Below are 507,930 nucleotides of genomic sequence, written 5' to 3'. Positions count from 1 at the left end.
AAGCAACTGAATTTGCATGAACATAAAGATGTACAAAAATGAGGTTGTTGCTGGGGGTGGGGGGGACCTTGGTATATTTGTTGCTTTTTAATGCAACTTGGGGGCTGGGAGGGAAAGAGGATCCACCATCAGAAAAGCAGGCAAGAAGTTGGAGCTGCTTTGCTCTTCTCTTGCAGTGTTGCAATAAATGTGACTGAACAAAATATTTTTAAAGAAAAAAGAAAAGAAAACATGAAGATGCTTCCCACTAACTGGCACATACCTTATTTTGCATTGAGCGTCCTGGCACTTAAATTAGTTGAATTCTGCCCGCGCTCTACCCACCATTATCCTTCTTCACTCCCAGGCTGGGGGCAGCTAAGCCAACACACTACTCTGAGGGTGGCTGGCCAGCCTGCAGCCCGCTCGCAGCCCACTGGCCAATCTTCTGTTATGTGCACCAGGCTGGGGGTTGGGGCTGAGCTGAGCAAGCCTGCCTGCAGCAGCCTGCATCCACCTGCCTCCCTGAAGGCAACTGGTGAAGTACTGGGCCCACCCGGCCTGGACTGTGCCTCACTGAGCCTGGAGCAGACTGGGCCTCACTGGGCCTGCGCAGTGCGACTCAAGAGCTTTTCAAGCACATGATGTCACTGTGACCCTGATGTGTCACACTGCGCAGGTGCGGGGGAGTGAGGGGCTCGTCTACTCCAGACCCGACGACGCTCCACCTGGGCCCAGTGTTTTAGCTGTCATGGAGGCAGGTGGCTGCGGGCTGCCACATACAGGCCCGTTTGGCTCAGCCCCCACCCCCTGGCCCAGACAGGAGATTGGTTGGTGGGCAGGTGGGCCACAAGCAGGCTACAACTGTCAGAGTAGTATGGCTACCCCCAGCCTCTGCCAGCACCAGGACATTTGCAGGCCTCCTCCCCAGACATTTGTAGGCCCCCTGGTGCTGAGGGCTGTGCTTCCACCCACAAGTCCAGTCCAAAGAGTACCTCTGGTCAGGCTTGCAAGGTGAATTTAAAACCTAAATTGATCAGAATATTCATCTTCTCAGCTCTCTCTTCTGCATTGATCATCAGAAGGGGAGAGAGAGCTTAAATGCAGTTTAAACATTGGGTGTTAAAGTGCTCAAAGATTTATTGGATTGTGAGATTTTGTTCTTTCCTAGCATTGAACCTTCAGTAGCATTGAAGGAACCTGGCTCTGCCAGAACCTGATTCTATCAAGTTCACTGAAATTAGTGCAGCAAAGCACTCAGAGAACAGCCTGTTGTACCCAGAGACCGAAGAAAGACAATTGATGGATTTAAACTAGAGCCACATTATTTAACTTATAATTGCAACAAGGAAAAACAGTTAATTCCTAACTTGAGTGTGGACAACTCCTCCCATGAGATCAAGCTTCCTAGTGGCAGCTTTAATCCCCCCCCCAAAGGGCCAGAAGCCAGGTTTGGTGGTCGCCAACTGACATCCAACAGCTGGCTTACCACTTACCACACAATTGCAGTGTTGAGGGTGGACTGCCTGAGTCACTACCCCATGAGCTACAAAGAACTGAGTGTGTGAGGTGAGCAAGTCCCCAAAGGGGATCCATTCCCAGCCACCTTGATACACAAAACCCTGAGAGGCTGTTCCATGGAGTCCCCTGTCACCACAAGATGCCTCTGGCTGAACACCAATGTCAAGAGCACTACCTCCCCCAGCCAGGACTGAGGGAGAGAGCAGAAGAGGAAACTGTTAAAGGCAGCATCTCTCCCCACTCAAAATCCAAATTAGACGTTGGTTGGCTTGGCTAAGATACTTAGACCAGAGCCTGGCTCAAGGCTTGCCATGAAAAGTGTGTTAAGGGGAGGAAGGGAAGAGAAGGGGGAGAAGAGACTTCAAGAAGCAAGAGGTTAGTTTACCTTTCCTTGGTCCGGTGGTGCATTAGTTGTACTTGAGGGTCTCCTTGCAGGAAATGGGCAGAAAGGAGGGGAAGAAAAGGGCAAGGAGCGAGAGCTACCACTTGCTTTGAGAATCCGTAGTATAGTGATCCAAACAGATTCCAAAAGCATGTGTTTTGGCTAGAGGTACTTATATCTTGAAACATGCTCTGAGGCAGTTTCCAAGCCATTCCACACACCCTGAAGGTGGCGGATTCCATGAAAGACAAAGGGTGTATTTCTACTCAAGCTTAATCTTACTGAGTGGATTTTTCCCTACAATTGCAGAGGAAGCTCTGCAAATGCACTGGACATATGTAGATAAAGAATTGCTGGAGTGACCATCTAAGAACAGGATGCCCTGAGGTGCATAAGATTAGATACTTGCAATTTTGATGTGCTCATCTACCAAGTCCTTGCCAGCTAACTTGTTAATTCAAGGGCAGGTTTAGGAAATGGTCTGCTTATCGGTGTGACTCTCAAGGAGTACTTGACTGCTATCTTTTGTGGATACTTTCCTTGATTTATTCACCCTTTTGAATCAGGATCTGCTCACTTGTCTCAATGCCTTCTCTTTTGAAAGGTATGGGTGGGGTCATTCCATCCAGTCTTTTCTATTTTGACCTTGGGCTTATGTTGCCCCACACTTTGCTCATCTACCAAGAGAGACCAGCTGTGAGAGACCAGCTGCGAGTCCTGTCAACTATAGGAAAGTGAAATGTTCATGATCTCAAATGGAGACATCCAAAATGGAGACTGTGGTCCCGCAGTCCTATGCACATATAGGACTGTGCTTTCTGTGCTACCCCGAAACAGGGGTAGCCTCTAAGGATCCCACAAGTCCCAGTCTCTGAGGATCCCACAGTGCACTGTGCACTGAGTGCAGTGCACTGGGGGATCACCCCAGGGATCTGTGTCTCAGCATGAGCTTCAAGCATGATCCCAGGAGGTGGGTTAAGGGTGTGTTTGCACCCTAAACCTTGGCTAACAGTCGGGCTTCAGAGATGGGCTTTGGAGCCAGGCTTTGGAGCCAAAGCACCGCTGGGATCTGCACAGATCCCGGAGGTTCTCACGGGCAGCCAAGGTGGGCTTGGCTGCTCGTGAGAACAGCCTCATACTGTTTTTCAAGGTACACTTTACTCTACAATCCTTCTCCCGTTGTATCATGTCTCTCTTTGTAGGAAGGAGATTTGTCTGAGAGGTGAGGACTTGTCTTCCTAATAAGGACTGCTACATTTTTAGCATGTACCTGCTTAATACATAATAAGCAATATGTGACCCTACAAACATGTGCTATAAATAACATATGCCATAGGAACCTCTCCTTTAGCTACTTCCCCTTACATTGTGTACCATTCTCTGGAGATACGTGTCTTTGCACCCCTACCACAAGCTTGAAGGCTGAATGAAGATTTGAACATGTATGTTTCATATACAAACCTCACACTTGCTGCCAGTGTACAGGGGAAATAGTATGCATTGCTATGACAGGCAGTAACTGCTATGAGTTGCTTAGGTACAGCTGCATGATCAAACTTATGGTAAACAATGCACAAGGTCTACATTATAAGTCATCAGGCAAAGATGAATGTTTGAACCAGGACTTCAGTTGCAGCCTTTAAACCCAGACAGCAGCATAAGAAATCCCTGGTGCAGCTGGTCTGGGTCTTCTAGCCCCAACCCTCTCCCTCTAAATATGCCCATTTGGCACAACCGTCCTCCCTTTGGCTATACCCCGCCTCTGTTAAATAGATGCAATTAAATCCTACATAATAATTTATTTCTGCTAGTAATACTAGCATCAAACTCTTAAGCAAGTACTTAGTACCGAACTGATTTTCACCACTGAGTCATCTGATAAAAATGATGTGCCAGATGGAGCCAGGGTGTCACACCTGAACAGATGTGTCGAGAGTGCTGACACAGCTTGCTAAACTGCTTGAAAAAACATGCTAGTCACTTAGAACTTTTCAAGCAAAAAGCAAATAAATTTATGGTATGGTAGCAGGATTCACCCCTCCCCACCCCCACACTAACCAGGTATTAAAAACCTAGTTTTCATTGGTAAAACAGAGTTTATCTGAGGTTATGCTATGTGTGTGTGTGTGTGTGTGTGTGTGTGTGTGTGTGTGTGTATAATATGATGTATTAACAGTTCAAAAGCATTAAATAAATACTGGAATATAAGAGATGTACAGCTATGCTAAGTACAATTTAAGGGAGAGGGGTCAATTACTTAGACTCAGAGCCAAAGTGAAATCAATAAAGTATCACTGTGTGTTTGATATTGCTGTTGCTAACATGTAGATCTCACGTGTACCTATCTCCCATAAGGTACCTATATATTTTTCCCCCAGTATCCCATAGGGCAAATAGCAGCTTGAGAGGGTGCCATTTAGATTGGGAAAGCAGCAAAGATCTCCCAACAATACAGCCCTGATCTGATTCACCCACACACAGAGCAACTAAGAATTATTATTTCAGGCATGCTGAAGGAGTTCATTCTTCATTTTTAGATAGTTACCACTTCTAATCAGCAGACCCAGCACACTAAAGAATTTCAAGCTGCACCAAGGGATAACCTGCTCATGTCATCTCAAAAATTCTTCTCCATACCTTGTATTTTGGAAACTGGAATGTGCTATATTATATGCTCCAGAATTCATTCCAGCAGTGTGACTAAGGAAAATTCATGGACCCAACTGCCTCCTAGAACTTATGATTGTTTACATACCATGTGTTTGCAAGAAACATTTTAAGGTTATTCACATGACCAGGTCTACTCAGGCTAGCACAGCCATAGCCAGGTAGATTTAGTTGTGTAGAGAATGGGTTCTCAACCTTGGGTCCCCAGATGTTGTTGGACTTCAACTCCCATAATCCCCAACCAAAGGCCATTGGGACTGGGGGTTATGGGAGCTGAAGTCCAGTAATTTCTGGGGACCTAAGGTTAAGAATCCCTGGTATAGTGCCTTTGGATCAGGACTGATCCTGGTGCTCCTCCACCGGGTAGCCCAGGTTTCCTACTTGGGCTAAAAGTGAGGTAGTAGGGCAGGCATATGTGCCCTTCTACCTCATCTCCGGTCTTGTGGAAGCTCAGGCTGCCTGCAGCCCAAATTTCCATAAAGCCAGAAGGAACGCCTGGCACTGGGTCAATTCCCCAGTGCACCACACTCCTCATGCAGTGCATTGTAGGATTTTGAATGACTTACTCCTCCAGAAAACAGCTCTGCCACTCGCTGCCCCAGTGCTCATGTGAGCACACAAGTTAGAATCTACTAGGTGTTCTTTGAATCTGATGATGAGATGTCTTCCTGTTTCCCCTATGTAATTTTCACCACTTTCTCCACAAGTGATTTTATAGACAACCCCTTTCTGCTTGCAACTGCCTTCCCCATTTTCACAGACTGGGTAGGCTTTAGTTTCACACTTTTTGTCTTACTAGCTGTTGCTTCAAGGTTTTAGTGGTTGAGCACACTACATTAGCCTCGATCCCATATTTTCTTAAACTTTTCTGACATTGCCTAATCAAATTATTAGAAATAAATGGAATCTTTGAATGGGAGAGCAAATATGGCTTCCTGGAAGGAAACTCCCGACTAACCTCTCGGGAGTTTTCAATCCCACCTGGTCTAAATATCTTCATTATTAATATGAACATCGGAATGCATGCAGAGCTTGGCCTCCCCCCTTCGACAGGAGGGGAGTCTGGCAAGATTCCAGGCTTGAGAAAGTCTGGAGGACTCTGGTGACCCCCCCCGGGAGAGACCTTTCTGCTTCAAGCATCAGGCTGAACGGGAGAGGTTTCCACCAACCTCGTTAAGGAAGACCTTGCTACATATATTCTTATCTACATCTTTCCTAATTAAATCTCTGAGATGTCTACGGCCGTGAGTTTGACAGTTCTATGGCTTCTTATTGATAGCTCTTGCTTATTTCTGCTATTTTTTATTTTGCTGGAGATCTCAGCATTCCAACACTAACTATTTTCAGTTCTGCCTCTAAGAATTTAAAAAAGAAAAAGAAAAAAAAGTCTGCTCCTCCAGCAATTACTTGTTTCTTATTTTAATCTTGAACTCTAAACTATAAACTAGTTATAGCCTTCATCATCGGGGAATATCATGGTTTCTTTTTCCTTCCCGTTTTAAATTCTTGGTGAACTCCCCCCCCCCCACACCGTTCTGAACTTCCCGGCAGACAAGAACTTGCAATGGAGATGAAGATAGACTTGCAGAGAAGAATGGTCTCCCCACCACCACCTTTCTTGACTCTGATTTTCATTTTAATGTTTTGCAAAGCCACATGTCAATTCAGCTATGTTTGTCTTACAAAGCCCTACATGGAAAAAATTCTGTTTACCAGTTTGCTGGGATGATCCGATTCTAGAAGACTTGCTCTGTATTAATAGTTCCATTTACAATTCCTTTTGTTTGCATGAATGACAAGATGTTTTATGGCTGAACAATCACCTTTTTGCTATTAACTATCCAAGCTCTGACTGGAGAAGCGAAAGTATTGGAGAAAGCGTTTGCTCCCTTCGTGTCGAGACCTTGACTTTATCTTGAAGAATCACCATACTTGTCTCTTGGCTGAGCTTGAACGATGAAGACTTATTACCCCTTACAACTTACAACTTTTAATTCCTCATTACTTTCATTTTTACTGAATGTTGATCTTGCTAAAGACAGGGTGGGGAAATTGGTACAGGGAGTGACAGTTAAGATGTGTTTTGCTTTGAGATGAATTCAGAAGATTCTATTAGAATGACCCTGAAAGCCTTAATTTTATTTGAAAGTTTACTTGCTTCCACTGTTTACTCTTTGTATGTAAATTAATAGAACTTCTTAGCTTTGGGAGCTACAGCTATGGAGAGGCTGAATGATTTCAGCTGGAGGGATTTCTATGGGAAGAAACTTGATAACTGTTGTTTTTTTTCCCCTCAGGCACAAAAGTTGTAATTCTGGCATAGCTTTGTCTCTCCCCTATGTGAGAATGTCCTTGGACATTGTTTCTAAGATTTCATGTTAACCCTTTGCTACGTGAGCGAGAAGATTCTCAAAGTCTCAAATACTTTAATGCTAATTTCTCCTTTCTTTTCCCCTACCATGTCATCTTCCCTTTTTCTTTTTGGTCTCCAGAAATATGACTAATTCAGGGTTTATCTATTTATAGGTTTAAACTTCGAGTATAAATAATATTATACCTTGTAAATTGACTCATCAATGTATTCCCTGTGCTTAATGTTCTTTCTACCAAATATTATTTAGGGAGTTCTATAGGATTTAATATTGACACAACCTTAATATTCAAAGTCTTGACCTAAAGAATTAACACATATCATTAGAAAAGAAACTGGAAAATATGTGACTATTTTAGGGTAAACTTTAGGATTGTAACTTTGAGCATAACTCAATATATATCCTCATTACTTAGTCTTTTAAGGTATTCCCCATGGTAATTGCCTTTCTTATTTTAACCATTAATATTTAGGGAGTTCTAAATATGGTCTAATATGGGTAATAATCTAATCAGGAATTAAATTGCATAATGAATCCGATGATTCTAAAGACTTAAGCAAATGTCACATAAATCTGCTTTTTGTTTTTCCTTTTTTATGGAAGAAATGAGAATCAATTGGGAATGAATTAGGAATGGAGAACTCAGAGAAGAATTGAGAATATTCTTGTTGACTTAACTTTCAGAAACAAATTGACATAATAGCGTAAATATTATACATATGGAATAAGATTACTGGCTATACCTTACTATATGACATTATAGTTTTTGAAATGATATAAAGGACAAGTAGCTGAAGATTATATTGTTTCTCCTCTCAGCTTCAGTTTATTATTTCCTCTTTCTTTTCCTAGGGGTTTTTATTACCTATTATGTACACTTTATAAGAACATTTTAAGAAACTTGGCGGGATGCAAACAATTGGAAGTAAACTGTGAAAGATTAGATATATGTATAGAGGGGATATCTCATTGATATAGTTCGATAGTTTATGCTCCCAGCTGTGGGGTACAAAGATCAGTCGAGGCTGAATTTATTCCCCCTCCATTTATCTTTGCGGTCCGTTTGTTTGTTTTTCATTACATGAGGAGGGGGACTATTAAAGGTCTAGCTGATCTTTGCTAATTATTTTATTACGGTTCTTGAATTCAAATCTGTAACAAGATGGGATTTTCACATATTTGGACATGTGGCCTTGTATTTACAATACACATACTACTTTTGTTATGGCAGAATAACTTTTTCTTATGTTCTTCTCCAATGAATAATCTTGTTTGAAACTGTTTTGCGTACTAAATTATCCAGTAGGGGGAGTATTCTATGAGAGTTTTAAGTTTTACTTTCTCTGACAATTAGGGGAAAGGTTTAGCCTATAAACATCTTCTCAGTATTGCTGTTATTTATTTATTTTTTTGAACTTTCCATGGATTTTTTATGAGGTAGTTGAATTGTCTTTGGAGGAGAAAGCCAGCATGAAGGGATTGGTGTGACCCAGGTTGTGACTTGGGCACAGAGACATGCATGATCATTCTGTCTTGCCTGAGAGATCTTTTCTTATTATATTGAAATTATAATAATACAAATGGTATGTTGAGCTCTTACTAGTAGGATCGAACTTACCAATTTTATTTATTCTCATCTGTCATTCATAATATTGAAACTCTACTGGAAGAGAATTGCATAGAATTTTGCCAGTGAAGTTTTGCTGGTGAGGTTTTTGTTGTAAACCTATTATCTGGTCTGATAGAACAAGGACTTTAAAATTCTCTGAATTCATTTTTTGGTTTTGCTAGAAACATGGATATCCTTTAATCAACTTAGATTTTTTCAGTCCATCAGCTCAATATATAAGATATTACACTAAGTTTTTCATTCAAAGCAGCTGGGACAGAAAAGACTAGACGATCCAAGATCTTACAGAATCTTCCTTTTACTTAATGTAGAGTAATATATAATAAAACATACTTTATTAATTATATATATTACAAGATTTAGTGAACTTACTTAATGAAAGTTTTCAAACAAATATCTTTTTTATTATTATTTATATAGGTTTCAATTTAGACAGCGAGGGAACTTATATTCTCTTCTTTATAGAATACAGAATTTAATCACTAAAATTTAACTATAGTTTTTTAGCCTGGTGTGTGGAGTTCACGCCACAGAATACTGGGGATGTCTGTCTCTGTGCTTGAATTACTTGCATTATTTTTATTTTGTATGTTATAGCTGGATTGGTTCTCTCCTCCTTAGAGTGCCTGATAGAAGGATGATCAACCAGGTTGGGGCAGGTTATTTTTGTCTTTTTTCCCCCCTCTAGGGTTAGGGTTCAAGATTCTTTTACTGATAGCTTCTGATACCCAGATTTTCTATTAATACAATTGTATTTTTCTTATGTCTTGGTACTGATGGATTAGACCTCATATGTTGATTCATTTTGTTGGATTCTCAGAGATGTAACCTTTCTGTTTCTATATATAACACTAATAAAAGCATTTTTAAAAAGAAAAAGAAAAAGAAATAAATGGAATCTTTAACACAGGTAAGCCTATCTCATATTTGGAACTCCCTGTTCTTCTTAAGGGGAATTTTTATCCATTTATCATTGCTAGATTCCTAGCTTTTTCTATAGCCCATCCCTTATATTCCTGAGATGAAATTTCTCATATTTCTTATATTAGCATATTCCTGAGATGAAACCTGAGATGAAGACAATTGCAAGCAGAAAGGGTGTCATCTATAAAATCACTTGTGGAGAATGTGGTGAAAATTACATAGGGGAAACAGGAAGACATCTGGTAACCAGATTCAAAGAACACCTAGCAGATTCTAAATAAATAAACGGGAAAACCATGGTTGATACATATGAAAAATAAACATAATGGAATAACAATGCCTCTCAAAGTAAGCATTTTAGAATCTGAAAATTGTACACTTAAAAGAAAGATAAGGGAAGCATTATATTTGGATAAACTATGGACTGAGGTCAATGGCAAAGAAGAAATGAAGGAAATCTTAAAGTACATAGGCCAGGGTTTCTTAACCTTGGGCCCCCAGATGTTGTTGGACTACAACTCCCATAATCCCCAGACATGGCCTTTGTGACTGAAGCTGATAGGAGTTGTAATCCAACAACATCTGGGGGCCCAACGTTAAGAAACCCTGACATAGGCCATTAAAGGGTGCAAGTAACATTTTTGTTTCATACCCTCCCTTTCCCAGGATTTTTCTCTCTCAGTTTCAGCGATAAACAGGCATAGCTGTGAGTCATCAGTCTTCCCTTCCTCTCTCCTCCCCTTTCTTTGGCCAAAACCAAACTGGCCAGTGCGATTCAAGTTCAGTTTGAACTCGAACCGAACTGGGCCTGGTAGTTTTGTGCACATCCCTAGCCACCACCTTTCAATTAGAGCCAGTGTTCTGTTTTCATTTGTTTTTTGTGGGGCCCCTTGCCATTTTTGGTTCTACACTCCTCCACAATGCCCATGTCTGCTGCTGACATCTGACTGGGATCTCTCTACCTGTGTGCTTTCCGGACTGTGCTGGAGGAAGGCATGTAGAATCCTACACTTAACCTTAACATTTTGAAGCCAGTTATAATTAGTCATGTTGGAGTTACACCACTGAGGCTTTGAGGGGAGAAAGCAGAAAGGAGGAGGAGAAGCAGCAGCCCCTCCCACCCAGATCCACACACAGGGCACTTCCATAGGAGGTGGCAGGGACAGGTGGCATGAGGACTTTCCCTCCCTCCTCCCTGGTGAATGTGCACAGAAGCTGAAGCTGATGGCAGGAGTAAAAGGCTGCTGCTTTCCCTCAGAGGGCAAGGGATGTGCATGGAAACAGCGGGGGGAGGTTTGAAGGTGGGGGGCATACCTTTAAGGGCTGAGGAGGATGCCCTTACCCCTCCCTCAGTGTTCCCCCCCACTGGCCCTCCATTTTAAAAGTGTCCATCATGGAAACAGCATACCTCCTTTCCTCCCTGGTGTCCTCCTCGGCTGGAAGTACCCGGAAGTACCCAGCGCCCATGCACATGCCAGGCACGCGCGCTCACATTGGGTGCACGTTCGAGCAAGCGTGACATGCATGCGCACACGTGCCAGGTACTTACGGGTACTTCTGGCTGAGGAGGACACTGGAGCAGCAGGGAGGTACGCTGCCTACCCAACAGATACTTAACCAATGGACACTGAACAGATCCTTATGGAAGATGGTGTCCAAACCCAGATCATATGAATGCACACCAAGCCTATACGTTTTGAAGCAATTTCAAGAAGCTGCCTGGAATCCAGCCACCACTCTGCCATGCAGGGGCATGGGAAGCCCTGTAGTGGCCTGTGGTCCAGACCGCATGAGGGCACCCCTGGCATTGACGGCCTGCTTTCCCCTAATCATGTGGGGGTCTGGCGGTGGCCCCTCTGCACCAGCCCTCACTTTGCCACCGCCTCCACCACCACAGCTACCTCCTCCTCCTGCCTCTGCCACCACTACGTGTTGGTCACTTTGTTCTGGCTCTTGCCACAACAAGCATGTGGATTGGTTGTTTGTTTTCTCTGGTGCACAAGTGAGAGAGGAAACAGCCTGCCCACCCTCTTACCGCAGCAAGAGCCAACTGGGTATGGTGACAGGGATACATGCAGGGCACACACACACCCATCACCATTCCCAATTGACTCTTGCCACAGTGAGAGGGTAGATGAGCTGCTCCCTCCCTCCCTCCCTCCCTCCCTCCCTCCCTCCCTCCCTCTCTCTCTCTCTCTCTCTCTCTCTCACACACACACACACACACACACACACACACACACACACACACCAGAGAATACAAACAACCAATCTGCCTGCTCAGTGCACAGTGACCAATAGGTAGCAGTGGGATCCCACATTATAATGAAGAGCATTGGTGGGGAGGGGGCTCAAGAGTAGGCGGCTCATGTTCTTTTTGACCCACCTGCCCAATTGCAGCTCCAGCCCTGCTGCCATGTTTATAGTTTTTAGGTATACAGTTAATTTAAATAGCAGATTAGATGTGTATCTTTTTGGAAACTGTCTCTAAAAAGGGAACCCTTTCCCTTATGTGTTTGAAATTTGGCAGGTCTGATGTCTTCCAAAGGTAGTAGGAAAATTTCACACGAGCTGGATGGAAAACACAGAAATTTCAGGCTGCAGACTGCAGCTGGGTCTCCCTTTGAAAGCAATGGGAAACTAAATGAATAGTCTACAATGACAGCAGTAGCATTCCAGGATTTCAGGCCTGCTTTCCTAGCCCTGCTGGAGATGGCAAGGACTGAACCTGGGACGATTGAGATGATGGAGATGTCAAGGACTGAACCTCCATGCAAATATAAGTGAAAATAAATTTAATTTTAATGAATGAATAACTAAAGAAATTAATGCTTTAGTTTTGTAAATGAAATGAATAATTAAAATTTTGAAAATCTCACACATCCCAGATGAGTAATTTATGGAATTCACTGCCATACAATATCATGATGGCCACTAGGTTAGATGGCTAAAAAAAGAGATGAGACAAGATCATAGAGGAGGATAAAACTGGCTGTTAGTCAATCAACAGCTGTGAGTAGCAATGGCTATAGGGAGCTGCCATGTGCCAAGGCAGTATACCATTAAATACCAATTGCTGAGTAGCAATAATGGGAAAGCCGTGCCCTTCAAGCCACACTTGTGAGCTGTTCAGAACACTGGGAAATGGCAAAGGTCTGACTGTCCAGGGATGATTCTAATGGGTAGCAAGGGGTCGCAGCACTCCCCTTCCCCCAAATATTTCCCACTCCCCCTTTCTCTTTCTTATCCACCATACTGCAACTTTACAGCAAAATGTGAGACAATATAGGCATAGTATATTATGGTCCTATAGCTTGAATTAATTATTTTTAAAGGCCTCCATTGTGTAAAGAAGCCTCATTCACTCATTCGTCTACTCCAAGCTCCTGTTATGAACAGTCTATAACATATCAGAACTAGAGGTATCAGACTCAGAAGTATGGTGAAATATAGGCCTGTGTCTGACTCCATTTTATATCAAGAAATGAAATGATACCTGAACTCTGGCACCCAGGTCAACTGCTCTGGGAGCAGGAGACAATATAGCTTTGTGTTGCCAAATGGATATGCAAGGGAACACAAAAGCCAGGTCTGAATGCTGAATGCTGTAATCCATATGCTAATACCACTGGCTACCAAGTGTCTGTGAAAGGAGCCAGGGGGCTGATTCCCCCTCCCCCGCTCCTATTAGTGTTAAATCTTTGTCAGTGATTTGTATTGTTCTCCATGGAAGTTCAACATAGCCAAATGCATACAGAGATCCATCTGTAGATTTTAATCACACCTCACTGATGCTACATATGTATTGAATGTCTCACGCACATATATGTTACTTTAAATATAATTACACACTAGATAAGAGGTACACAAGAAGTAAGAATGGCTGTCTCACACCCAAATGGGATCAATTCCCTTACTAACTCTGAATTTTAACACCTTCTGGGGGCCAGACTGCCAAGATGTAATTTGCCGCATCTTCGATGCAGATTTGCTGTGGGCAATGTCCCCCTCCCTCCCTTCCTGAGCGCGCAGTTTACAGAAGATGAGAGTCAGAGATCTCTCTGGACTGGAAAATATCCTGAATAATTAAGACTTTGTTCAGAAGGTAGCAGCACGTTATCACCTTTTGGACATCCAGGAAAAGAGGAGATCTTGAATAGATTCTATTCAAGGATCAAAGAGAAAATCACTATAAGAATGAGGCTTTTGAGACGGAGAGTTAGCATTCTTGTACCTACAACAAGATCTGCTCACACGCTTTCCCAGAGTTTGCTGCCCAGCCGCGGGGCTAAGCAGGAACTCTGCCCATGCTCAGAGGCTGTGACTTCCACTGCGCAGTGAGAAGTCCAGGCTCCCCAGCCATGGAGCTCTTAGCTATGATCTGAAGCAACTGCACAACTCCTGTCTCCGCCAGCACCTCACTCCTTCAACTGAAGTGATTCTTCTCTCTCCAGCCTCGGATCCGGGGTAAATATGTTGCTTGGAATCCCCTCATCCCTTCCTCTTTCCCTGCTCCCTTCTCCTCCCCCCCCTTTTCCTCCACTAATCACCCCAAAACCATACAAGCCCGCAGCCTTCATCCCCCCCCCTTTCTTTTCTGCCTGTATCTGAAATGTATTAGGATCTAGGAAGATTTAAATGCACACACATATGTAGTTAGGCACATGGGTGAATATTGGTGCTGGTTAGGAAATACTGTTGCTGATATTAATAGAGTATTCTGCTTTCTGCTTTGCTAGATTATGTTGTTAGTTTTTATACTCAATAAAGCCCATTGAACCTCTTTGAGGACTGGTTCGACCTCCTTCCTTCTTTGCAATCCAGATCACACATGGTCACTAATATAAAAGAACAAGGTCATGTTGGTGACATTATGGTCCAGACCTATTTTATATACTGGCTAGTGAGCATGTTTAGTATATAGATCAGGCCTGGTCTGTAACATTCCAAAAGTCAGTGAACCCAGGTAGGTAGGAGACTCATTAATTATCATAAATTACATTAATGACATTACCTCTGGAAGTATTTGATGTATAGAAAAATATTTGCTTCCCTAATAATGTTCTTCACTACCCTTTTGCTCCCCCAGATTGGTGGTTCTGGAGTTCCTCCTGAGACTGTCACAGCTCCCAATCACATGAGTGCCTCTATCAGATGCTGAAGAGGCAGAACCAGAAGCAGCACCTGTCCTGGATCTTGACAGCAGACCCAAACCTGATAGAACCCTGGAGCTACAGCCTTTGAGGTAGCTCCCTCAGGGTGTGAATTCCCTGGAATAGTACCCTCAGAACTTGAGTCCACTACAAGCTGGTTTCTCCCACATCATAACCCCCACCTAATTATCTTTATGTCAGCATTGGCAAGAAGCTCATAAGGAGCAGATAAAGCAGAGAAGAGCCAGACTCCAGGACAGAAGGATTCCCTTTAAGGCTTCCACTGTCTAGGCAGGGAGGTGGAATCCAGACACAACGGTCCAGGCTAAGAGGTACTTAAGAGCTTAGTCTGCCTATGGCTTCTGGGCTGTCAAGTCAACTTGTTCTGTCAGATCTCTCTGAGGCCCTTTGACCTGGCCTGGTCTGGTCTTTGTCTCGCCTAACTTCACCTCACCTTATCTTTGCTTCATGGGCAACTAGGATCGGACAAAAAACAGTGGGCCACTGTGTGAAACAGGATACTGGACTAGATAGGCTTTGGGCCTGAACCAGCAGGGCTGTTCTTATGTTCCTATGTACTATGCTGACCTCAATAGATCTGTAACCCAGAGGCATTCTTCGGTCTGTGGCCTCCAAAGTCCAGGGGGGCTCCAAATGGCCAGAAGGGGCTCCTGCCACCACCCTGCGCCCACCCCACTGCTGACCCGCTGTGCCAAACCTCGGGGTGGTTTTTTTTTCATAATTTCAGCCACCATGTACACAGCCAAGAGGTAGCTGGGGGATGAGCCAAGCAGGCTCCCCCGCCCCCGCAGCTCTTGAGAACTGCAAGGCACTCCAGAGTGCCTGCACAGTTGAAGAAGATCATTCTATTTCAACTGTGCAGGTGCAATGGAGCACCTTGCAGTTCTCAAGAGCTGCTAGGCCAGATGGACAGGCCCAGCAGTTGTTCCGGCCACCACTGTGGGGAAGAGGCCTGCTCGGCTAACACACACCAGCCTCCACCCAGCAGCTGCATACATGGCAACTGGAATTATGAAATAAAATCAGAGGTTCAATGTGGCATGGCAATGGCGGGGTGGGTGCGGGGTGGTGTCAGGAGGCTCCCAAAAGCAGGTGGGGGGGACTCGTGGAAGGGGGGGCCTCATGGCCAAGGTGGTCCGGGTGCCAAAATTACCTAAGTAATTTTGCTGTAACCAGATGCTGTAACCAAATGCAGCAAGGATCTCCTTATATTCTTACGAGAAGAAAGTCTAATGGACAATTCTTGTCTAAGGAAATACATTTTACTGGTGATACATTACAATAGTAGAGTACAGGATTATGCTCAACCACAAATTTCATAAAAACCATTAAAATTTTCTAATTATGATTTAAGTTTACAACTTGTTTACAAACATGCAATATTAATTATTATTATTATTATTATTCTACAATTATATAAACATATAAAACAAAGTTAAAAGGAAACAAAAGCTACCATATTCTCAGTTATTTATTGGGAAATCTAGTGTCCTAACTGCTTGGAGCTCAGGCTCTTTGTTGAGGAAAGAATCAATCTATATAGTGACCTTCCTTATTCTACATAAAGTTTGTAACAAATATTTAAGTGGTCAGTATTGGGAAGTTTAATCTAGAATCCCACGTACACATAACAGGATTCCAAGACCTTCAGCTTTCTGTAATCTAAGACCAATTAAAGGAAGCAGATGATATTTATATTTGACTGATGTGTATTCTCAGACTCTTGATTAAATTTAATGTTTTTCACCACAATGTTCCTCATTTCAATGTTAACAATACATTTTCATTTAAGGCAAAATTTCAATCACTTGTTTTAATTGCATTTAATACAACTGGTAATCCATCTATTGGGAAATGCAACTCTCCCAGAATGAGCCATACTCCATTTAATCCTGTCAGAGAGTTACTCCCCTGATTGACCTCTCCAGTCAAAATTACTGAATGTGACTGGTAAATACTGGAACATTAACTTGCCAGATATTCTCACTAAGACAGTTACAAATTAAAAGAAGCCACACCAAATACACAGAAAGGTCCCAGAATATATGCTTTATCATGACTGCCAGCTGAAGAGCTGAATTCATATGCCTATTAAAAAAAGATGGATTTGCAATTATATAAAAAGCCTCCAACATTCAGACAGCTAAAGCTGAAAACCTCATTGTAAAGTATGATTCAGGCAATTATTTAGCATGCTGTTGCACAAGTTTGCAGATCATTTGGGATGGTACTGGCATATGCATATATTGTGTGTGTGTGTGTGTGTGTGTGTGTGTGTGTTGATATGTTAGAAATGCAATGCGCATATCAAAACTTCAGTTCTCTTCACATAGACCCTTTATTGAGCAATAATAAAAATTGGTATAAATCAATTAAAAACATTTCAGCATACACACCATCATCAGTTTACAATCAAGCACAGAAAAAGACCTCTTCTGTTCCCCAGCTGTTAAATTAAGGAAGTTAACTTCCTTAATTTAACAGCTGGGGAACAGAAGAGATCCTTTTCTGTGCTCGATTGTAAACTGATGATGGCATGTACATTGAAATGTTTCTAATTGTTTTGTACCAACTTTTATTATTGTACAATAAAGGGTCTTTGTGAAGAGATATCAATCTTCTATATATTTAATTCTCTTAGCCGGCATATGTGTCCTGGATTTGGCGGCGGAATTCTCACAACACGTTGTGAGAGTTCCGCCACCAGCCGAAGGGCAAGAGTTGTGGGCAAGAAAAAAATGGCAGGGGGCGGTATCAGCAAGCCACAGAACAGCCTGAGGAGGCAGGCTCAACTGGCAGCTGGGAGGCGGCAGGATGGCCTGGCCAAGTCAGGCCGTCCCGGGAAAGGACAAGGCGGTGGCGAGACAGCCTGGCTTGGCCGCCAGGAGTGGGAGTGGGAGGCGGCAGTGACAGGATGGCTGGAGGAGGCACCGGTGAGAGGGGTGAGTGGGAAACAGACGACAGCACGAAGCCCCAGGCTCCTGTTGGAGGCTGGGGTGGGAGGGAAACAGTTGGTGGGACTTCGCCGCCTGGGAGGAGGTTCCCTGTTCGCCACCCGCTGAGGTAAGATGCGCAGGGTGGGTGGGGGGAAAGGAGGAGAGGAACGGAAAGGGAGGGAGGACAAGAGAAAAGGGAGCAGGAGGGAGGTGGCAGGGGGAGGGAGGGCAAGAGAGTGTGGGGTGGGAGGGGAGCAGGAGGGGAGCAGGAGGGATGGGGAGAGGGCAGGAGGGAGGGGAAGAAGGGTGGGAGAGGAGGGCAGGGGCAAGAGAGAGGGGAGCAGGAGGGAGGGGCAGGGGGGAGAGAGGGCAAGAGAGTATGGCGCAGGAGGGGGAGGGGGTAAGAGAGAGTGGAGGGGAGGGAGGGCAAGAAAGTGTGGGGCAGGAGAGTGGGGCAGGAAGGAGGGGAGGGAGGGCAAGAGAGAGTGGGGCAGAGAGAGTGGGGCAGAAGGGAGGGGAAGGGAGAGCAAGAGAGAGTGGGGCAGGAGGTAACAGCCGGCTGCAAAAAGCGCACAGATGATCTGTGTGGGTAGGCTAGTATAAGATTATTATACTAAGCTGTAGACAAGATCACCAGTTTTCAAATGTTCCATTTCATAAATCTTCTGGCAGGCCTCTAGAGCAATGGAATACCCTGAGTATTGTATTCAATCACTTCAATGTTTGAAACTCCAGAAGTTCAGCTAGTGTTGCTAGGTTGGTACCTGAAGATAATGCACATTATGCCTTTAAAAGCATCAGTTATGTAAGAGACAATACAGTTGTGGTTTACAGTGCCCCCATTCCTCTCTATATCCCTTCATTAGCCTTCCTTCCCCATATACTATAGCAAGCAGCACTCTAATTATGCTCCATAACAGATATTTCAGCTTTCTGCTTTTCCCATTGAAACTAAAAATTGCTCAGAGTATCTGTCAGTGGCAGCCAGTATACAGCAGGGATGTGCACAAAACCGGAAAAGCTGGTTTAGCTCATATCTGAACTGGAATCGAGCTGACTTGGCCCAGTCCTGTTCCATGCACATCCAAACTGGACATGGTTAAGGTTTGAACTGAGCCAGTTTGAACGGTTCTGAGGCCTGATGGTAAAGGGGAATCTGGTAAGGTTTCCCCTTTATCAGTAAAGGGTAGGGGGGCAGGGGGCAGGGGAGCCGAGCTTCTGTAAAAGTAGAGTGGGCAGGATGGAAATAAAAATGTAGCCCCAGTGGGAGGCGGTGGGGAGTGGAGGCTCCCCCTCTGCTGCCAGCAGTTCTAAGGTACATTTTTACTTTCCTCCCTCCCACTCTACTCTTACAGAAACTTCCCTGCCCCGCCCCCCTTTACTGGTAAAGGGGAATCCTCACCAGATTCCCCTTCACCAGTAGAATTGCGAGCCACCTCTGAACTGGGTCCAGTTCTTTTCTATCTCAGACTGAACCGTGCCCAGTTCAGTTCAACTTGAACCCTTTGAGCCGAGCTGGCTCGAACTTGAACCTGGCTCAATCTGAGCCGGCTCACACACCCCTGGTTTACAGTAGAATGCAGGTACCAAGTGTGGACATCAAGAACTGATAGAAAGGCATTCTCCACAGTAATCCTATAACTGAATGACTCCCTTTCTCTGACAATATTATTGTAAAACTTGTTAAGGCTGATTTTTATTTACTGTCCACTGCTAAGCTGATATAGGATTTGAGGTCTCATTTTAGATCACAAAATTAATGAGATAGAAATTCTAAATAAATATTTAGATCTTGGAGATGTGGTATGTAGGTGAGAATTTTGAAACAAAAGAATCAATTTTAAAACTTGGCTGGTATAACCAGGATTTCTTTGGGTTCAACAGGGGCGTATCTAGGGTTGGGCAGGCAGGGCACGTGCCCCAGGCACCACTTGAAGGGGGGCGCCATTTTTTAAAATTAATTTTTTAAAAAATGGCCACCAAAAACAAAATGGCCACCGTGCATGCTCAAATGGCCTCTGTGAGGCCCTAGGCCATGCCAGGCCTCACAGAGACCATTTGAGCATGGTGGGCGGGCATTTTGTTTTCAGTGGCCATTTTTTAAATACAAAATTTATTTTTAGAAATGGCTACTGCACATGCTCAAATGGTCCCTACAAGGCTCTAGAGGCCAGTGGAGGGAGGGGGAACCTTTGCAGACCCCTCCCCCCACAGCCTTTAGGAAGCCCCCAAAGCGGCTACAGGTAAAATTTTTAATTTAATATAATATAAGTCTCTGTACACATGTTCAGTTTGGCACTATGTACAGAGAATCAGGGCTTGTGAATACTGAGCTGAAGCTTATGAGCTAGGATTGTATTCATTTGCTCTTACTTTGCTTATTGTGATCAGTGAGTTAAACCTGATGTCTTAATAATATGGCTATTACTGGTAAGTTTGTCTTTGAATCAGTGTGAAATCCTTAGTAATAAGGCCCACTGGGAGTTTCATGCTCTCTTTCTCTCATTTTAACTGTCTTTCTGAAATACTAGAATATATTCCAAGTAGTGACACAGTTTACTCTGCATATCCTTTAATTCTTTTCACAGTATCTGGGAAAAGTGAAATTTTCCATTTATTTTAAAACTTATGTAATAGTGATGCCACAATGCATAGTAGAGAATTAGACAAGCACTTCTGTTTAATTTTCCAAGTACACCTCCAAATAGTAATTGGGTATTTCATGAGCCCCAGCAGACTGAAATTTGTAGTTTCCCAGCATTTTTTGGTCTGGCTACGCCCACTGCTAAATAGTTTTTGAAACATTAAAAAATTAACAAGCTTGGCTTGTATTTTTCAGCTGATATTATGGTAAAGTTATCTGAAAGATGGGTGTCAGATGTTTGGTCAGGGGGCGCAATTTCAGTGCTTGCCCTAGGCGCTATTTTTACTAGATACGCCTCTGGGGTTCAAACACATAAGAACAGCACTGCTTGATCAGGCCCAAGGCTTATCTAGTCCAGCATCCTGTTTCACACAGTGGCCCACCAGATGCCTCTGAGAAGCCCACAGGCAAGAGGTGAGGGCATGCCCTCTCTCCTGCTGTTGCTCCCCTGAAACTGGTATTGGAGGCATCTTGCCTCTTAGGCTGGAGATGGCCTTTAGCCCTCAGACTAGTAACCATTTATAGACCTGTCCTCCATGAATTTATCTAAACCCTTCTTAAAACCATACAGGCTGGTGTCTGTCACCACATCTTGTGGCAGAGCATTCCATAGGTTAATTATGCATTGTGTGGAAAAGTACTTCTTTTTGTCAAGCCTAAATTTCTTGGCAATCAGTTTCATGGGATGACCCGTGGTTCTAGTGTTAATCAAGATGGAGAAATTTTTTCTCTATCAGCTTTCTCCGCACAATGCATGATTTTATAGACCTCTATCATGTCTCCAGTCAGTCATCTTTTTTATTAACTAAGAAGCCCCAGGTGTTGTAGCCTGGCCTTGTAAGGAAAGTGCCCCAGGCCTCTGATCATCTTGGTTGCCCTTTTCTGCATGTTCTCCAGTTCTAGAATGTCATTTCTGGGTATGGTGACCAGAACTGTACACAGTACTCCAAATGTGGCTGCATCATAGTTTTTTTTAAAATAAGGGCATTATAATATTAGTTTTATTTTCAATCCCCTTGTTAATGATTCCAAGCATGGAATTGGCCTCTTTCACAGCTGCCGCACATCGAGTCAACACTTTCAATGAGCTGTCCACCATGACCCCAAGATCACAATCCTGGTTCCATTCCAAAAAAGATCACTATTTAAAATATAAGGACCTGTATAAAAAAAATCAGACCATGGAACTAGCATATACACTGTGCCATCTATTACCATTGCATGCCAGATCCAAGAAGTATACACATTTGCTGAACCCTGGATGGTATGGATCAGGCTTTCCATGCTGTCATCATTGAGTAATCTGTGAAGGGCAGGAAACGTTCAGCTCACATCATGCTTCTCATAGCATGCTTAAAAATCTTAGACACTGTCATACAGTTAGCATTGCTGCTCCTCACCTCCGCGCCAGCGCAGTGGGGCAGGGGCCAGGGTTATGCCTCAAGCCTGTGAAGCAGGCACAGCAGCTGCCATCTCTCCCCCTCCACGTGCCAGGGACTGGCCAATGAAGAGATGGGGCCGTGCACAAGCAACCTGGCAGCCTCCATTTTGGTCAGTCGTTCAGCTGCTGGGCAAGGAGAAGGAGTGCTCCTCCCGGCTCTCTGCTTGCCACGTGCGAGCTGCAGTTGGTAGGGGAGCCGGTGGACCGACAAGGAGCTTCCCTTCATCCTTCCTGGCAGACCGAGGCAGGGGGAATCGGCGCCAGCCAGCAGGGAGGAGGAGGAGGCGATCAGCCACGTAGGCAGGCCGATCGTGACCATGCACTTCCTCCTGGTTGGCGGTAGTGGAGGTGAGACGCAATCGGCAACAGAAGGCCAATTGTGAGCAGAGCCAGACCAGTGAGAAAAGGCCAATCGCAAGCAGGGCCAGGCTGGGCAAAGCGGCGAAAAGAAGTAGAGGGGCTCATGATAGCCGGCAGCAAGGGAGCGACCACAGAGGGCCTCTGGGCCTGGGTGATATCCGAGCTGTTTCCTATTCCTTATCAACGTCTGAGAGCATTGAGGGGATAATTTGTGGGGAGCTAGCCACACTTAATTGCTTATTTGTTACCAACGCTTAAGGATTGCAGGGCATTGGGGGGATTTATTGATTGGAATTTATTGTGAACGTTAAGCTGTGTCTGCTACAATTGCTGCAGCGATATCCAATAGTGCAGGATAGGTTTTACTTGGGAGACGGGTTCAAGAAGGGTTTCAGGATCCCGTATCAGGGTCCTAGGGTGGTTTTGGGGGCAAGAAATTTGCATTCAGTAAATTGGCCAGTGGGATGGCCAATGGTTTGGAGCAATTTGTCAGGGCCAAAATTGAAAAGGAGGTACGGGAAGGGCAGGTACTCAGCCCTTTTTCCACGCCACCCTTACCCAGTCTAAGGGTTTCCCCCCTGGGGGTGATGCCTAAGAAGGCCAAAGGTGAATACCACCTGATACATCCCCTCTCCTTCCCTGCGGGCAAATCAATAAACGATGCTATACCCCATCATCTGTGCTCAGTGAAGTACACAACATTTGAGGCAGCGATGGAGATGGTCCGGGTGCAGGGAAAGGGGACATTGATAGGGAAGTGTGACATCAAGTTGGCCTTCAGGCTCTTGCCGGACAATTTTGATCTCCTGGGCTTTGCTTTTCTAGGTGATTACTACATGGACAGGGCCCTACCCATGGGATGCTCCATTTCCTGCTCCGCTTTGAATGTTTCAGTTCCTTTTTGGAATGGGTGGTTCGGGACAGGGTGGGACTGTCCTCGGTGGTGCATTTTCTAGATGACTACCTTTTTTCCGGCCCGGCCTCATCACCATCATGCTTCTCATGGCATGCATAAAAATCTTAGACACTGTCATACAGTTAGCATTCTCTGCTAACTGAACAAAGAGGCACCGTTTAATAGTGGTGATTCTCTTTATTTTAAAAGGGGAGAGCAGCAACTGGCCTTATCCATCCCCAGTGCAGCATCCTTCCAGTGGCTGTTGCTGTTATCTATCGTGTTTCTTTTTTAGATTGTTAGCCCTTTGGGGACAGAGAGCCTGTGTGTGTGTGTGTGTGTGTGTGTGTGTACTGCTTTGGAAGCTTTTGTTGGAAAGCAGTATATAAATAAAAATGCATCGTATACATGCAAGATGAATCCAGGGTTGCTTCACAGAAACAGAAGAGAGAGCAATCTAACATATGCAGGAGGACTCAATGTGAATCCAGATGGAACTTGTGTGGAATTATTTGGCTGCAATTCTATGCCCTTTTCTGGGAGGAAGCCTCAGTGAACACAATAGGACAGAATTGATTAACACACATAGTGCTTTCTGAGTCCTGCTGGAATTCTGCAGAAATACTTGCTCAGTTGAATTCAAAATCTGCTGCTGAATTTTGGAGGCTTCATCCAATTGCCAATTTTGGTGGCAATCAAATGATAAGTATTCTTGACATGATAAGTATTCTGGCTTCCTGACATTTATTAGTTTTCTTCAGATAAATTGTTTATCTGTAAATGTGCACAGATCATGTGCACATGATCTGTCAAGGGTCTTTGATCTTATTAACTGCATTTAATCTAATCCTCAGCTTCTTACAATTTTTTTGCTGCCATATATTACAGTAGCTCAGTTTAAGTTATTCAGCCAATGCTTATGTAATCTCACACATAGACAATAGTTTTGTCACTAGCTTCCCAGCTTCCAGGCAACTCTGGACATCTCCCTCTGTTTTAATTTGTTGTTGTGCACGTAATTCTCCTGTCCTCATGCTATTTGTTCCAGATGCCCTGCTGGCTTCAGAAATAGATTCAAGGCTGCAAAAAGCATGGAGGCTACTCATCATGAAAGCAGCTTCAGTTTGGAAGGAAACAGATTTTCCATTTTGCTCTGTTCAGATAAATCCCTCGAGAGATACCTGATAATACCAGATTCTCTACAGCTGACATTTTTTTTTCCAAGTACAGGAGATGAGAACCTTTATTCTCTTTGGAAAATGTTTATTTGGAACAAAAATACTTGACATTTTAATACTTTATACTAGAGAATGAAGGAAGGAAGGATCATTATTGTGGAAAAATGATAGATTTTGGAGTAATAAATGTTTCTGTTTATATCATCCTGGCTTCTCTAAAATTTGTCAGAGCTCAGGACCTCTGAGAAAGCTGACCCCTATGATGTGGGTGAGGAAGCTAGTTTACAGTTCTTGGGAAATCATACACAGAGAACCCCTATTCACATGTTATATTCAGCACACATTGAAACTTTGTGCAGTGTATGCATGTACAGATCCCTACATGTGTAGTTATTCACATGTATTAAATGCATATACAATCGTACACTTCCTGTCTGTACCCTGTATTTGATGGACCTGGATCCAGGTTCACTTTTTAAATGTATGGTACACAAAAACACATACAACAGGTGTGCAATAACACCATTTCCCATTGTTGAACTTCAGCTTCAGGCACAGCAGCATGTTCATAGTGGTCAAGCAGGCATCCGGGAGGCTGAAGGCCCAGTGGCACACCCTCTACACCTTACTGGATGTCAAAGAAGATGATCATGGATTACCAAAGATGATCATGGATTGCTGCATCCTGCACAACATTTGCAAATCCAGGAAAGATATCCTGCTGGAGAAGCCCATGGACCAACCCAGAGGACATGAGCAATGATGAAGGCCAAGACGGGGATGCTGTGCCACGGAGCCCTTCAGCCCCAATCCTGAGGCTCACTGGCAGCAGCAGGGAGGCGCGGGTGGTGAGAGCTGCCTTTGCAAGACATACATTGGAGCATCTTCCTCCAGCCCACCTTCCAAGGTGGGAAGGTGTGTGGTGTTGGAAGGGCATGCCACACTTTAAACTGGTGATGCAGTCATTGCCTGCACTTGTGGCTGCAGCAGGATCAGAGAATGGGAACACGTGTCCCCACCATGCTAATGAAAAGGCTGCCAGTGTCTTGCTGTCAAATAAAGTGAAAGCAGTCTTAATAAAATCATTGTGTTTCTTTCAAAATGCAAATGCAAAGTTTCCCCTTACACCAGGCCAGTTGCGGGGAGCTCGACATGCGGTTTGGATGGTTGGATGAAGCAGAAGAGGACATGGGATCCCCACCCCACCCCAAGGCTTTTTGTGTACAGCACAGATTGTGCTGGGGATACATGGTGCACAAAATGCTTGCTTTTATTCAAGCTGGAAGTGTGTCAATCCATGGGTCCTTGGGTTCAGAGACCGGAGGATGTGGGGGGAGGGGAAGTTGAGTTATTTGGCAACCATGGAGAGGGCAATGGCAAGTGGGCCTCCCCCAATCAAATGCCCCCCCCCAAACACTGCCCACATCAATTAAATGCTTGGTAATTTAAAGAATAAAGCACCCCCACCTGGTCAAGTGCCCCCCCCCACAACCATTTTGATGTTGTCTCCCCACCCGGTCAAGTAATTAGCACACAATTCAATGTTCTGCTGCAGTTTTATTGAGAGGACATAGCTGAGAGTATAGTGAGGAAGAGATTAAACAGTCATTGGCCGATGAAGCTGTCCATTAAAGCTGGAGTAAGCCGAGCATGATCGATGCCCCCCCTTGGGGATTGTGGCCAATGGCAGCTGCCCTGACGATATGCTGATGCCCTCCTCTAATTCTAGCAACATGGGTGGCATGTGGATGCCTGGGATATGGCTTAGTTAGCCAAGGGAGGGGCCACCCTGACTTGAAACTGGAGGCTGCCGAACCATTGTTGGGTAAACGTCTGAGATGCAATTCAGGGTTTCAAACTGAAACCATGGGTTTGTCTACTTCACTTTTCACATTATGTGTGAATGCAGCCATATTACTAAGAATCTGGTGTCAGAAGTAAGACAATCTGTCTTTGATTAATGGAAAGGACTGAGTGTGGGGAGAGACTTGCTTGCTAGATATAAAGGGTATTGTCTGGCAGGGCCGGCTGTCCTTATCTCCAAGGATGGAGTGGTGAGGCAGTCTGAGGAGGTAGGGATGGGCAGCAGCCGGGGAAAAGCAGAGGAAAGACCACCAATGGGCAGGGACACGGCTCCAGCAGTCCCCTGCAACCTGCGGCAGGCCCAAGTTTCAGCTATGGAGCTGATGGAGGATGGGCGGAGCCCTGAAAGGGCTGAAGGAGAGGCGCACAAGGATGACAACAGCACACCTCCTGAAGGGAGGGGGCCTGAGTGGGTGGAGGGAGTAGAGAGAGAAGCATTTGCAGCAGCTGTAAAGGATAAACAATTACAGGGAATAAAGAGTGGTGCTGGCCCCATAATTGGGGATGGGCAATGCACAGCCTGTGAGGAGACATATAAGGCTGGCTGTTGGAGAGTGTTGGGGGCCACTAGAGAGGGGCAAAAACAAGCAGCCTGGGAGGCGCAAGGTGACACTCAACCCCCTCCCGCTCCCTGTCCCTGATCTGAGGCCAGACCCAGTAAGCCTAGCCAGGCTGGGTAAAGGGGACAAAGGGATATGTAGCCAGACAGAGACATGTAGCCGGACAGGTATTTACATGTGCAGCCAAACCCAGACCAGGACAGCCCAGCTTGGGTTTGGTTGTGCTTGTGACTTGCTGGGAGCGAGGTTGCTCCCAGCACTGCCCCCATGCCAAGCCCCAGTACTTTGCTCAGTTTTTAAGTGCCTAGAGCCTTTGGAACCAGGTGGTATAGAAATTAAATGAATGAATAAATGAAAGAACCTGTGGTTTGCTTAACCTCAGCCAGCAATTGTCTGGGTGATCCAAGAGACTTAAATCAGGTCGTCATGAGGGTCTCAAACTTAAACTGAATAATTTTCTTATTACAGCCCCTTTTTATATCCACGTTTGCCTCTTTTTCTTCCTTTTCTGCTTTTGTTACGGCTGCGAGAAACAATGCACTTCTGCTGTCTTTTGCATCTGTATGGTCAAGGAGCATGTGTGGTGGTCTCCAAAATGGCCACTGCCACCAGGAAAGGGGATGGAATGACCTGAAATCAGGATAAAATGGCTCTTGCAGGACCTGGGGGAGACCAGCAGAGGGAGACGGAGATTAAGGAGACCCCCTGTCGCTGCACCAGCATCCCCCCGAGGTCACCAGACCCATGGCACCACAGTGGTGAGTTTGAAATTTATTTATTTCAAAAGTTTAGAATCCCCAAACTGGCTCGAATTCAAGCTGGGCCCAGGGTGGGGGGCAGTTCGGTGCCACAGATTCAAATATGCCCAGTTTGGTTTGAGTCCAGTTCAGACTTGAACCAAACTGGGCAAACTGGTTTTGTGCACTCCTCTAGATCCCCAGGTGCTTCAGATATCTCCGCCTTTCTTCCCAATGCTGATTTTGAACTCTGCAGCTTTTTGCTATTCAAACCACTTGTCTGCTTCAGGACCTGCAAAAATTAGTTCCATAAGCTCCCTCCACTGGGTCAAATTTTCAGCAATGTTCCCATTCTCAAAGTTAATAGGAGGTACTTGCCTGGTGATGTAAGCCATCTCTGCACTGTGATGTGTCCTTCTCAACTTGAGTTTTCCTTTTCTTCTGACACCATGTTTTGTTTGGGCCTTTCAGGAATAGATACATTTGATCTTGAGTAACAAACACAACAGTTTTATTCAGCTCTCTATTTTGGATTTGGGTAAATGTGAAAGAGATTGTAGGATGGACTCTGCTGTCCCCTGTGGTAGCCTGATATAATGCAGTGCAACTTCTACCTATACATTACAGAAGGTAGTAATATTTCCTCTACCCTTTTTCGTTAGCATAATGTGTTCAGATAATACAAAGACATATGTATAAAGTGAGAGAGAAAGGAAGTGGAAGTAATTCATGTTTCCTGTTCATCATATGCTTTTATAACATCTTATGTTCTGTTTCAGTCAGATGTGCAAATTCTTAGTAGATAGGTTTATTCTTCATGGTTTTAGGGAGTTGAAGTATCAACCCTCAGTTCTAAAGTCTGATTTATGTTTTGGGGAGCACTGAATCCAAATTTCACTTTACTTAAGCAATTCACAGTAAGATTCTACCCCAAACCAAGATATCTGCCAATATTACTGTGCCCAAGCACCTGCTCTTCAGTATCACAAGAAATATGCCACCTAGCCTAGCCAAACTGCCAACTTTTGACAGAATAAGAGAGAGAGATTCTGACAAGTGTCATTGTATTTTAGTTGGAAGCACAGAATGTTCTTGCACAGAAACACTATTCAGCTGAGTATGTATCTCACTAAACAATAAATATGGATGTTTTTATGATAACAGGTGCTTGCAGAATTATTGTCAATGTCAGATGATGTAACTTAAATTTTGAAATCATCACTATCATTGTCTGGTTCACAGCTTGGGCACCCATATAACTTCCATTGATGTTTCAGTTGTCATTTTCACCAGGCATTTATTTTTTCGGAAGAGGTGTATTATTATTATTATTATTATTATTATTATTATTATTATTATTTCTTGTTTACACAGTCAGACAGGTGTTATTGACTGGTTTGTTTTATCCAGACATCGAGTCCTTCCCAAGGACCTGGAATGGCTGAATTTTATTGTCAATTGTTATAGATATCGTCGCAGAATATAGGCTGTTTCCAGTAAAGCTGCTTTTTGTAATTGGCTGATGGTGATTTCTGTGGCCCCTATGGTGTTGAGGTGCTCTTCAAGGTCTTTTGGAATTGCACCCAGGGCGCCAATGACCACTGGGATTATTTTGGTCTTCTTCTGCCACAGCCTTTCAATTTCAATTTGTAGATCTTTGTATTTGGTGATTTTTTTCTATTTCTTTTTCTTCTATTCCGCTATCCCCTGGTATTGCTATGTCGATTATTTTGACTTGTTTTTCTTTCTTCTCGACTACAGTTATATCTGGTGTATTGTGTGGCAGATGTTTGTCTGTTTGTAGTTGGAAGTCCCATAATATTTTTACATCTTCATTTTCTTCAACTTTTTCAATTTTATGTTCCCACCAATGTTTGGCTACAGGTAGCTTGTATTGTTTGCAGATGTTCCAGTGTATCATCCCTGCTACCTTGTCATGCCTTTGTTTGTAGTCAGTCGGTGCGATTTTTTTACAACAGCTGATTAGGTGGTCCACTGTTTCATCTGCTTCTTTACAAAGGCGGCACTTGCTGTTTGTGGTGGATTTTTTGACTTTTGCTCTTATTGCATTTGTTCTTAGTGGCTGTTCTTGCGGAGCCAGTATTAAACCCTCTGTTTCTTTCTTCAAGTTGCCATTCTTAAGCCATTGCCAGGTCTTGGTGATGTCTGATTTTCCACTTATGTTGTGCAAATATTGACCATGCAGTGGTTTATTTTTCCATTTTTCTGCTCGGTTCTTGACTTGTTCTTTCTTGTAGGCCTGCTTTGTTTCATTGGTGTTGAATAGTTTTGCATTATTGACCATTTTAAGTGCATCTTCTTCACTGTCCTTGAGATATTCTTCAAGGCCTCTTTTCTCCTCCTCGACTGTTTGATGGACTTGCAGCATTCCTCTTCCACCTGAGCTGTGAGGGAGGTATAGCCTATCGACATCACTGCGGGGATGCAGAGCATGATTGATGGTCATGATTTTCCTGGTCTTACGATCTAGCGTCTCTAGCTCTGCCTGGTTTCAGTCTATCATTCCTGCAGTGTATCTGATAACAGGTATAGCCCAGGTGTTTATGGTTTGTATGGTGTTCCCGCCATTGAGTTTGGACTTGAGGATTTTTCTAAGTCTCCTGATGTATTCACTTCCAATTTTTCTTTTAACTTCAGTTTGTGCAATGTTGTCTAGTCCAAACTCCGTTGCTATATTTCTACTGAATATACGGACAGTGTTTAGCAGTGATTCAATTTCTGACCGGGACTTTCCATACAACTTCAGATCGTCCATGTACAGCAGATGGTTGATTTGACTTGATGTTTTAGATGTTTGGTATCCAAGGCCTGTTTTGTTTAGTATTTGTGAAAGTGGGGTCATGGCGATTACAAACAACAGAGGGGATAGTGAGTCCCCTTGGAAAATGCCTCTTCTAATGCTAACCTTTCCAAGTGTCTCGCCATTGATTGTTAACTGTGTACTCCACATGCTCATTGCTTTTTTTATAAATATCTGAATGTTTTTGCTGACACCAGTTGTTTCTAAACATTTTAGTATCCATGTGTGAGGCAATGAATCGAAGGCTTTCTTGTAGTCAATCCATGCAACACTTAGATTTGTTTTTCTTCTCTTGGAATTTTCTAAAATCATTTTGTCAATAAGCAGCTGGTCTTTTGTGCCTCTGGTGTTCGGGCAATTTCCTTTCTGTTCAACTGGGAGCTTTTTGTTATTTAATAAGTGTTGCATCACTTCCTCTGCTATTATTCCAGTTAATAATTTGAACATGGTTGGCAGGCAGGTTATTGGTCTATAATTACTTGGAACTGCACCTTTTATTTTTTATTTTTATGATGATGATGATGATTACATTTATATCCCGCTCTCCCTCCAAGGAGCCCAGAGCGGTGTACTACATTCTTGAGTTTCTCTTTCACAACAACCCTGTGAAGTAGGTTAGGCTGAGAGAGAAGTGACTGGCCCAGAGTCACCCAGCTAGTATCATGGCTGAATGGGGATTTGAACTCAGGTCTCCCCGGTCCTAGACCAGCACTCTAGCCACTACACCACGCTGGCTCCAAAATGCCGCATTACTACAATCTTCTTCACGGGAGCTTTTTCAGTTTATTCATTGCTGGGTGTCATTTTGGGGATAATTCTCTACTCTCGATACCTATGCCCTGATTGTCAGTCACAGTCCCATCATCCCTGGAGCAACTCCATAGTGTCTCTGTCTGCAGACAGTTTGGAAACTGTGGTCTATCGAACCATAGTGGCAGCCAGCCTTCATCCATCTTCTTCCCCCATTTTCCTCTGAATTTGTGGAACTCTAAAAATGGTTCTGACCAGTGAAGCCATCCACAGGTGGTGAGGTTGATATGGTAGAGGTGCTGCAGAACAATTAGAGGATTTGGAGGAGGAGGTTTGGGAAGTTCTGTTTCTTTTTTGCCTTTCATCTGATCTGTGTCTCCACATACTCTTCATATTCTGTTCCCCCATAGCACATGTGTTGCAGAAAGCGCATACCTTTTCCTTCTGCTGCCTTACAGCAATCAATTGCTGCATTTCTGCTTTTTCTGGATATGCAACCAAATTTTTTAGCAGTCTCACCTTGCTGACACTGTAGAGGTAGGATATAGTGTTACGTCCTGTGATGGCATGTGTGGTGTTTTTGGTTAATGCATCCATTGATCCAGGCCAGCTTTTGAATGGTGCTTTTATTCCAGTCCTGGAGTAGAGAGGTGCGGCTAACAAACAGTGGCCAGCTGCAAGAGCACTGAAAGCAGACTCTACTTGTCTGTCTCTCCTATTTATCTCTGTAAATAATATCTATTTCAATAAACAAATAATATTCCTGATTCAACTCCACTGCCTTGTCCTTGCATACAACAACTCTTTCCTCTGGATTCTACACCATGCACAATAGACAAGATCCTGTAACTGTTTCTTTCTAATACCTCAAAAATCGCTTTGACAATCACATATTTGCCAGGGTCAGCTTTCATTTTGCACTGCTCCATTGCGCCCTCTGAAACTGCATAAAGATAAAGAAGTACTAGGAGATCGCTATCTTTGCTTCAGATAACAACAGGAGAGGATGTTTTTACCGCATAGAGAATAGTGTGGGTATCTGCTTCTTTATGGCTGCACAGATCTTCACATTGTTAAGCACTCTGAGAACCCATGTGACTTTCCTTCTACATAAATTAATGGAAATGCCAGCTTCTTTCTTTCTCAGCCAGTAAGATGTGTTACTAGCCCTGCTTGCTACACCATTTTCTGGGTGCTTCAGTGTGCCTCTCAGACTCAGCCTTTCAGTCATTTTCTTCCCTTAGCCTAGTTGGAAGAGAAACACTGGCAGCATTCCAAGCAAAAGGTCATTCTGGTGGGATCCCCCCCCAAAAAAGGCGCCTGTCAGGTCATTTGCAAGGGACTGTAACAAGCCAGAGGAAATGCCCCTCTCTGATTGCATTAGGGCACAGGCAGAGAGAGAGAGAGAGAGAGATGCAAAACAGACCCAATTAAAGTTGAAAAGAGACAAATAGGAAGGAATGCAAGTCCTCTTCCACTTTTGATCAGCTCAAGATTGTGTGAGCCTTTTTGCTTCATTTCCTCCCTCCTGTTATCAAAGTTAAGCAAATGTATGCAAGAATGTGGGATGTGCCCATTTCCAAAAAATGATAAAGGAGCATTTTCAGACAGCAAGCTTTACCACAAGTTTATTGTGAGGCTTTACTGAGAGTCCAAATCTGCCCAAAAAAACTGATGCAAAAAAATTGGTGTTTTGTTTTGTTTGTACCCCAGACATATATCAGGCTATGTTTCAATAGAGGTGTGCACAAAACCAGAAAACCTGGTTTGGCTCAAATTGAACTGAACTTGAGCCAAACCGGGTCTGGGTCGATTTTGTGCACACTTGAACCAGGCCCAGTTTGGTTTGAACCAAGCCTGGCTTGAGTGGGCTCGAAGTGCTACTGCTAAAGGGGAATCAATCCAGTAAGGATTCCACTTTACCAGTAAAGGGGAAGAGGGGAGCAGCAGGAGGCTTTGCTAAAACGAGTTGGGGCAGGAGGGGAGAAAATTTTTACCTTAAAAGTGCCACTGCCAGGGGCTGTGGTGGCCACGGGGGTAGGCAGGGGTGGCAATGGCAGCTCCCACCATCCCTGCCAGAGCAGGCAGAGCCAGTTTGGACACAGTTTGGACCTCTGTGCTTGTGTGGAGGTCAATAAAATGTCCTCCTGTGCAGAGGACATTTCCATGACCATGCAAATCTGTGGAGGCCATTTTATTGACCTCTAAGCATGCGCAGAGGCCTGAACTGGACCCAAACCAGCCCTGCCCACTCCAGTGAGGGTGGGGGGAGCCACTGCTGCCACCCCTGCCCAGACCCATGGCCACCGCCACCGCCACCACTGCAGACAGCAGCAGCACTTTTAAGGTAAAAATTTACTCCCCTCTTGCCCCAACTAGTTTTTGCGAAGCCCTCTTCTCCCCCCTTTACCAGTAAATTCTGAGTTGGCTCAAACTTAAGCCTGGTTCGATTCGAGCTGGCTCACACACCTCTACATTCCAGTGCCTAATGAAAACCCTGAATCGTGTGTGGAGTGCTCCCCAATAGCTCACCTAGACTTCAGGGGAAATCTGGCTGATATGTGAATACACACCCTCCATTCCGGAGGAGAAACAAGCTAAAAGCCCCATCTGGAAATGCTCCAAATGATTGTCTCTGTGGTCACTTTTTTCTAAAACTTCCTTTGTCTTTTGGAGTATACAGGGAGCTACCTGACATAACCTAATCAATAACCAATACTCACACCTTATCAGGAGCCGGAACTGCTGAAGTCAGGAAATTCCTGAAGAAGACCTGTTCCCAGTCTCCTTTAGCTGTCAGTTAAAGCCTCAGCCTATGTTTTAACCTATAAAACTCCCCTCAAACATGAGATTCCACACTTTTGCTGGGATCTCACTTTTGCTCTTGCATTTGCCACCTGTAACTGCCATCATGCTTTGGCAAAGCCACACTCTGCCCAGGGTGCCCTTGCGTTTGTACCTCACCATCAGATGCTGTGCCCCACGCTGCCCAGGTGCACCTCATTCTGCTTCACTTTATGCTTGAGCTCCCTGTAGAGAAGGATTCCTCCAGCTAGATTCAAGTGGCTACAACAAACCCTTTTACAGTCGAATGATCTGAAGAAGCAAACACTGCCTGTAACCATGATGGTGGGCATTGTCCTAAACTGGGCTCTGGTCTAATAAAATTTCAACGTAACTTACAGTTATTTTTTCTGCACAAATTATAAACTCAATATGAGACACAAGTTTATTTGGTTAAAAGGACCACAATTTATTGAAAAATAATTGAACTGAAAGAGAACATAACTGGGATTGGCACTCCACCCCCACAGTGCTGTTCCTGAAAGGCCGGCCACTCACATGGGTGCCTTAGCCTAGTTGAAATGGGCGATAACACCTTAGCTCCAGGCAGCCCCATAGCCCTAAAGTGGAGGCTGCCCATCTTAGCTGACCTAAGGTCAGGTCTCTGTTGTTGGCGACCCCTGCCCTAAGCCACTTAGCCTTTAGGAAGGATGTCGTTCATCAGAGTAGAAAGGGTAAGTCCGCATCCCTGATCCGCCAAGCCTCATGGGATCTGACCACCCTTCATGATGCCAAATGCTTACCTAAGGTGCTCATCAAGGCTTAGTTGTTGCTCCCCACTGCACTGTGCTTGCCACGGTGGGTGTTAGCCTAGCTTAACACCCCACCCCTCTCACCAATCACGAAGTATTGGGGCCAATCCCAGCTGCAGGTCCTCTAGAAATATCCTCATACCCTCTGGGGAAAGATGCATACCATCGCCTCTGTAAAGGCTAGGCTGCAAAAATAATATATCAGTATGTGGCAAGCAGCCACTGCCCATGGAAGCCACAAACTGGGCCAAGGCTGAATTAACCTTCCTTCTAGCCTTATCGATCTTGCCCTGTTTACGTGCCCCTCTCCATACCCTACACTGGATGATATCTGACCATCCATTATCTAGATGATAATGAGATCCCCGAACCACATTTGTACCGCCTCAAGGTCAGGTCATGCTTTGTGAATAAGGGAGAGCCCTGACTGACTGACCAGATCATTTCCCTCTAAGTATACCACCAGGAAATCCTGAGGTAGAGTATCTCCCAGAAATTTGAGAAGTAAAGGCAGAAATTGGGAAAATAACATGCCCTGCTGGCCAAGCCATGTACCCGAAGCCCAATGCACGAGGCCAAGCTGCGTCCCTGGTTCAACACCATGTGCCCACTTGAATGCCCAAAACACAATCAAGTGCCCCATGATGAGGACTCTAGCTCACTTGGCTGGCGACTTCATTCCTGCAAAGAACGAAAGAACACTGGTGATTGCCACCAAACACCCTCAGTACACGTACCTTCTGTACACCTCAGACCGCCACCATCTGAGCTTCTGTATGAGGTAACCCAACCCAGGTAACCCAACCTGGATGCCGCTGATGCAGCGCCAATCCTAAAGGAATGAAGTGAAAGGCAAGACGTAGACACCCCAGCAGCCACTAACGCCTTCCTCATCACCACCCAGAATTGATATTGCGATAGGTGGCGCCCATTGGTGTGCATGAAAAGGCACCCACTAGCAGCCTCTCTCATGGCTATGAAAAGCTCCAGGGCCCAGACCAGGTATAGCATGGGATTGTCAGCCCTATGGAGGGTGACTAGATGCCCTTTGCCTGGGCAGTATGTTTCGCTCCAGAATGCCTTTCTTATTTATTTGTTTGTTTGTTTATTTAACACATTTTTATACCACCCAAAACTTATGTCTCTTGATAGTCTTGAGATTTCATTCTTCCCTGCACAAACTGAAGGCACCCTGTGCCAGATGCAGCAAAGCAGCCCCAAAACATAACTGAGCTTCCTACATGTTTCACAGTAGGTATGGTGTTCTTTTCTTTGAAAGCTTCATTTTTTCATCTATGGACATAGAGCTGATGTGACTTGCAAAAAAGCTCCAGTTTTGTCATTAAAAAGCCAGACTGGAATTTGCTAAAATGCATATTGACAAGTCACAATGCTTCTGGGAGAATGTCCTTTGGACAGATGAGACAAAACTGGAGCTTTTTGGCAAGTCACATCAGCTCTATGTCCATAGACAAAAAAATGAAGCTTTCTAAGAAAAGAACACCATACCTACTGTGAAACATGGAGGAGGCTTGGTGATGTTTTTGGGGTTGCTTTGGTGCGTCTGGCACGGGGTGCCTTGAGTCGGTGCCGGGAAAAAGGAAATCTCAAGACTATCAAGACATTCTGGAGTGAAACGTACTACCCAGTGTCAGAAAGCTCTGTCTCAGTTGCAGGCATGGATCCTCCAACAGGATAATAACTCAAAACACATAACTAAAAGCAGGCAAGAATGGCCAAGGACAAAACATTCGACAATTCTGAAGTGGCTTTCTATGAGCCATGATTTGAATCCTATTGAACATCTATGGAAAGAACTGAAACATGCAGTCTGGAGAAGGCACCCTTCAAACCTGATACAGCTGGAGCAGTTTGCTCGCGAAGAGTGGGCCAAACTACCTGTTGACAGGTGCAGAAATCTCATTGAGAGCTACAGGAATTGCTTGTTTGCAGTGCTTGCCTCTAAAGGTTGTGCAACAAAATATTAGGTTAAGGGTCCCATCATTTTTGTCCATGCCATTTTAATTTGTGTTATTATTTGAAATATTCTGTTGCATCAAAACTAAAATAAAGTCTGATTTTTGTTAAACAATGTTGGGTGCCAATTTCATGTGTCTGTTTCAAGTTATTTCAGAGACAATTGTAGGTTCTTCTTTTTTCGTGGAAGGGTACCAACACATTTGTCCACGTGTGTATGTAAAATTTGAAATTTAGTCCTTTTTTAGGTATTCAGAGGCCGCTCATAATGTGAGGCCCTAAGCTGTAGCTGACTTAGCATGTTCCTAAATCTGGCACTGGCAGGTTCATTTCCTTGTATTTCACATTGTAAGCCTGCACCTGAGTACTTATCTTTTCTAATATTCAATTTGCTTCAGTGGGTGAAATATCTTCCTCATTGACCATGACCTTCTCCAAAAGATGTCTTCTTGTCTCTACCTTTTAAGTTCACTCCAGGGCAGGTCAATTTAGAATACACAGCAGAGCCCATTTTTCTGCAAATGATTTGATTGTTAGTCAACTTTCTTTTCTAATAGGATTACAATCTTGGCTTCCATCAGTTGTTTCCAGTGGATTTACACATAATAGGCAGCAAGTATCAGCTGCCAAGGAAGCATCTCATTGGCATAGAATTCCCTCCTTATTACTTATGATCCCCTTGACTTTATTTCTATTCAAGCTGCCCACAGAATTACATGCAGTGACTTCTAACATTCAAGAATATATGTCTGGGGTGGGGGGGCAGACAGGAAAAGGGGGGGAATAGCTAGTATAATGCCCTAGGGGTGCCATGCTAGTCCTAGCCCCTTGAGGTCACTGAGCAAGCCCAAAGTATTAGGCATGTAGTAGCCCAGTTTGACCACTGAGTCTCAACTCACCCTAAAACTATTTGAGTTACATAACAGTTAATACTTGTTTGTATTCCTCATATGACTCATAACACCTCTTCAGTGACTTTCAGTTATCTTATTTATCAACTCTCTCCTATTCTGCCAAAACATGCAAGTTTGGCTGAGCTAAATAATGAGGCGAGTCTCACGATTAGTGAGACTTGCCGGAAGGGAGTTTGCAGGGACATAAGAACATAAGAACAGCCCTGCTGGATCAGGCCCAAGGCCCGTCTAGTCCAGCATCCTGTTTCTCACAGTGGCCCACCAGATGCTGCTGGAAGCCACAGGCAGGAGTTGAGGGCCACTCTGCCTGCAGATGATCAAGCCAGCAGCCCTGGGCAGCCAGATCAGCCACCCACATGACTGCTGGATCTGTCACAGAGCTAGTGGGGGCTGCAGGGATCAGGGGCTGTGCGGCCCCCAGAAGGTCCAGGATGCCCCACGCGAGGAATCCTGGAGAGAGCCCCCCCAGGGCCGGGAGGCTTGTTTCAGCCTTCTGGTGGGGGTCTCCTCATGTGTTGCCATGGCGCGCCGCCACACTGCAGCAATACATGATCACAAAAATGGGGTTAGCAGAGTGCTCACTCTGCTAACCCCGTATAAGGGGAGGGCTACAAAAGCGGGTCACCCGCTTTGGAGAAACTGGGCTCACCTGCAAGCCCAATGGTTCTCATGCTCAGCCAAAATCGGGCTAGGGTCTCTTAGCCAGATTTTGGCCGATTGTGAGAATAGCCTCAATATATTTCTCTTGATACTGAAAAGCAGTTGGAGAAAGCCATATTGGCAGCCATCTTGGATTTTGGGAAGAACCCTATTGTTAATAATTTAGGTGTGATGAAATGCAAATTCAGTGCACCAAAAAACATAAAATCCAATTTTCAAAGCTGTTGATACTACATTGGACTAAATATATGAAGAATCTACCTGTCCATACCACAGAGACTGCTTGTACTTCTGACTGCAAAGAAAGATGAGAAATTTTAACTTCAGATACTATAAAGATGCATGAAGAATAGGAAGCATGACTAGCTTGAACTGTCTGTTCCCCCTTAATATGCTAACTTGGCAAAAGAGGCACGTTTTAACGTGGTGATTCTCTTTATTTAGCAAGGGGAGTGTAACTGGCCCTATCCACCCCAGCACAGTACCTCCAGTGACTATTGCTGGTGACTATCTGATGTTTCTTTTTAGATTGTGAGCCCTTTGGGGACAGGGTTCCATCTTATTTGTTTGTTATTTCTGTGTGTAAACCACCCTGAGCCATATTTGGAAGGGTAGTATAGAAATTGAATTATTATTATTATTATTATTATTATTATTATTATTATTATTATGAAGAAGAAGAAGAAGAAGAAGAAGAAGAAGAAGAAGAAGAAGAAGAAGGCAGCAATGGCTTAAGAAAGGCAACTTGAAGAAAGTTTAATACTGGCTGCACAAGAACAGGCACTAAGAACAAATGCAATAAGAGCAAAAGTAGAAAAGTCAACAACAAACAACAAGTGCTGCCTTTGTAAAGAAGCAGATGAAACAGTGGACCATCTAATCAGCTGTTGTAAAAAGATCGCACAGACTGACTACAAAGAAAGGCATCACAAGGTAGCAGGGATGATACACTGGAACATCTGCAAAAAATACAAGCTACCTGTAGCCAAAAATTGGTAGTACCATAAAATTGAAAAAGTTGAAGAAAATGAAGATGTAAAAATATTATGGGACTTCCAACTACAAACAGACAAACATCTGCCACACAATAAACCAGATATAACTGTAGTCGAGAAGAAATAAAAACAAGTTAAAATAATCGACATAGCAATACCAGGGGATAGCAGAATAGAAGAAAAAGGAAAAGGAAAAAAAAATCACCAAATACAAAGATCTCCAAATTGAAATTGAAAGGCTGTGGCAGAAAAAGACCAAAATCATCCCAGTGGTAATTGGCGCCCTGGGTGCAATTCCAAAAGACCTTGAAGAGCACCTCAACACCATAGGGGCCACAGAAATCACCATCGGCCAGTTACAAAAAGCAACTTTACTGGGAACATTCTATATTCTGCGACGATATCTATAACAACAGCAACAACATTGACAATAAAATTCTGGCATCCCAGGTCCTTGGGAAGGACTCGATGTCTGGCTAAAACAAACCAGTCAATAATACCTTTCTGACTGTGTAAATAAATAAATAAATAAATAATATGTAAAAGCCAAAGCCACTTATACTATCAAGCAACATGGTCAAACTGGCCAAAAAGTATGCATGGAGATTTTCTAGAAAAAATGTTCTTTGGCTTGGTGTAACTTTGATTTTAAAAGTCAACCATGTTGACTTTTTAAATCAAGCACATACTTCAGCTACTGTGCACTACTCTGGTCCTAGAGAGAGAAGCGAAATAAGAACAGATCTGTTACGTGCATGAAAGTGGCTATTTTAAGTGTTGTGACTAATACAGACTTCTCACCAGCCTTGTACAACTTAGCCTTAAATGTCACAAGGGATAGCAGAATCATGCTGTTCCACATAAAATACTTCAAAGATGGTATTATTTTCATCTTGTGTTAGTATTCCCAAGAGGGAAGATAGAGTGTTTACACCTGAGTTTGTCAGGCTGCTCTCTTAAGTAACAAGAAAACAACAGGAGGTATACAGGGAGCTGTGAACATAAATGAAGGACCTACAGTATTGGTTCTGTAGCCTTTGGGATTCATTGACATTTGACCAAGCTTACAAAAACAGGTTATCTGAAAACCTTTGCTTCAACTACTTCAGAAAAATATACCACAACGACTGCACCACATTGGCAAAAAATGATTGTCAAAAATCAAAAATATCTGTCAAAAAAAAAATCATGAATGAAAAAAATATCCAGAATGACTTGAGTTCATTCTGTGTCAAACATAAATTAGAGTCTTAATGTTCATGTGTGGACTTAATTTCCCATTTTATTAGGAACAACTCTCGTGTATTGAGTTACAGATCATACTGGAGAACGGCCTCTTCGAGTTAAGCTTGTATAGTTTTCCAAGCAAGAGAATTTGGACAGAGACAGGGAGAAGAGAGTCAGGGCAATAGAATGGGAAGGGGAGCAGGACCACTGACTACCCACTTGGGTGACATTACAAAAGGCTGTTCAAGCCATTCTGCCTTTCCATGCATGATTGCAGGAAAGGAAAAAACACAAAGAGGATATTCCCACAATCAAAAGAAGCGGGCTAAGGGAATTTAGCCTGCTTTCCATTGATCGTGGGAACCACCGGGCTTGCAGGTGAGCCTGTTGCTCCCAAGGTAGCTAGCCCACCTAGAACACCTTCCCCTTAAATGGGGTCAACAGAGCAAGCACTCTATTAACCTCATTCCTTTGCTCGTGTGTCGCCGCGGCACACGTCGACACACGGGTAGATCCCTGACCGGGAGGCTGCAGCCAGCCTCCCAGGCTTGGGGGTCTCTCCAGGATGCCCCTCATACTCATGCGGGGCATCCTGGAACTTAACATAAGAACATAAGAACAGCCCTTCTGGATCAGGCCCAAAGCCCATCGAGTCCAGCATCCTGTTTTGCATAGTAGCCCACCAGATGCCACTGGAAGCCACAGGCAGGAGTTGAGGGCATGCCCTCTCTCCTGCTGTTACTCCCCCGCAACTGGTACTCAGAGGCATCCTGCCTTTTGTTGGGAATTCTCTCTGGTAAGAGATACCCTTCTATTACAGCAGAGTGCACGGAGGCACAACACAGCGGAGTCTGCCTAGGCATGCGTATATGCTGAGAGTATAGGGGCCTAGAGCCCTCCGACTAGTACCCGTTGATAGACCTCTGTCTCCTCCATGAAAGTATCCAAAACCTTCTTAAAATCATCCAGGTTGTTGGCTGTCACCACATCTTGTGGCAGAGAATTCCATTTCTGAGTGGAATTCTTCTAACTAACTTCTTCTAACTAACAGGAACTTCTGGGGGGGCACGTGGCCCCAATCCCTGCAGCCCCTGTTGACTCCGTGATGGAGCCGGCAGCTATGTGGGTTGCTGATGATCTGGCTGACCAGCTACAAGCGTTTGCTCGTCTGCTAAGCCCACTCTCCCCGCTGAACCCAGTCAGGCGCTTCGCACATGAAGCGCCTCAAATACACTCATACTGTTTAGCCTCAGGAGAGAGCTAACAAAAACCATTTATTTGTGCCCGTGAATCCTCAAATGTGTGCAATCTAAACTGCAAAATCAACAGAAACTTTCCATGGTCCATCAAAGATAGAGATGTTAAAGAAAATATAGGTTATGGTTATGATCATGGTAATAAACCAAGAGGTATAATGTGCACTATCCAACTAAAATGCTAGGATACCTACCAGCTGCTTTGTTGTTTTCTGATCAGTTCATATATGTGTTCCATTTCAGAGACATGTTTAAAATAATAAAATGTTGGTTCAAAGGTAGTATGAGAGAATTAAGAATGCACATGCAGTTTACAGCAGCACTTAGGAAAGCCAAGGTGGAGCATGGGTAAACCACTGGGAACCTTTTCTCCTTGGAATTCTGCTTAGACGTTTGCAGAGTCCTTAACTTCCCCAGTCACCCATGCCACTGCAAAGGATATTTCACCTTCCCTACTATCATGAGTCAATGGACACAACTGCCCATATAAATAGCCTGGGGAGACAAAATCCACTATCCTTATGGAAACCACGAGACGTAGCACCAAATTACACATTATATTAATTGTTGTTAGTTTTTTGTTTGGTAAATAGAAGCTTTGAGGGTACAGTCAGGATTGGGATTATAGTGTGGAGGGCTTTAATCCTTTACTCCAGCTGCAGTTCAGTGTTCTCTCTAATTTTTTTCATCTGCATGTGGAATGTGTTTTGTTCTGGGTGGCAGTATCAACGCAGTGTGCATGCACATGCATTCAGAATGGGACCTTCCCAATTAAACCTGAGCGGGATCTAAAATTAACTGAGTGGACAACAAAAAATGTGAACATGCACACATGAACACTCCTTAAATGGAACACTACTGCAGTCCCAGTCCATACCGGGAACCCCTGACTCTGTGAGCTTCCTTCCTGGGACAAACAGCAGCCACTGAGGAAGGACCAATAGGATCAGGACTACAGCAGGAGCAAAATGTTAGCCACTTTCCCCTTTGCTGCAGCCCCATACCAGCTCACCCTTCCCCATTTGATTTACCAAACCAAAAACAAGCCACTGGCTGTTCAGGCTGCCTCACAATGTGCGATGCCTTGCACAATGGGATGCCTCTGCCGAAGGCCTATTTAGAGCCTTCTCTTTGGCCTATACCGTGGCAGCAGAGCCCAACCCAACCAGTGCCCCTCTAGCTGCACTTGTAAACTTCTCCTGCTCATGCTGCCTGCTGCCTGCCTGGCTCCAAGCGGCCCAGCAGCACTAGAAGGAGCAGCTTCAAAGCACATCCTCATATGTGCTGCACTGCAAGCTTGGAGGAGGTGCGATCAGTGTCTAAACACCAATCCACCTCCTCCCATTGGACAAGCATGATCACATGCTCAACCCCCTCAAAATGGCTGTATGTGCCATTGTCTCTCCAGAGGCTGGGCACAATCCTGCCCCCTGCCTAACCTCACTGGCACGGGGGCAGGGAGTGGCATTGTACGGAGGCAGATATTCTCACGTTTGAGCTGGGTTATGGAGAAGATAAGAAAGAGCAGGAGAAACTTCTACTAGTTATAAAAGACTCCTGGTGGTTTTAATTTTTGTTTATTTTTACATCCTCTGGTCCACCTAATGGCACAGCAGGGAAATGACTTGATTAGCAAGCCAGAGGTTGCCGGTTCGAATCCCCGCTGGTATGTTTCCCAGACTATGGAAAACACTTATATCGGGCAGCAGCAATATAGGAAGATGCTGAAAGGCATCATCTCATGTTGCGTGGGAGATGGCAATGGTAAACCCCTCCTGTATTCTATCAAAGGCAACCACATGGTTCTTTGGTCGCCAGGAGTCAACACCAACTTGACAGCACACTTTGCCTTTAGTCTAGATGAGAGCACAAATAAGAGCTCTAGGGAGGAAATCTGTGCATTGGTTGATATCCTGCTGTCCAGAAAGCCAGGGCATTACCTGGCAACTGTATCTGTAGACAAATTGGAAGATTCCTGGACGAAAGATGGAATTGAAGGACACAGTATCAGTCTCCCAGGTACAATATAGCGCAGTCTGTGCTGGCTGGAAAAACAGTTCTCTACAACAGAAGCACAAGATGGAGGGAATCAAATTTGAATAAATAAATATGCATGGGCTGTTTTTTGTTTGGTTTGATTTGGTTTGCACATGGGTAAAAATTAAAAATGCTGATATATTGCACAAAAACGTTTGTGAGGGCAAAGGCTAAAAAGAGCTGGGAGACATAAAATAAAAGTTTAAGGTCTAGGCCATACATTACACCTAAAGAAAAGAAGAGGTGTTTAGGGGGCAGGGGGGGAGAAGAGGCGGAGTAGAAGAGATTTAACTTTGTTTGAAAGAAGAGGAAGGTCCTAGGTGAAGTCTGGACATGCTTGGAAGAACAAACCAAAGGAAGACAGCAAGAAGGAGTAAGGAAGGAGAGAAGGTGGGACAGGAGATAAATTAGCAAAACAGATTAGAATTGGAAATGTTAGCAGTGGAAGAAACAGGAAAAAAAGAAGTTGATTATAGAAGGGGATTATAGAGAGGATATGGATAAGAAGCAACTAATAGTAAACCATAAAGCACTGAGCAAAATAGGTGGCTAGAATGTTATTGGAAAAGGAGATTAAGAGGGTTTTAGCACTGAATCTTCCTGTATTTGTTCATAATTATGTTTAGAATGCACTTGTGCAAATCGGTTTCCATAACAACACACAAGTAGTTTTTATTTTATCTAGTCTTGGAAGTGTGATTTCTATACTATGTTTTTATACCACTTTTCAGTTATCTAATTTACAGCACTGTCTCGTTCACAACATTGAAAACAAGAAACAATCCATTATAGGCAATAAAACCAATGAAATCTAAAACAATTCCACAGCCAACAGATCAACAGCAGCAGGATCAATCTCAATATCCATCAGTAAACAAGGACCTTATTTCAATGGACTGGCAGACAGAAATGTTTTATTTTCTCCAAAGGAGACAAGTGCCAGGGCCAAACCAACCTCCTGGAAAAGGACATTCCACAGAAAATTGACCCAACACCTTAAATGACCCTGCTTCTAATGGATGCTAATATTGCATTTCCAAAGGAATATACAGCAAAAGTTGCATCCTGAGCAGGGTCTCACTGGCAGGGTCTCAGATTCATCTCAGGACACAAACCAACACTGATAAACTTTGTGTGGGTTCACACAATCTCTCTAATGTTGATTACCAATTTTAAACCTAGATTCAAATGATTGTGTGAGGCCAGTGATTCAGCTGCAAACTATGCTCATTTAGAATGGAACATTTTGAATTATAAAGATGGGATAATTAAGTTATAGAACAATATTGGTACTTTGTTTCGATTTTAACTTGCTTGTTGTTGCTGGTTTGTACTTATTAATCTACTGAGACAATGTAATAGTTGGCAGTAAACATATCTTGCAGTAAAAGTATAATATGCTTAACATATAATTTTAGCATACAGAGGAAAGAATAAAGTAAGACATGCTAAGATTCATTTTATTTAAATAACATTTCTTCACATCCATCATAATTGGAGGCAGGGGCATAAGTTCTATTGGGCAAGAAGAGACAAATGTCTCTAGGCCCACAGAGCCTGGATGGCCCCCCAGGCCCCTTAGCCAGTTCCCCTTGACTTGCCTGCTGGCCCCCTCTCCTGCTAGCCCTCCTGCTCTGGACATGGGAGTGAAGCAGCCTGCAAGCAGCTGCAGCCCCTTCAGTCTCTGCCTCTCAGCTGTTCAGCTGGTGGGCAGGGCTTCCACAGAGGCCTCCATGCAGGCCTCCCTGAAGCCTGAACTTGAGTACCAGCAGGCAGGCAGCAAAGAAGGAAGGAAGGAAGGAGGCAGGATGGCCAACGCTGGCTGCCCTTGCCCACCACAGCTCGGCCCAGCTTTTGACTCCTCAGGCTTAGTAATGGAGGTAGGATGTGATTTCCTTTTTGTGGTTATCTGCCCCCCACTGGGATATTTAGGGATTGCTTGCCATAGAGCTTTAATATAAGGTGGGGGGGGTGTAGGGCAGATTGAAATGACTCTGAATATTTAATTAAGAGATTGAGGAATTTGCTGGTTTTACTTTAAAAAAACCACCTTAAAAAAAAAAAGTAGTTCCATCCCGATATGGAAGAATCTGCCCTTTGCCTTCATTAAAAAACAACCTCATTTTAGTCCCAGCCTTTAGATCACCTGGAATGACTGGGCATAATGCTTTGGTTTTGAGCAGGGAGATGTGGGGGGCATATGTATATTTAAATTGAAGTAGATTGGACAAATTGTTGGTTCTTAATATTTTTTAAAAAATTAAGAAACCATCAAAAAAAGTCCTATAAGTGGTTTGTTTCGTGACAAAAAAATTACAAAGTCCTTTAGGTTTCAGTGAAATGTACTTCCAGCTAAATGTGGTTAGATTTGCTGCCTGAGGCTGCAATTATTCTACACACTTACCTGGAAGCAAACTGTACTGAATTTGTTAGGATTTATGAGAAAACATACATAGGTTCGCATTGCATGGTTGGAAGTCTCCTTTGTTAATCAGCAGTGAGGGGTCCATTTTAAAGTCTCATCTCCAGGCCCACTCCAACCTTGCTACGCGCAAGATCTCCTACCACAAAATAATAGAGTGGCAAATCACAAAATTAACGAAGCTGACAGAATTTTTTCATTTGTATGATGGGAGTCACAGTAAATCTAAGTTCTGTACTGAGTGGCAGCCCTCTGTTGATCGCTGTCTCAGTATAATATAAATATTAATGCTTACAATTTTTTCTCTTAATTGTAAGATTGCTTATAACTTTATGTGTTTATAATGATGGAAGATTGAGTTAGTATATTTTAATGCTCATGTCTTTGCAGTTTAATTTTAAAAACTGAACATTAAAAAAAACTCTTCACATCCAACATCAACTCTTAATTTAGCTTCTTCCTAAGCCAATTTACTTCTGTATAATGATTTACGTTTCCATATTTTCCCCCAGCTTCAAGGTTTTTCCCCTTTGGTACTAGGAATCATGTCCCCCAACTATATTCTATTTTACTTTCTCTTTTGCGAGTCCCACTGTGCCTCTTTAGAGCTCTCAGCCCAGCAGCCCACAATTATCCCAATCACTCTGGCTCTTTTGCAAAGCAAGTATTTCACACTATCCTGATTAATTTATTAAAGAGATCCCAGCAAGATTCATATCCTATTTTAATTCTTGATTGCTGAATGGCTTCATAGTTCAAAATCTAGAAATGTTACATTGTATTTTACTCAAATATCTGACTATTTTAGCCATTTTCATGTCTTCAAAAGACACGGCATATGCTCTGAGTGCTCAGTGTGAGACATAACTGATGAGTTTTGATTAAAAACATTAAAATTTGGGCCAAACATTTTGTGCCTTGACTCAGGTGCCCAAGTACCTTGGCCCACCCTTGTTATCTTCCGCAGTGTAATTCAAGATGATGAAGAAAGGAAGTGACTGGATGAACCTGTAGTTACTGCCACAATGCCCTTATACAAAACTATGGTGCGACCACACTTGGAGTACTGCGTACAGTTCTGGTCACCACATCTTAAAAAGGACATTGTTGAACTGGAGAAGGTACAGAAAAGGGCAACCAAGATGATCAGGGGACTAGAGCACCTTTCCTATGAGGCAAGACTACAACACCTGGGGCTTTTTAGTTTAGAAAAAAGATGACTGCGGGGAGACATGATAGAGGTCTATAAAATCATGCATGGTGTGGAGAAAGTGGAGAGAGAGAGATTCTTTTCCCTCTCACACAACACTAGAACCAGGGGTCACTCCATGAAATTGATTGCCAGAAGGTCTAGGACCAACAAACCGAAGTACTTTTTCACACAACATGTGATCCACTTGTGGAACTCTCTGCCACAGGATGTGGTGACAGCCAACAACCTGGATGGCTTTAAGAGGGGTTTGGATGACTTCATGGAGCAGAGGTCTATCAATAGCTACTAGTCGGAGGGCTGTAGGCCACCTCCTGCCTCAAGGGCAGGGTGCCTCTGAGTACCAGTTGCAGGGGAGTAATGGCAGGTGAGAGGGCATGCCCTCAACTCCTGACTGTAGGCTCCCAATTGGCATCTGGTGGGCCACTGTGCGAAACAGGATGCTGGACTAGATGGGCCTTGGGCCTGATCCAGCAGGGCTGTTCTTATGTTCTTATGTAATGCATCCAAATGAGCTCTGAAGATCTAGCTAAAACACTATGCTACGTAAGCTACAGACAGACAGTCTGAGTACAAACAGAGCTTTTCAAATACTTTTCTAGGATTCCTTCCATGTGGAATGTAAATGGATGCTGCTCCTTGAATTGGACTCCTGGAGCTTTTTAAAACAGGGATTTTAGTTTGCATCTCCTTCAGAATGGAGGGTGTGCATTTACATATCGGCCAGATCTACCCCAAAGTCCCCGCAAGCTTTTGGGGAGCACTTAAGTTCACACACTATTTGGGTTTTTCATTGAGCATTCGAGTGTACCCCAGTTTATATTCGGGGTTTTTAAAAAATCCACTTTTTGCATCAGTTGGGGGGGGAGGCAACTTCAAGCTCGCAATAAAGCCTGCTGTCTGAAAATACTCCTGTAGTGTTTCTCATAGGGAGAACAGCAGTCGTACTGCACGTGGAAAACTGGACATTTAGACTACTGATAGTTTGGTCATCATGATGTCTGTACTATGGAGTCCGAGGCCTAACGAAAGGTACCATCCAGTACATAGGAGAGGCAGCTCAGTGGGAGGCAACATTTGTGTGGAGCTATCTGTATCCAAGAATGCTGGGAAAAGAGAAAGCATAGTTCATTAGCCACAGCCCACAGACAAATGAGATGCCTGAGCATTGCCTCCCTCCCTTTGCACTTTTCTGTATTTTTTAAGAAATATTTTTCAAAATATGAACAACTGAAATCTACAGGCCACTTTCTTCAGTGTGGTCTCCTTGTCTGACAGTAGGCCACAATGTAAGTAGCATACAGGGGAGAGGGGGCTTCCCTCTCCCTGGTGGACCCTTGGAGATAATGAAGAACATAGGGAGGAGTGGAGCTGGGGGGCCATCAGGAGATGCAGGGCCCAGGTTCTTTGAACCCATCCACTCATTTGTATGCTGCTACAGTGCTGGCAATTCCCATCCCATTTCCCCAGCCAAGTATTTTTTGCAGCTCCCTGTTTTCCCAGTGACTCACTGTGACTGGCCCAGTGGCCCCAAGGAGGGACCTTCTGTGTGGTGTGTCTTTGCCCCAATGAAATTAAAATGCACAATTGCCCCATAGAAGTCTGTGATCCAGAGGTTACTGGTGTTCAAACAGAGTGGAAAGGATCCTGTGGTGGTTTCCCTCCTCTGCTTGAAAATGAAAAGAAAATGCACCATTTGTTCCATGGGATTCTGTGATTTCAGAGGAAGGCTGGTGTTTGAACTATGTGGGGAAAGGGGTGTGTGAGTTGTATTTATTCTCAAATTATCCTAAATGCAAATCATGCATTTAGTATACTAATTTGCATATATAAATTTTATGCAATTTTTTAATGCAGAGTGGAAACTTTTTAGAGACTTTTTTAGGTGAATAGCACCAACTGTTTCCACTTTTTGGTGACTGTTTTCACCACGTGGACCTGGCAACCCTAGTGATGAGCCAGGATGGTGTAGTCATTAGTGTTGGACTTAGGACCAGGGAGGCCCAAGTTCAAATCCCCGTTCAGCCATACAACTCAATGGGTGACTGGATCAGTCACTTATCTCTCATCCTAACCTATCTCACAGGGATGTTGCAGGGAAAAACTTAGTCATGCACACCGTTCTGGGCTCCTTGGAGGAAGAGCAGGATAGAAATGTAAATAAATAAATAAATTTAAAGTTGTTCATAAATTAGTTGGTTGTGTTTAATGAGCAACTAACCATAATATTAATAGCACAGCCCTGGGCTTATTTGGAAGTGAGCCTCATTAAGTTCAGTAGAACTTGTTCTCTGTCATTGGCTACCATGCTCTCTGATCATGGCCAAATCACAGTGATGTTGGACTTCTGTTTTATGTATTTGCTCCGTGCCTTCTATGTTTCTCTAGTGTAGCTCATATGCTGCCACATCGCTGATCTTCAGGAGGTGTTTGTGCAGCAGCAGTTTATTTTGTGAGTCCCTGCCTTCAGGGTCTGGCGGGAGTGGGAGTACATCATGGAAATGTCAGTGTGAGTTCATGGTAACATATATGAAACTACTGGGAGAGGTCATCTGGGGACTTGGACTGAGTTGTCAGCAATATGCAGATGACACTCAGCTCCATCTCTCCTTATTGCCTGATCCTAGGGAGGCAGTGGTTGTCCTGAGTCAGGGGCTGCAGATAGGGATGAGTTGGATGTGGGCTAATAAACTGAGACTGAAACTGGGCAAGATGGAGGTGCTTTGGTCTGTAGGAGAGCCGGTTGGGATAAAGAGCTCAGTGCTTTTGGAGCTCAGTGGAGGTGGTGGCCAGGGGTGCCTTTGCACAGCTTTGGCTAGTGCACCAGCTGTGTCCCTTTCTCGAGAAGGGAGATCTGGCCACAGTTACCCACACCTTAGTCACGTCACATCTGAATTACTGTAATGTGCTCTACGTGGGACTGCCCATGAAGAATATTTGGAAATGGCTGCTAGTTCAAAATGTGGCAGCTAGGATTTATTCTGGGTCCAATTCAAGGTTAGGAACACAGGAAGCTGCCATATACTGAGTCAGACCATTGGTCTATCTATCTCAGTATTGTCTTCACAGACTGGCAGCGACTTCTCCAAAGTTGCAGCCAGGAGTCCCCCAGCCCTACCTTGGAGATGCCAGAGAGGGAACTTGGGAACTTTTGCTCTTCCTGAGCAACTCCATCCCCTGAGGGGAATGTCTTACAGTGCTCACACTTCTAGTCTCCCATTCATATGCAAACAGGGTGGACCCTGCTTTTTGTTGCTGCTGCTCTTTATGTTATGGTCTCAGTGTGTATGTTTTTTAAACTTTTAATTACATTTGTATTTTTATATTCCAATTTAATCTTTTTTATTGTGTGACTGTTTTATATTGTTTAAATCTTTTATAAACTGCCTTGATATTATTTTAATGAAAGGTGCTTTAAAAATCTAACAGTAAATAAATTAAATAAAGCACATGTGTTGACATGAAACTCCAGCTATGCCAAAGAAGCCATTTTCTAGTGACTACAGCACTAAATATTGGTGGAGGAAACACTGGTGGTATGATGTTCCCCACAGAAAATATGTTGGCTATAAAAGTAAAATATACACATTCTTTAGATACCTATATGTCTTTATTTGTGAGTCTCTGTGTGTGTTGGTCCAGGTTTCCCAGACACATAGGAACATAGGAAGCTGTCATATACCGGGTCAGACCATTGGTCCATCTAGCCCAGTTTTGTCTATACAGACTGGGCGCGGTTTCTCCAAGGCTACAGGCAATAGTCTCTCTCAGCCAGCTAGGCAAAACATTCAGGGAAACCCACTCACATTTCTTAAAAGAGTGTGTGGTAACCAAAAGAGTGTGGCAGGGAGTAAGCAAGCTGTTAGAATGGCCTGATTTGGAAAAACAGACTTGGGAAGAACTAACCTTGGGTTTAAGCGATAGAACCTCCTTTCGAGGTCCCAGAAAGAAACCTTCAAGGAAACGGGACGGAACGGGTGCCCCATACTAGGGAATTGGAACGTTCCCCTTCTCGTAATCAGGTTAGTAAACTTGTATGTCATTTATGCAATGCTCGTGCATAGGAATAGGGAGGGAAGACGCGACCAAGAGGTTCACACAGATGAGACAGTAAATCTCTTCTGGAAAAGTTTGTATGGTTATGTGCAAAAAGACAAGAGTATCTCTTCTAAACAGCAATGGGACAAATTGTGGAAATGGACATCGGATGTAAACCCCCCCCCCCCATTACCTGATGTGCCTTGTAATCCCCCACCCCCAAGTTACAGTACTACCTGCATATACTTCATAACTTGTGTGTTTCCAAATCCTTGTGTGTAAATCTTTGTAGATATATCATGTACAAACAACCACTTTGTATATAATTGTGCTTTGGCAACGTACTGTATGCTTTGGTAGTTTGTTGGTTCAATTAAAAAATCTTGTCCTATAAAAAAAATCTTGTCCTATCTGGGGATGCTGCCAGGGAGGGAACTTGGAACCTTCTGCATGTAAGCAAGCAGGTGTTCCTCCCAGAGATGCTCCATCCCCTAAGGGAAATATCTCACCATATTCCACTTAGGGGAGCTTATCAGACCCTGCTTAGCAAAGGGGACAATTCATGATTGCTACCACCTAATGGTGCAGTAGGGAAGTAACTTGCTTAGGGAGCAAGAGGTTGCTGGTTCGAATCCCTGCTAGTATGCTTCCCAGACTATGGGAGACACCTATAACAGGCAGCAGTGATATAGGAAGATGCTGAAAGGCATCATGTCATACTGTGTGGGAGATGGCAATGGTAAACCCCTCCTGTATTCTACCAAAGAAAAACACATGGCTCTGTGGTCACAACACCAACTTGAGGGCATAACTTTATTTTACGCTCTCTCTCTCTCTCTCTCTCTCTCTCTCTCTCTCACACACACACACACACACACACACACACACACACACACACACACCACTTGCTATAGTTCTGAACAGGTCACACACACACACAGACACACACACACACACACACCCTCCCTGCCAGTTCAGGAAAGGTGAGAACTTCCAGGGAGGTAGCCATGCCTTCTGCTGCAAAATCAACTCTTGGTCCAAACTGGTTAGGCAGTTCACAAGTCAACCCACTTGCACATCAGACGTTTACGTGTTCACCATCTTGAACTGGGGTGGATGACATCATCACAAACTATGCCTTTGGAGTGTCCCTATGTGTCACTCACTACAACTGTACCAATTTTGGTCAAAATCGGTTCCCACCACTTGCACCTCAAATGTCCACATTTCCACTATCTTGGGCTACATGGCAGCACCACAAATTACACCGCTGAAGTGTCCCTAAGTGTCACTCACTACAACTGTACCAAATTTGTTTCATATTGTTCCAGCGATTGCGACGTAAATGGGGGTGGCGGGGTCAGAGGGGCGGACACTCACGCACACCGCTGGGTGCTCTCATAAACTTAAGCTAAAAAAATACGGAAATGATTCACAACAGCAGTATAATTGTTGATTGGGGCAGCTGTGGGTCATCTTGGTTTAATTAATAAATCAGATCAGGTCTTCACAGCAAATGCCGCAGAGGTTGCATGTTTTTAAGAAAGTGTTGGTGTGGGCGGGGAGCATGAGAAGGTGTGCTTGCTGGGGCGGGCGAGCGCTCAAACTAATTTGGACAAAAGCCTTTGGGCCAAGATTGCGCAACTGACGCGCATGTTTTCACCGACTGATGAGAAAGGGGAGACGAGCTCATCCTTAACCCGCAGAAGCAAAGTGCGTGGGGGGAAAGAAGCAGGAACAACAATGCACGACGCCCGAGGGGAGACGGCCGTTTAAGTTGGGGAAGAAGCGGTGCTCATTGGGCTGCAACTTCGAAATGCTACCAGCACCGAGCCTCCGCGCGTGCTGACTGACAGCAGCTGCGGTGACAACTGAGCTCGCTCCTCTTCTCAAGGCGGCCATGCGCGCCAAGCCCTTCTTTGGCCGCTAACAGAGAGCTCGGCTGCTCCCAAGCGAGGCGGGGGTGCGAGAAAGCGGAGCGGGGCCAGTCCCAGAAAGAACCAAGAACGGTCGGGAGAGTCGTGAGGCGACGAGCCGGGCTTTTTTGCACTTCTAGGAAAACTTCTCGCCGCCGCTTCCCCCGCGACTTCGCGGCGCGCAATCTAGTCCCAAGAGAGCGCCTCTCCTCCGACGGAGAGAGCTGGGCGCTGCCTGGGCGAGAGCAGCCTCTAGACCTGACAACCAGAGCTCAGTGTGGAGGGTGTGGGGCAGGGAGCAGTCTGCTTCCCTCCGAGCAGCGGCTGCTGCGGGGCTCCCTTCTCGCTCCGCCGGGACTCTGACTGGACAGGGGCAGCAACAAGTAGCCCTTGGAGCGCTGGCAACCTGCTCCCCGACTCCGTCTGCGCTGCACTCCTGCGCTCAGACCCGCCTTGAGCCTCGCCAAGTTTTCCGTGCTCGGCAGTTGCCATAAACGAGGCAAACTTTCTCCTCAGCAGGATCTGTCGGTGAGTAATTTTACATGGGAATCAAGGAAGCCATATGGGGGCGGGGTGTGTGTGTGTGAGAGAGAGAGAGAGAGAGAGAGAGAGAGATCTCCCTCAGAGGTCTCTTTCCCACCGCCACGCCAGGGGAGATGTCAGGCCGCAGGGATGGAGGGTTTCGCCGGAAAGCATCCGCGGTCGACGATAACCATGCTCAGTTCTGCAGAAGAGAGCAGCGCGGGGGCGGGCGTGGGGGGCAGTTGCTCAATGGAGCAATTGCTCAAGGGAGAGGAAGATGTAGCTAGTAGGCTGTGATGTTGTTGTTCACATTAGAAAGCTGTGGCCAGGGGCGTAGCAAGGTTGGAGTGGGCCCAGAGACAAGATTTTAAAATGCCCCCCACTCACTGAAGCTCAGCTGATGAAGTAAAGAAATCTTAAATGAGGCTGTTTTGTAAATTGTGGACAGTGCAAGTCATGTAATGGTACTAGAGAAAGACATGCTGTTCTGGTAGCTCCAGGTCTTAACACTCACATCAATTTCGGAGGATGAAGACAACTGAAAGAAGCCCCGGGTGGGTGCGCGGCTGGGGGAGTGAGTTGTGTGACTTGCCTCTGGGGGGCCTCTCAAGGCAGGGGGCCCCCAGACAACTGCCTCCCCTTGCCCTATTATAGTTACGCCCCTGGCTGTGGCCAAGGACTTTGAGGTCCCCGCAGGACCTCTGCACTGCCGAACTCGCCCACACAGACTCGAGGCAATTTAGAAATTCCTGGATTACTTGCACAGTGAGATTTGCCAGGTAAGAACTCCCTTTATTGGATGCTTAGAAGGGCTCCTGGCCCATTAACCCAGCAGGGCTTCCCTTGGGCTGCTGCTGCTGAGGGACACCAGAATTTTATCAGCATTATGTATCCTCATAATCTGCTACAAAAATGTCATTTTTTGAGCAAAACTCCTACAAGTGAATAAGATGCTTCGAGTTTATTCAGCCAGTTTGGACACAGCTACATGTGACAGGAGCAATATGTGATCAAGATCCCGAATCTGCATCTTAAAAAAAAAAATTAAATACAGGCATGGGGAGGATCAGATTGTGACTGCAGTGCTAGGGGAGAGGGATTCCTTTCCTCCCCCACCCCATATCTGCATGCCACATTCCCTGTTAAACCTCATTGGCTGCCATGCTGCTGCTTGTCCAGTGAGAAAACATATATGTATAATAGAATCAGAGAGTTGGGATGTCCTCTTGTAGGCCATCTCTTCCAGCCCCCTGCTTGATGCGAGAATCCAGAGCTGGAGCATCCCCAACAGACAGCTGTCCAGCCTTTGCTTGAAGACCTTCAACAAGCGGGCGGGGGGGGGGAGTTATTGGTTCCATGGTCAGACTGTTCTTACCGTTAAGAAGCTTTCCTAATGTTCCACCAAAATCTACCCTCCTGTCACTTAAGTCATTAGATCTAGTTCTGCCCTCTGGAATAGCAGAGAAAAACTCTATTCCTTAACCTTTCCTTATAGGGCTGCCTCATAGATGACTGTTTTCCAGACAATTTGACTATCTTTATTACTCTCTCCTGAACATATTCCAGTTCTTACATAATAAAACCATAAAACTGGGTGGTAGTAAAAGTTCAGTAATATATGCATAGGCTACAATTCTAATTGCTATTAGGAAGTAACCTCCAAGAGACACAGTGATGCTTGCTTCTGAGTAATCATATGTAGGATTGTGTTAGTTATATGCTTCACAGGTTATTTTCTATCAATATAGAGAATAATGTTTTCCCCAGCCCTGACTCAATGCAGCAAAGCAAATTAATGGCCAGGGCTATTACCAACTGCAATTTAGTAAATATTTACATACTGCTTGTCAATGACCAGTTCTCAAAGTGATTAACGTGGCAAAAAAGAACAAGAAAATGTTGCCCTGCCCAGGGCATTGCAGAACCTAAGGTGAGTCTTGCCCCACAATGCTGCTGGCCCCACAACGCTGCTACCCCACAACACTCCCTTTCAAAACGGACCCCTGCAAGTTGGGCAGTAGCATAGGACAAGGAAGAGAGAAGGTTGCCAGCAGCCTCCTATTCTCTTCTTGTGCCGCTTGCAAGAAGTACAAGGAGAGGTTTTCCTCACAAAGCTTGTAATGGTCAGATCAGTCCCAAAGAGTTGCTTTCATGTCAGCAGTGGGGGGAGGGCATCTTGTCACCCTGGTGGCACCCCAATAATCCACTGCTTGAGGCAATCGCTTCACCTCATCTCATGAAAGAGCAGCCTCTGTTGCTGCCTCAAAAGGGCTCACACACACACACACACACACACACACACACACTCTCTCTCTCTCTCTCTCACACCCCTTCAACAACCACGGGGAGGAACACCGTACTGCACTGTACAGGGACAGTGGCTCTCCCCTTGCTCCCCTCCTTTGTGAGGGAGCCACTAATATAAAAGGTGCCTTTTCAGCCAGATAACAATATGGCACTGATCGTATTGTTTGAGAGGTTGTGGTGAACTGCACTTTGTTATTCAAATGGCTTCTTCACCAGAGACACACTAGGCATATTGAGGGGGCATGCCCTCACCTCTTGCTTGTGGGCTCCCCAGAGACATCTGGTGGGCCACTGTGTGAAGCTGGATGCTGGACTAAAAGGGCCTTGGGCCTGATCCAGCAGAGCTGTTCTTATGTTCTAATATCAAGACAAATGTAAAGCATCAACCTGAATCAAGTCAGTGACTAAAGACATGCCCACATCTTGTATAAAACCAGTTCTGAGGGCAATTGTGGAAAATCTATCTCTCATTTCCAAGAGAAATATATCAGGGACTTTCCATGGATTGGTTGGATGGAAGTTAATGGTTTGTTCTGTACTAATCAATCACCCAGTCAGCATTAATTCATTCCCCCCCGCCCCCCCCCCCCAAAATTTATAGCGATAGAAGAGTTGAAATTCTAAAGTTAAGCTTGAGATTTCTGTCAGTTCAAGATCAACCTTTTTTGAAAATAACAGGAAGGAAAGAAAATTAGTTTGAATTTGGCAATGTGTGTAGTCCTTATAAATTTTAGCTTTGCAATGATGATACAACACAGAGGAAATCATGATAATTATTCTGTGAACAAGCGAAATTACTCTGTGCATTGCTAGATCACGCAAAAACTAATTGTGTTTGTTCAGAAAATAGTCAGCAACAAAATTGCATCCTTTGCTCTCCCCCCACCCCGAGGAACTGTCACACATGGGGAGAAAGCAGAGAGGGTGAGGATGGGTTCTTTTAAAGTGGAAAGTGGCAGGCAGGCAGGAGAATTACTTTCTTCCCACCTGCCCCATCATTTCTCCCCTGTATATTTCATCACTGCTACTCTCTGCCACTGTTTTGTCTCAAAGAACCGGTAGCTGGGTTTCCCAGACACACAATGGCTGCAGAGTGAATAGGAGACTGAAAACATGAGTCCTTTTAGCTATACTAGTGTAATATCCTATTAAATCTTACATTATGTCTCATAAACTGGTGACATTTCCATCTTTGCAACCATTTGCTTTGGATAGCACAACTAAAGAAATCACAGGTAGTAATATTTGAATCTAGAGGCTTTTTAAAATAGCACTGTAAACTTCATAATGGCTGTAGCTTTCCAGGTAACTTCCAAACAACTCTTCCAATTAACTATCATGCCTTCATTGGCATGATCCAGAAGTTTTTCACACAGAAGCCCTTTAACTCGCATCTCCTCCGGAATGGAGGTTGTGTGTTCACATATCAGCCAGATTTTCCCCGAAGGCCCTGGGAGTTATCGGGGAGCAGTTCATACACAATTTGGGTTTTTTGCTGTGTGTTAGAGTGTAGCCTGATTTATATGTGTGGTAAAAAAATCCACTATTTGTGTCGGGTTTGGGGGACAACTTCGAGTTCTCAGTAAAGCCTCTCAGTAAATTCTCAGTAAAGCCTACTGCATGTAAAAGTACCTACTAGTTACATATGTGGGCACTGCCTCCATCATCCCTTGGATACACTGGTCATTCCACACTAGAATAAATGGGTGTAGTTAGTGATATCACTGGGGTGAGAGTTACGTCTGCTCGCTGCCCTTGATAATTGAGAGCCATTATGCTTATTTTCATAGCTTCATCCATTTATCTGCATAATCTCATCCTGTTTCTTGGTTAACTCAGGGCTAGACTAGCTGAAATGTTAAACCAGCCATCAAACCAGCCATCATCTAATACATGTGTGTGTGTTTCTTTTTAAAATAGCATCCGTGTGTGGGTGCAATCCAGATCTGGGCCATAGCATGAGTAGAGCAGGGCGTTAACTGTTTGCAAATTCCATTTTACCAAAAAAATTGCTCCAAAGCAACTGTTTCTCCCTAAGGATTGCATTTGCTGCCACAAAACCTTCAGGGGCAGACAGCCACTTTGCGGAAAACCAATGTGGGAAAGAAGATGGGCCTTCTCCATTGCTGCTCCAAGGCTTTGGAACACACTTCCTGCTGCAATAATAGCCTCCCCATCTCTTACAACTTTTTAAAAGGCAGTCAAGATGCATTTGTTCACCCAGGCTTTTAATTAGATATTGGTTTAATTGTGTTTTGAATAGTTTTAACATTTTTAATTTTAATTGTTGTAAAGTTTTAATCTTTTAATCTGTTTTTTTAATTGTTTTGTTGTAAACCACCCAGAGACTTGCATTTTGGGCGGTATACAAAAGTGTTAAATTAATAAATAAATGTCTAAACCACCATTCCACCTGTGCCATAGCCCTAGTCCAGATGATTTATTTATTTATTTATTTATTTAATTTTATTTTATTTATTCGATTTCTTGTAGTGATCAGATACCCCTCCCCTAAAGAGTTGGCTGTAAATGAACCCTGTCCTGTGTCAGCAATCTGGCCACCCAGAAGGAAAGTCCAGGAAGATAGTCCACAATACAAACTGGGCTGCAGAAACTAAACCGGGCTTGGAATAGTTCTCTATATCAGGCTTGGGCTGAAAGCTGTCGACACGAGGGTTGACAAATGTTGTTTTCCAGTTGCTAACAGAAAGCTGTTGACGTGCTTTCTAGTCCAAGCTGATAACTCTCAGCTGGCAGGGATTCAAGGCTTATCGGCCTTCTGCAAGAGGCGTTTACTCCTCTTGATAGTTTCCAGCTGTGCTCTTTGCCTTGTGACACGCCTTTGCTGTGGAGTCAGTGGGGATTGCCTGCACAGCTCATCTTCTAGTCTGTCCGTCACTGTCTCTGCTGCCTCAGACTGCTGTGCCTGCTCTGAAACATCAGCCGGACCTTCCTCAGCCGTCTCTTGGGAACTGACAGCCAGGCTCTGCCCCAGAGGCACCCCTGCATTGGCTGAAAGGCTGTCAGTTTCCCCTTCCTCCTCGCTATCTGAGAGGGTGTGACATCCTGACTGGCAGGCTGGAGACCTCCAGTGATCAGCCAATCAGTACACCAGATAGGTGGGACCTAGAGAGCCATTGTGAGGAAGGAGAGTTTCTTTGTTAGAACAAGCTGGGCTGGAGGTGCAGCAGGACACATGGCTATGGAGGATGGCTACAGTAAGATGACTGCAGCTCTTGGAAGATAGAACTGCATGGGCTTGAATTCTCAGCCAGGGTTTGGGTTCAAGAAAAAGGAAGCCTGGGCTTTGGCTTCAGGAAGTTTAGTCTAGGGAAAGTTTGTTTAGTCAGATTTTGTGTTAGACTTTCAATTTCTTTCATGTGTGTTTTGTATATCCCTGATACTGGTCTCTTATTGTTTACCTGTGATGTAACTAAACTAAGAAACACTAGCCTTCACCCATCTAGCCAGGGCGTTGCAAAAGACTCTGTAAGCTTTTAAAAGTGCTTTTATATTTTCCTACATACCTGCTCCTTGCAACTGGGTAACCATGATTTTTAAAGCATGCCACCCCAACATCATTTGGGGTGCTTCTTGAAGTATTCTTGTAACCTACTGAGTACTTTTACCTGTAACTAAAAGCTGAGAAAGCTTCGGATGGAAGCCGTCTGTAGCATTTGAATAAAGTTGTTTTTATTTTTGTTCTTTTCTTTTACAAGTCTTTCTAAGTGGGGTTTTTGACTCAGGAGAAAGGAGGGAGAGGCTGAAAGGGGTTTTTGCTCTGGTGCAGACACATCCTCAGATGTTCAGCAACTACCAGTTTTCTCACCACATGTAGGCTTGCACATGGAAGATTTTTGTACTTTTCCAATAGCAAAATAAAGAGAGTTTCCCCTGGGAATTCCACCCCAAGCCCAGGGAGGTTCAAGCTCTGTAATAGAGAGGGGGGGAGGGGGGTGGCAGCCATTTTTGAACCTACCAGAAATACAGGAGAGTTTTAGGAGTAGCCTTTGTCAGAAAGCTCAGCAGGGATAATCCAGCATTTTTCCTTCCCCTCACAACAGCTTGCTCTGAGACAAAGGCTATAATCCGCTACAGCCCTTGACCCCCACCATGCTATTCTAAAAAGAAAAACAAGTGCATACAGGAGACAATGATGTATGTCATGTCTAATTTGTGCCATAGAGTGTGACTGAATGTTGGAAATTGGCTTTTAGATACTTCACATAGATACTTACTCAGTCTTTGCAACAGCATTAGGTGATAGACAATTTTCAGTTCAGAGGCAGGGAACTGAAGATCCAATATACAGTATTGACTTGATGTCAGCTAGGTCAGACCCAAGCTGACCTGGGATGTAAGCTGAGAGTGTGATTAGTTCCTTGTCAAACGCTCTTACAGTATACAGCACTCCAACCTGCTTTCAGGCATTTGTTCTAAAGTAAGTTTGGAAAACAGAATAAATATAAAGCAAGAGTGCTAAATGCTTCCATGTTTTAATGCAACCTAGATCTTAGTTCCTCGTGACATTATGCTTTGCAACGTAGAGTTGTACTTTCTCAACTCATTAGTTGCTCTCCTAGTTGCCATACAGTCTGCCTGTGACTAAACTGTACTGGATTGTTCCTGCTTGAGTGTTTACACTTAGAAATGAATAATTGTGCACTGAAAGAGCCAAATCTCTAATAAACTGATAGTTATGTTCTGCAGACAATCCAACTGACAGTTCTGTTGCATTTGTATAATGCTCATACAAAAAACCCTCTGACTTTCAGAACTTTGCGGAGGAATGGCAACAAGCTGTAATGGAATTCAAATCAACTTTTATTTCTGCATGAACTGTATCGGTACAGTAATTGCATGCAACCCCTTATTTAAATGCACTTTTGTTTGAGTTTAGAAAGGACAAGAAAATATAATATCAAAAATGTGCAGGATTGAACTATGAGTTGTCCTGCTAGGAAAAAGGTTCTGGTGTATTGTATCCAAGTTATCATTAGGATGCTTGCTTGATGTCTGATGTGAAGTGTAATTCTTGTACTAAATTGTTATCTGGAACAATCAGTTATGATTTTTGTTTAAGAGCCTACTTCTGTAAACTAGAAATCATTCACAGATTTCTGAGGACATTTTGAATATAGAAAATCCTGCTTGAAGACTTTGGCTGGCATCCTGAAATTAATAGGACAAGTTAGTCATTGTTTGAAGAGTCAGGATGTCAGCCATTAAGTCTAAGGCATGCAGCATTCCCCAAATACCACATATAATGTTTTCCTTGACAAGAGGTATTTGAAGCATAATTTTATAAATTTATAATTTTATGTTTTTCCTCAGATCCTTCAATCCAAGGTCATTCAGTTCTAGCGGGTTACTGTTAATGACAACTGAGAATTGCAACTTTAACTTAAGGAATAATGATTGCTAAAGCACCAAAAGGTTTATTTCCCCTGCACTAGTAATTAAACTCAGAGATAAAGCCTATTACCACTACATTTTCACTGTCTAAACAATAATGTCAACTTTATCAACATTAAAGGAAGATGAGATTTCCCCCTGTTAATAATGTAATTGAGTTTAATAATAAAATTAATGATTAATGCATCTGTCCATAGAATCTTCCAATGCTTAATGTAAAACAAGAAAGAGATCAGCTTCATTCTGCTCTTCCTCCCCGATCCAGTGATACCTTATGGATAGTTTAATGAAAGAAAAATGACCACTACTTTAGCTATTTGACATTTTGACTTTCCAAACACACAAAATGAGATCTGTGGCAATCTGTATAGTCCTAGGACCAGTCTGGATGATACTCCAAACTAGCCTCTTAAATATGTGCAGTAGGAGTGTGGACACACACATCTTCCTCCACTACTACCCAGCACATTATTGACAAATTGGGTAGAGAACCATGCCCATAGTCCTGCCCACCACATTTAAGAGGCCAGTTCAGAATATTATCTGAATACTAAACTTCTTGATCCATAAATGTAATTTTATCAAAGTGGGCAGTGCAGTGCTCCTCTCATGCTCATCCGGGTAGATTCCACTCACATGTTTTGCCTTGATGCTATGTTTACATACCACTCAAGCAACTCCGAAGAGGCTAAGTGGTGTTTGTGAAGTAAACATGATGTCAGCATGAATCAGAAATCTTTGCACATACCCAGATGGTGTAGAAACAGCTATCTTGTCCTATTCCTTCCAATACAGGAGCTGCAAGGCTTGGATTTTGCATCAACCGGCTAGGCAGGGGAATGTCCAGCAGGGCTAGAAGCAGATTACAGGACAAGGTTGCTTAGACAGGAGGGGAGCTAGAACTGGAATCTAGGGACAAGCTGCTATTAGAAAAGATGCTGTATTGGCAATATCTATACAGGGAATGAAAGGTTTTGCAACTGGAATGTCTGTTTCACCCCTTTCTGGAGCTTTAGTGATCCATAAGCTACTTGGGTTGGTGATTTCTCCTCCTGAGCAGGGCTTGTGGGGGACTGGATGTGTGGTAGCAAGCATGAAGTGTCCTCTTTGCTAAACAGAATCTGTCCTGGGTTGCATTTGGATGGGAGACTGCATGTGACTGCACTGTTAGATATTCCCCTAAGGAGATGGGGCCATAGCTCAGTGGAAGAGCATTTCCTTGCTTGTTTGCATACAGAAGGTCCCAGGGTCACTCCCTGGTGTCTCCAAGGACTTTTACACATAGCAGGCTTTGCCGCAAGTTTACTGGGAGGCTTTACTGTAAGCTCAAGGTTGCCCACCAAAACCGACATAAATAGTGGGGTTTTTTTTAACCTCTGATATGAATTGGGCTATAACACACAGTGAAAACCCCGGATTGTGTGTGAACTGCTGCTTGATAACTTGCAGGGATTTGGGGGTAAATCTGGCTGATATGTGAATGCACAAGCTCCATTATGGAGGAGATGTGAGTTAAAGGGCTTTAAAAGCCCTGTGTGAAAAACCTCTAGATCATGCCAATGAAGGCATGATAGTTATTTGGAAGAGTTATGTGGGAAACTTCCAGGTAAGAACATAACAGACCTGGTGGATCAGGCCCAAGGTCTATCTAGTCCAGCATCCTGTTTCACATAGTGAAACACAAGTTGCCTCTGAGAAGCCATAGGAACATAGGAACTGCCATATACTGAGTCAGACCATAGCTCCATCTAGCTCAGTATTGTCTTCACAGACTGGCAGTAGCTTCTCCAAGGTTGCAGGCAGGAATCTCTCTCAGCCCTATCTTGGAGAAGCCAGGGAAGGAACCTGAAACCTTCTGCTCTTCCCAGAGTGGCTCCATCCCCTGAGGGGAATATCTTTCAGTGCTCATACTTCTAGTCTCCCATTCATATGCAACCAGGGCAGACCCTGCTTAGCTAAGGGGACAAGTCATGCTTGCTACCACAAGGCCAGTTCTCCTCTCCAAAGTCCCCTCTCTCTTGCTGTTGCTCCCCTGCAACTGGTATTTAGAGGCATCTTGCCTCTGAGGCTGGAGGTGGCTGGCCTATAGCCATTAGACTAGTAGCCATTGATAGACCTGTCCTCTATGAATTTGTCTGTCCATTATAAGAGGGCTTGGGTAGGACTGGGAGAGTTCCTGTCTGGAACCTTGGAGAGCTCCTGCCGGTCAGTGTCAATAATGAGCTAGATGAACCAATTATCTAGCTCAGTATAAGGCGTCTACATATGTTTCTGTATTTCAGAGCTGGAGGGCTCATATTGCCAGTCATTCACTTTGAGAGTTGTTTTTTTAAAACAAAAACAAAAAACATGTAGGACCAAACTGTGTATATAACATAACAGAGTTTGGCCCCAAGAACACTGCTAAGATCAGTAACCAAACTCAAAAAGTACAACTGTTACAAGATAAGAAACTAAAATGCATGCCGTCATAAGCAATAACTATAATTTTTCTATAAATATGAAAAAATTCAAAAGCCTTTTTCACTTTGAGAGATTCCTTCAGTTATATTGAACTTTGCAGATCCATTTTGCCAAAGTTTTTGAAGGTGGGGTTTGGTTTTTGGGGTGGTTTTTTTGGTAAAGAAAAAGAAAAGAGAGAAAAAAGAACAGGAGGTAATGGCCACAGAGGGGAAATGCAAAGTTTATAATTCCCTCTTGTGCCAGCTTATAAAATAGGAAAGAATTGGGAAGTTTGGTCCTTAGGCTGATATGGTCCTTCCAGTTGCATCCGTTTCTTGAGATAAACGATGGTTATCTCAAAATGATGGTACAAATGCTGGTAGCTTCCAGACTTTACTACTGCAATGCACATTATGTGGAGCTGACTGTGTATGTAGTCCGGAAACTTCAGGTGGTACAGAATGTGGCAGCCAAGTTGGTCTCTGGGTCATCTTGGAGAGACCATATTACTCCTGTTTTGAAAGAGCTGACTGCCAATAAGATTCTGGCAAAATACAAGATTTCTTTGCCATGAGCACCACTGCCCATTGAGATCATCAGGAGAGTTTCGTCTGCAGTTGCCACCAGCCCATCTGGTGGCTACTCAAGGACGGGCCTTCTCCATTGCTGCCCCAAGGCTTTGGAATGAACTCCCTGCTGAAAAGAGCCTCCCCATCTCTGACAACTTTTAAGAAGGCAGTTAAGACACTTGTTCACCCAGGCTTTTAATTAAACTCACCGTTTTTAATAGTTTTAACATGGTGTTAAATTTTTAAATTTTAATGTTAAACATTTTAATTCTCTTTTAATTTGTATTTTATTGTGAACCGCCCAGAGACATAAATTTTGGGTGGTTTATAAGTGTGATTGATAGGTAGATAGGTAAGAGAAGGGGACTTAATGCTAATATTTGTAGTGGTGAAATGTAGAGTGACAAACCATGAACAACTAACAATTAGGACAAAAGTAGGTATGTTCGTGGTTGCCATCACTACCACTTGCATGTCATTGTTCTCTACCATGTTTATCTCTGCTCCAGCTCATCTAGGTGTGTTCACCTATCCAGTTGTGTACCCTTAAGTGTGGTGAGCTGGGCATCACAGTCCTACACATATATGTGAAGTTTTGTACAGATTATACTGTACACATTGTACAGTATAATGTTATGCATCCTTTCTTCAAAAAATAATTATTTCCTGTAATCAGCAACAGAAATAAATGTGGGGGGAGAAGCTGGATCTCAGCTTCTTACAATTTTTAAAAATTGTAAGTTCTCAGGCTGTTAGAAATGCAGTTATCTCTCAGACACCTGGGGCATTGCAGGGAGAAAGACCCCATTGGATTCCTCTGGAGCAAGTCCCACCAGCAGAACCCAGCTGCAACATCACAGGCTCTCTTTCTCTGTTCTCATTGGAAAGGAGGAAGGAACCTGATGGTTACTGGCCTGTGAGCCACTTCTGGCACCACCTCTTTATCTCCAGTAGCAACAGCCACAGCCTGTGGCTGAACTGTGAAAGGCAATGAGTAAAGGACACCGGCTGACATCCTAACTAATGAAGCATGTGTGTAAGGTTTTGTGAGGACATGCTGGAAGCCCTTGAGGAACTCACCCAGTCCTCCTGTGCATGCACTGTTGCATCACAGGGCTAACGTTTCTGAGCTTGCGGAGTGCTTCTGCAGAGCAAGCAGCACTCAGAAGTGTGAACCTTTCTAATAGCATACAGCCAGGAAGACTGGGGGAGTTGCACAAGTGCTCCAAACTTATCCCCTCCTACATGTGCTAGGGATGTGCACGAACCAGCAGATTGCCAGTTTGGTGGTGGCATGGTGGTTACCTTTAAGGAGCAGAGAGGGTGCTCTTACCGCCCCCCCCCCGGCCCGCATTTATCCCACCAGTTTTGTCAGCAGAATCACTGGCATGGCAGCATACCTCCTTGCTACCCCAGTCAGCATCAAACTGGACATGTCTGATGTGCATGCATACAAGGAGGTATGCTGCTGCCCTGCGCCAGTGATTTTTCAGACAGCACCAGTGGGGGAAACATGGTGGGGTGTGTGTAAGAGCAGCCTCCCTGCTCATTAAAGGTAAACTCCACCCCCACTGCCAGACCGGCTGGACCACCAGACTGGTTCGTGCACATTCCTAACACGTGTGCATCATTAGTCAGGATGCCAGCCACTGTCCTTACCATTGGTCTACAGATGCAGTTGGTTGATGTCCCCTGCTGACTTAGCAAAGAGGCACCTTTTAAAAGTGGTGATTCTCATTATTTGGCAGAGGGAGAGCAACTGGACCCATCTATCCCCAGCACAGCATCTTTCTAGTGGCTGTTGCTGGTGTCTATCTTATGTTTCTATTTTTTAGAATGTGAGCCCTTTGGGGACAGGGAGCCATTTAAAAAAAGAATATGTATGTAAATTGCTTTGGGAAATTTTGTTGAAAAGTGGTATATAAATATTTGTCATATTTGTTTGTTCTGGGTTTTTAAAAATTTGCATTTTACTTCAACCAACCTGTTACAAAACACTTCCATGTTTATACCTGAGTAATAGAACAGTTTTCTCTCCTAGGGGGAAGACTGATCAGCTTAAGAGCCATTAAGTATTGTGGCACTCTATTAATTACTTCTGGCTTAACTAATTAATTTGGCACAAGCTGCATTATCTTTGGAAGGTCATAGTAACATCTTATTGAGGCATGAATGCGTTAAAGCACTTTATTGCTTAACTTGGTGATCTGGGCAACACTGAGCCAGTTCAGATGATCCCTGGCCTCTATACGTGAGCAGGATGGGGTTGTGCTGAGAGTCTACCAATCCTGATGTCACCTAAAGGATGCCTCTGTGTGCTGCCAGGATGTCCTTTGTTCACTTGAGAGAGGTGATGATAATCTGATTGACACCCCAGTAAACAAACCTTTCAGATAACGGGTCATCAGCATAAATGGCTTGGCCTCTGTTAGTGGAAATTCTCTCTGAGGTGATTGGTGAACACCCCTAAATGTGTTTGGACTTTGTGTGGGGAATTATCGAGCTGGGTTGGAGCAGTCCCATGTCAAAATAATTTTTGTGCAAAAATTGGTTAGGGGGAAATGAACTGACAGGTTGAAGTTCAGAACAAAGAAAGGTTTTATTTGGGGTTCAGGGGTACAGTGGCATAAGAAAGTTGATTAAAGCAATATTACTTCCAAAAATATGTTACAAGATCAACCAGATGACTGCAAAGAGGCAATTTAGCTTAGTGGCTGAATTAAAATAACTTCCAGGCTGGCTAGAGAAAGGAGGCTTGAGAGAAACAGGTTTTTGGATTTAAGAAGAGAGCAGGGATAGGGAGAGCTCAGAGAGGGGTGCAGTGACTACCATACAACCTCATCCTTCCTTTAATGGTGTTGGACCCTCGTGGCTCAGGTGCAACCGTAGGACCTTTTCCCTCAGGACTGGAAGCAGGCGATTAAGAACCGAAAGCAACTTAGGGGTTAGGCAGCAAAGGTAAATCCCAAAGGTGTATGTTTTCATGCAGCCAGCTTCTAGTAGCAGCAAGGTGACCTGGATATATCAGGCCAGCAAGGAAGGCTGATCTGGAGGCCAGAAGTGTGAATAGCATGCAGAACAAGACACAGCTGGGTGTTTTAATGCAGGTGCCAAGTCTAGTGTCCAAACTGCAGGTGACTCCAAGATGTAAAAACAACATGAAGCACACTCCTTCAAGAAACCAGGGGCAGTTATAACACAAAATGTGTCCTGAGGCAACATTCCAGTTGCTCTTCTTTCCTGGGAAGATCAACTCTGGTGAATCTCAAAAGGATTAATTGTTTGTGTTTGCTGTGCTGAAGTACAACACAATTATTTCAAGAATGTAACCTGTATGTAAATGGACTGAATGGATGTGCAAGCACAGTATCTCTCAGGTCGGAAGGACCTAGTAAACCAATCAGTAATTTTAATGAGAGCACCTCTGAGTTCCTATTGCCTATTCAGCTCTTTTGTGATGGGAAGGGAGTTGCATTTGCAATGCCTCATCTGACTTTCCTGCTGAGGTGATTCTCGCTAGCTTGTTGGAGGCAACTGCAGAGGTGGGGAAGTAAAGGGCCAGTCTTATGACAGAAAATCCATGAGGATAACTTGAATGTTAACTCCAGAGTCTACTTAGACATTCCCTAATATAGGGAAAGGTGCGAGGCTAATCCCATTTCAATTCACTTTGTAGCTTGTGAACCTGGGAGGCTACTGTCCCACTGCCTTCTTCTGCATGATCCCTACCGCACATTGAGGTCATCTGAGGAGGTTCGTCTCCAGTTACCACCAACTTGTCTGGTGGCGACTCAAAGGTGGGTCTTCTCAATAGCTGCTCCGGGTCTGTGGAATGCTCTCCCTGCAGAAATCTGTAATTTGAATTCTCTGTTAGCCTTCAGGAGAGCCCTTAAAACGTATCTGTTTGGCCTGGCTTTCCAGGGTTTTAAAATCGGTTTTAATATTTTAACCCAGTTTAAGGGTATTTAATTACTGCGATTGTTTAATTGTTTTAAAATATTTTTTAAGTTGTTAATTGTTATATTGTTTCTAATTTTTGGTTTAGCTCTTTACTGTTTTAATGGTCTGTTTTAATTGTAAACCGCCCTGAGCCATTTTGGAAGGGTGGTATAAATATCAAATAAATAATAATAATAATAATAAATAATCAGTGACTGGTCCCCAATATGCCAACAAACAGGGAGCCCATGATCCTCTTGAGCATGCTAAAAGTGAGAACCACAACCCTGTGGTCTCAGATATAAGCAGAAAGGCTTCTGGGAGCCCACAGAATAGCAGTGCTAGCAACACCTCTTGGTTAAAAAAACTGCCAGGGTTCAAACATACCTCATTAGTGGTACAGTTGTACCATATCGTTGACTTGCAAGTCGCAAAACACTCACTGGACCGGGTCTTACAATCCGTGAGACCTGGTTTGGGGCGGTGAGCGGGAAGAGCAGGCTAAGCCCGCCCTGGGCGGCCGGATCGGCCGCCCACACAATTGCCGGCTCCGTGATGGAGCCGGCAGGGGCTCGGGAGCTCGGGGGCCGTGCAGCCCCTGCAAGCCCCAGTATGCCCGGCGTGAGCACGCTGATCCAAGCTGATCCAAGACTAGCCCATGAGGGAGATCATATGGGGATTTGATAGAGAGGCATCTTTGGTTCCATAATTAGTAGAAAGCCCATGCCAGCTATAATGGGGATGATGAAGAAGCTCTGATAAAGTATCCTCAGCTATGGATCGTGGGGTAGAAACTGGAGCCACCCTTCCCTTATACCTGATAAGATAAGTCAAGTGGCAGAGAAGGTTGGTGGATAAGCTGAGAAGTGAGAGACAGGATAATTCTGGGTTCCAGCTGCAGCATGAGATAGTGTGGTGCCTGAGAGGATGTACCACCCCACCCCATAAGCAGTGTAAGGTTGTCCTTCAAGAAACCATTTGTTCATATGTTAGAGGTATGGAAAGCTTTTATTGTATTGCTGCCATGAACATTTCATGAGTGCAAGTAAGGTCTTTATGATAGTATAAAGTGTTCAGATAAAGTAGTCACAACTTCTTTATTTTAAGTTCCTGATGAGCATCTCTGTCAACAGGGAGTTGATAATTAAGTGATTTGGAAGTTAAGCAGATTTTCTCCTTGTTTCAGAAGGAATGGAACATTTGAAAGGTCACCAAGGAAATATGAATGTTTTGGAAATGTGGTTGGAAAATATGTGGGGATACTGGCTGACATGTTGAGCAGCCTACTAGAGCTGTAATGGAGCTGCATACCCTGTACAGCAAGCAAGGGCAGCTCCAGAGGGTGGGGCGAGGGGGGGCAAGTGCTCCCTCAGACTAGTAATTTGTTTCTAGTTTCTGTTTCATAAATCTAATAGGTGGGACACAGCTCGCCCACACAGAAGTGCACTTTGGCCCTTCTGTGCTCCCTCCCCTCAATTTTTTTTTTCTGGTGTAGCCACTGACAGGAAGGCTGCTCTGAACTCAGCCAAAGTCTTGCCAAGCTTCAGAGTGCACATGCATGGGGACAACAGAGAAATTGTTGCTGATCCTCAGCCCCCATGCCTCCATTCATGCTCTTTGCCTTCAAGAAATATGACTCTGAGGACTCCACAGGACTACACAGCCCTTAAACATATCTATGACCAGACTACTTTTGAAATAGTTTTCACTGCATCTCTCCATCCCTACAAACTCTACAAAGGGATATTTAGAATTGGGAAAAGGGCAGAAAAGGGCAGCCACATGATCTGGGGGCTTGAGTATCTTCCTTACCATGAAAAGCTAAAATGTTTGGGCTATTATAACCCTAAACCTAACCCTATAAGTCAAACGAATGGAGTCGACTTTCTATTTCTTTTGACATAGTGAGGTCATTCACACAATCAGAAGCTGTGTTCTACCCAGGTATGGGAGCTGTGTGTGCTCCCAATTTTCATTTGGAAGCAAGATAGGAGGAAAGGTAGAAGTGACTGTGTGGAAGCAAGGCAGGAGAAAAAACTACCCATGTTTTCCTCCTACCTTGCCACCACACAATCACTTCTACCCAGGTTTTCATCTTACCTTGCTTCCACACAACCAAAAACTGGGAGCACACACAGCTCCCAAACCCGGTTAGAACACAGGTTTTGATTGTGTGAATGACCTCAGTGACTCTTACCTAGGGCCCTTTTCCATGTGCTATGTATGCTTTAATTTGTATGCGACTATCAGCACATGAGTTCCAAAGTGGTGTTGCCTATGCTTTGAGTGGCCATCACATTGAACCACCTCGGTGGATTTAAAAAAAAATCCTAATTGGGATCCCTAGGTGCCTCTCCCATGTGCTATAATTAAATGTGTTTATGAAGCTCAGCACCTGGATCAAAGAGGTGTTGCCTATACTGAGTGGCTGCCATCTTGAATCAACATAGCAGATTAGCAAAATAACTCCCAGCAAAGACTCTGGGCACCCTGTCTAATGTAGTAGTGTGAATTTGTATTGGACTATACTACTGTTGGGATTGTGGCATTTCCTCTTCACAAGCCTCACAACTCCTGGGCATACCTGCCTCAGAAGGATGGAGAGGGTGTTCTAAGCACCCTTTTCCTTCTCCATCTGCCAGGGAGAGGGAACGCCTTGTTTCTCCCCAGGAGCCCATACAGGTAGCCACCCTCCATCTCCTCATCACTGGCTTCAAGCCTATTATATATGTTTGCAGTCAGCTGCCACCCCTCTTATCCCATCCCCTGCCTTCCATTCCCACCCTCCTGCCAGTTAACCCTTAAAGGGGTGGTGCCTTACAGGACTCCATTTCCTCTCCCAGCATCATTCCTAATGGCCCAGGAGATAAGATGAGGCATTGGGCAATCAGACCGCTTTCTCACTGGATGGTACCCACTGTTCAAGCAACTTCTCCTGCTTGGGAGCAGGTGCCTTGCCACTACTCAAGGACACACCAGGCCTATTGCTGCCAGCACGAGCATGGCCCCCTAGGTGATGCTGTTGCAGGTGCTGCAGCTTCCCGGCTGTCATAAGACACTTGGAGTCCTTACCCCTGCTGTGTCCTACAGTAGATGCAGGCAGCATGGTGTGGGTCACCATGGTGGAGTTCAAAGTGGTCCCAGATCAGGCTGCTATTGGTACAGGACCATTTGGTACTGTGGTACTGGGGCTGATGGTTCTTTCTGGGGGCAGCTGCTACCACTACCTTTCATCTGGGGCTGAGAAGGTCCAGGAAGTGGAAGTAGTTCCCTCCGCTCCTCAGTCTCAGCCTGGGGGGTGGGGTCGCACTGCCAACGGGACTGGGGAGGATGGAGAGAGCGATCTGGCTGGGCTAGCAGCCACCAACACTTCCTCTGATGCCACAAGAGCTTCTTCCCTGACAGGGAAAGATTCCCCCCACCTCAATACCACCTCAGCTGCCACTGGCAGCTGTATGGCAGGACCAGGCAGGGTTGACTCAGGGAATAGGTCCCTCTCGCTGTCGCCCACCATGACCAGCAGCATCACCCCTCCCTCTGCCTGCCACTCTGCTTTTGGCTTTACACTGTCCCAGACACCTTGGGTTTTTTGTTTTTTAATTATAAATAAGCCCTAACTCTGATGGAGGTGGGGAGAAGAAGTGCCTTTAGGGGTTCAGGCCTGGGGGTGGTCTATTTAAGCTCACTGCCTCACGCAGTGCTATCTATAGCACACACAGAGAAGCTAGAAAAATTAAATTCCTCCAAATAAAGAAGCATGCTTTATTTAAAGGTGGAGTTTTATTTCTATTTATTTAGAGGGGACTGCGCAACAATGAGGCAAGTGGAAGGCAAGGCAAAGGGCAGTGGATTACTGTGGCATCTCTAACCCAAACCTACCCCTCCTGTCCTACAGTCCTACTAGGACCTAATCCTTCCCTTCCCCAAACTAGCTGGTCTTGTGGTAGCAAGCATGACTTGTCCCCTTCGCTAAGCTGGGTCTGCCCTGGTTGCATATGAATGGGAGACTTGATGTGTGAGTACTGCAAGATATTCCCCTCAAGGGATGAAGCAGCTCTGGGAAGAGCAGAAGGTTTCAAGTTCCCTCCCTGGCTTCCCCAAGATACGGCTGAGAGAGATTCCTGCCTGCAGCCTTGGAGAAGCCGCTGCCAGTCTGTGAAGACAATACTGAGCTAGATAGACCAATGGTCTGACTCAGTATATGGCAGTTTCCTATGTTCCTATGACACCAGCCTACAAAAATAAAAAAAAAGAATCTACCAGGCACTTAGATAGCAGCAGTAAAGGTGCAGCTTGGGGCTGCAAAAGTGGGGAGGGGAAGCACAACACCCCAGTTTTTAAAGCCACTGGAGGCTGGCTACAAGCAGGAATAAGAAATCCAAAAGTTGGGGGGGGTGTTTCCAAGCAGCACCCAGTTAAAGTCACTGGGGGCTGATGGTACATCTTTTTAAAAATTAGAAATAGAAAATAAAAGCAGTTGTTGGCACTGCAAATTAAAAGGATTAAAACAAACAAACACAAACCAGAGAGACAGATAAGCCAGCAGGCTCTCTCTCTCTCTCTCTCTCTCCAATCACTGGGACCGGCAGGCAGGCCAGCCCAGATCACTACCACCAGTATCTGTTCTCAGTGTTGCTACTGCTGTAGTCTCTGTCTGTGATCCTCTCTCTGGAGGCACAAATGGCTCTCTGCCTCCAAGCAGACCCTTTAATACATTTTGAAAATCCCTCCTTTGGCCTCCACACTCCCTGCTCCCTCCCTCCAGCAAACTGAGGCAAACCAAATGGAGGCCCATTACTACACTTGATTTGAATGATACAAGCCAGCCAAGAAGCAAGGAGATCTCAAGCCAATCAGAAGCCAGTGCCAGAAAACCAATCAGCAAGGGGGAAACAGCCCTTCAAAATGGCGCTCACCAGTAAGGGTGTGCAAGCCGGCTCAGAATCAAGCCAGCTGGGCTTGAAGGCTTGCCCTCAAAACAAGCCAGAGGGAGCCAGTCCAAAGGCGAGTCAAGCTAAGCCTAGCTCAAAACCCTGCCTCTTGAACTGGCTCGAGGGCTCAACAGGCATAATTGTAAAATGGAATCTAGCAAGGATTCTCTCTCGGTGGAGGGGGGGCTCTAATGTGTGAACAGAGGCCTGAAACAGCCAGGCACAGCATGGACAGCCTGTCATTTGGGAGGCTGGCGGGTGTGTGCCTGGAAGGAGCCCCCAACACCGCCTCTGCCGTCCCTATTGCATGTAGCTTCCCCCCCAAGATTAAACAGACTAAGACTACCCTTTTTCTCATGCACGCCCCTGCCCCCAGAGAATATCCTTGTTGTTCTTGTTGCTTTGCATTAAAATGTGACTACAGGTGACAAAACAGTAGGCCTGAAGTAATGTATGTTATCTGTTCTTACATCTAACAGTTTGTTTAAAAGCAGTTCTAAAGAAATGCACTGACCATGATGAAGATAATCTAAAAAGTGCAATACATTTTTCTCACTCCAAGTAAGGGACTCGGAACACCTACACCTCTTTTTGAACTCTGAGTGGTCTATGATTTGGAAACTATGCCTTTTTTTAATGCAGTCTATGATTGCATTAGCTTTTTTAGCTGCTGAATCACACAGAGACAATCGCATGGTCCAAAAGAGACAAGAAAAATGCACAGCAGGATCTGTATGGCCAGAGGCAGGAGTCATGCAGGGCTCAAGAACTGAGGAAGATCTTGTAATGTAATGTAACACCAATATAACACTGATTTTCAAAAAGGGATCTGGGGGCAGATCTAGGAAATTACAGGCCGCTTAGCTTAACTTCTGTTCTGGGCAAATTGATGGAAAGCATTTTCAAAGATAAAAGTGTGTACCAGTATGGCTTCTGCAAAGGCAAACCTTGCCTCACCAACTTTGAGTTCTTTGAGAGTGTCAACAGGTGTGTGAATAAAGGTGATCCAGTTGACATAGTATACCTGGATGCCCAAAAATCTTTTGACAAAGTTCCTCATCAAAGATTCTTGAGAAAACTTAGCAGTCATGGGATAAGGGGACAAGTACATGTGTGGGTTGCTAACTGGTTGAAGGACAGGAAACAGAGGGTAGGTATAAATGGAAAGTTATCTAAATGGAAGCAAGTAAGAAGTGGGATCCCCCAGGGATCTGTACTAGGACTGGTGCCTCTTAATTTATTCATAAATGATCTAGGAATTGGGGTAAACAGTGAGGTGGCCAAATTTGCAGATGACACCAAACTATTTAGGGTAGTGAAATCCAAAATGGATTGTGAGGACTCCAAAAGGAGCTCCAATCTGGGGGAGTGGGTGATAAAATGGCAAATGTGATGCAGTGTTGGCAAGTGTAAAGTGATGCATATTGGGACAAAAAACACCAACTTCACATATACACTGATGGGATCTGAGCTGTCAGTGACTGACCAGGACAGGGATCTTGGGGTCGTGGTGGCCAACTCATTGAAAGCATCAACTCAGTATGTTGCAGCTGTGAAAAGGACCATTTTCATACTTGGAATCATTAGGAAGGGAATTGAAAATAAAACTGCTAATATTATAATGCCCTTATACAAAACTCTGGTGTGGCCACACTTGGAGTACTGTGTACAGTTCTGGTCACCAGACCTTAAGAAGGACATTGGAGAACTGGAAAAGGTGCAGAAGAGGACAACCAAGATGATCAGAGGCCTAGAGTACCTTCCTTATGAGGCAAAGCTACAACACTTAGGGCTTTTTAGTTTAGAAGAAAGATGACCGTGGGGAGACATTCTAGAGGTCTATAAAATAATGCATGGTATGGAGAAAGTGGATAGAGATAATTTTTTTCTAACCCCCCCAGCCCCACCCCTACATAACACTAGAACCAGGGGTCATCTCATGAAATTGATTGCCTAGAAATTTGGGACCAGCAAAAGGAACTACTTTTTCACACAATGCATAATTAAGCTATGAAATTCTATACCACAAGACGTGGTGAAAGCTGACAACCTGGAAGGCTTTAAGAGGGGTTTGGATAAAATCATGGAAGAGAGTGCTATCAATGGCTACTAGTCTGGGGATATAAGCCAGCTCCACAGGAGCGTGTCTAGGGTAGGGCAGGCAGGGCACATGCCCCGGGTGCCACTTGAAGAGGGGCGCCATTTTCTAAAATTAAAGAATTAAAAAAAATTGCCACCAAAAACAAAATGGCCACTGTGCATGCTCAAATGGCCTCTGTGAGGCCCTAGGCCATGCCAGGCCTTGCAGAGGGCATTGGAGCATGCATGGTGGCCATTTTGTTTTCAGTGGCCTTTTTATAAAAAAGTATTTTAAAAAATGGCCACCACACATGCTCAAATGGTCCCTGTTAGGCCCTAGAGGCCAGTGGGGGTAGGGGGAATCTTTGCAGACCCCCCCATGGCCTTTAGTCACTGTACACATTTTCAGATTGGCACTATGCAGTGGTGTAGCAAGGTTGGAGTGGGCCCAGAGCCAAGATCTGAAAATGCCCCCCCACCACTGAAGCTCAGCTCATGAAGTAAAGAAATCTTAAATGAGACTGAATAGTGGTAACAAAAAGCATAGTAAAATTTATATACATACATATATATATCTCCTATGTGCCACAATAGAATATCATCCTAAATTATTTTTTTAAAGGTTTGTAAATTGTGGCCGATGCAAGTCATTTAATGTTACTAGAGAAAGACATGCTGCTCTGGTAGTTCCAGGTCCTAACACTCACATCAATTTTGGAGGATGAATACAACTGAAGGAAGCCCAGGCAGGTGAGTGGCTGGGGGAGTCAGTCGTGTGACTTGCCTCTGGGGGGCCCCCCCAAGGCAGTGGGCCCCCAGACAACTGTCTCCTCTTGCCCTATTATAGTTACGCCCCGGCATTATGTACAGAGAATCAGGGCTTGTGAATACTGAGCTGAAGCTTATGAGCTAGGATTGTATTCATTTGCTCTTACTTTGCTTCTTGTGATAAGTGAGTTAAATGTGATGTCTTAATAATATGACTATTAATGGTGAGTTTGTCTTTGAATCAGTGTGAAATCCTTAGTATTAAGGCCCATTGGGAGTTTCTTGCTCTCTTTCTCTCATTTTAACTGTCTTTCTGAAATACTAGAATATATTCCAAGCAGTGACACAGTTGACTCTGCATATCCTTTAATTATTTTCAGAGTATCTGGGAAAAGTCAAATTCTCCATTTATTTTTACAACTTATGTAATAGTGATGCTACAATGCATAGTAGAGAATTAGACAGGCACTTCTGTTTAGTTTTCCAAGTACCCCTCCACATAGTATTTGGATATTTCATGAGCCCCAGCATCCTGAAATTTGTAGTTTTCCAGCATTTTTTGGTTTGGCTACATCCACTGCTAAGTAGTTTTTGAAATATTAAAAGATTAACGAGCTTGACTTGTATTTTTCAGCTGATATTATGGTAAAGTTATCTGAAAGATGGGTGTGAGATGTTTGGACAGGGGGCGCAATTTCAGTGCTTGCCCTAGGCGCTATTTCCCCTAGTTACGCCTCTGCAGCTCCAGTCTCAGAGGCATACCAGTTGCAAGGGAGTAACAGCAGAGGAGAGGGCATGTCCTCAGCTTTTGCCTGTGGGCTTTCCAGCAGCATCTGGGGGGCCACCTGTGTGAAACTGGATGCTGGACTAGATAGGCCTTGAGCCTGATCCAGTGGGGCTGTTCTTATGAAGCAATACTAGGTTTGAGGAGGCAGAGGCAAGAGCATACTCATACCTGCCAACATGTCCTTATTTTCCCATTTGCCTGAATGGGTAAATAGGGACACGTTGAAAGGTATGCATACTAAGGCAAGGATCAAGATTCCAAGGCAGCAATATTGAGGGAAGGGCAACAAGGAAGTGTAATGTCTAAATCAGACTACAGTCATCAGTGTAAAGTCCGAACCAGATCCACAGCAGCAGTCAGGAAAAGAGAACAGGAATGTAAGCAGAATCCTCATGCTCTGACAAGCAATCTGACAGCACTTTATAGGGCTTGGTAAAGAAGAATTGGCTTGGGGGATTAGCTCAGGAGTGCTGCTGGACCTATACTTTGGGGTCCAAGTCCAAGGCCCCTACTCTCTTGAGGGGCACCATCAACACTTCTTTGGCCCACCAGCACCAGGAATTTCCTCCCTGCGGCAGTGTGGGTGCAGGTGCCATCTTGGAGATCACACCCATGCCAGTGTGGGGAGGAGATTTCTGGCACTGATTCAAACATAGGGTGCATGCATGGTCTTCCTTTCCATCTCGGCCCAAGGCCTGTTGGAAGCTTAGGTCTGCCTTTGAGATGGATAGCAAGCATGGCGGGTGAGGAAAGAACAGGAGCTTTAGCTGCAGTGGCAGCAGTGGCTGACAGGTGGCAGGGGATGGGGACGGGGAAGGACAGTTGCTATACTGATAACAGCGGGGGTGGGGGAGCAGGAGCTATAGCTGTCACCACAATGGGAGAGCAGGTGGGGGGGGGGCATAAAGCCATTTGTTCCAAGATGTAAAATTACCTAGCTGCACTGCAGGTCAGCTGACAGTAGGCAGGCTGGTACTGTATCTTAAAGCTACATATCTTAGTCTGCTACATGTTTCAAGGAATTAGAGCACTAGTGTTTTCCCATGCAGGAAAAAGCGCTGACTGTGAATGATAAAACTTATTTCCTCAGAGTCTTTAAACAATAATCTCAACAGTGAATCAGCAAAAACCTTTCTTGCCCATACAAGTACACCAACACTACAAAATAATTCTCTTTCTTGCAATGTTTATATGTATGTGTGTGTATATATATATATATATATATATATATATAGAGAGAGAGAGAGAGAGAGAGAGAGAGAGAGAGAGAGAGAGCGCAATCAGCAATACTTATCTAATTTGCATAGATGGTATTCATTTCTCAGCAACGTCAGCATTATCGAAGAATCTACTGTTTGTACTACTGTGCTTTATCTTGGCAGATAGATACGTCAGTCAGTCTATCTTTATTCATGGTTTTCAACAATTTCTCTCAGATTACAGGAAGATCATAATCAAAGCCACAGAAAAATCTTACATTAATTAGAAACATACCAAATTACATAAATCAATCAGTCTGTGTAAACGTGATGAAGGAAGAAATATTACAACTATATATTATGTATTAAATAATTGATTTTAAAAAGAATTACCCTCCCGTTCTGCCAGAAAGGTGTGCTGTATATAATCTGTATAAACACAACAAAATGTATACAAATATACCATATACCAATCAATACAAGAATTCTTGCTCTTTTCTCTCAAATGGCACTATCCTCTTGAAAACTTTAACAGGCTGCAAAACCTACTTTAAAATTATTTGTTCTCCCAAACTTGCTTTTTGATGTAATGTTAAATAATAGTTCATATTCATATTCAGAAGATTTAGATCAATATTCATTTTAGCTATATATTCATGATGAATATTATAATATTCATTTTTAATACAGTTTACATCCCTGAATTTTATTAATATCTGATTACCACTGATCATTTAGGTACAAGTGTGTTTGTGTGTACACACACAAACATTACTAACTAGGGGTCTGCACAGTGAACGGGTTCGACGTCAAACTGATTCAGTTTGATAGCTCGAGGTCAGACCAAACCATCCCCTGTTCGGTCTGGCCCCGGGCGAACCTGCCCCCCCCCCCGGTGACTGTTCGAGGAGGTTCGTGGTTTTTTTTAAAGTTTAAGTTCAGGGAAGGTCATTGAGGCAGGGGGGGTCTGTGAAGGTTCCCTCTCCGCCCGCTGGTCTCCGTTATCACCCTCTCCGGCTGTTATGGCCCAGACCTCCGAGTCAGAGGAGGAGCCGAAGGACTTGGTTGGGAGAGCAGGCTCAGAAGCACAGCAGGAGGACTTGGCTGTGAGAACAGACTCTGAAGCTGGGCTGGAACAGCAGCAGACAAAACAGCTGGCAGAGATGAGGGCTGAGGAGACTGATCAGGAGGAAGCTGGAATTTCACCTGTGTTAAGAAGACGTCTCAAGAGAAAGGCTCAGTGGGAGACACACAGGCGCAGGATCTCACAGGAGAGGAAATAGAAATGCTGAGTCAGGAAAGCCTGATTGGCTGCCAGTTATCTTGAGCCCTATATTAAGCAGACGCTGTTCCTGGGACAGTACTGTCAGCAATGTTGCCTTCCGCAGACAGTGTTCCTCGTACTTAGAATCATCCAACCTTTCTTGTTTCAGCCTGTCCTTTTTCTGTTCATTCCTTGCTCCTTCATTTCAGTTATTACTCAGTTATCGTAGAGGGGGGTACCTAGTTTAGTTTCAAGAGACTTTATTTTGTTTATACTACTTTATCTTTGTGAGTCATTCTTCGCTTTCATTCGTGCAGCTAAGCTGCTACTCTTATCTCCAGAATTTCTATTTGACTCACAGAAGTAGAACTGAAGGGATCATAAATCCTGTCAGGTCAGCCGTGCCAACAGATTTATGACACCAGCCAGTTTGGCTGGTTCTTCGGCCCATTCAGGCCTCCATAGTTTGGCGCGGTGGCCATTTTGGATGCTGCCATGCATGTGCAAATTGCCTCTGCGAGGCCCTTGGTCATGCTGGAGGGGGTGATAATGGAGGCAGGCAGGGGGAGAGAACCACCTGTGGACCACCCCCTGCTGTCTTGATGACCTTCCCCAAAGGGGAATTTTTTTTTTTAAAAATAACTTTAAAAAAATCATGAACCACCCCCCGCCTCCGGACCAGACTGGGGGGGGGGGGTGTTGAGGGGGTACCAGACCGAACTGGTCCAGTCAGGTTCGAGTCCAGTCTGGACTCAAACCGAACCGGGCCAGCTGGTTCCGCTTGCTAACTGTAACCGGCTGCTTCAAAGCAAACAAAACTTAAACTGGCATAGCATTCTCAGAACAAGGCAAAAGCAGTTAAGTAAGCTAGTTTTGTATACGATTCCCAGTCAATTTTAGCAATATTTGAGCTTTTATTTTCATAGAGTCCATTGGAAATCTTAATCCATTTAATCCTGTGTATCCCCTGCTAATTGACAAAGAGGCACATATTTGAAGTGAAAGGTATAAGGGCTAGAGTTAGCTTTAAAAACAACAACACAAAGGCTGGAAATCTGGGAGAATTAAGAGAAGGGATCTGAATCTCAATTTGATTTGAATCAGGTGCGATTTGATTTGTAACCGAATCTAGCCAATGGACCACAGAGGTGATTTGTTTTGTCTCCAAATCACCCAAATCAGCTAGATTTGGGGACAAATCGATTTGTACCCAAATCAGTTTGCACATCCCTAGTATTTTTTTAGGCATACAGTCTTACAGGGAGAAGCATGTACTTGTTTGTTTGCATGTAATTAGTTTTTCTCCAGCATTGTTTATCACACTGATCTGTAGTCATGCCTGACTGCAAACCCTCACTTCGCTGCTGATCTTTCTTTAATGTGTGAATCAATCATTACCACTGCTTAATCTGTCCAAGCCTGCTGGTGTAATATGCAGTCTTTCTTTCCCCCCTCGCTATATCTGCTGTCACCATCCGAATGAAAAGCTCTGAATGAAAACATCACAGTGAATCAATATTCTCACCTGAAAGTCTGCCACAGCACTTGTGCCTGGGTGTTAATTCACAAAGCAGCTTTCACACCTGCTGTTTTTCCTGATGATATTCCATTTCTACTAGCAGTAAAAAGCAACGTAGCCTGTGCTTTTATGGCACTTGTCTTTTTCATAGAAAATTATTCTTTTTAACAAGGAAAAGTGATGACCAGGGATCATGAAGTACTTGGCTATGGTTTAAATCCAAGACAAGCCATCAAAATGGTATTTCTTGGGCACCACATTCGAATGCTTATTATTAATAATATTCATATACCACTTTCATTTTTTTAAAAAAAAGTCTCACAGCAGTTTACACAGAAGAAGGAATAAGAGGGTTTCTTGTCCCAAAATGGTCCACAATCTGAAAAGAAACACAAAAAGAAGCTCAAGGTCCCTACCCAAACCCAGCAACGACTGCAAATATGCTATGTTGGGGTTGGATAGGGACAGCTGCTCCCTCTCCTCCAAATATAAGAGAGTTGCCACTTTTAAAAGTGTCTCTTTGTCTGGTTAGCATGTAGTATGTCAAAACTAACTAAGGGCATTTTATAAAGAAAACCCGTTGTAGCATTCACGTACATGGTAATCAAGGTGTGAACATTAGCCATCTGTCTTCATAGAACTTGATGAGGTGGAAGAATCTGTTCTCCCCACATCTAACCTAAAAGCTGTGATTGACTGAGAATTGAAGAGAATCTATCTCTATTCTTCTTTCTTCCTACTGCAAGCTCTGTTCTCGTTACCATACTGCTGGCTTATGTTCAGCACTTTTAGTCCACATCTATACCTAGATCCTTTTCACATGTACTGCTGCCATGTTTGTCTCCTCTTGTTTTCCCTCTAGTTGGCTGAAAGAATATAAAGTCACTGTAAAAAAATACTTGAATTAAAATGGAATATTCTTTTAAACACCTTTATACTACCTAAAAATATGTTTCCTTTCAGATTTCCCAAGCACAAGCCATTGCTGTTTCTATTTAGATAAAAACCTGTTGTTTCTAGTGTCTTGGCTTAAAGCTCCAGAGCTGTTTCTTCTTTGGGAAAACCCAAAATCTCAGGATGGAGCATGCAGAACAGCATTGCACTTCCATATATTACTTTTGTTTAAAGTGTTGCACAATACTCTGTCACTTTTTATTCTCTGGAGTGCTTTCTGATTCAAGTCCAGCAAATGATCAGGAGAAAAGGATTCCAACCATAAACTGGGTACTTCAATCTTTGTTTTTCATCACAAGCATACTGCTAGGCATTGCCTGCCTTATACTGTATTTGAAAGTCAAAATGAATTTGTCGAGCAAGGTACTCTTTGTCAAAGAAGGTACTTATCTTGAACACAGAGTTTTTAACTGAGGTGACTTTTCTAGTTTTACATTTGTTCATGTGGTTTTATCATATGTTTAAGCTTTTATTGATCCATATCACTTTTCATATGTGATTCATGGCCTAGATGCTGATGTGTCATGAAATCACAAGAGTATCTACTTACTTTCTGAGTATATCCTGAAGGCTCTGTTCATGGGGCAGAAACAGATCTCCTATTAAGATAAATGAACAAGTTATTCTACTCACATGACAAAACCTGAAGGGGTTGGGTTTGACAATTTCTTATAGATATTTCATTCATTCATTCATTCATTCAACTTAATATATTTCTATACCACCCAAAACCTGCATCACTGGGTGGTGTACAACAAAAACAATATGAATTTTTAAAAAATTAAAAAGAATTAAAACATTAAAATCTTTTAAAACCCAACTTCAAAAACTATAATAGAGATGTACATATGTAGAAAAATATAAATAAATAAATAAATAAATAAATAAGAATCTAATTAAAAGCCTGGGTTAACAAATGTGTCTTCAGTGCCTTTTTAAAAGTTGCCAGAGATGGGGAAGCTCTTATTTCAGCAAGGAGCTCATTCCAAAGCCCAGGGGTAGCAGTGGAGAAGCCCAGGGGTAGCAAAGGAGAAGCAACTGAGTAGCCACCAGACAGGCTGGTAGTAACTTTAGACAAACCATAGATATGAGGGTAATAATTGATCAACAAGCACAAAGATGGGTTCTGTGATACTGGCTGACATCCTAACTAACAAACCACGATGTGCAATGGGAGAGGCACCAGAGCTACTGAAGAATTCCAGACTAATGTAGCACCAGTCCATTTGTGTGAATTTCTGCAACCTCCTATTTATTCATTTCATTTATATACCACACATCCCAGAAAGGCTCCAGGCAGTTCACATACAAAAAATAAACCATTAAAATTAAACATAAAATCAAAGCAGTTAAAAGAGTAACATAAAACTCATTTTAAAAACCTTTAAAAAAAAAAAAAAAAAACCCTTTCCATTCCCCTGGAAGCCCTTTGTGTCACTCAAAAATATGTCCATGAGGGCTGCACAAAAAACCCTCATGGACATATTTTTGGTGGCACAATGCATTTCCTAGGGAAGGAGAATCAGCTGAAATTTGCCCCGAGTGCTGAGCCAGCAGTTGAAATGAGTGAACTTTTCAGAACCCTTGGTGCTTCTTCCATTGTACCAGTGCTTCGTTAGGATGTAAACCATTGTGACTAATGCAAAACACTAGCAAAGCTGATATATGAGGTATATATCATCGATAGCAACTTTTAATAAAAAGAATTCAAGTTAACAGGACTATGGCAGAGTGAGGACACACTATGATAGAAGGAATGAGAAACTAAGCCGGGTCTCACGATCAAGGAGACCCGCCTCCAGAGGGTTAGCGGGGAGAGTGGGCTTAACCTGCTCGCCCTGCACACGAGCAGTCAGTCTGCTCTGGGTGGCCGAAGCAGCCGAAGCCGTACAGGCCACCCACATGACTGCTGGCTCCATTATGGAGCCAGCTGGGGGGATCGGGGGCTGTGCATACTGGAGAGACCCCCGAGCCGGGAGGCTGCTTTTGAACCTCCCAGTTGAGGGTTTAATCAGTCAGGAGTCTACACACGATTAGAAAAACTGGGTTTGTGGAGCGCTTGCTCCACCAACCTGGTTTAAGGGCAGTTCTACTTAAGCGGGTGGCCCGCTTAAGAACCACTGGGCTCGCAGCTGAGCCCAGTGGTTCTCATGATGGGAGAAAACTGGGCTAGCCTCCGCTAGCCTGATTTTCTCCCATCATGTGAATAGCCTCTATATCATTTTGCAGAGGAACTAACATCTGAAAATAAAGACATTTAATTCATTTTGAGAAAACGAAGGGAACTATTATTTTTGGAAGCAACGTTTCTGCACAACTGTTTTGAAAGCATAATTAATGGTAATTTGTTTTTCTTCTCAATCCTTCAATGAATTGTTCATAGCCTCCTGGAGCTCTTATATAGTTAAAGATTAATTGGGCAGCATCTAGACTTGTCTTCTGTTTACAGAAGTGTTTTCCACTTGCACAAGGGGGAGAGATGATTTTTGAAAATCCCCTTAGTAAAAGAAATCTGCTCCTGGCGGTTCCCCAATCTTCAGAAGCAGAGTTTGGGGGTCACAGTGCAGCAGAGGGGAGGAGGAACTGTAAACAAATCCCCTCTCCCCTTGCATGCGCAGAATGTATTTCTGTGAATGGAAGGCTACTCCGGATGCTATCCATCCATTATATTTAAAGCAAAAAGCAAATGCTCATTTTGAAGTAATTGGCTTGTACTGAGAGTGAAATGAGGAAATGTAGGTTAGATGTGCATACTGACAATTATTAGATTGAAGAAAATGAGCTCACAGAATTAAAGTGTATTAATTCTGTTGGCTTTTTACATCAGATTAGCATCCACCATAAACATGGAAACAAATAATAAAATAGATAAGGTTGTGCAGGCTCAAATTATATACAAAGGGAGTTTACTGTGGTGGTGGAACAAGGTTTCTGCACTAATGCCCAAGACTGTGCTCAGACTTCCGATTTATGATCTTTCATATCTGTCTGGCCTAGTTTTGTCGACCACCTGCCAAGTTATCTACTGTTATTCCAAATATCTTCATTTCTTTAACTCCAAAAACTTCATTTTTATATTGTATATTATTTGTAATAGCTGTGAGCTCTTGTCTTGAATGTATGCAGGGCTCTATAATGTATATGGAGTTCCTTGGGAGCTAAGGTTTCTTCTTCTGTTCTGGAATCTAGCACATACCCATTCCCACTGTACCAGCATGAATAATCCCATGTATATACAATCTTATTGAGTTACATGGGGTGAATCAAGTCAGGTTGCAATAGTGTTGCTTTAATGTTGCATGGGGTGAATCAAGTCAGGTTGCTTTGCTGGATGAGGCCAAGGCATATCTAGTAAAGCATCCTGTGGGTGGCCACTCTATGCCACTCAGAAATATGTCCCTGAGCTTTGCACAACCACCAGGGATGTTTTGTGATTGTGTATGCGTGTGTGTTATACAGAATGCTTCTGAGGGAAGGAGAGGTAATCAAAATTCTCTCACACACACACACACACACACACACACACACACACACACACACCTGTGTGATTGCTGGTGCTGCGTTAGTTGAAAGCATTCACTGCACCAGCACTTTTCCCATAGCACACATGCTTTGTTAGTCTTCATGTCAGCCATTGGTGTTTCTTCCATTGTACCAGTGCTTCATTAGGATGTAGGCATATCTAGGGAAAATAGCGCCTAGGGCAAGCACTGAAATTGCGCCCCCTGTCCAAACATCTGACACCCATCTTTCAGATAACATTACCATATTATCAGCTAAAAAATACAAGTCAAGCTCGTTAATCTTTTAATATTTCAAAAAATATTTAGCAGTGAACATAGCCAGAACAAAATATGCTGGAAAACTACAAATTTCAGTATGCTGGGGCTCATGAAATATCCAAATACTATGTGGAGGGGTACTTGGAAAACTAAACAGAAGTGCCTGTCTAATTCTCTACTATGCATTGTAGCATCACTATTACATAAGTTGTAAAAATAAATGGAGAATTTGACTTTTCCCAGATACTCTGAAAATAATTAAAGGATATGCAGAGTCAACTGTGTCACTGCTTGGAATATATTCTAGTATTTCAGAAAGACAGTTAAAATGAGAGAAAGAGAGCAAGAAACTCCCAGTGGGCCTTAACAGTAAGGATTTCACACTGATTCAAAGACAAACTCACCATTAATAGCCATATTATTAAGACATCACATTTAACTCACTTATCACAAGAAGCAAAGTAAGAGCAAATGAATACAATCTTAGCTCATAAGCTTCAGCTCATTATTCACAAGCCCTGATTCTCTGTACATAGTGGCAAACTGAGTATGTGTACAGTGACTTATATTATATATAGATATATTTAAAAATGTTTACCTGTAGCCCCTTCGGGGGGCTTCCTAAAGGCTGTGGGGGGATCTGCAAAGGTTCCCCCTAAGCCCACTGGCCTCTAGGGCCTTGCAGGGACCATTTGAGCATGTGCGGTGTCCATTTAGTAAAATAACTGGGTTGTTTGTTTGTTTTAAATGGCAGCTGAAAACAAAATGGCTGCTGCGCATGCTCAAATGGCCTCTGCAAGGCCTAGCATGGCCTAGGGCCTCACAGAGGCCATTTGAGCATGTACAGTGGCCATTTTGTTTTTGGTGGCCAGTTAAAATTTTTTCTTAAAAATGGCGCCCCCTTCAAGTTGCACCCGAGGCATGTGCCCTGCCTGCCCTACCCTAGATACGCTCCTGTGCAAACCATTATGGTTAATGTTAGCAAAGCTGATATATGAGGTATAGATCATCGATAGCAACTTTTAATAAAAAGAATTCAAGTTAACAGGAAGATGGTAGAGTGAGGACACACTGATAGAAAGAATGAGAAACTGAGGAGGGTCTCACGATCAAGGAAACCCGACTCCAGAGGGTTAGTGGGCTAAGCGGGCTTAGCCCACTCTTCCCACACACGAGCAATCAGTCTGCTCTAGGTGGCTGAAGCCGAACCGGCCACCCACACAACTTAAGTGTTTTGGCAGCTTGGCATATTGGTGTCATTATTTTATGTTGTATGAGGCAGTTTAACAAATGTTTGCTCATGGAACAAAAACTAGTGGATTGTTAATGTGGAGCAAGATTCAGTCTGCCTCATCCCTTTCAGCCTTTAAAACCTTTTCTGCCAGGCGTTTGCCCTTTATTTTATTTTTTAAAAAATCTCAGATGCTGTTCCTGTTTGTACACCACCCTTAGTCATGTGGATTGGGTGGTATATTACATCTCTTAATTAAAAATTAAAAAATAAAATAAAAACCACTTCTTGATAAGCTGGATAACAGTCTTTTTTATGCACAGAAGGGCAAAGTGGCAAAGGCAGAATGTGGGCTGCCAATAATAGTGAACCAGTGAGGAAAGGTTTTCTACAAATCCTCTATAATTTTTGTTTGTTTGTTTGTTTGTTTGTTTCTTCTATCCAACCCAATAGTTTATTTTTCAGAAATTAACTTCTATCACTGGAGTATCAGGCTATAGAGAGGTCATAACTTAGTGGGAGAAGTTTTATATTCCTGTATTCCCAGGTGGCATCTGTAGTTGAAAGATCTCAGATAGTATATTAGAGTTGGGAAATGGCATTGGTGATGAGGATGTAATGTTTTCACTCTTTCAGACCAGCAAGTAGTTAAGCCTAGGCCCACTATGGAGGTAGAAGGACATAACCGGAGCTACCTGGGTTAACCTTCTTCTACATGGGTAGCTCTGGTTGTCTGCAGCAGCAGGAGCCCTCCCAACCCAGAAGCTCTGTCCCTGGATAGCCCAGATTGGCTACCCAGGTTTAAAGCGAGGTAGGAGGAGAACAAACCCTTTCCTAACTCACTGACTGGTCATGTGCACTGCCACCACTTCCAAAAATGCTCCATGGCAGCCGGTGGCCATGCTTGGCAGAAAGGGAAGGAGCGGCCAGGCAGGGCGGAGCTTCCTCAGTGCACTGCGTGAGCAGTGGGTTTGCCACCGTGCCGCTTGTGTGGGCACATGGGCAGTAGAGCCCTGATGAGCAGATGGTTGCCTGAGGGAAGGCAGGTAGGTTCCTACCTCCCCCCCCCAGCCCACCCCCTTGTGGTCCTGTGAATGATCTCAACACCTTGGAAAGCTGAACAGGACTGGGTTTGGTCAGTGGCTGGAGCAGAGATTACTGGGAATCTTATGTATATCAGTTTGAGTTCAATGGAAAGATATAAATACATCCTTGCATTTTCATTTACGTAATTGGTGTTCCTGAAACTGGCATTTAGATTCTGATGAAGAAATCAGACTCAAATATTTCATTTCAGATATCATTCCCAGCACATTCAAGGGCATAGTTTAGCTTGATGAGCCTCTTCATACTACAGTATACACCTATTATTCATTATTTTTTGTTTTTGTTTTTGCCTACATATATTAACCCCAGGGAGAACTGTAGTGGCATGCCACTTAGAGCAGGCATTGTTGAATTATCACCACTTTTTATGCCCCCCTTTGGGGGGGGGGGTTGTCTTTCTATAAGGATATTGAAATGAATGAATTGCCACCCCCCAGTCTCTGATGGATACAAATAAGTGGTTGCCCTAGCAACAATATGAAAGCTACAATGTGCATGCACACCCAGTATAGTATCTATTCAAGAGCTTGTTTGACTGAAATCCGTGTCATGCAACCATTTAAAATACATTGGAGCTAAGGGAAGCAGGATGGGTTTTGTGGCTAAGTATGTGCATAATTTTGATTGGAATGGTTTTTGCAGATATTGATTTCAGTTTATCATACTCCAGTTAGGTTTGTGAACAAATGTTCTTAAATGAGAGAGATGTATGAACCAGAATGGTTTTCCCCACAACATAAAAGTGCTTCTTTAAGGAGGACCACAAACTTGTTACCAAACTTGCTCACTCCCTTGTATACTACCTATATGGGCATCTGTTCTTTGGACCAAACTGGGGGAGTTTACTCAAAACCAAATTTGCAAGTGTGAATAACAAATGGATCACAGTCTGGACAGAGGGAAGACAGTGTTAAGAAAACCCAGAGAAGTAACAGATTCATAAGCAAGGCTTTTGAAAACAGAAATAAAATGTGTTTGTATTTGTATATTCTATGTTATATAGAATGTGGTATTACATAGAATGTGGTATTTGGCACCCTTGGTGCAATCAAAGTTGCACAAGGAGTGAAGGTATTTCCCAGAGAAAATAAGGAGGGGAAGGGAGGGAGAGTATGTGGCTCTAATATTTTATTTATTTATGATTTTTTAAAATTTGTATACCTCCCCAAACTTCTGTCGCCTCAACCAAACCATTCTGTCTCCCCTAATAGCTCGGCAGTTGGCAGGTGTTGAAAGCAGACAGAAAGAGGATGAGAAAGAGGGATAGAATGTGTGAAGGGCAACTTTTAGGATCTGTCCTTAATCTGCTGTTTTGTGAGTGAAGCCAAAAGAGGGTGAATCACACCAGGGGAAACTCAGGGGTCCTAGCCACAGAATTTCTGCCAATTGGCAGGCAAGGAGAAGCAGCAGAATGCCCGCTTGGCACCAAGTTTGAAAAACTGTGACACTCTGTGTCATAACCCTTGGGACTTTAAATCAAGCCAAAGAAACTTGAAATGAGCAATCTGACCAGTGAATATTTTGGGCTAGTAAATCTCAAGGAATGTCAATGGCCAAGTGACAGAGCATCCAGGTGAGTTAAGGAAGACATGCTTCTGTACCCGAAACATTTCGCACATCCCTATATGGCAGATGTGTGAATATTTGAGGTGCAAGTGCACTAACTTGTGGACTGTCTAACCAATTTGAACCAAATGAGGTACAGTTGTAGTGAGTGACACACAGGGACACCTCAGTGGTGTAGTTTGTAAAGATGTCATCAAACCTGATCCAAGATGGCAGGTGCATGAACATTTGAGGCACCAGTGGGCTAACTTGTGAACTGCCTAACCTATTTGTACCAAATTTGCAACAGCTTTATGGACACATAGGGATGCCCCCATAAAGCTGTAGCACTGTACTGTAGCACTATACTGTAGTTTGTGATGATGTCATCCACCCCAATACAAAATGGCAGACGTGAACTTTTGAGGCGCTAGTGCACTAACTTAAGGACTGTCTAACCGATTTGAACCAAATGAGGTATAGTTGTAGTGAGTGACACCTCAATGATGTAATTTATAATGATGTCATCCACCCTGATCTAAGATGGTGGATGCATGGACATTCGAGGCACAAGAGATCTAACTTGTGGACCTTGATTTGAACCACATTTAGTCCAGTTGTAGAGATAGTGAAAGTAAGCAGATTAGTTCTTACTAGAACAACTTGTTAAATGTGTGAATGACCTCCAGGTCTTCAGAGCTCCAAGGCTCCTCCCAGGAGAGCTGCAGAAGGGGCAACAAGCTGAGATTGCTCCAGATCTGTTGGTGCAAAGGGACTTTGCTCAGCTGGGCTATGCTTAGCTTCCTCTGAAAGGGTTTCCTGTGGGTCCTGACACCTTGCTGAACCATTAGTGCAAAATTCACAGGAGCAGTTCAGTATTACTTCTTATTCAGACTTATTAGTATGCACAGTGCTCCCATAATTGCCTTGTGAATATTATTTGGTTGGTCCTAATAATTATTATTTTGTTGACCCTGTACAGTCACTCTCATTTCATTTTGCTAATTATGGTAAGCCAGAGAGTGATGCCATTCTGGAAGGGCATTTCTCCTGTTTCAGACCACATGAGTTTATTCATCCTGAACACCTGTATTTCTGGTCAACTCACCAGTTCATGCTGAGTGATTATTGCTGAATGACTAATGATATTAACTTAAAGCGGGGGCGACCTTTGATTTATAGGATAGTTATGGGTGTGGCAGTTCCAAAAAACAAGAAAATCCAATAGCCCATGTTGTTCACACCATGAGATCTGAAGTCCAGTCTGAATTATTGTCAAGTTGTGACATCAAGTTGGTGTTGACTCCTGGCAACCACAGAGCCATGTGGTTTTCTTTGGTATAATACAGGAGGGGTTTACCATTGCCATCTCTCGCACAGTATGTGATGATGCCTTTCAGCATCTTCCAATACCTCTGCTGCCTGATATAGGTGTTTCCCATCATCTGGGAAACATACCAGCGGGATTTCAAACCAGTAGTCTCTTGCTCTCTAGGCAAGTTATTTCCCCGTTGTGCCATTAGGTGGCACTGGCTTACAAAACCATAACTATGGAAACATAATTTAGCTAGGTCCGCCATACTCTAATACACTACCTGCATAGGCCGATGGATTAGTGTTACAGCAGAAGTTGCGGATTAGTGTTACAGCAGTGTTTTTAAGAAGAATTTGGTGACATGTGCCTCTGAGCATATGGTGAGTGCTGTTACCTCAGCAGTCAATAACTACAATTCATTGCAGAGTCCACACTCCACAGACCAACACAGAAATGAATTCAGAGTCAATGAAAAGAAATAATATGCTGTAAAACAATAATATTTATAAACCAATTTGAACAAATTATCCACATTTATTAATACCCCCCCCCACACACATACATATAAACACTGAACTTCACAATGTTGTTCTTCCTGAGGGTGAAAGCAGACCAGTTACAAAGGAGGAGTCTCATAAAGGTTTGTATTCCACAAGATGGATAATAAAGGCTTGTCTGCGGTTTTGGGTTTCTGTCTCCATGTGCTGGCCCTACAGCTGATTGATAGCAGAAAGCTGCCACCCTCTTCTCCTTCCAGTCTCCTAGGCCATATTCAACATAATGAGGAACTGGAGGCTGAGCAGCTAGAAGACTCAAACCTGAATGTCCGAATGCAAGAAACTGTAGTTCAGACCCTAACTCGACCCAAGAGTTCACTCACCAAACTCCATTTTGAACCCTCAGTTTGTAGTGAGGTTCGCTGCTTGGGCCTCCGGTTTGCGGCTGCCTTCATTACATCCAAATTCAGTAATGGATGCAGCCTTCCCTTCCTCTCTCCATCCTGATTGGCTGCTGTGGCTGTCCATCAATCAAAGGAGGAAGCCCAGTTCTCCCTTCTCTCTGCAGTCTCACAGATTTCAGAGAGGAAGCCAATGTTGACATCCAAATTTGGACAGGTACACACGGTGGAGGAGAGTGGAACCGTAGGTCCATTGGACCCTCAGTTCTGTGTGATGTCCAAATTCGGCTCTAGTTTCAGTTACAGAATCATGATGGAGGCGGCCACTGTCCTCCTCCTGGAAGTTAAAGGACAGTAGTTAACTGTCAAAATAAACTTTCTAAATTTCAAAAATAAGAGAAGCACAATTTTATTCATGCATTAGCGTAATTATCCATATGGTATCCATCCCAATGGCAAACATATCCATCCCTTCTCTGGTTCAAGAGGGCAAGATATCTAAGGAAAAATGATCTTGTGCTATTTATTTATTTTTACATTTATATCCCGCTATTCCTCCAAGGAGCTCAGAGCTTATGCTTATCTTTATGAACTTGTAGTATATATATTAGCTTCTCTTAGACTGCTACCTGCAGGGTCATCATTCATTCCCAACCCAACAAACCACACATCACAGGAATGTGTCACTGGTAACCCTCCTGCATCTTCTGGCATCTGTGAGATCCACATGATCTGTGTGTGCAAACTGATATGCACACTCTAAGGAGTGTGCACGTGTGCACACTCACAAGTTTTTTTTAATGTCCTCTCAGATAAATTTAGATCATACTCAGGTTCAATCAAGAAGGCCCCACTCTGAATGCATGTGTGCACACACTGCCTTGGTACTGCTTCCCAGAACAAAACCCACACAGAGATGGGAAATTAATTAGAGGGAACACTAGTTGGACCACATACATAGTCTGGCTGGAGCAGCTTCCTGATGGAACATAACTGAGCTCCCAGAAGCCCCTACTAGGGTACAAAGATGTTGAGATTCAAGTGACCTCATCAAGATTAGGATCACCCCAGATTATTTACCCAGCACAGACTCTGTATTTAACATCTGCTTTATGCTATGGGGAAAAAGCTCCCATTGGTGCATTTTCCTTGGCAACTATTGCATGTGGGGTGGGGGGTATCCAAATCAGGACCATGATGAAGGAAGTTCCTTCCCCCCTTGCCCATGGATACTCAGGCCGATTGCTATTTAACATTTTTTAAAATGCACTTGCTTTCAAAGCACATGCTTAAAGTAACATGAGGTGCTGATCCTTAAAGTAAAATTTCCTTTTTCCTGATTGAGAAAACCATATAAATTATGTGAAATATACAAACCTTTTATATATTCAGCATAAGAGATGGGGTTAGGAAATCTATATGGTATTCTCAACATTAGCTGTGTATATAATATTTCAGCTAACCCATTCTTTACTTTTAACTATCTATAAATACTGTTTGATATTTCAAATGAATGCATTTTCCTCAATTCCAATGTATTATTGAAACATATTTCTTCTCTTTTATAGATTCACTAAGGGACCTGGAAAGAAACCCACCAGACTGCTTGGTTAACAAGACTGAAATGGTTTTCATTTCATGATTTTGTTTTTCTTTTTCAATTTAGGCAAAAAATGTGTTGGATTAACACAACAAATAATTCAACAGAGATTTACCCTGTTCCTTTAGGACTCTTCCTGGGCAGCATTGCATTGATCACAGTTGTCATGAATATTTTGGTCCTATATGCAGTGAAAACAGAAAAGAAACTGCACACAGTCAGCAATCTTTACATAGTTAGCCTTTCATGCGCAGACCTTATAGTTGGTGCAGCTGTAATGCCACTAAATATTGTGTACCTATTGAAGGGTGATTGGATACTGGATAGAAAAGCCTGCCTGTTTTGGTTGTCAATGGATTATGTAGCCAGTACAGCCTCAATATTCAGTCTCTTCATACTCTGCATAGATCGGTACCGTTCTGTCCAGCAGCCATTAAAGTATCTCAAGTACCGAACCAAAACTAAAGCCTCTATAATGATTTCTGGAGCTTGGCTTCTCTCTTTTATGTGGATAATCCCCATTCTTGGTTGGCGCAAATTTGACAACAGCGCCATTCCTAAAAGTGGTGAAAAGGTATGTGAAACAGATTTTTGCAATAACTTGGTGTTTAAAGTATTGACAGCCATGGTAAATTTTTATGTTCCTTCGTTACTGATGCTATGGTTCTATGCAAAAATATACAAGGCGGTCCGAAAGCATCATCAGCATCGAGAGCTCATAGATTGGTCATTTAGATCTGTGTCAGAAAAAAAGGGAAATAATGCAGACCTTCAAGAAATGCAAAAGGTTTGTTCCCAAAGAAAAAGTAGAGATGTACAATATGTCTGTAATGAAAATGAAAAAAGAATGGAGGTCAAACTTTCACCAAGCAGCTGTGTTAAAATCCCAAAGGTTTTTCATAGAAGAGGCGACCGTGAAGTAGTGAAGCTTAGCTGTTTTCCTCCAGCCATTGTGCAGAATGGCACAGAGGTAGGCAACAAGGAAAGGAAATATGGCTATTTCAATCAAGACATCCGGAATACAGAGAAGCCTTGTCCTAAAGACTATGAATTAAGCAAAACATCAGAAGGGAACAGCTTTGTCGAGAGACCTTCCTGTCGAAATGACTGTGATCCCTCTCTGGAGCAAAATTCAGATCCTCAGGGGTGTTTCCCTCAGGATCGTACAGACACCACAAGTCTCCGTTACTTGAAAAAGACATGGGGGAGGATGCGCACCCATTCCATATACCACAGTCAAGGGTTGCATATAAACAGAAACAGAAAAGCAGCCAAACAGTTAGGCTGTATAATGGCAGCCTTTATGCTGTGTTGGACTCCATATTTTGTTTTATTTCTAGTCATGGCCTTTTGTGAAAGCTGCTACAATCGCCCTTTTTACATGTTTACTATTTGGCTTGGCTATGTGAATTCTGCATTAAATCCATTTATATACCCATTCTGTAATGAGAACTTCAAGAAGACTTTTAAAAAGATACTTCACATTAAAACCTAATTTCTCTTGGATAATGTATTTGACAAAAAGAATCAGCAGCAGCATGTTACGCGGGGAAGGGGAAAGACTTTCAATTATTACAAGGAAGCACTGCAAACGAAACAGAAGATTTTAGAAGATCCTTGGGGAAAGAAGAAAGAGATAAGAATGCAGGAAACCATTTGTTATTCCTATACAAAACTATATCTAAATTGTGAATTATATTTAAAGAAGAATTGATGCTCACCTGGACTCCTAAAACCTTGGGTTTGAAATTCAGGGTTGCTGTTCTTTTGTAAATATTTGATGATTTTTTGTGATTGTTGAGACTGAATGAAATATGTTGGTACTCAATCTGGTTTCTGAAACTGAAATGTAACTTTCTACACTCAGTGCTTAGTTTGGTTACACCCCCTGTCCAGATGTGTGTTCACATGTGTCCTGTTACCTGGTTGCCTGCATGGCCCTGTGGAGCAGTGTTCCGTCTGACAGGGATTTCCAGATGTTGTTGACTACAACTCCCATAATCTGCATTGCTGCTGGGGATTCTGGGAGTTGTAGTCAACAACAGCTGAGAATCCATTAGAGGGAACACTGCCATGGAGTCCAGAAGAGGGCATGGCACAGAGGTGCTCTTACCCCTGGACTTCGAGGCCAAAGTCCAGGGCCTCCACGCCCCTGGGGGCCTCCAAATCCTCCTTAGTCTGTCCTGGTGGCACTGGCCTGCCACTGTGCCAGGCAACTGAGCGTGGCCTCTGCTATAGAGATGAGGACTGGGGAAAGAAATGTGCAGAGTGGGAATATGTTAAGTTAAGTTGCGTGTTGAAATATTTCTGCTAATGCATATTTGCATAAATATACCTGTTTTATATTTTTGTGAGTTCAGTTGCTGTTTGTGCCATCAAGAACCCACATGGTAAAAATACTGCTTCCCCATCAACCCTCCCCAACTCGGTCATGAGAATAACCTTTGTGTTTAGCACTTTAAATTGTCATATTTGAAGCAGCTAAAATGTGTTTATCTTTTTTAGCCTATTTTCCAGTAGGCTTATGAGATCACCCGGCATTCTGTGTGTGTCCGTCCATGTGTCCCCCACTATCAACTTCACAACACCTAGACCAATATGAACCAAATCGGGTACAGTTGTAGGGTCACATAGGTACACCTCAACAGTGTAGTCTGTGATGATGCCATCAATAACAATTCAAGATGGTGGACACGTAAACCTTTGAGGCACAAGTGGGCTAACTTGTGGACTGTCTAACTGATTTGAACCAAATTAGGTACCGTTGTAGTGAGTGACACACAGGGACACCTCAGTGGTGTAGTCTGTGATGATGTCATCCACCCTGATTCAAGAAGGCAGAAGCATACACTTTTGAGGCGCAAGCAAGTTAACTTGTGAACCGCATAACTGATTTGAATCAAATTTGCTACAGCTGTAGGGACACATAGGGACAGTTCAATGGTGAATATTATGATGATATCATCCACCCCAATTCAAGATGGTTGACATGCAAACTTTGGAGGCACAAGTGCACTAACTTGTGGACAGTCTAACCAATTTGAACCAAATTTGCTACAGCTGAATGGACACATAAGGATGCCCCAATGGTACAGTTTGTAATGATGTCACACATCCTGATCCAAGATGGTGAATACATACACTTTTGAGGTGCAAGTGCACTGACTTGAGGTCTGTCTATCCGATTTGAACCAAATTTGGAACAGCTGTAGTGAGTGACACACAGGGACACCTCAATGGTGCAGTTTGTAATGATGACATCCACCCTGATCCAGGATGGCAGACATATGAACATTTGAGGTGCAAGAGATCTAACTTGTGGACCTCGATTTGCTCCAAATTTAGTCCAGATGTAGACATAGTGAAAGGAAAGCTGTCTGATTAGTTATTACTATAACAACTTGTTTATTATATTAATATGTACTTACTGCAGATGATGTGATACACAGTAGAATGCAGGTGATTCTGAACCACCTGCACTGCTGGTGTGTAAAAGAAATGTACACAGTGTTGCACAAGAGCACTCTTGCACTAATACTTTAATTTATGCAATCACACTTGCATGACACAACTTACATTATTCCAGTGTAAGTAGCATCGTGGAAGTGCAATTGTGCTTAGCACAAGAGCACTCTTGCGCAACACAGTGGGGCGTTCACAGACCAGTTCTCAGTTGAAGCAGTTGAGTGGTTCGATCGCAAACTGCTTCAAACAGTTCGAGTTGGTTCAACTGGCCCAGCTGGTTGGTCAGACTGGTTTGTGGAGCGGTGGTTCGGTCCAAATTCAGTCTGTACACACCCCTAATGTTTTTTACAGAGTCACAGAAGCAAGGACAGTGAAGAACCACCCATGTTCCATTGTGCAATATGCTGGCCAACATATTTAAGTTCAAACAATTTTGTCCCATAAATTGATTCTAGTATCTAACAAATAAATTCCGTTTTCCAGTAAAGGTTGTGCAGTCAGCCTTCTTCCTTGAAATGTAGCTCACTATGTCAGTTTAGACAATTTTGATATTTCCCATATCTCCCTTTTTGATGCTGTTTCTGGAGTTTTCCCTGACTATAAGTGATTTCTGTTTGTCCTGAAGTTAATATCTCTAATACAAATTCTGTATAATGGTCTGGTCTGGTTCTCACAACTGACATCTGGGTCGGAGGAGCATCTAGCCAGTATCTAAGCCCTCCCCACAGGAGCAGCAGCAGTAGTTGACCGGGCCCTTCCTTGCTGCCGCCACCACCACGGCCGCTTGTTCCCCTCAGGCCGGTGACAGGCCTGGGCCCATCCCTTGCCTGCCTGCCTCCCTCTGACAATGACCTCAGTAGCCCCAAACAGCAGCAGTGGTTGACTGGGCCCTTCCTTGCTGCTAGTGCTGCCATGACCGCTCATTCCCCTCAGGCTGCTCACAGGTTCAGGCCCATCTCGTGCCCTTCCTTCTCTCTTCCCCCTCCCTTCTTTTTCTCTTTCTTTCTCCTCCACTCGCTCTTCTCCACTCTTTCTTCCCCCTCCTTTCATGTTTTTTCTCTCTCCCACCCTCCCTCCCTGAGTTAACAGATTTTGTTCATCTTGTTTCCTCATCTAATTCACACAATGGCATCCTCCTTCTCCTGAAGGGGCACCTCCCTCCCTCACAACCCATCTTTTTGCAGACCCCTGCCTGCTATCCTTTTATATATAGAGATTCCTCTCCTCTACAATCAAGAACATTTTCTGTCCAGTAACAGTTGCATTCCAACTGACCTTAACCATCACAGGCTCCTCCTCCTTATCTGCATATGGACTCTGCACTGCCCAATCACCATGGAGCTTCAGTGCTCACAGGCTCTTTCTCCCTATCTGCATATGGAATCCCCACTGCCCAATCAGGTGCTTCTGCTTGCAAACTCTGTCAGCCAATCGCCTCCTTTCTACCACGTCTCCACGCATGGCCCATCTTGGAGAATTAATAATATAGATAATCATCCTATCCTGTTCTTGCATTAAAATCTCCTGCTACCAGAATATAAGCAGAGGGATATAAGCCTTCTAATTCTAACGTATAATTTCCTAACTCATCCCAATAAATACTGTTTTGCTTTCTACTTTCACCTGGTGGTATATGTATATTTATTATCAACATTTGTATATGACACATCTCAAACAGGATTGCTATTGCTAGTGACCCTGCCCTGAGATATATAGTTTTAGCATTCAGAGAAGATGCTATCAAGCATGCCAATCCTGCCCTTGGCCTTCCTTTTCTACAACTTTTATAGCCTCCACAGAATGGTTCTAAAAACCTGGGTGTCCCGCTTTCTCTTTTGTCCATGTTTCCTGAAGCAGCAAAATATCATACTGCCTCATATAGTCCCTAAATTTGCCATCTAGAGTTTTATTTTCCCAACCAGCAATATTCCAGCTGAGTAGTTTCAAGGGTTGGTTATTCAGGGTTGTGATTTCATTACACTGAGTCATAGTTTGTCAATCTATCCTCCTGAGCATATTTTATTCTTTCCCTTCATCAATATATATAGCTCCATTACTCTTTGAAGGTACCCTTATTGTTACCTCTCCAATTGTCTTTCTAAGGTAGATATAACCACCTAATTCAGATGGATCTAAAATTCTTCTTTATAACCACTCCTTGCTCAACACTGAGTTGGCTGTAAGTGAAGTAAAATCAGATTCTCTTGGGGGAGAGGATTTTCTATGTGACTCACTACATCTTCCAATCCATTCATTACTCTTTTGTTTATTTTCCTGCTCAACTCTTGTGAGCTCTTCAACCTTCTCGCTATCTACACCAGTGGTTGTAGATATATTTAAGGCTGGGGATACCACCAGATTTAGACTATTCCCTACCATGGAGTATAACAAAGTTTCCCTCAAAAATATCTTTTTTTATTTCATCCTGTACCTGTACAGAGATGATGTAAAGAAAGTATTCAAAAGTACTTTTTCTTCAGGGAGAAAACCTTCAGTTATATTTGAACTGCTAACTGTGACCCTTACATTAAATTATTAGATTCCATACACTCCATAGCCTATATATATAGCCTATATATAACTGATGGTTATCACAAATCAGGGGAGATTGCCTCTCATTCAGCACAATGAGATTATTTACACTGTGATCTTTACATATAGAAATTGAATTAGCATAAGGACTTGGCTCTAGATTTCCCTTTACCAATGGTACAGGCAAGGCCATATTTTCAAATAGTCTAGAAACCAATAACCCTATACTCATTTTAATAGTAAATCCTCCTAGCAGTTTGCATATTTTTAAAATGACAATACAAGCATATTTATCATTAAAACACAAATAGTCTACATGTACAAGATCAGCAATAGTAAATATCCCAGGAATAATTGGTTCCAAAACAGATATCAGCTGCTGCTTATGCTCCAACTGTGAGATCACACCCCAGGGCTTTGAAAAATTAATAAAAACTAATTTATGATGTATCAAAACTAAATTCCCCAGTGGCCTCATGAGTAATTGTAGTAACAGAATGAGACACAATCTAGATAGGAATGGGACACAATCTGGATAGGAACGTGTGGGATGTGGTTTTCTTCCACCCTCAATACAGTGCTGGGTGTACTATGTGTGTTGGTCGCTGCTATCCTACCTACTAGGGATGAGTGAAACATTTTTGGGTACAAAACATTTGCCATGAATATGGCAGTTTTGGAGGTTTTGTAATAAAAATGAAATCAAGAATTTTAAAAATGGAGATTTTTGTTTCCTAATTGAAATGACCCTGTTTCGGAACCAAATGTTTTGTTCTTCAGAAAAATTTCGGACCTCGTTTCAGCGTTGCATGAAATTGTCAATTTGGTCTCCACTCCAGCAACCAGCCTGTGTGAGGCACTGAGTGTTTGTCAAAAGGATTAGCAGAACATAAGATATGTAAAAAGCGGGCACAGCTTCCCTGAGGCCAAACATTTCCTTGGGCATGAATGATTTAGTTAAGAATGTGTTGTATTGTAATGCAATTGTGTACTAAGAAATTCTGATTCACCTGAAGAGTAGCCATTACCAACTTTAACAATACCCTGAGCTTCCACTCTGGACTGCTTGCTTTGAGAATGTCGAAGAAGTGGCAAGGGTGGGGGGGAGTTCAAGGAGGGGGTTTGGTTCAATTCATTCAACAAGTTAGTTACTCAGTCACCATTCTGCCTTTCTGCCTCGAGACAGAGAGAGAGAGAGAGAGAGAGAGAACTAGTTTGCATTGCATGTCTCAACTCAAGTTTCCATGATGCCATGCCTGCCTTGTTGCCAGGCTGCCAGCCTGAGCCCAGCCTGCCAGCCTGGGAATAGATTTATCTGCTTTTTTTGTCTCTGAGAAGAATTGTTTTTCACCTCCTTGAGAGAATTACTTCCTGCCTGTGCCTCCTGCTGTGTCTGTCTGCCCACCAGTGCCACCAGCCCCAGCCCGTGTGGCCACCTGGCCAGTCACCCCCTTTCCCCCCAGATTTGCAAAGCTAGTCTGGATGTTTCTTGTCGATTGGTCCAGATGTTTCTCATCGTTTAAATAATTTTTAAAAATCTACTGGGTGTGCTTTATAGTAGCTCTTTGAATCAAAACTTAAAAAAAAACAAAACAACCACTATCCTTAGTGGCTATTCACACATGTGTGCAAATCTGGGCAAAGGAGCTTCCACTTCCACAAGCATTTCGGACAGAAACTGATTAAGAACTATTCTATTCTTTAACTCCCTGGCATAGCTGATTTAATAGTTCAGACATCTAACATCAAAGGTGTGCCAGACTATTTCCTGGCATAAGTGTTTTGTATCTAGGCAAAATGAAAGCAAAGAGTTCCTGCGACCTATGAAATGAGTTTATCTAAGGGATCAAAGAAGAGTCTGGGTGAAGAATACCCTTATACCTCTAGAATGCAGATTGCTCCTCAGCCATTGTAAGGGTATTGATCTCTGAGATAGGCCTTGTAAAAGTTAGGGCTGTCTTCCAGAACAAGGATTGCAGTGGGACATGGCTGGCTGAAAAAGCTCAGAGGATCTCTAGTAAGACTGAAGCACTACATTCAGACTTGATGTGGATGAATAGCTATAGAAGGACACAAGGATTTTCATAAAATGTTTAAAGTCCAGACTGTTCTATATAGGTCTAATAATAGCTACCTGGTGTTTGAGAGTATTATCTAAGACTCCTACTCAGACATTCACAATAACTGGGAACTATCTATCAGAATTAGAGCCACCTAATGGCGCAGCAGGGAAGCAACCTGCCTAGAGAGCAGGAGGCTGTTGGTTCGAATCCCTGCTGGTGCATTTCCCATATTCTGGGAAACTCCTATATCGGGCATCATCTCATACTGCACAGGAGTAGGCAATGGGAAACCACTCCTGTATTCTACCAAGAAAACCACATGGCTCTGTGGTCGCCAGGAGTCGACACTGACTTTACGACACCACCACATTTATCTACATATACAGTATACAGATACACCACCTTTATCAACGCCGACTTGGAGCACCCCCAGAATACTGTGGCAATCCTGGCTCCTCATGCCAACATGCTCCATTGTCCTGCCATTTTCTTTGCAGACAAACACTGTGGTCAACAGTGACAGGACAATGGAGCAAGTTGGCACAAAAGATGGGGCTTGCTGGCCCGCTTTAGGCAGTCTGGTAACAGTGTATATTGTACATAGTCCTTAAGAGGTGCAGCGGGAAAATGCTTGACTAACAAGCAGAAGGTTGCCGGTTCAAATCCCTGCTGGTATTATATTGAGCAACAGCGATATAGGAAGATGCTGAAAGGCATCATCTCATACTGCGTGGGAGAAGGCAATAGTAAACCCCTCCTGTATTCTACCAAAGAAAACCACAGGGCTCTGTGGGCACCAAGAGTTGAAATCAACTTGACACACTTTACTTACTTTACATGTCTTAGCCTTTGCTGTAGAAAACCCAAGACAGAGGTACTTCTGCTTGCACAGGTGAAACAGCATCTCTATAGAGCCTGCCGCATGAAATCATACAGGATTCTTTAAAGACAGCACCTAATGCAATCCAGGGAAGCTAACTGGTACATCTCTACCTTCCAGCAACTAACTGCAAGAATTCTGGCTCTGGGAGGAAAAGTGGACTTTGTGATAGAGGATGTTTCCAGGGAGGTTCAGTCACAAGATTCTGGAAGTCTCCCAAACCACAACTTTTTTTTTGTCTGGACATGCACTACTAAGATCCAGGGGTGTAGCCACTATTGTGCAAACAGGTTCAAAGAACCCAGGCCACCAATGGTAGGGGCTGCTGAAGCCCCCAGTGGGGAGTAGCTCAGGCTCTGGAAGAGCCCTGAACGAATCCCCCTGCTCACGCCCGTGCTACTGGGAGCCCTTAGCAAGCACTTGCCCATCCTTTTCAGGCAGTGTTTGCTGCCTGAAAGCATGTATTCCCCTTTCTCTCCCTCCAGAGAGGGAGAGAAAGGGAGACTAAATGGTTTCAGGCAGCAAACACTGCCTGAAATGACAGGGAAGGGCTCGCTCTGCCTTTTTGGAGCTTGAGGCCATGCCCCCTTTCATGCACAAAGGGGGTGTGGCCTCAAGCTCCCAAGAGCCCAAGTGAGCCATTCCTTGTCATTTGCTGCCTGAAAGCATCTATTCTCCCTTTCTCAGCAAAAGCTGCCTGAAAAGGATGGGCAAGCGCTCACTACTGGGCGGGGAAAGGATTTCTTTCGGAGCTCGCCCTGTGTGCATGACATCACACATACAGTACATCATCAGAGGGACCGCCGGGCAGGGCTAGATCCAGGCTGATGCTCAGCTGGCTCTGCGCCTGCTAAGATTACCTCTGCCTGCTCCCTTTGTATTCCTCTTGGGCTCTTGGAATCAGTGAAGGCATACAGAATTCAGCTCGGCCAGAAGGTCATCAGACCTTTTCACTGAATGGTAAAGACCATGTGAGAGAAACCTTGAGATCTAATTTGTTTCCACTAAGGCAAGTAGATCAAAACACTGACTTTTTGGCTGTCTGAATGACTTAAGTGAACATCTGGACTGCATCCCACTATCCCAGATCCAGATATTGTCTGTCAGTCAGATATCACCAGTCAACTTGGTGTTTGGAATATCTGGATGTGTTCTGCCCTGATTGAGAGTGGACTGGCTTCTGCCTAAGGCAGGAATGTACCACACAAATGCCCTGAACCAACCATGTCTTGGTGTCCAGGGGCTGGAGGTCAATTTTCAATGCAATTATTACATTAACTGATTTAAAATATCAATGAAAGCAATTATTTACTTGTGAATCTCTCCTCAATCCCCACTCAAGGGACCCACACTTTTAACCAAAGACATAGGCCCTGACCCTACTCAGTCAGTGAAGTCTCAAACAAATGCTAAGAGCTCTCCCCTCCCTATATCATTGTTGCTTTCAGGCTGTAACTCTAATCATGGTTACTTGGGAGTAAAGCTCACTGGGTCCACCATGGGACAGATTTCTGAATAAATATGCATAGGATGATACTGTAAGGCAGTTTCCAGCTCCAATTCTGCAGCAAGATATTCCTACCTGGGGGCCTACCTGGACCTTGGCCCAGGTCTGGCAACTAGGCCTTATGTTGTGCAGGCCTGGCCTAAGGGATCAACTTCATGCTCTCCTGTGGAGGAAGGACTTAATTTCCTTGCCTGCTTATGGAGTCCTTTGTGGCTGTGTGTGTAGCTATGTATGATTTTATTTATCTGATCATGGAACGGTAGCATGATGGTATGAACAGCTCAGAGCCCCAGCCAGTCGATGCTCATGGTGATTCATCTGCCTAGCACCTCTCACAGTGGAAACTCCAGTCTGGTGCTGAAGCTGGAGTTTTGAAGGTGCTGAACCTGATGTGTTTTACTGATACCAGCCCTGGAACGAGGATATCTCTCTTCCTGCAGAAGACACTGAAACCTCAGAAGAAAAATCTGGAGAGGCCTGCAAAAAGATGTTTTGATTGTAGCACCATCTCTGTGCATGAAACCATATTAGTCAGCAGCTTGACAAGAAACTGGAGATCCAAACAAAGGCTCTTTCTGGGAGGGTGTAAAAAGCTGAAGAGATTTTTCTATTCCAGAGAAAAATCCTGGGTGGGGAAATTGCTTGTTTTCAAAATTGTCCCCAGACAGAATCCTTTGAGAGGTTTTATTGGACCCCAAGAACCTCAAGCAAGTCAGAGTTATTCAGAAGCTCTCTAGGGGTGCTTAGCAGGGTCTTGGTAGTGTCTTAACCAGGAGATTGCCACATTAGGGATATGTGCTGTTTCTGGTGTACCACAGCAGTCGCAGGACTCCTCAAGAATAGACTATGACCAGTCCAACCATAAACCTATGGCCAGTCCAAACATGAGTACTTTGTACTGCCCATGGATACAGTTTTAATGAAAACATAGCAACCTCTAGAAATGTTATTGGAATATTAAGATGTTAAAGCAACTAGCTCCGCTTCGCCTGGAAGTGCCCTGTGCCATCTGAAAATATGTGCCTGAGGGTTGTGCAATATTTTAAAAAATTCTGGGCTAAAGATCCACTTACACTGCAATCCTATCCACTCTTGCTAAGAAGTAAGCCTAATTTAAATTTATAGAAGTTACTTCTGAAACTTTTAGTATTCTCCCATTTAGAGGCAAAAATGAGACCCTACAGGGAATTTGGCCAATGCTGAAGAACTTTTGTTAAAGCTAATAAGATTCTAAGAAATCTAGAAGATTTAGAGGGTTGAGCAACCCCATTTTGATAAATGCTGGACAGGAGATAGTAAAAGAGAGATGTACAGATTCATATGGCAGCTTCACATCACCACTGGAAAGTAAGTTGGTGGGAACTGCTGGTTCCTGGCAACATAGGAAGCTGCCATATACTGAATCAGACCATCAGTGAGGGGAATATCTTATAGTACTCACTCTTCTAGTCTCCCATTCATATGCAACCAGGGCAGATCCTGCTTAGCTAAGGGGATAAGTCATGCTTGCTACCACAAGACCAGCTCTTCTAGTGGGATGCGTGCTGGGAGCAAGCATGTGTTCCCAGCACAAGCAGCTACTCATGCTCATGTTTGTGTCTTCTGAACCTGCCCCAGAAATGGGTGGAAGCAGCTGCTCATGCCAGGAGCATGCACTCGCCAGGAACTGGCAGTTCCCGCCAACTTACTTCCCGACGGTCATGTCTTATGTTTCTTTTAGATTGTGAGCCCTTTGGGGACAGGGATCCATCTTATTTATTTATTATTTCTCTGTGTAAACCGCTCTGAGCCATTTTTGGAAGGGTGGTATAGAAATTGAATTAATATTATTATTATTAATAATAATAATAATAATAATAGATGATGATGATGATGATGATGAAAAATGCCTTGAGAAACTGTGTAAAAAGGAGATGTAGGATACTGATGAATAATTTGTTAGCAAGTACAAACATTGGGAATAATTTGAAGAGTTAGAAGACCGACAAATGGTGAACAGCATAGGATGATTGGCAACATAGTAATCATACATACATACAATTAACAGCTATAGCCAAGATATATGTGTGCAATGAGAGAGCTGTGAAAAACATTTGGGAAGAATGGAAAACAATCATATTATACTGGAATGAAAATAATCTCTGAGCAAACACACACGCACAGATATCAATGCTGTACAGAAAAATACTCATATTTTATAGTCCGTAAGCTTAGATGGTTTTTCTTCTGTGTCTATTAATGTGTTGATGTGAGATTGCTCATAAGGAACACTGTTTACTGAACATTTTCAAATTAAAATAATGTTTAAAGCAGTTGACAAATATTTTTGAACTATTTTTTCAAAACCATCTTTTAGTATTCATCTGGACACCCTGTTGCATGCAATGTGGTTAACACTGTTTTCCTGATATTGCCTTTGCCAAGCTTTCAAATCCTTAATGGAATATGAGGATCCCATTACTTTATGTAGTGGTCTTATGAGTAAGGCTTGGCTCTCCAGTTGCTTTATCAGGGAGAATTTCATTTTGTCAGTGATTGCAAAATCTGGTCAGTGTGAAGCATATTCTGTGGAATGCTTTCTTTAGCCCCTGTAATATTACAAGATATTAGTAATTTATTTATTATTTATTATTTGTTTATTATTTCTCAGTGTAAACCGCCCAGAGCCATTTTTGGAACGGCGGTATAGAAATTGAACAAACAAACAAATCAAATAAGCAAACAAGATTCCAGAAACCAAAAGTCTTTCCTCAGCTTGTTTTTGTTACCTTTCTAAACACATTGAAAATGTTGCACATTGCTTTCTCATAGGAAAAAAAAAGACTGCTTTTTAATATTTCTTCTCTCCAATCTCTGTCTGAGGATTTGAAAGATTTATGGAATTACTATTTGAATACTGAACTTCTTGACAGTAAGCCACATGATTAGATTTTTACCCCATCAATAGTAAACAAGCATAATTACAAATTTTCCTAACATAGATATAGAGCAGTAAAATCCCATTCTTTAGAGAGCAATTTCCTTTAATACTATCACCCATGGTTAGACATTTGTTTTAAACAGTTCTTATGATTAAATTACCTACTTACCTATCCTATCTATCTATCACATTTCTATACTGCCCCATCCAAAGGCTCTGGGCAGTGCACAACAACAAAAAACAAATACAAATAGCCATTTAAAACAATTGGCTTAAAGCAATATATAGCACATTTATTTATGTTTATCATATTTTTATACCGCCTGATATATACATCTCTAGGTGGTGTACAAAATTTAAAATATTTAAATATCATAGATTAAAATACATGACACAATAAAAACAATACAAAAGTTATTAAAACGAGTTTTTAAAATTATTAAAATTAATTCTAATTAAAAGCCTGCGAAAACAGGAGAGTCTTGAGGGTCTTCCTGAAAACAAACAGAGAAGGAGATGCTCTTATTTCAAGAGGAAGTACTCCAAAGCCCTGGGGCAGCCACAGAGAAAGCCCGGACCTGGGTCGCCACCAAACGAGCTGGTGGCAATCATAACTGGATCTCTCCAGAAGATCATAACACGTGGCAGGGTTTATGACAAAGGAGGCACTCTCTTAAATAGCCTGGATACAAGCTGTTAAGGGCTTTATACCCTGTTTCCCCGAAAGTAAGAACTAGAAGTAATTTCTGATGTACCGCTAATTGCCCTAGTGCATTTTTGGGGGCTAAAATTAATATATGACACTGTCTTATTTTCGGGGAAACACGGTAGGTAATAACCAGCACTTTGTATTTCACCCAGAAACATATTGGCAGCCAGTGCAGTTCTTTTAAAACCGGTGTTATGTGGTCCCTTCATTTCCCAGAGACCAATCTGGCTGCTGCATTCTGTACCAACTGTAGTTTCTGGACTACATACAAAGGCAGCCCCACGTAGAACACATTACAGTAGTCAAGCCTGGGGGTTACCAGGATATGTACCATTGTTTTAAGGTCATTTGCCTCTAGAAATGGATATTACTGATGTATCAGCCGAAGCTGATAAAAAGCGCTCCTGGCCACCACCTCAACCTGAGAAACCAGAGAGAGTTTTGGGTCCAGGAGCACTCCCAATCTAAGTACCTGATCTTTCATGGGGAGTGCAACCCCATCCAGAACAGGCAGATCTAAAACATCTCTCAGGTCCTGGTCCACCACAGTCAGTACTTCCGTCTTATTTGGATTCAACCTCAGTTTGTTATCCTTCATCCAGCCCATAACTGCCTCCAGGCAGGCATTTAGGGAAGATATGCCATTTCCAGGTCAGCAGGGAAAAGTAGATCTGGGTGTCATCAGCATATTGATAACACCCAGCACCAAACCTCCTGATGATCTCTCCCAGCAGTTTCATGTAGATGTTAAAAGGCATTGGAAACAGAATGGAGCCTTGTGGAACTTCACACTTTAGTTCTCATTTAGCAGAACAACAGTCTCCATGTTACACCATCTGGAATCTGCCAGAGAGGTAGGAGCGGAACCATTGTAAAACAACGCTACCCAATGCTACTTCCTTCAGTCAGTCCAGAAGGATACCATGGTTGATGGTATCAAAAGCCACAGAGAGATCCAAAAGGATCAGCAGAGTCACACTCCCTCTGTCAATAGTCAGTTGGAGATCATCCATCAGGCCAACCAAGGCAGCTTCAACCCCACAGTCCACACGAAAGCCAGTTTGAAATGGGTCTAGATAATCTGCATCATACAAAACTATATGGAGCTGAGAGGCCACCACCCACTCAACCACCTTGCCCAACCATGGAAGATTAGAAACAGGTCTGTAATTAGCTAACTCTGAGGGATCCAGTGTAGCTTTCTTCAAAAGTGGTCTAATAATAGCCTCTTTAAGACAAGGAGGCATCCTGCCTCCCTCAGAGAAGCATTTATAATATTTACCAGACCCTCTCTGATAAAATGATTATCAGATGAGCTAAGCCAAGTTGGGTAAGTGTTGTAGGATGCACAGTCTGAAGCAGTTTGTCCACTTCCTCATGAGTTGTGGTGTAGTGGTTAGAGTGCTGGACTAGGACCGGGGAGACCAGAGTTCAAATCCCCATTCAGCCATAAAACTAGCTGGGTGACCCTAGGCCAGTCACTTCTCTCTCAGCCTAACCTACTTCAAAGGGTTGTTGTGAAGAGAAACTTAAGTATGTAGTACACCGCTCTGGGCTCCTTGGAGGAAGAACGGGATATAAATGTAATGATAATGATAATAATAATATGATCCAATCTAATCACATAAGAGGAGTTGCTAGACACCTCCACAGCAGACTCTGCAGTAACTGTGGAATCCAGCTCGACCCGAATACGAGAGATTTTATCTGCAAAAAAAGTCATTAAAAATCTCACAGCGAGTGACCGATGGTTCCAAGTTTAAATTCAAGGGGGAGGGGGTACATACTAGCCCCCTCACAACTCTAGACAACTCAGCTGGATGTGAATTTGCGGAAGCAATGCAGGCTGAAAAGAACTGCTTTTTGGCCACTCACACTGCCAGAGCAGAGGTCTTCAAATGTGCTCTGTGTTGTACCCGATCAGACTTGCGCCAAGTCTTCCTCCAGTTGCACTCTAATCATCTACCTCGCTGCTTCAGCTCCCGAAAATCAGCTGAATACCATGGAGCTGTCTTTAAAGCAAGTCGGAGAGGACGCTTAAGAACTATTGTGTCTACTGCTCTAGTGAGTTCATCTTTGTACCAGAGCATCGACAGAATCATTAGCAGAGCCAACCATAAACCCTTCCAAGGCTTCTTGGAATCCTATTGGAACCATTAACCTCCTCGGGCGGACCAATCTAATATGTCCTTAACCCTTGCAGAGGTGGGGCGTGGCTGTAAGTTCTACCTTAACCAGATGGTGATCCATCTATGACAATGGGGAGATGACAGGATTCCCCACCCACACCACCCTGATCAGAGCAAAAGACTAAATTGAGTGTGTGACCAGCATCATGTGTTGGACCAGAGACCAATTGGGATAGCCCCACAGTCTCATGGTCGCTATGAACTCTTGAGCCACTCCCAACAACTTGGTCCCAAAATGAATATTAACGTCCCCCACCAACAACCACCTGGGTGACTCCAATGCCAACTCAGCAACCAGGTCTGTTAGCAAAATTAGGGACTCCAATGGGTAGCGGGGTGATCGGTACACCAGCAGAAGTCCCAGTCTATCTCTGGTCCCTAGGCTTAGGTATACACATTCAGTATACCCCAAATCTCCGAAAGGCGTCCTGGAAAGGGAGCTGGTATTCTTGCTGTCACAATCTCACTTGACAGAAGACACTGGCCAGAGATATATGATACAATAGTCAGTAGCTCAGGTTTTAGTTTTATTGCTAAATAGACAGGTTTAACAGTCTTACCAGGGATACAGGAGTGAGAAGCCCAGATTCGAAGGCCACAATCTCTCCAACAAAGGCTCAAGCCGATTTGACGTGTTGTTTCCAGTAGTTGTTCAAGGCACAGGCTGCCTGATTTATAGTCAGCATCCACATGCACTTAATCAACACTCCACCCCCGCCAGTTGCCATAGGTTCAATCCAGCTCCTGCTGCCTCCTCACGAGCAGATTACTCCTCTGTAATTCCCTCACCTGTTGCTGACGTTTTCCCTGTCTGCGCACTTGAGGAGACAGTGGCCGTTCAAACTCTGGCTAAGATCCTGACCCTTCTCTCCAAAGGTCACCTGGCCCTGCTGGCCCCTCCTGCACCAAACACTCTCCCTGGCCTGTCTCGATTATCTCTCCATTCACATCACTGGCCTGCTCCTACTTAGGTGCCTTCCCACCTTCTAGTAAGTTGCCTGCCCCCCACTCCTCTCCAGTGTCCTCGAGTGGGAGCATGACACTTATAGAACACAGCCACTCCACCTCCCTGCCCACATCCTCTCACCTGCTCCACCATGGAGTAACCCTCTGGGAGAAACTGGGATCAAACTGGACCATTAGCCTCTCCCGACCAGGTCTCCATAATACATACCAGGTCAGCTCCTTCATCCATAATCAAGTCATCGACTACCTCAGATTTATTTTGAACTGACCTGGCATTACAGAACAATAAAGTGAGGTTATGTGGGTAGTAGGGATGTGCGCGAACTGGTTCGCAGGTGGCCCAGTCCGGCGGTCCGATGCTGGGTGTGTGTGTGTTGCTTTAAGGGTGGGAGGTTGTACTTACCCCTCCCGCCGCTTTCCCCCCTCCGGCGCTCCAGTTTTTAAGGAAATCTTCAGGGCAGCAGCGTTCCTCCCTGCCACCCCGGCCCCTTTATAGCCTGCTAAAAGTGAAAGTAACTTCCATGGACTGAAAGTGAAAGTAACTTCCATGGACTGAAAGTGAAAGTAACTTCCATGGACTGCGCCTCCATGGTCCATGCACATCCCTAGTGGGTAGGTGGCAGAGCTCTCCAAATTCAAAGAGGTGGTAGGCCTGCTGGAAGGGGAACCAGCAATTAAATTTCTAAATTTCCTTCCCCTATAATGGCCCATTGGCCTACCAACACCATGTTTTTGCTGATTCCCCACCACCACTGGTATAGTTGCCCCATGGTCATCCCCCACCTCCCCATCTCTGTTTAATCCAAGACACCTGTGCAGGCCTCACTAAGTACTAGGCAATAACGAAGTGAGCAGGAGTCTTCCTTCCAGCCCTCTAAGACAATAAGTCAGCCCCAGCCCTCATTCCCACCCCCAAAGGCCACCACCTGGCTTTGGAAGCTGCCTGCAGGCAGCCTGTACCAGTGGCTGCTGCCCACCCTAATAAGGGCCAGGGGATCAGAAGCCCAAAGGGTGCGTCTCTCACCCCCACCAGTTAAGCAGTTTGGCCCAGATGCAAGAAATCAAAACAGAATTGGAATGAGCTCAGTCCCAGATAACAAACAGGCTGCAAAGAGGAGGAAAAGAGCACAGAAAAGCCTCGGCTAGACCCCTTTCCCACCCAGAAGGAGAATGCAGCGTCGAAGCCAGATAGAAACTCCTTACCCCACAGCACGTCTTCCAGTTACCCTTCTAAACTATGCAAATATGCAAACTACTTAACGATCAGTCTGATTTGTAAAACCACTGTAAAGTAGTGAGCAAAGCACTCACCAGCTGGGAGTGCACAGAATGCTTCTCTCCTCTCCAGCCAGATGCTGGCTGGGGAGGGACGGACTCTCCTGCTGGGCACTGGCTCCTCTCCTGCATCTGACGTTAGACGCAAGGAGAGTTGGTCCAGTGCCAAGAACAGGGCTGTCACGGCCCATGTCAGCGGTTGGTGGAATTGCTGAAAGGGAGCACCTTTCCAGGGAAAGGAAACCAACCATTGACGGGTTAAATGAAATTCTGCCCGGGCAGCCCCATACTTGGAACTAGCCCCGCCCCCTTCTGTCTGATATCAGATGCAGGGGGCGTGGCTTGAGCTGTGCGTGTGCTTTGCATGCATGAAAGAACATGGAGGGGGCAGGGGAGTCACTGGTCGGACTTTGTTCCCCAGCCCCCGCCATGCTCCCTACGCCCCTGGTCACCATTATTCTAATTCTTACTGCTGAGGCTATGCTTAACATAGCCCAGTAGATCATAGGACTGAGCTCATGTATGATAGTATTTGGTGGGGCCCACCTTCCTTTTTTCTAGAGGTGGGTGAGCTGGCTCTAGCCCACATCAAACTGCCTTGGAAATAAACCAAGCTGTTTTTTCCTTATTCCAAAGAAGAGGAATAGGTGTTTTGGGGGCTTTTTTGTTTTTTGTTTTTTGTAAAAAGGGAACTTAGCTCAACTTTATTCCAAGCAAATTCTGAATTTAACCCTCAAATCACCGCTCTCTGACCCACCTCCATCCTCCAAACCTTTCTCCTTTCAGCAAATCCACCCACTCTGCAGAATCAGAAATGGTGGCAGTAGCTGGGAGTTCTTCTCCAATTTACATTTTAAATGCAGCATCTGCTAAAAATCTAGATACCACTGTGTGCTGTTTCATGATCCTGGCAATATGACAAATGCACATGATTGGACCCTGAATTTGTTACTATGTCTCATCTATGTGTGTGTGTGTGTGTGTGTGTGTGTGTGTGTGTGTGTGTGTACACATATACATATACATTTATATTAGGAATGTGAATAAACACCATCTATTTTAATTCATGATTTATTTATTTTATTTAACATATTTATATACCACCCAAAATCTGCATCTCTGATGACATGTTTCATATCATCTGTTATTCATGTTAAAGAACTGTGATTGCCAAAATGTTAACCAGTAATTTAAGTTCTAGAAAACTGATCAGATATTTTTACTGCATACTAATTTTTTGGAATATGTAATGGTACTGTACCCCAGGGAGAAACAACAAACAGCAACAATATTGTCACTTAAACTCTGTAAAGTACAATCTGGCAGTAAAACTGTTTTTCTTATGCCAAAGTGACTACATAAAAATGGAAGCTGAATGTTTTTTACAAGTTCTTGCTCTGAAGATTATGAATTTCACTATTGCTGCCACTGCCAGAATACCTTCTTTTAAATTTAAACAACCCTAGAAGTCTTGTTAGCAAATGGGTTTCATCAGCGCTGCCCCTTCAAGTTTCCCTCCCACCCACCCACAGCGTTCCATCATGTTCAATACGGGAATAAATGCCAAGCGGATCTCCTTCTATCCAGAGTTCAGTCAGCAAACAGACACTCCTAACCCTCATTTCTGGACATCAAACAAGGAGGTTTTAATAAAGAAAAGAGATCAAAACACATTTCAGAAAGTGAGTCATAAGTGCTCTCAACATTACCTAAACGGATTCCAGATGGCAGGAATCAGGCACCAAAGTTAGAGGAAGAATATTTTTAAGTTTCCGTGTAAGGTTCTCAGATCCCAAATTCTGCTTAGTGGAATGTTTATCACATTGTTGTTGATTTTCCTGAGAAGTGCTTGACTTCAATCAGGCCAAATATTTTCAATGAGCCAGTTCTCACAATCACTTTAAAGACCCTTATCAGCAAATATGATGATTCCTGAGCTGTGCACATTTCCATGGAGCAGGTTGTGTGAACTCACACATTTTCTCCAATCCCAGAGCCACCCTGCAAGCATACAACATTTAACCAGGATTGACCAGCAGGTTTCAGATCTGAGATTAACTATTCTGGTTAAATGTCGGTCAGCTGCAGTACAAATCTTGGATTGGTAAACGAATCCTGAGTTTGCACAACACACTCTGTGGGAGCATGGGCAGCTCAGGAATTCTGGATTTGCCAGTAAGTGGACATTAAAATGATTGTGAGAACAAACCCAATAAGTAATTTATTTATTTTATTATTATTATTTTACATTTATATCCTGCTCTTCCTCCGAGGAGCTCAGAGCAGTGTACATGTTTATTTTTATTTTCACAACAACCCTGTGAGGTAGGTTAGGCTGAGAGATATGTGACTTGCCCAGAGTCACCCAGCGGGTTTTATGGGGATTTGAACTTGGGTCTTCCCAGTCCTAGTCCAACACTCCACCAAGCAGGTGGTGGAGGATGGCAGGACTCTGTGTATTTAATTGCAAGCTAATCTGCCAGTTTTCTGATTTTCAATGATTTTTTTTTTACTATTCTGTCAAAATCACACTAACATCAGAGAACCACGGCAAAATGTAACTTCACATTTGATCATCTTTTTTAAAAAAAATCATTAAAAACCACCAGATCTACCAACTAATGTGACATTGAATACACAGAATCATGCCGTCCACCACAATCTGTGTGCCAAATTTCAGAGCTCTATGCCCAGCCATTACTGTGAAATTTTGCTCTGTTCTCCAAAAAACTCTGTTTTTGAACAGTGTCCAGGGTGCTTTCCAGACTGCGAGGTTTAGTGTGGGAGCAAGTGGTGCAAGATCTCATGACTTTTTACCATTGTATACAAAGTGTAAATAAAAGAAATAAACAAATTATTGCATAGTTCACAGTGAAGCCAGGGCCATTCATATTCCCATGTGCTATGAAGTTTGGCCACAGGTTCTTACAGTTTTTCCAAGCAGGGACTGTTTGCATGGCATGCTCTTCCTCCTCCTGCCCCATTTTGGCTAATGAGGTTGCAGAGGGTTACCTTTTGGCAGGTAGCAAAGGATTATATGCCTGCTTTCCCTCTCCCCAAATTCAAATGAATTTACACAGGATTCTCATGGAGCTTCTAAGGGGAATAGGTCTTGTAAAGGTGTTGGCTCCCCCTGCTGTCAGCTTTGCACAACACCAAGGGAAAAATGTGTTTTTAAATGGCTGGTTAAAAATATTGAGAAGCAGAGATCAATGAAAATGAAATAAAATCAAACTGGAGTTAACATTAATAGATGAAAGCAGATAAAAAAGCAATAACAAATGAAATGAAATGAGCTACTGCTGGTAGTTTTGTGCAAGAACACGGAGAATTTTTTAAAAGGCTGATTACAAAGGCTGAGAGGCAGAGATTAAAGAAAATTTGAAAGAAAAATGAAAGTCCAAAACACAGCACAACAGACTCATGTGGCTAACGGGGATACCTCATTGTCTCAGTGGGGCCCCTCTACATGGCACCTGGGGGGGGGGAAATGGAGCAACCCAGCAAACTGTTCTTAACATGAGGAAAATCAGCTATTTTCTGTCACACATACACAACTGTAAACCTGAAATGTCAAAATAAGATCGGAATACAGGCTGTGGCCATGCAAATGGCACCTTGCTGTTTTTTGTATGCAAGCTGGTGTCAAAACCCTCCTCAAAGGAACAGCTATACATAGCAAAGCAAGTGTAAGTTAACTCCAGAAAGTCTCCAGGTGCCACCGCACTATTGCAGAATTAAGCCAACCAGAGGAAGATCCTTTTGAACTAGCATATGCAAAATATACAGAGTCCTGACATCCTCCATTTTCTGCTGGTATTGAGGAACGTTGTCTGAATTCATCTCTGAAGGTATTGTAAGATGCCTCAAACGAATGAAACTAACACTAGGTGGGGAGTGGTGGGGAAGAGGACAGATAAGGGCTCTGCTGCAGGATAGATTGGCTGGGTTATTACATGCAGCACAATTCTTTATGGGTTGGAAGAAGTGAACAAGGGGTCACATTCAGCAGTCAGAGACAAAAAGAAACAGAATATCCCCTCATCCTCCAGCAGCCTGGGAGAGCGAACAGTAGTCTCAGGGATATAAATCTACATGCAGCTATTCTGCCCACCCCCGAAGTCCTCATGTGGGGTGGGGAGGGTGTGCCCACCCCCACTTTTCCACCATGAATTTATGGCAGGCTGGTGAACAGATGTCTGAAGTGAACCAAGCCTGAGAGACAAGAAGTGCAGGTACCTTTGCATAAGGAAACTGCAAAAAGCAGTAATGGGTGGGGGGGTGCAGAAAAAGAAGAGTGTGCTGTGGAATGGAGAGAAAAGGAAGAGAGATTATTTGAGAGGGCTCTGCAAGACCCAGAGTAACATGGAGAAAGGAGTGAGTTACTATTGGGAAATGGGAGTGGGGTGGGGGACAAAATGATACTTATCTCCTGACTCCATCTATTGCATTGGGAATAAGCACTCCTTCCTCTGCAGTCTCCACATGTTCACCTGGAGATGGATCATGTGGAGCAGCTTGCACACACAAGTCAAATCAGCTGCACGATTTTGGCCTATGCATGTAAGCCATATGCAGAATTTGCAGATGATTAATCACCACCTGGATGCTCAGCAGGGATCACAGTGGGGCAGGTAGGTCAGCACACTCAACCCCCCCTCCAAATGATGGGCTGCATTGGGAGTAAGTATTGTGCAATTCTGCTCACTGCATTAAGAGCTAAATGAATCCCCACCGATGTCTGTGGGTGGCACAATCTTCTTTGGTTTGTTAAACTATACAAGTATGGCTGGAGTTGTGCACCCTTGTCCTAAGGGGAAGTAAAGTGTACATCAAACTAACGAGCACTGTACAGCCTACTTGCCTATGCCATTAAGTGCAGCCCGAAGTTGGTAGCATAGACATATGTGTATATGTCGTGTGTATCTGGGCATCGGCCAGGCTGAGGCTGAGTGGCCTCTTTAAACGGGTATGCTATGCCAACTACAGTGGCTATGCCAACTATGCCACTTGGTAGAGACCCCTCAGTTACTATTAATAGTTGGGGGATCTAGGAGGTAGACACACTCCCCCGGTCTGCACTGTCCTGTCCCTGATATGGCAGCGTTCAAATAAAAACCGGAGGTAATTTTTTGTGAACCGTCTTGGGAGTCAGGCGGTATATAAATTTTAAAAAATTAAATGCCTGCATGTAAACCGATTTGATTGTCTATCTCTATAGTGTTTACATAAACGATCATTTACTGTCATAGAGATGGGCGAAGCAAAACAACAATCCTTCGCCTAGGCTTACGGCAGCGATCTTTACTATTTTTCAAGTGGGGACCGCCGCCCGTTTTTGGGTGCACATACGCAGCCCGTTGTGCAATCCGAACCGGCGCTAGCCCCTGCCTGACGCGCCTCTCTCGGATTCTCCCGAGGCGGCAACGAGAGAACGCTTAGGATTCGCAGCAGGAGTGGGAGATCGGAAAAGAGAGGTGGACGGAGCGAGCGCCTCAGTCAGCATCCGCAGGAGGAGTAGGAATTGAGTGCGTGTGTGTGTAGCAACAAGCTCGTGGGCTTACGCGAGCCCGATTTTCTGCAGCCTTATGCGCATGTGTGAGCATGCGCTCCAGGCAGGACAAAGATGGCAGCGCCCTGTTGTTACTTCCGGTGTTTCTAGCTAGTGGGGGGAATGAATATTTTGGGGAAGTTGCAATTGGAGGCGGGAGATAGCAGTTAATCTCGTTCATGCTTTTGCAGAAGGGGAAAGACATCTAACTCCAAGCTTCGTACTGGCAAGGGGCTTCTTGTTGACACACTGGCAAGGCTCTCATCCTTGCAGACTGATTTCGAAGTAAGCGAATCATGGCAAGTGAGGCTAGTGAATTACAGAACCCAGCAGAGGGTGGACTCCCCAAACTGCAGTTTGTCCCCTTCAGTAGTGCCTTGGATGCCGGCTTTTGGCACGAACTAACGCAGAAGAAACTCAACGAGTACAAACTGGATGAGACTCCAAAAACGATTAAAGGATACTACTATAATGGTAAGAACGTGGCAAATATTTAGTTGTTGTCTTATAAAATCTTACTGTAAAGCACACACTTGTATTTGTGTATATCAAAGGCTGGTCCGTTCACATGACCCTGAGGATTGCTTGGAATGTGGCTGAGCAAATAAGCCTTGCGTTTTTTAAGTACAGGTTGATGACCTATGCCTCACTGTGTGACATGTGGCCTGATAATGCACGTTTGTTCAGAGGTAAGCCTTATTGAGTAGAATAGATTTTCACTCAAAGTGTATATAGGATTGCCACCAATTCTGTGCACAGTTACTTGAGTGTTAGCCCCACTGCACATGGGAACAGACTGCAAGTCTGATCCCCCCAACCCCAGTGCAGTGCTTTGTTAACTTCACTACAAAGGCATCAGTGATATCAGCTATGTTAAAAAATCTAATAATAATTCTTAGACATCTACTGCTTTGGTATGTGACAAGCTTTTGATTTGTTTGACTGTGCTTTGTTCACTTTCAGTGTCACTTCCAGGTTTTATGTGTTCAGAGATAAAAGTGTGGAAGCTAATATTGAAGTATCTGTTTAATTTTTAGAAATATATCATAGCTCAAATTAGGAAAGCCATACCCCTAAACCATTGCCTGGTTAGCTCAGTGGATATCTTCTCCCTCTCAAACTTTAAGAAAAGCCAAGAAGTCTGACTTGATTATATATTATATGATTTGATTATAGGCATAGATAGATTCTAGGAGAGAAAATTTTCTCTGCTGGAGGAAGTAATACTTTGCTGTTTACTGTTCACCCCAGGTGTTGAACAGCTGCTTTTTTCTCCATGCTGACACACATGTCAGGTGCCAAACTCCTGAGACAGTATTCCTCTCCAAAAGAAAAATCCTCACTCCCCCGCCTCCCGTGCATGAGCAGAACCACTATGCTGCTTGACTTCCTTGTCCCTTGTGCAGAGGGAGCAGAAATACTCCTTGTGTCACACTGAGTCAGAGATGGCCTACGTACTGTGGTATCTTTCATACAGTAGCTAGTCTTATGAAACAGGGAACCAGTTATGAAGCCATCATCTGAAAAAAGACTTCTGGACTGCTCAGTCATTAAATAGTAGTGTGAGGAGGTAATGTTAGAACTGTGCATTAGACCGAGTAACAGCGTTGCTTCCTTGACTAGAAAAAACCCCACACCATCTGGATATGCCCTTACTCATGTAGCTAACACTGTTCTCAAAATCCTTTTGTTTTTGTCCAGGAGACCCTGCTGGTATGCCAGCTCGTTTAACACTGGAATTTAGTGCTTTTGATCTGTAAGTAACTTCAGTGCTACCTTTTTAGTTTTCTTATTTTGGAACTTAAGGGAGTTGGAACCAGCCATGCATAGAGGTGTAAAATTTCTGGACATTTTGAAGTCATGGGAAAAAATGATTCTCGCCCGACCCTGGTTTTTTTTGGGGGGGGGGGGATAAATGTTGGTAGAAATTGAAATACGTGATATTTCTCTTTTTTAGCACCCTTTACAGGTCTAAAGTCACACGAGACTCTACACACGAGCAGTGTGTGGAGCTGAAAGAGGGTTTGTGAGGAAAGTGGGTTTGAACTCCTCTCCCCGCAGATGATCAGGAAGTCCTCCCTGGGCGGCCGGATTGGCTGCCCAGATGATTACCAGCTCCATCACAGAGCTGGTTGGGGAGGTGGGGTTCAGGGGCTTCCTGGCCCCCGGAAGCCCCATAAGGCACTGCACAAGTGCACAGTGCTTTTGAGGAGCCTCCCAACGCCTGGAGGCTTATTGTAGTCTCCCAGTTGGGAGGCTACTCGTGAGTTGGGGTCAGTGTTCCCTCTAAGAGGGATTCCCAGATGTTGTTGACTACAACTCACATAATCCTCAAGCGAAAAGCACTGCAGCTGAGGATTCTGGGAGTTGTAGTCAACAATTTCTGGGAATCCCTCTTAGAGGGAACACTGGTTGGGACGGCATGGAGCCACGCTGCATCGACACACGATAGTTTAATCCACTTTCCGGAGGGCTTGCCACCGCCAGGAGCCGCAAGGCTTGCGTTGAGTCTCATGCCCAGCCCAAACCAGGCTGGGCTCCCTTAGCCCAGTTTTGGCTGGTTGTGAGAATAGCCCTATTGTTTCTTTAGGAACATTTATTATGTATAACCTGATTTGCTCTTAACCTGATTATGTTTGGTAAATTATATTTAGAAGTATAGTTTATTCAATTAGTCCAAATGTAGTAATTTACTTTAAAATACTATTTAATTTGTTACAAATGGACTGAAATCTGCTGAACTCCTAGGATCCAGCATCTCTGTAAATCAGAATCTTCCATTTTCAGCATCAACTTTTTGCCTGCTTCTTATAAAGAGAGAGAATTAAAGAAAATAAAAATATTATCTTAAATATGTTGTTCGTTATTTCAATCCCCCCCGCCACACACAATCCATCTTTTAAATTTTTTTTATTTGGGGGGTGGGACCCCAAAAAGTCCTTCAGGGGGTGGAAATGGGGGGAAACTGGGTTTCCCCCAAATTTTTCTGTTTTCTCCCCCAAGGCCTTCACATTTCTAGCTGTGCATGCAGATATTGTGGCTAGGACTGTGTTGGAAAACTTCATGTGATGTTCTCTTTTGCTGTTAAAGAGCTTCTGGTACTGAGAGTCATTTGTGAACAGCCCCCACAGTGCTGCTATCATGCATATTTATGATCATGGCAGAGGCAGGACAATTGAAGGGCTTTCTTTGTGTATCACTGGTCCTAGGCACTCAGCTGAGTGGCAAATTGCAAGCCTCAGTAATAAGTAAATGCTTGCCTAAACAAAATAGCTTTTATTTCCCTGTGAAAGGCTGTCATGGAAAGAGCCTCCTGGATCTTGGGGGAGTGACACAGCTCCACAGCTTAGATGCCACTGTGCAGACAGACCCTGTCCTCGATTGCTGCCACCTGAAACTCTGATGGTGGTGAAAGCCAGAGTAGAGCCTCCTCAGATGGTTTGGATATTAAGATGTTAGGATTTTCATATCCTAGTGTTAGGATATTTAAAATATTGCCAGTGTTAGGATATTAAAAATTTCAAGTATAATCTTGGCAGAATCATCACTGTAACTGCTGCTTGTGAAATGTAACCCTATGCACTTTTATTTGGAGTAAGTCCCATGAGGTAAGTGCTGTTTATTCCCCGGTAAGTGTGCTTAGGATTGCACCTGAACTTTAGTGATAAACTTGGCAAGAAAAAGATGTTCCATGAGGCTGAGGTAACTGATTTGTAATTTGTTTCAGTGGCACACCAGCTGGTTGTAAAGTACTGGTATAAGGTGCAGTAGTGTCATAGGAATACCACTAAAAGCTATACACTTCAAATGATTGCATCCTCTGAGTGCCCACACCTTCACAAGCTCCTGCATTTAACTTTTAAAAAGAAAGGTGCCAGGGGTCAGGTCTCCATAGGAGCCCTGCAATCAACCTTTAGGAAGCAATTCAGAGATACTTTGTTTTACATAACTTCATTTTTAAAGAAAGGGCCTGGCCAAAGATAGGAAGAGTGATATGAAACTGGTGTGCATGGTTAAAAATGGAGGGCTGGAACTATAATATAAATACCAACAGTATCCCAAACAATGTTTTTTTCCACTTGTACTACTGACATATTGTAGATACTACAGAAAATTTAGCTAAGTGTTCACTCTACATGTTGTTGGGTAGTAACTGCTCCTCTTTCAAGACTTATGGAGTGAAAATGTGGGGTGGGGGGATCTGTAATGATTCTCTTTCCTTTGTTGGCATATTGTATTGTGTGTTATAAAACATGGGCAGCTTTGAGCAAGTACCTTCTAAACATTGCAGATGCTGTTTTGGGCTAAGAGGACACACATTTCTGTGAAAGAGGATAGATATGCCTATTCCCCTGCCCCGCCCACACACTAATAATATTTTGATATACCAAGTGATTGCTCTCTAAAACAAATCACATCTGGAGGTTTTTTTAATTTCTGGTAGGTCGTGGTCTTAGTGCCTGGCTTAGCTTTCTGACTGCCCCTCTCATATAACTATTTCTTTTTTGGCCATCTATCCAAAGATCCATTCCTGCTTTGAAAGTATTGCTCTGAAATAATACATTGTGCGGAGCATATACACAGGTTTGTATAACTGACTCAGTTGTCTAGTATCTCATAGTTATTTGCATAATTTCCCCCCCCCCAAAGTTTTGTAGAGTATGAGCAGCACTAATTTGTTGTTAGTGCTGTAATAGATTTTGGCATTCATTTCCATGAGCACTTGTCTTTTCCTCAGGAATGCCCCAACTCCAGCACATTGTTGTCCTGCTATTGGAACTCTGCATAACACCAACACCTTGGAATCATTCAAATCCTGTGATAAGAAGCTCCTTCTTGAGCAAGCATCAAATGAGGTAAGATGAAAATGCGCATTTATTTCCACAAGTGTAGAGTTTGGATTGGAAATAGCTTTTAAAATAATTTGAGATCATGATTGGGACCAGTTCTGGCTTGTGGTTGTATTTTTATTTTTGGGAAGCCATTTTGTTTCTCAGTCTTACTTCAAGAGATGAACATTTAGTGACTTTAGTGCAATATATTGCCACAATTTTATTTCTTCTGGGATTGTTTGGGATAGCCCATTTTGTTGCTATCTAAAGGGTGGTAATAGTAGATTAAAAATCTTAAAACAAATGGTTTGGATTTGTGTTTAGTTTGCTTGTTTCCTGAATTTCTTAGGTCTCCAAGGAATTCCTTAGATTTCAGAAAAGACCTTGAGCAGCATGCTGACTATATGAGAGCAGCATTGGTCTGAATGATACTCCTTGTATTTAAGCATCATTGATGCTTAAATCTAGGCAAACATATGTGTACACTATTCTATCAGGCTAGTTTAAATGGCAAGGCTTTTCTGGAGCAGTCTTGACACATGTAGGTTTGGGAGCTTGCTGAGAATTTTGGTAGAAATCTTGAGTTGAAGCCTTGGCATTTAGACCTGCTTAGATTTGCACTGTAAGCAAATCATGTATTGTTGGCCTTCTAACTTATAGGGGCTGCTGTAATACTGCTTTTTAAATCTCCTACACATCCAACACAAGAAGCAGGTTTTATTTGCATTCTGGTTTGATAGGAGAGATCAAGGCCTTTATAGGCCTTGTCATTTGAAATAATTGTTGTGTAACCTGAACACAACATATATTCCAAGCAAAGGGCCGGTCCAGATGCAAAAATAGCATCAGGTTTAGAACTGGGACCAATCTCTGGCATTGCGTATACCCTCCCCTGGCTACTTTTCTCTCTCCTAAGTGAATTCTTCTCTGTGTTCTGGTGTTAGGTTTGACTTTACCAGCCCATTTTAAAATGAAAACGAACACATTCCTAAACTCACTTTAGAAACCCCTATGACCTGCTCTCTAATTCTAGTTGTGCGTACAAACTTAACTAAAGAAACATGTTATCACTCAAAACTACTTTAAAAACAAGACAGAGTATGAGATATAGATAAGATACAAATCTGCCATATACCACTTCAGACCATTGGCTCACATACAGCAGAATCCAGACTGTTAGTTATGATTAAGCATCATTGGAAGGAATGAGACAAGTTGCTCATGTCTAACTTTAGTCCTGTTTATTTCAAGGGGACTTAACCTGGATCTTGCTCTTAGTGTCTTTTCTGATTTTCAGCAGTTTCTTCAAGAACTTGCTCAGACATCTTTCCTATCGCTGCTAACTGAGACTTCTCTAACGCCTTATCTAACTAACACTATCTAACTTATCTAACTAAGTGAGATAGTAGGGATTGAACAGCTTCTACACACGCAGCTGTTTTTCAACCTCATAGCTCTGTAGATGAATTGCATGGTGAGACTGATATGATGGAAATACTAGAATCTTTCTAGGATATTTATTTTACTCTTATTGAGACAAGCCTAAGAGTTGCTAGTACCTCACATTGTTGTTATACATATTTTTCTCGTTGTTAGATATGGAATGCAATAAAATCAGGGGATGCTGTTGAAAATCTGGTCTTATTGAACAGATTTCTCCTACTGACATTTGCAGTGAGTAAATGGTCTTTAAAAATTAAATAATCCTAAATACTAGTGGTTTACAACAGTTGTTTACAAAAAAGGACAGCATCCAGATTAAGTTATGATTGACTTAAGTTAGTTGTTACTAACTTGTCTCATTGATTTCAGTAGTGTTTGGTCACTAGCATGGTCTGGATGCTGTCCAATGAAGCTATTCTTACGATGGGAAAAACTGAGTTAAGGGAGCCCAGCCTGGTTTTCCCCCATCGTGAGAACCACCAGGCTTGCGGGCAAGTCCAGTGGTTCAGGAGCAGCTAGCCTGCCGAAGTAGCCCTTCCCTTAAACAAGGTTAGTGGAATGAGCGCTCTGCTAACCCTGTTTTCTTGACTGTGAGTCGCCGCAGTGCGGCTCTGCGCCATGGCGACTCACAAGGAAACCCCCAACCCGGAGGCTACAACAAGCTTCTGGGTGCCGGGCAGCTCTCGATCCCCGCAGCCCCAGCCACCTCTGTGACAGAGCTGGTTATTGTGTGGGTGGCTGATACAGCCGCCCAGGGCTCAACTGCTGCTTGTGTGGGGAGAGCGGGCTTGACCCAAGGTGACCCTTGACCTCTTCTTTACACTTTCCAAATTCTAAAAACTGCTTTGAAATTTGGCACACAAGCTTTGCACATGAAAACTAGTACCAGTCTGCATGGCCTGTACCCTTTAAATGTCAAATATTATTCCCCATCAAGAAAAAATATGAGAAGAACTCTGTAGTGAACATTTGCTCCTCTGGATCATAGCTCTAGGAGGGAGATATATATTAAGATTTTTTCCAGGAACCATCTCTTATATTGCATTGATGTTTAGACTGCTGTAAGTGTGGGTGGGAAGTTGTTGCTGGATCCCTCCTCTTGGGGCCTCAGACAGAGGAAGAGAGTCAGATTGTAACTGATTTGTCTTCCTCCTTTCCTCCTGGCTGCATCAAATGATCCTTGTGGGAATCCTCCATGGTCTGTCAAATTCCAGGCCTTATGTATAGTTTCCCATCTTGTACTTATTCTCTACTGTCCCACAACATTTTATAGATTTCCAAGCCTGAGACAATGTGGAAACATGTGATCTGTCTCCATAGTAACCAGATCATTGTCCTGTCATCTCTCTTGTTTTCAGACTAGGATTACTCTCCCTTATCCGTACCCCACTTTGGTACATTTCCTCCAGTATATTCCATTTCCCCTCACTTGCCCATATTTCTTTTACCACTGCTTTCTTTTTTGGGGAGCGGAGGAAATAACATTATGCAAAAACGAACTTAGATAATAATTTCATTATGTGATCTTTAATTGGCTCTGCTGCTCTTTTTTTTATTTTTTTAAATGTGGGACTTTTGGTGATCTGTTGGAGTAGAGCTGTTAGCAGAAGTCATTATGTTTGTGCACTGTGGTTTAAATGGAGCCAGCTGTCTGACATACAGTGAGATAAAAGCAAAAAGCAATCCTGGTGGGGTTTTCTGACTGACCAGAACCCCCATTCCATAATATAAAAAAACACTGTGTCTCACAGCCAAATCTTAATCAACTTTGTGCAGTTTTATGACTTTCTAAAGGTCCAAAAGCCACAACAAACATGTTGGTTCCTAGTTTTCATTAATATTTGGTTCTTGGAATCTTATTCCAAAATGATATTCTTAGCCTGTGATGGTATGATGCTTCCCCACTGTCCTCTGTGGTCCCTGGACAAACATGTGTTAATGCGGTGCAGCCTATGGCAGTATCCAGATATGTGGTGCTGCAAGGCGATGCTAGTAATATCACCATTAGCCTTCTCCAAATGGCTAATTTTAATTGTAATAATTGGTCCAAATAGTCCTTTCCAAGGTGTTACTTTTTGTAGAGATGTGTATATACTCATATTCTCAAATGTCTAATATATTATGATTTCCCCCTTAGGATCTGAAAAGATATCGTTTCTATTACTGGTTTTGTTACCCTGCACTTTGCCTTCCAGAAGGTATCACTTTGGTTCAGCAGCCCATGTGCCTCAGTGCAAAGTTCTCTCCAGCTCAGGTATTTAAAGAAATACTAAAACTTGGTTTGGTTTGGTTTTGTATACAACCCCAAACTTGAATCTCTGGGCGGTTTACAACCTAAAACCAATTTAAAACCACAATTCTAGTTAAAAAGCCTGGGTGAATAAATGTGTCTTTAAAGGTTTTTTAAAAGTTAATTTAGCCTTGTTATTAGATATAAAATAACATGATTTATTATTTTTATGGCACTATCCATGTAAATGTTGGTTTACAGAATTTCATAAGAAAAATGACAGGTTTTCTATTGAAAAGAGCACACAGTCTACATTTAGTTTATTCTTTATATTTACAAATGCCACTATTACCCCAGTCCAGCAAGTTCATTTGCATGTGGGAACATCAACGCATGCAGAAAAATCCCATGTACATGAATGTCCTCTTTTCTCCCCCACTTGGTTGGTGGCGCGCTCTGTGTGTGTGTGTGTGTGTGTGTGTGTGTGTGTGTGTGTGTGTGTGTAAAGTTGCTCTTGACTAAGGATGTGCATGGAATAGCATTTGCGTTCCTTTCCAATCTCGGAAGAGAACGCAAATACCTAGTCAAGCTGGTTGTTCTGAGGGAACAACCTCATTTCTGAGTGCCATTTTGGACTCCAAAATGGTGCTCTTCTGGCTTTTGCATACATACAGCAGCCACTTGCATAGTGGTGCTGACCTTGCAGATGGCTGATGCATGTGCACAGAGGCCAGAAGAGTGCCTTGGCAGTATATAAATGCTCAGAACATTTTTAGTGTTCCCACTTGGAACAGGGTCATTCCATTCTAAGCTCGGAACAGGCCTTCCATTTGAAGGGTGTTCTGTTCCAAGCTTGGAACGGCCCAGTTGGCGGTCAGAACATTCCAACCGTGAACCATTCCGCACATCTCTACACTTTACCCTTAATGAAAAGGGAAGTCTGAATTCATGGGAGCCCCACATACCACTGAATCAGAGTACTAGTTTAAACAACCTATACTGATATATCAATTTATATTTACCTTCATAAAGTGGGCTTAGCAGATAGCAATGTCATGTGAATCATTGTACTAAAATATGAGAAATAGCACTTTGGATTGGCTTGTATTTCCCTTTTTTGGGAGCGGGGGGTGGGATAATAAGCATACCAATCCAAATAAGTATGCAGTTGACCTTGATAAACCTGCTCTTCAAGTCTTTGTGTGACATGTTACTAAGAATAACAGGTCTGTAGGGCAGATTCTTAGTATGTGTTAATTAACATTAGCACTATAAACAGCCCCTGATTTCAGCTGACAACTCAAGGTCTTGGGTGAATGAGAGTGCAACAGCTCTTGGAGAAGAAAACATAGCTAGATAGGGAATGGGAAACTAACTTCTTGTTTACTGACTTTGTATACTGCCAAGGCATTCAAAATGGTTCCTAATTTAAAAATACAACAGCAACAATATTACAAAAGATAAAACAGATTTGTTTTAGGCTATTGGTGGTCCCTTGAGTAACTGATTGTCAAGCTTGGGATTTCTTCTTGTCTGAAGCCCCGACTGTCATGATGGAAAAGGCGTGTGTTGTATTTTATTTATTTATCACATATTTATCCTACTCTTTCTCTAAGGAGCTAGAAGGCAATGCTTGTTTTTCCCCACCACCCCCATGCATTTTCTTCTTGAGTAGCTTAGTTTGAGAGATCATGTGACTGACCTAAGATCGCCCAGCAAGCTTCTTGGCTGAGTCGTGATTTAAATCCAGATCTTCCCAGCTCAGATACAACATTCTAATTGTAGAATGTAGTATGGACTGAATATGCAATCAGGAATATCAAACATGGGTTATTTCTTCAATTTCCCTAGTATATGTTCAAATCTTTATATGACTCTTAACTGTATTGGTCATTATTTACTCCCACTTGATGCAGTTATTAGAGCCAAGAACTAATTCTGTTTTAACTAATACAAGGTTCTGGTTGAACAGAGTCCAGATGGAGTTGCTTTTGATGATATGAGGCGTGCATATAAGCCTTTCTCTTGATTGAACTAAAGGGCTACCATGTTCCCCTGAGTTCATAAATATGCATATAAGATCTTCTCATACATAGGATGAGATATCAATAGGATTTAATTCTGATTAGGATCAAGTATATTGCAAAAGTGGCTTGAAGTTCATTGCTGAGGGATGGGCTGGCTACTTCCATCAGAGTTAAAAGGGGTGTGTGTGTGGGAGGGAGGGAGGGGGAGAATGAATGAATCTATAGGACTTGTGCATACAGGCGGACCTAGTTATCTGCGGATTTGTGTATCCACGGTCAGGAAAAAGACACTCGGCCTTGGCATATGCAGGTGTCGGGGGACATGCCAACCTTGCGTATCTGTGGGCTGGAGGTGACTGGAAATGACTGCGGAGGTCATTTCTGGCTGCCATTTTCTTCAAGTGAGCCACAAAATGGCTCCCGTCTTTGTGGGGAAAAAAGGGGGGGCACAGCACGACTCAGGGAGCAGCAGAGCATGCTGAAGAAAGCATGGAAAGAAACAGGAGTTAGGGGAACCTAACCCCTGTGATCCCATAGCCCCAATGACTATATTTGTATTTTCCATATCCACGTCTGCAGCCCGGAATGAAGCCCCCGTGAATATCGGGGTTCTCCTGTATGTTATTTTGAGCAGGATTGAAAGCCCAGTTGTATGTATTTTATATACATTTTAAAATGTATATAAATATTCTGGTTGCAAGTAAATTAATTATTGTCATTCATTATAATATGAACTGACTTCTTGGCTGTCCATTTATGGAGAATCATATACAGGTTTACAGTAACTTTTAATGTACGTGGAATATAGTAAGTGTTGGAAATTGTCTTGTTTGTATTGGGACTTCAATATTCCCACTAAAACGCTTTTAAAATTACTAAATTTGCTGATAAACTCCATAATAAAAGTAGAAGCATGTACTGTATAACTATAATAATCTGTAAACAAAATTTCATTGTTAAATGAACTGGAGTAGATCTGCTATCTTTTTCTTTTAGATTCATGCACTTCAGAATGCATATGATGAACTTTGCCAGAAAGAAGGTCTTTCAGCCCTGCCTTATTTTTTAATCAAGTACCATAATGATTCTGTTCTTGTGTCCTTACTTAAAACCTGGGATCATTTCTTCCCAGATCAAAAGGAAAAGGTAAGTACGGTTTTGAGTGCAAGATTCTATAACTGAAACTGGGGAGGAAAGGAAATAAAAAGTTTTTCACCTAGCTAGATATTTGCAAAAGAAACATTTGTTAGACTCTTCTGAACTCTGCAGCTCTTTACTCAGAGGCTGAACAGCTTTTAGACAAGCAATTGGCCAGAATAGTAAAACCTGACTTTTCAGTGGAGTTTATTTATGCATCTTCTAGTGAGGAATGACTCCAGCCTGAATCACTCAATGGGTTCCAGGCTTCTCTTGCAAGTGGCTCTGCTTTCTTTAGTCCAGGGCAGGGCATCGGAAGTGGCTCATTCACTTTTCTGGAGTCTTCATTTTGAATTTGCCTTAATTTGATTCTTGCCTACAAATTGGGAAGCTCTAGGGAACCAACATGATGCTGTGAGGTAGCAATGGTCTGTTCTTAATTGTGTGTGTCTTTCCTATTTATGGAGCATATGAAGCTGCCTTTGGACCACTGGACCATCTAGCTGAGAATTGTCTATATTGACTGGCAACAGCTCCCCAGGGATTTTAGACCAGGATCCTGCCTAGTCCTACATGGAAATGCTAGGGATTGAACCTCTGGGACTCACTGAATGCAGAACATGTACTCTACCACTAGGATATGGCACCTTCCTCCAGTATAAATGATTCTGGCAGACATCCAGGCTAACTTTCAACTGAATAGCATTATTGAGTAATTTAGCCTGGGTGTCAGCATCCCTGGTGCACATACAGTAAATGTAAATAGCATACCTTCACTGTTGAGTACAGTTGATATTTTATTACAAGGTGAATTGCCTAAGAATTCTCAGATTTTTTTGTTCCTGACTATCTAGTGTAACTCAAATGCTTGTTCCTCTCTTTAAAAAGAAAAAGAAGAAAAAAAGAGGGTGGGTTTCTTTTGGAAAACCAAAATCAAACATTTTGTTAAATTGCATTCTCTTATGAAAACAGCTAGCTCTTATCTTATGGTGTGTTAATGGGAGCTTTTTCTTTGCAGGTGACACTTGGTGTTTACGACCCCTGTAATTTTGCCCAGTATCCAGGATGGCCACTGAGAAATATATTGGCCCTGGTAGCACACAAATGGTATTATTATATGATCCTTTGAAATTTTCTCAAATGCTGCAGTTCTAAGTATACTTATTAGGAAGGAAGTCCCACCTGAAGTCAGTGGAACTTACTTCTGATTATTTATGTATAGGATCATTTTGCTTCATTAATGCAAAATTGATCTTCTTAAATGGAATGGATACTTCTTTCAAAGCCACTGTTTTGTTTTGGTTGTCTGACTTCCCTGTCAGTGATTTAGACTGACTTGACATAGACATGGTATCTGTTATGAACAAAGAGAATGTACTGTTCCAGTCACTGGCCAGGATCCAAAGAATGGCACAAGTAGCTCTGATTGCTGAAGATTACTTTGGACATGTTTCTCAAACAGCAGTCCTCTGCGTCACGTGGCAGACTACTTTTCAACTTGAGGGGACTTTCACAAATGGATCAAGAGATAGCACAGAGGCCTGCTGTTGAAAGAAAAATAATGTCCATAATCCCCTGGGCATGCCTAAAGTAACTCGGGAATTGCTTCTATTGCTTTGATTTGTTTTACTGATCCTTATAACATTCAGTATCTTCATAACTGACACGTAGGTTTGGTATATGGTACTGTATTACTATCCAAATCTAATCTCATTAGGACATTTTTCTTGGCATCACTTACAAAGAATTGCCAGTTAATAATTCTGGTGTGTTAGCTCTGCTATTAATCACAGAGTTCTTCTCAATGACAGGGGCAGGCATCTCCATACAGTTGAAGTCCTCTGCTTCAGAGACAGGACTATGCAAGGAGCAAGAGACATTTCACACAGTACCATGTTTGAAATAAATCTTCCCCAAGTGACACAGAGTTCAGGTAATCCATTTTGAAAGGTGCGGTTCAATCGTTAGAGCCTGCTTTGAGGATTTAAGATGCGATTCAGTCTTTAGAGCCTGCTTTGAGGATTTTTTCTTACTAAAGTGTCTGTGATGCAAAAAATGCAGTTCTGTGCTTTGACTGTATATATTAAGAGCTGCTTATCTTCAGTGAAAATCTGAAAGAATCAATCTCATCCAAAAATGTACTTATTGAGAGTTTCCCTTGTATTTATCAGCAGACCATACACCTGCTGTTTCTGTCATATCTCTCTCTATAAAACACTAAGGTGGTCTGTGGCAAATGGTGCATGGCAAGCTCCGCCCACAAAGTACATATATATATATATATTTCCTCTTTTCTTCTCTCCTCTGCAATCTTCCCACCAGTAACAGCTGCATTCCAACTGACCCTAACCATCACAGGCTCCTCTTCCCTATCAGAATACCGTGTTAATGGTATCTTAGTCAGCTGCTCTGCTTCCTGGATTTGGAATGTGTGCACCCATAACTCTTCATTTCTTAAGTGACCCATGAGGTTTATTATCAAAGACATCAAGGATACATCATTAGAAACTATACTCTCTGGGTCCATATAGGAGCCTGGCTCCTCCTCTGTGCACAATATGTTTGACAGCAGTATATGAATATATGGACTGATTATACCATTTATTTAGTATTTATTTTTCCACTGCATTTGTGTGTTCCATTAACATGGTATTCTGATTGATGGTATTCTGATTGAGATTTCTTGATTTCATGTGTTATCCCTTTTGTATTGTGGAGATCCTCTTCCCTATCTGCATATAGAATTTGCATTGCCCAGTCACCACGGTGCTCCTGCTCTGTTACCTCTGATTGGTAAAGCACTCTGTGAGTGGAGCTTGCCATGCACCATTTGCCACAGACCACCTTAGTGTTTTGTATAGAGAGATAGTGAGCGGCGGGGAGGGGGCAAGGGAGCGAGCAGTGGGGAGGGAGCAAGCAGGGAGCAAGCGGCGGGAAGGGGGTGAGGGAATGAGTAGGGAGCAAGCAGTGAAGGGACGTTCCGAGCGTCATTGAAGTGATGTGGGCCTGTATTGGGAACTCCCTTAGTGACTGTAATAATTTAAGTGTTTCTTACTGATCTTATGCTGTCTATAGGGACTGATTCTGTGTGGATTTTTTTTTTAACACAGTGCTTTTTATGTACCTGTTTTCTGGTTAAACAGGTTCTCCAAAAGCTGTTGGCTGGGAGAAAAATCCAAAGGGAAGTATGGGTCCAAGAATGGTCAATCTAAGTGAGTGTATGGACCCTAAAAGGTAAGTCTTACACTCTTCGTAAACCGGATTTTACTGGGCAGTATGTAATACAACCAAAAAGCAGCACACTTCCTGTTTTTTGGAGGCCCCCGCCCACTTCTTCCCCCTACAGTTATTATGTTTAGGGCAGTCAGTTGTGTCTGAGAAATAAAACTTGGCAGGTTATAAGATAAAAATTGGAGTCTGAGTGAAGTATGTGTGGAAGCTGTTTCTCTGTGTTACTTATTCATTTGATTGTTCACCTCAAAAGGTGTCATGCAACTTTTAACACCATTTCTCCTTTTCTAGAGTATCTACTGACTGTAATCCTGGGTACATGCATATTAATGTTAATTTATCGGGCAGCTTCAGAATTAACAGTTCTCAGTCAAGCATTCAACATGTTTCTGCTGGAAGAGTAGAATTTATGTCCCAATATATTGTGTTATCTTAATTTTGTAGGTTAGCTGAATCATCAGTGGATCTTAATCTTAAATTGATGTGCTGGCGGTTAGTGCCTACCCTGGACCTGGAGAAAGTTGTGTCTGTGAAGTGTCTTCTCCTAGGAGCTGGTACGCTAGGTTGTAGTGTAGCCAGAACCTTGATGGCAAGTACTGAAGCTACTCCACACATTCTAATATTGTTTCATTATTTTTGTGTAGGAATCTCTGAAGCAAAACAGAGAAGTGAACATTTATTACAAATTCCCCCACAGAGGGGACCTTGTCACTTCCACTTCCTCTTGTCTGCCTCCTGTGTGCACCACAGAGAGTTACGGATGGTTCAAACCTGTGGATGAATAATCCTCCTATGGCTTACTGGATGAGGGTGGGGGCAACATTCCAACCTATCAGTCTCCTCCCCAGACAGTGTAAAACAGCCTGTCTTGGTCCATTGTGCTGATTGTATGCCCTGTTTTTCCCTGCTCTCATTTTGTTCATTTTTAGTTGGATAATGTTTATGTTGAACCCATGTGATAAGCAGGTGGTACTAGTTTTGCATTATTACTAGTTCATTTGTGTATGTGTGTGTTGTGTTTTTAAACTCAGGGTTGGGGAGTCAGGAAGATCACGTTTGTGGACAATGCAAAAATCTCCTATTCCAACCCTGTACGGCAGCCACTCTATGAGTTTGAAGACTGTCTTGGGGGTGGAAAGTCCAAAGCGCTTGCAGCAGCAGATAGGCTTCAGAAAATATTCCCTGGAGTGGTAAGTCCAGTATTGAGATGTGATAATAATCAAAACATGAATTGGTTTGAATTACAGGATTTCTTTTATGCTCTTCAAAGAGAACGAAACCACAAGGAAATCTTGATACTAGAGGCTAGGGCAGCTAGCTTTTTACAGGGAAAGAGAACTACAATTAAATTTACTTGGAACCATGAGAGTAAGATCTTTTCAGTAATAAGGTGCTGTGGTGAATTTATGTCAGAGTAGTATTTAGCTACATTGAACTCTTCATCAGGGAAACCTTAAATACAAGAGTAAAAGTCTTAAGTGGATAGAGTCACTTAGCACACAGTATTTCCCACACAGTTACAGAAAAGCAAAACCCTTTTAAACTGAGATAATCTCCACTACCATTCCATTCTAGCAAACATTGGGTATGTCTGCACCACCAGAGCTGCTCTGAAATTCATTTTGCATGCAATGTCAATACTGATAAGCTTACTTGGAGGTAGTCATGTTGTTGAGGAAAACAACTACATTGCTTGTGTTGTCCCTTACAATGTCTGGACAGACTTTAAAGCAAGTTACTGGCTTTCTTGGAAATTGAGTCTTTTTCCAGGATGCCCTTTAGGATAAAGTATAGACTTAGTTTTTAACAGATATTGCTCAGGGAAAAGGTTAGGAAAAGGTGTGGATTCTGTATACAAAGCACTGTATTTTGCCTGGAAATGTATCGGTAGCCAGTGTAGTTCCTTCAGCACAGGAGTAATATGGTCTCTCCGAGATGACCCAGAGACCAACTTGGTTGCCGCATTCTGAACCAACTGCAGTTTCCGGACTATGTACAAAGGCAGCCCCACATAGAGCGCATTGCAGTAATCCAGCTTAGAGGTTATCAGCATATGTACCACCGTTTTGAGTTCATTCATCTCAACTGGACTCAACAGGAGTATTAGCTGAAGCTGATAGACGGCACCTCCGGTCACCATCTCAACCTGGGACACCAGGGAGAGGTTTGGATCCAGAAGCACCCCCAGACTGTTCTTATTGACATTTAAGCGGGTTAACCCAACACACGATTATTTAAAGCCCCAACTCTATTTATTGTCTTAGCAACTTTTCATGAATGATCTCAAAGATTTGTGAACCTTCACTCGTGGCCTGTGCTGTTTGATCAAAGCTGTAGATTAGTGTGCCCTGCTCACTTGATCTATTGTGGATAAATGCATATTGGCCCAGCTCACTTGATCTGCCTACCTATTGTGGATAAATGCATATTGGCCCAGTTTAGATGTCATATCCCCTGTCCTCCACTGTTGGAGGTTATGGAAGTCTGGTGCTGCTGTCTGGTGCATTCACTCTTCCCTTTGTATGTTTTCCTTTCTTGTTTCTACTAACTAATAAGCTTTTGGAGTACAGTGTTGTTCCTGCTAGTGAGGTCCGCGATTGCTTTGCAATAGTTTTTTTTTTTAAAAAAAGGCATATAGATGGACAATTATGAATTAACCCTAATTCATACAGCTGTACACAGCCGTAATGCATACTTTGGCAATATTCAGTTATGACTAAGTTAGCAAGACCTCTGTCTTCACTTAATGTCAGCCTTATTAATTAATTAATAAGGCTGACATTAAATGAAGACAGGTCTTGCTAGATTAAACCAGATTCATACAGTTAACCCATTTTGTTGTTCAATTTTTTATAATAATCTATGCATGGCAGCTAAGATATATATTACACATGGTCTCAGAGGTAAATATATATTATTAATTCTCCAAGACGGGGCATGCGTGGGGATGTGGCAGAAAGGAGGCGATTGGCTGACTGAGGGGGAGGAGGTGATTGGCTGACAGAGTTCACAAGCAGAAGCACCTGATTGGGCAGTGGGGATTCCATATGCAGATGGGGAGAAGATGCCTGTGAGAGCAGAAGTACCATGGTGATTGGGCAGTGGAGATTCCATATGCAGATAGCAGGGAGGAGCCTGTGGCACTGTGGTGATTGGGCAGTGGGGATTCCGAGGAGGAGCCTGTGATGGTTAAGGTGAGTTGGAATGCAACTATTACTGGTTGGAAGATGTTCCTGATTGTAGAGGAGAGGAATATCTATCTTTCTGTCTATCTATGGATACCTGGCAGGGGTCTGCAAAAGACAGGTCGTGAGGGAGGAAAGAGCTCCTTCAGGAGAAGGAGGCTGCCATTGTGTGAATTAGATGAGGAAACAAGATGAACAAAATCTTAACTCAGGCAGGGAGGGAGAGAGAGAAAAAAACATGAAGAGAGGGGGAAGAAAGAGTGGGGAAGAGAGAGTGGAGGAAAGAGAAAGAGAGAAAAAGACAGGAGGGAGAAGACACACAGAAAGAAGGGCAAGGGACAGAACCGAGCCTGTCAGCAGCCCGAAGGGAATGAGCAGCCATGGCAGCACTAGCAGCAAGGAAGGGCCCAGTCAACCACTGCTGCTGTTTGGGGCTACCGAGGTCATTGTCAGAGGGAGGCAGGGGACGGGCCCAGGCCTGTCACCGGCCTGAGGGGAACAAGCGGCCGTGGTGGCGGCGGCAGAGAGGAACGGCCCCAGTCATTGTCAGAGGGAGGCAGGCGGGCAGGGGACGGGCCCAGGCCTGTCACCGGCCTGAGGGGAACAAGCAGCCGTGGTGGTGGCGGCAGAGAGGAACGGCCCGGTCAACCACTGCTGCTGCTCCTGGGGGGAGGAGCAGGGCTCAGGTGAGGGTTGGGAGGTCTCTGGGGATAGGGGGCTGCAGATTGGCCAATAGGAGGCAGCAGTGCTGCAGCCACGACCAAGAAGGGTGAAGGGGATGGAAGCAACAGGATGGAGGAGGAGCAGGACTGCAGCTCAGGTGAGGGAGGAGAGATCTCTGAGGTGAGGGGAGCAATCAAGTGCTAATGCGCAGATGCTCTAGAACGTGCAAGTGTTCCAGCATTGAAGCAGAGAGAAATAATGGTGGCGATGCAGAGGTGGAGGAAGAGGTGGGCGGATGGTGGGCAAAACCTCACCAGCCAGAAAGAGGGGGCGGCGGCGGCAGGGAGAAATAATGGCAGCGTTGAGGAGGTGGGTGGAAGGCAGGCAAAGCCCCACCAGCTGGGAGGAGGTGCTGGGAGGTGGCAGCAGGATGGCCTGGCCCTGGCCCACCCATTGCGGTGAGGTGGCAGCAGCAGCGGGCCCTGGTCTGGCTGCATGGAGGAAGCATTGGCGGGCCAGTCTAGCCTGGCTGGGCCCAACTAGAGGCGCAGATGCTCTGTGCCCGGGCCCACTAGTTGTTTGTTAAATCCTGGGACATTGCAATAATAGAAAAATTAACTTGTTACATTTGAATGAGGGAGGAATATTCAAATGCCTTTCTGGAAAGATAGATTTGGTTTTAATACAACAACAACAATAATTTATAATAGGTAAATAAGATGGCTCCCTGTCCCCAAAGGGCTCACAATCTAAGAGAAACAGAAGAGAGACACCAGCATCAGTCACTGGAAGTACTGTGCTGGGGCTGGATAGGGCCAGTTACTCTCCCTCTGCTAAATAAAGAGAATCTCCACATTAAAAGGTACCTCTTTGTCCAGTTAGCAGGGATTAGATATGGGTTTAATCGATCCTTTTGAAGATGTATATCCTCTTCAGAGGGCCCAGAATCAAAAGTAATCAGTTCAAAAAGCCCAATGTATTTTGCTTATTTTAATATGAAATGGAAAGATTATTTAATTTGTAATAGAAAGCCTTGTGTGCCATCTGCTGGTCAACATACTGATCTACACTATAAATAACATATTTGATATCTGGCTTTTATATGTATTTTGTAGTTCTCAAGTGTGAACCTGCTTTTTGCTTGTGTCTGTGGACACACAAATAATGAGGGCAGCAGGTATCCAGATTAATGCTCTGCCATTGCAAAACCTCTTCTTGGCTCTACCTGGTTGCTTGGAGTTACCTTCTTCCCCTACATCCATCCATGCTGCATCACACATTGATACCAAGAATCCCTCAGCCCTCAGGAATGGCTGTTTTCCACAACTCTAGAGGCTGCAACAACAAGGGGCAGGTGGGGGAAATGGCTTCCATTTGTGGTGTGAGCACCACTCTGGAGGATAGTCAAGTAAAAATGACACGTGCACTTCTTTTCAAATACCCTCATTTTTAACTGGCAAATATGATTGTGCTGTAACTCTTCTTGATTTTTAAGTATTCTTTAAATAGTTTGACACACTGTATCACTCGCAAGCAATTTTAACTAGCAATTTTAATTCTTTCACTAGCAAATGTTTTTGTTTTCAGAAGCTACTTGCTGATAGTTTTCAGAAACTTCAGTTCCATAGATAAGCACATTGTTTTTATTTTTAACTTGTATGAAAACTGTGTTTAGTTGTAATGGAAGGAACTGAGATGCTTGTAGCTGGACAAAGTCCCAGCAGCCAACAGAGAAAAAACATGCATCCCCCCCCCCCCCCCCCGCGATGTGGGCCACTCAGTTGAATCCAAGTTGAGCCCAAAGGACCAACTTTGTTTCATGTGTAAGATTCCAAGGAGCTCAAGGATAATAAAATACTATTAAATATCATTTCAGCATTATCTTTTTCTGTGTCTGTTTCACTCTAATGTCTTTTTCATTTTCTAAGGAGAGAAATTAGGGCATTACCCAACACCTTTTGCCTCTGAGAATATGTATTTTACTTAGTGCTTTACTACCATTGGCCTTGGAAAATTAGACACATCTCTATCCCCACATAAGATGAGGCAAATGAGTGCAGGAGAGAGTAGGCACAAAGAAGGTAGGAGGGGAGAATTGGCAGGCAATTCAAAATGGCACGGGAAGAGGGAGGGATTTGTGACATAGTTGCTGACATCATGTAAGGGGCCTGCTACTGAAAGTATTTCTGTACCACTTTTCGACAAAAGTTCCCAAAGTGGTTTACATAGATAAATAAAATGTCTCCCTGTCCCCAAAGGGCTCACAACCTAAAAAGAAACATAAGGTAGACACCAGCAACAGCCACTGGAGGGATGCTGTGCTGGGGCTGGATAGGACCAGGTACTCTCCCTCTGTTAAACATAAGAGAATCACCACTTTAAAAGGTGCCTCTTTGCTCAGTTAGCAGGAGTAACTGCTGACATACAGTGGTGATCATGATGCTAATGTACTTGCTATCTATCGTACAACGTGTGCAAGAGTTATGCTTGCTGATGCAAGAACTACTCTAGTTTATTTTATTTATTTAGAATATTTATATCCTGCTCCTCCAGTCCTTGAGGTGGCTCACAAAATTAGCAAAGCCCGTAAAGTATAATACAATATAACTGTTTGCATTTTGTCTGCTGCGGAATGGTGATTTCCTGACAGCCAAAGTGCTTCGTGGGTTAACCTCTTCTGCTTGTATTGGTGACAGCTGTCCAGCCTGTCAGTGAGAGCTACAGTGTCTGAGATGGCCCTTAGTGTTCTGTGCTGATGTCTGTCTGTCTTTGTAAGGGCAGTCAGCTGCATTAACTGTTCATAAAGCAGCTGTCCGGTACCAAGGAGCTCTGAAATATCCATCATTCTCCAAGTATGTGCTTCATTTTTATGTTGCGCTATATATTCTAGTTTCCTCACCCACTGTACTTGCACCTGTTCTATTTAATATTTTGTCTGCGTAACAGATTCATTGATCTGTCATTCTGTGACTGCTTTTTTTGTTTGCAGCCAGCACTGTAAATTAACAGTGACTCTTCCTAGATGCAGTTTAGTTTATTTAATGAATTCATGTTTTGTTTTGTTTTTTATTAAAACTCAAAGCTTTGGCAATGGCGGTCCAGAAAATAGATGCTTGGTGGCAGATCTCAGTGACTGGGCAGCTTAATGTGGGAAGATGTGACCTATAAATGTAGCTTGATCTCCAGTCATAAAGGGTTTCAAAGGTTAAAACCAGAACTTTGAATTGGACCTGGAAGCAAATTGGCAGCCAAAGGAATTGTATTGGGATAGGTGTAACATGCCTCTGTTGGTCTGTCCCCACTAAAAACGTCATAGTGGTGTTTTGAAATAACTGAAGCTTCCATACATTTCCAAAGGCAGGCCTATGTAAAGTGCATTTACAATAGTCTAGTCTGGATGTAATGAATGCATGGATGACTGGATCCGAATTCTCTAAGTAGGGAAGCAACTTTTCAGGGCTTGGGAAATGCACTCGTCTACTCATCAATGATGAGTATAAAATAAAGTCAGATGAGTGTAATTGCAGATTCTCCCCCGCCCCCACACACCTCGCAGCCTCAATCCTCATGTTATCACTGGGTGGGGGTGAGGAAAGCCCAGTCATCCATAGAGGGACCTCCCACACACACACACATTCTTCCAAGGAATCAAAGCCATGAGAGAAGAAAGCAGATGGAAAGGAGGGGATACCGCTATGACTGCCTAAGGGGAGAGCCCAATCATCAAACCAAGCACCTCCAAACTGCTTTTCTCCTTCATGTCTAGTTGCTGTGGAGGAAATCAGGTCAGAAGTGCTTGCCTCTGATTGGGCTCTCGCTGTAGAGAGGAGAGCTGGTCTTGTGGTAGCAATCATGACTTGTCCCCTTAGCTACACAGGGTCCACCCTGGTTGCATATGAATGGAAGACTGTAAGAGATTCCCCTCTAGGGATGGAGCCACTCTGGGAAGAGCAGAAGGTTCCAAGTTCCCTCCCTGGCATCTCCAAGATAGGGCTGAGAGAGATTCCTGCCTGCAACCTTGGAGAAGCCACTGCTAGTCTGTGTAGACAGTACTGAGCTAGATAGACCAATGGTCTGATTCAGTATATGGCAGCTTCCTATGTAGGCAGAACTCAGTCATGGAGAGAGCACCTCACTCTCTACTTTTCTCCTTTGAGGCTTGGACCCAAGTGTGGAAGAAAACAGTGGGGGAGAGAGGCTGCCTCCATGATTGAGCTCTGCCTATGGAGAGAGCCCTATCACCAGGGCAAGTGCATCTGACTGCCTTCCGTCCTCTGTGGCTAGATGCGATGAAGAAAGCAGTTTGCGGGGTAGGTACTTGCTTTGCTGAATGGGCTCTTTTTGCAGGCAAAGCCCTGGTGCAGAGGCAGCCCTTTCTTTCCCATTGCTTTCTTCCATGGCTGCATGCATCTCCACTTAAAAAACCCCCTCAAAAGCTCACCCCACCAACCAACAGCAGCATCACTGACTAGAGGGTTGTAACATCATTGCTTCAGAGTAGGGCGTGTGTCTTGTTTACAACAGACTTATTGAACGAGTAGTATTTAAATTACAGTACACTAGGGTTTTTTAACCTTGTGCCCCCAGACGTTTTTCGACTACAATACCCATCATCCTCAGCCACAAAGGCCATATCTTGGGATGATGGGAGTTGTAGTCCAGCAACATGTGGGGGCCCAAGGTTAAGAACCCCTGCAGTGCACTCTTATGCATGCCCACTCAGAAGTAAGTCCCATTGAATTAAATTATGCTTACTCCCAGGTAAACGTTTATGATTGTGTTTATTCAATGTGGCATGCTAGTGTAGCTCCTTCCACACAGCACACATGTACCAACAAAGCTTGAGGAACCATCTGACCAGTAAGATTTTTGTCTGGCTGATGAACTGAGTCAATATTTCTTGATCCTTGTAACTGCATTACCCGAAGGTAGTAAAAAGCACTCTCGGCCACCGCAGTCGAACATCTGTAGACATTGCTGGGTTCAGGTGTACCTCAATCTGTGCACTTCTTCTTTAAGAGGGAGTGCAGCCTGTTTAAAAAATGCATTGGAAAAATATTTATCCTTCTAAATATTATAAACTTCTCGAAGCCAGTAGGATAGGACTCAATTACTTCTAAAACAAATTTGACACATGAATTTAAAAAGCAAAACATTAAAACATAGTTCCTGCCTCTGTCTTGAAAAGTTATGCCTTAAGGTACATTCTGTATAAAAGTATTCTATTTAAGTGCTGCTTTTCTGTCTGTGTCACTTTTAGAATGCGGAAGGTTTTAATATGAGTATTCCAATGCCTGGTCACCCAGTGAATTTTTCTGAAGTCACCTTGGAGCAGGCTCGTAAGGATGTGGCGCAGCTGGAAAAATTAATTGATGCTCATGATGTCATCTTCTTATTAATGGACACCAGGGAAAGCCGATGGCTTCCTGCTGTTGTTGCAGCCAGCAAGAGAAAGGTACTGTACATGTGCTTCATTTGTATCCCAGAGGCTATGCTATAAGCAGCACATCCTTGCTTGATAGCTGTTCAAAAGCACTTGCTCAATATCTGAGGTTGCTAATTAAACATGAATATAGCTTTTCAATGGTGCACATTTTTCGGTGACCTAGTGGTTTTTAGCTGCCTTTTGCCTGAAATCTTCCACAACTGAAGATCTAAGACAAACAACTTAGTTGGCAGTATGAATGCCAGTGGTTCAGCTTCACTGATGTGCTAGAACTTTTAAAGAAATTATTTCACGTTAGATTTCTGGCTTGGATTTCACGAAGAGACCCTTTGTATGCATATTTGTTTAAATTTTGAAGGGAACATTTTTATACTATGGCTATACCTTCCTTTTTCAGCAGCTTTCCCCACTCAAACCCCCAAATACATTTTAAACTAAAATGGAAAATACATTTTATGTTTGTAGGAAAAGTTTACATGGTACATTTTCTCCTGTTGTCTTCAGTCTTTGGAAGGATCAGCGATGAAATTAATCTATGAGATGAAAGGAACTCACAGGTGTGTGGGTGTGCACTCTCACTTACTCACGCACTATCCTTTGATTAAGCCTGTTTAGGTTACTGAGAAGACAAGGATCAAGAGTCACTGCTGGCATCCAACTCAGTGTTGGGAGAATGGAGCAGGAGCTATACTCTCAAAGTTGCTGTGGAGCTCAGCCAAAGGCTAGTCTTGCAGCTGGCGCATATGGAGGGGGAGCGGGAAGTAACTTTTCTTCCCTTTTCCTTCTCCGGGATGTATTCATGGAAGCCAAAGAGCACTTTTGGAGGGAGGGTGAAAGCAGTGAAAAATGGTTCCCCCTTCCCCCTGCATATTCACTCTGCTGCTCAATAAACCTTTGGCTGAGCTCAGAGCAGCCCTTGCTGCGATGGTGCAGATTCTGCTTCACACTCCTAACACTGCACTGGATGTCATTCACTATTCTGTAGCCCAAATACCAGTTGGTTTATTTAGCAAATGTATATACCACACAAAACTTAGGTCATTTCTGTCCACCCCTGGCCCACGGATATGTGGAATTAACCCCTTTTTGGCCCGATTTTGTGTGTGTGTGTGTGTGTGTGTGTGTGTGTGTATGCTGAGGTTGGGTGTCCATTACCTGACCACGGATACATGAAACCATGGATGGCGAGTACGCAGATAGTGAGGTAAGCCTGTGTCTCTTTTAAAATGTGTATTGTTATTTTATCTTATTGGCATATAAATATTGTGCCATTGAGTCAGTATTGACTCTTGGTGACCACAGAGCCATGTGGTTTTCTTGATAGAATCCAGGAGGAGTTTACCATTGCCATCTCCCATGCAGTATGAGTTTATGCCTTTCAGCATCTTCCTGTATTGCTGCTGACCGATATAGGAGTTCCCCATATTCCAGGATACACACCAGCGGGGATTCAAACCAACCACCTCTTGTAATAGGTTTCTAAACTCTTTCTCTGCCTCATGTTTAACTTAAATTTTAAGTTGAGGCTTCAGAATCTTGGTATAGCAAGTTCAGGTGAAACTGAAGATTTCAAACTGGTTCAGATAGAATTGCAGACAAAGGTTATGTGAGCCTTTCAGGATGCTTACCCTTGAAAATGGTTTCCTTGCTGTGCACACTGCAGACACTCCCTTCACTCCCTGGCTTGCAAAAAGCCATAGCTTGCAAGTTCAGTTGACCTGACAAACCAGGATCAAACTGTGCAACGAAGTGCAAACCACAGTTTGCCAGTTTGGATGTTTCCACAAATTGGGGTGTGAGTTGCAGTGCACAAGGGCAGGGCTGTCCTTACGGTGGGGTGACTGGAGCAATTGCCCCGCCCTGGCACAGGCCCTGCTCTTGGCACACTGCAGTGCAGCCTACCCTCCTCTCTCCCCCAGTCCCAGCCACTTATCTTTTCCCTGCAGCCCAGCCGGAGCCGATCTTTTGTGTCTCTGTGCAACTTGAAAGGCTCTCAAGCAGACTTCTAGAGCTCTGTCTCTCCCCACCTCTCAGCTGTTCGGTGGGTGGGTGGGGCTTCCAGAGAGGCCTCCATGCAGGCCTTCCTGAAGCCTGAAGCTCAGGAAAGAAGCAAGCAAGCAGGCAGGCAGAGAGTGTCCAGCACCAGAGCTCTCTGCAGACCCTCTGCCCAGCCCAGACTTAGTAATTTATTTTATTTTATTATTTATTATTTATTTTTATTATTTATTATTTATTTTTACTATTTATTTTTTATTATATTATATTATATTTTATTTTATTTTAGTAATGGAGATATGATGTGATTTCCTTTTTGTGGTTACCTCCCCCCCCCCCGAATATTTAGGGATTGGCTTGCCATTATTGAGCAGAGATGTATTGAGCAGAGATGTAGGGCAGTGTGGGAGGATAATGTATATTTAAATTGAAGTGGATTGGACAAATGCTTGGTCTTTAATTTTTTTCTTGAATAATTAAAAAAAAAACCCATCCAAAAAGTCCTATAAGTGGCTTGCTTCATGGCAGAAAACTACAAAAATGTCTGGAACTGAAGCCTCCCCCTGCTCCCCAGACCATCATTCTACCCCCATATGGAATAATCTGCCCTTTGCCTTCATAAAAAAGGGTAAAACGCCCCCCTTCCTGCCCCAGCCTTTGGATCACCTGTCCTGGAATGACTAGTCATAGGGCTTTGGTATTGAGCAGATATGTAGGCAGGGTGGGAGGAATATGTATATTTAAATTGAAGTGGATTGGACAAATTGTTGGTTTAAAAAAACCCTATCTAAAACTAGCTGGGTGACTCTGGGCCAGTCACTTCTCTCTCAGCCTAAACTACTGCACAAGGTTGTTGTGAGGAGGAACTCAAGTATGTAGTAGGGATGTGCGTGGTCCGGAGCAGTCCGGACCGGCACCGAAGGGGGGGCTTTCTTTTAGGGCGGGGAGGGCTTGCTTACCCCTCCCGCCTCTTTGCCCCCTCCAGCGCCCGTATTCTACAGTGTAATTGTGGCGCTGGAAACCAGCCGCCCCCGCCCCCCCTCCCTCCCACCTCCCCCCACCCCGAGTGCTCACCACATTGTTTTCTAAAAAAGAGAGGAGCTCGCGAACAGAGCTCCTCTCTCGGCAAAGTCCCAGCCCAACTGGGGCCTTGGGTGCGCGCGTGTGTGATAGGACGCCGGATGGAACTTCCGCCGGAGGCCCGGTCTACCCTGGTCTACCTGGTCATCGTATTTAACTTTTGGCCCTAATCCGCTCGCGGGGGGGGGCAGGGGCGGCTGGTTTCCAGCGCCCCAATTACACTGTAGAATATGGGCGCTGGAGGGGGCAAAGAGGCTGGAGGGGTAAGCAAGCCCTCCCGACCTTAAAGGAAGACCCCCCCACCCGGACCGGCCAGGTCCGAACCGGTCCGGCAGTTCGGAAGCCTTTAGAATGGCCTCCAGACCGGTTCGGACACACCCCTAGTATGTAGTACACTGCTCTGGACTCCTTGGAGGAAGAGCGGGATATAAATGTTTTTTGTTTTTTTTTAAAGTGGCTTGTTTCATGGCAGAAAATTACAAAAAGTAGTGGAACAAACAATAGTTGGTTTACTTATGAACGCACTATGCTCAAGTTGATTTATAACCCAGAAGGTCTGAAAACTGTGAAGCATGTGTTGTGCTTTTTATTTTTATTTCTTTAGAATGCTTTATATGTCCAAGCTGGTTGGACATGTCCAAAAACCTCACTCACACTATTTACACTGTATGCCATCAATCAGTGTGATTTTGTAGTGATATGAAATGTTAAGGAGGCCCTGCACATGCTGATTTGCCCCCAGCCCCAGCCCCACACACCCCTAGGGACGGCACTGCACAAGGGAATGAGTGAGTGTGTAAACCCAGGATTCATTCAAGGCTAGTTCACATAGCTGCAAACCATGGTTTGGCATTGTGGCTGAAGAAGCCATTCCTCTGTCTCAGATAGGTCATCTTTATATATAAATACTGGTATATAATAGTTTGCTTCCTTGAACTGAATTTGTCTTGAACATCATTATCTCTTCTTTTGAATATTTTGTAAAGCTGGTAATCAATGCTGCACTGGGATTTGACACATTTGTTGTGATGAGGCATGGATTAAAGAAACCAAAACATCAAGAAGTGGGCGATTCTCCCTGTAATAATCCTTCTGGTTCAGCTGATCTTTTGGGCTCATCACTCTTTTCAAACATTCCTGGCTATAAACTCGGTTGCTACTTCTGCAATGATGTTGTAGCACCAGGAGATGTAAGTAGACTTTGTGTACATTACCATTCATTGGGTTGATTTTAGGGTTATTTGTATGTATGAAAAAACACTCTCTCCCTCCTGCTCTCTCCCCCCCCAGCTCTTTTTTTAAAAAAGGCATGCTGAAAGGAATATTTCTGACAGCCAAATGGGTGTCGGCATAGTGGCTCATTTGTTTACATCTATTTAAAAACACTTTGTAAAACTAGGGATAACAGTTTAAAGTAAGACCCTTGTGAAAGCTTAATTTCTTTGTAGTCCACCAGGGATAGGACATTAGATCAGCAGTGCACAGTCAGTCGGCCGGGATTAGCCATGGTGGCAGGAGCCCTTGCAGTAGAACTAATGGTATCCATTTTACAACACCCAGAAGGGTAAGTTACAATTTGTTGGAATGGGGTAATGGTTTGTAGAATTATAGGTACAAAATAGACTCAACTTTTGGCTTTGCAGCATACCTTTGATGAACAAGTTTAAAAAATGATTTATAATGAAGAAGGGTAAAAATGAATGTATTTTAATAGATAGGTATTGTCTTAAGAACAAAACAAGTGTCTAATTATAGCCAATCACAATGGTAATTTCACTTTTGGCAGAACAATCTTTTGATGGTGGAAAGGGTAATAGAAACCCTGTTTCTTACCTTGAACAAATGCAGAGTTGGGGGATGGTGATGGTGGAATTCCATTACTTGAAGAATGACACTGTCAACAGTATATTATCCTGCTTCCCAGTCTTGATATTTTTAGAGAATTAGATAGGGATACCTGTTTTCCCTTTTCATGTTTAATCTTGAAGCAACAATTGCACCATTGGTAAGATAAAACAATTGAAAATCGAATATTTTATGTGATAAATTTCTTTCAGCATATCAGAATAGAGACTAACTATTTTAGATACCTACCTTATACACTAGAGACTACATGGGAAAAAAATCTTGAGGAAGCTATTGGGAGTTAACCATATGTAGAATTATTTAATTAAGGGACAAACAAACTTTGATATGCAGCATACATCGGGTGGTTCTTTGGTGCTGTGGGTATCAAAAACAATGCCAACACTGTTGTTCAAAAACATTCTTGTGCTAATATGTAAAACTAAGCAATTGTGCTTGTGTGACACATCCATTATTTCCAGTGGTAGTGTTATGCAAGTGTGATTGTGCAATTTTATGTATTAGTAGAAGAGTTGTATTAGACACTTGCAGATGGTGCAGAACCATCTGCTGTCTATGGTGCATTATGTCGGCCATTAGATATACAGGAGGACCTCATTAATCACGGATCCTGAACCTGCAGTTTCACGTATCTGCGGTCGGGTAATGGACACCCAACCTCAGTATACGTGGAAAAAACCACAGCAAAAAAAGGGTTAAGCCTGCTTATCCGCAGGTCGGGGGTGGCTGGAGATGACCTTGGAGGTCATTTCTGGCTGCCGTTTTGACTTATGGAGCCACTTTATGGCACACTGCTTTGAGAGGGGGAAAAAGGTCAAAAGCTATTTCCGGCCTATTGTTTTGTTCTTGGTGGGGCATCTTTGGACTCCTTGCAGGTAGTGGAGCATGGTAGGGCATTTTATTTGGCCTGTTTCGTCCATTTTGGGAGCAACTTGGGGCGGTGCAGGAACCTAACTCCCCAATCTGCATTCACTTTAATGCTCGGTTATTCACTGATTCGCTATCCGTGCCCCCGCCCCCATGAAACGCAATGTCCCATGTATAACAGGATTCCCCTGTACATTATTTCCAAAATATATAAAACAGAGATTAATCTAGGTCTTTTAACTGTATATTTGATTATCTCAAATATAGATGAAATCTTTTTCCCCCTCTTCCCATGGAGTGGGTGGGAAGATCAATATAACTGTATGTCTTTCAGTTCCTTCTGCTACAAACAGATGTAGATAACTGCTCATTCTAAATTTGAAGGAGGCAAAAGAATAACCGTAAATCCACTTTTAAAAAAAGATTGAGATTAAAATTTCAAACTATTCAGAACACAGGATTATCTTTCTCTTTCTCTCTGTCTTCTTTTAAAAAGCGGTTATGCTGTTGCTAGCAGTAGTGATGACCGAATGAATGAGCCTCCCACCTCTCTTGGTCTTGTGCCTCACCAGGTTAGTAAACCAGGAATAAATACAGTTGTGTGTGTTGTTTTTCTCTTCTAATTTGTTAATTTTCTAGTTTAGTACCTTACAAATATTCCTAGGTGTTATGTGATATAACAAAATTCAGTACTACTACTACTATTTATACACCCCTTTTCAACAAGAAAAAGTTCTTAAAGCATTCTTTACATAGAAAAAAGAATAAAAATAAGATGGTTCCCTGTTCTTATAGGGCTTGCAGTCTAAAAAGAAACAAAAGGTAGAAGCTGCTGTAGGGATGTTGTGCTGGGACAGAATAGTAAGCAGAGTTATGAATACAACAGGAATTGCTGTTGAAAAAACTGTCTCAAGTATTTATTATCTTTATCCAGATGCAAAACTGACAGATGGGTCAATAAGAACTAGAGTAGTAAAAACCAACCAATAAGTTGGTTGCAGTTAGTTTAGTTGAAATATTTTCATTGAGGGCCACCCACCTTGTTAGCTGTTTCTCAGTGTTTGAATTCTGAATGGCATGAACTGAAATCCTATAGCAAGAGGCAGTGAATATAAATTGTAGTTAAACAGGTGTTGTGTAGTTAGTGAGGTTCATATGTAGGGCCAACCTTTGGTGAAATGGCAACCCAGGCATCCAGGTACCTCCTACAGTTCCAGCTTCCTGCTGTTTGCTGCTAGAGGCAAATGGCAACATGCAGCCCTATCCTTAAGAACAGCCCTGCTGGATCTGGCCCAAGGCCCATCTAGTCCAGCATCCTGTTTCACACAGTGGCTCACCAGATGCCACTGGAAGCCTTCAGGCAGGAGTTGAGGGCATGCTCTCTCTCCTGCTGTTCCTCCTCTGCAACTGGTACTCAGAGGTATCCTTCCTCTGAGGCTGGAGGTGGCCTATAGCCACCAGACTAGTAGCTGTTAATAGACCTCTCCTCCATGAAGTTATCCGAACCCCTCTTAAAGCCATCTAAACTAATAGCTAAGACCAAGGAATTGCAGCAGAGAATTCCGCAAGTTGATTTTGCGTTGTGTGAAAAAGTTCTTCTGTTTGTTGGACCTAAATTTCTTGGCAATCAGTTTCATGGGACCCCTAGTTCTAGTGTTATGTAAGAGGGAGAAAAATTTCTCTCTATCCACTTTCTCCACACCATGCATACTTTTATAGACCTCTATCATGTCTCCCTGCAGTCGTATTTTTTTCTAAACCGAAAAGCCCCAGGTGTTGTAGCCTTGCCTCATAAGGAAGGTGCTCTAGGAAGGTCCCTGTTGCTGGCTCTTTCCCACCCCTGTGCAGCAGCCAACACTAATGTTGCCTCGTCCAACCCCTAGTTCCTGTTCCCAAGTGCACCCTTTTCCTCTGCTACCCTCAGCTGTTTACACAGTATGCTCTGTGGGTGACAGTGCGGAGTACGTATGTGGCTGCTGAGGCTTTCTTTTTCTGGCTGGGACATGGTTGAGCAAACTGCGGTGGCTCCTCTCTTTCTCCTGCTGGCTCCTCTTTTCTCCAGGCATCATACTCGTCCATGCTTAAAGGGGAAGAGAGCCAGTGGGAGAAAAAGAGGGCATGGAGGAGAGCTGCTCCCAATTCTGGCTTAATAGCACAGCGGCCAGCAATGGGAAGCCCAGGCACCAGTCCCCAAGTGCCAAGCGTCATCTCATGGGCACACCATGCAAGCAGCCAGCAGTGACACGCCCTGCAAGGAAAAAGAAGATAGTGCCTGGGTGGGAAGTTGGAGCAGGGCTAGCAAGGAGGTGAGGCAGCATCAGCACTGGCTCCTCTCTGGGGGCTGGGTGGATCCAGCAGTGGGGGCAGAACAGCTTGTTTGTTTAACATAGTTATGTCCTGCACAAAACAAGTCTCTGGGCAGCTTACAATAAAATACAAATTACATGCATGGCAGCCATTTGCAAGGTGGTGCTGACCATGCAAATGGCTGCCATGCGTGCTCAGAGGCCAGAAGAGTGCCATTTTGGGATCCAAAATGGTTGTGACGGATGAGCCAGTGTATGCTTCATCTAAAGAAGAAGCCTACACTCCACTTAAGCCTGAAGAAGGTGCTTTGTAGTTGCCTAGGTGGAGATCGCCCCCTCGACGGCATCAAGAACATCTCATCTTATCAACAGGATCTTCATTGGGAAAATTGAGATCATTATCGAGGATTGTGGTGACTCCTTGCACCCTGGAGTTGGATCAGGAGGTTGCTGCTCTCCTGGAAAAGGACACGATCGAAAAAGTCTCTGACCCTGACAGCCCTGGGTTCTACTCCCGATATTTCCTTGTGCCAAAGCTGGACGGCTATCAGGTCTCCCTATACTAGACTTGCAGGCTCTGAACAGACATTTGGTCTACAAAAGGTTCTGAATGCTTTCGGTACCAACCATCATGACCATCCTGGACAGGAACATTTGGATGGTCTCACTGGACCTAAAGGATCCATACTATCATGTTTCAATATGCCCTCAACATCGGCGCTTCCTGCAGTTCCAGATAGGAGGGATCACCTATCAATTCAAGGCCTTGCCATTTGGTCTAACGACTGCACCAAGGTCTTTGCGAAATATCTGGCCCTGGTGGTGGCGTTTCTGCAGGAGCAAGGTTTACAGGTGCTGCCATAACTAGATGATTGGCTAATTGTGGCGAACACCAGATGGGCAGTTCTGGACGCCCTTGAGATTGTGATCGATACCCTGCAGGAGTAGGGCTTCCAGATAAACTTCAAAAAATCTCAACTGGAACCTACTCATCAAATTTAGTTCATTAGGCTGATATTTGACACGGCCTTGGAGAAGGTCTTCCTCCCGATGGGCAGCATTGTAACTCTCCAGAGACTAGCTGTGGCTTTCCTAGCTGGGGGCCCACAGACCATGCATTCCGTACAACGCGTGCTGGGCCACATGGCATCAAGTACATACGTTCTACCTCAAGCACGTCATTCAAAGATGGTTTTTGGACATGTTTGATCCTCTTCGGGATCCAGGCCATCTAGAATGCTCATCTCCTCCTTGGATACGAGCGGCGGTGCAGTGGTGGACCGAGTTTCAGCACCTAAGTGTTGGTACTCCTTTTCAAACACCTCCAGCCAGCAGGATTGTTACGACAGATGCGTCAGAGCTTGGCTGGGGAGCTCACCTGGTTTCATCTGAGTGGACATTGGTCCCCCTTGGAGCAGACTCGGCACATCAATTATTTGGAGCTGTTGGCCATTTTCAATGCTCTCAAAGGCTTCCTGCCCCTGCTGGGGGGTTGTTTGGTGCTGATACAGATAGACAATATGATGGCAAAAGCCTATATCAGTCGCCAGGGCAGCACGTCCTCGAGGAGCCGTCTGGCTCAGGACCTGTGGTATTGGTGCCTGGCACATGGGGTATCGCCTCAGGCAGTCCATATCCAAGGTGTGCTGAATGTTCAGGCAGACACTCTGAGCAGGATGACTGTGGTCTCCCGTGAGTGGAAGCTACATCAGGGTGTTCTGAGGGACATATTTGTGAATTGGGGGGTTCCAACTCTAGACCTGTTTGCTTCCCAGGACAATACACAATGTGCCCTGTACTGCTCCAGGAGAGGGTGAGGGTTCTCTGGGAGATGGCTTTGTCTGGTCTTGGACAGGCCCTCTTCTATATGTGTTTTCTCAGTTTCCTTTCATTCCGAAGGTCTTGCGCAATCTGAGGGTGGATTGGGCCAGGGCAATCCTGATAGCCCTGTGGTGGCCCAGGAGGCCTTGGTTTCTGACCCTGAAGCGCATGGTGCTGAACTGGAGACGTCTACCTGTCCTGCCGAACCTGTTGTCTCAGGAACAGGGAGGGGTGCTACACCCGGATGTTCAGTCCCTCCACTTGAGTGCATGGCGGGTCCTGCTGACTTCCCCTTGAGACTGAAAGAGGTGTTGGTGGCTGCTAGGAAGCAATCCATGAGGAAGTTGTATGAGTACAAATGGACTCATTTCATGACCTTTGCTTCCCTGAATGGGTTTGATGCACTTAATCCATCTGTACAAGACATTTGTATCTATCTGTTATCTCTTAAGGAGTCTGGGTTGAAACTTGCATCCTTTAAGGTATATTTGGCTGCCACTGTGGCACGTTCTCCCTCTGACTGGCCTTCTCGGTTTAAAAGTCTGGTGGTTAAAGGTTTCCTGAAGGGTCTGACACACTTTTTCCTGGACAATCTGGTCATGTCACCGGCCAGGGACCTATCAGTGGTATTGACTGGTCTTCTATGGCCGCCCTTTGATCCTTTGGCTTCTATTGACCCTCATCTCTTCACCTGGAAGGTTGCCTTTTTGGTGGCCATTACCTCCGCCAGGAGGGTGAGTGAGTTGAGGGTCCTGAGGGCCGACCCACCGTACCTATAGTTCCATAAAGACAAGGTCGTATTCAGGATGGATGTCAAATTCTTACCCAAGGTGGTATCCATGTTTCACCACTCGTCCCCACTCACTGTACCCGTGTTCTTTCCAAATCCTTCATCGGATGTGGAGAAACGACTACACCGTTTAGATGTTCGAAGGGCCTTGTCCTTCTACATTCAGAGATCTGTTGAGTGGAGGAAGTCTCCCTCCTTGTTTGTTCTATACAATGGGCCACGTAAAGAGCTCCAAGTCTCGGCCCAATCTGTGTCCAGATGGATAGTCTCCACTGATGAACTTTGTTATCAGTTGGCCCATAAGCAGTTGCCTGCTACTGTGAAGGCACACTCTGTTAGGTCTGTGGCGGCCTCTGTGGCCTTTGATCATGAGGTCCTGTTGGACACTATATGTCAGGCACCTACTTGGGCTTCACCCCATTCATTCATTCAGCATTATGCTATTGATGTTAGAGCGCTTAATGATGCTGTATTTGGCAGGAGTGTCCTGCAGTCTATTTTCAGTTGATTTTGCTTGTCCTGAAATTCTTTCTGGCTGTTTACATGTTGCCTCTGTTTCTTCCCTCCTTGGGTGCTTGCTTGTTATGCACCCATATGTGTAGAAGACAGAGACCATGTCAAAGAACTACAAGTTACTCACCTGTAATGTTGGTTCTTGTAGTGGTCATCTGTACTGCTACACATCCTCCTGTCTTCCCCACAGAGTTTGCTGAAGCTGGACTCTGTGACTGAGGGGATGAGGAGTGGCGCAGCCACATATAGCGGCTAGTGGCAGGGTTTCCACTCAAAGCAGGCTAAATCGAGTTTGTTAGATTCCGATGAAGTCTCTGTGTAGGCGCATAGCCCATATGTGTAGAAGTACAGATGACCACTAGAAGAACCAACATTACAGGTGAGTAATCTTTAGATTCTGTTCCGAGCTCAGAACACTTGAAAAGACCCATTTTGAGTTTGAACGTTCTGAGCTCAGAACATTTTGTACATCCCTGCCTGCTATAGCTTGTATCGGACTAAACAGAAGTTACGCGCACATGCACACATTGACATGGGTTTCCCAGAACTCTTCTTCCATTCTGAAAGTAGGCTAAAAATTTAGAGGATGACTTGTGGGGGGTTGTAGCCAGTGTTCTCGCTAATTTTTTTTCATCTGTGTGCGGAATGAATTTCGTTCTGAGTGGCAGTATCAAGGAAGTGTGCGCGCACATGCATTTAGAGTGGGGCCTTCCTGATTCAATGTGAGTAGGATCTAAAATTAACTGAGCGGAAATCAGAAAATGTGTGAGCACACATACATGCACGCGCCTTAGAGGGAACAGTGGTTGTAGCCATAGATGGTTTCTGCCTCTTGGTTGTCCTTGGAGTTGTTCTGTTGCTTGATAGCAGTACTACAAGTTTTAAAGGCTACCCCTTTACTCTTTTAAAAAGGGAATGGGTTGAGATTAGTCAAGGTGCTTTCCCCCTTTTATAAACTAAATTGTACAGAGTGGACAGAAATGTTCAGCTTCGTTTGCAAGAGTTCACTTGTGCAAGAATACTTAGCTGTGTTGCAAAATGTCATCTTATACGGTTGGTTTCTTTTCCCCTTGAGTATCAACAAATGATTTCCTGCTGGCTAAGGAAATGTAATAGTATCCCTGTTATATTTGTGTATAGCATGTCCATTTAGAATTAAGAGGAAGAGCTTTCTTCAGTCCAGAATTCTTTGTTTTTCTTGCTTCTCTGAATTAGGAAGAACCTACATTGTGTACCATAACCTAATTAACTTCATCTTTTCCCCTACCCTCCCTTTTTCTAGCTATATTTTTTCTGGTTTTTTTTTAAGGACTTCTTGCTGTACACCAGTCTTTTCACAATCTGAATACTCAGCAAGTTGCCAGTTCAAATTGGGAACACACACAAAATACAAATTCAAAATTAGTATTTTACACATTAAACTACTTTACACATGTGCACTAAAAATAGTGAATTTTTGCTTTCTTCTAGAGTATAATTTCCATAAGACAAGGCTAGAAAGTTAGATTTCCTGTATCTGTGGCAGCATGAACAGGTGCCATAGAGTGGCTGGTTTCTGTGCTCCAATGCCTCCTAGCCGAGTGCAAATGTCATGTGCTGATCTGTTAGCTGTGGTAAAAAGAATGAGGTGACTATAATGTGCTCCCTCTCCTTTCCTGAGCAAATATCCCCTCCCCACCCCTTGTTAGCACTAACACTGGTAGAGTGTTGAATACATCTGCACAAGCATGAACTATGATAGATGTTCAGACTGGAAATAGCAGGTGAACTACTACCAAAAATACTTGGTGTAACACAGTAGCTCACGACAAGTTTCCATATTGGATTAACTGTTTTGCACAGGTGTGATTAATAAAAACTATATTCATATGCTTTAGCGATATTACTGTTTTGGCAATGAGAATGAAAAGCACAACTGCTTCCCACTGCTGCATCCAGCTAGTGTGGGGAGCAGAGTTGTGCGCCCGGCCCTTGAGACTGGTGGTGGGGGCCACCATTTGGGCTCCCTTGGCATGTGACATGTGCCAACCAATGGGAGCAGGGGAGTGGTTGCATAAGCAGCTGGCTCCCTTCTGTTCGCTCTCAATTGCTCTGGGGGCAAACCTCAGTTGCTCTCTGGCAAGGTGACAGTTGCGGACGAACTGGCTACACCAAGGCAATGATTGTGGCAGTTGGGCTCAGAAGAGTCCCCACCTACTTAAAAGGTGATATACTGTTAAGTATATCACCAGGTTAACCACCCCTCCCCCACCTCTTTAATCTTGCGGAATACCTGGTTTAGTAGGGAATACCTTTCTGTCCATACAAAGTAACTTTTCCTAGGTTGTGTTTTTTCTCTCTCCAATAAAAAGTTCTTGTTTTACAATTTTCTTTAAACATAGCAATTTGGAAAGTAGTTTTGGGAGGAATAACAACTCATTATCTGGCTCTGACTGAGCAGTACTGTTTTGTCAATGGCAACCCCTCCTGGTTGTAGTAGTTGCTCGTTCTTCTATCCTGTGTACCTTTAACAGGATGGTGTGAGGGACAGCCATTCAACATGCACATCTTTCTCTCCGTATCTTTCTGCTAGCTTCATCTCATTTTAGTACTCAGAGGTATAGGGAAAATTCTCAGTACCTTTCCCACAACATCAAGCTAGTCTGCTGTCTCTCTTTTTTGTTCCATTTCTTCACTCAGCAGCATCTAGGTCATTTGATTGCTGCTTCAAATGTTTATGCCCAAATGTGGGGTGCTCCACTCAAAATATTTTGTGTGAGTGTATACTAAATAAATAAAACAAAATTAGTAGCAGAGTTAAAATTCTCTCCCCCCCTCCCCTCCTATCTATATCTATATCTATATCTATATCTATATCTATATCTATATCTATATCTATATATACATATATATATACACACACACACTAACGTTAACGATTTTGTGTTGTGTTTAACCTTGATAGTTGCAGTGTCACACATTCTTTAAGTTAAGCTGTCACCTATAATACAGATTCAGATAAGGAATTCTGTACCCTTAGTTTATAATAGCCCCCACCTTTTTTCACTTTATGAGAGAAACATATGCAGCATTTTCCAATGAGAGGTGTGTCCTACCTTCTGTTGGTGTGACCTGCTTTAAAGAATGGTTGCAATTTAATTTGAAGAAGCTGTAAACTGGGAACATTAGCTCTAATTTAAAGGCTACAATTCTGTCCACACGTGTGATTGATCTATGGGCAAGTTGAGTAAAACTTATCCTTAGTGTTCCCCAGCTGTATATGATTGGGAGTGTTGCTGTAAGTTGCTGCTGCTTATAAGTACTTTATACAGTTACATTTTCTAAGTCATACAGACATTAGAGACATAAACTTCAACTTGAATCGGTAACAAATCATTTTTTTCTGAAATGCTAGTGACAGGTTTTTGAAAACTGTCAAGATGTCCATCAGAAAATGCAATGTTGCAACAATCTGGTATCTTTTCAGTGTCGTCAGAATTCCCTTGGCTTTACTTGACTCTGTGTTACTGCCAGAGGAAACGTTTTCCAGATGTGTTATCAGGCAACTCCAGTCAGTCAGAACTGGCCTTATAATGCTTACTTTGCTTGCAACCCATCTGACAATGTGGAGTTTCTATAACTAAGAGTTTGGCAGTAAAAGCTGCTGCTACTGTCCCTAGTTCATGATTTCTTTTGGAAGAATTATTGTAGAATTTGAGTAGTGATATCGGAACACTGATGCGATATCTTAATTCGGCACATCCCTATCCTCCATTGCTGCCTGCCTCCTCACTAGGCTTCGGGCTGGAGCTGAGCCGAGCAGTCCCATCCCTCACCTCATCTTTATGCTTGTGAGCTCTCCACGTGCACTGAAGAAGAGGGAAGCGCAAACTTAAAGACGAGGTGAGGGATGGGACCGCTTGGCTCAGTTGGCTCTGCTCCAGCCCCAAATCCAGCAAGGAGGCAAGCAGCAACAGAGGATAGGGATGTGCCAAAACGTGATCTGTGCATCTGAATTGTGGGCACATCCCTTTAAAAATGAGGGCTTACACAGCCCCTTTAAAGAGGAGAGCAGATCCATACCTGTGTGGAGGCCATGTGTGTGTTGGCATTGTGCAGCGCCAGCTGGGAGACGCCTTGCCAGTGTGTGGGCATAGTTGGGGGGAGCACAATGGAGACCATCGGAGAATGAACATGTATGGACCTGCTCTCCTCCTCTTTAAAGGGGCGCGCCTGTGATTCGGATGCCTGAACCACATTTCGGCACATCCCTAGCAGAAGAGCCGCTTGTGGCAGCACCTGATTTTTTTTTCACTCATCAGATGAGTATACAAGTGGATTTCCTGAGCCCTGAGCATTACACAGCAGGAAGAGCCCTGCAGCAGAGGGAGAGACCACCTGCTTCCCAGACAGCCCCCAGGGTGAGAGACTGGTGTTGGCTATCTGTTGCTGCTGTTGAATGCCTGCCTGCAGAAGGGGGAGAGGGTGAGACCATCTGCCAACCCCCTGCCTGACCTCTGTGGGACCGTGGCCTCTGGCTGTGGCTGCTCTGCAGGATCGAGGCCCAGGAGTGACTCAGCAGTCCCTGCTTTCCATCTGACCAGGGTGGTTATCTCTGGGCCTATAAAGGGACATTGCATGTGGTGGTGGGCCCGCCAGGGGCAACACCAAAGGCGGTCACCCCTTTGGGGGACAGTGAGGGCAAGGGCCAGGTTTCCTGACCCAAGAATATCCATGTGGGTAGGTATTTAATGTGGCTTCTATTTTAATTAGTCCTGGATGATTTTGTTTAAATTCTGTTTATAAATGTGTCTGGGCTTATCCGGAGATGGGGAGACCGGGAGCGTATCTACTGATCATGGGGCGGCTATTCTGGTGATGGTGAGGAGCAGAAGAAGTAATGTTGGCAGGTCAGCGGGCCATCACAGGGGAAAGGGATTTGGAAACCAAATAATTGTTTCCCCTTCCAGCTGTCCTGCCAGCTCTTTGACCTTGGGGAGCAGTGCCAACCATCCTTGGAACCTCAGCTTGCTTCTTTGTAATGCCAGGTTGGTCCAGAACAAATCAGAAAACATCCATGATTTAATTCTGGATGAAGGCGCCAACCTGGTACATATTACAGAGACCTGGCTGGGGGCCCAGTGTGGTCCCAGCTTCTCCCTCCAAGGTACTCTGTTGAGGAGCGGGTGAGGGACCATGGGTGGGGAGTTGGAGTGGCTGTGGTCTATAAGAATAGCCTTTCCCTTACCAGAATCCCTGTTAAAGTGTCATACCATATCGAATGTGTGCACTTAAATTTGGGGGCCAGGGATAGACTGGGACTTTTGTTGGTGTACTGATCACCCCGCTGCTCAGCAGAGTCCCTAAGTGAGCTGACAGACATGGTCTTGCCTTGGTGTTGGAGTCCCCCAGGCTTGTGGTGCTGGGAGACTTTGATGTTCATTTTTGGACCAATTTGTCTGGGGCAGCTCAGGAGTTCATAGCGGCCATGACAACTATGGGCATATCTCAAGTGGTCTTGGGACCGATGCACATTGCTGGTGACACGCTTGTTGGTCTTTCACTTTGATCAGGGTGGTGTTTCGTGGGTGGGGAATCCTGTGATTTCCCCATTGTCATGGACGGACCACCATCTGGTTAAGGTTGGACTCACAGTCACTTCCCACCTCCTCAGGGTTGAAGGGCCTATTAGGATGGTTTGTCTGAGAAAGTTATTAGATCCCATAAGATTTCAAGAAGCCTTGGAGGGATTTAGTGTTGGCTCTGCTGGTGATCCTGTTGATGCCCTGGTGGAGAATTGGAATTCACCAGGGCAATATACATGATTGCTCCTAAGCATCTTCTCCGACCCTCTTCAAAACTGGCTTCAAAACTTGGTATCCTGAAGAACTACGGGGGCTGAAGTGGCAAGGTAGGAACATAGGAAACTGCCATATACTGAGTCAGAACATTGGTCTATTCTAGCTCAGTATTGTCTTCACAGACTGGCAGCGGCTTCTCCAAGGTTGCAGGCAGGAATCTCTCTTAGCCCTATCTTGGAGAAGCCAGGGAGGGAACCTGAAACCTTCTGCTCTTCCCAGAGCGGCTTCATCCCCTGAGGGGAATATCTTACAGTACTCACACATCAAGTCTCCCATTCATATGCAACCAGGGTGGAACCTGCTTAGCTAAGGGGACAAGTCATGCTTGCTACCACAAGACCAGCTCTCCTCTCCCAGGTAGACAACTGGAGCACAAGTGGAGAAAGATTCAGCTCAAATCTGACAGATTGCAACATAGAGCTCATTTGAAGATCTATGCTCAGGCAGTAGGTGCGGCAAAGAAGTAATTTTTTTCTGCCTGTATTGCATTTGCAAGTTCACGTCCGGCGGAGTTGTCCAGGGTTGTGAGAGGTCTAGTATGTGCCCCTCCTCCCTTGAATCAGAATCTGGAACCATCCATTACCCGCTGTGATGTGTTTAACGAATTCTTTGTGGGGAAAATCTCTCATAATTGGGCCGACTTAGACTCCATCTCCACAATTACTTCAGTGTCTGATGTGGAGGTGTCCAGCAACTCCTCTTGTGTGATTAGGTTGGATTAGTTCCAGTTTGTGACTCCTGAGGATGTGAACAAGCTAATTGGAACGATGCAGCCTACCACCTGTTCTCTTGACTCTTGCCCGACATGGCTACTACTATCAGTATTGGAAGGGGGGTTGTTGTAGAAGGCCCAGTAGAGATTATAAATGCATCTCTGAGGGAAGGCAGGATGCCTCTTTGTCTTAAGGAGACAATTATTAGACTGCCTCTGAAGAAGCCTACCCTGGATCCCACAGAGTTGAGCAACTACAGGCCTGTCTCCAACCTTCCGTGACTGGGCAAGAGGGTGTTGGCTTCCCAGCTCCAGACAGTCTTGGAGGAAACTGATTATCTTAACCATTTCAAACTGGCTTTCGGGAGGGCTATGGGATGGAGACTGCCTTGTTCGGCATGATGGATGATCTTCAGTTGGGAATTTACAGAGGGCGTGCGATTCTGTTGGTCCTTTTGGACCTCTTGGCGGCTTTCGATACTATCAACCATAGTATCCTTCTGGAGCATTTGAGGGGGTTGGGAGTAGGAGGCACTGCTTTGCAGTGGTTCCGCTCCTACCTCTCAGGCAGGTTCCAGTCTTCCAGATGGTGTCGTTTGGAGACTGCTCTTCTTCCAAATCTGATCTTTTGTATGGTGTGCTTCCGGGCTCTATATTGTCTCCAATGTTGTTTAACATCTACATGAAACCGCTGGGAGAGACCATCAGGAGATTTGGTGCTGGGTGCTATCAGTATGCTGATGACACCCAAATCTATTTCTCCATGTCAGCATCATCAGGAGAGGGCATAACCTCCCTAAATGCCTGCCTGGAGTTGGTGATGGGCTGGATGAGGAATAACAAACTAAGACTGAATCCAGATAAGATGGAGGCACTCATTGTGCGGGGTTGAAACTCGGGAGATGAGTTGAATGAATGAATGAATCAATTTATTACAACCATAGGCCATACAGAGAACATACAAAAATTAAAACAAGATTAAAAGCAAAATATACCAGCAGTAATATAATACATGATTATCATGACAAAACAAAAGCTCCTAAAAATTAGATCTTAAACAGGATCTTAATCTAATAGCGACATAGAAGAATTTCGCCACCACCTTGGTAATCTCATTATCTTGATCCTCAAGACAAAAATTCAAATAAAAGGGGTCAGCTCTTCCGGGGAATTGCTCTAATAGAGGGAATATGAGTTCTTTCCTGGTATCAGAGTACAGGGAGCAATATAGCAGCACATGCGAAACTGTTTCAGGGAGGCCTGCACCACAAGGGCATAGGCCAAAATCTGACGATCCCTTGTTAAATCTTTTTTCCAAAAGGGCTGAAGGCAACACATTCATACGGGCCCTAGTGAAAGCTATCCTAAGCTTTAAAAAGTGTAGGGAAGCGAAATATTTAGCACCTCTATTCCCCGAAGGGGGCATGATACCAAAAAATAGAGGAGAGCAGGTCCTATTTCCCCTAGAAACAAGATTCTGGAGCTCAGTGTCATGAAGGCATTGTATAAGTGTAACCTTCACCTTCTCATTTCCCATGAGTAAAACTTCAGAGGGAGATAGACCCATTTGCAATATTTTGTTGTTAACATATGACAGCCAAGGGCTAGGAAAGGAGTCTCTCCATAGAAACAAAAAATAGGAGGGCTCCTGAATATCCAAGCAAAGTTTAATCCATCTGGTGAAAGTAAGTTCCCATGCTTTAAAAAAAATAAAAAATAGTAAGGGATCCAGATTCCAAACCTAATGCTGAGTAAGGTACACATCCTGGGTACCCCAAAGATAGCCCTAAGAAATAATGACTGAATCGTTTCCAGGGAGATGAGTTTGATCTGCCTGTTCTGGATGGGGTCACACTTCCCCAGAAGGAACAGGTATGCAGTCTAGGGGTGCTTCTGGATCCAAGTCTCTCCCTGGTGTCCCAGGTCGAGGCAGTGGCCAGAAGTGCCTTCTATCAGCTTTGGCTGATACGCCAGTTGCGTCCATTTCTTGAGATAAACAGCCTCAGAACAGTAGTATATCTGCTGGTAACCTCCAGACTGGATTACTGCAATGCGCTCTATGTGGGGCTGCCTTTGTATGTAGTCCAGAAACTACAGTTGGTCCAGAATGCGGCAGTCATGTTGGTCTCTGGGTCATCTCAGAGAGACCATATTACTCCCATATTGAAGGAGTTACACTGGCTGCCAATATGTTTCCGGGCAAAATACAAGGTGTTGGTTATCCTATATAATAAAAGCCTAAGGTTTTATTCTTGCTAAAATATTTAACTTATCCCTGAAATCAGGCTCTGTACCAGAGGACTGGAGAGTGGCAAATGTAACACCGATTTTCAAAAAGGGATCCAGGGGAGATCCGGGAAATTACAGGCCAGTTAGCCTAACATCCGTTCCAGGCAAATTGATGGAAAGCATCCTCAAGGATAAAATTGTAAAGCACCTAGAAGAACAGGCCCTGCTCGGAGTGAGCCAGCATGGCTTCCGCAAAGGTAAATCTTGCCTCACCAACCTTTTGGACTTCTTTGAGAGTGTCAACAAGTGTGTGGATCAAGGTGATCCAGTTGACATAGTCTACCTGGACTTCCAAAAAGCTTTTGACAAAGTTCCTCATCAAAGGCTCCTGAGGAAACTTAGCTGTCATGGGATAAAGGGACAAGTACATGTGTGGATTGCTAACTGGTTGAAAGACAGAAAACAGAGGGTAGGTATAAATGGAGAGTTTTCACAATGGAGGGAAGTAAGAAGTGGGGTCCCCCAGGGATCTGTACTGGGATCGGTGCTTTTTAATGTATTCATAAATGATCTAGAAGCAGGGGTAACAAGCGACGTGGCCAGATTTGCAGATGATACCAAACTCTTCCGGGTAGTGAAATCTCAAATGGATTGTGAGCAGCTCCAAAAGGATCTCTCCAACCTGGGGGAGTGGGCGACAAAATGGCAAATGCAGTTCAGTGTTAGCAAGTGTAAAGTGATGCACATTGGGACGAAAAACCCCAACTTCAAGTATATGCTGATGGGATCCGAGCTGTCGGTGACGGACCAGGAGAGGGATCTTGGGGTTGTGGTTGACAGCTCGTTGAAAGTGTCGACTCAATGTGCGGCAGCTGTGAAAAAGGCCAATTCCATGCTAGGGATCATTAGGAAGGGGATTGAAAATAAAACAGCTAACATTATAATGCCCTTATACAAAACTATGGTGCGACCACACTTGGAGTACTGCGTACAGTTCTGGTCACCACATCTTAAAAAGGACATTGTTGAACTGGAGAAGGTACAGAAAAGGGCAACCAAGATGATCAGGGGACTAGAGCACCTTTCCTATGAGGCAAGACTACAACACCTGAGGCTTTTTAGTTTAGAAAAAAGACGACTGCGGGGAGACATGATAGAGGTCTATAAAATCATGCATGGTGTGGAGAAAGTGGAGAGAGAGAGATTCTTTTCCCTCTCACACAACACTAGAACCAGGGGTCACTCCATGAAATTGATTGCCAGAAGGTCTAGGACCAACAAACGGAAGTACTTTTTCACACAACGCGTGATCCACTTGTGGAACTCTCTGCCACAGGACATGGTGACAGCCAACAACCTGGATGGCTTTAAGAGGGGTTTGGATGACTTCATGGAGCAGAGGTCTATCAATGGCTACTAGTCGGAGGGCTGTAGGCCACCTCCTGCCTCAAGGGCAGGGTGCCTCTGAGTACCAGTTGCAGGGGAGTAATGGCAGGTGAGAGGGCATGCCCTCAACTCCTGACTGTAGGCTCCCAATGGCATCTGGTGGGCCACTGTGCGAAACAGGATGCTGGACTAGATGGGCCTTGGGCCTGATCCAGCAGGGCTGTTATGTTATATTATGTTCTTAAGGTACCTGCGTCCGTGTCTCTGGCGGGTGTTCTGCGCATGCATGGCGCGCGCGCTGCTCCACTGGTGAGGAGGCCACTCGGATCCCCGGCGGCAGGGCTTAAGAGCCTGCCGCCGCCGCTACAGCCCCCAAGAGCAGCCGCTCGGATTGGGCCGCGTCTGTGGCGCCGCCCGGAGCAGCCACTCCGGTGGTGTGGAGGCCGCTCGCCACCCTGGATCCCCGGCGGCAGGGCTTAAGAGCCCTCTGCCGCCACTACAGCCCCCGGGAGCGGCGCTCGATTATGCCGCGTCCGCGGCGCCGCTGAGGGAGGCCGCACCCACAGCCTCTAAGCAGGGGGCCGCTCTTGATTCTCGGCGGGGGGGCTTAAGAGTCCGCCGCCGCCGCTACAGCCCCCAGCGCAGCCGCTCCTATTAGGCCTGGCCATGTGCTCCTGACCGGCCTAGGAGCTGCTACGGACGTCCTCTCTCCAGCGAGTCAGAGAGAGGACTAAGCCGGCGCAGGCGCGCAGCTGGCTCCCCTGTTCACAACTCTTCTAGCCCCCGTTAATCTAACGGGCTTAACAGTCACTAGTAACCTATAAGGCCCTAAACGGCTTGGGCCCTGGGTATTTAAGAGAACGTCTTCTTTGTCCTGAACCCCAACGCCCACTGACATCATCAGGAGGTCGGTCTGCAGTTGCCATCAGCTCATCTGGTGGCTACTCAGGGACAGGCCTTCTCCACCTCTGCCCCGAGGCTTTGGAATGCGCTCCCTACTGAAATAAGAGTCTCCTTATCTCTGACAACTTTTAAAAAGTCTTTAAAGATGCATCTGTTCACCCAGGCTTTAAATTAATATTGTTTTAATGGTTTCAATGCTGTTTTAAAATATTATTTTAAATACTGTTAATTGTTTTAATGTTTTAAACTTTTTGGTTTTTGTTTTAACTAATGTTTTACTTTTTCTGTTTTTATTTTGTTTTAAACTGCCCAGAGACATAAGTTTTGGGCGGTATAAAAATGTTAAATAAAAATAATAATAAAAGGAGCAGTATGTGCCTTTTTCAATTTGAATTGAATTTCAGTTCAAGAATTATTGTATAGCAAGAACCTGAGCAGTGCATTTATAGCATTTTCTTCTGCTGTTCTCCTGCCAATTTTTGTCATGGCATCTCCTTTTTCTTTACTTGGTTGTTGCAGTCAAGTTGTTTGAACTTCAAGTGAAATCTAATCACAGCCACAGGTGACAGCTAAAATCTGGAGAAATGCAAAAGCCCCTTCCTGTAAGGAAGGGGGTCCCAACAGGGGGTACTAGTACCCCAAGGGGTACTTGAAGATCTTCCAGGGAGTACTCACAGCCCTCCTGTCTTCACTGCAGTCACACTATTTGTTCCCCTGAGGATTGCCAGCTTGAAAGAGATGCACCCTCAGCGAGGTGTCCACTGTAAAAGGGGACATTGAAGACCCTCCTCCCTTGTTCATGATTGACTGGGTAGATGCTGAAACTCAGCATACCCCTCTCCTCTACCTGATTGACAGACTTTCGGAAATAGCACTGAGTAAAAGTAAAGTGTGCCGTCGAGTCAATGTCTATTCCTGGTGACCACAGAGCCCTGTGGTTTTTCTCTGGTAGAATATAGGAGGGGTTTACCATTGCTATCTCCTATGCAGTATGAGATGATGCCTTTCAGCATCTTCCTATATCACTGCTGTCCGATATAGTTGTTTCCCATAGTCTGGGAAACATACCAGCAGGGATACGAACTGTACTCCCATTGAAATTAATAGGACATGTATGCTTGTCCCATTAGTTTCAGTGGGCATACTCATGAGTGATGTAGTCTAGATGTAAGCCAGTGACTGGAGTAGCTTGTCTCATAATTGTAACACTTAATCTTCTGTGTGTATACACATATCTACCAACCTAAATGCACACTCTCTCTCTTTATGGGGCACCTGAGCTGAAGGTTTGCAACAGAAGAGATAAACTTGTTAAGAGGATGGGAACCCCTGTAATAAGGCATGGATTAAGTTTGGCAGGCTGTGCATTTGATGGGAATAGTATGATTAAGAAATGGGATGCAGCAGAATTCTTTGTGTAGGAAAGCGTTCTCTAATAATAAGACTGTCACTATCTATAATATAGATATCAATGTATATAAACGCTTTTCAGTATTGAGTTTCAAGTTATTTATTATAAGTTAGCCTTGTATGTTTCTCTAATAGATATTTATATTTGGGTATAAGTATTAAATCTTCCAAGACTGACTGTATTTGTATTCTTTTCCCACATTATTTGAATTTATAATTATTAGATTTATATTAGCTTTTAAAAATTTGTTATGTTAGAGAATTATTTTAAACATAGTTTCAAATAAAACATGGTGTAGAGTTGCAACTTTTAGAATAAGTACTGGAGAATTTAGAAGTATTGTATGTTAAGAAAATACATGAATGCACGCAAATGCTTCACTCTTTGTATAATTGAGTGTAATGTGAAGTGAAGTATTTTTAAAATGAAGGAAAAATTAAACTGCAGGTGGTGCTGTATCTCTGTCTACAGTGAAATAATCCTGCTTTTTAGTAGTCCTGTATAACCAAAACACATAGCAGGCCAAGTCAGTTTTGGCAGAAAAACCTATTGAAGCCGGCAAACTTTCACCACCAAGAGCGTACATGTTGGTTGGATTTTCTTCAAAAGATGATGATTGCATAATTTTGGCAATACAATGTAATTACTAATGTGATGTTCCTTGCAGATTCGAGGTTTTTTATCAAGATTTGATAATGTCCTGCCTGTCAGCCTGGCTTTTGACAAATGTACTGCCTGTTCTCCCAAAGTAAGTTTGAACTGATTTTTTAAAAAAATTTTAAATAAAGTGCTTTGCAACATAGAATGATTTTTTAATTCTTTTCTATATACTGGTTTTTGCATACAAGTCTTATAGTATAAGCTTGGGTTCTTAGGGGGGAAAGCTTGTTTAAAATTGTTATTTAGAGATAGTAATACCCAGTACTGAATCTTGTGTTACAGAATAAACCCTTTTGAGGCCAATGTAATGTTAATTATCTGGCTTTCTTTGAATGTTGGGCTGCCAAGAGTCCCATTTGGCAGGCCAAAGAAGTACAAAATGATTGTGTACTGTATGAAATAACCTTGCTGTCACTGTATCAAAAACCTGTTGCCATTATCACAGATGGTTCAGTATTTTTAAGAATATTATGTCTATCCTTTGCCCAGTGATTCCAAGATGGGTGGCTGATCTCCAGTGGGGAATCGGGGGCACACTGGACCATTGTCATAACTTCACCACATCCTACTCAGCTGAGTTGAGTGTCTCTTCCCCATGTCTCAGCTGACATATCATAATCAACTGTGCCCTCCCTCTTGTCCTTTTTATTGAGTGATAGCAACAGTAGCTAATGGAAAAATTACCAGCATTGCCAAGAGTGCTTTCTTACTCCTTTGCAGCAGGGGGGAAATACTGCAGCATGTGTCTTCTCTGGGCTGCACTGGTAATTTATATCAAGCACTCCAAGTCACATGCAGAACTATTTCCAATAATAGCCTTGCCCCTGCCCCCAAGAGGAATGCTTGTGTGGGAAGGAGCTGTGTCATGGTGGTCTTCCACACAAACCTGAGGTTCTTGGAGTGGCACAGGAGAGGCCAAGTGTTAGAGCAACTCTATGCCATTAAGGTACAGATGAACCTCACTATTTATGGTTCCGTGCATCTGCGGTTCCTAGGTGGTTGGAAGTGACCTCCAAGGTCATTTCCGGTTACCATTTTGTTTAATGAAGCCATTTTGTGGCTCTTCTGTTGGGGGAAAAGGATCTTCCCCGTTATTTTTCACGGAAAATTAGCCAAATTGAGTTTTGGGGGTTCATTGCTAGACAGGTGGAGACCCATGGAGCATGGTACAGAACTTTCTTCCCATGATTTTTGCCATGTTTTGGATTCCTCCACCCCAATGCAGAAACCTGACCCCCTGATTCCCATTGCCTCAATGCCTCATTATCCACAGTTTCATTCCCCACAGAAATCTGTGGGAACTGAACCCCTGCAGATAACAAGGCACTCCTGTAATGTCAAAAGGGACCCTGAGTTTGTGTGAAAAAAATATAAATATATATATAGATTTTAAAAAGTTTACACTGCTGAATTCCTAACAAATAATTTTGGTTAATGGTTGATGAAAAAATCTCCTATTACGCTCCTTTAATCTTTAAAAAGTATTTTACAGATATAGATACTTATGTCTAGTGAATCTGTACAACGGGCAGTAAAAAAAATTGTGGTGCAGAGTTTGATCTTCTCAGTGTAATCAGGCTTCACTCAGCTCTTGACAGGTAGTAATTTGTGGTTCACTTTGGGGAATAGCCCTCATTTCCCCCCGAACCTTATTGGACAGCTGTAAGGCAGTCTCAGTCTAAATGGATTTATCCTTATTTCTAGACAAACTGTCTTCTCTGTGATTCTGATCCCTTTCTGCATTTCCTCAGCCTTGTCTTTGCACTCTGTCGCCCCTGCCCCTGCTAATTTCTTGTACTAAATCTTTTTTGTTCTTGATGAACAAAGACCATCTTTTTGATTGCCTGTTATGACTATACTATACACACGTGGACAAATTTGTTGGTACCCTTACAGCTCATTGAAAAAGTGTTTTATGCCTCCTGAAAAGCGATTAAATGAAAAGCAGTTGTCCCATGTTGACCTGCATGCCTTTGATATGACATCAAGTAAAGCAAGGCAAGTGTGAAAAGAGATAAAGTATTGCTTATTCTTCAAAGATATTCTAAAATGGCCTTGACACATTTGTTGGTACCCCTAGAAAAGATCATGAATAATTGGATTAGAGTGATTTTTCAAATTAGCTCTTTTCTTTCGTTAGTATCACACGTCTCCAATCGTACAACCAGTCATTCAGCCTATTGAAATGGAGAAAAGTAGTTACTCTGCTGTTTGGTATCATTGTGTATCCCACAATGAACATGGACCAGAGAAAGCAAAGAAGAGAGTTGTCTGAGTAGATCAGAAAGAAAATTATAGACAAGCATGTTAGAGGCAAAGGCTATAAGACCATCTCCAAGCAGTTTGATGTTCCTTTGACAACAGTTGCAAATATTATTACAACTTCCAAAGAGATACAAGCTGAACTCCAAGGTCAAGGTCCATCAGTGTCTGATCGCACCATCTGTCTTTTTGAGTGACAGTGGGCTCAATGGAAGAAGACCCAGGAGGACTGCACTGCTGAAAGAAAAACATTAAAAAGCCAGACTGGAATTTGCTAAAATGCATATTGACAAGTCACAATGCTTCTGGGAGAATGTCCTTTGGACAGATGAGACAAAACTGGAGCTTTTTGGCAAGTCACATCAGCTCTATGTCCATAGAAAAAATGAAGCTTTCAAAGAAAAGAACACCATACCTACTGTGAAACATGGAAGAGGTTTGGGGCTGCTTTGCTGCATCTGGCATGGGGTACCTTGAGTCTGTGCAGGGAACAATGAAATCTCAAAACTATCAAGACATTCTGGAGCGAAACATACTACCCAGTGTCAGAAAGCTCTGTCTCACTTGCAGGTCATGGATCGTCCAACAGGATAATGACTCAAAACACACAGCTAAAAGCACCCAAGAATGGCTAAGAACAAAACATTGGACTGTTCTGGAGTGGCTTTCTATGAGACCTGATTTGAATCCTATCAAACATCTATGGAACGAATTGAAACGTGGTCTGGAGAAGGCACCCTTCAAAGCTGACACAGCTGGAGCAGTTTGCTCAGGAAGAATGGGCCAAACTACCTGTTGAAAGAAGACTCATTGAGAGCTACAGGAATCGCTTGTTTGCAGTGATTGCGTCTAAAGGTTATGCAACAAAATATTAGGTTAAGGGTCCCATCATTTTTGTCCATGCCATTTCATTTGTGTTACTGTTTGAAATATTCTGTTGTATCAAAACTCTAAAGCAAAGTCTGATTTTTTTGTTAAATGCGGAATAAACAATGATGGGTGCCAATTACTTTTGTCAGTTTCAAGTTACTTCAGAGACAATTGTGGGTTATTTTTTCGTGGAGGGATACCAACACATCTGTCCACATGTGTATAGTGACTGCTGGACTGACATCCAGTTGGACTAGTGGATGTCTCTTTTTCCCTCAACTTTTTTCTCAAAGTCGGGAGACCTTTTCCTTTAGTCCTCAGGAGGTTGTTTCTCTGTTCTTCTTGCTGCCTCTTTATAATTTGGATTCTTTTGTTCCTCTATTCTACCACATTGACCTTCATCTCCAGAAGTTTGTTCCTTCTATGTGGGCCACTGTGTGAAATGGGATGCTGGACTAGATGGGCCTTGGGCCTGATCCTGTTCTCTTCCCTTTTGCAGCTTCACAGTCTGGCAAAATAACTGAAATTTTGCATAAGCAAAAACCTATTTCCAGTGGGATGCATTATGTACATAAAACTTGTGCACTTATCCAAAACACTTCTCAAGTCTTCATTTGACTTCTCATTATATGGGGGGGGGGGGAATTGATGTTTAGCATGAAGTACAGAGGTGTTTTTCCAATTTCATGATATCTATCCAATGACCTGATTTCCTTGTGAAATGTATTGGCAAATGCAGCATTTGGTGGCATAATAGTTAATATAGAACACACATTCACTTATATGAGATCTTCTCCATTCTTGCACAGATTTTTTAAATATGATTTCTTTGGCACTTTCCTAGGGTGGCTTAGTCCATGTTTAGGTAGTTACCTAGAATGAGATATTGCTATGAATGCTGACTGATCTGACTCAGAACTTGGCTTGCATAGAAGTGCAATTAATTTGTGTCAGATTTGTTGCAGGCATTTCTTTTCACTTTCTACACAAAACATGGGCTTTATATATCATTCATATATCTATATCTCAACACACACACACACACGCACACACACACCCTGCAAAGGGGTTTGAGGTAGGGAGTAGATGATTGGCCATATGATGGATTAAAAAATGAGTTTTTCCTTCTAAAAAATAGTCTAGTACCTATCCTTGCTAATGTAACAGATATATTTCACTGGAACTTCAAGAGCCTTATGAGAAACACCTATATTGGGCAGCAGTGATATAGGAAGATATTGAAAGGCATAATCTCATACTGTGTGGGTGATGGCAATGGTAACTGTATTCTACCAAAGACAACACAAGACTCTGTGACCGCCAGGAGTCGATACTGACTCGAAGGCACACTTTACCTTTTACTTACAAGGTGAAGCCTAGGGATGTGCATAAAACCGGTTCTCCCGGTTCGGTTCGGATCTGAACCGGGTCCGAACCGGACCAGGGTGGTTCGGTTTTGGTTTTGCCGAACCACCCCCCCTGTTCGGTTCGGATCCGAACCGGTTTGGATCCGAACCAAACAGGTTCGGATCTCAAAACATAGGTGGTTTGAAAGGGGACCTTGTGTTCTACCTGCCACCCAAATTTCAAGTCGATTGGACCTTCCTCTGATTTTTTACAATTTTTTTTAAAATTTTCAATTTTTGCCCATAACTCCCTATGTGGAGCACTTAGGGGCAAAAAGCTGGGGTGGGTGGTAGCCACCAATGGGTGTCCTCCACCCCAACAATCCCAAGGCAATTGGTTGCTCCTAGTATTATTGGTGAATTTTTGGGAAAAATTTTTTTCCCATTGACTAGAATGGGGGTTTTGGGCTGCCCCAGACCCGGCTCTGTGGGGCAGCATCACCACCAAAGTGGGTCCGGGGCCATGGCAAAAATGGCCTCAGTCCTTCCCAGCAATCCCCGGAGAGATAGGAGTGATGGTTTTTTTAATTAAGATTTTCTAAGGCATTAATTAATATCTAATTGGAAAGAATAGAATGTGTGTCACTGGGTGAAAGGTGATAAAAAGCCACATAGAGAGACAGTTATTCATTTAATGCCTTAGGAAATCCTAATAAAAAAACCATCACTCCTATCTCTCCGGGGATTGCCGGGAGGGACTGAGGCCATTTTTGCCATGGCCCCAGACCCACTTTGGGGGTGCTGCCACCCCACAGAGGCGGGTCCGGGGCTGCCCCCCAAAAACCCCCAATCTAGCCAATGGGATTTTTTCTCTTCTTTTCAAGAAATCCACCAACAATGCTAGGGGCACCCATCAATTGCCACCCCAGCCTTTTTGCCCCTCTCTCTGGGCGCCCTAACACTTAACACCTAGTACCTACCACCTACCCAAGCAAGATGACACTCAGAGAGACAACACACGAACTCTCTGATCTAACAAAAAGGCCGCTGCTGCTGCTGCCTGCCAGCAGTGGAGCAGCACACTAAGCACACACACAGAGAAGAAGCAGGAGGCGGAGTGTGGATTCTATGATAGCATATTAGAGTGGATTGATGGTGTCTCATTGAAAATCTCATTTGCTATCATAGAATCCACACTCAATACCTCAGAAACAAGAGAACCCTGTACCCATGGGGGTGCCCCTACCAGAGATCCCTGTACCCCATGGGTTAGAAACCCATGGGGGTGGTTGGCACCCTATGTGCACTACACCACCACTTGCTCTGGGCCACCCCAGCACCCCCATGTGCACTTATAGGGCTGCTGAAAGCTCCATTATAACTTATTATGAGGAAAAACCTTAAAGACGCGTAAACTTCAAAAATCACTTAAAAATCACCTCTTTGCCCAATTCCTTTCAAATAATTCTGATAGCTTCCTTGCCCACCCTAGGAACTACCACCCACCACACTGCACTCTATGACACCCCTTTCCCCCCGACGTGAAGCTATACATTTGCTGCAATCCTAATTATTCTCTATGAGGAATTCAAAAACACTTAACAATTCACCAATAATCAGAGGAGTGTCCAATTGCCTTGAGATTTTTTGGGTGGTAGGCACCCATGCCTGTCTACCACCCACCCTGCTTTTGTGCTCCTAGGTCCTCCACAACAGGGGATATGGACTGGTTCGGGTCCCATTATACTCAATGAGAAAAATAATTAAAAATATTTCAAATATTCATAAAAAATCATAGGGGTGTCTGATTGCTTCAGGGTTTGCATGGTTGTTGGCACCCATGAGTGCTCCACAATAAGAAATAATGGCCTGGTTCGGGTCCCATTATATCCTATGAGAGAAAAATAAAAATATTTTTCAAAAATTCATAAAAAATCGTACAAGTGTCCAATTGCTTTGGGGTTTGGGTGACAGGTACCCCTGGGTGCCAGCTACCATATGACCAATTTTCAGCTTTCTGAACCGATCCGAACCGGTCCGAACCGGTTCGAAACGAACCACCCCCAGTTTGGTTCGGATTCGAACCGAACTGGGGGTGGTTCGGTTCGATCCGAACCTCCGAACCGGAACCGGTTCGGACCCGAACCGGTTCGCACATCCCTAGTGAAGCCACCTAATGGCTCAGCAGGGAAATGACTTGCCTAGGGAGCAAGAGGTTGCTGGTTCGAATCCCAGCTGGTATGTTTCCTAGACTATGGGAAACAGCTATATTGAGCAGCAGCGATATAGGAAGATTCTGAAAGACATCATCTCATACTTTGTGGGAGGAGGCAATAATAAATCCCTCCTGTATCACCAGGAGTCGACACCGACTCGGCAGCACACTTTACCTTTACTTAAAAGGTGGGTAATAAAGTTGATTCAAGAAATACGCTGCAGACTAGCACTTGGTAGGGTTGCAGTGAAGGCCTTGGAAAGGATATTTAGATGCTGTGACGCATCTACACCTACAAAGATTAGAATCATTTGGACCATGGTTTTCCCTGTGACATTCTATGGATGTGAAAGCTGGACTTTGAAGAAGCAAGATAGAAAAAGCATTGATGCTTTTGAACTTTGTTGCTGGAGAAGACTTTTGAGGATGCCATGGACAGCCAGGAAAACAAACAAATGGATCATAGAACAAATCAATCCAGAATTTTCACTCAAGGCACAAATGACCAGGCTCCAACTATCATACTTCGGACACATTATGTGAAGACTCAGCTCCCTTGAGAAGTCTATAGAAAGATACTCTCTTCAATTTATTGAAGGAATAGTTGAGGAAATGTTGAGGAAAGTTGAAGGAAAGAGTAGAGGAGCACAACCAGCCGCAAGGTGGATGGACTGGATTACGACAGCAATGAATGCACCAATGAATGCACAACTTAAAGGCCAAGTTGAAGACAGATCATCATGGAGCGAATCTATCTATGTGGTCGCTAAGAGTCGACACCGACTTGATGGCACTTAATCAATAAAGTTGATCATGTTTTGAAAGATACTCTCTTCAATTTATCCTTGAAAAGTCACAATAATGTGGGTCTCCTTTCCTTATTTTCTTCCCTCCTTGCAGTTGCTTTTTGAATTTTAAGTGTGTTTTAAGAAAGGCTTGGAGCAAATGACCCTTGATATTTTATTGTTCAAATCCCTTGTGGCATATTATCCAAGAGTATGAGGTGTGAGCCAAGACACCCCTGGTTCACATCTCTATGAATTAATTTACTGCATATTCTTAGGCCAGCCTCTGTTGTCTCAGCCCCTCATCCCATCTGCTATGTATGAGTAATGATCCTAATCTAGTTTACTGGATTGTTTTATGGGTTACTGATATCACATTACTGGATGTGAAGTGCTTTGCAGACCCAAAACATGCTATAGAAATGCTAAGTATTATATTGATTTTCATTTCAATGCCTCTGCCCAAAAGGGGGAAGTAAAGGACTAGTGGAGTCTCTTCCCTGATACAAGTATTTTTTTTTTTTTAAAAACAACAACAACAAAATGGGGAGTAGGATGTGTTAGGAAATGATTTCCTCATTGTGGTCATTTTAAAAGAGCTCTGTTTTACATAAACAGGTTTGATGTTATGATGAAATCTGACTTGGGTTTCAACAGCTGTGCTGTTCCCATAGCGATCACTTTTCATATGATGAGAATATTAAATTACTCTTGTGCTGAAAAGGTTGTTTCAAGGGTACATGTATTTCCTTACAGTAGAAACATAACATTTGTTTACATACTTTTTAGTATAAAAATATGCTTTGTTATCTTGTAACATCTAGATTTCTGATGCTAACGACACATCCAATTCCATGCTTCTGTCCCCCTTAGTGCCTTAACTTGCCACAATTTCAACATCAGCATCTCCTATGTTCTGATCTAAGTTTCTTGGTCCTTGCAGCTACTCAAGCAACTTTAAAGAAGAAACATCTTTGATGCAACCACCAATTTTCTTTCATCTTACATTCATTTTAAAACTTAAATATGGAGCTAAAGAAGTACACAGGACCTGTAAAAATATCTCCAATTCCAGGAATTCTTCATTTTTCTAGTTTTGGAATGTGTCGCTCATCACTGCCTGAAAGACAACTAGACATTAAAGTTTCAAATCACCTTTAAGGCAGATGGATTCCAAACCAGTTATGTTATATAGATTTTCTGCTCTTTGAGGGAAGCTGCTGAAGAATGTTGGGATGGCTCCTGTAAGAAAACATGGCCGCTCTAGGCTGCAAGCATCTCTCACTGGGTTGAGCTTAAAACCTCCTATTTTTACACCATTTCTCCAGACTTTGCCTAGAAATATAGTTACTTGACAGGATCAACCTTCCTTTTTAAATCCAGAAGCTTTTAGCAGAGATAATTAAAGACCACTCCTGTTGCTTCTATGCTTAAGTACAGCTCTGTACTTCATTGGCTCATCGGCACAGCAACAACAAAGACAGCACAGACTGATCTGAAATCCCTTTCTCAAACTTATCTTTCTTTGTCTTGTATTTTGTTGTTGACTAGCAGGAGTGGAGCTGAATAGTCCCTTGGGTTTGATTCCCCCCCCCTCCCAGTTAACCCAGTGGTGATGCCTCAATGCTCCCTTATTACAAAGAGACTTATGCAAGGCATTTGTAGAAGGGAATGTATCATGAGCCCTTAATACAGTTTTTTTTAATCATCATTGTTGGCAAAGTCCAAAGGAACACAAATAATACACATTCATAAATAGTCAATCTTCATGCTCATGGACCACTACGTAGCACAGCTCTCCAACTATTTCTTCTTTTTGCCCTCCCGTAGCTCTAACATTCCATGATAGCCCTTCTTTAAAATCTCCCCTTGCCCCATGATAACACTGCATCCAACAGAAATTTTCCTCTGCTTCCGCTTCTGTAACCACAGCTCTCCCTTTCCATGTCCTTTCAGTCAGTCTCCCCTTTGGTCAGCTATACAGTTACTGTTAGGTTGCCTTTCTTCCACCTTCTAAAAACACTTTTCTTTTTTGCCTTTTTGCTCCTACTGTCCTACTGTTTAATCCCAGATCACTAATTTATACTTATCCTGTCATTCCATTGCTTCAGCCCTGCTTCTGGTTCCTTTCAGTATCTCTCACCTTCAGGGAAGGCTCCCCACTAGGGGCAATTGGGTCTTTACCCTCTCATCATCCAAGCATCCCCCACACTCACCCATCCCATACCTTTTGCTTTGCTGAAGCAGTGGACATTTTTGTGCCTTCCACCACGCTACAGGACATTGTTCTCTCTGGCCCTCTTCTCCTGTGCTCGGCATCTCTCCAGGTTTCCCCTTTTTAAAAAAAATAACTTTGCTTCCCCCCACAGTGTAAAGTTGCTAGTGCAGGGCATGTTTCTGTAATGCTCTGTACTGCTACAAAGCCTCACTCTCTGATTGATAAGATGTGTGCACAAAAGCCAATTGGATTATGCAGTTTAGTTTTATAGTAGCATATCTTTCACAAGTTACAGCCCAATCTTGTTTTAGAAAAGTAACTGCTCTGTCTCTAGTTACTCACAAGGACCAGTGCTGTGGGAGAGGGAAAGACTGCTACCTTATGCATACTTACATGGGAGTAATCCTGTTGAAAATAATAGGACTGACATTTGTGTAAACATGCAAGGATTGGGATAGCTCCAAGCTTCTTGCTGTGTGTGTGTGAGGTCATTCACACAATCAAAAACTGTGTTCTACCCAGGTTTGGGAGCTGTGTGTGCTCCCAATTTTCGGTTGTGTGGAAGCAAGGTAGAAGGAAAACCTGGGTAGAAGTGGTTGTGTGGAAGCAAGCATGGAGGAAAAGCTACCTAGGCTTTCCTCTTACCTTCCATGCATTCACTTCTACCCAGGCTTTCTTTCTACCTTGTTTCCGCACAACCGAGAATTGGGAGCTCCCAAACCTGGGTGTGTGTGTGCTAGAGAGAGAGAAAGCACAAGGAGATGCAGAGGGAATGGAGGGGAGGAATGTGTGCACGTGAGAGAGGAAAAACCAGACAGACAATGCAGTTTGTCTTCATGTCTGTCTGCTCTCTTCCCCCTCAACATTCCTGACAGATTTTGGTGCCCTCAAAACTTTTTTTAGAAATGATAGAAAAAGGATAGGAAACCTGCTGCAACTTATTGTCCCTGCTAGCTGGGCAAAGAGGCACCTTTTACCGTGGTGATTCTCTTTTATTTAGCAGGGGGAGAGTAACTGGCCCTCTCCACCCCCAGCACAGTACCTCCAGTGATGGTTGCTGGTGTCTATTTTATGTTTCTTTTAGAATGTGAGCCCTTTGGGGACAGGGTTCCATCTTATTTGTTTGCTATTTCTCTGTGTAAACCGCTCTGAGCCATTTTTGGAAGGGCGGTATAGAAATCGAATTAATAATCAGAAAAATCAGAATAGAAGAAAGACAAGAAAGAACAAGTAAAGAATCAAGCAGAAAAATGGGGAAATAAGCCACTGCATGGTCAATATTTGCACAATATAAGTGGAAAATCAAAGATCACCAAGACCTGGCAATGGCTTAAGAATGGCAACTTGAAGAAAGAAACAGAGGTTTTAATACTGGCTGCACAAGAACAGGCACTAAGAACAAATGCAATAAGAACAAAAGTCGAAAAATCAACCACAGACAGCAAGTGCCGCCTTTGTAAAGAAGCAGATGAAACAGTGGACCACCTAATCAGCTGTAGTAAAAAGATTGTACAGACTGACTACCAACAAAGGCATAACAAGGTAGCAGGGATGATACAATGGAACATCTGCAAAAAAATACAAGCTACCTGTAGCCAAAAATTAGTGGGACCATACAACTGAAAAAGTTGAAGAAAATGAAGATGCAAAAATATTATGGGACTTTTGACTACAAACAGACAAACATCTGCCACACAATGCACCAGTTATATCTGTAGTCGATAAGAAAGAAAAACAAGTTAAAATAATCGACATAGCAATACCAGGGGATAGCAGAATAGAAGAAAAAGAAATAGAAAAAAATCACAAAATACAAAGATCTACAAATTGAAATTGAAAGGCTGTGGCAGAAGAAGACCCAAATAATCCCAGTGGTAATTGGCGCCCTGGGTGCAGTTCCAAAACAACTTGAAGATCACCTCAACACCATAGGGGCCACAGAAATCACCATCGGCCAATTACAAAAAGCAACATTACTGAGAACAGCCTTTGTTCTGCGACGATATCTATAACAGCAGCAACAACACTGACAATAAAATTCTGGCATCCCAGGTCCTTGGGAAGGACTCGATGTCTGGATAAAACAAACCAGTCAATAACACCTGTCAGACTGTGTCGTCAACAACAACAACACTCCTCTTCACCCTGGAATTGGAGTGGAGAAGATGAGCAGTGGGGGAAGGGGAGCCAGCAGAGACTGTTGGTGGTGGGGGAGCTGCTGTTTGTTTGCTTTTATCCTTTCCTCTCTTGCCCTGATAAGATTTTCCCCTTTTCTAAGGAGGGTGGAATGGATCTTTCTCAGCCTTGTCCCCTTCTTTCCCTGTGGAGCTGTGGCAGCTGTGCCTCATCTTTGTATGTAAATGTGAAGGGTCTCAATGTGTGTTTATCTTTTCTGTATCTGTGTGCTGTTTCTGTAAAAGAGAAGTTAGTTGCAGTCCTAAGCACACTTACTTGAGAGTAAGACTCGGACTCCATTGTATAGGCTTGTGTTGTAATAGCGGTACACATGGATCTTCCTGGTTCCCCCTACCATTAACTGCCCTGCCCTCCCCCTCACTAGCCACAATGGGCAGCAGTCACCACTACTCAGCTCCCCCATTAGGCATTATTTCTGCTACGATAGTGGCAAATGGTTAGTGGTGCTTGGTAATAGGTGAGAGGTAGCTGGCTTCAAGACTTCAGCTGGGGGCTGGGAGGATTAGCACTTCAACAGCTCATGTACCTTCTGTAGGAAGCTGGAAGTATCTGGGAAAACTCTGAAAGACAGCATCAAGATGTGAGGGAGCTCATTCCAAGCAAGCCTGCCCTTTTTGTAACTGGGACCAATGGTTGAGAAGTAAGGAATGGGCCAAGGGCTTGCCAGGAGCAGGGCAGCCTAGGATTACATATTGACCCTTAACCATGGGAGGAAACGAGCCTCTCTCAAACAATGGTTAAGAGAAACAAGCCAAGATACATGATTATCTGCAGCCCTGTTCTTAGTTTACCTCGTAAATTGTAAATTTAACTGAGGTTCTGCATCAACCAACCCTCAGTTTCATCTTTTCAGGCCATTTCTGAGAGGGATTTTAAGCTTCCCTAATTTGAGGTACTTCTCATAGAGAGTATATGATCAAAATCTAAATGCAAAGTAACAGTGGACTCGGGCCATCTAATAACATGCTTCTGTATTCCTCTAAAATGGAGCAGGAACTTTCTTTATGGGCTTCTATACATCATTTTTACTTGCATGGTGGTGACTCCAGATCTGAGACTGTCAGGCAATAGACACGTTCCCTGGTCTTGTGGGAAATGGTAGTCAAGAGAGGGGAGGATGTGAGTGTTGGACTGGGAGCAGCTTTTAAGGGCTTGAGTAGCCATACCAGGGAGGATTCCCTCAGAGTTTGGAAGCTGAGGTGCAGAGGAGAAAAAGGAAAGTTGATTGCTCTTTAACCCCCTTCTCTCTGTGGAGGGGAGCACTGGGCCAAGAATTCTGGACTCCCTACTGACTCTTGCCACAACTCTCCCACACTTCCAATGAATCTTTCAATTTCATTCTTTAAGTAGGAATTTCAAACTTGAGAACACTTAGACCCTCTAAAAGCAATCTTTTAGTGGGAAATGGTAGGGTAAAAAAGAAAATGGGTCGGTTCCAATGACGTGGAGCCCTTAATTTTTCTACCCACCAGGAAATTGCATTGTTCAGTGTGATGCCGTGAGAAGCAGAACTGCTAAACAGAATATTTCTTTTTGGTAGAAGAGTAACACATTTCTGCCCTACATAGCTTTAAAAAAAAGATACTAGCAATTTATTTTAACTTCTGAGGGTTTTAAAAGCTTTCAGATACATGAATTAGTCATTTTATGTTGTTGGCAAGTGTACAGAGATGGAGATTGCAAAAGTTAAAACTTGGGATTGAGAGTTTGGCTCCTGTTGCTTTCCTTTCTATGTTTCCACATTTTTAATTTGAAAGCTGTTTGTCACTGAGGGCTTTCTTATGAGATCTTTGAAGGAAAAAATCCCAATTCTTTCCCCTCTGTTCTTTTAACATAACAAATCCTCTGATAAACCGTTTTCTGGCTTAATATTACATTTGCATCCTCATGTTAGAAACATATCTAATTCTCTTTAATTAAACAGGAAATTTTTCATTTTCAGGCTTTGGAAACTTTCAGACTTTTAGGGAAAAGTGACTAGTGCTATTGCCTTAAGTCTCTCTCTTTCAGCTAAAGACTGTTATAACTTGTGAATTTTGATATAAATATTGCAAGTGATTATACTGTCGTGCTATGACGACAAGAAAATAAGCATCTCCTGAGGGTATTAAATTTTTGGGATAGCAACTCACTCATCCTATATTAGACAAGAGAATTACCTATAGGAGATTAAATCTTTAGTCTGTGAATATCAAAGAACATCTAACAACCCAATGTGCATATCTTTGATGGTAGAGGGAATGACTTCCACTGTATAATTAAGGATGAGTCTTGCGCAAGGGCATTGGAGCCAGTCCATGCTGCTGTTTTGTCATGTGTGATAAGAAGCTGCTAGGATAACATGAGAGTTATCCTAAGTTTAGTCATGTCCCTATATTAGCCCACATGTTCCGCCACATGTCATGGGTAGTTCTGAGATGCCTACACTGCTGCAGACACTGAAGGAACCACTGGCAATCTTGCAAATGCTTAAGGTAGTGTGTCCACACTTCAGGAGTGCTACTTAGATTATTTCCAGTTTAAATATTCCACTGTGTATTATCTCTTTCTCTCTCTCTTTCTCTATGACAATATTCACATGTTGTGCCATATCACTTCAACCAAAAGTGCTGTAGAGTTGTTGTAACATTATGGAATTGGCTCATGAAGCTGGTGTGACACCACAAATCATGTGCCAGCCTTGCAGGAGATCATTGCAATTGATCTTCCATATGTAAGTGATTGGGCTCAGATCCTGTACATGCATACTCAGCAATATGTTTAAGTGAAACGTATGGGACTTAATTTCATATATGAAATTGCTTGGAATGGCTGTACACCTAATTAAAAGAAACAGAAGTATTCTTATTCATTTTTAAGATTTCATTTTTTAGGTGAAGATCATTTGAATGTGGACTTTGAAGGCCACCAGTAGTGCCTGATATTCAAATCAACATTTTAAAAGTCTGCTTTCCTTAATTCAATATGGCAATGGCTTTGATAGCTCTGTTAGATATTTATACAATATCTGTTCTTATAAAATGTTCTTCATTTAGAATAATTTTAAGAGCGTATAACTGGAGTAGCTCTTGGTTACTAAACAATCAATTAATTAGGTTGCACATGAGACAGGCTACCTTGGTGATTGCTCTGAGGCTATAGAACTTGCTATCAGACAAAATCTACATGGCTCCCTCACCCCCAGTATTTCAAAGGAGATTGGGAGTGCTGCTTTTATTCAAGCCCTTGGGTAATGAGTAGCCCTCTGATTTTTCCTTTAGTTAGTTGTAGCTGTGCCTGTTTGGAGTGTGTTTTGAATTAAATTATATTTTTAATCTGTTGTTTACTGCCCTGGGGTCCCAGGATGAAGGCTGGTATATAAATGCAAATAATAAATCATTAGTTTGTTTACTTTGTTTTGGCTGCTACATCATATGACTCTATCCCTAGTTCTTTGGAAACTGTGGTAAATATAGTTATGCAACCCCTGTTTTACCTGTTGAGAGGCAACTCTAGATATGTTGAAATCCCAGATTACTAGATTAGTAATTGGATATTTCTGTATCTATAAAATGGAGATATTCCCTGCTTCCATTTTAAATACCAAATACATTTTGAAATACATACATACATTCATTCCAGATTGGATATTTCTTTTAAAAGATTTTTTAAAAGTGCCAAGTACTTCTTAAAAACAAAAAGGTAATTTTAAAATAAACTCACAATATCTGAGCAAGGACAAAACTAAAAGGTGGAAATGCATGCTCCATGGATGATGATCAGCTCCCTCTATCTTTGGTGGTCTCCAGACTGGTGCTCTGCCAGTGCAGCGCTCTTTCCTGTTTCTGCCAATTTCATTTAATTCTCCCCCAGCCCCCGGAGCCTCTCATGCTGTGCATGGTGGACAGTTCTGTTTCCAGTGACCTAAGGGTGGCACACTAGGGAAGCCAGACATCTGTCTGAATTGTGCTTTTGCCTTCCTTTGGAGAAAGACAAAAAAAAAAATTCACCAGTAGTCAATGACAACTGAAATTCACAAGTGGTTGCTCTGATAAGGTTGTGGCAGTGTGTCAGCCCTAGGACAAGGCAACATATTGGTGCAGTGGGTCAGGACTAGGTCTGGCTTAATCCACTGCATTGATCCTCTTTTGCCAGATGGGCGTGGGGGGTGGCTGGTCTAATATTTAAGGACATGGACTCTAAATTGGACCAAAAAGCTTCTAGGCTCTGGTGCTAATCTGATATGCCAGGACTAAAGACCCTGGAGTTTGCTGTATCCCTCAGTTTGAATAGTTTTGGCTGTGGGAAGGGCTGTCAGAAGGGTTGAGGGCAGAGTTCTGCTCATTCAGTGGGGCTGAAAGCCCATTGTACACCCTGAAAATCTGCTGCTGAGGGATCCTCTGGAATAGCATGGGGTGGGGTAAAGGGCACTATAGTGGGAAGAGCAAACTGGTGGAATTTGGGGGCCAGTTTTGCTGGAGCTGAAGTGCCATTATGCTCTGTACAATGCACCTTTTGGATCTAACCCAATGTGTACCGAGAGTTGTAAGAATTCCTTAGATTGTTATGATCTTGGTTTCCTGCTTTGTCATTTCTCTACAGAATTTCTTTCAGATAATTTTGGAATTGTTTAAAAGTTTTATAAGAATGAAAATTAACTGCTTCCCAAACCCTCTAAAACAAACATATAAAATAAGAGAACTGGAATAATTGGATATACACCAAATGCATATGTATTATGTGATGACACTAATCCCCCAAGTACTGCCAAAGTTGAGAACTCTTTCTCTCAGATTGAGAGTTCTGTAGTGATTCTTTTTCAGAATTTGCAAAGTCAGGTTTTTAATCATATTGAGTGCTATACATATTCTTAGAAATAGTTTCATTTTGTAAACTTTATTAGAATTATGCAATCGGGAGCCAGTGTGGTGTAGTGCTTAGAGTGCTGGACTAGGACCAGGGAGACCTGAGTTCAAATCCCCATTCAGCCATGAAATTAACTGAGTGGCTCTGGGCCAGTCACTTCTCTCTCAGCCTAACCTACTTCACAGGGTTATTGTGAATCAGAAACTCAAGTATGTAGTACACTGCTCTGGGCTCCTTGGAGGAAGAGCAGGATATAAATGTGGTGATGATGATGATGAGGAGGAGGAGGAGGAGGGGGGGGGGAAGCAAAAAAAAAAAAAGCAAAAAATAACTGAGCACATGAACCAAACAACCACCAGGGTTCGACTTCCAGCTTTGAAAACAGTTGCCAAAAAACAACTTGCTCAGGTATTAAAAGATGTCAATACTGCAATTGCAGAAATAACAACCAATAATTTGCAAGAAACAAACCAACTAATGTACAGTGACAGTGCAGCAACAATAACAACACAAGAGCTCGGATATAAGATCAATGGACCTGTAAAAAAAGAAAGTAGTACATCACCTAAATGGAAGATTTGATTAGAAAATAAAATCTCCAGGCTTAGATCAGATGCTAGTAAATTGAAAGATATGAAAGACAAGAAGCTGAAGAATGAAAACACCAAACAGTATCTGATCCAAAAACACCACCTAGATTCAAGGAAAATTAGAGAAGTCCTGGAAATAATAAAGCAGCAAATAACAGCAGTGTCAAAGAAGATGAGCAGATATGAAGCCAGAACTACACAACACAGGCAGAATCTCCAATTCCAGTTGAATCAGAGACGTTTCTACCAAAGCATAGAAGGAGAAACTGCAAGACACATAGAAACACCAAATAAAGAAGAAACAGTGCAATTCTGGGGGAAATTATGGGACAATCCAATAGATTATAATAAAAAAGCAGGCTGGATGAAAGAGGTCAAAAAATGTAACCAACAAATGCAAGATCTAATAATAACACCAGAATTAATAAGTGAAAGAGCAAAGAAAATTAAAAATTGGACTGCTCCAGGCGACGATGAACTGCATGGCTTTTGGCTTAAACACCTAACAAGCCTTCATAAACAACTATCAAAACAGTTCAATCACATTATGAAAGGCGGTGATATTGAACAATGGCTAACAACTGGGAAATCTCATCATGAAAGACCCAGCAAAAGGTGCAGTTCCAAGTAATTATAGACCAATAACCTGCCTGCCAACCATGTTCAAATTATTAACTGGAATAATAGCAGATGAAGTGATGCAACACTTATTAACTAACAAACAGCTTCCAGTTGAACAGAAAGGAAATTGCCCGAACACCAGAGGCACAAAAGACCAGCTGCTGATTGACAAAATGATTTTAGAAAATTGCAAGAGAAGAAAAACCAATCTAAGTGTTGCATGGATTGACTACAAGAAAGCCTTTGATTCATTGCCTTACACATGTATACTAAAATGTTTAGAAACAACTGGTGTCAGCAAAAACATTCACATATTTATAAAAAAAGCAAAAAAACTCACTGTCCCCTCTGTTGTTTGTAATCGCCATGACCCCACTTTCACAAATATTCAACAAAACAGGCCTCAGATACCAAACATCTAAAACATCAAGTCAAATCAACCATCTGCTGTACATGGACGATCTGAAGTTATATGGAAAGTCCCAGTCAGAAATTGAATCACTGCTAAACACTGTCCGTATATTCAGTGGCGATATAGCAATGGAGTTTGGACTAGACAAGTGTGCTGCATTAATCATGAAAAGAGGAAAAATAAGAAAAACAGAAGGAATAGAACTGCCCAATGGAAGCACGATCAAGAACCTGGAAGAGAAAGAACCTTACAAATACTTGGGCATTCTCCAGGCTGATAACATTGCACACACTGAAGTTAAAAGAAAAATTGGATGTGAATACATCAGGAGTGTTAGAAAAATCCTCAAGTCCAAACTCAATGGCGGGAACACCATACAAGCCATAAACACCTGGGCTATACCTATTATCAGATACACTACAGGAATAATAGACTGGACCCAGGCAGAGCTAGAGACGCTATATCGTAAGACCAGGAAAATAATGACCATCAATCATGCTCTGCACCCCCGCAGTGATGTCGATAGGCTATTCCTCCCTCGCAGCTCAGGTGGAAGAGGAATGCTGCAAGTCCATCAAACAGTAGAGGAGGAGAAAAGAGGCCTTGAAGAATATATAATGGGCAGTGAAGAAGATGCACTTCAAATGGTCAAGAACAAGAAACTATTCAACACCAATGAAACAAAGCAGGCTTACAAGAAAGAACAAGTCAAGAACCGAGCAGAAAAATGGAGAAATAAGCCCCTGCATGGTCAATATTTACACAATATAAGTGGAAAATCAGACATCACCAAGACCTGGCAATGGCTTAAGAATGGCAACTTGAAGAAAGAAACAGAGGGTTTAATACTGGCTGCACAAGAACAGGCACTAAGAACAAATGCAATAAGAGCAAAAATCAACCACAAACAGCAAGTGCCGCCTTTGTAAAGAAGCAGATGAAACCGTGGACCACCTAATCAGCTGTAGTAAAAAGATTGTACAGACTGACTACAAACAAAGGCATGACAAGGTAGCAGGGATGATACACTGGAACATCTGCGAAAAATACAAGCTACCTGTAGCCAAACATTGGTGGGACCATAAAATTGAAAAAGTAGAAAATTTAGATGTAAACATATTATGGGACTTCCGACTACAAACAGACAAACATCTGCCACACAATACACCAGATATCACTGTAGTCGAGAAGAAAGAAAAACAAGTCAAAATAATAGACATAGCAATACCAGGGTATAGCAGAATAAAAGAAAAAGAAATAGGAAAAATCACCAAATACAAAGATCTACAAATTGAAATTGAAAGGCTGTGGCAGAAAAAGACCAAAAGAATCCCAGTGGTCATTGGCGCCCTGGGTGCAGTTCCAAAAGACCTTGAAGAGCACCTCAACACCATAGGGGCCACAGAAATCACCATCAGCCAATTACAAAAAACAGCTTTACTGGGAACAGCCTATATTCTGCGACGATATCTATAACAATTGACAATAAAATTCTGGCGTCCTTGGGAAGGACTCTATGTCTGGATAAAACAAACCAGTCAATAACACCTGTCTGACTGTGTAAACAAGAAATAATAATAATAATAGTTGAGCTTCGGACCTAGTTTTATTGATCTTGGGTTTAGAGCTCATCCTGTGCTAAATTAATGAAGCAAAACCCAGAATTTTCCTGTAATTCAGTGATACTCCCCCATCTTTTCCTCTGAATGCTTTTCAAGGACAGCCTCACATAAAGTACATTAGAATATCTAACTGTGGTGTGGGTAAAATAGTGTGTGCCGTTGAGTCGGTGTTGACTCCTGGTAGAGTATGCATTACTGTGGTAAAGTTTGCCACCTTGAGAAAGGGCACAGCTGCCCAAAGACTCTCCTGGCCACACTGGCTACCTAAAGGAACAATATCAGATATAGGAGAGTCTCAAGCTCTATAATTGATCGTTTAGTGTAGAGCAGGTTGTATCCCCGCATCCTGATTAGCTTTCCTACTAACCAACAGTATCTCAGTCTAATCAGGATTCAGTTTCAACTTAACCTACATTCTGTCCATCAGTGCCTCCAGTCTTCTGTTCAGCATACTCTCCAATTCCCTGGGATCAGAATCGGTATGACATAGAGGTGGGTGAAATCTGCATATTGATGAAACTGTAGTCCAAATCTTTAGGCATCCTCCTCCTGCACCCTCCCACCACAACAGCTTCATTTTGATGTCAAACAGCATAGGGGATAAAACGGAATCATGTGGGACTCCAGTGGCCATGGGGGACAAGCAGCAATCCCGCAGCAACAACTCTCAGTATGAACATGAGGAAAACTTCAAATGTAATCAGTGAGATCACTTATAATGGTGTACAACTTAAGTGTCAGCCCTCTGCCTTCAAAGAACTGGACTTTGGAAGTGACTTATATTTAGAGACCCAGCTTCTCAAAAGGACTGGTTCAAACCAAGTCTTCCCTGTGTTCCTATTCAGTTGGGAGAAGCATTTATGCTGATATTTCATCATTAAGAACTTGAACCTTGCACATAACAGGGAGCAGCTTTATCCATTCTTAAGCTTCCTTTGTGTGAATAATACATTGGGGAAAAGATTGATATTTGTGAAAGTACAACTTAGTTAAGAGATTTGAAACATGGAAAAAAGCATTGCACCTTTGTGTGTTTGTTCATTTAGTTGTCCTAATTGAAATATCTTGTGTACACACTTTGTATTTTTATTACAAATAATTTTAATTATATTTATTTTGTATAATAAAGCATTCATATTTTCTGGTACTTTTGTTTTGGTTGGCTTTCAATTTTGATTTCCTGTGTTTCCCTTTTGCATTCCATTTCACATCTCTAGGCTGAGCAAGTTGGAAAGAGTTGGACTAGTTGGTGCCTGCAGCAGATGAGCAGATTCTGCAATCAGTCTGGAGTCCAAGTTGGGGCAATTGCAAGTTTCTGCAAAGTGACAAACCTGGTCACAGCAGACATTTTGAGGGCTCCTCCCCTGTCTCCTGGAAGTTTAGAATGTAATAATGATTTTTTCCCCATTCAGAAAAGCTCTGCTAGCCTGTACAGAGTGGATGCAATGGCCCTAGAAAAGTATAATCGCTTTGCTTCTATCACTGTAGTCACAGAGATATAGACTCATCTAGCTTGTATGGTTGGATTTGTCCTGAGACTTCCTCCTTCTGTGCTATAGCTGTGAAAATAAAAGATGAAATATAAAAGTGGGCCCTGTTTTGGAAGATCTTGAATATGAAAGGCGGAGAGCTCTATTTATTACTTTAAGCTCGATAAGTGCTGCGTATTTTTAATCTACCCAATGTAGATGGCATGAGACTCTTTTTCCATAGGAATAATGATCAGAATATCCATGCCAGGAAATGGGGCCAGCATAGGGCTCTCTTGAGAGTGTTGTAAGCCAGAATGACACGCATGAGTGATATCTGAAACTTACAAAGAGTCTTGCAATCCAAAAGTGGAAACTGAAATAAAGTGACATGGGAGGGAGAGGAGCATCAATTGCTTGGCAAGATACCTTTCTGAACATGCCATACAGTAGGCAGATATTTCTGTTTGTCATCAATCACACTGCAAAAATAATCCATGTTATATTTCAATATTGACATTTATGAGCACTTGTGCAACCTTTGGGGAATAAACCAAACACTTTCATATCACTGTAGATTTCTCTATCCAAATCAAAACAGCAGTCTTTCATATAGCTGGATTAATAACAGGAAGCTTTTATAATTGCATCATCCATGGGTATTTTCTTCCATATATTGATTGTTTTTATTTAAAAAAGTAATTACAGGAAAGCAAGGAGACGGTTCTTTATCCACTAGTTGGGGGAATACAGCCAAAAATGATGCCATTGCTGGCTTGTGGTCGATAACTATCCAAGAACTTCAGAACAGAACCTTTCCTTCTCTTTCCCTCCCCCCCGCTTCTTATTTACACCTGGCCTACAGGTGTAGGCCAGTATATTTTTGTTGCTGCTGTCATAAAGTTATATAGTGACTACGCATACATAATTTCATTATTCATGTATTTTCATAATAATGATGAACCTGTGAGTGTGACTCATGAAATGTGGAACTCTACAAATGACTTCAGAGGGAGAAGGCATAGTTCGAGCTTGGCCTGGTTTTCAGGGGTGGGGGTCTGTGCTGGCTGGGTCACCACCATCGTGCTTAAGGCAGCTGTTTTTCTGTACTTGTCATTCTGTTCTGATCTAAGGACTCTTGGTGAATAGTATTCCATAATATTTTTCTATGGTTCTGTCACTTTTAAATGCCTCATAAAATAACTAAATTATATTAGTGAAAGGAACCTGCGTTTTAAGCCTCTATTGTTATATAGGTAGCCACCAAATCGGAAAATCTTGCTAACACACTTTTCTAATTGGATTTACAAGGCACAAGACCATGTAATAACATAGGTGCCAGCTATGCCCTTTAATCAAGGAAAGTAATATTATGTGGACCCAGTGATACCATCTGCCAAATACATGGCACCTATGGTAAACATTTGTAATTTAGTACTAGCTTGTTGTTCAGCAGTGCATATTTATGAGCCATTTTCAAGATGCTAAAGCTTTATCAATACACACAAGAGCATCACATTTTACAATTCAGTCCCCTATTGCATCAGTGATGGGATATAATTTAGATTCGATATAGGTTAGATTCTTGTGAGGACTCTTGTCCTAAGGCAGTATGACATGTGAACTCTGAACGTGGAGCTGTTGGATCTTGAGGCTAAACTTCCAAGAGGAGCTCCCTCTGTGATCCTGAGCTGTGTTTCATGTTGTGGTAAAAGTCAAAAACACTAAGAGGAAAGGAGCAGTTCAGCTGCATAACAAGATTTCTGCATTTCCAGGTAGATGTCTAAAACAAACATTCAGAGCTGTGAACATCAGCCCAGGTAACAGAGGGGCTATATAGAAAATGGGTAGTTTCAAACACATAGCCAGGCACAACCAAGGTGTTGTGGGGAGAGAGAAGCGTAGAGGTATATTTATGAAATAAAGCAGGGCAGTTTATATGTACAGTTTCAGCCAATGAAGGCGGAATACTGGGCCCAGTGGGCAAGAAAGAGCTGGAAAGGTTCCAGTCATATTTGAAATTACAGTTGTTTAAAACTCAGAAAAAAGATGTATGGCTAGATGCCAATGTTCCTTGGCTCTGGAAAGGAACATAACCCAAGGAATGGAAATTCATTTCTCTGGGGATAAATCCGGAAGCATAATGGGGCAAAAGTAATACCAGAGATCTCCTGAGCATAACCATTTAAGCTTTTAAGGGATTACTACTTCAGCATAAGGAAAAAATAACTAATTCCATGTCTGACATTATTGCAGCTTTTGCCATCCCTCACTTTTTGTAGTATTTGAATATTTGAATATATTTAGCACATTGACCAAAGAACAGGGAGAATAGCTTGGCTCTAAAGACCTGTGCATGCAGAAGTTACCTCCTTTTGTATACAAGGGGGAGCAGTCCATCAATTTACATACACACCCTCACTACAGTTTCATGTGCTAGATTATGTGGGACCTTCTGGAGCGCCGTGGAGGGCTTTGGAATAGGATGTAGGCCATGTTTTGTGGTATTGTGCTTTGGGCTTGCTGAATTGCATATAACCTATTTCAGAATAATACTAGTATCTTGAGAAGCTTTGTTGCCTATGAATCTTGTTTGTCTATAACTAGAATCTGGCCTAAACTTGTTATGCACTCTTTGTTGTGCTTCCAACAAAATATATTAACAACATATTTGAGGATGATACCCAGGAAAGCGGAATACAGTCATAGTACTGAACATAGTCCAAGTTTATAAGCTGATTTCTATATACAGCATGTTATACAGAGACAGCTGCAAGAAATTGCTACACATCTGGTTAGGTTGTTAAATAGTTTCTTGGAATACAGAAAGGTAATTTTAAAATCTACCCAAGTTTCCAAGAGTAGAATTAAATTTGTACAATATATATTAAATAAAGTTAGACATTTTTGAAATGTATGTCTAAAACATTCAAGATTTTCAATCTGTGTTTGTTAGAAGTCACACAAGACCAAAGGGAACTCCCGCGACCCAATGGGTGGGAGTCCATTACCTTTTCTCTATAGGTGCTTGCACCCCTGATTCCTTGAGTTCTGTTTTACCCTTGTAATTTGTCAAATTTTTAAAATGCATGCCGTAAAATTTCTCCAAGGACACAAGCTATGTGAGGAGGGAGCTGTTTTACATGTGCTTCCTGTGATACTGAACAGCATACTAAACTTCCAAGTTTACAGGATTATTTTCTATATGCTCTTACTTTGAAGTGTTCTATTTCAGTAATGCATTAGTATTAACAGCTTCTGTGGGCATTAACTCTTATGCTCTCAATGTCCATATTTACTTGGACTGAAGGCCACTCTGAATTTAAGATGATCCCTTTAAAAGGTAGAAGTTAAATAGAGGTTATACCTGCATTTACTTGAAAGGAACAGGATTCTAATTTAAGACAACCTCCTGATTTCTAATCCCTATTCAGCTATGATACTAGCTGGGTGACTCTGGGCCAGTCACTTCTCTCTCAGCCTAATCTATTTCACAGGGTTGTTGTGATGAGAAACCTAAGGATGTAGTACACCGCTCTGGGCTCCTTGGAGGAAGAGTGGGATATAAAATGTAATAAATAAATAAATAAATAATATCAAAAACCTTTGAAACAACCTAGTATTGGAGTCAGGTAAATACAGTAGTACTAGAAGCACTGTAAGATATTCCCCTCAGGGGATGGAGCCACTCTGGGAAGAGCAGAAGGCTTGGGCTCCCTCCCTGGCTTCTCCACGATAGGGCTGAGAGAGATTCCTGCCTGCAACCTTGGAGAAGCCGTTGCCAGTCTGGGTAGACAATACTGAGCTAGATAGACCAGTGGTCTGACTCAGTATATGTCAGCTTCCTATATTCCTAATAGTTTCTTCTTTATTTGAGGAGCCACTTCTGGGTTCTCTTTGAAGTCCCCATTCAAGATCCACCTTAATAAAGTCTTGTCTAAGTCACCCTAGCCTCAGTTTACTTCTCCATGGTCCCCCTGTATCTAATCCAGGTTTTCCATTATCAGTCCCTGCCTTCCCTCTATCTACCCTGTCTCTACAAGGCCAGAGTGATTTCTATGTTTGGAGTAGCACACATGACTTGACTACACATGATTTCACTACTGCAATGCACTCGATGTGGGGCTGCCTTTGTATGTAGTCCCGAAACTACAGTTGGTCCAGAATGCCGCTGCCAGGTTAGACTCTGGGTCATCTCGGAGAGACCATATCACTCCTATCCTACGGGGACTGAAGCGGTGAGGTTTATGACTAGAGTGCAAGTGGATAAATACTCGACTTCAATCTGACGAGTATTACATAGAGAGTATTTGAAGATCTATGCTCAGGCTACACGTTTGGCAAAGAAGCAATTCTTTCCTCCCGTATCATGTCCACAAGTTCACGTCTGGTGGAGTTGTTCAGGGTCATGAAGGGGCTAATGTGCGCCCCTTCCCCTTGGTTTAGTACTTGGAACCAACAAGTACTCACTGTGACCTTTTTAATGAGTGTTTTTCTGGACAAAATCATTCATATTCCGGCTGACTTAGATTCAAACTCCTCAGTTGTTACAGAGTCTGATGCTGAGGTGTCCAGCAGCTCCTCTTATGTGATGACCCTGGATCAGTTTCAGTTTCGTGACCCCTGAGGATGTGGACAAGTTTCTCGGAATGATGTGTCTTACCATCTGCCCTCCTGATCCTTGCCCGACATGGCTTATAATTTCTGGCACAGAGGCTGTTGTAGAGGGCCTGATAGAAATCATAAATGCTTCTCTGAGGGGAGGGCAGGATGCCTCCTTGTCTTAAGGAGACAATTATTAGACCTCTTCTGAAGAAGCCTGCCTTGGATCCCTCAGAGTTATAGGCCTGTTTCCAGCCTTCCATGGCTGGGCAAGGCGATTGAGAAGGTGGTGGCCTCCTAGCTCCAGGCGGTATAGGAGGAAATTGATCATCTAGACCCATTTGCAACTGGCTTTTGGGCAGACTGTGGGCTGGAGACTGCCTTGGTCGGCCTGCTGGATGATCTTCAACTGGGAATTGACAGAGGGAGTGTGACTCTGTTGGTCCCTTTGGATCTCTCAGTGGCTTTTGATACTATTAACCATAGTATACTTCTGGAACGTCTGTGGGAGTGGAAGGCATTGTTTTGCAGTGGTTCTGCTCCTACCTCATGGGTAGATTCCAGATGGTGTCCCTTGGAGACAGTTATAATTGAAAATCTGAACTTTTGTATGGTTTCCCTTGGGGCTCCATATTGTCTCTGATGTTATTTAACATCAACATGAAACTGATGGGAGAGATCATCAGGAGATTTGGTGCAGAGTGTTATCAGTATGCTGATGACATCCAAATCTATTTCTACATGTCAACATCATTGGGAGAAGGCAAAACCTCCCTAAATGTCTGCCTGGAGGCAATAAGGGGCTGGATGAGGGATAATAAACTGAGGCTGAATCTTAATAAGATGGAGGTACTTATTGTGCAGGGTTGGAACTTGGGAGCTGATTTTTTTCTGCCGGTTCTGGATGTGGTCATGCTCCCCCGGAAGGAACAGGTATACAGTCTGGGGGGTGCTTCTGGATCATAACCTCTCCCTGTGTCCCAGGTTGAGGCGGTGGCCAGAGGTGGTTTTTATTGGCTTCGGCTGATACGCCAGCTGCATCCTTTTCATGAGATGAACCACCTCAAAACTGTGGTACATATGCTGGTAACCTCTAGGCTGGATTACTGCAGTGCAACCTATGTGGGGTTGCCTTTGTACGTAGTCTGGAAACTGCAGTCGGTCCACATTGCGGTGGCCACGTTGGTCTCTGGCTCATCTAGGAGAGACCATATTACCCCTGTGCTGAGTGAACTACACTGGCTGCCGATAGGTTTCCGGGCAAAATACAAGGTGCTGGTTATTACCTATACAGCCCTAAACAGCTTAGGCCCTTGGTATTGAAGATAACATCTTCTTTGCCATTAGCCCCACCGCCTGTTAACCACTCCTCTGGAGTGGTTCGTTTGTGGTTGCTGCCAACTCGATTGGTGGCTACTCAGGAACAGGCCTTCTCCGTTGCTGCCCCTGGACTTTGGAATGCGTTCCCTGTTGAGATAAGAGCCTCCCCATCTCTGGCAACTTTTTAAAAGGCACTGAAGACACATTTATTCACTCAGGCTTTTAATTAGATTTATAGTTTTAAAATTTTAATACTGGGTTTTAAATGTGTTTAATGTTTTAAATGATTTCAATTGATAATTGATTTGATGTTTTAAATTATTTTAATAGTTAACTGCCCAGAGACGCAAGTTTTGGGTGGTATCGAAATATTTTAAATAAAATAAATAAATCTTAAAAGATCCATACTAGTTACACTGGTGACAAGTTTCCGGGAAAATACAAGGTCTTGGTTATAACCTGTAAAGTCCTAAACAGCTTGGGCCCTGGGTATTTAAGAGAACATCTTCTTCATCATGAACCGCACCGCCCATTGAGAATCATTATGAGAGGTTCGTCTGCAGTTGCCATCGGCTCATCTGGTGGCTACTCAGGGATGGGCCTTCTCTGGTGCTGCCCCAAAACTTTGGAACGCATTCTCTGCTGAAATAAGAACTTATCTATCTATTATAACTTTTTTAAAAGGCAGTCAAGATACTTTCGTTCACCCAGGCTTTTAATTAGATGCTGTTTTAATAGTTTGATGGCTTTAAATTGTTTTAAAGTAGTTTTAAGTTTTAAATTGTTGTAATGTTTTAACCTTTTACTTGTTTTTATTGTTTTGTTGTAAACCGCCCAGAGACTTGCGTTCTGGGTAGTAATATGTTAAATAATAAACAAACAAATAATTTTGTTGTCCCTTCTCCACTTTTCCTCATTTGTTGAAGTGAGTGGCCCACAGAATTGGGACTTCTTATGGTGGTAGTACTTAGTCTACTTTTCTGCTTCTCCAGATTGCTGAGCAGAACACAGTGCCATTCTGTTTTTTAAACTACACTTACACATCCTTTTCCTTCAAGAAGCTCAGTACACATGGTTCCCAGGCACTCTCTCACCCAGGCAGTTTTGAAGGCCAGATCTGCTTAGCTTCAATATAGAACTGATGATACCAAACACTTTTAAGTCCATACCGATTTCTCCCTACCTCTTCTTTAGAAAATTCCTATAAAGAGTTTTGGTGGTAGTGTCTGATTGGTGTAGGTATAGATATAGATATAGATCAAAGCCTGTCACTTAACTTTATATTTTGATGCCTCTTCATTATCAAATGCCTTACTTGGAAGCCTAATTTGTGCTAGCTGGGTGTGCTTCAAAATGAACATCATGTGTTAGGTTTGACTCTGGATCCTGGACTCTTTGGGTAATTAGCTATACAGTACTGTCAGCTAAAAACTATTAACATTCCTCAGGCAGTGTGCCTGAAGTTCATAGGAGGAGTGTAAGTTAAAGATCTGTTTTCCTGCAGATTTTTAAAATGAATGGAGCAACATTCCTCTCAGTTTCCTGGTTTTAGCAGCACAAGTAGTACAACCTAGCTGAGCAACTAAAGGTAAAAGTATGCCGTCGAGTTGGTGTCGACTCCTGGCGACCACAGAGCCCTGTAGTTTTCTTTTGGTAGAATACAGGAGGGGTTTCCCATTGTCATCTCCCATGCAGTATGAGATGATGCCTTTCAGCACCTTCCTATATCACTGCTGCCCAATATAGGTGTTTCCCATAGTCTGGGAAACACAGCAGTGGGGATTCGAACTGGCAACCTCTGGCTTGATAATCAAGTCATTTCCCCACTGTGCCATTAGGTGGCAGCTGAGCAACTAGCCATTCCAAAAGGAATGGGCAAGCAAAATAATGCAATTATTAAGAGCAATAAATACTGTTGTTTAGCTTTAAACGAATAAGCATGTAAATAGGACAGAATCGTAACTTACTGAAGGCTTTTTTAAACTGTACAGAGGGCCAAGGACATTGAATGTTCTTGTTTTGTTTTACTAAAGCATAATACCCAGTAATAAGTCACTCATTGGAGTTACTTCATTCAGAGATTAACCAAGATAAAGTTTGTACTATATACAGCTGCAGCCTGGGAAAATAAATTGCATTGGTTGCAAGAGGCACTGCAGGATTTCACAAATGAATGTAATTAAGTCGGCACTAGTAATTCATTTCTTCATATGTTTATTCCTAAAAAGTTGTATTGGAATATGTATTTCGCTAATATACTCATGACTCTCATTATTTTCTTTCAGCATAGGTAAAAAAGAATGAATTGCATAAGGTTAAATTACAAAGCTATAATTTACATATTTATTCCTCATATCTAACTTATTAACATCCACACTGTTTTGTTCTGTAGACACAGTTTGTGTGGACCTCATTCTAAAATAACCAAAAACAAATGACACAGAATCTTTTTGTTTTGTTGTTGCAGGTCCTTGACCAGTATGAAAGAGAGAGCTTTGATTTCCTAGCAAAGGTTTTTAATTCCTCACATTCCTTCTTAGAAGACCTCACAGGTCTGACTCTTTTGCATCAGGAGACCCAAGCAGCTGAGGTAAGGTGGTAGGTTTTGAAGACCTTTCTTGGCAAGACATGCACTTTCCTTCTCAATCTCTAAAGTGGGAAGGTTAGATGAACATTCTCTGCATTATGTTTAGTTGTAGATAATATTGTTTATCTTCCTGCAACTTAACAGTCCTGAGATAATACAATGGCTATAAAATTTAAAATGTATTGGATTATACTGAGTGGTGCTCCTATTTTGTATCTTTTTAAAAATTTTGTGCCATTTATGTGCATAGCACATTGTTATGCAGTTCCAGGGAGTAAGGCATTTGTAGTTGTCTTTTAATGGGACCACATCTGTGAGGGAAATTCTAGCTCCTTAATCTTTATAGGACAACTCAACAGCTTTATACTGGTATAATTTCTATTTCTGGTGCCAGGTATGAGATTAAATAGCCACTGGAGCTGTTCTTATACAATTAGGGCTTCCCTTTTATGGAGCTCTCTCCTTATTCAATCTGGAATTATTATGGGCAGGATCTAGACTAAGTTAATAATGAGTAAGTTGCCAGGGACGGATTAAGATCTTTGCCACCAGTAGGCAGCCAAAGATTTGCCGCCCCCAGAGCAGCGAGCAATACCGTCCTCCTAACTGAAGCCCACCTACCTCCCAAATGAAAGAGATTGCCCAATTTTGGGCCTTTTTGCACAGGTTTAAAAGAGTAGGAGCTCCCTGGACACACACCCTCCCTTCTCCAACCAATCCAGGAATAGAGCAGATTATCATGGGCTATTTCTGCCGCACAGTTTTCCCCAGAGACTGCTGACTTCCAATGAGAATCAATGTAAATAATTGCAAAGTGATGCACACTGGGGCAAAAAGTCTTAGCTACTTATGTAATAGCAGTAAATTTATTGCTGTCAATAGATTGGTTGATGTGGTAATTAGCTACTTATATATTCTGAGGTTTGTATTGGCTCTGACACAGGAAATGATCTTGGGATCATGGTGGGAAGCTTAACTTGTACGCCACGGCCATAAAAAAGAAAACCCAGTATTGGAATTATTAAGAAAGGGATGGAAAACAAAGTTGACAGTATAATAATGTTAACTGCTAACTGGGTTTAAGAGGCTAGTGGTGGCACATAGATTTTGCAGGAGGAAAGCAACTGTTCCTATTCATCCCAGCACAGTGTCCCTCCAGTGGCTGCCACCGGTATTGCTTCCTTTGGAGGTAGACAAACATTTTCTGATACTTTTTGCTATGTAAAGTCCTTTTTGAGTACTCTGGTTGGCTGGAAAATGGTACAAAAAGATTTAGAATAATATAGATCAATGGTGTGGTCACATTCAGAATAGTGTGTAATGGTTCTGGTTGTGTTAAAAAATGGTATAATTACATTGGAAAACTTGCAGAAAAGCATGTGTAAAACGATGGTGGGAAGGGTTGGAGCACAGTTCTCCTTATGAGGAAAGGCTACAGATGGTCATGGAAGAGGTTTATAAGATTAGTAATGGTCTAGAGAGGGTGGCTAGAAGAACCCCCCGCCCCCGCTTAGAACTGCAGTTCATCCAGTGAAAACTGACTGGCAGAATATACTGAACTGGCAGTATATTCATACACTATGTTCAACACGTGTACAATCCGAGTACAACGTACATGTGCACATATCTGTATACAAATTGTTGCATACAAATTCAGAAACATGTAGTGCATATACAATAGAGTGCATTCCCTGTACCCAACACATCTGAGAGGGCCTATATCCAGGTTCACCTGTTAAATCTATGCATGTATGGTCATTCACACAAATACATATGCATTTCTACAGATATCTGTACATGCATACCACATAATGTCTGAAAAGAGCTTCAGAGGAGACAAAAGGAAATGCTATTTCACACAATGCTTAATTAACATGGAATTCACTGTCACAGAATCAGTTGATGTCAAATATATCCCGAATGTTTTGGAGGAAAGGCAATTAACATACACACGTATGTCATTTTTCATAAGTTGCTGTATGAATGTTGCAGTTATCTAGTTATTGCCTTGCAATTTTATTCGGCATTGTGTGTCACATTGCTACTGACCAATGTAAACTTGACTGTTTTTGGAATGATTTTATAAAGCTGCTCTTCCTGTTGAATCTTGACATTTTTGTAACAGGAAATTGGTTTTGAGTTATGACCAAAGAACAGTTATTAGAGTGCAGTTTCCCTCCTCAAAATGTGGGTAACCACAGTTATGACTCAGGAACTGCTTGTCTGTTTAGACAAAGTTTGTTATATAAAAAGCACTACCTTCCCTGTGGAAAAAAGATATATCACTACTTCTAAAACAATTTATTTCCCTCAGTGAGTGAAAAATGCTGCTTAGCTGTGTCTGCGTTGTAAAGAATTCCAATTTATGAAAAGTAAAAGACTAGAATAGCATTCTTGATAAAGTTAGAATCAGTAAGATTCGGGCATGCTATTAACAGCAAGCAGCCCAGTAGCCTGCTTTATATGCCCTAACTCATTTTCAGTGTACCAATTCACATTGTATCCTCAACTTGGAAGTGGGGCAGAGCATTTACACACTTGATACTGAAATTCCTGCTCCTAACTCTGGTGCAGAGTTGTTCACTGCTACAATACTGCTTTGGAGTGCTTTGCTGAGGTTTTTCTGCTGCTGTGCTCCTCCTGAAGTTAATGATCTTCCTGTTTGGCTCCTGCATTTGGTAAATATATTTTATGGATTGATTGTTAAATTTATATACCGCCTTTCAAAACAATCCCAAGGTGGTTTACACAAAAATTAAAAACAAGACTATAAAATTTGACACAATTAAAATATTAAGCTAAAATACAAAACAAATCTGATTAAAAATATTTAAAATACAAGTGTAAAAACTGTACAAAATACAAAGAAGCAGCAGTAGAGACAATCATATAAAAGCCTGGGTCAAAAGCCAAGATTTAACACGCTTTCTAAAAACTGTGATGGAGACCGAGGAGTGAATAGCCACCGGGAGAGCATTCCAGAGTCTGGGGACAGCAACAGAGAAGGCCCTGTCCCGCGTGCACAACAACCGAGCCTCCTTCATTGTTGGCATCCAGAGCAGAGCCCCCTCAGATGACCTCGTCAAGCAGACAGCAACTGGATAACACCCTAGCTGCCACATTTTGCACTAGCTGCAGTTTCCGGATATTCTTCAAGGGCACCCCCACATAGAGCGTGTTACAGTAATCCAGCTGTGACATGACTAAGGCGTGGGTAACTGTGGCCAGATCTGCCTTCTCAAGAAAGGGACGCAGCTGGCACACTAGCCAAAGCCATGCAAAGGTACCCCTGGCCACCACCTCCACCTGAGCTTCCAAAAGCAGAGCCGGGTCCAGTAGTACCCCCAAGCTGCGTACTTGCTCCTTCAAGGGGAGTGCAACCTCATCCAGAACCGGTAAAATCTCCTCATCCCGATTGGCTCTCCTACTGACCAACATTACCTCCGTCTTGCTGGATTCAGTCTCAGTTTATTAGCCCACATCCAATGCTTCACAGCCTCCAGCCCCTGATTCAGGACATCCACTGGCTCCCTAGGATCAGGTGACAATGAGAGATAATGCTGAGTGTCATCTGCATATTGCTGACAACTCAGTCCAATTCCCTGGATGACCGTTCCCATCCTGTCCTCCCTTAATGAAGCATTAATAATCACCTCCAACCATCTACCTTTATCCTTCCTGGCAGCTTTTATTAGCCATAAAGGGCAAGGGTCAAGAGCACGCAATGTTGCCCGCACACTGCCCAGGATCTTGTCCACATCCTCAGGCTGCACCAACAGAAAAAAATCCAACACAATAGGACCAGATGGTACCAGAAGCACTTCTGTCAGAACTTCCAAAACGCTGGAGTCCAAATCAGTACAGATGCGAGCAACTTTATCTGCAAAGTGACACGCAAACTGATCACAATGGGCTGATAGATGATTCCTCCCTCATTACCTGGGGGATGTGTGCAGCAATGTCTTTGCTACACGAAACAGCTCCACAGGTCTGCACTGAGCAGATGCAATGGAGGCAGAGAAAAAGCATTTCTTTGCTGCCCCCATCGCCATGGAGTAGTCCCTAAAATGGGCTCTAGCCCATGTTCGGTCGGATTTGTCACGACTGTTCATCCAGTGTCGTTCCAGCTGTCACCAGAGTTGTTTCATCACCCTAAGCTCAGAGGAAAACCAAGGAGCCAAATGGGCTCTACCAAGCTGGTGAGGGCATTTAGGAGCAACTGTGTCAACAGCCTGGGCTGTCTCTCCATTCCAGAGATTCACCAGGGCCTCAACAGGGTCACCAGCTCTGGACACTGGAAACTCCCCGAGGGCCGTCTGGAAACCAAGCTTCCTGAGGCAGACCATTCTAATCGGTCTACCACCCCTGCAGAGGGCAGATGGAGCAGTCAAACTAAAGCCCACCAGATGATGATCTGTCCATGGCAAGGGAGTTATCCCAAACTCTCCCACCTCCAGATCATTTATTCCCCGGTTGGCAAAAACCAGATCCAGAGTATGTCCTGCCATGTGGGTAGGGCCTGATACCAGCTGAGACAGGCCCATGGTTGCCATGGAGGCCATGAAATCCTGAGCTGCACCTACTAGGGGGGCCTCAGCATGGACATTGAAATCCCCCAAGACAATAAGTTTGGGGGAACCCAAGGCCACCTCTGAGACCACCCTTGCCAGCTCAGGTAGGGAGACTGAAGTGCAGCGGGGGTGGTCGGTACACTGGCAGAATCCCCAGCCTATCTCGGAGGCCCACCCTCAAGGACAAACACTCGAAATTCTGAGATTGCCTGACTGGGCACCTCGAAATGGGAAAGATCTCTTGATAGATGACTGCAACGCCCCCTCCCTGACCCTCCGTGTGGGGCTGCTGCATGATCAGGAATCCTGGAGGACAGAGCTGAGAGAGATCATCCCCACCCAGCTTATCCAACCAGGTCTCTGTCACACATACCAGGTCAGCATGCTCAGCCACAATCAAATTGTGGATGAGAGATGTTTTAGCGTTAACCGACCTGGCATTCAACAGCAGCACTCTAATCCTTGAGAGAGTGTTCTCCGAGCTCCCTGGGGCCACAGGGTTGGGAAAAGAGCTGGATAAAGGAACAGGCCTCAATTGCCTGGACCGTTTTTCCCTGTAACGGCTTGCCCAACTCCCACCGCCATACCTATATGCCCGCTACCTGTGATATTGCTGCCCCCACAACATCCCCACTTTTCTGCTCTCCCAGACACATCTCCTCAGCCTGACCAACCACAGCTCCTCTGTTTAATAAAAACCAGGTCCAGGACTCATGCAGTCAAACACTCATGCTGGCTTCTTGATGGAAAAAACCAACGGAAGGTCTTCTGAGGCCCCAGGCAGCTCGCCCCACAGCTGAGAGCCACAAGGACAAGAACCCTTGGGCTCTTGCCCTTCAGCTCGGGCCAAGAGGTTCGCGCCCTTGGCCCAGCCTGCTCTTTGTAGCAGCAGCAGCAGCAGCCCCACAGATAACACACACCTGAAGCAAGGTGGGGCAGAGGCAAACACCGCCCAAGTTGTTCTCTCTTCCTTCCAAATAGGCAGTATTATACAGGCAAAGCAGTGCCTACATAGTTAAAGTGAAGTGCAAAAACTGCATTCTGCTGTTACAAGCACTGAACATTCTGTCACTCACAAAATCCAAACTATCTGTGTAATATACCTAAACTTGACAGAGTAATTAAGTGACAAACACCACCAGCTGCCTAAATTTAGTGCATATCCTGGCTGTCCATTGTATCCTCAAAAGTCTTCTCCAGCACCAAAGTTCAAAAGCATCAGTGTTTTTTCTATCTTGCTTCTTCAGAGTCCAGCTTTCGCATCCATAGAGTGTCACGGGGAAAACCATTGTTCGAACAACTCTAATCTTTGTAGGTGTAGACACGTCTCGGCATCTAAATATCCTAAATTCCAAGGCCTTCATTGCAACCCTACCAAGTCTTAGTCCCAGCCCATTACTAAACTGAAATATGGGTGCATGGAACCTAATTTATAAATTCAGCATAATGTACATGACTGTACAAAGTCTAGACTGAATATATATAATGTAGAAATTAAGATTACTACCTTAACTTGCAATTTCCATGCTTTTTAGAGTCTGAGTGACAATTGGAAGCACAGCTCACTTTAAACCAAGGCTGTGTTTATATTTTAATATATCTGATCCCAGATGCAGAAGTCAAACTTTCATGCCTACTCCTCAGTGTTCAGAAACATCTGTCTTTCTAATGCTGGAAACAGAGTGGTGGACTAGATAGTTTTGGTCTGATCTAGCAAGCCAGGTTTTTTGTGGGGGGTTTCTTTTGGATTCTTATCTCCTTTCTGTTCAGTAATATGTTCTGTTTATGTGGTTAGCAAGCTTATCATTTTGAAATAGCTATTTTAAAATGTAACATAAGTAGATGAAAGACAAGAAACTGAATTGCACAGAAAGGAAATGGCGGTCACTGATATATAACGTGTTATATACATATACCCAATCTTTTAGCGTAGTTGGTGTCCCTCTAATGTGCAGAGTTGCTGCACAAACAAGATTGACCCTATTCACTTCTGTTTTATGCTCTGCAGAGGCATTGCCCTTCACACAGAGCTGTTCCTTCATTAAAGCAAGCAGGCCGTCCCACACCCCTCACCTACATGGACTCTTTGTGGCAATTGCAGTGTCGGTATAGCCTCTGGGATCCTTGCAATGAATTTGAAATGACCATTTATTGACTAACCAAATAAAACATTTAATAAGTGTTTCTATTGGGGTTTGTAAGGAGACTATACACTTTGAAAGTGCCAGTGACTGTTGTCTCCTCACATTTGGGGTTAATGTTAATCATGTGGGAATATCACTTTTTAAGCAATAGACAGAGACTACCATTATAGCTTTATCAGAAATACAGCTTAATACAATAGTTGTGAGAGCTTCCCCCAACATAGCCTGCAAATTCTCATTTCCACTGAAAATGGCTCACTCTGAAAACTGCTTCTACTTACTCCATTCTCCAGAGCACAAGATTCTATCTGAACTGATCCAGTTGGTGAGTTGCACTCACTTAGAATAGGTCTAGGTTGCTCCAGAGAGCAAGTGGTTTTTAACAGTCTTTAGTTAATATGCTGAAATGGAATGAGACCACCTCATTTTATCTGTGGAAATGTCTTTGAGTGTGAATCATACTCTCTGTATTGCAAGGTAGATTGTAAATTATTTGCATCTGAAAAGTAGTATTATAGAAACCAGTATGCTCTTAAGTATGTAACCTTGGCATTATCCAGAATTTGTCTTTTCTTTCTACTTCTACATCCAAACCATTGCAAATTCTTCCTCCTCTTCTTCTCTGACGTATTGCCCTTCCTAAGGGCATAGATAAATATGAAGCTCGATTCATATTCTAATGGTCTCTAGATTATTTACCTTCTTGGCCTTCGCTCCAACTATCCCTTGTTTCTTCATTCAGTTCGTAATATTTGTTTCACAAACCCTTCAAAATTAATACATTAGTCTAAAGTTATGCATAAGTTAATTTTGCATAAGTTAATCTTATTATTATTTCTCTGTGTAAACCACCCTGAGCCATTTTTGGAAGGGCGGTATAGAAATCAAATAAATAAATAAAATAAATAATAGGCCACATGAAACCCAATCATGGAAAAGCAATTAGGAAGACTTTGATATTTTGCAACTCTATTTTGGTTGCTCTACTTTCAGTTACTTTTAAACAGGCTGGCAAAAATGGAGTGGTCTGAGCAAATGTGCAAAAATTCTGAGATGATTTGGGTTTAGTTGGTCCAATAATATTGTTTAGTATAATAATTCTACCTACTCTTGTATTGGAAGCAGAGTCATATTATGGTTTATCTACCATTGAGCTTGATGGAGAATCCTCATTTCCCTTTCGTACAGAACAAGCTGTTGTCAATACCTTCTATTTATTTTCTCCATAAGCTCTAAAATGAGCTGTTCTTTATATTCTTGGATGAATTAGCCCGTTCTTAGTGGTCTCATAACCTTTCTGTAGGTAACTTATAAATTTGATCTTATTCGCTTTCCAATCTTTTTCCAAATAAAAAATTGTCCCATATCATGTATAAAGTGCTTGGCATCCTAAACAATATTGTTTGATATCTCTGCCTGGTTAAATGAACAGTTGTGCTGATTTCTTTCCTGGGATTGTTCTCCCTAAGATATTCATATTGATTTGTTCAGTGACCAGTACTGATAAAAACAAGCTATATAACATGGTGCTTTTAGAAGATCACTTTTTCTGGAGTAATATAGAAGTGTCACCAAAAGAGAAACACAGTGCCGAAAAGGAAGAAAGTCCAAAATGAAGGAAGGCTCTGGGTAACTGTTCGTTCCAAACACTGACTATTCTAACTGTGCCAATTATAGCAGCTACCTTTGCCCATGAAAATAACATTCATTAGCTGGTTCATTAAAGACAGTCAGGGCCCAAGAGAGGGGAGACCCTTCCCACTCGTCAGATTTCAGGGTCCTCAGTGATACTGGTTGCAGGTTGAAATGGTCAGGGGTAAGTATCCTCTACTTACGTAGGATGCACACAGGTGACGTTCCAGAGGTAGCAACCAAAAGCCACAGCACTGCTCTGGAGGATCTCCACCCCTCTGGAGTGGCTCTTTACGACAGGGGATGGGGGACTACTGCAGGTGGAGGGAATTGGCATCTTTTCTTCCTGTGCTTGAGTAAAAGTGTCAGCCATTTTGTGCCTGGGGATCTTGGGATCCCACCCACAGTTTGCAGTGGAACATTTTACTTACTGTACAAGTAAACAATATTGTGGCATAGACAGCTCAAAACTATTACAAGTATCTTGGAAGGAATACACTTGTTACGAAGCTTTAACTTGGCAGAAAGTTCTGCAGCATTTATTGTAGACTTTCAGAACACAGTGAACCAATTAACATTTTCAAAGTCTTCCATGGCTTTCCACTCTCACATAGCAATCTTTGGACATGTGCAATCAAATCAGGGCTAAATGTTTAAGAGTGTTGTAGTTTGGAAAATAAAATAGCCCAGTAGAGCAAAAATTAAAGGGTCTCAGGAATCCAGAAGCTGGCTAGGCCATGTGAATCTATCAATTAAGTCTGTGGTTAATAGCAGTTGACAGGGAATCTTCCGATGTTAGTTGAAAAAATTACAGGAACATGGAGAAAAGTAGAGGAGAAAGAGGGAGTTGGCCTGTAATAGCTTATATGTATCCTGAAGGGGAAGCGTTTGGTGGGAGTGCATGCCAGGAGGTTAAAAACTAAAAGAAAACCAACCCTTCTCCCTCTCCCTGCATTATACCGAAGGAATGGCAGAAAATAGTACACAGTAATCTGGGCTATTCATCCCAGTTAGCCACTGAGCTTTCATGCAGCTTTAGCAGAGTGTGAATATTATGTCTGCTACTCAGCATAGCTCATATAAATTGAGGTACATGTATAACCCCCATGGTTATATGATGAGAATGGTTGCCAGTTGTGGCATACTCCCTCTAGCCCTGCATATAAAAGTGATACAGTAATAAATATTACTTTTAAGACCTGTAAAATTCCTTGCAATTTTGTTCTTTATTATGAAGTGTTTTTATAGGGATATAGTTTTAACTTCTGCCAGTGTCTTGGCTTGATGAAAGTGGGTTACAACTTTAGTTATGAAAAAGTGGTTAAGCTATATGCTGGGGCCTGTCCAAATTGCAAAGGAGAGTCATATACCAAATTCTCACTCAACAGAGAGCCACAAAATGCAGTGTCCCCTTCACCACTGCTTTTTCAACTTGGACAGGCCCCTGCATAATTCCTCCTGTCATACTTTCCTCTCCAACAGCAGACAGCGTTCTTTGACTGCCTGAGCCCAGTATCCAGTCTGTTGCCTCTTTCCTGGAAAGTCCCTATTAAGCTGGAGACAGACCATTGGTTTTTTTGGTGTTTTTTTTAAAAGTGAAAATAGTTTGAGGCACTGCTTCCTTCCTACTATGGTCTTCACGTTTTTTTCCTGTCCCACTGCCACTTCAGATTAAACAAGTTTTGCAAATTTTTGAATCTGTTTTGAGTCCTGTAAAACTTGTTCGCTAAAAACAAAAGTGATATATGTGGACACCATAAGCAGAGATCCCTCTTTCAACCCCCCTTTCTCTCTAGCCATAACCTCCTACCCCAGCAAGGCCTCTCCCCCTCCCCCGGACAGACTTCCCTGATCAAAAATGTTTAGAACATCCTGTTGCTCATAAATCATTTTATTTTTATATTTTTTACACTTGTATCTCACTCTTCCTCCGAGGAGCTCAGCGTGGTGTACCTGGTTATTTTTATCCTCACAACAACCCTATGAGGTAGGTTAGGCTTGAGAGATACATGACTGGCCCAGAGTCATCCAGTGAGTTTCATGGCCGAATGGGGATTCAAACTCAGGTCTTCCCAGTCCTAGTCCGACACTCTAACCACTATGCTATGCTGGCTACAAGTACTGTTGTGCCTGTGTACAGGCATATATACACTTAAGTATCTTTTCTTAGGCTTTATTTCTACATTTAGACCTCTTTACTCATTGTTGCCAGCTCCACTTTCAGTACTAAGAATAAATGTGGTGCCTTTAGACCATTTTCTTTCCTTGTATTATTCAACATCCGGTTCAGAAAACATAATGAACAGTTTTGTAGCAAAAGAGGTCCAAGATCTGCCTCTTGTTCTTTTCTCAGTGATTGGTGATCTGTATTTTTGCAAGTAGAAATTTGTAGGATTGTCTTAATTGTTTTATATAGATTTGAAAACTTTTAAGCTCATATGAAGTGTACTGTAATAATAAATGACATCCAAAAGTTATTTTAAACCCTCACAGGCATTATGAATGTTGTGGGTTCATTCCCAGGAAATTGGCCCTTTTGGAATAAACAAACAATGAATATAGAGAACCTAAAACTCCTTTGTACAGTCTCAAACTACCATGCAATGCTGTTAATTGTATTTCCTGTCTGTCTTCCTCCCTGGTCCCTTGTATCCTAGACATATAACCGCATGTCTGAGATATAAAACAGCTAACTAATCATGAGGGGGCAAATGGTCAAAACAGTAATCTTGCATAGGCTTTATCAGTAATATTTGAACTAATCTAAATTATAGTTTGTGACTGTAAAATGAAAAGCAAGGAATAGCAATATTTTTCCATTTTACATTTTTCAGTGGAGTTCATTCAGAAGTGTTGTATTAAGCTAGAGCTGGTAAACACTCTCCCACCCACCCCCATTATAAGGCTTCCATATTTAGGCTTCCATATAAATTAAAAAATGATAATCGAGTACTAGAACACTATTAAAAACGATTAGATATTAAATTTGGTCCATGATAGCTTCTAGCTTGTATACGTTGCCATTTTTGTGTTCAGGATGCCTGCTGCCTAGATTAGGTTGTGAAGCCTGGATTAGGCTGACTAGGCCTAGATTAAACTGTTCTGCTGCCTAGATTAGGCTATGAGCAATGTTCTCTCTAAATTTTTTTCATCTGTGTGTGGAATGAGTTTTGTTCTGGGTGGTAGTATCAAGGCAGCGTGTGTACACATGCATTCAGAATGGGGCCTTCCTGATTCAACCTGAGTGGGATCTAAAATGAACTGAGCGGACAGCAAAAAACTTGTGAGCGCAGGCACATGTGCACGTCTTAGGGGGAACACTGGCTGTGAGCTACTATACATGTCTAAGGATTCCCACATTCAAACAAATACATAGCATTGCGGAGCACATAATTAATTTGGATTACTTTGGCTTTTTTTTTTACATTTATATCCCACTTTTCCTCTGATGAGCTCAGAGCGGTATACATGCTTATTTTTATCCTCACAACAACCCTGTGAGGTGGGTTAGGCTGAGAAATACATGACTGGCCCAGAGTCACCCTGTGAGTTTCATGGTTGAATGGGGATTTGAACTCAGGTCTTCCCAATCCTAGTCCAACACTCTAACTACTAAGCTATGCTGGCTATGCTTGGCATGGCCAAGAACACTCTGCTTCTATACTTGTAGCATAAGTATGTATTAATTTGTACTTATATCTTCATTTCCTGGTCAGTCATGGTGCCTGAAGAATCTAGACGAGAGATGGGAAGTCATAATTGGGTCTGGAGAGGCAGATGAAAATGGTAGTGAAAGAGTAATTTGGCCTAGATGCTATAGAACTTGATGAGTTTATGGAGAAGTTGCATGAAAAAACTGGTCCATTTGTTTGTGCCCATGGTGGTGGACAGACTTTCATTTAAACCTGAGGAAATCATATTAACCTCATATACTTCATCATTTTCCTAGGTGTAATATTTTATCCTACATCAAGCATGGGACAACTTAAAAGTTATTTGAAATGCTTTGAGATCACTGGTTTTTAAGGCTATACTTGATAGGGGTTTTTATTTGCTTGAAGGCAAAACCAGTGAAGCTTTTGACTGGATTTAGTTTACAAAATGTCTTCCTAATTTGTTTAGAAAGGGCTGCAACTGTAGTTTGAACAAGACGATAGTTTAGTTGGCTATTTCTTAAATTCTGATATAGTTTTCTATATTAAAGTTTTTTAAAAATACTCTTTGGATTGGTTACAAAATAGATTGAATACCCTTTTCCCTACCAAGACTTTAAGTTTTTCTGTGCAACTTGTATTCTACTTTGTTCTTTTAAGGCATGTTCCATTTCACTGAAGGCTGTTTCTGTTGTTCTCATGTGAAGAGTAAGACATTACAACATGCAGATAAACCTTTTGCTGTAATTAAGAACATAAATTATAACATTGTACGTCCACATACAAATGAACACTTCCCTGGTATATAGGTCCCTCTAGGTCTTTGGACTTGGAAAGAGAAAAAGTTGGTCACAGTTGTGGAAATTACTTCCAGATGTAGATTTCAATAAACACTTAGTATTGTTGCTTTACCCAGAGGTGCTGTGAATTTCTTGAGGCAAGTCTGCATCTTGTAAACTGTTGAATATCTGAATGCTAATGGAGTTACTGCATGCTGTATGAATCCCATCTCCCCAGTGTTTAACATACTTCAAAATTTTTGGTATTTTTTTCTAATTATAAATTCTTAAAGTCAGCATTTTAAGAGTATTCTAATTGTTAGCATCTTTGTTTGCATACTTATGATCACAGTGGCTGACATCCTGATTGAATTTACTTGAGGAAGTCCCTTGAAATTAGAAGGACAAGTTAGGCATTAACTCCAAGAGAAACTGCAATGTAGATTAAATGGCCACACTGGCTGATAGCCTGACTACATTTGCTCGGATTTCCATTGAAATTAAAAAGACAAGTTAGCCATGCTCTCATTTAGTGTATAATTTTGGGAGTTAATATTAGATACTAAATGAGAGCAGTTCCATTTCAGACACAGGTGGTGAATTACTCCCTTAATGCTAGTCCACACAACTGCCAACTGAAAATTCTGTATAAATGAGAAAATATCAGGACTCTGCCAAAAGTGAATATGACCAGACTGCATATTACTTCGTATGCAAATTCATGGTAGGGGCATGATCCTGATGCCCTAAAACATGCACAACATTTTCCATCTGGCAGCATTCTGAACTGGCCTTAGATTAGTGCAGTTCAACTGAAGCAGTTTTGGACTTACTATTGGCCTGGGCAGCACTGTGCAAGTTGTAATTCCTCTTATATAACACTTACCTACAGCTAAGAGTAGAGTTATCCATTATGCATGACATGGATCTGCTGCCACCAGTGTTCCCTCTAATAGGGATTCCCAGATGTTGTTCACTACAACTCCCAGCATCCCCAGCTACAATGGCCTTTGGCTGGGGATTATGGGAGTTTTAGTCAACCACATCTGGGAATCACTGTTAGAGGGAATACTAGCTGCCACAGACAACATTCCTATGTCAAGTTGTCTCTGTAGTATGCAAAATCATTAACCCCATGTTATAGTGTCATGATATGCATTTTCCTTCCCCACCAGTGATAACCAATGACATCAGGCTGAAAGCATGCAACATTATAATATCACAACATGAAATAAACCACTACAGAGGAGAACTCAACATGGTGATGCCATTTCCAACATTCATTCCATTTCACATAGAATATGTAATTCTGCCCTATTAAACAATTTGAAACCAGCATCACTGATTAACCTATAACTTTTTTGGCCCTAATGCTAATTAAATACATAATAGATGTGTATAGTTTAAAATATACAAGTGGACCTTGACATTCGCAGGGTTTCGGTTCCGTGGCTCTACCGCAGATATGGTAACTGCGAATATCGGATAATTGATCCCTGTTTAATCATGGGGGTTAGGTTCGCATTCAGCCATTTCTGCCAGAAAACCAGCTGATTTTCGCAGGAAGATCCTTACCTGTCTCTGCTGCTCCTCCCAAGTCACGATGCACCCCTCAACTGGCTGAAAATCATGGGGGGGGGATTTTGTTTTTTGACGGGAGCCATTTTGGCCGGAAATCACTTCCCCTGTCATTTCCGGCCACCCAGACCCACAGATACATGAGGTTGAGGTGCCCCCCATGTATGCCGAAGTCGGGTGTCATTTTCCCGACCACAGATATGTGAAACAAATAACAAATCTACGAGTAAGGAAGTACGCCTGTAATCGCCCAGAGATGCGGATTTGGGGCAGTATGCAAGTGTGATAAATAAATAAATAATATATAAATAATCTCTATTACTGAGAGACCTAAACTGATTCTCTTATTGTGGTAACATTTAAATGTTTTCTCTGATGTTGCTGTTTATTTAGGTAAGTGCATGAACTTATGAGAATAAATCTTCACAACTAGGTAGAAACTGCTGCTTTATTTTGGGTGGCCCTGTTTAATGTCTAAACTGATAGGAATCTCAGATGGCTGAATGCCTATTAGAGGGAATGATCAATAATAATATTCAACGTAATGATGATGGCTGGAAAATGATTAGGCAAAGACCAGTAGTAATTTAAAAAAAAAAAAAACACCTTGATTGTCAGATGTTAGGGAACTCTTTCTTGGCTAGTAAAAAAACAAACAAAAAACCTGAAGATAATAAGTGAGGCCCAAACCACGTTACACAAAGAAAATGTGGCTATCTTTAATTAAAGAAATTCCATGATGCAAATTAGTTCTGTTTGTTTCCTTACCCCCTCCCACTAGTAGCCACAGAAAATTCTTAGCAGATGGCAGTAGCCTCGTGTTCCTTTTGATTTGTGCTCTGAGGCTGGATTGAAGTGAATGACAACCAAAAGTAGACTTCATAATATCCTCATTTCAGTTTCATCAGGAAAAAAAAATGTCCTGAGAACTTTTGATAAGTGGAGATATTTCAAAGAGGCGACGACATTTTATTCTTGTTCCTATAATTATTGGGTTGGAAGAAGTTAGCCTTTTCACTCTGTGCAGAGTCTTTGGAGACAGCGATGCAGTTTGTTTGTGGTCAGCACAGCTAAGTTGAGCAATCATTTTGGAAGGTTCTTGAACTGAAAGAAAATGAGACTGTAGAAACCACTGTTGGGAACTAAAAAGACAGAGAGAAAGCCAGCTCAGACCCATGGCAGACAGTGTTTAGTTTGGAAGCCAAATGGAGTACAGCCAGGCATCAGTGCGGAACACATAAGTCACAAGAGAAATAAAATGAGTATCATTCTGTGGGTCATGTATAAATGTGGCCTGTGTGTTAATAGAGTTGCATGAAGAAGAGAAACTAAGGAAGGAAGGAAGAATGATAACAGCCTTAGATGATATCCCTGTGGTGAGCTACCCCCTCCTGGCCTGCTTCATTTACAAATAGCCACTATATCACTTGTCCATTTTATAATATCGATGTCTACATGTGCCTCCCATCTCAGATGCCTATTGTCGTCTAGCTTTCACATGTGTATACTGTTTTAGTAAATGGAGCCATGATGTATGTTAATCTTTCTTGGTTACCAAATGATTTAAATAGGAGAGTAGAAATGCAGCTACTAAATCTAAGCAAAATAAAGACATTGCCACCTTTATGCCAGGAATAAACATCCAGAGGCAATTGTGTGAGTGTAACAATACTTTATTGGACTTGTGTCTCTTAAACACCTATTTGTGCGACCAGGTCAGGAACACACAAATAGATTCTGACGATTTCTTGAATGTTTGGAGAATGCTCTCCATTCTGCAGCCAGCTCTGACAGTTGGGGAAGCAGGCCGCTGTCTAGTATAATGAGGCCAGATTGACTAGCACCAAACCAGCAAGTGTGAATAACTATTAATCGGGTCTGAGCAATGAAGTTTCTCCACAGAGTACACCAAAGAGCCAAATGGAGTTGGGGGCCATACACTTTTCAAGAGAGAGGAATACATTATTTCAAAGAATGTAGCACAGTAACCAGGTGTGCAAGATTGAAGGCTGTCCTGATTAAAAGGCGGGGAAGCAGCAGATTATGCAGTTAAGTGGTTTGCAGTAGTGTGGAGGGAGGCGAGAAGGGAAAGGTAGCATAGGGAAGGAAGACAAATTGTGGTTTTTATACCTCTCCTAGTCTGCTGCAGTTGAGGCAGGGAAAAGAGGTGAATGTTGGTTGGGGAGACCTGAAGTGGTGAGTCTCATAAAGGCTTTCATTGCAGGTAAGAAGGAAGGCAACCAAGCTGCTAGGCTTGCACCTTAATCCAGTGCTCAAAAGTATCAGGTTATTCAACTTTCACCAGAATCTAAACTGGGCTTACGCACCATGTGTGCCGGAGCAAGGGTGAGTGCAAAGGGAGATGCTCCGCTGGGAGTTTTCATGGCAGTGCCGGTAGACTGTCGTCTAGCAGTCCCATATCCCCTGCTAGCTGACCCAAGCACCTGGGTTTCTAGGTTCTTGGGCCAGTTAGCAGAATCTTGGACCAAAAAAAAAAAAAAAAAAAAGCCAAGGGGCCTCCTGAATAGGACATTTCCAGGGGCTCCAAAGATGAGGCATAGGTATGATACTAATTTGTTACTGAATATCAGACTACTTCGGTGGTTGAGTCAGCACCATCTGATGAAAGTGCAAAGGTGGCAGGGCTCCAGACGTGCCAGTTCAGTGGATGGTTAGGTGTTGCTCTGATTGTATTTGGGTGTGATCAGTTGGTCAATTGAAACCTCTCAGTTGTCCCAGGACCCTTACTTTCCGGGCTGGCAATTTTGCCTCATCAAAAATGAAAAGAGCATTAGGAATGGCCCTTACCTTCCCATGCTCAAAGGGCTATACACCTGCCTGTGTGGCCCTCTTGCTTGCCTGAAATTGAGGCTGACTCTCAAAGCACAAGCTAAGTACATGTGGCAGTTTTCCTGAGCCAATTGACTTAAGTGGTAAGAAAGGTAGCGCCCCCCCCTTTTCCCCATTGTCTGAAATGCCCTGATGTCATCTTTCTGAAAATTCTACCTATTCTGATTTTATGAAAGAAACAAAATATATTCATTGGAAGAATTTCACATAGGGCTCAAGGACAGCAGATGGCTTAAGTTCTACAAGTCTGAAAAGCTTCTAAAAGAGATGGTGTTGGTGTTGTGTATGCACAGTGGTATTCCTAGCTTTAATGCCAACTGTGTTATATGTCCCCTGCTAACTGAGCAAAGAGGTTCCTTTTTAAAGTGGTGATTTTCTTTATATAGCCGAGGGAGAGCAACTGGACCTATCCATCCCTAGCACAGCATCCATCCAATTGTGAGAAGCAATCATTATTGTGTTTGAGAACATAGATAAGATGGTCCTAAGTGTTGCTCGAGAAGCCGGGGGTGGGGGGCTTAGACTGGCTTGCTAGGAACCCTACAATGCATCGTGTGAGAAGTTCCTGCTACCAGGCCACTCCGGGAGGAGAGGTGGTCTTGTGGTAGCAAGCATGACTTGTTCCCTTTGCTAAGCAGGGTCTGCTCTGATTGCATTTGAATGGGAGACTACATGTGTGATCACTGCAAGATATTCCCCTTAGGGGATGGGGCCGCTCTGGGAAGAGCACCTGTATGCTTCCATGCAGAAGGTTTCAGGTTCCCTCCCTGGCATTTCCAAGATAGGGCTGAGAGATTCCTGCCTGCAACCTTGGAGAAGCCACTGCCAGTCCGTGTAGACAATCCTGAGCTAGATGGTCTAACTTGGTATATGGCAGCTTCCGACTTTCTTCTCCCTGGTTCTATGGAAAGGATGGCTTCCAACAGCCTTAGTACCCACATGAACTGGACATGAGACGTGTGCGTGCGTGACCTTCCACCTCATTTTTTAGCTCAGGTGGCAAAGCAGGGCTACCTGGGGGATGGTGCACCAGGATTGAGAGCGATCCTCATGCTGCACATGACTAGCCCTAGCTGTGGTAGCCCTGTCCTACCCGATAGGGCTGGTTGTGTGAACAACTTCTTTCAGAATTTTGCTTGATAAATAATAACAGTGGCTGCCAGCTGATCTGTTACCTAGGTGGTGTTTCTTTGATGAGAATTACTACTCCCTCTAAACTGATGATCAAAATATTTTCAGTGACTGTTTATACAAAGACTTTATTTGATGTCCTTCTAGAGATAGGTTGCAGGCTTAGGCTTAGAACTTTAAGTGGTGGTATGTGGAATAGAAGCATGTAGATATGGTCTTAACTAAACATTTCATGAAAGAAAAAGGTTGTACATTATTAGCTTGCTTTACAGTGCAGTTGAAACCATGCTCCAGTATATTAATTATCTTTACAAAAAATATAGCTTCAAATGAAAATCAGATGTTTTATGTGGAGGCCAGTTTGTTTGTTTTTTAAAAAAATCTTTACTTTTGGTATTCAGTTTTTAAGCAAGCTTATTTCAGGGTTAATGGTTTGCATATTAATCTGTGTCGAAATGCTTTACATAAGCTATATATTGCTTCTTGACACGCATCTCTGCAACTGAATTATGTCCCAATGCATCAGGGAGTTTTATTTGGCCTTATAATTCTAATAGTGCACCTTCAGGGTATGTGAATGTATATATTAGATTAGAATGTATGCAATGATTTGTTTTAATTTATTTAGAACTGTGGTGCTTTTCTGAAGTACAGCAAGAAAATAAAGGTAAAGGACAATGGTAAATGGAATGTGGCTGAACTCCTTTTGTTTCTGGTCTTTTATTTCATAAGACAGTAGCAAAACCCTTGCTTCTCTATCGACCTGAAGTTAAGTTAGGAAATACAGTTGATGAGTACTCATTTAGGTTCTGTCTGCATGAGAGTTTAATACAATGCAGCTTCAGTTTTTTGATGCTGAATATGACAGGTTGTCCTCTAGAAGCAAAAATATAGCAAGGGAAAATCCAATAATTCTGGTTAGTTTGCTGGCTGTACTCATCTCTCTGTTGATAATGCAAAATCAGGGTGGTTGTTTTTTTCCTTCATGTTTTCCCCATGATAATAATAAAGCCTGCCTGCACTTTGATTTATTTTTGTGCTGTTTTTCTGCAACAAAATCCCAGCATAGCTTACACAATATGTTAAATATTGATTGTTTACAAAATTCATAGATACAATAAAAATGACAAAAATAGATAAAGTAGCAAGTCAGCAGCACAGATCAGACCCATCCAGGGAGTCATCTTGCAGATCAGTCCAGGCAAAAAGCATGCTGGAACAAGCAAGCTTTAAGCATCCATCTAAAGGGCAAGGGGTGTAGGGCAGCTCCAGCTTCTCAAACCCTAGGCATTGCTATGGAAAAGGCCCTGTTCCACATGCTTCTCAGCTGATTTTCAAAAGGCTTAGACAAGTGGAGCAAACACTGGGGCTATTCTCACGACCAGGAGAAATCGGGCTAAGCGAGCCTAGCCCGATTTCTCCTGGTCGTCTGCTACCACAGGAGCCATGCGGCTCCTGGCAGCAAACTACCCATCCCCCTAAATGAGGTTAGCGAAGCAAGCGCTCTGCTAACCCCATTCAGTTGATCATGTGCCACCACAGCAACACATCAAGAGACACCCCACAGGGAGGCTAAAACAAGCCTCCTGGTTTGGGGGGTCTCCCCAGGATGCCCCATGCACCCACGTGGGGCATCCTGGGACTTCCGGGCGGCCCCCAATCCCCACAGCCCCCACTGGCTCCGTGATGAAGCCGGTAGTTGTGTCAGCAGCCAATCCAGCCACCCAAGACTTGGAGGCTGCTTGTGTGTGGGGAGAGCGGGCTAAGCCCTCTCTCTCCACACAAACCCTCCTGACGCTTCACACGGGTCATGTGAAGCACCTTACTGTGAAAAGTGTTTGAAAATCGCCACATGTTTGGAACATAGCAGCCAGGTTTGGGGTGCTTGCCATGTCAGTCCTATTTCACCAGGGTTGGAATCAATTTACTGATTTTCAACTTGTTTCTAAGTACTGGTTTTGACCTTTAAATCCCTAAATGGACTGAGCCATCACCGGGGTGATCCCCGCAATGCACTGTGGGATTTCCAGGGGCCGGAATGTTGTGTCCTGAACCCCACACCTCCACGCTGTCTGGGGCAGCAGCGGACTGTCTCGGCACATGATCTGCACACCCTGACATGCCCAGACCTGGCAGCTGGATCATCTGAGGGGAAGATGAGCTTCTGATGTCTTTGCCACTGTCCGCCTTCAAGCCTTCTCACGCAGTCATGAGAAAGGGCTCCGGGTGTCTGTTAGCTTAGTGACAAAGCTGGGAGTTAAGAGAACCAAGTTAGATTCTGAGTGTTTAAAGTGAAGAGAAATGATTATATGAGCTAGGGAAGGAAACAGTTATAAAATGAAGTCTCGTGAATTTGCTTGAAGTGATTGTAAAATATACTGTAACAACAATCCTGTAAGCAAGAAAGCAAGCAACCCTACTTTCTAAGTAGTGAAGCAAGCAAACAGTAAGTGTAATTAATAATCCTCTTTTTAAAATTCAATGTACAAATATAACTGAGAGTTACTGTATTTGTACCTCCGTGCCTACAACACTACGTTACAACACCTGAAGTTCCATATGGTCTATATCAGTGATTCTCAAACTTGGGTCCTCAGGTGTTATTGGACTTCAACTCCCATAATCCCCAACCAAAGGCCACTGAGGCTGGGGATTATGGGAGTTGAAGTCCAATAACACCTGAGGACCCAAGTTTAAGAATCCCTGGTCTATATGAAGTGAGTTCCTGAATTATTGGACATTCAGAGAATATAACTGGTGGGGCAGAACAAGGCAACTTTGGAAAGATTAGAAATAAAGCATTTAAAGAAATAACAAGAACATATAAATCCCCTGCCTCGTCACAGTCACCTGCTCCCATATGGATCTTCCCATTCATTGAGATCATTAATCAAGGCCCTGGTCTGGGTAGCCCCAATTCAGAAGATAGCTGGACTGTTTCTAGGAATAGAGCCTTGACTGCAGGCTGCTTTCACCAAGCATATTCAATGGCTGACATCAAGACTAACTCTCTGCCAAATGTGCCAGGGTTTTCTGTTGCTGAAAAGCGGGGAGATTTTCAGTTCTCTCTCTTCCTTTGTAGCCACCTGTTTCCCAAAACTATCTATTGAAACAGAGGGTGCCCGAAATCTCAGGAATATAGTTCCAGGAGACACTGGCAGCCTTGGAGAGAAGAGGATATTGCTGAAAAACATGGTGCCTTCTGCAACTGAAAACCCCGGTGCATCAGCAGAGGCTTAATCTAGGTATCAGCCACTGACTTAAACATCTTTTTAAGTTTTAGGCGGAAACTGGGTGTTTTGTGAAGGGGTTTTTTTGTTTGGTAAAGCTTTTGGTGGGTTTTAATACTGATGCTCCTTTATCTCTTGGAATGCTGGTCCTAGACGTGTATTTATATGTGCATTTTTTATTTCTAGGGATATTTCTAGTTTTTATAAACTTATAAAAGAAAGTTGAACATCAGGTTTTTATTTTTAAAAGTGCCTATAATGTTTTTAAACGCAGATGGATAAAACCATTACTCACATTCAGTAAATACCTGGCTTAGCTACTTCTCATTTCATCCTCAATTCTGCAGACTGTTGAATTTGTGGGTGCAACCAGATTAATCTCTCCCCATTAATCTCTCAACTTCTAGTTATCATCCACTTTCAGGCTTCAAATTTCAGCTTCCCTTGCAGTATTTTAGGTATGAAGAATTTCCCCCTCCTTGGCAATAGTCCTATGAAATTCATTAGTAAATGCTAATTCTGTAAAGTGAAATTGACAACTGCTACACCCTCTTTAGTTTCCCACAGTCACCTTTTAAAGCAGTGGGGTTTCTAGCCAATCATCTTTTCTCTTTGTAATAATAATATCTAGCTTAACCCGTGCAGAACATCTGCATGCTAGTAATTGATTGCTCCCCTCACCCCCTGCCACAGCCCCCCTCACCTCAGAGATCTCTCTACCCTCACCTGAGCTGCACTCCTGCTCCTCTTCCTCCATCCGGTTGCTTCATCCCCCTCACCCCTCTTGGTCGTGGCTGCAGTGTTGCTGGTGCCTATTGGCCAAGCTTCAGCCCCCTATCCCCAGAAACCTCCCCACCCTCACCTGAGTGCCACAGGAGGAGCAGCAACAGTGATTGCAGAGGTCTTCGTTCCCCTCAGGCCGCTGACAGGCCCAGGCCCAGGCCCATCCCTTGCCTGCCTGCCTCCCTCTGCCAATGGCCTTGGTAGCCCCAAAGAGCAGCAGTGGTTGACTGGGCCCTGCCTTGCTTGCCGCTAATAGGTGCCACCATGGCCGCTTGTTCCCCTCAGGCTGCTAACAGGCTCAGGCCTGTCCCTCACCCTTCCTTCTTTCTCTCTTTTCCTCCCTTCTTTTTCTCTTTCTCGCTGTTCCTCCACTTGCTCTTCCGCTCTGTCTTTCTTCCCTTTCTTTCTCTCTCCCTCTCCCTCACTGCCTGAACTAACAAACCTTGTTTATCATGTTTCCTCATCTAATTCACTCAATGGCAGCCTCCTTCTCCTGAAGGGGCTCTTTCTGCCCTCACGACCCCTCTCTTCATGTAACCCTGCCCACTATCATATATATATATATATATATATATATATATATATAACAGTTGCATTTCAACTGTCCTTAACCATCACAGGCTCCTCCTCCCTATCTGCATATGGAATCCCCAATCACCACAGTGTCACAGGTTCTTCCTCCCGATCTGCATGTGGAATCTCCACTGCCCTTTTGATCGCGAACTCTCATGAGAGCTGCCATACACAGGATTAGCCATGGGTACCCCTTAGATAATTATATAGATAGATAGATTCTTAGTATTTGTGTAGCACATTTTGAGGTACAAAGCACTTCATGCCTATTATCTTGATGTAATATTTTAAAAATAATTCAGGGTAATAATCTTTATAATAAATGTAGGTTGGGAGCTAAGGCTAAGAGGGAGTGGCTTGTATATAGTCACTCAGTTTAGGGATGTGCAAATTGATTCGGGTACAAATCAATTTGTACCTGAATCTAGCTGATGCGGGTGATTTGGAGACAAAACAGATCACCCTGTGGTCCATTGGCTAGATTCGGATCCCAATAGAATCATGCTTGATTCGATTTGAATATATTTGAGACTCAGATCCCTCCTATTAATTTCCCCAGATTCCCAGCTTAAAAAAAAAAAAAAAAAAAGGCTAAGCTCTAGCCCTTGTAGAAGTAGAGTTATGGAGCAAAATGTGTGGTCACTATTTTTCAAGTGTTTGGATTCTTTGGTGTATTAAAAATTTCCCTCAATGAATCCCTATGAGGATTCATTACACACCTTCATTTCTTTTATTCATTTTGACTGTCTTTTAGACAGTAGAGCATAGGAACATAGGAAGCTACCATATACCAAGTCAGACTATTGGTCTGTCTAGCTCAGTATTGTCTTCACAGACTGGCAGCGGCTTCTCCAAGGTTGCAGTCAGGAATCTCTCTCAGCCCTATCCTGGAGTTGCTAGGGATGGAACTTGGAACCTTCTGATGCTCTTCACAGAGCGGCTCCATCCCCTGAGGGGAATATCTTACAGTGCTCACACTTCTAGTCTTCCATTCATTTGTAACCAGGGTGGACCCTGCTTAGCTAAGGGGACAAGTCATTCTTGTTACCACAAGACCATCTCTCCTCCCATGACAGTGCCAACTGTCAACTGCCATGTGCCAACTACACCCCCTCCCACCCGCAAGACAGTGGGGTACTACTCAGTTTATGTTCTAGGATTATTTTCAAGTGTTTAGGCTCTTTGGTGTCTAATAACCTTGTCTCATAATGACTCCCTATGAGGATTCATTACACACCAAAGAGTCTAAACACTCAAAAAATCCTAAAATATAAACTGCGTATCCAGCGGCTTGTGGGTTGGGGGGTAGTTGGAACATGGGATGCCACTAATTCCCCACCCCCACTTGTAAAGCAGTGGGGTCAAAATGAACAGAAGAAATGAAAGTGTGTAATGAAGACACCAAAGAATCGAAACACTTCAAAAATACCTAAAAATCCCCAAAACTGAATAACCCCAGTGTGTGGGGTGTGTGTGTGTGTAGTTGACACATGGCAGTTGACAGTTGGCACTGTCAATGACAGTCAAAATGAACAGAAGAAACGAAGGCGTATAATGAATCCTCATGGGGATTCATTATGAGGAAAAGTTATTAGACACCAAAGAATCTAAACATTTCAGTATTCCTAAAAATTAAAATGAGTACCCTACTGCCTTGCAGGTGGGGGGTGGGTGTAGTAGGCACATGGCAGTTGACCGTTGGCACTGTCCAGTGACAGCCAAAATGAACAGAAGCAATGAAGGTGTGCAATGAATCCTCATAGGGATTCATTATGAGGAAAAATTATTATATACCAAAGAATCTGAACACTTGAAAAATAATGACCGCACATTTTGCTCCATAGCACCACTAATGCAAGGGCTACAGCTTAGCCTTTTTTTTTTAAATGAAAGCTGGAGATCCGTGTTAGGGTTAGGATATGGCAATGTTGAATCCCCATTATTTCCTTTGGCGGAAATATTCAAAATCAGTAACAACTAAACAAATTTATTAAAAATCAAGCAAGTGTCTCACTGCCTTGAAATCTGGGTGGTAGATGGCACCCATAGGAACCTACCTACCATCCAAATTTTGTGCCGCTGGGACCTTGTTAAGTGGTCCAAATCGATCAAAATCGAATCAAAGCAAATACAAATAGAATCGGGTGATTTGTAGTGGTAGATTTGGACAAAACAAATCTGGGGTGATTTGTTTTGGGCACAAATCAAATTTTAAAAAATTGATTTTTGCACATCCCTAATTCATCTAGTGATAGTTGCAGCTCAATCTTAGAAGAAGTGCTGCAATCCTTTTATATTTGCTCTGTTTTTCATAAAGAGCATTCCAAATAAAGGAACAAGTTTCAACAAAAGTAAACAAATGCAAATCTGAATGACGGTTAAGAGACAAATTACTAGCATAAAATTGACCGCCAGTATTCCTTCAATCTTACCTGCCTTATGCAATTACCTTTGAAGGTGTATAAAATCCGATGTCATATATTTTCATAGAAATTGTAGTTGAGCTGTTCTGGTTGCATGGCTGGTGCTGAAATAGCAATGCAAATGAAAAACATCTGCCTGACGTTATGCCAGGACCTTTAAAGTTAATGAAAACAGCAAGGAAAGGAAGAAAGTGAGATACATAGGTTTATGCACACATTATACTTTGACTCTTGGTTGCCATGGCAAAAGGTAACTGCTGAAGTACTTGCCTATAAGTAGCATGTACTGTCATGGTGTGTGTGTGTGTGTGTGTGTGTGTGTGTGTATTGATTCTGGAAGTAATGCTTTACTGCTACTTTATGCTTCCTCCCTGCAAAGGTTGGCTGACCATCAGCATATCTTGGCAGGAAACCTGTACCGTGTTGTGTTACAATTTCCTTGGTGAGTAATGGTTAAAAAGATGCATTCCTTATTTCCCAGCATGCACTGCTCAACTTCCTCCTCTCCAGAATGATATGAGATTGAGGCATAATTTGAAAAAGCCAAAGAGGACAGACAGAAGGCCTCCACTTCCCCATTTAAACTTCTGAAATGGGAATTTTTTCAGACACAACGCTATATCTTCATTAGAAGCAATGTGTGTTTTGTAATATCTGAACGGTTTAAGTGCCTTTTGCTATGTGTTGGGAAACTAATGCCCATAATGGTTTTTCAGAATGTCCTTATAAAGAACACAAGATGCCTGCACTGCCTAGAAACATTACAGAATTAATCTCTGTTGCAAAGCAATATAGGAAAAGGGCCTCACCATTCTCACCACAAGGGGGCTTCGCTACAAAACAGTCTATGAAATGGAGTCCTTGGGAAAGTGAGAATATGCCTGCTTAATCTTCCAAATCATTATGAAAACTAAAATTGGTGACTAACTCTGGACCAGCCTTTTATGTTGCTTATGGATGCATACAAACTATAAGGTGAATTTAAATGCTGCAGCTGCCATCTGAGGACCTTCGTTCCTTCCACCAGAAGGCCTGTGACCTAAAATGTATATTTCACCCTAACTTGAGCATAAATGCTACAATAAGTTTTCCACAAACATTGGAACATATAATCTTATAAGGATTGCTGATGAGATGTTCTCATTTTCCCTGACACATAAGAGTGGCAACCCTCAGTTTGCAAATGTTCCTTGAGTGAGAGGTTTCATTATTTCCTGTCTTGTCTTTTCAAGTTGGCACAGAATTTTTAGTGATTCCGTTATTGGAGTATAGTTAGGTAGATGGTGCTTTCAGGGTGATTTAGAGCATTATTACCTGAAGAATCTCTTCCTTTTTATTCTAAGTTGCCTTGAGATTTTGGAAAAGGAAAAGGCATTTCTTTTGAATCCAGTCTTCTAAATGGCACATGATTGTACTTTCCCTGCCAAGACTTTCTTTCACATGTGGTCAGTGCCAATTTTCTTCTCACATGTGTAAAATGCATTTGAGCCATGGTAAATTTGTGTGTGTGTGTGTGTGTGTGTGTGTGTGTGTGTGAGAGAGAGAGAGAGAGAGAGAGAATGAATATATGGTAGATTTAAAAATGTGTTTCAAAAAAGTTTGTTTAATACTCTTTCTCCTTCAGTAAACATTTAAGATTTTTAAACGTTGGAGATTGCCAAGATACAAGAGTTTATGGTTATGAAGTATTTTCATTTTATTCTTAGAAAGGGAAAGCAGCTTGGGATAATTCATCACAGTATGTACGTATACACATCCTTTGAGAGAGCACATGCACTCCCCCCCCCCCAGCATCACACAGTCATTTCCAAAAACTAGATGTTTATCGGTTCTTTCTCATGGAAAAGAACAGAAAAGCTCTTATTCAGATCTTGTCTAGTGGAACTCCTCAAGTGCCCCTTCACAGTAAGCTGTCTTCTAAAATGAGTTTCATGGTAATGTTCTGTAACACATAATTTGCTTACTCTATATAATTTTCTTAAAATTAAAGAAAGGTATTTAAAATTAAATACTTGCATAATCAAAATCAAAGCAGAAGTTCTCTTTACATAAATGCAAAATGACCATTCAGACAAGCCCAGAATAATACTGGTGTGAATATTGTTATTTATTCTTTTTTGGGGTGGTGCTCAGCACAAAGCAGCCAAGCAAAATCCATGCAGAAGCAAGCTTGGTAATGTAGATAAGTTGCCATGTCTGAGTATGTTTTTTAATCACATGCTGCTTTCACTTGAAAAATCTTTAAAATGATTGAAAACTATGCGGAATATATTCAAAAGAGGGTTTTAACATACTAAGCATCCATAGATGGTGTCAGAGGTAAGTATTTTTGGCTCATGATACTACACACATATCAAAAATGAGCACTGAGGGGACCAATAGATTGTATAGCAAATTGTTCATACGTTCCCTCCCCCCCCTCCACCACCACCCTGCTTAAGTCTAGCCAAAATAACCCTTACTACATTCAGATAGAAATTCTATTGCAATCCTCTTCTCTGGGATTAAACCTAACCTACCTAGCTTTCCATTCAAGCTCCTGTCATTGTTTGTTGATGAATTTTTCAGCTGCACTGTCAGGTTGGAGGAAATTGAAATATATAGTTGAATGTTTTCCATATGCTGAATATGGAGTAATTGATACTACTTCAAACACTACTGTATAGTTAACTGAACTGAATCATGCCTACATCTATTCATGTTTCTGGGTTGTTGTTCAATCGTTTTAATTTTAATTGTATATTCATGTTCATTTTTCAATGTTAGATATAGTGTGATTTTTTAAAATAAATTCCAGCTCATCAGTTCACATTAATTGTAATTTTGTAGCACATTTATCAATCAGCCCCAAATTCTTATCAAATGAATGGAAGGTAGACATGGAATCAAAACTGTTAGACTTACACATGTTTACAGTATTGATTCGATAAATTGCCCTTATTGGCAGACTATATTTTATTAAGATATTTTAAAATTTAGAATGTGGTGGTTGTTTAACTTTTCTTTTGAGTGAGAATAAATATTACATTCTGTAGCAAGCGGAAGGTTATCAAATATGTATATATAGACAGAAAGATAAATACAACACATCATTTTAAATAGATCAGATTGTTTAGCATTAGTTTTAAAGAAGTTTTTATAATGGGTAGCATCCAGAGTAGTGTAAATGGTCTAGTTCAATCAACCTGCTCCATGCCTTGTTGTGCAGCCTCTTGGACAACAAGGCATGTGCAAGATGCCTTGTATACTGGGCAAGTATACAGTCATCCCTCACCAACTGCAAGGGTTCTCGCAAAACCTTGCGGTTGGCGAGACATAGTCAAAGGGAATGAGGGGGTATGCGGGTCCGTGGGTGCAAAGGCACCTCAGAAACAAGTTGAAAAGCACTAAAAAATCCCCTCTCACTCTTTTCCTGGCCCTAGCATGGCAGTGGAAGACCAACTTTTCCCGCCTGCTCGCTGACCTGCCGACTCTCCCACTTACTCACCACCCATGGACCAGAAATTTTGCACTTCGTTACCTTTTTCACTCCTCCAGTGACTTCCTCAGTGGCCAACGGCAGGCTCCACTGGACGCCGCTCTTCCTCCTTTCCGCTCGTTCCCTTTCTTTGCTCTTCTGCTCCTGCTTCTCTCCCTCTCTCTCCTCCGATTCTCTCTCTTTCCTCTGCTTCTTTCCATCTCTCCTTCTTCTCTCCCCCCCCTCTTTTGCACTTCTCCCCACCCAAATCACGCAATAACTTACACATACTCAAGTCGCGTTGCGCGAGACCAACCACAAAATCCCATTCACACATACTCAAAACCGCAGTTGGCAAGGGATGACTGTATATGCAAATGGCAACATATTTCACAACCTTAGTTAAGCAGGTAGTCAGATAATAGAATAGTGTGAGGATATTCACTCCACCACATGAACAATTCCACTAGAGAAATACCCCAACTACAAATTTGACTAGTTTGCTTAAAAAAATAATAGATTATAGAATCTTCAAGTGTTATAACATTTGAGGTACATTTTAGTTTTGGGCCTTTTCATTAGCTGATAATGCAGTAATTATGTTTTATGACTGAAGAACTAAAGACAGAATTTTGAAGCTAATCTATTTTCAGGTTCTGGACAAAGCGCACAGTACTGGTCTTTGGACATTTTATTTCAGTTTGTTTTCAGTTCTCTTAAATAGAAAGAAGGCTGAGAATCTAGAGATAGATTCTTTTGGTGTTTGGGGGTGGATTCTTGCAAACTTCCTTTGTGCAGAATTTCCTAATTAAATATGTTGGATGCCATTGATATTTGGTTCAGAAATTCACATTCCCCTTGGTTTTGAAATCATTTTCTTTTTCCTTGCTTAAAGAAAAACCTTTTAGTGTTACATTTATGAGTTTATATTTGCTTAAGTGAATGTTTGGCCTTCACTTAAATTAAATTAACCTTCCAGGCAGTGGTTTTGATTTAATTTTGCATTGCAAACAGAAATGGATTCTACTTGTTCATTATTCCTCTCTCTTTATTCCAGTGGCTTGCTGCTTATTCTGTTTACAGAATCAAATCTTGGGACAGCTGTACTACAGTTCAAATTCTAATTAGAATCAAGGTTAGCAAAGAGGCAACCCCTTGAAAGTCAAACTATTTAAATTATTCTGACTGAGGAAAGCTTGATCTGCTTGCAGTCAATCAGATAATTTTGTAGTTAAATTCTCAGGATTATTGTTGCGCTTTCCCCTAGAAATAAAGCAATAGCACAATTGTGTAATCTGCCTATTGATTTTATTCATATGAATAAGGGTGGTGGGAGGGCCTACTGGAGGTGAAATCAGTGATTCAGTATTAATCAGAGGTCATATTTTTGAATTGAAGAAAGTCTGCCAGCATCATTAGCTCTTTCACTGACATCTGCAGAAACTGGGACACGCAAAAGCTTAAAAAAAAAAACCCTTCCTTCATAGTGTGAACAGAGGCTTTGGTGGAGCCCTCACTACTCACCTCAGCCACTTATTCCTAAATACAGGCAAAAGGTTCTCCCCATATGCACCTTAACTCCAAATTCCTCCTCAACATTTTAATAACATGTAATCACTAAGTAACTTGTCTCCCTTCCAGAGATGCCAGTAGAATAAATGTCCAAGCTCACTTTTATGATAAGCAAGGAATTTCAGAACAGAACTCTCAGGCTCTAATCATTTCAATCTTTTGTAGAGTTACTAAAGATAAGGAAATCCCCCAAAACGCAAACACTTGGTTCACATGTAAAATTTCTGAGAACCGGGGCATACTAAGGGCTCTTGTGCACCTATTACCCCTATTGCCTCCCTCCGTGTGGTCAGTTTCCTCACTCCCTTCCTTGAATGGACAAACCATGATTTGTTGTTACATCAAAAGTAGGCAACTGTAGTTGACACATAGCAAGGTTGCCTCTATTCTAGGAACTGAATAGACTCTGTTTGGATGGAGACTGGTTTGCATGAAACATAGTTTTCTGGTTCAGATGCAACAACAAACGATAATTGCTCAGACATAGAAGGGAGGAATGTAAGTGTGTGAGGAGAAATGGGATATCATTCGCCCATGATATCCTTGTTCACAAGATGTAAAATGTGCACTAGATTATGCAACTGTAATTCCCAGCTAGTTCAACAACTATATGGAACTAGTGCTTATTAATGGCTTCATGTCAACTTGAAGAAGGGTATCAATGGAGTGCTACGGCAACTCTCTCCCTGGCCCTGTGCTGTTCAGCTTATTCATATATTACTTGGAGAAGGGAGTATAGAAGATGCTTACCAAATCTGCTGACAACATGAGGCTGGGGAAATAGCTAATGCCTTAGAAGACAGAATCAAGAGTCAAACCAATGTAGTCAGGCTCAAATATTGGACCCAAACAATAAGATGCTGATCAGTTGGAATCTATCTATCTATCTATTTAAAATATTTCTATACTGCCCCAAACTTGCATCTCTGGGTGGCTTACAATTAAGATAATTTAAACATCAAATCACTTAACAATTAAAATCATTTAAAACCCAGTATTAAAATTTATTTTAGAACCATAGATCTAATTAAAAGCCAGGGTAAAGAAATACATCTTCAGTGCCTTTTTAAAAGTTGCAAGAGATGGGGAGGCTCTTATACCAATAGGGAGCTCATTCCAAAGTCCAGGGGCAGCAACAGAGAAGGCCCGTTCCCGAGTAGCTGCCAGACGGCACCTGCAGACAAACCTCTCCAGACAATCTTAACAGGCAGTGGGGCTCATGGCCAAGAAGACATTCTCTTAAATACCCAGGGCCTAAGCTATTTAGGGCTTTATAGGTTAATAACTACCACCTTGTATTTTGCCTGGAAACATATCGGCAATTAGTGTTGAGACCTTGATTTAAATAAGAAAAATCAAATGTGCAAGTATAGGATGGAAAAGACCTGGCTTCACAGCAGTACGTGTGAAAAGGATCTAGATGTCTAAGTAGATGACAAGTTGAACATGAGCCAGCAATGTGATGCATCAGCTAACATTAGCTAAGTTAATCTTGAACTGCATTGGCTGTTTGAGTTGACAGAAGTATAGTGTCCAGATCATGAGAAATAATAGTTCTACTGTGTTCTGCACTGGTCAAATCTCACTTCAAATACTGTCCCTAATTCTTGGCACCACATTTTAAGTATGACATTGATAAACTCGAATGGGTTCAGATGAGAGCAACAAAGATGGTGAGAGATCTAGAAACCAAGACCTGTGAGGATTAAAGAAACTGTGTATGTTTAGCCTGCAGAAGAGACAACTATAGGAAAATATGATAGCCAAATACCTGAAGGACTGTCACATAGGAGGAGCAGACTTGTTCTTTGTTGCTCCTGAGGAGAAGGACTAGAACCAATGGATTGAATAAGGGAATATATTTCAGGATAGACATTAGGAGGAATGTCCTAACTGCAGAGCTGTTCAATAATTGAACAGTTTGCCTCACTCAGTGTTGAGCTTCCCTTTGCTAGAGATTTTCAAACAGAGTTGGATGGCCATCTGTTTGAATGGATGGTCAGGGAAGCTGCTGCAGATCCCTGCACGGAAGATCTCATCCAGCTCTAGTATTCTATTCTTCACTCATAGAATGAGTGGAGGGAATGTGTGAACCTGAGACATGTTTCCTGTCCCCCAAACCATGAGCACTACATCTTAACCAAACTTATTGTCACTGTATCTTGGGGGAATTCAGGCAAAGTGGAGCAGAGACAGAGATGAGAATGATCTTTTTCTGCCTTTCTTTCTGGACCTTTGTATAGTGACTTCTTGTGGACTGTACTCTGTGATTATTTTGCTAAAGTTTGGTATTTTAGCAGATTACTTCCTTTCCTGGATAACTCCTAAAATGATAAGAATTGCAACTTCCCTGGAACAGTTTCACTGTGGAAATAAGAGCCAATTGTTCTGAAGGTTTTTCAAAAATTACTTCAGTTCTTAGAACAAGAGATAACGTAATCAAATTTAGAAGCTATTATGTTGACTGAAAGAAACTTTCATATTTGCAACTAAAGATAGTTTGTTCCAATCACAAATGAAGTTCTGTTGCTCCTTTTTTGTGTTAACCAAATCTACTGCCCTTCAGATATTGTTTTTGTTACCTTTACTACTTTTTTGCTTTCAACCAGTTTTTAGTTGTTTGTTTGAGCAGCTGATGAGGTGCCCTTGTGATTGTAGTGAACTTTACTAATTCTGGCAAATTCCTAATTTTCCCAGTGTAACTATGATGAACCTTAGTGCACATGTAATAACTATATCTGTCTTTAATCTTCTAACACTTTCTGGTTATTAAGAAAATGGAACCTACAAGCTAACCTTAATTATTAGTGATGTTGCTGATTTAAGTATACTGTAAGATGGTGCACATGAAATTGTACTAATTTGTGTGTGTTTATCGAGTGTGTATGTGTTTACCACTTTTACGGACTATTTCATAATTTAAAAAAGATTGCAGTAGATTGTAAATATTGACTGTGTGCACAATAAGCCAACACATCACTAAAGAGAGAACTGTTTTACTGTCGTATTCTCTGAGCCATTAAACCACATTGGCTATGACTGTGACCTAAATTAGTTTTCCAGTATTTTGAACATGACTAAGTCATGGTTGACAGTGGGCTGTTGTTCAAAGCAGTTTTCATGCATGTAAGGGAAGTCTGTACCAGTCATGAGAACAGTAGCAGAAGAAGCTGAGAAATCTCCAGCTGTGTATGCTTCAATGTGTATTAATGCCCATTTGGAGAATGTCACGTGCTTAAGCCCACAATGCAGACTGACTATAGTTACTCTAACAATATAATGTGTGACTTCCTTTACTAGTGTAACGTATGGGCTGTCCATGGTTGATTTATGTAACATAAAGTCTTTGCTTATTTTCAGGCCATATAATCTAATTATGTGTAGCTTTTGTATTAAACATATTATTTGCTACTTTGAAGTGATGTTAGAAATTGACACAGAACCATATTTAAAATTTTCAGTAGTGAAATCCTGCTGTGTTCATATTTGTTAATTCTTCTTTCTGAAAACTCCCTTAAGAACACAATTTTTAAAATGTGACTGGGACCCAAAGAACTACTTTGGTATAACCATTTCACTCCTTTTCTTTGAATGTCAGTCACCCATACAATATCATAAATTGCTTTTTAAAAAATCATCTCAGTGTGTAGTATTAATAATTTAGCCCTAATTATTCCAAAGGGTATTAGAACAGCAATGAAATTTAATCTCAACCTGTTATTGTCTAAAATAAATTTGGATTTCACATGTTGGGTTTTACTGCTGTTTAGTTTTTGAGGGCAGGTTAACATCTTAAAGTTATAGGTAATGCCGAATTTGATCTGTGTTCCAAGAGGCCTACCATTGTATGTTCCTCAAATGTACTTTGTAAATATTGGTAACATGATTCAGTCATTTGGGGAGGAGGACAATTGCCTTGTTTATCTTTAAAGAAATTGCAGCTTCCAGTTAGGAAATGAGGATTTAATATCACTAACCTGAGAGTTTATCACAATTCTGTTTTAATAGCTCAGGCTCTCCTTTGGAGAAACATGGGTACTTTGGAAAGGGGTACAATTGAAGAGCAATCTTTAAGCCAATTGGCATTGAAAAGTGAACCTAGGCTCAAAATACATAAACATAGGGATCTGTATAACTTCATAGAGCTTTCAAATTCAGGCAGTATATAAATAAAATAAATAAATAAATAAATAAAATTAAATAATGTACAGGTATGTGCCTACAGTTATGGCATACTAGAGCAGTATGAGCTATTTATCTATTTCTCTTTAAAGATGATCCATATACACATAGAGGCTATCCATACAATGGATCTTGGGGTGGGAGGGCATGTACTTTCTCCTCAGATGAGCAGTCCTATTCTGTGTGGTACGTGGCTTGTGCACACATATGATCCAAGCTGCTCTGAGCAGCACAAATGCATGGATGCTGTGAAAATGAGTCCTGGCCTCCAGGAATCCCTTAATGCACTGTACAAGCAGTTCTAGGCGCCCGACTCTGTGTCTGCCTGGGCTGTTTGCTGCTCAAATGCACACATGACCCCAGCCCTGGAGTTAAGGCCACACTCAAAACCCATAAACCCTGGCTAAAGGCCGGTGTAAAAAAGTGGGGTTAGGTGAAAGGGCAGTGCCGGGATCGAGCTCGATCCTGGCATTGCACATGAGCAACCTAACTCAGACTGTGTTAGGCTGCTTATGAGAATTACGCTTTGGAGAAACTCCTATATCAACAATGCTGGAAGTTCAGTATTATGGAATTGAAGGATCTCGGTGGAAGGGGGGCATTTTTATAGTTCATTTAGAGACACTTCAGATTCATTTAAACCTTAAAAAATAGTAATTCAGGATGAGTTTGGTTGATCTCCATATGCCACTTTGATATAACAACAACAACAACAGCAACAACTTGAAGAAAGAAACAGAGGGTTTAATACTGGCTGCACAAGAACAGGCACTAAAAACAAATGCAATAAGAGCAAAAGTAGAAAAATCAACAACAAACAGCAAGTGCCGCCTTTGTAAAGAAGCAGATGAAACAGTGGGCCACTTAATCAGCTGTTGTAAAAAGATTGCACAGACTGACTACAAACAAACATCTGCCACACAATGCACCGGATATAACTGTAGTCAAGAAGAAAGAAAAACAAGTCAAAATAATCGACATAGCAATAGCAGGGGATAGCAGAATAGAAGAAAAAGAAATAGAAAAAATCACAAAATACAAAGATCTACAAATTGAAATTGAAAGGCTGTGGCAGAAGAAGACCAAAATAATCCCAGTGGTAATTGGCACCCTAGGTGCAATTCCAAAACAACTTGAAGAGCACCTCAACACCATAGGGGCCACAGAAATCACGATCAGCCAATTACAAAAAGCAACTTTACTGGGAACAGCCTATATTCTGCAACGCTATCTATAATAACAGCAACAACATTGATAATAAAATTCAGCCATCCCAGGTCCTTGGGAAGGACTCAATGTCTGGATAAAACAAACCAGTCAATAACACCTGTCTGACTATGTAAACAATAATAAACATAACAATAACAATAATAAATAATAAATAATAAGCTTTTATCATTGGTTTAACCCAGATGCCTTAGGAACTTTACATGTTCTTGAACTGCTGAAATTTTGTTTGTACAGATGTAATAAACAAGTCACTTTGTGCTTTTTAGAATTTGAAGTGTGGATTTTGCTATCCATTGGATTGCACTACCCATTACATTGGATAGTGAAAGGAATAAGCAGAGTAAATATTTACATATAAATGTATTGCCACTTGATTATTAGCAAGTCAACATGGATTTTCTTAAATACAGATATTTCTAGAGTGGCTCACAAAATTACAAGATGTTTTGTAAGTACTAATCTGCCTACTATCCTTTCACTATCCCTACAACTGAACTCATTTTGATCCAGATCGGTTAGGCAGTTCACAAGTTAGCCCACACACCTCAAACGTTTACACTTCTGCCATCTTGCATCGGGGTGGATGATATAGTCAGAAACTACGCAGCTGAGGTGTCCCTACAGCTGTAGCAAATTTGGTTTAAATCAGTTAGGTGGCTCACCAGTTAGCCCACTTGCACCTCAGATGTTTACACGTCCACCATTTTGAACTGGGGGTGGATGACATCATCACAAACTACGCCACTGAGGTGTCCCTACAACTGTATCTGATTCGGTTCATATTGGTCCAGACACTGCAAAGTTGATGAGTGGGACGGGACACACACATGGAATGCTTAATAGAAAGCAGGAGAAAAAGGAATAAAAAACAGTTGTTGTTGTTGTTGTTCAGTTTCTATACTGCCCTTCCAAAAATGGCTATCAAATATCAAAGTAACATCTGAATGCAACAATAGAAATGGAGCAAAACAACAACAGATGAAACGCAGCAAATCAACACAAAAACTATGTCTGTGATTTAATAGCCTGGGGAAGGAAATAAGATCTTTACTTGGTGCTGAAATGACCTCAGAGTAGCCTGCAGGCAAAAGGAGCTATCTCAGCAGTGGCCGCCAGCCTCACCTCACACAGCAGAAGCACACAAGGTAGGGTCCAGTTAAGCCCTTGGAGCATAAGCAGCTTGATGTGGAAGTAGGCGATCCTTCAGGTCTCAAGAAACATAGGGCTACTTTAAAAAACCTTTAAGGTAGGTTTGTGCTCAGAAGTGGACCAGGAGCCAGCAAAACGGTTTCTGCACTGGTAAAATGACTTCTTAACTAGTCCTGAATAGTAGCTTAATGTCCATACAGTATTTTGAAACAGATTCAGTTTTCAAAAGTCTTCAAAAGCAGGCCACATAAAATGGATTACGATGCTCTAACCTGGATATTACCAGAGGATGCATAAATGTAGTCAGGCTATCTAGGAGATGATGCATCTAGTGCATCAGCTTTAACTGTGAAACATGCATTTCGCTATTAGTGTAGCTTGGATTTAAAGTACTTCTATCTTATCAGGATTGAGCTTCTAGTTTTCTGTGCTGAAGTATTGCTTTTGAATTTGAAGCATGCATATTTTAATCAGCATCCTTAAATAACCCCCCCACCCCGCAATAAAGAATGTAGCTCATTTAATGCCATGTTGCCAAAGGCGCTCTTACCCCTGGACTTCGGGGCCAAAGTCTTTAGGCATTTCAACTCCCCCTGGGGGGACTCCAAATCATCTTTAGTCTGTCCTGGGTGGTGTGCTCTGTGCCCTCAAGAACCTACATTTTAGAAAATGATGCTGAACTTGTGGGGGCAGGGGCTCCAAAATTACCTAGATGTACCTCTACATGTTGTAGGGAGAAGATTCCAAGTTCAGTCCTTGTCATCTCCAGTTAAAGGAAGTGCCTAAAGACCTTCAGGAGCCTGAGAGCAGACAAAACAGGGCTAGATTGATCAAAAGCCTGGCTCAGAATTACATATTGTAGTTCTTTCTGTCTTGGGTTACCATTGCTTGTTGCACTAGTCGACAGTTGTATATTTTCTCATCCATCTTTAAGTGTCTTGAATCACGCAAGCCTTATCGTTCACTTTGAGTTCACAGCATAATATTTTAAGCATTGATTGCAGCTTGGAACTTGAACATGATTCACTTTAGCTTTCAGTTGGAAATCTCCAGCAAAGCAATACAACAAGCTCTAGAGATGATCAGCAACTGGAAAAGCCATTCAGGGGATAGATTACAAATGTTGTTTTTGAAAACTTCCACCACCACCTCCTAAGGCTGTGTGAGGACAAGATCTGGTGCTTAACAAATTCAGTTTAAATTCCTGGCTGGGTTGAAGCATTGCAGTATATGTATTAGTTTTGCTTTTTGAGAAAACCTTTTAATTCCTGATCATGTGATCTGTTGAACAATTTGCAATAGTTAACTTTATTACAGCTTAATGTATTACAGTTAAAACAATTGAAGTTGGATATTTTAAGCCATATTATTTGGGCTTTAAAATGAACTTTCCATTGCCAGTGACCTAATTTAATACGAATGTAATTACTGTTTCAGCTCCTAGTTCTTCTCTAAAGGCTGAGCTGTGTGATTGAGCATTGCCAAGAGATGGAGTATAGACGATCTTGGTGCCTCCAAATGTGTCACATATCCTGTTCCAGGAAACGCCGCCTCTTATTGTTTCCAAGCCCTTCAGCACATTAGGTAGTTTAATTGAAAAATTGTGACTTATGGCAGAGTAATGTCTTTTCATTGGAAGGATGTAATTAAGTTTGTAGATTTTTAAAAAAAATGTATTTAGAACCATTTATAATTTGAAATGGTCCTTATTAGCCTCAACTCACTGATGATGCCTAATTCTGTATTTAACTTATTACATTTCTAGATATGCAGGTGGCAATGGTGGCACAGAAAATGGTATTTTCTTAGTTACATTTTAAAAAATGCTTCATGAACGCCTAGGTAATGAAGATCTTACAGAAGTTGTCCATATAACTTGAACTTTTAAAAGCTTCAGCTAGTGCAGAATGTGCAGTCCAGTTGTTAGCTTAGGTAGGTAGGGACATATGCAGCCAGTTCTTCTGTGTTGATATTCACTGCATTGCCCATAGTGAAATATCTGCACCCAATTCAGGCTATAAAGTTCTTCAGCTTCTGGGAGCCCACTATTGTGGAGTGAGTCTCTCTCTCCCTATGAGCCTACCTGTCTGCTAGGATTATCATTAAGAGCTGTGCTCCATGGTCTCTCTGCCCAGGAGTTAAGGTTGTCTAGCATTTAGACAACTTCCATGGTGGCTTAGTGCCGCCAAAGAACATGACCATGAGGGCTATCTTCAATTTAAGACTAGCTGAACACATTTCTGAAGAAAAGGGGCTCCAGGATATAAATGCTAAGGTCAGTCTTGTCAGCAGTCAAGTTTTCTATTCCTCTGTCTCTCTCTCTTGCTAAGCTTGCCCCATTCTCTTTCTCAAGCCAAGCCAGCCTTATTCTTCCCCTCTTTCTTTCCCTCTTTCTTTCCCAGTCTCACTTCTCTCTTTCCTTCTTATAAAAGCCTGTGTGGTGAAGGATCAAAGTATAATCTTATCAAAAATTAAAAGAAAAACTTCTCTAATTTTTTCGTTAGAAGTGCTCTGTGTTAGGTGTGATGATTTGGCAGAGGTGGAAAGGAAGAACAATGCATTTTATTATGTATTTTGTACAGATTGTATTGTATTTATTTTATTAGCATTTTTAATTCAATTTATTTTATTGTAATTTAAATTAATCTTGGCCTGCCTGAACTTCAAAAGTTAAATTTTGATTAAATTCATTTTAATTAATTTTACTTTAATTTGATTGATTTAATTGATTGATTTTAAGTGTTACTTTAATAGTCAGCATCCTAAAAATTGACCTCGGCCCCCATGAGCCAAGTCATGGTCAGTTCTGGCCTTCCAGGTCATTTGAGTTGTGCACGCCTATCATATAGTACTAATAGATAAATTTGAAACCCCTTTACTAACTGTTGGTCCAGAAACAGCACATGAAGAATGTAGCGGTCCTTGAAACTCCACATGAAGAATTTAGCAGTCCTTGACTCCAAAAAGGTTGAGAAACACTGATCTACATAATCCCGCTTGGTCATCATATAGGTCTGTTTGTACAGTGGTTCCTAGATTCACCGATGTGCTTGTGGCTCTGACAGTATACCTGAGAAAGCGGGTGGCAGGGGGTGTCTTTGTTGCTCCTCCTTGTTATACATATTACCTTCTTCACAGAATGCGCAAAAACAGGTAAACAAAGCAAACATTTTGTTATAAAACACCACCTTCAGTGCTCTTTTTGGCATATCAGCTAGTAACACTTTAAACCTTAAATACAAAACAATAGCCAAATCTAAAGTAGAAACAAATGAGAAGGAAGAGAAAATGAGCAAGCCTTTTAACCCTTTCAGTGACCAAATATTTCATGGCTTCTTTCATCTCTTCCTTTACATTTACTATTTGGTTGAAACTCATTACATTCCAATCAACTGCCAGTATTGACACTTTTTTTGTTAATTCTCCTTGATGTTTTCCCCTCATGTTATGAATTAATAGAATTCTGTGTTGCATCGTGCAACTGCATGCAGTTCAAATGAAACATTTCTAAAGGAAAAGATGTTGTATGAGGTAGCATTTTATACTAGTGTGACTATTGCAGTACAGACTGGCAGAGTTTTCACTCTTGGGCAAAGCTAATAAGTGGTGTGGTGTAGTGATTAGAGTGTTGGACTAAGACCTGGGAGACCTGAGTTCAAATCCCTATTCAGCCATGAAACTCACTGGGTGACTCTGGGCCAGTCACTTTTCTCTCAGCCTAACCTACCTCACAGGGTTGTTGTGAGAAGAAACATAACCATGTACACCACTCTGGGCTCCATGGAGGAAGACCAGGATATACATGTAAAAAGAACAACACCCAAGTGTTGTCTGCAGAACGCTGTGATATCATTGCAGATGATGGAAATCAAAAATTTCCTGGCTAATTAAATCACACAAATCATGCATTCATAGAGATAGGAGGGAGCATGAGAGATATTATAATGAAAGCAGAACTTTAATCCCCCACAAACATGTTCAAACAAGACTTTTAAGAATATCAAACATAGCTGACCCACGCCCAGTAAAATATCTGTCATGGCCAATGAGTATACGAAAACTAGACTATGACAGTTTCTTACTTTTCATAAGCCTCTCTATCCTCTTACATGCTTACAAATAAAACTGCTTGGTAAAAAGAATATTATGAATTAAAATATTTTCATAATAGTATCCTAAGAATGTAAACTGTACACATTATGGTAAAATTTGACCTTGTAAAATTGTATTCAAATTAAGTGTATTATTGGGGAGACACTGGTAATGTAGCACGTGCATGTAACCTTTTTGTTACAATTCTAGGCTATAGCAATTAGCCTTTTTTGTTCTGAATAGCAAACATTTCTACATTGTACATAACAAAGGACAAAAAGCATTTTTGACAGGGAGGATACACAAAACCTTGGGATTGTTTTTAATGAAAGGCGGTATATAAAATTAACAATAAATTTAAAAACCCACTATCTTTAAAGATGGTTTTTTTTGCCTGTTGGTTTATATGGAGTTAAAGAAGCAAAGAGAATTCTTAAGGTTAGCGAAGGAATGCTATTTCACTCAGTCATGAAGGAAGCTTTTCTCCTGCCTGAAAAACAGATGCCTTATATAGGAGAGACTCTAGAGCCCTCTTCAAACTGCTTCTTTTTTTAAGGTACACTGTATGTCCTTTTTATTATTATTTAAGGCATATCAAGAGTGTACCTGCAAGCCCCGCCCCAGTGTTGGCATGCTCAGAAGCCACACCCCTGTACTTCGATCATTTCTCTTTATGCATCAGCACCAGGGCAGGGCTTCAGGTCATGTTCTTCTGTACTGTACAATGTGTGTCTCCTATTTTTTAATGTCTGAAGAGGGCTTAGAAGATGACACAGTTGAAATGGGCAGTCTGCAGTTTGCTTTGCTGTGCTCCTCTTCCCTTACTCCTACATTCTGGATCAGATAGCTGAAGGCCAAACTAGATATGGCAGCAGATCAGGTCTGCTGTATTCCCCACCCACCCACCGAGGTAAATGCAGCTGAGGGGAAAGGGATCAGATGAAACTGTGTTGCTGAAAAAGGGAACTTGATCCCTCCTCCCTGTACCATTTTCCTGATTGCCCTGTGAAGCTGCTATTTGTCCTATGGGAGGAAGGCATACAAGTACCATACCAGTGTCTCTTGTGATCGTTCTTGTACAGCACCATGGTGGTGTCCTAATGAAGAGACGAGATATATGTGTAGAAAAATGCATGATGAATTATTTGTCCAAAACTATATTTTGTGTCTATGGCATATTGATCCACTCTGCTCAGGCAGCTCATTGCATGATTGTAACACTTCAAAGTCTAAAAGGTTATGACTGAATACTCTTCCGTGTAAAACACAAACAATGCAAACTTCCTGCATCTTCGTAGCCTTCTTCATGTTTTCAACTAGTTTTCAAATAGATGGCTAGAAAATGTAGTATCTGCCCACATGTAGTCTTTAAGAGGTGCAATCCATGATCACTTCTTGTTTTTTTAATCACATGACATGCATTTTTGTCTAGAGTAGACCATGTCTGAGGCAGAATAGCTTCTTCCAACAAGCACACCATTTATGGTGCCAACATGCATATGGATTGGCAGATAATTATCTGTGCATGAGTGCTTTGCACACCTCATAGTGAAACATGTAAAATACTACTTGTATTTGCAGGGCATATGATGCTCAAAACACATTTGTGTTAAAGGCATTGTTGTATGGTGGAATGGATCAGTGCTGATAGATTAGACAGAGAGTGTGTGTAAAGCCATAGCCTTCAAATGAAATTGGGTGAGGCGAAATTGTTCTAGTGTAAGGCTTTATTAGTAAATGAAATGACAACTTGCATGCCAAAGGCAGTCTACAAAACATTTATGTGCTGATGGTAACTTGATAGACGTTTGAGAAACTCAGCTTTTAGCTTGAGGATATGTGATGCTGATATTTTGTGGGAGAGGGGAGCAGTTCCTCCATATGGTAGTAGAAGTAAAACTTGAAAAAGCTGGTATAAGATTGGTAAAAGATGAGAAATAATGCAGCATTCAGATTAAGTTAGTCATGACTGTCCCATTGAAATTCACTGACTGACATGACTAACATGTCTCATTGTTTTCATGACTAACTAGTCTGGATTCTGCCTATTATCCAATGAGGCTAGTAATAAACTGTAATTCATTGCCTGAATGTTTAACTACTCAGAATTACCAAGAGAAAAATTTTGATCCAATCATATGTGTTTTTTCACACTTGATACTAATTTCAGTTTGAGAATATTATGCAATAAATGCAACATGGTTTTTTTTTATTTTTATGACTGTGAACAAGATGTTTTGGTAAGAACAAATCTGCCTTCTTTCCTTTCACTATTATCTTAATTGAGAATTACCATCTTCACAAGTTAGCCCACTTCTGCCTCAAACATTCACACATCTGCTTATTGAATTTGGGTGGATGATATCACAAACTATACCACTGAAGTGTCCCTATGTGTCATTACAAGTGTACCAAATTTGGTTCAAATTGGGTAGGTGGTTCACAAGTTAGCCCACTTGCACATCAAACATCCAGGTGCCCACCATCTTGAACTGGGGTGGATGACATCACAAAATATACTGCTGAGGTGTCCCTATGTGGCACTACAGCTGTTCCAAATCTGGTCCAAATCAGTCCAGGCATTGCAAAGTTGATAGGGACACACACACACATGCTCATCATGCACAGAGCTGGATGATTTTATAAGCTTACTTACCTTAAGTGGGCTAAAAATGGCAGAACAATGACAACTAAAATATGCAAATACTGTATTTGTCTTTTACTGTCACTGCTGAACAACTTGCTCATCCTGATCTATTCGAACGTTCTTCACCTGAGGAGAGGAAACTCCTGTGAAAAACATTCTGATGGGTAGCTGCATGGACTATTGATTTAATTGTCTACATGTTCCAGGAAGGAGACTTCTTTTAATAACTGACCCTTGAAAATTACTTATTATTTATTTCCAGAGGAAAACAAAGAACCAAGTGTATTTTTAGCCAAAATATTGTAGTGCCTCCAAAATATTAGATATTCCCATCTGAAGGAAATATTATTTACTGAGTTCCTCTGCTGCGTAACTTCCTTTCACATACTATGCAGGAAGTGCCCTGGTTATGTTGGCACAGAACTGACTGAACAAAGGCCCTGAAAACAAAAACGTTACCTTCTGATAGTAAAATAACTCTGCTGAACTTGTTCTTTAATTACTGCCAAAGCAACAGTTACTAAATCCAGATGAAATCTAAAAAGGTGAAAAAACACTGTGCGATGAGATAAGACACTGCTTTGATTGGCTAGGAAGGTTTCTGTTCACACTTGTCTGGTACTTACCAAAGGACTTTCTTGCTTGATCACACTCCTTGCCTCTCTCTAGCCAAAAGCGTTTTTTCATGTTGATACTGGCAGCGCAACTGCTCTGATTTTTAAAACTGTATATGAAAGAGCTTCTTTTATCATTTCTAATATACAGCCTAAGGCCAAAACAGACACAGCTATATTAAAGGACTACACTCAGAACTAGATTGGAATTCCCACTGCACAGCCTTTGGGAATATGACTTCAATGAAGAACTCTGAAGCAACTCTTTATCATAATGACAACTGTTGATCTTCCTGTAATTGTTCAAGTGAGCTGCCATTGCCTGTCACCTAATTAGCCATCTGGCTATCCAACCTTCCAGTTCTTTTATCAGGAAGATATCTTATAGTGTTCTCATCATGTTCTTGGATAACTTCTAAAATCTGAAAATGTGCTTTTTAAGTGCTCCTACAAACTTATGAAGTCACCGTAGTTCATTTTGGACATATTATGGAGCCAGGGTTGAATCATGGTTTTGCGTTACATCCCCTGGCATCAGGTGCACACACTCCCTCCTCCCCTTGCATAGATCCTAGTTTATTTTGACGCGTCAGCTAAAATAAGTCAGGATTGCCAAGTTTGGACATAAACAAGATCTCTGCTTAGTAGAATCCTTCCTTTGTGCAAAACCAGGTTCAGTCCTGGCTCCACAGTGTATATGAGCTGGACTGGTGAAATCTGGAATAAAAAACCCTGCTTATTCAAGCCCTAAAACCTTACACCTGAATCATATACTCCTGCTTAAAGGAAGACAGCAGGCAGAGAAAACATACTTAGCAGCAGAATGCAGGTACTGTCTGGAGCAGAATGACTTTCATTACAAAACTGATTGATACTTTCACATTATTATTTTTAAGTTGATACCTATATTTAGCTGGGGAGCATACACGGGTTCTTGGATTTCTATGAAGGTATTATTGTGATGGTGTTCTTCAGCTAGTCTTTCATAGTAGGAAACTGCTTTCAGTTCATTAAGATTTGCTTGCTCACAACATCCATTCATTCCTATGGGCTGAATGCAAAATCCACGTGGAGATGGGTAGCTGCTGTGAGGCTTCAGTGCTTGGTAGAGTGTGCTCTGAGAGTACCTTTCAACAAGTTATGATGCCAAGGACCAAATTAAATGCCTGTTTAAATCTCTGGCTGAAAGTAAAATGTTGATTCTGTGAAATCCCAGGAGACCAATTTGTGCTCTGTCATGGCTGGCAAGTGCAGCCAAACAGTCGTCATCTGACTGTGGTTAAAATGGTCCCTTCTTTTTCTCTCACTTTTGGATTCTTGTATTGGAAATGTAGGAGTAAAAAATATTAATGGGCTCTTCTTTTATTTGGTTTTTAGGAACACATGTATGTGAAAATGGGTTTTCACCCCACTCACTTTGCGAAATGGTTACATAATAGTATTTTTAATTATCCCAACCCTATTGAAAAAGTTACTTTGCATAAGCTTTTGGACATATGTTTGTATCGGCATAATTATTCTTGGCTGCCGTTTTCAGTATCCGGCACCCCTACTTAGTGGTGCACATTTACTTGCAAGTACATGTTTTTAGCCATGGAGCCTTGGCCCTGCACATTTCAGTGGGATGCTGGGCTCTATGACCTGAGCAGCATGAATGCCTTTCAAAAGATGTATCTCCATTATTACAACATATTATGGGTAGGGTATAATGTATAATCATGAATCATAAATGTTTGTGTGTGTCATTGGGTTTCATAAGGAGGCTGACTCAAATAACTACACAAGATTATTGCACAGAAAATTAAGAGTTCAGTATTCACAGTGGAGTATCCATTCCCAAGGTGCATTCTATTTTGAAGGCGGGGTTCTCCACGTTAATTCTTTATTTAGTAGGTGAATAGGCAAAATGTGCTCAGGCACAGATTTTCAGCCCACCAACTGGGAACTACTTTTTCACAATGGATTTAGGTAGCCAGTACTCCTAAGGGCACTAGACTAAAAATTCTGTCTTAAATTTCCTCACTCACCCACCCCCTCCCCGCCACACACTCCCTTGCTTGCCCCCTCCCCACCGCATGCTCTCTCACTCGCCCCCTCCCTGCTCCTCTTCTCTATCTGTATATGAAATCCCCACTGCCCAATCACCATGGTGCTTCTGTTCTGTTACCTTTGATTGGTAAATCAGAGCTCGGGGGGGGGGGGGGCTTTCCTACCTAGTACACAAACCCATTTAATTAATTAGAACAACAACCATCCAGTGTGTGGAAGGTAATCGCAAGTAGTTTGAAACACCAGGGGAGGAGGACAATGCATACACCGGCAACCTGTTTTCCTTGATTGTGTCTCTTGTTCTTATGTATTCCTGTACTGATCTCTGAAGGTTTAGGCTGCAGACGCAATAAATTAACCAAGAGAGATACATGACAGAAGGTTCAAATACAAATTAGAGCAAATAGGACAACAATGCAAAGTATTTTGAAGGAAGTTGTATTCGTCACAAATTCCTCACTGTGTATGCTGCATTTTTATGAAATGCAATTTTAAATGGTCTTGTGAGTAATATTTTAAAAAGCAGAGCTGGGGGCGGGGGAGGAAATGCAAGTTTCCATTATACGTGCTTATCTAAGAATAAAAGCATTGTGAGTAAAGGTACCTGTATAGGTAGGTAGGGGTGTGTGTGTGTGTGTAGTTTGGCTGGAGGGTAGCTATTTAAAATCCCACCTATGCAAAGCAATTGATCTGTGTGTGGAAATACACTGTAAGGTATTTTGCAACATCCTTCCCATCTCAACAGACATGACTCAACACATTTTGTCTGCCATGAACAATTAAGGTGGTTGTGAAACCAACTTCATAATTTGACTAGGACCCTGTGCAAGCCACAGCATGTTCTGTATAAGAGTTTTCCCCATATGCTTGGAAAATCTGGGGGCATTGATTCTGCTTGATAAAATATGTACTTATAGGATACATTGAATAGGTATGGTCAACGATTAAAGTCAGTTAGTTTCATGACCTCTAAATTGGTTTTGATCCTAGTTCTTGGATTGTGAAGATGGGGGGGGGGGGAAATATTGTCAGAAGTTTATGACCAAGTGATTTGCTGTTTAATGTTTCTCAGAACAAGCAACCATCTGCTAAGGCCCCTGCAGTTTAGCCTCGAGTAAATTGCAGGTACAACTGGTATGTAGATAAGTTATGCTAGTTGGCGTTGTGTTAGTATGTGTTGGTAGTACCCCTGCCAACTGGGCAAAGAGTAATCTTTCATAGGAACATAAGAAGCTGTCCTATACTGAGTCAGACCATTGGTCTATTTAGCTCAGTATTGTCTTCACAGACTGACAGTGGTGCTTGCTTATATTTAGCAGGGGAAGAGCAACTCTCCCTATTCAACCCAGGGTAGCATCTCCCTAATGGCTGTCGGCTGGTGTCTCCTTATGGTTGTTTTGTTTTGTTTTTTAGTTTGTGTGAGCCCTTTTGAAACAGGGAAACATTTTCTTTTATGCTGTTCTATGTAAACTGCTTGATAACACAGACTGGGAGTGGCTTCTCCAAGGTTGCAGGCAGGAGTCTCTCTCAACCCTGTCTTGGAGATGCTGCCAGGGAGGGAACTTCTTGTTGCCCCCAGACTCTGGAATGCTCTCCCGGTTGTCATCCACTCCTCAGTCTCCATCACAGTTTTTAGAAAGCATTCAGAATCTCAGGCTTTTATATGGTTGTTTCTATTGCTGCTGCTTTGTATTTTTTATAGTCCTATTGTGCTTGTTTTTAAATCCTTTTTCATCAGAGCTATATTTTTATATTCTAGCTTAATATTTTAACTGTGTATTTCTTATAGTCTTGTTTTAACTTTTGTGTGAACTGGCATGAGATTGTTTTAATGAAAGGTGATATAGAAATTTAACAATAAATAATAGATAGATAGATAGATAGATAGATAGATAGATAGATAGATAGATAGATAGAATGTAAGTAGAAAATATCTATTTACCATAACCAATAACCAGAGGCGTAGGGCCTGTCCATGGCCGGAGGACAAACTCCTCTGGTTACTCCCCCACCCCCTAGGCTTTACCATTACATGCACACCTAGCCATGCCCCCCTGAGCCTGACATCAGATGCAAGGGTGTGTGGCCAATACCAAGAACCGGGCCCAGCAGAGCTTCCCTTTCCCCAGTCAGCGGTTCGTGGAATACCTGACTGGGTGGGTACTCCTTTCCCTGCCTTCTCAAGAAGAGAAAAAGTAGAACTTTCTAGAAATCTCTGTAGAAAACAAAACTTTGTTCAATGATGGAAGCGCAAATATATTTTCTCCTTACTTTCTTTGATATTGCTTCTGTGTTTGCTTTTTAAAAAGTACTTTTTAAAAAGTGGATCACATTTTGGAACTTTTGGAAAAACGTTTCTTTTGAAATGTGTTAAATTTTCGAGAGACAATAAGAATAACTTTTCAGAGCTCATTTTGTTTGTTTTGTAGATGTAAATGGTTAGCTGTTTTGGGGAAATGAATGCTGCACTCCTAGTTTTTGCAAAATATATTGTTCATAAGAGGAGACGGTTAAATCACTTTGCTAAGTGATTTGCATGAAGCTGAGAAGGGTTAAGAATCAGATGAGCATATATGGAGCTGAACAGCAGATAATATAGCTTTTTTTATGGACACTGTAGCAAGAACTGGCCAGTTTACCCAAAACCAGATCTATATTTAGGGAGCTGTGTTAAATGTTGCCAAAGTAAAGAGAGAGATGATCAGAGCTGTCCTTGTAGCCTGTTTGCTTTGGAATGAAGCATTTGCCAACCCAAGGCCTTGCATCATAGCTATACAATACAATCTTGTCTCCCTGCATTTAAATCCAATAAGTTGGAATTCTGCTTCTTGAAACTGCTCATAAGAGAGGTCATAAACTGAAACAAAGTCAGAGAAAAGGGTCTTTTTTTCTCCTAGGAAAAAGACTTGCATACATGCCCCAGCGCTAGTGGGCATCTTGGGACCATTTTACTACCTATTTTATAGCTGCCAGTTCTGACATCATCCACTGGCTGCCCATCTTCTCATAGTTTACTTGGGATAATCAGAATTATTGGTCCTCGTAGCCTTCAGGATGACTATGGGTTTATCCCTTCTGATGCTGATACAAGATGTATCTATCTTGCCAAACAACGTCAACTGTTTGATTTAAAAGGGTGTCACGGCACATGGTTCTACAAGGGCCATCAAGGCAGTTAGCTAACAACACATAAAGTAATCAATATAACATCCAATGAAATACCTCATTAAAACCAAAATACCCACCACACATTAAAACAAATCAGTGACTGGCCAAGAGGAGTCTCAGTACAATCTTATGTAGTACAAGCTACATAAACAGTCCAAATGCTCTAGAAGAAAATTGTATTACTTGATTACAGAATGTACCTGCCAAACGTCTCTTAGGCTATAGTTTCCATACCAATGTGCCACTGCAGATGAACCTCTGCTCTTGGGCCAGATTTAAACAGTGCTGACCCAACAGGGCTCGGTATGATTACCACAGTGTACAAGAAGATATGTGGGAGATATGTGTTCTCTGAGCGCTGACCTATGCCATTTAGGATCTGCCTATGCGATGCTGAAGAGACTTGTGTTGTGGAAAAGAAAAGGATCATCACCTACTTGTCCTTCGGTTTGGCTCTTGAAAAGACCTTTTGGGTTCTGAGAGGGGATAGGGAAGCAATATCCACTGAGCATGTGTGTCTGCTGTTGTCAGGGGGCTGATGGGTAGTGAAAATCCTCTATTGAATGGAAAGAAACTACACAGCTGAATGTGGTATGAGTGGTGGGGTGAGTTTAGTTGTTGGGGCCCTTCCATAAGAGGTAAGGCAATCTCTGTGTGAATGTAAAAGTTTCACTTGGAGGGGAAGATAGCTGGAGTGACTGTTGGGCCTTTTGTTTATGAAATGATTAGGGCAGGGGCGTAACTATAATAGGGCAAGGGGAGACAGTTGTCTGGGGGCCCACTGCCTTGGGGGGCCCCCCCAGAGGCAAGTCACATGACAGAATCCCCCAGCCGCGCACCTGCCCGGGCTTCCTTCATTTTCATTCATCCTCCAAAATTGATGTGAGTGCTAAGACCTGGAGTTACCAGAACAGCATGTCTTTCTCTAGTACCATTGCATGACTTGCATCATCCACAATTTACAAAACCTTTTAAAAAAGTATTTAGGATGATGTTCTATTGTGGCATACACACACACACACACACACACACACACACTTTTACTATGCTTTTTGTTACCACTATACAGCCTAATTTTCTTTACTTCATGGGCTGAGCTTCATTGAGGTGGAGGCCCATTTTAAAATCTTGTCTCTGGGCCCACTCCAACCTTGCTACGCCCCTGGATTAGGGGTTTACATTCATTCATTCATTCGATTTCTGTACCACCCTTCCAAAAATGGCTCAGGGTAGTTTACACAGAGAATTAATAAATTAATTAATACAGGTTTTTTTGTGATTTGGTCTGAATTACAAACAGAAGTAAATCCTTGAAGAGGTTTCTAAAAGGCGGCCGAGGGGACGGCAAGAGGGCAAGTTTAAAACTAGATGTAAGGAGCTTACAGGTCTGGTGGCAGCCATGGTAGTGGTACAGCCACTCCTTGAAGGCCCCCCTGGCCCAGACCCAGTTTATGTGGGGCATTCCCCTCAGCAGCCCGCCCACGCGGCAGTGACGCAGGTCAAGAACCTGGCCTCTGCGCATGCCAAATCAATTCCGGACTCCCGCAGCCGGGCAGGCAGGCTTCTGGGAGGAGCACCCCTCATGCACTGGGTCTGGGCAGGGGGGCCTTCCACTACCACAGCCACCGCCAGACCAGTAAGCCTCTTACAACTACTTTTAAAGGTGCCATCTCGCTGCCGTCCCACCACCCTTTAGAAGCCTTTTCAAGGATTCCCCTTTCCTTGTGAAGGAGAATCCTCATGGGATTCACCTTTACAAGCATAGCCCCTCAAACTGTCGAACAGTGGCAAACTGGTTCACCAAGGACTGGGCTTGGTTTGGTTCAGTCATGGACTGGCCGGCCTTCTTGAAGCCTGGTCTGTTTGCTTTGTTGTTTTTAGTTATGCAGTTTATATATTTATTTTTTCAGTAGTAAGCCACTTTGAACAAATTGGAAAGGTGGGTTTTAAATGATAAGCTGAAGTTAGAAAATGTGCTGGACATTGTTTTGCATGGTCTAGAGAAATCAGTATTTTATTGGTGTCAAGGCATTGCTCATACATGTTCAAGAAAACATCTAGGGAGATGCTGTAACTGGAACTCTCATAGCAGATTAGGCAAAGATTTCTTCTTTGGCCTCAGGAACTGTAGAAACCATTGGCAAGCTGGTGTGAGCTCCTGCTGCGCAATAACACAAAATCAAATTTTGTGTGGATTGGTTGCAATTTGTATTTCCCAGCATCAGCCTCACCCCACCCCCAATTTGTAGAGGATGCTTGGATGGATATGGGCAACCATTTTGGTGACTGTTAGGTTCTTCTGGAGTACTTTTCTTTATAGATTCCTTTAAGAGGGATCCTCTTTGTATGTGTATGTGTATATGTAGGATGCCACCCCTCTCTAATAGGATGGGGTGTGTGTCCGTTAATGGGTTTTTCCCCCCACGTTGAAAGGAGAGGGAAATCTTTTAAATTGCTTCTGTGTTCTGGAATATTCCAATTTCTCTAGATTTTTATTTGTCAAAAACAGAACCACATATTTGTTTTTTATTTTCATCTGTTATGAGAGATCTTGAGCTGCTGTATGCCTGAGATACATTCAGATCAGCCTATTTCCCATGGCTCTGTGGTCGCCAGGAGTCGACACCAACTTGACAACTCTACTTTATTTATTTTATTTCCCCCCAAAAGGTCAACAGCCTAACTGCAAATACTTTGTACTTGAAAGTATACCTGAGTTTAACTGAACCTACACCATATCCAAAGATGGAATCCATTTGAAACAACAAAGATAACTTAAACAAGTTTTTCTAGTAAGAACTAATTTGCTCACTTACTTTTCTTTTACTATTCCTACAACTGGACTAAATTTGGTTCAAATCAGTTAGGTGGTCCACAAGTTAGACCTCTTGTGCCTCAAATGTTCACACAGGGTCTAGGATTAACATCTAAAACAATGGCATCTAACAAAAACAATAACATTTAAAACAACCTAATGAAAACAGCTTAAGATTTTTGACAGTCACAGGTGACTGGGACATTGACTTTTCTATAGGATCTGAGACACAGCCGGCTCGTGGTAGTTTGTTCTCAGCCCTGTTAACTTCATGAGCTGGCCCTGCCCACCTTTGGTGAATCTCCACTGCCTTCTAGTCCAGCTAAATGGAGCAGGGAGATGCCTCACGACAAGCTGTAGCAGAGGCTCATTTGCTGAGCACTGACTTGTGCCAGGAATGGAGGAGGCAGATAAGGTGGCTTGCAGAATCCATAACACTCATGGCTGGGAAGAGTCAAAGGAGCAGAAATGGCAGGTGGACAGAGATAACAGAGCCCTCCTCAAATTCAAGTTTAGGAGGAGGTTGGGGTACCATGTAGCATAGTGCTTTGGAAGAGTGCACATCACTGCAGAGATGATCCCCTCCCCTTCTCCTAAGCTTTAAGCTGGGGATCATTCAGTAGGGTTTATTCTTGACATCTTCTTGCTATACTTTGAGGGCAGCTTTTGGGATGTGGGGAAACTATGAGGGTGGGGGAATCTGAGGTTTCTTCTTTGAAATTTTGGCACCATCCCTTCAGCAAGACATCAAATATGGGACTGTGCCCCACTGGGGCAGGATCCTGGGGAGCACACATTCTGGTTGGCTGCATAGGTCAGCCAAGCATTGTGGATGATGGCATGAAGACAGCAGTATTAAGACTGTGTAACATAGTACAGCTTCCTTAGGCATTAATGGATACATAAAGAGTTATGCAATGTGCAGAAAACTGCAAGCTGGCATTTTTGCAACATAATGAAAAGTTTAAGGGTGTTGTGTTTAGGCTTTGAAAGAGTAGCACCATGCATGGCTCCTAATATGTACTTGTATAAATAATATTGGCTTGATTGACTTCTATTTCTTTGCTTTTGTGAGTTTATTTGTGGCAACGCAGTCGTTACTCCTGTATGACTGTTAAACATAATCTCACACTCTCTCTGCTGAAAACCCATCTATAGTCTTAGATGGTTTCTCAGTGGATATATGTTATGTTTAGCAGTCATACAATAAAAAAGCATTGTTCCAAACACTGCGTTTATTATTTTTGTAACTGGTCAGGATAAACAAGAAAGAACTGTGGCATTCATGAAACAAGGAGCCAGGAATCTCTCTTGTGCTACATATCTGCAGGTTGTATTAAGATATTTTGTAAAGAAAATTTATTTTGCAGCTTTGCGGCCTTGTCCCATTTCAGGCATACACTAAAGATCTTTGCAGTTCTGTATTCAAATTGCAAAACGTATCTTCTCACACCATCATTCACACTGGGATTAGTGTGCCCTTTCTCTAGTCCCTGTTGATCCCATAAAATGAATGTAATTGCATTTGTATAATAGCTTAAAGAGATCAAAGTAGGTCCCATATGGGGAGAGAGTGATGAGAGCCAAAACAAGCTTTTGGCTTGTAAGCAGTTGGAAGTCTTTCAGGTACTTCCTCACATCTGCAGTATGCTCTGCAATGCCGTCAGCTCTGCAGTGAGTATATGTATTGGTTCTGTGGCTGCAGAAATCATTTTGTTACTATGCTTTGGTGAAAGAGAAGGCACACCCTTGCTCTAATGTGGAGCTCTTTTGAACTGTCTTGTGTTCGCTCAAATGTGATGACCAAAACTGGACACATGTTTTGTTTTTCCCTGAAATCCATAACAGACTTTGTTAGTAGTCTTACAATGATCCTTTCCAGAATTTATTTGGAAGTTGGTCTCTGATTTCAGTGAGACTTACTTCAAAGTAGTTATGGATGGTATTGCACACTTGTAGGGAGTTGTTTAAATCTTTCTTTCAGCATGTTATTTCTTTTCCCCCTTCAGTCTAACTAAAATTCATCTTTTCCTTGCTCTATCACTCAGACACTCAGATTCTTGTGTTATCTTGACTAGACTTTCTCTCCTGTTCAAAGTGATGTTATTCAACTATTTTTAATGTTTGTAGACATGACTCTGTGTCTCCCCCACTTGTATCTTTTTACTGAATTCCAGTCTCATATCTTCTAGTTACAGATACTCCTGGTTACTTTTAATGCTCTTAATAATTTTCTTCCCCCTTGTATCTCTTCCATAATCCCACAATTGGTTGCTTCCCAGATTTTTCACCTATTCCATTCTCTTGTTCTCAAACTTGAGATTTCTTCTTCTATTTCGCACAATTTCTGTACATGCCTCCACCAGGATGGCATTGCTATGCTCCCTCATGTTCCTTTTCAGAAACTTTTAAAGACCTGTTTTTTCCCTAGATTTCCTGGAAATATTCCATCTAGTTCGCTTTCTACCTCATTTTTAATTCACCAGACTGAACGAGCAAGCACTGTTTATTCTCTGTGCCTGAACATGTGAGGAGACAAATGAAAGGCTTCTGGCAATCCACATGGGGATGGGAGATGTAGCTCAGTGGCAGAGAGCATTTACTTTGCATGTAGAAGGCACTAGGTTCAATCCCTGGCTTGGAAAGTCTCCTGTCTGAAACCCTGCAAAGCCTCTGTCAGTCAGAGTTGGCAGTACTGACTCAGATGGACCAAGGACTTGGCTCAGTATAAGGCAGTTTTTTGTGCACCTGTGCAAACCCTTGTGCTACACACTTGCTGGCCCACTTCTGGACCTCAGTACATTTGACATTTTTCTCAGGAGGCACCATTGACTGCAGGGAGGGTTCCTCCATTCTATGTGGAAAATCTGAACATTCAGGAATCCACTTTGCATTTTTACAAGAGGGCACTGTTTTGCCCTTCTTGGACCCAAGGCATGGTTATAAAGCGGGCAGTTTCCCCCAAAAAATCACTATCACAGGCTTTTCTTTTTTTTTAGTACAGGTGAAACTCGGAAAATTAGAACATCGTGCAAAAGTCCATTAATTTCAGTAATGCAAATTAAAAGGTGAAACTGATATATGAGACAGACGCATTACATGCAAAGCGAGATAAGGCAAGCCTTAATTTGTTATAATTGTGATGATCATGGCCAGAGGCGTAACTAGGGAAAACGGCGCCCGGGGCAAGCACTGAAATTGTGCCCCCCACCGCCGCCCCCCCCCCAACACACATCTGACTGACACACGTTTCAGAAAATACACCACCAGTTACAAATAACTTCTTTGGACTACTGGAGAACAAAACCACAGGGATAGAAATCAACTCTGAACCCTGGTCAAAAGATATTTGGCAGGCTCAATGAATATTAAAGTAAAGCTGCACAAGAGGCAACAGACATTTGCCACTCTACTGCAGACTTCCCCTGTCATACATGCACACTGCTGTGTGTGGCTAACAACCTGCAACACCTCTCTCTGACAGGAAGGGTGGGTGCATGATTGCCAAACCCATTCTCCCACTGCCTGTCCTTGTCCTCCCCTTGGTTCTCAAAACAAGATCCTGCAGTTTATTGCAGAACTTGAGATCTGCTGCTAACAGACGAAAATTCATTCTAGAAACATTTAGTTCATGAGAAGTACAGTAACTGAAAATACCCCTCTCATCTTAACAGAGAAATAAAATTAGCTACAGAAATGCTGTATCTATATCTGTACATACTATTTTAAATATAAAACAGTGAAACTAATTTCTGCTTAAAATTGCCTGTGGGTGAACATGAAATTGAGCTGTGGGTGCTATGCAATTCAGCTATTAATGAATCCCACGCCTTTCAGCTATGAAAAGTAATTATTACTTTAAAAAAAAAACACTTTTACTAGAGTGGCAATACCTACGAAAGCAATACTCTTTTGTCATTTCAGGAGCACATCCACATACAACCAACCTGCCAGACAGCAACTCTTTTTGAACGAACACACACTCCCCTCGCTGCTGATATGACTGAAACACATGGGTTATGTTCCTCTGTCCCTTTAAGAGTTGCACAGAAAATTTTTAAATATTCCTGCAGCATTGTGAAAGGGAAGTCTAGAGCTAATCCTCCAGTGCCCCCCCTTCCCTCCCCCCTGATCCCGCACTGACTCGGCTCGGCTGCTTGGGAAAGGTCCCTCTCCACTCACAACCACTCCGCCTCCTTCAGAAGGGAGGAAACCAGCTTAGGCCGAAACCGAAGCTGCTGCCTGCCGGCGGCAAATGCACACAGACAGCACAACCACCCGTGAGGTTCTGGAGGGGCAGGAGGGGGCTGGTTAAAGGCAGACAGACTTCCAACACTGGGCGGGGTGGATATTCAGGCCATTATGCTTGCGCTGGCAGGCGAGATGACCCCAGCACCGGCCACCGCTTGCAAAGCAGAGGGATTTGGAGAGCAAAGCAAACGACTTTGTTTTTCAGCGGGGGGGGGGGGAGGAGGAACCGGAACCCCAATACGTCTCTCCTGAGGGCCACATCACATCACACACACCTTGTCCTTGTCCACTAACTGCTTTATGTTGCAGTTGCTTTAATATATTGCAACCAATGCCAATGCGTTAAGTTAACTTTCCTGCTTCCTCCGCTCCTTGTCCTCCTTGTTGTGCTCAGCCTCACAGCCCCAGGCAGCAGCAACAGAAATGCTCCGAGTCATTTAGAGAACAAATTAATATCAGTTAAAGACAAACATGAGGAGCCTGTTTCAAAGAGAATTAAGCAAGAATGAAGCAGGAACAAGATTAATAATCAATTCTAATTTTTTGCGAGGAAAGGGAAAGAGAGTTCCAGAGGCAAAAAAGGGTGGTGCACCCCTTAATATCAGTTTTGCACACACTCCCTTCCTTCCTCCACGATGCAGCCCACAATTCCCCCTCTCAATTCCCAAGAATAAATACTTCAATCCCAAACCTGACTCTAATGGAGCTTACTTACTCTCAAGGAAAGCGCACGTGCTTCAGATTGCAGCCCTACATATTTTGAGGAGGAACTAGATGGGGATATGACGGAGGGAACAGAAAAGCCCCGTGCTGAGTATACATTGAACAGCATCCCCCAAACAAAGCAGTTCTCTCTAACCTCACCTTTCCCCAAGCAGCATGTCATCACAGGCGCCGCCATTTTACCAGCGAGGAAAGCCCAGCACTGCAGTACGCTCGCAAACGGTCCCCAGCTGCTGCGCGGAGCCAAAGAAGAAAGGTTCCGCCCGCCACGCAGCAGAAGCGACCACCCGCATCCCTCTGCCCTGTTTTGCCGCGCCGGCTGGCCTCGCACCCTGCCCCTCCGCTTACCTTCGGGGGACTCGCCCTGCTCGGCTCCTCAAGGCGCTCCCGGCCCGGCTGCTCATGCCCTCGCGCCGCCGCCGCTTGCAGACTGAGGAGGCGGCGGCGGGCCGAAGGGGCAGCAGCTAGCAGGCAGGCACTTTTAGGCGCCTGCGCGGTGGCCAGAGCAATGGGGGGGGGTGCCAGGACCCGGGGAGGGGGAGGGGGACTGCTGCTGCGAAGAAAAAAATTGAACAAAATTATTTTTTCAGGGGGCACTTTTGGGCGCCCCCCACGTGGTCACACAGAGTGGCGCCGGGGGCACGTGCCCCCCCTATCGTTACGCCTCTGATCATGGCGTACAGCTCATGAAAACCCCAAATCCACAATCTCAGAAAATTAGAATATTACATGGAACCAAGAAGACAAGGATTGAAGAATAGAACAATATCGGACCACTGAAAAGTATAAGCATGCATATGTATTCAGTACTTGGTTTGGGCCCCTTTTGCAGCAATTACTGCCTCAGTGCGGCGTGGCATGGATGCTATCAGCCTGTGGCACTGATAAGGTATTATGGAAGACCAGGATGCTTCATTAGCAGCCTTCAGCTCTTCTGCATTGTTTGGTCTCATGTCTCTCATCCTTCTCTTGGCAATGCCCCATAGATTCTCTATGGGGTCAGGTCAGGCAAGTTTGCTGGCCAATCAAGCACAGTACACTGTATACTTTTCAGAGGTCCGATATTGTTCTATTCTTCAATCCTTGTCTTCTTGGTTCCATGTAATATTCTAATTTTCTGAGATTGTGGATTTGGGGTTTTCATGAGCTGTACGCCATGATCATCACAATTATAACAAATTAAGGCTTGACTTATCTCGCTTTGCATGTAATGCGTCTGTCTCATATATCAGTTTCACCTTTTAATTTGCGTTACTGAAATTAATGGACTTTTGCACAATATTCTAATTTTCCGAGTTTCACCTGTATATGCAAGCAGTGTTCTCTCTTAATTTTTTTCATCTGTGTGTGGAATGAGTTTTGTTCTGGGTGGGAGTATCAAGGCAGTGTGTGCACACATGCATTCAGAATGGGGCCTTCCTAACTGAACCTGAGCGGGATCTAAAATTAACTGAGCAAAAAAATTGTGAGTGCAGGCACGTGCTCATGCCTTAGTGGGAACACTGCATGCAGGATATTTCTACTCAAGATAAATGAAGAACAAAAATGTGCAAGATGAATCACATGTCTGGGTGCTAATACTTAATCTCTGCTATATCGCTCTGTGGACTTTTTGATGTGTATGCTATACTACCTATTTTGCCTGTGGGTCCTGTTCCGAGGAGTGGGGGAAGGGGGAGATGGAAGATCCACAGAGGGTAGCAGAGAAAAGCGGACAAGACACCCAAACGAGTTTGTGTCAAAGAAGCAAATTGGGGCAGTTTGGAGGACAAAGACAGAGGAAGCCAAACAAGATCCGGGAGCAGAGTGGATTAGGTTAGTCCAAAGGACTGTAGAAGGATGTGGAGGGCAGTACAAGAACCAAATGTGTTTGGGTAGAGAGAGAGAGCAGCTTGGGTCAGTCTGGAGAACCAAAGAAAAAGTGAGGCACAGATCTTGATGGAGCCGAGCAAGATCAAGGAATGGGAGGACCAGAGAAGAGAACTGGGTGAGGAATGAGGAAAGCCCAAATTAATTCATGGAGAGAAAGCAGATCAAACCCATCCAGGGAGGGTAGTGGAGCAAGTTGGGAAGGAAACCCAAACAGGCTCAGATAAAAAGACTACAAAACATCAGTGAGGCTGGGCTTCATTCTGCTGAGGGAAGGCCATGGCATGGCTTTCAGGCTACAGGATGCGCTTAAGGGCAGAGTTATGCAAATCAGAGGAAGTGCTGCACTTTGGGAGATGTAACTCAAGGAGTTGGTGGTCTCTATGCTGCCAAGGGACCACCTGGGGAAAACAGATGTCGATCTTGAAACTACAGAGATTTAAACAACTGGAATTCATGGCAAAGGAGTTCCATTGGCCTGAGTCATTTTAACCAGCAAAGGCACTGTCTCAATACCATTGACTGTGAAGTTGGTCAGAATTCATTCTACCCCAGCTTTTAGCTCACTGACCCAATCAACCATGGTCTGCACTCTCATGAGAGAGTGGTCCGTCTGTTGATGCATCTATCATCACAGGGTTGGACCCTAGGAAGAGAAGATCCAGCTGGTCTGGATCTTTTTTACCTTTGCTTTTCAACTTTACAGACTGAATTATCATGAGGCTGTGCTTGTTTGGTGATGACCATTTGGTCGAGGGTTGCTACAGGGGTAGGAGGTGACCGTCCTCCCTGTGGGAAAGGGTCAAGTCCCCTTTCCCACCTTAATTGGTGAAAAATAGGACTAAAAAACAAAACCCTTCTAACCTATCTAGCTGGGGCCTTGCCTTCTTACATTCATTAACACACATATAAACATACACTCAAGATGAGAAGCCTGAAAAATGGAAAGGGGCTGGAGGAAGGAAAGGGGTGCTCTCTGTAATTACCTGGTCAGCGTGAAGAGCAGGGAGTCGGGATTTCAATGGCATAAAAATAAGATGGGATGATGGAGCAGTGGGCCTAATGATCTTTAGAATGGATCCCAAAGATTGTGCACCTTGGCAGGTGCCAATTTATATGGTAAAAAGACCATTAACTTGGTTCTCAGATAAGTTATTCATTACCTGAGGTGCTTCTCATGTAAAACAATTGAAAAATGGAATCAAAGGGGAACTAGACAAAGGGATGGGTTTATCTTGGTAACAAAACTGGTTTCGGGAAATTGTTCTGTTAGCCTTTGGGCTTAGGGAATCAGGGAATGATTCACTTGCTTTAAAGCTTAAAGGAGGAATGTGAAAAACATGTAGGGAAAAAGAAGGGCTATGGAGATCCAGTCTGTTTGTCTCAGAAATGCCTTGGAGGAATGTGGTTTTGGGGTGTCAGGAGACTTTTGCAGATCCCACCAAGACAGGATACAGTAGCCATGCTTCCTTCTGTTTCCAGTTCTCTAGGCTGCTCTTTAGCATCAGTGCTGAACACTGATTCTTTCTCAGAGACTGTTGCTCGCAGACATGACCCACACTTATTGTATTGCTCTGGGAGTGCACCGACTGTCCAAAATTGCGACCCTGTAACAGCATGTAGGAACCTGCCCTGCCTTTGACACTGTGGGGGGAAACAATGTGGAGTAAACAGTGAACACACGGAGGCCTGATAGTGTGATCAGTAAGCACATCAGCTTGGAGGCAGCACATGGCTAGTATGCGTTCTCTGGCACCTACCATGCGTTCTCTACATATGACAGGCATAATGCCTGCACAGAGCTGCAGTATCTACTTTACTACTTACACAAGTACCAGAATTATTGTGACTTGTTACTGTGCCTGGCGACACTGCAGTACCCCATTACCTTTTTCCATTCCCCCCCCCCAAACGGTCATCCAGCACTTAGTATACTTTTAAGAACTTAATTAATTGCAGTGGCTTTTGTTTGGAGTTATGCACCACTATATCATCAACCACTTTGCCTTTCACAATTTTTTTTTTTTAAAAGCAGGGATGAAACTTTAGCACGTCATTCTTTCTGACCTTTTTCTTTCTTTTAACCCACAGAAACTATAAAGCTCAGCACTCTGCTTTCATCTGCTATGGGTGCTTTTTGCATGAGCAAGCTTCCGATTACAATCTAGCTAGCAAATGTGTCTGGAACATGCAAAGAATTTACACAGATACAATTAAATAAGCAGCAGGAAGAGAACAGTAAATGCAGCATTGAGTACACACATTTTTTAAAAATGTGTTGTTCATGAGTTGGGGCAAGCTGTCTGTACATGCTACTTTAAGGGAAGGTGAGATAATATAGGTTATGGAAACTTCTCAAAGGGAGAAGTCCTGAGTGGGACTCCAATCCCTAGAAGCCCACACGTTTTCCCAGCAGCACGCCGGCTTCCCAGGGATCAGTTGCCTGTCTCCATGCCTGTCCCCCACTCCCGAGGAAATCTGTGCCTCCCAGCCACCCCTATACCAGTGCTAAGTGGCGCCCCAACCCCCATGATGCTACCTGGGGCACTTGCTCTGCATTCTACTGCCTCCTGGTGGGGGTGGGCAAGGAATTCCGACATCAGAATTCTGATTTTACCAAAGCACATAGGCATAAAGCTAGAGATGACAAATAAGTAGAAACTGCTGCACTTGGAAAAAAGCATGGTGTTGGAGATAAGAGCATCAAAAAAGGCTGTAAGATTGTTATACTGAAAATTGTGCAAAGACCTTCCAAGTTTAGGAACAGGGTGAGAATCTGACTCCTGCTGAGCTGGCCAAACCTTCTTGCTACATAGTCTGTCCTTACATGACTCCAAAAGCTGGACTGTTACTCTAGTCAGCCAATACATAAAGTAATAATAGCAAATGCCCTTTCTCTTTTGGAAAGTAGCCAGTGTGGCTTTGTCCATTGCTGCAAATTTATTGCCATTTTCATCCATATAGCTATTATAACTGAACTCTCAGTTCCTCCAGTCTTCACATATTGAAGGAAACTTTGCTTCTTCTGAGATGAAGTTAACAGAATTGATTTACACACTAAAGAATTAATACACAAAACATCAGGAGGTTCTGATACCATCAGCCTTCTTGTAGTTAACACACTAACAAAGATAAGGAGATTCTTCTTCCTAGACATCTCTGGTGGGTAGAAACCCTTCCTATGACTATTAACCTTTTCTGTCACAACAGTTTTGTTAAATACACTTTACTACAATAGCTTGGGTGATGAGAGGCATCTGGTTGTTGCTGGATCAGACATGTTAGCCTGACCCAGCAAGGCAATGGTTGTGCTGCTGTGCAAAAGTTGACTGCTAGTTGGACAGGAATCCAGTAATCTGTAATTACATGAAGAGAAGCAAATGCTCATGGACATTCTAGATTTAATTACTTCTAAGGCTGAATAGCAGGAGTGTTTGTGTGTACACCTGTGTGTGCGTGTGTGTCTTGTCTGACTGTCTCTGTTTACACACACAACATTACATTTTCTGTGCCAATTTGCAGCAGTATTCTTACATTTGACCTCATTGTTCCTTGTCTGTCTTTCCACTTCCCTTTTAGCAATTGTTATCGGGCACATTTGTTGCAGGAAGGAGGTGAAAAGCCTTTCCACATAAAAACACTCAGTTCACCTAGAATTGTTTTGGAGCATGAGAGCAGGAAAGGGGGAAAATAACACTTTCCCCTCCTCCTTCCTATTGTATAAGAAAAGAATAGTTACAATTTCACAAAGATTGGAGTAGGAAAATTTCTCTAATGGTGCATGGGCCTAAAATAATTCTTGGGCCTCTCTTTAAATATTGACTTGAGATTCTCATGACAGAAGCATTCAATTAGTCTACTCATGTTCAATTTTCTAAGACTAGGTTCAATTCTACAGCTGCTACATTCATTCTCTCTCTCTCTCTTTCTCTCTCTCTCTCTCTCTCTCAGAGAGCACTGCTTTATACTAACTCATACTATTGCTCCATCTCTGAGATACTGTACTCATCTATCTGAATATTGTCTACAGCAGGATTTCTTAACTTTGGGCTCCCAAATGTTGTTGGAATATAACTCCCATCATCCCCAGCCATGGCCTTTGTCCAACAACATCTGGGGACCCAAGGTTAAGAAACCCTGGTCCAAAGTGACTGGCTGCAGATTCCAATAGGGGTCTTTCCCAGCCTTACCTGGAGATGCTGGTAATTGAATCTGGTACATCTCAGACTGCGCGGGAGGAGGCAGTGGTCAAGCCCTCCTGTATTCTACCAAAGACAACCACAGGGCTCTGCGGTCACCAGGAGTTGACACCTACTCAATGGCACACTTTACCTTTACTTTCTGTTTACAAAGCATATAAGCATAAACCTTGTAAAATTACTTATAGTTTCATTGAGATTGATTTCCCCATTTCCAACACAGAACAAAAATGAACTAAAGAAAAATAACCCCGAATTTACTGCTTTGATTGGATGTCATGTCACAGTTGGAGCTAGATGCTGTCTTACATGAAGTTGTAATAGAAATTGAACTCTTTTCTGTTCATCTTATTGATGAGGTTGGAACTATTGCTTCAGTTCAGGAAATACAACTCCCAAGTTAATTTTTAGTGTCTTTGAGGGGGGAAATGGCAGATGTTTTTCTTCTTTCTGTTGGGACAAAGAACATAGCTTGTTTTTCACTGCCGTGATCCTATTGATTTCTATCTCATTTTCAGGTTGCAAACTGTTCTCTGTGTGTTGTGTGTAGCTATGAAAACATCTCCATTCTTCTACAAGTATATTTAATCTCTTGGGTTCTAAAGAATGGCTGACATTCTGTGCCGTGAACCCTTAGCATTAGTGAGCCACCAGGTCTGCTGAGCACATCAAAGGCAGCCTCTGGACTGTTGTGGAACCATGCAAGCAGTGCAGCTCAAGTGCCTGCAGGCTGTTTTAAGGAGATTTTTACCAGCTCACCTCCCAAACAGCCCCAGGGTATGTGCAGAGCAGCCCTGGTGGTTTGCTAACACCGAGCTTCCACTACACAGAACGTTGGCCAATTTTATTTCACTCACTTATTCATGGTGGTTGTAGTCAAAGTCAGTCCCAAGAAATCACCCTGCCCACGCAAATGCCAGGGTGATCCATCTAAGATCTATGGACTGTGTCAGGTGTACCAAAATTTTCTTCTACCTCTAGGTTTCCAGTTTATTTTCTCCCTCTCTGTTTGCTCATTGGACTCCGCTAGCTTTTCAAGCTTAAATTTTGCATCATTACTTATACGTAGAGAAACTATTAAACTGCTAATGGTCTGATCAGATTGGCAAATTTGTTCCAATTGATTATGAAGTCCCTTCACAGCTGATATAAACTAGCCTTTGATCACTGTATAACCTTTGAACTTAAAAAGTTTATTTTTATGAAGGTTGTTTAATTCCTGCATCTTATATTTTAAAATGAAATTGATGTCAATGTATTTAATCAAGGTTTCAGAACAACTGCACAATATTTTTCAGGCAACTGTGCAATATTTCTTAGGCATTTTTCAGGCAGACATGCCAGCATTCCTGGTGCTTACTCTTGCAACATGGGTGCAATGTAACAGAAATGTAATATTATGGCTTATTACATGCAGCAGTTGGATTATCCCTTTGTATACACGTTTGTTGCTATTACAGCAAGTTTAAGAATGATTGAATATGTTCCAGATGTTCAATAATGTATAATATGTATATTGTGTAGAAGCTAGTCTGGTATGACCATGATTCCAGTATCTGCCTAAAACTGATGAAAGCTGGAAATAAAACATTAAGCATGAGAAATGCATTATCTTCCCTTGTGACAGTATTTCCAGCACTGTGGGTGTTCCATGAGTAGAAGGAAGTATATCATGAGACAGCCCAGTTTTCATATAGCTCGGTTCCATCCTAGACAACTTAATGATTTCAGCCACAAATGTTTCTGGAAGAGTATTTCTTATTGATTATGTATTTGTGTTTTTTCTTTTTAAAAAATTTCAAATTATGTCACATCCCATATAATTGTTAATGACTGCCCAAGCCAAGAAGACATGCGTGTCAGCTTTTCCACCCTATGATTTATTGAATAATTCAATTCACACCGCCCAAACAGCTTGAGAGTATCAATCCCTGTCTCACTGTGTCTATGCTGTAGATAAGAAAGATCTAATCTGTAGAGTTCTGTACATGGCACCTTCTTAATGATCAAGCTGCTTGCTTGAAATCACCTTCAGGTTCCCATTCTTGGCATATTCATATGTGCCTTTTACCTCTTCCATACCATGAAGAACAGCAGACATGTCTCAGATTCTGTCAGGTTTTAAAAGTGGATATAGTTAGCTTAAAATTGCTTACCATTTGGGATTTCAAATGAGGCCTCGGGCTCTATTTAAGGATAATTTGTTCATATTTATTTTCCACACCTTTGACCATAAATTGGCCACTTTTTGTTTGCATTGGCCACTTTACATCTTGGGCATGATTTCCCTCCCACCTTTGTCAACAAACTGTTCCTTCAGACTTTTTCATCACCATTTTGCAAGTGTCTTTAGAAAGCTCTTTTTTTAATGTGTAAATTTTAGCTTATATCATTTTCCTGACATAATATACCATACCTTGTATGGTATATTATGGAGATGGTATATGAAGAGTACAATATGTGACAAATTCCTGGTACTGCTGTGGTGGTGGTTTGCTTAAATGATTGGTAGTTTTGTGGCAGTAAATGAATTCTTCCCAATGGGATGTACAGCAGGTAAAGTTTACCCTATCTCTGTCTTTCTAAATGTTCCGGCTTCTTGAGCATCTGCTGCCACATTTCAGGAGGACCTAACTGTACTTTTGTCTTACATTAAACTGGTAATTGTAGATAGCATTTTTTAAAAAGTATTTTAAAAATGAGGTACTGAATGACATTTTTTTCTTTCCTTTTTCTTTTAAAATTACAGATATGGGACATGAGCGACGATGAAACACTTTAATGGCTAGTTAATGAAGTGGAAGCTGACCTACTTTAGGCTGTGTTGGTGTCTTTTTTTATCATTCATTTGACAAGTTAATAATGATTTGCTTACACTGACTGTTGCAAGTATAAACAAATATTATCCACATCTCTGATCAGGATAGGATCAGTGCTCAAAAAGCATTGTGATTGTGAGTGTAATGCCTCTTTTTATTTGTTTGTTTCTATATCTTACCTGTATGACAATCTGAATTCTTTTCATTTTTTTCAGCTTCTAAATACAGCTTATATTTAAAATGTCTCTTAAGTAAAAATTCTTTGTTTTTCTATTAGTTTGAATTTTTGGTTTAAGGACATTCTGAAATAATTATGACCTTTTGAAGCACTTTAAGGATTTAGGCTAGCTGTGTAACTATTACTAAAATGGACAATAACAAGTTAGATGCATTTTTGTTTTGAAAAATATAAATAAATTTAACATTTTTAGTTTATCAAAAATACATGTTAGCAGGCTAGTCCTCTTATCATTTTGGGATCCACTTTGTTCTTTTCATAGATGGTGATGCAATTTTTTTTAAGAGCCTTTAAAGAGAGGAGATGGAATTCTCCCTCAGTTGAAGTCAGTGATGAAATATGATTGACTTCATGTTGCCAAACTTTGACTCTTATTCCAAAATTGAACAGTTGCATACCGGTAATGTAACTCCATGTTCTCATGTGGTGGAAGTATGTTTGCAAATTGGTTCCAGTTGGAATGCAGCATCTTCCCAACTCAGCCATTGACTGGCAGTAGGAAGTGAGTAGGTCTGTGTTTGGAAGGGAATGACTTGGTCTTGGTATGCAATTTTTCCATTTCCCTATAATCAGCCATTCAAATCTGTCGTTCCTGGGTCACTTGAAAAAAAAAATATGAATAGGCCTGGATCCAAAGCGGTACAACTAAGGAGCTCTGGACTGGGCTTTCTCAAAACCGCCCCACCCCTTTTCTCTTTCAACCACAGACTGTTGCAAGGCAAGCCTCTTTTGAAATTTGGAAAATTTCAAAAGCAGTTTTGTGATGTAGTATGGGAAAGAATAAGCATCAACAACTCCCTGGGTGCAGACAAATCTTTTTGATTCTGGCCATGGTTTTGCAATAATGCCCAGATTCACTTTCTCAGTTTGCTGAATTTGTTCTTCAGTAATTTTATGGATTGCTAATCCTCCTTAAGTGATATAGCAGGGAAATGCTTGACTAATAAGCAGAAAGTTGCCGATTCAAATCCCCACTGGTACTATATTGGGCAGCAGCAATATAGGAAGATGCTGAAAGGCATCATCTCACACTGTGCGGGAGTAGGCAATGGTAAACCCCTCCTGTATTCTACCAAAGACAATCACAGGGCTCTGTGGACGCCAGGAGCTGAAATCTACTTGATGGCACACTTTACCTTTAATGGGAATAGCACACACTGCAAGGAAATATGTTATATTTACTCATTTTAATATTAGTATTATTTCTTCTCTTTCTCCTTCCAGTACATAAGCAATGAAATAGCTGAGGAAACTATTCAGGCCACATACTTTGTGTCCTGCATACTGCCAAAGTCAGTCAAGCAGTTACTTTCTCAACTCTGGCATATAAACTACAGTTACATAGAATAGCTGGATCATGACTGATCACTGTTAATGTTTTAAATAAATAAATAAGTGAATGGATGAATGAATGAATAAATGAATGAATAAATAAATAAATAATATTAGTTAGCCGCCCCATAACAAATTGTTCTCTAATTTAGTTTTAATACACATCACTGATTGAACTATGTCTTTATTTGGAAACATGCTTATTTAATCTTGCATTTACTACCATAGTCATCGTCATAGAAGAGAACTACTTGGTGTACTTGACTAATACAAACAAGTATTTCAGTATATTTATGTCCAAATTTCTTTAAATTAATGTAGATTTGTGGATGGGGCATCATTTAGAGAAGGCCAGCACTAGGAAACTTTCTGATAGCAACAGCAGAATGGGAAGTACGGTTCTAATTTGTATGCAAGAGCAATCTTTTAATTTAAATTAATCAAATATATTGCATAATAGCCTCCAGGCTCCCTTTCCTAAGGAAATTCAGTTCCTCTGATGACAGACTGGAACTAGCACTGGGAAGAATTAGTACTCTACAGTTCACACTGAGTCACCAGCATAGACGTCATTTGTAGATAGTGAAACAGGAAACCCTGTTTTGAAATCCTACAACCATGATTAGCTGAGAGTAAAAACGACAACAACAAAAAGAGCTTGGTGTCTTCCAGGAATAATCTTGAATGAGAGTCTGTCTTGATACTTGGATTATCAAGATTGAGTTTGTTGTGCCAAGGGTGTGTGTCTCCTCCTCCTCCTCCTCGGAGTTTCAGCTATATATGACATTTTAAGCGTAGGGTAATATGATGTTTCCTTGCTTAGTAATTTCAGTAACCTAGAGTTGTATAAGACTGAGGTTGCTTCCTGGACATATGCTTTCCAGATGTCTGTGCTGTGCAGAAATGCTCCAGTGTGACTTGGAAAAGAAGGTTGGAAAACGTTTTGTTGTTTTTTCCTCTCCACTGACAAACCAGAATGGCTGGCTTGCTTCTAAAATAATTTTCTTTTTGTAAAGTGTCTTAAGCACTTAATTGAAGAGGACATAATAAAGTTTTTATTCAAATGAATTAAACCTATATTAAGTGAACGAATTTCCACACACTTTTACTCACTGCCTTGTATACATGGACAGCTTTTGGCACCCTCACATCTGCTGTTGTAGCTCTAGAATGGAGGAAGTTGAAATTTGAGCCTTGGGGAAGGAATGGGTGTGGGCTGCATTTATTTTTTGCTGACATGACTTCCCATGTCTAAAGAGAGACAAAATTCCTCTTGAAAACCGACCATTGTCATAACCCTTTGGGTACTTGTCTAGTGTAATCAAAGGAGTAGAATAGCTGGCTTTATCTGAAACTGTTTTAATAGCCAGAGCATCACATTGAGTTTCTTTTAAGAAATGCAGTTTATAAATGCAACAATAGTAATATGCCTGAGAATAATATATATCATACAATTTAAAAGCAATGCAAGCTGTGCCCTTTGTTTGACAACTTCGCCATTTACATGATTTACATTGCAATCAGATATAACTCTTGTATATTTTCATTAGCTCCAAAGGGAAAAAAAGGCTGAGGATTCATTCTTTCTTTACTGGGCCAAGTACCACAGTCCAAGAGATACAGTGTCAGACCACTGGTCAATCTAGCCGCATTCTGTACTCTGATCAACAGTGGTTCCCTAAGACATCTTTCCCAGCCCGGATGAGGTTCAAGTGCAGATAATGGAGGTTGAGCCTGTGTCTTTCTGCTTCAAGGTTGTGTGCTCTGTCCTCTTCCTTTCAAATGCCTTGGGGCAAGCAAGTGCAGCTAAGACTGCCTGCCACAAGCCCTCCAGAATGGCAGGTCAGTATCTCAGCCGCTCCTGTTCCTCCTGATTGGCCATTCTCAGACAGACTGGGCTTTGGTCCAGTGCACAACTGGTTTCCTGCATCCCACCAATACATCATATCTGTGGCCAATACTACTTCAGGTTCATTCTTTTGAGAGTATGTGGATGGCTGGATTAGGGCCAATGACTCAGCTGCTGCATGCAGGGGTTTAGCCTGTCATATATGCTTTTGCACCTCTAGAATCTGATCTAGAAGCTTTCTGTACACAGAAAATTATTTTTACACATGGCTCACCTTAGCTGGAGAGATGGGAGGATGTCTTTTTGATGTTTCTCTCTGACCACATACTGTTCCCTTTCAACTTTTCTTTTTTCTTTGGGGGGGTGGGATAAGAACACCAGTAGTGATGTTTTATGCACTTCTGGACAAGAATATGAATACAGTTCCGTCACTAGGAATAGAACTTTCTCTCACTGTCCTATGGTCACGTTTTGATTCATTTGCCCTTTTCAGTGTTGAGAACTTTCTGCAAGAGATGGTTCCTTTTGTTGAGTACTGCGCCTTTGAGTATGAATTCAGGCTGTAACTGTTGAGCCAGTTCTGACACACTTAGTGCGTATCTTAATTAACTTTAATGTATGTGAGAAATACATAGATAAGTATTAGGTGTACACATGAACACCAGTAGGCAAACCTAAAGGCATTATTTCTGTAGGTTACTCAGAGGTGAAGAACAAAGGCTGACTGGTACACAATCATATTACTCACATGCTGAAGTTTGATACTAGTGAAGGTGCCCAGATGCCATGCCGGACAATGACTGACCTCCAGAACCTTGATCAGGAAGGAGTCATCTGACCAAGTCCATAGTGCTGCAGGTGTCATGCAATGAGAGAATTGTGTGGAAAGGCTGCCTTGCATAGCATACTGTGCCGTCATGTTTACTGTTTGAGTGTTCTATGTACTTCACATAGATTATCTCATGTTTACTTACAACCAATGATGTAAAATAGGTCCAAATTTTTATCTTCATCTTGCAGATGGTGGGCTGAGGCTGGGAGATAGCGGGTAGCACTAAGGCCACCTGGCAACTTAATTCAGGTGATGTTTCAAGTGGGACTTCCCAGTACTGTATACCCACTTAACTGCTACATGGACTCTTGGCATGAATTCGTGCCATTGGATGTAAGCTTATGCCATATAACTATCTCCTTTATCATGTTAATTAGGACTAAATTATGTATGGACAGATCTTTGAGTCCAGATGAAGCTTGATTTCTCATGTATAGAGATATACCAAAAATTATATTGTCAGCAACATTTGCACAAGAAAGAGCACTAGGTCAGCATATCTTAGTGAACTTGTGCTTCACACAGAGCACAAAGCAAGGCTATTGCTATTCCTTATATTTGTAGACACTTGCATTGAGATAGATATTACACACTCCATTTCCCTCCTCAGTTTTGTATATGTGAATATAAATTGGTTGGGCTGTATATGCAGCTGTTCTTCACTGGTTCTTGGGTTCTTCAAAATTGTCTTGTGGACCAAGGGTCCTCTGCAAACAAAACCAAAGTGAATTTCCTGGCAACCCTGCACTGACAACTGCTGTCACTCTCCTGATATTTACTTATTGTTGATTCAAAGTAGAGGCTCTACTAAATTGTCTAATGAGAACTTAAAATTTAAGATAAATATGTAGGGGAGTTTTCTCCCTTGTAACCTTTCTTCCAGAGTTATACAGGGGTGTTCCAAAGGGTACACCCCAAACGTCACACCAGGATTTTGCAATATTTTAGTATATACTTGCTGTTCCATTTCTCCCTTTTGGTCCCTCTATCTGAGGGCAGTGCAAAGCTGGAAGTTGCCATGAGCTCTTCCTTTTCCCACTTGAGCAGTACCAATACCTGTCCAAAATGAAGATGGGGTGGTAGGCTCCTCTCAGATTGGAAGACCTCTCGTATTCCAAGAAATTGGAAGGAAGGTATCGTATCTGGTAGTTCAAAGGAAGCTAGGGCACTAACACATCTAGGCGTGTTAGCAAACATAGTTGATCCAAACCACACATTTTCAGTGATAAATTTAAGTCAATCCTGAAAGCAGATGGAAGGGAGTTGAACTCTACCTTAAACTTATTGCTATCAGCCTTGATCTGCTATAATCCAAGGCATGGAAAATGGTTTGAAGGTTCGTGCTACAGTTCTTCAGCTAAGCTAAGCAAGTCTGGCTTGTGATCCATCTAGATGGGAAACAGCCTGAGAATCATATATAAGCGTGTCTGAGCTCTTTGAAAGAAGAACAGGGAATAATAAATGGCATTCCACTAAAATATATGCAAGAGTTAACTTGGGAACTTTAGACTGTCACAGCTTGTGTGAAACCTGGCTTGTGTAGCTTTCCATAGACAGAGTTACATGCTAGTCTTGAATAGCCACTGCCTGCAGCTTTGGATCAGCTTTATCACTTTATCCTGAACAAAAGCCAGCACTAATTCACTTTATTTGGTTATCTTCATTTCATGTCTCATTTACTTTAGGGCCATTCTGTAACAAGTTTTTTATTCTTTTATTTTTATTTATTTATTATTTATTTATTTATTTTTAATTATTATTTTTATTTTATTTCATTACTTTTATATCCCACCTCCAAGAAGTGCAGAGCGGTGTACACGGTTATTTTTATCCTCATAACAACCATGTGAGGTAGGTTAGGCTGAGAGATACATGACTGTAAAAGAAATTTCAATGTAGCCAAACAATAACTATACCACAAGTGTGTGTATGTTTACCTTTTTACATAAATTGCTTTGTACTGTAATATCAACAAGAATAGCCAATGTTCAGTTCAGAAATTACTGTTACAACAATTAAAACTATGATATAATGATTACATCTAACCCCAAAGAAAAAGATTAGAACCACTGCATGAATGTTGTTAAAAGTGAAGATGAAAAACATAGTCTTGGGGCATGTCTACATTATGAATTTGAACTACTTTAAAGTCACTATAACTGCTATGGCTCCCCACAAGAATCACGGAAGTTTTTGTGATGTTACTAGGAAATCTGTATTGGAGAACGGTAGTTCTATCAGGGGACTATCTTTCCCAAGATTCTATGGTTGTCATGACAGCTAAACCAACTTGAAACTGGTTTACGTTTGTTCTTATGGTCATTAGACTGGAATAAAGGTTTGGAATACTTGTCTGGTAGAGATGCCTCCTTTCACATGGCCCCCAAACAGAAATATCTCCTCCTTTGTATCCATTTCCTCCATCTGAAATGCATTGCATATGTGTGCTATCCTAACAAGCAAATATAAATATGTGCTTTCCTGGCATGGGCATACAGTGCCACAAGATGCTGGTTGATACAATCGAAGTACGGGAAGGGTTCTTACTGCTAGAATAACTCTAGCTTCCAAATCAAACCAGTATGTTCTAGCTGTGGGTGTGGAGCAGCAAATTAAGAACAGCTAGTAGAAACATGCCTAATAGAAGTCAAAAGTGGTTACAAAGCCAGCTCGCCCTGTATGGAAATTCAGCCTGGCTCATTGTTCAACAACTTGCACCTTATGCCCAAGTTACAACAGCTAGATTTCACGTGTGAATATTTCAGTAACTCTGGATGGATGGATGGATGGATGGATGGATAAATAAATAAATAGAGTGTGCATGGGGGCGGGGGGGGGGTGCTCTTCAGTGACAGGAATGTTGGAGAGGCCCTTTTTCTGCCAAGTCAGTGTCAACATAAAGCAAATAACTCAGCATTGGAGGGGAAATGAAATAGTGGTTAAGAGGGATAGTTTGCTGCTAATATTCAGAGAAGCAGAAACAGATGAAGAGAAGAAGTATTCAAGCCTAAAACACCTCATTCACAGAATTTCTATTGCTGGGCCAGCAAGTCAGACTCCATTTATAGAGAGTGAGGTCATTCACACAATCAAAAACTTTTCTACCTGGGTTTGGGAGCTGTCTGTGTGCTCCCAATTTTCAGTTGTGTGGAAGCAAAGTAGGAGGAAAACCTGGGTAGAAGTGGTGGTATGGAATTAAGGTAGGAGGAGAAGCTACCCAGGTTTTCCTCTCAATCACACAACCAGACATTGGGGGCACACACAGCTCTCAAACCCAGGTAGAACACAATCTTTGATTGTGTGAATGGCCTCAGTCTCTATAGTTAATAATGAAGAAGCAGCCCTTGTTTGCATGGAGTTGCCTTGCTTCATCACAGCCATGTCTGATGCTTGAAGAGCCCACTGCAATGTGAAAAGAGCAACACCAAAAGAGCTAATAAGTGGCATAGGATGATAAGACCATCAGCCATTGAACACAGAAAGCTGCCTTATGCTGAGTCAGACCAATGGTCCATCTAGCTTAGTATAGTCTACACAGACTGGCAGCGGTTTTTCCAAGGTTGTGGGCAGGAGTCTCTCTCAGCCTTCCCAAAGTAGCCCCATCCTCCAAGGGGAATATCTTACAGTGCTCAGATGTAGTCTCTCATTGAAATGTAAACCAGGGCAGACTCTACTTAGCTAAATTCATGCTTGCTACCACAGGACCAGCTCTTCCCTTGATTGACTTCAAGCAATGGTGAATGAATAAACAAGGAAGTGAAAGCATATGTGGCATTGCTGCAGAAGAATGGGGACTGCTTGTTACTTCATGAAAATGGCATGCGCCAGTCACAGCACATGGAGAGGGAGGAGCATTCGGGTGGATGGCGCTTAGGAGTCTGGGGTATTTAAGATGGGGATTGGTTTCATGCTAATTTTATATAAGGTAGCCCACCAGCTGCCTTATCAACCCATTGATTGATTGATTGATTGATTGGATTGGATTTCTATACCACCCTTCCAAAAATGGCTTAGGGTGATTTACACAGGTAAATAATAATAAATAAGATGGAACCCTGTCCCCAGAGGGGTCAAAATCTAAAAAGAAACATCAGATAGACCCCAGCAACAGTCACTGGAGGTACTGTGTTGGGGGTGGATAGGGCCAGTTACTCTCCCCCTGCTCAATAAAGAGAATCACCAAGTTAAAAGGTGCCTCTTTGCCAAGTTATGTTTTGGTTACCAAAAGAAAAATGAACAAATGAGCATGGGATAGAAAGACTGTACATGGTGGGCCTGCTACCACTGTAGTGGCATGGCCAAGCATTGCAATGGAATGTATGTTTTGCACAGTTGTGCAAGAGCAAAGAGTTCCATGACCATGTAGCTATTTTATATAGAGAACAGAGAACAACCATACCACTTTCTATATACCACTTTCCAACAAAGGTTTCCAAAGCAGCTTACATGGATAAATAAATACATTTTCGTGTAAACTGCCCTGAGCCATTTTTGGAAGGGTGGTATAGAAATCAAATCAATGATGATAATGATAATATAATAATAAAATGGCTCCCTGTCCCCAAAGGGCTCACAATCTAAAATGAAACATAAGATGGACACCAGCATCAGTCACTGGAGGGATGCTGTGCTGGGGGTGGATAGGGCCAGTTACTCTCCTCCTGCTAAATAAAGAGAATCATCACATTAAAAAAGGTGCCTCTTTGCCAAGTTAGCAGGGTTAAATATATAATGGCTGCACTGTTGTGTAACACCATTTGTGCAGTTTTTACACTTGCACCATAGGGCTCTTGCACAACTGTTGTGTTCTGCTGTGTGCATAACAGTGTAGGTATGTACATGGAACCAGGTGAGGGGTGGCTCAAAGGGGTCTCGCTCCAAACAGATTTGAACACTGGGTGGGGGGCGGGGTCTCGCCTTAAGGGCGGGGGAGGTGCACTTACTCCTCCCCGGTGCCGGAGTTAGGTAAAATCCCTTTGGCTGGAAGGGGCGGCAATCCCTCCCTGAGGGATTTTACCTAACTCCAGCACAGGAGAGGGAAAATGCAGGGGGAGGAGTAAGTGCATCTCCCCCGCCCTTAAGGCGAGACCTGCCCCCACCTTCGAACCTTGAACCCACCCAGTGTTTGAATCTGTTTGGAGGCCCTTAAAAGGGCCTCCGAATAGGTTCATGCACATTCCTATAACAGCGTGCAGTATGTCAGTCAGCATGACATTGAAATGTGATGTACAGGCAGGCCCTGCAGTGTTTATGGGGAAACCTGGGCCTTTCTTTACTTAGACCTCTTAATATCTGTGCAATCTTTCCCCCTCCCTCTTTGCATATTTATTTTAGAAAATTCTTCAGCTGCCCTTCAGCATAAGACTCTGTTTTTAAGTTGTCAGATGAAATGTCTGCAGCTCTGGGAAACTTAGCAGTTTTTGTCTCAGACTGGCATACAATGGTAAGAACACCTATTCTTCCTTGTTGTAGAACAGCACGTCTAAACTGATTGTTTTATTAAGGAACTGGCTTAGGAATGAAAAGTGCCCTTTGGTAGCAGTATAAGCATCTTGTATTGTAATGGGCTGCTGATAGCACCACTGGTGAAGCAGTGTGTCTTAAAAGCTTGGAACACAATGGTTCGTGCAGCTTAGGTTTGGCACGAGAACCTGCGAGCATGTTCGGACTTTGCTGTGCTCTGCTAACTGGGAATACAGTTGCAACAAAAAGGTCCACTTGTCATCATGCTCATGAGACACCACCACTGGCTTGCAGGGGTGGGAGAAGGATTGGCATGAGCACCATCATGCAATAAAGCACTGTGTACAAAGGCAGTTTGTTGCTGCTGAAGTTCCAGCACTGGTGCCAAGAACCGAGAGCAGTTGCTTAATGTAACTGGTGCATGGAGTGACAGCAGCTGGCTATTTTACAACCAAGACTATGATGGGAAGTATCTCAAAGAGCAAAATGTGGGGATGGGGAATGTCATTGAGTGAGATGGGAATTCACCATCATGCCAGCCTTCATACCCAAATTTTGACTGAGGTTTGAGAAATTAACTCAGATTGAGGACAAATGTGTATACAGATGCATTATTTAATATGGTAGCCAGGAAGACTGGCTGTGGGCAGAGACACTGCAATATTAGGGTACTCAGGAGGGAGCCATGGAGTTAAGACCAGTTCCTTGAAAGACACCAATTCCAGGCATATTTACCACACCAAGATCTGCTTACCTTCAGCAAGTTGACTGTATCATGTGCCCTTCAATCATGCTCTACAGTCTGATCATAGCTGCCGGTTGTAGTTTAGTCCTGGTTAACTGTGGAGCAGGGAGTATGATTGCCGGTAGAGCATGGGTTATCACATCACACTCCATGGAAGCATGCCCAGCTCAGCAATCACTGTTAATTCTTTAATTACAATCACACAGGTTACAATCGCACAGGTCATAAGAACAGGCCCTGTATGTGATGGATTTCTGATGGTTGTTTCAATCGTACAAGTCATCACCCGATGCTTTTTTCCAGTTTAATTTTGTTTACTACGTTCACTTATCTTTGTTATGCTACCTACCATTGTCATCCATAATCCATTTACCTTCTTGATAAGACTAGAAACGGTGGTTGACACCTAATGATGCACACGCATGAGGGATTGTGGGTACACACAAGGAGCCCTCACTGTTGCCTAAGAGCCATTAGGGGTTGGAGTGCTCCTCATGCTCTGGAAGCACTCAAGAAGACCAGAATCCCTTTGCTGAGGACAGCAATGTGTTTCAGTTCTAGCAGAGTCCTTCTAGGACATGGGCAGTACTCCAAACCCTAATGGCTTTTGCCCAACAGTACACATATAGGGGGACTGGAGGAGTTGCACAAGGGCTCCTGGCCATCCATGCAGCCCATCCTTACGTGCTGCTTCTTTAATCAGGATGTCAGCCAGTTGGAGCTATTGAAAAATACAAGAGTTGTAGCCGATTGCAATGTAAAGCATGGAAATGGCAAAGTTATCCAACAAAGTTGGATTGCTTTTAAATTTTATCATATATATCTTCTATATCTATAATTCTCCTGGGTATGCCTTGGAATGTGCGTCCCGGCGCCCAGCTGATTGGCTGGGCGGCGGAGGCGCCTGATAGGCTGAGGCACACCGAGGAGGCGGCGGCGGCGGGCCTGGCTGCGGAGGCGGCACCCGGCCCAGCAGCAAGCCCGGCGGCAGCACTCAGCCCAACAGCCTGGGCCCAGCCGCGGAGGCGGCCAGAGACTCGGGCAAAAGGTGGGGGAGGTAACCGCTGGCCCCAAAGAGCGCACAGATGCTCTGTGCGGGGTCGGCTAGTATATATATTTTTCTCAGATGATTATTATTGCATTTATAAACTTCTTTTCATAAAAGCAGCTCAGTGTGACACTTTGACTATTAAGATAGTTTCAGATAAAGTCAGATATTCTACTCATTATACAAGGCAAGTAGCCTAAGGGTTATGGCAAAAGGCGAGAATGAGTTCCACCACTTTCCATGGATCTGTACATTCTGTCATAGCCCTGTTCAGGTAGATTGTTCCTCCTATGTCCACAGGGGAGATTCAGCAGCTCCAAGACCATGTTTAATCACCCCTGCTAACTAAGCAAAGAGGTATCTTTCAAAGTGGTGATTCTCTTAAATTTAGCTGGGCGAGAGCAACTGGCCCTATCGAACCCCAGCACAGCATCGCTCCAGTGGCTGTTGCTGGTATCTGCCTTGTGTTTCCTTTTTAGCTTGTGAGCCCTTTGGGGACAGGGGACCATCTTCTTGATGTATTTATTTTTCTATGTAAACCTCTTTGAGAACTTTGGTTGACGAGCAGTATATAAATGCAGTAGTAGTAGTAATGCAAGGTGTCTGTAGAACTAGGGTAGAGAAATATTTAAAAGGCCGAATATAATTTTTTTAAATGTAGAAAGGATTACAGATGTAGTTGGTCTTAATGAAAGCGGCTTTTATAACCAAATCAATGTGACATCAAAAGTGGCAGGCTAACAATGGACAGTATGGCCAGTCATACATCACATGAGAGAGGCTGAAATGGTCTTGTGTCAATGGAATGAAGTGCGCTTTTGCTGGAACTGAGTAATAGCTTTGTCATAACTTAAAATTAGCCTATTGTAGGAGAAATGCGGGATTGCTACCTCTGTTCTGTGTGAAGATCAAAATGTCAATTTAGGATTCCTCCCACGCAACTTGCAGCTAACAGAGAAGTCTGTCAGCTGGATATAAAAACTGAGCCATAGCATTATAGCAGTCAGCAAATTTTGCAATACGTTTGTGATGTTACAAAGTGTCCTATTCTGGTTGTGTCACAAAAAGGTTGAAAGAAAACATCCTAAGAAAAGCAGATCCTACCAAACTCTCAACCGTTTAGCCTGGTCCGGGAAGTAGGTCATTCAAACAAAATTCAATTATCCTCTGTTTTCACCCTTATCTACATTCACTTGTCACCTGTGGTACTGTTTACTGTCATGCTTTGTGGCATTGAAGGGTGGAGCTAATGCTACAGCCCATCCTAAACCTTTAATGATCTTGCATCCAAGACTTGCATGATATATAAACAAACACAAACAAGTTTATATTGAGTAAAGGCCTAACATCCTTAGCTGGTAACAAGTCACACTGGTAGGGCACATTTTCTAGCAGGGTAAAATCAAAAGGAGAGTAAGAGAGATGAAAATACATGCCAGAAAACGATTCCTTGCACACCCCACTGCCACACATACACACTTTTAGCCAAAAAGGCTAGAAGATTCAAGGAAGAGGATTGTTTTCTGTTGTGCTAAGTCTGAATTGCAGAACTTCAAATGGGGTGCAGAAATTACATTTTGAAATAGTCCTCCCTATTTAAGAAAATCCCTGGTTAGAAATCTAAATGTCAGACAGGAGGATTCCAGCCTTATCTATGGGTGGGTTCTCACAGTTGCAGGAAGTGTGGTTAGATTCTGGTTACCCACATTGGCATGATAGTCTGAATCTGTGCCATATCAGGAATCTTGGTTTCCATCCTGGGACCAGAACCAACATCAGATCCAAAGTAGGTGGCTGCTCTTGGGACACTCCATGACGTGATCAGTTGATTGCATGAAACTACACCTTCCACTCATTCTGGATACTTGCATGTCACATGCCCTCACCTGCACATCCACCATAGACACCTGCATCTACAGCAGATACCACACATAGGTGCTTGAGCATTCCAGTTGTACTCCATGGCTCCAAAGCCCAAACACACACCACCCACTTAAATCGGTCCCATTATCCACACACCACCCCTTCAAGCTACAGCACACAAAAGAAAGATACTGGCAGGAAGAGCTGGCCACACATGCAACAGCAGCCAGGTCTACTGCCAGTGGAACCAGTGGCAGGAGATGCTGCTTGCCCACTTGGTGTTGTTGGTTTTTTTTGGTCGGGGGGGGGGTGATGTGTGTGATGGTGCAATGTGGGGAAATGGAGAAATAGGGATGGGGAGGATTGCACAAAAAGCTCCTGGACAAGGACCATCCTAAAGAGTTCTTTGGGTCTGAATGACAGCTCTTTGTTTCTGTTTCTCACCCCGGATGCCAAGGCTGAAGTCCCCTTCTGGAAATTATACTCCCTGGTAGAGCACTGGAGATGGCACAAATCAGATGGAGGACAATTGTGTTGCTGGGAGGGGAGAACATTTCTGAGCAGGCCTACACATCCCTGCCAACACAGCTTGAGAGCAATAGGTTCCTGAGAGACAGACCGTGCCCTTGCTTTCTGCCAACTACCTAACTCAAAGCGACTGGCTGTGTGGAGCATACCCTCCTTGCCCTGCCCTCCCTTCTCAAGGTATATAGCTGCCCCTCCTGGGTGCATGCAGTACCCTCACTGCAACATCGGGCACCATAGATGGTGCTGTCCCCGATACCAAGGGCCCATGGATTTGCCAAATCCAACCCCGGCACTCAGGTGGTGCTGTCTGATTGCACAGCCTGTTCCTCTGTCCAGTCCTGGACAGCCCCTTTCAGGGTACCTGTCTCTACCCTCCCTACCAGGGTGGCCCAAGTGATTGCCCAGTGGCAGGGGTTATTGTAGCCACTGTTCATTTTGGCATTTCAGTGATTTCACTACCTCCCTGGGTGGCCACAACAGCTCCAAGGCACTCTCAGGGATTGCTGAGTGCAGCTAAGCGTACTCAGAGCTGCTGCGGCAGTCCATTCTGGCATCAGGGCCAATGGGAGCGGGGCTGGCTCTGGCCTGCGGCCGTTCCCAGCTGAGGGCAGTGCACAGAGCAGCCAGAAAGCCAATCAAAGTGAAGCAGAACAGCTAAAGGGCCCAAGCAGCAATGGGGATTGTGTGCTCTACCATGATCATGTGCACAGGCCCTACGTGGCGCTGCACTTGCCAGGGTCAGCCTGTGTTCTTGTTGGGAAAAGTCATCTCATGTACCACGTATTTATGGATCCTTGACATTCAGTGTAGTGTGTTTTCTGAACTTTGAGACGATTAGAGAAAAGGAACTTAAGAACCTGACTAGCAAGGCAGGTTCTTTGTTACAGGGATTCTGTGGAAGCCAATATGCATCAGCACTACACATATAAAAATCCAATTGTGCGCAGGGACAGATGGGAGACAGCACATCTGGCCATGCCCAGCAACTGGGCTTCTTTGCTGGCATTCCAGAGGCAGCTGCTCTGTCTTTTGCATGAGCGCACATAAAAGAGCACTGAACAAATGCATGATAGGGCTGTGTTGTGCAATCATGTGAGAATGGCAACAAATGCTGTTGAAAACACAACAGCTGGACAGTCGGATGTTCTCTTAAGGAAAATCTACACAGTGTCACTTTTGAGAGCTCTGCCACTGACAAAAAGGATGTTTTCTGCTCCTTGAAGTATTGGGCCTCCACTTATAAGAACAGCCCTGCTGGATCAGGCCCAAGGCCCATCTAGTCCAGCATCCTGTTTCGCACAGTGGCCCACCAGATGCCACTGGAAGCCACAGGCAGGAGTTGAGGGCATGCCCTCTCTCCTGCTGTTACTCGCCTGCAGCTAGTACTCAATGGTACACTTAAATACCTCAGTAATCAGTTGGGGTTGTAATGGATAGATGCCTCTCTTGGAATGGGGCAAGACAAACTATCTCTCTTAGAAGACTGTTGTTCTTAGAAAAATGTATGAAATAAAACACTGTATGAAATAAAACACCATAAGCTCACATCTGAGAGATTTAAGAGCACTTTATTGTTCATTAAGGCTACTTTTAAGTACAAAAAAAAAGATGGCCTGCCAAACCTTTTTTAAAAATCTCCAGGTGAAACAAGGCCACAAAAGAATGATATATTACAGATTTACAAAGAATGGAGAGCATTGTTCAAGCTGAACTGTAGATACCATGGCTCTGTGATAAAACTTCAACTAACAGTGAGGTTAAGACCCTTCCTCCTCCTCCCACCCTAACCCCTTTGGCTTTCACTTTCACAAAGAATTATTTTCCCCATGGAGTATTTCCCCCCTAATGATTATAACATGGGACACACCACACTGAATTTATAATCCTAAACACACCTACTTTGAAGTTTGTTCCACTAAAATCAATACAATTTACTTCCAAGTATTGTATGGTTAGGACCAAGGTGCCAATCTTAACCTCCCCCACAAATCTGTTTACTTATCACAGATAAGTAAACTTGACTTTATAATATTGTGCTTAAAAGAAATGTCAAAGGAGTTACAGATCCCACAGAGTCCATCTACAGCCATTAGTACTTTCCTGTTAGACCGCTCAGTAGCCTGTAGCAATAACACACTAGTGGCTATTAATTGCTAATGCAGTGTTCTCATAGAATAACTGTGTTCCTGCACTTTTTACTGTATTACAGACACATCTACAACAAAAAAAGATCAACTTTTTTTCTCCAGACCAAAAAAAAAAAAAGAATGATTACAATAAAGGAAAGGGAAAAATTAAATAACTACATATCATTAACAAATTAATTGTTCCTCAAAAAATACCTACAAATTTCTCTGTACATTCTTTACGCACAGCGTAATGATGGTCTTAAAGTTACCTATATAAAAAAGTGTGTGTGTTTTTCTGCAATTTTCTTATAGGGAGTAGGGTGCTGGGTGCCAAAGCAGCTTGAGCACTGACTACCCAGTACGATGGTAGTGAGATGTGTGATGAGGGAGGAGCTTCTGTTATCTTTTTCCTGCTTTTAAAGTTAGGCAGCCACACTCAGCATGCAAAACAAACAAAACACAAAAAGGTAAATCTTCTGGTCTTTTCTACCTTGTGCCTTTTTTTCCTTTTCAGATTAAATAGCTTAACATTTTTATTCTAAAATGTCAAAGCCAATATGGACCCGATACTGTAACACAGTCCAGAATACATCACATGTAGTTCTGTCTTTTAACTACCCTCTCTCTCTCTCTCTTAATGGAGCCAGTCTTGTCAGGTAGCCCATCATAACCAGCCTGAGATGTAATTGTACTGGGGAATGGTGGAATGTGTAGGGTGGGGACAAGGAGTGGGCGATTTGCTGCGTTTAACAAAAAGCCAAGAAGCTCATGACTACTAACACAAGCCTGCTCTTTATGCCTGCCTCTATTAGCTAGTTAGTGGCTATTAATATAGCAATGAAATAAATGCAAGTAACACCGCTATAAACCTTTTTTTTTTTTTTTAAATGGAGGAATGTATGGTGCCTTGGCCTAGGTTTACAAACAGCCTCAGAAACTAAAGACTGCATTTCACAATCTGTTGTTCAGACAAAATATTTAAAAAGCATTTTCTGCAACTAATTGAAGTTAGCTTCTAAAATTTTAGACATCAGATTTTTATTAAGTAGATGATGCCGCAGATGTAAATTGCTTATTCGGTAACAAATGCAACTAGAGCATCCTGTATAGTATAAACTGCTTCATTTGAGGCCTCATCTGAGGCTGTCCATGGTTGCTGGCTGCTACTAAAGTGAATATCAAATACAAATATCAGAGTACAACTGTACCAGCAGTAAGTCTATCTATGACTGTTACTGAAGAAAAAAATAAAATAAAACTAGTTCTCAACAAAGGCTAATAAGTACTATGTTTCTTACTGTCTATACATTAATAGATACCAGCTATTTTTTCCATAAAACATGCATCTTTAAGCACTATTGAACCCTCTGGCCTCAGCTCTATTCTAACAAACTGCAGTGTTAAGAAAAATGTAAATGCCCATGATCAGTCAATTATGCAGTCCAGTTGCAAGCACTAAGCACCTGAATCTAAAGAAAGACCTATAACCTGTATGAGACTTCCCCTTCCTAAGCAATGCTGCTTTCTTGCTTTAAAGCGACATAGAAACATCATCTTTAGACTATTTTTTCCAAGCAGTTTGCTCTCCAAATATAAGCATCGTGCATGAAGTTGCTATGCAACTCTAGACCTCCTCCAATAGTGCAAATCATACATGACAGTTCTTTTCAAGTATATACATACAAAGTTACTTCACAAAGGGAGAAGAAAGCAATGGAAGCAAAACCCAGGCAAATTCTAGTCTCAAGAAGCTAATCAAAGCACACAGTATTTGGGTCAACCAACTGTACAGAATGGCTTTTTTTCTTTTTTGCCCATTAACTTGCTTCTGTGTTTTTTTTAGAAAAGGGGCAGCAGATTTGCATCAGAGGTTTCTTTGGTAACTGAGGCCGGGGCGGGGGGGAGTGCTACATCATAGAATTTGTTTTTAATCAAATAGTTCCTGCTATCTTTTATGGGGAAACTCGTATAAAAAGCAAGCAAGTACACAAAATGTGTGTTGAACACAAATCACCTCTCAGAGCCCTTCCTCCCAAACACTATTTTGTTTTGAGCCCTGTTCCAAGCTCAGTCAAACCATGCAAATTCACGTTGGATGAAGAAACTCTGGTCCTCTCTTCATGAGACTACAGAAGGTGAATGATTATGGTTGACCATATGGGAGGAAGGAGAAGATGACTGGCCCCTCCTGGAGGCAGATTCGGGACTGCTCGACACTCCATCCTTCGCAGCTTTAATCTGAAGCCATGTATCTCCAAGTGCTTTGGCAAAGTGGTCATCAACGGATCCTGTGATGGATACAGAGTTTGTCACTGGCTCTGGCTCCTTGTAATTCTTCCCAAGGCTTCTGCGGAAGTGCTCTTCTACCACTGGATCACAAGCATTGGTAGCTATGATGGAACAAAAACAGAGGCAACTGTAAGAAACGATGGCCACTTATGCTTATCCATATGACCTACAAATCATAGCTTTCCTCACAACTGTAAATCCCAAAGACTTCATTTTCTGGGGGTTCCCCCTATGAAGGCTGCAATAATCCTGCAGACACTGTATTAAAATATACTATTTCTAATTTAGCAGTTAACAATTGAATACTATAAACATCTTATTTAGAACACTCACTCTACTTTGAGGGGGAGAAGTCTACATAGCAAAAGTAATGAGAAGACGACTCCCCCTCCCAAAGGGGCTCACAATCTGAAAAGAAACCCTAACAACTGGAAGGGACACTATGCTGGATTGAATGGGGACAATGCATGTATCCTTTACAGAAGCGCAGAAAAGAATTTTCCAGAAGTAGCAGCAGATGGCACAGAAATAGGAGTCTAATTTGACATCTTAAGCCTAGAAGATTGGCCATTTCAAAAGGATGTTAATCCATCCTCAATCTCTGCCGGATCAGTTGGACTCGAGTCTCTGACAGTTTGCTATTATTTTTATTGCATAAAAATAATAATAATTAAACTTATTAAGGGTGTAATGAAGATTTAAGTTCTTCCCAAGAGGCAATAGCAAGAAAAAGCAAAATCTATGTTTGAAAGTAGATTCCATTTCTGTTCAAAGTTCTCAGCTACTTTCGAATTTTTCCACATACATTTGCCGAACTGTATTTTTGTAGAATTAGTATACATATACAATAAGATTATCACAGAAAGTAGGAAAGCTGGACACTTGAACATCATGTGGATTTTAAAGAATGGTTCCAAAATACACGTGTGCAGTATCACACACAAAAATCTGAGAACCTTTTAGAATGGATTCATAATACATAGCTCTTGCCTTAATAGGGTTGTTTTTTATTGTTCTTAAGGGGAGGGGAAAAAAGAGCAATGAAGGGCCAGTTCAGATGAACAGCAGCCTCTACATGTCATAATATCAGGGCTGCAATGCAAATGTGCCCACCCCAAAGTCACTCAAGGACATGCTTAAGCGATCTCAGCACGCCCTTTAAACAGAGTCTTGAAGCACACGTAAGGGTTGATTTGGATTGTCATCCTGCACACAATTAAAAGGACCCATCGGCACATTCTTGAGTGACATCAGGATGGGTGCACTTCCACTGAAGCCCCGACATGACCACATGTAGGGGCTGCTGAAGGCCACTGTTCATCTAAATCAGGCCAAAGGCATGTATGTTCGCTCTTCAGTACATATGTTGTATCTGGTTCTGCCTAATATAGATTCCATCACATGATCAAGGGGTTTAGAGCAGTGTTTTCTCTAATCTTTTTCATCTGTGTGTGGAATGAGTTTTGTTCTGGGTGGCAATATCAAGGCACTGTGTGCACACAGGTATTAAGAGTGGGACCTTCCTGATTCAACCTGAGCGGGATCTAAAATTAACTGAGTGGACATCAAAAAATTGTGAGTGTGCACACATTCACATGCCTTAGAGGGAACACTGGTGTAGAAGACTCCCCCCTACTCTATCTAGGACTTTATATTTGACACAATAATACATTCTTTTAATGATTTAACTGGCCCAACGTTGGAGTTGTGCTATGTACTACCACACTACATGTCCAGGATCCATATGCAAAAATTAAGAAATGCATCAGATTTAAGAAAATATGCCCAAAGCAAGACTGAAACAATGCTAGGTCTATGCTCTCCAATTACAAAGAGTAAGACACTTTTTTACTGGGAAATGCAGGATTTTTCTCCATCCAATGTTTGTTGAAAAATTCTGGCATGGATCAAGCTTTCCACTGCCAAAAACAGGGAGGAAGATCCCAATAAAAGTACTATTCCAGTACACAATTACACATTTAATTTGACCTTAGCATACCCCCTCCCCCAAAATCCCACTCTGCTATTTAATTCATTGCATATGCTAAGAGTTATTTGATGGCCATATAGAGCTTTCAAGCAGTAGAAAAGAAAATGTGGAAATGAAGCATTACTTACTGCTAGATGGTCTCCGGTAACTGGATGGCATGGCAGTGCCACATCCACTGTGCGCAATCGGACAATGAGAGAGATTGCAGTTACGATTGCTCGCAGAGGCACACGTGATTACGGATGGACGGTTCTGAGGGGCAGAAAAAAGTAAAGTGAATGGTAATTCATCTCATTCTAGAACACCAAACACACACACACAAATGTAGCTGCTAAAGAAGGTTGGCAACAAAACAAGAAAGCCAAACTCTCTGGGCAGATAAGCAGCTTTCTACTCAGTGCAAGAGGTGATATTAATGCCAAATATATCCACGATCCTCCAGTTCACATGCCTGATCCCTCTGCACCACAGTATGCCCCAAAGAGGGCTAGGGCTGCTCACACAGAGAAACACAACTCCTATTGTAGGAGATGGCCCAAGACAGACAAGCAGACTGAAGGACCCACTCACACAGTTCCTCCTCTTCTCCCCCACCCTTCCCTGAAAAGGTGTGAGACTTATGACAGCTGTTTACCCACTCCTGCTCTCTTCACCGCTGGGAGAGCTGAATGCCCAAAGCAGATTAACCTAGGCACAAGACAGAGCCACTGAGAAGCTGTACATTGAGAATTGTTCCTTGAGGCTATATTTTAAATATGCACTATAGAACTATAAGATTTAAACAAACAACAAAACAATAAAATCTGTTTTTAGAGACTTGTGTTTTGGGCGGCATACAAATGTATGTGTTTAATTAAAGAAAGAAAGAAAGAAAGAAAGAAAGAAAGAAAGAAAGAAAGAAAGAAAGAAAGAAAGGCGGACCACAAGATATAAGTGTGCTGCCATATACCAAGTCAAACCATGGGTCCGTCTAGCTCTGTATTGTCTACACAGACTGGCAGCAGCTTTTCCAAGAATGCAGGCCCTATCTTGGAGATGCCAGGGAGGAAACCAGAAACCTGCATGGAAACATGCAGGTGCTCTTCCCAGAGCGGCTCCATCCCCTAAGGGGAATATCTCACAGTGCTCACGCATGTAGTCTCCCATTCAAATGCACCCAGGGTGGACCCTGCTTAGCAAAGGGGACAATTCATGCTTGCTACCACAGGACCAGCATCCTGAGTGTGAGGTGGGCATGGCTGAGAGCATGACTGGCTCTAGGTCATGCAATGAGGATCTTTGCTGCGTGGGAGTTGGACCTGGGTCTCCACAGTCCTCGGCTGCACTCTCCCCGTCTCTCCTCCCCCTGTGCCATGACTACACTCCACAGACCCCTCATGTGTGAAAAAGTAGACCAGAGACCTCACAGTTTGCCCCCAACTGGCTGGTGCCAGAGTTGCTTCTGAGGGGCTACACCTGTATGCAAAATCTGCAAACTTTCTGCCTTTAAAAAAAAAAGGTCAGTGGAGGAGCACAGTAGTAGCAGCAAAAAGGCCCTGCTCCAAAATTCTGGCCTCTCCTGTGAACTCCTGAGCAAGGCAAACTCCATTTGCCGAGTGGCAGCCCTTCCCAGCTGCAAGGAGAAGGAAATCCTCCTGGTCTACTGTTCAGGGCTGCTGTGGCAGAAGGGTGGCTCCCCTCACCCTTTCCTCAAGTTTACAAATCACTGTGCAGCCCAACAAGACATTCTGCCATCCCACCCTACACAACACTTCATGCTCACTGCTGGAGGAATTTCTCATGCACTCGGCATTCTTCCTTTTTGCCCCCAAACCTGTCACTCCAACCACCTGGTTGAAAAAGGACAGCCGGGGGGTGGGGGTGGAGAGTAGGGATGTGCACGGTCCGGAGCAGTCCGGACCGGCACCGAAGGGGGGCCTTTCTTTAAGGGCGGGGAGGGCTTGCTTACCCCTCCCGCCTCTTTGCCCCCTCCAGCGCCCGTATTTAACAGACAAACGGGGCTCTGGAAACCAGCCGCCCCCGCCGCCGCCCCCCCCCCCGCCGCGAGCAGATTTACCCTTTAAAACTGCCAATACCCCTGCCGTCGCCCGCCAGCCCTCCCTCCCTCCCTCCCAGCTGCCCGCCCACCCACGGACTCACCCAATGCTGTAGAAAAAACGAGAGGAGCTACCGGACGGAGCTCCTCTCGTTACAAAGGCCTGCTGCATACTGAAGGCGCTTTGCGCGCGCGCGCATGCACGCACCGCAAAGCACGCCGATCGCCGGAGGCCCGGTCTACCCACCGGGAAAAGGCCGGGTAGACCGGGCCTCCGGCGATCGGTGTGCTTTGTGGTGCGCGCATGCGCGCGCGCGCAAAGCGCCTTCAGTATGCAGCAGGCCTTTGTAATGAGAGGAGCTCCGTCCGGTAGCTCCTCTCGTTTTTTCTACAGCATTGGGTGAGTCCTCGGGCGGGCGGGCAGCTGGGAGGGAGGGAGGGAGGGCTGGCGGGCGACGGCAGGGGTATTGGCAGTTTTAAAGGGTAAATATGCTCGCGGCGGGGGGGGGGCGGCTGGTTTCCAGTGCCCCGTTTGTCTGTTAAATACGGGCGCTGGAGGGGGCAAAGAGGCGGGAGGGGTAAGCAAGCCCTCCCGCCCTTAAAGCAATACCCCCCACCCGGACCCGGACCCGGACCAGCAAGAGCCGAACCGGTCCGGCAGTTCGGCCATTCTTTAGAATGGCCGCCGGACCGGTTCGGACTCACCCCTAGTGGAGAGAGTGAGCGGTGGGAGGGGTAGGCAGAGGGCCAAGGGCTCTTCACCGGCTCTGTCTGCTGCTTCACTTTAAGCATATAATGGCTCCAAGGTTGCAGAGGCCCTCCACATTTATTTAGTGCATTTTTATACCACTCCAACCCAAGCTCTCAGGGCGGTTCACAACAAACAAAACCAAAACATTGAAATCAATTAAATACTAAAAACAGTTTAAAACAAATCAATAAACAATCCAAAAGTTAAAAAGCTAAAAGGCCTGGGTAAAAAGATGAGTCCTTAGACACTTTTAAAAAGCCGCTAGAGATGGGGAGACTCTTATTCCCATGGGAAGCGCGTTCCAAAGTCTTGGGGCGACAACAGAGAAGGCCCGTCCCTGGGTGGCCACCAGACGACATGAAGGTAGCCACAGAAGACGAGCCTCCCCTGACGAACGCAGTGGACGATGGAGATCATGCAGAAGAAGACGCTCTCTTAAGTACTGTGGGCCTAAGCTGTTTAGGGCTTTATAGGTTATAACCAGCACTTTGTATTTTGCCCGGAAACTTATTGGCAGCCAGTGCAACTCCTGTAATATAGAAGTAATATGGTCTCTACGAGATGACCCAGAGACCAACCTGGCTGCCACATTTTGTACTAATTGCAGTTTCCGGACTACGTACAAAGGCAGCCCTACATAGAGCGCATTGCAGTAATCAAGTCTGGAGGTTACCAACAAGTGTACTACTGTTTTGAGATAATGAACCTCAAGAAACGGTTCTAGAGCTAGCGTATCAACTGAAGCTGATAGAAAGCGCTTCTGGCCACTGCCTCAACCTGGGGAACCAGGGAAAGGTGTGGATCCAGAAGCACTCCCAGACTGCATACCTGTTCCTTCTGAGGAAGTGTGACCCCATCTAGAACAGGGAGATCAATATCGCCACCCAAGTGATGACCCCGCACAATAAGTACCTCCGTCTTGTCTGGATTCAGTCTCAGTTTGTTATCCCTCATCCAGCCCATTACTGCTTTCTGTGCTGGAGTGCACAGTCATACAGGTTTCCTTTTGAAGGCAGGAGCAATATCAGCAAAATCCCTCCCCCATCCATCCACCACAGAGAGCTCTCCATAACTCTCCAGTCCTCCTTGCCATGATCCTAGCCATCAGCAGCAAGCTGGGCACTGACACTGAAGGAAAGGGGCAGCAGTGGAGACTGCAGAAGACCACCCCCTGCTACTGTCCGGCAACCAGGGACCCCTTTTTACAGCAGCAGAAAGTCCCACCCCCAACAGGTAAGTCATCAGTGTTTTCCCTGCTCACACTTAGAGTGGGTTTGATCTGAATATGGAAGCGCCCTATCCGTAAGTCCATGACTGAGAGCCTCTCGATCGCGGAAGCACCACCATCACAGTGTGCTTCCTTATTCAGACAAATCCTGCTCTAAGTGTGAGCAGAGGGGCCCTGATGACTTAAAGGTTGGGGGTGGGAACCAAGTACAGCGACACTTTTTCTGTAATGTTTGAATGGGGCTACAGACACACATGCTGACAATTCTCAGATCTGTCCCTGTCAAAATGTGGCATTTCGAAATGTCGAGAGTGAAACTGGCAGCAGCCAGATGCCAGGATCATTCCTTGCAGAATGGCTGCCAGCAGATGGTGGTGGGCAGAATAGTCACATGACCAGGGATGTGCCTGAATCATTTTGATGCCTAATTAGTGCGGTGCCAGAACTATTTGGGCGGCCACATCAGAAATTGGTTTTTTGCCCGGCGGGGGGGGGGGGGGCGGGGGGCAGTAGCTTTAATCATGAGGCATGCAGGTCCTCCACCACCCCACCGCTGCTCCTCCACCACCCCACCGCTGATGCGTGGTGGCCACGTGTGTGCTGCTGCCGCAGGCAACCTTTTGAGAAGGACAGTGCTGGAACCATGGCGGGGCAGAGGAGGAGAAGGTAAGGAGCTGCGCATCTCATTCTTAAAGCTACTGCTCTCCGCCGCTCCCCTCCCCCCCCCACCTCCTGTGGCTGCACAAAACAATTCGTGCACATTCCTACACATGACAAACTCCAACTACTTCTATTGCATAAATGCAGTACAAATTTACAATGGGGACTTTAAATAGCAGAAATACTTAATGCATTGTTTGATAAACAAAACCATGACGTTGAATATAAATATGAGTATCTGAAATTTTGAATATGTCCATCTGAGAAGAAAAAACAGCACATAGAATGGATTATCCAAAATGTTTCGGCCACGGGGGCCATTTCAGCTTTCGGAGGCAGCAGGGGTGTTCCTTTAAGGGCAGGGGGGAGTGCACTTACCCCTCCCGCCGCATTTCCCCCACCAGCGCTCCGTTGGATCAAAGCCCCTCGGGGCGGCATCATACCTCCCTGCCGCCCCATTGCCCTCATCGGCCAGAAGTAGCCGGAAGTACCAGGTGCATGTGCACACACATGTACAGCAGATGGCCGCACGCACACGACGGTTGCGCACACGTGCCCGGTACTTCCTGCCGATGAGGGCAACGGGGTAGCAGGGAGGTATGCTGCCGCCTCAAGAGGCTTTGATACAACAGTACACTGGCGGTGGAAATGCAACAGGAGGAGTAAGTACACGTTCCCCTGCCCTTAAGGGAACACCCCTGCCACCTCCGGAATGGTTCCGGGCACATCCCTAGAGCCTATTATAGATCACATTTCAATGGGAAAAGTTTAAAGTGGCATTTTTGGACCAATATGTCCAAAATTTGGACAGGTGACAGCAGTTGCCACATAGTTAATATACACCAAATATCAAGGAAATTGGACAAACTGTGTTGGTATTATGGCAGCTAGAACTTTCTTGGCATTATGGCAGCTAGAACTTGACAAATGTCAGTCAAACTAACATGGGAAAGACATGGTCCTTTGGCCTCACTTTAACTAAAGTGGCATTATTGTGCCACTATAACAGAAGAGGTCAAACACCTCACACAAAGGAACAGAAACAGCACCTAAGAACATTTATTCAACATCAATGGGAGTTAATCATTAATTAGTATCACCATTAATTACTTTTCAAAGTACTTCAAATATTATGTAATTTACTTGTTCTCACAACAAGACTTGAAGTACATCATCATTTTCCCCATTACAGATGGAAAACTGAGCCAGAAAGCGAAAGAGTACACTATCTAAAGCTGCACCATGAGCTATGGCTGAGGTGGAAGTTGAACCCACATCTAAGTTCAAGACTATCAGCTGGAATGCCTTGGCTCTCGAGAGCCGTTTTAGAAAATGAATCAGGATATGCACAGAGTACAGGTCTTTCATCCTGCTTCCTGTGCTTTAGCCACAAAACTCCTGCTGACATACAAAGTCCTTAAGAGATGTTAATACAAGTTCCGTCAAGGCACCCTGAGAATGGTTTAAAGTTTACTGCAAGATTCAACATAACTGAGTCAAACTGCAGCCCTCTAAAAACAAAATCAAACCACCTAATAGTGCAGTGGGGAAATGACTGACTAGCAAGCCAGAGGTTGCCAGTTCGAATCCCCACTGGTATGTTTCCCAGACTATGGGAGACACCTAAATTGGGCAGCAGCAATATAGGAAGATGCTGAAAGGCATCATCTCATACTGCGTGGGAGATGGCAATGGTAAACCCCTCCTGTATTCCACTCAAGACAACCACAGGGCTCTGTGGTCACCAGGAGTCGACACTGACTCAACAGCACACTTTACCTTTACAAACAAAAGCTTGCTGCTGTCTGTCCTGTTCCCATGGAGAACAATGCTCTTTGCATCTTCCTGAGCCAATAGCAAACTCAAGCATGTTTAAGATAAAGGATAATGAGGAACAATAAGGAATAATAGTTCAATTAATATAGTCCTTTGTATTCTTCAAGGCACATTGGGACACTCCATATGGGTCAATTCATACCTTAAGAGATCATCAAAGGAGCCACTTTCACCTGCCCAGTCACATTTGTAAACAGAAGGTCAGGATGAAATGGTTGCTTCCAATGTAGACACCACTTGATCCTGGTTAATACAGGCACTGAAAGCACCCGTGTCATTCTCCCAACCCACATGGTCCCTATATTCAGACACAACTGGACCAACCAGAATCAGCTCCCGCACTGCTTCAGTAACCTATAAACTTACCCTTGTGGGCATTCACCTTCCCTCTTGTACAGGTGCCCTATACAAGCCTCACTGAACTGAATGGAGTCTACACAGCAGCACTGATTGCCAACCAGTGCTTTAGACATCAGCACCCTCTAATACCGACAAGTCTCACAGAAGCATCCTGTTTAAGATGGACTGCAACTGTGCTCCAAAATACAAGGAAATTTTGAAATACCTGGCCATAATCACCAGTGCATTGCCTAGTAAAAACAGGTCATGAGGTACTCTTAAGAGCACCGAACTGGCTGCCAAGCTGGGAGAAACAATAGTAAGACTTATCAAAGAGCCCTAATGTCGTCAGTGGGAGTCTCTCCCTTCCTCATCTGTCAGCACTGTACCAATCATGGAGAGGCAGAGTGGAGGTGGTGCGTGAAAGAACAGCAGCAGTTGGGTTATACACACACACACGAAGAGAAAAACACAGTGTCAACTGATAATGCAAGCGCTTTTAAGGCAGCAGGAGTTCATGTCCCAGATATATGTACAATGTGTATGGGTTGCAGGAAAAGCATGAAATGACCACCCCAGTATCCAATACAAATACAGAGACCACAGCAACAAAAGCAATTCTGGATGATTACGTGGAAAAAGCTGCCCTAACCCATGAAGATTCAGACCTTCCAAGAGGTACGTAGAGGTTACTATTTGTAATAAAGTCACCGTAAGGAAAGAAGGAGCATCTTTCTCGATACATGTGCAAATATGTCCCTGCTGTAACCCCAACTCATTTAGATTGCAGTTTCCAATATGCCGTTAGGTTTACAAAACACTTTAGCTTGCTGCTTTCCCACCCAACATAACAAAAGCAGTGGGGCTAATAGCTTTGGACAGAGATTAACTGGAAGAAGTGAAAGCATATGTGGGAAGCGAGAAAGGCAATTATTTTATCTACAGGAAAAGCAACCTCCTTCATTAAAGAAGCCGCATAGGGTGCCGTCCAGGATGCCAGGAAAAAGAACGGCAGCGTTTGCACCACCTACCCTGCTTACTTCATGCTACAGGAAGATGTAGAAGGAAAGAGGTAACAGCCTTCAAGCAGGGTTTAGGAAACTGTGTCACTAGCTCCACAAACCTTAGCAAAGATGCCTGGGAAGGGTCTAGTGGCCCTGCCCCCCTGTGGAATCATGGGAGGCCAGAGAACCTCTAACCGATTCAGACACCCTGAAATGCAATCCAGGTCAGGTCCCCAAACCAGTTATGCAGAAGTCCCGTTTCCTCTGAAGAGCACAGCCACCCTTCTCAAGTCTGGTCCTTTGGTCTAATCGCTTTCCTCTGGGATTTTGCAGAGGACACAACCTTCTAAAAGGTCTCCCCACGCCCCCACCCCTGCAAAGAGATGCAGTTTTTTGGTAGAGATATTGCAGGAGGCTCCTGGGAAGTGTCTGCCCTGCTCCTATGGACAACCATGCTATTTGCATCTTCCTGAGCCAACAGCAAACTCAAGCATGCTTAAGGATAATGAGAAACAATAAGGAGTAATAATTCAATGAACGATTGAACTATTGTTCCTTATTGGGACTCCCCTGGATGTTCTTGGAAACCAACATCCTTGGGTCACTTTCTGTGGACCTGCCATGTGACCATCCCTATGCCCCTAGACTCCCAAGAAGAAACCTAGAGAGAAACCTTGGGACTGGGTCATTGCCTGCATGGCTGCCCACAGACCAACTTCTACATCTGACTCTCTGGGAACCCCACTGTTCCCCTCTATTAGATGGGGGCATGCATAGTGCCACAGACCTTGGTGCCACACAGGCACCCTGCTGCCTCTCCTTGGCCTTCCTTTAGCAAAAGATTTATGAGGGACTCCAAATCTTCTCCGGGGTGGGAAAATCACCCCTTTTGGAATCATGTACAAAACAGCAAATACATACAGGTAACCAATGGCTCTTTCTCCTCCATCCTTTATTTTCTCCATCTCTCTCCACCCAGCACCCTGCCCATATTCCAGCATCTTCCAACCATAAGACCAATTCCCCTTCCCTCCTTATTTAGTGCCTTGGAGCTGTCTTCACTCTCCATGTAACTGTGACAGTACCAAGGTTGCCAGATACCAGCATTTGCACTATGCCTCTGCTTTACCATTACACTTCTGTTTCAAAAGCCTCATCTTTGACTCTCTTGCTCCCTTTGGGGCAGCCTAACATTAGCATTTGCCTGTGTCCAAATGCAATCCGCTTATGCAAACTTGCAAATTTGGTTTTCATGCCTATTTCAGCAGTTCTAAAAAGCATACACAGGTGGATACTATATGTGTGCGTTAGCAAGAGTAGTAACGGACAGGCTACAAGGACTGGGACTGCTGAACAGCTTTTTGCAACCTAGGTGAAGAACAGCCTTTAAGTGAGATTTATCTTCTTTATCTTAAAAAGCAGCCAGACTTTTAACACTGCAAACAAGCCTGCCTTGTAGGTCTCCCTTATCATAGCCTCTCATTGTCTCCTAACAGAGACTTGTCAAGGCACACACACAAGACTAGACTCTAAAGACTTTTTATGGAAGCTAAACATCTAACTGCTTCTTAAAGGTCTTGTTAACAATCCCCAGGAAAGAACCTGCTGTCGATAAGCTCTCCTTCAGCCTTAAACTCAAAGTTTCTCCTGAAAACGTAGATGAGAGCCTCCAGGTTACGGAGCCTACCTACCTTCCACCAATCTTCTAGGTCAAGAAAGGCTTTAAGACTGGCCTAAGTGAACCTTGTGTTCACTGTCAGACAGGGGAAAACTGCAGAAACCACGGCTGCTTCCTCAAACAAGTCTGTCCTCAGCGGCTATGACTATATCTTGTTTTGTATCAACAGCAGATGAGTTGGTAAAACCATTTCTGAACGGCTCCACTTCAGCCTTCAGGAGTAGAGGTCAGCACGCATGAATATTGCACCCACTTCACACAGAAAATGAGGATGGCAAGGAGAAGATTAAGAGAGAGCCATCTCCCCACTATGTCATTTTCAATAATGAGGGAGTCTCTCCTTTTCATAAGAGAGAGCTTTCAGTGGTGCAATTCTCATGCCTGAAGTGGTACATTCCAGAAACCATTTTACCATCTCACCTGCTGTGTGTGCAGACCAGGCCTTTTCAAACCAGCAGATCACCTGCCAACACAAAACCGATGCTTTCAAAAGATGGCCACAGCTGCAGAGCACAACTGGTTGGTGTGGGAAGCAGCAGCAACACCTCCTGCTCCTTTTTTCCTTTGCAAAGATGCAGGCAACAAGGCAGGAAACTTCTTCTGCCCTGGGAGACAACACTGAAGATCGTGGGAGTGAGGAGTCTTCCACCCATAGTTTCAATCAGCTGGTGGAAGGGCTCATTTGAGGGACTGCATGAATGTTCTTCTACTCAATCTTGGGCGATGCTACCGACACACTAAATCAGATTCCCTTAAAGATTTCTCTAAACATTTTTAGCCCATGTCTCCCTGTGCTCGAAGCGACTTACAGTCCATTTTTTAAAATGTAATTTTTTATCTGTGTCAACGTGCTTAAAAATGACAAATGGGGAGCAATGAGAGATGTGAAGTCGAAACAGACAGATTTGCACAACCAAGTGCAAGGAAGGTGCAAAAAATACAAACAGAGTAGAATATAGCAACCACCTACTCAGAAGAGTATGTATCAAATCAAGAAGTCAAATACCTGCTGCCGTTCCACCGACATCATTGTGGGAGTGATGCTTACAGAGCGGGTAGCGTCCATGCTGTTTTTGGTCAGTGCTAGAGGTTGATCCATGGTTAAGCTTGGGATTGAGGCATACATGTGATTAGCATGGAGGCTCATTGTTGGTGCAGCGGCCCGTTCTATTGGACTCCGACTTCTTTCTCTGTGCTCTTTTCGGTAATCCCCATTGGCCGTCTTCATTCTAAGAGAAAAACAGGCCATTAGTTCAAGCTTACATATTTATTCAGGGAGCACATATTTGAGCGTGCCTTCTGTTCCTCTGTTGCCTGTAATCAAGCACAGGGGCACACACACAAATCCACCAGATGAACAGGCACTTCCGTACACAATTTTATTAAACACCAGAGATATTTGCTAGCCAAATTTATTTACCTGGAGAAACGTATAGAAAGAAAGAATCAGTTCTCCATATCTTGTTCATCCAACATCTCCATGATAGCACTCATCTTTAAAGATCTGGTTTATGCTCTTATGCTATCCACAGATACTGTCTCATATGACCGTATTTGATGTCTCATTACATCAGTCTTGTAATTAACACACAAAAAAAGTCTTCATGCAACATTTCATACCTGCCTATATTGGGGGTAGAGGAAGGGTGTTCTTGATCATCTTGTTGATGGTGAGAAGGTGAACTTTAAAACAACACCACTTTAAAAACAAAAACTGCAGGGGACCAGCAGCAACTTCGGAAGTGCTTCAAGTGCTGTACTGCTGGCTTCTCCTGTACCCTTCCCACTATGCCTATATAGGAATGTCCTATGGTACCAGTCATGCAGATCAGCAAACACACCCACAAAAGGGGTGCCAGAGCAATGAGTGACACAGAGAGAGAGAGCAAGAGCGTAAACACACAACTGTGCCAGAGTAACAGTGAACAGTGAACTGGACTAGTGCCTAGTAGTAAAGAGTTTCAAGTCCGGATGTAAGCCAGCTTCTTCCATATATTGTACAGATTTTTCCAGTACTATAAAGTCATGTGGGAGCTAATTTCAGCAGGTCTGCTTAATATCAACAAAAATGCAGCTTCCCCCCACCCCAATTACTACTAATTATATGTTGTCATTGCCTTTAAATTGAAAGCATGTTTTGTTTATAAAGCATTAGTGCAACTGGTACACAATCTTTGTAAACACAGATAATTCCTTCAAGCACTGGCTATAAAAAACGTTTGTAATTTGCTGACTATAACACAGAGAACTCCATGTCCAAGCAAAAATAATTGATTATCAAAATCACAGTACTGTATTTCAAAAAAAGAGAGAGAGGGATAAAAAATGCAACACTCCTATAATAAAATCAGGCTTCATTCCTCTTCCTCTCAAAAATATATAAGCTGAAGCCATCCAATAAGGTTTGTCAATAATTGTGCATCTTATTGCAGAGTGACTTGCATGGATGTGGCTGTCATGTGAAGGCATTCAAAGAATGAAAAGTACGAGGAAAATCTGGCTGTTTGCACATCAACCAGAAGACTCATGGCAACAAGCTACATGAGTAACTGCTAGAGCCCCCAAAGCTGGGTATTTTTAAAAAGCTGTTTCTTGGTGCCCTAGAATAGCAGCAGTGAAATCTTCAACCTTTAGGGAGGCTTTGCCACATCAACTTGCTTGCCAAGGACTGGACATTGCAAAAGACGATCAGCAGTGATGGGGAAACTTGTGTGCCACTGATAATCCTTTCATTAAGGATCCTGATAAACTAGGAACAGGTTTCCCTGTCACTCCCCCAAATCCTCTTCCTCCTGAATTTTGAATGAATAGTCATCATCACTTGTATAGTGCTTTTGAGTGTCCAAAGCACTTCACATGTATAATCTTGTTGTAATCCTTATAACCCTGTAAAGGGAGTATCGTTACCTCCAGTTTGCAGAGGCAGCTTGCCTCAGCCTCAGGTATTTATAGTGAAATTCAAATTAGGAGCTTCCCAATTCATAGCTCAGTCTCTTCTATCACTTGCTTAAAAAAAAATGCACTGAATCAGTTCCATGTTCAAGCAAGCAAGGGTTCTAGGTATGTTGCAGGTAACCCCAGCCAGATCATAGAGGGCAATACACCAATTGAATGGCTGCCATAGGTGCAAACAGAAACTTCTCCATGATCTGGAATGCTGAGAGAAGAGCTGACCAGTGAAGAGCTTCCATTCCTCAAGGCCAGGATTTTCAACCTTTCTTTGTACCCCTTCTGTCTCAAAGCTCAAGTTCAGGTACTCCACAGAGATTTTACAAAGTATACAGCACACATACACGCACAAGTGTTATGAGACACACTCCCTACCATCACTGGATCACAGATAAGATTACGTTACTCATGATAACTCCTACTGAAAAGACAAGTAAACTTTCCCCACTAGATTCAATAGACCTCAACATAAGTACATTAGACTGTATATAAGCCACTGACTGTAGGAGCTTGTCTCATAACTAACATTTTAAATTTGTATGTTTGTGAAAATATATATGTACAAAAGTCATGGAAAATAAAATTATATGCAAGCAGCCAAGAACTGTAAAGCACACAAGTGAATCTTTCCAGCAAACAAAAACACACCTATATCTTCCTTCCTCCTGTCACACTGACACCTCATGGCCAGGGCTCCACAGCTTTGGCCTGGTTGCGTCCCTCCCTTCTCCTCCTCCTCCTGATTGGCTAGCTAGGTACTTACAGACACATTTCCCTGGCTACTGAGCCTGTCAGTCAGGCTGAGGGAGGGGTGGGCTGAGCCTGAGCACCTAGCCAGCCAATCACGAAGACAGAGGGATACTGTCCGACACTCCTCCCCTCCCGCAAAAGATTTATTGACTTGAAACTGGGCCATTATGATACCTGGGGTTAACCCCATGTACTTTTTATGTCTCCATTTGGTATGACCATCATCTGGTTTTTAATCTATGTTTCCATATACTTTTTTTGTCTTCATTTTATACTTATATGACTATCACTTTATATTTGTTACTTTCCTTTTAGAATTCTTTTTAATGATACCTTCTATGATTTTTTAGTTACTTTCTCTTTTCATATATAATCAACCTTATATTTCATGCTGATCCATGACCGTAATAAAGATGGATTTGATATGATACCTGGGGAGGCTGGCGGCGGGAGGAGGAACCTCTGGAGGATAGACAGATGGACACACACACTCCATGGGTTTGGTTTTTTTTTTTTGTTTAAATTGGACAACTGGGACTCCCAAACCAACCGGGGGCGTTCAGCTTGATTTCAAGCTGAACCAGGGCAGGTTTGGCTCGAGGCCAACTCGATGTCAAGCCCTCAAACCAGGCCTGTGCGATGTCAAACCAGTTTGAATGCGAACTGGTTCACACATCCCTATGAGCCAGCAGCAGCTTCAGGTGGACCTCTCCAAAGGACATTCAGTGGCAGGGTTCATGTATCTAAGGTTGTTCCTTTAGATACCCCGGGCCTAAGCTGTTAAGGGCTGTATAAGTAATTGTCAGCATTTTGTATTTTGCACAGAAACATATATGCGACCGATGTTATGGTTTTAAAGCAGGAGTAATATGGTGTCTCCAAGTCACCCCAAAGACTGATTTCAAATTAGCTGGAGTTTCTGAATGACAATACAATGGCATCCCTGTGTTGAGCACATGACAATAGTCCAGCCTAGAGGTTACCAGCACATGCGCCACTGCTTTAAGGTCATTCTCTTCCAGGTGCAGCAGATGAATCAGCCAAAGCAGATGAAAAGCACATCTGGTTGGTACCTCAAGTCTGAGGTACCAGAGAGAGGCATGAGTCCAGGAGTGCTCCCAAGCAGTGTACCTGTTCCTTCTGGAAGAGCATAACCCCATCCAGATCAGAGATATCTAGCCCCTATTGTGAGTTACAACCATCCCCCACAATAAGCACCTCCACTGTGTTTGGATTCAGCTTCACTAAAGATATAAAGTCTTCTGCAGGCACGGTATGGCAACGGACACTTCTAGCTGCCAGGAAGCAGTCATGGAGAAAGGGGAACTGTGCTGCTAGTGGTTTCAGAAAGGTAAAGCGGCTGTTAGTTCAAATCCCCGCCAATGTTCTTCTCAGACTGTGCCTAGTAAATACATTTGTAGTCACCTGTATTGGGTAGCAGCGATATAGGGAGGTGCTGAAAGGCATCATCTCATACTGCGTGGGAGGAGGCACTGCTAAACCCCTCCTGTATTCTACCAAGAAAGTCACATGGACTGTGATTGCTAGGAGTCAATAACGACTCAACGGCACAATAATCAAAGGTATGTCCTACAGCCTCTCTTACACTAAAGCTTCACATGATTTTATAGGGAGCTATATTCATTGCTTGGAAAATGGAAGCATGTGTGTATACTCAAGAGCTCTGTGGCTTTGCTGATCCGTAAACAGGCACTGCTAGCTGACAATAGCAGCATTCTGGAGAAACAAACCAGAGAGGTTTTACCCTGAGATAATGCAACTGTAGGAGGAGATTTTTCAGCTAATGGCTGCCTGCTATATTTATATTTTAAAAGGGTACTTCTCCATTGCATCTTTGCCCTGGCATGCCTCTTCGGTAACCCAATATCTTAACACAAAGCGAAGGTCAAAAACTAATAATTAAGTAGGCAAAAATTTCCTCTATTACCATCTTAAGATCTGAAACTTACAACTATGACCTCACTCTGACTTTTTATTGTATATATGTATATCTATATAAAGTTGTGCCGTCGAGTTGGTGTCAACTCCTGGCGCTCACGGAGTCCTGTGGTTTTCTTTGGTAGAGTACAGGAGGGGTTTACCATTGCCTCCTCCTACGCAGTATGAGATGATGCCTTTCAGCACCTTCCTATATTGCTGCTGCCCAATATACCAGCGGGGATTTGAACCAGCAACGTCTTGCTCCCTAGGCAAGTTATTTCCCGCTGTGCCATAGGTGGCACATATTTTCTCTCTCTCTCTCACACACACACACACACGTTGAGAAAGAGTTCTGTGGAATACACACACACTGAATTGTGACCACTGGTCAGTCCTAATAAAGATAATGCCTACATATTGAGCTTTGCTTTGTTGCCTTCTAGTAAGTAAGCATTTGACTTGCCTCCTAACATACATGCCACTTTAGTAACCCTATGGGTAACATCCACACTTTCAGTTAGTCTTGGACCAGGACTCCTTGCTTCAGACTAAATGTCTGAAGAGAAGCTGTAGATGCTACCCACTGAATTGTGTTACAAGTTACCAACATGAGACCTGGTTTTAAACTCTCGAAAGCAATGATAGCTTTAGGTATGATTTTATACATGAACACATTGTAATGAAGCACTTGGTCTCCAACACTTGTACACAGTCTGTGTATATAAAACACTAGAAAACTCAGCACACATACTGATGCCGCTCAAATCTTTTATTTCTCTGTTTTAAAACCAGACATTGTTTTCCATGATTCTCCCTAGTGAATCATAACCCAGGCTTCAGTGCTTACCAAAGCATCATGTGCTTAGATGGATGACATACCAAAACCACACACATCCTGACTGTTAGAACCAAACTGCAGCAGATTTTCATCTTTCTCTGTTAATTGAGAGCAATGTTTTGAGCCCATGCATTTAAAAGGTTCAAGCAGTGCTTATGACACATTGTCCTTAAACGATTCTTGTGTTGTAGAGCTGTTAATGCTGCCTTTCTGGTTTTTTGGAACACAGCTATGGGTAATTCACACCCATCTTGGAGAAACAGACTCACTCTGCCAACTGTTTAAGGGGAAAGGAAGGAGAGAAAGAGAGAGCGAGCGGGGCCCAGAAAAGGGTCTGTTCCCTTACACTCATTTTTAGAGCACAGCTCTTTAGAGAGGATCTGACAAAAAGTTAACATCCATCCCAGTGTCTTTTTAGCAGAAATAAAACTTCTATTGAAGTAGTCCAGATTTTAGCGCAATTTTACAATTAACACCATACACACAGAGTCTGGTGCTAAAATAACCAACCAAACAAAACTCTAGTCCATTCTTCTAACTTAGGGACATGATCTAAGTACCTAGTTCAACATGGGACATGGAAATGGGGAGCGGGGGGGGGGGGGACTGGAAAGCTTGACTGCTTGGTCACCTGAAACCCAAAGATGACTAGGCAAGTAGTTATTTGCAAGCCTGTATTAATTGTTTTGATGCACTCAGAGTCTGTCCCAATGTACATATTTAACACACAATGGCTCAATTCAGTTAGCGTTAGTCACGACTAAATCTCACTGAAAGCAAGACTGAAGTAATGTAGTGGCACCATCTATTCTAACACCTCAGGACTTTTATCATCTCATTTTCACTGCATGTGTAGTTCCAGTAAGACTTAATTGTAAGATGCTTATAGAAATTGTTCTTTACATAATCTATAAACACACACATTTATTACCCTTAATTTAAAATTTTTAGATTGTGAGCCTTTTGGGGACAGGCATCCATCTTATTTATTTATTATTTCTCTGTGTAAACCGCCCTGAGCCATTTTTGGAAGGGCAGTCTAGAAATCAAATAAATAAATAAAATAAGTGAAAGACCCATAGTCCTTTTTCACTCATTTCCTTGCCCCATGATTTCCTTCCCAATTCCCAACTTCATTCTCTCCCCCATATTCAAGGGCTAATCATTTTAAAGGTCTGCAATGAAAGCCAATTTATTTTTCCTGTCATCTGTAAGATAAATTGTAAATGTCAATTACATGTTGCATTCATTTTCTGGAAACTAAATAAATTTAAGTAGACATTATTAATTGTTCTAAAAGTTTTAATGAGGAAATTGAAACTTTGTTCAATTTCCCCAGTGCAAAATGAAATAAACAATCCCTATAGAGTCAAGTCACAGCTAAGTGTATTTCTACTTCACAAAAAGTGCATGCAAAAATGTAGTTTCAGGAGTGCCGTGTGTGACCAAGTTAGTGGCAAAATAACTTTTAACAATGTACTGTGGCTGGCAAAAGTTCTACTTCTTTGCCCATTGAGTCATGTTTATAAAGAGACAAGCAGGTGGTTAGCTTTCATATGCAGCCTCAGGCTGAGTATGCTGCTCAATAAAGGCATCCAGAATTTTCAAGTGCCAGCCAGAACCTTATTCAGCAGTCAATTAAATGATACTTTTCCAGAATAAAGTGTTGAACATCCTAGCCTGCCAGACAAAATGGGTTTCCCTAGCTTGAATTTCATTCTGGTGCGAGCTTAATGGTCAAAGTTCTTAAAGAGTCATGAGTAAAGCTAACCTGAATCAATACAGAAAAGGAAGTTTCAGGAGACACACAGGGTTTTTTTTAAGCCAACTGGAAATCCTCCTTGCTGACTCTGTCCAGAAGCATCAACCGCTTGCATAGGCAGCCATTTTATTATCCTGCACCATTCTAATATAAGTAGTGAAAATACTGTATGAGGAAATGAGTAATCCAGTTACCAGTTAATGCTACCAAAGCAATTTAACTCTACGTAATACAAGACCTACATAAGGTCAGTGAGCTATTGCGTCTTAGTCAATGTTTATAGTGATAATCCTAGGCAGTACATGCACATGCATGCCCCCACATAACCAAAGAAATAATTTTGTAAATTCCATAAGAAAAATGTATTTAAAGGCTACTGAGAACTATCCATAGCCAGGCCTGCACAACGTAAGGCCTGGGGGCTCGATCCGGCCCGTGGGGACTTTTCTGCTGGCCCTGGGGTGGCCCAAGGTTTTGCTGAGGTGAGGTGCAAAGTGCTGCCTTGCCCCATGGCCCTGGTGGGGGTCAGGCCCCTTTCAAAATCAATTGCTGCAAACTTTGAAAGTGCACAAAGGGCTGGGAGGGAAAAGGTTGCTCTCAGCCTCTCCTCTCCTCATGCTGCGGATAACTAACAATTGCTTTCATAAATATTTTTATTGAGTAATAATTGTTTTCATGTATATTTAATAATTAATGCTTGTGTAATCATTAACACGCTGAACACTTTACCTTGGCCCAAGGTCATTGTTGGTTCTCAAATACCCGCCAGGGGTATTTGAGATATGCAACCCGATCCATACCTTTAGAAAAATCGAGATGGCAGTCAAGAGAAAAATGACCTTTCATGGAAAAGATGTGTTAACTTGGTCACACTAGGCTATTCTAACACAAGATAATTTTCATCTACATAATCATTACATGCTGTGCTTATCAAGTTTCTTAAATGGACATTTTAAGACCTGCATCGGTTACAAATAAGCATTCATTGTGGGACACAACTATTATTTTGCTAGTCAAACTATAATCCATTGAATTGTGCCAGAATGAATCTCATAAACAGTATGAATCAGAGCCATTATGCTGGGCAAAAGCTATTAAAGATTACCTTGATGAGCAGAGAGAGTAATTACACAAAGACTGGCAGAGGGAAACATTGCAATGTTCCAGGTCACAAAACTATCTATATAAGTAAGGAACACAAATACCTACATTGAAGTACTTTAGATCAGAATTCATGTCAACATGGAGCTAAACTGGGCAAACCTGAACAAATTGCCTTGTGCAAGATACTATGATGTACCAATGGCATTTGCTATGCTATCAAGTGCTCCTTGGGTGTCTGAGAACAGAAATTCCAGACAATGTAAAGCGAAGTGACTAAGCCAATATCCACCAAGTTGGAAATACATAGCAATAGTTTCGCTATAGGCAAAATCAGTGGGTAGGAACTGTTATTCTTCTACATAACAAGGATGACTAGACACAAAAGTTCTCATAAGAACTCATCTGAGGTTGTAGTTCAACCTAAAGCAATTATCAGAGCATCTGTTCCCACACCAGTAATGTACAGAGATTAGAGATTTCTTGTGATTAACCTCTTCCATTTTTAAAAAAGTTTGTATTAATTACATCATAAAAACGAACAGAAGCAAGCACAACCTCTGTAACAAAGAAAACTTCACATATGGATTTACATTGTAATTCAGTTTATCATCCCAATAAACAAAACCAAATCTATCACCTCATTGGGATGGTTCAGACATCACATGGAACCATGGTTAAATATTTGTTCCACAGTGACCCTGAGCCTTGGGAGCTCACATTCCTCTCACTCTTGCCTGCACCAGTCTTTGAACAAATTTCCTTACAATTGCAGCTACACACAAACCAAGATTGGTTGATCCCACCTCAACTGATCAATGCTGGTTTATTCTAACAAGTTTCCTCAATTAAATCTAGATCTGAAACCCACTGCAAACTTTAGGTTTATTTCAAGGAAGTTGGTTATAATAAATGAAAATCATTTGTCACTTCAATTTTTATTATTTTTTTAACAGTAATATCCATAACAATCATAATAGACATAGATGAACTTCCCGCACACCTCTCTTCGTGAACATAAACTATACAGTTTACCCTTGCTATAGTATTAGTACAAAACACAAATTTAAACCTTAAAATAAAAAATAAAAAACCATTAATCTACCCAACCTGGCACAATCCAAAGTGAAATTCTACTGAGCCTTACATAGGCAGGGACAAGAGAGAATACGTTCCAGGGTTGTTGCGCAGAATCAAGATTTAACCATGGTCCTACATGACATCTGGACCACCCCCAATGCCTTCTCCCTACAGAACACATTTGTTAGTTTATTTTAGATATATAAGCATTATCCCATATCCTGAAAAAATAGCTCTGATGATGAAGAGATGGAGAAAACTTGTTTTCTGCCAATATCCTGTAATTGGCATTTTTTTTGCAAAGTGTATTCAAAGATTCACTTTTTCTATGCATTCTCAGAGTATGTTTCTATCAAAGAAAAGTATTTAATTTGTTTATATACAAACAATTATCCCCAAAGAGGCCACCCAGCTCCAAATCCAGTAGTTGTCTCAAACACAAATGTATAACTGAATAACTACAGCAACTCCATGCTAAGTCTTCCTTCATTTTGCTAAATCCATTCCAAAGTCCATCCTGAAAGCCTAAGGTGAAACAGAAAAGGTTTGCAAGAGGGCCTAACTTTCAATTTATTGTTGAAGCATTTTCTTCCATAACAGAATCTAAACATACTGGACTAATGGATTTTTTTTTTTAAAAAAGACACCTTGAGAAAGGTATCTTAAGTCATTGGACTGGCTTAAAGTCATATTTTCAAAACCAATGGGTTATAATTGTACCACAGATGTACTAGAAAGTTGCAGTCAAGTTAAATTTTAGTGATACTATCTCCAAATAGAACATATAATTATCTGCCAGTGCATCTTGCTAGGCTTAAATCACAAATAATGTATAAATAGGCACTCTTCTGGTAGCCTGTTGCAAGAAAGAATTACCTCCATGAAATGAGAAAAGAAAGCTTTTGTAAACGAGAAAGCCAGACGTGCCACAAATAGGTATATGTGGTCTAGCAGACCAGTAATTTTTTAAAGTTACGTGCAACTCTTGCTTCAGTCCTTTAAACATTTGAGCCCTATTCACACATTATGTTCACTCATATAATCTGCACACTGTATGCAGGTACAGATCTGTACATAGGGACGATTATTCACATATATACTGGTACAGCAATACACTTCCTACATGTATGCATTTCAGGGGGCCTGCAGCCAGGTTCAGTTTGAAAATGACCACAGATACAGTCATTCACACAAAAGCATGCACACAGACATCTGAACATAGGTACACCAATATCTGGATATGGCTGTAGGGCATTTTGAATGGCTTAAATCACAAAACTCTGATGTTAGCTCTGGCAGTTTTCCTTCTGCCTAGACTTTGGGAAAGTTGTGTATGGATAACTGTAATATACCGTATTTTACTGAGTATAAGACGCACTTTTTTCCTTGAAAAACAACCGCCCAAATTCAGGTGCATCTTGTACTCCGGGGAGAAGTTGGACTTGTCGGGAAAGAGAGGGGGGGAGGAGGAGGAGGAGGAGGAGGAAGGGCAAGCAGGGAGGATTCGCTTCCCACCTCCCTTCCTCTCTCGCTCAGGCCTGCCAGGAGCGTCCTAGCCAGCCCGCCCGCCGCCCCCTTCCCCAGGCTCTCTCCGGTTGCCGCTCCGATGCTTCTGCAGTGAGGGAGGCTGCTGCCCGCCGACGGCTGCAATGAACAACAACCAGCGGCGGCCGCCGCCGCGGGTCACCAACGTGGGCTTGCTGCTGCTCACCCCGCAAGAGAACGAAAGCAAGAGGACAGAGCGGGGCACGGTGGAAGGGCTTGGAGGGGAGATGGAGGCGAGGGAAGATGGAGGCGAGAGGAGAAGGAAAGCTCAGAGAAGGAAAGCTCAGAAGGAAAGCTCAGAGAAGGAAAACCCAGAGGGAAAGCTCAGAGAAGGAAAACTCTCAAAAACTGGATTAAATTTAAGGTGCGTCGTATAGTCCGTAAAATACGGTAATTAAGATGTACCCAAATCTAGGGATGTGCACGAACTGGTATGGAGGCCATGTTAGAGGCCTCCGAACCAGTTCAGAATTCAGGCGGGAGGGTCTAGCGCCTCCGTCGCTGCTGTGTGATGAGTGCGGCGCACACATGCATGGCAGCAACTCCCCCTTTTTTTCGGGCAACGACGGGGCCAGGGGCGGCAGGGAGGAACGCTGCCGCTCCTAAAACTTTGTTCTGGAGTTGAGCGCTGGAAGGGGGAAAGCGGCAGGAGGGGTAAGTACTATCCCCCCACCCTTAAAGCTAGACACTCCCCAGTGCCGGACCGTGCCTCCGTAGTTCCGTACACATCCCTACCCAAATCCCACTCTCTGCAAGCGTGTGATATGTTATTCTTCTATTCACTGAAATAGAATACAATCTCTTAGGGTCCTCTGTTTGCACAACAACTATTTGATACCAAAGTCACTGGAAAATCTTAAAACAGCTTATATCCTACAGAGAAACAAGTCACTACAAATAAATGTTTTGGTATATAAAAAAGACTTCATACAATTCATATCATCATAGCAAAACATCCTTTGTATATTAGCAAACATACAAATCAGGGTTTTTTGCCTCCATACCTAGTGGTGATACACAATAAGTCAGCTTTATCAGTACATCTGTAACTTGAGAAATGAATAATAAGCAAGAGATAACTCCTTTTTTGCTAGAAGTAATGAAAGGTAATTTGAGAGTCATACCCTCTCTGAGCTGAATTCAAACCAAGTCTGAACAATAGAATTTGTGGAGTGGAATGTCTATGCATTTTCAGTGTTGTCTCCTAGTAAAATGAAGAGCTAGCCTCTATAAATTTAAAAGTTGTGCTGTCGAGTTGGTGTCGACTCCGGGTGACCACAGAGCCATGTAGTTTTCTTTGGTAGAATACAGGAAGGGTTTACCATTGCCTCCTCCCACGCAGTATGAGATGATGCCTTTCAGCATCTTCCTATATTGCTGCTGCCCGATTTAGGTGTCTCCCATAGTCTGGGAAACATACCAGCAGGGATTCGAACAGGCAACCTCTTGCTCCCTAGGCAAGTTAGGGAGCTGCACCATTAGTTGGCTCTATACTAGCACCATTTTCAGGAAAAGCTCTTCCTATTCTATGCAGATATACTCAAATAGCTGCTAACTGGGCAAAGCAGCACCTTTCTACTGGTGGTTCTCTTATATTTAGAAGCTGCCCCTATTGAACCCAGCACAATAGCCCTTCCCATGGCTATTTCTGGTACCTCTCTTGGTTTTTGTTTAAGATTGTGAGCCCCTTTGGGACAGGGAACCTTTTTGTCCCTTCATTTATCTTCTACATAAGCCAGTTTGTGAACATTTTGTTGAAATGATGAATATAAATATAAAAGTATTTTAAAGTAAATAAGTCAGAACTAAAATAAATAACTAAACAGAAGGAAATAAAAAGTAAATAAGGTTTAAATAAAAGTAAATAAGACAGAAAATGACATTGCCCTATGCGAGAAAACTATTTTGTCACCTCCCATCCCCCCCCCCTTTTTTTAATAAGATCAGAACACTGTCAAAGCCAGCACAGAAGCATCCGTTTAACTGAACCTAGATGCTTACTGGTAAGTAGCTCAAACTATGCCTGTGAAGTGGCTGCTGGGCCTTATAGCCAGCCTTACATAGCACACATATGCTGGAACTGTTCTTCCCATGCCTGAAGGCTGCCAGCAAAGGAGAGCATCCAGAGTACATTCAAAATATCTTGCCTTTGCCACAGAACAAACAAGTCCAGTCCACATACATCTGTAAGTTTAAAGCAGGGGTTACCAACTTTGGGTGCCCAGATGTTACTGGCCTGAACTACATCTGGAGACTGTTGTGGCTGGGGAGATGGGAGCTGTGGTTCATTAACATCTGGGCACCCAAGGTTGAGGATCTCTGGTTTAGGGTTTTGGTCTCTGGGTCAGATGACATGGTTTTTAGCAGGCTTGGAATCCACATTCTACATATAAACTATGGTTGTTCTAAATTAGGGAAATAATATAACTCACTGTTATGCACAAAAACTGAACCCTGGATAATAGAGGCTGATTATTCACAATCCAAAGCAATATGAGGGACCAAGACACTTTTGAGAGGTTCCTTCACTTGGGTTTCTGAGCACCAAGTAGTTTCATGTTCATTTCTAAGCCCAATAGTTAAACAGGGCAAGAATCTTGGTTATATGTGGGCACAAGTTTTCGTTATGGTACAACTTGCCTATTATTGGCCCAAAAGGAGTCAAGCATATTAAGTGTTCCTGATTTCCCTGCCCTGCACTCTTTACATCTTTGTCAAATATGTATAATCACAATACAAAGTATATCTACAGCTTTCACCCAATTAAGGTGATCAATGCTCACATAGAAAAACTTTCTATTACAAAGTGCATAAACTGACACATTATTTACGCAGTCGAAACCAGGAGTCACAACCCTTCCCACTCAATGCATCATGGGGTTGAGGCACTGCCTCAGAGAGCAGTGCCCCTGACAAATTAATTTTTTTAAAAAATCAAAGACCAAACACAATAGGAGAGGAAGTCTGAGGATACATTGAGAATCGGCATCTGGGGCAAAAAAACCAAACAAAGCCCCCTGTAGCTTATGAGCAGGAGGGAGCATTTGATCTCTGCCCAAGTAATAATTTGGGGACAGGGGCCTTTGCAGCTGCCCATTCCATCAACTCTAGTATTCAGGAAAACTGGGAGACAGCAAATGCATTCTCCCTGCTTGCATGACCCGGATGCCCTGTACAACTGGAAAGGAAATAGCTAACAAAGAAGCAAAAGTATTACCCATCAAAATTCATAATGTTGATATGTGTGATACTTGAGGTATTGCAAGATATACCGTGTTTCCCCGAAAGTAAGACCTACCCCGAAAGTAAGACCTAGCAGTAATTTCTGATGTGCCACTAATATAAGCCCTCCCCCGAAAATAAGACCTACCCGAAAATAAGACCTACCCGAAAATAAGACCTAGGCGGGAGTTGAAAATTGGGGCACTACCTCGGAGTAAGTTTTTCTGTGCTTGCCTGCCATGGCGGGGGAGGTGTGTGCAAAATAAGACCTACCCGAAAATAAGCCCTAGTGCATTTTTTGGGCCTAAAATTAATATAAGACACTGTCTTATTTTCGGGGAAACACGGTATTTATCCAGGCAGATGTTTGCCTGAGGTTATGTACCAACCATATTCCATTATTAAGCACCTCTGGAGACTTAATCCACTATCGCTTACGAGCTGTAGGACTTTGGCTGGCATCGACACTTCGTTTTTGAGGTTGAAAGGTGGCCATTCTATCCTCATCTCCATTCCATCCTTACCTACAGAACACTATTAAATAACACAGTGAGTAATTGTACTGACATGCCCCGATTCTAGCTGTACCTACGGCTTAGAAATGGAAAGAAGACCGCCCATTTCCCCAGCACTTCAGGATCCTGCAGTTTGCTGGCCTGCATTAGAAGAGTGCCTTCACCATTGCAATTCGGGAACTTCCCAAAACAGACATCCACCATCAACATTCATGGTTTAGGGGGCGCTGTAACAAATGATGCAGATAGGTTTGCTCTAACCTATAATTCTCATGATTTTGAGCAAGACTTAAGAAGCTACACAAAAGTCAAATGCTAAACAGAAGTCATACTTTGCCTACCTCCTGGGGTTATAATTAATCACATACAACTCCCTGTATCTATGGCAGGAAAGTCAGCTGCCTTCTGAATGATGGGAAGAAGGAAAAAGACATACATGGAATTCAGTTCTGTACATAATTTGGCATTCAGCCACAAAGGCAAAGCAACTGCAGGTTTTGAATATAAATATGAATATAGAACTACAACATTTCCCAGCAAATGCTAATTTTTGGTGTGTTCTTATAAACCAGTTTGTACAACAAATTAATTTAACAACAAAACCCTGGTCACTGCATAAAGTTCAAGTAAAGTGTGGGAACAAAGCAGAAAATCTGAAATGACAGCTCAGTTTCTTCTGCATCATAAATCTGTGTATCCACAGTTAATTCTACAATGTGGCAGCTAGAAAGAGCAGAAGAATTCAGTAAAATTCCCACTAAGGAAAGTGGTCAAAGAGCTGAAATCAGGAACTTCAATCACAAGAACTTTAAAAAAAAAAAAGATTTCTCTTGCAATTTTCTTTCAAGGATCAACACTAAATTAAAATGAGTTACACTTACTTTCTCCCCCCTCCCCCCTCAACTGATGCTTGGAAGAAATCATCTCCTGCAAGAGCCACTACAAACACTCACTATTTCTTATAACTCCTATGAAAAAAACAAAACAAAAACAAACATGTGTTCACTCTAATGTATGAAGTGTACTTCTGGGATGGGTGTATGTTGCATTGGAAAGCTGGATGCCCAGTTAGTGCACACACACACACACACACACACACACACACACACCCCTCTTCATAGAGATTAATTATATGTAGGAAACATAATGTGTGGACATTTAATGGACAACCACACAACTCACCCTAGCTGTAAAAATGCACAATTACATCTTGCAAGCTGTCACACCACCACCACCACCACGACAACAACCTTATTTTGCCACCTGAGCCTGGCTGCTCCTGATTGGGGGGGGGGGGACATCTGTGTAACATTACATTTGCAATAGGAGGTTTACTGTTTAGCGATAGTCACAGGCAATGTCTTCGTCTTCTGAGGGTGTAGCAAAGTATTAGCAACATGAATCTGATGCATATTTGGGAAGAAAATCACTACTGCCTTTCCAGAGCAGAGCTACTGATCCACTCGTACACTTCTCTGCTCAGCACTTACAGTTTAAATTAATTGCAGCTGAAAATATGGCGTTGCCATCTGGTTTGAAAAAGCAAGGATCAGGGAATAAAATGAAAGCTCTCCCCCCTCCCCGTTCTGTACTAACCTCACTTTAATCATTGCCAAAGAGCATGAAGACAGCCCTGCGTCCTCCCACAAGAAAGCCTTGGGCCTCACAAAACTTGGCAAGCACTCTCCTGCTCAGAAAGCTCAGCAGGCAGAAACCCTGTCAGAATAAGAGTCCTTCCTCCCCAAAAGGCTGTACAGTATTAGGAAAGAGCAAGGGTGTGTGGATTTCTTCTACACTTGTTGTACACTGGTTTTGCGGACGCCTTGGATCACTACCGAGCAAAGGTGCTCCATGTTTTTCTATGGTGTGCCCCCTAAGACACCAAAATGAGAGAGGAAAATGTACTTTGAGTATCCCCATGGAGACAAATTAGTTGATGCATAAGAGATCAAAAGAAAGGGAAAGAGAAGAAAACTATGGCGATCCAAAGCATGTTTAAAGATCCCCGAGGCAGTAGAAGGGGAGCAAAAATACATGGCTGTTTGCGTGCCACACATACCACTATTATGTTAATCAGTGTAACAGTTGGGAGATCACACTGTGGTTCACGTTACACAGAGTAGGGAGCAGCAAGCTGGCACTCTGCCTAGGATTGCCATGTGGCCTTTTTTTTTTTTTTTTTTTGTCCAGTCAGGTGTTGGTGAGGTTTTTTGTTTATTTCTTGAATGCTTGCTGCCATTGGTGATCTGTTAGTCTTAACAGGCTCAACAAATTGTGGGCTTTTGTAAAACTATTGGCCTGATGGCATTCCTTATGTAAGGTTGTCTGTCTGCTTCTAGCGTGACAACTCCTATGAACATTAAGATATCACAATGAAATCTGGTGTACCCATTCAGGCCACAATTGTATATTTCCAATTCAACACAGTGTCACAGACTAGCTGTGCATGCCCCAGATTTCGAAGAAGATATTCAAACCCTGAAGATATGCGGTTACTAGGAGAACATATCAGATGTTATGGTTTATCCATTTTATTGTGAACAAAACAAGGAAGAAAAATACAGGAAAACCTCGGTATTCACAAGGGTTTCATTCCCACCTAGTGCCACAGATATCAAAACCATGAATACCAAGAAACTGGGGCAATGGCATTGTGGGGGTTGGATTCCTAAGGAGGGAAATGGCCAAATAACATGTACTTTGTGGGTCCCCAGCAGTCCTGCAGTGCCCCCCCCAGAGTAAAAAAATTGGCCAAAAACCACACACACACACCTTTTTTTTTTTTTTTCAAAATGAGCCACAAAATGTCTCTTTCCCACAAAATGTCAAGGTAATTTCCAGCCACCCCCGACCCGTAGATACACGGGTTTAACCCTTCCCCTCCCCACCACTGGATTTTTAACCACATATTGTATACTGAGATCAGGTGTCTATTACCCGACTGTGGATATGCAAATCCGTGGATTTGCAGTCCGCAAATATCTAAGTTCTCCTGTATACCAAGTGCCTGTTACACTTATTCAGATATATGTTTATCTTACAAATACAGCTTCTACCATGTTCCTAACCCTATCTAACCAAAGGCTCTAATCCACTCTCCTCCCAAATCCCAAGACATAAATCACCAAACAGCCCCAAAATCCCAACAGTAATTTTTCCAAATCTTCCACCCTCCAAGCATTCTCCATCCTGACTTCAAGATCCCATGCACCAAACAATTCACCTCCCGCCCCACATCCAGAGTAGCCTCAGACCAAGGTTTAATTGCAACAGAGCCCATAAACCAATTTTCAAGGAGTAGAGAAAATGCAAACACAGTGCTGTGAGATATATCCTTGAAAGTAGATTTGAAATTTAGGGAACATTTTCTGAAAATATTTCTTGAAGCAAGAAACTCAGCACAATTACTATTTTGAAGAGGATAGCGGAGAGTGAGGTCTCTCAGACACTGTACCCTATTAGTGCTGGCAAATACTAGGCAATAACTAGTTTCTTCCTCTTGAGGAGATGACAGTCCCAACTATACCTCTCAACTCAATCAACAAAGAAAGATATGTCAAAGCCAGGTATGCGTTCAGGTCCACAACAGCAACTGCTCACTGAAATTCTGAGAATTATACAATAGCACAAATGCCAGTGGGCAATAGATTTGTGTAGCATAGCTGTTCAGTAAAGAGCAGGGAGTCAAACCATTACAAACGTGAGTTCCAGTTCAGACATTAATTTTCAGTAACCAATTCAGACACATTGAACTGGTTTAGATGTACTTCATGCAGAACATCAAACTTTTTGCTTGTAATGCAACTCGACAATAGATATTTAATTCAAGAAAAAATATTTGTAAATCTGTTTATTTTTTTCCATTTTAAAGGTTTTTACAAACAAGACACATTCAGCATTATTAAAAAACAAACAAATAGGAAAGTACCATGTTTTGAGTAAATAGTAAAATGGCAGCAAGGAGCAATTGCAGAGCCAAGTAAACACAAGAATCTTCTTCTTCAGTTCAAGCAGAATTGTCCACCGCGTTGGACAACAGCGTTGGAATGGGCAAACTAAAGCATAATCAGTCCTAGGGCTGCCTACTAGGATTCCCATCATTCCCAATGGGAATGCCATCACTACTGCATTTACACACTTGGAAGTAAATGAGTGGGCATGCTTTACAGTTCCTCGGAAGCAGTGAGCTCACCTGTCACTTGGATCAGTGGCTCACTGAACAGCATGGAGGCCGGGATATTTACTTTGTATAGCTGGTTGTGTTTACTGAGGTAACACACTCCTAACCTTCTCGTGTGGCGAACTCTAAATGGAAAAATGCGTAAACAGCCACTAAGCTCCACAGTTGAGCACTCTTTCCAATCCCTGAAAAATGTAGGATTTTAGGATCTGTGACTGCCCCCCACCCTTTGACAGTTGTGCCCAGGAATGATCTCAGATGAATGTGGCAACTCTACTGCCTACCAGTCTCTCTTACTTCTCTTCCCTTCCTTTTCAGCGGGCTCACTGGAAAATAGTTTCTCCAAATACACCTGGAGCAGAGAAGAGCCCTCACCTCTCCTCAGGACAACCTCCCCAAGTGTCCAACTATTGAACCAGGAGCTTTTTCACACAGGATTTTTAGCTCACATCTCCTCTGGAATGAGGTTCTGTGTTCACACATTGGCCAGATTTACCCCAAAGTCCCTACGAAATATTAGGGAGCACTTCACACACAATTCGGGTTTTTCATTGCACATTAGTTACAGCCCAATATATATCCAGGGTTAAGAAATCCACTTTTTGCGTCATTTTTTGCAGGCAATTTCAAACTCCCAGTAAACCCGTGGTAAAGCCTGCTGTCTGAAAATGCTCCAGTTATCACTTTTAGTGTTTAGGGGTTCAGTTCCAGTTCAGATTCAAAGCAACTAAGATGTTTGGTTCAGATAAAGCTCTGGTTCACTGAAAAGCCATTGGATTTGGGCTGGTTTGACTAATTCGTAGGGAGTAAGCTATCAAGATGCAAATCCCTAGCTCAAAGCTCGTCTTAACTATAAACTACTCTCCATCAGGGTCAATCCCTGCATCAGTTAATATGGGGATTATTCCAACTAATTATGTACATACTGAGTCAAAGTTAGCATTATGATTGTTACCTGTGATGAACTGGGGGAAGCTCTTACTTTTCCCTGGGATCCACCCTCAATAAAGGGATGCTCCGATCCCATTTTAAGAATGCACCACTCCTGCAAGATAGGCAGCCACTTATTGATTACCGGTCCAGAATTACTAAGCAGACTCAAACATGGCTTCAACAAATTCTAGAACTGTCCGGCTTGAGAACTCCCTGAAACAGCATAGTCAGAGTCTACAAAGCCCAATACTAAACCAACAGTAAAGTTTCAAGGGTGACCTCTATATAGAACTGCATTCAGTAATGTGATTAATATGCATTAGCATGTGAGGAAGAATTTTACAAGTACACCACTGGGACCTCTTAAATCAGACTGAAGCCACTCCAAAATATTTACGTTTTATTTTACTTTATTTTAAAGGAAGAGTAGCACATAATAAGGAAATTGTGGGGGGAAAGGGAGACACAGACATAATGAGATGCACAGAAGAAAACACAAAACAGGATCAGACTAACAGTGAGTTTACACCTTACTTCAGCAGTTGGGGGGAAAACATTCTGGGCATCTGACTGAAGGAATGTGACTCCTGACAGCATCTCCCTTTGTACACCAGCCTGGAGGACAAGAATTGGTGGCAATTTTTCTTAGGCCAGACACAGATATTTAGAAGAACTGAAGAGGGAAATGGATCTCTGCTTTTCCCAGTGATGGGCAGGTCCTAAGGTCAATGAGAAGGTTTGTCCCATCTCTGATGTGGCCTATGTCACGGGCCAATCTGAATTTAGGGACTTCCCTCCAAAGGTATATTCCTCCTCCAAAATGGATTTTGACTGCCCTGACTAAAGCTAGATCTAGACTGGACTGGTTCTCCTTTGTGAAAAAGGAATTAAAATTGTACCTGAATTGTGAATCCACATAATAGACAAGGGGATGGGTTTTATTCAGTGGCCTCCACAGGAGGGCAGAAATTCTAGCCCTAAGCTGTCATGTAGAGCTCTTGAGCTGACTCTGAAATCAGGGGTTTGCCAAACTTCCAAAGCACCTTTCCCCATCTCAGAAATTATACAGTGGGGAATAGAATTCGAATGTCTTGATGCTACTGCAATGCAGAACTTTACATCAGGACAAGCTACTGCTTTGGGCATTCTATTTTATAGGAAAGTGGTATAAATGTTTCTTAAATAATCAAATAAAATAGAGAACCCGACAGCAGTTGTTCTTGATGTACATGTTGGAACTGATATACACAATAAAGCCATTTAAGCATCACTTCCTAATACATGATATGAAGAAGGGCTTTTTGGTAGCAACCACAACTAGTACGGTATGCAATAAGGTAATATGTATCATGTGTTTTGAGACAGAGGAAGACACTACGGAAATACCAGAACGATTATTAACCTTTTTTAGTCAGTTTTTAACTATTTAGTCAGCTTTTAAGTAGTCAGTTCACTACTTAACTAGTCTGTATTCTTTTAAAGCCAAGAATGGAAGCCCATTCATAAATGAAAGTATTAATGTGTAATCAGGCGGCTTTCAGTCAAGGAAGGCTCAGTGTTGGTTGCATTTCTGAAAACAATTTTCTGTCAACACATGCAGTGCATATATCTTAAATATGGTTTCCAAATTGCCTGCCTGCATTGAAATAAAAATTGTTTTCTTCTTTCAGTAACCTGGACTCAAAGGTGATGCTACACAAACAGAAGGCACCTTTCCTTATGCAAAGGGGGGAGGATCAATCCAATTTCCAGCCATTTTCTTTCTGCTGAAACCCACAAATAACATATCCTCCTGTTCTAGAGGATATCTCCATTCTCAGGAGCAGATTTATGGGGTGGGGAGTGCAGAAAGTTGCACAAGGAAGGAGGAGGAAGGAAAGTGCCATTTGAACAGAAACTAGGAACCAAGTTGGGCGGGTGGGGGGGGCGTGTTTGTTTAAACACCTTTCTGTACTAATAATCTGGCCAGAGCAGAAAGGGCTACTGCAGTCACCTCCAACCATTGGCTTTCACCCTGCATACATGTTGCACCTTGCGGGTAAGGAATCCTTCAGAATCGCATTCCATTAGGCAGAAGGGGCTGCAGCTAGAAGAGAGAACTGAGAGCTACGCTCATTTTTTCATAGAAACCCTTTGGGCACACCGGCCTTTTTCTTTTTTAATATAAAAACTATTTTTCAAGTAAACAAAGAAAAAATAGGAAAACCTCATGTCAATATTATCAAGCAGCAGATAAACACAAAGGAGGTACTAATTCACAAAGGAGAAAATGTATCCTTAAATATACCAATCTAATAACTTAAGGAAAGAAACACTAACCCATTTGAGAACCAATCACAAAAGACATACTAAAAACTATGCAAAAAAGGTGGTTCTTTAATTTTAACTGATCAAAAACTGTTTTTCCACTGATACATTTTTTTTTTAAAATCCAGCTTTGTACTCTGCTAGTTGCATCTTTTTCATGTTTTAGCATAGACATCTGCAGGCTTAAAGCCTCTCCTCATATGTTTTCAGACAGAGTGATAAAGAGGTGGCAAAAAAGATTTTTAAAAGAGAGTAATCATTGTCAAGTACTGAACCCCAAGTATCTTAATTGGCTTAAAGATTCAAGGAATGATCCCAAACAACTTGTGCAACCTTTTAACAGAAAGAATTCAACTTCTGAGCGAGTGTGAACACTTGGCAGTTTTAGACAAAAATAATGCCAGCCTGGGGGTGGGGTGGGGTGGGGGTGGAAAACTGTGACAGATTACAGTATAAAAGAAAACGAAAGGATATTGTCAGGTCCATCATGGGGGGTGGGGGGCCTTACTCATCCAGAGGTAAACATAAGGTTTTATTCCAAATCCCAACTTTACAGTCATTGTCTATAGCAACCGTGTCCATAACATTCTAATACTCAAGAGTACAACTTTCTAGTAAATGGTACATCTGTCAAACTGCAGGAAACATCTGGGAAAATGGTTGAACAAAGAGTAGAAAGTTTTAGAACTCTGTTCACTGTAAGCTTATGGATCAAATCAAGAGTAGATGCTTTTTAAAGGGGTTGAATTTTCCCTTGGCTTTGGTCCTGATATGCCACAATAGGCTTCAATGATGCATATCTAGGCACAAACTGCAAACATCCTCATATAGTTTGGCTTGTTTCACACATCATGTTTTACCTGCATTGCTGGGGGGAAACCTGTGTTGCTGTTGACTACAACTCCCAGAATCCCCAGATTTGGTAGATCATCATAAGCTACTGCAAACGTTACCCTCAATCCAAGTAAGTCATTAAGAATATTAGTGAGCTAAGCCATGAGTTTAACTGCCTTCTTGAACAAGGACAGAGTTAACCATATGTTGGGTTACTTTCCAAACTGTACTTTTGTTTCCAACAAACCCAATCTAGCCCCCATTACCACAGTCCATCATGGAAACTTTGTTAAATAATCAGTCAAGCTGTTCTAAAAAGTGCAACTTCTGAAGGTTTGTATATCATTTCTATTCATAACTTTGATAAAAATTAAACCAAAATGTCTTGCCGTTCAATTGGCCACCAAAACACTCTGGAAATTGCCCATGAAGTGGACAAAAGCAGAGGGGAAGGGTGGTGGTGGTTTTAATATGAAACAGGTTTTTCTCAGTTCACTAAACAATTTGATGCCCACCATGCTAACAGAACATTGCTATTCAAATCATCTTTTGAAGCACACCTATCCCCCAGGTTTGCATCTGTCCTTTGGAGGAGTGGCGGGGGGTGGGAGAGAATGGCCGGAGACTACATACAAATCAGCTGCACCACATGATCAGAGAGAAGAAATGGGAAGGCAATCAAGGCTGAACTGCTCCAGAAACCTCTCCATGGTGAATTATCAGCATGGCTCTGAAAATTTTGTAATTTGACACATTTTAAATTATAATGTACTAAAGACACAGAAAGCTGGAAGAATCCCAACCATAAACATGTTTCTTTAGAAACAGTTCCTTAACATGAATTTAATGTCTTATTATATAGTTAATGCTGCATGAAGGGTGGCCATACTTACAAGCTAGAAAACACCAAGCTGGTGTTACTTTCCCCCTTTGGTTCTCTTAGAATTTGATTGTTTTGTTACTTGGCAGAGAAAATGACCTGAGGAGAAATTATCAAGCTTTCGGTCTCTGTGCAAGGACTCTTAAGGCAGAAATGATGCCTGCTGGGAAAAGGCTGATGTCAGCTCTTAAGAGCTCCCCACAAGGATAAGGAGGCCTTTGTTTTCAGCTGAACTGTGAAAATGAGAAAATACCTCTAGCCTTACAAACAAGAAACCCACACAACATAGGTCAGGCCTGAGACCTCTGTTTAAAGAGACAACACTTCATTAGTGTCACACTTAACACTGCAACATCCAGACACTTTCAACATTAAACAGAAGCTGCTCCAAAGTAAACCAGATGCTATTTTATAAGCATATGAAACTATCCCACAGTTTAGGTGCCATTTGGTACATGTCCTCCCCAATTCTTCACCAAAGACTCTATTTGCACTTCATACTGAAACCACAGTACATACATTCCTATACGAAAAGAAGTAGATTTCAAAACACCACAACTTATATTATCTAAAATAACATGTTAGTGGAAGGCATAACATCAGAACACAATTTCAGTTTTAGTGCCATTTAGCACTTTAGCATTGGACATTCAATCATTACTCGGTTTAATATCTTTTAGAGAAGCTACAAAAGTTTCCCAATTTGAACTTTTTGGATGAAAGGATACAGTGTACACACTGCAACTTCAGGCCCACATGTATGCTACTGGTTTGGGTTCCCACCAGTTTCGATCTTCTGACATAGACATGGCCCCAGGTCAGGGCCTGGGACTGTGTTTGATAACCTCCATCTCTCTTGCATAGCCTGGAGGGCAACCAGCAGTCACCCCTCCTCCCACCATTAAGCTTGTACTAAATGTGATATACAACTGCATTCATGTAGAAATGCAATACAAATATTCAATAAGGACAAATATTCGGGCATACTGACTGCCAGAACACTGCACTCCAATGTTCATACTGGACACGTCCCATTCTGAAATAACTGCATCTGGGACCTTTTGTCACAATGTTTATTCTCAGCTATGTTTAGTGATGAAGAAGTCTTAGAGTAGACAATACTATCTTGCAATTAAACATTACCTATTAAAGTTTAATCCAGCAACTTATGAGGTGTATACCACACCACTAAATGGTGTAATTGCAATTGAAAGTACGTAACACAGTAGGGACCTGTTACAATGCATACCTAACACATGAATTCAATATGAAGGTAGAGAGAGGCCAAGGATTATGACCAAGAATAACTCTTCAAAAGGGCTCTGTTTTGTACATAAGCAAAAATGTTGCTAGCTAAACTTATTATTTCAGCTGAAGAAGAATAACTCAGAGAATGCAAACTAGCACTTCCAACACTAACCAGTGCTGATGGCATGAAAAAGGATGGTTCAACATTCAGATTACTAGTTTTCTCTTAATCCTGCAGTGACCTTTATAACCACTCCTTTGTTGAACCAGGAATCTCTATGTTAAATTAGGTACTTAACACACAGGCAAACAGAAGAGGCTGGTTCAAACCCCATATGAAAAGTGAAGTTTAACAAAGATTTCCGAAATAAACCAAGGAAGGTGCTGCAGATGATCAGGTATCTTGACCCCTCTCTCGTAACTGTGGTTTGTAAGCACCCTGCCTCCTGTCCTCACCTCCAAAGGGCCTGTATACAATCTCAGGCTGCCTTGCTCTGCCCTGCTCCTTGCAAATCCTCACCTTGTCTCACCCATTTCCCAACCCTTGGTCCCTGGGTGGCCTTATCTGGAACAAGCTCCCTCAGCTATCTGTACCCTGCAGAAAGCAAAGGAGCTATTAAAGCACCACACCTCCCACCCCCAGCTGTAATATCCCACCAAGCACCATTTCTGACCCACTCCTACACTAGCAGAAAGCAAGGCTAATGCTATTGGGGAAACAGAGAGATGTTGGGAAAAAGCCAGAAGGGTGAATGAAGTACTGGAAGGACAGGATTCTGTATGAGTCAGTGAACTTGGTTTACTTGACAGGAGGAAATAGGCAAGAAAGTGCTGCCAAAAAGCGGGAAAAGGGCAATCTGACAGCAACTGCACACCTGAGCTAAGGGGAGGCAGACTGACAGGACACACAGAAAAGAATGAGCTGTGCAGGTGGCAGAGGAGACTGCAAAAAAATTGCCAGGAGAGAAGGAGGATGACAGAAAGACTATCCTGAAGCATTAGAACCACAGGACGACAAAAGGAGGCAAAGTATGGAGAGTGGCCCATCAACATGCAGAACCTTCATTCATCAATGCTGGTTCTGTCTGTTCCTTAGATTATGTTATTCATGGTGATGTAGAGATGACCAAAAGATCTTTCTGGAGATTCCCTTCTACAAATGCTTTGCATAGGTCCCCTCCAGGGATGGGGGTGGGGGCATGATACCACCTCCTTGAGCAAACCAGCAAAAAAAAAAAAAAAAAAAAAAAAATCCAGAGTTTATTTTATTAGTTTAAAAACAACAACACCAAAAACCTTGAATAAAACCAGAATGGAGAGAAAGATTATGTTGAGGAACAAATTGCAACACAGCCTGAAAGGTCCAGTCCGTTGCTGTGACATTGAGCTGCTGCTGTACTTCAGCTCTAGTGGGGAGGGGGAGGAGAGTAGCAGGAGGGCAGAGCAGTCTTCAGCTGTCTCTGCTACAAGGCTCTGGATTTAAAGGAAAGGCGAGTCTTGTCAGCAATTTCAATTCTAGGCAAAGATTGGAAAGACGACATAAGTAGTTGCTAGGCAGAATAGGAGAAGTTACAAGTTGGCACCTGTGAGAGATGCACTAGAGCAGCCATGTTTTGCAACTGAACATAGGAACATAGGAAGCTGCCATATACTGAGTCAGACCACAGGTCCATCTCGCTCAGTATTGGCTACACAGACTGGCAGCGGCTTCTCCAAGGTTGCAGGCAGGAATCTCTCTCAGCCCTATCTTGGAGAAGCCAGGGAGGGAACTTGAAACCTTCTGCTCTTCCCAGAGCAGCTTCATCCCCTGAGGGGAATATCTTGCAGTGCTCACACATCAAGTCTCCCTTTCTTATGTAACCAGGGTGGATCCTGCTTAGCTTAAGGAGACAAGTCATGCTTGCTACCACAAGACCAGCTCTCTTCCCAACTTGCCCAGCTGATTTGGGCAAGTGTCGGTACACTGCCATAGTAGTTTTTTATTTTGTTTTATTTGTTCTAGTGGGCCCAACAGAAATTAAATTCTCTATCTTATTTGTAATGTCATTAAAATTTGCACACTATTTCCACATTACTATAGTACAAGAATGTAGCACAAAGAGCATCTAAACAATAAATGTTATGTTTCTTATTTAAAGTAAGAGTGAGTACATACACAAAATCTCTGTGGGACACCTGAACTGAAGGCTTGCGATCGAAGGGGTACACTTATTTAAAAAGGTTGGGAACCCCTAGACCATTGTACATATTAGTTCTAGTTCATAAAACTGACTTAGATTTCTAGACCAAGTTTGAAAATTCTATCATATTGACTGAGTTTACATATAATGCAAAACCATTATTTGTTTTCGCTAAACCATAATTTTGCATTATGTCTGAATCCAATCCTTTCCACAAACCATGGCTTGTTGGGCCCAACAGGCCAGGATCTGAAACAATGATTCAAAGCTGTTATGCTAACTGTAATTTCCCATTAAGTCTGAATTCACAGATCACTGACAAACCACAGTTAGGACCATTGATCCACTCTAGAGGTTGCTGCACCATGGAAACAGGAGTTGCTCAGTCTATTGATGATGCACCATAGTGACTGAACTTCTGAAGGGACGTCCTGAGCAGATGGGAAGTAAAAGCAGACAAGTAGTTCTATATCATCACTTGTCAATTGTACATCTGGAAGCTCAAACTATGGTTTGATATCTTACTATTGGCAGCACATCCCAGGTCTCAGGATATGTCTCAACTCATTTTCCCAGATAAACAAATCTCAACATGACTCTTGCATTTCAAACATTAACAACTTGCATATAAAGCAGATAGCTTTATACTTCAAATAGCTGCAAGCCGTATTTTATTTTCATCATTTATGTGAAGTGAGAAGGCACATGTTGCCCCTGTAACCCCCAAATTATATACTAATTCAAGCACGATCTGATTTCTCCCATATAATGTTTTGTGACTGCTGTAACAGAAACATTCAGGACTTGATCATTTCCCACCCAAATCACAATTCTCTTTTCAAGTAATTAAAGCAAACATGGCATGTTAAAAACCAATCTGTTTGTGAGTTTTTATTGCTTTGGCACTAGCTCCCTTATTTGTAACAAATTCTAAGACTGCAGTCCTCTAACACTGCTGTGATTTATTTGAGAAGAAAATACCTCAGTGCACACATCTTATGACTGAACACAACAGTCCAAAGCTGAGTGGAATGTGTGGAATGTGGAGTGCTTCTTGAGCTGAGGCAGCAGGGAACAGTACACAGTTATCAGGCTGGCTCTGCCTGAAATACTCCAATCATTTCCTCTAGTCAGGAATGAAAGGAATTCTCTCAGCTTCTACTTCATGCCAACCATGCAGCATTCTCAAGAATGAGCACACAAAATGGATGGAAACAGTCTTCTTCCTTTCCAGCAACCCATATTTTACCTACACAGTTAAATACCCTGCTGGCATGTGAAAATCGAAGCATGTAACTAGTGTTTAGCAACAACCATAGCCTGACCAGCTGTCAGTGTGTAGTCTGTTGAGCAGCCTGTTTCAAAATTGCCTGCATTTAAAAAAAAAAATGTGAAGCATTCCCCCCACCCACTTTCAGGGCATAGTGGCTTAAAGCATATGAGATTACTGAGGGGAACAGTTAAAGCAAATATAAATGGGACTTTTAAACATACCTAAGCATTTCCTGTCAGCAAGAGCAAGCAGAAATAAGACTGTGGAGGGTGGGGGGAGAGTTTAAGAGTACATTATTTTTAACAAAGTTTCTCCTTGAGAAGAATGAGAAGAAGCAGAGTGCACCCCAGATTGAAAGATTTAAAACAGCCTTTCCAAGTTGGCAAATAAAAATTCAAAGTACAAGTGGTCATAACCCATAAAAAAGTACACCCACTTTTAGGTGTAACACTTATCCAAACACGTAACATTAAGTGGAAGTATACTTTGCAGAAGTATACTTCCACTTAATGTTACGTGTTTGGATAAGTGTTACACCCATACAGTTTTGCTGTTGAGTTCCTCCCTCTCCCTCTGCAATTTGTAACAGCCTGTGACACCGAGCATTTCTCTGCCTCAAAACACGGGTGGCTGCTAGTGGGGACAGGGTAATGCATAGCATGAAGCAGTCACGTTTGGTGGCAGCATTGTCTCTTTTGAAATGTGTAGTTCCATCCAACATTATATACCTGTGATCCATGGATTGTTCTTTCTCAAGGCTATATATATATATATATATATATATATATATATATATATATATATATAAATGGTACTTTTATAAGTAAAAAGCACATTCATTTGTTTACTATCAAAGACCATTAAAAGGAAACAAAAAAAACAACAACTTACAGATGGGGACTGAACATTCGACTCATTTTAGAGACATGTTCATTTTCACAGTCTAGATCATCATCTCCTTGGTCCATGCTGAATTTCCTCTTGATAGGGGGAGGCCCTGTCCTATGGTTGGTTATAGCAGAGGATATCGGGAGGGTCTGCATCCTGGGCTCCCCTCTTAGAGCAGCTTCACCTAAAGAAAAAACAAAAGGAACAATACAATTCTTTTTTAATGCAAACTGTATTAAAAGGATATCCGTTAAATTCTTCAGTGCATCTCTTTAAAGCAAACATTTGACACAGCAATAGCATCCCTACCTTTCCAGCTTGTTCAGGGTATTTCAAAATGTGTTTAGAAGCCAAAATTAATTTTCTTAAAATTAAAAAATAGCATTTTACAAAGCAGATACTTGTTAGGATTCAGCTTTCAAAAAAATAAATAGTGGAATAAAACAGCAGTTGAGGAAGGGTGGGGACCTACAGTTGATTCACCTTAGGTACTCTTAATAATCTTTAAAGTATTTTTATTGGCAAATTGTTTTTATAAGGAGGAACACTGAAGTTCAGAACTTCAGACTGCAACTTTTCCAGTTGTTTTTGTTCTCTCTCTCTCTCTCTCTCTCTGTGATCACCCCAATATTGCTCCGGAGTTTATAATATAATTGACACACTTGAAAAGCAGATTTTTTTAAAAAGTCTTTTAAAAAATTTTCCTAAGTTTTAAGCAACACCCACTACCCTGGTCAATATTTACCAAAGTATTTTAACAAACTAAGCAGAATCAGTGGTGGAACTCCATGCTTCCATGAAAGATTTGACAAGAGGTACTGTAAACAAATATGAACACTGGGAGGTAGAACATGACATAGGTACTACACAAATGCCCACACATATGAATGGGCCATAATGCCATAATGATAGATGACTGACACAAATACATATTAATTTAGAATGGAAATGTTCTACATGTTGTGAGAACGGTGGAGTTTCTCAATTAAGATCTTCATATACCAACTGGTCACAGGAGCTGAGGTTGCAGACCTATTCTGTACCTGAAGGGAAGCTGAGAGGTGTGTGTGTGTACACACAATCAGTCATCGTTCACTACACTAGGTCCCAGTCTAAAGCCCCGGGGTTCAAGCCCTAGAGTCCTTGACAGTCCCAAGCATATGTTCCAGTACTCCTATATTCTATTTAGCAGTCATGTTTTTAAAACTGTTGACATATCCTCCATGAAATAGTAAAATGAATCCTTTTTAAAGCTCTCACTTCTTCTAGTAGTTAATTCCACAATTTACTATGCACTGTGTGAAGTAGTACATTTTTCTCATTTCCCTGGACTTAACGGTCCAATTCTTGTAGTATTTGACTCTGAATTCTATTGTTATGAAAACAAAAGAGACAGAATACTCATTTCTCAGAAGATAATTGCCAGACTACTACATTAGTAGTTCATAATACCCAAGAAAGGAAATGTGTTTTCTACCATACATTATATTCTATGCAATGTATACCTGTTCACTAAAAAGAGCAACTCTGTTTAATAGAAGCAACAAACATGATCTTGCTGTGAAAGGAACCACCAGGGACTAATCTCTAGTGTGTTTACCAGTAAAAATAAACATGTTACCAATTTAGTAGGCAAGATGTAAACCAGCAAATATACTGTAGCCTATAAACACACCAAAAGTCATGACTTGTATTCAGGATCCTGGCACCAAAGCTAAACTGTAACTTTCCAGCTGAATACTGAAAGCAAAAAGCATGCTATAGCAAGCCAAGCACTGTAGTTAAACATCTAGATCTTTTGCTGAGTTAATGCACAGATTATGATTAACTTTACTACTTCTCTCCCACTTTCCCCCCTTTCTTGGTGGAGGAATATTTATAGGAGTTAAGTATTTTAATCCATAGAATTAATAGCTGCATTTCTTTTCAATATTTAATGTTTCCCATTTGACAGACTGCTGTTTCCATGTTAGTGTCTGAGAATAATACAAAAACTGGAAAAGATATATTTCTTTGGGCTAACTTGGGGATTAGTACATAGACTTGTTACAGGGAGCTCCTTCATTAGAAGAGTTATCAGAAACTCAAAAACTCACATAACCCTACACAAAAAGGTAGAGGGTTGGATAAAAAGGCGTAGTCTTTCAGGTTTTGTATTTCATATCCTACGTATGTCAGACAAGGCAGTATAAAATCCATCACATACACTATGTTGACAACACAACAGCAACACTTTAAAATCAGTATTAGTAGGTTTGATGATCCAATCACTTATTCCTGAGCAACAAAGGAGACTATTCCCTCCATTTTATAGTCTCTGAGAGACAAGTTGGCACCAGCTTCAAAAGATGAAATCTTGGTCACATGAAGCAGTTTGTTACATTTCTTTACTTTCATCCTGCTTCTATGCTCAAGGTCACCTTTGAAGTCTTCTGATGTTTGAAGAAAACAAAATCTAATAGGAATTTCTATTGTCCAACATAGACACTCTATAGTTTTCAACAACAGAAATAAAATAGTGTCTAGTGCCACAGAATGAAATCTTCTTTCTCACCACCCATGCCAATGTCAGTAAATTAAATGCTAAACAGCTACCGGTATTATAATTTTGAAATGTTTGTTACATTTCTTTACTTTCATCCTGCTTCTATGCTCAAGGTCACCTTTGAAGTCTTCTGATGTTTGAAGAAAACAAAATCTAATAGGAATTTCTATTGTCCAACATAGACACTCTATAGTTTTCAACAACAGAAATAAAATAGTGTCTAGTGCCACAGAATGAAATCTTCTTTCTCACCACCCATGCCAATGTCAGTAAATTAAATGCTAAACAGCTACCGGTATTATAATTTTGAGTATCTATAGACCACTTTTTGAGATAAAATCTTTCCAAAGCTTTGAACCAGACAATGATAGAAACAATAAAAAACATGGACTCCAATATATAAAATAGACTAATACAAGACACAAAACAACAAATAGTTAAAACTAGCAGTCAGTCAAAGAAGAATTTTTAAAACCAGCAGGATCTAGCAAAGCCAATGAAAAACTTGCAGAATAAAAACATCTTAAGAGTTCATTTACAAATATCAAGCATGAGAGCCTGACATAGATCTCAAGGAACTGAGTCCCATAACCACAGCACCACCACTGAAAAGGCCATGTCCCTGGTATCTTTTAGTGGTATATTTTTCAGTGGCAGGTCAGAGAGCAGGACCTGAGAAGCAGACCTTAGTGCAGTGATTCTCAAACTTGGGTCCTCAGGTGTTATTGGACTTCAACTCCCATAATCCCCAACCAAAGGCCACTGAGGCTGGGGATTATGGGAGTTGAAGTCCAATAACACCTGAGGACCCAAGTTTGAGAATCACTGCTTAGTGTTTAGTTGAGTTCATAGGGCACGCCTGCTCAACTTTGGCCCTCCTGCAGATGTTTGCCTACAACTCCCAAAATCCCTGTATATTATCCAGTGATTATGGGAGTTGTAGTCCAAAAACAGCTTGCGGGGGAGGAGGGAGATGAGGAAGCCTGTCATAGGGGCTAAGATTGTGCCTCATAATTTGGCCCCAGGCTGTATAGGACTTTGAAAATAACAACCAACAACTTAAGTCTGAGCCTGGAAAGGAACTGAAAACCATTGGGTCTCATGTAAGATAAAGTCTGGATATGACCAATGCATGGATAACAAAGGCTAGATCCAGCTTCTCCAGACAGAGCCACAGCTGGCAAATCAGCCAAATCTGGATAACACTGGATTCAAGAGCACCATCTCAAACAGCACTTTTACTTCTTCAAGGGGAGTTCAACTTTATCAGGAGTCAATTGACAATTTAAAAAAAACACTTGAAAACCCACTTCTTCAGCCAGGCTTTTTAAATTTTTAAGTTTTAATCAGTTTTTAATTTTTAGATTGCCTGCATTGTTTTAAGATTTTTGTGTATGTTTTAACTTGTTTTATGTTATTGTTAACCACCCGGAGAGTAAAGTTTGGGGCAGTGTACAAATTTGACAAATAAATAATAAATAAATTGCAAATCTAGATTGACAGAATTTCCAACCAGCAGCACCTGTATCCTGTCCAAACTCAGTTTATTCACCCTCATCCAGACCAAAAATGCTTCTAGACACTGGTTCAGGGTTTCCACAACTTCCTTGGGAGCAGAAACAAGAAACAAACTGGGGGTCTCATCCACATATGGATTACATCATAGCTCAAGTCTCTGGATGACCTCTCCCAACAGTTTCATGTAGATGTCGAACAACAAGGACGAAAAAATAAAGCCCTGTGTACTGGATAAAACAAATGCAATGAGACAGAGCTAATGTTCCGCCAGTAGGTCATTCTGGGTATGACCTACCAAGCACCAGAGCAACTGTAATACTGTGGTCCAAGTCCCACCTCAGCAACGTGTCCAGGAGGACACCATGCTCAATTAGAGGGCCAGGAAAATTCACAGGGTGGATTACCTTTTCATTTTCTCCCAGCACAAGTTATTCACCAGGACAACCAAAAGATGGTTTCTATCACATCGTCAGGCCTTAAGTCAGACTGAAATGGCTCTAATAATCAGTCTCATCCAGGACTACGGAGTTGAGATGTCAAAACAGAACAATCAGTTTTGCGACCAATTACTGTATATATCCTTAAATATGTGTCAAAATTGTATTTTAAAGAGCACAGCTTATCTCACAGTTGCTTTTAATATTTTTACTGAACATATCCTATATAATAAAAGCCCTGTGTGTGAACCCGTGTGCCCATGTCTTTTTCGGCAGTTCTGGGCATGCGCAGAGCGCATGCTCAGAACTGCTGAAAAAGATACGGCCGCCCAGACACAGGCGGCCATGTTGCCGAAGATTAAGGGCCAAATCGGCCCATGTAATTGCCCCCGCGGCTGCCGCCGCCCGCTCCTTACCCACACCAGACCTCCACAGCCCCGGCCCACGTCCTTCACTCGATCACAGTTCCTATTTAGAGAAGGAAAGAGGAGCTCGCATGCAGAGCTCCACTCTGTGCAAAGTAAGTGCCCGAAATGGCGCTATGGACGCAATAGGTGTCCTTTGCGCCCAAAGCGCCAGTTCGGGAAGAGGCTTTAAAGAGAGAGGAGCTTCTTCTCTAAATAGGAACTGTGATCGAGCGAAGGACGTGGGCTGGGGCTGTGGAGGTCTCGGCAGCTGGGAGGGCGGGCGGACGGGCGGGGGCCGCGGGGGCAAGGCCATGGGCCAATTTGGCCCTTAATCGTGGGGGGGGGGGTTGGTTCAAAAAGCAGCTGGGAGGGCGGGCGGATGGTCGGGCATGCAGGCTGGCGGTCGTGGGAGGGGGAAGGCGGCGGGGGGCCAGGAGCGCCGTTACTAGCGCCCGTTATTCAACGGGCCGAAATTCACTAGTAGTCAATAGACTGTATATACACCAGAACATACAGTGACTTTTGATCCACCTGGCAGCATTTCTTGTAATATCCAGATGTGAGTGTGCACAGGCAACTTGCACAGGCTGAAAATGTAGATAAAGCCCACCTCCCGCCTTTGGATATCACCAGTCAAGCATAGAAATGATTGCACTTGTGGCTAGTGGTGCTAGTTCACTAACATCTGAAGCTGCTCTCAAAAAGTAAATCAGAGAGCCTGAAGTTCACTTGAGTGACTATGTCAGGCTTCCGGGGTATATGTGAAATAGATTAATCTAACCCATGATGTGATATAAAAGTTCTGAATAGATGCTGACCAGTATTCCCTGTAATGGCCAAAGGTCACTGGAGCTGGGGATTATGGGATTAGGAGGAGAGTTAGTCTTGTGGTAGCAAACATGGCTTGTCCCCTTAGCTAAGCAAGGTCCACCCTGGCTGCATATGAATGGGAGACTTGATGTGTGAGCACTGTAAGGTATTCCTAGAGCTACTCTGGTTCCAAGTTCCCTCCCTAGCATCTCCAAGATAGGGCTGAGAGAGATTCCTGCCTGCAACCTTGGAGAAGCTGCTGCCGGTCTGTGTAGACAATGCTGATCTAGATGGACCTATGGTCTGACTCAGTATATAGCAGCTTCCTATGTTCCTATGAGTTGTCATCAACAACATCTGGGGATCCCTGTTAAAGGAAACACTGATGCTGACCTCCAGATTTAAAAGTGTAATTATCCTTTAAATCCTAGGTTGAGGGGGGAGAGCATATGTGCAGTGAAAGTAGAGGAGTCCAGACAAGCAAAATAAGAGGTGTTGAACAAGAGACACATTATTTATAGTTTCAACTAATCTATTTTACTTACAACCAGGATTGTTTAGAAATGGTTAAAGAATATGTTATATTCCAGCTTTTCCATATGTACTTATGGGTCACCTTTATGGGGCATCACTGAGGCCAAGTTCAGAATAATCACAGTATCCATAATCAAGTTAATTAGTCACATAAATAGGTATAACACAAACAAAAAAGACAGCCAATCCCTTTCAATACACTGCATTGTGAATATTTTATTCTCTGCAACATCTCAAAATGGGAAAGAAAAACCACAGCTCAGTCTACCAAAACAAAATGCTACCGCACACTGCATTTGTCTCCCTCTGTCTGACCACATTCTATGGTAATGAGACTGACATCATCTCACTGGCAAGGTAACACAATGATAAAACAAAATGTTACTTTAAAAAAAAATCCCCAGGGCCATACACCAGTCTTCCAAATGCATTACCTTATAGCCTTGTGTCTAGCCTACAACAGAATATCGCTCTTTCTCCACACACAAGAAGGGTGTCTCCAGCACAAGACACACACACCATACACACAGACAGCCAATGCATATTCATTGCACTGCTCAGAATGCTTCTCTTTGTTTCAGCAAGCAGCTGGGTTGGGGCACAGCATATCTTCAACTCTCAAATACCTTGGCTTATAGAGCTATTCATCAACTTTTTTTCAAGATCTGGAATGTTAGGCAACATGATGAAGTATAAACAAGATAACCAGAGATAACAATGTGACGTATTGTCTGCCTGCATTAAGAGTACAACATCAGCACAGCAATGCAGCTGCATGTTCACTGAAGATCCACTCCAATGAAGAAGGGAAGCACTTATGCCAGCAGGCCATAAGAGAGACCAGATTTGGGAATATTTTAATGAAGTTTCTGTACCTGTGGCTAAGAAAGGCATGCATGCAAAATGTAAACAGTGCAACAACAAAATGCAAGGCTTGGTTGCCCAAATGAAACAGCATTATGAGAAGTGTGCATCTACCTTCTGAGAATAAAAACGACATCTCTCAAAATATGTATTGAGGTTATATTAGACAAGAATGTACTTTTATAGAAACTGATGATTAAATTGAATCTTTCTGACTAATAGTTTAAATTGTGATTTAAATAATTAAAATTAAGCCCTTCTGTGAAGCAATTTAAATTGATTTGATTTAAATCAAGTCAGCCCTGCATAGTATACTGAAGATATTTCCCCCATGTGGAGACATGTGGAGACACATGATAATATTTTGCTATCTGTGAAGATTTATACTCACATGCACACACATCCCGTTACAATTAATCCAGTCAGCATTCACTGTTTTCTGCATATAGGTTACCCTTAAATTTAAGTGTGTGTGCAATCTTAGTGAACTGGGTTGTGAGTTGATTTGGTAGCTTACTGAGGTTCTGCACTGCCATTCATTCTCTGCTCTTTCATGAATAACCAACAAAGCTCATTTTTTTCCAGTGGTAACCCTGTGCATTTAATCTCCAGTCGCAAAAGCTGCTGTACTTATACAAAATATACATTAAAAAGGACACCCATCTATTATAGACATAGAATTAACTCAAAATTTACATTTTAATTCACAGAAAGTCTACCTGCCACTGGCTGCAATTTATAGTTATATGGCCCAAAGTGGAAGAGGCTTCCAAGAGAAATAGATGTCTGTTGCTCCCTCCTAAGCTTCAAAAGGCTTCTCTGATATTTGATTTTTGAAAGTTACTATTTAACTGATAGGCTTTTAAAAATTTTGTTTAAATTTGTAGTATTTTCTGTAAACATAATAATAAACATTTAGTATGTCAAAGCCAATAAATTAATTCAAAATTGCAACTGTACTTTGTTTTATTATCCTTTCAGATGTATGCAAACTGATAATGTTATTAACGCAGCAGAAAGTTGCGCTACTCAATATATTGCTTTGTGCAGCCTTCACCATTTCAGATGCCCAGCTGAGGATTTGATAGGGACTGCCACACTTGGTACAACTGAGCAGCTGTCAGAGACTCCTCAACTGGGACCTTAGAGAGTTGTCCAAGGAGGAGCCTGCAACCAGCCACTCCTTTGGGCCAGAGATCCCTCCATTGCCCCATCCCCCTCACAGTCCACAGGGAGCTTGCACAATCCAATACCAGGATAAGGTTCTGCCCATGAGTGTTCCGGTGACCCAGAACCCAGCTCCTGCTGGGGAATCACCAGCAAACCCAGAAAAATGCTGCTGCCGTTAAGCTTGGGCCCAGTAATAGCCACAGCAGCAAAGTACTCAATTGGCAGCTCATCAGATGACACTGGAAGGGTCTGCCTGTGAGGAGGAAGATCACTGGGGGGGGGGGAGAGAACAAAGCACAGATGTGGTAGATGAGGCTACACAATGCCAGGAGGCGACCAAAGACTTCTTAGTTTTAGATCTTCTAACTCAACCCTCAGTTGCTAGTACAACAGTGAATACTACCTAGAAGCCCTGCTGCCTTGCTACCCATTTTGGGCCAGTGGTGTTTGGGCAGCAGCCCACTTTAATAATTAAACACATATATCCCTATAAGCAGAGGTCCCTCTAATGTTTTTTCATCCCTGAGCGGAATGAGTTTTGTTCTGGGCGGCAGTATCAAGTCAGTGTGTGCACGCCTGCATTCAAAATAGGGCCTTCCTGATTCAACCTGAGCGGGATCTAAAATGAACTGAGCGGACATCAGAAAACTTGTAAGCGTGTGCATGCCTTAGAGGGAACAGTGCCTATAAGTATTTATTAGCACACGTAAATCCATATCATCACTTGTTCAGCCCTATAAGGACATCCAACAACATTTTAAAAACAAACAATAAAAAACACGAAAGGCAACTAAGAGACCTAAAACCACAGGTAGAAGGCCAGGTAAAAATCTCAACAAAGGTGCAATTCAAAGTTTGGTAGGAAAAGGTCTTACCAGCCCAGCCCACTGAAATGTACACAAGGGGAGGACTGTGGAAAGTTTTTGTGTTCACTTTAAAACTATGGTTTTGCATGACATACAAACCAGGTAACAATGACTTGTTAACTATCTAGAGTTAGAACAAGCCAGGATATTGAGCAGTTACAACTTCAGTTAGTTAAACTGAAATTCCACAAGTTCATAAACTACACAGATGTACAGTTTCTTTTTAAAGTGAAAAATTCTCTCATATGCAAGAGATGAAAAGAAAGGACACAAGACAGTGGTTCCTTAGGCTCATTCATGCACCTCTATCATCCTGCATCCAAACTGGGCTTAAGAAACATTGCTTTTTTTAAAAGGGTGGGGCAGGGAGAGAACCATACACACCCTTTGTTCACCTAGGAATGTAATACATTAGATATGGAGTTCAAATTACTACCATTTTCCAAAGCCATAGCATCACTGGATCCTTGTCATCTTTTCTGTGCGTTATCAAGGAAAGCTATTTGTTTGAAATACAAGACACAGGAAAGCTAAACTGATCAAAGGCCTTTCTGTCATTAGATGAAAATGATCAAAGCTCAATGACTCCCCTTCCACTTCAAAAGTAAATTTGACCAAGCGTAAGATTTCAACAGAAAAAGTGAGCTAGAACTTATGTTTATAGTAGCATTATAACAGGAGTGTAAATGTTGGTTATATTAACCTTGGTTTTACTCATGAACAACAGTGTGTGGATTTAGTTCTGTTGCAATGAGATAATTATAATGCTGACCTTTTTCCTACTCTGAAGAGGTAACCTGTCCGTGCAAACTGTTAGGCAGTATTTTCTTAGCTAATGCAAAGTCGTCTCCCTTCATTACTCCTAACAACTGATTTAGTGATGCCTTCCTTTGATTTTGTTATTTACCCTACACTGAAAGTTTACACTCCCAACCCCACCCCACCCCACCCTATTTATCAGATCTTTGTCTCTGGTGACAGAATTGGAACTGCTTTCCCAAAAAATTTCATTATAACAGCCTGCATACTTAAGTCCATGAATCCAGAGAAGGATCTCAGCAAGGTAGCTGTTAAGTAGAAGCTAATCCAACCCAGCCTACTTGGTCTGAAGGGATAATTAATAAATTGTTTTCGATAGGTTTAGATCCTCAACACCTGCTGGAGCTGGGTCTTAGGAGAACAAAGGCTCTGCTATGCCAACGCCTTCTCAACACTGAGCTACAGAATGAGACAGCTCTCCTTCCAAACCTAGATAGGCCCTTAAAATCATGGACAGGATTCTCTACTGCCCCATACTTATCCACTATCACCTTTTCTAAGTTCCGTTGGGCCTTCTCTAGAGCTCGCTTTAATGCCTTAAAATCTGTTTTACTTTATGGCAGATTCCATCAGTGGCCGATAAGAGGCACGATTATGCCCCTGTAATGCTAATGAGATTGAGAAGGTTGCTAATGTTTTACTTTATTACTGAGCCCCTGGTGGCGCAGTGGTAAAACTGCCGCCCTGTAACCAGAAGGTTACAAGTTCGATCCTGACCAGGGGCTCAAGGTTGACTCAGCCTTCCATCCTTCCGAGGTCGGTAAAATGAGTACCCAGAATGTTGGGGGCAATATGCTAAATCATTGTTAACCGCTTAGAGAGCTCTGGCTATAAAGCGGTATATAAATGTAAGTGCTATTGCTATTGCTATTGCTATTTATTGTGAATTCTATAAAGATGTTACGAAGCGTTTAATTGCGCTTTTGCTGTCTCGGCACTCTGGTTGTCTTGGTTGTTCTTGTATTTCTAATGATTTGTTAGTGAACTTCTTACTTGAAGATAAAGACTCTAGTATCTCATAGTCAGTGGCAAAGTTCTGTTACATTGCTAGTAGAATTAAGAGTTCCCTGGTGTGTGATGGGATCTGTGGGATTGTTTGAATGTATCTTGCGATTTGTGCTGTTTTATTTATTTATATGGTCTGCTGGTCAATTGACCGAATAAAGATGACTGACTAACTGAGGCTAATCCAAGCAATGGTATCACCTCATGCACTTTGTGGCCCTCACAACCAAATCATCATCTTTACTTTTCATTGGTTATTAGCAACTTGAGTTGTTAGGTAAACCTGTATTGTTGAAAGGGACTTTCCTCTTGTATCTGTCTCCTGTATTAAACATTTAACTAAAAATGAGAAGATCATCATCTTCTGAAAGAAGTTTTTCTTAAATCTCAGACATTCAACACATGCAACTTCAAATGCTCCACACTGTTTTGCTACCATGACAGAAAACAAAGAGGCAGGAGTGTAGGAGTGGTATCTTCTGAATAGGTCTGCAAATTGCTTAAAATATGAAAAGCATATTTGCTCAAATGTGTAGCAAAAACTTTAATTATCTACAGTTTAAATTATGGGCCAGGAAAGAAAATAGCTCAGAAAAGCCTAAACTATGGCCAGGCCCTTGCAACCAAAAACCATTGTGGACTGTTGCATTTTGAGAAGGGACCAGGAGTTCACTGTCATCTTTGCCATTGTGATAATCTCGCTGAACAAGAATGCACACAAACAGTCATTTCCAGGGACAACTGAATCACAAGAAATTTCCACAGAAGTAGAAATGCGAAAGCCTGGGTTTAATAATCAAATGCTTCATTTACTAAGGTAAAGGCAGAGTGTGCTTTCAAGTCGATTTCAACTCCTGGCGCCCACAGGAGTCATTACCATTGCCTCCTCCTGTGCAGTATGAGCTGATGCATTTCAGCATCTTCCTATATCACTGCTGCCCGATATATTTATTTATTTATTTGATTTATATACCTCCCTTCCAAAGTGGTTCAGGGCGGTTTACAATTAAAACAAACCACTAAAACAGTAAAGAGCTAAAACAAATTAAAAACAATATAACAACAATTAACAATTTAAAAACATTTTAAAACAATAATTAAACAATTACAGTGATTAAAAGCCCCAAAATTGGGTTAGAATATTAAAACCGATTTAAAAACCCTGGAAAGCCAGGCCAAACAAATACGTTTTAAGGGCTCTCCTGAAGGCTAATAGAGAATTCAAATTGTGGATTTCGGCAGGGAGCGCATTCCACAGCCCCAGAGCAGCTATAGAGAAGGCCTGCCTCTGAGTCGCCACCAGACGAGCTGGTGGTAACTGGAGACCAACCTCCTCAGACCAACCTTAATGTGCGGTGGGGATCACGCAGAAGAAGGCGCTCTCGGAGGTAACTTGGGCCTAAGCCGTTCAGGGCTTTAAAGGTAATAACCAGCACTTTGTATTTTGCCCAGAAACATATTGGCAGCCAGTGTAACTGTTTTAAAACAGGCATCATATGGTCTCTCCGGGTTGCCCCAGAGACCAATCTGGCTGCCGCATTCTGAACTAATTGAAGTTTCTGATCTACGTACAAAGGCAGCCCCACATAGAGCACATTGCAACAGTCAAGCCGGGAGGTTACCAGCTGGTGCACCACTGTTTTGAGGTCATCCTCCTCAAGGAATGGGCGCAGCTGTCGAATCAGCCGAAGCTGGTAGAAAGCACTCCTGGCCATGGCCTCCACCTGAGAGACCAGGGTGAGGCCTGGGTCCAGGAGTACTCCAAGCTGCGCACCTGCTCCTTCTGGAGTAGTGTAACCTCATCCAGCAAAGGAAGATCTAACTCAGCCCTCAGATTCTGAGCCCCCACAATGAACACCTCTGTCTTGCTTAGTACCAGTGGGGGATTTGAACTGGCAACCTTCTGCTTGTTAGTCAAGCATTTCCACGCTGTGCCTCTTAAGGTGGTTACTGACTGCTTAAACAGAAGCCATTTGAGAGGAATTGAACATTTTAAAAAGCAAGTTATCACTCAAGGGAAAGCAGCACTAGCTCATCTGTGCGGTCACACTGTAAGCACCCCCACAGATCGACTAGCAAGGCAATCTGAAATATGAAAGATAGTAAATCCCTTTTTAAAGGCACAGATTTGGTTTCCATACAGGATACGCTCCCCAAATGATAACAAAGACCTATTATTCTTGTATGACTTCAGCTAACACCTTACCTCTCACCCCCCAGGACTGTATTGGGAGGGCCAGGAGCTCCTGAAGTGAGGAAACCTTCAAAATAATTTAAAGTGAAGAGAAAATTTATGCTACCATTTTTAACAAGGAACTGTAATCCATGGAAATCCCCATTCACACATACAATCAAAGGCATGTCAATTGTGTGAAAATGGAACTGACATGTATTTTGATATGGCAGGCTATTAATATCAGTATTCATTACATGTTGCAGCAATTTTTGCAAAGTTATAACTCGTAAAATGAGGAGGATTTAGATGGTATAACAAACATCTGAACTGTTTGCGAGTACTGTAAATCCTGGCTACACGGAGTTGCCTCTGTGCAATTGCAGTTTCCAGCAACTACCATTCTTCTACAATAACTGCATGTGTGAAACTGGGCCATTTTTTCTCCCCTTCTCTTCCTCTGGACATATGGAGCTGGAAATGTCAATGTCATGGATCATGGATTCAGTTAGATTTCATTAACATCCATGCAGACCTAGAAAGAAAAAGTTAACTTGGACCAGCAAGAATAGCAGGGAGTCCTAGAAGGTGAGGAAAAGTAAAGTCAATAGAGAAAGCAGTTGGATGCGACACATGTATCGTAGGATTGTGTACTGGGAGACTCAATTCATGCTAAGCTGTTCTTTTTCCTTCCTACACTGTTCCTGTGAATTTGAGTGGTGGAGGTGGGGAGGGAGGCAGTCAGTGTTCATCTGAAGAGCAGTATAGTATAGACAGCCACTACACTGACAAATCCAGTCACAAACATAAATGGTGCAAGTCAGAGGGGCCAGTTCTAGGGGCCGGTTCCGCCCAACTCCCCCCCACACCCCGGCGCTCTCCCCTCTGCATTCAGACCTACTGCAGTCTTGCTGAACTACAGTCAGCGAGACTGCAGAGAGCCCGAGGAGCTGGCTGTGCAGAGTTCCTTCTTTCCTTCCTCCCTCATCTCCAGTTGGAGGCAAAGGCAAACTGCACTCCCAGATCAGATGTAATGAAGGTGCTGCTGAAATGCAGTTATCGGCGGTGTAACTCACTACAAACCGAAGGTAACAAATGGAGTTAGGGAAGGGAAACCGTGGGTCCATTTTTTAATTTTAACTACAGTTCACCAGGTTCAGATGTTTGGCTAGCGAAACCAGAGGTGAATGGAGTGGACCTCCAGTTTTGTGTTCGTCTGAACCAGCCCAGGTTCTGTAAGAGTAGAGGAAAAACAGTTTCAGATTTCTAGAGCATGGAACCACCTAAACACAAAATACTAAGAATAACATCAATTATTATACCAGCCTGGTAGTGCCTGTATAATTAATATGTTGTGCAAAAACTGCACTTAACTATTACAACCCTTAGAAATTCCATCCGGGAGTAATGCTCCCAAAACAGCAAAAACTGAAGACGAAGGCAGAGTATGGGCACATGGAACAGATTTTATGAAGTCAGCATAATATAGGAGAACACAAATGTCTTTACTGTTTATATGGCTCTGAGGCCTTGAAATTAGGAGCCCAAAGATAGGAAGCTGCCCTATACTGAGTCAGACCATTGGTCCATCTAGCTCAGTATTGTCTACACAGACTGGCAGCAGCTTCTCCAAGGTTGCAGGCAGGAGTCTTTCTCAGCCCTATCTTGGAAATGTCAGTGAAGGAACTTGCAACCTTCGGCATGCAAGCATGCAGATTGTCTTCCCAGAGCAGCCCCCTCCCCAAGGGAATTTCTTACAGTGTTCAGACATGTAGTCTCCCATTCAAATGCAACAAGGATGGACCTTGCTTAGCAAAGGGGACAATTCATACTTGCTACCACAAAGATCACCTTAAGTGGCACAGCGGGGAAATGCCTGACTAACAAGCATAAGGTTGCCAGTTCGAATCCCCGCTGGTACTATATCAGGCAGCAGCGATATAGGAAGATGCTGAAAGGCATCATCTTATACTGCGTGGGAGTTAGCAATGGTAAACCCCTCGTGTATTCTACCAAAGAAAATCAAAGCACTCTGTGGGCGCCAAGAGTTGAAATTGACTTGATGACACACTTTACCCTCACCACAAAGATCAGCTCTCCTCCTAAATGCAGGCTCCCTCCAAAACAAACTTACTTGCTTGCTTTGTGGGGGCAGAGGGGGCAGACAAGATGCTTAGCCTTGCTAGGGCAGGGCTCTCTTCTCTTTACTGGTGGTGGCAGGTTGCCAGTTACCTAGATTAAAATTCCAGACAACCAGACAAGTTGGTTAAACACAAGTCTGTGTTCAGGTTATAATCTTAACTCACAATTCCCACTTTTTTAAAGGACATGAGTGAACATTTTAAGCATGTTAACACTCATCCTAAACCAAAAAGTTTCTTTATTTTAATAAAAATATATGGCATACCAAAAAATCACATTAAGAAAACACTCCTTAGAATTCAAGATGACAGGCTGTTGCCCACAGTTCCCAATATGACTCATTTTGGAAAACCAATCACATCTGAAACTACTAAACAGTTCTGAAAGTCCCTAAAATTACCATGGCATTATTCAGGAAGAATTCAATGGCTGAGTAGCCAGTTGATCCTACCTATAGTGTTCCACAGGATATACCTGGGGGTCGGAGGGAGAAATTTGTTATGTATGCATCCCTACTGCTACTGTACATGCTTTGAATTTTTTTGACACCACTCTTTTTTTAAAACTGAAGTTCCCAGGATTCTAGTAATACCTTGTTCACCCAATTATAACACTTTTATTCTTTATCCTTTCCAGAATAAAGGTCATTCATTGGATAATCACTGGGGAAATCCATACATTTAGGAAGTAGGAAGCATTTGCTTGGATAACAGTCCACTGTAAAATATGAGGCAGGGGTGGCAGGAAGTGTTGATAGTACTGTTTACTATGAGGAAAAGGCAACTTCTTTTCAAACACTCACACCACCTGTCTCAAAACTCCTAGTACAAACAAAGAGTGGCACCTTCTGTAAGGTGTCAGATGCTGTTGCTTTCTCCAACTTCATACTTCTAACATGTTCTTAGATGAAGTCAAGAATGCTTCACTTAAGCTTTCCAGAGGTTTTTTTCTTTACCCTCCTGAAGTTTAATTAAATCAATGAATGACTACTATATCTCCACCAAATCTAACTTCCTCAGTGTTCCAACCATTATCCATTCTGTAATCAAGAATGAATGAGCTACAGGAAGGTGGTCCAGCCTAGTGACCAAACATTGCTTTCTTTGGAAAACTGAATGATTGTCGTTGCATAATTTAAAAAGTTACTGGCAGAAAGTTAGACCAGACAGGAATTCTAAAGGAAATTTGTCTCCTGCCAAGAAATGACAAAATGACAAGACAGGATTTTACGTCAATGAACACAAGACCAATTTGTCAGTCACAGCGGGGGGGGGGGGGAACGGGGACTGGCATAGGCACTCTCGCAGGGATCAACAGTTCCAAGCACTTACCAGAATCAACACAGGGAGCATCCCATCCCAGGCACTCTGGTGAACATGAAGCTAATGGGCACTGCACCTCCACACTGCTTGGAACTAGGGGAGGGTTCAACCCTGCATTTCTGCTGTTCTTTGCAAGTGGTCCAAGTGGTCCAAAGCTCAGCACATCAGACAAGATCCTGCCCACTCCCAAGGAGGAGAGAGAGGCAGGATCAGTCACTACCAAAGGCCAGCCAAAATGTGTGTACCACTTGACTCAAGTATGATGCTCCGGTGAGGGGCAAAAGAAATGGAACAAAGGTTCCCCAACAAGACTCCCTCTTTGTTTGTTCACCTTACCCCAGATCAGTCAGTTGTCTTGTCTCCTTGGTTTGCTCGAGTGGCTTCATATGATTAAATTATGATGATCAATTCCAAGGGTAGTTATGATCGACTAACCAGCAATTAGGACATAGGATTTAAAAATTGATTAAGTTGAGTTTGTTTCATTCTAGTTCTTTTGTTTGGGGAAGAGAAAAGATCTAGTCAAGTATCCAGTATGATCAAACATGAAATTTGGAGACAACTCAGTGCCACAAATCCAGTCATGCTGGAGCCAAGAACTGGAAAATCCTCAGGTGGCAGGCTGTCTAAGCTTTGAAAAATATTAAGCTGGCACCTAAGAATTAAAGATATTTTTTACACACTGGTAGCCGGTTGCATCCTAGGAATTATTTTTACCTGGTTGGAAGAAATGTATCTGTGACATCTCAGGTGTGCAGTTACTGGCAAGCTATTAATTTACACAATATGCACTTGAGCCGTAGATTCCTGATGTATTAATGCTGCATATGTAGGAACTAGAGGTCTGGTTTCAATTTTATTCTGGCAACAGGCAACTTTGAATTAACAAAATTGGTTTATATACCCACTGACACGTCTATACCATAGCTATCTTTAAGGCCACAATATAATCTTGGGTAGTGACTCTGCACTGGCACTGCTACAGAAGCCCATCCGGAGCCCTCACTTGCTGACACAGACAATTTGCCAGAATTCCTCACACGCTGTTGCAGTTCAGATCTGTTTGCAGGAATGAAGCTATGACCAAATTTGCAATGTCAGGTTATGTCATTATTATTATTATTATTATTATTTATATACCACTGTTAAATGGAAAAGTTTTCAAAGAACAAAAAGAATAATGTTTACTTTGCAAAGCAGTAGAAAAACTCTGCCAATTCCAAAAGGTGAAAGAGTGAAAGTTTCCAGTGATATGAGATGAAACAAAAAACATTACTTGAGTATCAGTGGATAAAGATGAAAGCTAATACTATTAAAAGCCAGGCCAGCTGCCTATTGTCTAGCCACAGTAATGAAGACAAAATCCAAAGAACTTCAGCAAAGAACTTCAGAACTCTGCCAATAAATAAGCATTCACAAAGGTGCTCTAAGGCTAGAGGCAGAGAGCTTCTGAACAAAATTTAAGACCAACGTTTTGCAATGCTTGCTTTGTACATTTGATTTTTCTATTTTGAGACTAGCCCACTCATGCTGAAATGATTTTATGGAAAATTACTAAGGGACAACAATTTAAAATTATTATATGCAACAGACAGGAGTTGTGGGCATACTTCCTACACCCAACGCTTGGGTACATGTACTGCAAAATTGCTTTTACTTTACAATCACTTTCCAGAATCCTAGAAGTTTTAAGTTTTCAGCAAAATGTTTTCAGATTTTAAGACCAGAGTTTTAGCATGTTTACGATGGATGCAAGTTATAACTTGCAATATATAATGCAAGTTATATGTTATGGACATCTTTGTTCACTTTTTCACATTGTAGCCTGCTGTCTAGACTCAAACAGGGAGAAATTCTCTAACTTTAGCCTGTGGTTTCAGTGTGTTCGGCATGAAAACTGTGTATGTCAGCATTCTTCTAGTTGGCTTCATGTGATTTAACTTAAGCCAACCACAGAATGACTGCGATAGCTTTCTAAGATGCCACAGCATGCAAGATGGGGGAGGTGTGAGTGACTGAACAGCAGCAATGCACACCAGATGTTAGCACAAAACATCTAAATTTATTAAGATCTAGTGTTCAAGGTGAAAAAAGCCTCCCTTCCATGCTATAAATATTTGCATATCATCCAAGAAGCCAATGTGCTTCAACTCAGTTAACAGAACAGAACAGCACCTTTTTCTTCTCACTGCTGCACTGTAATGCCCTGGGTACTATAGAGGAGTTCCCATTTTCCAAAGACACAGTACTTCAGCACAACTGAAAATCATCGGTTCCTCTTGCATGTTTTACACACCTGCTGACCTCAACTTCTAGGTCAGGAAAGGAAATTTAAAAGGGCCAGGAAGTCACAGCAACTGCAACCTGATCATCTTGTCATGCACACATTTTCTCCTTCGCATAGTGTGCTGATTTGTAGTCTGCAAAGTCCAGTTCTGAGATCCTTCTGCCAGCTGTCCATCTCTGTGCTAGGCAGCACAAGAATATATACTAGTCAACCCATCCTGAGGGCACTGGTCAGTAGGGCAGTAGAGGTCAAACCTCGATTTTACGGACTATATGGAAGGGCTGTCTGGATTAGGTGATAGTTTGTGAGATCGAGGCAAAATACAGTGCTGCACTGTGTACTGTACAGAGAGGTGGTGGCCAAACTCTCAAGCAGGGGAGGAGCAGGTCTGTGGCAACTGTCATGACTGCGACAGGAAGAGAGTGTTGCAAGAATCAATGGAGCAGTGGTAAGGAGACAAGATTAGGGATGTGCACGAATCACGACTCGCAGCATAGCCCAGGCATCTTTAAAAGGGAGGTAAGCAGGTCCATACCTGCTCATCCGCTGCTCACCACAACTTCATGTTTGGGCAGCACACCCACCTCCCCGCCAGTTGCCATAGCACGATGTTGGCATGTATGCGCAGAGGCCATGTATAAGAGCAGTCAGGGGGGAGTGCCGCCGGTGTGTTATGGAAGCGGAGGGACAAGGTACCCGAACAAGAAGCTGTGGCGGCACAGGAGATATGTACCTGCTCTCCTGCCTTTTAAAGGTGCCAGGACTGTGCTATGAATCGCTCTTTAAATCATGATTCATGCACATCCCATGACAAAATACCTGGTAGACTTTGTAAGCTACCCCTTATTCTGAAGGACTGGTCCTTGGACCAGGGAGTCTGGGCTCTTACTTCTCTTCTTAGCTTTCTCTTTGCCAGAGACAGTGGATGTTAGGAGAGTCTCACCTCAGGTCTGTGAGGGGCACTAAGCAGCTTCCTGCCCAGGTGGCGGGGGAGGCTGTTGCTTCTGCAGTCTGGCCCTGCTGCCCATGCATACCCCAAGTGCTGCTGAGCAATGGGTAAGCAGTGAACACCCTCTTCTGCTGCTCCAGAGATGGCTGCTGACGTCTCCTCAGAGTGGACAAGCACACACCCTGCAGGAACCACCTTCAGGACCCACTGCTGTAAACAGGGTGACGAGGCCTCACCAGCAGAGCTTGGCTAGCCTTCCCTGGGGAAACCAGAAAGCAAGGTACTCTTCAGGAAGCCTCTTTCAACTGAAATCAGATGCAGGGGGACTCAATTCTTGGAAGGGAGGAATCAAATAAGAACCTCCCCACCATCTCTGACAACTTTTTAGAAGTCTTTAGAGATGCATCTATTTACCCAGGCTTTTAAAGAAATATTGTTTTAACAGTTTTCACATCGTTTTAAAATGTTTTGCAATTTAAATTGTTGTAATGTTTTAACTTTTACAATATCATTTATTCTGTTTTAACTACTGTTTTAAGTTTTCTGTTGTCATTTATTTTAACTAATGTTTCAACTTTGTTTGTTTGCTTGTTGTATATCGCCCAGAGATGCGTATTTTGGCAGTATAAAAATATGTTAAATAAATAAATACATTTTAAAAATGGCATCTGGTACTTGCCAGATCAATGGTGTCTCACCTCTACTAGTAGATTATGAATCACATACAGCTAGCCCCAATGTCTTTATGATAAAACAAAGTAATATCAGCAAACCTTATCAGAAAAACTATGTACTTCATCCTACCTTAACTCTAAGGGTTGCTTCCAGTGCTCCAGCTTAAAAGGCAAAACAATTCTCTACCCTGCATCCATCCTACCAGGATTCATCCATCGATCCTGCCATTTTCGATGCAGTGAATAGAACTACTGACAGAGACCAGAATTCTAGCAAAATCCATTTTGCTGTAACATACAAGCATTTCATTCTTCCTATTTTAGTCTTTTTAGGAACACTTCATCATGAAGTAAAATAATTTTTACACTTTTTGATACATTTAAGGCACCATTTAACAACACTTTTAAAATATAAAACTATTAGCTTCATTCCAACTAAGACAATTTGAGAGACAAAAGTTTCAATAAATGAAAGTCTGGTCTACTTGTTCATCATTATTTATTTATCTATCTGTGGAGGAACGAGGCCTAGACCTCTTGGGTTTCTGTAAATAAGCCCCTGTATTGTATAGTGTATTAATATTCCAAACCTCTTCTTTTAAATAAGCGCTGATAATGAATTGTGTTGTATTATATTCCTAAAAACCTCTGTATTGTTGTAAATGGGATTTCTGTGTTTGCAATTCCCTATGCATGAAGAAGGTGCAGGGTCAAAAGTTCATTCTTGTTTCACTTTTGGCTTATCATTCTGACAGCTGATTTTTGGAGGTAAGAGATTTTTTAAAATTGAGGGAATGAAATTTTTGTCCTAATAGGATGGCTTAAAAAACTGTTGGGCCAGAGAAACTGTATATATTGGGAGTGTTTTGAGAGGGAGGTCAGTGAAGTCCTGAGAGACAGAGGCCTTGAAGATAGGGAAGCCAACTGCGTCCTGGGAGAGAGGACTAAGGAATCTACAAGTCGGAGTCCTGGAAGGAGAAGTCAAGAGAGTCTGCTGGAGCAAGTCAGAGCTGGAGTTTGCAGAAGGAAGAGAGACTGGGAGTCTGCTAGAGTGAGTCCAGGAAAGCAGAGAGTGAGCAGTCAGCAAGAAGAGAAGCCGAACTGAAATCACTAGAAGAGCCAGGCTGGATTGAGCCCCAGACCTATGCTGTAATTACAAGAGACTACCCAGCCAGCAAGGAGCTAAGAAGAAAGAACAACTCTGAGTAGGGACCAGTATACAGCCAGGGAATGAGTGTGTTTTTCCAGTTTTTATTTTCCCCTGACCTGCTCTGTTAATGACGGTTTTGAATTTGTATTTTTTTGTTGCCAAAGTAATGTTTTAATTGAACCAATTTTTTTAAAGTAAGCTTTCTTGTTATAAAAAAATTAGAAGCTTGTTGATTGTCTCCACCTGGCGCCTATAAGCTTTCCCACACTACTGAGGTTTGTTTGTTGTTAATTTTTGGAAAATGTGAAGGACTGTTGTAATGGACCCAGCCATACCAAAAGTCTACTTGGTGGCAGCGGTAAAGAAGTTAGGAGAAATAGAGGGCTGCTCCTCCACATGTGGTGGCAGAGGTGGGATCTGTCAACCGTGGTAGCACAGCAGGGCGGTTCCTCCACACTATCACATTTATATACCTCTCTAGGCAGTGTATTTATAGCTATCTGATGGAATACTATTGCCTTTTCTTAATTACCAGGTGAACCAGGATTCCAATTCCAACATAATCAAGCCAAGATACCAAAACAATTAAAAATAATCTTCCCCATTAGAGTAATTTATCTAAAGTAAGTCTTTACATTTCAGTGTTTTCCAGTGATCATGTTATCAGATATCCAAAAAACAAGGGAGGGGTTTTTTTGGTACTACCCTTTTTAATATTAACTTATTTGTGACTAAGCAACAACTTTATCTCAGCAAAAAAGCATCCTTCTAGACTGCAATGACCCAGAAGGGGGAATTCTGTGGTGCTCATCCTATCCAGCATGACCAACTGAAATACTGCAAAAAGGAGCTTAGAAACAACACTCTGCACAAATAAAACAAGGTTAACAGAATGTCTGGACATTACCCAGTAGGTCACTCATGTCATGGTCCTTTCCAGCACATCAAAAGCTTTTGAGATTCAGCAAGTGTCCACCAGGATCAGAGCCTTCTCAGTAGTGGCACTAATCTTGTGGAATGTCCTCCCACAGTTCCAGGTGGCCCTTATAATTTATTACTATTATTTAACATTTATATCCCACTCTTCCTCCAAGGAGCCCAGAGCAGTGTACTACATACTTGAGTTTCTCCTCACAACAACCCTGTGAAGTAGGTTAGGCTGAGAGAGAAGTGATTGGCCCAGAATCACCCAGCTAGTATCATGACTGAATGGGGATTTGAACCCGGGTCTCCCCTTCTTGGAAATTCTTGAGTCTCCCTTGGAACTTCTTGAGGTTCCAAGCAAAGAGACAAGCCCTATAGGACTGGCGGATGTTTTTGTGTTTTCAGAGATGGTTCATCTGGCTACCTTGAGTTTGGGTTTCTTTTGCTGTGCTGCTATTATATATTCTTGATATATTTTTCTGCCCTTGTGCTACTCCTGTTAAGTTGCTTTGGGTAAAGCCACCACTTGCAGAGAAGGTGGGATCTAAGCTTTTAAAAATGTCAGAATGATAAACCAAAAATAAGTAGACTTTAGTGTTCTTCCCAATGGATGCAGTTAACTATGTTCCAAGGTAGCACTGTAAACTAGTTAGGCCCCAGTTGCACACCAAAATGGATCTGAATGGGGCAGAGGCTGGAATTCATGTATGTCTGAATGCATGAAACTGCAGATTCACTGCAAAAGCGACCTGCAGTTTCCTTCGCCAAACTCCAATTTGAACCTTTGGTTTGTAGCAAGCTCTAATCTGAGGGCTGAAGATGTTACATCTGAATGCAGATGCCACCATAACCGTGGTTTCATGCTGTTTTTGGAACCAAAATCATAGAAAGAGTCATCCAGACCCACCCACAAATGCACCAGTTCCATGCCTACCACACTTCTCACTGGCCACCTCTCCAAGCACTTACTCCACTCCGCCCCACTCCCCGCTGTCTGTGTTCAAGCTGTTGCCCGGCAACAGCCATTGCCCGCCTTGTTCCATCCCAAGCTTCTAAAGCCTATCAAAGAGAGAAGTCACATTGGGGGATGCCCACTTTCCACTGTTTCTCTTGTCCCCCAGCCTCTGACAACCAGAAGAGAAAGGGGATGGGATGGCAAGACAGGCACTATATGTCTTGTTCACCAGAAATAAATAGATAAATAAGTATGTTCACAAACACATGCAATTGCGATGGGACGCAAAACAGTCAGCCCAATTAGATCACTGCAAAGATAACATATGGCAGGACAGAGATACCCGGGTTCAGCTTTAAAAGGCAGCCTCACCCAGGAATTCTCGAATGGCTCTGCTCTATTTTTTGTACACGAAAGGTGGGCCCAGCCCTTTCCCCTTGGGTAAAAGCATGCAGTCTCTGGCATTGCTCATGAAAGAACCACCCAGCAGGAGCAGAATTACCTCCAATCACATGAGAGATTCCTCCTGTGGTGATCACAGATCCTGCTCTGGAGCAGACCACTCTCTCATGAGAGTGAAAGGCCATGGAGACACACAGGCATGCCAGAGGGCAGATGCCTCTCTGCCTGGTTGTTCAACACAAGCAATCCACAGGGATGGGTAGCCTGGACAAACCTTTCCCTTTCTTGGTGACTGCTGTGAAGAAGCGGTCCAAGCAGGCCCCCTGCCAGTTTACTGGCACAGATCCATGTTTGTTTTTGCCCAGTAGGGCAACCCTACTTTCCCAGGATCACTGATCATCAGGGCTCCCCTCTCCCATGATTCCCCGTGGCAACCGGTCTGCATATGCTGCAATGCTGGTCCAAACCCAGGAAATTTGAATGAGCATAAAGATCTATCCCTGGTCTTGATGTTTCCCTAGTCTGCCTACTCAGTACCGCTCAGACACATGGAGCAGCCACTACTACTTGGGAATATGTAAGGGTTGCCTGGAGAGAAGGGGGTCACAGTATAGAAGTTCACAGTGTAACAGAACCACCACAGTGTAGAAGTTCACAGTGTAGAAGGGGTCACAGTGTAGAAGGGAGTCACAGTGTAGAAGCCTGGAGAGAAGGGGGTCATAGTGTAGAAGTTCTATTATTTAGCAGAGAGAATAGGGGCCCCACAAAAGTTTTGCGGCCTTAACTAATTTGGATGGCCTAACTCATGAGTAAGACCACATGGAGGTCTGAAACTCACAGAATCTCTGGTCTTTCCCAGTGGACTGACCATGAGAGGACTAATCACCAGCCAGCAAGCCAGCACAGGGGCAAGGATTTGCTTGGGTGTTCCTGGACTCCTTTCCTGGGGTCTGCTGTCACAAGAGCATCCTTGCTCACAGTGGACCAGACCCCAGAATCCTTTGCCCTCCCTCATATACATATTTCCCCTGTTGCCAGAAATTGTACTTGTGCAAGACTGCTTTGGTCCGGGTCTCTTACAAAGGTGCTGCTGCAACTGCTGTCAGAATAAGGACTTGCATCCATTTAAAGGGATTTAAATGCCCTTTTCCCTGCCAAGGGTGAGAGGTCAATTCCAAAAAGGCACAATCTTGCTTGGCACGCCCCCCTGAAGATTGTGGCCAATGGCTCACGCCCTGCATGCATTCCGGCGCCTTGCCCACAGTCTGGAGACATGAGCACTATGGAGCTTGCTGGGATGTGTACTTGGGGGAACAGGGAAAAGGAGTGGCTCCTCTACCCTGAAACCAGAGGTTGGACAAACATCTGCAATGCAATTCACAGTTACAACAATTAACCTTGGGTTCATCTACCCATGGTTTGCTGTTACGTGTGAATGGGGCCTAATACTCTTAAAGGGTTTAATGTTGGCTCAGCCAGTGATTCTGTTGATGCCCTAGTGGAGAACTGGAACAGAGAATTCACCAGGTCAGTACATAGGAACATAGGAAGCTGCAAGATCGTTCCTAAGTGTTCTCTCTGACCCACTTCAAAACTGGCCTGTTGGTATACAGAAGAACTACAAGAGCTGAAACAGCAAAGTAGATGACTGGAGGAATGCAGATGACTGTTATGGGATGGAGACTGCTTGGGTCGGCCTGACAGATCCATCAACAGGGAATTGATGGAGGAAGTGTGACTCTGTTGGTTCTTTTGGATCTCTCAGCGGCTTTCAATACTATCGACCATATTATCCTTCTGGAGTGTCTGAATGGGTTCGGAGTGGGAGGCATTGCTTTGTGGTGGTTCCGTTACTACCTCTTGGGCTGATTCCAGATAGTGTGACTTGGAGACTGTTGCTCTTCAAAACATGAACTTTTATATGGTGTCAGCCAGGGCTCCATACTGTCTTCAGTGCTTTTTAACATGTACATAAAACTGCTGGAAGAGATCATTAGGAGATTTGGTGCAGGGTGTTATCAGTATGCTGAAGACATCCAAATCTATTTCTCTATGTCAGCATCATTAAGAGAAGGCATAACCTCCCTAAATGCCTACCCTGAGGCAGTGACGAGCTAGATAAGAGATAAACTGACACTGAATCCAGGTAAGACAGAGCCACTTATTGTGCGGAGTCAGAACTTGGGAGATGATTTTGATCTGATGGTTCTGGATGGCGTCACACTTCCCCAGAAGGAACAACTACACAGTCTGGGAGTAATTCTGGATCCAAACCTCTCCCTGGTGTCTCAGGCTGATGCAGTCTAAGCTTTCTATAAGCTTAGACTGATGCCAGCTACATCCATTTCTTGAGATAAATGACCTCAGAACAGTAGTACATATGCTGGTAACCTCCAGACTTGACTATGCAATGCGATCTATGTGGGGGCTGCCGTTCTGTGTTCTATGGCAATTACTCCTATACTGAAAGAGCTACACTGACTACTATGTTTCCAGGCAAAATACAACGTGCTGGTTATTACCTATAAAGCCCTAAACTGCTCAGGCGCTGGGTATTTAAGAACATGCCTTCTTCACCATTATTATCTATATAATTAATTATCTTAGCCGGCATGCCTGTTGAGGATTTGGTGGCGGAATTCTCGCGACATGCTGCGAGAGTTCCGGCAAGAGGCCCAGCGAGTGAAGAGGGAGGAGGAGAGCAGGAAGAAAGTGGTGGCGGGCAGAGGGGGATAGAGAAAACCAGCGGTGGCACCGGACGGGTGGAGAGATAAGCAGTGGGGGCAGGCAGGGAGAGAAAAGCGGCGGTGGGCAGGCGGGCAGGAGAAAAGTGGCAGCGGCAGCAGGCAGACAGGAGGGAGAAAGAAACGGCGGAGGCGGGTGGGCAGCAGGCCCTCTTTGGCCATCTGCCACCAGCCGCCAGGTGAGGTTCTGTGTGGGGGGAGGAATGGGGGGGGAGGGCTAGAGAGCACGGGGCTGGAGGGAAGGGGAAAAGAGGAGGGACGGGGCTGGAGGGAGAGGGAAACAGCCCAGCCCCAAAGTGCTGCACAGATGCTCTGTGTGGGGTCAGCTAGTTATTACTATTACCACTACTACTGCATTTATATCCCGCTCTTCCTCCAAGGAGCCCAGAGTGGTGTACTACATACTTAAGTTTCTCTTCACAACAACCCTTTGAAGTAGGTTAGGCTGAGAGAGAAGTGACTGGCCCAGAGTCACCCAGCAAGTCTCATGGCTAAATGGGGATTTGAACTCGGGTCTCCCCGTTTCTAGTCCAGCACTCTAACCACAATGGCTCCCCATGAGCCCCATCAAACGTTGAGAGCATCAAGAGTTTTTCATCTGCAGTTGCCACCAGCTCGACCTGTAGCTACACAGGGACAGACATTCTCTGTTGCCACTCCGAGACTTTGGAATGTGCTCGCCTATGAAACAGGAGCCTATCCATCTCTGACATTTAAGACGTTTCGGGGCACATTTTTTTCACCCAAGCTTTTTAACTAGACTTGTGGCTTTAAATCATTTTAAGGTTTTTTTAATGTCTGTTTTAATTTGTTTTATAGTGTTGTAAACCACTGAGAGACGGAAGTTTGGGGCAGTGTACAAATATATATATATATATTTTTAAAGAGTAACTGCAGTTTCCTTTTCAATTACAAAACTACAACAAGCATATCTTTACATGACAAGGTAACAGATGCACTTTGTGTGCAAGCTAGTGATCATTCTATTGAATATCACCATCCATCAACAAATCACCAGAATGAAGCTCCATTCTGTGGCATAGCTGGTGTATACGTGACAGCAGCCATGGTCTGGATGCTCTAAATACAGCATCCAAGTATGCCCATGTAACACAGTCAATTATCTTCCAAGTGCATGGGGCTTTCATTGAAAAGGGAAAACAAACAAAGGGTCTCTGTATTCAGCAATAAATTTCTGCTAACGTACAGAGTGCATGCACAGGCAAAGATTGGCAGGCGGCGTTGACTTCAAATTAGCAGCACATCTCTTCACTCTGAATGTAGATACGTGTAATTTTTGGAAGCTTCCCTGCACGAATATAAGTTTGTCTTCCCTCATGCCATTAACTGCGAAGAATTATGAGCTCTGTCCTTCTGGATGACTGTTTGGGAAAACAAGTTTGCCAAATTGCTTGGCACATGATCTGCATGCAACATGGTCCCTCCTGACACCTACTCAGCTGAAAGCAAAAAGTAAAGGCTCAAGCTATATTAATCTTTTAAAGTGGAATTAGTAGGAAGATATTTTCTCTTTCAAAACAGACCTTTTTTATATTCACAGTTCACTTGGCACATAAAGCTCAATTGTTTAAGTTTTCAGTTGCTTTGTAAAAGACATTCTACGCAATACAGCACATTGTTTGGACTTTGCAGAAATGTAAATTTTGTCAAATGTCTCCCAAAGTTCCTGGATTTGCATATGAAGAAATGGTAACCTATCTGACTTACAAGTTAGCAAGTCACAGCCTTTTTAGTGAACTGATTATTAATGCAGAATTGAACTGCGCAGTTACTCCCAGACTCTGTATGCAGTATTGTACAGCTACAAACTAGGCTGCTTTGGAAGAGGCACACAAAAATCATTTGCCTTGACCTACCCTGCCAAACATTACTTGCAGCCAAGTTATGCTTCATTGTTACCGGAAGTATGTAAAGTAATTATGTAATATGCAACTAACTAATATAAGCTGTCATACAGAATGGCGGGGGGGGGGATGAGGAATAGTGGTACTGGTCTTCACATATGGGTCTAATTTCCTTGGTTATAAAATCCAGTCTTTTAGACTGTCCATATAAGATGTAGTAGAAATAAAGACTATTTTGAGCCTCGTAACATGCCTAAAGGGAGTTCTCTACAATTTACTGCATTTATTTCTTGCTCAAGTTAAAGTCTTGAAAATGCTACAGCAAAAACACACCAGAAAAGGGAAGGGAGAGGGAGCAGAATCTGCTTTGACCACAGAAGCTCCACATGCTCATGCTCCATGAATACAGCCTAATGACACAATCAGCGTGGTGTAGTGGTTAGAGTGCTGGACTAGGACCTGGGAGACCCGAGTTCAAATCCCCATTCAGCCATGAGACTTGCCAGGTGACTCTGGGCCAGTCACTTCTCTCTCAGCCTAACCTACTTCACAGGGTTGTTGTGAAATAGAAACCTAAGTATGTAGTACACCACTCTGGGCTCCTTGGAGGAAGAGCGGAATATAAAACATTAATAATAAATAATAATAATAAATAAGAAGAAGAAGTATTCTGCCTCACATATAGCTATGTAAAGCTGGTTAAGATGTCAAATTCATTGAGCTACTTTGCACAGAGTAGTCTCAGCTACTATAACAGGTAGCCCATGAGTGCCAAGTGCTCCCAGCCCTCTGGTGAGCAAGATATCCAGAACCACACAGATCTCCCCAGAGGTCTCATTTCTGTGGCCATTTTTGAGCAGGTAAGAAAGAGAATGAATGCTTTCTGAGCATTAGGAGAGGGCTCCCACCATTGTATTACTATCTCTTAAGCCCTCTCTTGCTTCTCTAAGTCCTCGGCCTGTGTGCCAAAAACAGAATGGGGGCGGGGCGGGGAGGGAGGAGATTGATGGCAACCACAAGTAATGGCTAACTGTTGAGCTAGCTCTAAATTTGTCAATCACTGTACTATAAGTTTTACATATAAATTCTCATTCTTCCACAGTCTTGCATGATCTAACTATAAAAGCCCATGGCTTCATTTGAGCCCTAGACCCAAATCAGTAACACTAGGAAGATACAAGGGCAGCATTACTGACTCACAGAGCTCATGCCAGTGTTTGAAAAAGCCAGAACTTTGACATGTTCACAAAGCCACCCGTTTTGGGGGCAGCCATCATCACACAAATTGCAGGAATGAACAATACTGTAGTCCTCATACAGAGGACTGTTCTCACAAACAGCATTCCTATTGAGCATTGCTGGGCAGGGCCACAAGCACAGCAGTCCCTCACATTCCCAAGACATCCACATGAGGCCAGTGTCTGTCTAACCAAACCATGGTGTTGAGACAAATGCTACAGCCTCCACAAAGAGGTCACTTAAAATTGCTTCCACATGGCAGGAGTCCTCATCAGCCTGTAACATTTGCAAACATCAAATATGTGCATCAGCCTAATCATAATTTGCATGCACAACACCACACATTTTTCATGGTTACCAACACAAGCCATGTAGTTTTCCTGACCTCCACATGACGGTTGTAATGTCTGCAACACCCTTAAGAATCTAAAAGCGACTTTCCAATGCAGCTGCCTTGTACTGAATCCAACAGTATTCAGAAGTGGGACAGGGGCCAAGTGGGGGTGCGAGGAATGGCCGAGTGGTGAGCGAGGAAAGGCGAAGTTGTAAAGGAGGAAGGCCAAGTGAAGTCTCCAGGGGAGCAAAGGCTGAGCGGGGGAGCTTTCTGTCGCCCCACCAAGTCTCTGAGGTGGGAAGGCCGAGTGCATCCAGCACTAGTGCACAGATGCTCTGTGTGGATTCAGCTTGTCTATATGAAATTGCTAAGAGAGGTTGTCCAGTCATCAGTATACTGTATACTATCAGTATACTGACACCCAAGTCAATCTCTCTTTTCCATCTGGTACAGTACTAGGGAGGCTACCAATGCTCTATGAACAAATACCCAACCACAGTAAAAGATGAGATGTGGGTTAAACTGGAATTTAATCCAGGCAACTTTAAGTTCCTGGTCAGTGGTCAGTAGGAAAGTTCATTCTGGTCTGGTTCTACAACTTGTTCTGGCTCTAGCTGCACTCTCCTTTTAAGGAGCTTAGGAATACTCCTGGACCCAGTCCTGACTTTGGAGACAGTCCCACATTACAACTTTAGCCAGGAGTGCATTTGCCCTAAAATGTTTCTCTCCCTATACTCACTTTCTAAAAAGAAAGACCTATTGTCTGCTGCAAAGCAGATTCCAAACTTCCAACTGTTTTCATTTGTGTTGCTTTATCCTTCACCAGTACACTGGACCTCAGGATAATGTCACAATGGGCAAAAAGATCAAGAATTCATGTCTGTCACACCACTGCACAAATCTGGATGAACCTCCTCATTTAAATCTAACTTCTCCTTCACACAAACTTGTTAACAGTCAAGGTTTCCTCTTCACCAACTCAAATCACAACTACCTACAGCCATCTTCTTACTAGCTTCCCCACACAGGCATCAAGCCTCCACTTATTCCTACCAACATTATTTTGCCACTGATGTTGTGCAAATTAGGTTGTCACCTTGATCAGAGACAGATGAATCATGTTTGCAATGAAGCAGATAATCTCAGCTTGCAACATGCTTGAAGATTATCTAAAAAGAATATCAATATCATACATAGGGAAGAAAACAGCACTTACTATTTTGGTAGCCCCGAATAGAAAATAATTTGCATTTTGAGCCAGTGCAATATGATGATTCATCATATTCCATTTTATATACTTAAATAGTTTAGAAGGTAACACAATGCAAATTCAAAGTGTGTGCAGAAAGGAAAAAAACTTGTTACCGTTATTAATTGCTCCTCTGAAAAACTGGAGAGTTAATTACAATGTTTCTTCTCTGTGGAGACCATCAGAATTATTATATTCATTTGTATAGTACTTTTATTGCGCAAACTATCAGGAAAGCATCCCAAACAAATAAAAGGCGGCAGCAATGTCAATTTATATATTTTCACAATCTCAATCTCAAAACAAAACATAAAATTCTGGATATATTAACTCACTGTGCAGATTACTAAAATTAAATATAGTAATACTTTAATGAAAGTTCCACTTAACTCTTTCTCTAACGCCAGCTAAGCTCACTGAGTTCTGGAGGACTCAAAGAAACTAAGCATTTACCCAGAAGATGAACCAATTTACTTCCCTCCCCAATTGCTTTTCCTAATAGTGAAATATCTCAAATTCCTCATGATGCTATCTCCTATCTATGCATGACAATGGGACATTAGCCTTGTAGTAGGAAGTAGCCTGGCTACTGTTTGCTCTTCTTTAAGAGAGAGAAAAATACTCATACAGTTGTGCACCCAGTGGGGAGGGAGGGATGAGCACATGAACAGAGTCACTGGAGGAAGCTGAGAGGAAGGTTGCCACATGCACAGCAGAACCACAGACATGGGTGAGCAATCCAGCACTTGAGATGTAAAGGATAGGAACCAATCATCCGGTCAATAATTTCAAAGAGAAAATCAAACAATGGCTTGGCCAGGAAGGAGGTAGGGTTGTATCACTGGTCATCGTTCATACCACAATTGCTATTCAGCAGGTGCATTACTACGTTCCATATGGCAATACATTAGCCCTTATAATGCTAGCTGAAGGGTGAGGGAGAAAGAAGCAAGCTATAATATGTTGTTGCTTTGAGTGCTGGTAAACTGTGATATCCCTGCAATGGAAGGATGCCCTGAAAAGAGGACATTGGAACCTACTTCAGATGAACAGCTATCAACTGCATATATACACTGCATAAGAAAAGGATTTCTATGAAAGTCCCTTAAGAGCTCAATTTAAAAACCATGCTCATATGAGCAAATTATTCAGATGGGTGTGCTTTACTTCTATAAACCTCACATGCTCTTTAGCTACAGTACATAAGTACATTGCCTGCAAGGAAGATTATCTTCACAGCAAAGTCATGTGAGGATATTCCAGAGTTCTCCATAGCACTCTCTTCTACAGAGAAAACAGTGATCCCCTTTTGGGCAGAAGCATCTTGGGAAGATATACAGAGCAGACCCATCTCTGGAAACATTCACATTAACAAAGAGTTTAGGGAAGAAGAATCTGTCCTCTCTTCACTCTTCAATTAGGTGTTCTCCCAATAAGGACAGTAAAGGCATTACAGAGCATCAAGGAGATTGTTGCAATGAAATATCCTTTCATGTGAACATAGTTAAAGTTAACACTGCTAGCTTACCAATTCTACAGCCATATAGGATGTACATCTGAAAAGTGTTTTTCTGCAGTGAATTGTTCCATTACAATTCTCAATCAACATTAACACATTCATTTCTAATGTATACTTCTGTGAGCAACTGAGAAAATATTCAGTTGAAGGAAAGGCCTATTGCGTCCATCCTCCCCACACTGTGAGAGTTAACACTTGCTTACCACACTCTTACAAATAATAAGAGGATTTAAAAGTGACTGTGGCCATAAATAATTGTTGACCACTTCTGCAAGGTGCATTTGTGCCATGGAGAATCCTTTAATGCCCAACACATATGTAGCAATGCTCTATCATTTTTATACCACATGGGTATAAACACCTTCTTACAAGATAACAGAAGAGAAACAGCAACAAGAATTAAAAGGTAAAACTGAAAGGATGGCGTATTGCAGACTCAAGACCACAAATGCCTCTTTAAAGGGCTATTAAAGGAATGCTGCTAGTGCGGCAAAACCTGGAGAAAAAGAGAGCTGGAAAACTTGTGGAAAAGTAAGCAACCCCTAGAAGCATCCAGGATAAGGTACTGAACCATTACATCAATCTCTACCCTCCTTTATTTCCTCTCCTCCCCAGCCCCACAAAGTTATAAACAAGCACTTCTAATGGTTGCACTTCGAAACCATGAGGTAGCAGTCACACCTCTAAAACTGAGTAAAGAATACAAGCCACACATCCCCCCTCACCCGCCCACCGTAACTTGAAAATATGGGCCTTGTGATTTCAACTGACATGTTTCCAACAAGAACGTTCTGATGAGGCCTCATTTCCCTGCCACTAATCTTAACCAGTTTATATTTATGTATCCTTTACAAAATTCTTCAGTGACCATCATTTGTTAAAATTTACTTACTTAACAAGCATCAGACATTTTCCAACTGAAAATTTGGGAAAGGGGGATTTGTGCAATGTTTGTGTGTGTGGCAACAGCAAAAACAGCCCTACTGCCAAGCAGAATTAGCTCACTGCTGCCTTTCTTTCCTTGCGTAGCCAAGCCATTACAGCTTCTTCGAACTGCACGTACATAAAAACTCAACTAGTTTAAAAGCAGCAAAGTTCTACCACTCCTCTTGCCAGGATCTAAAAAGAGGGGGAGAAAACCCTGCTACTGTAAAGCTGGAGTGTCAGGAACAAACAAACTTATGTCAGCAAAGCACAAACATGGGGGTGGGCGGGGAGAGAGAGAGAAAGAAAGAAAGAGAGGAGCCACCCAGAAGATGACCATAAAGTTGTGTTTTCTAGCAGCTGTATAGTTCTTTCAGCCTAGGGACAGACTGTTGAGGCGGTTCTTGAGGGAGGAGATGTGGGACTGAGGAGGGAGAGGGGAGGGGAGGGAGGGGAGGGGAAGCAGCCTTCAGTGTCAGAGCTTTCTCAGAGCTGTACAGGAAATGAGAAGTCAAACAAAGGGCCACTCTGTATTCTGTAGTACAGACACCCTTCAATCCCCGGAACTGAGTGGTAAAAACTCTCTTATTACGCGCTAAACACACTAAGTGAACTCAGACAAAATAAATAAATAAAAATCTACCACCTTATGATTCAATCACCACAATACGCCTGTACTCTATGAAGAAATGAAGCGTGTGTGGGTAATGGATATTTTCAAGGAGACAGAACTACACACACACACACACACACACGAACGCTTTCAGTAGCTGAAAAAGCAGTAAAAAATAGCCCCCCTCACACAATTATATTCGTTTTCATAGATGTTTCACATGTAATAAGATACAAACTCTTGTTTTAAAATGGTGCAGGCAGCGCCTGACTTCAGGAAGGAAACAACAACATTTCCAGATGAAAAGAACAGATTCCAAATCATTTACAAACTGCTCAAGGAAAGGCACAAACTACAAAGAAAGGCTCTCTTGCCAAAACTACAAAGAAAGGCTCTTCACAAAGCTTAGGAAGGAACAGACTACAGTACGAATCCAAGTTTACCTTCATATTGGCAGAGAATGCCAATATTGTTGTTCATCTTGTCCAAGTACTGGTAGTTCAACAGGTCCATCTTCATAAATAGCATTTAGTGGGCTAGCAAAGAAGACCAGCTTGCTTGCTTTTGCCCCACAAAACGCGGCAAATGCTGTTGAGTAGCTCCTGGCTCCTTTCCGTGTTCTGCAAGCTCAAGGCCCAGCCTCCGACTAATCAAAACAAAGTATATTAAAAGCGAGTTGGAAAAAAAGTGGGGGAGGGAAGAAAAAGTCCCCTTCAAGGGCTTTAGAACTGGAGACAGAGACTAAAGTGTATTGTGTCCCCAATTATAATCAAAATTGCTGACAGAAGGCTCCAAATTGGGGGTGGGGGGGAGATGGAACAGCAAAGATTTCCTAGGACAAAGACATGCTAATTCTCCTCACAGCCCGCTGCAAGTTAACTGCACTGACATGCAGGCTATGCTTGGTATGACTCCTATGTAAACTAGCTTCCTCTTTCTAGCAGACAGGGATGACTGAGCATGCTCAGTGAATCCCTGGAGCTCTTCAAATGTCAGGGATATTTTCTGCACAAGATCAGTCTCTAAATGTATTCAGTGTTTGAAAGCAAGACAGAGAAGGAGGAGGAGTTGGAGACTGCACAGAAGGGGCCATGTCAGATTCTGCCCTTACAGGAAGCACAGTTGCCACTGCACAATTCGGAAAAGGGGAGAAATAAGAAGGAACTCCGAGCAGAACATTAGCAAGCTAGATATATGGACAGAAAACTTTTTTTCTGAAAGAATTTTTCAGACGCTGAAACAGGAGTCACACTTTTGCTTCGTTTTCCCTTTTGATTTTTTACTACCACAAATTCATTAAATTAATCTTACTTCTAATCTGTTTGATAATCAAAACTTGCACATCTTTGTTAAATAATTTAGTGTGTCTTTTGTTCAAGAGCAAGCATTACCAGACACACCATCACCATATGAATTTAAAAGGCACACACAGAGACAGGCAATGGTTTTGGTTAATGGTTTAATCAGTAAATTAGTACATGTCATTTACATGACCTTGATGGTTGTTCAAGAAATTAAAAAGTGATATTTTAACATTTAGGGATTTTCCCCATTTAAGTCTTCTTTATCTTAAGAACAAACAAAGAAAAGGGGATTTCTATCTCCCCATTCTCATTTCAGGATTTGCACTGCTTGTTACAGCTCAAACTTTGATCCTAAACTGCCCTAGATACAGATACATGTGAATCATCCCAAGAACTGGAATATCTGCAATCAATTGTGTGCATCTTGGAAAAATGAACATCAATCTTTTCACATCTTGGAAAAATGAACATCAATCTTTCACCATAGTAGATCAAATCTGGATGCAAAATCTAATTTACTAAAATTGCAATAGCAAAAAGAACTCAGGCAGACATTGAATACTTTGACAATAATGTCCACTATATTTTAAGGCCTTTTCTACTCATCACAACTTACAAAAATATAATTATAGAAATGAAGACTGCAACTCTGAATACAGTTGCAAGAATCTACCTGTGGACTTATTTGAAAGCAAACATGAGTAAGATGAACAGGAAAGTTTGGTACCAAGCTCTTATACCAAATATATCTTATATCTCTGTACCAAATCCAATCCCTTGTAACCTTCCTTCCCTAATATATGCTCAAATGGAATGTCACCTCCATGACAGAAGTTCTAATTATTAAGACTATTCTGAAGTAAATGATTTCATTTTTTTATATTTAAAAAGCCTACTTGTCTAAATATGCCCCCAATAAGGGTTTTCATATCTCAGAAAGTATAAAAATTAGAAAATGTTGCAGTCACATGAATAGAGCCAAGAGGATCCAGGAGAAGGTAAAATATAGGATAACAGAATGCAGTCCTTACAACTCTCACAGGTCTCTTAGACGAAAACACACCTTTTATGCTTGAAGATCGCATTCATACTACCTGTATTATACCAAGGGCCCATGGCATTTTGAGTCTTTGATACCAAGACAGAGCAAGGCAACATATCTGATACACAGCAATAAAAATGACACAGCTTTATCTTATAAACAACTCAAACATCTTTTGCGTCAGTCTGGAAGCTACGCACCCTAGTAGCTATGTAACAAAAATTTTCTACTGTATATCAGTCATTATCAGACAGTGTCATTATCAGACAGTAAAAAATTAACTAACCAGTCTTCTGACTGTCCCGGAACACTGGTCAGTAAAGGTGAAATTAACCGACGCCTGACATCCCGAAAGAACCTACAATTCAACAAAACATGTTTTACAATTTCAGCTTCACCAGAGGCACAAGGACACAGATGCACTTTGGGCATCCAAAGGCACCTGGTGAAACCTTCCAATAAGCAGGGCTGAAGGAAAAGCATTAAATTGGGCTCTCAAGAAAGCCCAGTGGAACATGAGGGAAGTGATGGATGACAGATATAATGTAGGTTAAAAAAACCCACCCTTGTCTTTAAAGATCTGTAAAAAACAGGCGGACAAGCCATCTCAATTTGAAGTTCAATGTCCTCCAATTGCTGGCGAACCGCTCTTTTAGCACTCACTAAACCCATTTCCAACAGGGAATAAGGGAATAACCCAGCACTAAGGAGTTTATTTGTTATCCTCAGACACCAGGACAGCTGCAGTACGACTGAGAGAAACTTGGGTATAAGCCCTACTGGCCGAAAATGAAGTTTCAGTCTTTGATACATCAAGACTGCAGTACTGAGAAGTAGGGATGTGCAAATCGATTCAGGTACAAATTGATTTGTACCCAAATCTAGCTGATTCAGACGATTTGGAGACAGAAAAAAAATGCCCCTGTGGTCCATTGGCGCCAGATTTTATTCGAATTGATTCGAGATTCAGATTCCTCCTATTATTATTTTTTTTTTAAGCTAAGCTCTAGTCCTTTTAGAAGTGGAGTTATGGAGCAAAATGTGTGGACACTATTTTTCAAGTGTTTGGATTCTTTGGTGTATAATAACTTTTCCTCAATAAATCCCTATGAGGATTCATTACACACCTTCATTTCTTCTATTCATTTCGACTATCTTTGGACAGTGCCAACTGTCAACTGCCATGTGCCAACTACACCCCCCTCCCACCCGCAAGGCAGTGGGGTACTACTCAGTTTATGTTCTAGGCATTTTTTCAAGTGTTTAGACTCTTTGGTATCTAATCTTTCCTCATAATGAGTCCCTATGAGGATTCATTACATACCAAAGAGTCTAAACACACCAAAAATTCCTAAAATATAAATTGAGTACGCAGTGGCTTGTAGGTTGGGAGATAGTTGGCACATGGGATGCCACTAATTCCCCACTCCCACCCGCAAAGCAGCGGGGTCAAAATGAACAGAAGAAACAAAGGTGTGTAATGAAGACACCAAAGAATCTAAGCACTTCAAAGATCCCTAAAAACACACACACAGAAAAATAATTTCCTAAAAACATAAACACGCCAGTGTGTTTGGAGTGAGGGGTTGTAGTTGACACATGGCAGTTAATAGTTGGCACTGTCCAATGACAGTCAAAATGAACAGAAGAAAGGAAGGTGTGCAATGAATCCTACTAGGGATTCATTATGAGAAAAAGTTATTACACACCAAGGAATCCAAACACTTGAAAAATAGCGACCACACCTTTTGCTCCCTAACTCACTTCTACAAGAGCCAGAGCTTAGCTTTTTTAAAAAAGTGAAAGCTGGGGATCCATGTTAGGGTTAGGATAGGGCGACTTCAAATCCTCATTATTTTCTATGGCAGAAATATACAAACTCAGTAAAAACTACCAAAAAAAATCATTAAAAATCAACCAGGTGCCTCACTGCCTTGAAATTTGGGTGGTAGGTGGCACCCATGGGGATCTACCCACTACCCATATTTGGAGCCCCTAGGACCTCAATAAGTGGTATGAATTGATCCAAATCAAATCAAATCAAAATCAAGTGTGGGATGATTGGGGAGGATAGATTCAGACACTAAAAAAATCAGGGGTGATTTGATATTCGTTGACATCCCTACTGAGAAGCACACATGTACACAGTCCACACATACAGAGCTGTCTTGGGGAAATTTCTTCAGCAGGCCATTTCCTGCAAAGCATTATCAAATTCCTTGCTCCCTTTTCATAAAGCAAAATGTTGAGCTCTGTATCTATCTATTAAATTTGTAAAAAAACAACAACCCAAACTTCCATCTCTGGGTGTTGAACAACAACATAAAACAAATTAAGACCAAAATAAAAAGCATAACTTAAAACAATTTAAAACCACAGTCAGTTAAAAGCTTGGGTGAAAAAATGAGCCTTCAAGGACTTTTAAAACATTGTCAGAATTGGGGAGGCTCTTATTTCAGCAGAGAGTGCATTCCAGAGTCAAGCGGCGGCAACAGAGAAGACCCGTCCCTGCGTAGCCATAAGATGGGCTGGTGGCAACTGCACATGAACCTCTCTGAATGATCTCAATGGGTGATGGGGCTTACGGCAAAGAAGACATTCTCTTAAATACCCAGGGCCTAAGCTGCTTAGGACTTTATAAGTTACTAGCTGATCCCACACAGAGCATCTGTACAGTAATACACTCTCTTTCCCGCCAAGCCCTCCCCCCCAGCACCTACCCTAGTCTCCGTTCCCGATGACCGCCCGCTTCTCCCCCCCCTCCCTGTTTCTGACCCACTCTCCAGCTGCAGTTCACAGTTACTGCTGCCGCTTCCTCACTGCGGCTGCCCACTGCCACCCCGCTGTGGCTGGGCCTGCCACGGCCGCCTTGCCACAGCTGGGCCTGCCGCTGCCGGCTCGCCACAGCTGGGCCCACTGCCCCCTCCGCAGCCTCCTCGTTGCGGCCGGGCTAGGCCTGCCGCCACCTTGCCACAGCCAGGCCCGCCGCCCCCTCTGCAGCCTTCTCTCCGCAGCCAGGCTAAACCTGCCCCCTCCTCACAGAGGCCATGAGCCCGCTGCTGCCGCCTCACTGCAGCCGGGCCCGCCGCCCCATCCTCAGCCACTGCTGCCCCCACCTCCTCCTCACAGCGGCCACTGCCAGCGGCCAACCAGGGCCCAGGCAATTAGGTGCCTCCTCCGCCAGTACACATAGCCCTTGCCACATCCCCATGCATGGCTGTGGCTGCTGAACCCGCACAGCACTTCTGTGCAGCAGTACACTCCCCCCACCTTCTGCCCACCTCGCCCGCCCCCTTCTGCCCCAGTCTCCTCTGCTTTCTCACCAGCACCGCCATTGTTTATCTCCCACCCACCCACCATTATTTCTCACCCGCCCACTCCTCCCCCCCCACCCCCTTCTGTCCCAGTCTCCTCGGCCCCCCACCTTCTGGCCTATTCTCCTCTGCTTTCTCGCTGCCACCACCATTATTTGTCTTCCACCCACGCCGCTCTCAAAGCAGCCATACTTCCCGTCAGGGGGCTTGAGGACAGATGCCTGGTGTCTCACTGCCTTCAATGCCGTTCCTTCCCAAGGCAATGGATCTGGTTTCTTCCTTTCCATCACAGCTTTTAAAAAGAGTGTAAAATCTTGGCTTTTTGCCCAGGCATTTATTTGATTCTCTGCTGCTGCTCTTTGTACTTTGTATTGCTTTTATGCTTTTGTTTTAAATTTTTAATCAGATTTGTTTAATATTTTTCACTTAATATTTTAATTGTGTCTTTCTTACCATCTTGTTTTTATATTTTGCTGTAAACCGCCTTGGGATTGTTTTAATGAAAGGCGGTATATAAATTTAACAAAAATAAATAAATAAATAATTTCCCCTTCAGTTTCTGCTTCTTCCTCCTGTCCCCCAGGCCTGCCTCCCTGGCTGCTGTTCCCTCCCAGGGAAATGGTTGGAACTCTTGCAGGACCTTGCAAGAGTCCCAGCAGGCATCCAGACATATCCCCACGCAGTTCCCTACTCAGTCGGCCGTAAGAGAATTAAATATATAGATAACCAGCACACTGTATTTTGCCCGGAAACTTATCATCAGCCAGTGTAGCTCTTTCAATACACAAGTAATATGGTCTCTCTGAGATGACCCAGAGACCAACCTGGCTGTCACATTCTATACCAACCACAGTTTCTGAACAATGCAAAAAAATGCAGCCCCACATAGAGCACATTGCAGTAATCAATTCTAGAGATTACCAGCAGAGATGTGCACAAATCTTTTTGGCGCTGAATTCTCCCGGCCTTTGGAACTTTTTGGCCTGGGAGGAAGCAGTAGGTGCTTTTAAAATGGAAGGAGAAAGGTCTTACCTGCTTCTCCATCATGCCACTGCCCCCATAGTGTGGCGCTATCCATACCAAACATCCTTGCAGCTCCGTTCTTAGCAGCAACACCATGCAGGGGCTTCCTGCTTGAGAACAGGAAGTTCCCTGTACATGCAACACACACACACAGTGTCAAGCCCTTGCTCCTCCACCCAAAAGTGCAAAGACAAAAAAGGTCCATGAATGAATAGAGAATTTGGGGCAGATATAGTAGATCTGTGCAAGGTGGAGGAGTCTGGATATAAATGCATGGGATGGAGAGGGGAATAGAAAGCGAAACCAAAAGTGAACAGAACATACTCATGCAGTCCTGAAGAAAAGTTTTCCAACTGTATTCTCCATTGTAGAAGGGAAACAGCTATCATGGCAGCAGGCCATAAGAGACACCCAATTTGGGAATATTTTTAATGAAGTTCCTATAACTGTGGATTAGAAAGGCATGTGTGCAAAATGCAAACAGTGCAACGATGAAATGCAAGGCCTGGTTGCTCAAATCAAACAGCATTATAAGAAGTGCATACCTAACTTCTAAAAATTAAACCTACATCCATCTCTTATCTATCTCTTATCTATATATGTATTAAGGTTATATTAGACAACAAGAATGTACTTTTAAGAAAATGATTAAATAGAATCTTCTTGGCTAGTAATTTAAACTGTGATTTAAATCATAATAATTGTGTCCTTTAGAGAAGCAATTTCAATTGATTTGATTTGAATCAAATCAACCCCGAATCACAGACTTGGAAGATTAAAAAGGCATATGATGGCAGTTTTCAGATGGCTGCCAAAAAGATGTTGAACAACAGCCAGTTATCAGGGCCCTTGAGTGGAAAATAAGTAGTAATGTTAAAGTTGAAGCAAGGTAAATTTATTTTGGCTATCAAGGAATGCTTTCTAATTGTAAGCAACAATTCAGCAATAAAACAAGTTGCTCAGATAACTGAAATCTTCTACTCTTGAAGTTTTTGTTTTAAAGAATATATTGCATGAGAACCAAAACAAAGTCAAACTAAATAATCATACAAAATTCATCACAATGCTTTGATCCTGGATTTAAGAAGAAAAACTAGAATGCACCAACATTTACGGTCTTTCAAAGATGTGTGCATCAGTTTGGAGGGGAGTATGGGTACCTATATATATTTATTTCGGTCAAAGACCAGTAAAATAAAATAAAATAAAAACAGATAAAATAAAAACAGTAAAATAAAAAATAAAAACAGATAAAAACAGATTAAAAATGAAAATAGGAACGACAATAGAAAGTTCATTTTTCTGCTTTCTCCCCAGAAGGTACCCTGAAGAATCCCCTCCAAAGCTGCTTTTTAAGGTCCTTCAAAGGTTGTTTTAAAAAAAAAAATCCAATACAGGGATTTGGAAAGCAAGCTTTAAAAAAAATATGTAAAACCCTGCCTTCCTATAAAAAAAGTACACATGCTGGAAAAAATGATAGAAAAACAAAACAAAACAAGATAGCAGTAAATATTACAATTAAAAAAGCAGCCGGGGGGGGGGGGGGAGATTAAAAAGCAGCACGAAAAAGGTATGTCTTTGTTGCTTGTCAAAAATCTAACACTGATGGGACAAGGTGGACTGCCTTTGGAGAGCATTTCATAGTTTTAGTATCACCACAAAAAGGCCTTGGCCTGTGTGTCCACCTACCACACTTCATGTTGTCAGGGGTACATATAGCAGAACCTCAGTAGACAAAATCAGCATTTTCATATGAGTACATTTGAGGGCATTTGAGTAGACAAAATCAGCATTTTCATATGAGTACATATGAGGGCATTTTCATATGAGTACAGCCATTCTTCCCATGTATATTCTACTTATGGCAATGTCACGTGAGCGAATATCAAAATGTCCTGCTGAATCTTCCCTCTCTGATCTCTCTTTCTTACCAACCAAAGAGATATTCTGTTAAATGGCAGAAATTAGGTTGGCCCATTCTACTTCTATTTTATAGGTAGTTCTTGTCCATCTGAGAGTGTAGTCGTTCCCTATCATAAATCCTTACTAGGTAGGTCAAGTCTGGTTTTTTTTTATTCCATTGTTTAATAGACAGTGAGCTACAGGAAAAATTCAGGGAGTGCTTACTTCCACTAATAATATACTCACAAATTATTTAGAAGTTTTAATAATTTATATTATATTAAGCTGAGTCCATTTATATTTTCTGATTCAAGTTCACAGTGCCTATGAAATTAATATCCCTAGCTTCCTTCCTTCATCTTTCAGTTCTGATGTAACTGTACAGCTGCCTGTTTCGCTCAGCATCCTTCTGCAATTTTAACTCACCTTTCTGATTCCTTAACATGCTCATTCTATTCTGATGTGGACTTTGGTAGTGGCGCACATTTCTATTTGTCCTCCAGGTGATCCTGCAGTGTTGATGGCCAGTATGTCAGGGCTACAGCATTGTTATGCCAAGACGGGTGTAGCCCTGGCATTGTGGTCATCACAACTGAAGGATCTCACAGGACTGGCCAGGAGATCAAATGAATCATGTCACTTCCAATGCTCATATAAGAATGGTGTGGAGTTCATATAGCAATGATCTCAGCAACAAACCAGCAAATGAAAATGCAGCAGCACTAGCATCTCTGCCCACAGTGTTTCAGATGTACCGCCAATTACAACACTGAGCCCTAAAGACGCTTCCATTGTACCTTGTAAGGAAGGCACCAATCATTTTACAGCAACAGCAGGGACATCACGATGTCATCATAAAACTAATCCCACACACACAAGCCATAAATACCCTGCCAGGAAAAGCACACAATGCCTCTACTGTCAGAAGCCTCCAAGGCCCACTGGTTAGGATGACAAGTGACCTTTCGCCATTGCTTCAAGGACTCTCCTCAGACAAGGGTTCCAATCTCCCAACAGCTCATATGAAAACTAGAAGCAACCTACAAACTATCCTTTTCCGTGAGAAAGGTAACGAAGAGGTAGTATTGCTCCCAGTCACGACCACCAGCCCATTCCATAGCCCAGGAGGTAGGAAGTCTGCACAAAAGATCCTAGGCCACAAGCCCCCCGCCCCAAGAAAGTTCTTAGCAGTACCAAGAATGCCACATAATATTCACAACCTGTATAACTGTGTTTGTGTTTGTGTGAAACAAACAAGTACTTTGCAAAGGAGAGGGAAGCGAGCCAACTGGACAAGGAAGAATGCACATTACAATATGAAGCGGAGACAGTGCTGGGAGTTGCCTGCTAGCTTTGCAGGACACAGCAATGCAACAGGAAAGTGTAGGTCAGATTCCCACCCTTGGGAAATTTAACATGAGACACAAGGCAGTGCCGCCTTTCTCAAGTTCTGATGACCACCGCCAAGTTTAGACAGCCCTCAGCCCTCCCACTCCACTAAGCAATACTTTTATTATATTGTTTATTTAAAATGTTTATATCCTAGCTTTCCCTCTCTGGGAAGTTAACAATATAAATACAAACAGATTCAGATTACAAAAAAACCCCAAAAAAACAAAAAACGCACACCAGCAGACAATAAAAACTAAACTTTCCTTTATCATTGGACCCAACTGCCCTCTGAAAAAGCAATGTTTTCACTGTTTGTAGAAAGCAGAGCAATGAGGGATCCCAAAAGACCTTTTTGCAAAAGAGCATTCTAGACCCTGGGGGACAACACCCAAAATGCCCTTCCTCATGTGACCATCTCCTACACCAGGAATTCTCAACGTTGGGTCCCCAGTTGTGATTGGACTTCAGCTCACATAATTCCCAACCAAAGGCCACTGGAACAGGGGATTATGGGAGTTGAAGTCCAATAATAGTTTGAGACCCAACGTTGAGAACCCCTGTCCTACACCTCAGATGGCAGAGGCTGGAGTACAGGTGGGGGGAGGCAAGAAGGGGCAGTTGCCCACCCCCCACAGTGAGCCAGTTCCCACTGAGTTCAATGGGGCATACTCCCGAGGGGGATATTGGATTGCTAGCTTTCCCCCCCCAAAAAAAGGTTGAGATACACAGACAAAGCCACGCATCAGATGTTCATCTGAATAAGCAGGGCAGGCAGGCAGGAGGCATTCCTTAAGACACCCCAGCCTTAGCCCACCGAAGCCCCAAAAATACACCCCCCCCACACACACACAATTTGTAACAGGAATCTAGTGGAATGCTACCAAGATGTGTGAAAATAGTCAGATCTGACTAGGGAATAATGCAGCTGGTGTACCAGCCTAAGCTAGGGGGAGGTCTGGAAGCGCTCCTGGCTACAATCACCACCACATCTCGTGAACCTCTATTTACACAGCCGAAGCAGCAGATGCAATGGCAATGACATACTATCCCAATGGACTAGCCTGTAACATGATCTCTCCCCTCCTCCCCAGCTCCACACATCAGAGCCATATTACTCCATATCAAAGGCTCCCCAAGTAAAGCTATAGCTTAGTAGTACAGCACAGGCTTGGCAAACAAGAGGCCTGGGGGACAGCAATGCATGCATGCATGCACCTGAGGAAGAGCAGTGAACTAGCCAATGAGAATGAATGACTGGCACTTGGATCAAGTTTCATTCACATGGATTTCATGCCCCCTAAAATGGCTCTCATTTTGCCCAGCTGCCTTCATACCATCAGCCATTCATCCCCCATGGATACGGGAAGGCTTGCCGTTAACTTCCCACCAGACCTTGCTATCAGATCTAATGGGTTTATCACCTTCGCTGTGCAAAGTGTCCTTTCACCAAGTCTGTGCGTACACCTGTGTGATCCACAGATTATGTGGATCACACCATGATGTAGTCTAGGTTTGTGTAAAACTTTGGCTCCAAATACCCCAAACTGAATACTCTGCATAGCCTCCTTGGCACTGCACAAAGCAACTGTTTATCTATCGAACACACTTGTATACTGCCCAAAACCTATGTCTGGGTGGTTAACAATACTGTCGCCACTGTCCACTTCCATGCAATCCCTGTTCACCTCTGTGCACTGCTGGGCTTTTCCCAGAGCTTGAAGCGAGTCCTGCTAAGCCCCAGTGACATCTGGGAAGGTGGGAAGCAAAGTCCCCTCCAGAGATCCCTGGACACCTTTCCACATGTCACTGGGGCTAGGGCAAGGCTCTGTTTCTCTTAAGAGATAATGGAAACAGAACAAATCAGTAGTCAAAAGTATGAGCAATAATAATAATACTAATACACTTTGTTGGCCAGCCCATAACAAATTGTTCTTGGAACAAAGCAGTCACTGCACGTGCACACGCACGCACACACACACACAAACACACGTGTGTTATTGCAAAGAAGTTACTAGTTTCCTTAAAGAAGTATCTTTTACATTACTACAATGTGTTCATCTGTTTTTCCAAAGAAACTATTCCCAATGGTCTTGTAAAATAAATCAGTAGGAACGTAACCAGAATGCAAGGAGATCAGATTGAAATGCCATCAGCACTAAGCATGCACCATTATTAATATCTTGCATACATGAGAAAGGCCTATATAAGAATATGTCATTAGCTACATTTACAGATAATACTTACTTTAGATCCTATTCAATTTGGACATTTTGTTGTTTTGTACCACTTGTGGGGTTTGTGGCACCTTAAAGACTAACAATATTACAGTTTAGTTAGCTGCCTTTCCTTGGAAAAATGTTTTTCAAGGTGCCTATTTATTGTGGCACAAGTTTTCATGGACTAGAGTTCATCAGGTGCAAAAAAGTAAGCTTCAGTAGGCAGGTGGCGGGGGGGGGGCTGTGTACAAGTGCATACACATAGAACATAAGCACAGAATCACTTGAAAATAGTAGCTCACATGGTCCACAACAATACGGGGACGGAAGAAGGGCTGCAAGCACTCACTTGCAGAAATGTGTCTTTGAGGGCTGTGTTCAGGTACAGAAGCCTTTATCGCAGCTACTTTTCAGCCTCTCTGCAAGCTCAGAAACCTTTTCCCACTCTTGTACTGCTGTGGACACAGACTCGATGGCACACTTTACCTTTACTGCTGTGGAACATGTTGGCCAATATAATTAACTGTAACTGCTCTTCTGAATGGATCTTACCTTATATACAATTAGACTCTACACAGAAATGTCACAGGCACAACTCCTTTCATTTTATGTCCTGCTGTCTTCTATTACCCCCCTCCCAGTGCCCATGTGATAATATACATCTGACAACACTTTATGGATCTGGCAAAGTGAATTCTAGTCCATGACAAAGTTTATGCCACACTAGTCTTTCAGGTACTACTAAACTCTCTGTTTGGTTTTTTTGTTTTTAGTGACGTTTTTGTTTTTTGCCATAACAATGGCTTCACATCTGGAATTTCAAAACAGCAAAGTTTATTTTCCCAGATATATAATTTAATACAACACTGCTACCTGCAGGCAGTTGTGAAAACTGCACAAAAGTCTTCAGTTTCCTAGAACTGTTAGACACGAAAAGGTAAAATGTGCCTTTGAGTCTGTCTCCTGACGACCATAGAGCCCTGTGGTTGTCTTTGGTAGAATACAGGAGGGGTTTACCATTGCTATCTTCTGCGAAGTATGAGATGATGCCTTTCAGCATCTTCCTATATTGCTGCTGCCCGATATAGGTGTTTCCCATAGTCTGGGAAACATACCCAGAGGTGTTCTTACCCCTGGACTTCGGAGCCAAAGTCCAGGTCTTCCACACACCCTGGGGTCCCCCAAATCCTCTTTAGTCTGTCCTGCATGGTGTGGTTTGTGCCCTCAAGAACCTGTGTGTTAAAAAATGATGCTTAACTTGCAGCAGGGGAGCTTCCAAAGGAACATAGGAAACTGCCATATACTGAGTCAGACCATTGGTCTATCTAGCTCAGTATTGTCTTCACAGACTGGCAGCAGCTTCTCCAAGGTTGCAGGAAGGAATCTCTCTCAGCCCTATCTTAGAGAAGCCAGGGAGGGAACCTGAAACCTTCTGCTCTACTCAGAGTGGCTTCATCCCCTGAGGGGAATATCTTGCAGTGCTCACACATCAAGTCTCCCATTCATATGCAACCAGGGCAGACCCTGCTTAGCTATGGGGACAAGTCATGCTTGCTACCACAAGACCAGCTCTCCTCTCCTTTAGGTCCAGGCTCCAAAATTTTCTAGGTGCACCTCTGAACATACCAGTAGAGATTTCAACTGGCAACCTCTGGCTTGCTAGTCAAGTCATTTCCCCACTGCGCCATGAGGTAGCTAGCAAACATCAAAGTGAACTTAAGAGCAGCCTTAGATCAGCCCAGAGGCTTATCTATCCCAGCATCCCATTTCCCACAGTAACCAACCAAATGCCTCTGGGAAGCAGGGTGGATTTAAATCAAGGCAATTTAAATAATTAACCATGATTTAAATCACCAAGGGGGAAACCTGAGTTAAATCACTGGTTACATCAAGTTTCCCATTAATACCTGACATATTTTTTAAACAATGGTGCAAATCTGAACAATAAGAGATGCGGACTGTACTTTACTAGACTACTTATTTATGACTGTATACTTTTTTTAGACAACGTTTTGGAAACAGTACGTAACACCTAAGGGTTTTTTTTAATGCAATGTATATTTTTTAACTGTGTCAAGCTACCCTGCATCTCTTTGTTATACAGTATCCATCATAACTTCGATTTCACAGTAGCATTTCTGAATTATGTTCTGCAAGCAGCTGAACTGCTACTAGTTTGAGATTCTGTTGCTCTTGATCTACCCGTGGATATGGTCAGGATACTTGGTAACTGTCTGCATTCACACCAGTTCCTTGCTCTTCCTGGCTTGAGAAGGTAAAGCAGTCGGGTTTCACTTATACTTGCAGCCCAAAAATTCACGAGGTTTGGGGGGGGGGGCATCCAGAGCTGTGCGAGATCGGCATAAGCAGAAATGTGGGGTGGGAAACTTACCAAAATGGAAACATTTCCCATACTTCATGTTTCCAGGGGAAACATTTCCAATTCTAAAATTTCACTGGCTGACATCCAGACTTGCATCATACATGTGTAGTACTGTGTGTTCCAGACCACCACTGTGCTTCACTTGAGGGGCGGGCGGGAGGCAATTTCTGCAATTTCCCCTTCCTTCTGTGCATCACAAAAATGTGTCCCTGAAGGTTGCATGATCTTCAGGAACATACAGTGGTGATACAGTGGACTTCAGAAGGAAGGAAATATTGGCAAAAATAGTTCCTTCCCTGGCTCAAGCAATAGCACAAAGATAATCTGGAACTCACACTGCTGTATGTGTGCAATGCTAATCCAGATGGTCCAGCATGGTTTCATAAAATTTATTAGTAAGGGTGAATGGATGACAATGCACTCTTAAGCAAGAGTTCAGCAATTTCAAAGTTCAAAACATTAAATGTTTTTCAAGTGGATTATCTGTAAGTAGTGTGCGAGAGGATAGTATGTTTACTGATTCATTCAGAATCTCAATAAAAAGTCCTTTCCACATAATGTTTTGAATTTATTTCAGTATAACAATTAAAGTAACATGAAGTATCTTTATTGATCCCTCCCCCTGCCATCAAATATTTCACTTCAGTTACTTAGAAAACCTCTGAGAGATATGGTGTGGGAAATTAATATCATGGAGGTGGGGGAGGTTGCTGTACTTGTGTGCAATAAGTAAATGTCTTTATCCATGAACAAAAGATCTGTGCTGCGTTAAGGGCATTCTCATGTTCATTCAAGTTCCAAAATACCAGGAAATTGTGGCTGTTTAGGGCTATTCCCTTACCAGATGCCTTTTTTAGGCAATATGGATTTGATATGGTATGTTATGCTATAGTTAGTTCCAGCTTTATGACTGTCTTGGAGCTATATGACTGTCAGCGGCAGAGAAGTACATTCCAAATCATCTGTTCACTGGAATAGAGAGATGGAGTCTATGCAACTAAAGCAAGCATTCTGTTACAAGTACCCAACTGGCAACCAATACCATCCACACAGAATGACAGAGTTGGGGACTCTAGCATCAGGTCCCAGGTATCATCTTCCCTGTGCCACTCTCCTGCAGAATGCAATGTGTAGTGTAGTGCTTGGGCCCATAGGAGGGCCTTCTCTGTGGCCACCCCTCTTCTTTAGAACACTCTCCCCACCAACACCACATTCATTCAGCTCCCTCCCTAGCCGCTTTTAAGGCTTAAGACCTATCTGATTCACCAGGAGTTTGCCCTTTAATTTATTTATTTTTAAAAATTGTGATTAGTACTGTTGTCCACTGCCTAGAGTCTTTGGAGGAGGTGGTATATAAGAAAATATAAATAAATAAATAAAATCTAAATTGGTCAAACAACATGCCAAATCAGTTCATAATCTATTTAGGGCATCAAGAAAATGTGTATGAATCATTACCATCGTCATTATTATCATTATTATTAGAGAGAGAGGACAAGTTAATACAGGTGTGGGAGAAATCTGCATAGGAACATTTTCCAATCTATTCTTTTTCGTGGAAAACCCACATCTCTGGGCACAAAGGGACTGAACTGGGAGGGGAAATCAGCAGAAACTGAGGAAGCAACTTGCATGGCTCTCATTTGTGTTTTATGTGATTGGAATATTCTTGATCAAACTCATTGGGCCAGTTCAGATGAAAGTAACCACTACACGTAACCAGGGTTGCACCCATCCTGACGTTACTGAAGGACATCCCAACATCATGTCAGGATTTCCTTTAATCGTTTGAGGGGACATTCAGAATTACCCCATTACACACACTCCAAAACTCTGTTTAAATGGGTGCATTCTTGGCGTGACTCTGTCCTCCTCATGTGTAGCAGCCAGTGTTCATCTGCAGCAGCCCACTGTCTTACAAAATTAAGGGAATGTTATCAGACTTGCTCACTACACCATTGTGTGTGCTTCAGTGCACCCCCCAAGCAAGAGAAATATAGCCATCTTCTTTCTTAGCCTGTTTTGAAAGAGAAGCTCTAGGAACATAGGAAGCTACCTTATACAGAGTCAGCCCATGGATCCATTTAGCGCAGTATTGTCTACACAGACTGGCAGCAGTTTCCCCAAGGCAGGAGTCTCTCTCAGCCCTATCTTGGAGATGCCAGGAAGGGAATTTGGCACCTTCTGCATACACTTCCCAGAGTGGCCCTATCTCCTAAGGGAATATCTTATAGTGCTCACACATGTAGTCTCCCATTCAAATGCAAACCAGGGCAGACTTTGCTTAGCAAGGGGGACAATTCATGCTTGCTATCACAAGACCAGCTCTCAGGTGGTTCTGATAAGGCGTTTCCCCATGGAATCCCCAGTCCACTGCAAGGGTGTAATGAACTAAGGAGACACCCGTCTGATTGCATCTGAGCATATACAGAGAGATTCAGAGCAGAATCAGAAGGTACAAACAGGCAAAAAGCAATATACTGCTAGCTTCCTTTCCCTCACTTTGGGCCTGCACTGATTAGGTGAACTTTTCACTCTCCCTTTCCCCATCCATTAACAATTGAGTGAATAATGCCAGAGAGCAAGATGTGCCCCCTCCCATCTCTATTCAGAGTGCCACCTTGGACAATCACCTACAAAGCAATTTTTTGTTTACAGAGCAGACAGGAGAAACATCCTGGACATTACCTAATTGAAACTCGATATTAATATCATATATGGAGCAAGCGTTCCAAAATACTAGAAAATTTCAAATTATTGAGAAACTGTTCAATCATTCCCCAGTGACTTCAATCATGCTCTCAGGCTACTTTTCCATTCTAAGTACGTCTCCCCAAAGGGCATTATCCTCTTGCCCTCCTGTACTGACACCCATGCACGCTACTCTCGGGCACCTCATAGCTCGCCATGTGCTTGAGCTAACTGGAGAGAAGGATTCTAACAGCTAGATCAGGTAGATATGAAAAATGGCCCCATCCTTTCTCTTTCACCCCCAAACCTGTATCCCCCTTCCTAGCTCCATGACATGGTCAATGTGCTTCAGGAGCTACCTAAGTCATCTCCAGCAAGTCTGCCCAACCCATAATGACCATCATTTGTGAGTTTCTAGGCACTGATCTCTTGCTTAGCCACTCTCTTTTCATTTTCTGTGCCGCTATTACCACTCAATAAAGCAACTCCTTTGTTTTCAGGGAATGTGTCTACACTCTTTTTTCCTTTCCAACACGTCCATACAACAATCAACTTTCCCAGGTATTTTAAAGGTTAATAAAGCTGCGGGCTAGTCTGCAAGCATTTGAAGCTAATTTCCCCCATTTGAGCAAAACATAGTTACGAATGGTGGTAGTAAACCCATCGACAGGGATTATCCCAAATTAGTGAAATATAGTATATTAGAAAGTATACTGCAATGCACTAACCCTTCTGTTTTTACATTCAGAAGAATGTAAATATGAACTATGTAAGTCCACTTTGACCCTGGGAACGAGAGATCAATGTTCATTCAGTTTATCATTTTAGGTATCAGGGTTGTCTGGTATGTTAATCTTTCCTTTGGATGCTTTCATGAATTCTCATAATGGTAAACAGCACACATCCTATTAATTTTAAAATTGCAACAAGTGTCACATTGTTTATCTCTTTGGTTTTCTATGTACAAAAAACAAACAAACAAACAAACAAAAAAACAATCATCCACTCAAAAGTAATAATACCAGAACATAAAAGTTTAGGAATTGAGAATTGTAAGTCAAGCATTACGTCTTTTAGAAACAGACTGTATATGTCATTGTTATATAGAATATGTAATCATGGTAAAATTGATCCATTACTCATCCTGGCCCAGAATGAGATAGGAAATCTTCCTATCACAGAAACTAAACACTGCAACCCCAAATTAAAATTCTAGATGGAGAATTCTAAAAATATTAATGCAGCACACCGATACCATCGCAATGCCACCAGGAAAGTTATATTTTCCTCCACAATAGGAGGAGATATAATAGATTACAGATTACCTGGGGAACAATTTCCTAGCTCGCTGTCTTTTTAGCTCAATAGCACACTCTATCCATTTAATACAGTTCAGTAATTCACGTGCCCTTTCACGTAGAACCTGTATGACACGTTGAACTACTATGGGCTGAAAAGCCAAAAGTCACTGAGCAGAGTGCCTCTTTGCAGGGTTGCTAGTACATGCCTGTTTTGTAACCACAGACAGTTGTATAAGGATTCAAAGATGGGCAAGAGATCTTCTCCCTCACACTCCCAAGTCCCCTTCCTTTTACCTTCGGGGCAGAGCATCTTTTCCCTAATACACAAGACATAGCTTGCCTCCAATCAGAAATTACTTTGCCCTCTCTTTGCTCTTCTTGTCCCAGATTCTCCCCCACCCCCACTTGTCACTACTGTGTGCAGTATCCAGCTCTAAACAGCTGGGAGACAAAACTGGACTAGTTCTGAACTCCACAAAAAGTGTGGGTCTGAAAAATGTTGGCTCCAAGCTGTGCTAAGAGGCATAGAATTTTAGAACTGGAATGGCTCTGCAAAGTCTTTTAGTCCAAACCCCTGTTCCGTGCAAGATGCTCTTTTAAAATAACAGCTTGCTGAAATCAAAAGGAAAAACAGCCATTGGAAGAAGCTATGATATTTTGGAGCTGTATTCCTAATTTTGCAGCCTAAGGCACACTGGCTATATGGCACTAACAATTCCCCCATAAGGAAGCTGCATCAGAATTCATCTTTGAGTCTGCTAGAATGCAGAGAAAGTACTGCTCTGACAAGTAGTAAGTGTCATGAGCCTGTAATCTCTTCAGCAGTCAGCACGTGCATTATTGACTAAGTTTTCACCATTTTTCTCCAGCATGTGGAGAGAAAGAATTTTTTCTCCATCTCTCACAACACTAGAACCAGGGGTCATCCCATGAAACTGATTGCCAGAAAATTTAGGACCAGCAAACGGAAGGACTTTTTCACACAGCACATATTCTCTGCCATGAGATGTGGTGATGGCCAACAGTTTGAATGGCTTTAAAAGGGGCTTGGACAACTTCATGGAAGACAGGTTTATCAATGGCTACTAGTCTTGATGGTTATAGGCTGCCTCCTGGCTCAGAGGCAGGATGCCTCTGAATACCAGTTGCGGAGGAGCAACAGCAGGAGAGAGGGCATGCCTTCTTGGGATGCTGGACTATATAGGCCTTGGAGCTGATCCAGCAAGGCTGTTCTTATGTTCACTTATGTACATAGAGAGGGAGAGGGAGTTTACAGAATGGTAGCCTCACAAGAATTACCCTTGGGGTACCAGCAAGGGCAAGCCTACACAACATAAGGAATGGGGACTGGATTCAGACAAAAAGGACTGCTTTGCTGGCCCAGAGGTAGGAATATCCTGCAGCAACACAGCCAGAACAGTTCTACCGCTACTATGGATGACAAATAATTTATACTGCTCTTCAACAAATGTGCTCAAAGAGGCTTATTACAACTTCTACAGACATCTCTACCACTCTCCCTAGGAATGGGTTCAATTGAAGTATTTTTTAAAATCATAATTGGAATATTGTCTAGATCATGAACTCAGGATGAAGACATTCTCCATGTCTTCTTTGTTTCACCTTTGTAAATATTTCCAGCTATGAAATATATTTCTTTCAGTGAATAAAGCAGGGATGGACTGAATTAAGTCACATAAGAATGTAAGAACAGCCCTGCTGGACCAGGCACAAGGCCCATCTAGTCCAGCATCCTGTTTCACACACTGGCCCACCAGATGCCTCTGGGGAGCCCACAGACAAGAGATATCTGCATGCCCTCTCTCCTGCTGTTGCTCCCTGCAACTGGTATTGAAAGGAATCGTGACTCTGAGGCTGGAGATGGCCCACAGCCATTGATAGACCTGTTCTCCATGAATCTTTCTAAATCCCTTTTAAAGCCATCCAAGCTGATGGCCATCACCACATCTCATGGCAGGGAATTCCATAGATTAATTATGTCCTGCGTGAAAAAGTACTTCTGCTTGTCGGTCCTAAATTTCCTATCCTTCAGATTCATGGGGTGACCCCGGTTCTCGTGTTGTGAGAGAGAGAAATTTCTCTCTGTCTACCCTCTCCACTCCATACATAATTTTATACCACTTCGATAATGTCTCCCCTTAGTTGCCTCTTTTCCAAGAGCCCCAGATACTGTAGCCTAGCCTCCTAAGGAAGGTGCTCCAGGCCCCTGATCATTTTGGTTGCCCTCTTCTGGACCATCTCCAGTTCTATAATGTCCTTCTTAAGATATGGTGACCAAAGCTGTATGCACTACTATAGTGGCCACACTATAGATTTGTATAAGGGCATTATAATATTAACATTTTTATTTTCAATCCTAGGCATGTGCCCGAAACGTTTCAGAGGCCATTATGAAGGCCTCCGAAATGTTTCGCCACTGGGGGCGGTTTCGGCATTTCGGCGCCAGCGGGGATAGCGCTTTAAGGGCGGGGGAGGGTGTACTCACCCCTCCCGCTGCATTTCCCCCGCCAGCGCGCTGTTTTTTTAAAGCCCCTCAGGGCGGCAGCGTTCCTCCCTGCCGCCCTGTTTACCCCGTCGGCCGGAAGTGGCGAGTGCGCGTGCACCTGTTGCATGCGTGCGTGCCCTTCTGCCGTGTGTGTGTGCGCGCACGACGGGCACATGCACACTCTCGACTTCCGGCCAACAGGGCAAACGGGGTGGCAGGGAGGAACGCTGCCGCCCTGAGGGGCTTAAAAAAAAATCACACCGGCGGGGGAAATGCGGCGGGAGGGGTGAGTACACCCTCCCCCGCCCTTAAAGTGCTACCCCCGCCAGCGCCGAAGATTTCTGTGCACATCCCTATTCAATCCCCCCACCAATGATTCCTAGTGTGGAATTAGCTTTTTTCAGCTGCCTCGCACTAAGATGACACTTCCAATGAGCTGTCCACCACAACCTCAAGATCTCTATCCTGGTCAGTCACCGACAGCTCAGATCCCATCAGCGTAAATGTGAAGTTGGTGTTTTTTGCCCCAATGTGCATCACTTTACACTTGCTTACATTGAACCACATTTGCCATTTTGTCACCCAGTCCCCCAATTTGGAGAGATCTCTTTGGAGTTCCTCACAATCTGTTGTGGATTTCACTACCCTAAATAGTTTAATGTCATCTGCAAATTTGGCCACTTCACTGGTGACCCCAACTTCTAGATCATTTATGAACAAATTAAAGAGAATGGTCCCAGTACCGATCCATGGGGGACCCCACTTTCTACCTTCCTCCATTGTGAAAACTCTGTTTCCTGTCCTTCAACCAGTTACCAATCCACACATGAACCTGTCCCCTTATTCCGTGACTGCTAAGTTTACTCAAGAGCCTTTGGTGGAGAACTTTATCAAAAGGTTTTTGGAAGTCTAAGTATACTATGTCAACCAGATCACCTTTATTCACATGCCTGTTGACACTTTCAAAGAACTCCAAAAGGTTAGTGAGGCAAGACTTGCCCTTGTGGAAGCCATGCTGGTTCTCCTTCAACAAGGCCTGTTCTTCTATATGTTTAAAAATTTGTCCTTTCCATCAATTTACCCGGCACCAAAGTTAAGCTGACCGGCCTGTAATTTCCCGGCTTCCCCCGGATCCTTTCTTGAAAATTGGAGTCACACTAGCTACTTTCCAGTCCTCTGGTACAGAACCTGATTGTAGGGATAAGTTATATATTTTTGCTAGATCAACAATTTCACATTTCAGTTCCTTCAGAACTCTTGGGTGGATGCCATCTGGCACTGGCGATTTGCTAATTTTTAGCTTTTCAAGACAGTTTAGAATATCTTCCCTTGTTACCTCAAATTCACCCAGTTCCTCAGCTGCTAAACCTGAAAAACTCAATTCTGGAGAGGGTATATGGTCATTATCCTCCGCCATGAAGATAGATGCAAATAACTCATTAAGCTTCTCTGCAGTCTCCTTATCTTCCTTAATAATCCCTTTCACACTCTCATCATCTAAGGGTCCAAACGCCTCCCTGGCAGGTTTCCTATTTCTGATATATTTAAAGGTGTTTTTGTTATTCCCCTTGACACTTAGCTATATGCTCCTCAAACCGTCTCTTTGCATCCCTTATTGTGTCCTTGCATTTCTTTTGCCAGAGTTTCTGTTCCTTCCTGTTCTCGTCATTTGGGCAGGAATTCTATTTTCTGAAGCAAGTCTTCTTCCCTTTTATAGCTTCCCTGACTCTACTTGTTAGCCACGCTGGCATCTTCCTGAACTTGGTGGTACCTTTCCTCCTTCTTTGTATACATTCCAACTGTGCTTCTAGTACTGTGGTTTTAAATAAGTTACATGCTTTCTGGAGTGATTTGACCCTTCTGACTTTTCCTTTCAACTTCTTTCTTACCAGTCCTCTCATTTTTGAGAAGTTTCTTCTTCTGAAGTCCAACGCATCTGTATTGGACTTCCTTGGCAATTCTCCACTCATATATATGCTGAACCGGATCACACTATGGTTACTGCTACCCAATGGTTCTACAACTGACATCTTGCACCAGGTCCTGGGCACCACTCAGGATTGAATCCAAAGTCACTATCTCTCTGGTTGGTTCCACGACTAACTGTTCTAGACTAGCACATCTAGAAATTTGGACGTGCTGTCATTACCTGAATGTGAATTTACCCAGTCTATGTGTGGGTAGCCACCCATTATTACTGCCCTGTCTCTCTTTGACTCCTCTTTTATTTGTTTCTCCAACTCCAGGTCACTCTCAGTGCTTTGATCCGGAGGGCTATAGTATGTCCCTAGTAACACATTTCCTTTCAGTCCTCGTAATGTTACCCATAATGATTCTGTGGAGGACTCTGGTCCACCTAGGTTTTCTAGCTTATTGGAATCTATCCCTTCTTTGATATACAGTGCCACTCCTCCCTCAACTCTCCCCTACCTGTCCCTTCTATAGAGTTTATATCCAGGAATCATCGTATCCTACTGGTTCTCACCATTCCACCAGGTTTCTGTTACACCCACTATATCTATGTTCTCATTAGTAACCAAGTACTCCAGCTAAGCCATCTTGGCTTGGAGGCTTCTGGCATTGGTATACAGACACCTATACACCAGGTCCCTCACCAGCTGTTGGCGGGTGCTATCCCTCTTACCATCCTTTGGTCAATGACCGTAAATACAATAAACTAAATAAACTAAACTAACCATCATTTGACCTATTTGGCAAGCAGTCCTGTGTTTCCTTCTGCTCAACTCCTGGCTCTACACTGTCCCCTTCTGGTTTATCCGAAACATGTTCACCCTCACACCTTAAGGGATTTTGCTGGCCAAAGCAGATACCACCTGTTCCCACCAGCAATTCCCCAGGCATCAGTTTAAAAGCTGCTCTGCAACCTTCTTGATTTCTAATGCCAGAAGTCTGGTTACATTTTGGTTCAAGTGCAACCCGTCCCTTTTGTACAGGCTTCACTTCCCCCAAAATGCATCCCAGTGCCTAATGAATCTAAACTGGCACCACCGTCTCATCCATGCATTGTAACCCCCCAGCTCTGCCTGTCTCACTGTCCCTGTGCATGGAACAGGTAGCACTTCAGAGGACGCTACCCTGGGGGTCCTCGACTTCAGTATGCTACCTAGCAGCCTAAATTTGGCTTCCAGGACCTCCTGACTGCATTTCCCAAAACAAATGAAAGCACTACTTAAGTATCTGAGCTCTCCATAATTTTTTCCTTGCTTTTTTTTGCCATAATCAGAAGCAACGCAATATCACTGCTATCCACTTCAGCTGTAGTCTCTTTTCTGATGCAGCAAATAGATCACAATGCCTTTACACAAGCTGTAAATGCAGTATCTTCCATGCTAATGATTAGGATCTGGTGAGCTCACTCTGTTGACAAATAAAGGTCAGGTCGTTAAATCCTACCTCATAATTTCCTCTCTATTGTCCATATGTCAACTGAAGTAATTCAACAAGGGAAAGAGTAATTGCATAAGTTTTAAGTTTATGCACATCTGTCATGCCCAGGTAGCTCTTCATTAGCAGAACCACCTAATATTCCTCACCTTTTGCATAATTTTCTACATGAGTAATCCTGCTGACTTCAGCACGGTGTGCATGGGGGGTGGGGGGGGGGAGTTAGAAAGGCCATCTGTGGTAAACATGACTCCCACAACCAAAAGTTCACAGAAATCTTTTAGTCATGAATCAGAATCTACATTTTTCTGCATCAAAGACGGCCTTCGTGATGGTGAGAGATCAAGTGTTCTCACATTTCAGTTCTCACCCTTTTACAAGAAGTGCAGCCTGCTTGAAAGAAAAGACAACACCTAATTCGGGCAGCATATACATCTACTAAGTTACTAGACTATATTACAAACAAGTTTCTTTTTAAAAAAAAGTTTCAATACAAATGCACACTTTTGGGCCAAATCACAACATACATGTGCCTATGGTTTGTCAGCACAGTTTTCATGTCTTGTTCACAGATCTCTATTGTCAACAAGGGTGGTATGTTGTATTTGCATTGCAAGAGAGACGGAATGGATGTTTGTGTTGAACTAAAAACAGTACTTAACATACTGACTCAGAAAAGCTTTATTTACAAACTTTGAAACACAATGAGAGACCAGAAAAGCAGCAAGAAGCTAATTTTGTTGTTGTTGCACCACTTTCATTAATACGTATGAGATTCTGGAGGTGCACAGACTAGTGTCCCTTCTGCCAAGCCTGCTTCGGTGATCACACCCTGGTTCAGAGCAGTGGATCAGAATGCATTGGTTCTTGACTCCTCTTCACCAACTCCTAAGCAGTGATTTATTTATTTTATTTCTATAGTGCCCTTCCAAAAATGGCTCAGGGCGGTATACATTACAACAAAACAATTAAAATCAATTCACAGTTAAAAACAGAGACTACAAAACAATTAATAAAACAATTAAAAACAATATAAAACAGATACCATAAAATAATTAATTAAAACATTCAACACAGTTTTAAAACCCTGGAAAACCAGGTTACAGCAGATTAAAAACAATTACAACAATTAAAAAATCCTGGAAGACCAGGCAAAACAGATAGTTATTAAGGGCTCTCCTGAAGGACAATAATGAATTCAGATTACAGATTTCTGCAGGGAGTGCATTCCACAGCCCAGGAACAGCCACAAAGAAGGCCTGCCTCTGAGTTGCCACCAGATGCACTGGTGGTAACTGGAGAAGGACCTCCTCAGATGACTTTAATGTGCAGTGGGGATCATGCAGAAGAAGGCTCTCTCTAATTAACTGGACCTAAGCCTTTCAGGGCTTTAAAGGTAATAACCAGCACTTTGTATATTGCCTGGAAACATATCAGCAGCCAGTGTAACATATTGGCAGTCAGTGCAAAACAGGCAAAATATGGTCTCTCCAGGTTGCCCCAGAGACCAATCTGGCTGCCGCATTTTGAACTAACAGAAGCTTCCGAACTATGTACAGAGGCAGCCCCACATAGAGCGCATTGCAATAGTCAAGCCTAGAGGTTACCAGCTGGTGCACTACTGTTTTGAGGTCGTCCTCTTCAAGGAATGGACATAGCTGTCGAATCAGCCGAAGTGGACAGAAAGCACTCCTGGCCATAGCCTCCACCTGAGATACCAGGGTGAGGCCTGGGTCCAGGAGTACTCCTCCATACCTGCTCCTTCCGGAGGAGTGCAACCCCATCCAGCACAGGAAGATCTACATCACCCCTCAGATTCTGAACCCCACAATGAGCACTTCCTTCTTGCTTGGATTCAGCTTCAATTTGTTATCCCTCATGCAGCCCATTACTGCCTGTAGGCAGGAATTTAGGGAATCAACACCATTTCCTGATGATGCAGATGAAAAGAAGAAGTAGATTTGGCTGTCATCAGGATACTGATAACACCCAGCACCAAAACTCCTGATGACCTCACCCAGCGGTTTCATGTACATATTAAAAAGCATTGGTGGCAGAATGGAGCCTTGAGGACTCCATATAACAGCTCCCATTCTGAGGATCAACTATCACCAAGCTCCACCATCTGGAATCTACCCGAGAGATAGGAGCAGAACCACTGCAAAGCAGTGCCCCCATCCCCAACTCGCCAGGCAATCTAGAAGGATACCATGGCTGATGGTATCAAATACCGCCGAGAGATCCAAAAGAACCAGGAGAGTCACACTCCCTCTGTCGATTCCCTAGTAAAGGTCATCCATCAGGCCAACCAAGGCTGTCTCAACCTCATAGCCCACTCTAAAGCAGTTTAAAATGGGTCTAGATAATTATTCCAAAACTGCATGGAGCTGGTCGGCCACCACTGTCTCTGTCACTGACTATTGGGCAATCACCTTGCCCAATCAAGGGATATTGGAGATTGGCCTATAATTATCCATCGCTAAAGGGTCCAGGGAATGTTTCTTAAGAAGCAGGCTAACCATTGCCTCCTTCAAACATGGAGGCACCCTAAACTCCCTCTGCAATGTATTTATGGTGTTAACTAGGCCACCTCCAACAATCTCCCAGCTAGACAGAATCAGCCAAGTCGGGCAAGGATCAAGAGAACAAGTGGTAGGCCACACTGCCCCAAGCAGCTTGTCCACATCCTCATGATTCCCAGATATTGTTAACTACAACTCCCATAATCCCCAAGCAAAAGCCACTGCACCTGGGGATTCTGGGAGTTGTAGTCAACAACATCTGTGAATCCCCGTTAGAGGGAACATTGCTCCTAAGAGATCAGGGTTATTCAGCAGCTTCACTCACCCAGCCCCCAAGCTGTTCAGCCTTCAAGATGGTGGGCAGTGCTGCTCAAGGAGAAAGGAGCTCCAGTCATTGTCCTCGCAGCATGAAGCCATTAAGGACCAATTTATCACTCCTTTCTGAAAAGCCCAAGGGCACTCAGCAAATATCGTCCTTACTGCTATACCCTTCCCACACTGTGCCCATCAGCTGTGACATACCATGTATGATGGGGGAAAGAGTGGGGCAGAGGGGAGAACCTCCTGACTGAGGCCAACCTGTATGGAAGCAAAAATTCCATCTGGTTCCCCAAATGGACAATCAGTCTAATTATTTTCAGTACAATGGTGGGGGCGGGGGTTGCCAAGCAATGCACCAAATGAGGCAAGGAGCATGCTGGGGCTTCTGCCTGGCCACACCCCTCATCAGGGACTGGCCCTATCCCCATCCGAGCTTCATGCTTCTCTAAGCAGGTGTGGCAAAGCCACCACCACCCAGCACCAAGCAAGAGGCGAAGTGATGAATCTTCTCAACTGTCTTCCTCTTAAGAGTGCTTTGTGACAAACATATGAAGGTGCTAATCCTGGGCCTACTTTCAATCCTCATGGCAAAGCCTATCCTCCTTCCACTCAAATAAGTTAGACCAACAAGTTTGAAATCAAATCTGTCCTGGTCGTCTGAGAGGTTGCCAACTATCTTTACTTGTGGACTTCTTTTAATAAACTTATTCTTTAGTGTTTGAAGAACCTTGTCTTCAGTCCCTTACTCCCCTTTGGGGTCTCCTAACATTGAGATTGACTTTATCCATGGTCAACAGTCCAAAAACATATTGCTATATGCACCTTTATGCCTAGTCAAAGCTAATCCCCCCGCCCCCCGGCCAGCAATTAGCAACCACATGCCTGAGCAAACATGGTAACAATGGTACAGTAGAGGCAATCAAAATAATCAAGGGGATGGAGCATTTTCCTTACAAAGAAAGGCTACAACATCTGGGGCTCTTCAGTTTAGAAAAAGGATGGTGAGTGGAAGAGGATGATCGTTTGTTTTATCAGGAAAAGCAAGGCAGCTACTTGGATGCAGATTGATGGATCACTGCTGTTTCTGGATATGCAGCTGGCAGTGTTAGGAAGGAGTGCTTTACCAGCTCTGGTTGGCATGCCAGTTGCATCCTTTCCTGGATCAACTGGATCTAGTCTCAGTCACTCATGACTTAGTTACAGCACCATCTGACTGTATGTGTAGCTGCCTCTGATGACAGTTTAGAAAATTCATTTGATTCAGAATCTGGCTGCCACGTTGGGGCCTGTTGATGAGGACACAGAACCCCAACATTTTGTTACCTTCATTGGTTGCCAGTTTTGTTTCTGAGCTCAATACACAATGCTAGTTTTGCACTAGATGTATGGCAGGTGGGCCAAGCAACTAGAACCTTAAGGGCATAGCGAGACCCTTGGGAACCAGGGGACAAAATCTGGGTAGGGGGCCCCCTGATTGCACAAGCAAAGTGCCTGCCACTGTTGCCGGGGGGGGGCTGCCTTGCTCGGCTCACCCCCCCCCCCCCCGGAGGCCAACAGATAAGAAATAGTGGCAGGGTAGGGCAGGGGTGGTGGCAGGACAGCCTGCTTGGGGGCCCCTTGGGGACCCCCCAATCCTCTGGGCCCAGGGACATTTGTCCTTGCTTGTCCAGTGGATGCTACACCCGTGATTAAGCTGTACCTCTCTTCAGATGTTTGTACACTTGCTTTTGTCTAAATGACTGTAAAAGTGGACAGCACAGAAGCAACTATCTGTAATCAGAAAGCTGGGGTATCCCTGCTTTCCAGTCATGGTAGCAACCGCTCTCATGCTTGCGGTAACGTCCTCTTCAGACAAACATCATGAGCATGGAGAATACGGTGGTGTGAGGCTTCTTGGTGAATCAGCTTTTCTTAACGTTGTCTGACTATTCAGTGGCCTCACAGGGGAGCTCTGCCCAACTCTATCTCTGCTCATTTTTGGAAGGGCACTTGAGGCTCATATAGTTCAATGGATGTTTGTTCTAACCTACTGTCGTATGTAAAGTTCTGATCTGCTGATGTTGCTCTTCTGCTATCTGATGCTCTTTGTCTTTACTACAGCTGCTTGCTTTTGTATGTTTTAATGATAATATGTTTTATATGTTTCATTATCTCATATTTGGTTAGCCACTGATTTTTTTTTTATAAAAAGGTGGGATAAAACTATGTTGAAATAGGCTGGAAACAATGCGATATTCAGTATAACCTTTTATGAGCAGACAAGATGTATCTATGCTCCTAAGATGTTGCTTGAGGATTAACTTTAATGAGTCATTGTCATAGCAAGCATGGTATCTCCATGTGGTGTCTGTCGTGTGTTGCTGCTTATGTGTAACCTAAAACGATGGGCTACAGATAGCGAAACAGTCATAATCAGAGATCAAACTCCACTAATGGGTATTCTGTATAATCTCAGAAGGGTTACTATTCAGTGAAGCAATGATACATTCAGGTATCATTGTCGTCATCTGAATAATGTGATATTAATCAAGTTGAAGTCTTGATAATGTGATATTAATCAAGTCGAAGTAATATTTGCAGCTTTGAAGTATTAGAATTGTTGCCACAGAATATAACAAATATGTTACTTGTGAAATATGTTTAAATTGTTCTAAAATATTGTTTCTCTTGCTAGCTGAGAAAAGCAGGTTCATAAAATCTAAAATGGTCAGTAAATTTTGGAATTAAATAATTAGTCACTTCTTACAATATATTTGTTGTTAAGAGTTTAATCAGTAAGCCTCGAGTCACTTCTGATTTACATAAATCTCATATTTGCTGTTTGATTTGTTCCTTTCTATGCTGAATCATTGTTTTAAAATCAACAAATACAAATGGGAATAATTCCACACCTAAGTTTTTTTTAATGAATAAAACCCACTTCCAAAAAAATGGGGATTTGCTAGCTGATGACCTAATAGCAGTCTTTAGATGGTTAATGTTTGCTTAACGCTGATGTGAAATTTCTCCAGTGTGTTCACACATCAATACCTTGTTGATCTTAACATGGAAGAAAGGTGATATTTCCTTCTCTTATGCAAAGGCCAAACCCTGAAAGGGTTGAGGTTCTTACACTGCAGTTAAAGTATAGCAATCCTCAAACTTTTTATGAAGAGATTCCGGTCCCCTCCCCTCTCACCTCCCTTGCCACATACATGGGGAAGGTTATGACTGAAGATTTCATTTTTAATCCCTGGCCTGAAAATGAATCTGCTTCCTCTTGCAGTGTGTTGTACCCAGTTGCAGCAGTTTGGTGTGGACCTCCTGGACTTTGGACCAAAGTAGATGTGATGGTAGTTCATGAGAGATGGCAATTTGGAGCAGTGGATGTGGGAGGGAGGAAGGCAGGCCTAACCCTTTCTCTCTTGCAATTTCCCCACACCAGATCTTTCAGATAGGGTCTAAATAAGTAACTAGGATTTGGAAACTTCTGCACCCCAACACATACATTTATGCTACTGGTGCTCTACAAGGCATAGTAGCAACCCATGGCGTGGTTTCAGTTCTTGGCATTTCCATCATGTCAGGCTGGAAAAGACTGTTGTCTGAAACCTTGGGGAACTGTTGTCAGTTTGCATAGACTGGTGTTTTTAGCCTACTTTCCAGTAGGCTTATGAGACCACCCAACATTCCGTGCATGTGTCCGTCCATGTGTGCATCCATCTGTGTGTCATCCCCCTGCCCCCAATCAACTTCGCAATGCCTGGACCAGTATGAACCAAATCGGGTACAGTAGTAGGGACACCTCAATGAAGTAGTGTGTGATGATGTCATCCACCCCGAACCAAGATAGTGGATGCGTAAACTTTTCAGGTGCAAGTGGGCTAACTTGTGAACCGCCTAACTGATTTGAACCAAATTTGCTACAGCTGTAGGGACACATAGGGATGTCCAAATGGTGTGGTGTGTGATGATGTCATCCACTCCAATTCAAGATGGTGAACACATGAACTACTGAGGTGTAAGTGGGCTAATTTGTGGACTTCCTAACCAATTTGAACAAAACTTGGAACAGCTGTAGTGAGTGACACACAGGGACACCTCAGTGGTGCAGTTTGTAATGATGACATCCACCCCAGTCCAAGATGGCAAACACATGAATATTTGAGGCGCAAGAGATCTAACTTATGGACCTTGATTTGCACCAAATATAGTCCAGAGGTAGAGACAGTGAAAGGAAAGTTGGCTAATTAGATCCTGGGCAGTTCAGACGCAAGTCCGGGGATGCAGTGACCCACTTCAGTGAGACCTCACCCTCAATTAAGTGGAAGGAGGAGACCAAGTAAGCAAGAACTCTCATGCAGTTGAGAGTAGCTAAGGAAAATCAGTACCCCCAAAGAGACAGATTCAAGGGAATGAACCCAGAATCATCTGACCAGAATATTTAGCTGAACCTGGGGATCATGGGGGTGTCCACAGGATCAGGAAAAGCACATCCTTTATGTAGGCTGGCGCATGCACTCATGCACACTGCACACATTGAGGGAAAGAGGGAATCTTTTATAGCAATGGTTACCAAACTGGGACCCTCCAGATGTTGCTGAACTACAACTCTCATCAGCCCCAGCTACAATTTATTGTGGCTATGGATGATGGGAGCTATAGTTTAACAACATCTGGAAGCGCCCAGTTTGGGAACCACTGCTTTACAGGTATTATTTGTCCTAGGGGGAGAATTAGGCAGGTATCCATCCCAAAAATAACCTTCAATGGCTAGGAACAAAAAACTGAATTAGGACTGGTGGCGCCCTTGCACCCATTCAGTAGTCAGGCAGGCAATAGGCTTGTAGTTCTCGTTTCTTTTGCTAGTTAATTCTTGGACATGATCAAGCGATCACACTGAGATGTGTTTAGTTTCCTGGTAGGGAGGAGGTGTGCTGACCTTGTGATAAACAGGGGAGGAGGCTCAGGCTGGCTGCCCTAAACACCTTTCCCAGCTCCACAATAGCCTTTTTGCAATGTGGTGGCCAAACTGTACACAATATTCCAAGTGCAGCAGCACTGTAGATTTGTATAGGGGCATTACAATATTCACAGCTTTATTTTCAAACCCTTTCCTAAGGATCCTTAGCATGAAATTGTTACCATGCCTGCTCACACACATGTATGTTAACAAGCATATCTATGCATTTTGTCAAAACTGAATTTGTCAAATTCAGTCAAAACTGAATTTAACTTGTAAGCACAAGTTAACAGAATGTACCGCAGCCTAGAAAGAGGCAATGCCACGTTAGGCATTTGCTCCAGAAGAACAAAAGACTTTGAGGAAAGACTTTTGCAACAAAGAAGTACAGTTTTTGTAAAGCAGAGGTACACAAGGTACACAGTGGTATATGACAAGCTTTATACAGCTGTGGCTGTGCAGGGAGTGAATGCAGCTTCCAAACAAGATAAGGAAAAGGAGAGGGATAGCAAGTGAAGGCTCTAACAATCTGGCAGTTGACAGGTGTTGGAATGTGGGCAGAAGGGCAAGGGGAGGGATTGTGTAAAGAGATGGAGGACAAAAAGCAGCTTTAATATCAGCCCTGTAACTGTCAATTCATGTGTGATGCCAATAAGGGGTGCCTTCCAATGGGGAAGATTTGAAAAGTCCCAAGAGCAAAAGTTTTCCAAAATGAAGGATAAGGACAGGCAGTGAGGAGTCAGCTTCTGTGTGGCTCAAGGAATGTGCTATGAAGTCCAAAGGCTCTAGGCGATCAAGTAACAGGATTCACTCATGGCAGGCCCACACAGAGTGATCAGACTCTGGGTCAGTGTTCTAGTTTTTCTCATCTGTGTGCAGAACGAGTTTTGTTCTGGACGGCAGTATCAAGGCAGTGTATGCGCATGTGCATTCAGAGAGAGGCCTTCCTGATTCAGCCTGAATGGGATCTAAAATTAACTGAGCAGACATCAAAAATCATGTGAGCATGTGCACACATGCACACCTTAGAGGGAACACTGCTCTGGGTTCCAAAAGTATCCAGGAGAGGACAATCAAGCACATGTTGTCCTACCACAGGCCTACACAAGGAATGCTCAAGGATAGCAACTTCGGCTCCGCAGTTCTGGACCCCTGCAGTCTGGTATTCCAACTTAGGGACTCAATAGTCACATGATTCAGTGCAGGAAAAGGGCTTGAGCACACACAGGCTAGTGCTTAGCCAGATAGGTACTGGGGCAGTAGAGGCAGCCTAGGCCAAACTCCCACAGTCAAATGACTTCAGAAAGAATAAACCAGAGACCTTCACACCAGAAAGCTCACAACTAGAATTTGGGAGCAGAAGCTTTTCTAGATTCTCCCTTCTGCTAAACTCCAAAGGGAGGAAAACGTTTATACACCAAAAGGGACCAGGGGGGCGGGGGTGTCCAGGTACTTGAACTAGGAAAAAATTGTGGTAGTTGCTATCCAGAGGAAGTGTAGGGGGAAAAGGCACTACTGGGTTGAATCTACACACCTGATATAGAACTTGGCCTTGATTGCATTCCAGGGGGCATTTTCCCCATTTTTCAGCTGAGTCTTCACTCTTAAAAGACTTTTAGGCTGTGTCAGGAACTCTGGCTTCATTAAGAATGCATGGAATGGAATTATTATTGTTGTTGTTGTTGTTGTTGTTTCTTGTTTACACAGACAGGTGTTATTGACTGGTTTGTTTTATCCAGACATTGAGTCCTTCCCAAGGACCTGGGATGGCTGAATTTTATCATCAATATTGTTGGTTATTATAGATATCGTCGCAAAATATAGGCTGTTCCCAGTAAAGATGCTTTTTGTAATTGGCTGATGGTGATTTCTGTGGCCCCTATGGTGTTGAGGTGCTCTTCAAGGTGTTTTGGAGTTGTACCTAGGGTGCCAGTTACCACTGGGATTACTCTGGTCTTTTTCTGCCACAGCCTTTCAATTTCAATTTGTAGATCTTATTATTATTATTGGGGGGGGGTGGTTTTCACACTAGAAAGCTTCTGCACCAGTTCAAGATTTGTATGACTTAACTGTTTGATCCAAAGAGGCGAGATTTTCTCTCCTGACACCAAATGCTTTTGCTTCTATAAGAAGCCATGGTTTCCAAACAGGACAGAAGGTGGTGGTGGTGGTACACGCATGCATGCATGCATGTCACAGAGACGTGAAGCGCGCGCACGACATGCGCATGCGCAAAAGGCTCCGTGCAGCCTTTTGCACTCAAGTGGGAGAAGGGGCGGCAGGGAGGTATCCTGCCGCCCCAATTACTACATAGAATACGGGCGCTGGAGGGGGGAAAGCGGTGGGAGGGGTAAGTAAACCCTCCCCTGCCCTTAAAGGAAACCCCCCCCACCCGAACCGAACCAGCCAGGTCCGGACCAGTCCGGAGGCCTTTAGAATGGCCTCCGGACCGGTCCGGGCCCATCCCTATCCCGGACAACACGAAGGGACCACATAACACTAGTTTTGAGGGGACTGCACTGGCTGCCTTTATGTTTTTGAGTGAAATACAAAGTGCTGGTTATTCCCTATAAAGCCATTAACAGCTTGTGTCCTGGCTATTTAAGAGCGCCTCCTTGGTCATAAACCCCACCGCCTGTTAAGATCTTCTGGAGAGGTCTGGTTACGATTGCCACCAGCTCCTTTGGTGGCAACCCAGGACTGGGCTTTCTATGGGGCTGCCCCAGAGCTTTGGAATATGCTCCCTGCTGAAATAAGAGCATCTCCTTCTCTGTTTGTTTTCAGGAAGACCCTCAAGACTCTCCTGTTCTCACAGGCTTTTAATTAGTATTAATTTTAATAATTTTTAATAACTGTTTTGTACTTTTTAATTGTGTCATGTATTTTAATCTGTGTTGACTTTAATATTTTAAATTTTGTACACCACCTAGAGATGTACATATCAGGAGGTATACAAATATGATAATTAAATAAATTTAAATATTTTTGTGAAGCAATTAGCCGAACACTGAAACTTTGCTTACTCTTCTGTCGAGATCCCACTGAAGTTAATAAGACAATTCAGTCACCACTAACTTGTATCAATTTAAGTGGGATTTCCGTCCAATAATTTAGTCAGGCTGTCACTCCATATAAGTGTGCCCAAGGGCATTTTGACTTAAAGCAGATATCTATATGACAGCAAAGACTGCTTTTAAAATCCTCTCTGTTTCAAAAAGCAATATACCATGTATCATGGTAGAAGAAGAACAGAAAAACTGCTACATAAGCAGCCCTGCTGGCTAAGGCCCAAGGCATTCTCTTTCACACAATGTCCCACCAGATGCCTCTGGGAAGCTCATGTGCCCTCTCCTGCTTCTGCTCCCCTGCATCTTGCCTCTGAGCCTGGAGGCCAGCCTACAGCCATCAAGACTAGTAGCCACTGATAGATCCATCAATTTGTATTGGCTAACTGGATGTTTCAAAATATGCAGTTTCAAAAACATAAAAGCCAAAGACCTCTTGGGCACACAGAACCAACTGCATAGTTCTATGAATCCTACCCTTGTCAGAATAAAATAATTTTCCGTTTGGATGATAATTTAGCACATTTTTATCAGGTCTACACAACCTGGACACTATGTCAAATATGGTCCATCTGACACATACTGGACCTTGCAGATACTGTACTTAACAATACCCCAATTATTGCACTCCTAGATATGCATAAAACATGAAGTTCATTAAGCACTTACTGGATACTATGCCTTTTGGACTGTGTTTGGCTGGGTGAGTCACAAGTTGTGGGAGCCTGAATGCCATGTTCAGTTCTTGTAGAAGTCAACAACAAGAACTCAGTTATTTATATCACTGAGCTCACTTGCTAGAGCCATCAAGCATTATCAGGTTTGAAATGATTATTCTATAGGAGACAGATCTCTCCTACAGACATCCTTTTTATCCTGCATTTGGATAAAAGGTTAAGCAACACCACATGGGCTTCTTCTAAACAATTCTAGGTTCTAAATAATAGTATTAATATCACCAACACTATACTATAGTGTTGGTGATAACTGCCTAACTATAGGGCAGTTTTCTCTGTGTAACACATAGTTGACTCCACAGCAAACAATAAAACAAGCAAGCAAAGCAAACCATCAAAGTTGAAATCTGTTCTGTATGAAAGCTGAAAGAAGTATCATAACAGTGTCAGATGCAACGCTTTATTTAAAGCAGTGCATACCAAATGCCTGCCTGTTTGCATTTAGGTCAGTAGAGCAGCTCACATAGTAATACAATGACATGTTGCTTCTGAGTAGAAAAAGAAAGCCTATTGTCAAATAATCCTACCAGATTAACATATTTTAGTCCTATCTTCTATACGTATGTCTACATGTAAATATCACTTGATCACTATTATCCCCTCTTCCCAAATCATAGCTTCATTATACATGTTACAGACAAGAAATTGAGAAAAATAAGCATTCAAGCCTAAGATATAGTAATTTATACTTCTATATATTTGTCTAGCAAAAAAAAAATATATTGTTTTTCTTTAACTTCTTGTGTCTCACTTATATTAACAAGGCACAGTACTGACACTTGAAATATTTTTGAAATATTTTTTCATCATGGCCTACTTTTGTAAGAAAGCCTGTTGGTATTTGTCTTATTTTGCATCCTGCCCAGAATATTCCTTAGAAAGTGACAGTGTGGTGGTACAATGTAAAGTATCTTATATGTCCCAGGATCTTTTAAAAACTAACATAAATGTGTGGTAAGGTAGGAGAAAATAACGGATATTTTTTTCTCTTAACGTTGAACATCCCAACTTTTAACTATGCAAGCAAACTATTGAAGGAATGGCATTCTGAACTGACCTCAAAAGGCAAAACATCTGAGGCAGTCATGGAAAGTTCAGCAGAATGAACTAATGCAACTAAGCCCCTTATGTCACCACAGCAGATTGTTTACTCTGTTAGTAGTCCAAAGAACAACATCTCAGCGTCCCCATTCCTTTTGGACAAAAAACAAACAAACCCCTAAAACAAGTTAGCCTCTTTAAAGTATATGTTCCCTAAATAGATAAAATATAACTTCTCTAAGATTTTTAAATAAAGAGCCTAAAAACCCATAGAGGCAAATAGGATCAGATTTGTTTTTGAACTCCATGAAATACCAAATCCATAAATTTATTAAAATATAGTTGAATGACTCAAATCTACAGTCATGTCTCAAACTGGTAATATTTAGGAACATAGGAAACTGCCATATACTGAGTCAGATCATTGGTCTATCTAGCTCAGTATTGTCTTCACAGACTGGCAGCAGCTTCGCCAAGGTTGCAGGCAGGAATCTCTCTCAGCCCTATCTTGGGGATTTAAAGGATCCTCCTCAGTTAAGCAGCTAAGGAAAACAATTTATGGAGAGATTCTAGAAGTGGGTTTCTTAAAACCTGATTTAGAATGTAAATGCTACAAACACCGCACTTCACAGTACTTGTTGCAACCCGATCACCCTATTGCTCTCTTTAAAGAGGAAAAAGTCCCTTTCCATTTATGGGAAACAAGGTGGCGCTTATACCACCAAGTACTACCACTTAATGTGGCTAAGCCATGGCTCCCAGAGGACCAGCAAGAGTGCCCTAAAATCACCTGCAAACAGAATGCTAGTGAGCTAGGCAAAACATTCAAGGAAACCCACTCACATTTCTTAAAAGAGTGTGTGGTAGCCAAAAGAGTGTGGCAGGGAGTAAGCAAGCTGTTAGAGTGGCCTGATTTGGAAAAACAGACTTGGGAAGAACTAACCTCGGGTTTGAGCGACAGAACCTCCTTTCGAGGTCCCAGAAAGAAACCTTCAAGGAAACGGGACGGGACGGGATGGGTGCCCTCATACTAGGGAATTGGAACATTCCCCTTCTCGTAATCAGGTTAGTAAACTTGTATGTCATTTATGCAATGCTCCTGCATAGGAATAGGGAGGGAAGACACGACCAAGAGGTTCACGCAGATGAGACAGTAAATCTCTTCTGGAAAAGTTTGTATGGTTATGTGCAAAAAGAGTATCTCTTCTAAACAGCAATGGGACAAATTGTGGAAATGGACGTTGGACGTAACCCCCCCAATTAACTGATGTGCCTTGAAATCCCCCACCCCCGAGTTACAGTACTACCTGCATATACTTCATAACCTTGTGGGTTTCCAAATCCTTGTGTGTAAATCTTTGTAGATATATCATGTACAAACAACCACTTTGTACGTATATAATTGTGCTTTGGCAACGTACTGTATGCTTTGGTAGTTTGTTGGTTCAATAAAAAAATCTTGTCCTATCTTGGGGATTCCAGGGAGGGAACTTGGAACCTAGATGCTCTTCCCAGAGCGGCTTCATCCCGAGGGGAATATCTTGCAGTGCTCACACATCAAGTCTCCCATTCATATGCAATCAGGGCAGACCCTGCTTAGCTAAGGTGACAAGTCATGCTTGCTACCACAAGACCAGCTCTCCTCTCCAAAAGGAGTGTGTTAGAAGTGGGAAGAACATATAATTATCAAAAATTAAACATGTGAGGTATTGTATGCATTAAAAAAGAACCCAAAGCAAAAGTATTTATGTAAGATGTACTTCTGAAATCGCAGAACGAAACAAGATGCCACAATACTGTCAAACACATTTGCGGAACGTCTGAATGCAGGCACTACAGTGGGTATCCAGAGGAACATGTAGAGAGCTCCACACTACTGCAGGGCTTCTCAGGCAGCCCATTACTAAAATTGTCTTCTGCACTAGATAAGCTGCTTCCCAAGATACTGTAAAATTCTGGGAGCAGCATCGAGTGGCATCCTGGACTGGGAATTGGGGGGGGGGGGGGGAGGTGGTCCACATGCACATTTGGAAGTACTTATACCCACAGTATATCTGGATTTCAGTCCCTAACAGGAATGTCTTAATGTGATCTTTATATGAATAGTAAATTTCAGGTTACAGAGAAAGCTGATTTACAGAAAGGACCTTCCCCCATTCTTATCTCACCTTCTATGTATCCCAAGCACAAAACGATTAGTGCAGAATTTAATGAATTCAAAACCAGCAAAAAAAAAAAACATGCCACAGTACAGGGAAATTCCATTCCACTTGCAAGTTGAGCAGGATGCAGACTAATGTGCAAACAAATAGAGGGAATTATGATGGCTTATCTGATATTTAACATCATCATTGTTGTCAGAGACAACTGAGCTCAAATAAAGCATACATGCCCCCAAATAGTAGTGTATTACTTCCCGGACCAAGGCAGCTGGTCAAAAATCAAGGGCACATTAAAAACTTTTTAAAATGCTAGTTCTCCACTTTGAGCCCAGTTACATGTTCTGCAGCATGCCCACCTAAGGCCCAATCCTAGCCACGCATAAAAGCAACAGCAGCAGACATTGTAATAAACACTGCTGCATTTGCTCTGCTCAGTGCAGTATGCAAGTACATTTGTGCGTACTACAGAAGCAGAAGAGGGGGAGTGGAATTTAAGGTTTTAACTCGTGGTTGATTTTAAATTGTTAAATTGTTTTAAGTTTTTGTATATATTTTAACTTGTTTTATACTATTGTTAACTTTTCAGAGACGAAAGTTTGGGCCGGTGTACAAATGTAACTAACTAACTAACAAATAAATAAAAAAGTGCGGGCAATGTGTGCCCCCAGTTCGCAAGGGTTAAAAGCTAAGCAACACACACATACCTGGAAGTTAAATCCAGCTGATAAGTGTCTACTTGCTCATTAATCTATGGGCCTTTCCACCACTAATTCTCTGACTCCCAACCCACCCACCACTAAATCGTCCCCTCCCCGCCGCTCGCTCACTCCCTCACCCCCTACCTGCTCCTCCTTCCCTATCTGCAATGGAATCCCCACTGCCCAATCACCATGGTGTTTCTGGTCTGTTACTTCTGATTGGTAAAGCACTGTGTAGGCAGGGCTTGCCACCTACTATATTTACTACTACTACTACTACCACCTACTATATATACTACTACTACTATATATACTACTACTACTACTACCACCTACTACTACTACATATATATACACACACACACACACACACGCCTCCAGGCCAAGATGGGTGAGCTGGAGTGCTTGGCTACTAATGAAAACAGATAAAGTGGGCAGAATGAAAACGTGGTGCAAGTGTTTTCATTACCGGGGCGGTGGGGGGGAGGGCGGTGTTGAGGTTCTTGGAGTTTTTAAAAAAATGGCAAAAGGACTTTAAACAGCAGAAATACATGCAATAAAGTAATGTACCATGCTCTCCATGTCTCTAGCTGTCCAGCAATGCCCCGCTCCCAATTTCACTGATTTTCCATGAAAAATCACGGGGAGTATTTTTTATTTCTTATTTTTTAGCAAGAGCCACAAAATAGCTCCATCCTGCAAATGGTGGCCAGAAATTACCTTCGAGGTCATTTCTGGCCACGTAGGAACCATGAATAAGCAGTTTTCAACTATTTTTAGATCCGCAGATAACAAGGCTGGGTGTACATGGCCAGACCACAGATACGTGAAACCATGGGTGCTGGGACCACAGATAACAAGAGCCACCTGTACTGGGAATAAATACCATCCTGTTTTGACAACTCACAAGCCAATTACTAGCTTCTTAAAAGTATACTCCGTTGACCTTTTGCCTAGAATCTCTTACGATTTGACTAGCTAGTCTGCGCTACAGAATAAAATGGCAAAAACAACCAATCGGGCTTCTGGACTCATAAAGCAGAGCAGTGAACAAGTCCAAACTGACAAATCAATCTGTATTTTGTTCAGGACTATAACTGAGAATATATAATAATTATAAGCATCTCAAAATATTAACTACATTGATTAAATAGGGCAAGAATTAGGATTGCTCACAAACAGCTAGCTCTTTTGAAATGAACTTGTCGCATAATTCTGCTGACTCAAAGTAAGTGGCACCTTAATAAAGTCTGGAGCATATTTCTAGCCGCAGACGGTTCACTGTATACAGTCAGTAAGTTATCTCTAAGCTCATATTAGGAATGTCCAAGTTACCGTTATGAATTGCTTTTAACTGCTAGGCTCTCCTTTCATAAGTTCTTATGCAAGATGAATTGTTTTGTTACCCACTATGGACTTTATGGCAAGGCAGCCAAAGCAATGGAAATAAGTTTCTTCATTCATCTGCTTTCTTAATGGTCCTATTTGTATTATATCAGGGAACACGGCAATGTAAGTGGGATTTAAGTAAAAAATATGTGTCTATACTGTAGATGTCAAAGAAGCTGAATGAATTCTTTGCGTCTGTCTTCACTGCAGATGTTCCTGGGTCACTTTTTTTTTCCCCAGTGAGGGAGTCTAAAATAAGTTGTTCTACGGTTAGGCAGAACTAATCTGGCCTTACTTTCCTTTCAGGATCTCTACAACTGGACTAAATTTGGTTCAAATCGAGGTCCACAAGTTAGGTCTCTTGTGCCTCAAAAGTTTACACACTCACCATTTTGAATCAGGGTGGATGACATCATCATGAACTACACCACTGTGTCCCTGCATGTCACTCACTACAATTGTACCTCATTTAATTCAAATCTGTTACACAGTCCACAAGTTAGCCCTCTTGCACCTCAAATGTTCACATGTCTGCCATCTTGAATTGGGATGGATGACATCATCACAAGCCATGCCATAGAGGTTTCCCAATGTGCCCTTACAGCTGTAGCAAATTTGGTTCAAAACAGTTAGGTGGTTCACAAGTCAGCCCACTTGTGCCTCAAAAGTTTATGCGTCCACCATCTTGAATTGGGCTGGATGACATTATCACAAACTATTCTGTTCAGGTGTCGCTATGTATGTCTACAACTGTACCCAATTTGGTTCATATTGATCCAGGCACTGCGAAGTGGATGGGGGGGGCACACACATGGAATGCTGGGTGATCTCATAAACCTACTGGAAAGTAGACTAAAAAAATAGACTAAAAATCTCATCACTGATCGAGGTAGCATTACCTCGATCAGTGATGAGATGAAGTGGTAGCACTTATCAGATTTAAAATTTAACAAGTTACTGGGTCTGGATGGCATCCACTCAAGTGGAAAACTGGTTATTTTTAAGAACTTATCTCTAAACCAGAGGATCAAACAAGAGCCAACATAGCAGACATGGGATAAATCATCTTACTGAGCAGGGGGTTGGGCTAGGAATCCTCCAAGATCCCTCCCAACACTAAAATTCTATATGATGGTCTGGTTAAACTAGCGGTTCCCAACCTGTGGCACTCCAGATGTTGCTGAGCTACAACTCCCATCATCCCCAGCCACAGTATAAAAACAGGTTTATTAAGAAAACAATACAACACATTCTGCTGAAAGGATGTATATGCACATTGTTACATAGAATACTGTAATGAAGAACAAAACAGTAGAGTACCATGAACCTGCAGCAGCCAGTGAGATAGTATTCTAGATAGTAATAAGAGACTTCCACTGCCAAACATCAGCTGAGGAAGAAGGAAACACAAAGCCATGATTCAGACAGGGAGCAAATCAGCAATGTGCAGCTACTGACTGGCAAGGAGTGTCCAGTACTGGCTGTTTCCTAGCCAGTCCACATCTGCACAGCGCTAACTCCAGCTGTACTGTGGCTCTCATCAGTAAGCCTTTAGGTTGCCCCTCCAGCTTTCTCAGTGGTGCAGGACTCTTCCAAGTGTACCACCTCACCAGTCGGTCATATCCCTATTGTATTTGTAGTAGGAAATTATTTTCCTGCCCATTTGTATCATTTTGACTACGTACTTTGATCAGCATAGAAATCAGCATTACCTCGATCAGCATTACCTCTCAGACGCATTTGAACTTTGTAGTAACTTGTTTCCACTGTGCTTTGTTTGTGCTCCTGTTACAAGTCACACTCTTTTATGATGATTACATCAGATAATATGGCAGTTGGTTTAACAACCCCTAGTTTAAACCATGTTGATAAGGAAAACACTTCTGGTTATTCAAAGTATGCCTGCCTAGCAAATTTGCTTAATAAACAAATGAAAGTGATGAAATAAGAACAAATAAATGACTAGGATGGTTGTGTTTATTAATGCCACTACAGTGACCTGAGCAAATGTTAACTATTTAGATCTATTTTAGGGTAGGTAGAAGCTTCTAAGGAATAAAATAAGATACTGGTAGCTAAATCAAATCGCTGTTCTATTACAAGTAAAGAATCTCTCTTCTAAATGCAGCAGCAGCAACTATGCTAGGGTGTGGATAGACATCTCCTACTGAAGTTTATAGTTTGCCTGTCAATTGTATCCCATGTGTTTTACTTCATTTAACAGACAGCAATAAAATTATACCATTCTGATCCAACTGACATACACCATTACTGAAAATTAGTAGAACTCTGGTTTGCACAGATTTATAAATATCTCTCTGTTGGAGTAAGAAACATGAAATTAGTGGCCAAATAAACAAATTTGCTTACAACCATAACATTGTAACAAGATTTATTTCATTTCAGATATTTAGAAGAAGAAATCAGACATGTTGAAGGTGGTGTACAGGAACAGAAGCAGCCCGGGGTTAATTATTGAAGGTCAAATATAACTGCCTTATTTAAAGTTCCATCATAACAGGTTCTGGAATTTGCATATTGTGCAATGAAAAACCTGCAGTTACTGGGTATGCAAATAAAATTATTTCAATAACTGCAGGGTGTTGAAAGCAAGATTCAGTTTTCAATTTAAACATGTAGCACTATGAGCTTTCTACCCCAGAAGTTCAGAACAGGAAGATACAGTGGGTATAGGAAAGAATCATCCCCTTTGATAGACCTTAAATTCTGGTTCCCTTACATCCTGAAATGAAAACACAAAGAAAATTCCCTTCACCAGCTGTACTTATCCAATGCAACCTATAACATCCAACTGAAAAACATCACAATTACAGTCCAGAAAAAGTGTCAGAAACAAAAAACAAGAATTACTGAGATTGAAAAAGGATCACCCCCCCCAATGTCAATATTTTGTTGAACCACCTTTTGCTTTAATAACAGTCTTGAGTCTGTTGGGATACTTCTCTATCAACCTTGCACATCTAGACGGAGCAATATTTGCCCACTCCTCCATACAGAACTGTTCAAGTTCGGTCACATTGGATGGTAGGTGTTGGTGGACTGCTATCTTCAAATCTCTCCACAGATTTTCTATGGGATTTAGGTCTGGGCTCTGACTGGGCCACATGAAGACGTTCACTTTTTTCTCCTTCAGCCACTGTGTGGTCAATTTTGCTGTGTGCTTCGGATCGTTGTCATGTTGAAAGGTGAATCTTCTGCCCATACTCAACTGTCTGGCAGAGGGTAGCAGGTTTTCTTCCAGAATCTGACGGTATTTTGCCCCATCCATTTTTCCTTCTACCCTAACGAGAGCCCCAGCCCCTGAGGCAGAGAAACACCCCCACAACAGGATGCTGCCACCTCCATGCTTCACTGTAGGTATGGTGTGTTGTGGATGGTGAGCTGCGTTGGATTTACGCCAGGTATACTGTTTGGTGTTGAGGCCAAATAGTTCAATCTTGGTCTCATCTGACCGTAAGACCTTTTTCCATTTGGCATCAGAATCTTCAAGGTGCCTTCTGGCAAAGCTCAAATGAGCTTTAATGTGGCCTTTCTTGAGAAGTGGCTTTCTCCTTGTGACCCTCCCGAACAAGCCACATCTGTGGAGCGCTCGTGAAATTGTTGTCACATGTACAGAACAACCACTCTTTGCCATGAAGTCCTTTAACTCCTTCAGAGTGGCCACTGGCCTCTTGGTAACCTCTCTTACCAGTTTCCTCCTTGCTCTTCCATCCAGTTTGGAGGGCTGACCGGATCCAGGGAGGATAGCAGTCCACCAACACCTACCATCCAATGTGACCGAACTTGAACAGTTCTGTATGGAGGAGTGGGCAAATATTGCTCCGTCTAGATGTGCAAGGTTGATAGAGAAGTATCCCAACAGACTCAAGGCTGTTATTAAAGCAAAAGGTGGTTCAACAAAATATTGACATTGGGGGGGTGATCCTTTTTCAATCTCAGTAATTCTTGTTTTTTGTTTCTGACACTTTTTCTGGACTGTAATTGTGATGTTTTTCAGTTGGATGTTATAGGTTGCATTGGATAAGTACAGCTGGTGAAGGGAATTTTCTTTGTGTTTTCATTTCAGGATGTAAGGGAACCAGAATTTAAGGTCTATCAAAGGGGGTGATTCTTTCCTATACCCACTGTACATCATACAGATAGAATTTAAAGAAACCAGTTTTTAGCTTAAATGTTCACAAACTAAAACTGGTAAAGAGTGGGATCCAAGAGAAAAAAGAAAAACAAAGGACCACACACATATTCACACACACACACACACACAAGGAAATTTGATGGATATTCCTTGCCAGAATTATTTCCCAATATTCCTTGCAACACCTAAAGTACTCCGTTTTCTGCTTTTTAAAAAAAAAAAAATCTATAGGTTTGGGTTATATTTCCATAAAGAGAATGCCATAGCCAGGAATAATTTCCAGTTTTGATTTGGGACTGGATAGCCAGACCTACATTTCCTAAGATCATTTTGTTTCCATAGGATTTACACAGAGGCACCATTAGGCACCGACCTGGGGGCCCAGGTCCAAGTGCCCACTCTCATAGAGGGCTCCATGATGTTCCCCAAGGGAAAAAGAAAGTCCCTTTTATATTTCTGGACTGGCTTAGCCTAGAGTTCTGAAATTTGGCACAGATGTAGATTAGCAGGACACTGTGTATTGATCCTGAAGCAGGTTGGTCAATTCATTGATTTTTAATGATTTTTTTTAATTTAAAAAAAAACCTTCCAAAAAGTCCTATAAATAGCTTGTTTCATCGATAAAAATTACAACAACTTCTAAAACTGAATTCCACCCTTGGACCATCATTCTACCCCCATGAGTAGGATTCTGCCCTTTGCCTTCATTAAAAAAATGCAACATGACCGCCCCCTTTTGGCCAATCCTTTTATATTTCCAGAGAGGGTGGGATTAGAATTCTGAAATCGGGTACACATGTAGCCCAAGATGGCAGGATCCTATTTTTATTTCAAGGAAATCGGTTAATTCTGTAATGTTTAATGATTTTCCCCCCTACTGCAGTAAAGCTGCCAGAAAGAGTTATCCATAGAGTACTTCACACCTAGTGAACTGTTTCATCTGAATAAGCTTGCTTTAAAAAACACACACAACAAATTCACTATGCTCAAGGTGGTTTGTAATCCAAAAGCTATGCATGAGAACTATATAAATATTTGTCATAACTGAAGCAAGATGCATGTGTTGTGGTTTTAATTTTTTTCCTTTACAAATGCACTATATGGCCAAGTTGGTTTTGAGTTTAAACTGGGTAGCAAAGAACACATGTTGTGTCCCAGTTAGTTTGTGAATGGTCAAGAAGCTGTGTGAATCCATTGGGGTTTGAATCGTCTTTTTGATGGGGAACAGAGAAAGGGATGCACTCTGGCCCAGACCTGTGGGTTTGTGGTGAAATGTACATATACAGAGAGGATGCTTTGGGAGGGGGGGGAGCATAAGCTCCAATTTTCGTTCTGGGTCCAAAATTACCTAGCTTCACCTCTGGACTCACACACCAGTATTAATTAAACTTTGTCACGAGCCGTGTAAACCAAGACAGACTATTGCTCCATCTATCAATCATGTCTATACTGATTTGCTGCAGTATGGATTATTGTTTGTTTCTTATTTATTTATTTATTTATTTATTTTTGCATTTTTATACCGCCTTTCGTTAAAAGATAGCCCCAAGGCGGTTTACAAAAGTTAAAAACATACAATAAAAACACAATAAAAACATCATGCTAAAAGTATAAAAACATATAAAAACAGGCATAAAACAATACAACAAATAAAAACACCCAGAAGCAGCAGTAAAAACAATTATGTAAAAGCCTGGGTAAAAAGCCAAGTCTTTACAAGCTTTCTAAAAGCCGTGATGGAGTCCGAGGAACGAATGGCCACTGGGAGAGCATTCCAGAGTCTGGGGGCAGCAACAGAGAAGGCCCTGTCCCGAGTGCACGACACCCGGGCCTCTCTCATTGTCGGCACCTGGAGCAGGGTCCCCTCAGATGTCCTTGTCAAGCGGGCAGCAACCCTTGGGAGCAGGCGGTCCCTCAAATACCCCGGGCCCAAACCGTTTAGGGCTTTAAAGGTCAAAACCAGCACCTTGAATTGGACCCGGAAACGAACCGGTAGCCAGTGCAGCTCTTTCAAAATGGGGGTGATATGTTCCCAACGGGCAGCTCCGGATAAAACCCTCGCTGCCGCGTTTTGCACTAACTGCAGTTTCCGGATATTCTTCAAGGGCAGCCCCACGTAGAGCGTGTTACAGTAATCCAGCCGCGACGTGACTAAGGGTAACCGTGGCCAGATCTGCCCTCTCGAGAAAGGGATGCAGCTCGCGCACCAGCCGAAGCTGTTCAAAGGCACCCCTGGCCACCGCCTCCACCTGAGCTTCCAAAAGCAGAGCCGGGTCCAGTAGTACCCCCAAGCTGTGTACTTGCTCCTTCAAGGGGAGTGCAACCCCATCCAGAACCGGTAAAATCTCCTCATCCCTATTGGCTCTCCTACTGACCAACAGTACATCCGTCTTATCCGGATTCAATTTCAGTTTGTTAGCCCACATCCAACCCATCACGGCCTCCAGCCCCCGGTTCAGGACATCCACCACCTCCCTAGGATCAGATGACAAGGAGAGATAGAGCTGAGTGTCATCCGCATATTGCTGACAACTCAGTCCAAATCCCCGGATGACTTCTCCCAGCGGCTTCATGTAGATGTTAAACAGCATGGGGGACAAGACCGAACCCTGCAGGACCCCACAGGCCAACGGCCACGGGGCCGAGCAGTAGTCCCCCAGCACCACCTTCTGGACCCTTCCCTCAAAAAAGGACCGGAACCACTGCAACGCAGTGCCTCCGATTCCCATACTCGAGAGGCAGCCCAGAAGGATACCATGGCCGATGGTATCAAACGCCGCCGAGAGGTCCAGCAGAACCAACAGGGACGCACTCCCCCTGTCTAGTTCCCGGCGTAGGTCATCCACTAAAGCAACCAAGGCAGTCTCAGTCCCATACCCGGGGTGGAAGCCAGATTGAAAAGGGTCCAGATAATCCGTATCATCCAAGACCCTCTGCAGCTGGGACGCCACCACACGCTCCATCACCTTGCCCAAAAAGGGAAGGTTAGACACAGGTCTATAGTTGTCCAGGCTGGAGGGATCAAGGGAGGGCTTTTTAACAGAGGTCTTACCACCACCTCCTTAAGGCACGATGGCATCCTGCCCTCCCTTAATGAAGCATTAACGATCACCTCCAGCCATCTGCCTGTCCCCTCCCTGGCAGCTTTTATTAGCCATGAAGTGCAAGGGTCAAGAGCGCACGAAGTCGCCCACACACTGCCCAGGATCTTGTCCACATCCTCAGGCCGCACCAACCGAAAAGAATCCAACACAACGGGACCAGATGGTACCAAAGGCACGTCTGCCGGAACTGCCAAAACTCTGGAGTCCAGGTCAGCACGGATGCAAGCGACTTTATTTGCAAAGCGACAGGCAAACCGATCACAAAGAGCTGTAGATGACTCCTCCCCCATTGTCCGAGGAGATGTGTGGAGCAAGGTTTTCACCACACGAAACAGCTCTGTTTGTCTGCACTGAGCAGACGCAATGGAGGCGGAGAAAAAGCATTTCTTCGCCACCCCCACCACCACGGCGTAGTCCCTAAAATGGGCTCTAGCCCGTGTTCGGTCGGATTCCGGACGACTCTTCCTCCAGCGTGGTTCCAGCCGTCGTCCAAGTTGCTTCATCTCCCTAAGCTCCGAGGAAAACCAAGGAGCACAACGGGCTCCACCAAGCCGGAGAGGGCGTTTGGGGGCAACCGTGTCAACAGCCCAGGCCATCTCTCCATTCCAGAGATCCACCAAGGCCTCGACAGGGTCACCAGCTCTGGACACTGGAAACTCCCCGAGGGCCGTCTGAAATCCTAGCGGATCCATAAGCCTCCGGGGGCAGACCATCTTAATCGGCCCACCACCCCTGCAGAGGGCAGATGGAGCAGTCAAACTAAACCCCACCAGGTGATGATCTGTCCATGACAAGGGAGTGGTCTCAAATTCCCCCACCTCCAGATCATTTATTTCCCGGTCGGCAAAAACCAGATCCAGTGTGTGTCCCGCCACGTGGGTAGGGCCCGATACCAATTGAGACAGGCCCATGGTTGCCATGGAGGCCATGAAATCCTGAGCCGCACCCACTAGGGGGGCCTCAGCGTGAACATTGAAATCCCCCAAAACAATAAGCCTGGGGGAACCCAAGGCCACCTCCGAGACCACCCCCGCCAGCTCAGGTAGGGAGACTGAAGTGCAGCGGGGTGGTCGGTACACCAACAGAATCCCCAGACTATCTCAGAGGCCCACCCTAAAGGACAAACACTCGAAATTCTGAGATTGCCTGACCAGCCACCTGGAAACGGGGAGGGTTTCTCGAAAGATGACTGCAACGCCTCCTCCCCGACCCTCGAGGCGGGGCTGCTGCATGATCTGGAAACCTGGAGGACAAAGCTGAGAGAGACCAACCCCGCCCAGCGCATCCAACCAGGTCTCCGTCACACATACCAGGTCAGCACGCTCATCCACAATCAGATCGTGGATGAGAGATGTTTTTGCGTTAACTGACCTGGCATTCAGCAACAGCACCCTAATCCTCGAAGGAGTGTTGTTTCTTGATGTTGAATATAAGCTCTGAGGCCAACATAAAATTTGAGTGACAAATAAATGTGCATTATTCCTTTTCCTATACCATTCTTTGCATGTACATAGTAAATAATATAATCAGAGTATATGAACAAACTTGGAAAAGAATATTCTCTTGCGTTATTTAGCATAGGCGAGAATTGTTCAGAGAATTATTCTACCCATTCCATAAAATGCATTGGAGAACATTCTTTTACAAGTCTTGGATGCACACATGCGCTGACACATTGCTGGTACTGGCTCACATTGAAGATTCTATGCACAGAAGGGCAGGATTCAGACTGCACAAGCTCAAGGCTCACTCCCAAATGTAAATCTTTCACAAAAGGCAGTACAGGCAAACCTCATACGTGGATTCAATATCCATGGTTCGCGTATCTGCGGTTAGGAAAAAGACACTCAACCTCGGCATGTGGGGGGGGGGGACATGTCGACCTCGTGTATCCACATGCCAGAGGTGGACGGAAATGACCGCGGAGGTAATTTCCAGTCGCCATTTTATTTCTCATTGCCACAAAATGACTTCCATTTAAAATTTTAAAAAAACCACCCAAAATGGCAATTATGGACCAATTTTCGGGCATTCCAGGGGCACAGCATGATGCGGGGGGAGCAGAAAAGCATGGTAAAGAGATTCCCCCCACATCCCCCCTCCCGAATTATGCCAAAATTTGACATTTTCCCCTTATTTTCCTGGTGACCGGGAACTTAACCCCCAATTCCCCATTCACCCAATGCCTCGATATTTGCAGTTTCCATATCCATGGTAAAACCGCAGAATGGAACCCCTGTGAATATTTTGGTCCTCCTGTTTCCTTCTGAAACTTTGCAATTCTACAGGGGGCAGTAAATTTTTATATATATATATATATATATATATATATATATATATATATATATATATCTTAACCCTTGTAAGGGAGCATTATTGTTGTGATTGCTTGGTAGTGAACAGAAATTTAGGCCCTGTGATCTATTTTTATATGAAATTCAATTAATGTAAATTATTATTTCCATTAATTTTAAACTACTTTTAACTCAAGAGCCAGCGTGGTGTAGTGGTTAGAGTGCTGGACTAGGACTGGGGAGACCCGAGTTCAAATCCCCATTCAGCCATGATACTAGCTGGGTGACTCTGGGCCAGTCACTTCTCTCTCAGCCTAACCTACTTCACAGGGTTGTTGTGAAAGAGAAACTCAAGTATGTAGTACATCACTCTGGGCTCCTTGGAGGAAGAGTGGGATATAAATGTAAAAATAATAATAATAAACAACAACTCATTTTTTATTTCAATTGTTATGTATTTTTTATTTTAAAGTAAACTGCCCAGAGCCACCTTTGGAAGGGTGGTATATAAATCAAATAAATAAAACATTATTATAATCTTAATCAAACAAAATGACTGTTGTCCAGAAGATTCACTAAAACTACTGACTTGCCTAACCTCTCATTCAACTGTTAGCCTTTACCCAGAAACTGAGGAAAGCTGGTATGTTGAAAGTATGGCCTTATTTGGTTCTGAGACATTACACAGACTGTTGCATTTTCAAATTGTTAAATAGAGTGGAAAATGGAGCAATTGTATTTTGGTGGCTAGGGGTTTGGGGGGGGGGGCGGGGGTGTTATGCTGCTTGGCGCTCATTAGCATAATCACTAGGCAATGTGATTCCCATAAAGAGAGAACGATGGCTCAACATTTTTTACATCTGTCTTAAAAGATGCCCATAAGAGGTTCAATTGACTGCTAAGATACTGTACTTTCAAAATCCCAGTTCAGCAACCTGGTTGTTCACACTTACTGCAGTACATGAATAATGTCTTCCTTTCAGTCTTATTTATGTTATCATGTTGGAATAATTATTAAACAGAGCCATTTTGGAAGGGTGGTATATAAATCAAATAAATTAATTATAATAAATTAATTAATAATAATAATCAAAATGTGTTGCTGTGAAACAACTGCTAACTTGGCAAAGAGGCACCTTATAACGTGGTGATTCTCTTTATTTAGAAGAGGGAGAGTAAATGGCCCTATCCACCCCCAGCACAATACCTCCAGTGACTGTTGTTGGTGCCTATCTTATGTTTCTTTTTAGATTGTGAGCCCTTTGGGGACAGGGACCTATCTTATTTATTTATTATTTCTCTTTGTAAACCACCCTGAGCCATTTTTGAGAACTGCCTGAGAGCCAGCATAGTGTAGTGGTTAGTGCTGAACTAGGACCGGGGAGACCCGAGTTCAAATCCCCATTCAGCCATGATACTTGTTGGGTGACTCTGGGCCAGTCACTTCTCTCTCAGCCTACCCTACTTCACAGGGTTGTTGTGAGGAGAAACTTAAATATGTAGTACACCACTCTGGCTCCTTGGAAGAAGAGTGGGATATGAAATGTAAACAGAAAAAAGAAAAAAAGAAAGAAATTTTTGGAAGGGCGGAATACAATAATAATAATAAACAGTAGAGGAGGAGAAAAGAGGCCTAGAAGAAGATGTACTTAAAATGGTCAATAACGAGAAACTATTCAACACCAATGAAACAAAGCAGGCCTACAAGAAAGAACAAGTCAAGCAACGAGCAGAAAAATTGAGAAATAAGCCACGGCATGGCCAATATTTGCACAATATAACTGCAAAATCAAACATCACCAAGATCTGGCAATGGCTTAAGAATGGCAACTTGAAGAAAGAAACAGAGGGTTTAATACTGGCTGCACAAGAACAGGCACTAAGAACAAATGCAATAAGAGCCAATGTTGAAAAATCAACAACAAACAGCAAGTGCCGCCTTTGTAAAGAAGCAGATGAAACAGTGGACCACCTAATCAGCTGTTGTAAAAAGATCGCACAGACTGACTACAAACAAAGGCATGACAAGGTAGCAGGGATGATGCACTGGAACATCTGCAAAAATACAAGCTACGTGTAGCCAAAAATTGGTGGGACTATACAATTGAAAAAACTTGTAGAAAATGAAGATGCAAAAATATTATGGGACTTCCAGCTACAAACAGACAAACATCTGCCACACAATACACCAGGATATAACTGTAGACGAGAAAAAAGAAAAACAAGTCAAAATAATTGACATAGCAATACCAGGGGATAGAAGAAAAATAAATAGAAAAAACAAAATACAAAGATTTACAAATTGAAATTGAAAGGCTGTGGCAGAAGAAGACCAAAATAATCCCAGTGGTAATTGGCACCCTAGGTGCAATTCCAAAACCACTTGAAGAGCACCTCAACACCATAGGGGCCACAGAAATCACCATCGGCCAATTACAAAAAGCAACATTATTGGGAACAGCCTATATTCTGCGACGATATCTATAATAATAACAGCAACAACATTGATAATAAAATTCAGCCATCCCAGGTCCTTGGGAAGGACTCGATGTCTAGATAAAACAAATTAGTCAGTTACACCTGTCTGACTGTGTAAACAATAAAATAATAATAAGTTTTTAAAAAACAACCCACAAACACAGTGGCCAGTGGCTCTGATAATCCAAGTCAGTTTGTTGGAATATGAAAAAGCTCATGAGTGTGGATGCCCTCCCTACACTTCAAGCACCCAGCTAAACACAAAAATCTCTGGTGTATTAAGTCACATTTAGGCATAATGCCCAAATCAGGAAACTATGGTTTATACAAATCAAAATCAGAGTATCAAATCAGCTTCAAACCATGGTTTCATATCCTGGTTTGTTGAAACTGCTTAAACCACATTTTCCTGGTTCTAACATGATATAAAACCATAATTTAACAAACTAAGCAGCTCTGCATTGAGCCAGGTGTGCGAGGGCACATCTGGGCTCATTGGCTTGTTCATTTGAACCAAGCCACTGTATGATTTCTTTGGAATGAGCCATGCTAAATGTGAAAATAGGTATTAGTCTCTGTATGTAAAAAACCTCATTCCTATTCTTTATACAAGAAGTTCGAAGAATATTCCTAGAAGTTAATGTTATGAGGTTCATAACATTTTTGTTCTAACACATAGGCAACTGGGCATAGAACAGTATTACACAAAAAACCTTTGCATTTTGTATCACGTTTAGCTGGGAGAACACTTTTTAAAGCTGGTCTCTTTTGATAATGAAAAAGAGTATATGGCCCATAATACTTAGATCTGCAGTTTTTACATTGTTAGCTCAAGCCTTCCCTCCTCTGCCCTCTTCTAACTGCAGCAACGTATTGTTGCTCTCACAGGACATCCCTACGAACTGCCGGAAAAACAAATCAATTATTACTTTAGTTTGTGTGCTACCTCCCAGCAGGCTGCAGTGGTGGTTGCTCCGCATCTACAAGCCAGATGTTAGAGTTCTGAACTCATATTTTTCCTGATGGAAAGGAGAGGGTTTTTTCATTGTTCTTTTACACACGGATTCTGCATTTGTTTGACAGGGTGTAGAAAGTCTGGATGTGATTTTTCATGGAGGCAGGAAAAAGCGGCCTCTGGCCTTCTCTGTAGTTCTTAACCTGGAGACAATGGTTAGTACTACAATCAGTAGTACAACAGCTCAGAATGAGGAACCAAATGAACACTAGCAAGCTGTCAATCTTTACTCTGTACATCAAGCCTCATGAAGCCCACACCACCACCACATTCCCAGAACAAACTTTAATTTGTTTTAAAGTGGAAAGATGTATTTTCATTTAATGTGTGCGCGTGCACACACACACACACACACACACACACACACACAAGTTTGCATTTTTAAATGAATGGGAAGAATGCACACTAGGATTCATTCCAACATGCAGCTAACAAACAGAGCTGTGTTACATACAATCACATGCTGAAAATGTGTCTTACCAAAACAAGGAGGAAAAAATCATAGAGACAAAAGAAACACAAAGCTGTGGCAATAGCAAACTGTTCATGCATAGTTTCTGCAATTAATTACAGAAATTCTCTATGACAAATCAAAAAAGACAAGGCCAAACACAACAAAGCAGAGCCAACCATGACGTATTATGAAACAGATCTCAGAAAATCAGTCCACCCCTAATTATATTCATAAACGTATACAGTATAATGTAGATATAATGGGCAAACCACCACCACTATTAATTGTTAATTACTACTCAGTGCTCAGAAAACATTAAAAACAAATAGAAGCAGTTTCAACAGCAATATCTGTCATAGTTTAATTGGAATTCTTCCATTTTCCTGCACCTAATTTCTCTCTCACCAGCACTTAAGGAAATTCATGGTGCTATAAGATCGCAAGCAAAGTGAAGACATCCGAAGACATAACACATACACAAAACAAATAAACATCTCCCTACTACCAATCAATCCACTGCCCAACAATGGAAGGTGAGCCAATCACCTGCTTTCTTCAAGTCCCAATACTGCAACTCCAAATCTTTGCACTAGTGTAACATCATAGGACATCTTTTGACACAGCATTAACAAAGATGTGGATCTAATGGATGCCTAATCTTAACCAATAATGGACAGGCAGAGCAAGTCTTATTGTGCGACTGTAAGACTAGGCCAAAACTGTAGGTGTTGCTTCAAACCACATAATCCTGTATAATCTGTATTTGTTTCTTTCTCAGATTATTTTACAATCATAATTAATTCCATGGAAAGGAATCATTTGTGAATTCTAATTTTTAACATGTCCTTTAAAAATAATCAGGATTTCCAGAGTGTTCTCATCAAGCCCATTGGGGGAGAAAACACACACACTTGAAAGGCAACATATGTGAATATGCCGAGAATTCAAGTAGAGTATTTTTGTTTCATACACACCAAAATAACTCTTAAATGTATCCTCTCTCATGTAATTTATATATGAAGTGTAGAAGACTGATTGGGCAAAGTCCAAGTCAGCACAGAGCAATGTCTACTAGAGCAAGGCTCAGGATGGAAGTTCAACTTTAGACTTACGTTTTTCATCATCAGCATGCACTAGGGATGCTGCTCTTGACAGAACATCCAATGGAGTCTCCATTCCTAGCAGAATCCTGAATGGAAGACAAACATTTGTTACTTTCAGAAGAATTAACAGCAGGAAATAAATTTCTTTCATCAAATGGAAACATACAACAAGAGAGAATTCTTCAGTCAAGCCCTGGGGAAAAAACTCCTAATGGACTGTATCCTAAGAAAGAATATTCCTAAACCACATTTAAATGAATGGGACTAAGTTAGCCATGACTAAAGTCTCATTGATTTTAATAGTGCTTCTCCATGATTAACTATTTAGCCAATGAGTACGTTTTAATAAAATGAATACACAAATGTAATTTAAACGTCTGCCATAGTCTGTCCTTTATGAACCCCTTTGTCACAAAATCATGAACGTGTAAGACGTGCAGATAAAACGAGCAATTCCTTCCTTATGATCATCAGTGCCAGTGTCAGTCTGAAAATGCATTTATTATAGCAACTGTACTTGAATTACTAATCCTTTGCATTTAGTAGGGATGTGCACAAAATACTTCGTGCAGATCCCGGGGGCAGGGAGAGGTGCCTTTAAAAGGAGACAGGCAGGACCTATCTCTGCCCCTCCTGTGAGCCCGCGTGCTGCACCAACGCCACCCGCGTGCTGCACCAACGCCACCCGCGTGCTGCACCAACGCCACCCGCGTGCTGCACCAACGCCACCCGCGTGCTGCACCAACGCCACCCGCGTGCTGCACCAACGCCACCCGCGTGCTGCACCAACGCCACCCGCGTGCTGCACCAACGCCACCCGCGTGCTGCACCAACGCCACCCGCGTGCTGACATCACACAAGGTCTGCAGGGAACAGCATCCCATCACTGCGGTGGGACACTTTAAAGGACCCAGTAGCATGGGCTGCTGCTGCTTTCACGCTTTGGGAAGGATAGCACCACGGGATGGGGGAGGCTCACAGGAGGGACAGGTAGGACCTGCTTGCCTCTTTTTAAAGGCACCCCTCACCCCAAGCCAGAACATTTCGGCTGCAGGGAGCCAAATCGTTTCAGCATCTCTTCAAAGAGATGCCAAAATGATCTGGGCACATCCTTAGCATTTAGTAAAAAGGGAATGGCAGGCTTTCATCCAGTCTCATCGTGCTCACAAGCAACAGGGGAGCCTGTTCTTTAACATTCAAGGAAAGGTAATAAGCTATAGTTGGAGTCTGAACCCTAGGCTAGATCTGGTCTCCTGAAGATAGCCAACTAGCCAGCCAGTTGTCAAACTAGGACCAAAGAAACATGAAGAAAATTACAGCTTTGCAAACAGAGCTTTCTAGCAGCCTCTTTAAGGAGTGGTGGCTGAACTGGTGGCCCACTTCTTACTAGATTTTACAGGGGCTTTCTAGGAAAACTGTCAAGCCTACAGTAGCTAGATTGCAACACTGTTGTCTTTACACCCCTCCCTAAAACAGCTGGAGGGATGGAGAAAGCTTGGGTGTTCAGACTGTTTTAGTTACCCTGCCCACCTAATCATTAGGAGGGCAGATCAAGGGAAAACATTAAACAGAAGATCAAGGGAAATGCTATATTTGCTCTTTTGCAAACCAACTGAAACTCCAGGGGTACTGCATGTATAGCAAGCCAAATTGCTACTACCATTAAATCGACATCTCAGAACATCTAACTTACCACCCAGAAATGTAGCTGGAGAAACCCTATGTGCCTAAACATTTGGTGCTGGTGCCTAAAAATTTGAAATATGTTTCCAGTACTGCTAACACCTCAAGAATCCCTCTCAAAATGTTTTCACAAGATACAAATTGGGAGACACAGAACACTGTACAAACAAACCAGTTCAACAGACAAATAGACATTAATCCCTTTTCTAGTCATTTATATACACTTAGGCAACTCTGTCCGGATACAATAGGTAATATCACACTAACAGTCTTACGAGACCTTTTGTTGATGCTTGCAGCCTGTGCTAGGCTCCAGATTTACTACCTCACTTGTGACCCACAGCTGCTCTGATATGGACTATGGAGACTTGGACTACTGCTGCTTGCACATGGCTAAATATTAGATGTTCTACATTGTGTGGAATACAGAATACATGTGGAGGGAGCAATTGGGATTGTTGTGGCAAAAGGCTTCACTCCTGGCCTCCACATGTTGATCAGTTCTGTTTGCACAGAACCTAGATACAGCATATACAGGCCATATGCTCATAGGGTCTGTACACAAGAGCTGGTCATCAGATGTTCACACACAGAGACCGTGCGTACATCCAAACAACTGGCAGAGGTCAAGAACGGGGCCTGCCTCCATGATTCCAATCTCCCTCCACATTGATTCTACACTGTTTAGAAGATATGAAAAGGGCTACTAAATGTTGGGGAGAATAATTAATGTGCTAAGTAGGAATAAATTGGCTTTGCTCATGTACTACTCAGTGACCATATAGCCCTGGTTACTTGCAAAGACTGTTATATCCATTTCTTTTCTACAAACATAAATAGCTCCCTGTCACAGCTCCCTGACACATTACGTTACAAATAATCCATAACCTAAGTCTTTAGCAAGAACAAAATGAAAATGAACAAAAGTGAAAATGTATGAAAGATATTAAAGTACCTATGAAAAGCTTAACTAAAGCAAGCTTCATCTTGAAGAAGCTTCAAGAACAGTATATCTTGGCCTCACCTACTCTGATTGTAACCATATCCATATTCAAACTGGATACCAGCCAGTCTTTTAGAGAAGTTTAACTATAGAAGATTCAACCTCCAGGCAGCAAGATGGACAACAAGACTTTCAGGTTTTAGAACTTTCAAAGAAGCTTTCAGACAAAATGAAACATGAGACCAAAATGTGCCTTTTAGGAGATGTCTTCTCTCCACACTCCTCTGAAATAAAGAAGTACCTTGGGTTGATTTGGACCGTATATCCCAGCAAGCCCACCTACCATCCTTGTCCCCATAGTATTTCTATCACAGGCAAGGGAGAGGTTCAGACAACCCTAGCACATACACAGGAAGAGGAATGTCCAGGGTGGGGGGGGGGGATATGCACTCATGTATGTCCCTAATCACGCAGTAAGGGAGACAGCTCACACTTGTTTGAACCAGACCCACGTATCTGGTCTTCATGATGGGAACCACTTTTCACTTTGGCTTTATTCTTCAACTAGAACGCGACAATCCATTAGGAATGTTAGAGCAGGTTATACCACTGTACAGGGAGCTGGACTAAATGCTCTCCAAGCCCTTCCGCTCCTACAAACCTAGTTAAATATGACTGTAAACTAACTGCAGTTATTAACTGTTCTGAATAAATTCTGCACTGATTAAGTTTCAGAAGCCAGCTGGTTTGTTTAGTTTTCTTTCCTTAGGACACAGCATTCCATCATGTTGCCAATTCCCTCTGTTGGAGGAGTCTGTATTCAAATTATCTTGTGTGGGACAACATGAAAAAGTAGTTTTAGATGCTGTACAAGCAGAAACACATTATCCTCCCAGCCACTTCTATATATATAGTTCCAGAGAAGCAGAAAAATTTAAGCTATAAAACTAAGCACACTTTCCAGTTTTTAGAAAACACTACTCTGTAGAATATTACCAAGCTTACATTCCTTCATGGCAAACAGCAGCTTTATAAATAAATGCCCTGTGACTTCTTTAGCCACTGTCCCTCATTGACTCTGAACTCAGGTAATGTTTTGCTTTATGAAATTCCTCAAGCCATGCCAGAAGCTAAACATGTGATGTAACTTGATTTAAATCCAGGACAACTGTCAAGGAAAGGCATGTACATCAACACCACAGGTAGCATGCCATTTACTGGGAGAAGTAGCTAGTTCAATTCTCATAGAACCCAAGCCAAACCTGAAGACACCCATTTGTTTATGTATAGCATAGCTAGATAAAGACAGAACGTGTTCAGGTTCAGGCGAGAGACAAAGGCGTAGAGAAGCTGAAAATCAAACAGCTTATAAGACAAGCCACGTGGAAGAATCCAAAAAGGGATGACAATCTAATAACCGAGATGCCAAGGATGATCGTAGCAGTCTACAGCATTGCAGCTAGCATCAGGATGGATAACGGGAGAACAACTGAGCAGCCTCTGCAAGATTTAGCATGTCAGACCTTGCACCTCACAAGACGGCTGTGGACCCGAAAGTACTGCCAGACTTTAGGTCTAAGGGCAAATGGCAAGTCTAGGCACAGAAAGCGGGGGTAGGAAACAAGGAGGCAGATGGCAGGAAAGATACAGAAATACACACAACACCTCCTCTGCAATTTCGCCGAGGCTGTCTTCCCTCTCATTTCTCCGCCGTTTCCATTCTGGCAGGGGCAACTTCTTTCAATACAGCACCCACAACGCTGCTGGTCCTAACTTATCTGTTAAGTGAAAAGGAGCTCATGCTAAACAAACAAACTTCAACAGCAGCAACAATGGGGGCGAGGCATCTAACTGGAGAAAGGTCGGGGCTTGGCTTGAGGGAGAGAAGCACTCACGGCGCAGCGAGGCTCTCATCGCGCAAAAGGGGAAGGAGAGCTGCCTAGGTCATTGGGTCAGAAAGTCATTGGTAGAGTTTGTTTTCCGGAGCTAGGAAAGAAAAAGGTGCTGCATAATGGTTCATGAAGCTAAGTATTCTCCGTAACGAATACCTTAACATCAGGAAACAAAAGATCCCCCCCCCACCGAAAGGTGTGGTTATTGTAAGCGCACGCTCCTTTCTTTTGACTCTGGATCTTAATCAATAATAAGTCAATAATAACTGGGGGGGGACGGGACCAACAACTAGGCAACTATGCCGAAGGCCAAGGGACTTTCCCTCACTCCGAGGCACAGATGAATAGCATAGTTTGGTGCAGTTTGAGCGCGGACTCCAGCAAGACCAGGCGCCTCTTTAAACAAGTCTAGACGCAGCGCACAGCAGGAGCACCCGGCCGGCAGGTCTGAGGGCGGGACGGGCAGGCTCGGTCCACCAACATTGAGCCTCCTATAGGGGGCTGCCGAGCGACTCCTGTGCGTCCGGGGCGTGAGGTACAACAAGCCTGCCCGCGCCGCTCTACTAACTCGCTCCAGCCAAGTAGCAGCAATGCATTGCCGCCGCCGCCACAAAGCGTGGATCGAAGGACTGCGGGGTCTGCCTGCAGCAATGGCCCTTCGACCAGCAGAATTTCTCCCCTCACTCACCAGTTTGCACGAACTCCGCACTGCTGGGTCGCTCCCCCCTGCAGTGCCGGGCCAGGCCGGGAGGGGGGCCGAGGACAGCGTGCTCCCTGCAGGGGCTCCACCAAGTGCTGCTCGCGACTCCTGCAAGCCAGGCTCGCCTGCGCGGGCTCCAGCCAGGCAGCGCCCTGCTTGCTGATTGGCCGGGCGCGCGGCTGGTCCCCAAACAATGCAAGCCTTGCAGAGTCAGCAGTGGCGCTAGGAACCCCGCGCGGAGCGCTGCTGTGCACTGGCCGAGGGAAGAATTCCAAGAATGATGGAATTCTCTTCCTAGCAGGTGGGGAGAGCCAGGCTGCCCCATTGGCTGGGCAGCCCATGAGATCAGCATATATTAGGATAATAAAGCCCTGACATCACATCCTCAGCAGGTAGACACTGAAGCGGGGGAGGGGAGGGAACAGACAAGGAGGAAAGACATCTCAGTGGGAGGGAGAAGAAGACTCGCATTGACTGACCGACCTCAGCCCCCGCGTCCCGCCTCCAGGGAGGCGAGACCACGCTGGCTTGCAGCTAGCTGTGTTATCCCACTGTGTTCCAGCTCTCACACAAAGCAACTTCGCTGTGGGCAAACTCCAGTCATTCACACAGCAGTGGTTTTCAATGCGGCTCTGGAGAGGAGAGGATTACCAGGTTGGATTGGTGCAATTGCTGAAGGGCGTCTGTTTCCCTTCGCCCCTTTCTTTTTAAAAGTGAATTCTCCTTTCTCATTGAACCAAAAGCCCCTCCCAGCGTCTCACGTTTTTCACAGCCTACTGTCCTGCAAACAGAGCCGGGCACGGGGAGGAAATATACTATGGAGGAGGGCGGGGAAGTAAACTGACTGGCTTCAGCTGACTTAAAAGACATTATTCCTCAGTCAGATTCCTTCACGGTTGTGTAGGGTTTTAACCCAAACTGAATATGCATTTGAACTGAAGGCTTGCTTTAGAAAGCGACTTTTGTCTATTTGCCATTCTTGAATCTGATCTTATGATGGGTATTCATTTACTCAGAAGACACCGACTTGACGGCACGTTTTACCTTTAATTCCTACTAACTTTGGTGAGGGTGTGAAGACCTGTAAGACCTGTAATACCCTACAGGTATTCTCCGTAGGCACATGCAAGAAGCAATGTACGTTTTCATCAACAAAACCTTTAAATTATGATTTAAAAATTAAACTGATGTTCTTTATTAACTCCTGTAGCATGTTAATAGCGACTCCTGGGAGAAACAATATCTAAATATATCCTTTACTTTGAATAAAACACACTTACTGGGGAGTGAGCTTCACTTAACACAGTAGGACTTGCTTCTGAGTAAACATGCATGGCATTGTGCAGTATCTCCTCTGCCCTTACTGCCCCCTTCGGCCCTTGTCTCAGCTTCTGCCCATCACATGCAGCTTCTCATCAATATATGAAAAGGCCTAGGGCTTTTCCTAAGGAAGTGTGCTAAGATCACAACCTTTGAACAAAATACCATTCTCCAGCTGTGAAAAAGAACCTTGGAAAGGACTGACCTGCCCCTAATTTATATTTTTACCTGCTCCCCATTTCCTTGAGCAGTTCCAGGGACATCACTAGTGTGATTTTGGCTTCCTTTGGACATCACTGAAGGCTTATGATGTCTTTCTAATATTTTCTTTATTTCCAGTTATATACAAGTTGAGCATCAGGCAGAGGCAAACAGGACGTACACCTGCTAGGTAATAGGTCTGCTACCTCACACCCAGAGAGAGACCCTGCATGCCAAGGTGCTTGGGGACTGTGATTCCCATAGCTCAGTCTGTATATTATTTGATTTGCCTGTCCAGAAGCTGCAAGGTGCAATTTCTTTACACTTGCACACTGCTTAGCTCAGCCTCCTCCACTTAGCTGGAGGAGATAATGTGTTACCCTTACAAGCTCTGATGGCTTCCCATTTAGAAAATTCTAGAAACTTCTCTGTATCTCTCTCAGCCATTAAGGAACAGCTACTGACCAGTGAGAAACATTGACATTCTTTTGTCAAGTCCCAGACCCTGACCATGGGGGCAGGGCTTGCCAACATTCTCCTACTGGTTATTTATGGCACACAGTTATATAATGCCTCGAAAAAAGCTATTGTGAAATTAGTGAAATAAAATGCTCAGGAAGCCTCACATCACATCATGCAAATTCACATAGTGCATTTATCTTAGTATCAACTTCCATTCTGATCTTTCATTTTTCAAGGGAGATGCTGCACCACGGTGTATTTGGGATTTTCTCATTTGGAAATGGTACAGTTGTTTGTTTGAACCTGAATCATAACACTGTGCCTTCACCACATGTACAAAATTCCATTTTGATACCTCAGTGTTCAGTAGGGCCAGCACACTGCAAACAATAAGACTTTTGAATAGATGTGCTGAATCATAAGCCTCTCTTTGCTCAGCCAATAATGGTACAACATGCTTCCCCCCCCCCATCCTCTTTGTCCCATCTTCTTCTTGTGCCATGTGAACTGCATGTATTAGAACCCCAATGCAAGTTTAAAATATAATAATTAATAAAAGGAATTTTACAAGGGAAGCTTGAGAATGGAGAAGTGGCAGGGTAAAGGGTTCTGAACTCTTCCTGCCTTCCATTTTCCTTTCCATTTCCTACAGCGTGTGTTTTGAACTCTGTGGGGGAAAGTATTATGACTCTTGGGGATTGATTTGGTGCAGAGAAATGGCAGACATGGAAAGGGCTATGCACCTGCTTCTTTCTTCTCTATACACTCACTGTTTTGCATTTTAGAATGACATGGCATAGATATTTTACAGATAAGTGATCTGGTAGACATGAATGGTCATGTTCATACAGACAGATGCATCTTAGGATGCACATTGGTGGTCCATTGATCACCAATTTTATTGAATAAAATGCGATAAATATCCAACTTTAAGAAATCATTTACATGCATCAGTTGAATGGAGTGCTATTATTTCCATTTTTGCCTGCTTTCCTTAAGGAAAGTAAGCTTATGAAATCACTCAGCTGTGTGTGTGTGTGTGTGTGTGTGTGTGTGTGTGTGTGTGTGTGTCCTCCGTGTGTGTCCCACCCTATCAACTTCGCTATGCCTGAACCAATATGAATCAAATTTGGTACAGTTGTAGGAACCCATAGGGACACCTCGAAAGCATAGTTTGTGATGATGTTATCCACCCCAATTCTAGATAGCAGAGATTTGAATGTGTAAGGCTGAAGTGGGCTAACGTGAAGATGGTAATTATCAATTAATTGATGGTAATTATATCAAGAGGTTGCTGGTTTGAATCCCCGCTGGTATGTTTCCCAGACTATGGGAAACACCTATATCAGGCAGCAGCGATATAGGAAGATGCTAAAAGGCATCATTTCATAATGCGCAGGAGATGGCAATGGTAAACTCCTCCTATATTCTACCAAAGAAAACCACATGGCTCTGTGGTCGCCAGGAGTCGGCATTGACTCGATGGCACAACTTTACCTTTAATTATCAATTAAGACTTTCCTTCCACTATAAAGGAAAGTAGGCAGATTAGTTCTTACCAGAACAGCTTGTTCTACATCTAGGAGATGTGCTCCAATTCCAAGTTCACCTTGAAGACCTGTTCAAGAATAAGCCAAATAGATATCCCATAGTGAACTGTGGGAATATTACAAACAGGGCATGAGGAAATAACACCCAGGATTTCCTCATTATAAAGATGTGGGATTTTCAGAGACTGATTTAAGCCCTACTTGTGAAAGTAACCAAAGTCAAGTGTTTAATTGGAATGCCATCCTACACTATAAATTTAGAAATAAAATTGTACAACAGACGTGGCTGTGGATCAGAACAAATCTATTGGGCAATTATGTGTTGGGCTAGAGAATATATCAAGTTTAACAGGCTTCAGCCTGCCATCTGGTATCATTGCAAGTTTACTACTGATGACATTACAGGCTGTTTCCCTGACAACATTTTTAATGCCAGACAACTTGTGAAGTCATCTTATTCTTGAGCAGAAACACACAAGACTGGCCCTGGAGAAGCACATATAACCATCAATATCAGGAATAATTTATCGCACTCACCAAATATTTTCAAGGATATCACTAAATCTTAGTAAGTTTAGTGTCACTAAAGGTCATCATTAGTACACCTGGAATTTTTACATTTTTATGTTAGCATCATTGATTCTCTGCAGCTTGATTTTATCCACATCTTGCCTTAATAAAGCTATTGGTCACAGTTTACAACTGACATCAGCTTTATAAAATGTACTTCAAGGAAACTTTAATCTAAAACAAGTCACTTAAATCCATATGCAAATAATTTGAGAAGGCATTTCAGCATTGCTCAGCTGTAAAGCTCCCACTTCATACAGCCTGACATCTAGACATATTCAAATGACAACAAAAAGTCAAACTATATCAGAAACACCGCATAGTCATTACAGTGTTGTCCATATGGGAAGACTTAAGGATACTCTTCAAAAGTTAGGGGCGGTGGCGGTGGCGGGAGAGGGATTTTATTCATGCCAATTTCAACTTGTGCAAAACTGAACTAGTTCCAGATAGACAAGATGCTCCAAAAGTTGTTACTATAAATATATGTAAATATTAATTCAAAACGTTTGCTGTAATAAATTGGTATTAAATAGTATTCTTCCCCATCTTCTGGTGGGATTAGATTATTATCTTAGAAAGGGAATAAAACAGAAGCACCCATTGCCCTGTCTTTTTTTTTTAATGTACATTATTGAAAAGAAACTGATTTTCAAGGGAGTAGCAAAATACGTTTGAATTCTAGTAGTAATTTTGCTGTGTCAATAGCCCTTGTCAGATATTGAGGTCATTCTCACAATGCAAATCGGGCTGGCTTGGGGAAAGACAAGCACCTACCTACCTCTCCCCAGATGACCCAAGGCTGCCTTTGTCTCTGCAATGTGCACACACCCACACAACCGGTGCACGAGCAATCAGAGCAACAAGGGGGAGCAAGGTAACCAGGCTCCATCTTCCAGTATCCCACCAACTTCTAAGGAGTGTGGTACATTGGGGGTGCTCCGCTCTGCCTGGTCACTGCTTCTATGGAAGCTCTATGGACGCTATGGCTGCCGACAGCCCGAGCTTCCACATGACCCGGGCATGAGCCCTGCTACCTCACTTTTAGCCTGGGTTTGAAACCCGGGCTACCCAGGGGAGGAGCACTGAGATCGGGAGTGATCCCATTGGTTCTCATGACCAGCCCTAGCTGGCCTACAACTCTCCTACCTGGGAAGGGCTGGTCGTGATAACAATCCCATGTTGTATATGCATTCAGGTATCTGTTACACATGTGTATGTTTTTGTGTGAACATGCGTTCATTTTAAAATTGACTCTGGGTGTAGGCCCTCTGAAATGCAGGATACAGACAGGAAGTATACTGCTATATGTTCAACATAATCTGTGATTAACTTTAAGTACAGATCTGTACATGCATCCAATGTCTACAGATTGAGCATACTGAGGCTGTTCTCACATGTGCAGCCTAACCGGATTAGGCTGTGCGTGAGAACTGATGGGCTAGGGCCCAGTCCTAGCGGGGCAGCACCACCTAGCCGCACTATTTTATCTAGCTGTTAGCCAAAGTTAAGGAAGTGAGCACTCCCTTACCCCCAGCTACTTGTTCGTGTGTGCGCACAGCAGGGATGTAGCTAGGGGAGAGGGGGCCCGTCTTCATCCCTCTCTCTGGTGGCCCCCCAGAGTGAGGGAGATAATGAAGAAGATTGGTGTAGCTGGAGGGCCCTCAGAAGCTGGGGGCTCATGTTCCTTGAACCCTTTCGCTCAATTATAGCTACGCCCCTGGCGCACGGGCTGCTTCCAGTCCAGTCACACTCAGAGACATGTGTCTGGAGCACCTGTCTCTCATGAGAACTCTCCAATGCATCGCACATGTAGGAGCCACACATGTGGGATCCATGGAGGCTGGGACAATGAATCCCAGCCTCAGATAAATCTACCCTTCTTTGCGCTGCACGGAGCAGGGCTGATTGTGTAGGAGCATGCTACACACTCCCACCAACAAAACTCTGATCGTCTGGTGGAAGGCAAAGTTTGGAAAGCCTTCCCCACCACCTGCCCGAGCGACAGATTGTGTGAATGGGCCCAATGTATGAATGAGGCTAATGTCTTGAGTGCATGATTTGTTTTTAGTTACAGGCAGGTATCGGCTGTGATTTAGGATTTTAGAACTGCAAGCCATGGAGCCACTCAACTAGTTCCATACACTCTTGTCCTTTGTATGTGTGTTTCTGTCATAAATCTGCTAGCTCTGCTAACCCAACAGGATTTACAACCCCCTTCAGCACTCCTCGGTGAGTTAACAGAAAGCAGCAGCGGAACTGCACGAGTGAAAAATAAAAGCCTCACAATGAAAAAACAGTAAATCCCCTGAACTGAACTAGGTACCCCCCTCTAACAATAATTGAGTAATAAGTGAACAGAAAACACAGAGCAAGGAATGAAAATAGCGAAGGACAACAGAAGCAAGGAATTAACAGAACAAAGCAGGAAAGCATAAACAAGGCAAACTGGAACTCGGACAAAGTTTTCAAATTTAATAGCACACCGTTTGCGGACCAGCGAAAGTTACAAACTGCACCTGAGCAATTGAGAGACTGTCAAATATATATGGCCCAAGAGAACCAGCAACCAATCGGGCTTCCCTGAGTCAGCACTTCGGCTTCCTCTCTAGTGATCTCCTGCACCTGCATGACTTCCACTGAGCCTCCCTCTTGAGCAGTCTTCTCGAGACAGGTGAAATCCCAGGCTCCTCCCCATCAGAAATCATGTCTGGCAGCTCCCCATCAGCAAATCCTCAGCTCCAGAGTCTGGTCTCCCTGCCAACTCCTGTTGCTGTGCCTCTGAGCCCTCACTAGCAGGCGAATACTCCCGTTCCTGCTCTGACTCTTCTGAGTCAGAAGTCCGAGCCATGACAGTTTCTTGAATGGCATCATGAAACATGATTTTTGAAACAGCAAATGAAACAAGATTTCCACATGAAACAAGATTTTTGAAACATGGAAAGCTGACTACATAGTTTGTGATAATGTCATGGGGATCTGTTACTCAAAGAAACAAAAACCAAAAACTTCCACTAGATGAACATACGCTTTGTGCGAGCTTAAAGGATCCTTTTGGGCCCTGACCATTTTATTTTTTTATTACATTTTTAGACTGCCTCATCCAAAGGCTCTGGGCGGGGCACAAGAAGTTTAAAAAACACAAAAGCAAACACTATTTAAAACACAATACTTAAAACAATATAAAAACAATTTTAAAACAATCCAGAACAATTTAAAACCAATTAAAATACTTAAGAACAATTTAAAAAGCTTGGAAGGCCAGGCCAAACAAGTAAGCTTTTAGGGCTCTCTTAAAGGCCAACAGCGAGCCTAAACTGTGGATATCTGCCAGGATATACCATGAGCCAGGAGCAGCTACAGAGAAGGCCTGGTTCCGAGTCGCTCCCAGACATACCGGTGGTAACTTGAGATGGACTTCTCCAGATGACCTCAGTGTGCGATGGGGATCATATAGAGGAATGTGCTCTCTAAGGTAGCCTGGACCCAAGCCATTCAGGACTTTAAAGGTCATAACCAGCACTTTGTATTTTGCCCGGAAACATATTGGCAGCCAGTGCAACTGTTTTAAGACAGGCATAATATGGTCTTTCCTGGTTACCCCAGAGACCAATCTGGCTGCCGCATTTTGAACTAACTGAAGTTTCTGAACTACATAAAAAGGCAGCCCCATATAGAGTGCATTGCAATAGTCAAGCCTGGAGATTACCATCTGAAGCGCAACTATTTTGAGATTGTTCTCTTCAAGGAATGGACGCAGCTGTCAAATCAGCCGAAGTTGATGGAAAGTGCTCCTGGCCACCAGAGATACCATGGTGAGGCCTGGATCCAAGAGCACTCCCAAGCTGTGTACCTGTTCTTCTGGGGGAGTGTTACCCCATCCAGCACAGGAGGCTCTAACTCATCCCCCAAATTCTGATCCCCACAATGAGCACCTGCGTCTTGCTTGGATTCAGCTTCAATTTGTTATCCTTCATCCAGCTCATTACTGCCATAGGCAGGCATTTAGGGAGTAAATGCCATTTGCTGCTGCTGATGATGATGATAATGATTGGCGATGGATGATGATGATGATGATGATCATGATGATAAGGAGAAATAGATTTGGTTTTCATCAGTATACTGATAACATCCTGCACCAAATCTCCTGATGACCTCACCCAGCAGTTTCATGTAGATGTTAAAAAGCATTGGTGACAGAATGGACAGGTTTATAAACAGATTCATTATAAGCAAGTTTACTTTGGGGTGTTTTGAGAAGCCTGCCTGTCACTAACACAACTGTAGTCACCCAGACTACTTTTGATTCGTTATCCTGAGATCACGTACCTTCGAGAAAGAGGGAGATAAGAGCATCCATCACAGACTAGAATTTAAAAAGCTTTATTGAAACTATATATTGGCAAGAAGAGTAACACATTTCGCTGGATTTTTCTCAGTAAGATAAACAGAAAGAGGAAATGAGTGCACAGGCAGACATCAGTAAAAGAAAAGAAAAAATCACTATTGTTTGAGTTGCATATGCCAGTCCTATATATGTTTGCACCAAAGTAAGTTCTGATAAGTTTATTGGGACTTTCTCCCAATAAAGTATATGTAGGATTGCAGCAGACTATCTGGTTTGCTGAAGCAGGAGCTTTTATAAGCAAAAGACATGATTTCTGATGGGGAGGAGCCTGGGATTTCACATAAACATAACATAAACATATAGCATAAGCAAGGCAAACTGGAACTCAGACAAAATTATGGAATTCAATAGCACACTGTTTGCGGACCAGCGAAAATTACAAACTGCACCTGAGCAAATTGAGAGACTGTCAAATATATATGGCTCAAGAGAACTAGCAGCCAATCGGGCTTCCCTGAGTCAGCACTTGTCATAGATGGACCACCATCTGGTTAAGTTTGGACTTACAACCACTTCCCACCTCCGCAGGGGCAAGGGGCCCATTAGAATGGTCCACCCGACGAGGTTATTGGATCCAGTAGGATTCCAAGAAGCCTTGGAGGGATTCAGTGTTGGCTCTGCTGGTGATCCTGTTGATGCCCTGGCTGAGAACTGGAACAACTTGCTCACCAGGGCACTAGACACAATTGCTCCTAAGTGTCCCCTCCGACCCACTTTAAAATTGGCCCCTTGGTATACAGAAGAGCTACAGGGGCTGAAGCGGCAAGGTAGGCGACTAGAGTGCAAGTGGAGAAAGACTTGACTTGAATCTGACAGATTATGACATGGAGCACATTTAAAGATCTATGCTCAGGCAATACGTGCGGCAAAGAAGCGGTCTTTTCTGCCCGTATTGCCTCTGTGAGTTCACATCCAGCGGAGTTGTTCAGGGTTGTGAGGGGACTAGTATCTGGCCGCCCCTCCCTTGAACAAGAATTTGGAGTCATCAGTTACCTGCTGTGATGTGTTTAAAGAGTTTTTCACAGATAAAATCTCTTGGATTCGGGCCGACTTAGATGGAGATTCCACAATTAATTTGATGTCTGAACTGGAGGTGACCAACTACTCCTATTATGTGATTCGGCTGGATTGTTTCAGTTTGTGACTCCTGAGGATGTGGACAAGCTGCTTGGGGCGATGAGGCCTACCACTTGTTCTCTTGACCCTTGTCCAACATGGCTTGTTCAGTCTAGCAGGCAGGCTGTAGTTGAAAGCCTGGTGGAAATCCTAAATGTTTCTCCGAGGGAGGGCAGGATGCCTCCTTGTCTTAAGGAGGCAATTATTAGACTTCTTCTAAAGAAGCCTGCATTAGATCCCCCAGAGTTGAGTAATTATAGGCCTGTTTCCAATCTCCCATGGCTGGGCAAGGTAATTGAGAGGATGGTGGCCTCTCAGCTCCAGGCAATCTTGGAGGAAACTGATTATCTAGACCCATTTCAAAGTGGTTTTTGGGTGGGCTATGGGGTGGAGACTGCCTTGATCGGCCTGATGGATTATCTCCATTTGAGAATTGACAGAGAGAGTGTGACTCTGTTGGTCCTTTGGGATCTCTCGGCAGCTTTCAATACTATCGACCATAGTATCCTTCTGGAACGTCTGAGGTGTTGAGGGTGGGAGGCACTGTTTTACAGTGGTTCCGCTCCTACCTCTCAGACAGATTTAAGACGGTGTCAACTGGAGATTGTTGCTCTTCGAAATCTGAGCTTGTATGGTGTCCCTCAAGGCTCCATACTTTCTCCAGTGCTTTTGAACATCTACATGAAACCGCTGGGGGAGATCATCAGGGGATTTGGAGCTGGGTGTTACCAGTACGCTGATGACACCCAGATATACTTCTCTATGTCAACTTCTTCAGGAGCCTGCATATCCTCCCTAAATGCCTGCCTGGAAGCAGTAATGGGCTGGATGAGGAAGAATAAACTGAAGTTGAATCCAGATAAGACAAGAGGTACTTATTGTGCAGGGTCAGAACTCTAGAGATGATTTTGATCTCCCTGTTCTAGATGGGGTCACACTTCCCCAAAAGGAACAGGTTCGCAGTCTGGGAGTACTTCTGGATCCACACCTCTCCCTGGTTTCTCAGGTTGAGGTGATGGCCAGGGGTGCTTTCTGTCAGCTTCGGCTGATACACCAGCCATGCCCTCAGCTGATACACCTGTTTCTCAAGATCAATGACCTCAAAACAGTGGTACATTTGTTGGTAACCTCCAGACTTGACTTCTGTAATGCGCTCTACGTGGGGCTGCCTTTGTATGTAGTCTGAAAACTTCAGTTGGTTCAGAATGCAGCAGCCAGGTTGGTCTCTGGGTCATCTCTGAGAGACCACATTACTCTTCTGTTGATGGAGCTACACTGGCTGCCAGTAGGTTTCCAGGCAAAATACAAAGTGCTAGTTATAATTTACAAAGCCCTAAATGGCTTAGGCCCTGGGTATTTAAGAGTGCACCTTCTTCGCTCTGAGCCCCACCGCCTATTGAGGTCACTTGAGGAGGTCCGTCTCCAGTTGCCCCCAACTTGTTTGGTGGCTATACAGAGACGGGCCTTCTCAGTTGCTGCTCCAAGATTGTGGAATGCGCTTCCTACTAAGATACGAGCCTCCCCACCTCTGGCAATTTTTAAAAAATTTCTGAAAACACATCATTGACCAGAAAAGAGAACATAAAGAATACAAATAACAATATCAATATAACAAATATAAATAAAATAAAATAATAAGATTATAATAACAATGGTAAAATATCCAGCTAAGGAATATTCATAACCTCCAAATGTATCCTACCCACAATGTAACAAAATTTGGCAACCTTCCACAATCTGGCTATGTTCTGTTCAGCTAAAAGACAAGATAAACATAAATTATCATCCAAATCTGGGTATAAAGCAAGTTCAGGGCAAATAAGCTCAAATCTAGCATCATTATAAAACTGGCAGTGTAAAAGAACAATGACCTTGTTCTTTTACTTGGGCCGTACTTTTACTTGGGCCGTACTTTCCACTTCTCCAGAACCACATGGGCACACCCGATCTTCCTGGGGTATACCATGGAACCTCCCTTCCAGCACTGCTGTGTGCAAAGCATTATAATTTCTGTTTTAATTGTTCATTGATTTTAATTGTGTTTTAATGTAAACCACCCTGAGCCTTTTGGAAGGGCAGTATAAATTTTTTAATAAATGAATGAATGAATGAATGTTTGTTTATTTTATTTCTATACCGCCCTTCCAAAAATGGCTTCCATGTGTGGGGCCCAGGGCGATTGCTGTTCTTGTCCTCTCTAAAAAGTCCTGGATGAGAGCCAATAAATTGAAGCTGGATCCTAATTAGACAGAGGAGCTCTGTTCAGGGCAGTGGTGTACACCCTGTTGCGCACAGGAATGCACTTCCCCTAGAGGCTCAGGTTCACAGCCTGATGCTGCTCATTAATTGAGCTCAAGTAGCATCCATGGTACAAAATGCCTTTTGCCAGCTAAGACTGATGCACCAGTGGTAGCCTTGCCATACAGAGATAGCTCTTGGCCCCAGTTTTCCAGGCTACTGTAATGATAGAAGACTGCCTAGAAATTATAGTTAGTTCAAAATACAGGCGCTAAGTTGCTAATGATGACCAGTCATTGGGAATATAACCCACCAGTGCTTAAAGAGCTTCACTGGCTCTTGTTCTATTTCTAAGCACAAATCAAAGAGCTGGTACCTACCTTTAAAGCCATACACAGCTTGAGCCTTGGGCAAACTGAACAAGTGTCTGCTCATACATCAACCTGCCTGTGCACTTAAATAATCGATAGAAGGCTTTCTGCAGGTGCTCATGCCATCTGAAGAGAGGCAAACAGCAAACAAGAAGAGGACTCCCCATTTTGGCACCTGCCTATTCAATGTATTCTCCAGGGAGACTCACCTGGTACTGACTCTTCTGTCATTTGAGTACCTAGCAAAGTTCTCTTTATTCGTCCAGACCTCGCATCATGCTTCTGGCGGCTAGCAAATTTTATGATGGTTTTATGCCGCTGATAATTTCTGCTTTTAAGATTGCCATTTTAGATTTGCTTATGTTATTGTAAAATATTTGATAAGTTGCTCTGTAAACAGCCATTTTGAATTACTGGGTAGAAATGTATGAATAAATAATTCCAGGCTTGACTCACACATTGTCCCTCATACTGATTTCATTATGATGGTACTGTTTTTGAAAAATATGACCTTGTATGAGCTATTGCTCTCATAGCACTATGATGAGTATATCTTAAGTGTCTAGACAGACATATTTAAGAGTCTGGGTCAGACATTGCTTATCCACCTTCCCTTCCCCCACCCCCACCCCTCATGTGTGATGAACAAAATGTTTAAAAAATGTAGTTGAATCAGGGGCTTAGTGGTTCATGCATCTGCATTATGTGCAAAGGAAAACCAGGAGGCAGACAATCAGGAGTTGGAAACGGCTACCTAAAAGACATTGGCACTGACACACCTAAGTACACTTGTACACAAATGGATTCTGAATTTGTTGTTTCTTAAGAAATCAGCTTTGTTGATCTGTTGTTTCTTAAGAAATCATACTGAAGCAGTGAAAAAGAAATGCACCAGGAATGATTAAGGGAAATATCTAAACTAAAACAAGTATAATGGAAAATTAATGTAAGAATGTCTTTGAGGCATCAGACCAATTATTAATGTAGTCTAGCATTCCCTGACAACAGTGGCTAATCGGAAACCTCTGTGAAGCCAAGGACATGCTGGGGGAAGCCATTCTGTGTTGCTCATCCCCAGTATCTGTTGTTCAAAAGGCACACTGCTTCTGAATAGGCAGATCCATTCAGGTGTCATAACTCAGAACCTCGAGCAGACTTATCCTCAAGGATAGATCTATAATTCTCTTCCAAAACCATTTAAGCCAGTAGCCGTCTCCACAACTGGTGGTAACACCACACTGTGTGAAGATATTATTCCTTTTGTCTTCCATGCAATATAACTTGATGGTCCCAAGTTCTACCAATATTTGTGTGAGAAATATTTATCTACTTTCTCTAAGGTATTTAATTTGTTAAACTCTGTCATGTGCCCCTGGCCATTTTTGTTCTTAACTAAGAAGGCCCAACTTCTTTAACCTATTAGGAAAGTCTTGAACTTTGCGATTCTTTTACTTATTGCTATCATATCCTTGTTGAGATTAGGGAATTAGAACTGTATGCAATATTCTTTGGTTACAATTGGCACAAAATTAATTATGCTTGATGGTCAAACTGGATATAATGTACATAGCAGTCACAGACGGGGGAGAGGGTGTGTGAGGGGGGAATCAGGACTGTGGCAAGCTAGGAAGGGCTTTTTAAACATTTGCCCCTGTGCTGCAGTCCTGATGAAAATGCCCACCCACACACACACACACACAGTTACTTGTAGGAATGTAGCAATACCAAATATATAATGGTGTTATAATACTTGCTGTTTTATTTTTTATTTATTTAGCAAATTTTTATACTGCCCAAAATTTACATCTCTGGGAGGTTTACAATAACAATACAATTAAAACAAAATTATCCCCAAAATTATTCCTAAAATACAGTTTCTTGCATTTACTTTATATTTATTTAGTATTTCTACACCAGTTCTCTGCCACCAAATCAGCATTTAATGTAATGTACAACATAAGATAAAAAATCAACATAAAATGTACACTCATGTATAAAAGCCAATGCACCCACAAATAAAGATTTAAAAAATCCTTATATGCCAGCAAAAAATTGAGAAACCTTCATGTAATGCTAAAGGAGATGGTGTTTTGACTGCTGTTCAAATCACCAAGAGAAAGGAGACTGGAATTGTGTTCCAAAGTGTGGGTGTCCCCTTAGAGGAGGTTGGGACGATTGGCCTGCCCTTCAGATCTCATTTCTGAGGATGCTGGGCCATGAAGCAACACAGTTATAAAATTACTAGAGAAGAACATGAGGTGTTTTTAAAATTATCACAGCATACCAAGCTCATGTTTCAATTAACTTCTGCTATAATCTGCTATCCTAGGTGTCCACAGCCAATTTCATCCTGATGAGCCTGTGTGTGAAGTTAGGATTTCTTTCCCCACAATGTGTATCACTGTATTTATTTTATCTAATTTCCCATTTTGTTGCCCAGTAGTCAAATTTCATTGAGGTCCAAACATGGATGAGTTGGTTCACACATACATGTTGAGTAACCATCTTCAACTGCAGATTAGTCAATGACAGATAACTGGTAGGTACGTATGTCAGCTAGCTCAATTAAAAAGCATGTTCTGCACACACCATAGATGCAGTGCCCTTGCATGGAGGATTCTAGTAAGGACCTTGTTTCCCACCAGCCTACATGCATACATGGGAAAGCAGCATAGGCAACAAGATCTTTGGGGGAATGAGAGCACTGTGTGCTCCTCCCATATTCTTATGGGAATAGGAATATGGGAGAAACTGATGCAGCCTCCTGGTTAACATTGTGCTAAACAAAACTGAGCGAGTGCAAGCAGATCACATGGCTATACAAGGTCACAAGGATGCTCAACATTGTGCTCTTGCACATAAGTTCCCTGCAAAATATGAGGAGTGCCACAGGTTGCACACCTTGTTATTGAAGCGCAAACATGTTTGTACTAGCACAGCACTAGTCTGGCAAGCAAAGCCCAGAATTGCTGCAACTAGTTGTGCAAGGAAATGTCCTTGCACAAGCGCTACATTACAGTGTCAGCCACTGTATTTTAAGTGATGAATGATTTGCGTATTGAAATCACTACCTTACACTACAGTTTTCAAGTGATGAACTTGCAGGTGTTATATAGTGCAGGCATAAACAAATAGCCTGGTTTATGCCTGGCCTGTTTTCTACTGCTTCTGTATTGTCTTTGGTCACTTTTGTTGATTAATTTTTATTTTAAGTTGTGCTTTTCAACTGATTGTTTTATAGATTATACTGTTAATTGTTTAAGGGATTTAAACTGGTTGTTTTCTTACCACATTGAACATTTGTGTGGAAAGGTAGAATATATGAAACAATATTGTTTAAAATGCACTTCATTAAACTATATGTGAGCTAACTGAAACTCTTTTGTAATTATTATTCTGCAGTATCAACTGGCATTTCTTTGCTAGTGTATTTGACTAATCCATAATTAGAAGCTCTCTATATAGAAATGAATGAGGTATAAGAGGAACCCACAGCTGAGTTTCAGCTTCTGGTAACCTAAATATAGCATTGGCTACTCAAGGAGTCAAATGTCTAACGTCCTGGAGCACCATGCCATGCAATTATGCCCCACTTATTGCTTCAAGGGAGGGGGGGATTAGATGCAGGATTGAGTAGTTGGAGAAAAATAAATCTTTCCCAAAGTTGTCATTTCAAGTTTGCTTCCTTTCCAGTTCTGTATAAAGCAAAGAATATTAAACAGAATTCATCTTAACATAGTCTGTGTTCTGTAATGCTAGTATAAACCAACTTTAAATTTGATTAGAGACGACCACAGAGAAAAATAAGGAATGAAATTCTTCCTTGCAAAGCAGAATCACTGGGTGAATTGAAATAACCAGGTTATTCATGGATAATTTCAATTATCACCCAATAGCCCAATTAGTCATTTGAACTTTTAACATTTGGTGACTCATTCAAGATGGTCTTTTCATAGTAGTTGCCAGTATACAGAGGCTGCCTATCTGATTAGATTATCAGGTGTCTGTGTTGCCAACAAATGGCCTGGACCCAGCCAGAGTATTTCCTCTCTTCCTGTGACATTTTACACGTTAACTTTACTTACAGCAATCTCTCTCAAGGTCCTTGGCTGCAGAAGAAGTTGTCTGCTTGCATGTAAGTATTCCTAATTGGCTAGATCTGCCTTTGTTATATAGGGATGGATTGCGATCAATGGAAATATGTTCAAATCTCTAACACCTTGGCCTAAGGAGTATGCTGAAGATCCACTTCCTCTGTTTCATAACCGATTCATATTCTTTTTCATGAATTATTGAGGTCAATGAAGTTACATCAGTGATATTATTTACCCCATTTAGTAAAGATCTCATGAAGGCTGCTACTCCTTCCCTAAAGTTTAGACTGCAAGTTCCTTAGGACGGGGCCCTTCCTTTGTTGCTAATGTTACCCTCTTCATGTGTCATTCACCCAAGTATAGCGTCCATGAAAGTGTACCTGTATGCCCTGTTGCTGCACTCTTTTAATCCCATCTCTCATTCTTTATGTTTGCAACATTTGACTGAAGAGACAGATGCTGTACTTGTGGAGAGATTTTTTCCTATTATTAGAATGGTAGGAAGCTCCAGAATTCTAGTTACAGGAAGAATATCTCTGTGACTACATTATTTGTCTCATCAGATGAATGCTGTGATCATGGAAAGTGAGAGTGGTGGTGACAGGTACACTTTAATAGATGCTGTACCGATATACAGTGTCAATGAGCAGAACACTATCTGGACAGGATCATTACTAGAGAGCCAGTATGGTATAGTGGTTAGAGTGTTGGACTAGACCAGGGAGACCTAAGTTCAAATTCCCATTCAGCCATTAAACTCACTGGGTGACTCTGGGCTAGTCGCATATCTCTCAGCCTAACCTATCTCACAGGGTTGTTGTGAGCATCAGCATAACCATGTACACTGCTCTGGGCTCCTTGAAGGAAGAGTGGGATATAAATAAATAAATAAATAAATTATTTTGTAAAGTTCAATGTATACTGATGGTACCAAAAGATATAGGAAGAGGAAGAACACTACACAGAAGGTCTCTAGGAATTTGGGTACTGCAACTAGAAGAGTAACGCAGCACAAATTGTACAGTGCAGAAGCTCTTTTGCAGAAGATAGGTAGAGACGAATATACTGTACAAGAGTGTTGTGATTAAGTTTCCCAAAGCACATGACACAAGAGTAAATATCCACTATTTAGCATTAGCAGTTTCTGCAGTACACTTTTAATTCTTTTCCACATTTTATGGAGAACCTTTAATACAACAAACCACACAAATTCTCTTCAGGCCTTCTGTATAATCTCTCTCATGTTTGCACATTTATCTACAAAGAAATGGAAAGTCTCTGCTGCTGATTTTTAAAAGTAACGTTACTACTTAACAGGGTGCCTTCTATTAACAAAAATAAGATAGGAGGAGCTCACAATCTAAAAGACTTTACCTCATGGTTTATTCATGGCTCTATGCCAAATAACCTAAATATATTATGCAGAGCCTATAGCCTCCAGAGAAAAAGGTAGGCTACCTTTTAAAAACCACAAAGATGTCAATGATTCACCGAGCAAGAGTGTATTGAAAGAAAAGACTTTCAAGACTAGAAGGGAATCGTTTAAGCTCTGACCCTTAAGAGATTTACAGTAGAGACTAGAATATTTGCAAGGCATAAACAGATGTAATAATCTCCCCCCACCACATATACACTTTAACTGGGATTTTAATCCTCTCCCAAGAGTGTAAGTAATGGCCTATTTTGTTTCTGTACACAAACAAGTTAACCACAGACCTAGCCCAGGGATACACCACATACTTCAGCTACATCAGACAAACAAAACTAACTCAGGTTACAGTCGAGCTCTATAATGAAACAACACCTGTAAAGTGAAAGAGACTGTGCCATTGGCTTCCTGGGGTTTGGCTTTACACAGAACATCTGCTGCACATAAAAATGTTTAATTAGCTGTTGAACTGAGTGTAACATGTCCCCCTCCCCCATCAGAACATTACATTTACCCTTTCTCTGCTCGTAGGGTTCAAGATGAAGGCAACTAAGCTCTCTATCAAGATGTAGGGGTCAACCTCCAGTTTCTCTCAGATCTGATCAAGTTACTTCTAATGTTTTGAACCATATTTTTCATGAGCGTGATCCCTCCCAAAGTGGCGACTTAAGTAAACTCTTCAGATTAATCTTTATTGTAATTGGCCATCTCAAGTGTGCATGTTTGCCAAAGATCCTGCACTGCCTGCCTTATGAAAGTGGATCTGTGAAATACGAGCACACTTGGATATAAAAATACACAAATGTGATCTTATATTTGTCTGTTCACACTTCCAAAATAAAAAACCTATTTATAAACTATTGAGAGCCACTTTCAGCACAGCAACCTGGTTGCCTTCCTCATTACAATAGTCACAGTATTCATGCTTGGATGCTCCAGCAAATGTGTCTGACCTTTAGCTGGGCTTATCCTGCACGGTTGCTCTTCCCATGTTCATGACAACTGCAACCCTTGCCACAATAAACTAGTTCATACTCCAAGGTTCCAGAACACATTTCACTACTCTTCTGAAACATTCATAAAATTAGACAATGTCCTGGTTACAGTTTTGGGGAGGAAAGGGAGAAACTCTTTTAAGAGTTAGTTTTATGGACTAGTAGTTGCAACACTATAGGTTCAATATCTAGTGGCAGTAGGCCAGTGCTGCTGGGCACATGAATTGCTTTCCCCTAGTTTCTTGCACCAAATCCCCAAGCTATCTTTTGAACTTTGAGGGGAGCCCAAAGAACATTTGAGGGGGATTCGGGAGAGGCACCTCACAAAATGCCAAATCCATGAAAACATCAGGTTCATGTGTGGAGCGCATACCCTCTGGATTACATCTACAGATGTATGTGAATGTATTTATTTATTTTTACATTTATATCCCACTCTTTCTCCAAGGAGCCCAGAGCAGTACACATGGTTATTCTTATCCTCACAACAACCCTGTGAGGTAGGTTAGGCTGAGAGAGAAGTGACTTGCCTAGAGCCACCCACTGAGTTTTGTGGTTGAATGGGGATTTGAACTCTGGTCTCTCCCTGGTCCTAGTCCAACACTCTAACCACTACAAATACTGCCTTAACCATGCACTAGCTATTCCAGTTATACAAACTTGTCCATATTAGCAAACATTGACAGAAAAAAACTACTTAGGAGGCAATATTTCCTTTTTCATAACTACATTGCTCAAAACTCCATTATAATACAGAAAGAGAGAGATCGAGCTCCACAGAGAAGGTACATTCACCAGGAACCCAGTTCTTCAATAACAAAGAGATGTCTATCTAGATTTGAGGCTCTTTACTATTCAGTGATTTAAGGGTCCAACACACATCATTCCAAAAACAAATTATATACAATATACAAATGATAGCAATCAAATTTTAAACATTTCTTTCTGCATACTTGCTCTTTGCTCTCCTGATAGAACAAAATTGTGCCACACCATAAGAAGCCCTCTTTGGACTCAAATAATTGCAACAACAACTGATTAGCAGGTTTCAGATCTTCCCTTATTGAGCACGGTACCCAAGCAGAAGGGGCAGCCCAAGGTAGTGGCAGTTGTTTTGTTTGCTTTTTTGTGGAGGGTGTGATCATCTTGATTGATTTCAGTTTGGTTTCTGTCCCAAGGCTGGAACTGGAACTGCTTTGGATACTGCCAAAGGGGAAAAGACAGGGGGACTGCAATGCTGTTGGTTCTCCTAGACCTTTCAAGGACCTTTAACACTCTCAGTCTTGGTTTCACCTGGATCAGCTGTCTGGAATGTTGGCATGCTGATAAGGCCCAAATCCTACTGATATTATATGAATTATTATATGAACTGGATATTGTATGAATTGGATTTATATGAGTTATTGGTGCACATGCGTGTGCAGGGAAGAAAAATGCTGAATCATCCCTGCTGAGCTTTCTAGCTCAGGCTTCTCCTAAAACTTTCCTGTAATTTTTGGTAGGTTCTAAAGGCTGTTACCACCACCTGTTTATCGACAGAGTTTGACCCTGACCCCCCCTCCCGGGGGCTTGGGTGGAAATCCCAGGGAAAACTCTCTTTCTTTTGCTATTGGAAAAGTATATAAAAACCTTCCAAGTGCAAGTCTACACATGGAGAGGAAACTGATAGCTGTTGATTACCTGAGGCGTGTTGCACCAGAGAAACCCCCTTTCAGCTCCTCCTTCTTCTGAGTTACAAATCCACTCGGAGAGGCTTATAAAAGTAAAGAACAAAAAGAAAAACAGTTTTATTCAAATGCTACAGACTGCTTCTGTCTGAGGCTATCTCAGCTTTTAGTTACAGGTAAAAATATCCATTAGGTTTCAAGAATACTTCAAAAATCACCCCAAATGATGTTGAGGTGGCACATTTTAAAAATCGTGGTTACCCAGTTGCAAGGAACAGGTATGTAGGAAAATACAAAACACCTTTAAAAGCTTACAGAGTATTTTGCAACACCCTGGCTGGATGGCCAAAGGCTAGTGTTTCTTAGTTTAGTTATGTTACAGGTAAACAACAATAGACCAGTATCAGGTATATACAAAACACACACCAAAGAAACAGAAAGTCTAATGCAAAATCTAACTAAACAATTTTCCCCTAGACTAAACTTCCCAAAGCCAAAGTCCTAGCTTCCTTTGTCTTGAACTCACCAAATCCTGGATGAGAATTCAAGCTTCCTGCCCTCCTGGTTTCCCAGGATGTGCATAAACATTTTCCTGCATCTAGTTTTTATGTCCACATGTCCTACTCTCTTCATCCCCAGCCAGCTTCTTCTAACAAATAAACTCTCCTTCCTTCCAGTGGTTCTCTAGGTCCCACCCACCCGGTGTGCTGATTGGTTGAGCCATGGAGTTCACTAGCCTGTCAGTCAGGACAGGGTTCACTTCTAGTTAACTCTTTAGGGGAGGGATGGCTGATCACTACAGCCCCCGCCCCCCATCCCCAAAAGCTTAGAGAGACAATAAAAGACTGGGAAGTTGAATAAAATACTTTTTTTTGTCCCAGGTCTGTCACAAATGATATCAATTCATTTCTCTTTCTGTTTCTGAAGATTTAAAAACATACAAGTATCCCTCCCCCCAGATTGTACACAAATTGAATTCTGAATTCTGAATTGATTGAAATACCATAAACTATCAAACTAGTACTTCCTGATGTATACCTTGTGCTTCTTTTTAGACTATGAGCCATTTGGGGACAGGGAACTATTCTTCTTACCATATTTACCTTACTTGAAGATGACTCTTAATTTAAGATTATCCCCCTGCTTTCTAACATCAAAGAACTTGGACAAAAATGTAGTCTTGGCTATTCTCACACACACCCTAACCCAGGCTAGGGAAGCCCTGCCTGCACTAGGCTGTGTGTGAGAACTGCCAGGATCAGGCCTGCTTAAAAACTCAATTTTTGAGCGAGCCCTTAACCTGTGTTCCAGGATCATGTGTTCACTGGGGCTATGTAGTCCCAGCGGACACAGAGATGAGAGCCTAGAGCTCCTGTCTCCTGGGGGAATCCCCCAATGCACTGTGCTTGGTGCACGGAGCATTGTGGGATTCCCAGAGGCTAAGACACATTATCCTGGCCTCTGGAGCTCCATGCTGCAGCACGCAGCACGGATCATCTGGGAACATAGTCCACGCTCCCAGAAACAACCAGCACTTGTCTGCCCTACCTGCCTGATCATGTAAATGACCTCACAGTTTTACTCTTTCCTATGTAAACTACTTTGAGAACTTTTACTTGTGGAAAAGCAGTATATAAATAGTAGTAGTAGTAGTGGTGGTAGTAGTATTTTATGTTGTAAGAGCTCAGAAAGCAGATTATCTATGTGCTACAAATGTGGTCTGTCACCTTAAGTGGCACAGCGGGGAAATGCTTGACTAACAAGCAGAAGGTTGCCGGTTTGAATCCCTGCTGGTACCCCTATATTGAGCAGCAGCGATATAGGAAGATGCTGAAAGGCATCATCTCATACTGTGCAGGAGAAGCCAATGGTAAACCCCTCCTGTATTCTACCAAAGAAAACCACAGGGCTCTGTGGGCGCCAGGAGTCAAAATCAGCTTGATGGCATACTTCACCTTACAAATGTGGTCTCCATCTTTGGAAAGTGTTCTTGATTCCCTCTGCTTAATTTTTCCTCATCTTAAAGCCAAATGGAATTTTTTTTCGTAAGGAAGAGTAAAAGTGAACTCTTAATTGTTCAGATTTCCTACAAAACTTAGAGTAGCCCTAAAAGAAAATAGCATAGAAACTGGCTTTGTATGTAATTAGACAGTGATGCAAGACTGTTTATTGTTATCAGGCAAATTAAAAAAAGGCTCTTTCTAGTGCAGATCTATTACTTTACAAGGTTTTGGTCAGAGCCCTGGAAGTATAACCAAGTTCTGATCTCAGTGCCACCAAACCCTGGCTCATCTTAAGGAGTGGGGGAGGAGAGAAGAGATGCAGATGCTCATCTACAAAGCCTTATACAGTATTTTTGCAAGTACAGTGTGCATGCCAGTTTGGGCAAAAATAAAATTACTTGTTTTCTGCCTGTGGCCATAATTTTTCTATGCACTCCTTTGCGCTGTACTTATAAAATTACATAATGGCAAAAATAAATTCTTAAATGTTTTCCCCCTTTGGGTTTTAAGGTGTGTTTTTTTTTTAAAGTGATCTCAAAACAGCTGTTAAACACAAGTTTTCCAAATGTCTAAGGTCGGGTTATGTGTGTGTGTCTCCCTAAGAAGTGGCTTTTTATCTCATGTGTAGAGCAGTAGACAGGCTATTATTATTATTATCTGGGGGAGGTGGGTATGAAAACTATTAGCATATTTGCAAGAATGCTGTAAACCACAGTTTGGGATTTAAAATACTGAGTGAAATATCATTTTTTAAAAAGTTCATTGGTTTGTGAATCATACACACACAAACAAAGGCTGAAGATCACTGAGTGAATATGTAAACTGTGAATAGAGATGTGACAGGTGAATATAAGGGAGGGACAGAATTTTGTCAGACGTTACCCCAAACCTTTGAAGAGCCCTCCCTGAGAACATCTGCCAGGCTCCATTTCCTGACATTTTTTTTTGTTCTGTGATTTTCAGTTTCTTATCTTCACTTTATGCTGAAACTTATTTCCAGTATGTATTTATTATATTTATTATGGTATTTTTTGACGTGTTTTTGTTTTAATTGGGCCGGCTTGGACAATACTTCACCCAACCAGCCTCCTCCACATGATTAAAATACACATGTTCCTCCTCCCAATGTGCCAGTCCCTAATCGTATGAGTAGGTAATTAATCTGAACCATTCCACTACATACATTCCAAGTACTACTTTAAAGGAGTATTTGGAGCACATATAAAGGAGCATTTCAGATGAACTGCAGGTGAAGAATGGTGCTCTGGTGGGCAACATGTGCTCACATCTTAATCATGTTGGGTGAGCTGGTCAGGCCAAGTATCATCTGAACTGACCAGTATTCCTCTCTAATTTTTTTCATCTGTGTGTGGAATGAGTTTTGTTCTGGGTGGCAGTATCAAGGCAGTGTGTGCACACCTGCATTCAGAGTGGGACCTTCCCGATTAAACCTGAGCGAGATCTAAAATTAACTGAGCAGACAACAACTAAAAACATGTGAGCAGGCGCACACAAGCACACTTTAGAGAGAACATTGGAACTGACCCACTGTTTGTTGGTCTGTTTTGTGGAATATAAATGAAACTATTTTTAAAATAGTTTCCAGAAACAATAAATATTCTAGTCAGACACAATATACACCTATAAATATACTGAATATACTAATATACAGTATATTAGATATACCTAATATGCTACACATGTGAAAGTGTCCTCCTCATGACTCACACTTTATGGAGTGTTATGCAATCACATGTAATCAGTATGTTGTTTTTGAGTCAAGAATCTTTTTGACTCCATCTCTTTTTGACTCCATAACAATTATATGTGATTCTTTTCATGTGCCTACTATTGATGCAGTTTTTATAGATGTATATGATATTGCATGTCTATAAATTGCTTGTTTATAAATTTGGTTCCTTCTCCTTCTCTCTCTCTCTCTCTCAAAAGGTGAAGATTTTTGGATTAATAGCTTTTCAATAAACCATAGCTTTGTTTAAGACACTGAATTAAGCAGATACTTGTTCTTATTAAAATGTGCTGTTAATCTGAAGTTTAAAAAATGATTTTCTTGCATGATTTCATAGTGCTAATAGAGATGTTTTTGGTCTATTGGCTATTGCAAGAGTATTTTCCCCTGATCTAGTGCTTATACACACAGCACTAGTTTGAGGGTTAGTGTTAACCTACAGTGCATTTAGCCTGCAGCCGGTGAGTAGCATTTGCAGTGAAATCACAGGATTGCAACCTTGTTCAGTAGCATGAGCAGAAACTGTGAGGAGAGCTGGTCTTGTGGTAGCAAGCATGAATTGTCCTCTTTGCTAAGCAGGGTCTACCCTGGTTTGCATTTGAATGGGAGACTACATGTGAGCACTCTAAGAGATTCCCCTTAGGGGATGGGGCTGCTCTAAGAAGAGCACCTGCATACTTGCATGCAGAAGGTTCCAAGTTCCCTCCCTGGGATCTCCACGATAGGGATGAGGGAGACTCCTGCCTGCAACCTTGGAGAAGCCACTGCCAATCTCTGTAGACAATACTGAGCTAGATGGACCAACGGTCTGACTTGGTATAAGGCAGCTTCCCAGGAGCGTAGGGAAGCTGGTGGCGGATCATGTGCAACTGCCGCGGCCCCCTCGCCCCGCCCCCGTGTCTAATGTAAGATGCAGGGGGATGGCTAGCCAGTCCCTGCATCTGACGTTAGACGCAGGGGCGTGGTCTCTCTCCCAAACGGGGCCACATGGAAAGGAGATCAGCTCTCACTGTGCTGGGCAGCATGGGCCGGAGTGACTCTCCCTGCCTTAAGTGCAGGCCAATCTCCCTCCTAAACCAGGCCACACAGCCCCACTTGGGAGGGAGATCGATTGGCCCAGCTGCGTTGGCAGCGAGACCAGGAGCGGCTCTCCCTGCCTTTAAGGCAGTCACTCCAACCACGCTGCCAATGCAGTAGCCCCATTTGTGACCGCAACAATATCCCCCCGCGTCTGGGGTGTGTGTGTGTCTGGGGCTGCGCTCGCGGCTCCTGATTGGTGGTGGCCTGGGTTCTTTGAACATGTTTGCCCAAAGGTGGCTCCGCCCTGCAGCTTCCTATGTTCCTAACTTAGTTATTTAAAATTCTGCAGGAGCTCCACATTCTGAATTAGAAGCCAGGGCTACAATCCAGAATGGCACACATGAAGTATCTATGCACACACCCAGATTTGTTCCCCAATTGCTTCTTACATGGCTCCATGTCTGAAGTGTAATCAGAGGGTCTGGCACAAGAGCATTTTATAAGAAAATTGCTGTCAGTGCATGTGCAATATGATTAATCCTTGTTCCTTTGCCATTTTTAATGCTAATGATTTTAATGACTTCTACTTTAGTCCTTTGGACACACAAAACTCTTGGAAACTTGGAACTGAAAGCCTTCAATAATCATAAGACCTAATGCACATTATTGCAACAACAATCATGCACAAGCAAGTTTTTCTAGAATTAGATCAAGGAAACAAGATACAAGGGGGGGGGAATGTAAACCTCTATCCATTCTGTGCAACAACCCCCTAAGAAATGACACACAGAGATAAGCTTGTTTGGCAATTTTAAAAATGAAAGATTCCTTGGTTTTGTACGGGTTTTAAAAACTATTTTTATTAGTTTACCAATTTAAAGCTTAAATGGTGCCTTGCAGACCCTGTTTTCAGGCATTCATGCCAACTGGACCACAATAATCATCTATGTATATTAATAGCTGCCTATTGTGAGTCTATGGGATAAACTGGACTACAATGTAAGTAAATTTACTCCAAGCTGAGGTTGTGTGAGCCTTCCAATCAAACATACTGAGAAATATCTCACCATTTAGTTTTATCACAATATAATCTTTAAAATTCTCCATTGCTGCCCTGAGGCTTTGGAACACGCTTCCTGCTGAAATAAGAGCCTCCCCATCTTGTACAACTTTTTAAAAGGCAGTCAAAACGCATTTGTTCACCCAAGCTTTTAATTAGATATTGTTTTAATTGTGTTTTAATAGTTTTAACATTTTGAATTTTAATTATTGAAATGTTTTAATCTTTTTATTGGTTGTTTTAATTGTTTTGTTGTAAACCACCCAGAGAACTTGTGTTTTGGGTAGTATAAAATGTGTTAGATAGATAGATAGATAGATAGATAGATAGATAGATTAATGGATAATCCTTTTTGTTTTCCTTGCTCCATCTCACTACATTATATTACTACTCTTGCTCTGAGGCCCAAACACACATCTGATGCCTTTGCTCATCTCTCTATATGGGAAACATCTCCGAATAGAAACACTATTTGTATGTGAAAAATGTAGCCTTGTGCAAATGGAGAGGAGGGAATGATGACAGAGAGAAACCATCTCAATCTTTTCACACACCAAACATCAATACAGACTGTATTCTCACTGTGTCCTATTGAGACAATATACTTAGGATCAATGTCTCTGTCTGTATCACCCTGGACAATCTAGTGGAATTGTCGTGGCTATATGTCTTTCCTCACCACAGTAGCCCTATCAGTTTTGGAAAACATTGAAAATGAAGACACAGTGGAAAACCACCAAAGCTTGCACTAAAAGGCAGCCTACACCGGGAGGTAAGAAAACTGTTCCTTGCTTTTAACTGTAGGCTGAAATTAAAAGCACTCTGTGAACTGGCAACACAGCAGACCTCTTAAATTATATCTCCACACACATACATTTTTGGTCCCAGAAGCTCAACTATAACCTGACCTTGTTTTGAAATATGACCTGCTCACCAACATTTGGCTTTGAATTATGTTGCTGTCAACTATGCCTTAAAAACGAATGGCTGACCTTTTTCAGAGTTACTTGACATGTAACTCTACACAGCAAGAGTGCAAAAAGTAAAAGAATTCTGTTCAGTGTTTTTAGTGTTTCTTGAGCTGTATGATGACCTAGGCAAGAACAAAAGCCATTTTTGTAGAAGAGCTGTGAACACAAACAGCATGACCAAGCAGAATTCAAAATATAACTTAAAATATACAATGTGTAAAGAAGTTCACTTCAAAAGACTTAAAAATACAAAAACACACAACTCTGGAAAGGTAGAAAAGTAATCGCTCTGGCAGAGGACAAAAAGTAGTTCTAGATATTATTGAAGCAAAAAAAATGCAGGACATCTTTATCTTCTGTGCAAGACTCTGTGTGTGTGTGTATGTGTGTGTGTGTACACACACAAACACACCCCACAAACATGCTTCTGCACAGTCTTAATTTTCCAAGCCAAGATGATGCAACAGGTAGGATTTGCATAATCTTAAGGCACAGCAGAGATCAGTAGATTTGCCAAAAGTCCAAACTCACAGAAATCATGTCTTCCTTAGCTATCATTTTGACACAGATGTTTTGATCCCTTTGAAGGAAAGAAGAAAAGGCATCAGAAGAATAAAGAGCAATTTTAGTGGCCTGCAATCCATCCCTTTACACTCAAGACCTCCCTGTCCCCTCTCCCTAGCTATCAGTAAAATACTAAGCAATACGACCCACTGAGCTCAATTTTCATGTTTACCTTTTCCTGTGCTTTTGAATGTTATTGTCCTTTATCTTTTTTAAACAAGTTAAATTGTAATGGTCTTTCAGATATTTCTGAAGTTCAAAACAGCTTGAGAACTAGTATTTGTACTGCCCAAACTGGTGAAAGATTGACAACTTTATGGTAAATTCTTGAAGTATTTGACAATATTCAAACAATGAATCCATTTTTAACTAGTTCCCAATGCCCAAATCTGAAGAATGGCTTTCTGAAGAGTTTCCAATCCTACTCTTTCAAATTTTCCCTGTGCCTCCATATACCACAGGCATAGTCATGTTCGTGGCAGTAAGGACAAGGTTGACAGTCTTAAAGTTTTCAGTCAGCACCCTTCTTGTACAATGTAACTCAACACCATCTATTCACACAGGATTATTTAAGTACTTCCTTCTAGCCCTGCCATTTGTTGCTTTAAAAACTTCCTGGTATTTTCACTCTGTGGAAATGGACCCATGCCTCCAGCCTTTCAGGCTAGATCTGTGCTAGATATAGCACCCTTTGCTTTTTATGTTGCATTGCCTTATAGCTTGAAAAACAGCTGTCATCTTTCATGGTTGATATAAAATATCAGTACATTGTAATGTATGTTATAAACAAGCACCACAAGTTGTTTTGTTCATTCAGAATGAAGCAGAACAATATTGACTGATTTCTGGCTGTCCAACAAGAGATAGTCACAAGCAATTAGTATGGCAAACAAGATGGCCCACCTGCACCAATGGGAACAAAGCTTTGTTCGTTCGTTCGTTCGTTCGTTCGTTCAAAAACCAACTATGCCATACTCAGGTACAGAAGTGTCATGGTTAGCCTCATCCACAGCACTGAGTCACTCTTTAGCAATGCTTCTGACATACCTGGGTTCAGCATTTGGCCAGGAGGGCCATGCTGATCCTGGAGGACCTCCACAGTTTCAGACTCAGGGTAGCCCAGGAATCTAAACTGCCTACTCAGTCAGCTGCTGAACTTAGGGATGCCAGGTTGGTGTGGCCACAGAGCATGTCAGTACAAGCAGCTCTACCCTGGCTAGCACTGCCCTACTCAGGCAGAGCTGTTCATGAGAACTGCTGGGATCGGTCCCGATCCCAGTGCTCCTCACCAGGTGCCCCAGGTTTTTTTTCCTCAGCCAGGTACCCCAGGTTTTTTTACCTGGGCTAAAAGTGAGGAAGGAGCGGACACAGTGCATTGTGGGATTCCTAGTGGACGGGCATCCTTCCCACGGCCTCTCTCTCAACACGCAGCTTGCCACAGTGGTGATCATGAGCAAGCATGGTGCAGTGAGCTGGGCTTCAGACGCAATTGTGTGGGAGAAGGTAGGACTGATCCTGTTTTTCTCCCAGCCTTTCCCGGTTCCAGGAAAAATGGGTGTGAGAACGAACTGAATGCTTCCCCCCCCCTTTTGTTTGTGGGTAAAGGTAAAGTGTGCTGTCGAATCGGTGTCAACTCTTGGTGAGCACAGAGCCCTGTGGTTGTCTTGGGTAGAATGCAGGAGGAGTTTACCATTGCCACCTCCCTCACAGTATGAGATGATGCCTTTCAGCATCTTTCCTACATCACTGCTGCCCAATATAGGTGTTTCCCATAGTCTGGGAATCGGTTTCCCATAGTCTGGGAAACATACCAGCAGGATTCGATCCGGCAACCTCTGGCTTGCTAATCAAGTCATTTCCCCATTGCACACAGCATACATATCCAGTTTTTGAAAAAGTGAAGAGCGCTCAACAAACAGAATCAGGGTAGTTCTGCACCTTACACAGAAAGAGGGGAAAGGAATAATAGATTATTTGTATATCTTCTGTTCACACTTCCTGGGAAGAGCCAAATGTTGAATTTGCTAATCTCCCTCATTAACTTTTGCTCGTGCAAAAATCACCATCAAAGAGATACATGAGATCCCACTTTGGATATTACACAAGAGGCCTAAAAAAGATAAAGCACAAATCACCCTCACTTCTCCTCCCAACCCTTCTATGGAATGTTCACAGCTGTCCTAATTTTTATTACTAGGAGTCTCTAGTATCCCAAGCATCTCTAGTTGAATTAGCATTGAAGTGCACACACTATCAGTTTTGGTGAATCTCCTAGTGTTATAAAGCATATCATCATCATCATCAAACACATAGCATGCCTAAGAAGTATGGCTGGAAGCTGAATAGGGCCCTGACAATCAAGTGGGCCACCATGCATTTCCCCCTGCCTTTCAGCTACCTAACATTACGAGCAATTCCAGGTGACCAAGGGTGGGCAAATGAGGCAACTGAGCCCATCTCCTGCTGCACTGTGTAATTTTACAGTTTCTTCTAATGGTCTCTAGGTTTAGATTTTTGTGGATCCCTCCCACAACTCTCGATATCCAAAGATACTTTATGACTAAACTTATTATTTATTTATGTATTTGATTTGATTTATATACCGCCCTTCCAAAATGGCTCAGGGCGCTTAAACCATTAAAACTGGCGGTTAAAACCTCTGGGGGGCAGCAGGAGGCATATTCCTTACGGGATTTCAGCACTGAAAACAATTGTGAATTGGCCTGAAGGTACATTGCCAGATAAAAATACACTTTGTAGGATATATGTTTAACATGTTTATTCATTCATTTATTGTTAAATTTCTATTCCACCTTTTATTAAAACAATCTCAAGGCAGTTCACACAAAAGTTAAAACAAGACTACAAAAATTACACAGTTAAAATATCAGCTAGAATATAAAAATACAGATCTGATTAGAAGATTAAACAAACAAGGTCAAACTATATATTTAATTCTCCTAAATGTACCCGTCATTAATCCCATGTGTGGCAGCTCTCATGAGAGCAGCTGCCTCAGGATAGCAACGGGGACCGGAGAAAATGGCGGTGGCGGTGGGCTGGCCTGGTCTGCCCACCGGTTGGCCAGAGGAGGAGGTGGCAGGCAGGCCTGGCCCTGGCCCAGCTGCCGGTCAGCTGGAGGAGGTGGCAGTGGGCTGGCCTGGCCCGGTCGCCCGCTGGGGGGAGGATGCGATGCCCGCCAGGAGGAGGAGGTGCCGGCCTGGCCTGACCCAGCTGCTGATTGGCCGGAGGAGGCGGTGGTGGGCTGGCCTGGCCGAGCTGCTCACCAGAAGGAGGAGGAGGGAGGAGGTGGTGGGCCAGCCTGGGCCGGCTGCGGGGAGGAGGGGCAGGCCAGCTTTCTGGCCGACCTGCAAGCCAGAATGGGTGGGGTGTGTGACGTGGGGGGAGGGGGAATGGCCAGCCAGAAAGCCAAGCATGCTGACGTGGTGGTGGTTGGGGACAGTGGTGGTGGGTAGGCCAGCCGGAGGCACAGATGCTCTGTGCCCGGCCCAGCTGGTAGATATATAATTCTCTAAGGTGTACTAGTGGCTAATCCCATGCTGGCAGCTAGTTCGTGAGCAGAAGTACCTGAGCAGCGGGGATTCCACATGCAGATAGGGAGGAGGAGCCTGTGATGGTTAAGGTCAGTTGGAATGCAACTGTTACTGGTCAGAAGATGTGCTTGATTGAGGAGAGGAATATATATATATATATATATATATATATATATATATATATATATATATATGAATGATAGTGGGCAGGAGTCTGAGAAGAGAGTGGTCGTGATGGAGGAAAGAACCCCTTCAGGAGAAGGAGGCTGCCGTTGTGAATTAGATGAGGAAACAAGATGAACAAGATGTGTTAACTCAGGAAGAGAGAGAGGGAGAGAGAAAGAAAGGGAAGAAAGACAGAGGGGGAGAGTGAGTGGAGGAGTGGGGGGAGGAAGGGAAGAGAGAGAGAGGAAGGGTGAGGGACGGGCCCAAGCCTGTTAGCAGCCTGAGGGGAACAAGCAGCCATGGTGGTGGTGGCAGCGAGGGAGGGCTTGGTCAACTGCTGCTGCTCCCATGGGGAGGAGCAGGAGTGGGGCTTGGGTGAGGGTGGGGAGGTCTCTGGGGATAGGGGGCTGCAGCGTGGCTAATAGGCACCAGCAACGCTGCAACCACGACCAAAGAGGGGTGAGAGGGATGGAAGCAAGGGGATGGAGGAGGAGGAGCAGGAATGTGGCCCAGGTGAGGGTGGTGAGATCTCTGAGGAGAGGAGGGCTGTGGCAGGGGGTGAGGGGAGCAATCAAGTAGTAGTGTGAAGATGCTCTGCGCAGGTTAAGCTAGTGTAACCATAAAAGACACAAAGCAGAAGCAATAGGAACAATTAAATAAAAAGCCAATATTTCACATGCTTTCTAAAAATTGTGATGGAGGCTGAGGAGAGCATTCCAGAGTCTGGGGGCAACAACTGAGAAGGTCCTGTTCCGCGTGCCCAACATCCGAGTCTCCCTCATTATTGGCACCCGGAGTAGAGCCCCCCAGATGACCTTGTCAAGCAGGTAGCAACCCTTGGGAGCAGGCGGTCCCTCAGGTATCCAGGGCCCAAACCACTGATGTTGATGTTGTAGTCATTGAGCATATTGTTATGGCAATGCTGCTGTTGTATGTGAAGATATCATCATCATAATCTTTAAGCTTTTTCTATTATTTGATTAAATGCTTGATAATATTTAATGGCTGACATCTACACCACGGTACTAGAAGAACTTGCTGATTGTGACTATTAGCCTATGTAGGGGGCCAAAATGAATTGTCCTTTGGCTTATGTGGGAATTTGGGTGGTCGAAAACCTAAACCTGTTGCTGCTGGAAGGAAAGGGTTTCTGAAGTTCTGCCGCAGGAGCCCATCAACTTCACAACTTTGCACCCCCTTCCAGGTGCCTTATGTCTCCCCCTCCCACCAAGGGAGAGTCTGCTCCACTGATGTAACCTGTGACAGGGGAAAAAATGTAGCTGGCTAGATAAAAAGCAGCACTGAGGTGGGGTTGCTTTGGAAACGGATGCTGCTTTAATGACCAGTCCTGTCTGTCTGTGCGTTTGCCTGCTCGGCTGGTATATTTGTAAGTATATACTGGGAAAACTTTCTACGGGTTTGGGAAATTAGCACCATGAAATACCTATTTTTATAAGTTTAGTTTTATTTTACAAATATGAGTCTTTAAACCATAATCTCATCTCAAGATTGTGGTAAACTCTCTTTTGAGTATTTCTGTGGGCTTGCTTCACCCACCCACCCTTCCATTTTCTTGCTTGTCATACAAGGCAACAAAAATATCCAACTTCACAGAGCCACTGTTGCTGATCATCGCCTCACAAAAGAGGCAAGGCCGGCTCAATCTGGAAAAACAAAATCAAGCAGCTGCTGAGTGCCCATCATGCTAAATTGTGTGTAAGCAGGCCATCCTAAACTTTAAGAGGCTTTTTGTAGAAGAAGAGAGAAGCCAGAGGCTACACGTACTGTATAAATCAAAGGAGAAGGAACACTCTCAAGGGGAGATGCCTCCTGAAGGTTGTCCCCAGTAAACTACCAGTGCAGCTCCAGTGCCTGGAAGGGGATGACTCCACTCTCAAATATTATTCAATATTATCCAAATTTTGCAGATCTCGCCTTTTACAAATAAAAATCTGAATGTCTAGATTCACTTCCTACCATCTCCATGCATACCCAAATGTGCTATTTGTCAGAATTTAATAAAAATGTATGCTTTGGCAGAAAGGTAAGCCTGACTTGATCATTATTGCAAATATAACAGAGCATGGTTATTTTATGTAAGGTTGCCAAATGCAAGAATACATAGAGATTTTTTTGAAAAGTAACAAACCATACAACTGAAGCGGCTAAATATAAACCTTTCAAAGCTTTAAGTTCCCAAAGACCATAAGGCCAAGAGGGAAAATAAATCAATAGATGGTGCCACTTCTAATAGAAACCAGACCAGAAGCCTTGCCACAGATTTTAGAAAACATACAGGCTCCTTTCTTGAAAAGCTAAATAGGGCATCTGACAGTAAACAAAAATATAGGGCTCAAACTATTTTCAAACCACATTGGCAGAGAAAGCTGAAGGAAAATCCTGTTAGATGGCTGAAGGTCTTTGTTGTGCTCTCTGCCAAATAATGTTTGCAAGCAGAACGTGCCAGATCCATAATGACTACCATCCAGAATCTAACTGTCTACCAGATGGTCTGGGCTACAGATATTTCAAATTTAACAAGGGCAATTTTACCTGTGCTTCAAGATGCGATCAGTGTTCATGGAAAACAGGCATATTGAAACAAGTAACCCTTGACATGCTGCATGCTAGTTGAGCAACATGAAATGTCGACAATATTATATACCAGGTTCTAGATGTCCACCATATTCAGAATGACTGCCAGGGAAGGGGAGGGGAAAGATGAAAAGAAAATGCAAGCCGTTAATGCAACAAGGTCTAGCATTGTTAAGATTCTGCCTCAAGCCTGCCATTAAAATTTGAATAAAGTCTGCGTGGGAAAGAGAAAAAAGGGCGTAGGAGATGGGTGGATAACACAGCAATGATAAATAATACTCGTACAAGTCTGTGCTAGTTCAAAGATTCATTAGGAGAATTACAGTTGTAACAAGAGAAGGATGGATAAGTGGTTAAACCGGTATGTCTGTATACAGCTGAATACATGAAAAACACTTACACAGCAGCCAAACTTAATTGTGCTTATGTTCTTAAGACTACATCTGCTGTTCTGCTATCATCAATGCACTTAAAAGGGAGGCCACAATCTTATGTATTAGTAAAGTAGTATATGTTAGCAGCTCAGAGTCAGACAGACAGGGATCCCTACCAGTTAAACACTTTTAATGCAGATGGCTTTAAAGGCATTCGTGACTGGCCTCTAGTGGCAAACATCTCATGCATTTATGAAGTCTCAACTCAACTGGAATGAGACTCTCACAAAAGGCCCTGCAAATTTTCAGTATCCTGTAACAAAAGGCTTCATAATAGTCACATCCAGAGGGGGCGGGGGGGAAGAACAAACCTATTATTGAGTTTGCCTAAGCAAAGGAAGCCCAGTAGCTTCCCTCTCATTCTAATAAAATAAAATAATAAAAATAACAACAACAATATTTATATACTGCTTTTCCTCACAAAAAAGAGTTCACAAAGTGGTTTATGCAGTGAAAGAAAATTGTTCCCTGTCCCAAAAAGATTTCCAGTCTAAGATAGCAGCCTCTGGAGGGATAAACAGGTTGCTCTCCTCCTGCTAAATAAAGAGTTGCCACTTTAAAATGTGTCTCATTCTACAGCAAAGACAACATTGGTAACTTCATTAATTTCCTCAGGCAGTTTCAAAAGCAGTTTACAAACAGCACTGATGCATTTGGAAAAGTACAGAGGAAAGACAAAAAGTCTGATATCCAAATAAAATCCAAAAATACCACTGGGCACACACAAGCCCTTGGACAATGGGCATAAAATACTTCTCTCATTTCTGAGCCAGAATACTCAAGGCAGTACCTCACATAGGGCTGCTGCCAAAAAGGCAACCCATTGATAAGTTTCCTCATCCCTCTCTGTAACACGTAGTACAGATTACCTCATGTCCTGAAGCCATTATGCTGCTCATTTGTTCAACCTCACTTCACCTCTTTGTCTGCCACTGCCAGGGAAATGCTCAGCATTACAACCTCAAGAGTACAGGAGGTAAGTCATATTACAGTCACAGAGTTAGAGTCAGGAACTCAACACAGGACGACTATGTTGGTGGCAGCCTCTTCTTTCTTATAACATGAAGTTCTCTCCTCACATTACATTTAAGGACAGTTCTGGAAAAATATATGATAATCAGCACGTAGTTTTGGACAATTACTTTAAAAAGGGCCAGTTTCATGTATGGTGGCAGGAATACCCAGCATGTTTGTTTGTTTGTTTATTATTTAACATATTTTTATTCCGCCCAAAACTTACATCTCTGTGCGGTTTACACCAAAAAATTGACAACAGAAAAATTAAAACATTGGTTAAAATAAATGACAACAAAAAGTTAAAACATTACAACAATTTAAAACAATATTTTAAAACAATGTTAAAACTATTAAAATTGTATTTAATTAAAAGCCTGCGTGAACAGATGTGTCTTTAAAGATTTTTTAAAAATTGGATGGGGAGGTTCTTGTTTCAGCAGGGAGCGCATTCCAGATCTTCGAGGCAGCAGCGGAGAAGACCCGTCCCCGAGTAGCCACCAGTCCCAGATGAGCCGGTGGCAATATGTTGACACTAATGTGCATCCCCCCCATATATTGTCAATGTAAGTCTCACTGGTTTCAAGGCTGCAAATGCACCTGTTTCCATAAAGTGTAAATTAGTTCCCAATTTGCACTTTTAATTGCCTTCCTCCTAAGAAGAGATACCTTTTCATTCTAATAGGGCAAGAAAGCAGAACACATTTTACAATGGGCCTCTAAACTAATTTACATTAGGGTGATGACTTTCACTCATTGCTCTAATTGTTGGCTAAATGCCCATTTTAGTGAATCATGCCACATGAAGTCACCGTTTCAACAAATGACTACTGAAATACTCCTCAGTACTTAGGAAGTTGCCTTTTACTGAGTCAGACCATCGGCTCATCTAGATCAGTATCGTCTACACTGACTGGTAGCGAGAATGTATACTGAGAGGCTGTTCACACGACTGTGCAGATGCACAGTCAGGTGGGTGGAGGGGAAGGCGGGGTTCAACCTACCTTCCCCCAGACAACCCTTTGCAGCTGGGCAATGTGCAAGCCATGTACCCCCATGACCAGTTCTGCTAGGACAGTATGGATGACTCTCTGCATTTCTCCAGGCTGTGCTAGTAAACAGAGGCCGGGACTCATTGTCCCAGCCTCCATGAATCCCACAGTGCACTGCACACCGAGCTCAATGTACTGGGGAATTTCCCCAGGGGACAGGTGCTTTAGGTGCCCGTCTCTATGTCAGCAGCTCGCACCGATACATGATCCTGGAGCCAGGGTTGCACCCTTAACCTCAGGGTTTGGTGCCGCAGCACAGATCCTGGCGGTTCTCATGAGCAGCCAAGCCCAGCCTTGGTTGCTTAAGCCTGGGCTTGACAACTCATGAGGACAGCCGCTGACTTTCCAAGGTTTCAGGCACAGGTTTTTCTCAGCCCTATCTTGAAATGCCAGGGATTGAACCAGGAACCTTTAATAATAATATATAATAATTACAAAACACTTGCTCTACCACTGAGCTACAGCCCTATTCCTGACTTTAGCTCAAGACCACAGTGCACCTTTGTCAATGGAGGCAGCAAGGAAACTTTTGTAGGCGTGATTAGAAAGGATACTCTCAGTGGTGGATGAGAATGCTCCAGACACAGCCAAGTGCTCCATACACAGCAGCTATCAGACTATTTCCCACCACTTCTGAACCCAACCACAATGCTGGTTCTATGAATACTTAAAACAACAGGCCCTCTAGATAATATGCATGCAGCTTTCAGCTCTTTTGTACTTAAGAGCATTATTAACTTTTAGAATTCAATTAGCCTTGCGTGTGCATCTTTTTCACATAGCACCACATGCTCTTACCAGCTGTTAGGGTGGTTTAGTACTCTGAATTAGGCTGGACGATCTCACAATTCCTGAAATACCTCAAGAGAGAGAAAGGATAAACAAACAGATGTTATCCATGATATTCTTTTTAAAAAGGTTACAAGTCAAATATTTTTCCAGTAAAACAATAAACCCAGCAAGACAGCATAACTTGGCAGTTATCCCACCCAAAACTGTTTATTTTACTTTTCTCAAGTATATTCTTCTCAGTCATTTTAACATATGCAACACATATATTCACATTAAAATAAATTCTGATGGTTCATGGCTCATGCAATTATCAGTTGTCTCTTATCTGATGTGTACACCTGTATGATACATTAGTAAACACATGCCTGTTGCATTCACTTTAGTATGTGTGAAATAGTCCTGAGTGTTATTTATTAGTTATGTTTCAGAAAACTGGATGGTTCACCTTTGCCCATAGGTCTTGTGTCCTGAAAAGATGTCAACATGGTGACACAGGCATGCATGAGAGCAATTTTGCAGGTAGTCTGTACTGCAACACACATTCTATATGGCGATTGCTCCTTCATGAATGTTACCTTGCTGTCTTTTGAATATTCAACAATAAATCTCTTCAAGATCCAAGAAACAGACAACACTGAATGTGTTAAGCCCTTTTAGATGGCATCTCAAGGGCCAACATCCAGACTAAAGCTGCAATGGTGGGAAACTGTTTTCCATCACATGTGAGGTTAGGCCATTCTAGCCCCTCCCAATTGAGAAGAAAAACTCCACTTCCATCAATGTGGCCAATGACTCGAAAATGAGGGGGTTAAACATGTGCTTCACTCTCTCCAAATGAAATCAGTGGGTTTTAAAATGACTGAACTTTAGTTGGGCACATGATTTTAAGCAAGCACCACTTCTGCAGCACATTCGCACCATGTTTTATGATTTTATTTTACTCTTCCTCACAATACTTTGTTAAGAATGTCACCATCTTGCAAGTTTTACAGATGGCAGAAATTGTATTTCTTCAGTAGTACTCAATCTCCCAAAGCTGCGCAGCATGTTTATGGCTCAGGAATGATTCAAACACAGACCCAAAGAACTGGGCAACTAATTCTGTAAACTCAAAAGGGATCTGAGTTTGATTTTCCCAAATAGTATCTGTTCTACAAGGTTGGCTGCATTTGAAATCAAGGAGACTTTCAAAAGTAGCTTGTGATAAGGCATGAGGGAGGAAGAGTTCCTGGGTGTGGGGGTGGGAAAAGAAAAAAATAATCAGGCATGCCCAAGCAGAGTTTTGGATTTGGACCTTTACGTCTTCAAGCTTTTTTAAAATAAAGCAATCTACACTTGTCATTTTTGTTTTACAAAAATGTCAAGATTAGTAGCATAGGAGGCTTCCTTATCCCAAGTCAGACTACGTGGTCCCATCCTGCTCATTATTGTTTACACTGACTGCAAGCAGCTCTCCAAGGTTTCAGTCAGAAATCTTTCTTACCTGGAGATGCCAGGGGTCAAACCTGGGCCCCTTTGAAGAGCAGATGCTCTGCCACTGAACTACAGCTGCACCCACCTGCTATTCATTATGAAGTCAACACATACAAGATTGATTCTTAACTCTACTCCTGTAAAGGAGTATTCATGAATAATTTATTCATGAATTTATTTATATATTTATATTTATTATTTATATTTATTTATATTTATTATATTTATATTTATATAATATATATATATAATATATATAATATATTATTATATAATATTATATATTATATTATATATTATATATTATATATTTATATTTATATTTATATTTATATTTATTTATATTTATTATATTTATTTATTTATATTTATTATTTTATTAATATTTATTCATGAATAAGTCTATCTTGGTGTAAAGTAAAGTAAAGTAAAGTGTGCTGTCGAGTTGATGTCAACTCCTGGCAACCACAGAGCCCTTTGGTTATCCTACTCTTCCTCCAAGGAGCCCAGAGAGGTATACTACATAAGTTTCTCCTCACAACAACCTTGTGAAGTAGGTTAGGCTGAGAGAGAAGTGACTGTCCCAGAGTCACCCAGCAAGTATCATGGCTGAATGGGGATTTGAACTCGGGTCTCCCCGGTCCTAGTCCAGCATTCTAACCACTGTACCATGCTGGCACCACCTTTGACTCTTATCAATTTAAAGATCTACAGAGGAAACTTCTTTTTTTAGCAACACAGCAGCATTTTAATATCAGAGGCCACAACTAGTAATCTGCTACTAAACTGATTGCCAACCAATATGTAGAGATGCATATACCAGGTGGTATATAAAGATGATAAATAATAAAAATGGTATGCACTACAGGTGATGCATCTTTAGCAACTTTTAAAAAAGAATACAATTATTAACTGCTTGCCTCAAGCTTGCCCAACTGGTGATTGTACACCACTTGCAGTCAATCCTGCGATATGTTACTGTAGAATTTCCTGAAAATTTGGCTTCATGATGTTCATAATCTTTGACTTATCTTCTCCAGTTATCATTCACCTAGACCAATCCAAGATGGTTGTTAAACATGCTATCAACATAAAGGACATTGATTTCATTTATTTGATTTTAAATTTTCTATACCACTTTCCTCCCTAAAACAGCAGTCAAGGCAGTCAGAAAAATGATTAAAATATATACATTTTGATGTGGACTAGTTTTATTTCTTGTCATGGAAGCACATTGTTGTTTGATGTTAATCACTGTTCCTGAAACCACTGGTGCAAATATAATGGTAACTATAGTTGGCTCCAAATGAGAAATGATGTGGGGAGGAGCATCCTGGCCCATGGAAATTGGTTCCCAATCTCCTAACCAGTCAGAAAACCTGGTAGTGGACCAGTTTCATGAGTTTTAACAAACTGATTGCTTATATTATTGCGCTTAACCACAAATATGCCTACCTAGGACAAATATGTTACTCCCCTGCACATATAAAACACCCCCTGCCCCAAGACCATATAAACATGAAAATCTCAAGCAAAAGCCAGTTTCTAACTCAATTTTTATTTTGAAAAACATTTTAAAGAGAGACACTCTAAAATGTCATTCTATCTTTGAAGATGAATCATGATTATTCATCTACCGTAACAGAGGTATTCAGCTACATAACAGGAATCTTGGCACCCAATCAGTATTCAATCAATTAAAGATGGATTAGTAAAAAAAAAAAAAAAAATAGCTGAGGCATCTATCATTAATAATTAATTGTACATTAAAGTTCAGCTACATTAAATTTATTGTCCATAGTGAGGGATACACCAAGTCTGTATGGTATAATCACTATACTATAATGGACAGAAGGTTGAACTTCAACAGCAAGACCAGGTTCAAATCCCCACCATTGTACGGTAACCTTGGGCCGCTCACTGGGACTGTTCAGACATTACCTTGAACCATTGTTAAACCTTAGTTCTGCACCACAATTATGATCCTCATGTTCACTTCCCTTCCCCTGCCAGCAAATCAGAAGAATTCTATCTCAGAATATGGTTAGAAAAACAAACCGAGAATGGTTTTACACCTGAAGCAACCAATCTTGATTTAAAGTTTCATTTAATAGCACAGGGGCGGGGAGGGAGAAGCCTACACATCAGAAGTTCAAAGACGTTACAAGAAACCAAGATTTAACTGTGGTTCTGCACATCTTCCACTATCTCTTAAGATCTCCTACTTCACAGAGTTGTTGTTCAGGAAAAAAGCAGTGAGGAGAACCATGCACATCATCCTTTGGAGGAAAGGCTAAAAATTAGGTAAGCAAAATGTTACATCAGTGGCACTAGCTAAGCAGTAGCAAATATCAGCATATATGTTTGTGTCTTTCCCACACTTGTTTGTGATTTTTCAAGACTTAGTCATCTTATCAGATTGAACTAAGTACCATTTATCAAACAAGCACCTTCACCCACACATCTGTGCAATTAGAAAAAACTGAATCTGGGTCAATAAAGACTTATTTTGACTCTGAGATAGTTCCCAGGCTAACCTTCCTGATGACCCCACCCCCTTAGTACAGGAGCAGGCACACACAACTCTCCCTCCATTGCATACTTACTTTAAAAAAGTGTCCCTGTGTGAGAGATTTTTGACACCTCAAAATCCCTGCAACCAGGAATAAATGAGGGCTCCAAAAATCCTCACACTGACCAATGGATTCTTTTGATGGTCCTGGCTGTCAAGAATCCCAAGACTCAAGAAGACACGAGGAGAATGAAGAGACTATATTTAATCAAAACAGATTTATTTTCTTACCAATATTCAGATGAATCACAGCATACAGCATGCAGCAAAATTACTTCTCTCACACAAAGCAGTCACAAAACTAACAGCATTGAGACACTGACAGGACAGCCAGACCCTTGCGGTCACAATATACTATACCCCAAGGGAACCTCGACTTGTTCCTCTTTTTGCTAGATGCTAGGTGCTGTCAAATTGATTGATCGGATCAACTTCCTCCTTTCCTCCTCTTGTGTGCCTTGCCTGAGCCACCCTCCCTGAGGGAGAAAGCCTGGTACCTTCAATCCTCAAATTAGGGTTTTAAGTATCCTCGAACCTTTCCCACCCACGCATCAGTAGTGATTGGACAGAGACGGGGTCTTGACCATCCATGACACTTTGCCCAACCTGTAATTTTTGACATTTAACACCATTGGCCAGGGAAGGTCTGAAAGAGGAACCAGGTGTGCCATGCGACTAGGAGAGATATGAAAGAAGAACCAGGTGTAGGTCGAGTGACCCCCCCCCTCCAGATGGAACATTTGGGAGGGAGTATTCTCGATATGGGTTACCGAAAAATGAGGAAGTGCGCCCGAGCCGACAGGCTGATTCTCTCTAGATTTAGACAAAAGCTCTAAATGGGGCTGCTCTTGACAGCATGGAAAAATTTGCTGGAACAGGGGAACTTGGCATTTACTCATGGGTGCTAGGGTCAAGGTCTAAACTGTGTCAAGCAAACCTACCCATGTCAAGCACCTATCTGATACATTATGGCTAACCTATCTATGCACCTATTCAATATAAAATTGACCTGATTAGGTCTTACAACTGGCACTTCATATGAAGGGCTGTGAGCTCATAGGCCCAATCTGTACCTTCTTGCCCTCTTAGAAAAAGAAAGGTATGTTGAGGGTGGAAAGAAAATTGTACAAACAGGTTTTTACACATGTAAGGACACTAAGGTCACATGTTACATTCTCTGCATGGTGCAGGAGCATCACATGTGTACTTCTCCACTTCTGGAAGGGGATCACTGGTGAGTCTAAAGAGGGCTGGGCTACTTCAATTAGCACCAGGTTGCCTCTCCCCTATCTGAGTCAGAGGCCAGGACAAGAGTGGCCAAGCAGAAGCTCAATTAAGCTTTGCTTTTGATCAGAATGGCTCTTCTCTCTCTCTCTCTCTCTCTCTCTCTCTCTCTCTCTCTCTCTCTCTCTTCATTAATACAAGCAGTAGAGGCGGAAGCGTTAGAAAGAGCACAAGCAGGTGCAGTCAGAGGACTAGAAGTTAATAATTCAGACATTTTAGAGATGTTGTATTCGTCTCAAATGGGGCCAGAAGTCTCAGGAGAAGTCTCAGGAGGAGGCGCAGCCGTTCTCAGCTGTAGAGAGGCGTCAGTCGAAGAGACAGGAGGAGATAAGGAGACGCACGCACAGAATGGCTCGAGTAACAAGAAGAGCTGCTGAGTCAGGGACCCATGATTGAAAGCACATGGCTTCCGCCTATTTAAGACGGCTTCGCCTCAGCCGCATTGCTGGTAGCAACGTTGTGCTTTGGTGAGCTATCCAGCTGTGTTCCTGATTGTTTTGACTGTGCTTTGACTCCGGACTGTTTGGACTCTGTGGAATTCGACTTGGACTTGGTTTGACCAACTGGATATTGTAATGACTCAGACTGGCTTTGGTTTGGTCCCCTCACTCACCCCCTCATCTCCCTCATGCTTACAGCAGTAGTGTTCATCTGAAGAGGCAAAATGCTGCTTCCATGATGGTGAGTGTTTCCATGATCAAGAGGTGAGCCTCTTGATCACAGACGCGGGGTTCACCTCTTCAGATGAATGCTGCTGTAAGCTTGAGTGGCAGGCAGAGGGGGTGAGTGACAGGGCTGGGGTGGGAATTCCGGTCCCGTTTGAGATGCTGTACCTGGGTTTAAATAATGTCTGAATTAGGCTAATGTCATATAAACATAACACCTAAACATGCAAAAATTTTAAATGAGATCTGCATTTTTAAAAGGCCTAATTCTTAGAAAGAACAATAAAGGTGTGTAAGGAAACATAGGACTGTTATAGGTTGCCTTAGAATAGTTTTACATTTTTGAGACCAAGCAATTGGTCTCTCTCACAAACACCTCACAGTTTCCATTTTTCCTTACTAGTCCACAGGTAAAACATAACTTCTCCCTAAAGTAATTGGGGTGTGTGTGTACCTGAAGTGTCCTATTTCTTCTCCTTACTATAAAAAATTGTACTCAGATTATTTATTTTTTAAAAGGCCGTACCAAAAATGCTAGCTCATTCATAAGTATGTGAAAAGGGAATCATGACTTTGTTTTGCACTGAAACTGGAACTGAGTCCAGTAAACACAGCAGGAACTAGTTTTAGTGGGGGAAACAACATTTAAAATGCACCAGGCCGAATACTGACCACATTAAACTTTCCACAGTAGGGGAGCCTTTGCTAACTGGGGAAAAAAAAATGCTGAAGCTGCCTACAACAACAAAGTGAAATGCCTTTCCCCCCCATGATCTTGGGATATAATCAAGATTTCAACTGTGTGGTTTCTAAATCAGGTATACCAACATAAAGGCATAGCAGTTTCAACATTGGTGTTGTCCCATAAAATGTGCTGCAATATTTCCTGAAAGAAAGCACCTGGGCCATTACTCAGCCTTGTCTGACAGAAAGCTGCCTCAGGGAAGGTCAGAGGTAGTTTGTCAAAGGATTTCCCTGACCACATACAAACATAATATACTCACTCAGCTCTGAACATTGCCATGCCAGCAAGGCATCTTTGCAGTCAAGACCACTGAGTTAACCACCCTGAACCATAATATACTTCACTTTCTTATTTCCTCACCAACATCAAATTGCAACAATGAACAGAAACCCGAGAGTTCAATGGAATGGACCAGTTCATATGATACATCTACTGGTCCCTCCACATGACAAGGGGAAAGAGTGTGGGGTGCATACATGTCCCCCACTCACCCAAGTAGATCATCCTGCATAATTGCATATGAGGAACAGTTAGTCTAAACTATATCTCAACATATGAAATAAATACTTCCCTGAAGCAGTATTAAATTCACACATCAGGGAGCTAGTTGAAAAATCAGCCTCTCACCTGAGATTTATGTGGTGGCAGGACAGCACACTGGATGGAAGGAATGATATGTGTGCCCCGTCTGGCAGCAATCCTCCAGGATTTTAGACAGGGAATACCCCTAGCGCTACCCAGAAATGCCAGGGACTGAACTTGAGATGTTACACTTTAAAACGGTTAAAAAACCAAAACAAATTCCGTACATCAGTTGAATAGTAAACAACAGGCTCGGACTGGCCCACAAGGCAGCAGGGCATATTCCCGGTGCACTCCATCTGCGGGGTGCCTCTCTGCCCCGACTCCCACCCTTAATTACCCATTCTGGTCAAAACTCAGCACCCACCCCACATACATTTAACCACCCTCCCAGTGCCCCCAGTCCAGCCCTGGTAAACAGCAGTTAAGATGAGAGCCAAAAAATTCCAAAATAACAGTCAGAGAACTCCAAAGGTTTTTAAAAGAGTGCTACCTTAGCAAACTATCTAAAAAACAGGAGCTAGGGAGAAGAACAAATATCTTCAGTATTCCACAAGGTTTGTGCTGTTGTCAAAAAGAACAGGGACCCTGTCCTGGGTCACCATCTACCATACTTCAGACTGCAGAGGAACTCAAAAAGGATATCGAGGAAGTACAGGTAGGTTCATATGGACAAAGGTGATATCAATGTCATGTTTGGTGCAGTGCTGAATTGGCCGATTGTTTTTCCTGTTTGTGGAGAGGTTTTTCCTTTTGTTTTTTCTGGAGAGCTAAGTTGCAACGGTTGGTTAAATAAATATTATTGTGAGCCCTCAGCATGAAAGATGGCGAGCATGAAATGGGCTGCTTGTGAGCAAGTTATGGCCGAAGTTAACAGCACAGCCTTTACCAATCCTATTCCAGCACCTTCAGGCAACAAAAATAAATTGAAAGTCTTACTGACCCCCAGTAAGGGAATCTGACAATCTGCATTTATAGATCACCTTCCAAGAAACTTACAGACAACATAGGAAGGCAGCTGTGACTTCACTCTTCGAGATTCCGGTAAGGGCAGCTTACTATTCTCATTTTGGGTAAGAACATTCACCCAAAGTTCACAGAACAGTGCCATTATGAACTAATGAATATGTGAATATCTAGGGAGCTCCAATTTCCTCAGGTTCCAGCTTAAAACAAGGGAGGTCTCTATCTTGGCAAATAGAAGATTTGCTTGACAGAAAATTAAACTCATAAGATCAGTGCAATACATTAAAGTCTGTGTGTAACTAATGCAGTTACTGTCACCCTTATCAACTAGAGGTGTGCACAAATTGTTGTTTGCTGTTAGATTCAACCTCAAATCGAATCACAAAAATTCAAATTGATTTGTTGAACTGGCCAGCCATTGCCAGCTGGTTCAATGAATCAAATCAAAAATTCCCAGAAAATTCACAATTTGCCCATAGTCAGTCAGTCATGTTTATTTACAGTCATAGATCAAAGTTTAAAGCATACATAATAATACATAAATGATATAATAGTAATATATACAGAGTTCCAATATTATCTCATCCGAATCAGCAGTTTCCAGTTTGCATAATCTGGTAATTTGCCCATAGAAAACAATGGGACTTGAGTCACCCCATTGTTCCAAGGGGTAGGTCCTAGGGTTGGGAGTGGGTTCGGAAGTAGGGAATTCTGGGTACTAACTACCATTCAATGCACAAAAGAAACAGGCATGTGGGTGATTTTTTAAAGAACTTAAAAAACAACCCATAGGATCCGGGGGGGGGGCGGGCATTTAGGTTAAAAAAAAATTGCCTGCTTGCCCATTTCTTTTGTAGATTGGTTGGTAGGGAGCACCCATCATGCCGTACCACCCAGCCCACTTTGGTGTCCCTATGACCTACCCATGGTGGACAATGGGGTGGTTTGAGTCCCACATTGTTCCCTATAGGTGTAACAAGCCAAGTGCAGTGCATAGATTTTGCAACCCTGCCTTGAAAAAAAAAATGCAGAAAAGAAGCAGCACACACAGTCCCTCCCAACACAGAACACATTTTGCCAAATATACAGTTCAAAGATGCCAAAAAGAATCACTGATCCAGAATCCACTTTCAGCCACAGTGCCATCACGGGCACAAGTTGCTCTCACACACAATTATGACTCCATCCTTACTTGCAACAGCTGCCACAGCACAGCAGCACCTCAGCATCTAGAAAGGATAGCCATAAGGTGAACCTGAACAATTTCTTCAGCCTGTCATGGGCATGCTATCAGACTCCGAGGATGAGGAGGAGACAGGCAGTGTGACAGCGGAGGAGGGAGTGCAGCAACCTCAAAGGCAAGAAGTTGCAGAGGCAATCGGGACCGACTCACGGGACATTGAAAAAGAAACAGCATAGTAGACAGCTTCCGTGGAGGAGGCGCAGCCGTTCTCAGCTGTAGAGAGGCGTCAGTCGAAGAGACAGGAGGAGATAAGGAGACGCACGCACAGAATGGCTCGAGTAACAAGAAGAGCTGCTGAGTCAGGGACCCATGATTGAAAGCACATGGCTTCCGCCTATTTAAGACGGCTTCGCCTCAGCCGCATTGCTGGTAGCAACGTTGTGCTTTGGTGAGCTATCCAGCTGTGTTCCTGATTGTTTTGACTGTGCTTTGACTCCGGACTGTTTGGACTCTGTGGAATTCGACTTGGACTTGGTTTGACCAACTGGATATTGTAATGACTCAGACTGGCTTTGGTTTGGTAATTGCTTACTGCTTGGCTGTGACATTCTCCTTTTGATCCTTTGCCTACTCACACTTCATCTGCTGATATACAGCTCTAGATTAGCCTGACAGGTTTACGGCACAGCCACATTTTGACTAAGTACACCTTGCAATGCAGATTGCAGAGCAGACCAGAGCAGTAAATGAAGCACAAGTTAGTCAAGGCAAGACATGGAGCTCATCACACCAATCACTAAGAAATATTACACCCAGAGCTGAGCTGCCACTGTCCATTTTTTGCTACAACACCATTTCACAAACAGACCAAATAGCTCAAGGCAGGCAGGCAGGCACCCCAGTTCTGCCTTTGTCAATCTGAGATCCAGCAAAACCATATAGTTATAGCAGCAATCAATAGCAAAGCATTATATTCAGTACTGAGAAAAGAAAAGAAACCATAATATCAAACCTTCCTTGATTCTTTTCTCCTCTCCTAATGTAAGGGCTCTCTCTGCCTCCTAGTCCCTTTGAATAAGTCCCTTTCTTTTTGTTCCACCTTTGTCAATCTGAGATCCAGCAAAACATTTATAGCAGCAATAGGTTGCACAGCACATACTTATTGCTGAGAAAAGAAAACCACAAAATCAAACCTATCTTCCTCCTGTCCTGCTGTATCCTCTTCTTCATAAGGGCTCTTTCTTTGCCTCCCAGTGCATGGTCTATCTGGCGCAGTTCAGTCCAAATTCGGACCAAATTGTGGGTATGCGGACTGGTTCAGTTGAACTGATTGGCTGGACTGGTTGGTTTGACAAACCAGCTCAAATCAGTTTGAAGTGGTTTGCAATCAAACAGGTTAAACCAGCCTGGTTCGCAGCAGTCCAGTTAATGATCAAACTGGTTCTGCACATCCCTATCTCCCAGTCCCTTTTCATACATTTTGAAATTCCCTCCAAAAGTGTTCCCCCTCCCTCTTCCCTCTCCCCAGCCAATGGGGGCACAGTTGCCCATGCCAAAAATTGATTTGAATGACAACAAACCAACAAGAAGCAAGGAGATCTCAAGTCAATCAGAAGCCAGTGTCAGAAACCCAATCAGCAAGGGGGAAAGGCCCACCAAAATGGATGCACAAATCATGCAAATTGATTCCTGCCAAATTGGGGCTGATTCTGTTCATGGTTGAATCACCCCCAATTCAACGTGAATCAAATTGCACATCCCTATTATCAACAGTAATAATAGAGAAGAGTACATAAATCTATCTTGAAGTGGTTAGTAAAAGGTGTAGTTAATTTTCCTCCCTCTCTCCTTTAACCAACATTGGAGCATGCCCAGTAGGCTCCCAGAGAGTTCTGGAGCTTGCTCCAGCAGCAAGCAAGACAGAGAGGTGCTCCAAACCAAAAGCAGAGACTTGGCCTGCAGAGACTTTATTTTTGGGCCCTGCCTTTATTTGTTTTTAGGATCTGCAGTTAGGTTTGCATCTCGCTATCCTTCTGCTTCCAAAGAACTCACCAACATTACACTAGAAGACTGTGGCCAAGGGCAAGAGTTGCTTTGCTCAAGTAAGTGTGTGTGTGTGTGTGTGTGTGTGTGTACACTGCCATTTGCACCCTTGTCGGTGCTGAAGAGGATTGAAAATCTTCTTATTAAATTATATTAGACTTTTGTAATATTAGTTTCCTATGCAGTAATAGCAGCAAGAATACTGTTCTATGTGGGAAAGTCAATCTGATTGATTCTGTGTTTTGATTTATGTATAAAATAATGAATACCAACCATATTTATTTATTATTGTATTATTTTCATAGGTTTGTTTTAGAGGGGTTGGTGCAGCCATGGGTGGGAGTTCCACTGTAGGGTAAATGAACTCGTCCTTTTTAAGATACAAGAAGGGAAAAATTGATTCTACAATGGAGAATGCTCCTGGATATATGGCAGATGAGGAAGGGAAGTAATGCATATGGTAGGACTGTACTGTCCTCTTAGACTTGGGCTGAAACATTTTCATACCTAGCATTATGTAACTGATAGTAACAGTCTGATACCCGTTCATTTGCCCTGTTATACCTGGTGGAAATACTGATAGAATGCCACTGTTTGGGACTTTTGCTGACATGGGTTGTGACGTGTGCACCATTTATTTAGTGGTGCTTGGGCCATCATCTAGATCAGATAACAGGAGAAGCGAGAGACTGATGTTTTGAAAGGCTGTGGCCACAGACCACAGACTCTGAACTAGGAGGCTAGAGCAGTGATCTCAGGGGGTCTTTAAATGTATTCTTTTTTAACATCACCCTATCCCTCCACAGCAAGCTGCATTTTAAGGGAAGGTTCAGAAGCGTATAAAAGGGAATGGATTCAGCTGTTCAGTCAAGAATGCCACTGAAGTAGCACAAGCCCCTTGCCTAAGTAGCTCTTTGGATCCCAGTCTGCATTTTTGCCCCTGCTGCAGCAATGAGTTAGGAATATTATTATTATTATTATTATTATTATTATTATTATTATTATTTTGATTTCTATACCGCCCTTCCAAAAATGGCTCAGGGCGGTTTACACAGAGAAATAATAAATAAATAAGATGGTTCCCTGTCCCCAAAGGGCTCACATTCTTAAAAGAAACACAAGATAGGCACCAGCAACAGTCACTGGAGGTACTGTGCTGGGGGTGGGTAGGGCCAGTTACTCTCCCCCTGCTAAATAAAGAAAATAAAGAGAATCACCACGGTAAAAGGTGCCTCTTTGCCCAGTTAGCAGGGCAAATAAGGGGGCTTGTTTTATAAAACACTCCTCAATTTACTTGGACAAAATTAACCCATGTGCATTGCATTCACTGTATTCAGGGCGATTTCATTTGAGACAACTTGCCCATAATCTTGTTATGTTTATCCATGGAATACACAACTATGTGTACATTTTAATGTGGCATGTTGCTGCTCTCCTCACTAGGTCTGGCCTAGTATGTTGCAGGTATAAGCACTGGTAACTAGATTAGAGGCCATTTCTACTTTTAAAAAAAATCTCAAAACATGATTTTAGAGTGAAGGAAACAGCTGGAGCTCAATTTTGAAATGAAACAAATAGACTACTCTCAATTTTGCAAACATGTAGAAGTTTACATGGGTAAACGTCAGTCTTTGACAAAGGGATGATTGTATCCAGAACCTCACAACCTTAAGCCAGAGACGGTGATATATATTGCTGAGCACAACCCTGGGGTCCCAGAATGAATCTGTAGGGCATACAATATCATTATTCTTCCATTATCTCCCCCTGCATTTGAAGTGTGGTTTTCGTTAGCAACATAAAATCTGTACAGTTAAAGGAAAACTGGTCCTAAGAGAGACTATTTAAACACATGTTTTTAATTTGCTCTCCTACATGTTTTAAAATGCCTAATTTCACAAATAAGTCTTTTCCCCGCTAAAGAAGGGGGGGATGGGAGTCAATACAATCTTCAAGCACTGAAAATGTCAGCTGAGAAGACAATAGGGAAATATAGTGGAAGACAGCTGCCTTTGCCATCTGCCTCCAACAGCCAAACTGCAGAAGCATTTGACTAGCCAAGGGACCAAAACAGCCAATTCACCTCTGTTGAGGATGACTGTCTTCACTTGTTTAGAAAGTTCTGTCCATCACAACTGACCTGCATGGCAGAGTGAAACAATATGAAGAAAAAGACACAGTCCTGACAATCAGCCTCTTGGATGCAATGTATACTGTCATTTTGGTGGCAGAGAAGTCAAAATAAGACCACTCTTTCTCCTTTTTCAAGGTTTTAATGCCTTGAAACTAACCTCTGAAAACAGCCTTGTGGTTTCATCATTAACGCATCCTGGGGTGGGGAAAACAAGAGAGGGCCCAGCACCAATGTTTTCTAGATGGCTTTTCCATGTAAAGCATTACCTGGGGGGCGGGGCGGGGGGACAGGACATGCAATCTAATCCTACCCAAGTGTATATACTCCAGAATAAACTTCACTGAGTTCAATGGGAGATACTCCTAAATGAGTGTGCATAGGATTGCATAGGTTGTAAGCGTGTGATAGTTTCTCATTCAACACCATCTTCATGTTTATTCTTACATGCATTTGTCTCCCAGGGCATCTGATTTTTAACCTATATTTAGATCTGATAACATTGCACACACTGAAGTTAAAAGAAAAATTGGAAGTGAATACATCAGGAGAGTCAGAAAAATCCTCAAGTCCAAACACAATGGCGGGAACACCATACAAGCCATAAACACCTGGGCTATACCTGTGATCAGATACACTGCAGGAATAATAGACTGGACCCAGGCAGTGCTAGAGATGCTAGATCGTAAGACCAGGAAAATAATGACCATCAATCATGCTCTGCACCCCCGCAGTGATGTAGATAGGCTATACCTCCCTTGCAGCTCAGGTGGAAGAGGAATGCTGCAAGTCTATCAAACAGTAGAGGAGGAGAAAAGAGGCCTTGAAGAATATATCAAGGACAGTGAAGAAGATGCACTTCAAATAGTCAATAAAGAGAAACTATTCAACACCAATGAAACAAAGCAGGCCTACAAGAAAGAACAAGTCAAGAACCAAGCAGAAAAATGGAAAAATAAGCCACTGCGTGGTCAATAATTGCACAATATAACTGGAACATCAAACATCAGCAAGACCTGGCAATGGCTTAAGAATGGCAACTTGAAGAAAGAAACAGAGGGTTAATACTGGCTGCACAAGAACAGGCACTAAGAACAAATGCAATAAGAGCAAAAGTCGACAAATCTACCCCAAACAGCAAGTGCCACCTATGTAAAGAAGCAGATGAAACCGTGGACCACCTAATCAGCTGTTGTAAAAATCGCACAGACTGACTACAAACAAAGGCATGACAAGGTAGCGGGGATGATACACTGGAACATCTGAAAAAAATACAAGCTACCTGTAACCAAAAATTGGTGGGACCATAAAATTGAAAAAGTGGTAGAAAATGAAGATGCAAAAATATTATGGGACATCCGACTACAAACAGACAAACATCTGCCACACAATACACCAGATATAACTGTAGTCGAGAAGAAAGAAAAACAAGTCAATATAATCGACATAGCAATACCAGGGGATAGCAGAATAGAAGAAAAAGAAATAGGGGCCACAGAAATCACCATCAGTGAATTACAAAAAGCAACTTTACTGGGAACAGCCTATATTCTGCGACAATATCTATAACAACAGCAACAACACTGACAATAAAATTCAGCCATCCTAGGTCCTTGGTAAGGACTTGATGTCTGGATAAAACAAACCAGTCAATAACACCTGTCTGACTGTGTAAAATAATAATAATAAATAATTATCTAAAGCTTTACGGAAGATCACCATCTGAAATTGAGACATTAGTCAATACTAATAATTTTTTAAAAAAACGGTTAGAATTTATAGCTGTGATATTGCAATGGAGTTTGGACTGGACAAATGTGCTATATTGGCAATAAATGAAGGAAAAATGACAACTAGTGAAGGAATTGAGATGCCAAACAGAAACAACACAAAGAGTCTTTCACCTGAGGAAGGTTATAAGTATTTGGGCATTCTCCAAAGTGACAAGATCAAGCATGCTGAAGTGAAAACCAAAGTTAGTAAGGAATATATCAGGTGAGTAAGAAAGACACTGAAATCCGAACTTAATGGTAGTAACACTAAAGCAATCAACACATGGGTAATTCCTGTAATCAGATATACAGCAGGCATTGTTGACTGGACATAAGCAGAATTGGATGTGCTGGATCAGAAAACCAGGAAAATAATGACCATCAATCATGCCCTGCACCCAAAAAGTGATGTTGATAGGCTGTACCTGCCAAGGAATGAAGGTGGACGGGGAATGTTGCAAGTCAGACAGTCTGTTGAAGAAGAAAAATGAGCATTGGTGGAATACATCAATAAAAGCCAAGAAGAAATGCTGCAGGAAGTTAGTAAGACAGGACTGTTGAAAATAAAGGAATCAAAGGATGAATACAACAAATAGCAGATGAGGAATCGATGAGAAAAATGGCACAACATACCATTGCAAAGTCAGTTCTTTAATGACAGACATACCGGTACAATCAAAAGTCAACAATAGCACAACATGGCAGTGGTTAAAGAAGGGGACACTGAAGAAAGAAACAGAAGGTCTCATTTTTGCAGCCCAGGAACAATCACTACGAACAAATGTTATAACAGTAAGTCTTGGTTATGGAAGGAAGCGGATGAGACGGTTGAGCACTTTGTATGTTGTTGCAAGAGAATTGGGCAGACTGATTATAAGGAAAGACACAATAAAGTTCCTGTGATGATGCACTGGAACATTTGCAAGAATTACAAATCGCCAGCAAGCAAGAATTGGTGGAATCATCCGACTGAGAAGGTCACAGAAAATGAGGAGACAAAAATCCTTTGGGATTTTAGAATACAAACTGATAGGCATTTAGCATACAATACACCGGATCTGACAGTCATCAAGAAGAATCGGGTTCTGATAATTGATATTGCAATCCCAGGGATAGACGAGTCAATGATAAACAATTGGAGAAAATTACTAAATAACAAGGACCTTCAGATTGAAACTGAGCAGCTCTGGAAAAAGAAAACAATAGTGGTGCCAATAGTTGTGGATGCCCTTGGTGCAGTACCAAAAGAACTTGAACACCATCTCGACACCTTGGGCATCAATAAAACTACAACACATCAACTACAGAAGGCCACACTACTCAAGACAGCATGAATACTATGACAATATCTTTAATTTTTCTTTAATTATCGGGCCCTTTCCAAGGTTCTAGGATAACTAAAGTACTGATAATTAAAGTACCAAATCCAGTCATTAACATCTGGGAGACTGTGTGTAAACAGCATAAATAAATCATCATCATCATCATCATCATCATCATCATCATCATCATCATCAGAGGTGATCAAAGAAAATGTGTGTAAATATTTTATATTTGGCATTTCCAATCATTCATTTCTCAAGTTTCATTTCCAATTAAAATTTGCCGGCAGGAGGGATCACAGAACTTAAAGAAGCTTTTCCTCTCCCAACTGTGATTCTATATGGAGTATGCACAACATGCTAAACTGCTATATTACAGCTTAATAACTATTAACCAACCACTTTGAAACCAAATACCCTTTTTTAAAAAGCCATTAATTTTGTTTCTCACTTAAGGCAGATACAGGGACTTTGGTTTCTTGGACAGCATATGGATCTCTCAATCCAGTTAGTTTACATTCTGTAAAAATGACACATTGCAGCAGAAAATGTGAGGGCGAACAAATGGCAATTGGTGTTGGAGTTCAGAGCTCATAGTTCCATGTGGTCACTTGTCTCCATGTAATCCAAAATGTTTCAAATGGTGCCCAGCTAAATGCCCATGAAATGGTAAGCTTCCAAGTGAGGCATAAGGACAACAGTGTTTTCCTAATCGTGAGCATCTGGTAGTCAAAGTTTTATTGCCTCTGAACATGGAGGTTCCATTCAGCTATCATTGTGGATAGGTGGAGCTTCCATGGGCAGAACTGGGGAGGAGTAGGTAGGGGTTTGAATGGGTGTACTTGATGGTATGTGCTCTGAAAGCAGCCTGGCAGGGTAGGTAGGCCTGCAACACGTCCAGTGTTGGGAGACATCAGCTGTTTCTGTCCTCCAGGAAGCTTTACATGGCCCTACAATAGCTGTTTACCGTTTAACAGAACATAAAAGCTTAAAGTCACAGCTGAGCTGAAAAAGCTTCTATTGTGTTTATCCAGTTCTTCAACATGAGGTTGGATGAGAACTTGACTAATCAATCTTACGTGGTGTCCAAACTAAAAAGCAAGTAGAGCCTTGAAACATAGCCAGAGAGGCCTGGGAAGAAGAAGAGTTTGCAATTCTCAAAAGCCAATATACAGTGACTGGAATAAAACTAGGTAGTTTTTAACTAGTTAAGACACAGGAAAATACTGGGAATTGTGCTTCTTGAATCCCTATTAAAAGAAAGAGGGAAACTGAAACCCCATATTAACTATTTAGTCAAGTTTAATAATAGACCAGTGGCTGGAATGATATGCGCAAAATACTTACTTTTCAATGTTCAAATCTATATTTGCTGTTAATCATACATTGGAAATAATCAATAACATCACCATCAACCTGAGGATTTTTTATTTATTTTAAATTATTATTACTTGTTTACACAGTCAGACAGGTGTTATTGACTGGTTTGTTTTATCCAGACATCGAGTCCTTCCCAAGGATCTGGGATAACAGAATTTTATCATCAATACTGTTGGTTATTATAGATATCGTAGCAAAATATAGGCTGTTCCCAGTAAAGCTGCTTTTTGTAATTGGCTGATGGTGATTTCTGTGGCCCCTATGGTGTTGAGGTGATCTTCAAGGTCATTTGGGACTGCACCCAGGGCACCAATTACCACTGGGATTATTTTGGTCTTCTTCTGCCACAGCCTTTAAATTTCAATTTGTAATCTTTGTATTTTGTGATTTTTTTCTGTTTCTTTTTCTTCTATTCTGCTATCCCCTGGTATTGCTATGTCGATTATTTTGACTTGTTTTTCTTTCTTCTTGACTACAGTTATATCTGGTGTATTGTGTGGCAGATGTTTGTCTGTTTGTAGTTGGAAGTCCCATAATATTTTTACATCTTCATTTTTGACAACTTTTTCAATTTTATGGTCCCACCAATTCTTGGCTACAGGTAGCTTGTATTTTTTTCAGATATTCCAGTGTATCATCCCTACTACCTTGTCATGCCTTTGCTTGTAGTCAGTCTGTGCGATCTTCTTACAACAGCTGATCAGGTGGTCCACTGTTTCATCTGCTTCTTGACAAAGGCGGCACTTGCTGTTTGTTGTGGATTTTTCTACTTTTGCTCTTATTGCATTTGTTCTTAGTGCCTGTTCTTGTGCAGCCAGTATTAAACCCTCTGTTTCTTTCTTCAAGTTGCCATTCTTAAGCCATTGCCAGGTCTTGGTGATGTCTGATTTTCCACTTATATTGTGCAAATATTGACCATGCAGTGGTTTATTTTTCCATTTTTCTGCTCGGTTCTTGACTTGTTCTTTCTTGTAGGCCTGATTTCTTTCATTGGTGTTGAATAGTTTCTCGTTCTTGACCATTTGAAGTGCATCTTCTTCACTGTCCTTGATATATTCTTCAAGGCCTCTTTTCTCCTCCTCTACTGTTTGATGGACTTGCAGCATTCCTCTTCCACCTGAGCTGCGAGGGAGGTAGAGCCTATCTACATCACTGCGGGGCTGCAGAGCATGATTGATGGTCATTATTTTCCTGGTCTTACGATCTAGCATCTCTAGCACTGCCTGGGTCCAGTCTATTATTCCTGCAGTGTATCTCAGGTATTTATGGCTTGTATGGTGTTCCCGCCATTGAGTTTGGACTTGAGGATTTTTCTGACTCTCCTGATGTATTCACTTCCAATTTTTCTTTTAACTTCAGTGTGTGCAATGTTATCAGCCTGGAGAATGCCCAAGTATCTGTAGTGTTTTTTCTCTTCCAGGTTCTTGATGTTGCTTCCATTGGGCAGTTCTATTCCTTCTGTTTTTGTTATTTTTCCTCTCTTCATTATTAATGCAGCACACTTGTCTAGTCCAAACTCCATTGCTATATCGCTACTTCTATGCTTTGGTAGAAACGTCTCTGATTCGACTGGAATTGGAGATTCTGCCTGTGTTGTGTTATTCCGGCTTCATATCTGCTAATCTTCTTTGACACTGCTGTTATTTGCTGCTTTATTATTTCCAGGACTTCTCTAATTTTCCTTGAATCTAGGTGGTATTTTTGGATCAGATGCTGTTTGGTGTTTTCATTCTTCAGTTTCTTGTCTTTCATATCTTTCAATTTACTAGCTTCTGATCTAAGCCTGGAGATTTTATTTTCTAATCGAATCTTCCATTTAGGTGATGTACTGCTTTCTTTTTTGACAGGTCCACTGATCTTATATCCGAGCTCTTGTGTTGTTATTGTTGCTGCACTGTACATTAGTTGGTTTCTTTCTTGCAAGTTATTGGTTGTTATTTCTGCAAGTGCAGCATTGACATCTTTTAATGCCTGAGCAAGTTGTTTTTTAGCAACTGTTTTTAGAGCGGAAAGTCGAACCCTGGTGGTTGTTTGGTTCATGTGCTCAGTTATTTTTTGCTTTAGTTCGTGTTGCTTTTCTGTTAAACGGCATTTGGGTTTTTGAGGTGAAGGCAAAGGGGAGGTTGCCTGGTTTTGATTTTGAAACAGTTCAGCAACGGTGGTATCCTCTATTTCCAACACCTCCTCCATCTGCGCCTGAGCAACTGCTTCAGTTGGTGGTAATTCTTCTTCCATATCTTGAGCCTGTGTTGCTCTTTGCAGTTCTTCCAGCTCAACTCCTGTGAATACTTTATTTCTTATTATGAATCTTCTCTGGTCTGCTAGCCTTTGTTCTGTTATTTGTGTATCTAGATGCTTCTCTTTCCAAATTTGGTACATTCTTTTTAAATGACCTCTTCTAGTTGGACTAGACTTGTAATAGCAGATCATTATTTCCTTGTTGGCATTTTTTGTATATTTTTTTCGGTTAAGCGACATTTCTTCCAGTAGCTTTGCTGTCTCCAGCCCTGGTTGCTCAACTGAAGATCCTGAGTCCTGTAGCCCACTTGCCACCAGATGTCCAGGGACTATAGCACCTGGCGCGGTCCTTGTTGACCCGGGCGATGACCGATCCGGTATAGATTTATTAAAGTTACATCTCACCATATTGTTGATGGGAGAGGCACTCTTTGTCTGGCTCCTCTGGTGAGACCTGTCCAGTATGGTTGGCCCTCTGGCATAGCTCTCACCTTCATCAGAGCACACAAGCCCCACAACCACGTCAAGGTAGTGCCTCACTGGGGGATTATTATTATTATTATTATTATTTTATTAAGAGATTTAATATACCACTCAATCCCCACAGCATCCGAGATTGAGAGAGAGAAAGAGAGAGACTGATTGATTTAAAGTGCAAATGCCTGGCAGAAAAGAAACGTCTTCAATAAGATCTTAAAGGCTGAAAGGGAGGAGACAGACCAAATCCGGGGCGGGGAGAGAGAATGTCAAAAAATGATGTTTTGAAAATATTTTAACATAAAAGCACACTATTGAAAGATGCTTCAAGATGAGCCCTGAAATTCTGTTCCTACAACCAAGAACTGGAGAGCTGTTCCTTTACAAGGATTTAAAACAAACACCCTGTTCTTAACAGTTACACCAAGAAAAATAATCAAACTATATATTGTATTATATATTATTTATTTAACATATAAGTATACCACCCAAAACATATGTCTCTGGGTGGTTTACAGTAAAACAATACAAATTACAACAGAAAAGGGTTAAAAGATTACAATAATTTAGAAATTTTAAACAATGTTAAAAATTATTTAAACAGTATTTAATTAAAAGCCTGGCTGGACAGAGGCATCTTTAAGGACTTTTAAAAAATTGTCAGAGATGGGGAGGCTCATTTCAGCAGAGAGCGCATTTCAAAACCTTGGACAGCAACGGAGAAGGCCTGTCCCTGAGTAGCCACTAGATGAGCCAGTGGCAACTGTAGATGAACCTCTTCTGATGATATCAATGGGTGTTGGGGATCATGGCAAAGAAGATGTTCTCTTAAATACCCAGGGCCTAAGATGTTTAGGACTTTATAGGTTATAACCAGCACCTTGTATTTTGCCAGGAAACTTATTGGCAGCTAGTGTAGCTCTTTCAAAACTGGATTAATATGATATTACTGAGATGACCCCGAGACCAATCTGGCCACTGCATTCTGAACCAACTGCAGTTTCCGGACTATGTAAAAAGACAGTCCCACATAGACCTCATTGCATTGATCAAGTCTGGAGGTTTCCAGTATAAATATCACTGTTCTGAGGTTGGTTATCTTAAGAAACAGACAAGCTCTTGTATTAGCAGAAGCTGATAGAAAGCACTTTGGACCACCACCTCAACCTATGAACCAGGGAGAGGTTTGAATCCAGAAGCACCCCCCAACTGTGTACCTGTTCCTTCTGGGGAAGTGTGACTCCATCCAGAACATTCTATCTATCTATCTATCTACTGAATTTTTATACCACCTAATATAGAAAGCTCTAGGTGGTGTACAGAATTAAAACATAATATAAAATACAAAACATTGAAAATACATAAAAAGATAAAAATCATAATAGATAAAAACACATTTTACAAAAATAGTCTCAATTGAAGGCCTGGGGAAATAGGTACATCTTTAAGATCCTCCTAAAAACAAACAGAGAAGGAGATGCTTTTATTTTAGCAGGGAGCACATTCCAAAGCCCTGGGGCAGCCACAGAGAAGGCCTGTTCCCAAGTTGCCACCAAATGAGTCGGTGGCAACCATAACTGGACCTCTCCAGATGATCTTAATAGGCAGCAGGGTTGACAACACAGAAGGCGCTCTCTTAAGTTCCTTGGACTTGTGCCATTAACGGCTTTCTAGATAATGACCAGTACTTTGTATTTCATTCGTAAATATATTGGCAGCCAGTGCAGTTCTTTTAGAACACGCAGATCAAACCCATATCCCAAATTCCAACCCCACACAATAAGTACCTCTGTCTTATCTGGATTCAGTCTCAGTTTGTTATTCCTCATCCAGCCCATCACTGCCTCCAGGCAGGAGTTTAGGGAGATTATGTCTTCTCCCCTGCGACACTCTTTAGACCAGACTTCAGAGATGAAGTCAGGTCCTCAGCACTGGGAGGGGGGACTCCAAATGCCCAGGGGCCTTCCCTGAAGCCCCTCATGATGTCTGCCTCCACCAGCATGATTGTTTGTGTAACATGGCCAGAGGGTGAAGACTGAGACTAAGAGCCTCAGCTGAAGCAGCCTGGGGTCCTTGCCTGGCTGCCCCCTTCTACCATCTGCCTCCTTCACCCCTGGACTGGTTGAGGTGTTGTGGGGCTTTGTAGGACCACAGTGACCTGGCAGTTGGCCCTACTGGTTCCATCATCCGGGCTTTTTGCCCTGGACTTATAAAGAGGGAAGCTGCCACCGAAGGGGCGACATCAAAGGGGGTTGCCCCTTTGGGGAAGTAATGAGGGTGAGGGCCAGAATTTTTGGCCTATTTTTCATATAAGGGGCTTGCCTTTGGAGCTGGTCCTTTGGGGTGGGTGTTGAGGGGAGGTTCTCTTGTGTGTGGTGGTTTTGGGTTAGAGGGGTTTTAATTGTACTGAGCTGAGCCAGGCCCATTTGAAGATATGGGCTCTCCTGAGTGGGATACTGCAGGGGGGGTGTCCAGTAGTTCGGGGCCGCTATTGCTGTAGTGGTGGGGAATAGAAGAACTGGAGTTGGGAGAGCAGCTGGCCATTACAGGGGAAGAGAAACTAGTAATTTAGTAACTGTTTCCACTTCCAGCTGCTCTGTCAACTCTCAGACCTTGGGGAGCAGCTCCAATTTCCCACAGAGCCTGGCCTTGCTCCTTTGTAATGCCAGGTCTGTTCAGAATAAGATCAAAATTGTCCATGATTTGATCATGGATGAGGGAGCTGACCTGGCATGTATAACTGAGACCTGGTTAGGGGAGGTGAGTGGCCCAGTGTGGGCTCAGCTTCTCCCTCCAGGTTATTCTGTTGTGGAGCAGGTTAGGGGAAGTGGGCAGGGTGTGTGTGTGTGGAGTGGCTGTGGTCCATAAGAATACCATTTCCCTTACCAGGGCCCCTGTGAGGCACCTGACCTATATCAAGTGTGTATTTTTGAAGCTGGCAACTAGGGATAGATTGGGGATTCTGTTGGGGTACTGATCACCCTGCTGCCTAACCGACTCCCTAACTTAAATGACCGAGCTGATTCAGGAGTTGGTGTTGGAGTGTCCCAGGCTTCTGATCCTGGGAGACTTCAATATCCACTTTGGGGCTGGCTTGTCTGGTGCAGCTCAGGAGTTCATAGCGGCCATGACAACTATGGGCCTATCCCAACTAGAATCTGAACCAACTCACGTTGCCGGCCACACGCTTCATTTGGTCTTCTGTTCAGATCAGGGGGGTGTTCCGTGGGTGGGGGATCCAGTGGTTTCCCCATTGTCATGGACGGACCAATACCTGGTTAAGGTTGGTATCATGGCCACAATCCACTCCTGTAGGGGTGATGGACCAATTAGGATGGTCCACCCAAAAAGGCTGCTGGACCTAGTAGAGTTCCAAAAGGCCTTGGAGGGTTTCAAAGCTGGTGCTGCAGGTGATTCTGTCGATGCCCTGGTAGGAACCTGAAATAAGGAACTTGCCAGAGCAGTAGATATTATTGCTCCTAAGCATCCCCCCAGACCCGCTTCAAAGTTGGCTCCCTAGTATACCGAGGAGTTGCAAGGGTTGAAGCGGCCGGGTAGGCGACTGGAGCGCAGGTGGAGGAGAATTCGGCTCAAATTTGACAGGATGGAGCATGTGACCCACTTGAAGGCTTACGCGGAGGCAGTGTATATGGCAAAAAAGAAGTTCTGGTCTGTTCACATTGCTTCTGTGGATTCACGTTTGGCGGAGTTATCCCAGGTAGTGAGGACTCTAATTTCTACTCCTTCTGTTTCTAATTGGCTCCCAGAGGTGCTCTGCTGTGATGCCCTCAGTGGGTTCTTTGCGGACAAAATCTCCGGGCCGACTTGGATTCCACTTTTTCTGCAGGGTCTACGAAGGAGGTGTCCAGCAATCCTTCCTGCAGTATTAGGTTGGATCAGTTTCAATCTGTGATTCCTGAGGATGTAGACAAGCTGCTTGGAGCGGTGCAGTCCACCACTTGTTCTCTGGACCCTTGCCCAACTTGGCTGCTTCGATCTAGCAGGGAGATTATTTGAGGAGGCCTGGTGAATATCATAAATGCATCGCTGAGGGAGGGTAAGGTGCCTCCATGCTTGAAGGAGGCAATAATTAGACCGTTTCTTAAGAAGCCTTCCCTAGATCCCTTGGTGATGGATAATTATAGGCCAATCTCTAATCTCCCTTGGTTGGGCAAGGTGATAGAGAGGGTGGTGGCTGACCAGCTCCAGGTGGTTTTGGAGGAAACTGATTATCTAGACCCATTTCAAACTGGCTTTAGAGCGGGCTATAGGGTTGAGACAGCCTTGGTTGGCCTGATGGATGACCTATACCGGGGAATCGACAGAGGGAGTATGACTCTGTTGGTTCTCTTGGATCTCTCGGTGGCGTTCAGTACCATCGACCATGGTATCCTTCTGGGTCACAGGGTGGAGTTGGGGATAGGAGGCACTGCTCTGCAGTGGTTCCGCTCCTATCTCTCGGGCAGATCCCTACAGGCAGAAATGGGCTGGATGAGGGAGAACAAATTGAAGCTGAATCCAAGCAAGACGGAGGTGCTCATTGTAGAAGAACTACTAGTCGGAGGGCTATAGGTCACTTCCAGGCTCAAATGCAGGATGCTTCTGAGTATCAGTTGCTGAGGGGAGTAACAGCAGGAGAGAGGGCATGCCCTCAACTCCTGCCTGTAGGCTTCCAGTGACATCTGGTGGGCCACTCTGTGAAGCAGGATGCTGGACTAGATGGGCCTTGGGCCTGATCCAGCAGGGCTATTCTTATGGAAGATGCCTCTCAACTACACTTTCATCACATTGAATGCAATTACATGTCTTCTGGAGACTTTTCCAGTATTGTAGGACAACTGTCAAAGGAAGCAGCTAAACTTATCACTTTTTAAACATTCTACCTCAAATTGATTTTATGTTATTTGGCAACAGCAGCATGATCTGTTCATGTTGCAACCTTGAACTAGTAAATAGTTCTCTCTTCCTTTAGCTAAACTCTATCTCCATCTAGTGGATAGTCAAAATACTTGATCTTACTAATGCATATCCCCGCTAGTGTATGTAAACAACCAGAAGACACTTAAAGCTTGGCAGTCTTGCTCCCTGTGCCTGATTCCTGCCACCCACCCATCCAACCTGCTCCTGGCACAACTGAGATGGCAAGAGAAGGAGTCCTTCACTTTGCTTCTGGGCATTTGCCAGGTGCCAAAGCTGTGAAAAGTAGGGAGGAGCATGGGGAGGGGGTCAAAGATACTTCATTCCCAGGGAAGGATGAAGGTGAAGAAAGGAGGACTGTTGTGGCCAAAGAGTTGAGGTTCCTTTCATGGACACCCACTTGCACGGCCTTTGCTGAGAGAATAGAGAGAGATAGCAACAGAGTGTGTAGGGCGGGGGGAGTAATGGGCTCCCCATGGAAAGAGATCAGAGAAGCGGCAGGTGGGTAGAGGGTATGGGAAGCAGGGGCAGATTAAGCTTTTTGCTGCTTATAGGCGACCAGAGATTTGCTGCCCCAGCAAGGGTTCCCCTTTACAAGTAAAGGGCTTGGCAGCAGGGGTGTGTGTGTGTGCGCGTTTAAATCTACTTTTAAAACGTTTTCAGCCCATTTCGGGCCGTGTGTGTGTGTGTGTGTGTGTGTGTGTGTGTGTGTGTGTGTGTGCAGAAGCTCAAAATGGGCTGGGAACAGCCCAAATTGTCATTTGGGAGGCAGGTGGGCCCAGGGGAGGAGCTCTTGCTGCCATCTCTGCCACCATCCCACCACACGCAGGTACAAAGATGGCCCGACGACCTGTCATGATTTGGGAGGTCGGCGGGCCCACTAGGAGCTCTTGCCGCCTTCGCACAGTGGCAGTTTTAGAAGTTTTCAAAGTAGATTTAACTTTCCCCTGCCCCAAGTTCAAGTGGTGGATTAACGCATAGGCAAGTTTGCCTCTCCTCAAAATTTGCTGCCGTATACAAGTGCCTACTTTGCCTATGCATTAATCTGCCACTGATGGGAAGGGGCATGAGGATTTCTGCTGTGTTGAAGATGGTCCTTCCTTTTTATCTGAGAAGTCAGAGGGGAAATGGAATGCAATGTTATCATCACACTGCAAAGCAAACAGAGCAGAAACCAAATCCGTGTCATGTCTGGGAATTTCGTCTCCTGGAAGGAGAAGCAAGGAAGAAAAAGGGTCTTTTAAGAGTGTAAGCTGCCAGAGACAGAGAGAGCTCTGTGATGCATGGAGGGCCAATGGTAAGCTGACACAACTTGTGACATTGCACAACATCACTACTAATCATGTGGAACATCTTTTAAGACATCAGCCTTAGATCCCAACTTCTGGGCTTTGTGGAGCTTGAGCCAAAATTAGATAGAGCTAACTCTGGTCTTAAACTGGTGGGTGGACCATCAAATACTCTTCACTGCTTTTATTGCTTTGGCTTTAAGTGTGCCTGCTGGTTATATTTAGGTTTTAAACTGTCTTGTTTTTCTTAATGTGTGTGAACCACCTGATAATGTTCATTAAAAGGTGCCCTAAATAAATAAGGCACATAGGAACTCATTGCCACAAGATGTATTTCCTTCAGGCCCCACTTGGTGGCCACCCAAATCCCCTAGACTAGAGCATTTGTGAGCCACCATGGGAAGCAAGATGCTGGACCAAAAGGATGCTGGGTCAAAAGAGCACTCTTCCGGTGCCCTTGAGGGTATGGTGCTGTCTGTTTCTTGCAACAGTACCCAATGTGGCATCACCAGTCCTTGGCTCAGCTCAACTGCCAGCACACTCTGTTGGTTGAGGGAGAGAGACTGGTGAGCTAGAATTGAAGAAAGGACAAACTGAGAGTGTTTGTATTTGTTTCTTCCCCACAATCTTCAGATAATATGTAAGTAAGGTTTCCTTAATGACACCTACCTTCTGTTTCTCACATTTTCCTTGATACTTCAGGACAATCTTAGGAAGGCCTTCCCCTCTATCCTGAGCCTTGAAAAGTGATGTATAGGGCCAAATGAAATGCTGAAGCCAACAAGCTTCGGCCAATTTCTGGGTGGGCATCTTCAGAATCAGGGTCAGTGATAGCATTGGAAAGGGCTTCCCTTCCATGCTCCCTATTTCTTTGTGCAGTTTAAGTGCTGCCCTTGCTTGGTTTCCTCTGAAGGAAAGTGTGCTGGTGTCTTAGGGCAATGTTCTTCATTTTAAGGCCCAGGGGCTAGTGGCAGCCCCCATCAACCCTGTGCAGCCCCTGATCAACTGTTCGTTGGGTCTGTGTGATGCTTCAGATTAAATTGAATAAGCTGCACAGTCCCGATGGCACCGTGTGGTTACAATGACTAATTAAAACCTTTGAGGGTTCAAAAAAGAGTAAGTGATACAAAAAAGAACCCCAAATGAAAAATCTTAATATACAAACCTCAAATAATAAATTATTTCATTTAATCAAACCTGCATAAGTCATAATCCTTCAGTAATTCCTGTACATCGATCCCACTTATAAACCATACAAATAATACATTAAAATGATCCTTTAATCAACAGCGTGTAAATTCAGTCCTATGATAATAATGTTAGAAGGAATATTTTTATTTGGACTTTTTACAGTCCCCAGTTGGTGGGATAAAGATCAATGTGATGTCCTTAACAAAACTCCATGAATACTTTCTAAAAATATGTGAGTTTATTTTTATTTATTTGTTATATATGTGCACCATCCCAAACTTCCATCTCTGGGCGGTTTACAGCAACATAAACAAATCAAAACAAGCTAGAAACAAAATGCAAAATCTTCTAAATGTTTAGTCAAAACCACAGCCTAGCCGGCTGTTTCAACAAAACAGACTTGAAATGTTTCTAGTATTTTGAGTGTTCTGGCAATGGGGAACAATGGGGAATTCTAAATGGGGAACCCCATTGGGAACCCCATTGTTCCCCATGAGAAGTTTCTAGGGACACCAAAGTGGTTTTTTCTGGTAGGGCATGATGGGTGCTACCTACCACCCAACCCACAAAAGAAATGGGCAAGCAGATGATTTTAAACAAATTTTTGAACTTTTCCCCAAACCCCCTTTGGGGGTTTGTGGGAGTTAAAAATTTGTTTTAAAGTGCTATCTATAGCACTGTAAAGTACACATAAGAGCTTGAAAAATTAATTCCCACCAAATAAAGAAGTGGGCTTTATGGGTTGGAGGGGGTGGGCTGGGCAACAATGGTGTAAATTAAAGGGAAGGGAAAGGGGATTACTGTGGCCTGTCTCCTAACCCACCCCTCCTGTCCTACAGTCCTATGTACCAGGCTAGTACCTAATCCCTTTCCCAAACTAGGCCGTATGTAAATAAGTCTGGACAAGTGCCACTCTTGGAGGTACTCAGGCCAAACAAGCATTGGGACTCAACAGCTGGGGTAGGGCATGTGGGTGTCAAGAGGGTGGACACCACCCATCCAAAACAAGAAAGAAAGAAAAAGGAACACAGCAGCATCAAAAGGTGGTGCAGCTTGGGGCTGGGGTGGGGGGGAAGGTCAGCACAGCACCACAATTATTAAAGCCACTGGGGACTGGGAGGGAGAAGAGGAAGAGGAAGAGGAAGTTAGGCAGACTCAGTTTTATGGTCAAGAAATGGTTAAAGAAGGTCTGCATAAACCAAGCTGCTCTAATTGCAACTTGCCGGCAGCATAATAAACTCCTGTCCACTGTTGGTATGCAGGCAGGGGGCCCCTTGCTATCTTTAGATAACAAACTGCTGGTAGACAGTTGCTCAAGGCCACAGCTGTAGGGAGTGAAATAGTTGTAGTGATATGCAGGGAGAAGGGGGGGGGGGAGGAAATGCTTAAGTTATAGTTTAGTAGAGAATTGTCTGATTGTTAGTAATTGTTAAGATGACGATTAAGTGATGCTTACCAATGAGAATTGTATCCACTATATGTAAATTGTTATGTGTGTAAAAGGCGAGGCCGCAGTGTGATCGGGGTCTCAGCCTTTGGAAATTATTCCGCTGGGGCCATTTGCTGGCAAATAAATAAATCTGCTTTCTCTCACTTTTGGTGTCAATCTCTGTCTCAGAACCCGGGGAATTTCCGCTACAGAAGAACATCCACAGCAGCGCCCACTTAAAGCCACTGGGGCTGCTGGTACAATTAAAAACAAATAGAAAAAATAAAAATGAATAAAAAGCAGTTGGCACTGTGAGAGAGAGAGAGAGAGAGAGAGAAGCCATGGGCACTCTCTATCTCTCTCTCCACACACGCAGGCTCCAGTCCACCAGTTTCAGTCTGTGCTACTGATCCTTCCTCCTCTGAGAGGCACATTATAACAAATAGAGTCCCTGGCCTCCTAGTCCTTTTAATACATTTTGAAAATCCCTCCTTTGGCTCCCCCTTTCCCTCCTTCCCCCCAGCCAATGGGGGCACTGTTACCCATGACAACACATGATTTGTATCATAACAAGCTAACCAAAAAGCAAGGAGATCACAAGTCGGTCAGAAGCTAGTGCCAGAAAATGAATTAGCAAGGGAAAAACAGCCCTTCAAAATGGCACTCAAAATATTTTGATCATAAGAACATAAGAGCAGTCCTGCTGGATCATGCCCCAGGCCCATCTAGTCCAGCATCCTGTTTCACACAGTGGACCACCAGATGCTGCTGGAAGCCACAGTCAGGAATTGAGGGCATGCCCTCCCTCCTGTTGTTACTCTTCTACAATTGGTGCTCAGAGGCATCCTGCCTTTGAGGCTGGAGGTGGTCTATGACCCTCAAAACAGGGTCATTCTTTTTCAAGCTCAAAACAGGCTCTTTATTCTAAGGGTATTTTGTTTCAAGCTAGAAATGCTCAAAACAGCCATTTCAAGCTCAAAGTTTTGCACATCCCTACTTAAAACAACTTGAAACCACAAGTCTAGTTAAAAAGATTCTGTGCATAAATGTGTCTTTAGAGACTGTTAAAAAGTTGTCAGAGATGGGGAAGCTCTTAGTTCAGCATGGAGTGCATTCCAGAGTCTCGGGGCGGCAACAGACAAGGCTTGTCCCTGTGTAGCCACCAGATGAGCTGGTGGCAACTGCAGACAAACCTCTCCAGATTATCTCAATGGGTGATGGGGCTCACGGTGAAGAAGATGTTCTCTTAAATATCCTGCTATCTTAAATAGCAGAAGGTTGCCGGATCAAAACCTCACTGGTATGTTTCCCAGACTATGTAAAACACCTATATCGGGCAGCAGTGATATAAGAAGATGCTGAAAGGCATTATCTCATACTGGGTGGGAGGAGGCAATGGTAAACCCCTCCTGTATTCTACCAAAAGAAAACCACAGGACTCTGTGGGTGCCAGGAGTCGAAATTGACTTGATGAATTGACTTGAAATTTAATTAGTGCTGCAAGTGTGTCCAATTTCTCCTGAACCATAGCTGAAGGGCCATCAAATCAGGGTACACACACACACACACACACACACACACACACACACACACACACAACCTTCCCAGGATGTTGCACAACAGCATTACTGATCATGCAGCATATCTGTTAATGCATCAGCCTTAGGTCTCCATTTTCTTACTTTGCAGAACTTGAGCCAGGATGAGATGGACAGTAGGGTTTTTTACCATTAAATGTCAAATCACAACACAACACAGATATCCATACAATATATCACTTTCAATATGTGCATTAAGTGTGCACCTTAAATGTCTCAAAAGAAGGGGAGATCTGGCCCTGAATCTAAGAGGACTGTAATGATGTTGTGCAACATCACAGATTGTGCTTGCTTACAGTGTCCTCCATGCACCCACACTTTTCTTTGGTTTTTGACATCCAAATTTAGATGGGGAGGATGGAGTGCCTCCTGACACCAGCAAGGATGCCCCATGTTGTCCTGGTCCTGTATTGCTTTATGAAGCATCTGAGCCTCACTCTATTGCTAGAGGAATTCTCTTGTGGGTTGATCCATGGTTGTTTGTTGCTTAGATCATTAGCAGATGCAAAGCAGATGTTCTGCCACTGAGCTACAGCCCTTTAGTCCAATGATGTTCATTATTTTTCAAGTGGGGAGCCAACGTGAGAGCCATTTCCCACTGTGCTAAGCCCCACATAACCTGCACAGAGTAGCAGACTTTTCTCAGTGCTGGGAGGGCCCTTCAAAAGAACTGAAGCCCTCTCTTAAGAGCACTATGAGGAACGTGCTGCTGGGAAGGGCCATACTGCCTGGTGTTCTGTGCATGCCTTCCAAGATGGTGCAAGGGCTCAAAAGGGTTCAATTTCCTTTAAAGGAGCCACTGCCTGTGGCGTTGGGCAAAGTGCAGCACTGCATGGTGAGAACATTGTCTCTACATGGTGCCAGGGAGACTCTGTAGAGTATTCAGCTTCATCTGAAGCTCCACACAGGCCCAATAAATAGTTACTCAGGAGCCTCACCAGTGCTTGGCAAAGCACAGAACTACATGGTAGGAACTGACGCCTCCAAATGGTGCCAGGGGGACTGTGGAAAGTTTTCAGGTTTGGCCAAAGCTTTTCATGGGCCCAATAAACCATTAGCCGGGGAGCAGTGTTCTGTGTAGCAGAGATTCCCAGATGTTGTTGACTACAACTTCCATAATCCCCAGCTGCAATGACCAAAGACGGTTGCAACTGGGGATTATGGGAGTTGTAGCCAACAACATCTGGGAATCCCTGCTACAGGGAACACTGCCAGGGAGCTGCCCTTAGGGCTGTTGGGAGTTGCCACTGGCTCCCAGGCCTTCCATTGCACCCCTGCACTGTCAACCTTGTGATTTTAGAGGCTCACACATGCTTCAAGTGGCTGCATCTGGATTTAAGGCATTCTAATCCTCTTGAACTAAGGCTGGAGTCCTGTGCACACTTACTTAGGAGTAAGCCCCATTAAACAGTGTGATTGAGGTCTTAACTAATAAAGAACACGCTAAGAGGCTCTGCAGGGACATGAAAGGGGCACATGTAACTGAGAGAGTAACTGGCCCTCTCCACCCCCAGCACAGTACCTCCCAGTGACTGTTGCTGGTGTCTATCTTATGTTTCCTTTTTGACTGTGAGCCCTTTGGGGACAGGGAGCCATCTTATCTATATATTTAATTCGCTTAGCCGGCATGCGTGCCCTGGATTTGGCGGCAGAACTCTCGCGAGAGGTTGCGAGAGTTCCCGGCATTGTTGGGCGGGAAATGCAGTCCAGCGGCAGTCTGCTGGGACTGAGTTAGAGGCGTGGAAAGGGGCGGAAATATGGAGCTGTTGGGGCTGGGAAATGTTTGGAGTGCCGAGACTGAAGGACTGAGGGAGGTTGGTGGCAGCAGGAGAGACTGCGGGGCCAAAAGGGAAGTGCTATCAGCGCTAAGCTTGGGGCCGTTGGGGCTTGGAATTGTTCAGCTGCAGCAGGTACCAAGAGTGGGCTGAAGGGAGGGAAGAGGTTGGCTCGCTTTGGGAGCACCCGAGGGTGGAGAGCAAAAAGGAGGGAAGTGCGTCGGTCCCAAAACTGGTGGTCCTGGCAGACTGCTGGGACTGAGGGAGAGGAGTGGGGAGGCGACATCGGCGGCAGAAGGTAGCGTGGCTGCGCACGGTAGCTGCACACGGGTACTCTGAAAGGAGGGAAGCACATGGCCCACTTTCAGAGTTCTGACAGTTGAGAACAGTAATGGTCATGCAGGAACTGAAGGACTGCGACTGAAGAGATGTCAGTCCCGCTGCCCGGGAGGAGCTTCCCTGTTTGCCACCCACTGAGGTAAGAGGTACAGTGCGGGTGGGGGCGGGAGGAGGAGAGGAACGGAAGGGGAGGGAGGACAAGAGAGAGGGGAGCAGGAGAGGGCAAGAGAGAGGGGAGCAGGGGGAGGGGGAGGGGGCAGGGAGCGGGAGGGCAAGAGAGTGTGGGGCAGGAGGGGGAGGGGGCAAGAGAGAGGGGAGCAGGGGGAGGGGGCAGGAGGGAGGGGGCAGAGGGAAGGAGAGCAAGAGAGTGTGGGGCAGAGAGAGTGGGGCAGGAGGGAGCAGCCGGCCCCAAAGAACACACGGATGGTCTGTGCAGGTAGGCTAGTTTATTTATTATTTCTCTGTGTAAACTGCCCTGAGCCATTTTTGGAAAGGCAGTATAGAAATCGAATACACAAAATAAATAAATAAATAAATAAATAAATAAATAAATAAATAATAATAATAATAATAATAATAATAATAATATGCAACTCTTTCAGTCCTCCTCCATGTGTGCATCAGAGGGTGAATCTTTCCTGCTCTGTCTACGTTCCAGAAGCATGCTGTCAGAGAGGGAATATGTTGATCAGGGCCAGCAACATGTTTCCTCTCCTACAGAACACTTCCAGAGCATGGGCAGAGCTAGCAAATTTTGCCCTCTGGTGCAACATGGGGGAAGACTGGGAGAGTTGCACAGGGGGCCCTGTCCCTTTAGAGCCTCCTAATGCATGAATTGTTTTATTTTTTTAATTTTAGTTAGGATGTCAACCACTGGGATTTACTTCTGAAGAAACATGCACAGGATTAGGATGCACATGGGGCTAACACTGAAACCCTATGCAGGCAGGGGCAGTCTTTTCATGAGGCGAGACAAGACAAGGTGGTTGCCTCAGGTGGCAGATTACTAGTGTGCCAGCAGGGTGTTGAGATGGCTGGAACTCAATTGAGCCTTACAGGCTTTGCAAGGAGTGCCTCTCCTCACAACCCTTGCAAAGTTTGCAAGAAGCACAAGGAGAGGTTCCTATGAGGCGGCTACTGGCAGCCTTCCCTCGTGCTTGTTCCCCATGCCACTTTCAAGGCTTGCAAAGGTTGTTTTTAACCCCACCAGGGTCATGGGTCAAGATAGCACCTTGCATCAGGCTCAGTAATACTTGGATCACCCCAGTATGCAGCTTACCTAAGAAGAAGTCATAAGAACATAATAACAGCCCTGCTGGATCAGGCCCATCCAGTCCAGCATCTTGGTTTACACAGTGACCCACTAGATGCCTCTGAGAAGCCCAAAGGCAAGAAGTGAGGGCATTCCCCCTCTCTCGCTGCTGCTCCCCTGCAGCTGGTATTGTCCAAAGTCTTTGTTGTTGGAACTTTTTTCCAGATAACTGTGCATAGAATTTCATCCTAATTCAGCCTGTATGGTGCTGCTGGCAATGCTACTAAGGAAACTATTAAAATCTAACCATGAGGTTTAAAGAGGCAGCTGCTCTTTTGTATACCCATTTAATATACACTTAATTGAAAACACAAAGGATAACTCAAAACTTGACAGCTATATTAAAATGGTGGCTAGCATCTTGAAGCTCAAGAGACATTGAATAGTGCTCATATGGGTCAAGTGTGTGTATACTTAGTGCTAAAGAGTTAGTAAATGGCTGATTGATGTAGGGAGAAAAAGCTGTGGGTGTCCAGTAGGACAACATGCTCCCTCTGTAGTCTGCTCTTACTTCATGTGGTGGAGCACTGAGTACTTTGGAAGCTGCTGTCAGGAAACTGAGTTATGGGCAGCAGTTGCCAGGGGCACACGCCATAGTCAGAACACACCAGAGGTCATACCAGGTAGGCAGGTGCCCCAAGGGTCAAGACAGGAGTTTAAAGCCAGTGTGGGAGTAGGCAATGGTAAACCCCTCCTGTATTCTACCAAAGAAAACCACAGGGCTCTGTGGGCACCAGGAGTCAAAATCGACTTGATGACACACTTTACCTTTTACCACACCACAGGTTTTCAAACTCAGTAGTTCTCAGGAGCCAGCCCAGGAATGAGCAGCCAGGAGCAAAACAACAAAGGTCAAACCAAGGAGCAGCCAGGAGCAAAACAACACACCAGTACAAGTAGACCTTGTCTCTTATACTTCCTGCTGCAAAGAAAAACCAATGACTGCTCCTTTAGGGTGGGGCCTGTCTGATGCTTCAAAGGCCTAGAAGGCTGCTGTATGTAGCAGGCTGCCACAAGGGGCAGCAAAACATCAAGTCTTACTTAGGCAGAGCATGAGTGCTGTGCCCAGGCTCTTACATGATACTTTGGTAGTCCGAGTGGTACTGCTTCCTGAGTGGACTCCTCATCAAGAAAGGGCAGTTCAAGAAGGCATTAAAGAAGGCAGTCTGTTTCCTGGCCCCTCTGGACACTCCAATAGCATGTGCATCAGGAGTCAGAATGGCCAAGAGGCAGAAGTGAAGTCGAGCATTAAATGTAGTTCTGATGGTCACATTCATATCTCAGTGTTTTCCGAACCAGTGTGGTCTTTCCATTTCTTGCCCATATGGTGTGAGAGTTCCCAGTGAACAAGCAATGTGACTGTTGGACCATCTCTATTCACACAGCAATAATACAATTGGATTTCTTTCCCACTGTGCTTTCTGTGGCTATAGCAACCCATTAATTCTCTTCTCTGTGGTCACCTTGTTTGCTTTCATCACCCTGCAATTGCCATCTCTTTTGTTTTAGTGGTTGTCGCTACACACTGGCTCTTATAATTATGAATGTTTTATGCTTTCGTCTCAGATTTTTGGAACATTTAAATCAGCAAACCCTTTGCACAATTTCCAGACCAAGATGATTCAGTAGCTGTTTTGGGCAGATATTTAAATCCCTAGTATATCAGTTCAGACTAGTTATTCATGGCCTATAATGAAGAACCTTTGGTAAATTAAGGAATGAATTTGCAGCTTTTTTCCTCTGTGGCCTGAGTTTTCATATTATTACATATACAGATTACTTGTCTGTTATACATGTAAGGATTTGTTCAAATTCACCCATTTATCTTACAATGTTTTATAAAAATCCAATGTTTTGGAGAGGAGAGCTGGTCTTGTGGTAGGAAGCATGACTTGTCCCCTTAAGCTAAGCACGGTCTGCCCTGGTTGCATATGAAAGGGAGGCTAGAAGGGTGAGCACTGTAAGATATTCCCCTCAGGGGATGGAGCCGCGCAGGGAAGAGCAGAAGGTTTCAAGTTCCCTCCCTGGCTTCTCCAAGATAGGGCTGAGAGAGACTCCTGCTTGCAGCCTTGGATAAGCCGCTGACAGTCTGTGAAGACAATACTGAGCTAGATGGACCAATGGTCTGACTCAGTATATTATTATTATTTATTATAATATTATTATTGTTTACATAGTAAGACAGGTATTATTGACTGGTTTGTTTTATCCAGACATCGAGTCCTTCCCAAGGACCTGGGATGGCTGAATTTTTTTGTCAATGTTGTTGCTGTTGTTATAGATATCGTTGCAGAATATAGGCTGTTCCCAGTAAAGCTGCTTTTTGTAATTGGCCGGTGGTGATTTCTGTGGCCCCTATGGAGTTGAGGTGCTCTTCAAGTTGTTTTGGAATTGCACCTAGGGCGCCAATTACCACTGGGATGGTTTTGGTCTTTTTCTGCCACAGCCTTTCAATTTCCATTTGTAATCTTTGTATTTTGTGTGTTTTTCTGTTTCTTTTTCTTCTATTCTGCTACCCCCTGGTATTGTTATGTCGATTATTTTGACTTGTTTTTCTTTCTTCTCGACTACAGTTATATCTGGTGTATTGTGTGGCAGATGTTTGTCTGTTTGTAGTCGGAAGTCGCATAATATTTTTACATCTAAATTTTCTACAACTTTTTCAATTTTATGGTCCCACCAATTTTTGCCTACAAGTAGCTTGTATATTTTGCAGATGTTCCAGTGTATCATCCCTGCTACCTTGTCATGCCTTTGTTTGTAGTCAGTCTGTGCAATCTTTTTACAGCAGCTGATTAGGTGGTCCACGGTTTCATCTGCTTATTTACAAAGGCGGCACTTGCTGCTTGTTTTGGATTTTTCTACTTTTGCTCTGATTGCATTTGTTCTTAGTGCTTGTTTTTGTGCAGCCAATATTAGACCCTCTGTTTCTTTCTTCAAGTTGCTATTCTTAAGCCATTGCCAGGTCTTGGTGATGTTTGATTTTGCAGTTATATTGTGCAAATATTGACCATGCAGTGGCTTATTTTTCCATTTTTCTGCTTGGTTCTTGACTTGTTCTTTCTTGTAGGCCTGCTTTGTTTCTTTGGTGTTGAATAGTTTCATGTTATTGACCATTTGAAGTGCATCTTCTTCACTGTCCTTGATATAGTCTTCAAGGCCTCTTTTCTCCTCCTCTACTGTTTGATGGACTTGCAACGTTCCTTTTCCACCTGAGCTGCAAGGGAGGTATAGCCTATCTACATCACTGCGGGGGTGCAGAGCATGATTGATGGTCATTATTTTCCTGTTCTTACGATCTAGCATCTCTAGCTCTGCCTGGGTCCAGTCTATTATTCCTGCAGTGTATCTGATCACAGGTATAGCCCAGGTGTTTATGGCTTGTATGGTGTTCCCACCATTGAGTTTGGACTTGAGGATTTTTCTAACTCTCCTGATGTATTCACTTCCAATTTTTCTTTTAACTTCAGTGTGTGCAATGTTATCAGCCTGGAGAATGCCCAAGTATTTGTAGTGTTTTTTCTCTTCCAGGTTCTTGATGTTGCTTCCATTGGGCAGTTCTATTCCTCCCCCCTCTCTTCATTATTAATGCAGCACACTTGTCTAGTCCAAACTCCATTGCTATATCGCTACTGAATATACGGACAGTGTTTAGCAGTGATTCGATTTCTGACTGGGACATTCCATACAACTTCAGATCGTCCATGGACAGCGGATGTTTTATATGACTTGATGTTTTAGATGTTTGGTATCCAAAGCCTGTTTTGTTTAGTATTTGTGAAAGTGAGGTCATGGTGATTACAAACAACAGAGGGGATAGTGAGTCCCCTTGGAAAACAGCTCTTCTAATGCTAACCTGTCCAAGTGTCTCGCCATTGACTGTTAACTGTGTACTCCAAATGCGCATTGCTTCTTAAAAAATAAATATCTGAATGTTTTTGCTGACACCAGTTGTTTCTAAACATTTTAGTATCCATGTGTGAGGCAATGAGTCGAAGGCTTGTAATGAAGAAGACCCTCTCTTAAATACCCAGAACCTAAGCTGTTTAGGGCTTTGCTAAGTTTAGGGCTAACTAGCACTTTGTATTTTGTCCGGAAACCTATTGGCAGCCAGTATAACTCCATCAGTAAAGAAGTAACATGGTCTCTCCGAGATGACTCAGAGACCAACCTGGCTGCTGCGTTCTGAACCAGTTGAAGTTTCCGGATTATGTACAAAGGCAGCCCCACATAGAGTGCATTACAAAAGTCAGGTCTGGAAGTTACCAAGAGATGTACCACTGTTCTGAGGTCGTTGATCTTGAGAAATGGGCGCAGCTGGTGTATCAGCTATTGCTGATAGAAAGCACCCCTGGCCACCGCCTCAGCCTGAAAAACCAGGGAGAGGTGTGAATCCAGAGGTATTCCCAGACTGTGAACCTGTTCCTTTTGGGGATGTGTGACCCCATCTGGAACAGGTAGATCAAAATTGTCTCTAGAGTTCTGACCCCGTACAATAAGTACCTCCATCTTATCTGGATTCAGCTTCAGTTATTCTCCCTCATCCAGCCCATTACTGCTTCCAGGCAGGCATTTAGGCAGCTTACTATGTTCCTAAAAGCGATATACATGACTTAATTAATATATTACTAAAATGAAATCATCACCATCAATAATAATAACAACAACCTAATTAGTCAGCAGCAGCCAGAGCGTCAGACAAAAGCCAGGAGCACCCCAGAGGTCATTGCAAGGAATAGTCAGGAGCAGAAGCAAGACACCAGCACAGGTAGACCTTGATAGTGATCAGGAAGCCTTGGCTGAGGCAGGCCTTGGTTTATTTAACATAGCATACTTAACAAGTGCTTGAGAGCTGTGAAGCAAAGCACAAAGCAGAACACAACTACAGTACATGAATTAAAGAGATCTGTAAATAATGCACATTGAAGTTAAATAATGTAGCAGGGATATTGGTCTGTTGTTCAGCCCATAAAATGCATCCCTATGTGAATCAAATCTATTATTTCTGAACTTTTATGGCCATAGACTTTCCAATAACCGATTCATGACCCAATCTTTATTTGCACATATGGAGTCTGAAATGTTGGATTGCCCCAAGAATTGCACAGCATATAGTTTTAAATGGTGTGCTATAACAACTCCCTAGCCTTTTACTCAATGCAGCATTTGTGAATCTCAGCATTAGCAAGAATGCCCTCTCCACACAACTAATTCCCCATTCTTCGATATGTGTTCAAAGGACAATTGAATTTGTAGATACATACATTAATAAACTTTGAAATAAGAAATTCTAAATTCTCCAGCTAAATCTGCACTGGTGACTGGAAGGATCTTACTAATGTTCCTGGCAGTTGCTCTACGCTTCCAAAGGCTGTTACAAGCAACCACCACATGGGGTCCTCTTTTTTCAAAGTCACAATTCTCCATTTCTAAACCAAGCAATGCTTCCCAATATTACAGTATTTGTGATTCCATGCAAACACTCTTTTTGTGCTGGTTTCGTTACCAGTTCTTCTAATCATGTTCGAAAAGAAGGCAAAGAAAACTAAAATAGGGCAAGGATGCCAGTGTTTTGCTGGTGAAAGAGTATGCATGCATTTGAGGATTCAAAAACAATTAAATGGAAAGGCAGTGAAGACCTTGTTACAGTCTGCTGATAAAGTACCCTCTAACATTTCGCAGATGAAAAGAGGAGTGCTCCTGTGCCTGGGTGGGTAGGGATGAGGTGGAGCCTTGCATGGCCAGGGCATGGCCTTATGGACACTGGCAAGGCAAACAAAGTCTAGCACACGTGCAGGAACTCAAGTGCATCCAGACAGATGGCTCCAGATGACAATTTAAGTGAGGGTCTAACAAGACCTTACTCTAAGCATGTGATTTGGCCCAGTATGGTTCAGTAAAATAAAATAAATAACATTATTGACTCTGCCACTGGATAATTGATTTAATCGATGTCTATCCATCTGAAACACTTCTCCCTGCAAACAAGACTGTTCTACAAAGTATAGCAGCATTTGTTTTTGAGAGAAACTTTGCCAAAAGCTGTACTACTTGCACACAAGTTAAAGCCCAAATATAAGAACTGTGCAGCACAACTGAAGACGAACAATTTCTCCTGCCTGGGATGAATATCTGTTGCAGTTAAAGGAACAAGTGTACAAGTTGTACAGTTCAGCACTTCCAATGTGTCATAAAATGACCACATCAATTATATTATGCCTGGTTCTTAAATTTAATGTGATATAAATATCAAAAGTCATGTCACATTCTTACGCATGCAAACACGGTCCCTGTTCCTTGGATTCTATATTATGATTTTACAGTCGGTATGATTTACATTCAGTAGTGGATCAAACCCTTACAAACTCAGAAACTGCTTTAAGAAATCAGAACTGGTTAAAACAAACATCTGTGATGGTGTAAAGAACCAAAAAGATTGTATTTCAACCCAAGTGCTTCTTCTTTCCAATTGATAAGAACATAAGAAGAGCCCTGCTGGATCAGTCCCAAGGCTTGGATTACTTCATGGAGGAGATGTCTATCATCGGCTACTAGTTAGAGGGCTAGAGGCCTCAAAGGCAGGAGGATGCCTCTGAGTACCAGTTGCAGGGGAGTAGCAGCAGGAGAGAGGGCATGCCCTCAACTCTAACCCCTGCTAACTTGGCAAAGAGGCACCTTTTACCGTGATGATTCTCTTTATTTAGCAGGGGGAGAGTAACTGCAGAGGCATATCTAGGGTGGGGCAGGCAGGGCACGTGCCCCGGGCGCCACTTGAAGGGGGGCGCCATTTCTTAAAATTAAAAAAAAGGCCACCAAAAACAAAATGGCCACCATGCATGCTCAAATGGCTTCTAAGAGGTCCTAGCTCATGCCAGGCCTCGCAGAGGCCATTTGAGCATGCGCAGTAGCCATTTTGTTTTCTGAGGCCATTAAAAAAAAAATTAAATGGCCACTGAATGTGCTCAAATGGTCCCTGTGAGGCCCTGGGCCTTGCCAGGCCTCACAGAGGCCATTTGAGCATGCATTGCAGCTTCCAAAATGGCCACCAAGCCGATCTTTGCAGGCCCGAACAGGCCCGAAAATCAGCCCGGGATGGGCTGTGGCGGTGAATTAAGAGGCCAGCGGGCGGCGGGGGAATGGCGAGTTTGTCTTTGAATCAGTGTGAAATCCTTAGTATAAGGCCCACTGGGAGTTTCTTGCTCTCTTTCTCTCATTTTAACTGTCTTTCTGAAATACTAGAATATATTCCAAGTGGTGACACAGTTTACTCTGTATATCCTTTAATTATTTTCAGAGTATCTGGGAAAAGTCAAATTCTCCATTTATTTTTAAAACTTATGTAATAGTGATGCTACAATGCAGAGTAGAGAATTAGACAGGCACTTCAGTTTAGTTTTCCAAATATACTTCCACATAGTATTTGGGTATTTCATGAGCCCCAACATACTGAAATTTGTAGTTTCCAAGCATTTTTTGGTCTTGCTACATCCACTGCTAAATAGTTTTTGAAATATTAGAAGAATAACGAACTTGACTTGTATTTTTTAGCTGATATTATGGTAAAGTTATCTGAAAGATAGGTGTCAGATGTTTGGACAGGGGGCACAATTTCAGTGCTTGCCCAAGGCGCTATTTTCCCTAGATACGCCTCTGAGTAACTGGCCTTATCCATCCCCAGCACAGTACTTCCAGTGACTGTTGCTGGTGTCTATCTTATGTTTCGTTTTAGAATGTGAGACCTTTGGGGACAGGGAGCCATCTTAATTATTTTTATTTATTATTTATCTGTGTAAACCGCCCTGAGCCATTTTTGGAAGGGAGGTATAGAAATCGAAATAACAACAACAACTCTTGCCTGTAGGCTTCCAGCGGCATCTGGTGGGCCACTGTGCAAATCAGGATGCTGGACTAGATGGGGCCTTGGGCCTGATCCAGCAGACCTGTTCTTATGTTCTTAAGGCCCATCTAGTCCAGCATTCTGCTTCACAGAGTGGCCCACCAGATGCCCCTGAAAGCCCACAGGCAGGAGCCGAGGGCATGTCCCCGCTCCCGCTGTCATTCCCCTGCAACTGGAACTCAGAGACATTCTGCCTTTGAGGCTGGAGGTGGCCTATAGCCCTCCAACTAGTAGCCGTTGATAGACCTCTCCTCCATGAACTTATCCAAACCCCTCTTAAAGCCTTCCAGGTTGTTGGCTGTCACCACATCTTGTTGCAGAGAATTCCACAAGTTGAATATGCGTTGTGTGAAGAAATACTTCTGTTTGTTGGTCCTAGATTTCCTAGCAATCAATTTCATGGGATGGCCTCTGGTACTAGTGTTATGTGAGAGGGAGAAGAATTTCTCTCTATCCATTTTCTCCACTCCATGCATGATTATATAGACCTCTATAATGTCGTCTTTTTTCTAAACTAAAAAGCCCCAGGTGTTGTAGCCTTGCCTCATAAGAAAGGTGCTCTAGGCCCCTGATCATCTTGGTTTGTACACAGTGCACTGAAGTAAGTAGTTGAGAAATGGCATCTGAATTCTCAAGACATTTAATATATCCTAGTGTATATATCATGTGAAAAATGTATTTATTTATCCTATATATATACTGCCTGATATGTACATTGCTAGGCAGTGGGAAGGATGTCTGTATCAGACATCTATAAATATGATAAATAATATTATTGGAAGCCAGTTATTTACTCCCTCCTTTTGCAGACAAGTTTTGGGACAGGTTTGCAGAGGGGTGTTTAGCATTAATCAAAGGGGAAATGACACATTTGCCTTTGTCAACAAATCTCAAGGAAGAGAGAACTTATTTCTTGCATTACCTCACTGTCTAAGGAGGAACAAGAGTCCGTTCCTTAGGTTTTCTAATACGTTCAGAGGAACTAATGATACATATGAGCATTAATTATGTTATTCCGCTGGGGATTAGTTGAAGTCTGAGGTGGATCAGATAGGTAATCACATACAGGGTACAGTTCTTGCAGGACCCTACCACCTTGAAATAAGTGTTCCTTCTAAAAGGGATTCCCAGATGCTGTTGACTACAGCTCCCATGATCCCCAAGCAAGGGCTATTGCTGCTGGAGATGCTGGGAGTTGTAATCAACAACATCTGGGAATCCCTGTTAGAGGGAGCACTGCTTAGAATGTATCTGGATATCATCGGTTTCTAAGTCCCATGTGAAAAATGTCAGCTTTGCATATGCAGGAGGACTCTGGACATTAGCAGTTTTATTTTCAATCCCCTTGCTAATGATCCCTAGCATGGAATTGGCCTTTTTCACAGCTGCTGCACATTGAGTCAACACTTTCAATGAGCTGTCCACCACGACCCCAAGATCCCTCTCCTGGTCAGTCAGTGACAACTCAGATCCCATCAGCGTACACTTGAAGTTGGGGTTTTTCGTCCCAATGTGCATCACTTTACACTTGCCAACATTGAAGCACATTTGCCATTTTGTCCCCCACTTACCCAGTTTGGAGAGATCCTTTTGGAGCTCCACACAATCTGTTTTGGATTTCACTACCTGAAAGAGTTTGGTATCATCTGCAAATTTGGCCACCTCGCCACTTACCCCTACTTCTAGATCATTTATGAATAAATTGAAAAGCACCGGTCCCAGTACAGATCCTTGGGGGACCTCACTTCTTACTTCCCTCCATTGTGAAAACTCACCATTTATCCCTACACTCTGTTTCCTGTCTTTCAACCAGTTAGCAATCCACACATGTTCTTGTCCCCTTATCCCATGACTGCTAAGTTTCCCCAGAAGTCTTTGATGAGGAACTTTGCTGAAAGCTTTTTGGATGTCCAGGTATACTATGTTAACTGGATCACCTTTATCCACACACTTGTTGACACTCTCAAAGAACTCCAAAAGATTTGTGAGGCAAGATTTACCTTTGCGGAACCCATGCTGCTTCTCTCCCAGCAGGACCTGTTCTTCTATGTGCTTTAAAATTTTATCCTTGAGGATGCTTTCCATCAATTTGCCTGGAACGGACGTTAAGCTAACTGGCCTGTAATTTCCTGGATTGCCCCTGGATCCCTTTTTGAAAATCGGTGTTACATTTGCTACTTTCCAGTCCTCCGGTACAGAACCCGATTGGAGGGATAAATTATATATTTTAGCAAGGAGGTTGGCAATTTCACATTTGAGTTCTTTGAGGACTCTTGGATGGATGCCATCCAGCCCTGGTGGTTTGCTAGTTTTCAGTTTTTCCGGACAGTTTAGAACATCATCTCTTGTCACTTCTATCTGACTCAGTTCTTTAGCCTCTATCCCCAAAAGCCTGGTTCAGGAACAGGTATATGCTCAGTCCTCTGCTGTGAAGATGGACACAAAGAACTCATTTAGCTTCTCTGCAACCTGCTGAAAGTATTGGAACTGATCTTTCTCCCCAGCTTTGTTGGGATTGTCCTAAGATCAAAGAATTCTAGGAGGACATTTTATCCCACATAAATTAGATGCTAGGTTATTCTTTATACCTGCTAGGTTATTACTGCCTTGATGGTCATGTTAGGAGATAACATAAGACATTCCTTTTTCATTTCCTTCCTACAGCTCAAATATTAATCGCTAATGTGACCCCCACCCCTTAGGAGGGTAGTAGTTGGTTCAGGCTGGTGGGTGTCCTCAGGGAGTAGGTAGCTCTGCTGTGAGTAGACCCAGAGACCAGAGGGCGCTAATGGATGTGCGTCTCATCCATGAAATTGAAGCAGCCTTAACGCCTTGCTTAGGTGAGCAGTTGTATATTTAATTATAGGTGTAGCCTGGGGCTTTATTTTGTTTTGCTGTTATTATGTGTATGTATCATTTAATTACAGGGCATAGAAAAACTTGAGTTTGTTTGTGGACATTACTGGAAAGCTGCAAGTGCTTGAAAGAACAGAATCAAGTCTGCAGATTTAGAAATCAGAAGTTGGAGAGTTGTTTTTCCTTCGTTCCAAAGATGTTTGGATCCGTTAAAAAATTGACTCACTAAAGTCGCAGGGGGGGAAGTGGTGAAAGACATGTGAAAATATGTTAAATGTTTCTGTTAATGCATATTTACATAAATATATAACTTGTTTTACCTTTAATGCTCTTGCAATTTAAATTGTTGTTGTTTGGGCCCTTCGGAACCTAGGTGTTACACTAACACATGGAAACAGCCTGGAGTGCCAGCACTGATCTGGCTGTGTCCTATTTGGAATATCATGCTTCCAGACCTCATGCCTGGGTGGGTTAAAGCTTCAGTTGGGTGGGTCAAGAGGGGTGCGGCAGCCAGGTGTGGTGAGAAGAGTGCAAATGAGGTGCAGCTCATTCTCCCCCTCCTAGTCCCACCCATACTGTCCACCACTAGATTAACCTCTATAGTGGATCTAGGAATGAGTAGCAGCTGTCCCCAAAAGTACTTTGTTTCTCCTTAAAGGTCTTTGACACTCCTTCACTCCCTAGATGAATTCTCTTAGAGTCAACCCAGGGTGGATACAGGGCTTATTTGTAGCACACGCACAGGCACCAATCTTGTGGACAGAGGAAAGCACTTGGTTGACTCATAGACTTACTTCCTACAGATCTTTTATTAGTGAAGAAAACTATCAAATTATGATACCTTTCAAAGTTTGGTCACATAAATCTGTAGTGTTTGGAAGCCCAGTTTGTATTTTTGTTGGAGCTGTAACTGTATGAGGCTAATCCAGACCAGGTTTTGCAAAAGTCCCAGAAAAAGGAAAAACGAGACCTCAGTAGCCTGGAGCATTCCCAGGGGCATTTAGCTCCCTTCTCCACTAGAATGGAGGGTGTGTGTTTGCACATTGGTGAAGTCTGTGCAAGATATTGGGGAGCACTTCACACACGATTCAGGTTTTTCATTGCGGGTTAATGCCTAGCCTGATTTATGTCCAGGGTAAAAAAATAAGTGTGTGTGTGTGTGTGTGTGTGTGTGTGTGTGTGTGTGTGTGTGAACAAATTCAGACTCACAGTAAAGCCTTGCAGTAAACCCGTGGTAAAGCCTGCTGTCCAGGAAAGCTCCTGGTTTGTGTGAATAAAATGGTTTCTTCAGATTGCTTTAACTATTACTGTCAGACACAAAGAGAAGCTTTCTTCTGTCTCAGAATCTTATTCCTTTGGTGCTCTTGCACTTTAAACCATTGTGACTCAGTTATACCTAATGCTTTTAAAAGCAATCATGAACAGAGATTGCTCAGATGGTTGCAAATATTTCAGTGCTCTGAGAATTGTATTTAATATTAGTTAGGATGTTGTTGCCATAGTTCTACAAAATGAGTCAGGTTTGGTTAAGATTTAACGCTAACTGAATCACCTTATCTGTGAAAAAAACCAAAATGAATTTCAGAGTTCCGCAGAGCTTTTCTTCAGGCAACCCCCCCCCCAACCCCCTATGTAGTGTGAATCTTGAATATGACAAAGACTAATACCTGAGGTTCTACTATAAATAGCAAATATTACTCCATAATTATTATATTTTCTCATCCAAATAAAATAGACACTCTCTGATTTTATTTTGTCTCCGAGTGTTGGCAGAGTTCAATTGGGTGAATCAGGCTACATATACAGTAAGTGCATGCTATCTTTATTTTATTCTAATCAATATTTCTTGAAGTAGAGCTGTGTGAAATTCAGTGGATGCCTAATGCATTACTAATATTAGAAATGCAGTCTAAGCTTTTTAAAAAAAGATAATTTGACTTTTATTAGAGAATGTTCAACATATGGTTTACAAAAGCAACAGTGAATAGAATTTCCCGGTAAAACACGGCCGCGTACTAACGAACGTGTGGTTGCAATGGTAGAGAGAATATAGCACTGTACACGAGTTCCTACGGGTTTGGGTAGAGTCCGGTTAAAAGAGTTCAGTGAAGGAATGTCCAAAAGGTCCAAGGGAGGGACAGATCCCAGCCTCACCTTGTGTGTGGCCGGCATGGCTGTGCCAGTCTTCTTCTGCCAATTGCAGCCTCTGGGCATGGGTCCTTGATGGTGGAGGGTCTTCTCCAGGTCCAGGGGGTCCTCCAGGGGTGTTTTCAGCAGGAGTTCCTGGCGTGGTCAGCCACTGTTCGTTTAGCATGCAGATATGTTATAGATCACATTCCTGAGGCGGGAGGTTACATACATACATACATTCATACATGCAGGTCAAGACAGCCATAAGAAAATAAGTGTCCATCTGAGTTAGTCGCGAGCTGCAGGGCATCGCCAATGTATGTAAGTCCTCCTTCGGTTCCACGTGTGTGTGGATCTGGACAGAGTCCAAGCCAGGAGAGTGGGGGAACCCAGTCTCAACTTGTGGGTGGGAGGTGGCACATCGTCCGGGGTGTCCTCTGGGGGTTTCCAGGTGGTCTGGCATCCTCCTGCAGGGGAAAAAAGAAACCTCACTGGGCTTGTCCGCAGCTCTGGTGGAGCTCCTCTCTACCAGGGTAGTGTGGAGTGTGTGGTGGCTTGCCCCCCATGGGCGTAGCAGGGCAAGCTGTAGGTGGCTCCCCTCCTCTGGGTTTTTAGGAGGGCGAGCTGTTTCCCCGTGGGATGTGGTGGCTTGGTTTGCCCCCTGTGGGCGTAGCGGGGAAAGCCGTGGATGGCTCCCCTCCTCTGGGTTTTAGGAGGGCGAGTTGTTTCCCCATGGGATGTGGTGGCTTGGCTTGCCCCCTGTGGGCGTAGCAGGGCAAGCTGTGGGTGGCTCCCCTCCTCTGGGTTTAGGAGGGCAAGCCATTCCTTTGAGCGCTCAGTGGACCCTCCCCTCTTGGGTTAGAGGAGCGGGCTGGTCCGGCACCCCCCTGGGACGTTAGGGGGGGCGAGCTGGCTCCTGGTACTGGCGGTGTCCTGAGATGTGTTCTATGTAGATGTCTCGGAACCACTGGACGGCATCAGACACCATCAGTTTGCGCATGAGCTTGGCGTAGCACTTGCCCACACCGCAGGCTCTCAGAACTGGCTCGTTGGCGGGGTCCCAGCCCCCCAGGGCCCCGACCAGCAAGGCGTGGACAGAGACCTCATAGCCTCGCTCCTTGAGTGCCTGTGCTAGTGGGGCATACTTCTGGTGCTTCTTCTCTCTGGCCTCCGTCATGGCTGCTTTCCGGTTTTCAAGGGGGTTGGTGACATCAACCGTGATGATTTTCTTCTTCTCCTCATTGCGTACCACAATTTCAGGCTGCAGCTGGCTGCCTTTTCCGGGCACGGCTCGGTTGACAGAAAGTGTACCTTTGGAGGCGGGGATGGCCTTGGCCAGGCGGTACAGCACTGCGTTGTGCCGGTGCTGCCAAGCGGCTGAGTGGGGTGGGCAGCAGCACAGTACATGGGGTAGAGTCTCATTGGGGTGGCCGCAGCGGCGGCAGCGCTTGTCTCCTGTGCCTCTTGTCTTGACTGCTCCGTTCAGGGGGACCACATTGAGGTGGGCACGATGTACAAAGTGCCAGTCTGCAAAGCGTGTGAAGTCACTGCGGGGCATGAAATGGTTGCTGGGACTTTTTTTTAAAAAAAAGATAATTTAATAAATAAAGAGCAAACACAATACATACATTATTTAGGAGCCTAGTGCCTGTACTCCCTAAATTTATTGCTGTGCACAGCTTAAGCAGAATTAAAATTTGCAGAACAACAAGAAACACAAAAGTGATCACTGGGGAGGGAAGCAGAGAAAATAAGGGGAAAAATGGGAAGTATTTTACAATTCCGCATTTCAGACCAGTGTTTCTCTGCAAACTGCACAAGGTCATGATGCGTAAGCAACCTAATTCAGAGCTCAAGAAGGAATGCAGATTTGTTTGTGGGATTTCCTATGTTCTGCTAAGAACACAATTTTAGGAATGATATTTATGGCTATAATGCCATAAATCCACAAGTACTTGGTGTCACACTGTTTTTAAAAAGCCATTTATAGTTGTAAATAGAAGCTATTCTGATGCCACATAAGTCATCATATTGGTATGATTAAGGTCTGTGGCCAACTTATCTCTCACTATGACACATCAGTCTTTTCTGTCATTATGATTTTGTCACTCAAGTCCTTGTGCTGGCTCTCTACAATCTTTTGTGTCATCTGTTACTCAAACTGGAAAACAACTTTATTTTGCTTTTGTTGTCCACTTTTGGATGAGGAAACAGATTCTTAGCCAAGTTGTTGATGATTAACATCAATAGAATTGTTTAGAGTGCTGGACTAGGACCGAGGAGACCCGAGTTCAGATCCCCTTTCAGCCTAGCTGGGTGACTCTGGGCCAGTCACTTCTCTCTCAGCCTAGCCTACTTCACAGGGTTGTTGTGAGGTGAAACTCAAGTATGTAGTACACTGCTCTGGGCTCCTTGGAGGAAGTGTGGGATATAAAATGTAAATAATAATAATTTTATTAAAGAAAAATCTATACTAGTACAGTCTTAAGGAATAAAGTGGGTATTAGTGGGCAGCTTTGGGCCAGTTTAAATGATATTTTCCACCCAAAACTGGCTTGGGTTCTAATACTATTTTTACTTCAAGAGCCATAAGACAGGATTATATCTTGTCCCCACTTTTATTTACCTTCTATATGAAAAATATTGTTTAGAATCTGCAAGGCCTCTAGTATTTTCCACCATCCGACCATAACTGATTATAAAATGTCAGTACTCTTACACATTGATAATATGGTCCTTGTCCTATCATTGTGCAATGTCTTTTTAAGGATATTGGGGATCCTCTAAATACAAATTGCAGGGGAGTAAGAGCAAGAGAGAAGGCATGCCCTCACCTCTTGCCTGTAGGCTTCCAGTGGCATCTGGTGGGCCACTGTGGGAAACAGGATGCTGGACTAGATGGGCCTTGGGCCATATCCAGCAGGGCTGTAATAATGTTCTTATCTAATGAGAAATCTTCTTAAGTGGTAGGTTCTCAGAACAATCATACTGGATTAAATGTTGCTAAATCAAAGAGAGGCAACTTTGTACTGCCCATGCTAAAATCTTTGAAGTAAAATTGTTCTCTAAGTAATTTGTGGTGCTGAAACACCAAGTATTGCATACCCAGAAATGGCGGAGGTCTGCTTAATTATTTTCTGTTATGCTTTTGTGTACTACATAATATAACTAGGGCAATGAAATTGTAGCAACCTATATTATAAGTCTAAACTGCCTATTCATACTGGAATATGAATATATTCTTTTGGAAAAAGAAAACATCGTTTTAAGGCTTCATTTGATTTTGGATTTGCTGAGATGAAGATAGTTATTACTTCAGCCTGAAGCTCTGATTCATATTACACTAAAGCATTTATAGCCAATTATCATAGGCCAGTCACTCACCTCTGTGGTCGATTGACATCCGCAGGAATCACATTTGTTCCTTTAATACAGAATGCTGTGCAGCAAAACCTTTTAATTCTTTTTTATTTGACCAAAAAACCCCTGAGGATTTTAACTGCTTTACCCTGGTGTAATTATAAGCTAGAGATTGTGATAGAATTATTAAATAATCTTCCAAGAAATAGAATACCCCTTTAAAGAAGCGACACATATGAGAAATATTAGCCCATTGAGATTCTTTCAGGTCTAGAAAAGAAGGCTGTCTTTCTAGCTTGTTAAGTGTGAAAAACTACAGCTAAAGACCAGCTAATGAGCTCATTTTGCATGGTTACAGCAAACCTTACTGGTTTAATACTACATGGTGAACATAGGCCAGAAGAAGGATAAAATGGGGTGGTCTGAGGCTGCTGAGGAAAAAAAATTGCTTAGTGAACATTATTTTATAGTATTATGTGCCTGCTTCCAACATGTGAGAAGGTTCATATTGTGATGCTCCTTAGATTCTGACTTCCTCTGAAGGCCAGATTACTGGAGGCTTACAGTGCCTTTGTAATATTAGATTTAAATTAGTTACAAATATACAGGCTGAGTAGACTTGTAATAGCAGAACACTCCTACAAGTGGCAACAAGGGACATTGCTTCCCCAGAGAGAAAAGCCTGCAGCCCAAGGTGCTTCCGCTCTCTGCCTGGCTTCTTCCTTCCAGATTCTCTAAAAATCTGTCTCTTTCTCCGTCTCACACCTAGTCTGAAACTGCTGTTTGTTTTCACAGAACACAGAGACACCTGGCTGGAGGAAAAATGAGTCATCTTACACTCTCACATCAGCTGAGAGATGACGCAAGGTTCTGGACCTGGCTCAGGCTGACAGCCCACCCACCTCCATTTAATTAAGCATTTCCATGCTCTCTACAGGAATGCAATGCTCTCTTCCAGTTTTTGAAGCCATTCATCAATGGCTTTAATGCATTCACCAATGTCAGGCAGCAGAGAGGACCAGGACACTAAATAATTGATCTGGGGAATGTACCCAGCTAGCCCAAGCCCAGTGCTGTCAATGCTTCTGCTTCATCCCTTCTGATCACATGGAGGATATGTGCAATCTTACAAGATTCTGATGATATCCTCCCCACTCAGGAGTGACCTCTTAACCAGGAGAGAAACATCAGCTAGTGTCCTGAATTCACTAGCCAGTGATCTGTCTAACAAAAGAGTAGGCTATCTTGTATTTATGACTAACTCATTACAATATTTATAGGAAAAGGAATGATTGATTGTTTGTCCCCTCTCCGGTTACCACTGGTTCGTCTGGTGGTGACTCAGAGGTGGGCCTTCTCTGTAGCTGCTCCTGGGATGTGGAATGCACTCCTGGCAGAAATCTGTAGTTTAAGTTCATTGCTGGCCTTCAGGAGAGCCCTTAAAACCTATTTGTTTGTCCTGGCCTTCCAGGGTTTTTAAATAGTTGTAATTGGTTTTAATGTTGTAACCTGTTCTGCAGGTTGTTGTTTTTTTTAAAAATTGCTGTGATTCTTTAATTACTGTTATATGATGTTTTAATTGTTTTATACTGTTTTATAGTTTTTATTTTAATTGTTAACTGATGTTAATGGTTTTGTTTTTAATTGTAAACTGCCCTGAGCCATTTTGGAAGGGCGGTATAAAAATTGAATAAATAAAT

General features: G+C 42.8%; 3 protein-coding genes and 1 long non-coding RNA gene across 15 annotated transcripts; 2 read left to right on the top strand and 2 right to left on the bottom strand.

Annotated features, from left to right (window-relative positions):
- Positions 1–93,247: 93,247 nt before the first annotated feature.
- Positions 93,248–95,206, top strand: HRH1 (histamine receptor H1). Its single transcript, XM_053299630.1, has one exon. The coding sequence runs from the start codon at positions 93,329–93,331 to the stop codon at positions 94,748–94,750; it is 1,422 nt and encodes a 473-aa protein (XP_053155605.1). The 5' UTR covers positions 93,248–93,328; the 3' UTR covers positions 94,751–95,206.
- Positions 95,207–117,281: 22,075 nt separating this feature from the next.
- ATG7 (autophagy related 7) lies at positions 117,282–262,299 on the top strand. Of its 4 annotated transcripts, XM_053297916.1 has the most exons (19): positions 117,283–117,786; positions 119,014–119,068; positions 122,051–122,168; positions 123,741–123,818; positions 125,725–125,841; positions 128,841–128,990; positions 130,000–130,088; positions 130,793–130,914; positions 132,125–132,215; positions 132,657–132,801; positions 133,244–133,402; positions 141,321–141,515; positions 145,568–145,771; positions 146,030–146,145; positions 147,811–147,886; positions 157,046–157,144; positions 165,893–165,973; positions 195,726–195,848; positions 261,959–262,299. In XM_053297916.1, the coding sequence occupies exons 1-19, from the start codon at positions 117,609–117,611 to the stop codon at positions 261,989–261,991; spliced, it is 2,229 nt and encodes a 742-aa protein (XP_053153891.1). In that variant the 5' UTR covers positions 117,283–117,608; the 3' UTR covers positions 261,992–262,299. The 4 variants fall into 4 exon arrangements, with proteins under 4 accessions (XP_053153893.1, XP_053153891.1, XP_053153894.1 ...); XM_053297918.1 differs by lacking the exon at positions 195,726–195,848 and having other exon boundaries at positions 117,282–117,786; XM_053297917.1 differs by lacking the exon at positions 157,046–157,144 and having other exon boundaries at positions 117,288–117,786.
- Positions 262,300–277,475: 15,176 nt separating this feature from the next.
- Positions 277,476–438,362, bottom strand: VGLL4 (vestigial like family member 4). 9 transcript variants are annotated; one of them, XM_053299031.1, is made up of 6 exons: positions 438,344–438,362; positions 412,701–412,777; positions 322,295–322,475; positions 292,872–293,094; positions 282,463–282,586; positions 277,476–280,445 (listed from the first exon to the last, which is right to left on the bottom strand). In XM_053299031.1, the coding sequence occupies exons 2-6, from the start codon at positions 412,762–412,764 to the stop codon at positions 280,174–280,176; spliced, it is 864 nt and encodes a 287-aa protein (XP_053155006.1). In that variant the 5' UTR covers positions 412,765–412,777; positions 438,344–438,362; the 3' UTR covers positions 277,476–280,173. The 9 variants fall into 9 exon arrangements, with proteins under 9 accessions (XP_053155006.1, XP_053155004.1, XP_053155005.1 ...); XM_053299029.1 differs by lacking the exon at positions 438,344–438,362 and adding an exon at positions 418,561–418,672; XM_053299030.1 differs by lacking the exon at positions 438,344–438,362 and adding an exon at positions 418,393–418,661.
- Positions 438,363–450,950: 12,588 nt separating this feature from the next.
- LOC128346110 (uncharacterized) lies at positions 450,951–455,366 on the bottom strand. The gene is made up of 4 exons (XR_008316784.1): positions 455,311–455,366; positions 453,316–453,544; positions 451,971–452,114; positions 450,951–451,081 (listed from the first exon to the last, which is right to left on the bottom strand). It is a non-coding gene; the product is annotated as an uncharacterized LOC128346110 (long non-coding RNA).
- Positions 455,367–507,930: the final 52,564 nt, after the last annotated feature.

The sequence above is a fragment of the Hemicordylus capensis genome, chromosome 2 (assembly GCF_027244095.1).
Source record: "Hemicordylus capensis ecotype Gifberg chromosome 2, rHemCap1.1.pri, whole genome shotgun sequence".
Lineage (NCBI taxonomy): Eukaryota > Metazoa > Chordata > Lepidosauria > Squamata > Cordylidae > Hemicordylus > Hemicordylus capensis.
Note: the sequence above shows the minus strand (reverse complement) of the source record. Positions and strands in the feature narration are given on the sequence as shown.

Bases quoted from the DNA above. Each gene is read 5' to 3' on its own strand.
- VGLL4 (XM_053299028.1), bottom strand. From the start codon at position 357,259: ATGCTATTTATGAAGATGGACCTGTTGAACTACCAGTACTTGGACAAG. The intron at 322,476-357,174 runs GTAAACTTGGAT...TTTTTTCTTTAG, and splicing joins CATTCTCTGCCAATATGAAG to GTGAAGCTGCTCTAAGAGGG. The intron at 282,587-292,871 runs GTATTTGACTTC...TCTGCCCCTCAG, and splicing joins TGTCGGTGGAACGGCAGCAG to AACCGTCCATCCGTAATCAC.
- HRH1 (XM_053299630.1), top strand. From the start codon at position 93,329: ATGTGTTGGATTAACACAACAAATAATTCAACAGAGATTTACCCTGTT.
- ATG7 (XM_053297916.1), top strand. From the start codon at position 117,609: ATGGCAAGTGAGGCTAGTGAATTACAGAACCCAGCAGAGGGTGGACTC. The intron at 117,787-119,013 runs GTAAGAACGTGG...GTTTTTGTCCAG, and splicing joins TAAAGGATACTACTATAATG to GAGACCCTGCTGGTATGCCA. The intron at 132,216-132,656 runs GTAAGTCTTACA...TTAATTTTGTAG, and splicing joins GAGTGTATGGACCCTAAAAG to GTTAGCTGAATCATCAGTGG.